Source organism: Bos indicus x Bos taurus, chromosome 10 (genome assembly GCF_003369695.1).
Source record: "Bos indicus x Bos taurus breed Angus x Brahman F1 hybrid chromosome 10, Bos_hybrid_MaternalHap_v2.0, whole genome shotgun sequence".
Lineage (NCBI taxonomy): Eukaryota > Metazoa > Chordata > Mammalia > Artiodactyla > Bovidae > Bos > Bos indicus x Bos taurus.
In genome coordinates, this window is record NC_040085.1 from 94475462 (window position 1) to 95052177 (window position 576716).

General features: G+C 40.6%; 1 protein-coding gene and 1 non-coding gene across 6 annotated transcripts; one reads left to right on the forward strand and one right to left on the reverse strand.

Annotated features, from left to right (window-relative positions):
- The first annotated feature begins 32434 nt into the window (after positions 1–32434).
- Positions 32435–326458, forward strand: EPB41L4A (erythrocyte membrane protein band 4.1 like 4A). 5 transcript variants are annotated; one of them, XM_027552607.1, is made up of 24 exons: positions 32435–33089; positions 33492–33900; positions 153195–153299; positions 188966–189017; positions 194112–194190; positions 209795–209892; positions 211076–211196; positions 213653–213740; positions 216263–216351; positions 216962–217025; positions 244425–244516; positions 245776–245853; positions 252142–252263; positions 277542–277632; positions 280703–280786; positions 281759–281872; positions 294999–295046; positions 296149–296226; positions 307102–307221; positions 316756–316803; positions 317960–318028; positions 318623–318733; positions 320287–320368; positions 325794–326458. In XM_027552607.1, exons 2-24 carry the CDS (start codon positions 33802–33804, stop codon positions 325920–325922), a joined length of 2061 nt encoding a protein of 686 aa, XP_027408408.1. In that variant the 5' UTR covers positions 32435–33089; positions 33492–33801; the 3' UTR covers positions 325923–326458. The 5 variants fall into 5 exon arrangements, 4 of the variants coding, with proteins under 4 accessions (XP_027408408.1, XP_027408411.1, XP_027408410.1 ...); XM_027552609.1 differs by lacking the exon at positions 281759–281872 and having other exon boundaries at positions 32461–33089; XM_027552608.1 differs by lacking the exon at positions 153195–153299 and having other exon boundaries at positions 32461–33089.
- A 1967-nt stretch (positions 326459–328425) lies between these two features.
- LOC113900539 lies at positions 328426–328562 on the reverse strand. The gene has a single exon (XR_003513177.1). It is a non-coding gene; the product is annotated as a small nucleolar RNA SNORA13 (small nucleolar RNA).
- Positions 328563–576716: the final 248154 nt, after the last annotated feature.

The window sequence follows — 576716 nt, forward strand, 5'->3', positions numbered from 1 at the left end:
TAGAAAAGGCAGTTTAGTCCAAAATTGATCAATTTTTAAAATTTTCCAAATCAAGAGCTCATAAAGTAACAATTTATTCTTTGTGTTTTCAACTTTTGATTTTTAGCAATATATTATTTTAGTATTAAATGGCTTGTGTTTATTGTCCAAAAGAACACTAGCTTATTTTATTCCTTATTTACATATTACATGTGCTACATTAAGAGTAAATTGTCTTTAAAAATATTTTTTGATTAAGAATTCTCACTTGGTAGAACAGCCATTTCCTTATTGTTGGCAATTTGTGAGATCTTATCATAGCATTCTTATAGTATTAATAAAAGACTCAGAGTTGCTTTAAGAATTCAAAGTAATTTCATCAGCGAGACAATTCTGTGGAAGTCATTCATACTACACATGAGAAAGTCCGAGTGATGAAGCAATCACTTATTAAAATTACCTCATATTTAATAACAAAATAATATTAAATAAATTATATGAGCAGAATAAAATGTGTTCCACATTATTTTGCTTATAAATGTATTTATAAAACAAATAAGGTTTCAATTGTCCGAGAAGAGGAAAGAGAATAGCGATAATAATAAACCATGCCTGATCTAACCCAGTGATGTATACATTTTGAACAATGTCCTTACATAAGATTAATATTTAAGGACCTGCATTTAATATTGTTATTTTTAGTGTGTGCAGGATAATACAGATAAAGGTAACATAATTTTAAAGTTTAACTTGAATTTTTGGCACTATATCTTTCAGCAAAGAACACTGGACTCTTTCCCCAGTTGCCTTTGGCAATAAACCCCACAGTGACTGATCTTCATGACCTCATCCTGGAATTTGGCTTGAGTGACCAGTTTTAATCAACCTGAAAATAATGCCTCTTTGTCTATTGGAAAACAAATGGCGACAGATTGGCTCTTTCTGCTACAACCATAGCTCATCTGGCTAGCTTTGTCCATGAAAGCCAAAGTATGAGACACAATTTGAGGAGTTAGTTGTGTGTGAAAATCTTCATGAACTCAGTCACCTTGTAATTTAATGGCCAAGAAGCAGCTGTCTGAACAGATTAGCCATTACATCTCCGATGTGGGGCTGTTTGACCTTAATTTGCATATTTTTACGACCCGATTTTGCAGGATGTGGTCGGCTCTCCGAGTCAAACGAGGAGTCTCTGAGCACTGTCCACTCTTGTCACAGTACCAGGCTCCAGAGCAGACGCCGAGTCAGTCATTAGCAGGAAAACCAAAGGTAGCGCTGCTTTCCTGTTTTACACAGCTTTCTTATATTTAAGTAGTTTCATACAAGCAGCATTTGCTCATTGGCTACTGTTGTTCTCTGAGAAGCTAAATCAACATTCAGCTGAATGTAGCCTTCAGCTACAGCGACGGGGAGATCCGTGGCGGGTAATAAGAACATCTTTACAGTGGACTTTACAGTGTATTTATTTCTGAATTTAGATGTGACTGTTTTTGGGATTCAGAAAACGGAAAATAAAATAACAAAGACATTCAAACAGTGTTGCCAAAAGAAATGCTTAGAAGAACCAGGCAGGTAAAAGTTGGGTTGTACAGGAGACAACTAATGGACCTCCAGGATTAGTAATAGAATCCTGCTTAGAACACACGCTGCACTTCCCAGGCTCCCTTGCAACTATGTGAAGCCATGTGCCATGGACTGAATTGTGTCTCCCAAGTTCACAATTTGAAGCCTATATGCCCCCACCCTGTCCCACCAGCACCGTGTGACTGTATCTGGAGAAAAGGCTGTTAGGAGGTAATTAGAGGTAAATGAGGTTCTAAGGGTGGGCCATTAATCCAACAGGACTGTAACCTCTAAGAAGAGGAAGAGATCTTTCTGCACCAGGTGGGGACACAGGGGAAGACCCCTGTCTACAAGGCAAGAAGAGAGCTATCACCAGAAATTGAATCAGCCAGCACCTTGATCTGGGTCTTCCCAGCCTCCAGAACTGTGAGAAAAAAAAAAAAATTCTGTTATTTGCACCGCACAGCCTGCGGTACTTGGTTATGGCAGCTTGAGAAGACTAAGATACCACGCAATAAAGTTCTGGCCATTGACGTATGAGCAGAGATGACAGGTGTGACTTCTGGGTTGTGCAGTTACAGAGAATGCACACACTTCCCCTCCCCCTTTCTCTTTCTCATCAGCAGGACCCTGTTCCTGGTGGCAGTCAGTGATCGCAGGCCACTCAGATAAGGACCATACCTCAGGGCTGGCTGAGCAGCACCACGGACGGGGCCTGGGGCTCAGACACCAGGGGTCTGTCACCCTGGCTCTGTACTGTTCATGCTAGAACTACATTACATGAGAGAAAACCCAAATCATCCCACTTAAGTCACTGTTACTTTGGTCCTTTTGCTTTACAAGCAGAATCTGTTTCTTAATCCACATAGTATATAAGTCAATTGAAGGGAATGGTTAAAGTCTTAAAATCCAAGTTTTAGGAAACAATATACATGCCAAAACAAGAGTAAACAAAATATGTGTCTTAAGATAGATTGAACTAGTTTTCAGTTCTGGCTATTAATTTTCAGTCTCTTTTCTGGAGCCCGGAAAGAATCCTTAGAAAGATGCTACATCCCACCCTGTTCCAGGCTGTTCAAAGCATCCCTCTCATACAGCCCAATAAAGGCGACTCTGCTTGTCAGTCCCTACGGGATTTAGACGTAGGGCTGGGGACACAGTGTGGAGGTCCCTCACTACTATTGCCTGTTGATGAACTGTGAAGACAGGAAGTTGAAAACCAAGGGCCATGGGTTTATGAGATGCCAAAAGGAGTCTGAGGGTGGATTGGTGAGAAGTGTCCCTGGAGGGGACTAACACAGGACCACCTCTTATTGGTGTACAGATTGTATGCTGCCAGCTGTAAGGGAGCCCATGCACGAGGAAGTCAGAGATTTGCACGTTCTGATACTCTCCCAACAAATGTTAGTGAAGAGCTTCGGAGTTAAAGTTCTCTTTCCCTAATTTGCACACTGTTTCAGTAAGAGCTGCATTAGCTATATTTTGAATGTGACAGGCTGGTTGGGGCTAAAGAGAAAAGAATGACCTTCCCATTTGTAAAAATCAGTGAAGGTCTGCAGTGTGGGGAGGGCCTGAGTTTTAGAATATGCATAGGAGTACCTTGTAGATCTTGAGACAGCCATGCGGAGGGGGAAACACCACAAGAAGACCAATGAAGTACAGGTGAGAAGCGCACTTAACTAGAAAGGTTCCTATATATTTCAGTCACTGCATAGGAAACCCCACGCATCCCAAATGGTGCTATGCGGCTGGAGCAGAGGGAGGTTTCCAGTACCATATTTCAAACATTTAAAAAAGCTCATTTTATGTCAACATATTGTAAGAGTAGCTGTTGCATGTTTAAGATATTTCCAAAAGTTAAGGAGACAAGAATAGGGAAATGGCAACACTTTGTGAAATTCACTGCTATATATTTTAAATACTATACAGCAGTTTATTGCAGAGGTTGTTATCTGGCTGCTCAGTCATATTTGGCCTTGCAGTCATATTTTGCTGACACAGTATTTAAAAAAAATTGCAATTAGCTGTCAGTCTTTAAACAGAAGAAATTTTACAATAAAATTGGGATTTGAGGGTTTCTTCTTTGAAAACTGGAAAATGTGACAATACTGAGCTCATACTCGCTTATGAAAATAATCAATGGAGCTGAATAAAGGCAGGTTCTTTCTTTAAAACTGAAGTGTAGCTGATGTATACTGTTGTGTTACTTTGAGTTGTACATTAAAGTGAATCAGGTATACATATATCTATTCATAGACATATATATATTCATATGAAAAGTGAAAGTGTTAGTTGCTTAGTTGTGTTTGACTCTTTGCAACCCCATGAACCTACCCTGTAGCCTACCAGGCTCCTCTGTCCATGGAATTCTCCAGGCAAGAATACTGGAGTGGGTAGCCATTCCCTTCTCCAGGGATCTCCTCAGCCCAGGGACAGAACCCTGGTCTCCTGCACTGCAGGCAGATTCTTTACTGTCTGAGCTACCAGAGAAGCTCCATATATTCATATACATATTCTTTTCCAGATTCTTTTCCATTATAGATTATTACAAGATATTCAGTACAGTTTCCTGTGCTATACAATGGGTCCTTACTGTTATCTATTTTATACATAGTACCGATGGCAACCCACTCCAGTACTCTTGCCTGGAAAATCCCATGGATGGAGGAGCCTGGTAGGCTGTGGTCCATGGGGTCGCTAAGAGTCTGATACGACTGAGCGACTTCACTTTCACTTTCCTTTCCCCTTTGCTAACCATAAAATTGTTTTCTATGTCAGTGACTTTGCCTTTGTTTTGTACATAAGCTCATTTGTATCATTTTTAGATTCCACTTAAAAACAATATATGATCCTTGTCTTTCTTTGTCAAGGCAGCCTCTTTTTGATGGAGCCTCTATTATTCTGGCCACCAGAGTTCCCAGCTCCTCCCAGCTGGCATCATTTATATTACCTTCCTGTATCTGTCAGCACAGCACTACACTAGCCCTGTTAGATTTCATATAGAGACTGTTTCCCCTGCAATTAAGACCTATTCTATTGCTGATAGAGTATGTGCTCGATAAAGAGTCATTGAATAATGAATAAACTGATCCTGCTCAGGGTTCATTACAGTCTGATAACAGTGATCATCCTCAGGCTAGAATAAGTTATGGTCCAGTGTTTTGATCATCCTACCTGAACCTCTGCTTCCAGCCAGGAGAGAGGCAAACCTTCGAAGCCAGATGTCATGAATCCAGCTTCAGCTCAATTCAGTCACTCAGTTGTGCCCGACTCTTTGCCACCCCATGGACTGCAGCACACCAGGCTTCTCTGTCCCTCATCAACTCCTGGAGCTTACTCAAACTCATGTCATTCAAATCAGATATGCCATCCAACCGTCTCATCCTCTGTCCTCCCCTTCTGCTCCTGCCTTCAATCTTTCCCAGCATCAGGGTCTTTTCAAATGAGTCAGTTCTTCACATCAGGTGGCCAAAGTATTGGAGTTTCAAGTTCAGCCTCAGTCCTTCCAATGAATATTCAGGACTGATTTCCTTTAGGGTGGACTGGTTAGATCTCCTTGCAGTCCAAGGGACTCTCAAGAGTCTTCTCACAACACCACAGCTCAAAAACATCAATTCCTCAGTGCTCAGCTTTCTTTATAGTCTAACTCTCACATCCATACATGACTACTGGAAAAACCATAGCTCTGACTAGACAGACCTTTGTTGGCAAAGTCATGTCTGTTCTTTTTAATATGCTGTCTAGGCTGATCATAGCTTTTCTTCCAAGGGGCAAGTGCTTTTTAATTTCATAGCTGCAGTCACCATCTGCAGTGATTTTGGAGCCCAAGAAAATAAATTTTGTCACTGTTTCCATTGTTTCCCCATCTATTTCCCATGAAGTGATGGGACCTGATGCCATGATCTTAGTTTTCTGAATGTTGAGTTTTAAGCCAACATTTTCACTCTCCTCTTTCAGTTTCATCAACAGGCTTTTTAATTATTCTTCACTTTCTGCCATAAGGGTGGTGTCATCTGCATATCTGAGGTTATTGATATTTCTCCCAGCAATCTTGATTTCAGTTTGTGCTTCATCCAGCCTGGAATTTCACATGATGTGCTCTGCATATAAGTTAAATATGTAAGGTGACAATATATAGCCTTGACATACTCCTTTTCTTATTTGGAAACAGTCTGTTGTTCCATGTCCTGTTCTAACTGTTGCTTCTTGACCTCCATACAGATTTCTCAGGAGGCAGGTCAAGTGGTCTGGTATTCCCATTTCTTTCAGAATTTTCCATTGTTTGTTGTGATCCACACAAAGGCTTTGGCATAGTCAGTAAAACAGAAGTAGATGTTGTTCTGTAACTCTCTTGCTTTTTCAATGATCCAGCAGATGTTGGCAATTTGATCTCTGGTTCCTCTACCATTTCTAAAACCAACTTGAACATCTGGAATTTAATGGTTCGCATACTGTTGAATCCTGGCTTGGAGAATTTTGAGCATTACTTTACTAGCGTGTGAGAGGAGTGCAATTGTGTGGTAGTTTGAACATTTTTTGGCATTGCCTTTCTTTGGGATTGGAATGAAAACTGACTTTTTCCAGTCCTGTAGCCATTGCTGAGTTTTCCAAATTTGCTGGCATATTGAGTGCAGCACTTTCACAGCATCATCTTTTAGGATTTGAAATAGTTCAACTAGAATTCCATTGCCTCAACTGGCTTTGTTCGTAGTGATGCTTCCTAAGGCCCACTTGACTTCTCATTCCAGGATGTCTGGCTCTAGGTGAGTGATCACACTATTGTGGTTATCTGGGTCATGAAGCTCTTTTTTGTACAGTTCTTCTGTGTAATCTTGGCACCTCTTCTTAATATCTTCTGCTTCTGTTAGGTCCATACCATTTCTGTCCTTTATTGAGCCCATCTTTGCATGCAATGTTCCCTTGGTATCTCTAATTTTCTTGAAGAGATCTCTAGTCTTTCCCATTCTATTGTTTTCCTCTATTTCTTTGCACTGATCACTGAGGAAGGCTTTCTTACCTCTCCTTGCTATTCTTTGGAACTCTGCATTCAAATGGGTATATCTCTCCTTTTCCCCTTTGCCTTTCATTTCTCTTCTTTTCTCAGCTATTTGTAAGGTCTCCTCAGACAACCATTTTGCCTTTTTGCATTTTTTTTTCCGTTGGAGATGGTCTTGATCCCTGCCTCCTGTACAATGTCACTAACCTCCATCCATAGTTCTTCAGGCACTCCGTCTATCAGATCTAATCCCTTGAAACTATTTGTCATTTCCACTGTATAACTGTAAGGGATTTGATTTAGGTCATACCTGAATGGTCTAGTGGTTTTCCTTACTTTCTTCAATTTCAGTCTGAATTTGGCAATAAGGAGTTCATCATCTAAGCCAGTCAGCTCCTGGTCTTATTTTGCTGACTGTATAGAGCTTCTCTAACTTTTTTGTTCTGAGAGCTTAATCAATGCTATTTTCTCTCCCTCCTCCCCCTGAGATCAGGGAGGCAGTTTTTGCAGTAATACCCGATGAGCTCATGGGAGCTGGTGCTGCTCTTCATTTTTATTGAAGCCTTTATTTTCTGACAGCCTGCATCCCTACATTTAAGGTCCAACCTAGTGATTTCTGGACCAAGGCCTTATTGTTTGTGTATCTTTATAAAGCTGCTTTAGATTCTTTGGTGGAAAAAAGGTAACTTTTGCCTGGTGACCTGATTTTACTTGTCAGCAAATTATTCAACAATTCTGTGATTTCAGTTATTTCCTCAGGAAACTGTGTTTGATTCCAAATGAAACACTTAAGTGTTTTATCTGCAAATAACACACAATGTGTCCCAAATGTATGGACTTTAATTTATGAGTCATTTAAGGAAAAGAACTGTTAAAGGAAAACTGGGGAGGGAGGAGGAAGGCAAGAGTAGACAAGAAAGGAGAGGTTGAGGCTGTTTTATAGTCTCAGCAGAAGGGATGGGGAGAGGATACTGAATGAATAACTTAATCTTGAATTACAATGGGGTATACTGGTATAAATCCAAAGGAAAAGCTCTTCTAAAATTAAAAGAAAATCATTCAGTCCATGCTTTGGAGGTGAAACCTCTATGATTCTGGTTTAATGTTTTGGGACCATTCTGTTTTGCTCAGTTGCTGTGGATTTGCTTCCTTGTAGAAACAAGGAAGAAATCCCTCTAGAGTTCTGCAGGCTGGTTGGTGCTTCATAAACAAGCCAGGAAAGATTTTATAAACTCCTCCCAGAAGGATACAGTATATAGAAGAAATAACATTAAAATTTTAGTAGCCTCATTGCCAAGATCGTTTATGTTCCTACATGCTAGGCATATCATTTTCTGGTAACTAATAATGGCTCTCTCTATACAATTCATGAAACAAGAAGCATTTCCTCTTCTCACCTGAGTGTGTTTCCTGAGCCTTTTTCCAAAGCCCAACATTTAAAGGCGAGAAAGGCATTCTTCTCATTCTGAAAGCATTTATTCAGACTCTCTGGTGTACTTACTAGCTAGTCAAGCAAGAGGCAGAGAGGGGTGATTCAAAAGGAGACAACGGGGCACAAGACAAGGCAGAAGGATCCTAGGATGACAGAGCCCCCGATCAAAAAGCATGTCTTTGAGGGCAAGTAAACTTACACATTTCATTCATTCAGTTCATTCACTCATTCCTTTATCCATTATTTGTTAAACATTTATTAATGTTAAACATTTGCTAAACATTATTAATTCATGTTGTACTTAGGCAAATTCAACATGAACAAAATCAAAGACCTAGAATTGACTGGGGAAATAGTGCCTTGTACATAATATTCAGTAATGGTTAGCTATCATGTTTACTGGCTTCCCAGGTGATGCTAGTGGTAAAGAATCCACCTGCCAATGCAGGAGACACAAGAGACACAGGTTCGATCCCTGAGTTGGGAAGATCCCCTGGAGGAGGGCATGGTAACTCACTGCAGTATTCTTGGCTAGAGAATCTCATGGACAGAGGAGTCTGGCAGGCTACAGTCCATGGGGTCATAAAGAGTTAGACACAACTGAGATGACTTAGCACGCATTATGCTTACTAGAAAATCAAAAAGTTAGTATCACAGGGAGCTTCTACAAATTAATGAGAAAAGGAAAAACACAGAAAGTTGAGCAAGGATTATGGAAAGACAATTTAAGAGGAGGAAATGCTAATTCTCAATAAACCTATAAAAATATGTCCAGCTACACTGGAGGTCAGAGGAAAACACTGATTTAAACAACAAGATATTGGTTTCACACATCAGGTTGGCAGAATTTTAAAAGGCTAGTGAGGATGGGGAGAAATAATTGCTACAACTTTGGGGAAAGAAATCTGGAGGGGCCCATTAGAAATAGAAGTATACATATCTTCCTTGGGCTATGGTTCATTTTGGCTAGAACCAGGTGAGTGAGTATTTGTGGGGAAAAGAACACAGGGTGAGAATTGGGTATGCACTCTGGAGTTTGTATCTGCCATGGGAACCCCTGGCAGAATCTTACCTGGGGAGTGGAAAGTGATGAAGATAGATGTAGTGCTTCAGAAGGATGCTCTGGCTGCAGTGTAGACAGTGATGGACAGTCACAGGGCTGGAGACAGGGAGACGGGTAACTGGCTGTGAAGACAAGTCCAGACATAAGAAAATGAGGGTCTGACATGATGGCAGTGACCTGAAAGGAGTGGGTACTATTAAAGCACTCAGGATGCAAAGTCAGAGGCCACCTACACAAATACCCAAGAGTAGGGTGGTACAGTGTGAGACTTTTATTTCTCTGGGCTCCAAAATCACTGCAGGTGGTGACTGCAGCCATGAAATTAAAAGACGCTTGCTCCTTGGAAGGAAAGCTATGCCCCACCTAGACAGCATATTAAAAAGCAGAGACATTACTTTGCCAACAAAGGTTGGTCTAGTCAAAGCTATGGTTTTTCCAGTAGTCATGTATGGATGTGAGAGTTGGACTATAAAGAAAGCTGAGCACTGAAGAACTGATGCTTTTGAACTGTGGTGTTGGAGAAGACTCTTGAGAGTCCCTTGGACTGCAAGGAGGTCCAGCCAGTCCACCCTAAAGGAAATCAGTCCTGAAAATTCATTGGAAGGACTGATGTTGAAGCTGAAACTCCAATACTTAGGCCACCTGATGCAAAAAGCTGACTCATTGAAAAAGACCCTGATGCTGGGAGGGATTGGGGGCAGGAGGAGAAGGGGATGACAGAGGATGAGATGGTTGGATGGCATCACCAACTTGATGGACATGAATTTGAGTAAGCTCTGGGATTTGGTGATGGATAGGGAAGCCTGGTGTGCTGCAGTCCATGGGATTGCAAAAGAGTCAGACATGACTGAGTGACTGAACTGAACTGTGGGTTGGTACAATGCAGATGTCTCAGGAGGCAGAGACAGAACAGACTGAAGAAGTTCAGGAAACAACCTGCCCTAGATCAAATTGTGAGATAGCTCAAATTTACATTAAGGTCTTCCTCTTACCTTTCTGGTCTGAGTCCTCCTGCTATCCTGGATTACCCAGAACTCTGGACCACAGGGCAACCCTTAGGAGCGCTGCAGGCTTCAAAAGTCTCTAAACATTAAGCTGTGAGCTGCTACAGGGCAGGGATTGCATCCCTTTCTTTACTGTGCCCCACCCTCTAGCTTATCTGTCACATAGCAGGTGCTCAATGAGTATTTGCTTATTTTGTGTTCTCATTTACTAAGATAACTGACTAAATCACCAAAATATACAAGACAGCAACTTAACAGGTGACCTTCCCGGAGTCCACTTTAACCCAAAGAAATGTACTAGTGGTGGGAAAATTTCTGGGAGATGGAGAACTTTGGGAATTGATTCTTCCAGGACTGTTAAATCTCACAACACAGGCAAAAACTGAATATTAACTACGTTTTTTTTTTTTTTTTTTTAATGTCAAGGGAAAGTGCCACGTTTGGTTATGAGAATCCAATGAAATAATCTACCAAAAAATGTTTAGAAGAGGGTAATGGAACAGACCTTGAACGTAGAATAATACCCCCTCTAGGCCCTCCTGCGCCCGTGCAGCCACCGCTCCTTGGAGGTGGGGTTGCTCCTCCCCGCCACGGCCCCTGGCCTCGGGCGTGGTTTAAGTCCTCCGGGCCCGCCCCTAACCTCGGACGCGGGGTAGCTCCTCTCAGCCGTTCCTGCGCCGTCGCAGCCTGGCACTCTTGGCCGCTGCCCCTGACCTCGGACGTGGGTAACTCTTCTTGGCCACTGCCCCTCGAGCATGGGATCCTCCCGGCTTCTGACCCTGATCTCGGACGTGGGGTAGCTCCTCTCAGCCGCGCTAAGTGCGCCGGTCGCAGCCGCCGGCGCTAAGTGCGCCGGTCGCAGGCGTTCAAGGTCAGAAGGGGCGGTGGTGAGGAGGGTGGTGAGGAGATACCCCACGTCCAAGGTAAGGAGCAGCAGCTGCGCTTTGCTGGAGCAGCTGCGAAGAGATACCCCACGTCCAAGGTAAGAGAAACCTGAGTAAGACGGTAGGTGTTGCAAGAGGGCATCAGAAGGCAGACACACTGAAACCATACTCACAGAAAACTAGTCAATCTAATCACACTAGGACCACAGCCTTGTCTAACTCAATGAAACTAATCCATGCCCATGGGGCCATCCAAGACGGGCGGGTCATGGTGGAGAGGTCTGACAGAATGTGGTCCACTGGAGAAGGGAATGGCAAACCACTTCAGTATTCTTGCCTTGAGAACCCCATGAACAGTACGAAAAGGCAAAATGATAGGATACTGAAAGAGGAACTCCCCAGGTCAGTAGGTGCCCAATATGCTACTGGAGATCAGTGGAGAAATAACTCCAGAAAGAATGAAGGGATGGAGCCAAATCAAAAACAATACCCAGCTGTGGACGTGACTGGTGATAGAAGCAAGGTCCGATGCTGTAAAGACCAATATTGCATAGGAACCTGGAATGTCAGGTCCATGAATCAAGGCAAATTGGAAGTGGTCAAACAAGAGATGGCAAGAGTGAACGCCGACATTCTAGGAATCAACAAACTAAAATGGACTGGAATGGGTGAATTAAACTCAGATGACCATTATATCTATTACTGCGGGCAGGAATCCCTCAGAGGAAATGGAGTAGCCATCATGGTCAACAAAAGAGTCCGAAATGCAGTACTTGGATGCAATCTCAAAAATGACAGAATGATCTCTGTTCGTTTCCAAGGTAAACCATTCAATATCACAGTAATCCAAGTCTATGCCCCAACCAGTAATACTGAAGAAGCTGAAGTTGAACGGTTCTATGAAGACCTACAAGACCTTTTAGAACTAACACCCCAAAAAGATGTCCTTTTCATTATAGGGGACTGGAATGCAAAAGTAGGAAATCAAGAAACACCTGGGGTAACAGACAAATTTGGCCTTGGAATACGGAATGAAGCAGGGCAAAGACTAATAGAGTTTTGCCAAGAAAATGCACTGGTCATAACAAACACCCTCTTCCAACAACACAAGAGAAGACTCTACACATGGACATCACCAGATGGTCAACACCAAAATCAGATTGATTATATTCTTTGAAGCCAAAGATGGAGAAGCTCTATACAGTCAGCAAAAACAAGACCAGGAGCTGACTGTGGCTCAGATCATGAACTCCTTATTGCCAAATTCAGACTGAAATTGAAGAAAGTAGGGAAAACCACTAGACTATTCAGGTATGACCTAAATCAAATCCCTTATGATTATATAGTGGAAGTGAGAAATAGACTTAAGGGACTAGATCTGATAGAGTGCCTGATGAACTATGGATTGAGATTCGTGACACTGTACAAGAGACAGGGATCAAGACCATCCCCATGGAAAAGAAATACAAAAAAGTAAAATGGCTGTCTGGGGAGGCCTTACAAATAGCTGTGAAAAGAAGAAAAGTGAAAAGCAAAGGAGAAAAGGAAAGATATAAGCATCTGAATGCAGATTTCCAAAGAATAGCAAGGAGAGATAAGAAAGCCTTCCTCAGCAATCAATGCAAAGAAATAGAGGAAAACAACAGAATGGGAAAGACTAGAGATCTCTTCAAGAAAATTAGATATACCAAGGGAACATTTCATGCAAAGATGGGCTCGATAAAGGACAGAAATGATATGGACCTAAAAGAAGCAGAAGATATTTAGAAGAGTTGGCAAGAATACACAGAAGAACTGTACAAAAAAGATCTTCATGACCAACATAATCACGATGGTGTGGTCACTGACCTAGAGCCAGACATCCTGGAATGTGAAGTCAAGTGGGCCTTAGAAAGCATCACTTCAAACAAAGCTAGTGGAGGTGATGGAATTCCAGTTGAGCTCTTTCAAATCCTGAAAGATGATGCTGTGAAAGTGTCGAACTCAATATGCCAGCACATTTGGAAAACTCAGCAGTGGCCACAGGACTGGAAAAGGTCAGTTTTCATTCCAATCCCAAAGAAAGGCAATGCCAAAGAATGCTCAAACTACTGCACAATTGCACTCATCTCACATGCTAGTAAAGTAATGCTCAAAATTCTCCAAGCCAGGCTTCAGCAATACGTGAACTGTGAACTTCCAGTTGTTCAAGCTGGTTTTAGAAAAGGCAGAGGAACCAGAGATGAAATTGCCAACATCCGCTGGATCATGGAAAAAGCAAGAGAGTTCCAGAAAAACATCTATTTCTGCTTTATTGACTATGCCAAAGCCTTTCACTGTGTGGACCACAGTAAACTGTGGAAAATTCTGAAAGAGATGGGAATACCAGACCACCTGACCTGTCTCTTGAGAAATTTATATGCAGGTCAGGAAGCAACAGTTAGAACTGGACATGGAACAACAGACTGGTTCCAAATAGGAAAAGGAGTACGTCAAGACTGTATATTGTCACCCTGCTTTTTTAACGTATATGCAGAGTACTTCATAAGAAATGCTGGGCTGGAAGAAGCACAAGCTGGAATCAAGATTGCCAGGAGAAATATAAATAACCTCAGATATGCAGATGACACCACCCTTATGGCAGAAAGTGAAGAGGAACTAAAAAGCCTCTTGATGAAAGTGAAAGAGGAGACTGAAAAAGTTGGCTTAAAACTCCACATTCAGAAAACTAAGATCATGGCATCAGGTCCCATCACTTCATGTCAAATAGATGGAGAAACAGTGGAAACAGTGTCAGAGTTTATTTTTGGGGGCTCCAAAATCACTGCAGATGGTGATTGCAGCCATGAAATTAAAAGACGCTTACTCCCTGGAAGAAAAGTTATGACCAACCTATATAGCATATTGAAAAGTAGAGATATTACTTTGCCAACAAAGGTCCGTCTAGTCAAGGCTATGGTTTTTCCACTGGTCATGTATGGATGTGAGAGTTGGACTGTGAAGAAAGCTGAACGCTGAAGAATTGATGCTTTTGAACTGTGGTGTTGAAGAAGACTCTTGAGAGTCCCTTGGACTGCAAGGACATCCAACCAGTCCATTCTGAAGGAGATCAGCCCTGGGATTTCTTTGGAAGGAATGATGCTAAAGCTGAAACTCCAGTACTTTAGCCACCTCATATGAAGAGTTGACTCATTGAAAAAGACCCTGATTCTGGGAGGGATTGGGGGCAGGAGGAGAAGGGGACGATAGAGGATGAGATTGCTGGATGGCATCACTGACTCGATGGACGTGAGTCTGAGTCAACTCCGGGAGTTGGTGATGGACAGGGAGGCCTGATGTGCTGCGATTCATGGGGTCGCAAAGAGTCGGACACGACTGAGCAAATGAACTCAACTGAACTGAATGCAACAGAGATTCAAGTCTGTCAGAACACTATCTGGCTCTACACAAAGTCACATACAGAATGTCCGAGTCTGGGTATATTTGAGGGCTTTGTTTTAGGTCTATCAATCTGTGGTACCCAAGCATGGGAAGTTTACACTGAGAACCCACTAGCTTGGTCTATAGTTTTAGTATTTCATATTGTAGCTGCTTTGGGCTTTCCACAATCCATACCTGCTCCAGGCTGATGAGTGACTCACCTGACTGTCTCTTTCTTTACCCACTTTGTATTCTCCCAGCACCACGGGGGCCAGGCCATTGACAGTCCTCACTGGGTCCACACTGGTGTGTGTTAGTCTCTTTTGTGTCAGCAGCAGAACCAACTCCTGGAGGGCAGTTAGAGTGTCTAATTAGAGTGTCTTCTACAAGGCTGTGTATTTGATGCACAATGGCAGCTGAGTAAATGTCTGTGGATTTCAATTAGAGTAAACCATGGAAAAGAGGAGAATTTCAGTGTCCTCTGACTGGGTTCAAAAGGAGCTGCCTCTAGAGGTACAGCAGATGCCGAAACCAGATTTATTGCTGGTCCCCAGAGAGGCCAAGATTTGGCCTTCAACATCCTCCACTTTATATACTTCATTCACATCATCTACTCAGAAATGATTTCTTTGATAGTCAGTAACCATAACAATATGATCATAATGGTCATATGGTAATGGCAAGCTATTTGCTATTTATGGGTCAAGCAATATGCCTCATATTTATATGTTTTAATTTTATTCTCACAACAACCCAGTAAGAGGAATTATTATTCTTGTTTGATCATTAAAATTAGAGAGGTTAGATGATTTGTCCAAGGTCACTGGACTGGTAAGTGATGGAATCTTCTGCTCTCTAAATAAAACCTGTGCTTGAGTCACAGCAAAGGCTGTTTGCTGTTTCTCCCCACCCTATCCCCACTCACATTTACATGTCAGCATGGCAGGCATTTTTCTTGGTGTTGGAAAGGTAAAGAAATATGAGTGAGTCATTTGTAGTAAAGTGTGCTTAGAGCTTAGTGACAAAGGAATGTATTTAAGTGCTATGGAAGATCGAGGCAGAGATACCTAAATTAGATGGGCGTCAGGAGTAGGGCAGTCTTTTCAAAGGAAGAGATCAATGAATATAATTTTGGACAACAGTACGAGTGTTACAGGTAGAAAACGGAGACGATTTGTTTGGGGAAATGCTAAGCATTGAGTTGAATTCTGATTGATCTCTGCACTAGCTCTAGGGTTTCGAAAAAGTTACTTAAACTTTTTGAGCATTGATATACTCATTTTAAAATGAGGCGAATAATTTGTCTCATGCAGGGGTCTGATGAAAGCCAACGTGAAAACATAGGTAGAACACCTAGCTTGTTGCCAGGTATGCAGAAGGCATTTGTAAATGGCGGTGATGGTGGATAGTCATTATTAACATGATCGAAGGAGGAGGCTCGTAGTAGAGCCCCTGGACAGGTGAGAGTGCTGAGGGGCTGCTGAGTAACTGGAGGCAGGAATAATGAAGCCTGGACTCAGGCAACAGGAGACGGAGAAAAGAGGCAGATTAGAGAGAGATTTCAGAGGTTGTAAGAGAAATGGAATAACCTGGTGATTGGCTAGATTATAAATGGAGGTAGAGAGAGGAGACATCTTCCAAGTCACTACCTCAAATGCAGGGGTGGGGACCGTAGAAGAGGAGAATATATTTGAGCACATCCATTGTTTAGGGCCCACTACCATGTAGGGTCAGTTCAGTTCAGTTCAGTTCAGTCGCTCAGTCGTGTCCGATTCTTTGTGACCCCATGAATCGCAGCACACCAGGCCTCCCTGTCCATCAACAACTCCTGGAGTTCACTCAGACTCATATCCATCAAGTCGGTGATGCCATCCAGCCATCTTATCCTCTGTCATCCCCTTCTCCTCCTGCCCCCAATCCCTCCCAGCATCGGGGTCTTTTCCAATGAGTCAACTCTTCGCATGAGGTGGCCAAAGTACTGGAGTTTCAGCTTTAGCATCATTCCTTCCAATGAACACCCAGGACTGATCTCCTTTAGGATGGACTGGCTAGATCTCCTTGCAGTCCAAGGGACTCTCAAGAGTCTCCTTCAAATACATAGTTCAAAAGCATCAATTTTTCGGCGCTCAGCTTTCTTCACAGTCCAACTCTCACATCCATACATGACCACTGGAAAAACCATAGCCTTGACTAGATGGACCTTTGTTGGCAAAGTAATATCTCTGCTTTTGAATATGCTATCTAGGTTGGCCATAACTTTCCTTCTAAGGAGTAAGTGTCTTTTAATTTCATGGCTGCAATCACCATCTGCAGTGATTTTGGAGCCCCCCAAAATAAAGTCTGACACTGTTTCCACTGTTTCCCCATCTGTTTCCCATGAAGTGATGGGACCAGATGCCATGATCTTCATTTTCTGAATGTTGAGTTTTAAGCCAGCTTTTTCACTCTCCACTTTCACTTTCATCAAGAGGCTTTTTAGTTCCTCTTCACTTTCTGCCATAAGGGTGGTGTCATCTTCATATCTGAGGTTATTTATATTTCTCCTGGCAATCTTGATTCCAGCTTGTACTTCTTCCAGCCCAGCATTTCTCATGATGTACTCTGCATATAAGTTAAATTAGCAGGGTGACAATACACAGCCTTGACGTACTCCTTTTCCTATTTGGAACCAGTCTGTTGTTCCGTGTCCAGTTCTAATTGTTGCTTCCTGACCTGCATATAGGTTTCTCAAGAGGCATGTCAGGTGGTCTGGTATTGCCATCTCTTTCAGAATTTTCCACAGTTTATTGTGATCCACACAGTCAAAGGCTTTGGCATAGTCAATAAAGCAGAAATAGATGTTTTTCTGGAACTCTCTTGCTTTTTCGATGTAGGGTCACTTTGTATTGACAAAGTGACTCTGAGAAGGGGCTCAGCATGATTGTCAGGGCTGGGAGGAACATGGTGCCATGTATTTTTAACCCCTAACCTCATGTTCCAGGTAATATCTGTGATCTTGAAGACATGTTAGCATGTTGAGACAGTAACCCCCCAATTATTTGCAATGACACTATTTCCTTAGTTATAAAGCATCTTTTACTCTCAGGAAGATTCAGAATTAAATATAGAGACAAAGTTAGGATATCAATAATTCTTGTCTTAAGGAACTTGTGCATATTTGTTACTTGAAGTACATGCTATAAATATTTAAGGGAACTGAGCCTATTAGAGTAAACAAGTAACCTTGCTTCCAATATAAATTTGTAGTTGAATTATTAATTTGTGACTTGTGACTTTAAGTTGGAAAAATATAAGGATATGTTTGTAAGTTTAAAAATAGGATTAGAAATCTTAAAACATTAAAAAGTATGCTTAATAGCCATGTATAAGAGTAATTTACATTCTTAAAATAGTTGGCTTGTTTGTTAGATAGTTGAGATACTTAACATGGAAATAAAATGTATAAATACAGCTTAAAATGTTTGAGGGTATTTTTTAAAATTAACTTAGCTTATACATTAATTTAATATATTAATCAAGCCTTCCTTACAAGTCATGTTAAAATTTGCCAGCTGTAAAAACTGAATGATAATATTTGTAAGTGAACTAAAACCTCAAAAAAGGCCTAGACTTTCCATTTTTAATATTAACATATAACTTATTAAAAAATGAAGTTCCTAAGTAATCTTTCCTATTTGCAAAATCCTCTCAAGGTACCAAAACCACATATAATACATTGACATGATATATGCCTAAATTAAAAAGAACATTATGCTTCTCAAATAATATATATTTATATTATATATATAAATATTTCTCTATCTAAATTTATATATTAAATATAAAGATACAAATAATATGTAAAATACGTTAATATTTACCTTACTACTAATAATGTATTCTTCTATATATAATAACATGTTCTCAATATATACTTTGTGTATATGTTTACATATTCTTTTTTCCTCTCATAGAAATAGCAGTGGTGCACAAATACTGCACACTAAGGGTTAGATGGTCTTGTCTGAAAGCTGTTTGCTAAGGCTCTGATATCCAGTAACCCCAATAGAGAACAAGGGGATTTTGCTCTGTGAAGCCTAATTGCCTGCTGAATAAATGAATAGATGCAGTGCTGTACACGCCAAATGAAGGTAAATATTGACCCTGACACCATATGTTTGCTTGGCGCCAGCTGAAGTGTGCTGGCAGGTTTGATTAGTCAGGGGGTCCACCAGCCAGCAAGGAGGGCCTAAGTCATTCAGAAGCACAGTCTGGGAAGAGACTGAAACATCAATAAGGCTCTCCTGTTGGTGCCTTAATCCACCACTCCGTTAATTCTTTCACCAAAGTCTACTAGTGAAATCTGAAATTCAGAAAAGGAAAAGTAGGATGGATATTGATTGCCCAATCTCTGATGGTCCCCTGGGAGCCTTTGTTACATCAGGCTGAGGAGGAGCACACCTTTGAGTTATTTCACCTTTACCTTAAAAAGGAGTGCTTTCACTCTAACGGGTCAGACCCGTGAGTGTGTAGGAAACAGCAGCATGCCCAAGTGCTACACAGCCCCTCCCCGCAAAACCACTGGCTGGCGGAGTCCTAGCACCTCCCTGAACCCCTCAGCCTCACAATGAGGATAATACTGGCCCTGGTTTTGTCACAGGGTTTAGAACCTAAGTGAAGTTCATTATATAACAAGTCCTGGAGAAAAGGGCTGTGAGTTTTTGAAAAGCTAGTTACCATGATTTCCGAGTAACAAGGAGTAACTCTGGAGCACCCCCTCACCCACCGTTGTTTCTGTCTCCCTTCCTGCTTCCCACGCCCAGAGTGACCACAGAAAGGGCAAGGAGAGGGCAGGCTCCCGGCAGCCATGGTGACTTCTGCAGGGGAAGAAATGCCTTCTTTTCTCCTCATTCTTTTTGAATTAAGAACTCTTAGTAATAGATTCTCCAAGAAATGGAATTTGCACATTTTAAGGATACATAAACTCATAGAAGCTAAATATTTTCGTTTAATAATAGATAAAACTTGTTTCCAAGAAATAGCATAGAGCTCATAAGTAAGTGGTCCTTGAAAAATAGGTATTTAGGTTGATTATTTGGTTCCTGGCTATCCCATACAGTTAGAAACATGGGTGTGAGTTTCACACAGGATTACATTTGGCCACCTTTAACAAAAGACAAATAACAAGGGTTTGAACAGGTGGATTTTCTTCCTTCCTTCCTCATAGAGAGGCTGAGACAGGCTGCCCAGGCTGACATGGTGCTTCCATGCATGCTGGGCAGAGGTTCCTTTCTTGGTCCCCATCACTGTCTTTACCTGGCTGTTTGCATTCCAGCCATTCCATTCAGCCACCAGCAGGGATGGCGGATGTTGCTTGTCTCCTTTCTTCTTGGTAAAGACTGAGACAGATTTTTAAAAGGCTCTCAGGGGCTTCCCTGGTGGCTCAGTGTTAAAGAATCCACCTGCCAATGCGGGAGACCTGGGTATGATCCCTGACCCAGGAAGATCCCACAGGCCCAGAGCAACTAAGCCTATGCACCTCTACTATTGAGCCTCTGCTCTAGAGCTGAGCCCACCCGCTGCGGCCACTGAAGCCGCTGTATCCCAGAGCCGAGTCCCACAGTAAGAGAAGCCACCGTAACGAGAAGCCCACGCAGAGCAACCAGAGAGCAGCCCCGCTCTGCTCAACAAGGGGAAGCCTGTACAACAATGATGATCCAGCACAGCTAAAAAAAGCAAATAAATAAAACTTAAAAAAAGGGAGGCTCTCAGGAAGTATTATTGAATACTTAACACATCTTACTGGTCAGGTCTGAGCCACATGGTCATATCTACTTCCAAGGGAATTTGGGGAAAAGGCTCAGCTAAAAATTGGGGTTTCATTTCTGAGGTAGATTATATGCTGTATTTTGTTTTGATATGTAGATAATGGGAAGGTAAATTTATACCTCAAGTTATCATAAATAACAAAATCAGAAATATCTTTGCATAAATACTCAGGGACTACCTCTTCGTACCGAATTTGAATCCATTGCACCCATCCTTACTATTAACAGGTTTTTGGAGAAGGAACTAAATCAATTACTTAAAAGCTCTGAATACGTATGATGCTCCAGGCAGTACCTTGGGTGTTACAGGTAAAAAGCTGAATAAGGTGCTGCCTCTCCCTTCAAGCCCCTCATAGTCTGATAGGGAAGACAGACACACAGAAGAACATTTTTAATTATAATACTATAGCAAAAAATAATCTACTCAACCAAAAAATCCACATCATGATTTTCTAGAGTCTTATTTGCCCTTTTATATTATGTAATATCGGAGACGGCAATGGCACCCCACTCCAGTACTCGTGCCTGGAAAATCCCATGGACGGAGGAGCCTGCTAGGCTGCAGTCCATGAGGTCGCTAAGAGTCGGACACGACTGAGCGACTTCACTTTCACTTTTCACTTTCATTCGTTGGAGAAGGAAATGGCAACCCACTCCAGTGTTCTTGCCTAGAGAATCTCAGGGACAGGGGAGCCTGGTGGGCTGCCGTCTATGGGGTTGCACAGAGTTGGACACGACTGAAGTGACTTAGCAGCAGCAGCAGCATTATGTAATATGGATCTAGCTAAAGGAAGATTAACGCTTGCTAAGAACATTCTGTAAGGCTGCAGATTCCACGAGGCCAGAAACCTTGCACAGTTTACTCATTGCTAAGCCTGGCACACAGTAGGCTGTCAACAAGTTCTGACTGAGTAGTAAAACGATTGGAAATATTTGAGGAAAAGGGGAGTCCAAGTATCATTTTTTAAGTGTATACTTTATACAACATGGAAACTTGGTACATGAAAATAGATATTTGTCAAAGACAGAAGGCAAAGGATGATTATTTACCTTGAATAGATGGTCTTCATTTCAGAATATGATTTGCCAAATAGCCCTGTATATTTAAGCCATGATTTGGGTAGTAGACATTCGTTGGTTACTCCTACCTTCTTTCTATGCCTCAGTTGTCTAATTTTCCTTCTCAAAGCCTCTATTTGGCGATCCATGTGATTCCAGAGAAGCAAATGTTGCCTATCACTTGGGAGGTGACTTCTGACCTAGGCTAAGCCATTCAGTACAGTCTCCCTCTAGCCACAGTGATTGTTTCAGGAATGAATGATACCACCATCACCACCAGCATCATCAATACCATCTTCACAGTACATACTAAGTACCAGGCACTGTTCTAAGCACTCTGTTAGTCCATTTAATCCTTATAACAACCACAAGAGGTAGGGACTGTTATAACCCTTTCTTGGTGCTACTCTGAATCTCAGAGCTATAAATAGTGAGCTGGGTTGCATTCTGAACTCAGGCAGTTTGGCTGTGGAATCTATGCCCCTAATGACTCCACTCAACTGCATGTGACTCAGACTGGTCTATCAGAGTGAACCCTGGGCCTCCAACTAACAGAGTTAGGATGACTGGCTCCCTTTGTGTGGCGTGGACAACAGATGTGAGCCTTGGAATTACTCCAGCATCTGATTGCTTCAAGAGAAGTTAGGCTGAGCTAAAGACTAATATGTGGTAAAAGGACACAGAGAATCAGAGTCAGTTTTTGAATGATACATGTAATTTGTAGTCAGCAAGGCAATGAACTCTACTCTAAAGGATGGTTTAAGTTCAGTTTTCAAAAGCATCCCCCTATTATTTGATCTACAAAAAAATTATATACATGCATACTTTCTTATATATAACTATTACCTGTAAATATTTACACCTATGCCCTTCACATATATTTACCAATGAACATGGTATAAATACAGAGACATTAGTAGTAGTGAATCAATTATTTAGCAGAAAAGAGTAGTATAAACTAATCTAATTATCACTACTATACTTTGTCAATTTTCAAGATGATGTTTTTCCCTCATATTAATATTTCTGAAATTGGGTTATTCTATAAATGATAGTTTCTTCAATTGGTTCTTTCTTGGTGGTAAATAAGATACTAATATAATCAGTGGCATCTTAGACTCAATGAAATATGGTAATTTGATTGTGGTTTGATATATATCCCCTCTTGAATACCACTTTATCTTATCTACAACCTGAACTAACCATATTCAGATATATATATATGTATATATTACTGGTATATACATTATAAGTACATACAACAAAACTTAATTTCATACTTTCTTAGAGTTTTGGGTGATGTTATTTTACATGTGATGGTGAATTGTAAACGAAAAAATAAACAAATTAAGACTGAGGGGAAGGGATCATAATGGAGTAGGAGGACATGGAGCTCATCTTCCCCACAAATATATACACACAAAATCTACATACAGAACAATTATGATGGAAAATTAACTAGAAACTGACAGAATTCCTATACCATCAAAGCTGCAAGGAAGATCACCATGTAACCAAGGAGGATGGAAAAAAGGCATCAATCAAATCAGGATGACGGTTCCTGGGAGGGATTTGTTAGGCCAAGAAGGCCCACTTGGGCTTCTCTTATGGCTCAGACAGTAAAGCGTCTGCCTGCAATGCAGGAGACCCGGGTTCGATTCCTGGGTCAGGAAGATCTCCTGGAGAAGGAAATGGCAATCTACTCTAGCACTCTTGCCTGGAAAATCCCATGGATGGAGAAGCCTGATAAGCTACAGTCCATGGGGTTACAGAGTTGGACATGACTGAGTGACTTCACTTTCTAAGGCCCACTTGGGCAGACATGTGGGATTGAGCAGGATGAGCTATAATTTGGGCATCCCAGTCCTGTGTTTGTGCACAGAGGAGACAGCCCTCTTTTCTGCTGAGAAATCCAATAAGACAGAATTGTCAGAGAAACTGAGTCTCTGCTCAAGAAGAGTGCATGTGTGCTGGCTTGCTAGTAATCAGGGTAGAGAGCCTCGCACTGGCAGCTGCAACCTTGTGATGCCTATACAACAATACATCCTCCAAACCCAGAATACACATTCTTTTCAATCATGAATGGAACATTCTCTAGGATAAATCACATACTAGGTCACAAAACAAGCCTCAACAAATTAAAGAAGATAGGAATTATTTCAAGCATTTTTTCTGATTACAACAGCATGAAACTAGAAATCAACCACAGAAGGAAAAAATGGGAAAAGAATGAACAGTGGAGACTAACAACATGCTACTGAAAAACTAATAGGTCAATGACAAAAATCAAAGAAGAAATTAGAAAATACCTTGAGATGAACGAAAATGAAAGCACAGCATCACAAAGTTGATAAATGTGACAAACGTAGGTCTAAGAAGGAAGTTCATGGTGACATAGGCTTTCTTCAATAAAAAAGAAAAATCTCAGGTAAGCAACTTAAACCATCACCTAAAATAATCAGAAAAAGAAGAAAAAACAAACCCAAAATCAGCAGAAGAAAAGAACTAATAAAGACCAGAGAAGAAATAAATAAAATAGAGATTAAAAAACAGAAAAGATCAATAAAACTAACCGCAATTTTCTTTTTTTCTTGATATATGTATTTTTGAAAATAAACAAAACTGACAAACTTCTAGCCAGGCTCACCAGGAATAAAAGAGAGAGGACTCAAATAAACAAAATAAGAAATGAAAGAGGAGAAATAACAACAAATACCACAGAAATATAAAAAAAAATCGTAAGAGACTACTATGAACAGTTACCTGTCAATAAATTGGAAAACCTAGAAGAAATAGGCAAGTTTTTGCTGCTGCTGCTGCTGCTAAGTTGCTTCAGTTGTGTCCGACTCTGTGTGACCCCAGAGACGACAGCCCACCAGGCTCCCCCGTCCCTGGGATTCTCCAGGCAAGAACACTGGAGTGGGTTTCCATTTCCTTCTCCAAGGCAAGTTTCTAGAAGCATAAAATCTGCTGAAACTGAGTCAATAAGAAACAGATAACTTGAACAGATCATTAGTGAAATACAATTTTTAATAATAATAAAACAAAACTGTGCAAACAGAAGTCCAAGACTAGAGGGCTTCACTGAGTAGTTCTGCCAAACGTACAAAGAAAAGTTTATACCTATATTTCTCAAACGATTCCAAAAAACTAAAGAGAGGAGGAAACACTCCCAAATTCATTCTGTGAAGCTCCCATCATCCTGTACCAAAACCAGAGAGACAGAGAAAGAAAGAAAATGACGTGTCAATACCTTTATGAAAAAGGATGCAAAACTCAACAAAATATTAACAAACCAAATCCAAAAAATACATAAAAAGGATCATACGCCATGATCAAGTTGGATTCATCCTAGAGATATGGTTCAACTTAAGCAAATCAATCAATGTAATATGCCACATTAACAAAAGTTAAGATAAAAACCATATGATCATCTCCATAAATGCAGGAAAAAAAAAGCAGTTGAAAAATTTCAACATCCCTTCCTAAAAAAAACTCTCACCAAAGTAAGTAGAGTGAGAACATATCTCAACATAATAAAAGCCATTTATGACAAACGCACAGCCAACATAATACTCAACAGTGAATAGTTGAAAGCCTTCCTACTAAATTCAGGAACAAAACAAGGATGCCCACTCTCATCAGTCCTATTTAACATAGTACTGGCCTGGCCATAGCCATCAGATAAGAAAAAGAAATAAAAGGTATACAGATTGGAAGGGAAGAGGTAAAACTGTGTGCAGACTACATGACACACTACACAGCGAAAGCTGAAGTCTCCACACAGAAACTGTTAGGAGTAATGAATAAATTCAGCAAGTCACAAGGTTAATACACAGAAATCTGTTGCATTTATTTACATTAACAAGGAATAACAGAAAGAGAAAATTTTAAAAATTCCACTTAAAATCATGTCAACAAAAAATTCCTAGTAATAAACAACCAAAGACGTAAAAGACCTGCATGCTGAAAACTACAAAACATTGATAAAGGAATTTAAAGCAGGTTCATGGATATGAAAAGATATTTCAAGCTCTTGGATTGGAAGAATTAATATTGTTAAAATGGCCATGCTGCCCAAAGCAATGTATAGATTTAATGCAATCAAAATAACCATGTCATCTTTCACAGAACTAGAAAAAACAATTCTAGGATTTATATGCAGCCAAAAGTGGCTCAGAACTGCTGAAGCAATCCTGAGAAAAAGAAGAACAAAGCCGGAGACATAAACCTTCCAGATTTCAGACTATACTACAAAACTACAGTAATCAAAACACAATGATATTAACACAAAGACAAACATATAGATCAGTGGAACAGAATAGAGAGCCTAGAAATAAAGCCACACACTTGCAATCAATTACACAAGGTAGTTGTGTAACTGACACGACTATGACAAGGAAGGCAGGAACACACGATGGAGAAAAGACAGGTTCTTCAACAAGTGATATTGGGAAAGCTGGACAGCTATATGCAAATCAGTGAACTTAGAACACTCCCTCACACCGTATACAAAAATAAGCTCCAAATGGTTTAAAGACCAAAATATAGTACATGACAATACAAAACTCCTAGAAGAGAACACAGGAAAAACATTTTTGGCTGTAAATCTATGTTCAACATCACTAATGAAAAGAGAAATGCAAATCAAACTATAATGAGGTACCACCTCACACTGGTCAGAATGGCTATCATCAAAAGGTCTACAAATAATAGATGCTGAAGAGGGTGTGGAGAAAAGGAAACGCTTTTACACTGTGAGGACACTAACTGGTATAGCCACTATGGAAAACCTATGGAGGTTCCTCGAAAAACTAAAAGTAGAGCTACCGGATGGCCCTAAAATCCCATTCCCGGGCATACAGTCAGAAAGGATGAAAACTAATTCAAAAAGATCCATGCAGCCCAATGTTCATGCAGCATATTTACCACAGACAAGACTTGGAAACAGCCCAAGTGCCCATCAACAGATAACTGGCTTAAGAAGATGTCACACACACACACACACACACACACACACACACACACACACACACGCACACAGTGGAATACTACTCAGTCATAAAAAATGAAGTATTGCCCTTTGTAGCAACATGGATGGACCTAGAGAATATTGTTTAGAGAAGTAAATCACACAGAGAAAGACAAATACTATGTGATATCACTTGTATGTAGAATACAAAAAATAATACAAATTAATTTATATACAAAACAGAGACTCACAGACATAGAAAACAAACTTATGGTTACTAAAAGGGAGAAGGAGGGAGGGCGGGACAGACAAATTAACCGTATGGAATTAACAAATAACAAACTACCATACATAATAGATAAGCAAGAGGACTTACTATATAGCATGTTATTATATATTCAATATCTTACAATTAAATGAGGAGGGTATCCAAATAGACTAGGTGGTAGGTACTGTGATGAAACTCAACAGGAAGCTCTCCCTTCCTTAAAAACTACTCTTTGTGATGTAACCTGCTTAGCAGGGTCTTCAATACTCTTTTTTTTTCTGAATGGCATTATTTTGATGTATGAGGTAGAATAAGAGGGAGGCTGCTGGTAAAGAATGAACTGTCCCCTTTTAAAAAATTATTCATAGGTAATTAGAAATAACTTTGATTATTTTCTTGAGAGGTAGATTCTAAAGCAGTGATTCTCACAGTGTGGTTCCCACCCAGCACCATCAGCAGCCCCAGGGAACCTGTGAGAGATGCAGTTCCTCGGGTCCCATTTCAGACCTACCGAATTCAAAACTCTAGGGGCGGGGCCAGCATCTGTATTTTAACAAGTCTTCCTCCTGGTTCTTCCGCATAGCCTTCAGGGGTTTAAGTAATTAAATTATGCATGTCGATGTTTTAAAGGTGTTTTTTCTTTTTTCAAATTAGTTAACTTTCTGAAGTTTGGAAAATGTAAAATTATAAAAAGATGACAGAAGACATGAATTGTTTAAATACATCTTCCTGAAGGGAATATGGAGCTTTAAACAGAATGTGGTGTCTGGCATTTTGAAGTGCATGTTTCAGCAAAGGGTGGGGGCCTGTTTAATGTACAGTGAAACTGCTTCTTCCAGGATGAGATTCCTGCAGTCCATCGCAGATGGTCTACATATTTCTGTAAAATTATATCTACTCTGAATTTGTTTGTCATTTGACTCATCTACATGGGCTTATTATGACAGAATGTCGTCTTGACCAAAGCAAATATTTTCCTAAAAATCTCTGAAGAGAGATCAAAGGTTTTGACACGAGGCTTTAAATAGAGTGTATTATGTTATGCACATGTTGAAAATCTATATGATTTTCCTGGGGAGAAAAATATGTTTCAGTAGTATCTTGTTAATTTGTATCTCTGGATAGACAGAGAAAATTTTCCTCCAAAATCCTGTAGACAGTATATGTTCAAATTTTGGAGACATTACCAAAGGTGATTCCATCTTAATATTCACACCAGCAGTGTATGGAAACACAAATTGTCCCCCGCCCTCACCAATGCCTGCTACGGTGGTGTAGTAGCCATTCTGTTAGGGCTCTAATTTTTTAGAGCCCTAACAGATCTGAATTTCTGATCTGAATTTCACTTTCCTAATGACAAGTAGCATTGAGCATATTTTCATGTGCTTATTTGCCATCTGTCTATCTTCTGGTCCAGTGATTCCGCTCTTTTTTATTTCAAAAGAACTAAAAGCACATGTCCATACAAAAACATGGATCCTTGCTATAGACTGAATTCTGTCTCCTCCAGATTTATATGAAAGTGAAAGTTGTGTCCAACTCTTTGTGACCCCATGGACTATATAGTCCATGGAATTCTCCAGGCCAGAATACTGGAGTGGGTAGCCTTTACCTTCTCCACGGGGTCTTCCCAATCCAGGGATTGAACCCAGGTCTCCTGCATTGCAGGCAGATTCTTTACCAGCTAAGCCACCAGGGAAGCCCAAATTTATATGCTGATGCTCTAACCCCTAAGATAACTGTATGTGGAGATAGAACCTATAAGGAGGTACTTAAGGTTAAAAGGGTCACATGGGTGGGACTCTGATCGAACAAGTTTAGTGTTTTTGTGAGAGAAGATGCACAGAGCTCATGCTCTCCCCAGTAGCTCCTCACAAGGAAGAGATCATGGGAGCATGCAGTGGGGTGGCAGTCACCTGTAAGTCAGGGGAAGGGGTTTCACCAGAAAGGAGTCATGCAGGCATCCCGATCTTACTCTTCCATCATTCAGAACTGGAGGAAATAAGCGTCTGTTGTTGGAGCCACCCAGCCTGTAACCTTTTGTTTTGGCAGCTGGGGCTGAGTAGTACAGTCCTCACAGCAGGATTTGTCCTATTTATATTATTTGTAATAGTAAAAATCTAGAAATCACATAAATGAATGGATAAGCAAATTGTGGAATACACAAGTTCAAAGCAATACTACTGAGTAATACAAACGAACAAACCATTGATATACACAACAACATGGATAAATATCAAAAAATTATGCTAAGGGAACTAAAGCAGACTGAAAAGAAAAGAATTGGCACTATTATTCCATTTATATAAAATTCTAGAGAATAATAGCCGATTGTGACAGAAAGATCTGAGATTGTCTGGGAGGTGAGGTGTGGTGAGGAGTGAGAGGGAGAGATTACAAAGATACAGAAGTAAACCCCAGGGGGTAATAGACAGGTTTACTAGCTCGACCATGATGATGGTTTCACGTATACGTAAGTTAAAACTTACAGATTGTGTACTCTAAATATACAGTTTACTGTGTGCCAGTTATAGTATTTCTGGACCAAATTTGAGTCTGCTAGCCTGGCCAAAGTAAAGCCAATCTCCTGATTGGTTGGTGGTGAAGGAAAGTTTGGTGTTTTATTGCAAGGCACTCAACATAAGGACAAGGTTCGGAGAACCAGCGGCTCATACTCAAGTCCTACACTCCCCAGTGGCTTTCAGGGAAGGATTTTTATAAAGACTAGGTGAGGGAGAAGGCAGACCTCCTACTGATTAGTTAGTGGTGAAGTAACAGGGTGGCGTTTCAAAAATTAACATCATAAACCTTCTGATTCTAACTGGTCTGGAGTCTAAATGCTAGTGGTCAGCAGTTAACTTCTTCCACCCTGTAGGAATTTTAGTATCTTTAAAGCAACTCAATCAAGATTGCCGGGAGAAATATCAATAACCTCAGATATGCAGATGACACCACCCTTATGGCAGAAAGTGAAGAGGAACTAAAAAGCCTCTTGATCAAAGTGAAAGAAGAGAGTGAAAAAGGGGGCTTAAAGCTCAACATTCAGAAAACAAAGATCATGGCATCTGGTCCCATCACTTCATGGGAAATAGATGGGGAAACAATGGAAACATTGTCAGACTTTATTTCTGGGGGCTCCAAAATCACTGCAGATGGTGACTGCAGCCATGAAATTAAAAGACGCTTACTCCTTGGAAGGAAAGTTAAGACCAACCTAGATAGCATATTCAAAAGCAGAGACATTACTTTGCCAACAAAGGTTCGTCTAGTCAAGGCTATGGTTTTTCCTGTGGTCATGTATGGATGTGAGAGTTGGACTGTGAAGAAAGCTGAGCGCCAAAAAATTGATGCTTTTGAACTGTGGTGTTAGAGAAGATTCTTGAGAGTCCCTTGGACTGCAAGGAGATCCAACCAGTTCATTCTAAAGGAGATAGGTCCTGGGTGTTCTTTGGAAGGAATGATGCTAAAGCTGAAACTCCAGTACTTTGGCCACCTCATGTGAAGAGTTGACTCATTGGAAAAGACTCTGATGCTGGGAGGGATTGGGGGCAGGAAGAGAAGGGGACGACAGAGGATGAGACGGCTGGATGGCATCACCGATTCGATGGACATGAGTTTGAGTGAACTCCGGGAGTTGGTGATGGACAGGGAGGCCTGGCGTGCTGCGATTCATGGGGTCGCAAAGCGTCAGACATGACTGAGCAACTGAACTGAACTGAACTAAAAACAACTCAAGGATATGGCTCAGAACATTATCTATAGCCCTCAAGGAGGAACTAAAAGTCCTTGACTTGGTCTCCTGGCTAAAGTACTATTCTTTTGTCTCGCTTGACTGTTTTCTTGTGTTTCTGCATTTTCTCAGTTCTCTGATTAAATTTTCCCTTTGGAACCTGGAAGGCCTAGGAGGCTAAAGCCTTTCTATAAACAAGAGGCAAGGGGACATGAGGGTGGTGACTGTTCCTGGGAAGGCCACCCAGTACCCTACTTCATTTCAGTAGCTCAATAGGCTATTAGACAAAGAAAACCTGTGGCACTTCTACTCTCTCCTGGCAACTCTGTGTTAAGTGGATTTTCTTTCTCCATTTTGATAAAGAAATGGAAAAGAAAATGCCTCATCCAGAAAAGGCTGTCATATGTACAGGACTCCACAGCTTTGAACTTTCCCTTGTGAGGAGCCTAGAACAGAACTCTGTCCCACCCCAAAAAGCTAGCTTTTCCATTACCACTGGAGGTAAAGCAAACAAAACCACAATACCAAAGAACATAAAACCGATGGCAGTAAACTCAAACCCAGCAAACAGATAATTACATTTGGGATTTATCTTTTGTTTTTTCAAGTTTCAGTTCAGTTTAGTTCAGTTGTTCCGTCGTGTCCGACTCTTTGTGACCCCATGGCTGCAGCACGCCAAGCCTCCCTCACCATCACCAACTCCCAGAGCTCGCTCAAACCCATGTCCATCCAATCAGTGATGCCATACAACCTTCTTATCCTCTGTTGTCACCTTATCCTTCTACCTTCAATCTTTCCTAGCATCAGGGTCTTTTCCAATGAGTTAGCTCTTCGCATCAGGTGGCCAAAGTATTGGAATTTCAGCTTCAACATCAGTCCTTCCAATGAATATTCAGGACTGATTTCCTTTAGGATGGACTGGTTGGATTTCCTTGCAGTCCAAGGGACTCTCAAGAGTCTTCTCAAATACCACAGTTCAGAATGGCCAGGTGTGGGAAGGTCCATAGGAACTGCAGGGCACATGAGTGGATAGTCTTGTGGTTCTGGGCCTCTGCTCGCTTTATCGGTTTCCCCAGGGAGAACTGGAGGTGTGGTCCAGGAAGGGGCAGGTGGCATCAATTCTTCAGCACTCAGCTTTCTTTACAGTCCAACTTTCACATCCATACATGAGTACTGGAAAAACCATAGCTTTGACTTTGTCAAAACCATAGACAGGCCTTTGTCGGCAGAGTAATGCCTCTGCTTTTTAATATGCTGTCTAGGTTGGTCATAGCTTTCCTTCCAAGGAGCAAGCATCTTTTAATTTCATGGCTACAGTCACCATCTACAGTGATTTTGGAACCCAAGAAAATAAAGTCTGTCATTGTTTCCATTGTTTCCCTATCTATTTGCCATGAAGTGATGAGACCAGATGCCATGATCTTAGTTTTCTGAATGTTGAGTTTTAAGCCAGCTTTTTCAAGCTTAGGTGCTCTACTGGATATTGTCGCAAAGAATCAATCTTTCAATCATATTTGGTAATTTGAGTGAGGAATATTATATGACAGAAAAGCTTCCACAAGAAAATACACTAAAATCTAGAATAATAAGATGTCAGCTCATGGGAGGCAAAACTTTGTCAGTGCAGTCCAAAGCTGGACACACAATTTGGTTAGAAACTCAAACCTGCTTCAATTGGACAGTGAGCTTGAAAGAAAAAACAGGGTTTGATTCTTAGCTTTAGGTTAAGTTCACACCACATATAGTGGATTTATTGCTCTTTGGGGGTTGTGCTAATTCATGTTTACAGAGAGGCTTTCTACAGAAGGTTCTTTGTAGCAAATCACTATGGGAGGAAATTCCTTCCAAAGTTGCATTGTGTATTTCCATTTTACTGTGCTGCGGATGCCAGGTTTTTGTTTTTTTTCTTCAAACTAGTAACGTCCTAGGCTTTAAGTAAATTGTTCACACTTGGGCTCCGTACCTTAAAAGTGGTAGAGGAGAAAGCTCAAAACTGTCTGACGCGCAAACTCTCACTCTTTCTAATACTCAGTATAAAGTAGAGAAACTTTCTGGCAGGCCTGCCGCAACCATGCCCGGAGCTCTCCCTAGTGTTTCCTCTAACTTCCACTTGTATTAACTCACTTCTGGTTCCCATCTGGAGAGCGCAGATTGCACCTGCTCAGAAGGCCAGCGGGAGCCCCGTTTCACCCGCAGCCCAGCCTTGGTTGCTTGTGCACGGACAGGAGTGCCCACCAGGGGGCACTGCAGCCTCGGAGCTGTTGTGCCTGCCAGTCCTGGACAGAGCCAGAGGCGCGGAGGGCGTGGGACTGGGAGCGTCGAGCGCCGGGGTCCGCGCGGAGCCGCGCCCTGCCCCTTCCTAGAGCACGCCTCAGATCTCCCCGGGAAACCGATACAGCGAAGAGAGCTCGGGCCCGGGGCCGCGAGGCGGACCGCTCCAGCGCCGCGCGGTTCCCGTGAGGACCTTCCAGCACCTCGCCATTTGACCATCTCTGCTCCGCCCTCCATCCCCAGCAGAGACCCCGCCCCAGAAGGGGCGCCCCCTTCGCGGCCACTGGGTCCCGGCTTGGCTCCCGGGCCTTTCGCAGACACCCAGGCCCGGCCCAGCTGCACCTGGGCGGCTCCTGCCCGGGGCGCCACCCCTCGCACCGCCGAGATAACTTTCCCGGGAGCCGCCGCGGCCTGGCGCGCCCCGGGGCACACCCCGCTCGCCCGCTGGCCGCGTTCCTAGCCGGGCCGCCGGCTCCTCCGCCCACCAGCCTCCCGACCGCCGGCTTCTCTGAATTTCCTGGAGGAGCAGCACTCCGCCGCCCGGGCAGGGGGCTCTCGGAGGGAGAGCTTCAAGTTGGCCACGCATAGACCCGTGATGAACTCGGGGATCCCCAGACGGGAGCTGCGCCCCCCGACGAGCTGACCTCCACTCGCCGGTCGCGGTAAGGAGCCCGAAACCCTTTCGGACCCTTTTCCGGCTTCTCGGTGCGGGTGGGCTGGGGAGGCGGCGGTGGTAGTGGACTGAGGGACGATCCTCGCCACTGCCCCTGCGGTGGGCCGGGACGTGGTGGGGGCACCCCTGACACAAAGGAACAGCCGAGTGCTCCCGGGTCGGCGAACCGAACCGGGGGCTGCGGGGTGGGGTCGGAGCTGGAAACGCGCGCCCTCTGGGGACCCCGGAGGCGGAGGGGAGGCCGGTGCGTTGCTTCTGCGCTCCGGCGGGCGTAGGTGGAGGGGGCCGGAGGGCTTCTAGGGGCTTCCAAGTCTGAGGTGGGCCCGGAGCTCTCGTCCCTTTCTTTTCTTGCCCCTTGACCCCTTTGACAGGCGACTTTTCTCGTCCACAGGGCTGCGGGAGGGGCCGCGGCGCCCCCGCCTTCGGAGGAGCCGGAGCCGCAGGATGCGCGGGGACTCGCCGCCGCCCTCCGCGCCCAGTTCCGCCGGCGCTTCCCCGGCCGCTCCCGGGCGCTGACGCTTTCCCGGGCTTCCCCGCCCTCCTTACCTTCCGTCCGCGCCGCTCCGGACCCCGCCGGTGACTGGTGCTTTCGGCCTCGCGGCGGCGCCGACAGTCCGTTCATGCCTCGCGTTTGAGGGCAGGGGGTGGCTCAGCGGCTGGCTCGCAGCTTTCTCCGCTGGCTGAGGCCCGCCACAGCCGACATGGGCTGTTTCTGCGCGGTTCCGGAAGAATTCTATTGCGAAGTTTTGCTTCTGAATGAATCCAAGTTAACTCTCACCACCCAGCAACAGGGCATCAAGGTAGGCACGGGTCGGGGGCGTGTGCCGGGGGAGGGGCTGCGCAGCCGGGAGAGCTAGGGGGTCCGCGGCTTTGTCCCAGCGCTGTCACCCGGGCGGGGCGGGCGGCGGGGCGTCTCCGCACGGTGGGAAGGCGCGGCAGCTAACCCCCGCGCTCAGGTGCCGGGTGGACGTGTCAGGCCGAGTTAACTTTGAGTCCTTCATAAAAGAGAGTAAGTTTGACGTCTGGCAGGATCGTCCATGCACCAGCTCTCAGCTGCAACCCACCGTCCTGAAACAGACCCAAAACTCTTCCCTACCTCGTTCTCCTCCCAAAGCAGCTAAGGCCCCCAGAGCTCTCAGAGAGGCGCAGAACTGAGTATACAGGCGATCCTCGGCTTTGTTGAACGACTGTTTTTTCCTTGATAGGATTACTGGGAAAGGAAAACAGCTCATTCGTTGAAACGCATGTATTAGGTGGTTGTGATTGTGTCGCCTGTGTTTGTGGTTGGGTAATGTTACGTTTGGCCGGAAAATAATTTCCTTTTCCGAAAGCAACCTGGTTTTAGCCCCATGTTTAAGTAAACATCTCTCCAAACGAGGTAGTAACTTTGTGTCTCTTAGTAGGTCATTAAAATGCAATTACCTCTATTAACCTGAAGAACCCAAACAAAAAGGCTATGGGAGCTTGCAGACATCCACTTCCTTAATTTTGATGGGCTCGTGTTTACGGTTGACAACCTGAAGGAAGCGCCTGCGCGCTGGTTTTTGTCTCGCAGTAAGGTAGCTACCTAGAGATGATCGCAGTCCCGAGTGTTTTGTTGTTTTCTCTTTCTCCTTCAGTTTAAAATCACTTCGGCATTTCAGATACCTCCGCTGCTGAGTCTGAGGAGGGGAGATCGCCCTTCCCCCGCCTCTCTCTCATACAGCAGGCCGTCTGAAAAATAAAGTGAAGGCTGCCGATTGTGTTGTCCTTGTCTTGTCATCTCAGAATTTAATCCTAGTGGCGTAGACTCTGGGCGTTTCCTTGTGTGAGTTAGTTTTTAACATAGCTTAATACACACTAGAGTAACTGTTCTCTGTCAGAAGTTTCAGCTTTGAATCATTCTTGGTGTACAGAATTCTGATTTTACAGCTGTCTTTTTTTTTTTTTTTGGTTAGAGAAAGGAGGTAAAAATGATCAGTTAAAGCCACAAAATAAAGTTAACCCTTTGGGAAATTGTTTTGAATATTGTTTGCCCTGTAATTGTAATAAATAAAAGTCAATCAGATTCTCAGTGTTTCCTTTTAACGTCAATAAAAGACTCTCTGGGCAAGTGTTCATTGTATACTTTTAGCTCTTTATGTTCCAACTCCCATTTCCCGCCCCGCCCCCCCCCCAACATGAAATCAGGGAAAGAACTTACAAGATGATGTAACATTCTTTGGTGTACTGTTCAAATAAAATAGGCAGCACTCCCCAAAACATCATACATTTTTGATAACATATAGATTCTCTTTGGCTTTGAAACAATTAGAGAAAGATAACTCATGATCTGATACTAAAACAACAAAGCAATCTTTCTGAAGTCCAAAGTCATCTGGTATGTGAGCTTCCTATTTTATCATGAAAGCCCTATTCCTGTCAGCTGTGGAGCTTCTACATTATTCTGTCAAGAGAGCAGCCAGACTTGGGATCAAATGGAATAATATTGTCAAAGAAACATGAATCAAAAATCCTGATCCATAATTATTTTTTATAACCTGATGGTGCTTATCTGGTTTTACAAATAGGTGAGTGATTCAAAGGCATTCACAACTTTATAATGCTGTTATTTTGGATATATGCCATTTAACTAAACAATAATTTAGGCATGCCTTTGTTGAAAGTAATCATTTTGCAGCAGCCATGCCCTCTTTCAATGTCACGAAGCATGCCACAGTTATTTTGATGGCCATATGTGTAACACAGATGTCTGCTGAAGTTAACCACATTATCTGTAGCTACTATGCTACCATAAAATGCATGTGTTAAGCACCTATCTGCTTGTGCCCGCGTGCTCAGCAACTCAGTCGTATCTGAGTCTTTGCAACCCCGTGGACTGTAGCCTACCAGGCTCCTCTGTCTGTGGGATTCTCCAGGCAAGAATACTGGCGTGGTTTGCCATTTCGTTCTCCAATCTGCTAATGGTATGTACTAAATTAAACACACACATATGTGCTTACAAATGATATAATGTATGAACAGCATCTTACATGATATTCAAACACTGAATGAATATTATGTTTGTGTATATTATTGTTTTATACATACTTGGCATTTTCTTTAACTCCTACTTTAGTTTGTAAATGAAATAGTAAACAATTTACTACGAAGTCAATACCCAATAACTACTATTATAGTGTTTTCCTTCCAGAATAGTACTCTTGATAATTTTGATTATCGCTAACTAAAGTTAGCTAAGCATATGACATTTTCCCCTGAAATTGAAATAGAATTTTTTTCAAAAGTATTTTCTAATATTTATTTTGAGATGACCCTTTTTCACATTCTATCTTAGATGAAGACATCTAATCTTGTGTTAAAACTACATATTTTAACCCTTAATGGGAGGAATTTTACTAATTCCTAAACATTTAATAATTTGCTTGCATTACCATTATAATAATGCTTTATAAATTAAAAAGATTAGTTGTAGTAAATTTAAGTAGAAGGCATAGAAATAAGCTTTGTAAAACATTTTTCCCCCCTCTGTACTATTTTGAAAAACACTGTGGATTTGTTTAAACACCAAGTTACTCATTGAAAAGTTAGTTATAAGTGATTTTTTCCTGCAACTCCGATCAAAGTTTTTCCTTGACTTTAGGCAAAAAAATCTACATATTTGTTCCCATGGGAAGCATTTCAGCCTGAAGACAATAGTTAAACGTCTTATATCTTCAGATTCAAGTGAAAGTGAAGTTGCTCAGTCCTGCCTGACTCTGCAACCCCATGGACTGTAGCCTACCAGGCTCCTCCACCCATGGGATTTTCCAGGCAAGAGTCCTGGAGTGGGGTGCCATTTCCTTCTTCAGGGGATCTTCCCGACCCGGGGTTTGAACCCGAGTCTCCTGCATTGCAGGCAGACGCTTTACTGTCTGAGCCACCAGGGAAGCCCCTTGTTAAGATGTGTAGCATTTAAATGGAAAATAGTTTTCTGTTTCAAAAATAATTAGAAAAATAAAACCCGGTGTCATATTCATACTAATAAGAAATAGCTGTTTGCGTTCTTAACTTACTTTAGAGGTAACCTTACCTTGTCAAACAGAAAGTCTTTTGCGTGCAGATTGGAGTTTGAGCCCTATCCAAGATTTAAAAACCCAAGTTTATATAAACTGAATGCTGTTGGTTGTGTGTCTAGCCACACAATAGCTTTTAGCTGTTTGTTCTCTGCTGCTATCTCTGTTGTTTATTTTAGTAGGAATTTCTGCTGTGGTTGGTCTCTTAGTTTTTTGAGCAGTGTTTGTTCAGGAAAACTTTCGTTTTGTCCTTTGTAATTTTCTGTGCTGGGGGAGGTAGAAATCTTTCTTTTTGTTCTCTTGGAAAGCAAAACTTGAATGTGACTCAGACTACTTTTATTACTTGTCATTTGATTAGCAAAAGATTTTTAGGGAAAAAAAAATCATGATGTTTTATGATTTAGTTCACAAAATTGCTGCTGCAAATGTGAACTAGATCAGTATTTTCATTTCAGCAAGATTTTAGTCCTCTGAGTAGTAATGTAATAAATACTGAGGTGCTTGTTTTTCCCTCAGTGTATTTGACTAAATTAATGAAACCAATGTGACAGTAAGATGGAATTTCCTTTAACTTAAAAAAACATGCTTTACTGAGATATACCATCCAATTCACACAGTTAAACCCATCCATTAACTTTTAAATGAAGTTACTTTCTGAATCATCCTGAGGTTCCTGAGGGAATATTATGAATCAGTTTTGATACTTTGATCAGAAACTTCCTAATAAGTTAGAAAAGCAGAACTTGGGGACTTGAATTATATGCATCTGTCTTACTAACAATTGTTTCTTATACTCTATTTAGATTGGTAAATAAAACATCTAAGAAGACTGAGAAAAAGGGAAAAGCAGTAGTTTTTTGCAAATCGTATTATATTTACATATAGCTATATCTTTTAATAGCAACGACATAAGGTACACAGTCAGGGACCTTCTAAACATAGGTTTAAGCAAGTAATTGTACCCCAGCATTTCTGGGGTATAAGCATTTCTGGGTTATAAGCATTTCTGGGGTAATATAAGATTGACTATGGGTCTTGACTGGTTAGTAAGTTACAGGTGACTGGGGTAGTACACCTCTTTCACACTGCGTCTAGGTTTCTAAACCTCAAACGTGGTATCTGTGCCGTAACTGTTTAAGATGAACTACTACATAAATTCTCCCTCAAAAATTTAAAAAAAAAAGATTGAAAGTATTTTTTCCAGCTTTATTGAGGTATAATTGACAAATGAAATTGTAACATGTTTAAGGAGTACAACTTGATGATATAATACCTGTATATATTGTGAAAGGCTTCCCACATCTCACCATTGTTAACACATGCACCTCTTACACCTTTCTTTCTTATTGAAAACACTTGAGATCTACTCTTTCAGCAAATTTCAGTTATATACTATAGCCTTATCCCCTGTAGATACCATGTTACACTTTTAGATCTTTAGACTTAACTGCCCCCTCAATTTTACAAGACTTTTTCCATGAAAAAAAAAAAGATTAAAAATGCCATTTATTATCCATGGTTTTAAAGTGATTTAAAAGCAATTTAATGGGGAAAGCATTGTTTGTTACCTTTAGCAGATAATGACTAGCTATCCTTTTCTAGGGGCTTACACTTTTCTTGGTTGATACTGGATCACACTTTTTGCTGCCCTGTTAATTGTCCTTGAATTCTATAATATTAAGCTTAAACTGACTTTAAGTTAATTTCCAGTAGTCAGTATGGATGTTCGAGTTGGACTATAGAGAAAGCTGAGCGTGGAAGAATTGATGCTTTTGAACCGTGGTGTTGGAGAAGACTCTTGAGAGTCCCTTGGACTGCAAGAAGATCCAACCAGTCCATTCTAAAGGAGATCAATCCTCAATGTTCATTGGAAGGACTGATGTTGAAGCTGAAACTCCAATACTTTGGCCACCTGATGCGAAGAGCTGACGCCTTTGAAAAGACCCTGATGCTGGGAAAGATTGAGGGCAGGAGGAGAAGGGGATGACGGAGAATGAGATGGTTGGATGGCATCACTGACTCAATGGACATGAGTTTGAATAAACTCCAGGAGTTGGTGATGGACAGGGAGGCCTGGTGTGTTGCAGTCCATGGGGTCACCAAGGGTCGGACACGACTGAGCGACTGAACTGAACTTTGAACTAAATTTAAACTGATACACAGCTTTTGTTGTTTTTGAGCATGGGTGGTATCTTAATCTATTCAGGCTGCTATAACAAAACACTACAGACTGGGTGGCTTATAAACAAGAGAAATGTATTTCTCATAGTTCTAGAGGCTGGAGGTCTGAGATCAGGGCTTCCAGCATGGTTGAGTGAGGGCCCTCTTCCAGGTTGAAAACTTGTTATGTCTTCATGTGGCAGAAGGGGCTAGGGAGCTCAGTTGGCCTTTTTTTTTTAAAGGTACTAATCCCAAAGGCCACACCTCCTAAAGACCGTCACTTTGGGGCTTAAGTTTCCAACATATGAATTTCAGGAGGACCCAAACATTTAGACCATAGCAGATGGTGATAAAATTAAATCTAAGTTGCAGGGTCAGAAGTTCAGACTCGACTTTCCATTAGATATATGGACAGTGGTTGTTTATTTTTATTATAAAATGAGTTGGGAAACTCATCTTTTGTTCAGTGGTTCATGTCAGGTTGTATCTTCGTGGGGCCAGATGGTTCTTTGTTGTGGGATGCTGTCTGCTCCATTGTAGGATAATTAGGTGTAATTGTAGCCTCTACCCAGGAGATGCCAGTCACACCGCTTGCCTAAGTTGTAAGAAGGAAAAATACCCCCAGATGTTGCCAAATGTCTGATAGGTGAAATCACCCTCAGGTGAAAACCACTGTCATGGAGGGTAGCAGCTTCCCTTTTTCTTCTGTATTTGGTACCCAACCTTCTACACTGTATGCAGACTAACTTTCAGATGCCTTCTTTTTTCTCTTTTGAAAGAGAGTTATATGCCTCATAGGTTAGTGAAAACAATAGGAAATCTGTATCTGTAACTTGCTTAATATTCTTAGACTAGCGGGCAGTATACTGGATTGATGAAAAGCATGGGCTGTAGCATCAGACCACTAGATTTACATTATTGATTCCACTGATTACTTATTAGATGTGAGGCCTTCAGAAAGTTACTTTTCTTCTCTGAATCTCAATTTCCCCATCTGTAAAATGCAAACAAAATAATACCCACTTCATGAATTCATGGTGCCTTGCATGTGATAAACACTCAGAAATTGTTGGTCTAGATTCTTCCTCCTCCTTTCCTTGTCCTCTTTTCCTTTGAGTGCTTCCTTTCTGTTTGCATATAAAGTCCAACCATCATTGTTTGAGTTAACATTCTACCTGACCTAGACCTTCAGCAGTTCTGTGTACCCAAATGACTTACTCTGTGGGTAGAACTGCTCAGTCTTCCAAACATACCTGACTTTCTTGCGCCTTATGCTTGGGATTGCTGCTGAGTGGTACCCTTTTGCCTTTCCTTAGCCACACACTCATCTGAACTCATCCTTTAAGACTTAAACTGAGCATCCCATCTGTTAGAAAGCCTTTAAGGCAGTTTGCCCTGGCAAAGCTAAGTGCTTGTCTGTGCCTTGCACACATCCTGGTATAGCACTTATCGCACTGCAAGCATCATTTCTAGATGCCTCTCTCTCCCACCGAAGCCTGAGAGCCCTTACCTGTGATCCCCAGCAGCTAGAGCTGTACACGTGTAATAGATGCGTATTCGCTGTAATTTGAATCGGAGAATGAATGGAGTATTACTACTGGAATAGGCCGAACAGGCCATGTTGAAAATCTTGTGGATAATGAGATTCCTTTGCCATTTTATTTTTACTTGAAAAGATCCTAGAATAAAGTGAATCTTCTGTGAAAAATCCTGTTGCCAAGGTACTCTAATTTTTACATTGATAGTGGGTAGAAAATGAGATGGTGCAGTGAACTGAGCACGTGCAGGACACTGAAGATCTAGCTGAGGAGCAGCTATTTCAGAAAACATGAGTTACACCATTTTTGTGTTACAGAACTAACTACTGAATCTTTCCTCTCTCTTTTTTAGCAGTGTAACTTTCCCCTTACAGCTTAAGAGTCTTTTGGAAGAAGGGCCTGTTTCAAGATGGGATAACAGAACCTCACACTTTAGTTGCTTTTCTTCCCTTGTCTCTGATTCTTTAAACCATTGGAGAACAGTGTCAGTTGGTTTCATAGTGTGGATTTACACAATTGGGGACCATTGGTATAATTTTTAATCTTGCTGTACTGCCAATTTTACTGCTAAAGCTGCATAAACCTCATCTGACACTTCTCTGAGGCATAATGGAGAAGACAGCGTCAAAGTTAAATACTGGTTTTTTATGACAAATGATGTTTTTCATTCTGATGCACCATGGATTTTTCTGCAGGCCTGTTATAAACAGGACCAGTCAGATGTCAGATTTGCCATAACCCTTCAGCTTCCCTGGTGGCTCAGGTGGTAAAGTATCTGCCTGCAATGCAGGAGACCAGGGTTCAATCCCTGGGTTGCAAAAATCCCTTAGAGAAGGGAATGGCAACCCACTTCAGTATTCTTGCCTGGAAAATCCCGTGGACAGAGGAGCCTGGCGGACTACAGTCCCTAGGGTCGCGAAGAGTAGGACACAACTGAGCAACTAAGCATGCACGCACTCCACCTTCTTTGGCCGAGCTTTGTCTCTGATATTTTAGCCACACGTAAAGCTCGTCCTTAATGCTCCTGCAGCCTGCTTTGGGTGGTAAGAGTAACTGCCATTTGCTCCTGTGTCACAAGATTTGTTTCTAAGTCTCGTATATTAAATGTAACCAGGCCCCTGTTATCACTCGTTTGGATCTAGACTAGGTGTGTTAAGGTCAGCGACCAGCCAGTTTAGTTTGTGACTCAGAGCCTATAACCACAGTTTGGAGAGTCTGTACCGTTCTCAGAAATGTGGATTGCATTCCTTGCCCTCTGAACCATGTATTTCCTGTTTTATTTTTTTTCTTTTTTAAAGTGAGATGGTCACTTTTCCTTAGTGCCGCCTATTGTTAATCCATTTCTCTGTAACTGAACACTCTTGCTGAGTCCCCAGAGGCTGAGATGGCTCTTGCAAGTAATTCACTGAAGTCAAGAGGGGGCCTGGCAGTGGTTTCCAAATGGGTGAGAAATTTGTTTTCAAGGATACTGATGTGCCAAGTGGAGATGAATGCAGGCCAGGAGACCTGAAAGGTGCTGAGCGCTAGACCCTATGAACAGTGACTGAAAGGTCAGATGTCAGAGGAGGAATGAGCCAAACGAGGCTCATTTCAGCTCCCGGAGGTTGCTGAAAGAGTACCTTGTCTTTTGGACTCTGTGGGAGAGGGAGAGGGTGGGATGATTTGGGAGAATGGCATTGAAATATGTATAATATCATATATGAAACGAGTTGCCAGTCCAGGTTCGATGCACGATACTGGATGCTTGGGGCTGGTGCACTGGGACGACCCAGAGGGATGGTATGGGGAGGGCGGAGGGAGGAGGGTTCAGGATGGAGAACACATGTATACCTGTGGCGGATTCATTTTGATATATGGCAAAACTAATACAATATTGTAAAGTTAAATAAAATTAAAAAAAAATCTTATAAAAAAAAAACCTTGTTTAGAATACATCTTTGCGTACGAACAGTGATGTGAGTTGGGGGTCAAGCTCCTGAGCTAGCCCATGGAGACTGTGAGTTTTTTTTTTTTTTATTTAAAGAAAATCCCCCCCCCCACCCCGCGCCCCCCAAAAAATGTAACATGTGGCTGTGCTGGGTCTTCGTTGTGGCACTCAGGATCTTTAGTTGCTGCATGTGGGATCTAGTTCGCTGACTGAGGATGGAACCTGGGCCCCTGCCTTGCGAGTGCAGTCTTAGCCACTGGACCACCAGAGAAGTCCCCCTGTTTGAGTTTTTAAACACTCGGGTGCCACCTTGCCCTTCGTTTAGAGCTGTGTTTGAGAAGCAATCTTGGAGCCTCTCCTGCCTTGTCACTTGTCAAAATTGGTTTTTATCCACCATTCTCACTGCTCCCACTTTGTACGGGAACCATCCTACTAACTGGGGTGCTGTGTGGTCATTTTTGGTCTCCCCGCTTCCCCTACCCTGCCCTGTGTTTAAATCCTGAAACAACTGATCTTGTGATGGACCACAGGACTCTTCTTTCCTCATCTGTGAGCTGTAGGGTGGGAAAACTGCCTCATGGAATGACCACAAATTTGAGAAAAGAATTTTAGGCACATAGCCTAAAAGGTGCTCGTGTTGGCAGGTGAGTTCTTTACCACTAGCATCACCTGGGAAGCCCCCTAAAATGATAGCTGTCATTATGTATGATCTATGATTTGCCTCTCCCGCCCCAAATTCCACTTTAGGATATCTTACCCCGCAATCCAGCCCAAAGTGGTGCTAGATCTCTGAGAGGCATGGATGGGTTGGTTGTTAGAAGTAGGGAAACAGTGGTTCAATATCCATAGATACCAGTGATTTTTCAGATCTCTGTATTTTTACTCACATTGCCTCAGCTACCACTGGGATGCTGAAACTTTGCATTTGTACCCCTAGTGAGATTTCCTGCCTCTTATCTGGCTTGAGTTTCTGACTGCCTGCTGGAGGTCACAGTAGATGTCTCAGCCCTTCCTTTCCCTCCAGACTCTGTCTTCTGGCGCTGCCTAGTTTGGTGAATGAGACTGCACTTGGTCTTGATCAGTTAAGATGCTTTGATTCTTGGTTACAGAGATTTCATTGCAGATTCTTTTAACATGAGATTTGTTTGCTCAGATCAGGTTCCCAGTTTCTCTTCATCTCTTCTGTGCCCTGTCATACTGGGAATCAGGGTCATATGCAGGTGGTAGCAGATGGGTAAATGGTTCTAGAGATGATACTTGTACGTGCCACTATGTGAGATGGGAGTGGAGGCAGGCTCTGTTGTAGGAGGGAAGACTCCTTCTCCCAAAGTTCACCAGCAGACTTGCCCTTGTGTCTTTTAGCAAAGAGTCTTGTGGCCATTCTTGAACCACAGTGGTGATGGGGTCACCTTCAGGGTGACAGGCCCTGCTTGGGGCTGGGTAGGGGTGGAATTCTTTCCTAAGGGAAAGGGGAAGGGGTTCAGGCAGGAGGGAAGGTGGTCAGGATTGTCAGGATTCTGGCACCTGGGCTCTCCTTAAATTTCCACATCCTTCCAGACATTGGAATTCTACCACTTCAGTATGTTCCAGGTTCGACTCTTCTCCCCTCCTCTGATGCCTTCTGCCCTGGTCTAGATTGCTGTCAGTTCTCAGCTGGACAGCTGCTGTAGCTTCTCAATCTCTTTGGCTTAGTTTATATTCCTGAGCATGAGGGCTGCACCCCGGCCCTTCATGATGGGACCCCACGTCTATCTGACCTTACTCCCACCACCTGCCATATCCTTGTTGTGGATTCTGGCCAAGCCAAGCTACTTTCTAGTCTGAATTCTCTACCTTCCCTTTCATCCTGGTCTTTTTCTGCTTGGAAAGCCTCATCCCACCTCCTCTTGAGTGAAGTCCCCGTTCTCATCAAGCAGGGTTCTGCTCAGGTGCCACTTTCTCTGAAGGCTCTCTCCTAATCTGAATTAAGCCTGCATTTCATTGCAGGAGTTTCTGTACGTTCCTGCCCACCTCACCCTGGGAGCAATATCAGAAGATGATGAGGGCGTGAGTCTTGGTCATAGATAACTCTTGCTTCAGGTCTCGCTTCCATGTGTTAGTACTGTAACCACGGCCAAGTCACTACCCTCAGAGTCAGCTTCCAGTTCTAAAAAATGAGGATCAAATTCTCCACCTTATCCTGAGTACTGTGCATAACCCTTAGCCCCATGCTGAATGAGTGGGAGCTGTTGTGATAGACATAGAAAGCCTTGAGGGAGGGGACTATATCTCTTTTATGGGATCCCCAGGTCAAGCTGAGTTCCTGAGGAATCAATGAATGATTGTGGACTGGCTGAATTAATCTGAATAAGGAAAGGTACTTCCAGATTGATAGAAGCAATGAATCTGAGAAGGAATGACATCTTTTCACCTTGATACTTTCTAGGTTCCCTGGGTACACGTGTCCCTGCTTGACTTCTAATTTCTTATTTAATTTTTAAAAACAGTTTTATGGAGATGTATATCACATACCTTATAATTTACCCATTTAAGGTGTGTAATTCAGTGGTTTTTCATGTATTTACAGAGTTGTGCAACCTTCATCAAAATGAATTTTAGAACATTTCATCACTCCGAAAGAACTCTTATTAGCAGTCACATCTCCTTTCCTCCCGGCCCTCCTACCAGCTCCAGCTAGGCAACCACTCATCTTTCTGTCTCTGTAGATTTGCATATTCTGGACATTCCTTATAAATGGATTCATATAATATGTGGTCTTTTGTGCCTGGCTTTCTTCACCTTGCATTCACTTATAATGTATGTATCAGTATTTCATGCCGTATTATTGCTGAATAATAGTCCATTGCATAGATATGCCATATTTGTCCATTCATCAGTGATGGATTTTGGCTATTACAAATAATTTTGCTATGAAGATTCATGTACAAGTCTTTATGTGAACATAATGTTTTAGTTTCTCTTGCATATATGCCTAAGAGTGAAATTGCTGGATCGCACAGAGTTGGACACGACTGAAGCGACTTAGCAGCAGCAGCAGCAGCAGCAGCGATTAATAGTTTGAGGAACTTGCAAACTGTTTTCCGCAGTAGCTGCACCATTTTACATTCCCACCAGCAGCGTCTGAAAGTGAAAGTGGTAGTTGCTCAGTCGTGTGTGACTCTGTGACCCTCTGGACTGTAGCTCACCAGGCTTTTCTGTCCATGGGATTCTCCAGGCGAGAATCCTTGGGTTTCCTTCCCTTTTCCTGGGGATCTTCCTGAGCCAGAGATCGAACCAGATCTCCTGTATCGCAGGCAGATCTTTACCATCTGAGCCACAGGGAAGCCCAGCAATGTCTACAGGGTCCAATTTGCCCCATGTTCTCACCAACACTTGCTTTAATCTTTTTGATTATTACTAACCTTTTGGATGTGAAATGGTGTCTCATTGTCATTTTGATTTGCATTTTCCTGAAAATTAGTGATGTGAGCATCTTTTCATATGTTTGTTGGCCATTTGTATATCTTCTTTGGAGAAGTATCTTTAGTTTGTCAATTAAAAATGCTGAGTTATTTTTCTTTTTATGTTAAGTGTTTGCTGTGTGTGTTTAGTACGTTGTTGCTCAGTTGTCCAGTCGTGTCCAGCTCTTCTTGACCCCATGGCAAGTTTGTTTTTTTTTCTGTCAGATACTTGATTTGGAAATGTTTTCTCCTATTCTGTGGGATCTAAAAATTTTTTCTTGACAATGTTCTTTCATATACAAAAGTTTTAAATTTTGATGAGTCCTATTATCTTTCCTTTTGTTTCCTGTGTTTTGGGGGTCATATTTGAGTGACCATTACTTACTCAAATGTTATGAAGATTTACTTCTGGTTTTTTTTTTCTAGGAGTTTTATGGCTTCAACTCTTACACTTAGGGCTATGATCTTTTCTTCATTCTTTTGCATGTGGATATCCAGTTGTCCTAGCTCATTTGTTGAAAAAAGTAATTTTTTTAGTTATCAAAAATCAATTGACAATAAATTAAAGGTTAATTTCTGGACTCCCAATTCTATTCCCTTGACATACCTATCTATACCTCTTATTTATTTTTACTAATTCCTTGGTAGGATAGATGTGTATAATTCAGCAGAGAAAGCACTCCCAGTTAAAACAAATTTGACATTTAATATTTTGAGCAAAATTTCCTGTAAACTTCCTGGTGGCAGTAAAATATTGTATATTTTATCCACTCTTAAATCCACAGGAGCTTAGAAGAATGGCAGGCACGTGGTGGTGCTCAGTAAATATTTGTCATATTTGAAGAAGGATTGATAGGAGGATTGTTTTAGTCATGCTGTTGTTGCTTTTGTAACTTGAAACCTTGGTTGTTGACTATTTAGATTTCCAAAATCTTTTCTGCATAAGCTTTGAATGTTGCTGTTCATGTTGTGTGAAGGATTTGCCTTTGGTTCTTCCAGACTCTTTCTGTAAATTACTTGATGGAGGGCTGGAGAAGAGTATTAGCATATGTTTTATGAATAACTTTGTCAGTCTTGGTAGTTAAGGGTGTAGTGTGTTAGGAAAGTTAAGGTCATTTAACTAGGTATGTGGATTTCATCTATTACCTTGCAACACACTGAGAAATTGCTAGATATTGGTCCTGAGCAGTGGAACGTGCAGTGCTCTCCCCCTGGGAAAGTGATGTAGATGGCTGGAAGATCATCATTTCTGAACACCCATACCCTCTCCCATCCTCATGGCTTTCTTTCAGCCTTGAACTTCCAGGATTCCTAGTGTGATTGCAGGTTAAAACCTGGAGAGCAACTGTGGCTTCATGGAACTGGACTAACATCCCCTATGGCTGAGGAAGTGGTAGCACATCTTAGTGGTACTGAAACTGGCGTAATATCACACCATAGGGGATGTTAGTCCAGTTCCATGAAGCCACAGTTGCTCTCTAGGTTTTAACCCGAAATCACACTAGGAATCCTGCTTATTTAACTTGTATGCAGAGTACATCATGAGAAAAGCTGGGCTGGATGAAGCACAAGGTGGAATCAGGATTGCAGGGAGAGACACCATCCTTATGGCAGAAAGCAAAGAAGAACTAAAGAGCCTCTTGATGAAAGTGAAAGAGGAGAGTGAAAAAGTTGGCTTAAAACTCAACACTCAGAAAACGAAGATCATGGCATCTGGTCCCATCACTTCGTGACAAATAGATGGGGAGACAGTGGAAACAGTGAGAGACTTTATTTTTGGGGGCTCCAAAATCACTGCAGATGGTGACTGCAGCCATAAAATTAAAAGATGCTTACTCCTTGGAAGGAAAGCTATGACTAACCTAGACAGCATATTAAATAGCAGAGACATTACTTTGCCAACAAAGGTCCATCTAGTCAAAGCTATGGTTTTTCCAGTAGCCATGTATAGATGTGAGAGTTGGACTGTGAAGAAAGCCCAGTGCTGAATAATTGATGCTTTTGAACTGTGGTGTTGGAGAAGACTCTTGAGAGTCCCTTGGACTGCAAGGATATCCAACCAGTCCATCCTAATGGAATCAGTCCTGAATGTAAATTGGAAGGACTGATGCTGAAGCTGAAACTCCAATACTTTGGCCACCTGATGTGAAGAACTGACTCATTGGAAAAGACCCTGATGCTGGGAAAGATTGAAGGAGAGAGGAGAAGGGGACGACAGAGGATGAGATGGTTGGGTGGCATCACTGACTCAATGGACATGAGTTTGAGTAATCTCCGGTAGTTGGTGATGGACAGGGAGGCCTTGCGTGCTGCAGTCCATGGAGTCACAAAGAGTCAGACACAACTGAGCGACTGAACTGAACTGATTCAAACACTTCACAAATCCCAGTAGATATGCAGGCTACAGGCAGTTTCCTCTGTGAAGAAAATCTCAAGTGTCTAGAATCTAGATAATGCCACAGCTGTGGGTGACAAAATCTTTCACACAAACTGGTTGCTACGTGTTATTGCTTTTTCTGCCAGTCACTCATTCTTTTGCCCGGTAGTTCACATCTGGTTCTCTGCCCCAAACCTGACTGTGGTCGTATGTCCTCAGATAATGCAGCCCTGCGATGCCTGCCCCCAAGTGCAGCAGACAAGCAGGGGAGGATGTGGGAGAGATGGCATGCATTACAACAGACTGACTTTCACTTACCCTAGGAAGGCAGACTAGGCACAGGCATTTCAAGTCATCTAATGCAGCCCTCCCATTGGACAGCTGAGGGGACAGGGACCCAGTGAGGGGCAGTGATTTGCCAGAGCCCAGTCCGTGGTCCTGGAGCCCTGTCTTTGGTTTCCCGTCTGCTGATTTCTCAGTGCTCACGCGCCCTCAGTTTCTTTGCAGTCTGCAAGGAACAGCTGGGAGCTGATTATGGGGGAAGAGGTCAGAACTGATTGAAAATCCTTTAGGTTTGCTGCCAATCTCGCCTCCTCTCATGCTGCCAACCCTTCCTGTTTCCTCCCTCTCCTCCTTAAATCAGGTCCTTCTAGGCCCGCATCTGCCTTGAGTGCCTTCTGCAGTCTCGGCATTTGGATTTGTGCAACTCTTTCTGGGTAGATTATATGAGGGAGAGACTCTTTTGTCTCAAATAATCTTTTTTTTTTTCCCCTCCCAATTTGGGAGTTTGCTTATGTGGAATTTCTTTTCAGAATGATACTAACTGCATTGCATTTTATTTGTTTTAACTTTCTGAAAGATGCTTGTTTATTTAAAAGGCTTAGAATAATGTATAGTTATGGTCATTGTTTTAGAGCTCGTATCACTCAGAGTTTTTCCTTGGTTTCTGTTTTGTAAAGTCTTTACCTTGAATTCTTACAGCTCTATTCTGGTATCTCTCCAGGAAAGAAAATTAAAAACTGATTAGTGACCCTTCTTATTGCCTGAGGGAGGGTGCAAGAGAGGAAAGCAAAAAGGTAAAATTGCTCTTTCGTTGAAAGGTTTCAGATGGGCCAGTCATCAGGAGGCTAATAGATCTTCCCCCCGATAACGATTATTTCATGCATCTGCTGCTGTTTACAAGGGCACTCTGAGGTTGTGCAAATTTTCCAGAATTCCTCAGGGAACCGGCTTCTTTTTCTTTCAGACAGTGTTTTTACATAATGTTCTGGGGTAGTTATTTGAAGATAAATAGGTTTTGAGTGTGAGGGTGTATGGTGGTCTGGACCAGTGCTGTGTGTCTGTAATTTTAAGTATGGATTTGTGAACTCACTTTTATAAGAATTTATTCAGAGCTTGTGTACCCAGTAGCACTTAGGATTTCTGGTAGGGATGATGAAATCGAGGGAAGACTCTAGCCTTTTTTTCCTTCAAACAAAAGTATGGGTACATTTAATTCTATCAAATGCATAAAATAGTAATTACACAGCCACAAGTCTTTTGTTCAATAATGATTTGATTCATAAGCATTTGAATGAAATTTACATAATTTTACATCCATACTGTTGAATTTTTAAATGTAAGTAAAAAAGCCCCCCGAATAATCAATTCTTATATTTCCTATTTATCCCTCTATGTATCCACACTTTAAAAAGTTACAAACTGAACATTATACAGAACGAGTAAATCATGTTTAAAAACCCGAGTTTTTAAAATTGTTGTACCCCAATATGATTCAGAAAAGTCCCCATGCTGACAAGTGCGGTCCTAGGTGGCAAACTGGAGGAGGGGATGAAAGAGACAGAAGCAAGTTTTCTGTCTTAATATTTTACTAACCCTCTCAGTTAAAAATGGTAATGTCATGAGACATGACAGTTTAGGTTTAATATGAGTAATAGAGTTTGCTTTATAGTTAAGAGAAGTTTAAAGAGTTAAAAGAAATTTAAGTTTTAGGTGGAAAGACAAATATTTACTTATAAAGACAACATTCAATACAATTCATAAATAAGTACTGGGTTATATAGTGGAGATTTTAAGAGGTACAGACATCCTTATAAGAAATGATGTTTCTTACATACTGAGGTGGATCGGTTAATCAGGAAAGGTATTTTAGAAGAAGTGAATATAGATTCACCTTCAGGTGGGGCTAGATGTGTTTGAAGGTTCAAAATCTTTCAGATTCTAGCAAGGTAGTATGGTATATAAATGATCCATTATGCAATATCCCTGGCCAGGTTTAGGGTGATACCTCTTAAAACAAGCACAGTAATATTTGCACAACTCATCATTTGAATATTCACAATAAGTGGGGGTAAATAGAGACTTCAAGTTGCCTTCTTCCAGATTTTGACTCTGTATTAGTTAACTATTATCTATTTATCTTTCATCTTGACTGACTCTTTGCAACACCATGGACTGCAGCCTGCCAGGTTTCTCTGTCCATTGACTTTTCTAGGCAAGAATACTGCCATTTCCTTCTTCAGGGAATCTTCCTGACCCAGGGATCAAACCCGTGTCTCCTGAATCTCCAGCACTGGCAGGTGGATTCTTACCACTGGCACCACCTGGAAAGCCCCAGGTGTGTATCTATTCAGTTCAGTTCAGTCGCTCAGTCATGTCCGACTCTTTGCGACCCCATGAATCGCAGCATGCCAGGCCTCCCTGTCCATCACCACCTCCCGGAGTTCACTCAGACTCATGTCCATCGAGTCAGTGATGCCATCCAGCCATCTCATCCTCTGTCGTCCCCTTCTCCTCCTGCCCCCAATCCCTCCCAGCATCAGAGTCTTTTCCAATGAGTCAACTCTTCGCATGAGGTGGCCAAAGTACTGGAGTTTCAGCTTTAGCATCACTCCTTCCAAAGAAATCCCAGGGCTGATCTCCTTCAGAATGGACTGGTTGGATGTCCTTGCAGTCCAAGGGACTCTCAAGAGTCTTCTCCAACATCACAGTTCAAAAGCATCAATTCTTCGGCACTCAGCCTTCTTCACAGTCCAACTCTGACATCCATACATGACCACTGGAAAAACCATAGCCTTGACTAGACGAACCTTTGTTGGCAAAGTAATGTCTCTGCTTTTCAATATGCTATCTAGGTTGGTCATAACTTTCCCTCCAAGGAGTAAGTGTCTTTTAATTTCACGGCTGCAGTCACCATCTGCAGTGATTTTGGAGCCCCAAAAAATAAAGTCTGACACTGTTTCCACTGTTTCCCCATCTATTTCCCATGAAGTGATGGGACTGGATGCCATGATCTTTGTTTTCTGAATGTTGAGCTTTAAGCCAACTTTTTCAGTCTCCACTTTCACTTTCATCAAGAGGCTTTGGAGTTCCTCTTCACTTTCTGCCATAAGGGTGGTGTCATCTGCATATCTGAGGTTATTGATATTTCTCCTGGCAATCTTGATTCCAGCTTGTGTTTCTTCCAGTCCAGCGTTACTCATGATGTATTCTGCATAGAAGTTAAATAAGCAGGGTGACAATATACAGCCTTGACGTACTCCTTTTCCTATTTGGAACCAGTCTGTTGTTCCATGTCAAGTTCTAACTGTTGTTTCCTGACCTGCATATAGGTTTCTCAAGAGGCAGATCAGGTGGTCTGGTATTCCCATCTCTTTCAGAATTTTCCACAGTTTATTGTGATCCACACAGTCAAAGGCTTTGGCATAGTCAATAAAGCAGAAATAGATGCTTTTCTGGAACTCTTTTGCTTTTTCCATGATCCAGCGGATGTTGGCAATTTGATCTCTGGTTCCTCTGCCTTTTCTAAAACCAGCTTGAACAACTGGAAGTTCACGGTTCACATATTGCTGAAGCCTGGCTTGGAGAATTTTGAGCATTACTTTACTAGCGTGTGAGATGAGTGCAATTGTGCGGTAGTTTGAGCATTCTTTGGCTTTGCCTTTCTTTGGGATTGGAATGAAAACTGACCTTTTCCAGTCCTGTGGCCACTGCTGAGTTTTCCAAATGTGCTGGCATATTGAGTGCAGCACTTTCACAGCATCATCTTTTAGGATTTGAAAGAGCTCAACTGGAATTCCATCACCTCCACTAGCTTGGTTCGTAGTGATGCTTTCTAAGGCCCACTTGACTTCACATTCCAGGATGTCTGGCTCTAGGTAAGTGATCATACCATCGTGATTATCTGGGTCGTGTATCTATTGCTGTGTGCCAAATTACATCCAAAACTTAGCAGCTTGGAAGAACGAACACTATCCTGTACAGATTCTCTGGGTCCAGAATCCAGGAGCAGCTTCAGTGGATGATTCTGGTTCAGGTTTTTCTGAGGCTGCACTCAACCTGTGTCTGAGGCATCAGTCAAAGGGAAGCAGATGGTGGGACTACTTCTAAGCCTGCTCACGGGCTTGTTGGTAGGCTGTGGTTCCTCACCACGTGAGCCTGAGTGTCCCCACAACATGGTAGCTGGCTTGCTCCAAAGCAAGTAATCTTAGACAGAAAAACCAAGATGGAAGCCCTAGTTGTATATAACATCTGTTATTGTGTTTATGTGGTATTTTGTTGGTCATACTAGCCAATCTTGGAGTTAGAGGGGACTGTATAAGAGTGTGAATACTGGGAGGCAGAGATCACTAGGACACATCTGGAAGATGGACTGCCATAGTTACCAAGTGAGTTTTGGCATCAAACTTTAGATAAAGTTCTCAGTTTTTGTATCTTTTTGGGTTCTGAATTCCTATAGACTCTGGCCTCCTCAAAGTGATGATTTGTAAGGATGAACCGTGGCTCTGAAGGCAGTCTAGGACTGCAGGATAGCATAAACATAAAGAAATGACTTTGGTGGAGGAATACGAAGCGTGTCTAGGGAATACATAGACTCATGGTCTGCTCTGTGCCAGGCACTGTACCTGAAATGGGGACTAAAAAGGTGAATTAGATGGTGCTAGTGGTAAAGAACCCACCTGCCAATGCAGAGGACATAAGAGACGTGGGTTCCATCTCTGGGTCGGGAAGATCCCATGGAGGAGGGCATGGCAGCCCACTCCAGTATTCTTGCCTGGGAATTCCACGGACTGAGGAGCATGGGGAGGCTACAGTCCATGGTGTCGCAAAGAGTCGGACACGACTAAAGTGACTTAGCAGGCAAGCAGACAGGCAGATACATTATTAACCATCTGTAGCTAGAATTTTGATTTGAGAAAATCTAGAGTTTTGCTTTGAAGATACCTGTATTGTCTACAGTGAGAAAGACAGCATAGTTAGAAACCTGACATAGTGAGAGAATATAGACTCAGAAAATCTGCATTTTTCTGCCAGCTCCTTCATTTCCTATCTTGCAGAAGTCAATATTGTGGAGTGTTAGTTTTTTCTTTCCATTTGTGAAATTAAATCGCTGGTTATGTTATTCCATCAATATCAAAGTATTGTGAGGCTCAGTTGTTGTTGTTCAGTTGCTCAGTTGTGGCCGACTCTTTGCGACGCTATGGACTGCAGCACACCAGGCTTCCCTGTCTTTCACTCTCTCCTTGAGTTTGCTCAAACTCATGTCCATTGCGTCAGTGATGCCATTCCACCATCTCCTCTGTTGCCCCTTCTCCTCTTGCCCTCACTCTTCCCCAGCATTGGGTCTTTTCTAGTGAGTTGGGCTCTTTGCATCAGGTGGCCAAAGTATTGGAGCTTCAGCTTCAGCATCAGTCCTTCCAATGAATACCCAGGACTGATCTCCTTTAGAATGGACTGGTTTGATCTCCTTGCCATCCAAGGACTCTCAAGAGTCTTCTTCAACACCACAGTTCAAAAGCATCAATTCTTTGTCACTCAGCCTTCTTTATAGTCCAACTCTCACATTCATACATGACTACTGGAAAAATCATAGCTTTGACCATATGGACCTTTGTTGGCAAAGTGATGTCACTGTCTCTGCTTTTTAATACACTGTCTAGGTTCATCGTAGCTTTTTTCCCAAGGAGCAAGCATCTTTTAATTTCGTGGCTGTAGTCACTGTCTACAGTGGTTTTGGAGCCCAAGAAAATAAAATCTGCCACTGTTTCCACTCTTTCCCCACCTATTTGCCATGAAGTGATGGGACCAGGTGCCATGATCTTAGTTTTTTGAGTGTTGAGCTCTAAGCTAGCTTTTCCCCTCTCCTCTTTGACCTTCATTAAGAGGCTCTTTAGTTCTTCTTTGCTTTCTGCCATAAGGATGGTGTCATTTGCATATCTGAGATTATTGATATTTCTCCCAGCAGTCTTGATTCCAGCTTGTGATTCATCCAGCCTGGCATTTCACATGATGTACCCTGCATGTAAGTTAAATAAACAGGGTAACAATATACAGCCTTGACATACTCCTTTCCCAATTTGGAGCCAGTCCATTGTTCCATGTCCAGTTCTGTTGTTTGTCGACTTGCATACAAGTTTCTCAGGAGGCAGGTAAGGTGGTCTGGTATTCCCATCTCTTGAAGAATTTTCCAGTTTGTTGTGATCCACATAGTCAAAGGCTTTGGCATAGTTAATGAAGCAGAAGTAGAGGTTTTCCTGGAGTTCCTTGTGAGGCTCAAAGGAAGATAATGGCTGAAAAAAATCTTGCAAAGTTTTAAGGTGCTCTGGAGTGTTGATTATTATTGTATTGTGGTTCTGGCATTTATTAACTAATGACCTTTGGCCTCAGTCTCATCACCAGTGAAATGAGGGTGATAATACTGTCTACTTCATATTTGCTCTGGTGTTTGAATGAAATAAAACATGTAAGAACTGAGAATAGTGTCTGGCACATGATAACATGAGAAATAACAAATAAATATTAACTATTATAATTATGTCAGTATAGTACTTACATAGTATATAGTACACTATAGTACTTATACTAAGTATAGTACAGTATAGTACTAAGCCTTATATTGATTAAAAGAAAAATTAAATGATGATTTAGAATGTCCTTAGAAAGTTTGAAACCATGAGACAAATTACAGTTTTCCTTTAAATGCTTTTTTATTATTTTGCATTTGCTGTCTAGAAAACTGATTTATTGGGTTGGACAGAGATTACTTTGAAAACAACTGCCAGCTTCCTTCCTCCTCCTCTTCCTCTCTTTGTCTCTTTTTTTTTTATGTTGACCTTCATGTACAGCTTTTCACATTTTGAAGGTCATAGCTGAAAATAAATCTCTTTGCTTTTCCGGTAACCCAGTAGTCAGATTACTTGTCCAAGCAGAAAGAACTAACTAAGTTCAATTTAGAGCTTAGTTCACGTGATGAAGATGTGTTTCAAAAATGAAGCTTAGATATGGAAGCCTGGAAGAATTTACTCATTAAAATTCCTTGTTGGATTAAATTATGAGTCAAAAATGAGGACTTGCAATTTTGTTGATTTCTGTGATGAAGACAGTTTGTTATGATTTAGTCTTTGTAAGAATCTGAATAGCCTTCTTTTGAGGATCATGAGAACTTCCACAAATCATTATTTTCTAGAATCTTTGTCTGGCAAACTCTGAAGAACTTTCCCTTAGAATGCCTTATGCCATCGCATGCACCCAGGGAGAGTGAGCCGTGACAGTGTCATGGAAACGTCAGTATTGACGCTGGCATTTTAGTGACCCCCCAAACAACAGCTATAAAGGAAACCAGACCCCAGGCTGACAGCAGATCAATCGCTTTATGTCACAAATTTCCTTTGAATGGTAGTGAAAAACCTTGGGCTTTTTTTGTGTTTTCAGGTTAAAAATTCTTGAGATTTCCCCGTTTGAAAATGCTGAACCATATGTGGGTGTATGCTTGTGTGCACACACAAGTGTGCTTGTGCCAGAGAAAGAAAGATAAATGACCTAGTGTTTACCATTTTAATATTTGGGTAGTTGTGTTTAAGAATAAATGTATGTAAAGGACAGACTTGTTGCCAAGGGAGAGGGGGTATTGGGAAGGATATATTGGGAGTTTGGGGTTAGCATATGCAAGCTATTATATATAGAATTGATAAACTAAACGGTCCTATGTATAGCACAGGGAGCTATATTGAATATTCTTAATAAACCATAAATAAAAGAATATGAAAAAGAATATATATGTATAACTGAATCACTTTGATGTACAGCAGAAACTAACACAACATTGTAAATCAGCTATACTTCATTAAAGTAAATTAAAAAAGAGTAAGTGTATGACTTATTGCTCTCTAGAAAAATCATTTTTCTTATTTTTAAATGTTTTTGAAAGATGATCAGTATGTTCTGAAACAACATTTTCTTTAATATGAGAATCGTGGCTACTGAAAACAGGTATCATATTCATCAGGATGTACATTGCTATACTTAAAAAAACCATTATTTTGAAGAATTTCATTGTGAATTGATTCTTGCTCTAAAATGCTTCTCATTTAGTATAATTGGAAAGTTGAAAATGACATAGAGGGTTTTTCCCCCAAGGGAAGGGTGATTTTATGTGTCAGCTTGGTTACGGATCACTGGGTCCTCCTTGTGCTTTTCCACTTGCTTAAGTCAGTGCTGAGTTGAGCAAAGCCAAGTTCCTGACAGGCTGCTGTGGTTTCAGCACATGCCTCCCTCTGTTTTGGCTTTACCATTAGTATATGTGTCCACCTTTGTCCTCAAACAGTTAGACAATTTTGTGGTTTCTGCCCGAGGTTGTGGTAGCAAAGTGACAACAAAATGTACCATTTCCCCCTACATTTAACAAACTCTGCTGCTCTGAGTAGAATCCATGGCTTATTAGACATGCCAAGTCGCTAGCTTTCTAAGTATGTTCAACTGAAAATGATGAACAAAATGACATAGACTGGCATGTTTTGAGTCTTGCTGCATGCTTTTATCGGAGTTTGGCTCTCATTTGTTGGCCAGTCTCTTCATGGAAGATTCATTGAAACCACTTTGGTCAATTTGATTGCCATTTTCTTGTGTTAGGATGTTAGATTCCTCTTGCAGGAAGAAAAAGGAGTAAGAGCTAGTAAGAACTCAAATAGTTAGAAATATCTGTAATTTTTATACAAATTACTAATAGATTTTGCACTTCCTCAGAAATTAAAACTTTGGGGCTGAGAACAAATCATATACAGACCACAAGTATGCTTGCTATTACATGAACCCATATTTCTGGTTGTGTCAGTGCATGTAAGGGTAGTTTTTTTAAAAAAAAGTTTTCAAAATTAATGAGACAACCTTGATTGAGAAATAGTTTCCTTACACAGGAACTTTTAGTTCTTAACTGAGTGAAGGATGAAGAAAGGATTCTGCAGACCCTGGGTAGTGAACATGTTAATTGCATATTTGACACAGGCATTTGACCATAAGTATAAATAGCCGAGTTTCCTTCTAGCTCTCAAAGTCTGATGTGTTGTGTTGAAGGTGGCTTTGGTGACAGGTGCAAATTTTCATTTCTAGCAGTTGTGTCTGTGGTTTATCTAGTCTGGAGCTATAATCACCTTTTCATTGCCCAGGCTTCACATATTACTACGGCTTGTTCAGTTCACTGCATATAGTAGACAGGGCTCAGGAAAATCAATGTGATTTCTTGTTTTCAGCAACTTGAATGATTTGGTGGGGAAAGGAGAGTGAAACTCTGTTTTTTCTCAGACTCATGAGCATTTTGGACTTTTGGTTACTTCATTTTAGTGGCGGTGGGGGGTGGGGGTGCAGGTAGGGAGTGGCAGAGGGTTATTATTTTCTTCTTTAAGGCTACTTCATAGATTAAGCCCATATGCCATTAAAAGTTGGCCATAAGAAAAAGTGAGCCAGTCCATGTATAACATCAGTCGATGTTATACGTAGTGAACTTGAGTAAATGTTACCTTTTCCTTCTCTTTGACACTAGTCAGCCTGTTGTGGGGAATACAGAATGGAGTATGATATTGAAGTGTGAGACCTGAGGGGTCTCATGGAGAAGTGTCTTGAATATGACTTTTAAGGATAAGTGGGCTATAGATACCCAGAAAGTGAGGGGTCGCCCTGTGGAACTCCTAGGACAGTGAGGAGGCTTGCTGAACCTGGAGGCAAAGGGGAAAACGCTTTAGGTTTATTTTTAAAGAGCATTCTTAAAAGACAGTGAAATAATTAATCTTAAATACTCTGCATTCTAAGGCTTAAGGGTCATGAAGATGTTAGGAGTCAAGTCTATTTGTTTCTCATACATGCAGCCTGTCTCTGCCTTGGGGCCTCAGCTCCTGCTGTTCTTTCTGCCGAGAATGCTTTTCCCTAGAAATCTGCCTGGCTTAACCTCACCCCTTCAAGTCTCTGCTCAGGTGTCTCCCCTCTGAGACCTTCCTTGAGCCCTCTGCGTACACTTTCACTAAGCCCCTTCAGCTTTATTTCTCTTCACCATATCTACCGCCTTCTAACATAGTGGATAATTTACTTGATGATTTTGCTTGTTGCCTGTCTTCTCCACTAGAACATGTGCTTCATGAGGCCAGGAGTTTTTTTTAAGGATTTGTCCACTGAGATCTCCTCAGCATTGACTACAGCATCTGGCATGTAGTGGGGTCACAGTAAATACTTATTGAATAAACATTTCTTTTTATATGGGCTAAACTCATTTTGTTGCTGGCTCTAATGATGATGTATTGTGATCCCCCCCCCCCCCCCCCCACCTTTTAAGGATAGGCTCTCAATAGCTTCTTCCTTTCGGAAAACACCCTGACAGTAAGGGGAAAAGGTCTCCAAGGTACTGGATGAGCCACTGAGAAGCCTGTGTTTTAAAGACAATGTACATTTTACTCAGAGCCATGAACTTAAATCAGCAGTCTGATTTTATGAAGTTACATAACTTAATTGTAATTTTTGCCTCTGTAGCAAAGATAGGCCTACTGGGATGACCATACATGCAAGAAAGAAAACCCAGTTCTAAAAATGACCTGTCACACCTACTCACACCTGAGCCACAGGTGTTTATTGTGGGGCTGTTTATTGTAAACGCTGATAGACCTTCCCTCCCATTAAACTCCTGAGTACAGAAATTGGGCAGTCCTAGGAAAAAGTAAGCAGAGAAGGCAATAGCACCCCACTCCAGTACTCTTGCCTGGAAAATCCTATGGATGGAGGAGCCTGGTTGGCTGCCATCTGTGGGGTCACACAGAGTCGGACATGACTGAAATGACTTAGCAGCAGCAGGAAGAAGTAAGAAAAGGCTATTTTTTATAAAAAAGATTCCTCCATGTCTTCCCACATTGGGGAAAAAAGTTAAATTTTTTTCTTATTAAATAATCATCCCTGTAGGGTGACTGGGTTGGACTAAATCATCACTAAAGCCACTTTCCATCTTGAAAGCTGTATGATCCTGCTCTGTCTAAATATTCTACTCTGGCCGGTTTAATACACCACTGTATGAACTTGCTGTGTGCATTCCTTAGCTTAGTGACTTAGTTTATGATTGTCTGAGTACTCTAGAAGGGGGATTTCTGGATCCAAATGCTTGGAGATTTTTGAGGTTCTTGTTTTAGGGCCAAATATTTTTTACATAGGCTGCACTTTAGGATAATGGCTAATGCTTAAGTTATTGAGTTAGCATAGCTGTGATCTGTCCTGGATCTGCCCTTGCCAGCCATGTGCTGACTTGACTTGGTCCCTTGCCCTTCATTTCTTTCTACCTTTTCTTACAGGGTAGCGATGAAAATTAGCTGAGAGTGCACTCTGGCTGCTATTATTATCACGATTATTTTATTTTGTACTTCTAGAGTTTCATGAACATAGAATATTAGCATATAAAATATCCTTGTCAATTTGATAAGGAAAATGTGGAGTTTTTATATTTTTTGATTACTTTTGAGTGCTTTTTTTCATGTTCATGATTATTTACATTTTTTTTTTTTAATGTTTCAAACTACTTCATTTCGGTAATGATTTCTTTTAATAAGTTTAAATCCATATTGTACTCACACTCACTTTACATGTACCTGGTGTCCTTAAGATCACCAAACATAGCACAAAGAATGCACAGGTGGTTTTTGAGATACCATATGGATTTTTAAAACATATGTGTGTATAATATGTGAGGATTATTCTGTTTTGGTAAAAAATTGTTTTTAGATCAAGTCTATCAATGCTTTATTAAATAAATACATACATTTTTAATTTTAAAAGAAAATATCTTGCCAGTGGCTTGGGGAGTGAACCATTTTGGAATTTGGGCTCATAGTCCCATTCATGCACGCAACAGGTACAGCACTGGCAAATATTCTGACTACAGCCTCATCAGAGAACATGAGCCAGAACCACCCAGCCTATTATAAATGCCAATTCAAATCTGTCCCCATACAGGGAGATAACTTTGAATGGAATCAGTTTCTCCTATTAGGAAATTTGAGTTTTGCTTTTTAAATTCTCGTACTTTTGTCCCCGCCCCCCACTCTTGTGCTCTGAACCTCTTGCTGAGGCCCTGACATTTGTTGTTTTTCATGTCCAAAGGTTCTTCTGAAATGAGAAGTTACTTTAGTATAAGTTCACAGCTCATTAAATTAATTTAAGAAGCAACTTCGTCAGAGGTCCACAAACCAATAATTTACTCTTAAGTGTGTGTTTATGTCTGAGAATTCATAGCAGGGGGCTAAAAGGGAGAGTAATAAGCCTGGCAGCTCCCTGCTCAGCTTGCTCACCAGACCCCTCACCAGAAATGTTTCCACAGTGTTGCTGTTTTCTGGGATCCCATCAAGATGCCCTTAGGAAGATTAGAGACAATTGACTCTGCATATAGAAATGAACCAGGTGGATGGAAGCCTAGGCTAGGCCTTTGAGAGAACCTTCTGCTGCCCAGGTGGTCACAGAGCAGCACTTTGTTAGGGCAGCCTGTGGACTTGAGGTTTTTAGAACACAGGTTGTCTGTTTCTAACCCTGACTTCCTCTTCTTCTTAGGCCAGTGGGGCTGACCCCTGATTGCACAGTACAGTCATTTGGAGAGAGTTTTGAAAATAACCAGAGAGGTTCTGATTTAAGTGGTCTGGGTGGGATCTGAGCTTGGATAAAGTTAAAAAACCTCCCTTTGTGATTTGGGTGCACTCCATGACCAGGAACCCAGGCCACCAATCTGTTTCCAGACTTAGCCTTTCCAGCCTCCTCCCTACCATTTGCCTTCCTTCAGTCTGTATATTTAAGAGCTCTAGCAATAGCTCTGTCCTGCACTTTCAAACTTCAACCTTGGACTGCTTGCCCCTTTAAGTGATTTGTTTTGGTGAATATTCACAGTCTGTAATCAAGTACTGTAAGGCAGCATTGTTAGTTTGCTGCCCTGTTGGTCTTTGAATTAATTTAATGATCTGTGAATTTCTACTCAAACAACTAGACTATCCAAGTCTCTTCTGTGGCATAGCCCCTGGTGAGGAACTCTTGGATTTGATATCTTAAAACTTCTCTCTGCTGGTCCTTAAGTGCTGGTATAAGATTGAGATGATTTACTTCCTTTTTATTATTCCTGTTGTTAAAACTTGGGTGGGCAACTTTTACATTTCTTTTTAATGTAGTGAAGGTGGAACATTAAGAATGTATTTCATGAGTTTTGAATCAGTTACTTAAGAGTTAATCTGAATGAAAAATCAGAAATTAGATTTTTTTCTGATTATATTCTAATAAAACCTACAGTCTACAGAACTGCTTCATATAAAATCTCATTTACAGACAATATATATTTGAAAACGTAGAAACTCTTCAGATCTACAGTTTGGAGGACTTTGTGATAAATGTTGTATTTTTTGGCAACTCAAAGGAAAAATCTGCAAATTACTTAGCACAGTGTCTTTAAAATATAGCCACTTGATAAGAAACTGTTAATATTAATGGTCTGTTCTCGGAAAAGTCTGACACTTACCTTCTGTTGGTAGTTCATTACCTTTTTGAGATACTTAAAGTGATGGGAAGGCTTTGGAGCCCTGAGGGAAGCTGGGGTGTCCTGTGGGAATGGTAGTCTTATAAATAGAGCTGGGTCAAGTGCAGCCCTTAGCACACGGCCCTTGATATGCGCCAGTACCCCCCACCCTATTATCAGGCAACGAGTCCTGCTCATCCATTGGTTGGTGCTGCACAGAGCCCCTCCCCTAGGCGACCAACCGTCAATGTGAGACCGGTAGTGGTCCTGCTCACCCATTGGTTGACGCCACAGTGGGCCCCGCCCACAAACAACCAACTGTCAAGGAACGACCGTTAGTGAGGGATTTAGTCAGCGGAGTGGTGGTCCTCGGGTGGGGAGAGTGAGGTAAGAGGAGGATCCTAGCCTTCTCCTTGGGGCTCTTCCAGTTCACCCGGCCTCAAGCCAGCAGGTGAACTGAGGGGCAGGGAGCAGGCTGGGGGCTGTGTCCTGCGTCCTGCAGGGCTCCAGAATCCTCACCAAAGCCTCCCGACTGGACTCAGACCTTGAGGCAATGGTGAACCTCCCCCTCATCCCATCTCTTCGACCTGATGGCGGCAGCTTGGGGGACCTGGTCCCTACCAGATGGGCGGCCTGAGGAGCCTGAGGCTCCCGGCTCAGGTTGGGTCCTGGGTGCCTGGCTCCCTCAGCCATGACAGCTGGGCAGGGTCTGGGAACCTGGCCCTGAGGAAGCCGCCAGCTGAGACCTGCCTCCTCTTAGCCAGGACGAGGACCTCTGAGGGGAAAGTTGTGCCTTGCTTGGGACCTCGCCCTTTCTTGTCAGGACAGAAAATAACATTCGTTAAGAGATTTACAGAAACATCATTACTGGACTATGAGAGGACCTCTAGAACAAAGGATCTGGTGCCAAAAAGTTTACAACTAACCACCCTCCTCCCTCACCTCTCCTGGCAAAGGGCTTTGCTGAAAGCTTTCGGGGAGTTTGGGGTTTTTAAGGCACGAGCCACCTGTCTACTTTCATGGCCCTCAATCAACCTGTCTCTGCTCCAAACTTCAACATTCTGGTATTGTTTGACCTCACTATGCGTTGGGCACACAGACTTGTGTTTCGGTAACAGTCTGGGCGGGCTCAGAAGAGGCCCTGTGTTGGACATGGTTGGCCTCAGATACCAGGACTTCATGGGTCTACCTTAATCTCTGGTTGCATCTGGATCTGGCCAAGTCAGCAACCATGCGAGTCAGCCTGGAGACCTTTCTGAGCAGAGTTTGAGAGGAGATGCCATTGGGAACCTCCAGGTTAGTGAGCTTCATCCTGCACATCCTTATATGCAGGACCCTCAACCATCCCTTGGGGCACTAACTGACAGAGCTGGAGGCCAAGCAGCCTTTAGGCCTTTCTCCTCCGTGTGTGATGGCTAAGTCTTTGCAAGTCAGTGCTTTTATGCCATCATTAGTCCCAGTGGGATGGGAATTCCCTTCTCTGGACTTTAGTTTTCTCTGTCAGTTGTGAGTCCCATGTCTTTTGGGGCACATGTGGGCCTTCCAGGTGGACACACACACTAAGGTATCCAGGTGGCAATTTGCTCTTTTCTTTAATTTTTCTTTTTCTCAATCTTTTTAGCAGGGACCTGCTGGTAGGCTCTGTTAATGGTGAAGTCAGTGTCAAGTAGGGTGGCGGACGGGGAAAGGATCTACTGCCAGTGTTTGTTTGTTGTCTCTTAACTCAATTGCTTCTGCTTTCTTACAGGAGAATCACTCTCTGATCTCACTGACCCTTTCGTCTATTCAGTCTTCCAATGTTGTATCTATAGTATCTTCCTTTACTGTCCAGTCAAAGTGACTGGAATCTATAATCTCGATTTTGAGATCTGTCCTATATTTTTGATCCTTAATATTGGGTTAAAAAGGAAGTTGATATAAGAGATTTATTTTAAAACTTTATTCTATAATATGTTCTGAAGTTAGTGCTCAGTCCAATCTCTTACATCTTTCACAGTCAGCCTGACAGTTAAATTTGACAGTCATTTATTGGATTAAAACAACCTGAAAAATTCAATTACCCAGAAAACTCATTCCCTGAGCATCCTTTTAAATCAATATTGGGCCATATAGATGAACTGGGAAGTCCTTGTATTCCTTAAAATAATTATTTTATGTGTAAGCCTTTTAGAATCTATCAAAATGAACAGTATGTACTAATTTTTAAACTAGTAAAATGTATTACTGAAGGTTTGATATCCCATTGGAAATAATTTAGGATCAGACAGGAGTAATTTGTTGTACCGATATTTTATGTAAGGCTTGAGCAATTTTATTGTCTGGGTTTACGAGGCTGGTGCTTCAGGGGCCATGTATTTCTTCACTATGTGTTTGCAGGGTTTACCATATGATGCCCATTCGTGGGTGATGGTGTCTTCGTTAGGCCTTAGTGCAAAGAGCAGCGCTTCACACACACAGGCCTCACAGCTAGAGGATGCACGGCATTGCCTCATCTTGTTTTGCCCTTTAAAAATATAAAGCGCTAGGGCTGAATTCTTTATTAAAGTAGCTAGAGATATGTGTAATGAAATGAAATATCTGAAAAGACTAATTAAGTCATATTAAAATTAATTATTTGGCTAACAATGAGCTCACAATTTTATTTCTGAGACAATAAAGCTTGGAGAAAAGGAGTAATGTTCTAGTTAAAAAAAAAATCAATGCACATTACTCACATTATTTTCAGAAATTCTACCAATTTGAACACCTACCATGAACTTGTGAGACTGAAGTCTCCTCTCTTGAGTGATGTATAGTATTTTATATATATTTATATATATAAAATCATGTTTTACGTCTGAAACTAATATGATGTTATGTATTATGTGTCAGTTATACCTTCATGGAAAAATTACAACTTCTTAAACCTGAATTGAAAGGCAAAAAAATAACATGTTTGCAATTAACATGGCAAACCAAGGCTGACTTTACTATTAAAAAATAATATTTTGAAGTGGTCCCTCCTCTTCAATATTTTGAAAGAGTTTGGGAAGGACTGGCATTAAATCTTCTTTGAATGTTTGGTAGAATTCACCAGGGAAACTATCTGGTCTTGGAGATGGACTTGTCTGGATTGGCATTTGTCAGCTCTTGCTCTGGACTTTTCTTTCCAGCTTCTCCATGGTTCCTTCTAGCTTCTTCAGACTGCTTTGTCATACTTCTGCAAGTCTTTGTCCAAAGCATTTCCCTCTTTGCACTCAGATACTTCTAATTTAAGTCTGGGTTGGTTGTAACTCTTTCTAAAATACTTTTTATTCAGAATAATATTAATATATTATGTACCTAAGTGTAGGGTATATATACACACACACATATATATACAATATTTTTATTGAGGATAACCTAAAAGGATTAAAAGGCAGGTAAGGAAATTTGAAACTGTATACACCTGCTTCCTATATGCTGGTCTTGTAGCTGCAGATAAGACTCCCTTCTCCTTATTGAATCCCTGGGGACCAATCAAGTTTCATGTGCTCAAAAGAAACTCAAACATTCAAAAGATATCATCATTATTCTTGAAGAGATACTCTTGTATTATAAAATGGAATATTTAACGTTCAGTCTGAATAACTGCATATGAGTTACTTCACTGGGTCAGAATTTCCCCCAGGAACAGCCAAGCTCTTGACTCAGACGGGATTCATACAAGAGTGGATTTCAGCCTCTGTGCTGGGTTGCAGTCTTCATCCTTGTCACAGGTATATGATGTCCTGTCATCTGCCAGATAACTACAATTTGCTTCCTGTTTTCTGGCAGTTGTAGCCCTTCTCTTCTGATAGCCATTGGTTAGAGCTTTTGAATGACATGGAGAAATGATGGTGAGTGATTAAAATGCTTTTTGTCTTGCACTTTCAAGTATGATTAAATTGAAGAACATCAGGTTAATGAAAGAGCTTTCTCTTCCTAACTTATTAAGAGTTTAAAAATGAATGAATGTTAAATTGTATAAAATATTTTTAAAACCACCGGTTGGTTTTTTTATTTAAATTTTGCTAATGTGAATTACCCTATTATAAATTTCTTAAAATTAAAGCAATTTTATTTCTGAAGTCCTGCTTCCCTGGTGACTCAGATGGTAAAGAATCTGCCTGCAATGCAGGGAAACCTGAGTTTGATCCCTGGTTCTCTGGGAGATCCCCCAGAGAAGGGAATGGCAACCCACTCCAGTGTTCTTGCCTAGAAAATCCCTTGGACAGAGGAGCCTAGAGGCTGCAGTCCACAGGGTCGAAAGAGTCGGACATGACTGAGCAACTAAGCGCACACACACGCACCTTATTGCATGCCATTGAGTATGATTTGCAAATATTTTATTTAGAATAACAACACTGCTCTCCTGACCCCTTTTAGGGGAAATTGCCCAATATCCTAACACCCCTTTAAATGTTTGGTAGGATTTGGGAAGAGCCCCTTCTTGGTGTGGACTTGATGGGGCATGTTGCCTTTTTCACATTATGAAAGCATGGAGATTATGTGGCTGAAGCTTAACTAAAGTGCTAGCACTTTGAATTTGCAAAGACAAACAGGTTAGAAAATTTTCATAACTCTGCTTGGTTATCTAGAGTCCAGCAGCAATAGTGAGGTGTGTGTCCTGCCTTGGCAGGGTAAAGGCAGCAGTAGAGGTGGAGATGTCAATAGCAGCATCCTAAATTCAGGACTTGATGTAGGTAGTGGCTTCTTCAGCTTGACTTCCCTTAACTTGTGCTCACTTGGTGAGCTTGATTCTCCAGGTTTCCCATCTATTCTGTAATCTATCAGTATGCTTTCAGAAAATTGCTTCTCTGCTTAGGTTTGCTAGAGTTGCTTTCTATAGCTTGAAATCAAGAACCTGACTATTTAATAGCATAGTGGATGGACTTGGTACAAGTCCTATTGTTGGTGAATGGACACATCTTGATTCAAGTCGTAGTTCTTTCATAACTGGCTTTGGGCAAGTCGCTTAACCTTTCTGAACCTCATTTGTTCAGAGGACATTCACCCAGAATGTCCTCATTCTTGCAGAATGGTAGAAAAAATTAAAGATAATATATGCCAAATGCATCATCTTTCAGAGTAGGCATTTGATGCATTATCAGTAATTACCATTATTTACAGAATGTTCTGTAACAGGTCAATAATCCTTTCTCCATAATTCTGAAATCCAAAAAGTTCTGAAAACTTTTAAATAACTCATTTGATTGTAAAACCTGACCTGACTTGCAAATGTTTGAAGAAAATATCTAGCTATGATGAGAAGCAATTAAATTTTTTTATTTATCACATTAATTGTAGCTGCCCAGACTCTCTGAAGGTGTGTGAAATATAGTACATATGCCCCATAGTGTCTTTCTGGGGAGTTTGGAATCTTGAAGCACATTTGGCCCCATGAGTTTTGGATAAAGGATTTGTGAAGGATTGTTGAGTTATACTGATTCACAGTCAGACAGCATGTCAGAATGGTCTGGGGAGTTTTTTTGTTAAAAAAAAAAAAAATCACTGTCCTCTGGGTGAATGAAACGGGCGCTTTCCTCTCCTTTTCCTTTGGCTCATTTGTGTGTACATGTGTCTGTATGTGTAGGGGAATGGTTTCTGTGGCTGTTTCTGCCAACATCAGAAAATTAGTTGGGGACATTTTAGTCTTTTTTCCATGCTTTGTAATACATTGCATAATGAGAGACTTACTGTTCTTTGTGTATGTTAAACTATCTGAAACTAGAGGGTTTTTTGTTTGTTTTTTCTATTCTTGAGGTTATTCTCTGAGAACTTACTTGAGTATGCCAATTTTTAGGGAAGGTTTTTTTGTTTTGTCAGTTCCCATGAAAATCATCCATTGGTCAAAGAATTTTCAGGTGGTAACATTATGGATGAGAAAAGTAAGTTATCCGTGATCAATTTCTGTCTTTATAGTTATTTTAACATTATTTTACAGAACATCATGTGTAGTTATAACAAGTAAGTAGTATTTTGCTGAAATAAAAAACAAGTAGGGAGAGAGGAAGCATTATATTTAAACATAGATAAATAATATACTCCGGGAAAATTTTCTCACTGACCCTCAGTTGTTTTCAGTCACTTCTTAACCTGTTTTTTTCCCCTCAGGATTCGATAGAATAGTGTTATGTTGTTTTCTTATTTGGCATGACACCCTCTTAACTACTCCTGTCTGGTTCCTGCTCCCTGGGACTAGGACTGAGCTCTCCACTAGTGGGGTTGCTTTAGATGATATAGCCCTCTCTTTCAGGTAACAATGATTAACCTACTGGGAAGAGTAGATTCCATTTTGACCCGAAGATCATAAAATAGAGAAATTCTGGGGCTTTTAATTTCCTTAAAACAATCATCTCAAAAATTTACTGTATCAGTGCTTTGAATAAAAGACAACTCAAATAGCCTGTCTTAACATCTTGAAGACTTTCAGTAACTAATCATATGTTGGCAAAAGTGATTGGTTCTAGATTTGGACAGATTCCATTAAGCAGTTATTTTGACAACTCTCCTGTTAATGATGGAGAATTTGTTGTGCCTTTGGGCAAGCCTGAGAGCAAAGCTATCTAAGTCAGTATGAGAAATGCTGCTGATAGCTTTTCAGAATGGCTAGGTTTCATCTCAGAGTAGAGTCTTGCAGTTTGCCACTGGCGAGACCTCTTGCTCCCTTTGAGGAGAAAGTAGGCGTGATGAGGCTCGTGAACATTCCAGTGTTCCTCCCTGCTCTCCATTATGGGCAGACTCCCAGGATGCGGCAGTGTGTGGTCTCAGACTTGGTTCCTGCCGCCAGCTCTGCTGCTCTTTTGGATGTTTCTTTATGTTCTGGCCTTTATGTTCCTCACCTCTTTCTTTCCCCCACATCAGTACTTACGAAAGTCAGTTTTAGGCTTTCGTATTCCTTTGAGAAGTATTTTGATGTTATGCCCTAACTTTATTTGCAGGACACATCTTTTTTTTTTTTAAATAATAAATTTTAGGTGTTCAGGATATGTGTGTGTGGGGGGGTGGATATTTTAACACTGCCAATGGTTTCATCAGTTTATTTCATGAAAGGAAGTGCTTAACAAACTTCTGATTACTTTAAGAAGATGTTTCCAAATGTTTGAGGAGAAATTATGTGTTCTTTGCCTGCATTCATGTCCATTGAAAGCTGAGGGGCTGCCGTGGCTTGATGAGTGTGTGCAGAGAGAGTGAGGGGCACTGCTTTAGTGCTGGCCCAGTGTGCCCTGCCACTACGTAAAGGTGTTCATGCCTGTCACACCTACTCACACCTGAGCCACAGGTAAGGATTTTCAGGGAGTACATCACAGTGGAATGGTTTCCATATTTAGCCCTTGGTGCAAAATTAGACTTAATTTTAAGTCAGAACTAGACTCTAAAATACTTTTAGAAAGGCTGCCCAACCAGCTGTTAAACATGGCCCATGTTTCCTCTTGCTCGGGACCTGTTATTCTATGTTCAACTGTGCATCAGACAAATAAAGAAGGAGGCTTTGTGTTGTAATAAAAAAAAAAAATGCACCTGAACCACTAAGATCAGACTCCGTTTTGAAGCACAGTTGAGAGAGGCTTTGCAGAACTGAAGCTGCAGGAACAGGAATGGCCCCTGGAATTTACTTGTTTCTCAGATTGATCTAGTTCGTTGTGCAAAAGTCAAATGCTGAATGCTCTCAGACCCAGCCAACCTGGCATTCTTAGGAGTGGCTAACATTGTGTCATGGCACCCCACTCCAGTACTCTTGCCTGGAAAATCCGATGGGCAGAGGAGCCTGGCAGGCTGCAGTCCATGGGTCGTGAAGAGTCGGACATGACTGAGTGACTTCCCTTTCACTTTTCACTTTCATGCATTGGAGAAGGAAATGGCAACCCACTCCAGTGTTCTTGCCTGGAGAATCCCAGGGACAGGGGAGGCTGGTGTGCTACCGTCTATGGGGTCGCACAGAGTCGGACACAACTGAAGCGACTTAGCAGCAGCAGCAGCAACGTTGTGTGGATACTAATTCCTCTAATCACGAGAGGAAAAAAACATAATTTTTACCAAGTTGTGATATTGAAGATAACATGGCTTGACAAATGAAGGTTGTGGAGTATCAGAGAAAGTATGATGGGTTGTAGATTTCCTCTCTCTGGACCGTTTTAAGTTCAGAATAAGTGTTTATGTGTGCATGCTCAGTTGCTCAGTTGTCAGACTCTTTGCGGCTGCGTGGACTGTAGCCTGCCAGTCTCCTCAGTCCATGGAATTTTCCAGGCAAGAATACTGGAGTGGGTTGACATTTCCTTCTCTAGGGGATCTTCCTCGCCCAGGGATTGAACCCATGTCTCTTGTGTCTCTTGTTTTGACAGGCGGATTCTTTACCAGCTGTGCCACCTGGGAAGCCCCTTTAAGAACTATTCTTGTAGGTGAAAAATGAAGGTGCCAGGTTTTTTTGTTATTTTTGGACCCAATCAATGTGGATTCAGAATCTCTCCAATGTGAAATTGAGTTACAGATGAATTCTTAGTGTCCTAAATACACTGTAGAGTAGTAATAATAACCCTTTTCGGTTTCCTCTGAGAATTGGGTTTGTGACAGGAAAGATGAAGCATTAGGAGTAGTGATTTTTTTTCTCCCCAGTTCATATGAAGATATTAGTCTGAAAGACAGGGCTGGAAAGGTTGTGGTACTAGACAGATGGGCATTTTAGCATCTTTCTCTAAAGAGATGGTAGAGAACAAAGCAAGTATCAGCATAGAAAATGGTCACTGGAGTCTGTTGTGTGTCATAGGCTTGATAGCTAATATGTTGAATGTCACTAGGGAAATATTAGTCTTGGCAAGGCTATGGGGTGTCCTTTATTGAATAAAATTAGGTTGCTGAGACTCATGAATCATGAATGAAATGTTAGAGCTAAGAATGGCCAGTAAATAACCATGCTGAACACACACAAAGGTCATTTCCAGGTTCTTGCTGTTTGCTGTATGTGTTGTAGTCAATATTCAGTGGGCCAGCAGCCTTTTTGTTTTAATTAAACTTTTTCTTTTGAGGAATTCACATGCAGTTGTAAGAAATACTACACAGAGAGGTGCCGTGTCCCTTTATTCAGTTTTGCTCATTGTAACTTCTTGCAAAACTATATAGTCCAGTGTGATAGCCAGGGTATCAACATGGTTGCAGTCAAGACCCAGGACATTCCCAACATCACAGAACTTTCTCTCAGTGTCCTTTTATAGCCACAGCTACACCTCGGCTGCTTCTCTGTCTCCTTAAACTCGCTGCCACAAATCTCTTTCTATAATCTTATCATTACAAAAATGTTCTATGGAGTCATTTGGATAGGCTTTTCCATGCAGAGTAAGTCTCTGGTGATTCATCCAGGTTTTGCATGTATCAGTGTTTATTACTAAGCAGTATTCCATAGTACATAACCATAGTTTAACTTTCCACCTGCTGAAGGACACTGGGTTATTTACAATTTTTGACTTTATGCTTAAAGCTGCTACAAATATTTGTAAATACATTTTATATATGAAAATAAAATTTTATTCCTCTGGGATTAATACTGAAGAGTGCAATTAGTGGGTCATATGGCAGATGCATGTTTAGTTTTTTAAGAAGCTGCCAAACTGTTTTCCCAGAGAAGGCAATGGCACCCCACTCCAGTACTCTTGCCTGGAAAATCCCATGAACGGAGGAGCCTGGGAGGTTGCAGTCCGTGGGGTCGCACAGAGTTGGACAAGACTGAAGTGACTTAGCAGCAGCGAACTCTTTTCCAAAGAGGCTGTTCAGTTCAGTTCAGTTCAGTCGCGTCCGACTCTTTGCAACCCCATGAACCACAGCATGCCAGCCCTCCCTGTCCATCACCAACTCCCAGAGTCCACCCAAACCCATGTCCATTAAGTTGGTGATGCCATCCAACCATCTCATCCTCTGTCCCCTTCTCCTCCTGCCATCAATCTTTCCCAGCATCAGGGTCTTTTCAAATGAGTCAGCTCTTCACATCAGGTGGCCAAAGTATTGGAGTTTCAGCTTCCACATCAGTCCTTCCAATACCACTTTATATTTCCCACCAGCAGTGTGTGAGTGACCCAATTTCTCGGTGTCCTTATCAGCATCTGGTGTTGTCACTATTTTTATTTAGCTATCCTGTTTGGTATATAGGGATATGATATGGTAGTTTTTGGTTTTTTTAAACAGAGAATTGTTCTTTGTAGGTTTAATTTGCATTTCCTTAGTAGCTAATTATATGGAATGTCTTTTCATGTACGTATTTGCTACCTGTGTATCTTCTTTGGTGAAGTGTCTCTTTTTGTCTTTGCTGATATTCTAAATAGATTGTTTTGCTACTGTTGCATTTTTCTAGTGCTTCACACATTCTAGGTATTAGTCCTTACTTTGGATATGTAGTTTGCAAATATTTTATATCAGTCTGTAGCTTGTCTTTTCATTCTCTTTACAGGATGTTTTGCTAAGCAGAAATTATGAATTTCAATGAAGTCCATAGAAGTATTTAACTTTCATCCTTACTTTCTGTGTTTAGTCAAAACCAGCCCTGAGGTCAGTCCTTTTGTCCCTTCTTCACACCAGAAGCCTTTGGAGACAAAGTCGATCATTCCTCAGTAGTGGAGCTCCCTTCTAATGGTCCTCATCTTTGATTCAACAGTTTCATTCAGAAAGTCAGATTAAATCCATTAAGACAAAGGTAACTTCCAGTGAACGACCCCTAGGAGATTGCAGGCTAGTGTACAGGTGGGATGGTATCCCATGGTATCCTTCCCCTGAACAAGCTTCCCAACCTGCACTAGCCCACCCCTGCATGATTTTGTCTGGGCCAGGGATGAATTTGCTTCAGGGGCCTGAGGAAGATGGGAGCATTTCCCCTAGTTTATGTAGCATCTTCCTAATGGCTCCTTGAAGAATTTTAATCATGGGTACATAAAAATCTGTCAGATAATTCTAATATCTCTGTCATCTTGATATGGAAATCTGTTGCTTGTCTTTTTTCATTCTGTTGGAGATCTTCCTCATTCTTGGTATGATGAGTGACTTTTGAACAAAACTTAGACATTTTTGTATTATGCTGTGAGATTCTGGATCCCATTTCAACCTTCTGGTTTTGACCCCACTCCAAAGGGCAAGTGGGGAAGTTGTCACCTACTTAATATCTGTGTTTGCAAGGGGTTCTTAGGAAGAAGGGGCAAGAGGATTGAGCCTAGGGCTTGGCTTTAGTGTTCCACCATTACTCTGGGGCCTTAATATTTCTTTAGCATCCTCTGTGCAGTGGTTCTCAACCTGTCTTCCCATTAAAGTCACCCAGTGAAGCTAAAATCAGCAACTGTACATGATGGTCTCTTCTTCTACCCTGAGATTTTAATTCAGTTGGTACGGAGTGAAGCTTAGGCAGTGGTATTTTTAAAAAGCTCTCCAGTTAATTGTAATGTGTAGCTGGAGTTGAGAGCTACCTTTCTGCAGATAAAAAGAACCTGAATGTTGACCATAACATTATGGATTCTTACATTTTTAAAAGCCTTGGCCTCAAACTTGAAGTTTTGTTTATATGCATTCTCAGCGGTGAGTGGGAAGGAGGAGAGGTGTGAAAAGTTACAGAATAAACTTGACCCATCTTCCTGGAGTGCCAGTTCTGCCTGATAGAAAAATCATGTTTTAAATTACCTTGCAAAAAAGGACAAAAAATCAAAACAGATCTTTTTTTTTTTTTTTAAAGAGCAGAATATAAAAATTTCATGCATTTTTAAAAGAAAAAACCAAGCTAGGTAGGATTCTAGAGAAAGTACACATTGGTGGTGAGCCCCAGCACCATGGATGGGCGTTGGCAGGGCTCTTAACTGGGGTTACTTTGGTGGAATTGTTTTGAAATGTATGGTGAAGGCCTGGGAGGCAAAATACTGCTGTCTCTGAGAGATGTTTATAACTTGTTTTGTTAGGTAACCTAGGTGACTGGACTAATGCGATGTTTTATAGTATGAATCATGTTTGTTTAGAACAGTTTACCCTTTTTCATTATCTTTTGGTGTCAAGAGTATTCATCCCCCTAAGTTTTTTTTTTTTTTTTTTTGGTCTGAACCACTTCTACTCATTCTTAGAGGGTTACAGCAGGGGATTATTGGATAATGAAAACATTCTCAGCCTTTCTGTGTCCAGCCCCCATCACTGTCAGTGCAGATGAGCTCCTTTCTATATGGCCACAGCTTGCAACACAAGCTTAACAGTCTTGTTGGGGGCCTTTGCTATTCTGTGGGGATCCTTCTGACAGTTGAAGAATGCCATTTATTTCTGAACTGAGCACTCTGTCCACACTAATAATTCTCTTTGTGGGAAGTTCTCTCAAAAGATGGGTGCCTCCTCCTCTGCAGGCTTGCACTGTGGCAAAACTGACAAGTATGTACATGAGTTGCTCTCTTTACCACATACTCAGTGAAAAATGAATGTTTTCTCCTCTTCACATATTAATCTGATTTTCTGGCAGTAATTCAAAACTTGGTGGAATCAAACTCATGTAATTTCAGCACTATAGAAACCGTATAAACTGTCACCTCAACATTTCTCCATTAAAATATAAGTTGGATACTCTGGCTTTACATTGAATCACAGACCTTTTGGTGGTTGACAGCAGTTGTTTCAATTTATTCCTGAAGAATGAGTAAATGAAGTTTTGAAGAGGCAGCTCAAGTGGTGAAGAACACAGGGACCATGGGCAAACTGGCTAGTTTTAATACTGCCTCTGTTGCTTGATGGCTACTTAGCTTTTTTGTATTTCAATTTCTCCTTCTATAAAATGGAAGTAGACTTTTCTGAGAATGGCATTAGTGGATACATTGAAAGCTGTAAAACAGTTCATGATGTGGATGAAAAATGCCTGCCATATCAGTAAACAAAAGAATGCTGCAACTACCAAGCCAGCGTTTACTGCAGCCATCCCCAACTGTGCACCCAAGGGGATTCAGGATGTAGAAAGTAGGATACTGGCCCTGGATGGTTAAGATGCATATCAAAGGAATGATTTCAGTCAGCCCAGACTCTTGTATCTTCCCATACATAGGGAAGGGCTAAATTCATTAACTTGAGACAGCTGGTTTTCTTTAAATAACAGTAATATTTTGATGGTCCGACTAGCAAAACTCCTATATATTCTGGCTCTTCCTTTACCTCTACAGGGCAGTCCTCCAGAGCTGTCTGAAAGACTGTCTTCTGGACTTAAGTCCTGAGTTTTGTCTGCCAAATAAAAAGTAATTCTCAATTTTCAGGTTGTGTAATATTTTTTAGTTGACAGTGACATGTATAAGTCAGTTCAGTTGCTCAGTCGTGTCCGACTCTTTGCAACCCCATGAATCGCAGCACACCAGGCCTCCCCGTCCATCACTAACTCCCGGAGTTCACTCAGACTCACGTCCATCGAGTCAGTGATGCCATCCAGCCATCTCATCCTCTGTCGTCCCCTTCTCCTTCTGCCCCCAACCCCTCCCAGCATCAGAATCTTTTCCAATGAGTCAACTCTTCGCATGAGGTGGCCACAGTACTGGAGTTTCAGCTTTAGCATCATTCCCTCCAAAGAAATCCCAGGGCTGATCTCCTTCAGAATGGACTGGTTGGATCTCCCTGCAGTCCAAGGGACTCTCAAAAGTCTTCTCCAACACCACAGTTCAAAAGCATCAATTCTTCAGTGCTCAGCTTTCTTCACAGTCCACCTCTCATATCCATACATGACCAAAGGAAAAACCATAGCCTTGACTAGATGGACCTTTGTTGGCATAGTAATGTCCCTGCTTTTGAAATGCTATCTAGGTTGGTCATAACTTTTGTTCCAAGAAGTGAGCGTCTTTTAATTTCATGGCTGCAGTCACTATCTGCAGTGATTTTGGAGCCCCCCAAAATAAAGTCTGACACTGTTTCCACTGTTTCCCCATCTATTTCCCATGAAGTGATGGGACTGGATGCCATGATCTTCGTTTTCTGAATGTTGAGCTTTAGGCCAACCTTTTCACTCTCCTCTTTCACCCTCATCAAGAGGCTTTTTAGTTTCTCTTCCCTTTCTGCCATAAGGGTGGTGTCATCTGCATATCTGAGGTTATTGATTTTTCTCCCGGCAATCTTGATTCCAGCTTGTGTTTCTTCCAGCCCAGCGTTTCTCATGATGTACTCTGCATATAAGTTAAATAAGCAGGGTGACAGTATACAGCCTTGACGTACTCCTTTTCCTATTTGGAACCAGTCTGTTGTTCCATGTCCAGTTCTAACTGTTGCTTCGTGACCTGCATACAAATTTCTCAAGAGGCAGGTCAGGTGGTCTGGTATTCCCATCTCTTTCAGAATTTTCCACAATTTGTTGTGATCCACACACTCAAAGGCTTTGGCATAGTCAGTAAAGCAGAAATAGATGTTTTTCTGGAACTCTCTTGCTTTTTCGATGATCCAGCGGATGTTGGCAATTTGATCTCTGGTTCCTGTGCTTTTTCTAAAACCAGCTTGAACATCTGGAAGTTCATGGTTCACATATTGCTGAAAACAAGTGCTCAAATAATTTAGCTATTTTTATTATTTAAATGGACCTTAAAGTATAGGTGGCTACCAGTTTCTGCACACTTGACATATATATGAAAAAAATACCAATTCCAAATTGGGTGACAGGTGAATTTGTACTTGTAGCTTCCTATGCCTGGAACGTTCTCCTCCTCTCGAGACTAGTACACACTCAGCTTAGATATACCTTCCTGAAACAGCCATCCTTATTGTTCTGCTCATTTCCTTCTTAATAATACCACTGTTGATGTGTATTTCTTTACTTGCTGTGGTCCATCTCCTCCACTAGAATATAAACTCCAGGAAGGCATGTCATAGGCTGAGTTAAGTTAGTCTGGCCTTTCAGCTTTGTGTTGTGTTCTTTTGGTCAATATTGGAGACCTCCAGAGTCTAGAAATAAGTGAGTGCTCTATAACCTTTCCTCCAGGCTTTTGCTTCCAGCTGTTAAATTACAAGGAAAGTAATTTCTGGTCTTAATTCTGCCAGGTGTGCAGTCATTTATTAGGAAGCAGTTCCAGCGGTTCCAGAGCCAGGTATCTTTTTTTCGCCCTCTGTCCTTGGGTGCTTTGAGCATCCTCTGGTACAAACACAGTGGTGATGTTCTGATGATGAGGCCAGCTAGTTGTGACTCAAGCTGAGCAGGAGAGTCTCTTGAAGAGTGAAGAGAAGCAGGACAAGAGTTCCAGATCTTGAGCTGCACACTATAGGTGGCAGATTTTTGACTTTGCCAGGTTTTTGTGCCTTGTTCTTACAGAGATGGTGGAACCTGTACAGTTGTAACCAACCACATATCTTAGACACCACTCATTTCACAAATTAAAATTATATCGAACAGCCCCTTTACTAATGAACAAGCCTTTTGTTGTATTTTAAAATAATAATACTTAAAGTGCTGAGCAGGAGTGTGAATTCCCAATAACAGAACTCGAAATGCTAATGACTGTTAGGATGTCAATAAGCTAATATGTAAATACACAGTGTGCATTGTTTATACCAAAGTTTTCCTAAATTTCAGGAACTGTAATAGATGGGACCTTCTCTGTTTGATTTCCTGTAGTATCTCCATCATTTAAAATAGTACTTAGTTCATGATAGTTGAAATTAATTCTGATAGAAAAATAATCTATATTCTGAACAACCAGTGTACAGACTTTTGGAGCATAACAGACTTTGAGGATTTGTGACTTGAAAAATTAACCTTTTAAAAGAAATCTGTGAATATTTTAATTTAATCTAGATGATTTGGTTGATGATATGATTATTAATCAAGTATCTTATTTGCTTAGGAGGCTATTTTATGAATATAGGAAACATATCCATCAGCATTCACATCTTAAAAATGCTGTGAAAATGACATAAAAAATTTAAAATTCCTTACCAGTCCAGTGGTTAGGACTTAGCCCTTTTACTGTGGAGGTCTGGGCTCAATCCCTGGTGGGAGACCTAAGATCCCACAAGCCATGCAACAAAAAAATAAACTTTTAAAAAGAGAAAATCCATAAAATCCAAGAAATATATAGAATGCCACTGACAGATTAAAGCTATAGAGAAATTCCTGAAAGAAGGGAAAGTTAGCAGTTCTCTAGGGGAGCAAAAGTGGTCAAAGGGAGCTAAGGATTGCTGTAGAGTTAGAGCCCTTTCTGGAGACCTACACCGCACATAGAGAAGCAGCAGAAGCAGGTCAGCACCCTGGGGTGTTCACTGGAGTTAACGCAGAGCTCAGAGGCCAGGGCCTTTCCCAAGTTTCAGTCGCTTTTGCTCCTGGCTAAGTGGGCCAAGTTGTCTGTGCGCAGGGATCCTCCTGTCCCGTCAGAAAGCTTGGGGCTTCCAGAGGGTAAGCTGCCCCACCTCCCTGACAGCATTCCTACTGCTCCCAGCAGTTGCCACTGGAGTGCTGGTGGTTTCTCAACATTTCTTCAGGTAGACAATGGAGATAAAACAGCTATCTTAAGAATTTGGAAAGTATTGAATAAATGAATGAAAAAAACCCAGGATGGCAGGTGGTGCTCATTATATAAAGAGCCCCAAGTTTGTGAATGGTCTGTATTCAGTGGTATGTAGAAACAAGTGAAGTAGTATGAGGACATTGGCCTTTCTCAAGTAGAGGAACACATATGAGTGAATTAATTTAGCTTTTTCTGAGATCATTTTATGAGCCATGTTTCTTAACATTAAACTAGGATCATGTTGTCATAAATCATTTAGTATAAACAGCATTTGAAAATAAAGTCACAAGATTTATAGCTATTTCAAATAAACTCTCAGATACATCCCAAAGTTTTTCTAATTCATTTGTTAAAGAAATATATATATATCTGATTATGCAGCTATTTCTTCAAGTCCCTGAACAGAAGAATGTCTACAAGAGAAATAACTCTCCTTTGAAAATCTATTGCAACAGAAACAATGAAATATGCTAATCTGATTTTCGGTATTGTTTTGTTTGCAGTTTTAATGAAGGAAAAGATAAGTGTTCTCAGGGCTCATCGAAGTTTTACCTCCAAGAATATTCTTTAAGTTCTCTTTGTTTACTAGTTCAGTTCAGTTTGGTCGCTCAGTTGTGTCCAACTCTTTGCGACCCCACGAATCGCAGCACACCAGGCCTCCCTGTCCATCACCACCTCCCGGAGTTCACTCAGACTCACGTCCATCGAGTCAGTGATGCCATCCAGCCATCTCATCCTCTGTCGTCCCCTTCTCCTCCTGCCCCCAATCCCTCCCAGCATCAGAATCTTTTCCGATGAATCAACTCTTCGCATGAGGTGGCCAAAGTACTGGAGTTTCAGCTTTAGCATCATTCCTTCCAAAGAAATCCCAGGACTGATCTCCTTTAGAATGGACTGGTTGGATGTCCTTGCAGTCCAAGGGACTCTCAAGAGTCTTGTCCAACACCACAGTTCAAAAACATCAATTCTTCGGCGCTCAGCTTTCTTCACAGTCCACCTCTCATATCCATACATGACCACTGGAAAAACCATAGCCTTGACTAGACGGACCTTTGTTGGCAAAGTAATGTCTCTGCTTTTGAATATGCTATCTTGGTTGGTCATAAGTTATTTACTAGTAATTTGATCCAAATCCAGATGATATTCAAAATACCCCTCAAATATTTTTAAGCATACCAACTTCTGCTTCAAGTCCTAATTACTTTAATTAGAGCTCTTTGATTCAGTAAGCATTTCTTGCACCTCTGTGCTTTGCTATGGACTGAGAATACACCACTGAAGAGGACAGAGTCCCTACCCTCTGGCAGCTTACAGTCTGTTAGAGGCAGCACACAAACAGATGATTTTAATTAATAAGGCCAGGGAGGCTAGAATACCTAGAATGTGACCTTCTCAGGGAAGAAATGTTAGGAGAATTCCACAGAAGATCAAAGAGCATGAAAAAAGATGAACCATGGCATGGCCCTGGGGAACACATGCAGGTGACAGCAGTCAGTTCTGATTACTAGAACTTGAAGCCAAGTGTAGACTAGGTATGGGACTTCCCTGGTGGTCCAGAGGTTGACTCACCACTTCCAGTGCAGGGGGTGCAGGTTTGATCCCTGGTTGGGAAGCTAAGATCCCAAATGCCTCGTGGCCAAAAAGTCAACAGATAAAAACAGAAGTAATGTTGTAACAGATTCAATAAAGACTTTAAAAATGGTCCACATTGAAACAAAAAAAGTAAAGATTCTATGGGCCATGAATGGCCTGGGGAAGCATGTGGGCCTAGAATGGGAGAACCTTTATGCTCTGTGTGCAGGCTTATGGAAGGTCATCTTAAGGGTTTTAACTAGGCTTAATTCAGTTGAGTTACGTCCCTCAGTCATATCTGACTCTTTGCGACCAGATGACTGCAGCATGCCAGGCTTCCCTGTCCCTCACCAACTCCGAAGCTTGCTCAAACTCATGTCCATTGAGTTGGTGATGCCATCCAACCTTCTTATCCTCTGTTGTCACCTTATCCTTCTGCCTTCAATCTTTCCCAGCATCAGGGTCTTTCCCAATGAGTCAGTTCTTCTCATCAGGTGGCCAGAGTACTGGAGCTTCAGCCTTATCATCAGTCCTTCCAATGAACATTCAGGACTGATTTCCTTTAGGATGGACTGGTTGGATCTCCTTGCAGTCCAAGGGACTCTCAAGAGTCTTCTCCAACACCACAGTTCAAAAGTATCAATTCTTTGATGCTCAACTTTCTTTATAGTCCAACTCTCACATTCATACACGACTACTGGAAAAACCATAGCTTTGAATACACAGACCTTTGTTGGCAAAGTAATGTCTGCTTTTTAATACGCTGTCTAGGTTGGTCATAACTTTCCTTCCAAGGAGTAAGCGTCTTTTAATTTCATGGCTGCAATCACCATCTACAGTGATTTTGGAGCCCCCTCCCCTCAAAAGTCTCTCACTGTTTCCATTGTTTCCCCATCTATTTGACATCAAGTGATGGGACCGGATGCCATGATTTTAGTTTTCTGAATGTTGAGTTTTAAGCCAACTTTTTCACTCTCTTCTTTCACTTTCATCAAGAACTTCAGTTCTTCTTCACTTTCTGCCATGAGGGTGGTGTCATCTGCATATCTGAGGTTATTGATATTTCTCCCAGCAATCTTGATTCCAGCTTGTGCTTCATCCAGCCCAGAGTTTCTCATGATGTGCTCTGCATGTAAGTTAAACAAGCAGGGTGACAATATACAGCCTTGACGTACTCCTTTCCCAATTTGGAGCTAGTCTGTTGTTCTGTGTCCAGTTCTAACTGTTGCTTCCTGACCTGCATACAGATTTCTCAGGAGGCAGGTCAGATGGTCTGGTATTCCCATCTCTTGAAGAATTTCCCACAGTTTGTTGTGGTCCACACAGTCAAAGGCTTTGGTGTAGTCAATAAAGCAGAAGTAGAGTGACTAGGCTACTGATAGACATTTATGTTTTCAGTGGATCTGGCAGGGTTGTGTCAGGGACGTGAAATGGAGATTCAGAATTAAGGAGAACCAGGTTTGAAGCCTTGATGTCTCAGTGATAAAGAATTTTCCTACAACACAGGAAGCACAAGTTTGATCCCTGGGTGTGGAGGATTTCCTGGAGAAGGAAATGGTAACCCACTCCAGTATTCTTGCCTGGAGAATCCCATGGACAGAGGAGCCTGGATGGCTACAGTCTAAGGAGTTGCAAAGAGTTGGACATGACTGAGCACACATAACACATACAGGTTCGAAATTAAGGAGAATGTAGAGGCTCTGCTAGAAGACTTTGCAGTGCTCCAGGTGAGAGACAGTAAGAACTTAAACTAGTACTTGGAGATCTGTTTGAAAAGGAAATGGGGATGAGTTTTAAAAATACTTAGGAGATAAGAGTTGCAAGATTTGGAAACTGAGGGAAGAGGTAGAGGTTAAGATGATTCCAGATTGCTGGCTTGCCAGACTGTTGGTGGCTAGGGTACCCTTGGGCTATTTATGTTGAGTTGGAAACACTGTGGACATCAAAGTTGCTAGCTAAGTATATTTCTGTAGCTGGAGAAAAGACTTCAGTTCAGTTGCTCAGTCGCATCCAACTTTTTGCAACCCCATGGACTGCAGCATGCCAGGCTTCCCTGTCCATTACCAACTCTCAGGGCTTGCTCAAATTCATGTCCATCGAGTTGGTGATGCCATCCAACCATCTTATCCTCTGTCATCCCCTTCTCCTGCCCTCAATCTTTCTCAGCATCAGGGTCATTTCCAATGAGTCAGTTCTTTCATATCAGGTGGCCAAGTATTGGAGCGTCAGCTTCAGCATCAGTCCTTCCAGTGACTACTCAGGACTGATTTCCTTTAGGATGGACTGGTTGGATCTTCTTGCAGTCCAAGGGATTCTCAAGAGACTTCTCCAACACCACAGTTCAAAAGCATCAATTCTTCAGCACTCAGCTTTCTTTATTGTCCAACTCTCATAACCATACCTCACTACTGGAAAAATCATAGCTTTGACTTAGGGAGAAAAGACTTACAGAGCCTTTAGTAAAAGGTGAGAGAATTGTGGAAGTGGATATGACCGTGTACTCCAAGGAGAGCTTGGAAAGAGTGAGAAGGGGGCAGGAGAGTGGGAGGGATGGAAGAGAATTGACCGAGGGGTGAGAAGGCAGAGAGAAAGACAAAGGCAGTAACAAAAGGGAACCATTAGAGACTACAGTGTATAAAGAGTGGGCAGAGAAACACCAAGAAAGCGCAGTAAGCAGGAATGGTTAGATCCAGAACAACCAGAAATGAAAAACTTATGTTACAGTAGTCATAGGAAGAAGTCAGTGGTAGCAAACATGGCAGAGAAGGCCAGCAAGACACAGGCTGAAATGTATTTAGTGGGTTTGACATCCAAAAGAAATTGGTGTCCTTTGTGGGAACCAGGTGTAGTAGATTGATGGTGTCTGGCCTTGGCTCAAGAAAAGGAGGGGCGAGGAGGTAAAGATGCAGAAGGCCAGAACACCGGTATTCTTTCTCGTGAGAAGGAAGAAAGCAACGGGGAGCAACTGGAGGGACTTCCATAGAGGCTAGGGAGATTTCTATTTTACTTTTTAAAAGGATTTGAGTGACTAAGGCTGTAAAGAAAGAGTGAGCCAATGAAGACAAGATGGTGATAAACAAGAGGGGGCAACAGACGGGCAAAGGAGGTGAGAGGGTGGTGTCAGTCATACTACGGAAGGAATGGAGTCCAACAAGAGACAATCCGTGCTCTTAGATCAAAGGTGCAGAGGGGATAGAATTATTTTAACAAGGAAAAGCAGAAAGACGAGATAGGTATAAAGACATTTCATTAGAAGGCCAATCTGTTGTGAAAGTTTACTTCTCGTATCTTTAAAGATTGTAATTAAGTACTAAGTTAATAAAGGACCTAAAAGGTACAAAAATCATTGCTGCTTTTAAATTATTTTATATCATCTTATGAGCTGTTTTTTCCTACTAAGTAATCTCTGTACAATCTCATTTTGATAAATTACATACAATTACTGATCATCTCCTTTTATAAAGAACAGTACTAAATCATCTGCTTTGTATTCCTGGTAAGATGAACATAATAATTCATTGCCATACTACAGCAGAGACTTGTTTGTGGGTGATGATATTTGGTGTTCCTTATATGATAGCCCTTGGGCGGCGGCAAAGAGATACCCCTCATCCAAGTTAAGGAGCAACGGCTGCACTTTGCTGGAGCAGCCATGAAGATATACCCCGCGCCCAAGGTAAGAGAAACCCAAGTAAGATGGTAGGTGTTGCAAGAGGGCATCAGAGGGCAGACACACTGAAACCATACTCACAGAAAACTAGTCAATCTAATCACACTAGGACCACAGCCTTGTCTGACTCAATGAAACTAAGCCATGCCCGTGGGACAACCCAAGACGGGTGGGTCATGGTGGAGAGATTTGACAGATGTGGTCCACTGGAGAAGGCAATGGCAAACCACTTCAGTATTCTTGCCTTGAGAAGCCCATGAACAGTGTGAAAAGGCAAAATGATAGGATACTGAAAGAGGAACTCCCCAGGTCAGTAGGTGCCCAATATGCTACTGGAGATCAGTGGAGAAATAACTCCAGAAAGAATGAAGGGATGGACCCAAAGCAAAAACAGTACCCAGTTGTGGATGTGACTGGTGATAGAAGCAAGGTCCGATGCTATAAAGAGCAATGTTGCATAGGAACCTGGAATGTCAGGTCCATGAATCAAGGCAAATTGGAAGTGGTCAAACAAGAGATGGCAAGAGTGAACGTCGATATTCTAGGGATCAGCGAACTAAAATGGATTGGAATGGGTGAATTTAACTCAGATGAACATTATATCTACTACTGCAGGCAGGAATCCCTCAGAAGAAATGGAGTAGCCATCATGGTCAACAAAGAGTCCGAAATGCAGTACTTGGATGCAATCTCAAAAACGACAGAATGATCTCTGTTCGTTTCCAAGGCAAACCATTCAATATCATAGTAATCCAAGTCTATGCCCCAATGAGTAATGCTGAAGAAGCTGAAGTTGAATGGTTCTATGAAGACCTACAAGACCTTTTAGAACTAACACCCCAAAAAGATGTCCTTTTCATTATAGGGGACTGGAATGCAAAAGTAGGAAGTCAAGAAATACCTGGAGTAACAGACAAATTTGGCCTTGGAATACGGAATGAAGCAGGGCAAAGACTAATAGAGTTTTGCCAAGAAAATGCACTGGTCATAACAAACACCCTCTTCCAACAACACAAGAGAAGACTCTACACATGGACATCACCAGATGGTCAACACCGAAATCAGATTGATTATATTCCTTGCTGCCAAAGATGGAGAAGCTCTATACAGTCAACAAAAACAAGATCAGGAGCTGACTGTGGCCCAGATCATGAACTCCTTATTACCAAATTCAGACTTAAATTGAAGAAAGTAGGGAAAACCACTAGACCATTCAGGTATGACCTAAATCAAATCCCTTATGATTATACAGTGGAAGTGAGAAATAGATTTAAGGGACTAGATCTGATAGATAAAGTGCCTGATGAACTATGGATGGAGGTTCGTGGCATTGTACAGAAGACAGGGATCGAGACCATCCCCATGGAAAAGAAATGCAAAAAAGCAAAATGGCTGTCTGGGGAGGCCTTACAAATAGCTGTGAAAAGAAGAAAAGTGAAAAGCAAAGGAGAAAATGAAAGATATAAGCATCTGAATGCAGAGTGCCAAAGAATAGCAAGAAGAGATAAGAAAGCCTTCCTCAGCGATCAATGCAAAGAAATAGAGGAAAACAACAGAATGGGAAAGACTAGAGATCTCTTCAAGAAAATTAAAGATACCAAGGGAACATTTCATGCAAAGATGGGCTCAATAAAGGACAGAAAAGGTATGGACCTAACAGAAGCAGAAGATATCAAGAAGAGGTGGCAAGAATACACAGAAGAACTGTACAAAAAAGATCTTCATGACCCAGATAATCATGATGGTGTGATCACTGACCTAGAGCCAGACATCCTGGAATGTGAAGTCAAGTGGGCCTTAGAAAGCATCACTACAAACAAAGCTAGTGGAGGTGATGGAATTCCAGTTGAGCTCTTTCAAATCCTGAAAGATGATGCTGTGAAAGTGCTGCACTCAGTATGCCAGCAAATCTGGAAAACTCAGCAGTGGCCATAGGACAGGAAAAGGTCAGTTTTCATTCCAATCCCAAAGAAAGGCAATGTCAAAGAATGCTCAAACTACCGCACAATTGCACTCATCTCACATGCTAGTAAAGTAATGCTCAAAATTCTCCAAGCCAGGCTTCAGCAATATATGAAGTGTGAACTTCCTGATGTTCAAGCTGGTTTTAGAAAAGGCAGAGGAACCAGAGATCAAATTGCCAACATCCGCTGGATCATGGAAAAAGCAAGAGAGTTCCAGAAAAACATCTATTTCTGCTTTATTGACTATGCCAAAGCCTTTGACTGTGTGGATCACAATAAACTGTGGAAAATTCTGAAAGAGATGGGAATACCAGACCACCTGACCACCAGACCACTGCCTCTTGAGAAATCTGTATGCAGGTCAGGAAGCAACAGTTAGAACTTGACATGGAACAACAGACTGATTCCAAATAGGAAAAGGAGTACGTCAAGGCTGTATATTGTCACCCTGCTTATTTATTTACCTTATATGCAGAGTACATAATGAGAAACGCTGGACTGGAAGAAGCACAAGCTGGAATCAAGATTGCCGGGAGAAATATCAATAACCTCAGATATGCCAATGACACCATGCTTACGGCAGAAAGTGAAGAGGAACTCAAAAGTGTCTTGGTGAAAGTGAAAGTGGAGAGTGAAAAAGTTGGCTTAAAGCTCAACATTCAGAAAACGAAGATCATGGCATCTGGTACCATCACTTCATGGGAAATAGATGGGGAAACAGTGGAAACAGTGTCAGACTTTATTCTTTTGGGCTCCAAAATCACTGCAGATGGTGACTGCAGCCATGAAATTAAAAGACGCTTACTCCTTGGAAGGAAAGTTATGTCCAACCTAGATAGCATATTCAAAAGCAGAGACATTACTTTGCCAACAAAGGTCCGTCTAGTCAAGGCTGTGGTTTTTCCTGTGGTCATGTATGGATGTGAGAGTTGGACTGTGAAGAAGGCTGAGTGCCGAAGAATTGATGCTTTTGAACTGTGGTGTTGGAGAAGACTCTTGAGAGTCCCTTGGACTGCAAGGAGATCCAACCAGTCCATTCCAAAGGAGATCAGTCCTGGGTGTTCTTTGGAAGGAATGATGCTGAAGCTGAAACTCCAGTACTTTGGCCACCTCATGTGCAGAGTTGACTCATTGGAAAAGACCCTGATGCTTGGAGGGATTCGGGGCAGGAGGAGAAGGGTATGACAAAGAATGAGATGGCTGGATGGCATCACTGACTCTATGGACGTGAATCTGAGTGAACTCTGGGAGTTGGTGATGGACAGGGAGGCCTGGTGTGCTGGGATTCACGGGGTCGCAAAGAGTCAGACACGACTGAGCGACTGAACTGAACTGACCGGAACTGATATGATAGCCCAGGCTGTTCATGGTTTGTTAAAACAGGACTCGGAACGATATTGGCAGCACAATCGTTATGAAATATAAATGTCATTCCTGTGAACCTTCAACCTTTCATGTTTTCATTGCATTTCTGAAAAGAGGAATGGGTGTTTTTATTAAATGCAAAGGCATTTGCGCACAGCATATTCAGCTCATGAATTTCTTAGGCACTTACTCTGTTGCCCAGTACAGTGCTTGTCTGGGAGGAAGTGAGAAGAAATTGGGAGGCATCTGCCATTCCTGGAAGGAGCTGCCAGGAATGAAATGTGGAGTAGAAAGTTCCACAGAGAAAAATAGCTAGGATCCCAAGGCAGGAGAGCAGGGGAAGGGTCGGAAGGGGAGAGCATGCAAGTAGTGGGTGATAAGGAAAGATAAATCTGGTATTTATATAAACATAAAAGGTCTAGTAGTAACTTATTGAAGGTTTCCAGACAACAGGTGTACAGGCCATTAAGCAAGACAAATTATTTGGAGAATTGGAGTGTAATATAAATGAAGTTTCATTTTGTTCCCAGTCTATCAAGTATAGATTCAAGGTACAGCCCTGAAGTTTATGAAGTATTGGGCAGGTCCAATGGTTAGGTTCTTCCTTGTGAGAACATAGACACTGCCCTGTGACCAACAGGTGCAGACTCTGTTCTGTATTGACATGAGAAGAGGGCAGAGCTGAGTGGTCAGTCTGGGTGTTTGTGAGTCTTCCCTGCAGCAGAGTCATGCTGTGATGGACCTAAATTGGCCTGTTGCATCTCTTCTTTCAGATAGATTTCTAGGGCTTACCAGGAGCGGATTTAAGATTATTTTTGTAAATCCCCTTCCAGGAGTTCCCAGCACAGCACGGGTGATAAGACAGAAGAACAAATATCAATATGCAAATAGCTCTCTGAAGAGTGCCTTCCTTTCTGAACTGCCCATCTTTTATTTGCCCCTCCAGATTCATTCCCCATCCTAATCCATTCTGTGCTCTGGGATGCTGATTTGTGTGTCAATTCATTTACCTTCTGGTCTCCTTGGTTCTGGTCAACTGAAGGCTCTAGCAGGGTTGAGCCTGGAGGGCAGGAAAGTGAGGTGAAAATGTCTGTTCCCTTCAGCTCATCAGGTATCTCTTTCTAATCACAGTTCTCCCAGGGTTTTAGCAATGCCTTCCTTTCCTTGTTCTTTGGAGCTCGGTGTGGAACAGCTTCCAATGCTGGCCTACCCCAAGGTACTGTATCATCTCAGGTTGGCTTCTCTGCCTACATCTTTGCAGAGGTTCCTTGATTAATCTGAGTTACGCTGTTAGTAATGTTCTTTCCTGCTGGGACCCGACCACCTTCTTTTCTTTTTCTGAAAATGATTATAGACAGCTTACCCAGATGGAGAGATAGGCTGCAATGAATTGATGTGGGAGACTGAGGCAAAAGTAGGGAGTGGCAGGGGGCAATAGTCAGTACAGTTTTTGTAGTTGAACTCTGACTTCATAGAGAGGCCTGGGGCAGAGTAGATGCCAGATGAATTTTCTCCCAGTTCTCCCCTTGGCTCTTAGTCTTTTTCTGGCTCGTTCTCTTCAGGGTCCTTGGATTTGTCCCCCAGCAACACTGTTGAACTTAATTTCTTATTGCTTGAGTTCTCTATCTACAGTCTGTAGTTTAAACTTGTGGATGGCTTCTTCCTAGAATAGTGCATTTTTTGTTGAATAAATGGGGAGATGAAGGACAAAATTTTTGCTTTGTACTTTGTCCTGTCAGAAGTCTTTGAGCTGAATATTTTGAAATCTGATGTTTTCAAAACCAAAACCTTCTAGGAAAAACATAAGACATATCCAAACTGAGGAACATTCCTGAACTCAGTGCTTCTCAAAACTGTCAAGGACATCAAACTTAAGGTAAGTCTGAGAAACTATCATAGACCAAAAGCTAAGAAAATATGATCACTAAATTTAATATGATGTTCTGGGTAGAGTTTTGGACATTAAGGAAAAACTAGTGAAATTTGGATATTCAGAAATTTGTTCATAGAAATGTACCAATGTTGATTCTTTAGTTGTAACACATATACCATAGCAATGTCAGGTGTTAGCAGTAGAGGTGACTGGGTGCCAGATTTATGGGAACTGTTTATTATCTTTGCCACTTTTCTTTAAGTCTAAAACTATTTTAAAATAAATAATTCCTTTAAAAATCAATCTTTAATATCTAAATAAGTTGATATTAAATCAAATACTTTAAGACATTTATTTATGTGATATTTTTCTCTGCTGAGGAAGATAATATTTGGACCCAAAGTGAAGTATAGAATTCATGAATCTTGTGCACAGTTCAGGCCTATTAAGATCCCTTGTTTTTGTTTGGAATTTTTATTCATAATTCAACAAACGTTTATTATTACCTTTTTTTTTTTTGGCCAAGAACTGAACTAGGTTTTAGAAATAAGAGTAATAAAGACAGATAACATTGCAGTTGAGAAATAGGTAACTTTTGTGTTGTGGATATTTCCTTAATTCTGTATCTCAGATTTATTTTGTCTCAGCACATAATACTGTATACTCACATTAAGTGCTCAAAGTTCTATGAATATAAGAGTATATTTTAAAAATTACACTTAAACCTAATAAAAGTATGATTTTATAGTTTATGTTCCCTTTAAAGATTGAGGCTAGATTCAGAGATTAACCTTAACCTTAGAGAGTGAAATTATGAATTGGGAAAGATTTGTATTATAAATTTATTTGAAGTAGTAATTAGAACAAAAAGTACTTAAAAGTCTGAAAGAATTTTTAGATATTTCCTCAGAGTTAAGGTTTAAGAGAGAAGGTGTTCTTTAAAAATCAGAAATTTTGTCAGAAACATAAATTTGACAGGGAGAAAAGAGCTGTGTTGAGTACTGTACATATGAAAGAAGAAAGTCTCCCTTCTCCCTCTTTGAGTTTCTCATTAATTTGTCTTATTTCTAGTGAGAACATGCTCGTATTATGGTGTCTGTCAAGTAGGATTTTGGCAATAATGTCAATATTACCAGTGAAAAGCTAAATAGTATTAGCAGTGACTCCAGATCAGTAGGATAAAACTGAAATTTAAGAATTACAACTGTGATGTGAACATTTATAAATGTTCTACATATAATAAATTTATGCATACAATAATATGTTCAATACTACCTTGTGTCCATGCTGAATTTTTTTGTTTTTTGAAAAGAAAACTTCATTATTCAATATTTTTATGAAAGTTTTACTCTAAAAACTTTTATGCAAATACAGCATAAATAGTTTCAGTGGTGAAAGTGAATATTTAATTGAAGAGGGAAAACAGTAACATGAACTTTTAGTAGAAATTGCTGAATATGCATACAACTGTGTTAGGTAATAGTTTAATTTTCAATTGTAAAGTTAATATTTAAAATTTGAGAGTCAGTAATCAAAAAAGATACAGATTAAGTCATCTACTACTTTTAGAAAATATGTTAAGCCATTAGATTAGAGTTGAAATGAACCCTTAGACTTGATACCATTTATACTGCCTTTATTGTTTCAAAAATTGAGTTGTCTTAGGGAAGGTAATGTATTGAAGAGAAGGGTAAAGACCATTGTTAATAATTACTTTAGGGAACTTAAGTTGAAGACTTGTGTGTTGTTCTCCAAGGTTTAATTTTGAACAATGTGAATGTTAACCCCAGTGAAATTGATATTAAGGGTAAACTGAAGTCAGTGTTCTGCTTGACTTTTAAAATTAATGGTCTGCTGGTTTTATAAACTTAATAGTCTAACAATAGACTAGCCCATTTAGTTTAACATAGCAAACAACCCAAGAATTTAAAAGTTTACCTTGATAGCCTGGCTTATCAAGAAAGAAGAAAAAAATGTCAACATGGTAAAATATTTTTAGAATTGGATTTTCTTTAATTGCTTATGTTACTAAAACTGAGTTTGCCTCTTGGGGGTTGTTGAGTCAAAAGACAAAACCAAGTCAAAGTCTGGGAGAAGGAAGGATTTATTCATTGCAGCAAGAACAACATCAGGAATCTTTCCCAAAACAGTGTCTCCTCAAACAGCAAAATTGGGGAAGTTTTAATCTAAGGATACATCCCTATTCTTGAAGGGGCTTGAGTGGAAGGCAGAGTCTGAGTTTTAGTTGATTAAAGTCAGGAGGATCAGAAAAGGTTGGACATCATCTTGTCTTAGGTTCCATTTGATCTGTGTTGAGCCCCCCCCTTGCCCCGGGGCGGTGGGGGGGCCGGATTTTAATTCTGCTATACAGCTCCAGATAGTGCTTTAGGCTAATCTTTACAATTGATATAGAATTGGGAGTCTTTGCAACTGATTTGTTATCTTTGCTATTGTTACTTCTCTTGCCTGATAAGACTGTTTCTGCATTCTTTTGTACCCTTAAAATAATTATCACTGAGACCTGTTTAAGGACAAGCTTTGTAGCCAGGCTTAAATCACACAGTGGTTTAGGCTAAAAATGACTTATCTTAGGTCAAGAAAGCCGTGCCTGGTTTTCTTCCTCTGGGGACCCCCCTGCCTATCTGTTTACACTTTTACAAATGTATTAAATTTCTATTGGATCTAGTCTGGACAAGAATTTTTTAAAATAAAATGTAGTTTTAAGTAATCACAGAGTTCAAATATATACTTTGAAATTTGAAGCATGGTATATTGAATAGAAAGGGAAGATGGTGTATCATATAAAGTTCTTTTAAAAAGGTAGTATGTGATACATGACTTATATATAAGATAAACTCATCAAGGCTTTCAAGGACATTTTTCCTACTTATCCTTGAAAGTAAAGCAGGGAAGTAAGTGGTTTTTAAACTTGTCTTAAAGCTCAACATTCAGAAAACTAAGATCATGGCATCTGGTCCCATCACTTCATGGCAAATAGATGGGGAAACAGTGGAAACAGTGGCGGACCTTATTTTTTGGGCTCCAAAATCACTGCAGATGGTGACTGCAGCCATGAAATTAAAAGACGCTTACTCCTTGGAAGAAACGTTATGACCAACCTAGACAAAGGTCTAGATAGCATATTGAAAAGCAGAGACATTACTTTGCCAACAAAGGTCCGTCTAGTCAAGGCTATGGTTTTTCCAGTAGTCGTGTATGGGTGTGAGAGTTGGACTGTGAAGAAAGCTGAGCGCCGAAGAATTGATGCTTTTGAACTGTGGTGTTGGAGAAGACTCTTGAGAGTCCCTTGGACTGCAAGGAGATCCAACCAGTCTGTTCTAAAGGAGATCAGTCCTGGGTGTTCTTTGGAAGGAATGATGCTAAAGCTGAAACTCCAGTACTTTGGCCACCTCATGCGAAGAGTTGACTCATTGGAAAAGACTCTGATGTTGGGAGGGATTGGGGGCAAGAGGAGAAGAGGATGACAGAGGATGAGATGGCTGGATGGCATCACCGACTTGATGGACATGAGTCTGAGTGAATTCCGGGAGTTGGTGATGGACAGGGAGGCCTAGCGTGTTGCAATTCATGGGGTCGCAAAGAGTCGGACACGACTGAGCGACTGAACTGAACTGAACATACAGTGAAATATACAAATCTTAAGTATATAGCTGGGTGAATTCTTACATGTAAATAAAATATGTAAACACTGCCCAGATCAAGATTAAGAATATTTTCAGTTTCCAAGGAGGGTCCCTTGTGTCCCTTTTCAAACAGTACCTCTCTCCCCTTTCACTGACTTGCCCAGAAGAGTGAGGAGTGAGGAGTGAAGTCACTCAGTCGTGTCTGACTTTGTGACCCTGTGGACTGTGATATACCAGGCTTCTCTGTCCATGGGATTCTCCAGGCAAGAATACTGGAGTGGATTGCCATTTCCTTCTCCAGAGGATCTTCCCAACCTGGGTCTCCCGCATTGGAGGCAGACATTTTAACCTCTGAGCCACCAGGGAAGCCTAGAAGTAAACCACTATTCTGACTTTCAGCCCTGTACCTTAATTTATCCCTTTTTGACATTTCAGAAGTAGAATAATAAAATATGTGTTCCTTTGTGTGCAGCGTCTTTCACCTAGCATTATATTTTGTGATTCTTTCATGTTATTGCCTGTAGCAGAAGTTCTTTGCTTTTTTCAATTTCTGTGTGATATTCCATTATATGAGGATAATACAATTTACCCATTCTATTGACAGTATTTAGCTATTATATGTAAAACTGTTCTGAACATTCTTATACATGTGTGGATGTGTGTACTCACTCATGTGTATAGCCAAAACATAGGATTACTGGGTCACAGAGTAGGTGTATGAGTAGCTGCTAGTTTTCCAAAGTGGATATACCAATTTATGCTCCAAATTGCAATATATGGGAATTCCAGTTGCTCGCCAAATCTCAGTATTATGTCTTATAAATTTTTGCTGTTCTAGTGGCTGATTTTTTTCCCACCCTGTATGATTGCAAGTGGATTTAGTTTTCCTAATGATTAACCATGTTCTCACCCCATCAGGATTTCAGATTAAGAACTTCATTGTTGGTGATAGTTAATAGTATCTGTCTCTGGGTGATATTATCATCTCTCCTAACTTATTTACAATTCTATGGAATATTCTTTAATCAAAAACTAAATTGTAAAGTTAAACACTATGGACAATCCTTCTTGGAAAAGATAGAGAAAGAAGTGAGGAGAAGCAAATAACATGGTGTGTGTGTGTGTGTGTGTGTGTGTGTGTGTGTGTGTATAAGTTGGACTTAAACAGTGAGGATGATTCATTACCTCCTCCTTGATGGAAAGGGTCCAGTGTTTCTCATCCACACACACACACACACACACACTCCTACCTCCCAACTCCCCCCAGTGGCTGCCTGATCCTTCAGGGGAATGTTGCTATCTTGAGGACTGGGGATTAGTTTCTGCTGTTGGCAAGTTAAGTACTCATTGTTGGCAGGAGCCAGGTTGGCCTTCATGAGAAGTTCTTGTGTGGAATCCATTCATCACCTCTGCTGCTGTCACTGTGGCCACTTCTAGTCTGTTGAGGATGTCCTGGGGTGGCTGGTGACAGAGGCTAACTGATATTTGAAGATTTATTTACTTGATTACTGAGGGGCCCTCTGCAGTGGATGCCCTTTAGTGTATATCCACATTGGAGCAAAACATTTTTCACATACTATGATCATCCAGAGAGGTCCATCCATATACTTCTTCCCAGATCTCCTTTTATCACCTCTCCTAGTACTGTCCACCCGCTCCGCCCCAACCAAGCCACTGACCATCCATAAAGCTTCCCTGGTAGCTCAGTGGGTAAATAATCCACCTGCAATGCAGGAGATCCTGGTTTGATTCCTGGGTTGGGAAGATCCCCTGTGGAAGGGATAGGCTACCCACTCCAGTATTCTTGGGCTTCCCTGGTGGCTCAGCTAGTAAAGAATCCACTTGCAATGCAAGGGACCTGGCTTAGATCCCTGGGTTGGGAAGATCCCCTGGAAGAGGGAATGGCTACCCACTCCAGTGTTCTGGCCTGGAGAATTCCATGAACTGTATAGTCCATGGGGTCACAAAGGGTCGGACATGACTGAATGACTTTCACTTTGACCATCCAGGGTAACCATTAGCCCTTGCCCATGACTCATCATAGATCCATAATTCTGGCCGTTTCTCTGTGTTGATAAAGTGGACAAGCAAAAGTAGTAGTCTGCTAGGGTGACTTCTCTTCACAAGGTGTTTCAAGGATGTTCTTTATTGGAGATGTGAGACTGCGACAGTCCACTTTTGCTTGGTGCCAGATACTGAGGAAGTTTCCTTCTCCGTCAGTTGATCATAAGGAATTCTCCATGAAGCTCTAGGTAGGGTAATACCGTAAGAGTGGTCATTGGAGGTATCTGAACCATCTGCTCGTGTGATTTCTTACCTTGTATAGATCTCATTTAGCTCAGTCTCTTTTACACCATTGTCTTCTGATGATTGATTGCTTCTGCACAAGCCCAACTTTATAGCCTGGTGAGTCAGATAGCATTCAGATCCTTATAGGCAGCTCAGGTTACAAGTTATTTGATATCTTTTCCTCGGGCTCTGCCAAAGCCTAGTTGCAAGCCAGGAGTCTTTTCTTAGGGAATGGCTTTGTTCCAGAACCTTAGAAATTTGTGCTGTGATTTTCTGGATTTTATTGGATGCAACTAATTCAACTTGCTGCATCTTAAGACCCAAGTGGCATAGCAGTTGATACTGCAGACCAGACATGCTGCATATAACCACATTTTGCTCTGGCCCTCTAAGTAAGTAACTAACCCTCACTGCTATAAGTAACCTATAAGTGTGTATCAATGTGGTGAAAGTCGCTCAGTCGTGTCCAACTCTTTGTGACCCCATGGACTATACAGTTCATGGAATTCTCCAGGCCAGAATACCAGAGTGTGTAGCCTTTCCCTTCTCCAGGGATCTTCCCAACCCAGGGATCAAACCCAGGTCTCCCACATTGCAAGCAGATTCTTTACCAGCTGAGCCACCAGAAAAGCCCAAGAATACTGCAGTGGGCAGCCTATCCCTTTTCCAGCAGATCTTCCTGACTCAGGAATCGAACCAGCGTCTGCTGCATTGCAGGTGGATTCTTTTCCAACTGAGCTATCAGGGAAGCCTGATAAATGTGGTAGGCATTGTCTTTAGTAAAATGTAAAGTGGCCCATGAAGTGTTGTGCTTCTTTCTTTTGACAGTATGAATTTCTGGGTTCAGCAACTTGCATTTCACTTTGGAAGGGATATTCCAACATATTCTAGACCACTGTATCCTCAGAAACTTGACTGATGTAGCAGCCCTTGAATTTTCATAGCGTTTTTCAGCATGAAGCTTGGGCACATTATACTGAAACACCAAGGAATTGGTCATGTCCTGTTCATCAAGTCTATTCTGCGTGGTGCAGTCAGTTCAGTGGACCAGTTGTGATGATCTATAAGATATCTTAGACTAAGCACAGTCTCTGTAGAGTAAGTTTGGCAGAGCGGAGAGTTGTTCAAACCCTGAGGTAAGTATGTTGAAAGTGTATTCTTAACCTTGACCTAAAATAAAAGCAAATGGATTCTTGTGTTCTCTGCGTATTGCTAAAGCATTTTCCAGATGAGTAGCTTCCTCTCAGGTGCCAAGAGCTAGGTTTGGTCCAGAGAAGGTACCTCATTTGGTACAGCCAGTCACACTGGAGCTGCTGTTGATGAGTTTACAATAACCCACAGCCGTTCTCTGAGATCTGTCTGTTCTCTGCACAGACCAAAGAGGTAAGTTAAACATGAATGTGATCCTTGAAAATTTCAAGTTTTTGGTAGTGATATTAATCTCTACAGTTTTCCCATGGATGTAATATTTTCTTTGGTTTACTATCCTAATAGGGAGGTCACTTGGTCATTCCTATCACAATAGCCTATACTCCCTGGTCATGGAGCCTTTGTGGAAAATGTGTCAGTGGTCAAATAAGTTTATTCAATACACATTCAGAAACTGCAAAATAACCATAGGTGGGTCCATGAATTTGTTGGACTCACTGTGAAATGCAGGAGGCCAAAATATGTTTCACCTGACTACAATAGACTTAACTTTGACTGTTAGACAGTGGTATTTTAGGTCACTAGGATTTAGTGGAGCTCTAACTTTTCAAAAGTGGAAAGGTAAGGATTGCTGTCTAAGGGAATCAAAGCAAGTAGAATGTGTTTTGGTTATGCTTGTGTTTCCAGCTTCAAGATCACTTAGTGTATCTCTAAGAGTAATCCTAGGAGTCGGTAAGGGCTAGCAGGTGAAGGAGTGGAATTTGTTGTGGGCAGTGGTCTTTGCAAAAGGTAATTCCTGTAGAGCTTGTAGTTGTGTTAGGAGGTGGTTTGGAAGAGCGTGTTTGTTTTCACCCATTCTTAATGCTTTCTAATAAGGAACCAGAAGTGACCTTCATTATATTGAAAATTGAGTTTCAACTGTGAAACTCAGCTTGTGCCATACATGAATACATTTAGCACTCCACAAGCAAGTGAAATACCATTTTGAAGTGTGAAACACTCTTACAGAAAAGATGTTGTTAGGTGTTTCTTTTTCTCATGAGAAATAACTGGTCCATAAAGAAATTTCAGAGTTATTATTTTTTTACTCAGGTAAAAATCTAAATACAGTTGATTCATCTGAATCATTGAGCTCTGTGAATTGCACTGCTTGAATTCAGCCACTTGTGCTGCATAGAAACTGTCTTTGAAATAACTGTTGACTTCTTACTAGTTGCAAATAAATTTGACTACTTTTTGCTTCTTTTGCAAGTTGATAAAATAGATTATCTGGTAGTGGTGATGAAATTTGAGTATAAATCTGTATTCATTAAATTTATATCTTTATGTGAAATTCTAGAGAAAAGGAAAAAACCCTGTAACCTAAGGCATCTGATGGTGGTCAGATTTCCCTTCCTCCCACATGTCTCTGATTCCATTTTAGGTCTTTTGCCCCCTTATTCTTTTGTTTGTTTTGGTACCTATTCTTAAATCAAATTTAAATAACATACTTTGTTCTTTAGTCATTCATGATAGTCTTTCTTAACTAATGGTACTGTGCTGTGCTTATTAATGGTGTTGCAAATCTGAGACTTATAGACGACATAGTTAAAAATGGAAATAAAACAGGTTTGTAGTAAAATCTTGACATATAGTTTGCAAAGACTTCAACATCAATTCAGCTAGATTTGAACTAGATTAGTATGAATCATAAAGTATTTTCTGTTCACTCGTGCAAGGTTGCTATTTGTTTTGGAGTCCTAATTAGAAAATGGGATTTCTAATTAGAAATCAGAAGCCTTCTAAATCAGAAGCCTTTCCTGGATGTTTTTTTTTTGTGCAAGGTAACTATATGGCAGAGGAAAACAAACACCAGTACAAAAAACCACTACTTGATTGATAGTTAGCTTATGTGCCCCTTTTTAGGGGAGTGGGCAAGATTTTGTCAAACTGAGAAAATGTTTCTTCCATGCCCTTCCTTGCCCTGCCTCCCATCGACTCTGTCCTGACGTGCCTCCTCCCCGTCTCCCTTGCCCTGGTAGTGTGTCACGTGTCAGGGAGTGGGGTCTACATTAACTTGGTTTATCACTGTCCCGTCCAGGTTGTTTCTCTTTCCTTCATTTATTGTCCTCTCTTACTTTCTCCTTACCTTCAACTTAATCTATTCCTGACATCTGGGTCCCTTTGCAGTGTGGATTTCGACAGTTCACACCACTCTTTTCCCCTATAACTGTCAGCATTAGTGACTCCAACATCCATTTGAATCATAATAACTGACATTTAATGAGTTCTTATTCTGTGCCAGGTACTATTTGTAAATCATGTTTATATGAAAGTCAGTCCTTGGAATAGCTCTCTGAGGTGTAGGTACTCTCATTATTCCCATTTCACAGATGAGGTTATTTGCTCGAAGTCACAGAACTCAACTAGTAAGTGTGGGTTTTGAACTCAGGTAAGCTGATTCCAGAGTTCATATTCTTAGCCAGTACAATCCAGGACCTTTAAAAAGTGCTGATGCCTGAGGCACTTGCCCAACTGAGAATCTCTGGTGAGCGAGAGCCAGGTAGTTGCTTAAGTCTCCCCAAGTGACTTTACTGCATAAAGTTGAGAACTTGTTGCTCTATATCTGCACCACTTAGAATGGTAGCTTCTAGCTGTTTGTGTTTATTTAAATTTAAATAAACTAAGGTTAAATATAATGAAAACTCAGTCCCTCTATCTCCTTGGCACATTTCAAGTGCCCCATTGCCCAGCGTGGCTAGTGACTGCTGTGTTGGACTAGGTAGCTTTAGAGTAGTTCTGTCCCAGCAGCAGTTCTGTTGGACAGCGCTGCTCCGCACTGTGATGCCTCTCATCCCTCACACTGCCTGCCTCCGTGACCCCATGACCTTCATTTTTCTTTATAGTGGCCCACTGACGTGGCTGAACCCTGACCATGTCATCCCCTGGAACTCGTCTGCTTTGCAGAAATCGTTTAACTCATAAATCCCTCTTTGACCTGAGCCTCCAATTCTGTTTTCTTTCCAGTGCAACCTCTCCGCCTAGCCATTTCCCAGGTTTTCCTGCTTTTTTCTATTCAGTTCTGTACCACATGACCAGTAATGTCCTGGACATTTCCTCTGTGTCTTCCATTTTCTCTGTCCTTTCCTGCTGCACCTATGGCAGGCAGCTCTGATGCTGGACACAGAGCTGTTGACACTCCTTGCTACTCCTGCCCCAGTGCTGCTAGAGAAAATCATCTGCCTTCAAACAGATGTCGCCTTAATTTTTGTCTCATTTGGAAACTCATATCTGCACAGCAGTCCTTTAAGTCATTCCTATATCGTTCTCTCTTTTCCTCCGTAGTGGCTACGACCGACCTTTTCACCCCTGGCACCCGCGCCCACCCCTGCCAGCCTCAGCAGATGACCCCACCTCTCACCTGGAGGCAGAGCCACATAGACTCCTGTACTTCCTTCACCTCCACCTTCACACCCCTTAGGAGCTGCGCCTATTCTTCATCCCTTCCCTCATCTCACCCTTCTAAATCTCACCTCTCCAGTGGGCCACGCAAGCCCCATCTTGCTATATGGGGGCTTTGCCAAGTCTCCCCTCCAAAAAAGTGAAAAAATTATACAAATGAACTTATTTACATAACAGAAACTGATTCACAGACTTAGTAATAACATTAATGATTGAGGATGAGGCTCTAGCATGATTCGCTATGGGGACTAAATACCTTGTTTGGGGATAACTTGAAACACATTCTTGATTTGCATGTGTGTGCTTCTGAATGGAGAGATGGAATCCCTAATAGATGTTTGGGAGCTCACTATCAATATTTACTTTCTCCCCCCACAAAACACCTGAATGCTTTGTTAATACCACTGTCACATTACTCGTTACCTGTCTTACTTTGCTGATCTGTCTTGAGCGCACCACTTGCCTCACACCTGCCTCTAGTTGCCTCCCCACTGACCCTGTAGAGGGATTCATGGGACTTCCTGGATGTTTTAGGTTTTATCAGCAGCCAGGAAACATTTAGGACTACTGTGTTTTTAAGTCAAATTTTCTAAAAAAATGACTTTTCATGAAATAGGATTTGGGCCCATTGTTACTGATATCTGAAAATGCTTCTTTAGCAATTTATGGGGACTGTCTTTGTTCTCATAGATATAAAGAGAACTAAATAAAACGTGAAAGCCATGGCTTTTGAGGTGATTATAAGCTACTTTGAGAAGAGTATATGTGTACCACATAATTGTAATACAGGCACAAGGTGGTAATTGAGCAAAGGTGGGGCATTTTACAGAAAGTTTCATGAAGGACGTGACTTGAGAACCTTGAAGGACAGGTGAGAATTTCAGAGGGTAGAGATGAGAGCGAGGCTGGAGCAATCCAGGTAGGGTGCTTGAGTCGTGGCAGTAAGAAGTAAGCCACATGCTGGCTTATGTTGGGTATTTCAGTTTGATTGATACAAGGGTGTATTGAGAGACACACATTGAAGGACAGTTTGAGCCACAGAAGAGAGTGCCAGCCTAGGTAGTGCACATGTGGTGAGTTGTGGGGAGCCTTTCTGGACTTTTGTCAGAGGAAAAGTGTGAGGATGGGATGCTGGGTAGATGCCCTGGCAGCAAGAAGTAAATTGGAGGGTTTATTGGAGGGTAGAAGCTGGGCATCTGTGGCTGGTTGACCAGCCTAGGGACGTTGTGATACTGGGGCTTTCTCTTTCTTACTCTGTTGGAGTGATGGGAGGCAGAGGCTGCCCCTTGGCTGTGCCCCACTCTGATCTGAGACTTGAAACCGTGACCTTTGGCTGCTCAGCTTCTTAGACTTAAGCTTTTCTCCAAATTTCTGCTAGTTCAGTCTTCCTGTCACCACTCTTCTCCACAAGTATTCAGTTATGTTTTAAATGGATACTCAAAGGTCAAGCAGTGAAAAGGAGGAAGAAGAGAAGCCATTTACAAAACAGATTATCAAAAGCTGGATGAAGGTCCAAAAGCATGTTTGATATGAGCAGAGTAACCACATGTTCTTAGTTGAACCACGTTAATGGCTCCAAGATGCTTGGAAATTCATGGCTGTAGGACATGGATTTGAGGGAGTGGAGAATCTGTAATTAAAACGTTAATGCTTGACTAAATTCTGTATTTTAGTAAGCAGAGATGAAATATCTACACTGCTTGGTGAAGTGTGCCTCAGTTTTTAAAAATTCAACTGATTCCTTTTGTATTTTGTATTCCTTTTGTATTTTTCTCATCTTCTTACCCATTGTCGCTTTTCTGTCATCAGTTCAAATGTCAACAAAGTGAAAGAGGCAAACAATGTGGGCCCCCATAATGGTCACATTTTGAGAATGCTGGTGTGTGTGTATGTACGTGTGTAGGTGTGTCTAACCATCCTTTCAGTTGTTCCAGCCTGCTTTTGTGGCAAGATGCTGCTTCTCGTGGCTTTCACTTGCTTTGCTATTTGCTTAGTGTTTCCTTACAGAACTCTTGTAGGCCGCCGTGGTTCTATCCATATTACAGCTCAGAGCACTGTTGGTTTACAGTGCGCTGTTTGTGCCCAACTTTGGTTTGGGGTTGTTGTTGTTCAGTCACTCAGGCTTGTCCAGCTCTTTGTCACCCCATGGACTGCAGCACACCCGGCTTCCCTCACTGTCTCCCAGAGTTTGCTCAGACTCATGTCCGTAGAGTCAATGATGCCATCCAACCATCCCATCCTTTCTCACCCCCTTCTCCTCCTGCCCTCAATCTTTCCCAGCATCAGGCTCTTGTTTGGGGTTAGCATCAGATATATAGCTGGCTATTTGGACTGTTAACTTCCAAAATGCTAAACACTGGGTATTCACTCTCAGGTCCTCCACTTTGATGTTAAAAAGCTGTAAAGATCACTGGGGATTTAAGAATTTTTCTGGATGTAGCTTTCCTTTCAAAGCTGTGGCCTGAGAGATCTCAGAGAGGATTTCAGTGGCTAAAACTTGTGTTGTCTGATGGAACAGGGAAATGATGATATGTGACTTTTCTTTCACTAACCTTTATTTTTGGTTATTTTAGGTGATGACTATAAAATAACAAGTGTTGGTAGATTTGTATACTTCTCCAGTGTGTACACTGCTGTGTTTCTGATTATGAACCTCTGTGGCTAACATTTTTTATGAGAACCAGAAGGAAGTATCTATTCTCACAGTTTGACTTCTTTCAATTTCTATTGATTAAACTTTGGACGTCAGACAAGTCCTTTTTCTTTTGGTTTCTTTTGTTAGATGAAAAGTATCTAATTTATCTGACTTTGAAGGATCTTTCCTATCAGATGTTTGATGGAAATACAGCAAATAGTTATATCTCTGTGAATAAATGATTTGGCATCCCAAAGCAATGGAAGTCTTGGAAAGAGCAAAAATAATTGTGGATTGTTGGAACTAACAGTTGTTCCTAGTGTTCCTGGGAACCTGTTTTCTGTGCAAATGAATTGATCTTCCTCATCCTTATCAGTGAAGTCAAAGAAACGTCTGGTAACTCAGTTCTACAAAATACCTTCATAACATCTAGATAACTGTTTGCAAAACTGGAGACTGTCACCCAGCCATCCATGTTGACTCATAAAGGTGACTGTTACATAGAGTATATTAAATGAACTGCTCTCAGGTACCCTCATTTCCCCTGCAACAACCATAAATCAATTTTACCTCATTCATACCTTCATCCACTTCTTTCCTTCCTATTATATTTTGAAGCAAATCCTAGTCATCATAAGGTTTCATTCACAAATGACTCAGTAGGTATGCATTTCTAGTCTAGTGTTGTCCAACAGAATTTTCTGTGATGACAGAAGTATTTACTCTCTTTCTGTAGCCATTAGCCACATGTAGCTATTGAGTACTTGGAATATGGCTAGTGAGACTCAGTTCAGTTCGGTTGCTCAGTCATGTCTGACTCTTTGCAACCCCATGAACCGCAGCACACCAGGCCTCCTTGTCCATCACCAACTCCTGGAGTCCACCCAAACCCATGTCCATTGAGTCGGTGATGCTATCCAGCCATCTCATCCTCTGTCGTCCCCTTTTCCTCCTGGCTTCAATCTTTCCCAGCATCAGGGTCTTTTCAGATGAGTCAGCTCTTTGCATCAGGTGGCCACAGTATTGGAGTTTCAGCTTCAACATCAGTCGTTCCAGTGAACACCCAGGACTGATCTGCTTTAGGATGGACTGGTTGGATCCTCTTGTAGTCCAAGAGACTCTCAAGAGTCTTCTCCAACACCACAGTTCAAAAGCATCATTCTTCGGCGCTCAGCTTTCTTCATAGTCCAACTCTCACATCCATCCATGACCACCGGAAAAACCATAGCCTTGACTAGATGGACCTTTGTTGGCAAAATAAGGTCTCTGCTTTTTTTTTTTTTCTTAATTTTATTTTATTTTTTAACTTTACAATATTGTATTGGTTTTGCCATATATCAAAATGAATCTGCCACAGGTATACATGTGTTCCCCATCCTGAACCCTCCTCCCTCCTCCCTCCCCATACCATCCCTCTGGGTTGTCCCAGTGCACCAGCCCCAAGCATCCCATATCGTGCATCGAACCTGGACTGGTGACTCGTTTCATATATGATATTATACATATTTCAATGCCATTCGCCCAAATCATCCCACCCTCTCCCTTTCCCACAGAGTCCAAAAGACTGTTCTATACATCAGTGTCTCTTTTGCTGTCTTGTATACAGGGTTATTGTTACCATCTTTCTAAATTCCATATATATGCGTTAGTATACTGTATTGGTGTTTTTCTTTCTGGCTTACTTCACTCTGTATAATAGGCTCCAATTTCATCCACCTCATTAGAACTGATTCAGATGTATTCTTTTTAATGCTGAGTAACACTCCATTGTGTATATGTACCACAGCTTTCTTATCCATTCATCTGCTGATGGACATCTAGATTGCTTCCATGTCCTGGCTATTATAAACAGTGCTGCAATGAATATTGGGGTACACGTGTCTCTTTCCCTTCTGGTTTCCTTGGTGTGTATGCCCAGCAGTGGGATTGCTGGATCATAAGGCAGTTCTATTTCCAGTTTTTAAAGGAATCTCCACACTGTTCTCCATAGGGGCTGTACTAGTTTGCATTCCCACCAATAGTGTAAGAGGGTTCCCTTTTCTCCACACCCTCTCCAGCATTTACTGCTTGTAGACTTTTGGATCGCAGCCATTCTGACTGGCGTGAAATGGTACCTCATAGTGGTTTTGATTTGCATTTCTGTGATAATGAGTGATGTTGAGCATCTTTTCATGTGTTTGTTAGCCATCTGTATGTCTTCTTTGGAGAAATGTCTATTTAGTTCTTTGGCCCATATTTTTCTGGAATTGAGCTGTAGGAGTTGCTTGTGTATTTTTGAGATTAGTTGTTTGTCAGTTGCTTCATTTGCTATTATTTTCTCCCATTCTGAAGGCTGTCTTTTCACCTTGCTTATAGTTTCCTTTGTTGTGCAGAAGCTTTTAAGTTTAATTAGGTCCCATTTGTTTATTTTTGCTTTTATTTCCAATATTCTGGAAGGTGGGTCATAGAGGATCCTGCTGTGATGTATGTCAGAAAGTGTTTTGCCTATGTTCTCCTCTAGGAGTTTTATAGTATCTGGTCTTACGTTTAGATCTTTAATCCATTTTGAGTTTATTTTTGTGTATGGTGTTAGAAAGTGCTCTAGTTTAATTCTTTTACAAGTGGTTGACCAGTTTTCCCAGCACCACTTGTTAAAGAGATTGTCTTTAATCCATTGTATATTCTTGCCTCCTTTGTCAAAGATGAGGTGTCCATATGTGCGTGGATTTATCTCTGGACTTTCTATTTTGTTCCATTGATCTATATTTCTGTCTTTGTGCCAGTACCATACTGTCTTGATGACTGTGACTTTGTAGTAGAGCCTGAAGTCAGGCAGGTTGATTCCTCCAGTTCCATTCTTCTTTCTCAAGATAGCTTTGGCTATTCGAGGTTTTTTGTATTTCCATACAAATTGTGAAATTATTTGTTCTAGCTCTGTGAAGAATACCATTGGTAGCTTGATAGGGATTGCATTGAATCTATAAATTGCTTTGGGTAGTATACTCATTTTCACTATATTGATTCTTCCAATCCATGAACATGGTATATTTCTTCATCTATTAGTGTTCTCTTTGATTTCTTTCATCAGTGTTTTATAGTTTTCTATATATAGGTCTTTAATTTCTTTAGGTAGATATATTCCTAAGTATTTTATTCTTTTTGTTGCAATGGTGAATGGAATTGATTCCTTAATTTCTCTTTCTGTTTTCTCATTATTAGTGTATAGGAATGCAAGGGATTTCTGTGTGTTGATTTTATATCCTGCAACTTTACTATAATCATTGATTAGTTCTAGTAATTTTCTGGTGGAGTCTTTAGAGTTTTCTATGTAGAGGATCATGTCATCTGGAAACAGTGAGAGTTTTACTTCTTCTTTTCCAATTTGGATTCCTTTTATTTCTTTTTCTGCTCTGATGGCTGTGGCCAAAACTTCCAAAACTATGTTGAATTGTAATGGTGAAAGTGGACACCCTTGTCTTGTTCCTGACTTTAGAGGAAATGCTTTCAATTTTTCACCATTGAGGATAATGTTTGCTGTGGGTTTGTCATATACAGCTTTTATTATGTTGAGGTATGTTCCTTCTATTCCTGCTTTCTGGAGAGTTTTTATCATAAATGGATGTTGAATTTTGTCAAAGGCTTTCTCTGCATCTATTGAGATAATCATATGGTTTTTATTTTTCAATTTGTTAATGTGGTATATTACATTGATTGATTTGCGGATATTGAAGAATCCTTGCATGTCTTGGTAAAGCCCACTTGGTTATGGTGTACGATCTTTTTAATGTGTTGTTGGATTCTGTTTGCTAGAATTTTGTTAAGGATTTTTGCATCTATGTTCATCAGTGATATTGGCCTGTAGTTTTCTTTTTTTGTGGGATCTTTGTCAGGTTTTGGTATTAGGGTGATGGTGGCCTCATAGAATGAGTTTGGAAGTTTACCTTCCTCTGCAATTTTCTGGAAGAGTTTGAGTAGGATAGGTGTTAGCTCTTCTCTAAATTTTTGGTAGAATTCAGCTGTGAAGCTGTCTGGACCTGGGGTTTTGTTTGCTGGAAGATTTTTGATTACAGTTTCAATTTCCGTGCTTGTGATGGGTCTGTTAAGAGTTTCTATTTCTTCCTGGTCCAGTTTTGGAAAGTTGTACTTTTCTAAGAATTTGTCCATTTCTTCCCCGTTGTCCATTTTATTGGCATATAATTGCTGATAGTAGTCTCTTATGATCCTTTGTATTTCTGTGTTGTCTGTTGTGATCTCTCCATTTTCATTTCTAATTTTATTGATTTGATTTTTCTCCCTTTGTTTCTTGATGAGTCTGGCTAATGGTTTGTCAATTTTATTCATCCTTTCACAGAACCAGCTTTTGGCTTTGTTGATTTTTGCTATGGTCTCTTTTGTTTCTTTTGCATTTATTTCTGCCATTATTTTTAAGATTTCTTTCCTTCTACTAACCCTGGGGTTCTTCATTTCTTCCTTTTCTAGTTGCTTTAGGTATAGAGTTAGGTTTGTCTCTGCTTTTTAATATGCTGTCTAGGTTGGTCATAACTTTCCTTCCAAGGAGTAAGCGTCTTTTAATTTCATGGCTGCAGTCACCATCTGCAGTGATTTTTGAAGCCCAGAAAAATAAAGTCAGCCAATGTTTCCCCATCTATTTGCCATGAAGTGATGGGACTGGGTGCCATGATCTTAGTTTTCTGAATGTTGAGCTTTAAGCCAACTTTTTCATTTTCCTCTTTCACTTTCATCAAGAGACTCTTTAGTTCTTTGTCACTTTCTGCCATAAGAAGAAAATAAAATTTTACTTGTGTTTAATTTTAATTAGTTGAGAGTTAAGTAGCCACATGTGGTTAGTGGCTATGGAACTGGAGACAATGACTTAAGGTAAGAGCTCTTTTCATGTAACATAATCCTGTTATCTTGCCAAGAATTATAATAGTTATTCCTTAATATTATCAAATATCCAGTCAGCATTAACATTTCCACTTGTTTCATAAGTGTGATAAATTGTGTATGTAATCGTTTGGATCAGAATACAGAAATCGTATATTGCAATCGGTAGATGTGTGTGTTTTCAAGACTGTAGGTTCTCTTTTTCTAATTTGTTAGTTATTTGTTGAAAATATGGGGTATTTTGTCCTTTCTAGGTTCTGTATCCTACTCATAGATGATACAGTCAAGGTTCAGGTGTGTAAGCTATACTCAAAGCCAGGTTTGACTCCAAATTAAGGTTCAAAGTGGGGCTGCTGGGTCCAGAGTTTGAATTCTTAATCACTCTGCTATATTTTGTGAGCTTCCCTGATGGCTCAGCAGGTAAAGAATCAGCCTGTGAAGCAGGAGACACAGGTTTGATCCCTGGGTTGGGAAGATCCCCTGGAGAAGGAAATGGGAACTACTCCAGTATTCTTGCTGGAAAAATCCCATGGACAGAGGAGCCTGGTGGGCTATAGTCCAATGGTTTGCAAAGAGTTGGACAAAACTAAGCAGCTAAGCAACTAAGCACACACCATTCTGTATTTCCCCTTAAACACAGAGGCTGAGAAATTCATCTGGGTTGCCTCTTAGGAACCTGAACATATTTGAAATTACAAACTTAAATTTTACCAAGTGACTTTCCAAGGCTATTGGGAGAATGAAAGCAGCTATGCTTGGAAGCACTTGAGGACCCTTAACATAAAAGACTGTTACTTGTCTGTGAAGTCAACTGATTACTACTCCCAGATTCCTATTTGTGTTTTGTGTGTCAGTTACTTTAAAATGGAATCTATTCCTATAGGCTGCATTCTGAATAGGACATTTTTATTTTAAGTCCCCTAAACATAATAGAAATCCTCTAAGAAACTTGCTTAAAAACTCTTCTATTCAGAGTGCCTCGTGCATTTTCTAGATTGTTTTTCTCATCTGGATTGGGAGAGATTTGTCTGTGTCAACAAGATGGAATGCTGAAATGCACTCTTGGGACTGAATGCCTTTGAAGTATAGCAACTTGATAACAAAACCTGAGTGTCTATGTGTGCTGAAATTTTCCTGTTTTGTATGCTGATCTGATAACTACAGAAGTCTACATGCTAATCTCTGTCAGTCTTAGTGGCTGCTCTTCCCTCAAGACCACCCTTTGCTTCCTCAACCCAGGTGGCTGTGGAGCCTGCTGCAACTCAACAGACCAATGAGGGGTGGGTGCCTTCAGCTCTAATTCTTTTCACATGTATTGGATTAAATTGCTACCTAAGGCAGCACATGGGGACATTCACCTGGCTGATAAACAGGTCTGGAAAATGTGCCCAGTGCAACTGCTACTCTATAAAACCCCTTGCCAGCCCACCCACTCAGGACTTCCAGGCATCTCAAAGCCAGCCTGCTTAGAAATACATGGTAACCGGTGCTATAGAGAAGTTATCAGGAAAAGTTAGTGATAAGGTGTTGTGTGTGTGTGTGTGATAAGGTGTATTTCTTATGTCTTCAGTTCAGTGGGAAGAAACACAGAAGGAGAAAGAATAGTGAAAAGGAATGAAGAAAGAGAAGGAAAGGAATTGGCAAGCCCTCTAGGACAGCATTTGCTATACCCAGTAAGCCTGCTTGTTTTCCTGCACACTGTGTGGCATTTCTCTTTGTTGCCTAGTGTCTTGTTTAACAAATTTACTTATTTTTAATTGAAGGATAATTTCTTTACAGTATTGTGTTGCTTTCTGACAAACATCAAGATGAATCAGCCTTAGGTATGCATATGTCCATTCCCTCTTGAACCTTCCTCCCACCTCCCTCCCCGTCCAACCCTTCTAGGTTGTTAAAGGGCCCTGGTTTGAGTTCCCTGAGTCATACATAGCCAAATACTCACTGGCTATCTATTTCACATATGGTAATGTGTGTTTCCTTGTTACTCTCTCCATATGCCCCACACTCTCTTTTCTATCCCCCAGCCATGTCCATTAGTCTGTTCTCTATGTCGGTGTCTCTATTGCTGCCCTGCAAATAATTTCATCAGTACCATCTTTCTAACTTGTCGCTTCTAACTGTTGCTTCCTGACCTGCATATAGGTTTCTCAAGAGGCAGGTCAGGTGGTCTGGTATTCCCATCTCTTTCAGAATTTTCCACAGTTTATTGTGATCTACACAGTCAAAGGCTTTGGCATAGTCAATAAAGCAGAAATAGATGTCTTTCTGGAACTCTCTTGCTTTTCAATGATCCAGCATATGTTGGCAAGCTGATCTCTGGTTCCTCTGCCTTTTCTAAAACCAGCTTGAATATCTGGAAGTTCACGGTTCATGTATTACTGAAGCCTGGCTTGGAGAATTTTGAGCATTACTTTACTAGTGTGTGAGATGAGTGCAATTGTGCGGTTATTTGACCATTCTTTGGCATTGCCTTTCTTTGGGATTGGAATGAAAACTGACCTTTTCTAGTGCTGTGGCCACTGCTGAGTTTTCCAAATTTGCTGGCATATTGAGTGCAGCACTTTCACAGCATCATCTTTCAGGATTTGAAATAGCTCAACTGGAATTCCATCACCTCCACTAGCTTTGTTCGTAGTGATGCTTTCTAAGGCCCACTTGACTTCTCATTCCAGGATGTCTGGCTCTAGGTGAGTGATCACACCATCGTGATTATCTTGGCCATAAAGATCTTTTTTGTACAGTTCTTCTGTGTATTCTTGCCACCTCTTCTTAATATCTTCTGCTTCTGTTAGGTCCATACCATTTCTGTCCTTTATCGAGCCCATCTTTGCATGAAATGTTCCCTTGGTATCTCTAATTTTCTTGAAGAGATCTCTAGTCTTTCCCATTCTGTTGTTTTCCTCTATTTGCATTGATCACTGAGGAAGGCTTTCTTATCTCTCCTTGCTATTCTTTGGAACTCTGCATTCAGATGCTTGTATCTTTCCTTTTCTCCTTTGCTTTTTGCTTCTTTTCTTTTTACAGCTATTTTTAAGGACTCCCCAGACAGCCATTTTGCTTTTTTGCATTTCTTTTCCATGGGGATGGTCTCGATCCCTATCTCCTGTACAATGTCAAGAACCTCAGTCCATAGTTTATCAGGCACTCTGTCTATCAGATCTCGGCCCTTAAATCTATTTCTCACTTCCACTGTATAACCGTTAGGGATTTGATTTAGGTCATACCTGAATGGTCTAGTGGTTTTCCCTACTTTCTTCAATTTAAGTCTGAATTTGGCAATAAGGAGCTCATGATGTGAGCCACAGTCAGCTTCCATCTTTGGCTGCAAAGAATATAATCAACCTGATTTCGGGGTTGCCCATCTGGTGATGTCCATGTGTAGAGTCTTCTCTTGTGTTGTTGGAAGAGGGTGTTTGCTATGACCAGTGCGTTCTCTTGGCAAAACTCTATTAGTCTTTGCCCTGTTTCATTCCGTATTCCAAGGCCAAATTTGCCTGTTCCTCCAGGTGTTTCTTGATTTCCTACTTTTGTATTCCAGTCCCCTATAATGAAAAGGACATCTTTTTGGGGTGTTAGTTCTAAAAGGTCTTGTAGGTCTTCATAGAACCATTCAACTTCAGCTTCTTCAACACTGGGCTGGAAGAAGCACAAGCTGGAATCAAGATTACCGGGAGAAATATCAATAACCTCAGATATGCAGATGCTGCTGCTGCTAAGTCGCTTCAGTCGTGCCCGACTCTGTGCGACCCCATAGATGGCAGCCCACCAGGCTCCCCTGTCCCTGGGATTCTCCAGGCAAGAACACTGGAAGTGGGTTGCCGTTTCCTTCTCCAGTGCATGAAAGTGAAAAGTGAAAGTGAAGTCACTTAGTCGTATCCGACTCTTAGCGACCCCGTGGACTGCAGCCTACCAGACTTCTCTGTCCATGGGATTTTCCAGGCAAGAGTACTGGAGTGGGGTGCCATTGCCTTCTCTGATATGCAGATGATACCATGCTTATGCTAGAAAGTGAAGAGGAACTAAAAAGCCTCTTGATGAAAGTGAAAGTGGAGAGTGAAAAAGTTGGCTTAAAGCTCAACATTCAGAAAACGAAGATCATGGAATCTAGTCCCATCACTTCATGGAAAATAGATGGGGAAACAGTGGAAACAGTGTCAGACTTTGTTTTTCTGGGCTCCAAAATCACTGCAGATGGTGACTGCGGCCATAAAATTAAAAGACACTTGCTCCTTGGAAGGAAAGTTATGACCAACCTAGATAGCATATTGCAAAGCAGAGACATTACTTTGCCAACAAAGGTCTGTCTAGTCAAGGCTATGGTTTTTCCAGTGGTCATGTATGTACGTCAGAGTTGGACTATACAGAAGGCTGAGCGCCGAAGAGTTGATGCTTTTGAACTGTGGTGTTGAAGACTCTTGAGAGTCCCTAGGACTGCAAGGAGATCCAACCAGTCCATCCTAAAGGAGATCAGTCCTGGGTGTTCATTGGAAGGACTGATGTTAAAGCTGAAACTCCAGTACTGTGGCCACCTGATGCAAAGAATTGACTCATTTGAAAAGACCCTGATGCTGGTAAAGATTGAAGGCAGGAGGAGAAGGGGACAACAGAGGATGAGATGGCTGCATGGCATCACCGACTTGATGGACATGAGTTTGAGTAAACTCCAGGAGTTGGTGATGGACAGGGAGGCCTGGCGTGCTGCAGTGCATGGTGTCGCAAAGAGTCAGACACAACCGAGTGACTGAACTAAACTGAACTGATGGTGGTTTTATTCCTAGTTTTTTAAGAAATCTCCATACCGTCTTCTATAGTGACTGTATCAGTTTACATTCCCACCCACAGTGCATGAGGGTTGCCTTTTCTCCACACCTTCTCCAGCATTTATTGTTTATAGACTTTTTTGATAATGGCCATTCTGACCAGTGTGAGATGATAGCTCATTGTAGTTTTGATTTGCATTTCTCTAATAATGAGTGACGTTGAACATCTTTTCATGTGTTTAGTCACCATCTATATGTCTTCTTTGGAGAAGAATGTCTGTTTAGGTCTTTTTCCCAGGTTTTGATTGGGTTGTTTGTTTTTCTGATACTGACTTGTATGAGCTGCTTATATATTTGGGAAATTAATTCTTTGTCAGTTGTTTCATTTGCTATTATTTTGTCCCATTCTGAGGGTTGTCTTTTCACCTTGTTTAATAGTTTCCTTTTCTGTGCAAAAACTTTTACGTTTAATTAGGTCCCACTTGTTTACTTTTGTTTTTATTTCCATTACTCTAGGAAGTGGATCATAGAGGATCTTGCTGTGATTTATGTCAGAGGGTGTTCTTCCTATGTTTTCCTCTAAGCATTTTATAGTTTCTGGTCTTATATTTAGGTCTTTAATCCATTTTGAGTTTACCTTTGTGTTTTATGTTAGAAAGTATTCTAATTTTATTCTTTTACATGTCTTTGTTACCCAGTATCTTTAAGGAAATGGTCTTTAATGGAAAGGGTTACTTTACTGATACTTTTTTTAAAAAGTGAAGTTTTAAACAATTCTTATTTCAGTGTCTCCCAAAAATACAGTTCTCTGACAATTTATATTTTCCAGTTGCACATATCTTTGCATGGTGTTTTATGAATTATTTTGGTTCATTCTATAGGATGGAATTGATACTTGAGTTTAAATAAAGATATTTGAAGGAATTTTGACATAATTAATTGCATATTCAATCTTGTATACTGTCTTCACCTAAGCTGATACACAGAATTTTAGATTACTTTCCAAAATTATTTTTCAGTATATTTTTTTTAAGATACCAGACTCTGTCTTTTAGAGTGCCTTGTTTTTTTAAGGCATGTAGTTATGGATGAACAATATAGTTTTTAATATTTAAAATGACTTCCTTTCATATTGTGAGTCATCAGCAAAGATATTTATAATAGTTTACATGCCTTGTTCATTTGTGAGGTCATGAAAGAGAGATTAGAGAATCCTATTACCATGATATGTCAGTTGACAGCTAATGCATCAGAGCTGCATTTGATGACCTCCACTATTAAAATCATTTTCTGTACACACACACACACACACATATGTATTTTTGTAAACTTATTTCTTTAAGAATTGGTTGTGAAGGGGGTAAGGTAACTTCCTTAGTTTCAAGTAGGAAGGTTAATACATTATAATTAAACACAATTATATGTGGAATTTTTGGAGCCTGATAAGGATTTATTCAGTAAATTCAATCAAAGTTTATTGAGTGCCATATTTCCCAGGCTCAGGAAACAGAGCAGTGAACTAAAACAAAGTCCCATCTTGCAGGAGGAGACCAATTATACAATGAAAAATTAAGTATAAATACACTTAATGTTAAGAAGAAGAATAAAGTTGGGTGAAGGGGGTAAGAGTGGTGGGATGTGGGAGGACTGTTTTAGAGTACTAGTTGGGGACTTTTGATGAGGTAACATTTGAACAGAAACTTTAATGAAGGAAGCAAACCATCTGATTATTTGATAGAAAGAAGTAGTCTTGCAAAGTGAACAGTATGTGTGAACATCCTTGCTGTATGTGTAAATAGATACTTATTTGTGAACAATACTTAAGTTTATATTAGGGCTGAGTGAATGCTGTGGGCTTGCTGTCTAAATTGGATCTTTATACAGGAAGTACATACAGGATAAACTGTACATCCTTTTTAAATTTTTGGTTATGCTGGGTCTTTGTTGCTGCTCATGGGCTTTCTGTAGTTGTGGCAAGCGAGGGCTACTCTTTGTTGTGGTACATGGGCTAATGGCTTCTCTTGTTTTGGAGTAGCTAACAGCCTTTAGTTGCTCTGTGGCATGTGGAATCTTCCCAAACCAGGGATCGAACCAATGTCCCCTGCATTTGCAGGTGGATTCTTATCCACTGTACTAGCAGGGAAGTCCAAACTGTACATCCTTTTAAGTGGATCATTTGCAAGCAAAATTCACATCACAGAATAAAATTGGCAGAAATATAGTTGGATTGGACTAGTAAAGGTGAAGGGCTTCCCTGGTGGCTCAGATGGTAGAAATTATAACTGTGATGCAAGAAACCTGGCTTCAATTCCTGGGTCAGAAAGACCCCCTGGAGAAGGGAATTCTTGCCTGGAGAATTCTGTGGATAGAGGAGCCTGGCAGACAGTTCATGGAGTCTCCAAGAGTTGGACACAACTGAATGACTAATACTGATACTTAAACTTTTTCAGTAAAGTTGAAAGGAAAAAATAAAACCTTAATGTGCTGTTACATAGAATTGAAAAAATTGTTCTTGCAGCATAGATCTGTTTCTATTACTTTTTAATCTTTATACGAGGATTAGAAAATCTTACTGAAGGAAGTGGTCTAAGACAAACTTCCCTGTTAGGCATTGGAATGGGTTGAATTGTGTCTCCCCAAAAGATGCTCACCAGGACCTGTAAATGTGACCTTTGTTGGAAATAGGGTCTTTGCAGGTGGTCTAGTTATGATGAGGTCGTTAGCGTGGTTCCTTATCCAATATGGCTGTGTCCTTGCAAAAAAGAAGGAAGATGATGTGAACACATAGGGAGAATGCCATCTACAAGTCAAGGGAAGCTTGAGGCTTTGACAAACTGGGACAGAGACATGGAATACGTTTTCCCTCACAGCCCTCACGAGAAACCAAGTCTCATCTAGCACTTCTGGCTTCCAGAACAATCAGTCTCTGTTCTTTAGGTCACCCAGTTTGTGGTACTTTGTAAAGGCAACTCTAGGAAAATAATAATACAAGCATTAAGAAATATTTTGTTTTCTTCTCAAGCTGTCAAAAATGAGAAGATAAACATTCAAATGCTTTCTCTGTCTGGGCACCTTTATAGTTAGGCATATAGGAAGGCAAATATCAACACTACAAACCCCAGCTAGATCACAGCCTTTACCAGCTCTTGCTCTCCCTACATTTGATGGGTAGTTTGTACTTGGTTACTGATTTCTTTATCTAAAATAGGTAATGTGATTTTTGGCAACATGGCAGCCAACCTAAAACATGTCACAGTGGAAGAATCCCTGACAGAAGTGTAATGCTTTTCCAGGAGTGCTGTCTCTGTTATGTATTTTCCATTTTCTGCTTGTTAATACTTTGCAAGACTGCTGCTCTAACACTTGAGAAAAATGAACTGAATAAACTTCCTTCTCACTGAGAAACTAAAACAAGCTCATGGTTGTGCCTTCAGAAGAGGCCAAATTATATCTTTCAGAGGGAGGAAAGGGAAGTAGTAAGTTGAAGTCTTCTTAAAAACCAAATTTGAAGATGTATGGTCATATTTTCATACTGAAGATAGAAAACTGAGAGTGGAGGCTGGGGTCATCGCTGGATGTGGTCAGGCAGCTTTAGAATGCTTGTGACTTCGGATCACTGAAATCTGGTATGTGTTTTTATGAGGAGGTATGAAATTAGGAGCCTAGGCTCTGAGTGACATGGCTTGTGTTTGAATCTTGGCTTCATGGCTTCTTGGCTGGGTGAGGAAGTTACCTGACTTCTCTGTCTCAGGTTTTCTCCTTTGAAAATTGTGGTAACAGTAGTTCCATCTTCAAAGAGTTGTTGTGGGAATAAAATGTGATGTTCCCTGTAAAATGATCCAGTGGAGTGTCTGGTCCCATTAAGTGCTCAGTAATTTATGGCCATCATTAGTAGTAGGAGGAGGAATAGAAAGTCAAGTTAGAAGGGAAAATGTAAGATGGCAAAATAGGGCAAAAGAGGCAGATCTGCAGGTCACTGACTGGAAGAGCTCTCGGGAGAAGATGGCTCTCATCAGCTCCTCAGGACTCCCCAGGGAGCAGGAAGCTCAGTGATGCTGAAGAGTGGTTCTAAAGCCTGTTTGGAAGAAGTTGGATTTGTAACAGTCTTCACTGATTCTCCTGGGTTTCTGGAGCTGGCTTTAGTCTTTATAACAGGATAGAGGGTGGGCAGAGCACAGGGCACGTCCAGGCTCCCCAGGGGCAGCCTGACCTTAGCAGATCATGAGAGAAAGGACAGTGGCGGCTAGCCTGGAGCACGCCTTATGAGGAAGCAGCCTGTGCAGCTGCACAGAGGACAGGACCTTGTCGTTTAATTCTCAGAGCCCTCCTGTGAGGCGATTCTTCCTACCAGCTGTGTTTCTGAAATGGAAAACCTTGTGCTTTGGAAGGCAGGTTTTCTAAAGTTACATGTTGAGGAAGTGGTGGAGCCAGGATTCACGTCAGGTCTGTCTGATTAAGAGCAGGGGCTTCCAGCTTTGGGGGAATCATGCCAATGTCTCCCCCTCCCCAGCAACTGGTTCACCACTTAAGATCTTTTCTTCCTGAGGTAGGGATGTGATGACCTAGATTTAGTGCCCCAACACTGCTGGTGTCATGGGAGGATTATAACAAGAGGAAGGTGATGGCGAGTTAGTCTCTATCATTTGTTCTTTTCCTATATATTGGTTTATTTGACGACTGAAGTGTCAGTCTTGCAGTTATAAAATTGTGAGACCAATTTTAAGAATATCATAACTCATGTATCTATGCATATTTTCAGCTGATTTTGTACATATAATGGTATTCTCATTATTGTTTAAAGAAATCAATTTTACTTTAGATTTATTTCTTGTTTTTTAACTAAGAAATACAATGTTATTCACTGTACTCAACGTGTTTACTAAGACTGGTCTTCAGATAATTTTTGACATCACTGTGTTGTCCCGAGTCTTTGCGACCCCATGGACTGCAGCCCACCAGGCTCCTCTGTCCATGAAATTTTCCAGGCAAGGATACTGGAGTGGGTCGCCATTTCCTTCTCCAGGGGATCTTCTCAACCCAGGGATTGAACCCGGGTCTTCTGCACTGCGGGCAGATTCTTTACCGACTGAGCTACAAGGGAAACCACCCTCAAATGACCGTCTGCAAATGTTGAGGATATTTAAAACATGTGTTACATTCTCAGAAGAAAGTTCTAGAGGAAGCACTAAACTATGTAGTACTATAATAGTGTAATAATCACGGGAGTTGTTTTGAAGTGGCTCGTGTTCATTTTGAGACATTCATCCTGACACACTTGCAAAGGTATTCACTGCTCGCTGTCCAGAGCAGTGGGCTTGTCCCTAGTGTCTGGGTAGATTCTGTGCCCTTCTGTCTGCTCATCCATCTGCCACTCTTTCCTGTCCCCACCTCTGCGCTCCCTCACTGAGAGTGGCTCTTTCCTCAGCTGTGTTGTGAATAAGCTCAGGTTCTTTCATTTTTCGTGAACTTGCAGCAGTCACCACCCTTTCCCCTCCTCTTCTTTTTATAGACAGACTTCTCAAACTGGTGGCTGGAGAGAGAGGTGAAGAGCCAGGTGAGAGACATCTCAGGAAAGCCACAGGATGGGTCATGGTCAAGTGCTGCCCCAGTGGTTCCTGAAGTGTGATCTTTGGACCTGCAGCATCAGTGTTACATGGGGACTTGTTAAAAATGCAGGTTCTTGGGCCCATCCCATTCTACCTGAGGAGGAAACTTTGGGGGTGGGCCATCCATCTGAAAAGCCCAGCAGTTGATTGCGATGCAACCTGAATTTTGAGAAGCGCTGTATTACAGAAAGGTCAAGTGAGATGTGGGCCAGAGATCCCCACTGGCCTTCCTGCATGGGCAGTTCTTTGTTTCCCTCGCTGCCCCCTCAGGCCTGTGTGGTCTTGCTCCTGTCCCCAGCACTTCACTGAGAGTGCAGGGAGTGGACAGGCCCTCCCTCCCGACTCCCTGTGTGGCCGTGGGTTCTGGTGCCTGGGCAGCTTAACTAGTCTGGGTGACTTAACTAGTCCGAGCCCTCATTTCTCATTTGTTAACCCAGAGAGTAAGATTTGCTAACCATTAAAGGATCTCCTCCATCGGATCTTAGGTTTTCTGTTTGCCTGTAAACATTTATGTATTTAGAATTTATAAATTGGCTTATAAGTATTTACTTGTTACTCTGTTGTTAGCTATTCAGATTTAAGCATGTTATCTCTGGTTACCAAAACTTTGAATTTCCAGTGTATATTTCACTGGAGCAACTTTATTAATGGGGCTGTCTGTGGGGCATTGACTCACCTTGTGAAGGAAGCTGACACTTCATTTCAGACCCCTCAATGAGGAGACAGCCCTGATGCAGAACTTGTGTTTGGTTAGCACCTCATCCGTTGACCAAGGAACGTAGCCATGTTTGAAATCCTTCTCCTGCATGATTCTTTCTCTTTTCCTGGCACCTCCATGCAGTTACCAGGCCTGCCGATTTCTCCTCCAGCATCTCTTGCATCCATTTACTCCTTTTCCTTCACATTTTCCCCTCTGTCTCCCTCTCTCCATTTAACAAATGGTTTCCAAGTGCCTGCTGCCTGCTGGACTATGCACCAGTACATCTGGGGGTAAACTGTGAGCACAGCAGGGGAGGGGGCAGCTTGCTTGACACTGGAGAGCAGGACAGCATGGTTGGCAAATATTTTTGTGAAAGATTGGGTAGGAAATGGCTTTGTGGGTAATGAGGTCTCAACTCTTCCACTCTGCTGCAGACTACAGGTAAAATCATGGGGCTCCTTTGTTCTAATCAAAGCTTGGGAGGGGGGTGAGTTGGGGGAGCAGATTTGGCCCATGCACCATAGTTGGCCAGCCCATTGTGGAGACTGACGTAGGCCATAAAAAATACACAATAAAATACGTCTGTGTGTCTTTCTGTGTGTGTATTGAGTTGTGATAAAATGCTGTAGAGAGTAAAGCAGTGTGAAGGGAATGAGGCAGGCTGGGGTGTGAAAGTGTAGGGAGTGTTCTTTTCTACCCAGGCTGTAAGAGGAAGCCCCTTCATCTGGAGAAAGTGGGGGAATGACCACAGAACCTGTGATGGGAGAGGCTTTCTGGTGGCGGGAACCTGATGCGGGGACCCTGGCGTGGCCATGTGCTGAGCTTGCTCAGGGAACAGCAGGGAGGCCAGATGGGCTGAGGTGACAGGGGCAAGGGTGGGCAGGGTTTCTGGGACAGCTGCCAAGGGAAGGGTTGGCAGGAGCTCACCAGCAGACAAAGGAGGAGGGGCTTTCCGGGGAGAGGAGGCGGCCTGTGGAGGGCCTGGGGGCATGAGAGGAGGCTCTGCTCAGGGAAAGGTAGAGATTTGGTTTGACTGGAAGACAGTTTAGGTGGGACATTTGGGAGTGAGAGGAGCAGAGTTTGATAACTTGGCTTTGAGACTGAGAGAGAGCTAGCTTCTGTGTTTGAGGGGGAGACCAGTTAGGCGGCAACTGAGGTTCAGACTGGCTGATGGTGGTGATGAGAGCCACGGATAGATTTGTGTCTGGAAATTTTGTCCTGATCACCAGGTGTCTGACTGGTGTGGTGGGGTAAAATGAATCATCTGGAAAATGCCAGTTTGTGGGACTGGGTCAATAGATTTGAATATCTAGAAGCATCCAAACCTATTTGAGTGATTTTCTCATATTCCCCATTGTCTTTGGTTTTATAGATATGGTTAAAAATAAACAAATAACCCACTCCCAAACCCCAAACAAAAATAAGGTAGTGGTGGGTTTTTTCTGCCTATGAATCTGTATTCAGTTCTGTTCAGTTCAGTCGCTCAGTTGTGTCTGACTCTTTGCGACTGCATGGACTGTAGCACACCAGGCCTCTCTGTCCATCACCAACTCCCGGAGTTTACTCAAACTCATGTCCATTGAGTTGGTGATGCCATCAAACTATCTCACCCTCTGTCGTCCCCTTCTCCTCCTGCCTTCAGTCTTTCCCAGCATCAGGGTCTTTTCAAATGAGTCAGTTCTTGGCATCAGGTGGCCAAAGTATTGGAGTTTCAACGTCAACATCAGTCCTTCCAATGAATATTCAGGACTGATTTCCATTAGGATGGACTGTTGGATGTCCTTGCAGTCTAAGGGACTCTCAAGTCTTCTCCAACATCACAGTTATAAAGCATCAATTCTTCGGCACTCAGCTTTCTTTATAGTCCAACTCTTTCATCCATACATGACCACTGGAAAAACCATAGCCTTGACTAGACAGACTTTTGTTGGCAAAGTAATGTCTCTGCTTTTTAATATACTGTCTAGGTAGGAGAAGGCAATGGCACCCCACTCCAATACTCTTGCCTGGAAAATCCCATGGACAGAGGAGCCTGGTAGGCTACAGTCCATGGGGTTGCTAAGAGTCTGATAAAACTGAGAGACTTCACTTTCACTTTTCACTTTCACGCGTTGGAGAAGGAAATGGCAACCCACTCCAGTGTTCTTGCCTGGAGAATCCCAGGGACGGGGGAGCTTGGTGGGCTGCTGTCTATGGGGCCGCACAGAGTCGGACATGACTGAAGCGACTTAGCAGCATCAGCAGGTTGGTTGTAACTTTTCTTCCAAAGAGTAAGCATCTTTTACTTTCATGGCTAGTCTCCATCTGCAGTGATTTTGGAGCCCAAAAAAATAAAGTCAGCCACTGTTTCCACTGTTTCTCAATCTACTTGCCATGAAGTGATGGGACTGGATGTCATGATCTTAGTTTTCTGAATGTTGAGCTTTAAGCCAACTTTTTTTTCACTCTCTTCTTTCACTTTCATCAAGAGACTCTTTAGTTCTTCTTTACTTTCTGCCATAAGGGTGGTGTCATCTGCATATCTGAGGTTATTGATATTTCTCCGGGCAGTCCTGATTCCAGCTTGTGCTTCAGTCTAGCCCAGGGTTTCTCATGAAGTACTCTGCATATAAATTAAATAAGGAGGGTGACAATATACAGCCTTGACGTACTCCTTTTCCTATTTGGAAGCAATCTGTTGTTCCATGTCCAGTTCTAACTGTTGCTTCGTGACCTGCATACAGATTTCTCAAGAGGCAGGCCAGGTGGTCTGGTATTCCCATCTCTTTCAGAATTTTCCACAGTTTGTTGTGATCCACACAGTCAAAGGCTTTGGCATAGTCAATAAAGCAGAAGTAGATGTTTTTCTGGAACTCTCTTGCTTTTTCGATGATCCAGCAAATGTTGGCAATTTGATCTCTGGTTCCTCTGCCTTTTCTAAAACTAGCTTGAACATCTGGAAGTTCACGGTTCACGTATTGCTGAAGCCTGGCTTGGAGAATTACAAGCATCACTTTACTAGCGTGTGAGATGAGTGCAATTGTGCGGTAGTTTGAGCATTCTTTGGCATTGCCTTTCTTTGGGATTGGAATGAAAACTGACCTTTTCTAGTGCTGTGGCCACTGCTGAGTTTTCCAAATTTACTGGTACATTGAGTGCATCACTTTCACAGCATCATCTTTTAGAATTTCAAATAGCTCAACTGGAATTCCATCACCTCCACTAGCTTTGTTCATAGTGATGCTACCTAAGGTCCACTTGACTTCACATTCCAGGATGTCTGGCTCTAGGTGAGTGATCACACCATGGTGATTATCTGGGACATGAAGATCTTTTTTGTATAGTTCTTCTGTGTATTCCTGCCACCTCTTCTTAATATCTTTTGCTTCTGTTAGGTCCATACCATTTCTGTCCTTTTTGAGGCCATGTTTGCATGAAATGTTCCCTTGGTATGTCTAAGTTTCTGGAAGAGATCTCTCGTCTTTTCCATTATATTGTTTTCCTTTATTTTTTTGCATTGATCATTGATGAATCTATATTATGTTTACATTTTCCTGGTTGAAAAAAAGAGCATAGATGATTAATTCTTTATAAGACTGAAACAATTTCTAACTGCTGAAGAAGGAGGGTTTTTTTGTGAGTTTGGTGCTTGGGAAGATTCCGACTGTAGTGGAGGTGCTTTTAGTTTCTGCTTTTCAGGGATGGAGATCTCTCCCCTGTTCTTGGATCCACTGTGTAGGGCCTTGGCTGGGTCCTCACGAGGCATCCTGTGTTCTGGCCCCTTTATGCCCAGTCAGTGCAAAAAGCCACCCTGTCTTCTTTCCCCTAATAACAAAGTGGTTCTTTTTATTCTATGTTAACTTAATGGAAGTAAAAAAATCCCATTCTAGGCCAGGATTTAGTAATATGTTTCCTAAGGTTGTTTGTCACATATGTTTGTTCCAGTTCTTTTCTCTGTCAAAATTTAATGTTTGGCTTTGCCGGGTGGGATGTCTGTCATCTCTTACTTTTCATTTTCTTAGACTCACCATTAATTGTGTTTTGTGGTCCTTGGGATGACCTGAAGTGGGTGCTGAGCAAGCTGTTTCCATATATTTACAGGGGAAACTGCTGGTAACAACATCAATTTAGAATAATTCAGTGTGATACCCCTCCAGGCTGATCAGGGGCCCTGACAGGCAGCCAGGTTGCCCGAGAAGGATTTATGCAAAAGCTGAGCTGGTGACATGTGTCCTGGAAAGAGTGGGATCAGAATTGCTGTCAATATGTAGCAGCCAGAGAAAGAATTTCCTACAACCTGTAAGTTGCAGGAGAGTGTGGTGAAGAAAAGAGGACCAGAGGAAGCCAAGCAGTTTGGGGGAGACACATCTTCCCCTTGTGGCCACCCTTTCCATTTCTGAGAAGAGGGACTGCAAACATAGCATCCTGGATTGTCTCCACTTGGTGTGTGTGTGTTTGTTTAATATTCATCAAGACCACGTCTCCTGGGGCTTGGTGTCACAGCCGTTATCCTTCTGTCTGAGGCTGGCTGCAGCTTCCCGTGGAGACCAGCTTGTGGTGCCTTAATTGGCTGTGGGGTCAGCAGTGCTGACATGCACGCTCCTACCACTGTCCCATCCCCCTTGCTTGACATCTTCCCACTCCCCAGTTCATTTCCTATAGGGGAGGGCCCAGCAGAACCAGGAGGAATTAGGGCTCTTGCCTGGGAAATGCAGCCTGCTCAGGGATGTAGCTCCTTAGTCAGAGGCTTGTTCCCAAACCTTTAAGCCTTTGAGGGATGCCTCCACTTTATTATTATTATTTTGAAATATAGTTGTTTTATAATATTGTGTTGGTTTCAGGTATTAAGTTGATGGAGGGAAAAACAGTTCTGCAGTTAGGCCTCCTGCTCGGCAAAGTGCTGCTAATGATTTCAGTACTCTTAGCCTTTGCAGGCACTGGGAACTCTATAGTGTTAAATGTGAGTTATGTTTAAATATTACCCACTACCTCCCTGTTCTCCATGTACCACACATCGTGCATGATCTGAATCTATGAAGAACCTTTCCCCAGACTTTGGACACTAATCTCTTGATTGGTATGTTGTGTTGCTTTTAAAAGAGTGAAGGAAGAAAGCCTTCCGCTATTTGTGAAGAGCCACAGGATCCTGAGAAACCTGTATGCAGGTCAAGAAGCAATAGTTAGAACCAGACATGAACCAACTGACTGGTTCAAAATTGGGACAGGAATATGACAAGGCTGTACATTGCCTCTGCTTATTTAATTTACATGCACAGTACATTATTCGAAATGACAGGCTGAATCACAAGGTGGAATTAAAATTGCCAGAAGAAATATCAGCAACCTCAGATATGCAGGTAATGTCACTCTAAAAGCAGAAGATGAAGAGGAAATAAGAGCCTCTTGATGAAAGAGTGAAAAAGCTGGCTTGAAACTCAGCAGTCAAAAAACTAAGATCATGGCATGCTATCCCATCACTTCATGGCAAATAGAAGGGCAAAAAGTGGACGTAGTGACAGATTTTATTTTCTTGGGCTCCCAAATCACTGCCAACAGGGACTGCAGCCATGAAATTAAAAGACACTTGCTCCTCGGAAGGAAAGCTATGACAAACCTAGATAGTGTATTAAAAAGCAGAGACAGCACTTTGCTGACAAAGGTCCATATGGTCAGAGCTGGATCATAAAGAAGGCTGAGTGTCAAAGAATTGATGCTTTTAAATTGTGGTGCTGGAGGACTCTTGAGAGTCCCTTGGACTGCAAGACATCAAACCAGTCAATTCTAAAGGAAATCAACCCTGAATATTCATTGGAAGGACTGATGCTGAAGCTCCAGTACTTTGGCCACTTGATTCGAAAAGCCAGCTCATTACAAAAGACCTTGATGCTGGGAAAGATTGAAGGCAGGAGGCGAAGGGGGCAGCAGAGGATGAGATGGTTAGATAGCATTATTGACTCAATGGGCATGAATTTGAGCAAACTTTGGGAGATAGTGGAGGCCAGAGGAGCCTAGTTTGCTACAGTCTATGGGGTTGCAAAGAATTGGACATGATTTAGAAACTGAACACAGCAACAAAGTACATAAGCAGTGCTTTTTAAACAAAATAGGTCAGTTTTTAAAAATATGCTTTTATTGGTTTATATGGCTGCACCAGGATTAGTTAGGGGCACATGCCGCATGCAAACTCTTAGTTGTGGCATGTGGGATCTAGTTCCCTGACCAGAGATGGAACCTGAGCTCCCTGCATTGGGAGGGTAGAGTCTTAGCTGCTAGACCACCAGGGAAATACCTCCAAAATAGGTCAATTTTTAAATAGCCATAGTTCCATCATATCTGTGTATACTTTCCATTCCTAATTTTACCTGTTGGTAATCTCTATTATTCTAAGTGCTATCAGGGCTTAAAATATAAATTGTAGTGGCAGTGAAATGTAAGAGTTAGAAAAGAAAGAATGCACAAAGAAGAGAAATGAAAGGCAACCAGAGGGACTTCCCCAGTGATGCAGTGGATAAGAATCCACCTGCCAGTGCAGGGGACACAGGTTTGATCCCTGGTCTGGGAAGATTCCACATAACATGGAGCAACTGAAGTCCGCGAACCATAACTCCTGAGCCCACTCTCGGAGCCCAGGAGCCTCAACTGCTGCAGCGTGTGCACCGGGAACCTGTGCTCCGCAGCGAGAAGCCGCTGCAGTGAGAGAGCTGTGCACCACGACACAGAGCAGCCTCCGCTCCCTGCAGCCGGAGAAGGCCCACGTGCAGCAGTGAAGACCCAAAATAAATGAATAGGCAAGTAAATTAAAAGATAACCACAAATGCAAAAAAAAAAAAACCAAATAGTGCCTGGACTAGGGAGTAGAAGGGGTGATTTCATAGAGGCCCTACGTCATATGGGAGCAACAGTACCCACATCTATTGTAGCCCAGAGTTTTATTCAGACTTTACTTTGTTTATTTTATTGAAGTATGGTTGACTTACAATGCTGTGTGAATTTGTTGTACAGCAAAGTGATTTGGTTATACATGCATGTGCGTTCTTTCTTTGTGTTCGTTCCATCATGGTTTATCACAGCATGTTGACTATAGTTTTCTATATTCTATATAGAGTCGTCTCTGGGCTCGCAGAATCACACACGACTGAAGCGACTTAGCAGCGGCAGCATACTAGTTTTCATCTGCTAACCCCAACCTCCCAATCCATTCCTTCTCCCCTAACCCTTGGTTGGCAACCGTAAATCTGTTTTCTATTTTTGTGAGTCTGTTACAGACTGTAAAACAAACCAAAAAACCCCCACAAGACGTTATTTCATGGCAGATCTTGTCACACTGAAAAGGTCCTGGGTGGTGCCTCAAACAGATGATTACTCCAAATAACAGAAGTAGTACCACTGCACCTCAGGCTGTGTGCAGTAAGAATGGTTAGAGAGTAGAATAAGGAAAGTTGATGAGATTGTTTGCGCGGGTCACAGTCCATAGGAATGAGATTGTTTGGATGGAGAGCAAAACCAAAAAGACTTTTTTACTTTTTATCTTCTTAAGATTTTGGAATTTAACTTGTAATGTTGTGCCCATCTCCTTGAGGATAGAAGTGGAGGTCATGAATGCCTTTGCTTTCATTCCTGGTCCCACAGACTAGATCCCTTATATTTCTTCAGTTTCCATTCTCAGTTCACTTGTTTTGATGGGGAGCTGGTTGGTAGCATCCTATCCTTAATAAGAAATTCTTGCTGTGATTCTAATGCCTTTCTGTCCTTGGCAGTCACATGGACAGGACAGGGTGGGAGGTGAAGGATCAGTATTTTGAAAAAGAAACTTAGGTTGTTCTCACACATCCTGGAGGCAGGCACCCCTTGGATACCACAGACAGCAGATCTTCTGTTGAGTTAGCAGCTCCCCAGTTGCTGCTGCCCACATTGGGTTAAGGGACAGGGGGTGTTTGCTCCTGGGGGCTGAAACCCCTTGCCTCCCAACTCCTGTAGCTGTGCCTTCAAGGATCTGCTGACCCAGTGCTGGAGTGGAGGCTGACAACTTTGCTCTAATGAGACTTGTCAGGAGGCAGCAGCAGTCTCCAGAGGGCTGTGCCCAGCTGGCCCTTGCCCTCTGCTGCTCTGGCCCTGGATGCCCAGTGTTTCTTTGGTTCAGCATGTTAGTGGGAAGAGGACACACCAGACTCTGAAACCACAGAAGACCCTCAGTTCTCCAACAATGCAGGAGACCCCAGTTCAATTCCTGGGTCAGGAAGATCCACTGGAGAAGGGATAGGCTGCCCACTCCAGTATTCTTGGGGTTCCCTTGTGGCTCAGCTGGTAAAGAATCCACCTGCAATGTGGGAGACCTGGGCTCGATCCCTGGATTTGGAAGATCCTCTGGAGCAGGGAAAGGCTACCCACCCCAGTATTCTGGCCTGGAGAATTCCATAGACTGTATAGTCCGTGGGGTCACAAAGAGTCGGACATGACTGATCGACTTTCACTTTCACTTGGGGTCATTTGTCTGGTGTAGCAGGTCAACATACTCACCATTTTAAATATAAAACCAGTGGATCTGAGTAGTTATAAAGGGGAATGGAGCAGAAGTGATGGTTTTGAGTTATGGCTAGGCACCAATTTGGGACCGGATTCTTGGCGTACATCCATCTCCACAGCAGACCTGTGAGGAATGTGGAGTTTTGTCCTTGTGCAAGAAGCAGCTGGTCTAAGGAACCTTAGCAGAGGGCTAAGGAACTTCTCCACATGTCCGTGAGTATTATGTAGTGGGAATTGGAATTTGGATTTGGGTTTGGGTTTGCTGATGTAGAGGCCGTGGCTTTCCTACCATGTTGGTTTAAGGATTTGTAAGACTAGAAAGGCAGCTTCTTTGGTGTGCTGAAGGATGACTTCCCTTACTTAAAATAGTCTGTGGACAAAAACAAGGTATACAAGGTCAGAAACTTGAACCAGTACAGGAGGCTACAGAATGAAAGCCTCTCACCCTGTACACACCCATCCTGCTGACGCTGTTTCCAGAGGTTATCAATTTGGAGGTGTTGACACACAGGCCCAAGAGTATTAGGCTTTTTAGTTTATACCAAGACAGTGGAGGCAGGACAGCACAGTTGCCAGCATGAGCCGCATAGCCACTTGGCCTGGGGTCAAATCTGGTCTCTTCCTGCCTTACGTAAGGGCATTAGAATAGTCCCTTTCTGCACCTTAGTTTCCTCATCTCAAGAATAAGTTGTTCTGATAAAATCTGATAATATTCAAAATGTGGAACAAAGCCTGAAGCATACTATATGCAGGATGAAGGTAAGCTCTTTATTCCTTAGCTTCATCCTTTTTTTTTTTTAAGTTAAAAAACATGATCTATATCTATTCTTTTGTTCACCTAAAAAAGAAGTGAATTTAGCCAGGTATCAAAGTGTGCCTTTATTGTCTTCCAGCACTGTGGAGCCTGGTTTACCCGCTGCTTGCGCACAGGCTAGCATTATGCGACGGAAATGAGACCATGACTGTGTTTGTGGCACTTTCTGGTTTTGAAGAGGTTTTATTTCATCCTCCAAACCAGCCTATGATGTGGGTTGGACAGATATTATTAATGCATTTTGCAAATGAGGAAATCGAGTTTGCCCATGATTCAGCAGACTTGCCTGAGATCACACAGCCTTGCCTAGAGGTGTGAAGATGCCCGGAATTCTGCATCCCTTTGATATTACAAATAATCCTGTGGGCTACCTGGTGTGGGAAAGTCCTCTCCTTTCAGCTGAGGGAGGGGTTTCTGAAAAGGTCCTCTGTTGTATAATAGATCTATACTTCAGATCCATCTACACTCTCCTTTCCTGTAGAGTGACACCTGTTTTCTGGCCAGTCCCTGGGATTAGAGATGCACTGCGGGGTCACTGAGTAGATAAAATCAGGAAGTGGGTGTGGTGAGTTGTGCAGTCAAAGGAGCAATGAGCTGGAAGGCAGGAAATGTGGTCTCAGTGTCTTCATTGTTTAAAATGATGCCTTGGTATTAAATGTTCTCTGAGTTTATGGATGAGGATTTAGGGCTGGAGAAGTTCAGTGGCAGTTTTGGGACATCCAGCTAGTTAAAGCAGAGCCAGGACTAGATTGGGAGGATTTGTGATGAAAGAGTTAGTTATCAGGACTGTTAGAACTCTTGCCAACTCAGGAAACCAGCTATCAGCATTTGTGTTCCTTTATCAAGAAAAGCTTCCGTGTAGAGGTGTCCACTAAAAATATAATGTGAAACACACAGGTAATTTAAAATTTTCTAGTAGGTGCATTTAAAAATTAATAACATTTTGTTTAACCCAATAGATCTAAAATATTATTTTGACATGTAATTAATATAAAATTATTCTTTTTATATTGCCTTCAAAGTCCAGTATGTATTTTATACTTACAGCACCTCTTGATTTGGACCAGACACACGTCAAGGATTCAGTAGCCGCGTGTGGCCATGGCTCCCATATTGGATGCATAGGTCTCAGGGCACAGGGGGCTGCTTAAATTTGCACTGTTCAGGCTGCTTTGAAACAGAGACCATGCCTCATGGCCCTTGTTAACGTTTCACTGTGCATTTTGGTTGAACTCTCTTGGAATGGAGAAACTGAATGAACTGTGCTATAATAAGTGCCACGAAAGAATTTAAGTTTGTAAGAGCTGTGATTTAGGAGTTGGTGATTCTCATTCTTCTAGTACATTTGCATTTCCTTCTATTTCACCACGCTCCGCCCCCCCCACCAAAAAAAAAATCCAAGGAATTGAGAAATTTTATTAGGTGCTTTGGCTTCCCAGGTGGCTCATACATTAAATAATCTGCCTGCAGTGCAGGAGACTGGGGTTCAGTCCCTGGGTTGGGAAGATATCCTGGAGAAGGGAATGGCTACCCACTCCGCTCTGGCAGGCTACAGTCCATGGGGTCACAAAGAGTCAGTTACGACTGAGCGACTAAGCACACACACACACATTAGGTGCTATGCTACGTGAGGATTAGTGAGAAAATAATACAATTTCAGAAAAAGTTGGCGGTACAGTTTAGTTTGAATGGTGAAAATTTGATTTTTTTGCCACTTTTTAGGGAAATACTAGTTGCTTACAAAGTGTTTACAAAGTGAACAACATATTAAATGAGCGGGATAAATATTAAACAGTTAGGAGAATTGGATTCTAGTCTCTACTCTGGTTATTAATCCATTCTGGGGCAAATTCTTAAGTTAGCTCTATTTCACTACTTATATAACTATACAAATCACTTCATTAAAAAGAACAGTTTAGAAAATAGTTATCAGATACAGAATCCTTTTCTGCTCAAGAACTACAACTCTTTATTCATTATGTTATTTCTTTGGGAAATGCATTCAACTAAGATTATTTTGTTATATAGAATCTTTCTCTCCAGTATTCTACAGCATCTTTTTGAAGGACTGTAACTTGCCCAAATATTAGAAATACAATGAACATATGAAGAAGAAATAAACTGATACGTGGAGACTGCATTTAATCAAAAGTTGTAGAACTGCAGTGAACACGAAGGGTGGATTGACTGGACAACCAGACCCCATTTTGAATCCAGTGCTGGCCTCCTAGCTTTCTTTCTGTTATCGAAGAGTAGTTATTAATTGTTCACTATATTCAAGGTGCTTCTATTTACAGCTGAAGTTTGTAGCTTACAATTTCTGTTAAACAGAAAAATGTCTTACTAAGTAGGTATAGATAGTTTTAACATTTTATATCCTTAAAAGGAGCTTTGCTATTGTTTAGTCACTAAGTTGTATCTGACTTTTTTAAGACCCCATGGACTGTAGCCCACCAGGCTCCTCTGTTCATGGGATTTCCCAGGCAAGAATACCTGAGTGGGTTGCCATTTCCTTCTCCAGGGCATCTTCCCTACTCAGGGATCAAACCCCCATCTTCTGCATTGGCAGGCGGATTTTTCACTGCTGAGCCACCAGGGAAGCCCTAAAAGAAGCTTTAAAAGATATTTATATCTTAGAATTAATAAATTTAAACATGGAGGGTTCCTTCTTAAAAAAGCTATCTTTACTCCATAATATGTTGAATTTCTTTTCTTTGAGGAGGCCTTTTCAAATTACTCTAAGCCAGAAATATGTCTGCTCTTCTGAGCCTTAACATCATGTTCAGAAAGGACCATGAACGTGGGAGCCCAGGTGCGTATCTGAGCTTCAGCACTCAGCTGGTTCCGTGACTTAGACAAGTCACTCAGCTGACCTTCCTTAGCCTTGGTTTCCCCATATGCAAGAGGGAAGCTGCGTTGACTTGTTTTACACAGCTGTCGTGAGGGTTAAATAAGATACGGAATGTCTCTAGTACAGTGTATGGTCAGATGCTCAGCGAATGTTTGTTGAGTGAATAAATACCTGATTTTGTGATACTGTTAGTGCTCTGTCACCTCTAAAGATTTTTGATTGACTGTAGAACTTACATGGGGTAGGTGTGTAAGGTTTTAGTCATTTGGTTGATCCTTAAAAGTGGAGAGCAGAAACAAGAAAAAGGAAGTAGTGATGAAAACAAAGGAGAGAGGGTGAGTTGAGAGAGTCCCAGCCTTTGCCCTGTGAACTGCTGTATATCACATACTTCAGGAGGTAAGAACACTAAATGAAGTAACAGGAACTGGAGCAAGACCCTGTCTGTTAGAGGCATGGTGAGTAGAACGCTTTCAATGATGAAAGTCAATTTATAAAACTTAAAAAAAAACTTTGGTTCTGATAGTATTCTTCCTTTTAAAATATCTTTTTCAGAAATTTGAGATGAAAAGAAACATCTTATACCTAATTATTTTGAATTACCCCTTGGCCAGTAATACCCAAGGGAGATGGTTTATTGCCTCACCTATGAAACTGAGCCCTGTTTGACGAAGGGACTCCAGGAAACAGTTTTTGTCCAGTTTCTGTGTAGATCTGTCAGTTCTCTTGATAACCTCCTGGTGGAATTTTCTACTGAGTGGGAGGTGGTTATGCCTTCAAGGTGGATTGGCAGCACTGACCCTTGACCAGAATTTGGATAACTCTAAGTTCCCAGAGAAAGAGGCAGACAGTGGGGGTTTCCAAAGGATTCAGTCTACACTTTTTGTTGCATATTCCCTGCCTGCCAGAGCTGGAAAGAGTTCAGTTCGCTTACCCCATTTCACAAGTGAAGAGACTGGGCCCCTGAGTGGTTCAGCAGCCCACCAGAGATGACACAGTGGGGCAGGAGCAGAGCTAGGTGAAACCGAGGGCCCTGACTCACCTTCAGCTGCCTCTGTGCTGTTCTCTTGTCAAGGGATGACCTCCCCATAACCTTTTCTTTTCTTTTCCTTAGATGCTTTTGAAATTACAAAATTTGAAATTCTTAAATTTGGCGTTGCAAAAGTAAAACAAACTGTTGTAAAAAATATTCAAAAGGCAGAGATACATAGAAAAAAACTTAATTCCATATTAGTCACTTAAAACACGACTCTGCTTTTGTAAGTAAAATACCTTATTTATTCACCTTGTTAATCGTTGCATAATTTCTCATTTTGGACGACTGTGGTTTATTCAGTCATTTTTCAGCTGGTGGCCCCCCAGGCTGGGGGATTTTATTTTGCCACTCTCAGGGCAGCAGTAAACATCTCTGGCTGTATAGCTGGTGCTTTTTATTTCCATAAAATAGATCCCGCAGAGTCCAAAAGACTGTCACTCTTGCATAACTCATACTTATCATCCTAAATGCTACGTGTGTTTTTATCCTTTCCATCTACCTTTTACTTGTCTTTTATTACACTTTGTCGTGTTCACTCTTTTACTTTCTATGGTCCGTGGTCACATTTCTGCTCAGTTTTCTACCCACCTCAGCATGAAAATGCACATTCTTTGCTTGTCTGTTTTTTTAGTGGTTCTTTCCCCACTGAATACTTTGAGAGCTGCTATAATTAAAAATTCTATAATAACAGAAATTAAAGAGAGTATCCCTGCTTTGAGTTTTACCTAGACAGGTTAGAATTTTTTTGTTCTCATCTATTTATTACGTTTCTTCTTATTGTATGTCTCATAATAAACATTTAAGTTATAGACTATAAATTGAGTCATATCAGCTTTATACTTTATCCACAACGTGGATACATCGAGCCACTTCTGCCCTCTTTATTGTCCTTCACATTTTGAGTTCTCTCTCCAGTTAGAGCACAACCTCCAAGATTTCCTCAGGTTGAGTTCATTGGTTAAGTAGCTTCTTACTTTTTCATGTTCAAAAAAAGGGTTTATGTCTTTCCTGACAGGTGAAGAACAGCTAGGTTAGGCTTTTTCTCTTCAGTAGTCACTATATACCTGTGCTCTTGTTTCCAGTACTGCAGTCAAGAAATCTGATGCTAATCTAATCCTTTTTCTTCTGTAAATCCTCTATTCAACTTGTGTAAGTGACTTTATTTGTGGTCAGTAGTGTCCGAATCTGGCCCCATGGACTGTACCCCACCAGACTCCTCTGTCCATGGAATTTTCCAGGCAAGAGTACTGGAGAGGGTTGCCACTTCCTACTCCAGGGGCTCTTCTTGACCCAGGGATGGAACGCTTGTCTCCTGTGTTTCCTGCATTGGCAGGTAGATTCTTTACCATTGAGCCACCTGGGCAGCCTGAGTGATTTCCTCTTAGTCTTTAGTCTCTGACTGCTGATTCTAAGAAGACTGAAGAATACAGTATAGATAAAACAAGTGTGTTAGTGTTAGCTGCTCAGTTGTGTCCAGGTGTTTGTGACCCCATGGACTGTAGCCATCTGGCTCCTCTGTCCATGGAATTCTCCAGGCAAGAATACTGAAGTGGGTTCCCATTTCCTTCTCCATGGGCTCTTCCTGACCCAGGAATTGAACCCGGGTCTCCTGCACTGCAGGCAGATTCTTTACCATCTGAACCACAAGGGAAACCCATAGATAAAGCTAAGTTTAGTTTATCGCTTACTGCAATGAAAGAGACCATGACTGACTGTTTTTCAGAGGAGGGAGGACAAAGATGGGAGATTTGTGAGGTTTGTCAGGGTCTGATTTGAGGCAGCCTGTTCAGAGCAAGGACATAGAATTAGACCAGGTTTTTGGTAAAACAATTTAAGACTGGTGGGCTGAGTAAGGCATATTGACTCTAAGTCGCTCAGTTGTGTCTGACTCTTTGTGACCCCATGAACCACAGCAACACCAGGCCTCCCTGTCCATCACCAACTCCCAGAGTTTACCCAAACCCATGTCCATCGAGTCGGTGATGCCATCCAACCATCTCATCCTCTGTCGTCCCCTTCTCCTCCTGCCCTCAATCTTTCCCAGCATCGGGGTCTTTTCAAATGAGTCAGCTGTTCACATCAGGTGGCCAAAGTACTGGAGTTTCAGCTTCAACATCAGTCCTTCCAATGAACACCCAGGACTGATCTCCTTTAGGATGGACTGGTTGGATCTCCTTGCAGTCCAAGGGACTCTCAAGAGTCTTCTCCAACACCACAGTTCAAAAGCATCAATTCTTCGGTGCTCAGCTTTCTTTATAGTCCAACTGTCACATCCATACATGACCACTGGAAAAACCATAGCCTTGACTAGACGGACCTTTGTTGGCAAAGTAATGTCTCTCCTTTTTAATATGCTGTCTAGGTTGGTCATAACTTTCCTTCCAAGGAGTAAGTGTCTTCTAATTTCATGGCTGTAGTCACCATCTGCAGTGATTTTGGAGCCCAGAAAAATAAAGTCTGACACTGTTTCCACTGTTTCCCCATCTATTTGCCATCAAGTGATGGGACCGGATGCCATGATCTTAATAAGGGTTAGTTGAGCCATCTATTGTTTAAATAAGTAGGTTTTTGGAAGTTCCTAAAACAATAAAATTGTTTGTAGCTTCATCTTCCTGGGTAAGAGTTTCTTGAAGTAGTAAAGTTATGTTTGCAGCTGCTACTAAGTTGCGTCATTCGTGTCCGACTCTGTGCGACCCCAGAGACGGCAGCCCACCAGGCTCCCCTGTCCCTGGGATTCTCCAGGCAAGAACACTGGAGTGGGTTGCCATTTCCTCCTCTAAAGCATGACAGTGAAAAGTGAAAGTGAAGTCGCTCAGTCATGTCCGACTCTTCATGACCCCATGGACTCCTCCGTCCATGGGATTTTCCAGGCAAGAGTACTGGAGTGGGTTGCCATTGCCTTCTCCAAAGTTATGTTTACATAACTTAATAAGATGTATGATGGCAGATGATTTCCCTTCTCAGTTAAAGTATTTCACAAGCCTAGGCATGTGTATTCTTTATTCCTCATTAATACTGCCTGAGCTTACTGTGAGACCTCTCCATCTAGAGAATTATCCCTTCTTTCAGCTCAGGGAGGTTTTCTTTCGTTTTGTCCCCTCCCACTTTCCCTTCCAGTTTATTTCATCTCTGTTACTGTTACTCTTCTAGGAGAACCTGTTTTCTGCATGTTCTATCTTCTGATTATATCTTTTATGTCTCTGTTATTTTCACTTACGCTTATCTGGTCTTTCTGATCAGTAGTGATCGCACTCCCATTGTGTCTGTTGACATCTTAATTTCAGAAGTCATGCTGTTTGATTTCAGGAAGCCTTTTTTTGGTGTGTTCTAAGAGTATCATCTTAAAAATCCCCGTTACCTTTTCTCCTTTATTATTTTTTGTTTGTTTTTAATAGATACTCTTCTAGTTTTTCATCTTGGGTTCCCCTACTCAAGTGGCCAAGCCTTCTTACTTGGGCTGTAATTTGAGTTTGTTTTACCCTGGATGCCTCATTCTCAGACAGGCTAAGAGGGCTGCTGGGCTGTGATAAATCAAGTACTGGAAGGTAAAAGCTCACGTGTGTGTGTGTGTGTGTGTGTGTGAATAGATGAGTATAAGCCATCAAACTGAGACTCATCGACCACGGTATTTGGAGGAGCTGCTAGATGCTCTAGTGGTTTGCCTCGCCAACACCGTGACCCTGGAGGTCTGCTGGGGTCACTAGAATGAGAAGTCCTTCCAGGACCAGTCACCTTGTCTTCCGAGATAGAACGAACTGAAATTTCTGGCCAGATCATTTTAGGGAGCTTTAAGATCTGCGGTTAACTCAGGTGGATCCTTTGGCTCTAACACAGATTTTGAGAAACTCTCCATAGGAGATTTGAGAGAATTCTGGCCTCACACCCCTTTTCTCGCTTTCTCTTCACAGTGTAAGAGCAATTTGGAGCACGGTTTCTAGAGCCAGACAGCCTAGGTTTTAATCCTGACTCTGCCATTTACTGTCTGTGTTCTCTCAGGGAAATTTGCTTTACTTATGGGTTCTAATTGTCTTGTCTCTGAAATGAGGAAAATGACAACACGTATATCCTTGAGTTGATATGAGGATTCAGTGAGTCTCCTCTTTATGGAAAGATGTGGTGTTCTTAGATCAGTGTCAAGTGCTTGGCAGATGGGACGTGTTAGCTGTAGTATCACCTCCAACTCACAGGGTTGCTGTAAGCACTGAGTTAATATATGTAAAGTACTAGTATGCACCAATAAAAGCGTTAGCAGTTTTTTTATGTGATTTTGGCTTAGGTGACTTTGAATTATTATGACAGAACGAAATATTAACAAAGCCTCACTTTATCATTTTTTGATAAGTTTAAAAATATTTTGTCCATTTTCTTTTCGGCTATACTGGGCCTTTATTCTTTGCGTGGGCTTTCTCTACTTGAGGTGGGTGGAGGCTGCTCTCCGTTGCAGCGCTCACAGGTCTCACTCTCTCGTTGCAGAGCTCCGGCCCTCTGTGCGCGGGCTTCAGGCGTGCACGTGGGGGCCCACTGGGTGGGGCCCTCGGGCACGCAGGCTGTCAGTGGGTGCGGCACTTGGGCTCAGCCGCTCTGCGGCATGTGGAATCCTCCCAGACCAGGGATCAAACCTGTGTCCCTTGCACTGGCAGGCAGACTCCTGTCCACTGTGCCACCAGGGAAGTCCCCACTTTATCTTTTAAATTTGAAAGTTCCCCCAAATTGAAGAAATTTTGTCAAAAAATCATATAATCATATGTCAAAGAATCATACAATCATGAATTGTAAATAGTATAAACTCTTATCCTCTTCACTCATAGATGCAGTTAACATGTTACAACATAGGCTTTATCATTATTTTTTCTCTTACTGAACCATTTGTTAATTGAAAACCTGACTTCTTACCTCTGAATGCGTTAGTGCCAATTACCTATAGACAGGGACCCTCTGCAGCATAATGTTGGCACAGCTGTCAATATCAGGAAATGAGATGTAGTCTAGCTGTTTAATCCAAAGCCTCGTTCAAATTCTGTCAGTTGTCCCAACATTGTCCCCTTTAGAACAAAATCATCCAAATCAGATTATTCATGGCATTTTGTTAACATGTTGTTCAGCTCTCCTTCAGTCTGGAATGGTTACTCAGTACTTTTGTGACCTTATGATTTCTGAAGAGACTACACCGGATGTTTTGTACAGTGTCCCTCAAGTTGGGCTTGCCTCACATTTCCTCAGTATTAAATTCAGCTTAGATAGCTTTGGCAGGAAAAACACTGAAGTAGTGCTATATTTGTTGCATCCTTTTTGAGGTGGTACTTGATGTCAATTTGTCCCACTACTGGAGAAATTAAATTTGATTAAGGTAAAGACGCTAGATTTTTTTCACTGTAAAGTTTCTTTTTTATTCTTTGTAATAAATATTTTGTGCGGTGATATTCTAAGACCTTGTAAAATATTCTATTCATCCTCTGGCTTTTCACCCACTCATTTATCATTGCTGATGCATCTCAGTTGAATCAGTCATAACCATGATGGTCATTTTCTAATTCTGTCATTTTCCTGGCATTTACAAGTTGGCATTTTGTTATAAAGAAGTGTTTTCTCTTCTGCTTATTCATTATTTGTTTCTGTTTCACATGAACTCAGGGATTCCTCTCAGAGGATTATAATCTGATATTTTCACTTACAGTGGTGTTCAAATTGTGCCTGATTTGACTGGTAAGAATTCCCTTCAAACTAACACTTCTGTTCTTTTGGAAGGGCCCCATCATTCTTTGAGCATACCATTCTTTTCTGTAATAAAAAATCATTTTAGGTCTTTTACTTCCCTGTCCAAGGCTTGAATTGGTCTGTTTTCTAAGGAGTAGAGAATGATATTTAGAACTGAAGTTCCAGGCACAAGACTGGTCATTGCTCTCCAGGTGTCACTGCTCCCGTGCCCACTCAGTGGGAAGGTCTAGAGAACTGGGGTGTATATGCACACACACACATTAACCTGAAAATACCAAACCATGTATTTACACCACAAGATTCATTCTTGTTTTCTCCTTTGTGTAACTCCGTTTTGGCTCCTATTTTTCACAATATGCTGCTGCTGTTGCTAAGTTGCTTCAGTCGTGTCCAACTCTGTGCGACCCCATAGATGGCAGCCCACCAGGGCCCCCTGTCCCTGGAATTCTCCAGGCAAGAGTACTGGAGTGGGTTGCCATTGTCTTCTCCATTTTCACAATATACCTGCTTATTATTACTTCACTCCGCTGCCTTCCTCGGTGGCCATCCTTGCCCAGACAACTGTTTGGCTCAACCTCCAGCTGCACCAGATACCCAACCACCCTGCTCAGCCCTGATCTGCTGTCTGTTGCTAACAAGTGTTGAAGAAAAAGGAGGGATTCTCCTGGCTTTTCAGTGGAATGTTTCAGTTATTCAGGAAGGAAGGGAGAGAAGGTGAGATTAGTTTCTCCCAGCCCTCTAAGTGTTTGAGACATGAAAGTAAACACCATTATTCATGTTGGGGCGATGCATTTTAAATCTGATACCGTTCTGTGATGGTACTGTGGAGTCACAGCTGCATGTGTGGCTCAGTTGTAATGGAAATGTGGGTTGTATGACAGTTGTACAGTGTGGATAGAATAAAGCTTGTGTTTACACTATTCCATAGTCTAATGAGTGTACAATCACATAATGTCTAAAAAAAGGGACATACCTTAAATAGGAAATTCTTTATTGCTGAAAAATGCTAACCATCATTTGAACCTTCGAGTCATAATCTTTTTACAGTGTAACATCTGAGATCACTGTCACAGATCACCATAACATATAATAATAATGAAAAAGATTTAACTGTCCTTGAGGATTACCAAAATGTGACACAGAGACGTGAAGTGAGCAAATGTTGTTGGAGAAATGGTGCCGAGAGAGCTGCTCAATGGAGGGTTGCCACAAACCTCCATGTTGTGAAAAACACAGTATCTGCAAAGCGCAAGAAAAGGAAGTACATTAAATGAGACGTGTCATTTGAAACATTATAGTGAAGACGAGTTGACCAGAGGAGGGAAAGAGAAGAATGTAACAGGTGTAAAGAGAGACTAGGAAATAAAATATGGTAGGTTGTCTGTAAGGTTGAGTACCAGTGATTCTTCCAGTCATTCCCTGTGCCTTCATGGTATTACTCCTCAAGAGACAGAGTCTCCTTCCCTTCCTTTCCATCTGGGTTGCCCTGGGACTGACTTAGACCAATAGAGTGTAGCAAGAGTGATGCTCTGCTGGGCCTGGTCCTTGAGAGACTGGATAGCGTCTCTCCTCGCCCTCTTGGAGGCCCTAATCACCACGTGATAAAGTCAGACTGCCCCGCTGGGAGAAAGGCCCTGGAGCCGGAGAGACAGGGAGCGAGGGGAGAAAGAAAGGCCTCCCAGCCCTCCAGCCCCTCCAGTCGCCTGGGGTGAGATGTCACTCTTGAATGACGCCATCTCGAGTCCACAGTGACCTCTCTAGCCAACATTAGACAGAGTAGACACTAGCTGTCCCTTCTGAGCCCTGCCCAGAGGGCACATCATGAGCAAATCAGCTTGAAGCCACTAAGCCTGGAGGTGTTTGTGAAACAATGATAGAAACACTAGGTGAAAGTCTGAGAAAAGTCCATCAATGTGAGCAAGCTTTTGTATGTGAAAAATATATGTAGTACCTTGAAAAATACACATTTTATTTTATTTAATGATTAAATGTCAGTTCAGTTCAGTTCAGTCGCTCAGTCGTGTCCGACTCTTTGCGACCCCATGAACCACAGCACGCCAGGCCTTCCTGTCCATCACCAGCTCCCGGAGTTTACCCAAACCCATGTCCATCGAGTCAGTGATGCCATCCAACCATCTCATCCTCTGTCGTCCCCTTCTCCTCTTACCCTCAACCTTTCCCAGCATCAGGGTCTTTTCAAATGAGTCAGCTCTTCGCATCAGGTGGCCAAAGTATTGGAATTTCAGCTTTAACATCAGTCCTTCCAATGAACACCAGGACTGATCTCCTTTAGGATGGACTGGTTGGATCTCCTTGCAGTCCAAGGGACTCTCAAGAGTCTTCTCCAACACCACAGTTGAAAAGCACCAATTCTTCGGTGCTCAGCTTTCTTTGTAGTCTAACTCTCACATCCATACATGACCACTGGAAAAACCATAGCCTTGAGTAGATGGACCTTTGTTGGCAAAGTAATGTCTCTGCTTTTTAATAGGTTTAAGAAAATCTTTTTTTCTTACAAATTTCTTCACCTAGGGTGAAGGTAACTCTTAGTCAAAAGCCTTCATATGGTGGTTAACAGTACCTGACCTGATAAGCAGTTACCATTGGTGCCTAAGGAAGGTCTCCTCCATGCCCCTGCTTCACCTTATCCTAACGGGCCTGAGCTGAAAAAAATTAATGTAATTTCTGCTTTTTCAGAGAACCTGAAATCTATTCTGTCAAAAATATTGAATGAAAATATAGTGACTTTTTATAGGCCTGAGATTAAACAATTTTTTGAAGGCTTCATTTCCCCTTTGTGAGGGAGTAAGCTGTTTGTCTAGAATGTAATAGTTATCATTCTGTGCAGCTGGTAAAAACTTGCCTTTCTGGTTTGTAATGTCATGTTAATCTGAAAAGGTGTTGTTACTCACTTGAAGAATCCTTTGTTCTAGTTGAAAGTCTCACTGATGGTATTTTCAAATAAACTTGTCCTGCCTGGGAGTCTTTCTCTGAGATCATAAGCCTCTTGTAGCTTTGTTCTTTCCAGAATATTGTTAAAATGTCAGTAATAAAAGTAATCTATCTCTAATTGCCGAGATTTAAGTGGCATATAATTTACCATCCAGAAATATGTCACAGGCATTTATTTACTGTCACTTGAAAGGTAAGTTAATTAATTCTAACAATTAAATGAAGTTTTCTGAATGGAGTTATAAAAGGCCAGAAGCTTCCTTTACTTCTTTATTTTCTTCTTAACTGCTTCATATTGATAATTTTGGTTTTCCTGATGATAGGGAATACAATTCTTGTCAGATTTATTTTATTACATAAAGAAAACTATGTATCTTCACATTTTATACATTAAAGTTGAATACCAAGCCTCTAATTTTTTTGTATCTTATGAACTTCAAATATAAGATACTTATACCAAATTCAGAGCCTATTAAGTCTTTTGAAATTATATTAACACAGAAATGAATGTATATTTTTGAAATTAAAAGCAAACTAAGTAGCACTGAGGTCAGCAGGACCCCTGGATCCACCCATCTTTCTTCACGCTCCCAAGTCTGACGGGGCAAGAAAAATGGGAATCTTCACTGAGAAACTGGAAGGGGCATTTTCACAGGCCACCATATTCCTAATACTACTCTTTCTCTTCCTTGTTTGTTGGCCCTTAGTAGCCTTCTGTGGAGTTCCTACTGTGTGTGGATTATTGGACTGGATGCAAAGGAGGAGGTGTGCAATGCTCAGGACCTGCCTTCAGAATCTCTAAATATCGGTGGCAAAATTAAGAGAAGTATCAAATGGCTTTAATAAAGGCAGAATAGCGTTAAGTCTCAGAGATGGACAAAAACAAGACACTTTGTAGGTCCAGGGAGGCTGAGGTCATAATGAGGTTGAGGGGATAAAGACAGGCCTTATGGAGAAAGTGGTATTTGTGCTGAATTCTGAAGAATAAGTGGAGTTTTGAAGAGGACAGAGAGGAGAGAAGATGTTCCACAGAAAGGGAACAGTACAGATGAGCCAAGATATGGGGAGACCTTGTGAATTTCCTTTTCTGTTATTTGTGTTGGCACTCAACTCATTCTCTCAAAAGTCTCATTAGTTGATGTTCCTTATCAATGACAATATTTTAATTTATTCAGTATTCAGAAAATCCTTGGGCATGTTGCCAAGTGCTTTGGTTGTTGTTGTATCTTATTTTGTGGCATCTCTGTTGATTTTCTCATTTTGGCAGAGATTCTTCTAGAAATGTTCAGAAAGAACTGGAAGGGTGCTAAATACAATCACATTTATGAGTTTCCTTTCTAAGTGCTGAAGGAATTAAAGTTAAAAAATAAGTTTATATTAAACTTCAGATGAAATGAACTGTCTCCCTTGGAAGATATGTCTCCAACAGTTCAAGTACTGGGGCACATGACCTCCATACTTGTATATGATGGCCTAGAATAGTTAGGTTTGCCTGCTCAGAGGGCTCGGGAAAAATTAAGATGAAAAAGTCTTGTAGTCACTGTTTTGGCATGTGGGACCATGAATTGTTGGTGTAAACGTGGTCAGCATGTTGACAACTCACCATGATAGAGAGGAGAGTGCTCTCTCCTCTCTCTACATTTCTGTACTTAATAGCTCATAGCATGTGAACCAGATCTACAAAACGATTATAGCTGTGAGCAAAAAGAAAGATACTGACTAGTTTCTACTAGATATATTTTTCTTAAAAAAATTTTTTTTATACAAGTAAGACAGGTACATAATTATCAGACAGGTACATAATTATCAGACATGTACAAAAAAACTTCTGATGAAAACCAAGTCTTTCCCTGTCTCACTTTCTGGAAGTTTCTTATTGCTCCATAACCCCCTGGTTTCTCTGTGGTTCTGAGAAGCCAGTAACCTGCTTCCTCCATAGAGATGTTCTTAGTATTATAGTCCAGGTGTGTCTGACTTTCCTCTGGCATTCTTACTAGTGTAGTTTTTCCATCTTATCAGTGTTAATCACTTGCTGGCATGTAGTAGGTCCTCAATAAATGTTTGAATGAATGAGGTCATATTCCTTTCATAATATCCTTGATGATACTTACTTGTCCTTTTTTTAGTAATAAATCCTGAACCAGCCTGTTCTTTGCCCAGGGTATTTCTAGTTTATTCTTGGGCTCTTGTCAATTCTGTATCAGTTCTTAATTTCTTTATTCAAGAATGACTTTTTTGGAACTTGAAGACTTTCAATTCGAATCGCAACATATAGCCCACAAGCAATCTCTGTGAAGAACCCATATGTGAAGAATGAAGTTATCCATAAGTGTAAAAGCGGAGGGCATTGCAGTGGAATACAAATGACCGGGCGGGGAACTGGAGGGGCTCAGCTGGTGCCAGATGGGCAGATATGTAAGCTGGTGGTGTCACCCCGCCCCAGAGGCTAATGTACTGCTGGCATCCCAGTTTTGTGAGTCTTGTCGTATTGCCGTGTGATAGATGAGAAGTCACAGGTTTTTCCTGTGCACGTTTGCTTGAAGAAGTGACAGAAATATAGCATTTCCGAGGTCCACCTGGCTCTTTTCCAGGTGCATGTGCAGACACACCTGCAGTGCACAGGAAGCTGCAGGGGGATCATGAAACGTCATGCTTTTCCTTTGGTCGGCTCCGGATTCATTGCCCAACCCCGCATGCTTTCCTTGTGGTTTCTCTGTACAGGATCACATATGCTAAAGGATAATATTTATAAAGTATTTTCAGCATCAGATTCTATATAAATGCAAAACTGTCATAGAGGATTTACAGGCTTATGTTCTGGTATTTTGGGAATGATAGTTTTGGAAACAGTGATTCCTGTGTGAAATTATTGCAATTTTCATATACTTTCCAAACTTCTAAGCTGTTTTTCCAAGCTTGTCTTTGTGTATTTTCATCATTAGTAGGGCATTTTATCTTTTTTATGCTTTTTGAGTAGCATAAAAAGGCTGTATGTGAGAGGATATATGTGAAAAGGCTAACATTTCTTGTAGAAATAGAAGTGTAAAATGTTTTTATATAAAGGCAGCCTTAATTTATATGTATATTTTAAAAGATCCACCCCATTTCACTGATGTAATTTTAAGCATCAATCATTCCTTTTGTGTTCACAAAGCACTTCTTTACCTGCTTGGGATAGAAGAATTAAGTGGAGTTCTTTGGTTCTACCTGTTCCTGTCTGTACCTGGATAGAAGAACAGACCCAGAGAAGAGATTAGAGCAAGGTGGAGCACTGGCTTGAATGGCAGCCTTCTGAAACTATTTTGAATAGGAAAGATGCATGTGCATTTTCCATAGCCTCCTGGAAAATAAGCTGATCTCAGTTAACCAGAGATTGTTGAAAAAAATTACTGAGGCAAAAGGCAAGTGTGAAAAACAATTGAAAGTGAATACTGTAGCCCAGCACATGGGCAGGAGACCCATGGAAGGAGGTTGTGATGACTCCACGTTTAGTGGCTGTGATACTAGGATGTGGAAAAGACCTAAATTCCTGTCAGGTGATGTCTACAGAGCCTGCAATGGAGAAAATCAGTTGCTTACCATGAGAGTAACAATAGCCAGGCAGCAAGTATAATATAGCAACTATAAAATAGCTAAAATTAAGCCTGTGTTAGTTTTCTATTGCTGCATAACAAATTACCACTAATTAGTGGTTTAAACGTAGTCCTGTTGGTTTTCTTACCATTCTGAAGGTCTAAAGTCCGGGATGGCATGAATGGGTTCTCTGCTCAGGCTCACAGGACTGAATCAAGGTGCTGGTCTCTTGTCTGAAGGATCTGGGGAAGAATTGACTTTCACAGTTTTTCAAGGTGTTAGCAAAACCCAGTTCTTGTGGTTGCAGGCCTCAGGCTGCCGTTTCCTTCCTGGCTGTCAACTGGGGCTTGCTCTCAGCTTGTTGAGGCTATTTAACATGGCCCCCTCCATCTTTCAAGTGGCAAGGACCTATGGAGTTGTTCTCATGCTTTAAACATCTCTGATTGCCCTTCTGCCTTCCTCTTTTGCTGTAGAATGTGCTTGGCTTATAAGGGCCCAAGTGATTACATCTAACATAATCCCATAATCTTCCCAGTTTAATGTAAAAATTATAACACATAACACAATAAGAAGGTTTATATTTGATCATACTTACTGGTTCCAGGGATTAGAGCAGGACTTTTTTTTATGTGGGGAGGGAAGCACATTTTATAACTTCTACCTGCCACAGAGCCCAAGTTGAATTTTGTAAGACCTACATGAAAAAAGTATAAAATTTCCTTGATGGATATAAAAGAAAATCATATAGGTTTCACTTTGTAAATATCATATCATTACCTCCCAAGTTATCTAGTCTGTCAATTCAATTTAATTTCGGTCAGATTCTTAACAGAATTTTTTATTAAATTGGCAAGCTGGTTCTAAGCTTCCTGTAGTACAGCAAAATGTCTAAGAATTGGCAGAGACAAATCTGAAAGAGAATGATAGAGATCAACAGACTATATTAAACTAAAGTTAATAAAATCTTGAAGGATTAGTCTAGGAGTAATCCATGGCATAGAATGAGGATTCATTTAGTAGATGATAAATTTGCTTCAGTCAAAAGGGAAGTGATGGCCTTCTAGGTAAATAGTGGTGTAGTTGTCTCTCCATTTGGAAACACAATTAGATCCTCACCCCAAGCACAGAAATAGTTTCCAGATGGAGTGAAGAACTAAATAAACTTAAGTAAAATGTACAGGTATTAGAAGTATTTAAGGGAATTTAAACTTCAATGTAGAGAATAACTAACCAAAGTGCTAAGAAGCACTGGAAAAGACCACAATGCTGCGAAAGATTAGAGGCAGGAGGAGAAGGGACAACAGAGGATGAGGTGGTTGGATGCATCACTGACGCGACGGACATGAGTTTGAGCAAGCTCCGGGAGTTGGTGATGGGCAGGGAAGCCTGGCGTGCTGCAGTCCATGGGGCTGCGAAGAGTCAGACACGACTGAGCAACTGAACTGAACTGAACTGAACTGATTAGTGTCCGGAAAATGCAAATTAAAATAATTAGTCCTTCCGTCTTTCTTGCTCAGTCAGATTTGAAAAATTTTGCTCAATCCAAATGTTGGCAAGGGCATTGAGACATGTACTCTCCTTGCATGAATTGTAATGGTCTTTTTGGCAGTGCTCATTGTAAATTTAAGTAGGCCTATCCTTCGAAAGAGTAATTTCATTAGGAGAGTTTTACTGTAGTTAAAGACATAGGTACGTGAGCACAAAGAGACATTTTCTGGATATGGCATTGTTATTATAGCAGGAAATGTCTAACAACCTAAAGATACTTCATAGCAAGGCTTGTTGTTTATAAATTATCTAATGGATTTTGACAAAAGACCAATTAAGTTTAATCAAAGAAATTTATGGGATTTGTAACAAGCACTGTCTTCTCCCAGTGTGTGATTTTATCACCTCTTATCACCCATTTTATATTTAATCAAAAATATTTCCCGTATATTACAATCTGTTTTCTCAAAACAATGCGGTGTTCTCATCTTACGTGAATATATATGAAATGGTAATTTTCTGAAGAAAGTGCAACTGAACAAAGCCCTGCCTCATGATGTGTAACATCTTGGGAATTTCTTGTAACTGTCAGTGATGAGAAGAAAGAAAGAAAAAAATCTATCTGTAGGTATACCATCAAAATAGGTTCTTTTTGAGATTAATGTGTATATGGAGTAATGTTTGCTGATTAAATGGTTATGTGTGAATAGTATTTAATATGTTAGATGATAATCTTTAAAGAATATGCGGTGGGAAGGGGAGAGATTAGATGTTTTAGATAGGTATCAGCATTTACCAGACAAGGGAAATATTTTCCTTATGTCTGTGTTTATATGAAAGAGATTAAGTCTAATATCTAGACAAAGACATTTTCAGAACATTAACGTTGGTGGTTTTAATTATAGGTTTGTTAGGTAAGGATTGAAAATGAAAGCCTTGGTGGTAGTGGCCAAGATGGTAGACTAGGGGGACCCTGAGCTCACCTCTTCCATGGGCACATGAAAATTACACCTATTTACAGAGCAACTATCTATGGGAATGACCTGAAGAGTTTCAAAAAAGATTTTCCATAAGTAAAGATGTAAAGAAGGAACCAGATGAGATGGGTAGGAGAGACAAAGCTTCAGTATAATTAACACCCACGCCCTTTGGGAAGGTGACCCACAAGCAGGAGGATGATCACCATTGCTGAATTTTTCCCTAAAGTGCAGCCCCCGCTTTGAGCTCCCCAGCCCATTGGGAAGACAAGGCCCCAGAATATCTGGTTTTGAAGACAGGAGAGCTAAAGGGCTGTAGAAAACAAAGACTCCACTCTTAAAGAGTGACTGCAAAACCTGATACGCTTTGAATCCCAGCACAAAGGCAGTAATTTGAAAAAAGCCGGAGGAATCACATTCCCAAATTTCAAACTATACTACAGAGCTACACTAATGAAAATAATATGGTACTGGCACAAAACAGACATGTGGATCGATGAACCCGAATAGAAAACCTAGGAATGAACCTGAGCTGTGGACAATAATCTATGACAAAGGAGGCAAGAAAATACAAAACGTGGGAAAGACAGCCTCTTCTTTATCTTTGTTAAACTGGACAGCTACATGAAAAAGAAACAAATTGGATTACTCTCTCATTGCATATACAAAAATAAACTCAAAATTGATTAAAGATGAAAATGTAAGACCTGCAACCATAAAACTCTTAAAAGAAAACATAGACAGTGTGCCCTTCAACATTGGTCTGAGAAATATTTTTTGGAAATATCTTCTCAGATAAGGGAAACAAAAGCAAAAATAAACAAATGGGACTGTATCAAAATAAAAAGCTTTTCACAGAAAGGAAATTATTAATATGAACAGAATAAAAAGACAGCTTACTGAATGAGGGAAGGTTATTTGCAACCAATATATCCAATAAGGGTTAATATCCAAGGTGCACAGAAAACTCATACAACTTGATGTCAAAAACACACAAACATCCCAATTTAAAAATAGGCAGAATACCTGAATAGATATTTTACCAAAGAATACATGCTAATGGCTAACAGACACGTGAGGAGATGTTCTATATCACTAGCTATGTATCACTGAGGATCAGATCAGATCAGATCAGTCGCTCAGTCATGTCCGACTCTTTGCGACCCCATGAATCACAGCACGCCAGGCCTCCCTGTCCATCACCAACTCCCAGAGTTCACTCAGACTCACGTCCATCGAGTCAGTGATGCCATCCATCCATCTCATCCTCTGTTGTCCCCTTCTCCTCCTGCCCCCAATCCCTCCCAGCATCAGAGTCTTTTCCAATGAGTCAACTCTTTGCATGAGGTGGCCAAAGTACTGGAGTTTCAGCTTCAGCATCATTCCTTCCAAAGAAATCCCAGGACTGATCTCCTTTAGAATGGACTGGTTGGATGTCCTTGCAGTCCAAGGGACTCTCAAGAGTCTTCTCCAACACCACAGTTCAAAAGCATCAATTCTTTGGTGCTTAGCCTTTTTCACCGTCCAACTCTCACATCCATACATGACCACAGGAAAAACCATAGCCTTGACTAGACGGACCTTTGTTGGCAAAGTAATGTCTCTGCTTTTGAATATGCTGTCTAGGTTGGTCATAACCTTCCTTCCAAGGAGTAAGCGTCTTTTAATTTCATGACTGCGGTCACCATCTGCAGTGATTTTGGAGCCCAAAAAAATAAAGTCTGACACTGTTTCCACTGTTTCCCCATCTATTTGCCATGAAGTGATGGGACCAGATGCATGATCTTCGTTTTCTGAATGTTGAGCTTTAAGCCAACTTTTTCACTCTCCTCTTTCACTTTCATCAAGAGGCTTTTTAGTTCCTCATCACTTTCTGCCATAAGGGTGGTGTCATCTGCATATCTGAGGTTATTGATATTTCTCCCAGCAATCTTGATTCCAGCTTGTGTTTCTTCCAGTCCAGCGTTTCTCATGATGTACTCTGCATATAAGTTAAATAAACAGGGTGACAATATACAGCCTTGACGTACTCCTTTTCCTATTTGGAACCAGTCTGTTGTTCCATGTCCAGTTCTAACTGTTGCTTCCTGACCTGCATACAGATTTCTCAAGAGGCAGATCAGGTGGTCTGATATTCCCATCTCTTGAATTTTCCACAGTTTATTGTGATCCACACAGTCAAAGGCTTTGGCATAGTCAATAAAGCAGAAATAGATGTTTTTCTGGAACTCTCTTGCTTTTTCCATGATCCAGCGGATGTTGGCAATTTGATCTCTGGTTCCTCTGCCTTTTCTAAAACCAGCTTGAACATCAGGAAGTTCACAGTTCACATATTGCTGAAGCCTGGCTTGGAAAAAGATAGTCAACACTGAAATCAGGTTGATTATATTCTTTGCAGCCAAAGATGGAGAAGCTCTATACAGTCAGCAAAAAGAAGACCAGGAGCTGACTGTGGCTCAGATCATGAACTCCTTATTGCCAAATTCAGACTTAAATTGAAGGAAGTAGGGAAAACCACTAGACCATTCAGGTATGACCTAAATCAAATCCCTAATGATTATACAGTGGAAGTGAGAAATAGATTTAAGGGCCTAGTTCTGATAGATAGAGTGCCTGATGAGCTATGGAATGAGGTTCGTGATATTGTACAGGAGACAGGGATCAAGACCATCCCCATGGAAAACAAATGCAAAAAAGCAAAATGGCTGTCTGGGGGGGCCTTACAAATAGCTGTGAAAAGAAGAGAAGTGAAAAGCAAAGGAGAATAGGAAAGATATAAGCATCTGAATGCAGAGTGCCAAAGAATAGCAAGGAGAGATAAGAAAGCCTTCCTCAGCGATCAGTGCAAAGAAATAGAGGAAAACAACAGAATGGGAAAGACTAGGGATCTCTTCAAGAAAATCAGAGATACCAAAGGAACATTTCATGCAAAGATGGGCTCGAAAAAGGACAGAAATGGTATGGACCTAACAGAAGCAGAAGATATTAAGAAGAGGTGGCAAGAATACACAGAAGAACTGTACAAAAAAGCTCTTCATGACCCAGATAATCACGATGGTGTGATCACTGACCTAGAGCCAGACATCCTGGAATGTGAAGTCAAATGGGCCTTAGAAAGCATCACTACAAACAAAGCTAGTGGAGGTGATGGAATTCCAGTTGAGGTATTCCAAATCCTGAAAGATGATGTCGTGAAAGTGCTGCACTCAATATGCCAGCAAATTTGGAAAACTCAGCAGTGGCCACAGGACTGGAAAAGGTCAGTTTTCATTCCAATCCCAAAGAAAGGCAATGCCAAAGAATGCTCAAACTACTGCACAATTGCACTCATCACTAAGGATCAGGGAAATGCAAATCAAAACCACAGTGACATACTACCTTACACTTGTCAGAATGTGTATCATCAAAAAGGCAACAAATAGTAAGTGTTTATGAGACTGTGGAGAAAAGGGAACCTTTGTACATTGCTGGTGGGAATGTAAATTGATGCAGCCACTATGGACAATAGTATGAAGTTTTCTAAAAGAATTAAATATAGAACTTCCATGTGATCCATCAATTTCACTTCTGGGTATTTACATGTAGAATTCAAAAACACTGATTTGAAAAGGTATACGGACTCCAGTGTTCATTACAACATTATTTACAGTAGCCCCGATGTAGAAGCAACCTAAGTGTAAATTGATACATGAATGGATAAAGATGTGTTGTGCATTTATACACAGTAGAATGCTAGTCAGCCATTAAAAAAAGAAGCCTTGCTATTTGTGACAGTATAGATGGATCTAGAGGATACTGTGCTAAAAGCAGTGAGTTAGACAGGGAAAGACAAATGCCTTAGAATCTAAAAACAGAATAAACTAAGACAAAATGAAGATAGACTTGTAGTACAGAGAACAAATGGATGGTTGCCAGAAGGGAGGGGGTGAAATTGGTGAAGGAATTAAGAGATATAGACCTCCAGTTATGTAATAAATAATCGCAGAGTATATTAATGTGTATACATATATATATGTAATTTAGAAAGATAGTACCAACAATCCTACATGCAGGACAGCAAAAGGAGACACATATGTAAAGAACAGACTTTTGGACTCTGTGGGAGAGGGCGAGGGTGGGATGATTTGAGAGAATAGCATTGAAACATGTACATTACCATATGTAAAATAGATGACCAGTGTAAGTTTGATGCATGAAGCAGGGAACCCAAAGCTGATGCTCTGGGACAACCCAGAAGGATAAGGTGGAGAGAGGTGGGAGGGGGGTTCACAGTTGTATATCTGTGGCCGATTCATGTTGATATGTGGCAAAATAATCAAAATAATGTAATTTTCCTCCAATTAAAATAAATAATCACAGAGATGTAATATACAGCATAAGGAATATGGTCAATAATGTTGTAATAACTGTGTGTGGGAATCACGACCCAGATAATCACGATGGTGTGATCACTCACCTAGAGCCAGACATCCTGGAATGTGAAGTCAATTTGGGCCTTAGAAAGCATCACTATGAACAAAGCTAGTGTAGGTGATGGAATTCCAGTTGAACTATTTCAAATCCTGAAAGACTATGCTGTGAAAGTGCTGCACTCAATATACCAGCAAATCTGGAAGACTCAGCCGTGGCCACAGGACTGAAAAAGGTCCATTTGCATTCCAATCCCAAAGAATGACAATGCCAAAGAATGCTAAAAAGACCACACAATTGCACTCATCTTACACACGAGTAAAGTAATGCTCAAAATTCTCCAAGCCAGGCTTCAGCAATATGTGAACTGTGAACTTCCAGATGTTCAAGCTGGATTTAGAAAAGGCAGAGGAACCAGAGATCAAATTGCCAACATCCGCTGGATCATCGAAAAAGCAAGAGAGTTCCAGAAAAACATCTATTTCTGCTTTATTGACTATGCCAAAGCCTTTGACTGTGTGGATCACAATAAACTGTGGAAAATTCTTCAAGAGATGGGAATACCAGACCACCTGATCTGCCTCTTGAGAAACCTATATGCAGGTCAGGAAACGACAGTTAGAACTGGACATGGAACAACAGCTGCTACTGCTAAGTCGCTTCAGTCATGTCCGACTCTGTGCAACCCCATAGACGGCAGCCCACCAGGCTCCCCCATCCATAGGATTTTCCAGGCAAGAGTACTGGAGTGGGGTGCGATTGCCTTCTCCATGGAACAACAGACTGGTTCCAAATAGGAAAAGGAGTACGTCAAGGCTGTATACTGTCACCCTGCTTATTTAACTTATATTCAGAGTACATCATGAGAAACCCTGGGCTGGATGAAGCACAAGCTGGAATCAAGATTGCCAGGAGAAATATCAATAACCTCAGATATGCAGATGACACCACCCTTATGGCAGAAAGTGAAGAGGAACTAAAAAGCCTCTTGATGAAAGTGAAAGAGGAGAGTGAAAAAGTTGGCTTAAAGCTCAACATTCAGAAAACGAAGATCATGGCATCTATTCCCATCACTGCATGGGAAATAGATGGGGAAACAGCGGAAACAGTGTTAGACTTTATTTTGGGGGGCTCCAAAATCACTGCAGATGGTGACTGCAGCCATGAAATTAAAAGACGCTTACTCCTTGGAAGAAAAGTTATGACCAACGTAGATAGCATATTCAAAAGCAGAGACATTACTTAGCCAAGAAAGGTTCGTCTAGTCAAGGCTATGGTTTTTCCAGTGGTCATGTATGGATGTCAGAGTTGGACTGTGAAGAAATCTGAGCACCAAAGAATTGATGCTTTTGAACTGTGGTGTTGGAGAAGACTCTTGAGAGTCCCTTGGACTGCAAGGAGATCCAACCTGTCCATTCTAAAGGAGATCAGCCCTGGGTGTTCTTTGGAAGGGATGATGCTAAAGCTGAAACTCCAGTACTTTGGCCACCTCATGCGAAGAGTTGACTCACTGGAAGAGACTCTGATGCTGGGAGGGATTTAGGGGCAGGAGGAGAAGGGGATGACAGAGGATGAGATGGCTGGATGGCATCACCGACTCGATAGATGTGAGTCTGAGTGAACTCTGGGAGTTGGTGATGGACAGGGAGGCCTGGCGTGCTGCGATTCATTGGGTCGCAAATAGTTGGACACGACTGAGCGACTGAACTGAACTGAACTGAAACTTATCATGGTGATCATTTCATAATATGCAAATGTCAAATCATATAGTATACTGGAAACTAATGTGATATTGTATGCCAACTTTATTTCAATTAAAAAATGAAACATAAAACCTTATTAATCAATATGAGATAAAAATTTTAAAAAACTTTGGCTCTGTGTGTGTGAAAGTTGCTTAGTTGTGTCTGACTCTTTGTGACCCCATGGACTGTATAGTCCCTGGAATTCTCCAGGCCAGAATACTGGAGTGGGTAGCCTTTCCCTTCTCCAGGAGATCTTCCCAACCCAGAGATCTAACCCAGGTTTCCCACATTGCGGGCAGATTCTTTACCAGCTGAGCCACAAGGGAAGCCCATTAAAAATTGCTATTTTAACCTTATATATCTTCTGCATTTGTTGTGGGAGTAATGATCCTGGTGAAAATTGCTTTTTAAACTGAGAGAAGTATGAGATTTTAACCAAAGTAAATTTTTTTTGATGTATTTATTAAATGCACTTCATATAAGCTATTATCTTTATTAAAATAATAATTTTGTCATGATATTTTAGTCTCATAAGAAAAGCATCTCATTAATTTATAACAAATAATAATTTAAAATTGTTTTTCAGAAGTATTTATTTAATACTTAAATCTCTTTGTAATTGAGGCCAAACTTAAAGAGGGAACTATGGGCTAATAAAATTGTTTCCATGTGAGCAAAGCTAATAAAAGATGAGAACTGTGGCTGTGTCCCATTGAGAAAGACAAGACACCTTATTAAAAAAAAAGACACAACCTGTGAATTATTTTCGCAGAAGTCAACGAAAGGCTCCATTGTCCTTGAGCACGTATTCCGCCACGTCAACCTTGTGGAGGTGGAGTATTTTGGGCTGCGTTACTGTGACAGAAGCCATCAGACGGTGAGTGTGGTGGCTCCATATTCAATTTTCTGGTTATAAATGTCATCATATCTCTGTCTTTTCTTGTAACTGAAAAACTTAAACATGTTTTCCACTGCTAATATCTTTGCATTTTTTCCCTCTTCTGCCAAAAGTCTGTAGAGTCGCAGGATTCACAGTTTGTATGTGTAGATTTCTTTATAGGTGGCTTACATGGTTTCTGTTTTTTACAATTATAGAGAGTACTTTCCCTTTGTGTTGTTAGGAGGACTGAATTAGCCATTTAATGTGTTAGGAGCCGAATGACTAATGTCTTATAGTGATAAGTATTACTGTTTTTTAAAATTAAAAAAAAATTTTAATTGGAGGATAATTGCCTTACAATGCTGTGTGGGTTTCTGCTGTACAACTACACTAGTCAGTTATAAATATACACAAATCCTCTCCCTCTTGAGCCTCCCTTCTACCCTCCCCCCCCACACCGCCCCTGTCCCAATCTCACTCCTCTGGGTTGTCACAGAACACCAGGCTAAGCTCCTTGTGGTTATTACTGCTTTTTAGGAAAGTAAATGGTTAAAGAGTATTTAAAAGAAATACAGTGTAAAAAGGTGCCTATCTAAGTTTTATAAGTTGGACAAGCAATTATAAGATAAACTAAGTAGAGGTTTTCATTCATAAGCTTGATGAAATAAGAGTAATAAAGGCAACCAAGCTTTTGGTGTTGGATGTCATTTGTTCAGGAGGATTTAACTCAAGATCTTCCTGACTGGTTGGATGGTAGAGAGTTATTAACAAACTTAGCAAATTGGTTAGTGTAGATTCTATTTGGTTTTAAGGTTGAAAAGCTCTCTTGGATGATGAAAAGAGGGAAGATTTTGAAGGTGAGGGTTTTGAGATATGAAAGTATATCCATTAATATGACTTTTAAGCCATTGGGCTTAAAAGTCTAAGACAGATCTTAACCTGAGCTAGAAAGGCTTATGCTTATAATGCTTATATGCTTACCTTAAAAATACCGTATTTGACCTTTCATTTTTTTATATGCCTGTGAAAATAGATTTTCTCTTCTTTCTTCCACAGTTCTCCTAGCCTCCACTGAGTCATCTGGGTCTGGGGTCTGTTCATTGCGGTTCACTGATTATCTGAGTGGGGTTTCTTGTTCTGTTCTCAAGAGCATGCTAGGATGAGAAGAGGCAGGCAAATGGAATGTTGTTGATGGCAATATGTTTTGAGCTTTTTCCATAACAAGCTTGTTCTGTTTCACAAGAAGATTTCACAAAGTAGGAATAAAAAATTGGGTGTGTTACTTAGCTTTCCATAGGAAGGAATTGCTTTCTAAAGGCAAGTGGTCATTAATATGTACTTCAAAGGGAATGGACATATTCAGAAGGTCACTGAATTCTGTCTTGTATGACTATAAGTCAACACAGCAAAACTGTAAATGTATACTGAGAGATTAAATTGAAGGCTATAGAAGATAACTTGTATTACCTTCATATTTTTGAAATAGCATTTTTCCTAGCAGAGGGAAATTCAGTTTCCTGATTTTGTATGTCAGACCTTGCCTGGAAAGATTGACTATCTTCCTAAGATTGTATAGCTCTTATCTTTTTGTTTTTTAACATTCCAAAGAAAAAAATGTGAAAAGCTAGAGAATTTCAAACAATGGCTTGTATCATTGCAAAAGAATTAGAAGGTGGTATTGATAGTTTATTTAAAGTTTTCTAGGGCTTGTTAAGATCAAAATTTATTTTTCCATTACCTTTATTTCTAAGAGTTGGCATTTGTGATACAGGTTTAGGAGAAAATACATAATATGAAGGATAAAACTTATTTAAGGCATGTGTTTTATGTGGGAAAAACATCAGATGTGTAAATCACATGATTTTTTGGCCTTCTGAATTTGTTTCTTTCTAGTAAACTCAGAAAAAATAGAGGTGATTTGTAAACATGACTTAGTCTTTGCATGTTTAAATGCATTGTTTTCCTTTTTTTCAATTTAAATTTATTTATTTTTAATTGGAGCCTAATTACTTTACAATATTGTATTGGTTTTGCCATACATCAACATGAATCTGCCACGGGTGTACCCGTGTTCCCCATCCTGAACCCCCCTCCCACCTCCCTCCCTGTACCATCCCTCTGGGTCATCCCAGTGTACCACCCCAAGCTTCCTGTATCCTGCATTGAACCTGGACTGGCGATTCGTTTCTTATATGATATTATACATGTTTCAATGCCAGTCTCCCAAATCATCCCACCCTCTCCCTCTCCCACAGAATCCAAAAGACTGTTCTATACATCTGTGTCTCTTTTGTTCTCTCACATACAGGGTTACCATTACTGTCTTTCTAAATTCCATATATATGCATAAGTATACTCACGCATATATATGGAATTTAGAAAGATGGTAATGTTTCCCTTTTAATTGTCGGAAGTTATGAGAAAAGGTCATGACAATTTACCCTTCTTTTAGGTAACTGTTTGATCAAAGCCTGTCATTTCTGCAGGGTTGGTAGAGTGTGTCTGGGAAGGAAGACATGATTCCGTTCCTGACATGGTTCTCTTGGATTTTGAGATAGGTGTTGGGACCTCCCTCACTCTAGAAGGGCAACCCCCCAGCTGTAAGTCTTTGAGGGGATTGTCAGTATTGTCACTTCATATTTCCCTACTTACTCTCTATACTAGTAGAAACAGCCCTTCGTATCCCATAGTTACTTATGGTAAATAAGAGTTTAAGAACAACCCGATGTTAGAATAGCATGGGACATGGTGAAAAGTCTTTGTCTTAAAAATAGAGGAATTATTTCTGTGAATATGCCTGAATTACTGTCCAGTAGATTGGATTTTGTTTATTGCTTTTCTCTTTTTCTGTGCCCAGAAGTTTATTTTAAAGAACAATGCCTGTGTAAGGATCTTGTATGTAATTAAGACCTACACAGAAGACTTTGAGGTCCTAATGGTAGATCAACTTAGATCCTAAGTTGAGGTCCTAAGGTGATCAACTTAGATCAACTCTTGAAGCCAGTGCAAAGAGACTGGGGAGAGGAACTGGGGATGAAAGGAAGAAAGAGGACAGGAAAAAGAGATGGGTGCATCAGAGAAAAGCTCTCCCTCCGCCTCCCTCCATCAGCAGTGGATCATGCTTTGGGGCCATGCCTGAACTTTGGCTGGGGATGGGGGGAGTAGAGGGCTTTCCTGGTGGCTCAGACAGTAAAGAGTCTGCCTGCAATGCAGGAGGCAGCCTGCAGCACTGCTAGTCATCCAGGTGTGGCCCAAGTGTAAGGATGCATCTGTAGGTGAGTTAGACTGGCAGTGGCTGCAGAACTGACGAGGAAAGGTTATGGAGGGCTTTATGCCCATCTCAGGGAATAGGTGTGTGTCACATGAGAAGATGGGCAGCTACCCTAGAGAATTAGGCAGCAACAGTGGGCTTCCCTGGTGGCTCAGATGGTCAAGAATCTGCCTGTAATTCAGGAGTCAATCCCTGGGTCAGGAAGATCCCTGGAGAAGGGAATGGCTACCCACTCCAGTATTCTTGCCTAGAGAATTCTATGGTCAGAGGAGCCTGGCGAGCTACAGTCCATGGGGGTCACAAAGAGTCAGACATGACTGAGCAACTAGTACATACATTTATGCCTGGTAAATATATCCCTGTGACAGGTAGACCCCACATCGCAGGGAACTTGTTTTCTCTCCCGGAGAACAGAAATAACCAACAGGCCTCAATCCAGATGGATCAGCAATCACCATCATTGTCATCAATACACCAGCAACTGTTTAACATTTTCTTATGTTCATTACATACCCAGAACAACTGTTCAGGTTAAATATTGTTACTCTACCATCAGAGATGAAGAAAAGGAAGCTAAAATGGTTAAACAATGTTCCCAAGGTCACATAACCAGCAAGTATTAAGGTCAGAATTCAAACCCAAGTCTTCATGTTTTCAAGATCTTCCAGTTATTCAGTACAATAATGTCCTGACTTAAATGTATATAAGATGAGGAATTCTGAGGAAAGGGAGTTTCATGCCAGGAATGTTAAATGAAAAAATTCAAATTTTATTAAACTGTATATTCCATGGAACCAAGTCCTGGGAAATGTATGTAGCAAATGCCTAGATTTAGATGTTCTATATGTGTAAAGAGTACTTGTTGTTGTTCAGTTGCTCAGTTGTGTCCAACTCTTTGTGACCCTATGGACTGCAGCACGCCAGGCTTCTCTGTCCTCCACTATCTTCTCGAGTTTGCTCAGATTCGTATCCATTGAGTCGGTGATTCCATCCAACCATCTCATCCTCTGTTGCCCTCTTTCTCCTCCTTCCCTCAGTCTTCCCCAGCATCAGAGTCTTTTCCAATGAGTTGACTCTTCCCATCAATGGCTAAAGTATTGGAGCTTCAGCATCAGTCCTTCCAATGAGTATTCAGGATAGAAACATGCCTTGTTAAGGCTAATGTCTCTCTGAGGTATAGCTGACTTGATTTGGAACACTCTGGGCTTCCTAATTTCTTCACTTCTCAGGAGGGGTCTGTAAAAGAATCTCAGCATAATAAAAACAGTTCTTCATGAAGACACATTTACTGAGACTGAATTAACACAGTGCTTCCCGCATTGCCTCAGGCTTGCTTTTAGATGCACCGTGGAGTTCATGGACTTGCAGTTTCTTTTTCTAAAAATGGCAATGGTGAAAGCAGTCAACCTTAGCCTGGATCTAGAACCTCCTTTCTCTTCTGCTCTGAACTGGGTTATCAGGTTCGTTCTTTTTTTTTTTTTTTAACTTTACAATATCGTATTGGTTTTGCCATATATCAACATGAATCCGCCACAGGCATACACGTGTTACCCATCCTGAACCCTCCTCCCTCCCCGTACCATCCCTCTGGGTCGTCCCAGTGCACCAGCCCCAAGCATCCAGTATTGTGCATCGACACCAGGTTCGTTCTTAATCCAGACTGGTCTGTGTGGAATATGTCCTTTTTATATCTGGAGCAGCCTTGATGGAAGCTGGATGTGAGGCAGTCTGTCATAGGGATTACAAGAACACATCAGTTTTGTCTAATGACCATGCCACTCACTAGCTGTAAATATTTAAAATTCTCTTCAAGTATTAACCCTCAGTCTTGAGCAGCAGCACTGTCAGGGGAGTGGACGCCCTCCAGTGTGCTCTGGGCCTGCCTGCCACCCGTTGAGTGGGGGCTCCTGGGAGCTCCTTCCTGTTTCCCTCCTGGCCCGTGACCAGCAGCTCCACTTGGTGCCGCTTCAGTTCAAGTGGGTACCCGCTCTCTCTGCTCAGTTTCCTAATCCCCAGCACCTGCGGATGTGTCACTCTGTGTGGCAAAAGGGACTTGGCAGATGTGACTAAATTAAGGATCTTGTACTGGGAGATTATCCAGGTGGGACCAGTATAGTTACATGTATTCTTACACATGAAAGAGAAGGCAAGAGGGTCAGAGGAGATGTGACAGTGGGCACAGAGGTCAAAGTGGTGCATTTACTGAAAGGAGGCCTTGATACTAGGAAGGCAGGTGGCCTCTAAAAGTTGGAAAAGGCAAAGCAAAGATTCTCCCCAGGTTCTTCCAGAAGGAGCACAGCCCTGCCTACACTTAAGTTTTAAGCCCAGTGTCTTAGTCAGTTTGGGCTGCTTTAACAAATTACCGGAGGCTGGGTTGTTTAAGCAAGAAGCATTGATTTCTCACAGTTCTAGAGGCTGAAAGTCTGAAAGCAGAGTGCCAGCATGGTTGGGTTCTGGTGAGGGTCCTTTTCCAGGTTTCAGACAGATGACTGCTGAAATTATACCACGTAGTTTCATGTGGTTTATATAAGAGCTTTCTTGTAAAAGCACTAATCCCATTCCTCCCTGACCTAATTACCTCCCAAAGGCCCTACCTCCAAATACCATCACCCCAGGTGGTTCAGTGGTAAAGAACCCACCTGCCGATGCAGGAGATGCAGGAGATGCAGGAGATGGGGGATCGATCCCTGGGTTGGGAGGATCCCTTGGAGGAGGGATTCTTCAACCCACTCCAGTATTCTTGCTTGGAAAACCCCATGGACAGAGGAGCCTGGTGGGCTACAGTCTATGGGGTCACAAAGAGTTAGACATGACTGAGCACACACGGATACATAGGGGATTGGGGCTTTAACATGTAAACTTGTAGTGGACACAGACCTTCAGTCTTTTATATACCCACTGAGATTGTTTTGGGCTTTTGGCCTTCAGAATTGTAAGATAATAAATTTCTGCTGTTTTAAGCCACAAATTTCGGAGAAGGCAGTGGCACCCCACTCCAGTACTCTTGCCTGGAAAATCCCATGGGCAGAGGAGCCTGGTAGGCTGCAGTCCATGGGGTCTCGAAGAGTCGGACACGACTGAGTGACTTCACTTTCACTTTTCATTTTTATGCGTTGGAGAAGGAACTGGTAACCCACTCCATTGTTCTTACCTGGAGAATCCCAGGGACGGGGGAGCCTGGTTGGCTGCCGTCTATGGGGTCGCACAGAGTCGGACACGACTGAAGCGACTTAGCAGCAGCAGCAAGCCACAAGTTTATGGTCATTTGTTGCAGCATCAAGAAGAAACCAATGCACGTGGTTACTGTGGGGAGAATTCTATTTTGCTTGCTCAGTGGAAACATGAGGGCTTTCTTGTTTGGGTTCACTGCATTAGGCAGAAACCTGAGACACTGTTACTTCTCTGGGTAATATTAGTATATATCCTCCTGCAGGTGTGCAGAATTTCTGTGATTAGGACTGCATGTGTATATCCGCAGAAGTCTATGAGTACATTAATTGCTGCTTCAAGGATTATCTAAACTCCTTATTATGAGGGAGGGAGTGAGATCTGTTCAAGATAGGTAGAGAATTGGGATTTTAATATAGGTTTCTTCACTTTAATAGTTGCGCAAGTTTGAAATTACTCTGAAGCTGAAAGGAAGCATGAGCTGCTTTTGGTATTGTAAATGGAGTGTTCAGCGGTAGCGGAACAGATAACTGCCTTTGGAGCCACAAGACAGGTCGAGCCCCAGGTCTGCTCTTAAGAAAGGTCAAGTCACTTCATTTTTCTGAATCCTGAGATGCTTTCCTTGCCCCGACATTCAAGATTGTTGTAGGATCAAATGAGAGAACACTTGAAAGCTCGTTGTGTATTATGCAGTTTTAAACATTTTGAACACTTTTCCTGTTGAAACTAGAATGGAGGAAAATATTGCTGGTGATAATATATTTTTAAAAGGTGAAGTAGAGGAAAGAAGGAAACAGTCTGGAGGAAAGGAGAGAAAATCAAATAAGCTCTGGACTCTTAAACACCTCTGGAGATTTTTGAAGATCTGTTTTGTTGATATTGAAAGCAGTAATAAGAGTAAATGTGATATCCTATTACTACTTCTGGTTTTAAAAGTAATAGTTATAATCATGTCTGATTTTACTTTAAATATTTATTTATTTTGCTTATTTGGGTGTGAGGGTCTTGGTGTGGTATGTGGGATCTTTAATCTTCATTGCGGCATGCAGGATCTAGTTCCCTGACCAGGGATGGAACCTGGGCCCCCTCCATTGGGACCGCTGAGTCTTAGGCATCAGTCTACCGGTCTACCGCAGGAGTTCCCATATTCTATTTTAATGTTAGTTTGAGGTTTCTCTACGAATTCCTCCTTCAAATGCAGATTTTACCTAGTTAGAGCTTTTCTCAGAATATAGAATTCAACCTGCCAGATCTGAAGTCAAAGGAGGAGGGAGACACCTTGCATTACAGATTCAGCCAGCACATGAATGCCCTTTCTCCCAGTGAACTCTTCTCTTCACTGAGACAATAAAAGCAATCAGATGGAAACTCCCCAGCTTCTTAACCCTCTGCACACACTTCAGTTCAGTTCAGTCACTCAGTCGTGTCTGACTCCTTGCAACCCCATGGACCATAGCACACCAGGCCTCCCTGTCCGTCACCAACTCCCGGAGTTTACCCAAATTCATGCCCATTGAGTCGGTGATGCCATCCAACCATCTCACCCTCTGTTGTCCCCTTCTCCTCCTGCCCTCAATCTTTCCCAGCATCAGGGTCTTTTCAAATGAGTCAGTTCCTCACATCAGGTGGCCAAAGTATTGGAGTTTCAGCTTCAACATCAGCCCTTCCAATGAACACTCAGGACTGATCTCCTTTAGGATGGACTGGTTGGATCTCCTTGCAGTTCAAGGGACTCTTGCTGCTGCTACTGCTAAGTCACTTCAGTTGTGTCCGACTCTGCAACCCCATAGTCAGCAGCCCACCAGGCTCCCCCGTCCCTGGGATTCTCCAGGCAAGAACACTGGAGTGAGTTGCCATTTCCTTCTCCAATGCATGAAAGTGAAAAGTGAAAGTGAAGTCGCTCAGTCGTATCTGACTCTTAGTGACCCCATGGACTGCAGCTTACCAGGCTCCTCCATCTATGCGATTTTCCAGGCAAGAGTACTGGAGTGGGTTAAGGGACTCTTAGTTGCTTCTTAATCATCCTTTTCCCTCCTCTCAGTGGAGGAGTCCCAATGCCTCTCTCCTGGATTTTGCTTCTGCATCTGCAGCCTTCTCCTGTGTTCCCTTTATTCCATCAAGATTTGAGCATGTTTAAGTGTCTTTCCTTTAAAAACATCCTTCTCCTACTCGCATGCACTCCTTTGTCTACTGCTGTATTGACTCCCTATGTCACACCTGAACTGCAGAAAGCTTTGCATAAATTCATTGCCTCTACTTCTCAGATCCCATTCATAAACTTTTAACAGTTCAGCTTTGATACCCATCATACTGAAATGGTGCTCAGGGTAGTCATGAGTTGCTACATCCAGGTGAAACTTTAAGCCCTTATCTTCCTTAATCTTTCTCTTGCATTGACTCAGTTCTTGAAATCTTATTTTGCTCTTCTGACAACACATGCTCCTTGTTTTTCTCTTTTTGAGTTTTCTTTTGATAGTTCCTGTTCAGTCTTCTTTAGCATCACTTTCCCTCTGCCTTTTCCTAAACGTGTTTTCTTCAGTAGCCTCCTGACTTTATAAAGAGCGTCATGAACAGTGGAGTAACCTGGGAGGGCTGATGACAGCACATCGAGGGTACCTGGCGGGGAGGACTTGAGGCTCTTCATGAGTCCAGGGCCCTGGAAGGGAGCACCCAAAGTGTCTTTATAGGAATCCTTACCATTGAAGCTCTCATTTTCCTGCTGGTGATTATGTCAGTCTTCCTATGTAATTTTATCTGCTGTATGCTTTAAATGACTATCTAAAGGCTCAGTTTTTCCTCAAATTTGTATCACCAACTCAGACATCTCACGGCATCATACTGTATACAGCATACAGACTCTGCATTCAGACTGTCTGGGTTCATATAGCCTTTACTACTTGGGAGAACTGTGAGGCATTGGGTGAGTCTCCATGCCTCAGTTTCCCCACTTATAAAGTGGGATAGTAATAGTATCAACTCGAATAATAGTATCAAGGGTGGTAGTTCAGGGTAAAGGAGTCTGTAAACACCCAGACTAGTGCTTTAAGCTGTATGGTCAGTGTGGCCTGAGTGTTAGCTCTTATTCTGTCTTTCAGTGACCCTTAGGTCCCTCCAGCCGCACATATTCAAAACTGAAGTCATCATCATACCTCCAGACCTGCTCATTTTTTTTTTTTTAAATGTTCTCGAGAGTAATGATTTTCCAGATTAAATAAAAAAGCTATGCACCTTTGTATAATTTTAGGTTGAGAATGAAAGTTTTATCCTACATTTAAATAGATACAAGTTTTTGGTTTATCATAAAGCACTGACATTATAAAATCTGTCGCATTATTCTTAAGTGAATCTTAAATGTATAGTCTTAAATGAATCTATGTCACAGTAATTTTGGTACTCATCCTCAACCTTTAAAAAAGTTTTACATTAAAAGTCAGAGAATTTTATTTCTTTTATGTTTTTAAACTTTTATTCTACTTTCTTCATAGGATTTTTTCTTATTATATTTTATTAACAAAATATATTTATCCATAACAATATTATATAGAGAAATTAACATTTTATTTTTTCTATATTGGATTATTTAAATATTAATTTATTGCCCATGTCATCTAGTAGCTACACATTTTACCATTTTTAGAAATTGAAATTTTATTTATTTATTTAAAAAATTGAAATTTTAAAAGTTTATTTCATGAAACCTTAAGGCTTTATTAATAAGTCTTAGGAATATTTATTATAACTATGGCTGTCAATTAAAACAGCAAAGTATTATACATTTTAATAATTCTTAAGCTTAAAAAGTGAGTATTTATTGGAAGTGCATCTTGATAAAATACTGGACTGCTTCTTCTCAGTTAGTTCATTATACCCCTGGATGATTATAATATACTCCTGGTGTGAGACAGGAGTCAGCATCAATTTTATTCCTATTTCTTGTCTTTATAAGGATGAGCACTGAGTAACCTTATCTACTGAAGGAGGTAGATTGAAAAGGAAGGAGTTTTGATAAAGGAAGATCACTCAGTTCTTTGAACTCTTCTGAGTTATATGCCCCCCCCCCAAAAAAATCACATAGTGATTGTCATCTAAAATTATTTTCAGTAATCTCTTAGGCATCTCAAAGGCACTGTAGCCATCGCCATCCCCTCTCAACCTGCCCTGAGAGCAAGGGTATCTCAGACCACTCATCGGGTTCCGCTTTAGTTCAGCTTGAAAGCAAGGGGTTCAAAACTTACCTAGTGGCAAACAGTTTGTAATCATTAGAGTAATTCAACTTCACAGTTTCTGGGAGGTGTATTAAAAATGCTTAAGCAAGATTTATCAAAGCAGTATTTGTTATGTTTTTTCTCTTTTACTTAGAGGCACCTGATGTAGTCTATTTTGATTTGAAAGGATTAGGAAATTAAAAATTGTTCATTTTAATGAACATTTGCCAATATGTGATTTTTGGTAAAATGCTTTTATCTACTTGCATATTTGTATTTTCACCAGAAGTATGGAGCTGCAGATTTAGTTCATCCAATTTATAAAAAGAGTCCAACTTTTACTTTGGCAAAACCAGTTATCAAACCACTCAGCTAAACCAGCATGTATGCTATATTTTGTAGTTTAAATAAAAATGTTAACATGTGTCCTGTGACAAGTATTTCACCTTGGAATTTGATTTCTGGATGAGTATAGACAGATAAGACACGGTGTTTTGTCACTTAGATGTGACAGGTTTTCTGGGGCTTTGATTTGTTTTTTTCTATGGATCTCTATCTCCTGACCTAGCCATATTTTTTATGTATTTTGATAATAGCTGGATGGTGGAAGTTGCAAGATCATTAAACAAAAATCACCGTTCCTTTTGTTGCCTTGTTCTATAATATACCTGAGTTCAGAACAACCTTGCCAAGGAGCAAAATACCATACTTTTCTTACTTTGTCTAGTCCTCACCAAAAGGACATGTAAGGTTCGAAAAGACAGAACGCCCTGATCTTCTGGTTTAAGAGTGTTTTATTGAAGGAAACTTTGCTAACTGGTATTTAAAACACCGGTATTTTTCTGCTCGAGGATTTTCCACATCCTGGGGCAGTGTGCTCTAGAGAATTTGAAAGGGTGAGAGGTGCCTCCCTACTGTAAATGGGAAAGGAGTGTTTGTGAAAGGGGAGGGTGGTGGGGAGAACTGTGCCCAGTAGATCAGGTCTAGAAAGAATGTGTGTGTGAAGAGAGCAAATCCTAAGAGTTCTCTTCAAAAGGAGAACTATTTTTTCTTTTCTTTTTATTGTGTGTATGTAAGAAGGTGAACATTAGCTGAACCTGTTGCAGTAATCATTTCACAATATATATAAATTACACCGTCGTGTTGAATGCTTTAAACTTAGTTGTGTGTGTCAATAATTTCTCAATAAAAGTGGGAAGAAAAATGTATATGGAAGTTGAGGCCTCCACCCAAACCTGCACTACAGGTTCATGAACACTACACGCAACTGCCTGCGGCTCCTTACCTGTACTGTAGTGTCTCGTGATGTACCCTCTGCTTCTCTGGCTTGAATACCCTTCTTGTCTTTCGTGCCTGATTTTTACCTGGTGATCCTGCTCTTCCTTACCATCTGACTGAGATGTCTTTCCTAAAGCTTTCTCTCATGCCCCAGAGATGCCCTAGGCTTACTCCTACCACGCATTGGAAATTCTTGTTGTTCAGTTACTCAGTAGTGTCTGACTCTTTGCAACCCCATGGACTGCAGCATGCCAAGCTTCTCTGTCCTTCACCATCTCCCAGAGTTGCTCAAACTCATGCCCATTCAGTCAGTGATGCCATCCAACCATCTCATCCTCTGTCGTCCCCTTCTTCTTCTGCCTTCAGTCTTTCCCAGCATCAAGGTCTTTTTTCAGTGAGTCGTTTCTTTGTGTCAGGTGGCTAAAGTATTGGAGCTTCAGCTTCAACATCAGTCTTTCCAGTGAATATTCAGGATTAGTTTCCTTTAAGATTGACTGGTTTGATCTTGCAGTCCAAGGGACTCTGAAGAGTCTTCTCCAACACCACAGTTCAAAGGCATCGATTCTTTAGCTCTCAGCCTTTTTCGTTGTCCAGCTCTCACATCCATACATGACTACTGGAAAAACCATAGCTTTGACTAGACTGACCTTTATAGGCAAAGTAATGTCTGCTTTTTAATGTGCTGTCTAGGTTTGTCATAGCTTTTCTTCAAGGAGCAAATGTCTTTTAATTTCATGGCTGCAGTCACTGTCCACAGTGCTTTTGGAGCCCAAGAAAATAAAGTCTGTCCCTGGTTCCATTGTTTCCCCATCTATTTGCCATGAAGTGATTGGACTGGATCCTGTGATCTTAGTTTTTTGAATGTTGAGTTTCAAGCCAGCTTTTTCAATCTCCTATTTCACTTTCATTAACAGGCTCTTTAATTCATCTTGGCTTTCTACCATAATGGTAGTATCATCTGCATATCTGAAGTTATTGTTATTTCTCCTGACAGTCTTGATTCCAGCTTGTGATTCATCCAGAGTGGCATCTGCATATAAGTTAAATAAGTGGGATGATAATATACAGTCTTGATGTACTCCTTTCCCAATTTGGAACCAGTCTGTTGTTCCATGTCCAGTTCTAACTGTTACTTCTTGACCTGCATACAGGTTTCACAGAAGACAGGTAAGGAATACTACCTTGTGTTTTTCTCTTAAATAATATCTCCCACTTGATTGAAAACTCCTTGATGATAGGGATTATGACCCATTTCTCACCCTATTACCACCTCTGCCACTGCCAACTAGGTGCTGTCTCACCTGGACAAATGGCAAGTCAGAGAAAGAGGACTCTTTGGCTTTTCTTTGTTTGCTGCCTCCGTTCCCCACTGTTCTTTGAATTTATTGCCTTGGGTCTCTTAAGAAAGGACTTTCCTCTTGTTCGTTTTAACTAGACTTCATAAATATATATATATATATATACGTATATATATATATATAAACTGAAGATATTACTGAGATATTAGGAGGTTATGTTGGAAGTATATGGAATTGCAGTAAGTTACAGATGAATGATATTCTTAGTATGCTGGAGATTACCGAGTGCTATTCAGAATCTTCCTCTTTTGTAAGAGGTAGTGTAATATGTAGTAGAAGGAGGTGTATGAGATTTTGAGTTCAGGTAATGTCACTGGTGGCTATACAGTTGTGTTACCTATGATTTTTTTTAAAGAATGTGTTCATAATAAATGGTATTTTTAATAAAATAGGTTTTTCTATTTCTCTATAGTTTATGAACAGTTTCTATTAAGGAAGTAGGTGATACGATTTCCCTGGCAAGTCCAGTGATTGAGATCTGCCTCAGGGTCAGGGACACCGATTTGATCCCTGGTTGGGGAACTAAGATCCTATATGAACTGAAAGTGTTAGTCGCTCAGTCATGTCTGACTCTTTGCAACCTCATGGATGTAGCCCACCAGGCTTCTCTGTCCATGGAATTCTCCAGGCAAGAATACTGGAGTGGGTAGCCATTTCCTTCTCCAGGGGATCTTCCCAACCCAGGGGTCAAAGCCCTGTCTCTCACATTGCAGGCAGGTCCTTGAGTCACCTGGGAAGCCCAAGATACCATGTGCCTCAGGGGAACTGAGCCAGCACACTGCAACTGGAGAGGCCCATGTGCCAGAACTAGAAAGCAGCAACAATAGCCCAGTACAGCCGAAAAAAGAAAAGAAAGGAAGTGATGATGCTTTTCTGGGACTGGTTTCTGTTTAGAGTGGGTTTGATTTCTTCTGAGTCCAGTCACTTGCTGCATAGTGAGAATTCAGGAGCTGGCCTGCTTGAAAGAACCCCAGCAGAACATGTTCTGATTATTCTCTTTGTTGTGTATGTTGATTTTTTTTAATTTATTTTTTAAAAATTTATTTATTTATTTGTCTGCATTGAGTCTTAGTTGCAGCATGTGGGATCTTAGTTCCCTGACCAGGGGTCAAACCTGTATCCCCTATATTGCAAGGTGGATTCTTAGCCACTGGACCACCAGGGAAGCCTGTCTGTTTATTTTTTTGACATGGTTTCAAAAATGCTTTTGAAGGACCTAGAACCTAACGCTCTTGTAGTTCTTACCCCCCACCCACCATTCCTTTTCTTTCCCAGATGGTTGATCATAATAGACACAAATGTGTCTTCCATGGGTCATGTACTCTTAAGAGGATTTTCTTCATGAATGTAAAACGAGATTTGATTGGGATGTGCCAGCTTACTGATAAAATGTAATAAAATAGATTATCCCGTGGCTTCCATAAATTTGTCTTTCAGACTGAGTAAGGTGAAGGACTGAATTCTATCTTGCACAGGGAGTTCTTTCTTCACTAATGGCAAGTAGTGTCTTTTTTCATCAAAAATAGATTAAAAGGAGGAACAGTTGAACATGGTAAAGATACAAAATACTTTAAAACAAAGCTATCAGAAATGGTACTAACTTCACTATATACACACGCCCACATATATTTGCATATATAACAAAGTATGCAGGTATGCTGTGTTCTTTTTGTCAATAGATCAGATTTCGTGTGACCAATTTCTTTTTTTTTTTTTAGATTTACTCTTAGCTTTTATGGAGGCATTTCCCTCGGTTATTTTCTTTCTTTTTTTTTTTTTTATCTCGTTTCATACATGACGTTTCACATGTTTCAATGCCATTCTCCCAAATCTTCCCACCCACCAATTTCTGTGGCCCACACCTTCTTAGTTGTTTAAGTGCGTGACAAGAATATTGCCGATTTCATTATCATGAACATTTTATAAGACTGTCTTCTACCTGGTTGACTCAGAATGAGCTATGCAGGATGGAATTTCAGACGATTGGTTGATTCGATAATGGGAAAGCAGTGGTTTTAATGTTTCTAGACATTTTTCTGATTATCATAGGAAACAAGGGTTTTTTTTTTAATCTAGTGTTCTGATACAAACCTCTGATAAACTGACCTTGATTTAACCTTACTCAGAATCTTAAGAGGGTTTTCTTCATGAATATAAAAAGAGATTTGATTGGAATGTGCCAGTAGCTTACTGATAAAACGTTTATCTTGAAATTCATTAAATTTAAAATATATTGCATGCACTAAAAGCTAAGATGACCAACTTGGTTATCAAAATACTCATAGCTTTGGGACTTTGAAGTGGTAAAAAAACATGGAGCCTTTTTTGTGAAACAGCATGATACATAACTGTGTGATCTTGATGACATAAAAATGGATGCTTAATTGTGAAAATACACAAGTGAGACCTAGAAGGACACATCAAACGATAAACTGCTTATGATTATGAATGATGTTTATTTTTTTGCTTCTTGTGTTTTTTGGTTTCCTATTCTGCACATGTTAACTTTTAAGACATAAATGTTATTTAAAAAAACCTTAAAAAAGAAGAAAAAAGCTAAGATGACTAGTTTGACCATTTTTGTATGACTATTCCAGTAAGAGAGGTGCTCCAAAAATTGTTCAAAGTTGGGGCAGGTACTTTCTTTGGGGACAGAGGCAAGATTTACCCACTTCCTCTTTTGGATTGTGAAATTTCAGAGTAGCTTTTGAGTTAACAAAAGTATGCCCTTTAAAAGCTTATTTTGTATAGGAACTTAATTTCTTTAAGCATTTTTTAAGCAAAAATGATGTCTACCACTATTTTGGGTTGCAGGATATTTTACAGAGAATATTTACTCAGAAAACTTTTTGTTTACAGTGTGATATCCTTGTTCTCGTTGGTGTCCCAGACCTGACCTGGGACTGTGATGAGATAAGAGCAAATGCTATTTCTTGTTTCCACTGAGTCACAGAACAGATTCTTTCTGGGTCACAACTGTGTCTCAGCAACGAGGATGCCGTGGTCAGCAAAAGACAAGGTCCCTAGTTTATATTCTAGGGAGAGATAAATTGTAAATATGTGTTCAAATATCATGTGGTGACAAATGCTTTAAAAATAACATAACTTGTGCCAGAGTGACTGGGAGGCTCCTTTTGCTGAGTGTCAGAAAAAGTCTCTCTGAGATACCATTTAAACTGAGGCTTGAAAGGCAAGAAGGGAGGGGCTGTGGCAGGAGCAGCAGTTCAGTGGCTTAAAACAAGGACAAATAGGAAGTCTTCTAGAAGTGAGAAAAAGGCCAGTGGTGCTAAGCATAGGGAGGAGGGTGACAGGTTGACCAGCAGGAGGGGTGTATAGAGTGCCTGACAGCATGTGGGAGCCTGGGTATGTGGGAACCTATTGGAAGCTGAAGCTGAGAAGTGGTAGCATCTGACTGAGGAGCTGGATTTGGGGAGTGGAGAGTCAGTAGTTCTGTTTTGAACGGGTAAAGTTTCAGATGCCCAGTGGACATCTAGGTGGAAATGTTAGGCAAGTAGCTGGGTTCCTGAGAGGACAGTGTCACATTTAGGATCCCCTAGGTTTTTAGAGTCTTAAGACTTCAAAGTTTTTAAGGTCATTTAGGGAGAAACAGGGACTTCCCAGGTAGCTCAGTGGTAAAGAATCCACCTGTAATGCAGAAGGTATGGAGGTATGGGTTTGATCCTTGGGTCGGGAAGATCCTCTGGAGGAAGAAATGGCAACCCACTGCAGTATTCTTGCCCCAAAAATCCCATGGATGAGGACCCTGGAGGACGACAGTCCATGGGGTTGTAAAAAGTCGGACGTGACTGAGCATGTACATGGTAGCAGCAGGGAGAAATAGACTATAAATGCAGAAGAGGGGCAGGGCTGCCGTATACATCTGGGCTAACCATGTAATTCTGGCCTCTGGAGTTGGGCACAACTATGTATAGTGGTCCTGAGCAGGGTACCCATGTCCAGGTCACGGCATAACTCCCCTTGGGTTGGCTTGGTTCCTCTGTGACAAATTTATGGTTCTTTATATTCAGTTGCTTGAACAGAGTTTAAAAAAAACTCTAGTTCAATTACTACGATTTCAAAGTATGGAAGATTTAAGATTTCATTTCAAGATAAATCATGATGCCTCACTTATTCAGATGTTAGAAGTGTGTAGGTAGCAACTTCATTTATCCAAGGTAGACAAAACTTACTGAAAAAAAAACTAAAGTTGCTTTAGTGATAGTTGCTCAGGAGTGTCCTGCTCTTTCGACCCCATGGAGTGTAGCTCACCAGGCTCCTCTGTCTATGGGACTCTTCAGGCAAGAGTACTGGGGTGGGTTTCCATTTCCTTCTACAGTGGATCTTCCCAACCCTGGGATTGAACCTGGGTCTCCTGCATTGCAGGCAGATTCTTTACCATCTGAGCCACCAGGGAAGCCCTATAGCACTGAGGTAATATCTTAAAGTCCATTCAAGGATTCAGAACTTTTCTCATGAAATCTGTCATGCTTAAGACACTGTTTATTTTTATTTTAAGAAGAAATCGAAACTCATTTGTTATTAGATATCCTGGCCCCTTAGAGATTAGGAACAGCCTATGGATGCAGTGTGGAGAAGCCTAACTAGAGATAGTCATAGCTTGATAGGAAGGCATGTCCAAGGGATGATCTGTGGGCTACAAGGAGGTATAATAGTTGGTCACTATAATCCAACATGGTTCTATTAATAACCAGAAAACCAACTCATGTCTGACTGCTTTATTCTGATAAAACTAGTATATTTAGAATTCAGAAAGTTATATAGAATAGTTGATATATGTGTGGATTCAATGAAAAAATGATGGTTAAATTGAAAGATAGTTTAGTTGACTAAGTCTTAAGCAGAGAGAACTGACTTTTAAATGATATCAATTTAGAAGGAAGTCTCTAGGTATGTCTTAGAGGTTACAGTATTGATATCAGCTCCTAGAATAAAGCTGTAGAGGGTTAGGGCATGCTCATCAGGTTCACAGATGATTTAAACACAGAGGGAACAGCAGACCTGTTCAATGCAAGAGTGAGGAACAAAGAGACCTTGATGAATTAGCATATGTTCCTGTTCATCATGGCTCTGTAACATTCACCTCCAAATTCAGTGACTTTAAATTAAGGTGGATTTCCCTGGTGGCTCAGTGGTCAAGAATCTGCCTGCCAGTGCAGGAGACACGGGTTGCTTCTCTGATCTGGGAACATCCCATGTGCTGCAGGGGATCTGAGCCTGTGTACCACAACTTCTGAGCCCATGTTCTGTATCCAGGGAGCTGCAACTACTGAAGGCTGTGTGCCTTGGAACCTGTGATTCCCAACAAGAGAAGCCACTGCAGTGAGAAACCTGTGGGCCAAAATTAGAGTAGCCCCTACTCACCACAACTGGAGAAAAGCTCGTGTGGCAAGGAAGACCCAGCACAGCTAAATAGATATATACATGAAGTTTTTTCTTTTAAAAAATATAAATACATTAAGGCAACTCTAGGAATTCCTTGGTGGACTAGTGGTTAGGACTCCATGCTTTCACTGCTGAGGATATGGTTTCAATCCCTAGTCAGGGAACTAAAATCCCACAAGTCGCATAGCACAGTCAAGAAAAAAAAAAAAAAAGCAACTCTGTTCTTGAACCTGTGATGAGGACAGGGCTTTGTAGGGATCGCTTATCTCTGCATCACTATTTTCAACTGAAGAGGCTCAAAGGCTGGAGGCTGCAGTCATCTGAAATCTCAGCCACGTGTCTGATTGTGGATGTCGGCACTGGCTTGGGCTTGGCTGGTGATGGAACACCTACATGTGGACTTGACATGTTGTTGCTTGACTTGTTCACAGGGTAGAGTTTGGGTTTCCAGGGCAGGCATTCAGAGGAAGATAGGGAGGGAAGGGCAAAGCTGCTGCTGCTAAGTCACGTCAGTCGTGTCCGACTCTGTGCAACCCTATAGACGGCAGCCCACCAGGCTCCTCCGTCCATGGGAGTTTCCAGGCAAGAGTACTGGAGTGGGGTGCCATTGCCTTCTCCGAAGGGCAAAGCAGTATCACCTTTTATAATTAAGCCCAGAAGTCAGAGAGTATTACTTTTGCTGTATTCTGCTGATTTGAAGAGAGGAACGGCCAGTCTGTATTTAAACGGAAGAGAGATTAGATGATCCCACTTGATGAGAGGAGCATCAGCTAAATTTGCCCATGTTTCAAAACATGAAAGTTTTATCTTCCAGCCAAAAATTATTTCTCTTCTTCCTACATATAAAATGCACTCACATCCCTCCCAAGGCCTTTCCAAATCTCATTTAGTATGGCATTAGACTCAGACTTAAGGTACAGGAGTTCATCAAATCAGACTCTTTGGGTATTGTTCTTCAGTACCTGCAGTTCAATCTTGTGAATCTAGTTTCTCTTGATCTGAAGAGCTGTGAATTGGAAGGGTAAGAAATATGTATCTGCATACCCCAGACCATCATTCAGCATATACTGATGGGACACACATGGGATAGGATAATCGGTATTTGCTGTTGTTTTGTCACTAAGTTTTGTCCGACTCTTTGCAGCACCATGAACTGTAGCCTACCAGGGTCTTCTGTCCATGATATTTCCTAGGCAAGAATACTGGAGTGGGTTGTTATTTCCTTCTCCAGGGGATCTTCCTGACCCAGGCATTGAACCTGTGTCTCCTGCATTGGCAGGCAGATTCTTTACTGCTGAGCCCCTGGGAAAGCCCCTAATTGGTACAGACAGTTGCATTTAGAATGAGGGAAAACAGGAGGCACATAGCAGTTACTAGTCCATAACAGTTCTGAAATCTAGCCAGGATCATGCAGCCGTTTCTTTGATTAGAGCTTGGTCTTAACTGCTTGTGACAGTTGCCCCTTCCCTCTGGGCTTTTGATTCTGTTCTCTGAGTTTTCTTTTCCTTTCTATAAAAACTAAAGTGTGTTTGCAGCTGAGTAGTATTTTCAGTCTGCTTTTTGCCTGATGAAGCTTGGGTTCCAAAGGCCCCTTTTCAGTGTGTATGATTTCTGTCCTTTCAACTAAAACTGATATAATTTCTTTAAAAAAATTCATGGATTTCTTATGAATCAATTTATAATAAATTCTATTTGACACAGGCCATACAAATTGCTATTTCTTAAAAAAATTTTTTTTATTTTGTATTGGAGTACAACCGATTAACAATGTTATGATAATTTCAGGTGAACAGCAAAAGGACTCAGCTGTATATATGTGTGTATCCATTCTCCAGGACTTCCCCGGTGGCTCAGATGGTAAAGAATTCACCTGTAACACAGGAGTCCCAGGTTCTATCTCTGGGTTGGGAATTGTCCCTGGAGAAAGGAATGGCTACCCACTCCAACATTCTTGCCTGGAGAACCCCATGGGCAGAGGAGGCTGGTAGGCTACGTTCCATGGGGTCACAAAGAGTCAGACATGGCTGAGCGACTAAGCACATATGCACAACTGATTGACAATGTGGTGATAGTTTCAGATGAACAGCAAAATGATTTAGCTGTGCATATACGTGTATCCATTCTTCCCCAAAGCCCCCTCCCTTGCAGATTGCCACATAACATTAAGCAGAGTTCCTTGTGCTGTACAGTAGGCCCTTTAAAATATAGCAGTGCATACATGTCCATCCCAAACTCCCTAAGTGTCCCTTCCCCATCCTTCCCCACCAGCAACGGTTAAGTTCCTTCTCTAAGTCTGTTTCTGTTTTGTGAGTAGTTCATTTGTATCCTTTCTTTTTAGATTCTACTTGTAAGGGATGTCATGCGATACTTCTTCTCTGTCTGACATACTTCACTCAGTATGACAATCTCTAGCATCTGTGTTGCTGCAAATGGCATTATTTTATTCCTTTTAATGGCTGAGTAATATTCCATTATATATATATGTATTATATCTTCTTTATCCATTCCTCTGTTGATGGACATTTAGGTTGCTTCCATGTTTTGACTACTGTAAACAGTGCTTCAGTGAACAGTGAGGTGCATGTATCCTTTTGGATCATGTTTTTCTCTGGATATATGTCCAGGGGTGGGATTGCAGGGCCTATTTTTAGTTTTTAGTTTTTTAAAGAACCTCCGTACTGTTAGGCATAGTGGCTGTACCAATTTACATTTCCACTAACAGTGTAGGAGGGTTCCCTTCTCTTCACATGCTCTCTGGCATTTATTGTTCATGGATTTTTGATGATAGTCATTCTGGCTGGTGAGAGGTGATATCTCATTGTAGTTTTGATTTTCAGTTCTCTAATAATTAGGGACAAATCACTGTTTCTTGAAATAAGCTCTTCAAACCTTCGATTCCTTGTAAAAGTTTTGGAAAACAATGCCCTTAAGATTCTTAGAGGGACTTTTCTTTGTTTATGAGGCATCGTTTTAGATCTTTTTTTTTTAATTGGAGGAAAATTGCTTAATAATGCCATGTTGCTTTCTGCCATACAACAGTGTGAATCAGTCATAAGTATACACAAAAACATCACTACGAACAAAGCTAGTGGAGGTGATGGAATTCCAGTTGAGCTATTTCAAATCCTGAAAGATGATGCTGTGAAAGTGCTGCACTCAATATGTCAGCAAATTTGGAAAACTCAGCAGTGGCCACAGGACTGGAAAAGGTCAGTTTTCATTCCAATCCCAAAGAAAGGCAATGCCAAAGAATGCTACCACACAATTGAATTCATCTCACACGCTAGCAAGGTAATGCACAGAATTCTCCAAGCCAGGCTTCAACAGTATGTGAACCATGAACTTCCAGATGTTCAAGCTGGATTTAGAAGAGGCAGAGGAACCAGAGATCAAATTGCCAGCAGCTGTTAGATGATTGAAAAAGCAAGAGAGTTCCAGAAAAACATCTACTTTTGCTTTTTGACTATGCCAAAGCCTTTGACTATGTGGACCACAACAAACTGTGGTAAATTATTCAAGAAATAGGAATACCAGACCACCTGACCTGCCTCTTGAGAAACCTTTATGCAGGTCAGGAAGCAACAGTTAGACATGGACATGGAACAACAGACTGGTTCCAAATAGGGAAAGGAATGCGTCAAGGCTGTATATTGTCACCCTGCTTATTTAACTTATATGCCAAGTATATCATGAGAAACTCTGGGCTGAATGAATTACAAGTTGGAATCAAGATTGCAGGGAGAAATATCAATAACCTCAGATATACAGGTAATACCACTCTTATGGCAGAAAGTGAAAAAGAGCTAAAGAGCCTCTTGATGAAAGTGAAAGAGGAGAGTGAAAAAGTTGGCTTAAAACTCAACATTCAGAAAACTAAGATCATGGCATCTGGTCCCATCACTTCATGGGAAATAGATGAGAAATGGTGACAGACTATTTTTTGGGCTCCAAAATCACTGCAGATGGTGACTGCAGCCATGAAACTAAAAGACTCTTGCTCCTTGAAAGAAAAGTTATGACCAACCTTGACAGCATATTAACAAGCAGAGACATTACTTTGCCAACAAAGGTCCATCTAGTCAAAGCTATGGTTTTTCCGGTAGTCATGTATGGATGTGAGAGTTGGACTATAAGGAAAGCTGAGCGCCAAAGAATTGATGCTTTTGAACTGTGGTGTTGGAGAAGACTCTTGAGAGTCCCTTGGACTGCAAGGAGATCCAACCAGTTCATCCTAAAGGAAATCAGTCCTGAATACTCATTGGAAGGACTGATGTCGAAGCTGAAACTCCAATACTTTGGCAACCTCATGTGAAGAGTTGACTCATTTGAAAAGACCCTGATGGTGGGAAAGATTGAGAGGGAAAAAGGGATGACGGAGGATGAGGTGGTTGGATGGCATCACCGACTCGATGGACATGAATTTGAGGAAACTTCGGGAGTTGGTGATGGATAGGGAGGCCTGGCTTGCTGCAGTCCATGGGGTCGCAAAGAGACATGACTGAGTGACTGAACTGGACTGAACTCCCTCTTGAACCTCCCTCCCACCCCACCTCCCATCCATCCCCTCTCGGTTGTCACAGAGCACCAGGTGAGCTCACTGTGTTATACAGCAGCTTCCTACTAGCTATCTGTTTTACGCATGATAATATACCATATTAGATGTTATGAAGACTTAAGTTCTATGGTTACATTCATAATTTCCTGACGGCACTCTGGATTTGGCCTTTGCCCAGGAGCCATTTCTTAATTGTAGCATCATTTGCCTTTTGATAAGTCTAAAAGTGAGAGAATTTTATTTTCAAACCTGTTAAGCCCTAGTTGATATTTCACAGTCAGTTTTCAGTATCTCTCTTTCCTCTTAGCTTTCATTATAGGGAGCAAAAGAAGTCAGTCAAGACTTTCTCCAGTCTGCCTGGACATCTCCTTGTCTGGATCGTCCAGTTCAATAGGTGCATCTTTTATTTTCCATGATGCCCGAGGCAACAGCATTGCTAAACTCTCTGCCTGAAAAGTCAGGTCTTTCTTCCTGCTTCCAGCAGGTTTCTCTTTGCTTTCCTTTAGGCCCCCTTGGGGGCCCTAAGGGCTTCCCAGGTGGTGCTAATGGTAAAGAAACCATCTGCCAATACAGGAGACTTAAGAGAGGCTGGTTCAATCCCTGGGTCAGGAAGATCCCCTGAAGGAGGGCATGGCAGCCCACTCCAGTATTCTTTCCTGGAGAATCCCGTGACCAGAGGAGCCTGGAGGACAACAGTCCACGCAGTCACAGAGGCGGACATAACTGAGCGACTTCACACACACTCACCCATGGGGGCCCTAAGGCTCCCACTAACACTTTTCTTAAGGTCCTTCCTGCTACCTCATCATCAAAACACATAATGGAGAGTTGACAGGAGCGGGGCCAGATCAGGTAGGGCCTTACAGATCATCATAAGGAGTTTGGATTTTAATTTGTATAAGAAGGGAAACAACTGGAGGATGTAGAGGAGAGTAAGCTGATCTGATCTGCATTTTTAAAGCATTCCTCTAAATGCTGAGGTAGAACCTGCGGTACCATTAAAGGAGTTGTTTAAGAAATGCAGGTAAATGGTGATGACTGCTTGGCTCTGGGAGCTGTAAGAATTTGTCAGATTCTATTTGTTTTAACAAGCCAGCAGTATTTGCAGATTGATAGAAGAGATAGACGGTAAAGAGGCTTTGACTGGAACCAACGCAAGAGTTTTGTATCATTTACTGAGATGGGAAAGACTACAGGAGAACAGGTTTTTCTGGAAGGGAGTAGAATCATCATTTCCTCTTTGAACATGTAAAGTTTAAAGATTCTAATAGGCATCTAAGTAGGAAGTTAGTTGGCTTCGGGGGGCAATTCTGGTCTGGCTATGCATTTGAGAGGTGTCATGTATGGATGACTTTTAAAGCCAGGAGCCTGGTTGTAAGGTGTGAGCCCAGGGCAATCCAGCCTTTCCTGGTTAAGGAGATAGTGAGCACCCAATAGAGGAGACTGTGAAGTTGTGGTCAGTGAAGTAGGAAGAAAGGCCGGAGGGAGAGAGCGCATGACAAAGGTATTTCAAGACAGTGGGTGATGACTCTGCACCTGTCATTAGGGTTAACAATTGCTGTTGGCACTAGAGTGGGTTCTCAAGAGGCGGTGGGAAGCTCAGCCCTTGAATGAGCAGTTATGATCAAATTTGGGGAAAATAAATAATGCTGGAGAACAATTCATGTAGCAGATTCATTCCTCTTGAGTGAAGGCGTAGTGGTAGAGTGGAGACGGAAGGTATTTTGGACACAGGCAGGTTTGAGTTTGAATCTGCTTCCTAATTGACCCATTGTGGAACTGGAGGCCACTACTGTCTCCACCTATAAAATGGGGATACAAGTACTTTTCTTACAAGGTTGTCAAAAGGTTAACGTGAAAAAATGATAGGCAAAACATCTAGTGCAGTGCTTGGCACACAGTAGGTATGCAGGTCATGTAAAATGCCATTGGTTTCATTTTTCTTATTTTCAAATTACAAATTAAAGTTTTCCATGCCCTTAAGGTACTGGACCCAGTGTCAGGAAACTTTAATGATTCCCTAACTCATTCACAGTATGATCTTGAATACACCACTAGGCCTTTCAGAGACTGAAATACCCCATCTGTAAATAGGGACTCATAATCCAAGCTCCACACTTTTTTTTTTTCCTAAGTCTTCACTAATCTGAGTCTACTCTCCAAATTACCCACCTAGCCTACATGAAATTCCCAGCACTTCCCTTAAGTCCATATGGCATTTTATAATTTTGGAAATGATTTCACATTCATCAACTCATAACAAGCTCTATCAACTAATTCATCTGCCCAGTACCCTGATGTGAGGAAAAATCAAAATGACATAATAAATCCAGAAATGGGCTTAGATAGTTCCAGACATATGGTAAGGTCAATAAATGCAAGCTGCAGATGTTAAAGGGGCTTGCCAGGTGGTGCAGTGGCAAAGAATCCACCTGCCAGTGCAGGAGAGGCAAGAGATGTGAGTTTGATCCCTGGGTCGGGAAGATCCCCTAGAGGAGGAAATGGCCACCCACTCCAGTATTCTTGCCTGGAAAATTCCATGGGCAGAGGAGCCTGGCGGGCTACAGTCCATAGCGTTGCAAAGAATCAGACACAACTGAATGAGTGAGCATGCAGACAGTTGTTAAAAAAATCTTAGAATTTACTTTGAGATTTGTTAATGGTCCATGTCTTATGTCTCCTAAATTTCATCTCTGCAAATCCCAAAGTAGATAGGACATTGCTGGGTATAGAGGGGATGCGTCCAGCAAATCACTACCATCTAAGTGGCGGCGGGGGTCGAGGGGGGCAGTGATGTGGTGAGAGGGACCAGAATATTGAACTCCCCTCGCCCACCAGAGATTTGTTTTAAAGCACAGAAGTAAAATGGGCAGATATGGGCTCAAAAGTGTGTGTGTGTTTCAATATGGGAGAAATAAAAGCATGTATGGACAAGGCAGTGGCACCCCACTCCAGTACTCTTGCCTGGAAAATCCCATGGACAGAGGAGCCTGGAAGGCTGCAGTCCATGGAGTCGCTGAGGGTCGGACACGACTGAGCGACTTCACTTTTACTTTTCACTTTCATGCATTGGAGAGGAAATGGCAACCCACTCCAGTGTTCTTGCCTGGAGAATCCCAGGGACGGGGGAGCCTGGTGGGCTGCCATCTATGGGGTTGCACAGAGTCAGACACGACTGAAGCGACTTAGCAGCAACTTAGCAGCAGCAAAAGCATGTATTCAGCCAGGAATGATTCTGTGGAAAGGGAAGCTTTGATGGTGCAGGGAAGAGAGCACAAAATTGCTGGGACCATATTCCTGAAAAGATGGGAAGGGATGGGCTTCAGTGGAGCGTGGCCATTCCTCCACAGCAATAGGAGAGGAGACAGGACCAGCACAGATCTCACAGGTTGGGAGATGTTGTGAGAAGGCATACGTGTTCTCACCTGATAGCTTCAGTTTTCTCAGTGAAACAAGAAGGATCATCAGCTGAGAGTGAGAAAGGGGGAAGAGAAAGTATGGAAGAGTTGTCCAGGCAAGTGAAAGAATAATATGTAGTAGGATTCTGGGTGGTGTCAGTGGTTCCTAATAATGACTTTAAAGTGAGCCCATCTGTGGTTGTGCAATTCGAGTCTTCAGTTACAGTTAGCCTCTCAGGTGTTGGCATGGAGAAGGCGGAGAGTTGGCAGCTGTTTGTTTGTTTGTTTGTTTTCCAGTGGATAAATGGAGAGAAGATTGTGCAGGGGAATTGAGGACAATTTTGAGTGAACAAAGAATGAATCACGAGCAAAGTGAGGGCGTGCATTGGAACGGGGAGGAAAGATGATGCAAAGGTAGTAGCAACTCTCAGTTGTATCCTGGTGGAGTCAGAATATGAGGCAGTGAGCTGGGAAAAAGAAGTTTGGTAGTCAAGTGTATGAATCTTGAAATTGAAGTTTTGCGTTCCTATTCAGACAGTATTCTTGAAGAGGGCTTAGTTCGAACCTAAAATAAAAGGAAGTTCAGTTCCTTGGATCTGTCGTTCTGTATTTTGGGGCAAGTTGTTTAATCAGTTTCCTCATTTGTCAGAGGGTAATTTTTGTAGTTTCTAATTCATAATTAAAGGGACTAAATAAGTGAACGTGTAAAGTCTTCAGTAGTGCCTGGCACATGGTAAGCATTTAATAGGTGTTAGCCATTACTGTTGTTAGTTCTCTAAGCCTTAGTTGGTGCCAGGGTCTGTGGGAAAGAACTGAGGAATTGTTCCTGGGGCCAGTGTCACTTCTTGAGTAGTCAGATGGTGCAATAGAATCCACTTTTGTTGAAAAATAAGGCCTGGTTACACACTGGCCCTTCCCGCCCCCCATCCCCTCATGATGGCTTAATGACAAGCCCTGATTTCTGTCCCTGCTATGAGTAGCTCTGTAATGGTGGTTTTACCCGAGGTTCCAAGGCTTCTGTGATTGATACCAAGGAGCAAATTAAAATCACATCCTGTGAATGTTGCTTAGAGGACCTGAGATGTGTCTGTATAGGGACATTGGGAAATGGGCATAGAAAAAGCCAAATAGCAATTATTGAAGCCCTGGATTTCTAGGAATGTATGTGCAAATTATGTCAAGTCCTGGAACTCCCCAGGAATGACTTGCAGTATCATTTTTTTAGATCTTTTTGGCTCCATTGTCACTTACAGATTGCCAACTCTTCATACTCCCTTAGATCAATAAGTTATTTTGTTATATTGATACAGACTGTGTGCTTTAAAGCCTTTTTTGGATCTACAGGAAACATTATTAAATACCATTGTGGTATTCTTAAATTCTCCAAAGAAGAGTCAGTATTATACTCAGTGTGAAATAAGATGTAGCAAAGCTCTTTTTACTCCATGCTGTCCATGCATTATCTAAAATGTTTTAGGCTTTATTCTACTATTAGAGCTCTCCTGCTGCTGCTGCTAAGTCGCTTCAGTCGTGTCCGACTCTGCGAACCCATAGATGGCCGCCCACCAGTCTCCCCTGTCCCTGGGCTTCTCCAGGCAAGAACACTGGAGTGGGTTGCCATTTCCTTCTCCAAACATTAGAGCTCTAGGAGACTCCAAAAGAACAGTTGTCAAATGAAAGGTTGGATCCCGAGTTTAATATATATCTTTTGAAGGTTAGGATATTGATTTACTGGATAGTGTTAGAGTTTTAAAATACAATTCAGAGACTGTTGCGTAGGAAATTGATGAAATTGAGACATGATTAGCCAAGGTGGATGAAAAGGCGCTCGGGGCATTTAGCCAAGACTGTGTGCATAAATGCTGTTATTAATATCGACAGGACTGAAGAGGTAAGACCCTCTAACTATTGGAGCCTTATACCCTGGCAAAGAGTCATTGCCAAGGAGGGCTTGTCATCTTAACTCCTTAGTGATTGGGCATTGGAATTATACAGAGGAGCCTGGCGGGCTCCAGTCCACGGGGTCACAAAGAGTAGGACACGACTGGCCAACTAAGCACAGCACAGCACATTGAGATTGTAGTCTGTTAATGTGCTCTTGTGTTAGGAAGCCCGCTGCAGAAATCAGGATGAGAGAGCAGGGTCTGTTTTGGTTAATTGTCACTTCATCTTCCTGCTGAATAGGATCCAATCCAGCTTATGAGGATATACAGAACTATTGGATATGTTTGAAATAAGTGAGCAAGAGGAGGTGGGGGAAGGTAAGGGGTAGAGTGATTGATGGATTTTCTTAGAGAGTGAGCTGCTTAAATGTTGAGAGAGAATGAGAGAAATGGGGCAGTCTTTCCTCTTGACTGTCTAGGTAGCAAGTATAGTTCAGGAAAGCTGTTCTGTAGCCCAGCACTGCGGTGGACCCTGCTCGGCCCTCTCTTCCTCTTTTTTCCCCAACTCAGCACAGACAGAAAGACTGAATGGGCCAATTTTTTTTTTTTTTTTCTTTCTGGAAGTCCTTTAGAAACACATTTCTTTTTTCTTAAAAAAAAAAAAAAATGTTTATTTATTTATTTGCCTGTGCTGGGTCTTAGTTGCGGTATGCTGGGTCTAGCTCCCCGACCAGGGATTGAACCTAGGGCCTCTGCGTTGGGAACATGCAGTCTTAGCCACTGGACCACCAGGTAAGTCTCAGGAACATTAATTTCTTAGCTGTGTAGTTATAAGCTATCAGATGGCACTGACTTCAGTAAGTCCTCTGCTGTAAAGGACTTGGAGTATCTTGTTCTGTGGTCAGCTTTAAGAGCAGTTGAGCTGTTTTATAAAAACTTAGGGCTCGGTCTCCATTTATGTATTTTGGGGAAGTTTTTTATTTGTGAGCATACTGTTCAAAGATTCTCTCTTCAGTGATGCCTCCCTGTGCTTACCTTGAAGAGCTCTTTTTCTTTTTACATTTGTCTTACATGTATTCGTCTTATACAGATGATAGTCTCACCATGTTATACCGTATCAGTAATTCTGTCTGTGTGTCTGCTGGGCTGTGCGTGTCTCACGGTTAGGGAAAGTTCTCACTCATTTGTGTTTTACTACAATCCTCAGGGCAAGATTTGACATGACGTATAGAGAATATATGTAGTGGGTATGCCATAAATGTTGAGTGAATGAATGTTATCCCAGTTTTAGAGCCTACATCCATTCTGGATATAGGTGAATATTTGAACGTAAACCCTAAAGCTGAAATGGGAATGCTGTGTGTTATTAGCAAATTTTGTGCCCTTTTTTCTCACTGGTTATGGAGCTGCCTGCTGTGTTTCATGGTGATCACACATGTGCTACGTTTGATCTGTTGTTGATAATGTGTGATGACAAGTGCCATCATAGTATGGCTGCTTTGGTTCCAAGGTCATTTCTTTACCTTGGTTGAATGTAAGTGGGTTTTACATTTTAAGATGCTGGCTTATGGAAACAGGTGACTCATGTTTATTATGTGTATTCTGGAGCATTTATCACTGTCTGACTTCTGTAATCCCAGTTTTTCTTTGGATCAAATGCCACGTGTGCGTATGGATATATACCAAGCAAATTTAATGGCAGTGGGCAGCCTTTGGCTGAGTCTTGAGTCTTTCCTTTTTTGTTGCAAAATTGTAATTTCTAAGTCCTCGTAGACCCTTCATTATGCTTTTTCACCTCACAAGGAAAGATTTATTTTAAAAGTGTACAGATTACCATTAATTTGGAAATTTTTAATAGGTTAACCAGTTTTTCCTGTTACATTTAGCTTAAAGTTTCCTTCCTGTTTTCTTTCTCTGGAATTTTAATGCCTGAAAGTCATTCTGGAGGGAAGAACAAAGAAACAAAGGTGGTTTGAGGAGTATGTTTGTGAAATTTGTTTTGGGGGGATAATGTTGTTCTGTTCAGTTCAGTCACGCAGTCGTATCCTACTCTTTGCAACCCCATGAATCGCAGCACGCCAGGCCTCCCCGTCCATCACCATCTCCCGGAGTTCACTCAAACTCACGTCCATCGAATCGGTGATGCCATCCAGCCATCTCATCCTCTGTCGTCCCCTTCTCCTCCAGGCCCCAATCCCTCCCAGCATCAGAGTCTTTTCCCATGAGTCAACTCTTCGTATGAGGTGGCCAAAGTACTGGAGTTTCAGCTTTAGCATCATTCCTTCCAAAGAAATCTCAGGGCTGATCTCCTTCAGAATGAACTGGTTGGATCTCCTTGCAGTCCAAGGGACTCTCAAGAGTCTTCTCCAACACCACAGTTCAAAAGCATCAATTCTTCGGCGCTCAGCTTTCTTCACAGTCCAACTCTCACATCCATACATGACCACAGGAAAAACCATAGCCTTGACTAGATGGACCTTTATTGGCAAAGTAATGTCTCTACTTTTGAATATGCTATCTAGGTTGGACATAACTTTCCTTCCAAGGAGTAAGCGTCTTTTAATTTCATGGCTGCAGTCACCATCTGCAGTGATTTTGGAGCTCAAAAAGATAAAGTCTGACACTGTTTCCACTGTTTCCCCTGTTTCCCCATCTATTTGCCATGAAGCAATGAGACCAGATGCCATCTGAGATCTTCATTTTCTGAATGTTGAGCTTTAAGCCAACTTTTTCACTCTCCTCTTGTTAGAAGGACAGATTAAGAGACTCTCTTGCAATTTCTTTTTACTAGTTTTGAGATGAGATTAGAGAGTAGTAAGACCACAGGCCTCTGCCCTCCCTCCTTTTTGCCCGAAGCACTTAGTACAGTGTCAGTTCAGTCTCAGTCATGTCCAACTCTTTGCAACTCCATGGACTGCAGCACACCAGGCCTCCCTGTCCATCACCAACTCCTGGAGCTTACACAAACTCATGTCCATCGAGTTGGTGAGGCCATCCAACCATTTCATCCTCTGTTGTCCCCTTCTCCTCCTGCCCTCAATCTTTCCCAGCATCAGGGTCTTTTCAAATGAGTCAGTTCCTCACATCAGGTGGTCAGAGTATTGGAGTTTCAGCTTCAGCATCAGTCCTTCCAATGAATACCCAGGACTGATCTGCTTTAGGATGGACTGGTTGGATCTCCTTGCAGTCCAAGGGACTCTCAAGAGTCTTCTCCAGCACCACAGTTCAAAAGCATCAATTCTTCTGCACCCAGCTTTCTTTATAGTCCAACTCTCACATCCATACATGACTACTGGAAAAACCATAACTTTGACTAGATGGAACTTTGTTGGCAAAGTGATGCCTCTGCTTGTTAATATGCTGTCTAGGTTGGTCATAGCTTTTCTTCCAAGGAGCAAGCATCTTTTAATTTCATGGCTGCAGTCACCATCTGCAGTGATTTTAGAGCCCCCCAAAATATAGCCTGTCACTGTTTCCACTGTTTCCCCATCTATTTGCCATGAAGTGATGGGACCAGATGCATGATCTTAGTTTTCTGAATGTTGAGTTTTAAGCCAACTTTCACTCTCCTCTTTCACTTTCATCAAGAGGATCTTTAGTTCTTCTTCCTGCCATAAGGGTGATGTCATCTGTATATCTGAGGTTATTGATATTTCTCCTGGCAATCTTGATTCCAGCTTGTGCTTCATCCAGCCCAACATTTTGCATGATGTACTCTGCATATAAGTTAGATAAGTAGGGTGACTTACTCCTTTTCTGATTTGGAACCAGTCTGTTGTTCCATGTGGAGTTCTAACTGTTGCTTCTTGACCTGCATACAGATTTCTCAGGAGGCAGGTCAGGTGGTCTGGTATTCCCATCTCTTGAAGAATTATCCATAGTGTGTTGTCATCCACACAGTCAAAGGCTTTGGCGTAGTCAATAAAGCAGAAATAGATGTTTTTCTGGAAGTCTCTTGCTTTTGGATAATCCAATGGATATTGGCAGTTTGGTCTCTGCCTTAAGTAGACGGACCTTTGTCAGTGAAGTGTAAGGCCTAAAATTAAGGCCTAGTATTAAGTATGCCTTGACATCTGGAGAAAACTGGGAAAGCCTCTCATGGCCCAGCTCCTAAGTCTCCTTCCAGAAGTACTCCTGTGGGTAGGGTCTCCTTGCCAGATAACCCTCTGGAACCCCAGCCAGTTGATATCTTGGTTTTTGTCCTATGAAACCTGGAGCAAAGATACCTCTGCAGACCTTCGGGAGAATAAATGGATGGTGGTGTAACTTGTTATGGCAGCAATAGAAACCTGATGCAGGTGTTTAAGGTTGAGTGTGTTTTCCTCTGTTTTATCTTATTTGAAAAATCCAGGGAGAGTCTAACCTTTTTGTTTAACATGATTGGCAAGAAACAATCCACCCACCTAATGTTTCCATTTTGTAGGAAGCAGCCCTAGCTTTATCTAGGGGAGAAGGTCTGGTCTGTGTCCAACACACAGCTGAACATTTGGATTGAATGCTCAATCCAAATTTTAGTGAATCAATGTTTCCCTGGGAACCATTTATTTTTTAACACCAAAGCCACATCTTTAGTCATTGTAGACTCCAAAAGTGGTTCACTGATTATGACCTCTTTTTCAAATACCTTACATTAAAAGTAAGTTTTTCTAGACTTTCAAAAATTAAGACATGATAAGAGTGGGATGATGAACATTATGTTATAAGTTGCTACCCATTTATATTGATGTGTCTGTGTATTAGTCGCTCACTCATGTCTGATTCTTTGCAACCCCATTGACTGTAGCCCACTAGGTTCCTCTGTCCATGGGATTCTCCAGGCAAGAATACTGGAGTGGGTTGCCATTTCCTTCTCCACGGGATCTTCCCGACCCAGGGATTGAACCTAGGTTTCCTGCACTGCAGGCAGATGCTTTACCATCTGAGCCACCAGGGAAGCCCTTTATATTGATGGGTAGCATATATGTTTGTCAAATATATAAGATGAGGCAGAAGGCTTCTTTTTCTTTCAGTGATTTTATTTCACAAAGGTGATGGATAATCAAATATGTTTATATTGGTTACCTTTTGAAAAAGTAGGAAAATTTGAAACAGCTCTGTGAGTGGCAAATAGGATTATGTATACATGAATAGAGTTAAGTATTGTGATAAAATCTGTAATAAAATGATTATGATACTCGTTTAGGATGAATGATTTTTATTATATGTAAATAGGAATAAAAGGTAAGGGGATTATATAAAGTATTATAATAACTATTTATAATTACTGGTACTGTTACACAGCAGAGTGAGCATTTCTGCCCTTGGTGAAGGGGCAGGAAAGGGGGTGCTGGGCCAAAAGGTTCTCTGAGGCTCCTTTTGTGGTTTGTTATTCCTGACCCACGGTGATTAAGAGAGAGTGAATGTTTCCACTGGACAAACACAAGAGTGCTGGGAATAAAGTGGTTCAGGTTGGACTAGCTCCTACCTCCATGCTACGAGAGTTGCCCCATCTTCACCCAGTAACATGATAAAATGGAAACTTTGGAAACTGGTTAGCTTGGCCCCTGGAATCGCCAACATTTGGCATGAAGAGTGGGGTAAAGGCTCCACCTTGCTCTCCCCTGACTTAACAGGCACTGGAACCCCTTTGACTGTGTGCTTCTGCGGCAACTCTGGGTGCTTCCGCCTGCTTTGTGCTTGGTTTGCTCCTCCTCTGCTCTTCCTCCAGATGAGGCAGAAGGTTTGTTTCTTTTTCTTTCAGTGATTTTGTTTCACAAGGGTGAGATTTAAAGGAAGGCCTCTCGAAGGGCCCCAAATTCTCCCATTACTGTCTAAAATTCTGTCCTCCAAAGATTAATTTGAATTCATAAACAAGTGTCTTAAGACTGGCTAATGATACTTATTAAGAATGACCATCACATTTAATGATAATCATCACTAGCATGTGTTGCATACTTAGTGTGAGCCAGGGGCTATTATAAAGACTCATGACGTAATTGATTTAATGCTTCCTGCAAGCCTGTGAAGAAGGTTCAGAGAGAGATGTCCAGTGCTTGCGTGCGTGCCAAGTCTCTTCAGTCCTGTCCGACTGTTTGCAGCTCTGTGGACTGTAGCCCCACTGGTCTCCTCTGTCCATGGGATTCTCCAGGCAAGAATACTGAAGTGGGTTGCCGTGCTCTCCTGCAGGGGATCTTCCCAACCCAGGGATCAGACCCAAGTCTCCTGAATTGGCAGGCAGATTCTTTACCACTGGGCTTCCCTGATAGCTCAGTTGGTAAAGAATCCACCTGCAGTGCAGGCGATCCCAGATCAATTCCTGAGTTGGGAAGATCCTCTGGAGAAAGGATAGGCTACCCACTCTGGTACTGAGGCTTCCCTTGTGGCTCATCTGGTAAAGAATCCACGTGCAATGTGGGAGAGCTGGGTTCGATCCCTGGGTTGGAAAGATTCCCTGGAGAAGGGAAAGGCTACTTACTCTAGTGTTATGGCCTGGAGAATTCCGTGGACATGACCCCAAAGAGTTGGACATGACTGAGTGACTCTCAATTCTTTACCACTAGTGCCACCTGGGAAGCCCCAAGATGTCCAGTAACTGGTTCCAAGTTATATGGTGATGAATGAGGGGAGAGAGGATGGAATCCAAATAGGCCTGCTCTGGGACTTGGACCCTCACCCACTCAACTGGGCCTCCTCTCCTGGATATGATTTGATTAGATTGCTTTATTCCTTACACCTGACAGAGATGCTTGTCAGGGGGACTGGAAATGAACAGAGAAAATTTTAGGGAGAGACATGTCTGTAGGGGAGTTGCTGTGGGGATGCTGGAAAGAGATTTGGGCGGCATTCTCTGCAGCCAAAGACTGTAAGAAACTCACTCATTATCACCTTGATGTTACTGATCTTATAACCAACATGAGAATTCAACTAAGAACCCAGCATGTACTGTTTCTCTTCTCTGCTTCTTTCCAAACCCTGACGTCATTTCTCTTTTAATGTTCTAGCAGCAGAAAATTCTTATGTATGTTTGTGTGTATATATCATAAATCAAATGTTTTACTTGTTTTTTAAATGTAATTAAAAAAATAACACTTTGCAAATATTCTTGAAGAGAAGGCCAATGAAATGCAACTAATTTCTGCAATTACTCTTTTCTTCCTCACACCAGTATTGGTTGGATCCTGCGAAAACCCTGTCTGAACACAAAGAACTGATCAACAGTAGGTATTTGATTTTAATTTTGTTGAAATTTGAAAATGATGTAATGTCCTTGATTAGATGAGTGCAGGAATAGGCTTTAAGACCACAGGTGTGAATATTATCATTTGAGTGCCAGAATATGGAAATGGGTGTTTATACATTGTTCAGTCTCTGCAGACTCTGATTAGATTGTGTGGATAGGGACTCTGAGGAGATATGAGTATTGAATTTTGCTTTTGGGTGCACCTGGCCTGGACTTCTGTCTGTGATTTTTCCATTGCTTTTGAAATTTCACCTTCAGACAGAAAAAGCGGAGACGCACTGATTTGAAAAGCAAGTGGGCATTGGATATATTAAAGTGCTTGAGTTTCTTGGGTTAAAGAGTGGTATTGCCCTTCACATTATTTACTGGGTCAATAATTAAGGAGTGCCCTCATAACCTGAAAGATTGCTATGAATTCAGAAAGGATCCATCTATTTTGGTTTTGATTTTATCAATATGAATCTACTAATTGACCCAGAAGTCTAATTAATGTTATATTCATTAACATTAATTTTCATAACTCAAATTTTTGTTTTTAAATGTACACATGCCCACACACTTGCAGCCCTTAAGTATGTAGAAGAGTAGTTATTTTTAAATCATCTTTATTATTAAAATTGTTAGTAAAATGTATAACATGAGATGTACCGTGTTAACCATTTTGGAGTGTACAGTTCAGCAGCGTTAAATACACTCATATTGGTTTGTAGCCGTGACCAGTAACCATCTCTGAAACTTTTTTGTCGTCCCAAACTGAAACCATATCATTAAACTATTTCACTGAATTATTGCTGATAAGACCTGGAGGACTCTTCTGGCCTTCTTACCCGACCCTGAGTCTGTACTTTTCCTGTGTTGATTCATTCCTTGGGGTCACATGGGTCACATAGTGCTCCATGGACCCCACGGGCAGGAACAGAGCTGGGCCTCAGGAAGGGCTAGGAACTAAGAGCTGCAAAGTTGTCAGGAACTCGGCACGTACCATTTCTCTGAACATCAGCATCATTTTTGTTTCTCTCTGTGGTCTGGCTCTTTTTGCCCCTCCATGTCTGTGGTGGAAACCTCCGCAGTTTCCAAGTTATAGTTCTAGCCACAAGCAGAGGAACTGACTGTCTCTGAATTGCAACTCCAAACTCTTGGGAGGGTGTTTGGCCAGTTTGCATTAGTAGCTCACTTCAGTCCACTCAGCTGTGTCTAGGCTTTTCCAAGGTCAGTACAAACACAGCTGGTATGCGGGCCAGCATTCTGGATGAGAATGGGCAACAGGTTTCAGAGATGGGGCTGGTGGCCTATAAGATGAGAAAACACCCTCAAAATACATACCTTAGACATCAAGTTCTGCCTCCTCAGCCTACACAAGAGTAAGTCCTAATCAGAAAGGGTTTGCGACCTGCCATGGATGAGAAGCTGCTCGGTACTGGAGGGATGACCAAAGCCCTGACCATCTGACTTTTCATTCCACGTGCTTCCTGAGTGAGCAAACTGCCCACTGAAGGCTGAGAGGAAGCAGGAGGTTCATGTGATTAGATGTGAATGCAGATAACTTCCATGAGGTATCCTGATACAAATGGTAGATGCTCCAGTTTAACAAGTCTCATCCCTCAGGATCTAGAAATCTGCACTTTTCCAAAAGATTCAGGTAGAATAATAAATACAATAAATTCTTGTCCATTTCAACCACTTACTTAAAAAATACCAGTTCAAAAATTAGAAAAATTTTACTATTTTAAAGCAGATTTCTATGCAAATGTGGAGAAAAATGTAAATTATTTTATTTAAAGTATATTATTCTAATGTTCCTTTAAGAACATTTGAAGTATCTATTTCTTTTTTTTTTGTATGTCAATTATATTAATTTATTTTTTTAAAATTTTATTTAATTTTTAAATTTTACATAATTGTATTAGTTTTGCCAAATATCAAAATGAATCCGCCACAGGTATACATGTGTTCCCCATCCTGAACCCTCCTCCCTCCTCCATCCCCATACCATCCCTCTGGGTCGTCCCAGTGCACTAGCCCCAAGCATCCAATATCATGCATCGAACCTGGACTGGCATCTCGTTTCATACATGATATTTTACATGTTTCAATGCCATTCTCCCAAATCTTCCCACCCTCTCCCTCTCCCACAGAGTCCATAAGACTGTTCTATACATCACTGTCTCTTTTGCTGTCTCGTACTCAGGGTTATTGTTACCATCTTTCTAAATTCCATATATATGCATTAGTATACTGTATTGGTGTTTTTCCTTCTGGCTTACTTCACTCTGTATAATAGGCTCCAGTTTCATCCACCTCATGAAGTATCTATTTCTTTACATGGTATGAAATATTATGTTTAATATCCATAATCTGTAATGCAGTTACAGTTTTTAACTGCATTTCTTAATGCAGTTATAACTTTCTTATCCTAAATAAATGTCATCCTGTCAAAAATTTGATGTACAGGAAGAATAAATCACTGATACTACAATTGAATGGAGAAGGAAATGGCAACCCACTCCAGTACTATTGCCTGGGAGTCCCACGGACAGAGGGGCCTGCTGGGCTGCTGTCCATAGGGTCACACAGAGGTGGACACGACTGAAGCGACTTAGCATGCATGCATGCATTGGAGAAGGAAATGGCAACCCACTCCAGTATTATTGCCTGGGAGTCCCATGGACAGAGGAGCCTGGTGGGCTGCTGTCCATAGGGTCACACAGAGTTGGACACGACTGAAGCGACTTAGCATGCATGCATGCATTGGAGAAGGAAATGGCAACCCACTCCAGTGTTCTTGCCTGGAGAATCCCAGGGACAGAGGAGCCTGGTGGGCTGCCATCTGTGGGGTTGCATAGAGTCAGACATGACTGAAGCGACTTAGCAGCAGCATAACAATTGAATAATGCATAATTTTTTATTTTTAAAGATAGTTTGATAATTAATGAAGGAGAATGCCTCTCACATCTCCAGCAGATAAGTCAGAAGGAATATCTGTAAAAATGACCCAATATTTACTAGTCACCGGAATTCTCATTGGTAAACTTTGATTTAGATATCCTGAGCTAAAGGGAGGCTATTATCATTAAAGGCCTTGAAATCAGTCTTCACAAGAGGTAGATTAGAGGATTCCCAGTTTCTGGCTTCTATTTTGCTAGAGTAAAACAGTATTAACTTTACATAAATGATTTCTTAAAGATAGACCTAGAAAAACATAGATCAAGATAATAATCTAGGAATTTGCTTCATTGGCACCTTATTTTTATAGTCAGCTTCAGATTAAGAAGCTGAAAAAATACCTGGGCAGACATATCCTTGCTCCAGAATCTCCATTTCTTTAGCCTTCAGTTGATGTACAAAACAGTGATGTGTGTATGAAGTATTTAACTTTACTCTGAAGTTGTATGATTTTTTTCCCTGAGAGCCTGTATGCTATAGTTGCCAGCAAGCACTAAACTCTAGGTATTAGCAAACGTGGTTCTCTCTTTTGGGATCTTGGGTGAGTTGCTTTACCTCCTTAGAGCTTTTCCGGCCTTACATATGTTACCAGATGCTTGCTGGGAATCAAATGTTAAGGAAACATTTTTGAACATTATCAGATACAATCAAATAGTAACTTGTGTATTTGGACATAAGACATTTTATATGTAAGTGGGTAAAGGAGGGCTGATTTTGGCCAAAAGTCCTTAGAGAAAATTAGTCCAAACTGAATGTTTTTAACTATATGTTTTTCAAACTTCTGCTTAACTGCTTATCACCAAACACATTTGAACTGGCTAGGCTTGGTCAATAGTGTGGAATTCCCCTTTTATTCTGGGGAATAAAAGCAGCCCTGGCGGCTGGACAAGGCCTTCTTCCCTTTGTACACCATCTCAGCAGCATCTGTGCTCCTCCCATCCCCAGATACGTGCACCCTTGTGGCCTGCAGGCAGAGGCAGGCCCACCTGCTCAGTAACACAGAGCTTATTGACACAGACAGATTAGCGGAGGATGGACTTCCTAGCTCTCTGAATATTTAATAATCGGTGCCTCCTTGACATCTGTGTTCAGGGGTGAAGTTATATTTGTCAGAAATAACAACACAGTGATTAAGTAAACATAGAAATTGAACATATGGAATCAACTCTAGGGATGAATTCTAACAAAGTTTCTTGTAAAATTTAGTTTCTAAAAAAGCTCCAGCATAAGGAGGGCTTTATACAGGAAGGCATAGGCTAGGGGAGAGAGGTAGGACCCTGGTGTTGGTTGTCTCCTGTGTGCCGTAGCATGCGTGTGTCATAATAATAGTAAATAATAACATCACGTATATGTTATAAACGTATTGTGACTTTGTTACCTGTTGTTCTGTGTAACTTCCTCTCCCTAGCTTCTAAATTTGTGACTTTATTTACTTAGTTAAAAATGAAAATAGACTGTATGTCTGTCTACCTGCTGTTGAGCATTTACTGTTTCTAGCTTTTTGCTGATTTTAGTGAGTACTTTCTGCAATAGTTAGTGGTAGGAGTGCAGTGAATGTGGGGGTGCCTACATCTCTCGGAGACCCTGATTCCATTTCCTTTGGATAAGCACCTAGCAGTGGGATTGTTGCCTTATATGGCGGCTCTGATTTTAACTTTCGGAGGAACTTCCATACTGTTTTCCCTAATGGTTCCATTAATTTATGTCCCCGCCAACAGTGTACAGAGCTCTTCTTTCTTTACATCGTCACCAGCATTTTTGTCTTTTTGACAATAGCCATTCTTACAGGTGTCCATTCTTACAGGTGCGAGGTAATGTCCTAATGTGATTTTGATATGCATTTTCCTGATGATTAGCAATGTGGAATATCTTTTCATGTGTTGAATATCTTTGGCTATTTGAACATCTTCTTTGGAAAAATATTTATTTAGTTTCCATTCCAAGACAAAGGCTATTTGTCTTTTGCTGTTGAGTTGTGTGACTTCCTCATATATTTTGTATTAACCCCTTATCCAGTATATGGTTTACAAATATTTTTGATGACTGTAATTTTTAATAGTTCTGTTGTATTACACTACTACTTTGGCAAATTTTTAATGTGAAATTTAATTTTTATTTCTTATTTTAGCTGGACCTCCATATACTTTGTATTTTGGTATTAAATTCTATGCCGAAGATCCATGTAAACTTAAAGAAGAAATAACCAGGTATAGTACTGACTTTGCTTTTGATCAGTACATGTATGGCATATACAAAAGGCTTTATTTAAAACAAATTGGAGTCAAATGTTGGGATGGTGTCTGCATGTGTCTTGTAAGCGTTTCCTGTGAGAGTTAAATTTAAACTCGCCTTGCATGAGGCAGTTCAGCATCTAATGATAGATGTGCTTGAACAATGACACGGACCTGGGTGATGTCATGATAGATTCTGCATCTGCTGTGATGGGATATGTCTGTATCGTTACTGTGAAGGATACAGTCAGCCTTTGTAGTCATGTAAAAGTGGCCATATGAATATGTAAATGGAAGATATAAATATATTTTAAAATTGATTGAAGTATAGTTGAATAACAATGTTGTGTTATTTTCTGCTGGACAGCAAAGTTGATTCAGTTATTGTTGTTGTTGCTCACTCAGTCATGTTTGACTTTCTTTGGCCTCATGGGCTGTAGCCCACCAGGCTCCTCTGTCCCTGGGATTTCCCAGGCAAGAATACTGGAGTGGGTGCCATTGTTTCCTCCAGGGGATCTTACCAACCCAGGGATTGAATACACATCTATTATGTCTCTTGCATTGGCAATATTTACCGGCTATATATCACTAGCGTCACCTGGGAAGCCATGATTCAATTATACATGCACGTTTATATTCTTTTTCATATTCTTTTCCACATAGTTTATTACAGGATGTTGAATATAGCTCCCTGTGCTATCAGATCAGATCAGTTGCTCAGTTGTGTCCGACCCTTAGCGACCCCATGAATTGCAGCACACCAGGCCTCCCTGTCTGTCACCAACTCCCGGAGTTCACTCAGACTCACGTCCATCGAGTCAGTGATGCCATCCAGCCATCTCATCCTCTGTCGTCCCCTTCTCCTCCAGGCCCCAATCCTTCCCAGCATCAGAGTCTTTTCCAATGAGTCAGCTCTTCGCATGAGGTGGCCAAAGTACTGGAGTTTCAGCTTCAGCATCATTATTTCCAAAGAAATCGCAGGGCTGATCTCCTTCAGAATGGACTGGTTGGATCTCCTTGCAGTCCAAGGGACTCTCAAGAGTCTTCTCCAACACCACAGTTCAAAAGCATCAATTCTTCAGTGCTCAGCCTTCTGCACAGTCCAGCTCTCACATCCATACATGACCACAGGAAAAAACATAGCCTTGACTAGACGAACCTTTGTTGACAAAGTAATGTCTCTGCTTTTGAATATGCTATCTAGGTTGGTCATAACGTTTCTTCCAAGGAGTAAGTGTCTGTTAATTTCATGGCTGCAGTCACCATCTGCTGTGATTTGGGAGCCCAAAAAAATAAAGTCTGACACTGTTTCCACTGTTTCTCCATCTATTTGCCATGAAGTGATGGGACCTGATGCCATGATCTTCGTTTTCTGAATGTTGAGCTTTAAGCCAACTTTTTCACTCTCCACTTTCACTTTCATCAAGAGGCTTTTTAATTCCTCTTCACTTTCTGCCATAAGGGTGGTGTCATCTGCATATCTGAAGTTATTGATATTTCTCCCGGCAATCTTGATTCCAGCTTGTGTTTCTTCCAGTCCAGCGTTTCTCATGATGTACTCTGCATATAAGTTAAATAAACAGGGTGACAATATATAGCCTTGACGAACTCCTTTTCCTATTTGGAACCAGTCTGTTGTTCCATGTCCAGTTCTAATTGTTGCTTCCTGACCTGCATACAAATTTCTCAAGAGGCAGATCAGGTGGTCTGGTATTCCCATCTCTTTCAGAATTTTCCACAGTTGATTGTGATCCACACAGTCAAAGGCTTTGGCATAGTCAATAAAGCAGAAATAGATGTTTTTCTGGAACTCTCTTGCTTTTTCGGTGATCCAGCGGATGTTGGCAATTTGATCTCTGGTTCCTCTGCCTTTTCTAAAACCAGCTTGAACATCAGGAAGTTCACGGTTCACATATTGCTGAAGCCTGGCTTGGAGAATTTTGGAGAACACGCATTACTTTACTAGCGTGTGAGATGAGTGCAATTGTGCGGTCGTTTGAGCGTTCTTTGGCATTGCCTTTCTTTGGGATTGGAATGAAAACTGACCTTTTCCAGTCCTGTGGCCACTGCTGAGTTTTCCAAATGTGCTGGCATATTGAGTGCAGCATTTTCACAGCATCATCTTTCAGGATTTGGAATAGCTCAACTGGAATTCCATCACCTCCACTAGCTTTGTTCGTAGTGATGCTTTCTAAGGCCCACTTGACTTCACATTCCAGGATGTCTGGCTCTAGGTCAGTAATCACACCATCGTGATTATCTGGGTCGTGAAGATCTTTTTTGTACAGTTCTTCTGTGTATTCTTGCTACTTCTTCTTAATATCTTCTGCTTCTGTTAGGTCCATACCATTTCTGTCCTTTATCGAGCCCATCTTTGCATGAAATGTTCCTTTGGTATCTCTGATTTTCTTGAAGAGATCCCTAGTCTTTCCCATTCTGTTGTTTTCCTCTATTTCTTTGCATTGATCGCTGAAGAAGGCTTTCTTATCTCTTCTTGCTATTCTTTGGAACTCTGCATTCAGATGTTTATATGTTTCCTTTTCTCCTTTGCTTTTCGCTTCTCGTCTTTTCACAGCTATTTGTAAGGCCTCCCCAGACAGCCATTTTGCTTTTTTGCATTTCTTTTCCATGGGGATGGTCTTGTTCCCTGTCTCCTGTACAAAGTCACGAACCTCATTCCATAGTTCATCAGGCACTCTATCTATCAGATCTAGGCCCTTAAATCTATTTCTCACTTCCACTGTATAATCATAAGGGATTTGATGTAGGTCATACCTGAGTGGTCTAGTGGTTTTCCCTACTTTCATCAATTTAAGTCTGAATTTGGCAATAAGGAGTTCATGGTCTGAGCCACAGTCAGCTCCTGGTCTTGTTTTTGCTGACTCTATAGAGCTTCTCCATCTTTGGCTGCAAAGAATGTAATCAATCTGATTTAGGTGTTGACCATCTGGTGATGTCCATGTGTTGAGTCTTCTCTTGTGTTGTTGGAAGAGGGTGTTTGTTATGACCAGTGCATTTTCTTGGCAAAACGCTATTAGTCTTTGCCCTGCTTCATTCCATATTCCAAGGCCAAATTTGCCTGTTATTCCAAGTGTTTCTTGACTTCCTACTTTTGCATTCCAGTCCCCTATAATGAAAAGGACATCTTTTTTGGGTGTTAGTTCTAAAAGGTGCTATACCTGTGTACTAAACAATGAGTAGGGCCTTACTGTTTTTCCATACTATAATATACGTAATAGTTTGCGTCTGCTAATCCCAAACCCCCAATCCACCCCTCTCTGCCCTTATTCCCCCTTGGCAACCACAAGTCTGTTTTCTGTGTATGTTTCTGTTTTGTTTTAAATTCATTTGTGTAGGGAAGATATTTTGATGCTGAGCTTGCATATGTAAATATAAACTCGAAGAACTACTTACTCTTCTTTAATTATTGTAGCTTAAATATTATCTCTTCAGAGATTTCATTCATCTCTATGGAAAATGAAAAGATAATTGCTTTTAGTATTAAGGGAGAGAGAAAACCCAGTATTTTATAATGTATTACTTCACCTTTGTCATTGAGTATCTTATTTCAATTAAGGCAAACTTTCTGATTGGTATTGGTTATATTGTTAAAACAGTCCATGCCAACATTTGAAACTGGCTTATGAAGAGCAGACAATAGCATTCTGTTTTCACTTATTCCACTAATGACCTGCCTGTGTGCATTCGTGTGTGCTCAGTCGTTTCAGTTGAGTCTGACTCTCTGTGACCTCGTGGACTGTAGCCCACCAGATTTCTCTGTCCATGGGATTTTCCAGGCAAGAATTCTGGAGTGGGTTGCTGTGCCCTCCTCCAGGGGATCATCCTGACACAGGACTCAAACTCGCATCTCCTGCATTGTAGGCAAATTCTTTACCCACTGAGCCACCTGGGAAGCCTGACCTTCCTACATGTGGTAGCAGAAACAGAAGCGTTTCCCTAACTTGCCTTTAAATGGTCAGTTTTCTAATGAACCCATGCGTGGCTTGAGTAGAACCCAATGCGTTGTTCAAAGAACTGGAAATCATACCTTTGATAACGAAGACAGTGTATGGTTTTGTTTCTGTTCCATCCTTTATCTTTTTCCTTAGAAGTCTTATTCCTTCCACTTCCTTTTGTCTTGATTTGTCTCACTTTCGGACACGACTGAGTGATTTCACTTTCACTTTTCACTTTCATGCATTGGAGAAGGAAATGGCAACCCATTCCAGTGTTGTTGCCTGGAGAATCCCAGGGATGGGGGAGCATGGTAGGTCTATGGGGTCTCACAGAGTCAGACATGACTGAAGTGACTTAGCAACAGCAGCAGCAGCACAGAAAAGATAGAAGGTCAGCTATGGGACCTCTGCTGTTCTGCTCTGAAGTATTGTAATTAGGCCTCGTTTGCAGAACTGTGCTGACATCTGCTTTCCAGTCTTCCATCGCTACATTGTTAGTGAGCGCTTGGAAAGGCAGGACTGTGTCTAGGCTTTCTCTGAGCAAACCTCTATGGGAGAAGGGACACTGTGCTGGGGAGAGGCTCAGGTGAGGGTCCTATTTACACTGGAGTTTCATGAATAGTCTTTGCAGTCAAGAGTCATTTCTAAGTTGAGGTTTCTGGGGAACCTGAGTCCAAGTGATATAGAAGCACATTTGTATCTGTAAGTGATCAGGGAATTACAGGGCACAACATTTTATGAAAATACAAGGGAAGTTCTTCATTTTGATGTTATCAGTAACTTCTCTGTGCCTCCGTTTCCTTACTTATAATATTGGAACTGTACCTGCCTCATGCTTTCCTGGTGGCTCAGAGGTAAAGAATCCGCCTGCCAATGCAGCAGACTCGTGTTCAGTCCCTGGGTGGGGAAGATCCCCTGGAGGAGGAAATGGCAACCATTCCAATATTCTTGTCTGGGAAATCCCATGAATAGAGGAGCCTGGTGGGCTAAGGTCCACGGGGTCACAAGACTCCGCCATGACGTAGCGTCTAAACCACCACCTCCACCACCTGTCTTGTAAGGTTTTTATAAGCATTAAATGGAATAATGTATGTGAAGCTCTTTTAAGTTGGTTGTGTTGGCTCACAGTTCAGTGGGTAATAAATGCTAGCACTACTATTTTCTTCTCTCTTTTCTCTGACAGTTCAGTTAGTTACATCTTAAGTGAGGGTTAGAGTCCAAAAGAGTGCTTGATTTAGTATTAAGGGAGAAAAAGAGTAGTGTTTTCTAATAATGCATTCCTTCGTATCTGTTCACACAAATAGTGATGATGCATAGAAATTTCCTTTCAGAATCTTCTAATGGCTCATTAGCAGAATACATGGATTTGTTTGTAATGTACAACCCCACAATATATTGAATGCAACCTTTTTTCTTTCAAGTTTTAGACCAGATCTTGTAATAACCAGGTGATATAGTTAGCTTACAGTTAGTGGCCATGATCTATGATAATTTGGTTTTATTGTGAAAAAACATACAGTCAAATTTAGGTAAGTTAAATATGCATTTAATGTGCTACTATTATATATTCTTGTTGTTTAGTTACTAAGTCACGTCTGACTATTTGTGACCCTATGGTCTGTGGCCCACCAGGCTCCTCTGTCCATGGGATTCTCCAGGCAAAAATACTGGAATAGGTTGCCATTTCCTTCTCCAATATACTCCCTCTTAGTATATCCTAAAGATAAAATCACTGATTTGCATGAATATGTTAACTTAAATGGTTAGGCATAATAGACCTTAAAAAGGGAGTCAATTACACAAGATAATTTTGGCAAAAGCAAAAAGGAAACCAAAAGACAAAATCCCCCAAAATAAAAGCATACTTCTGTCTGCATTTTCACCTTGAATTTTTATCTTGCTTCAGTTCTTTGGAAAATTGTTTCAGCCTACTCTGTATTGGCTCTTAGGTTTTTTAGTTTTTATTTCTTCACTTTCTCTCTTCTGTTTCTTTTTTTAAAAATTAAATTTAATTTTTAAAACTGAAAGTGTAGTTGATTTACAGTGTTTCAGATGTATGGCGAAGTGGTTCATTTATATATACATACATACAAATGTGTATATGCGTATATTCTTTTTCAGACTGTCTTCTGTTATAGATTATTATAAGATACTGAACATATTTCCCTATGCTATACAGTAGGTCTTTGTTGTTTATCTATCTTGTATATATACTTTGCAATTTGTATATGAAAAATAGCTATAGTAAACACACTTTTACTTATTCTTTGTATATATAGATCTTTTGAAAATCACACAATTTCATACATATTGTTACAGACCTCTTTCACCATCTAACCCATTTGTTATACTCCTCCCCTTGTGGATGGCTGTCCAGCTTGTTTCATTTTAAAATTATAGGTAGTGCTGCATTAAGTACATAAATGGTCATATTAGATGAAGTATTCCAGAAGGACATTGTATTTAGAGGGAAATTTTTTTTTAGGTAAGTGAGAGACATTAAAAAATAAGGTTCCAGACTATGAAAAATATAAGTTAATAGAATCGCTTCAACTTGGAGTACCTACAATTTGCTCTAAAATGTTTTCTGATATTAAATGAAGTTGGGGGATTCTGAGGTCATATATCCTACATTCCATTTTTATAAAATGTTCCTGAATTGTCAGCCAGCTTCTTCTTAAACATTTTTAAGAGAGGAAACCTTACTGCTTCACAAAGCACTAGGAAGTTCAAAAAGAAATAAAAGGTCTCTGGGACCTCTGTCAGCACTAGGTATTCTTTCTAGGTTTATGCAAAATAGATCTAAACTCTTTGTCTTTTTCAGTTCTTTAAATACTTCGTGTCCTCATGGCATCTGTTAAACTTATTTTCAATTCTGATTCAAAATATTATAACAAACTTCCATGTAGTATGTATCATTCATAGCTCTGTATTTTCTGCAGATTTTATCAGCATAATGCACATATTTGTTAAGGCAGGCTGTGGGGTCAGGTTGGGTTTTGCAGCCTTACTCTGCCATTCACTGGTTATGTTAACTTGAGAAGATTACATAACCTTTTAAAGTCTCAGTTTTCTCATCTGTAAAATGGCATTATTGTATTTCTTCAAAAAGATGACAGGAAGAATATATTAGATATTACAAGCAAACGTGTGTGTGTGTGTTTACTCACTCAATTGTGTCTTACTCTTTGTGACCCCATGGACTGTAGCCCAGCAGGCTCCCTTGTCCATGGGATTTTTCAAGCAAGAATACTGGAGGGAATTTAATTTCCTATTCCAGGGGTGAAGTATCAATAACCTCAGATGACACCACCCTTAGGGCAGAAAGTAAAGAAGAACTAAAGAGCCTCTTGATGAAGGTGAAAGAGGAGAATGAAAGGCTGCCTTAAAACTCAACATTCAGATAACTAAGATCATGGCATCCGGTCCCATCACTTCATGGCAAATAGATGGGGAAACAATGGAAATAGTAAGAGGCTTTATTTTCTTGGGTTCTAAAATCACTGCAGATGGTGACTGCAGCCATGAAATTAAAAGACGCTTGCTCCTTGGAAGAAAAGCTATGACCAACCTAGTCAGCATATTAAAAAGCAGAAACATTACTTGGCCAACAAAGATCTGTCTAGTCAAAGCTATGGTTTTTCCAGTAATCATGTATGGATGTGAGGGTTGGCCCATAAAGAAAGCTGAGCATCAAAGAATTGATGCTTTTGAACTGTGGTGTTGGAGAAGACTCTCGAGAGTCCCTTGGACTGCAAGGAGATCTAACCAGTCCATCCTAAAGGAAATCAGTCCTGAATATACATTGGAAGGACTGATGCTGAAGCTGAAACTCCAATACTTTGGCCACCTGATGCAAAGAACTGACTCACTGGAAAAGACCTTGATGCTGGGAAAGATTGAAGGCAGGAGGAGAAGGGGACAACAGAGGGTGAGATGGTTGGATGGCATCACCGACCCAATGGACATGAGTTTGAGTAATCTCTGGGAGTTGGTGATGGACAAGGAGGTGTGGCATGCTGCAGACCATGGGGTCGCAAAGAGTTGGATATGACTGAGTGACTGAACTGACCCGAACTGATTCCAGGGGATCTTTCTGACCTAGTGATGGAACCCTTGTCTTTTGAGTCTCCTGTATTAGTAGGTAGATTCTTTTACCACCACGCCACCTGTGTAAAAATGTAAGTGTTCAGTAGATGGTAAGAGTAGATAAAATGAATTATCTTATGAGTTTAAATTACTGATTAAAAATTAGGGAAGAGGACTTCCCTGGTGGTACAGTGAATAAGAATCTGCCTGCCAGTGCAGGGAACAAAGGTTCCATTCCTGGTCTGGGACAATCCCATTAGTGGCAGGGCAGCTAAGCCCGTGCACCACAGCTGAGGAGCCCACATGCAGCTAGGGCCCTTGAGCCGCCACCACTGAGCTCACCTGCCTAGATCCTGTGCTCAGCAGCAAGAGAAGCCATCACGATAGAAACCCTCACACTGGAACCAAGAGTAGTTCCTACTTGCTGGAACTAGAGAAAGCCCACACACAGCAGTGAAGACCCAGCGCACGGCACCCACCGCCCCCACCACCCCGCCCCGCATACACACAAATTAGGGAGGAAAAGACCATCTTGGAGCCCTGAAGATAGATCTTCCAGGTTAAGTCAATCCATTAATCAGAGCATCCTACTACTATCCTCTAGCCTGCATTTCTTGAATTTGCACATCAAGACAGAATTCCCTCACTGAGTCACCCTCCATTGAATAATATGTGGGGCATTGTTGTCCAGTGCACCGAGGACCCATGAAATTTAGTACTGACTGAGAGAGCTGTGGTTTCAGTCCTCTGGAGAGAAAAGACAGAGAATGAGTGAGTGAAGGAGTCTGCCTGTTGCTTTGCTGACAAACCTTATGGCTTCCCCCTGTGGCTCAGTGGTAAAGAATCCACCTTCAATGCAGGAGACTCAGGAGATGTGGGTTTGATCACTGGTTGGGGAAGATCCCCTGGAAAAGGAAATCTCAACCCACTCTGGTATTCTTAACTGGAAAATCCCATTGACAGACTAGCCTGGTGGGTTACAGTCCATAGGGTCACAAAGACACGACTGAGACACTGATCTTGTTGCTATTGAAATTTTAACTCTTCCTAAAAAAGAGAATCATGTTAGTTCCAAATAACTTGTTCATGATGAATAGCTTCCAAAAATAAGCATTTGTTTTTTAATATTTTATTGTACTTTGTTAGAGATTGACATTAAGCTTGTCAGTTTATTATTATTATTATATCTGGTAATCCATATTCTTCTCTTTGTGAAGGCTAGTGTGTTTTAGCTTCTTTATGGGTTGAGTGACCTTCAGTTAAACATTCACTTCCGGGGTCCCTGTCTCCTTCTAAGTGAAGATAATGATCCTCAACACATTAGATTTGAGGCATGGATCACATTCCAGTATGGATGCAGAAGAAATTTGTGACCTTTAAAAGACTATCCAAATATAAGGTGATATTACAACTCTTTGCTCTTGTATTTTTATCATCAGTTGTAAGCTGCAGTCTTTGCCATATTTCCCTTGATAGTCAGTGGGCGAGTCTCCTGTTTTTCTTTTTCTTAAGCCATGCATGCTGTTTCCCCCTCCCCCTCATGTTTACTATTATGTTGTTATTTAAACATTCCCCTCTGTCCAGCACATTGTTTTATCCCAATGATTAGGCTTCTCTGTTGGATTCAGAGAACACTTCTCCTGTGTAGGCAGGCAACCTCTTCTCTCAGGTTTCCTGGTGTCACATTCAGCTGGCACCAGAAATCAAGCTTCTACATGTCCCCACATCTTTCAGTTTACTCAGCAGGGTCTTAAGTCATGGGAAGGTATGCTTCAAGCTGCATTGGTATTCTTCAAGCATTTTTGGTTGTCTTTGGCCTCAGAACCTCCTGTTTGGGCTCCTGAAAGAACGGTTTCTCTCTCCCTCTTCTTTAAGCAAGTCTCATTTGCCTGTTCTTCTCATCCCTGACACTGGCTGAATCATCGATGGTCCTTAGCAGCTTGTACGTCCGGGGTGTCAAATCAGCTCTTTTCTGTGAACATCACACAAACAGAAAAGTGTGATGCCACTATTTCAAGTCCTCCTCTTGTGTTGTACTGGTTGTACTTTTGTGATGAGGGAGGCTGGGGTGAAAGATGGAGGACCCCCCACTCCTGGGGCTCTTAATCTCACTGGGGTGACAGCGCATATACACTAGTGAAGTGAAGTTGCTCAGTCGGGTCCGACTCTCTGCAACCCCATGGACTGTAGCCTGCCAGTCTCCTCAGTCCATGGAATTTTCCAGGCAAGAGTACTGGAGTGGGTTGCCATTTCCTTCTCCATATACACTAGTACAGTGATTTATATTAAAAGATAACAAGTAACTGTTTTATGCAGATATTGCTTTGTACCAGACTATGTTCTGGATCAGCATTATTTTTTTCGAGTAAGGGTATAACATAACTTGGGTCATCATATAATTTGCTGTTCAAACCCTAACACTTGGAGCATGATGAGAAAAGTTCTTAATAATGGAGAATTTATAACAGGCTTAAGCTAAAACTGTCCTAGGCAAAATGGGATTTATCTCCTTAAAACCAGAGATAAACAAGGACTCAAACATACAATCATAGCCTTAATGGAATGATGTAGAAGGGAAGACCTATCAACTCTAAATCTGTAATTTAAATAAAGAAAGTGAAGTGAAAGAGAAAGTCAGGTGTCTGACTCTTTGTGATCCCATGGACTATACATACAGTCCATGGAATTCTCCAGGCCAGAATACTGGAGTGGGTAGCCTTTTCCTTCTCCAGGGGATCTTCCCACCCCAGGGATTGAACCCAGGTCTCCTACACTGCAGGCAGATACTTTAAATAAAATAAAATATTATATTGTACCCTAAGTCTCATAAATGGACAAAATTAGTTATGTATATTAAAAATAAGCCTTGAGATAAGATAAAGTGTTTAACATGTAAAAATATGATTTTGCTGTGTCAGAGATTTCTCTTATATAAAACTAATATGATGCTTGCTATGATAGAGATTAATGAAATTTTTAGTTAAAAAGAGTTTACTTGTCTTCTTTGATTTTAGTGAATTTTAAAAAAGTAAAATGGTTTAAAGATCTCCAGTATCTTTAAAAGGCAAACTATCCAGGGAAATTTGAATAGATGTCCTTTTTTTTCCTTTTTTTTTTTCATAAATTTCTCAGAGACAACTTTGTGACCCCATGGACTGTAGCCTGCCAGGCTCCTCTGTCCATGGGATTTTCCAGGCAATAGTACTGGAGTGGGTTGCCATTTCCTTCTCCAGGGGATCTTCCCAACCCAGGGATTGAACCCGGGTCTCCCGCATTGTAGACAGCCACTTTACCATCTGAGCCACCAGGGAAGTCCTTCAGAGACAACAAAGGATGCTAATTTGTCCCCATATTCATCCATCTGTCTTTCTGTTCATTCTTATATCCATCAAGTCAACAGGTATTTACTGAGTACTTGTGTGCTAAGCCTGAGATACTAGAAATATAGTCATTGGTGGAATCTGGTTTCTTCTCCTTTTTACCTGCTTGTTTTTCTGCTCTGTTTAAGCTCTTTGTTTTCTCATCTCTTTGGTTCTCTTTCCATTTCTCTCTGAAGCAAAGTCTATAGAATTAGGCCCCTCAATTTATTTGGCAAAAGATGTTTACTGTTCAATCAAGTATTGTAAAAGTCTTAGTAGAGCAAGAAAAATATGCATCTATGACCCATTTACTCAAAAAAAAAAAAAAAATACACCTCGGGAAAAGAGATTCCAAGTTAGCAATTGAGGAAGGGAGTGAAGCTAACACAAGTTTCCAGTAATCTATAGTAATCCTGGTTAAATATCTTTATATTTTTGCATTTTAGTTCTGCTAATGTTACTTTACTCTGCTTTTCTCCTCTTCAAGAGGAACCCAGATGATTATAACAAAGTGGATTTGATGCCTAAGATGAGCATTCAGGGAATGGAAAGTGTTTAAGTAGGGCTGGAAAAGTGATTGCAAGTTAGGGAGTGGGGGGGTAGTCATTAGTTAATGGCAAGAGATTTGGCTCAAGAAGTAAGCAAAAGTCTTACAATCTATCTTAGGGATCTTGAACTTTATCCTGAAGGCATAGGGAAGTCTCTTAAGTTTTGTTTGTTTTGTTTTATTTGTTTTTTTTTTTTTTTTGTAAATCAAGGGAGTAACGTTATCCCATTTTACTTCTTGTTTGTAAGAGAGATAAGTATGATTAGTGACAGGGTTGTGAAAGTTTTAGAAATGTTCTGGTTAGTTACCCGGACTAGGAGATGGTGAAAAGTGTATAGACCCCAGAAAACAGATTTTGTGATTGAATGTGGGTGCCATGGGTTACACATTGTTCTCGGTTTCCATTACCTGAGAACTATGGTGATGTTACTGAGCGGTGGGGAAACTGCAGGGTGTTGAGCAGATTTTCACTTAAGCCTGTGGGTACAAATTTGATCAAATCCTTTACAATTATGCAGTGGAAGTGAGAAATAGATTCAAGGGATTAGATCTGATAAACAGAGTGCCTGAAGAACTATGGACTGAGGTTCATGATATTTGTACAGGAGACAGGGATCAAGACCACCCCCAAGAAAAACAATGCAAAAAGGCAAAATGGTTGTCTCAGGAGGCCTTACAAAGAGCTGTGAAAAGAAGAGAAATTAAAGGCAAAGGAGAAAAGGAAAGATAAACCAATTTGAATGCAGAGTTTCAAAGAATAGCAAGGAGAGATAAGAAAGCCTTCCTCAGTGATCAATGCAAAGAAACAGGAAAACAATAGAATGGGAAAGACTAGACATCTCTTCAAGAAAATGAGAGATACCAAGGGAACATTTCATGCAAAGATGGGCTCGAAAAAGGACAGAAATGGTATGGACCTAACAGAAGCAGAAGATATTAAGAAGAGGTGGCAAGAACACAGAAGAACTATACAAAAAGGATCTTCACGAACCAGATAATCATGATGTTGTGATCACTCACCTAGAACCAGACATCCTGGAATGGGAAGTCAGGTGGGCCTTAGGAAGCATCACTACGAACAAAGCTAGTGGAGGTGATGGAATTCCAGCTGAGCTATTTGAAATTCTAAAAGATGATGCTGTGAAAGTGATGCGCTCAATGTACCAGCAAATTTGGAAAACTCAGCAGTGGCCACAGGACTGGAAAAGGTCAGTTTTCATTCCAATCCCAAAGAAAGGCAATGCCAAAGAATGCTCAAACTAGTGCACAATTGCACTCATCTCACATACTAGTAAAATAATGCTCAAAATTCTCCAAGCCAGGCTTCAACAATACATGAACCGTGAACTTCAGGTATTCAAGCTGGTTTTAGAAAAGGCAGAGGAACCAGAGATTAAATTGCCAATATCCGCTGGATCATCGAAAAAGCAAGAGTTCCAGAAAAATATCTATTTCTGCTTTATTGACTATGCCAAAGCCTTTGACTGTGTGGAACACAACAAAATGTGGAAAATTCTCAAAGAAATGGAAATATCAGACCACCTGACTTGCCTTCTGAGAAATCTGTATGCAGGTCAGGAAGCAACAGTTTAGAACCATACATGGAACAGCAGACTGGTTCCAAATAGGAAAAGGAGTACGTCAAGGCTGTATATTGTCACCCTGCTTATTTAACTTATATGCAGAGTACATCATGAGAAACCCTGGGCTGGATGAAGCACAAGCTGGAATCAAGATTGCCGGGAGAAATATCAGTAACCTCAGATATGCAGATGACACCACCCTTATGGCAGAAAGTGAAGAAGCACTAAAGAGTCTCTTGATGAAAGTGAAAGAGGAGAGTGAAAAAGTTGGCTTAAAGCTCAACATTCAGAAAACGAAGATCATGGCATCAGGTCCCATCACTTCATGGCCAATAGATGGGGAAACAGTGGAAACAGGGTCAGACTTTATTTTTGGGGGCTCCAGAATCACTGCAGATGGTTACTTCATCCATGAAATTAAAAGATGCTTGCTCCTTGAAAGAAAAGCTATGACCAACCTAGACAGCATATTAAAAAGCAGAGACATTACTTTGCCAACAAAGATCCGTCTAGACAAAGCTATGGTGTTTCCAGTAGTCATGTATGGATGTGAGAGTTGCACTGTAAAGAAAGCTGAGCACTGAAGAATTGATGCTTTTGAACTGTGGTGTTGGAGAAGACTTTTCAGAGTCCCTTGGACTGCAAGGAGATCCAACCAGTCCATCTTAAAGGAAATCAGTCCTGAATATTCATTGGAAGGACTGATGCTGAAGCTAAAACTCCAATACTTTGGCCACCTGATGTGAAGAACTGACTCATTTGAAAAGATCCTGATGCTGGGAAAGATTGAAGGCAGGAAGAGAAGGGGACGACAGAGGATGAGATAGTTGGATGGCATCACCGACCCAATGGACATGAGTTTGAATAATCTCTGGGAGTTCATGATGGACAGGGAGGCCTGGCTTGCTGCAGTCCATGGGGGTGCAAAGAGTTGGACATGACTGAGCAACTGAATTGAACTTCTAGAAATTATCAGAATAGCATTTAAAATTCTCACACTAAAAACTTTATTGTGAGCATTTGGTAAAGAAATACTTACGACAACTGACTTTTATAGTTAATTTCCTGTGCTTTCTCCTGGTCCTTTCCAATGACAGCAGGAATCACCTTGTAAATAGAGAAATCACAAAAGACAGCCTAAAGTGAGAGAGAAAGTGAGTGGTGGTGACTGAGGATGGCATTGACTGTTCATTGTATTGGTTCATAAACCTTTCACATCCGTCACCTACTGGCAGAAAGCCTGAATGGAAGGGGAAGGGGAAAACCTTAACGGTTGCATAACATCCTGATTTATAGAGTTCTGGGTCATAATTGCCACTGGGTTCCAGTTCTAGTTCTGCTACATAACTAATTGTGAGATCTTGGACAAATTTTTTTCATCTCTTTTTGTCTGTTAACTTGTTCATCTGCAAAATGGAGGTAAAAATGGTACTAACCTCATTTTATAAGTCTTCAGTTATTATATGTGGCACTGTTATTATAAAAGGTTTTCTTTCAGCAGATGGAATGAGTAAAGCCTCAGGTAATGGGCAGCGAGGACTGATGGAATTATAATGACCTTTCTGTCCTGTATCCATGATTTTAGACTCGGTAGGGAACACATAGTTTATTGAGTGTGTCCTTGTAATATTTTCATTCTAAGGAGAACATGTCATAGTGGCAGCAGCAGCGGCAGTGATGAGAACGGTAAGAATAGCTTGTGTGTAACATCCATATCCACCTGATGAGGTATAGATACTTCCTGGTCTCACTTTTACCATTGAGGAGCCTGGTTGTTACCTGAAATAGCCACTCAAGGCAAACAGCTAGTGAGTCCTGGAGCTGGGATGCAATCCATCTGGTTGAACTTGAGACACTTCACTCCTTAGTCACTACCCTGATTGCCTCTGTGGTGTGTTTAAATAGTCCCTGTTCCCTCAATAGCCCCCTCACAAAAGAGCAAAAATCGGCTTAATTTTCATTAAAGGCGACAGGTTTGAGGGTCTGAACCTTCAGATCACAGTAGTGGAAGAGATTATTAATCTCTCTTTTCTGTTTCTCTTTTAGGTATCAGTTTTTCTTGCAGGTGAAGCAAGATGTCCTTCAGGGCCGGCTGCCCTGCCCCATTAACACTGCTGCTCAACTGGGAGCGTATGCCATCCAGGGTGGGTTTCACTTAAGCAGACTTGCTTCAGAGGTCTTGAGAAGGATGTTTGAATTTTTCTTTTTAAGCAAGTTTATAAACTAAATGACATTTTGCTAAAAAGAAATTGAATTTAGTTAGAATTCTAGGTTTAATCAACATGCTCTCAGAAGAGGTGAAAATGAAACTGGTTACATATCCCTGATAGTAGGTCCCATGGAATTTTAGCCATAGGAGTGGCATTGATTCTTGACTCAGTGGAGAGTCTGAAAATCTGTTCTGTTCTACATTCTGCCTAAGTTGATCGATCCGTCATAGTTGCTGTGTCTCAGAGATCCGACTGATTCCAGGTGGCTGCTGTGAAGATTCCACATGGGCAGGTGCCATCACCAGTTTTATGTGTTGCCTACAGTCAACACCCATTGTCCATTAGCTCTTGGAATCAATGTGGCCACCATATTGAGGGGCAGCTCCAGGCTGCATTGTCATTTTGGAGGCTGAATCTGAGGCTGTCTTCTATTTATAATTACTGAGCCCTTTCAAGGAATCAAGCTAGATATGGGGTGATGAGATAGTATGTTAAGGAACATACTGTGTAGTTCTTGCAGACCAGAAACAGTCTAGAAAAAATATTCCCAGAAAAATGCTGTGTAAATGAACTGGGGAACTGGGTTGGGCTTGGAAGCTGATTAATGTAGGAAGAATTTTTATAAGCCTAACACAGTGAATTCTCTGGTTTCATTTTGTTCTTTGTGTAAACTGTAGTGGGGTTACGTGCAACATCGTGTTGTATTTCCATGACCATTATTTGGGGCAAATATGTTTTGAACCACATGCTTTATCTCTTAGTGTTCTTGTCAGAGAGAGGATCTGGTTGTTTTTCACCTCAGGCATTTCCATTATATGTGCTTTAAATTCTATTTACAACATTGTACTTCATATAAACTGGTAAGAATAAGTTAAATGAAAATGATAGTTATAGTCTCACAGAAAGCAAAAATGTTATGATTTTTAGATAAGGTTTTGTTTATATTCTCTATATATGCTCATCAGAGTTGTTTTAAACTAAAATTAGTTACCTTATATAAATTTATTAGTAAAGCATTTGAAGAAAATATTTAAGCATGATAGGCATACTTTTATTCCTGTATTTTTAGGTATATTATCCTAAAATAGAAAAAAATTACATTTTGTTTCTTTTTTAGCTGAACTCGGAGATTATGATCCATATAAACATACTGCAGGCTATGTGTCAGAGTACCGATTTGTTCCTGATCAAAAGGAAGAACTTGAAGAAGCTATAGAAAGGATTCATAAAACTCTAACGTAAGAAGCACATCTTATTAACAATAATCAGCACATTTTATTAACAATAATCAGCATTAGAGCCTCAGAACTTCATTTTATAACTGGACATTTATACTCTTTGACCAACATGTCTCTGTTTCGCATACACACTCCTCCCTTCCCTCAACTTCTGGTAACCACCATGCTAGTCTCTGTTTTTATGAGGTCTCCTTTTTTAATTCCACATACAAGTGATATATTTTACAGTATTTGTCTTCATCTGTCTTATGTCGTTTAGCATTATGCCCTCACAGTGTATTCATAGACTTGAAAATTGCTAAGAGAGTAGATTTTAAATGTTAGCACAACAAAAATGATAGCCATGCTATGATGGTAATCATTATGCAATATGTGTTTAAACATATCAAATCACTATGGTATACACCTTGAACTTACATAATGTTATATGTCAATTATATCTCAATAAAGCAGGAAAAAAAAAGAATCCCACTTTACATTGCATCAGCGATCATCTTATGCTATTGACAGGCTTAAGAAAAGTTTCTTATTCTATGTCTTGAACATTTTTCTTTTTAAAGGTTTTTTTTTTTTTTACTGCTTATAACACTAAAATGCTCATAGGAAACCCAGACAATTTAAAAAGGAAAAAAATAAGTGTAAAAGAGTAAATCCTAATACTTAAAGTCAGTGTATTTTTAGTCAGTGGCCTTTCAGATCCCTCTCTATGCATAATTTCCCACAGAGAAAATTTATTTTGTATGAAAATTTATTTTATTTAGATTTATGTATGTATGAAATGAAATATATAAATGTATTTATGTATGTATGAAATACATAAATGAAATCATTCTGTTCATACTATATTTTACAATTTTATATTTTTTTCAGTCACCAGTACCTCGTGAAATTAATTTTTTTAAACTATGAACACATTTTATAGTCACAAAAGCCTTAATGTATTCTGGATTTGCTCTGTCTTAAGTATGCAAATTCTTCACAGTTACAAGCAAACCCTTATTCAGTCTTTAGCAATGAATCTGGAGATCATGACACCAGTGTGGCTTTTCAAAGGGTATTATATTAACACCACATGCACTTCTGAGAAATACACACACTCCACGAGTAGGATTTTCAATTAATGACCTGCAGCATTGAAGTTATAATTTAATTTTAGTTATTTTGTTAAATTTCCTATACTGATTAACTTTGCCTTTATTGCCTCTCATGTAACTTTCCCTCTTGAATTTGCTTGGTTTCCGATCTACCATACTTAAGAGACGAAAATGTAGAATTAATCTGGTCAACAAAAAAATGTTTGCCTAAAGGATTTGTTTCAATGAGTAGCAGCAGAAATTGCAATCAGAGAAACCAGGCTCTCTACCTTGTATTCTAGCCTTTTTCTAGAGTCCTGCGTTATAAGGTTTCACTGAAATGAGTGCTGAAAGAATGCCTGTTGCAAAATTATGAAGGCCAGTGTATTTGGCACATTCGGAGAATACTAATTGTGCTAGGAGTTCTCAAGTATAATTATGTTTTGAAATTATCGAGGAGCTTTGGCAAAGCACCTTGTCTGTTTTATGTGATGGCATTGACAGCATGGTGGTTACTTTTGAGAGGCTAAAGCTCAATCAGTATTTGGTAGCTTTTTTGTGTCTAATTTGTGATAAACATTCTTCATAGATTTCAAAAGTATTGCATTGCTGGGTTTTCCAGAGTACCATGGCTGAAACATGGGATTGCCTTGAAGTAGTATTTTTTAATATTTAAAAACTCCTTTTGTTAACCATTAAAAATCTCTTTCTCACTCTCTCTCTCTCTCTCACACACACACACACACACACACACAGAGTTCCACTTATCTGTGGAGATTCTTGGCAGATGCTTATCCTCATTAGGAAGGAATGCTGTTTTCTGTATATTATCACCAATGAAGAGTCAGGGAAGACTTTAAGAAAAGTGACAAGCATTTTGTATTAAGAAAATGACAGATATTTTTGCAGTTTCTGAAGAACTGCACATGTGCTCAGGAAATGCTGTTGAGCAAGGTTGGTTGTTGAGGAACCATTCTCATTCTTCCCACCACTGCTCTCCTCCGTTTACCTCCCGATGGAGAGCTGCTGGAGCATAGAGACATTTTACTCTTTGCAAAGGGGTGTGCTTTTTCATGTGAGTGCTTATATGCTCAATACTCTCTTTGGGGTTTCTGAAACTGAGACTTTTTAATATGTGTGGAGCTATTGTAATTGGCTATAATGAGCAAAACTAGATTTGGTAATACTTACAAGTGTCACCTCAGAATATAAAATTTTGTCACCAGGAAGACAGGAGGTTTCTTGAAATATGAAGGCTTAAGTTTGCATTAGCACAAAGGATTATTTATTTTTCCAGTGAATATAGTGAAAATGGTTTATATTCCCTGTGAGCGCAGTAGCTGTAAGTAAAGTAAGGCTGTTCTGTTTTTATGCTGAGTGCAGGGGTCAGGCTCCTTCTGAAGCAGAGCTGAATTACTTGAGGACTGCCAAATCCCTGGAGATGTATGGTGTTGACCTCCATCCTGTCTATGTGAGTAACATTTAATTAACACAGAATATTTTAAGCTGATGACATTTTCTTAAAAAGTCACTGAAACTCCCAAAGGAAAGCAGCAATCCTGTTGTTTAGTGAGCAGATGATACTTTTTCATCTGTGTTTTTGAACATAAAGAATCTTTTGCGTTGTTTAAATCCTAATGAGTTTTGCATAAAAGTCTGTGATTGTATTTCCATGTGTAGAAAACAATTAACTGGCTTGAAAACACAATCTGGATAATAATTCCAGAGGGGTTAGCTAAACATCAAAACGGTTTTAAATTAGTCTATAATTGATTATATTAGACAGAAAACAGGAGGATTTTCCAAAAATAGAGTGTATGGCTGAAAAGCATTCATAAAATCACCTGCATGGCAAAGTAGACTTTAGGCAACAGTACATGTATAACTATCGGTGGTTCTAGGTTGGATGTTCAGGTGTTATCAGTATTAGGGTTACTGCCTACTGTAGTTATTGCCATTGTATAAATAGGAACATTTTTGCAGATTTTCTTCAGTGGCTGATGAAAGCTTTCTGAATAGGATCAGTGGACACTTACACTGAATCTGCACTGAGTTTTCTGGACCAGGTCTTCAACTTTGAGACACTTTTCTTAGGTTACCAATTGGTTCTTCTATGCCCATGAGACTGGAATGTCATTGTCTTTGATTTTGTGAGTTTAGTTAGCAATAAACAAATTTGATTATTTGAGAAAGTGAATCAGATGTTTTATTTACATGAAATGAATTGCTAAAGGGTGTATGTAGATTGAATGCTTGTCAATTGAATTATGGACTCAGAACTCAGTTTTTAAGAAATCCTGATAATACTTACTATAATACAGGCACTAATTGATGTATTCATTTTGTAATATGTCTTTTGCTCATAAGAGTCTCAGAGTTTCCCAAAACAAATCATCTCATTTTATTTGTAAAAAACTAGAAGCATCCCTGTGTATACTGTTAATATGGCATGAAAGTTACATATTTGGTAGAAGTAGTTGTTCCCTGATAAATTATAATCTAATCTCATTAAACCATTAAATGCTCCATCCTACTGTCCTTTAAAACTTCTTCTAAAACTTTATGGAATACTTCCCTTTTTCTCTTCTTGCCACATTAATCTTGTTAGGTTTTCAGTTTTTTAAAAAGTATATTTTATAGGGAATGTATAAAGAGGGTCTTCTGTAAAATACCTCTACGTTTGTGTAATGTTTATCCTAATTCAAAAAACGCGTTTTTTTGTGAGAGGTGGAAATTTATGGCAAATTAATCAGATTCATTAGTATCTTCCATACATTGCTTTAAAATTGAATTTTTAGAACTAAAAATAGGCTACAGCTGATTTTCTTTGAAAATATATTTATCTTATGTTCCTTGGGAATTTGGCTTTGCAGGCTGTTGTTTGACCTTAGAATAGGAAAAAAAAAAAAAAAAATACAAACTCAATTCCCTGTTTGGTATGCACTCTGTGACATTTTCAATTCAGAATCCCATTTTCTTAATTGGGATTTGTTATTGCCCAGAAATGAAAGGTTTCAAGTCTTTACCAGAAGAGATCGTATTTTAAAATTTTTGAGCAGTCTTAAGTCACAAATGAAAATAGAAAGGCGTATGCTGGAGACCTCAGAAAACCATGCAGGTGGCTGACTGAGGTTTCTAGGGAGGACGATGGTGAACCAGGCCTCATGATCGTCCAGATCGGAGAGTAAGATCAAGATAAGTGATCTTGAAAAGGGCCCTTTAGGGCAGCCAGTGGTTATCAGTTCTTGGCTGCTCAGGAGAATCACCTAGAACATTTATGTGTTTTTGTTACCTGGATTCCATCATTGCTGCTGCTAAGTCACTTCAGTCGTGTCCGACTCTGTGCGACCCCATAGACGGCAGCCCACCAGGCTCCCCCGTCCCTGGGATCCTCCAGGCAAGAACACTGGAGTGGGTTGCCATTTCCTTCTCCAATGCATGAAAGGGAAAAGTGAAAGTGAAGTCACTCAGTCATGTCCAACTCTTTGTGACCCCATGGACTGCAGCCCACCAGGCTCCTCTGTCCTTGGGATTTTCCAGGCAAGAGTACTGGAGTGGGTGGCCATTGCCTTCTCCAGGATTCCATCATTATAGATTCCCATTTAACCTGTTTTGATGGTACCCAGGCAAGAGCATTTTAAGGTCCATGGGGGATTCCAGTTAATATGCAGCTAGGGTTGAAGACCACTATAGAAGCAACATGGAGTGCATCAGTCAGTGGCCTGATTGGTGGGTGGTCCAGGTGGTCCAGGTTCTTTTAATGAACTGAGGTGACCAGTTAGAATACACAAGAACACTTTTCTTAAAAACTTCAGGAAAAATGAGCAGCAAGTTAGCTACCATGATAGCTTAACTAGCTTTCTAAGCTGATGTCTTTGAAAAACCAGATCCAGTATTTATGCAACAGATAATGTGCATATGGCTAATTATAGTTTGACAGAGACTTTTTACATGAATAAATTTATGGTTACAAGCATATGTTTGTTTTTGCAGGGAGAAAACAAATCTGAGTATTTTTTAGGATTAACTCCGGTTGGTGTCGTTGTCTATAAGAATAAAAAACAAGTGGGAAAGTATTTCTGGTAAGTTTAACTTGAGGGCAAAATTGGTATTAAAGTTGTGCACTGTATGTATTGGGCTTATGGAACTAGAATGTCACTGAAAGTGTTGGGGAAAAGCAAACAGACATTTCCAGTGGTTGATAATAAATGAGTGAAACTGGGTGTAAGTTCTCTTCTAGTTCCTGTCGGTGTGTATGTTCTCTGTAAATTTGAGGTATTTTTATTCTAGACTCTTGTCCATGGAGGCTGTTTATAATAGGATTTCCTATCCATTCCAGTGTGTGTGGTGAACTGTGGGCCCAGGACTGCTCTGAGTTCTGACCCTAAATGAGGCAGGATCTGAGAGAGATTGGGGAGCCCACAGCACTACACTGTTTCTGGAAAGGCTGTACTGCCAGGGCCTGGGGATGCCAAGCTCACCTGCATTCACTGGAGAAGCCCAGGAGAATGAGAAGGAAGTGTGTTTAGGAAGGTGTCCAGAGCAAAGGATATACAGGGAACTCTCTACAGTTACAGTAGCAACCTATGAAGGGCCCAGTAGGAGCAACCTTTTTTTCTACCGGATACTTCTCTGAATTTCTGATTAATTCTTAAAAGCACCAGTAGCACTACCATCTGCTTTGTTTTTCAGGCCTCGGATTACAAAGGTTCACTTCAAGGAGACCCAGTTTGAACTCAGAGTACTGGGAAAAGATGTAAGTTTGTGTTTAGTGCTTAGCTTCCCTGAGACGGGAAGCCTTGTCTGCTCACTGATAACTTAGAAGACCTAGTAAAGTAAAACTGCCATGTTTTCTTCAGCTGCGGCCACAGGGAACCAGGTTAATTGACTCGGGTAAACAACTCCTTTTCAAGGAAGGGAAGGGGAAGTGAGTATAAATGAATGAGTTAGTAATGGAGAAATGTCACTTCAGTTTTAACAAAGGGGAAAAAATAACCTTTCTAGGGCACAGGAGCGAATAGGAGGTGATTATCATTATTAGTTCTTCAGTATTGTCTGTGAAGGTAGATCAGATCAGATCAGATCAGTCGCTCAGTCGTGTCCAACTCTTTGCGACCCCATTAATCACAGCACGCCAGGCCTCCCTGTCCATCACTAACTCCCAGAATTCACTGAGACTCATGTCCATCAAGTCAGTGATGCCATCCAGCCATCTCATCCTCTGTCATCCCCTTCTCCTCTTGCCCCCATTCCCTCCCAGCATCAGAGTCTTTTCCAATGAGTCAACTCTTCCCATGACGTGGCCAAAGTACTGGAGTTTCAGCTTTAGCATCATTCCTTCCAAAGAAATCTCAGGGCTGATCTCCTTCAGAATGGACTGGTTGGATCTCCTTGCAGTCCAAGGGACTCTCAAGAGTCTTCTCCAACACCACAGTTCAAAAGCATCAATTCTTCAGCACTCAGCTTTCTTCACAGTCCAACTCTCACATCCATACATGACCACAGGAAAAACCATAGCCTTGACTAGACGAACCTTTGTTGACAAAGTAATGTCTCTGCTTTTGAATATGCTATCTAGGTTGGTCATAACTTTCCTTCCAAGTAGTAAGTGTCTTTTAATTTTATGGCTGCAGTCACCATCTGTAGTGATTTTGGAGCCCAGAAAAATAAAGTCTGACACTGTTTCCACTGTTTCCCCATCTATTTCCCATAAAGTGGTGGGACCGGATGCCATGATCTTTGTTTTCTGAATGTTGAGCTTTAAGCCAACTTTTTCACTCTCCTCTTTCACTTTCGTCAAGAGGCTTTTCAGTTCCTCTTCACTTTGTGCCATAAGGGTGGTGTCATCTGCATATCTGAGGTTATTGATATTTCTCCCGGCAATCTTGATTCCAGCTTGTGTTTCTTCCAGTCCAGCGTTTCTCATGATGTACTCTGCATATAAGTTAAATAAACAGGGTGACAATATACAGCCTTGACGAACTCCTTTTCCTATTTGGAACCAGTCTGTTGTTCCATGTCCAGTTCTAACTGTTGCTTCCTGACCTGCATACAAATTTCTCAAGAGGCAGGCCAGGTGGTCTGGTATTCCCATCTCTTTCAGAATTTTCCACAGTTGATTGTGATCCACACAGTCAAAGGCTTTGGCATAGTCAATAAAGCAGAAATAGATGTTTCTCTGGAACTCTCTTGCTTTTTCCATGATCCAGCGGATGTTGGTACTTTGATCTCTTGTTCCTCTGCCTTTTCTAAAACCAGCTTGAACATCAGGAAGTTCACGGTTCACATATTGCTGAAGCCTGGCTTGGAGAATTTTGAGCATCACTTTACTAGCGTGTGAGATGAGTGCAATTGTGCGGTAGTTTGAGCATTCTTTGGCATTGCCTTTCTTTGGGATTGGAATGAAAACTGACCTTTTCCAGTCCTGTGGCCACTGCTGAGTTTTCCAACTTTGCTGGCATATTGAGTGCAGCACTTTCACAGCATCATCTTTCAGGATTTGGAATAGCTCAACTGGAATTCCATTGCCTGCACCAGCTTTGTTCATAGTGATGCTTTCTAAGGCCCACTTGACTTCACATTCCAGGATATCAGGCTCTAGATGAGTGATCACACCATCATGATTATCTGAGTCGTGAAGATCTTTTTTGTACAGTTCTTCTGTGTATTCTTGCCACCTCTTCCTAATATCTTCTGCTTCTGTTAGGTTCATACCATTTCTGTCCTTTATCGAGCCCATCTTTGCATGAAATGTTCCCTTGGTATCTCTGATTTTCTTGAAGAGATCCCTAGTCTTTCCCATTCTGTTGTTTTCCTCTATTTCTTTGCATTGATCGCTGAAGAAGGCTTTCTTATCTCTTCTTGCTATTCTTTGGAACTCTGTATTCAGATGTTTATATCTTTCCTTTTCTCCTTTGCTTTTCACTTCTCTTCTTTTCACAGCTATTTGTAAGGCCCCCCCAGACAGCCATTTTGCTTTTTGCATTTCTTTTCCATGGGGATGGTCTTCATCCCTGTCTCCTGTACAATATCACGAACCTCATTCCATAGTTCATCAGGCACTCTATCTATCAGTTCTAGGCCCTTAAATCTATTTCTCACTTCCACTGTATAATCAGAAGGGATTTGATTTAGGTCATACCTGAATGGTCTAGTGGTTTTCCCTACTTTCATCAATTTAAGTCTGAATTTGGCAATAAGGAGTTCGTGGTCTGAGCCACAGTCAGCTCCTGGTCTTGTTTTTGCTGACTGTATAGAGCTTCTCCATCTTTGGTTGCAAAGAATATAATCAGTCTGATTTCGGTGTTGACCATCTGGTGATGTCCATGTGTAGAGTCTTCTCTTGTGTTGTTGGAAGAGGGTGTTTGCTATGACCAGTGCATTTTCTTGGCAAAACTCTATTAGTCTTTGCCCTGCTTCATTCCGTATTCCAAGGCCAAATTTGCCTGTTACTCCAGGTGTTTCTTGACTTAAGATTCATGTAATTAGAAGGGTGCAGCCTTCATGCAGGACAAAACATGTCCTAATTTTGTCTCAAAGTCAGTTGAACAATATAGGAAGTCACACTTCTGTTCTTTCCCTAGTTGAGCATGGTAGGTAAACCAGATGAGAAATTCTGGATGCTTTCAAGGGAGTGTGAGCCAAGGCTGCAAAAATGCTGATTGTCCTGCTACAGCTTGGCAGAGACCTCCAGGACTACTTGGTTAGTAGGCACAGGATTTGTTAGAGCCTCAGGGTGCTCTCCTGCCTTGATGAGTAGTTTTAGGGAAACCAGGCAAAAGAAGACAAGAATATGAAAGCTTCCTTTTAATCTCCCTGTGAAAGTAATGCTTCCTTGAAGTGCTGTTACTATGATTCATGTTTATGGGATACACAGGTGAAAATAAGACGTAGGCGAATCCACCCTTCTGTCTCTTTAATACTAGCTTTTGGCAGAACAGAATTCAAGTGAATGGTCTTGAATTGACTTTCTAATAAGACACTTGTAAAAAGAGGTAAAACCAATCTGCTGATGCAGCCACGAACTAAGACACAGGAAGAAAAGTGGCTGCAACCACAGTTGGAACATATCTGGCTCAGTGTCCTGTATGCAGCAGGTGCTCAGTAAACACTTGTCACCTGATCAGTGAACTGATGTACTAGGGTGGTGGGCTGCCAAAGCAGAGAACTTGGTACTACCATTCGTTCTTCTAGAAGAAAATGCAGTGATCCCTCCCAGAATTACGTGGCGTGCTAGCAGAGTGTTTAGTGAGAATGTGATAGTAGGGGTTCCCTGGCAGTCCAGTGGTTAGGACTCCACACTTCCAACTGCTAGGGCCCATGTTCAGTCCCTGGTCGGGGGATCTACGATTACAACCTCACAAACTGCGTGGCCTTGAGAGGGAAAAACAAAACAAAGCATGATAATAAAATGGTAAGACTTTTTCATGGAAACATCACTATTATTCAATGTCATTTTTCCATTGAGATCTAACTTACTTTTGTGAATGAGGTCCTTTGGTGAACTCTTTGTACATTATTACTACACTGCCTTAAAATGCCATCTGCTGCTTTGAGATAAAAGTTTGGTAAAGTTGCAGCTAACTTGAACTTTCAATTTCTTACATTTCTTCATTATTAGGCAAAAGCAACAATAAAGTTGATGTCATTGTGTGATTTTTTATTTTTTTAGTGGCAGTCTCCAGGGGGTGGCCTGGTTTCCTACACACACAGCTCAATGTCTGTGCCCTGGCATTTCTGAGAAAGCGTGACCGTTTGTCAGTGTGCATCCTGAGGCACCGTGTGCTCCTGGCTCTTTTAGTGGCTGTGGTCTTTAGTAAAGTGACAGAGCAGGTCACATATAACTCATGCTTGAATCAAAGGGATTAAAATTTTTGTTTTACACATGAAAAGATGCTCAACATCACTCATTATCAGAGAAATGTAAATCAAAACCACAATGAGGTACCATCTCACTCCGGTGAGAATGGCTGCTATCAAAAAGTCTACAAACAATAAATGCTGGGGAGGGTGTGGAGAAAAGGGAACCCTCTTACACTGTTGGTGGGAATGCAAACTAGTACAGCCACTATGGAGAACAGTGTGGAGATTCCTTAAAAAACTGGAAATAGAACTGCCATACGACCCAGCAATCCCACTGCTGGGCATACACACTGAGCAAACCAGAATTGAAAGAGACACGTGTACCCCATTGTTCATCGCAGCACTGTTTACAATAGCCAGGACATGGAAGCAACCTAGATGCCCATTGGCAGACGAATGGATAAGAAATCTGTGGTACATATACACAATGGAATATTACACAGCTATTAAAAAGAATGCATTTGAATCAGTTCTATTGAGGTGGATGAAACTGGAGCCTATTATACAGAGTGAAGTAAGTCAGAAAGAAAAACACCAATACATATTCTATGTTTATATATATATATTGTATATATTATATAATATATACAATATATATTAACACATATATATGGAATTTAGAAAGATGGTAACGATGACCCTATATGCGAGACAGCAAAAGAGACACAGATGTAAAGAACAGACTTTTGGACTCTGGGGGAGAAGGTGAGGGTGGGATGATCTGAGAGAATAGCATTGAAACATGTATATTACCATATGTGCAACGGATCACCAGTCCAGGTTCAATGTATGAGACAGGGTGCTCAGGGATAGTGCACTGGGATGACCCTGAGGGATGGGATGGGGAGGGAGGTGGGAGGGGGGTTCAGGGTGTGGAACACATGTACACGCATGGCTGATTCATGTCAACGTATGCAGAACCACTACAATATTGTAAAGTAATTAGCCTCCAATTAAAATAAATTAAAAAAAAGAAAAAATTTTTGTTTTATTAAATACTACATTAACCAAAGCACACCATTTCCTGAGTATTCTGGATTTGCAGAGTCTTTTTTCTTTCTCTACCAGGGCATCTCTTTGTGAGGTGGTGATATATATGTTAGAATAAAGTTGATTAATATGGAGGCCTAACTGTTAATCACAGATTAAATAAGCCCCTGAAAGTTATCACCTGGAACAGTAATCACCATCAATTTGAAAAATGATTGAGGGCCTTATTCTGCTGGTTTTCTGGTTGACTGCTCCAGAGACTTAACTACGTATGTTAAGTGCTGTTAGGGCCAAATTCAGAGATTGAGTTCTCAAAAGAATAGCAATGTCCTGTAGATAAAATATTTTCCTGAGGTCGCTCTGTGGCACTGCTGCTTCTGCTGCTGCTAAGTCGCTTCAGTCGTGTCTGATCTGTGTGACCCCACTAGGCTCCTCTGTCCCTGGGATTCTTCAGGCAAGAATACTGGAGTGGGTTGCCATTTCCTTCTCCAATACTGTGGCACTAATGCTGTCCCATTCCACTTTTAAATATTAACTGTGCCCAACATAACACATTGACATATTTTAATAAACATTAATAATATTTAATGTGTACTGATAATTTGTCTATATATTGCTTTGCAAATAGCAAATAGCTGTCTGTAACTAAGTACTGTTTTTATAAAAGTTTATCCTTCTGACAAGGTCAGAATCTAATTAGTATAAATACTTTTATGCATTGTTTAAGCTTCCTAGTAGGTACTGTGGTTTAAAGAAAAATCTTACATGATGATTGTAGAAATCTGGGAATTACACTATGAAGAAGAAAATTTAAATTATCTAGTACTTTAGATCAAAGGTAGTGATTATGATTATTACTTTGGTACACTCTCTTAGATTTTTTCCCTGTTAGAGTGAACATTTAATGTATGTATATAGACATGTATATATATTTCATCTCCATGTGGTTTTGTACACAGTTTTTATACTTCATAGCATATCACAAATATTTCTCCTTTTATTATATATTCATGTTGTGCCTGCATAGTGTTTGGTTATGTGTTTTTTCTTAATGTTGCAGTTAACATTTTTTTCCTCCTCTTATATCTCATAACTTTTTTTTGCTGATAGAGGTGAAAGCTGTGGAATTTTATGTTTATTTCAAATATGGATGTTTTGTTGAATTCTTTTGTTCTAGCCAGGAGTCTTAATTTGATACTTACACATTTTATAGCTATATAGTTATATCAGTCACAGGTAAAAATAGTTTATACTCTTGTTTCACTTATTTAATAAACTTTTGTAATTTTATAGTATTGGTCACAACTTCTAGAAGAGTGTCAAGTGATCTAGTCATATAAAGAATTCTTGGTTAGTTTTTTATTTTATTTCTTTTTATTTTTTACTTTTATTTATTGAGTTTAACTCTTTAATGAACTGTCACAGCAGCTAAAGCGTTTTACATTCCCATCTAGCAGAGCTCCAAGTTTTCGATATGCTCATTCACACTTGTGATTTTCTACTTTTTTTATTGTGACTGTCACAGTGGTTGTGAGGTGGTGTCTCACTGTGATTTTGATTTGCAAATAAATGCTATTTTTAAGTAATTAAAAAATCAAAATCAATGCAAACAAAAATCCATGATGAACAAAATATCAGAATCTTAATAAAAACAGGATTCTGCATTTGTATACTCATTTCACTCACCTCACTGTTTTTTCTGTTTGTTGGTTTGTTTTGTTTTTTGTTTTGGCTTTTTTTGGGGGGGTCACACTGCCCTGTTTCTGGGTCTTAGTTCCCTCACCAAGATCTAACCTGGACTCACTGCAATGAAAGTGCAGAGCCTTTACCACTGGACCATGGGGGAATTCCTACCTCTCCATATTTTATTTTATTTTTTTAAATATAAATTTATTTATTTTAATTGGAGAATAATTACTTTACAATATTGTACTGGTTTTGCCATACGTTGACATGAATCTGCCATAGGTGTACATGTGTTCCCGATCCTGAATCCCCTTCCCTCTTCCCTCCCCATCCCATCCTTCTGGGTCATCCCAGTGCACCAGCCCCGTGTATTCTGTATCATGCATCGAACCTGGACTGGCGATTCGTTTCACATATGGTAATATACATGTTTCAATGCCATTCTCCCAAATCATCCCACCCTCTCCCTCTCCCACAGAGTCCAAAAGACTGTTCTATATATCTGTGTCTCTTTTGCTGTCTCATATACAGGGTTATCATTGCCATCTTTCTAAATTCCATATATATGCGTTAGTATACTGCATTGGTGTTTTTCTTTCTGGCTTACTTCACTCTGTATAATAGGCTCCAGTTTCATCCACCTCATTAGAACTGATTCAAATGTATTCTTTTTAATGGCTGAGTAACACTCCATTGTGTATATGTACCACAGCTTTCTTATCCATTCATCTGCTGATGGACATCTAGGTTGCTTCCATGTCCTGGCTATTATAAACAGTGCTGCGATGAACATTGGGGTACACGTGTCTCTTTCAATTCTGGTTTCCTTGGTGTGTATGCCCAGCAGTGGAATTGCTGGGTCGTATGGCAGTTCTATTTCCAGTTTTTTAAGGAATCTCCACACTGTTCTCCATAGTGGCTGTACTAGTTTGCATTCCCACCAACAGTGTAAGAGGGTTCCCTTTTCTCCACACCATCTCCAGCATTTATTGTTTGTAGACTTTTGGATTGCAGCCATTCTGACTGGCGTGAAATGGTGCCTCATTGTGGTTTTGATTTGTATTTCTCTGATAATGAATGATGTTGAGCATCTTTTCATGTGTTTGTTAGCCATCTGTATGTCTTCTTTGGAGAAACGTCTATTTAGTTCTTTGGCCCATTTTTTGATTGGGTCATTTATTTTTCTGGAATTGAGTTGCAACTCTGCAGGAGTTGCTTGTATATTTTTGAGATTAATTCTTTGTCAGCTGCTTCATTTTCTATTATTTTCTCACATTCTGAAGGCTGTCTTTTCACCTTGCTTATAGTTTCCTTTGTTGTGCAGAAGCTTTTAAGTTTAATTAGGTCCCATTTGTTTATTTTTGCTTTGATTTCCAATATTCTGGGAGGTGGGTCATAGAGGATCCTGCTGTGATTTATGTTGGAGAGTGTTTTGCCTATGTTCTCCTCTACGAGTTTTATAGTTTCTGGTCTTACGTTTATAGATCTTTAATCCATTTTGAGTTTATTTTTGTGTATGGTGTTAGAAAGTGTTCTAGTTTCATTCTTTTACAAGTGGTTGACCAGTTTTCCCAGCACCACTTGTTAAAGAGATTGTTGTTTCTCCATTGTGTATTCTTGCTTCCTTTGTCAAAGATAAGGTATCCATAGGTGTGTGGATTTATCTCTGGGCTTTCTATTTTGTTCCATTGATCTATATGTCTGTCTTTGTGCCAGTACTATACTGTCTTGATGACTGTGACTTTGTAGTAGAGCCTGAAGTCAGGCAAGTTGATTCCTCCAGTTCCATTCTTCTTTCTCAAGATTGCTTTGGCTATTTGAGGTTTTTTTGTATTTCCATACAAATTGTGAAATTATTGGTTCTAGCTCTGTGAAAAATCTTGATTGTGAAGATCTTTTTTGTACAGTTCTTCTGTGTATTCTTGCCATCTCTTCTTAATATCTTCTGCTTCTGTTAGGTTCATACCATGTCTGTCCTTTAGCAAGACCATCATTGCATGAAATGTTCCCTTGGTATCTCTAATTTTCTTGAAGAGATCTCTAGTCTTTCCCATTCTGTTGTTTTCCTCTATTTCTTTGCATTGATCGCTGAAGAAGGCTTTCTTATCTCTCCTTCTGATTCTTTGGAACTCTGCATTCAGATGCTTATATCTTCCCTTTTCTCCTTTGCTTTTCACTTCTCTTCTTTTCACAGCTATTTGTAAGGCCTCCTCAGACAGCCATTTTGCTTTTTTGCATTTCTTTTCCATGGGGATGGTCTTGATCCCTGTCTCCTGTGCAGTGTCAGGAACCTCCATCCATAGTTCATCAGGTACTCTACCTATCAGATCTAGTCCCTTAAATCTATTTCTCACTTCCACTGTATAATCATAAGGGATTTGATTTAGGTCATACCTGAATAGTCTAGTGGTTTTCCCTACTTTCTTCAATTTAAGTCTGAATTTGGCAATAAGGAGTTCATGATCTGAGCCACAGTCAGCTAGCTCCCCGTCTTGTTTTTGCTGACTGTATAGAGCTTCTCTGTCTATAAAAAAAGTTGGAAAAAGTTGGCTTAAAGCTCAACATTCAGAAAACTAAGATCATTGCATCTGGTCCCATCGCTTCATGGGAAATAGTTGGGGAAACTGTGGAAACAGTGTCAGACTTTTTTTGGGGGGGCTCCAGAATCACTGCAGATGGTGATTGCAGCCATGAAATTAAAAGACGCTTACTCCTTGGAAGGAAAGTTATGACCAACCTAGTAGCCTATTCAAAAGCAGAGACATAACTTTGCCAACAAAGGTCCGTCTACTCAAGGCTCTGGTTTTTCCAATGGTCATGTGTGGATGTGAGAGTTGGACTGTGAAGAAAGCTGAGAGCCGAAGAATAGATGCTTTTGAACTGTGGTGTTTGAGAAGACTCTTGAGAATCCCTTGGACTGCAAGGAGATCCAACCAGTCCATCCTAAAGGAGATCAGTCCTGGGTGTTCATTGGAAGGACTAATGCTAAAGCTGAAATTCCAATACTTTGGCCACCTCATGCGAAGAGTTGACTCATTGAAAAAGACCCTGATGCTGGGAGGGATTGGGGGCAGGAGGAGAAGGGGATGACAGAGGATGAAATGGCTGGATGGCATCACCAAGTCTATGGACATGAGTTTGAGTGAACTCTGGGTGTTGGTGATGGACAGCGAGGCCTGGCATGCTGCGATTCATGGGGTTGCAAAGAGTTGGACATGACTGAGTGACTGAACTGAACTGAACTATGAAAAATACCTTTGGTAGCTTGATAGGGATTGCACTGAATCTATAGATTGCTTTGGGTAGTATACTCATTTTCACTATATTGATTCTTCCAATCCATGAACATGGTATATTTCTCCATCTATTAGTTTCCTCATTGATTTCTTTCACCAGTGTTTTATAGTTTTATATATATAGGTGTTTTGCTTCTTTAGGTAGATATATTCCTAAGTATTTTATTCTTTTCATTGCAATGGTGAATGGAATTGTTTCCTTAATTTCTCTATTTTCTCATTATTAGTGTATAGGAATGAAAGTGATTTCTGTGTGTTGATTTTATATCCTGCAACTTTACTATATTCATTGATTAGCTCTAGTAATTTTCTGGTGGAGTCTTCAGGGTTTTCTGTGTAGAGGATCATGTCATCTGCAAACAGTGAGAGTTTTACTTCTTTTCCAATCTGGATTCCTTTTATGTCTTTTTCTGCTCTTATTGCTGTGGCCAAAACTTCCAAAACTATGTTGAATAGTAGTGGTGAGAGTGGGCACCCTTGTCTTGTTCTTGACTTTAGGGGAAATGCTTTCAATTTTTCACCATTGAGGATAATGTTTGCTGTGGGTTTGTCATATATAGCTTTTATTATGTTGAGGTATGTTCCTTCTGTTCCTGCTTTCTGGAGGGTTTTTGTCATAAATGGATGTTGAATTTTGTCAAAGGCTTTCTCTGCATCTATTGAGATAATCATATGGTTTTTATCTTTCAATTTGTTAATGTGGTATACTACATTGATTGATTTGCAGATATTGAAGAATTCTTGTATCCCTGGGATAAAACCCACTTGGTCATGATGTATGATCTTTTTAATATGTTGTTGGATTCTGTTTGCTAGAATTTTGTTAAGGATTTTTGCATCTATATTCATCAGTGATATTGGCCTGTAGTTTTCTTTTTTGTGGCATCTTTGTCACTTTTTGGTATTAGAGTGATGGTGGCCTCATAGAATGAGTTTGGAAGTTTACCTTCCTCTGCAATTTTCTGGAAAAGTTTGAGTAGGATAGGTGTTAGCTCTTCTCTAAATTTTTGGTAGAATTCAGCTGTGAAGCCGTCTGGTCCTGGGCTTTTGTTTGTTGGAAGATTTCTGATTACAGTTTCAATCTCCGTGCTTGTGATGGATCTGTTAAGATTTTCTATTTCTTCCTGGTCCAGTTTTGGAAAGTTGTACTTTTCTAAGAATTTGTCCATTTCTTCCAAGTTGTCCATTTTATTGGCATATAGTTACTGATAGTAGTCTCTCATGATCCTTTGTATTTCTTTGTTGTCTGTTGTGATCTCTCCATTTTCATTTCTAGTTTTATTGATTTGATTTTTCTCCCTTTGTTTCTTGATGAGTCTGGCTAATGATTTGTCAATTTTATTTATCTTCTCAAAGAACCAGCTTTTGGTTTTGTTGATTTTTGCTATGGTCTCTTTTGTTTCTTTTGCATTTATTTCTTCCCTAATTTTTAAGATTTCTTTCCTTCTACCAATTATGGGGTTCTTCATTTCTTCCTTTTCTAGTTGGTTTAGGTGTAGAGTTAGGTTATTTATTTAACTTTTTTCTTGTTTCTTGAGGTGAGCCTGTATTGTTATGATCCTTCTCCTTAGCACTGCTTTTATAGTATCTCACAGGTTTTGGGTTGTTGTGTTTTCATCTTCATTTGTTTCTATGCATATTTTTATTTCTTTTTTGATTTCTTCTGTGATAAGTTGGTTATTCAGCAGCGTGTTGTTCAGCCTCCATATGTTGGAATTTTTAATAGTTTTTCTCCTGTAATTGACATCTCATCTTACTGTATTGTGGTCAGAAAAGATACTTGGAATGATTTCAGTTTTTTTGAATTTACCAAGGCTAGATTTATGGCCCAGGATGTGATCTATCCTGGAGAAGGTTCCATGTGCGCTTGAGAAAAAGGTAAAATTCATTGTTTTGGGGTGAAATGTCCTATAGATATCAATTAGGTCTAACTGGTCTATTGTATCATTTAAAGTTTGTGTTTCCTTGTTAATTTTCTGTTTAGTTTATCTATCCATAGGTATGCATGGGGTATTAAAGTCTCCCACTATTATTGTGTTATTGTTAATTTCCCCTTTCATACTTGTTAGCATTTGTCTTACATATTGTGGTGCTCCTATGTTGGGTGAATATATATTTATAATTGTTATATCTTCTTCTTGGATTGATCCTTTGATCATTATGTAGTGTCCTTCTTTGTCTCTTTTCACAGCCTTTGTTTTAAAGTCTATTTTATCTGATGTGAGTATTGCTACACCTTCTTTCTTTTAGTCTCTATTTGCATGGAATATCTTTTTCCAGCCCTTCACTTTCAGTCTGTATGTGTCCCTTGTTTTGAGGTAGGTCTCTTGTAGACAACATATATAGGGGTCTTGTTTTTGTATCCATTCAGCCAGTCTTTGTCTTTTGGTTGAGGCATTCAACCTATTTACATTTAAGGTAATTATTGATGAGTATGATCCTGTTGCCATTTTCTTTATTGTTTTGGGTTCGAGTTTATACACCTTTTCTGTGTTTCCTGTCTAGAGAAGATCCTTTAGCATTTGTTGGAGAGCTGGTTTGGTGGTGCTGAATTCTCTCAGCTTTTGCTTGTCTGTAAAGCTTTTGATTTCTCCTTCATATTTGAATGAGATCCTTTCTGGGTACAGTAATCTGGGCTGTAGGTTATTTTCTTTCATCACTCTAAGTATGTCTTGCCATTCCTTTCTGGCCTGAAGAGTTTCTATTGAAAGATCAGATGTTATCCTTATGGGAATCCCCTTGTGTGTTATTTGTTGTTTTTCTGTTGCTGCTTTTAATATTTGTTCTTTGTGTTTGATCTTTGTTAATTTGATTAATATGTGGTTTTTTATTTTAATAAAAACCCCACTATTGTTTTACAACATGTATATTAGCTCTCGGTTTTAAGAATGTGTTCATTACTGGAGTTTACATTTTTTAAAAGTTTGGATGAAATGGTTGATTTTCACTGAGTGCCCTGAGAGCCAAGATTGCTGGTTGTTCACTCATTCAATAAGTAATGCTGATTTCAAAAATCCAGATGAGAGATGATAGTGACTTGGACCAGAGTCGTACTATTTCAAGTGCTGAGAAGCTTTTGGATCTGGATGCAGCCACATGGTTTTATGGACGTGGGAAATATGGCTTGGTGACTTAAATGTGTTTGGCACCAATGGCAGCAAGAATGGAGCTGCCATCAAGGGAGGTGGGGGAGGCTGTGAGTAGAGAGGTTCAGGGAGTCTCAGATATGTGGTAGATGTTTAAATGGGGACATTTGGGAGACATGTATAATAACATTCTTTATATTAATAGGAGGTAAAGTTGTTTCTGATTGGTAGCAGATTGAATGATTTGTGAAAATAAGGAGGAGTTTAGGATCATACCCAAATTTCTTGGTTTCATTAACAGGGGAGAATGTAGTCTCCACAGTAGGCCCAGAAGTTGGCATGTACTAAGCACATTGTTGAATGAATGGGGGAAAAAATGATGCTGTGATTATATTTACATGTAATACATCGTGGAACTGACCTCAGCTAAACCCACCCAGCGTGACAGGATGTAGAATCAAAAGGTTTCTGGCAGCTCTGGCCACAAGTAATTAGACCAACGTGGCTGAACTCTCTGCCTGCTTTGGCAAGAGGACACGGGAAGTGATGGTGGCCAGGAGCTGACACTGTTCATCAATAAGCCCAAGAGGTTTTGGTTACACAAGCTAGGCATTCCTTTCATGCTTGAAGTAGAACTACAGAGTTTTAAAATTTGATTTTATTTGAGGACAATTCCAAATTTATAAAAAGTTGCAAAGATTAAAATACTACAAAGAACAGGGTTATATATTGTTACTTACATTCATTTGTTAGCATTTTACTCTGTTTCCATTTTTGTTATTTCTCTACACATACATACTACCTTCTGAGTGATTTGACTGTATGTTTCACATGTCATTTGTCTCTAATTACTTCAGTGTGTATTTCCTAAGAATAAGAATATTTTCTCATGTGGCCACAGCATATTTATCTTCTTAATAAATTTATGTTGATAGAATACTTCTATTATCTACTTATAGAAATATATATAAATATTTTTTCAACTTTGTTGATTGACCTAATAACATTCTTTATATTAATAGCATTTTCCTGCTCCAGTGTAGAATCAACTTAGCCTCCTTTAATCTGGAACATTTTAGTAGCATTTTTGTTTTTTATGATGGATGGGGGATTTTTGAAGAATACAATTCTACCCCACTTTTTGAAAATACAGTTGACTTTTAAATATCAAGGGGTTTGAATTGCATGGGTCCACCATGGATGGATTTGTTTCACTAAATAGATGCTACAGGTACTTCTTGATCTGTGCTTAGTTGGACATGAGGAAGCAGAACCCTGGATCCAGAGGGCCGACTGTGTGGGGGTTGGCACTGCTAATGCACTATTGCTCCAGGGTCAACTGTAGATTTTCATATTTGTCTGATATTTCACTGTAGTCAGATGAGATTCTGCATTCTCAGCTGGAAAGCAGCCCAGGTGAAGTTGTGGCTCGCCTGGGGTGTTAGATCTGGAGGAGCATGGAGACTCCTGTCTACCTCTCGTTGGTTATTTTATATTAGTGTAATTGCTGGTTTCTTTCCCCTCCTTTACAACTAATAGGAAATCTGTGAAGGGATCATGTCATTCAGTGCAAATACTGCGCTCTTCAAAATGTCCCTTAGGTCTAACATTGACTTAGGACTCTTTCCTGATTAGATCTTTTACTATGATGCTTGCAAAATGCTGACTTTCTAGCTCTCCCATTGCCTCCATATTTTATCTTTAATTGGAGGAAAATTGCTTTACAGTGCTGTGTTTTTTTCTGCGGTACAACTTCAATCAGTCATAATTAGGTGTGTATATGTATGTGTGTATATATATATATACACACATACATATATCCTCCACATTTATCAGTCAATCCTTGACATTCCACTGTGAGAGCCTCACCTTCTCTCTTTTTAATTTATTTCTGTTATCAGCATGGACTTACTCCTATTTTTTCTAGTGGTTTCTAATGCACTACTGTACCTAGCTATTCTGGTGTTGTAATTGTCCTAGATATGGCCAATGGGAGCCCTTTTGACATGTCGCCTACCATTGTTTTGATCATTTTCTCCCTTTTTTGGCATCTCATGGTATTTCAGGTGCATCTTGTACCTACCCCGCATTTACACTCTTATCAGTTATTTCTCCAAAGAGCCTTGGTTCCTTTTAGTGGGGAAGGGTCAAGATCTGGGTGTTAGTGTGGTCACTGCTACTGGGATGACTTTGCTTCTGGACTTTCTAGTGGACAATGCCAGGGAATACACACATGAATATACATATATGTACAGGTATAAATACATACATTCATACACATGTGCTCAAATGAACATGCTTCTAAATATGTTCAGTTCAGTTCAGTCTCTCAATCGTGTCCGACTCTTTGCGACCCCATGAATCACAGCACGCCAGGCCTCCCTGTCCATCACCAACTCCTGGAGTTGACTCAGACTCATGTCCATGGAGTTAGTGATGCCATCCAGCCATCTCATCCTCTGTCACCCCTTCTCCTCCTGCCCCCAATCCCTCCCAGCATCAGGGCCTTTTCCAATGAGTCAACTCTTCGCATGAGATGGCCAAAGTACTGGAGTTTCAGCTTTAGCATCAGTCCTTCCAATGAACACCTAGGACTATTCTCCTTTAGAATGGACTGGTTGGATGTCCTTGCAGTCCAAGGGACTCTCAAGAATCTCTCCAACACCACAGTTCAAAAGCATCAATTCTTCGGCGCTCAGCTTTCTTCACAGTCCAACTCTCACATCCATACATGACCACTGGAAAAACCATAGCCTTGACTAGACGGACCTTTTTTGGCAAAGTTATGTCTCTGATTTTCAACATGCTGTCTAGGTTGGTCATAACTTTCCTTCCAAGGAGTAAGTGTCTTTTAATTTCATGGATGCAGTCACCATCTGCAGTGATTTTGGATCCCAGAAAAATAGAGTCTGACACTGTTTCCACTGTTTCCCCATCTATTTGCCATGAAGTGTTGAGACCAGATGCCATGATCTTCGTTTTCTGAATGTTGAGTTTTAAGCCAACTTTTTCACTCTCCTCTTTCACTTTCATCAAGAGGCTTTTTAGTTCCTCTTCACTTTGTGCCATAAGGGTGGTGTCATCTGCATACCTGAGGTTATGGATATTTCTCTTGATTCCAGCTTGTGCTTCTTCCAGCCCAGTGTTTCTCATGATGTACTCTGCATGTAAGTTAAACAAGCAGGGTGACAATATACAGCCTTGGCGTACTCCTTTTCCTATTTGGAACCAGTCTGTTGTTCCATGTCTAGTTTTACCTGTTGCTTCCTGACCTGTATACAGATTTCTCAAGAGGCAGGTCAGGTGGTCTGGTATTCCCATCTCTTTCAGAATTTTCCACAGTTTATTGTGATCCACATAGTCAAAGGCTTTGGCATAGCCAATAAAGCAGAAATAGATGTTTTTCTGGAACTCTCTTGCTTTTTCCATGATCCAGCAGATGTTGGCAAGGTTCCTCTGCCTTTTCTAAAACCAGCTTGAACATCTGGAAGTTCATGGTTCACATATTGCTGAAGCCTGGCTTGGAGAATTTTGAGCATTACTTTACTAGTGTGTGAGATGAGTGCAATTATGCAGTAATTTGAGCATTCTTTGGCATTGCCTTTCTTTGGGATTGGAATGAAAACTGACCTTTTCCAGTCCTGTGGCCACTGCTGAGTTTTCCAACTTTGCTGGCATATTGAGTGCAGCACTTTCACAGCATCATCTTTCAGGATTTGAAATCACTCAACTGGAATTCCATCACCTCCACTAGCTTTGTTCATAGTGATGCTTTCTAAGGCCCACTTGACTTAACATTCTAGGATATCTGGCTCTAGGTGAGATAAGCACACCATTGTGCTTATCTTGGTCATGAAGATCTTTTTTGTACAGTTCTTCTGTGTATTCTTGCCACCTCTTCTTAATATCTTCTGCTTCTGTTAGGTCCATACCACTTCTGTCCTTTATCGAGCCCATCTTTGCATGAAATGTTCCCTTAGTATCTCTAATTTTCTTGAAGAGATCTTAGTCTTTCCCATTCTGTTGTTTTCCTCTATTTCTTTGCTTTGATCGCTGACGAAGGCTTTCTTATCCCTCCTTGTTGTTCTTTGGAACTCTGCATTCAGATGCTTATATCTTTTCTTTTCTCCTTTGCTTCTCACTTCTCTTCTTTTCACAGCTATTTCTACATATTTTAGACATCGTAAATTCATGCCATACCTCAGATTTCCATCTAGCCCCACAGGGCTTGCTCTTCTTTTCCTCATTTCATATTTGTATAACCTGTCTTTGCCTATGAGAATCTTAGCTCCTGACAGTAACACATTTACTTGTTTGTTCGGTCTTAAAACTACATCTCAAGCAGTGTCAGAATTCCTTTGGCAAACCACTAAAATTGACAGGTTTTTTTGTTTCTTTCTAGTTGTGGCACCCAGGCTTAGCTGCCTCTTGGCGTGTGGTATCTTAGGTCCCTGACCAGGGATCAAACCTGTGTGCCGTGCTTTGGATGGTGAATTCTTAACCACTGGGCCACCAGGGAAGTCCCTGTATATGGTTTTGTGCTTTTTCCTTTGTTTAGTAATACCTCCTAGAAATCTCTATATCAGATCATTGAGAGCTTTCTTATTCTCTTGTATAGCTGCATTTTCTTTATTGAGTGTCTCTAAAATCATTTACTCAACCAATCTCCTATGCTGGATCATTTGATAGTTCTTGATAGTTTGCAATTATGTATTTTTCCTTCAGTCAATTGTGCATATGTATTTTTATATTGTTGGTGGACTGTCTTTGGGGTATGTTCTCAGGAGTGAGAATGCTCAGTTAAGAGGGTAAGTACAGGTGTGAATATTAGGTGTTGCCTTATTCCCATACCCCAGCCTTTACCCGCAGTTTCTGTGCCATTGTGCATTTCACCTGAACTATTTGTATTTTCCTGTAAATGTTCAAACGTGTGACTCCATTGGTAACATTTGGATCCTGAGGCCATATGACAGTTTGGCTTGGAGTCTTTCAGATTCAATGATGGACTACTAAACTTGTGGTCAAATAGCATAATGTAAGCCCAGAACTCTCACTTCTCTAACTTTGGACAATTTCCTGAACAACACTGAAACTCCCTTTTCTTATCTATGAAGAGAGGATGATAATATCTGTTTTACAGGGTTGTGAGGTCGTACTGTGAATGAACCCAGTCCAAAGCTGGACTTGTCGCAAGCACCGGGTACATGTCTCTGTGTTGGAAGTATCTTGCCCTCATGCACTTAAAGTTTTGCACAGGAAAGGGCTCAGGCAGCACTTGTTATTGAAAGGTGAACAGCTGATGCCACAGCAGGAAGGGGAGCTCAGGTCTTTTCAGGCCCATGGAGTTTCCTATGTATGTTTTTCCATAATTAAGTGAGCCATTCGTTTGGAAGAATGTCTAAATTCTGCTATAAAAATTTTCTGCATTAAGAGTATCAGTAGATAGTACCAGATATGCCTTCATTTTAACAAGCTTAAGTAACATTTGTTATTAAAGTCTTTCAAACATTTGTAAGACTGGCAATAAGGATTAGTTTTCATGAGAAAATGAAACATGCAAGTATAAGAAAGAAATGCTGACATTTAAGGAAATTCTACAGTTTCTTTAAAGAGAAGATGAAGAAAAGATAGAGTAAAAACAATAAAAAAGCAAGCCATCTGGAATCTTGGATTTGCATCTGTGAATTTTTTCAAATAGGAAGAAGAGTAAGTTCAACAAAATAGTTTTCAAAAAAGTTTACTGAAACATGATATAAACATTCTCTAATGTTTTGGCTCCTGTTTTCTCCTTTAAATTCCTGGGAGGAAAAGGAAAAAGGGTAGATGCAACACAATCTAACACATCCCTTCAAATTCTTTAATATATATATTTCTATGAACTAGAAAGAATTATAAACAATTATTCATTAAGCAATTAATTTCTTTGTAAAAAAGGTAAAAAGGTTTTTCATGTTTAGTGTATGATTTGAAATACTACCCACATAGCAGACAAAAGAGTTCTGGAATATTTTTGCTGTTTTTGTTCTTTTATTGTAAAATACAACATATATGTAGGAATGGAAATTAATGTTATTCTTCCAGTGCTCTGTTGAAATGTCCAGTGATTTTTAATTCAAACCATATTATGTGCATTTCAAAAAGAATTTTAAAAATAACTGATGTGTGTGTAGGGGTGTTTATATGTAGTGTATAAAAGCCAAAGTTCTAGAAATAAACTTTTTGCTTATATAAATCAAGGAAAGACCGGCTACCTTAGCAGCTCTTCTAGAGTCACAGTGTAAAATTAGCTCATTAAAAGATCTGAGCATTTAACCTGGTGTTTCCCAAACTTACTTGAACATAGAACTCTTTTTTATGCCAATATCACGAGACGTTAATGTTCAAGAGTCACTTTTTAGAGAGCACTCTGTAAAGAAAAAACAAGATAACGTTAAAAGAACAAGATAATATTTTACTCAGTGTTTTCAAATTCCCTTCTAACTTGCCTTTCCAACTAATAGCAAGATTGATAGTTTTTTTATTGCAGAACTTAGTTGAATTCTTTATATGGCTTTGCACTTGGAGTGAGAAAACAGTGGAAGATATGGGGAAAGTGATTAAAATACTGTGCCCACTGTCTCACATACACAAACATAATTTAATTTTACATTTAGGCTCACCATTTATAAAGATAAAATTTCTCAAAATACTTAAAATTTTGTGATATTTCTTTGGTATTTACTTTTAGTTCAAGAATAGTTTTTTCCATTCTACCATTTGCCTTCCTTTGCTTTATCAGTAATTAAGTTCTTTCAGTCATTTGCTATTAGTCCCCTGATTTTTATTTCATCTGGTGCCTAAAGTAAGTTCATAATTGACAAGTACATATAAATCTTGTAGAAATCGAATGTTTAAAAAAGATCCCATAATACTGTAGTCTTGTAATCTTTGCACTTCTTTTTAGTCTCTCTTCTGTCTCTGTGGATCATTGATAAGGAACCTCTCTGCTGTAGGCCTTTCCAATATTTATGTAATGATTGCATTTTACCATTGTTAGAAGTACTAATCTCTTTTAAGTATTTGACCTTTGCAGTGTCCCTTAGGTTACTTCAATTGACCTTGGAGATGGGATGAATATGTAATGACAGGATTGAGAAGATGTTTATCTCCGGCAGTTCTAGGGAAGCTGGGGAAGGCAAACTGTCCAGTTGTGGTTGCTTCCCAAGGCAGGAGCGAGGGACCAGCTAGAGTAGGGCTTTGTGCAGCGAGGCTGTTGGGCATGGGAGAGGCAGTGAAGCTGGAGCCCAGGGAGAGGTAACTGCGGAGCGTCTTGCAGCGTAAGCACCTCCATGACCCTGTCAGTAAACTCAAGGCCCTTCAGAGAAGTCAGGCTCAAAACAGATTGATTTCTCAAAGCTGCAAAGTGAAACAGCCTGCAAAGATGGGAAAAGAGTGAGAAAAACAGAGGGAGTTAGGTTGGGAATTCATCCATTTCATCTGGGTCCTGAATTGTTACAAATGATGGGATTGGGACTTTGAGCCCCGTTTACTTAGAGATCCACAGTATGATGAACCATCATGTGTTATCTGAGTTAGAGGTGACTTAAGCTTGGTCTGTTTATAAAATAAAAAAAGTAGATTGAGACCATAGTTTTTCTTCTGGCATGAAATGGCTGAAGTTATGAAGGAATTTGAAAAATTTTGCCAAAAGCATGCATTGGATTCTTGGATAAAGTATTTTAGCAATTGGTTGGAATGAACTTCCGAAGTTAAGCAGCTACTTGCGTTTGTATAAACTAATGGAAAGGTGCTAATTGTCCATGTCCTTTTGGAAAAGGTTTAGCAGGTAGTGAGTGAGTGAAGTCGCTCAGTCGTGTCCGACTCTTTGTGACCCCATGGACTGTAGCCTACAAGGCTCCTCTGTTCATGGATTTTTCCAGGCAAGAGTACTGGAGTAGGTTGCCATTTCCTTCTCCACGGGATCTTCCTGACCCAGGGATCGAACCTGGGTCTCCCGCATTGCAGGTAGACGCTTTACCGTCTGAGCCACCAGGGAAGTCACTAAAGAAGTGAAAGTCACTCAGTCGTGTCCGACTCTTTGTGACCCCATGGACTATACAGTCCATGGAATACTACAGGCTAGAATACTGGAGTAGGTAGGCTTTCCCTTCTCCAGGAGATCTTCCCAACCCAGACAGGAATCGAACCCAGGTTTCCCACATTGTAGGCAGATTCTTTACTAGCTGAGCCACAAGGGAAGGAAAGATATTTAAATATCATGTCAGTTACATTCATGTCAGCAGTTACTTTAAGTGGCAAAAATATATAGAATTTATTCAGAATACCTGGCTTTTTTTTTTTTTTTAATTTATTTATATCAACTCACCTTTTAGTATTTGGATCATTCTGCTACAGTGGGACAAAATCCAGGCAGCTGGTGTTAAAGCCCTGTATGAATGGGGGAATGAGTTTATACTTGTCATTGCATGGTGCAGAAGTAATTAGGGGGCCTGTGGGAAACTCTTTTGTTCCTTTAATAAATTTGTACCCAAGGAATGTGTACTGACAGAATGTGGTCCACTGGAGAAGGGAATGGCAAACCACTTCAGTATTTTTGCGTTGATACTGAAAGAGGAACTCCCCAGGTCAGTAAGTGCCCAATATGCTACTGGAGATAGGTGGAGAAATAACTCCAGAAAGAATGAAGGGATGGAGCCAAAGCAAAAACAATACCTGGCTGTGGATGTGACTGGTGATAGAAGCAAGGTCCGATGCTGTAAAGAGCAATATTGCATAGGAACCTGGAATGTTAGGTCCATGAATCAAGGCAAATTGGAAGTGGTCAGACAGGAGATGGCAAGAGTGAATGTCAGCATTCTAGGAATCAGCAAACTAAAATGGACTGGAATGGGTGAATTTAACTCAGATGACCATTATATCTACTACTGCAGGCAGGAATCCCTCAGAAGAAATGGAGTAGCCATCACGGTCAACAAAAGAGTCCGAAATGCAGTACTTGGATGCAATCTCAAAAATGACAGAATGATCTCTGTTCGTTTCCAAGGCAAACCATTCAATATCACAGTAATCCAAGTCTATGCCACAACCAGTAACGCTGAAGAAGCTGAAGTTGAATGGTTCTATGAAGACCTAGAAGACCTTTTAGAAATAACACCCAAAAAAGATGTCCTGTTCATTATAGGGGACTGTAATGCAAAAGTAGAAAGTCAAGAAACACCTGGAGTAACAGGCAAATTTGGCCTTGGAATACGGAATGAAGCAGGGCAAAGGCTAATAGCGTTTTGCCAAGAGAATGCACTGGTCATAGCAAACACCCTCTTCCAACAACACAAGAGAAGACTCTACACATGGACATCACCAGATGGTCAACACCGAAATCAGATTGATTATATTCTTTGAAGCCAAAGATGGAGAAGCTCTATACAGTCAGCAAAGGAGCTGACTGTGGCTCAGACCATGAACTCCTTATTGCCAAATTCAGACTTAAATTCAAGAAAATAGGGAAAACCACTAGACCATTCAGGTATGACCTAAATCAAATGCCTTATGATTATACAGTGGAAGTGAGAAATAGATTTAAGGGCCTAGATCTGATAGATAGAGTGCCTGATGAACTATGGAATGAGGTTCGTGACATTGTACAGGAGACAGGGATGAAGACCATCCCCATGGAAAAGAAATGCAAAAAAGCAAAATGGCTGTCTGGGGAGGCCTTACAAATAGCTGTGAAAAGAAGAGAAGCGAAAAGCAAAGAAGAAAAGGAAAGATATAAGCATCTGAATGCAGAGTTCCAAAGAATAGCAAGGAGAGATAAGAAAGCCTTCCTCAGCGATCAATGCAAAGAAATAGAGGAAAACAACAGAATGGGAAAGACTAGAGGTCTCTTCAAAAAATTAGAGATACCAAGGGAACATTTCATGCAAAGATGGGCTCGATAAAGGACAGAAGTGGTATGGACCTAACAGAAGCAGAAGATATTAAGAAGAGATGGCAAGAATACACAGAAGAACTGTACAAAAAAGATCTTCACAACCAAGATAATCACGATGGTGTGATCAGTGACCTAGAACCAGACATCCTGGAATGTGAAGTCAAGTGGGCCTTAGAAAGCATCACTACGAACAAAGCTAGTGGAGGTGATGGAATTCCAGTTGAGCTCTTTCAAATCCTGAAAGATGATGCTGTAAAAGTGCTGCACTCAATATGCCAGCAAAGTTGGAAAACTCAGCAGTGGCCACAGGACTGGAAAAGGTCAGTTTTCATTCCAATCCCAAAGAAAGGCAATACCAAAGAATGCTCAAACGACCGCATAATTGCACTCATCTCACACGCTAGTAAAGTAATGCTCAAAATTCTCCAAGCCAGGCTTCAGCAACATGTGAACCGTTAACTTCCAGATGTTTAAGCTGGTTTTAGAAAAGGCAGAGGAACCACAGATCAAATTACCGCCATCCGCTGGATCATCAAAAAAGGAAGAGCGTTCCAGAAAAACATTTCTTCTTTATTGACTATGCCAAAGCCTTTGACTGTGTGGATCACAATAAACTGTGGAAAATTCTTCAAAAGATGGGAATACCAGACCACCAGACCTGCCTCTTGAGAAATCTGTATGCAGGTCAAGAAGCAACAGTTAGAACTGGACATGGAACAACAGACTGGTTCCAAATAGGAAAAGGAGTACATATACTGTCTCCTTTCCAAATAGGAAAAGGCTGTATACTGTCACCCTGCTTATTTAACTTATATGCAGAGTACATCATGAGAAACCCTGGGCTGGAAGAAGCACAAGCTGGAATCAAGATTGCCAGGAGAAATATCAATAACCTCAGATATGCAGATGACACCACCCTTGTGGCAGAAAGTGAAGAGGAACTCAAAAGCCTCTAGATCAAAGTGAAAGAGGAGAGTGAAATAGTTGGCTTAAAGCTCAACATTCAGAAAAATGAAGATCATTGCATCTGGTCCCATCACTTCATGGGAAATAGATGGGGAAACAGTGGAAACAGTGTCAGACTTTATCTTTTTGGGCTTCAAAATCACTACAGATGGTGACTGCAGCCATGAAATTAAAAGACGCTTACTCCTTGGAAGAAACATTATGACCAACCTAGATAGCATATTCAAAAGCAGGGACATGACTTTGCCAACAAAGGTCCATCTAGTCAAGGCTATGGTTTTTCCAGTGATCATGTATGGATGTGAGAGTTGGACTGTGAAGAAAGCTGAGTGCTGAAGAATTGATGGTTTTGAACTGTGGTGTTGGAGAAGATTCTTGAGAGTCCCTTGGACTGCAAGGAGATCCAACCAATCCATTCTAAAAGAGATCAGCCCTCCATGTTCTTTGGAAGGAATGATGCTAAAGCTGAAACTCCAGTACTTTGGCCACCTCATGCGAAGAGTTGACTCATTGGAAAAGACTCTGATGTTGCGAGGGATTGGGGGCAGGAGGAGAAGGGGACGACAGAGGATGAGATGGCTGGATGGCATCACTGACTCGATGGACGTGAGTCTGAGTGAACTCCGGGAGTTGGTGATGGACAGGGAGGCCTAGCGTTCTGCGTTTGATGGGGTCGCAAAGAGTCGGACACGACTGAGCCACTGAACTGAACTGAACTTTATTTTCAAGTTTAAATGTTTTTTTTTTTTTTTCTCCTGCATTTTTGGAAACCTAGGTAATATATGTAATTAAATCACACCTTATTTTTGGATGTTCTTGATAAAACATGATGGTGTCTCTGTCACAGAGTAGTCATCAGCAGCCACCATTTCTTGTCAGTGACAATGCCCAGCATGTGGTCCTACCTAATACACTTCGTGCTTCAGTTGCTGACAGAGAGATGTATTGAGAAAGGTGGTAGTTGGGGCAGGGGAGGAGGAGCCTGGGGCTTCCCTGATAGCTCAGCTGGAAAAGAATCCACCTGCAATGCAGGAGACCTGAGTTCGACTCCTGGGTGGGGAAGATCGCCTGGAGAAGGAAATGGCAACCCACTCCAGTATTCTTGCCTGGAGAAACCCATAGACTGAGGAGCCTGGCAGGCTACAGTCCACAGTGTTGCAAGAGTTGGGCACAACTTAGTGACTAAACCACCAGGGGGAACCTGTCTTATACTGGCTATTTTTTTTTTTTTTTTGACAAGACATGCTGCATCTTACTTCCCCAGCCGGGGATAGGACCCGTACCTCCTGCAGTGGAAGCACAGAGTCTTACCCACTGGACCAACAGGGAAGTCCCATGTACTGACTTTATCTTATTTATCCTGATAAACAGCCAGAAACACATTTTCTTAAAATTAATGACCTGTGCATTATATATTGGATAATCCAGTGACCTCAAAACACCGGCATGTTATATAAGAAACTCTTAATAGTGGTTGCCTCTGGGGAGGGGAATTGGAGACAGTGGTGAGAGGGAGGTTTAGTTCTCATTGTGTAACCACTTTGGTAACTTTTGGTGTTTTTACCACGTGTATGTATTTAAAAAGGAAACGTGAAAGAAGAACAATTCCCCTCTAAGCATCCCCATCTCCTGACAGGATGCTTGGTCTCCCTCCTGCCTCCAAGGATCTTCTGTGATTTCCTCTGTGCCCCTTCTTCCTCTGCTCCCCCCTGATTTCTTTTGCTTTTGAGGAAGACATATTCTGAATTCATTTCCTTTTCTTACTCATCCCTACTTTTTAAATCCTTACCCCTTTCATGAAAGCCACTGAAGACCTCTCCCCATGAAATGCAGTGACCTCTTTTCAAGCCCTGTGACCTTTCTGGGTCACTTGAGACCTGCCCTCTCCCCCAACCTCTCTGACACCATTGCCTTCTGGTCCATGTTGACCTTTCTCACTCCTCCTTCGTGAACATCTTCACTGTGATCCCATCATTATCTGTGCTCTCTCCCTGAGCAAACTGTTTTAGATTCTTGGGTAAAATCACCTATACCAGAAGACACAACCTGTCCCCTCACCCTGCCCTTGCATATTTACCGGCCCACTAGGTGTGTGGAGTTCCCAATTCTATGGGCACCTCAAAATCAAAATAGTGTGAGCTATTGTCCATTCCTCTGCCATCCAGATCCCCAGTTTTTTCCACTTGCTATATTTTAGTACTTTGCTGCACCCAGCTCAGAAGCCTAGACTTGCCCAAGTTCCTTCCTCCACCTCACGAAGTTTGGAATTACAGGTTGTCTGCTGTGTAAAATGCGTATATTGGCTCTGTTTCCATCACACCGTTTCATTTTGCAAATAAACTCCTAAATTGGGCAGCCTCATTCTAGATGGACTTGGGAGAAATTTCCTGCATATAAATGTTCTGTCCTTGCTAAAAGGATGTGTGAAGGGGGAGGAATCATTTCAATTATTCCTCTGCATTGACAATTTTGTGTTTATGGAAACCTTATTCCACAGGCATTTCTGCATTTGTGACTTGAGTTTGATTTTTATTTGAAACTAAATTAGCAATTATGTAACTTCACAGAGCTTGTGGTTTATTATTATTTTTGTATGGATACTGTATTTTGCTTGGTTTTCTATTAAGTCACTTTAAAAAATAGTATCTTTTCCTGTATAATTCAAATTACATCTAATATTGCCTCTGTTTCTTTTGTATTAAACTATATAAGTATAAAATAGATATTGTATATGTATAAAATAGATAAGGAACTACCAGATTAAAATAATTGTGAAAATTAATTGCATACCTAGTATATGGCACTTTACATCTGTCATGTCATTTAATTTCTTTCACCCAATAACTTGATGCAGAATGGAGAAACTCAGTAACTTGCCCAGATTACACTGCTGTGATGGTGTTGTCCCTCTTAGCATCCCCTCTTGAGATTCTTTCATATAAGTGTGGCCTGTACATCCCTGAAGAAAACACAGTTAAGAACTGGATTTATGAGTGTCTTCTCTTCTGGGGGGCATTGATTTCCACGTGGTCAGTATTTTTCCTGTTCTGGTTTACATGGTTGGCAGAAGAGTTTTCAGTGCTTCTGCACCATCACTGTGGTTATTTGCAGTCATGGGGTGATGTAGAAAAAGGTAGTAGAGGTGATGGTGTTAAAATTTACATGGAACTTACATTTTGTAATTCTATCAAGAGATAATTGTTCTTCTTTTTTTTTTTTTTTAAATGTGTTAACAATGATTTCTCTGCTTACTTGAATTTTTGGTACCTAGAAGGTGGGTGTCATCTGAAAAATCTTATGGTTTGTAATTTATAATCTCACATTTTTTTCTCTCTTAGTGCAGTGAAACCTCATTCTTTTTTGAAGCTCGAAGTAAAACTGCTTGCAAGCACCTTTGGAAATGTAGTGTAGAATATCATACATTTTTTAGGTATGTTCCTTTGCCTAATAAGTGAAAATTGTGTTTGCTTTTATAACAAGAATTCTATTCTTAGAATAAATTTGGAAGTGTTTCTCTTGTATTAACTTTTTTACATGCACATGTATGTAGATTTTTTTTTTTGTCATACTATAAGAAAGGATCAAGGATGATTGCTTTTTAGGTTTATGTAAAAGTATAGCTTTAGTATTGGTGGGAGTTAAGTGTTCTGCTGTGGACACACTAAAATTAAAATGCCTAACCTGGGAATATGGCTGGGTATGCAAAACTTACAGAAAAGACCAAGGTTGGTCATGTAAATTTTGTAGGTAATAAGGCAGACAGTAGGCAGACAGTCGCCTATGGAAACAGTAAAGAGAGGAAAGGGACTGCGCTGTGGGACCCTCCCAGCGTTTAGAGGACAGGAGCGTGGGGAATGGGAAGTAAGGGAGGCAGATGCTGTGATGAGTGAGGAGCTGGCGTCTGCATTGTGTGCTCCTGGGAGGCCGCAGGGATGCAGGCAGAGAACTGACCGTTGGGTCGTGTGGGCACTGTTTGTTTCACATTCTTACGGTGTAAAGATTAAATTTTATCAGGTAATATTATACATTAAACTATTTTTGGTTTTCAGATTTAAAACTAGATTAATCCTTCCCCTTTTTCCTTTTTGGTTTACACTGAACATTTTTTCCAAATAGTATGATGCTAGAGGAGTAGTGTTATAAAATGATCCACATCTTTGGAGGAGTTTGTGTTCAGAAAGGGATGTAGCCCAAAATGTCTGAGACAGTACCTCTCCATCAGTGGGGCGGGGCCAAGAAACTCCACTTGGAGCTGTGTGTTGAATGTACCATAGAATGGAAAGTACGAAGAGGGGTGAACCATGGCATTAGATATGATCAACTGCCATGACAACCTTGGCTGGGGTTAATCAACATAGTGACAAGGCTTCCAGGAGAATTTAAGTAGAGAAATTAAATTGATTCACAACAAAAGCTTCCTTGTAAGGGTGATGATATATTTAATAGTCTTCAGGAAGTATGAGTATTTTGATATCATACTTGTATAAAATACTAGAATGTGGTTGTTGTTTTAAGTATTAGCTTTAAAATAATCAATTATTATTTTTTGCCAATATGTAGACTGAGTAAAATATTTCAGCTATGTGTTAAGCAGTATTGCACTATTAATATATTTCTACGTAGTTTTTGCTCATGTTACATAAGTATATTTGTAAGTCTTTTTCTAATTTTCTTTTACAAATTCATTAGAATGCCAGAAAATGAATCAAATTCGTTGTCAAGAAAACTGAGCAAGTTTGGATCCATGAGTTATAAGCACCGGTATAGGTAAATGGCATTCTTTTCCTCTGGGGTGTGTGGATGTGTGTATGAATGCATATTTAATCTAACCATCCAGATGCATGCATGCATATTAAAGTTTGTGATCTGATTTTTTTCTGATTTTTTTCACAATGCCAGTGATTTTGATAGGCAATAACAGTTTATTAAACTTTCTTGACAAAAAATGATTTTCTAGGTTTAATGATGTTTAAAGAGTACATTAGCTTGATTAAGTATAGAGTTTTTAGAATGTAGTAGAGCTTACTATCTTCAGAAATTCATTTTGGTCCAATTATCAGTTATTTCCAATTATGTTGTGATTATGAAACAAAATAGATATTCTGAATAGTAGTTTATTGGTATTCTTAGGATATTCAGTTGAGTTCTCTGTTGTAATATCATGGGTCAAATGTTTTCTGTAGTATAATGCCTACAATATAGTAATGCTAGCAAATATATGGTAACTTTATACTTGTACCAAGTGCCATATATTGTGCTAAATGTGTCCCATTTATTGCTTCTTTAATCATTACAGTCTTATTGATGTTATCCTCATACTATGTGAGGAAACTGAGGCTCAGAGACAAGTCACTTCTCAGAGAAACCAGCCAGGAAGTGTTTGTGTTGGGCCCACTATCTGGCAGTCTAACTCCAGACAGAGCCTGTGTCTTTACCGGTTAGTCAGACTGTTGCATGTTGTGGGGAAAGCCTGATTGTCAAGCAGCCAGGCAGGTGCTTGTGAAAATGGAAAGTTTCTATGTTTTGAAAAATAATTTGTTTTGTTTCAGTTCATTCTGTTAACTGGAGAGCCTGTGATGTCGAAGGCAGGGTAATAGGTGCCCAGAGATAGAAAGAATAAGATTTCACCACCTTTACCTTCGGCTTCCCTAGTGGCTCAGACATAAAGAATCTGCCTGCAATGTGGGAGACCTGGGTTCCATACCTGGGTTGGGAAGAACCCCTGGAGGACGGCATGGCAACCCACTCCAGTATTCTTGCTTGGAGAATCCCATGGACAGAGACTGTAGACTGGCGGGCTACATACAGTCCATGGGGTCGCAAAGAGTCGAACACGACTGAGCAACTAACACCTCTGCCTTCAGAGAGCTACAGTATTATTCAGGCAGTGAGACGGTCCCAGGCCCTATAAAACCCAAGCAGCATGCAGAAATGGGACTTGGGAGGCAGGACACTGTTCTGTCAGTCCATTTGAGACATCTCCAAGTGAAATGCTTACTTAGGAGACTTAAAAATCAAACCAGGTCAAGTGTTTGCAAGATAATAATATGTCAGATTTTAGTTCCTTTCTTTTATGAATCACTTTTGTTTATCTTGCTTTGAAACCAGGGATAATCAGTAAAGGAGTGATTAATATTAAATGTTCAGTGCATTAATCTTTATATATTCACTTGGATGTTTCCTCATTTGCTGACTTAACACTTAAGTATTATTATAGATGTTCTGGGTATCTGTAAGAAAGTGTTTATTGAAATCTAAAAATTTAAACTTTAAGTTATCAAGGTTTTCCCCTAGATAGTGATATAATTACAGGAATTTAATGAGAGAGTATTTACTTTTTTATTAAGGAAAACAGCTCATAGTCAGTATTTGGGCTGTTCTTCCCATTGGAACGTAACACATTTCAAGGGTTATAGAGTGAATGTGTAAACCTGTCTCTTTGTCACTGAAATGAAGCTAGTGAAAAAGCATCTGTCTTAATATTCACAATGTTAAATTTGTAATTATGCTGTTTAACATACACTGTAGCTGGTTTCCACAAATTTACCATACCTGATTTTTCAAATTTATTGAAATGCAAATGCTGTTGCTCTGGGAATTATTATTAGGAAGTTATTGGATTTTGCATATTAAATATAATTTCTTCCACAAAAGTAATTAAAGGTAACCTTTGCAAATTGGAAGCTCTGCTAAATCTGTTCTAATTTTGTGGCTGGTGTTAACTGCCTAGTAAATCTTAATGAAATTCGAGTCTCAATGTCTGTATGTAGGAAGCACTGCTAAGTCACTTCAGTCGTGTCCGACTCTGTAGGAAGCACTAACATTATGCAATTCCTGGAAGGAGGATGTTTCATCCCACTATCCAGAGCCAGGCTTAGGCAGGGATGGGTCTCTGACTACTAGGTGGTCACCAGTACATGACTGTTAATTGTCAAAAGTAATAACAGCCAATCCTTAAAAAACATCATATGCCTGTTCCTTTATTTTGAGATGTTCTGGAGGCATCCTGGAAGGAAGGAAGAGTTCTGGAAACAGAAAGCTCCTTACTTTACCCTGTAGGTTTTTAGAGCATGGGAGGTAGTGAATGGCATAACCAGTGGCTGTGGTGTGTGAGTGTGGTTGTCTGTGTGTATAACTCTACATGTGTTCACAGTGGAGTATGTGTGTGTAGGAGTGTATGATAGAGAAAGACAGAGTTCTAGTCTTTACTTTCTCTTTTGCATCTTAGCACTTGCAGAATACCAAGGAGATTCCAACATCTTTAAGAAAAACGCACCCCACTCCATTACTCTTGCCTGGAAAATCCCATGGACAGAGGAGCCTGGTGGGCTGCAGTCCATAGAGTTGCTAGGAGTCGGACACAACTGAGCGACATCACTTTCCCTTTTCACTTTCATGCATTGGAGAAGGAAATGGCAACCCACTCCAGTGTTCTTGCCTGGAGAATCCCAGGGATGGGGGAGCCTGGTGGGCTGCCGTCTACGGGGTCGCACAGAGTCAGACACGACTGAAGCGACTTAGCAGCAGCAGCAGTCATTACTTTAGAGGAGAAAACTTAATTTTAGTGGTATGTGACAGGCAGTCCTTTCAGAAATTCAAAATTAAATTTTTGGGGAAAGATTGAGCTGAAATGTGATAGTCAAAGTCATCTGAAATAGTCTTTGGTTAAATATTTTGTTATACACTGCTCTCTCTTTCTCTGAGCCCCTTAAAAACTAATCTTGCCTCTACCTGTTTTAAGTTTGTAGAGGACTCCTGGTTTGTATGAATGAATGAGTTGTGTAGAACTTATAGTCTAGAATTGAGACTTAGACCTGAGAACCAGCCCCTGCTCCCCAGAACCCCGATAACCTTCTTGCCACATTTCTTGAAGTGTGAAAGAGATCCAGTTCTCCTGAGAACTTACTTTGTGTCCAGTGCTTTCATGTGTGTTACTTTATTAAACACATTCAATGACCCATCAAAGGGGACTTATCCTCATTTGTATAGACAAGATATTTGAGCCCTCTCAAGTCTAAGGTAATTGAACTGAAGACCTTTAGCTACTAAGCAGCAGAGTTGAGATTTGAACCCAGGTGTCTTGTTCTCTTCCCTCTACCCAACCAATGGCTGTTTGTAGCCTCACTTTGGAGTTGAAGAAGGGCTGCTGGCAGGGCCTCCCAGCATGGAATGGGAGTATGTGTGCCGCAGGGCAAGGGTGGGCAAGTGGGTGACACGGGGACAAAGCCCTGTCCTGGCACTGTGGACAGCCACTAGGTGTGTAGGAGCGCCTGTACCAACACTGAAAATCTCTGCATTTGCCCTGTGCTTTTTTGTTACAAGGAAGTACTAAGAATACCATACAGGAGTATTTCTGCTAGGAAATAATACGAACAATAGAAATACAGACAAGGAAAATGAGGTTCTAGGAGATTAAAAGAATAATCTACTGAAGACCACACATTTCTGGTAGAGCTGAGCTTTGAGCCAGGCTTGTAGCTTTAAAGTACATGGCTGTGCGCGCTGTTCTTCTCCTGGGCTGCCCGGCTGTGCCACCCTGGCCAGCCGGAGGGTAGAAAGCTTCTCCCAGTCCTGGGTCCTGTGCAGCCTCTGCCAGGTCAGCTTATGTCCCTGGACTTCAGTTTTATTAGTCTTGTGATATGATTTTCTCATTTCTCCTTTATTCCTGAGAAACAAGCCATGAGGAAAAATTGAATAATAAAGTAAAATCTCATTATCGAATGCCTCAGTAGTCCACATATTTGGTTATGTTTTTAGGGCAAATGTTTTTTCCTCCATGCAATGAAGTACAGACTATCCAAGTCTTAGATTAAGTCTGTTGCAAGGAGATCTTATCTTCATACTCCAAATCATTTATAATAATGGAATTTTGCTGTCTATAGAATTTAAAAAAGATTTTCAGGGGAGAGATGTTGCTATTTGTATTATCTTATGTACTACCTTTAGAATAGCTAAAACTGTTGAAAGTTCTCAAATTAATAATTTTTAAAATCTATTTGTATTTAGTTAATAATTATGTAGCATTTTATATGCTTGGCATTGTTCTGGAAAATTTAGAAACATTCATACTTAACATTCATAATAAGCCTATAAAGTGGTCATTGGTATTATTGTTGCTTTAGTAATGAGGAATCTGAGATACAGACAGTTTGAGTAATGTTTGCTGGGGTCAGAGAGCTAGGATATGACATAGCTGGAATTTGAACCCAGTGTCCAGAGCTTCTTATTAACAATATATTAATATGTAAAAACAGCAAAATTAAACTTGATAAATGATAATTTTCTTATCAAATAATGTTATGAGATTTCTGTATGATACATTTTCATCATATATAAGGGGACACGTAGTTAAATTTCAAGTGAAGGCAGACCTGTCACTCTCTGCCCTCCAGCCCCCTGCCCTCCCCCTGGTTTTCATGAAGTCTTGAATGTGGAGTATATACACTCATGGATAGAAACTGTCATCTTCATTCCACATAGTAAGCCGCATCCCCAGTTAGCCCGATGAGAAATTGCTCATTATGAATGTTTCAGGCCTCTATTTCTTGTAAAATGAATGGGGTAGTAAGCAGGGGAAGTTTCTACAGAAGTATGTAGGAGGTAAATTTGGCTTTTTTTCCATCTCATTTGATCTCTTTTGGGGAGAGAACCACCAATATGTATCCTGTGCTGCTGCTGCTAAGGCTCTTGAGTAGTGTCCGACTCTGTGCCACCCCACAGACGGCAGCCCAGCAGGCTCCGCCGCCCCTGGCATTCTCCAGGCAAGAACACTGGAGTGGATTGCCATGTGTCCTGTAAATGTAGGGTAAATAGGTTGAGGCCATTAAAAGACTTTTTTCCCATTAGATGGCACTTCTTATAGTGAATCAAAGTAGTCACTTAGAAATGCATTTTCTCTGTACCTAAATGACACTTCCCTTGAAATCCAAGAGTCATTTATTGGTTCAAATTCAGCAGCTGTGGAATAACTGTTTAGTAAAATGAACGTTGACAAAAATTCAGTAAATTAAATTACATGGTTCTTGAGAAGTTTAGTTTATCCTTAGGGAAAGCTCACCCTGTTGCCTCATAGACTCATCAGGAAGTAGTGCTGTGCCGGGGGATTCTGGCTACTCTGAATCTTCCTGGGTACTTGCTGGCACAGGTGGGGTGGGCAGAATCAGTGGCTGATTGTGTCACAGGTTTCAGAGTGCAGTCTCACCAAGTGGCACAGTGGCAGAGGCTCTACGACTCGCCTTGTAAGTACAGCACGAGGACATGTCGACTCATGTAGAATCTTTGCCCTCAGTACTTCAGCCCAGCACGCTTTTATTGCTAAGTTGTTGAGCTGACAACATGAGCATCCTGAGTTTCTAGCCTATCATTCTACTTAAATCCAAACCTGATTCCCTCTTTAATAAATTCTTTCTTGGTTCTCTCTCTGAAAAGTCTTCCTTATGTCAGCTGAGGGGAAAAAAAAGTGCAACATTAGAGCTGTGAGTCAAGCTTTATTGGTGCTTGTAGAGAGAGGACTAGAGGCTGAGAGACGGTCTTTCAGATAGCTCTGAGGGCCTGCCCCTAAGGGAATGTGTGCAATCAAACACATATCTCTGTAGAAGGTTGCTGCTAGTCACAAGGAGCAGATGTCTCCATTAATGATTTAGTGCTTTTCTAGTAGAAGATGCAAGAGATCAAGTTCATAAAATATTCTCCTGAAAACGTCTATCTGAAGGCCTGTTTTGCCACTTTTTCCCAGAGCACAGAGTGCCTCAGTCCCAATCTCTGTCCCGAATCCCTTTCAGAGTATGTCGAAGGTCAGCAGCTGTAGTGGCTAGTGGCTTCATTCTTGCAGAACCAGATGATGGGTGACATTCTTCAGCTGGCAGTTATATCTCACCTAAATCTTTCCTTGCTTAACACTGCAATGGGAATCATTTGAAGGTCCTATATAATCTACGTGAGTCTGTTTGTTTTTTTTCTTTCTCTCCATACACTGCAGATATTCTTTATGAGCTGTGCTTTAATTTTGTGGCTGTGTGGTCTTACCTGTGTTACTCAAAATGTTGTATTTTCAAGTGGCAGGACAGCACTACAGATGAGTCGAGATCTTTCTATTCAACTTCCCCGGCCCGATCAGAATGTGTCAAGGAGTCGAAGCAAGACTTACCCTAAGAGAATAGCACAAACACAGCCAGCTGGTAAGTCACAGAACCCCCAGCTCATCAGTTACCTTGCATTTCCTTTGAGGCTGTTGGTACGGCATATACTGAAGTGGTGACTGTAGCCTTGAAAGGTTTTAACTGTTAACATAGAGTTTTCAATGTGACCCAGAAAATGTCCCAGCAATCAGAATTATTCATAAATTGACAGGTAATCAATTTGAATCACTGTAACTTGCTTACTGACTATACTTAATAATTCATTTTTTGAAGGGGTTAAATAAAATCACAACTGAGCAATTTCTTAGTTTGGTGTAGCTGAGATTAGAATTAAAACAAAGTCTTAGCAAAATTCATTTAAAAAAATACTGCTGGTGTAACAGTCTGTGAAGAGTTTAATTGGTTTTTATTGGCGTTGGACTGTGTTTCATTGTGCAGTATAATAAAGTGCATAAATGTACAAACATGTACACCTGCGCACATAAACATAATATGGTATGTATGAGGCTTCCCAGGCAGTTCAGTGGTCAAGAATCCGCCCAACAACGCAGGAGACTCAGGAGATGTGGGCTCTGTCCTTGGGTCGGGAAGATCCCTTGGAGGAGGAAATAGCAACCCATTCCAGTATCCTAGCCTGGAAAATGCCATGGACAGAGGGACCTGGCAGGCTGTAGTCCATGGGGTCACAAAGAGTTGGAAATGACTGAGCATTACACATACATATGTGTGTGAAATCCGAATCTTTGCAACCCAATAGACTATACAGCCCATGGAATTCTCTAGGCCAGAATGCTGGAGTGGGTAACCATTCCCTTCTCCAGGGGATCTTCCCAATCCAGGGATCAAACCTGGGTCTCCCACATTGTAGGCAGATTCTGAGCTGAGCCACCAGGGAAGCCCAAGAATACTGGAGTGGGTAGCCTATTCCTTCTCCCGGGGATCTTCCCAACCCACTAATAGAACTGGGATCTCCTGCATTGCAGGTGGATTCTTTACCAGCTGAGCTACCAGGGAATCCCCACATATGTGTATATATATGTGTACACGTGCACACACACACACAGTTTAACATAGCCTGTGGCCCCAGAAGTCCCTGCTATTTGCTTGATCACAGCCTCACCATCTCCTCTTGTCCCAACTGGCGAAAACCCCCATCTGACTTTGTGATAATTATTTCCTTACTTTTCACTATAATTTTACTGCTTATGTAGCCTTCTCTGAACAAAGTAGTTTATTTTGCCTGTTTTTAAAGTGTAATATAAATGAATCAAGGAGGGTGTTCTTTTAAAGTGCATTCATTTTCCTTGCAGTGAGTTTTCTGTTGTATGACAGCTTCTTTATCCATTCTACTATTGATGTACGTTGGGTTATTCAGGTTTTTTGTTTTTAATGCACACCATTTCTTTAATAAAGCCACCTAATCCATCAGTTTTAACCTATGTTCAATGCTCAGAGCTCACAGATTTTACTCTAAAGTGATAGTACTGATTTTGGTTTGTGGTTTCTTACAGATCACCCTTGTCTAACACTCTCCACAGGCTTTTCACATGTATTATTTCACTTGAGCCTCACAGTAATCCTGGGAGGGAGGGCATGGCAAAGTCTGTGTTTTCATTTTACAGATGAGAAAGACATGGTCTCAGTAGCTAGACAGGAGTGAGGCTGGGATGAGAGCCCAGACCTCCTGGGTCTTTTTGCCATATTGTATGAAATGAATGGAATTTTTAATAACAGTAATTAGCATCGGAACATTACATGACAGCTGGCAAAGCATTATGACAGCCGTTGTTTCTTTTAATCCTCATACCAAGGCTATGAGGAACATGTTTAAGTTTGCTCCACTGCTGCTGGCTGCGAGAATGTCACCTGACTTATTTCGAGTTTTTAGAGTGAAATTAAATCTGATTGTAGGTCCCCTCCTCTCACTGGGCTGAGCGGAAATTAAATTCTTTCTGATGTTTCTACAGTGGCAAAAATTAGACATGATTTAATTTTACAATAGATTACCGTGCCACATAAGTAATATCATTATCCCCATTTAGCTGTTGAGGAAACTAAGATTATAAAGGTAATTTAGCCAAGATTACATAATAGGCAGGTGACTTAGGACAGAAATTTTAGCCTTGAAATTTAATATCTTTATCTTAATATTTTGTGACTATCTTTGTATCTGATCAGTATTAATCCTTTGGATCAAGTGCAGTGTGGTATAATTGATAAGCAAACTTTCAGATCATCATGCATTTCTGAAACACCAGGCCTTGTGAAATTATTCTGAGACCAACTGAGAATATCAAAAGCATTCCTTGTGTCAAATCAACATTTCATTCCACTTGAGATGCTGGAATCACACATGCTTTTTACACAAACCTGCCCAGGTTGCTCCTTTTCCTCTCTTCATATGCTCTTAGAAAAACATCTGCCTTATAGCACTCTGTGAGTCTCTCCTTGTAAGCCTAAATTCCAAAGATAGAGGTTTTGTTTGTTTGTTTCTTTGCTGGCTTATGTAGAATCCAGCCAAGTGCAATTTTCACAAACCTGCCTGAAACTGTATTGAGCCTCAAGTTTTCTCCCTTCCCCCGTAGTGTTGCATTAAAACACATTCCTTCTAGGGTGAGGAATTCTCCGGGCCAGAATACTGGAGTGGGTAGCCTTTCCCTTCTCCAGGAGATCTTCCCAACCCAGGGATCGAACTCAGGTCTCCCACATTGCAGATGGATTCTTTACCAGCTGAGCCACAAGGGAAGCCCATTCAAAAAAAAAAAAAAAAAAGCCATACAATGCTGTGTTTAAAAACTAAGACTTTGACTGTATGTACCTATCAGTTTTGCTTTTCAAGCCTGTATGCTGCAAAATTGTGATGTGTTCTGGGAACCCAGAGGTGACCCTGCCCTTGAGACCATGACTGGGTGGAAAAGGACCATTTAGCAATGCCAGTGAAGCAGCGTTACTTTAGTTGCTGTCATGCACAAATGAAGACTATTGTAGGGGCAGGGATGATGTTGTTGTATGTGTTTTTGAACGTAGTATATTCTTTTTCCTCTAATTCAAATGTACTCTACTTTGAGCCTCAGTTGAACCCAGCTGGTCGAGACCGGGTGTCTAAGGTCATGGTGGGGATTGGACTTGGAGCAGAACATTTGAAGAGGGCGTTCTTGTGTTCACGTTTATCAGTCACTTTCTGCTCCTTATCCTGTCCACCAGGTCCCTTGAAGCAGGGCAATTCTGTGTGAATCTGTGTTCCTGTGTGTAGAGAGGGGAGGTCATGGGTAAGCTGGAAGCCTCCTATGCTGAGAGTCAAGCCTGCCCTTTAAGGCTCTGCTGCTGAGAGGGGGGAGGGGAGGCTGCTGTGAGGGGGTGGCCCGCAGGTCACTAGGTCACCCAGCCCTCCAGCCTCCACCTCCTTCCCTACCAAGCCTTCTCTCCTGCTCCAGGCAGCTCTCCCAGGCCTGTCACTTCTGATTCCCATACTCCCAGCTCCAGAGCTGCCTCCTCCTCCAAAGCTCCCTGTTCCTAAGACTCATTCATGGGTGGCTGGGCAGGAAAGGAACAATTGCTCAAAACAGTAGGTTTTTATTATTATTATTATTCTTTTAACTAACCCAAGAAAAGCAAAAGTATTACCTTAATTCTTGTCACAATTGCTTTAATTTTAATTTGAAAAATTTGACAATTAAAATGGTAGAAAGCTTATTTTAAAGCATAGAGAACGTTTATTTTATTAGATTGTACTGTGTTTCACAAAAATGGAGCTGTGGTTTAAAGGGAAGATAGATTAAAAAAAAAAAAAAAACTCTTTAAGACCAGCTATGAATTTTCATAAATTGAATTCTGGTATTCTCTCTAAAATAAAACTTGAGAACTACAGTTCCCAGAGTTATTGGCATAAATCCTCCCCTCTTATTTAACTAAAAAACAAGTTAAGATAGAAAGGGAACTTTGGCTTTTTGTTAGTTTATATCATTAATTTATACTGCATGACTTGTAACTGTAGAAGACATTCTTTTATTTCTGCTGAAGTAATTCAGTCAAATTCAATCACTATTCCTCTTAACCTGTATCTAAGTTCTCTGATAATTTTTAAAAGTCTGTTTGTTCATTTCTTGATCAGGAATAATAAATGCCCTGGTAGCTCAAAAGCCATTGTGATTAGAATCCACTGAGATTAGGCCTTGGCACCTCTGTGAGGAAGTGCATTCCAGAGTCAAGAGCCCTGCCTGCTGCCCCACCCAGAGGAGTTCAGCGCCAGGGCAGGCATCCAGAGCATTCCTGCAGATCTGCCCGGCAGAGGCAGGCATTCGGGGTAAAGCAAGAGGCCAGATGGCAGGAAGGAAAAGTGCATGTGTGTCCAGCCCTTTCTCTGACAAGTTCTTGGCACCTCACGTAAGTGGGTTCATGTCATAGAAGAGCTTCTGCTGTAAGAAGGGCAGTAAAGACAGAATGTTTAGCTGTAATCTGTAGTTAGCTATTTGAAAAGTAATGGCTGAAACCATTTACAGTGGATAAACAATGCTGCGATTGTCTGGTGCAGCATTTTGAGTTTTTAAGGATATCATACTGATGAACAGAGAAATAAATAGTTGCAGTGTAGTCCTTCAAGCAATTGAAAAGCTGGTTCAGGCGACATTTTGGCATTCTAGAAGACGCTGCAGACACAATGCAAGAGGGTTCGTGAAAATGACTCATGAGTGAGGCCGGTCTGGAAGCAGACAGCTCCTGCTCAGGCCAAGCCAGTATTTCTGTGCAGGAAAGAAGACTCAAGTCGTGTTTCCAAATCTTCCACTGTCTTAAGGGAAGCATGGAATTTGGCTATTTATAGAAACTTTCCAGAGTTTTAAGTATTGGCAATTAATTTCATTTTGAAGAAAGTCTCTGTGTGCCAAATGAAACATTGCTAAAGGGCCACTATGGCTTGAGGGCTGCCTCTTCAGAACCTGATTGACAGAGTTGGTATGAATGACCGGCCCACCTGCCCTGGGGTCTCTGTGGTTTCTGCAGCATCTCCTGTAGGGTCCCTAAATCAGATTCTACAGTCCATGACTCCCAGCAGGAGCACTTTATAGCTGGTAGGTGAGTTGGCCAGCTCCAGGGGTTGATGGTGCCACACAGTTCTGAAGCCCCTAACAAATGATTCACATGTGAGAAGCTGACCGACGCTTACTGATTCCCTGACCTGGTGCAGGCCAGAGCGAGAAATGCAGGAGAGCAGCCCAAGCAGGAGAGACAGTGAAGTACACTTTCACCAATTTGGTGCAATAAGACTCCCTGGGCTGCTGGGAAATAGTAATGTCAATGTCACTGAGCCCTTGCTCTGGCTGACATGTGCCAGATGTGAGGTCAGCAGAAGTCCAGCTTGACTTGTGGTGATCAAAAATATATTTTAAAATAATTTTTTTTAAGGCAGTCGAAAAACCAGCTATGTGAGTAGAGACTGGCGTATCAGGCTTAGCTCCATCTTGTTAATCTGGGTTCAGCCTCAGTCATTCCTGGACTAGTTGTGTGATGTTATGAAGTCATTTAACCATCCTGAGCCTCAGTTTCTTTGTGGATCCAGTGGTGGTATTACCTCCTGCCCACAGGTGGTTGTGAGGCTCCTGCCTCACAGGTTGTTGTATGGGACACAGCATCATGTTGGGAATGTGGAAGAGTGCTTTCCACATTCTTTAGTTTCTCTTTCAAACATCTCTTTAGTTTCTTTCTCCTAAATCAAAAGGAGTCTTTCCATACATAGTGGGGACCAGTCTGTGAGTCTACCTGGCAGTCTTTGAATTATATTTATCATATAGAATCAGTTTCACATACAAAGGTTAGTATCATGTGGAGGAGGGGCCTTTTGGGAGTGATGCGTGGACAGAGTCATTGAAGTTCAATGAATGGGCTTCAGAAAGAAACTGGTTACCACTGGATTGGTACCGATTTATTCTAGAAGATTAGGTATAAACAATATGAAGGAAGTGGGCAGGTCAAAGTGCCCCCTCTGGGGCCAGGTGTATTGCTTCATTCTTCCATTGCCTGCCCAAAGATCCCTGGGCACCCAAGGGCAGCTGTTGTCAGGCAGTATGAGGAGCCCAGAGCTAGGGGTTGTCCTACTTACCCTGTTCCTACTCCTCAGAGTAATCATTTTTCTCCACTTATTTTTAGCCCCTACTCCATGCTCACCATTCTCCAGGCTCTATAACCCCCACCCCCGCCACCCCCTGGATAGTCTATGGCTGTGAGTTGAGAATAACAAACTCCTTACAGTGAACCCATAATAATGATGCGATTGTATGCTGTTTTTAAGGTTCACATAGTTAATCATTTCATCTTCTGTGTAAGATGGTTTTCCCTATTTGAGGTAATTAGGCACTAGGCCTACCCAAGTGCATTTTTCCTAATGAGCAGACAATAGAAACAGAAGATAAAGGGCAAAGCTGAAAGGGCTCGGAGAGGGAATCAGAGTTGTTGAGTGAAGAGGAAATAGCAGTCACAGCTATGGATATGTGATTTCATAAGTCAAGTCACAGCCTCAACATATTGTTAGATCAGCAGCAACCTCACTTCTGCCATATGAGCAGGCCCATGGCTATGTTTATCATCATGAGAGACTGGAAACTACCTAAGTGTCCACTAGTAGGGAACTGACCTAATAAAATAATAGATGTGTACCCCTGGGAAATACCATGTGTCTTTTAGAAGAAATCTGAGGGCAGGATTTGAATTTATGTTGGCCAACTCTGTAGTCCCCCCACGTCTGCTGCAAAAGGTCAGATCCCCTGAGGAGCTCCCCAGGCAGAGGATTGTTAATAACTAATAGTCAGTGAGTATCACTGCATGCCTTGCAGTGTACTGGGCACCCTGCAAGTAGTATTGCTCTCATTTCTTTTGGAAGATGCTCTGACTCACAGTGTACAGGTCAACAGTCAGAGGCAAGGACTTGTCCAGCATCCCAGAGCTGGATATGAACCAGGTCACTGTGGAGAGGGAACAAAAAAGAAAGTGATAAATTGGCATCGATATGAAATGATTTCCAAGATACAGTATAAGCAAGGGGGGGAAAAAGGGCAGGGGTAGTGGGTAGCAGCAGGCAAGATACTCCCATTACGTAGATATAGGATCAAAAATAGAAAATCAGAAATGGGAGAGAGATAAATTTACTCTGTATTCTTTAATAGTATTTGCATTTTTACCATGTTGTACTTAAAAAAATCCCTTCAGATAATTGTCATGAGTGTCTTAAGTTCACAGAGTAATTTCAAATGTCCAAGTTTCCAACAGACAGATTCTTGAAAAGCTCAGATGAGGACACTGATATTGTGCTAGGATGTGTGCATGATAATTTATGAAAGATGTAATAGAACAATACAGGATGGATCATCCAAGTTCAAATGTTAGGATTTCTACTGTGCTGTAACAGATACAGCCCAAGTCTTCACGGCAAAGGCATTAGACACACTCATATCTGTGCATTTAAATGTAAGCCTTAAAGTATAGGAAATTGCACTGTAGATCATCAGGTCAAAGGAGGAAGACTTATGTAGGACCCACATGTGTTTTTGGATTAGATGAAATAGAGGATAGTCACTTGTGTTGTAGGCAAGGACACTGAGGCCCAAAGAGGTGAAATGATTTGCAAGTGTAGCAAGTTCTGGAACCTGGAGGTTATCTGGATGAGAATCAGTAGGTACTGTCTGGGAACAGATTGAGAAAATTGATAATAATAGCTCTCACGCCTGTTGGGCACTTAGTAGGCATTGTGAAGTTTTTGCATGTTTGTCCTCCCTAGGTCAGCTGAAGACAGGAAGGGAAGGCATTAGTAAAAATTCTCATATAAGGAAATGAGAAAAAGCATTCTAACCAAGCGTGTAACAACTATGTGGGTAGTTTTGGAGATGATTTCTAGAAAATTTAGGAGAGTGTTAACTTTGTTTTAGAGAAAGTGTGACTATGACTTTCCTCCTTCAAACTGGCAAGTCAGAATTAGGTCATCTATTGAGGTGTGGTCCAAATCTGTGAGCCCACTTTCTCTTCACCCTAAGAATTCCTGCAACTGATGATATAAGCTTTTGTATTGAGAAGGCATGTGGGACAGTGGCAGGAAAAAAAAAAAATCTATCTGATTTGAGTAGACTTGAATTCCTGGTCTAACTTGACTGTGACTTGTAACACATCATTCAGCATGGCTGAGCTTTCATCTCATTGTCCATGAAGTGAAGCAACTCTTTTGGTAAAGCTGTGAGGACGGTGGGTGTTATCCTCATCTTGCACATAAGGAAACTGTAGCTCAAAAACATTGAACACTTATTCAGAGTTACACAGATAGTAAGAGCAGCAGCAGAATTTGAACTGAAGTTTTTGGAATATTAAGGCACATCCTTGGAAAGTAAATAAAAAACAAAAAAAGTGAAAAGTAATTTGAAAATAAGTATATGTCCTCTATTTTTCTACTATTGTGTGATTTCTTTACTTCACTAGATGCTGTTTCAGCAGGTATTTTTGAAGATAGTACATTTATAGAGTAGCAGCAAATCATTCTGTTTTTTTATACCATCTAGTTGTTCACGGAAAATATTTAATTTCTTTGGGACATTTTGCCTAGCAAAGAGGGGAAATGACAGTAACTGTGTTAACTGCAAGGAACGTTAGGTCCCAGAGTCTGGGGTATGTTTGTTCAAGGCTGTCTTCCTTTGTTGACACCTTTTTCTATTCCGTCTTGAAGCTAATGTTTATTTTCATTCTATAAAAAATGTCTTAATATATGGCAGACTGGTTATATTTTCTCTAAAAAGTTAATGTTTCCACTCTTTCTGGGAGTGTTTAGCATTCCATGCATAGCTATCAAAATTAAAAAAGCAACCAAGGCTAAGGCGTACTGTATATTCCTGTTAAATACCATAGCTTTAGTGAGTTACCATAAATGACATTTTTCTTCCCTTTACTTTCTCATTCAACAAGAATTCATTGAACCCTTGTTTGTCATAAGACTTGTGATGTTGTAATTAAAATAATTAATCATTTGGCCTTCATCCCCATTTCTGGCACAGAGCTCCTTAAACACTTGAAATTGCCTAAGTGGTAAGAACTTTAAATGTGAAAGGAGCATCATTTGTTACTCGTAACAAGCTCCTTTTAACCACATCTGAGTTTATGGTGATGAGATGACTTCTGGAAAGCCCCAAACAAGGAGGGGATGCTAACTTCCAGGGGAACTAAACTTGAACAGAGGGTCAGAAACTTCTGTCTCATCTGGTGATGTCTGGGGAGGGGAGAGACGCTGGAGGTTGAATCAGTCCCCCATGGCCAGTAGTTTCATCAATCTTGCCTATTAATGAAGCCTCCCAAACCTAGAAAGGACAGGGTTCTGAGGGGTTGGTGAACATATAGATGTAGATGTGGGAAGAGCGGTGTACATACAGCATGGAAGGTCTCTGTCTCTTTCCATGTATCTTTGCCCTGTGCCTCTCTTCATCTGACTGCTTTTGAGTTACATCCTTTTACATATAACAAACCAGCAATCTAGTAAGTAACTGAGGTCTGAGTTCTGTTAGTTAATTTAGCAGATTAATCTTAGAAGGGGGTCTTGGGAGTCTCTGATATGTAGCCCGTTGGTTAGAATCACAGGTGGGTACCTGAAATTGCAACAGGTATCTAAAGTGGAGGCAAGAACCTAGAGCCTGTTATACAGAGTGAAGTAAGTCAGAAGAAGAAAAACAAATTTTGCATATTAACACACATATGGAATCTAGAAAGATGGTACTAACTAACCTATACGCAGGGCAGCAGTAGAGACACAGACATGGAGAATAGACTTGGGGACACAGAAGGAGACAGAGAGAGTAGGACAAATAGAGTAGCATTGAAACATATACATTCAGTTCAGTTCAGACGCTCAGTCGTGTCCAACTCTTTGTGACCCCATGGACTACAACACGCCAGGCCTCCCTGTCCATCACCAACTCCCAGAGTTTACTCAAACTCATGTCCAACGAGTCAGTGATGCCATCCAGCCATCTTATCCTCTGCCGTCCCCTCTCCTCCCACCTTCAGTCTTTCCCAGCATCAAGGTCTTTTCAACTGAGTCAGCTCTTCACATCAGGTGGCCAAAGTATTGGTGTTTCAGCTTCAGCATCAATCCTTCCAATGAATATTCAGGACTGATCTCCTTTAGGATGAACTGGTTGGATCTCCTTGCAGTCCAAGGGGCTCTCAAGAGTCTTCCCCAACCACAAGTCAACTTCTCCAACCACAAGTCAACTCAAACCACAGTTCAAAATCTTCAATTCTTTGGTGCTCAGCTTTCTTTATAGTCCAACTCTCACATCCATATATGACTACTGGAAAAACCATAGCTTTGACTAGATGGACCTTTGTTGGCAAAGTAATATCTCTGCTTTTTAATATGCTGTCTAGGTTGGTCATAGCTTTTCTTCCAAGGAGCAAGCATCTTTTAATTTCATGGCTGCAGTCACCATCTGCAGTGATTTTGGAGCCTGAGAAAATAAAGTCTGTCACTGTTTCCACTGTTTCTCCATCTATTTCCCATGAAGTGATGGGACCAGATGCCATGATCTTTATTTTCTGAATGTTGAGTTTTAAGCCAACATTTTCACTCTCCTCTTTCACTTTCATCAAGAGGCTTTTTGTTTTTCTTTGCATTCTGACATAAGGATGGTGTCATCTGCGTGTCTGAGGTTATTGATATTTCATCCAGTCCAGCATTTCTCATAATATACTTGGCATATAACTTAAATAAGCAGGGTGACAGTATACAGCCGTGAATCTATTTCTCACTTCCACTGTATAGTTATAAAGTATTTGATTTAGGTCATACCTGAATGGTCTAGTGGTTTTCCCTACTTTCTTCAATTTAAGTCTGAATTTGGCAATAAAGAGTGCATGATCTGAGCCATAGTCAGCTCCCTGTCTTGTTTTTGCTGACTGTATAGAGCTTCTTAATCTTTGGCTGCAAAGAATATAATCAATCTGATTTTGGTGTTGACCATCTGGTGATGTCCATGTGTAGAGTCTTCTCTTATGTTGTTGGAAGAGGGTTACTATGACCAATGCGTTCTCTTGGCAAAACTCTATTAGCCTTTGTCCTGCTTCATTCTGTTCTCCAAGGCCAAATTTTCCTGTTACTCCAGGTGTTCTTGACTTCCTACTTTTGCATTCCAGTCCGCTATAATGAAAAGGATATCTTTTTCGCGTGTTAGTTCTAGAAGGTGTTGTAGGTCTTCATAGAACTATTCAACTTCAGCTTTCCCAGCATTATTGGTTGAGGCTTAGACTTGGATTACTCTGATACTGAATGGTTTGCCTTGGAAAGGAACAGAGATCATTCGGTTGCTTTTGAGATTGCATCCAAGTACTGCATTTTGGACTCTTTTGTTGACTATGATGGCTACTCCATTTCTTCTAAGGGATTCTTGCCCAAAGTATTAGATTTCATGGTCATCTGAGTTAAATTCACCCATTCCATTCCACTTTAGTTCACTGATTCCTAAAATGTTGATGTTTACTCTTGCCATCTCCTGTTTGACCACTTTCAGTTTGCCTTGATTCATGGACCTTGATTCATGGAGAAGGATAAGAGGCTTATGGAAGCTTCCTGATGGGAGAGACTGACAGGGGGAAACTGGGTCTTGTTCTGATGGGCAGGGCTCCTGGTGGCTCAGAAGGTAAAGCATCTGCCTACAGTGTGGTAGACCCGGGTTCAATCCCTGGGTAGGGAAGATCTCCTGGAGAAGAAAATGGCACCCCACTCCAGTGTTCTTGCCTGGAAAATCCCATGGATGGAGGAGCCTGGAAGGCTACAGTCCATGGGGTTGCAAGGAGTCAGACATGACTGAGCAACTTCACTCACTCACTTGGTCAGTAAATCTTTAATCCAATTTTCTGTTGAAGGGCGGGGCTGTGTTTCCTCCATGTTATTTGACCTGAGGCCAAACTATGGGGGAGGTAATGAAGATAATGGTGACCTCCTTCAAAAGGCCCCATGCATGCACTGCTATACTCAGTGCCCCTGACCCTGCAGCAGGCCACCACCGACCCACTCCTCCACCAGAGACTCTTGGACACTCACAGGCAAGTCTGGGTCAGTCTCTTGTGGGGTCACTGCTCCTTTCTCCTGGATCCTGGTGTGCACGAGGTTCTATTTGTGCCCTCCCAGAGTGTGTTTCCCCAGTTCTGTGTAAGTTCTGGCGGCTCTATGTTGGGTTAATGGCAACCTCCTCCAAGATGGCTTATGCCATACCCACGTCTATTGCAACCAGAGCCCCTGCCCCTGGAGCAGTCCACTGCTGGCCCATACCTCCTCAGGAGACACCCAAACACAGTTCTGTCTCAGTCTCTGTGGAGTCTCTGGGTCCTGGTGCGCACAAGGTATGCTTGAGCCCTCTGAGAGTCTCTGTTGGGTATGGGCTTTGATTCTAACCATGATTTCGCCCCTCCTACGGCCATGCTTGGGCTTCTCCTTTGCCCTTGGATATGGGGTATCTCCTCACTGTTACTCCAGCTCCCCACAGCTGCATGTACATTACCGTATGTAAAATAGGTAGGTAGTGGGAATTTGCTATATAACACAGAGAGCTCAACCTCGTCCTCTGTGACAACCTAGCAGCCTGTGATGGGATGGGAGGTGGGAAGGAGATTCAAGAGGGAGGAGACAGATGTTATAGCTATGGCTGATTCATGTTGATATAATACAGAAACCAATACAACATTGTAAAGCAGTTATCCTCCAATTAAAAATAAAGAAGGGGGCAGTCTTATGGAGCTGAGCCCTTAACCTGTTTGATCTGATGATACCCAGGTAGATAGTATCAGGACAGAGTTGAATTTCAGGATACTCAGCAGTGTCTGCTGAAAATTGAAGAATTACTTGATAGTGTTGGAAAAAACACCCAGTGCAGACCCTGTCCCATGGAGCAAGACTTGCCCCTGATCTAGAGGAACTTTATCATATAAAAAGGATATAACAGTTATTTAGCACTTGTTAAATGACAAGCCTGGAGAATCCCAGGGGCAGGAGAGCCTGGTGGGCTGACGTCTATGGGGTCACGCAGAGTCGGACACGACTGAAGTGACTTAACAACAACAACAACAAATGACAAGCACTGTCTAAATACTTTCTAGAAATTATCTGTTGATGGGTGAAGCTGTGTTCCCTCCCTGCTATTTATCTGGGGCCAAACTATGGTGGATGTAATGAAGATAATGGTGACCTCCCTCAAAAGGTCCCATGCATGTACTGCTACAGTCCGTGCCCCCAGCCCTGCAGCAGGCCACCACCAACCCATGCCTTCGCCAGAGACTCCTGGACACCACAGGCAAGTCTCCTGTGGGGTCGCTGTTCCTTCCTCCCTGGTCCTAGTGCACAAGGCTCTGTTGTGCCCTCCAAGAGTCTATTTCCCAGTCCTGTGTAAGTTCCGGCAGCTCTGTGGTAGGGTTAATGGTGACCTCCTCCAAGAGGGCTTATGCCATCCCCACACCCAGAGCCCCTGTCCCTGCGGCAGACCACTGCCGACCCGTATATCCACAGGAGATGCTCAAACACAATTATGTCCCAGTCTCTGTGGGGTCCCTGGGTCCTGGTGCACATAAGGTTTATTTGAGCCCTCTGAGCATCTCTGGAGGGAATGGGGTTTGATTCTAAATGTGAATTTGCCCCTCCTACCATCTTGCTAGGGCTTCTCCTTTGCCCTTGGATGTAGGGTATCTCCTCACAGTGGCTCCAGTGCTTACCGTCTTATGGGGGTTTCTCTGACCTTGGATGTGGGGTATCTCCACACCGCTGGTCCAGTGAAGCACAGCTGCCGTGCCTGACCTTGGACATGGGGTATCTATTCACGGGTGCTTCAGCGAAGTGCAGGAGCTGCTCCTGACCTCGGCCATGGGGTATCTCCCCTTGGCTGCTCGTCACTCCAGCGCTGCGCAGTAATACTCAAAATTCTCCAAGCCAGGCTTCAACAATACGTGAACTGTGAACTTCCAGATGTTCAAATTGGTTTTAGAAAAGGCCGAGGAACCACAGATCAAATTGCCAACATCCGCTGGATCATCGAAAAAGCAAGAGTTCCAGAAAAACATCTACTTCTGCTTCATTGACTATGCCAAAGCCTTTGACTGTGTGGATCACAATAAACTGTGGAAAATTCTGAAAGAGATGGGAATACCAGACCCCCTGACCTGCCTCTTGAGAAAGCTGTATGCAGGTCAGGAAGCAACAGATAGAACTGGATATGCAACAACAGACTGGTTCCAAATCGGGAAAGGAGTACGTCAAAGCTGTATATTGTCACCCTACTTATTTAACTTATATGCAGAGTACATCATGCGAAATGCTGGGCTGGATGAAGCACAAGCTGGAATCAAAATGCCTGGGGGAAATATCAATAACCTCAGAAATGCAGATGACAGCACCCTTATGGCAGAAAGCAAAGAACTAAAGAGTTTCTTGATGAAAGTGCAAGAGGAAAGTGAAAAAGTTGGCTTAAAGCTCAACGTTCAGAAAACGAAGACCATGGCATCTGGTCCCATCACTTCATGGCACATAGATGGAGAAACAGTGGAAACAGTGGCAGACTATTTTTTTGAGCTCCAAAATCACTGCAGATGGTGACTGCAGCCATGAAATTAAAAGATGCTTGCTCCTTGGAAGAAAAGCTGTGACTAACCTAGACAGCATAAAATTACTTTGCCAGTAAAGGTCCGTCTAGTCAAGGCTATGGTTTTTCTAGAAGTCATGTATGGATGTGAGAGTTGGACTATAAGGAAAGCTGAGTGCCAAAGAATTGATGCTTTTGAAGTGTGGTGTTGGAGAAGACTCTTGAGAGTCCCTTGGACTGCAAGGAGATCCAACCAGTCCATCCTAAAGGGATCCGTCCTGAATTTTCATTGGAAGGACTGATGTTCAAGCTGAAACTCCAAGACTTTGGCCACCTGATGCGAAGAGCTGACTCATTTGAAAAGACCCTGATGCTGGGAAGGATTGAAGGTGGGAGGAGAAGGGGACAACAGAGGATGAGATGGTTGGATGGTATCACCAACTCAATGGACATGAGTTTGAGTAAACTCCAGGAGTTGGTGATGGATAGGGAAGCCTGGTGTGCTGCAGTCCATGGGGTTGCAAAGAGTCGAACACGACTGAGGTGACCGAACTGAACTGAGAAATTATCTGATGTAATCCTCATATCCACTATATAAGGAGTTTGTTATATCTTCATTTTATAGATGAGAAAACTGAGATGCAAAGAGATTTAATAACTTGTCGAAGATCACACAGTGGGTAAATTTGCAGAGCTAGAAACCAATCTGGGTTTGTAAGACTTGTATACTTAACCACTTTGTCATACCAAAGAGATAAAAGACCTACCAAAATCAGGCACATGTGTCAGGTATTGTGGAGCGGAGCACTTTCTGTTTTAAGTGTCCAGGAAGGTAGTTTTCTTATGACTAATGGTATGTTCTATGATGCTCTTGTGAAGGAAGCAAATTCTGAAGGTCTGGTGGCCTGGGATGGAAGATTCCAGCCCCTGGTGAGGAGGGATGCCGGAGGGTTTTCTCAGGGTTCTCTAGACCCAGGCAGTTTTGATAGACTAGATTTCCAGATTCTCTTTCCTGGAAGGAGCCTGCCTGTGATAGTAGGCTTGCCCCTTCCAATGGACTTTTTCCTATTTTCCAAAAGAAAAGTAGTCATTTTTACCACTCAGAATCTGTTATACTATTTTGTGTTTAAATGTTCAACCTCCTGGACTGATGTTGGAAAAGTAAAATGACCTTGATTATCAAGTGATACATCCTTGTATGTTATTTTCTCACTTTGACTTTCAGCAGAATTGATGAAGGACCCAATTGATTTGCCACTTAATAGAAAATTTGAAATACTTTTAGATAATGTATCACTACTTGTAGAGTTATAGGTCTACATGTAATTTGGAAGTTCTCTGGGATACTGGTGATGTCCTTATAACAGAATACTTAACAGAATAATATAAACCTCTACTTAATGTGAAGAAGAAAATCTATTCAAATAAAAATAAGAATAGAATTGTTGCTAAACTATTTCATTTTAGCACAAAATAATATTCTTGAATGGGTATGATCCAGGTTAATCATGGAGAAAACAAGACTATCCTGTTTATCTTATTAAGAATTAACTTTTCAATAAAAACATACATTTTACATTTAAAAATTACTTATCAGCATTGATGCAGTATACTAATAACATGCTGTTACTAATTGTAATGATAACTTGGTTTAGAAAAAAATTTTACCATGTCGAGCTTTATGGTCATGGGAAATAAACCTTTTACTTTATTTCTGTTTTTCTGTCACAAAAGTAAGATATAGTGATGAATAAATACTTTCAAGCATAAAACATTACTTTGAAGGGATACATTTTTGCAGAGGAGATGAAATTGAGTTGCAACTACAAGGAGAATGAAAGATTGCTGTGAAATTTTCAACTGATAAACTCATTTCATGTATTTTTGTTTGCTTATTTTTGTAATTAAATTTTTTAAATTGGGGTGTGATTAATTTGCAATGTAGTATTAGTTTCTGTTGTGCAACAATGTGAATCAGCTACATATATACATACCCCCTCCCTCTTATCCCTCCCTGCTATACCCCCATCCACCCCCTCTAGGTCATTTCATGTGTTTTTAAAATGAATGACTGTGGATATCAAAGTTGTATGGTATTTTATTACACTGGATATATTTAAGAGAGTCATGAAGCAGTTTCATTTAATTAATTTTTTGTTTTAATATTTTTTATGAAATACTGTTGATTCACAGTATCGTGTTAATTTGTACTTATAGCAAAGTGATTCGGTTGTGTGTGTTCTTTTTGAAAATATTCTTTTCCATAATGGTTTATCATAGGATATTGAATACCATTCTCTGCTATACAATAGGACCTTGTTTACTCATTATGTGTCTCAAAGTATGCATCTGCTAACCCTAACCTCTCCTATCTCATACCTCCCCAGCCCCCTCCCCCTTGGCAGCCACCAGTCCATTCTCTGTGAATAGAGAGATTCAAGAGATTTACATCTTTTTATTTAAAAATTTTAAAACACTGTTTGTTTTTAATTTAGTATTTTGTTAGTTTCTGCCATATGTCAACATGAATCAGCCATAAGTGTATGTAAAAACAGTTACATTTTAAAATGTCAGTATTTACTATATGTTGCAAATGACATCCTTTTGATACTTTTTAAACTTCTGATGCAAGATGTTAGATATCATCTTAGAAACATGCACTAAGGTGAATCATTTTCCAAATTCTTTTAGTGAGTACTTGTGTAAAAAGTTTAAAGAAGACTGAGTTAAGGCCTCCTAGATATGAGCTCAACTGTGGAAAAATCAGAAAAACCAAAAATGTTCTCAATTTTGCCTAAGCAAAATAAACCTTTTAAAAGTGATCTTTACATACAATTATATGTATTTTGTGTTTGTATATACTTTATATGGGGCTTCCCAAGTGGCACGGTTATAAAGAATCCGCCCGTAAATGCAGGAGACACAGGGGATGCGGGTCCTATCCCTGGGTTGGGAAGATCCCCTGGGATAGGAAATGGCAACCCACTCTACTATTCTTGCCTGGCAAACTCCATGGACAGAAGAACTTGGCGGGCTATAGTCTATGAGGTTACAAGGCGTCAGACGTGACTGAGCACACACACTCTTTATATACCACTGTAATTACATCAAATAAAACCTCTAAAGCCGTGGTCTAGCACTCTCTTCTGGAACAGAACAAACTTTGTGTCTGGTGTGGAACTGTTCACCTGCCCTAGACCAAATGAGCATAAATGTGGGGCCTGAGAAAACATGGCTGGAGAAGGTCTGCTGTAGGTTGCTCTCAACTGCGTGGCCCTGTTGATGGGGGGCCGCGGGGGAGGGGGAGTGGGAGAGCAGCGCAGGGATAGGATGTGAGCGCTTGCTCAGTTCTCCTCCACCATACTGTGTTCTCATATCACAGGAAGAAAAACTTGGAGACGAAGAGGTTTGCCACACCTCGTGCTTCCAGACAACCATTCACAGAGCCATGTTGGCACTGGGCCTGGGACGGCTGAGAGGAAAGATAGGCACCCCTCTACTGTTAGCGTGGCTGGCAGCCCCTCCAGCATACACAGGTGTGGATCACAGGTCCTTCAGATACTACAGCCCCTTGTTCCACTCTGAGGGCCTAAGGGAGAAAAATGCTTGGACGTGCCTTTTTTGGTTTTGAACCAGTATTCTGACCTACAGAGAAGGGTGTTGGTGCCCACCTCTCGGAGTGTGTGCCTCGGTAGCTTGGGCAGAGGATGAAATGCCTTCATCTCTTCTTCTCCTAAGTTGACCATGTTGGTCACGAGGAAAACAGAGGGATCCAGGAGAGTGCTGGGTCAAGGGAGAAGACACTGGAAGCAGACCAACCAGGGAAGGGATCTTTCATGCATAGACATATTTTCCTAGCATCTTTCTCATCCACACCCACTCTTTATGATCTACCCTCCAGCTTTCTAGCAGAATGCTTTGTTTGATCTTGCAGTTGACATGTAGCAAAATCAGTCTTAAAAGTCTGTATGTTTGTAGTAAAGAGGTAACTGTGTTTAAATACCACCCTTAGGACTTTTGAATGCAGAAACAGAAAGGCAGGGGTCTGGCTACCTCTTTGGGATGAACGGGCTGAGGTCAGGCATTTGAACTTTAAAGAATTAGCCACTGTACACTTAAACACTTTTTATTTTCCAAATCTTGTGTTTTGAAATTTAATTAAATTATACATAATGAATATCAGTTTTGGCAAATATAAAACCTTTATGATGATAGGAAAAAATATATATAAAGTTTCCATGGCCATTTTACTGTTTGTAATTTGTGATGTTAGAAAAATATATTTTGCCAAGTTGTTCTGTCTTCTGCCATTTTTTCCCATAGTAACCAGTTATAAAGTTGAAAAACCACGGCAAGGTGACTCTGTACTATCAGTGTGAGAGCTAGAGCTAAAATATATTTCCAGTTACTAGCTCATTCTTAATTCATGAATATAATATTTCTTCTGATAAGTCATTCTAGATCAGATAATATGAACTCAGACTGTCTTTAATGAAACCTAATAATCTGTTGTGTTGTGAAGAGTTAAAATCTATTCTGTCCTGATTATTTGTCTCAAGCATTAGATGTAGCTTTTAAAAAATATAGGTCAGGAAAGAAAATGTGAATAAGTGGGATAAAATTTAGCCTAAAAGTTTACAAATGTATCATATTTGAGAGTTTTAAAAATGAAATCTTGTATATATGATGGTCTCGCTTTACTTACTGGCTATTTGTCCTTTTCCCCATTAAACAGAATAAGTCAAATTACTCTGATAAATATATATATATATATTTTTTTTTTTTTCTTTTAATGTTACATGTTCATCCTCCATGCCCACTCTAAATTCAAAGCAGTGGCAACATTTAAGTAACATCAGACATTTAAACTAAGGTTGACAGATGTCAAATTGAGCTATGAACTTTGCTGGTGGTGGTTTAGTCGCTAAGTCATGTCCAGCTCTTGTGACATCACGGACAGTAGCCTGTCAGGCTCCTCTGTCCATGGGGATTCTCCAGGCAAGAATACTAGAGTGGGTTGCCATTTCCTTCTCTAGGGTATCTTCCCAACCCAGGAATCGAACTCAGGTCTCCTGTATTGCAGGCAGATTCTTTATCGACTGAGCTATGAGGGACCTTGTGAGGCTCAGTGTTTTTATAATTGAGCATCCATGTGAATTCAGTACCACATCTTGAAATCTGGACATCACAGCGATGACTTTTAAGAATCTCCCCCAGGTCAAGCAGCTAAACAGATCCTGGGAAAGTTGGTTCTGTTTCTGAAAGCCGCTCTTCCTGAACGGAAGGCGAGGGTCACTTAAGATGAAGGCACTGAATTGTGAGCAAAGCCAAACTGCACAATAGCGTGGTCATGGTCCGCTGCACGCGGGCTGAAAGCATTTGCATATGGGGTGTTAAAAGGTGAACAGATGAGACCATGGAACACTGAACACTGGCACTGCAGTGCTGCCTAACCCATAGGGCATTGTGTGGGCCCATGCCATGCTGCAGTGTTTAACAGTCCAGAGACAAAAATAATCACAGATCATGAGCTAGATCTGGCTCCTTAATAAACTATAGCAGTCTCCTGATAAACTTATTCTTCTACCTGTGACCAGTCTCATGAATAAAGCCCTTTGTCTTTTGGGGGAGGGGGGTTACCACACCATGTGGCATGCGGGATCTCAGTTCCCTGACCAGGAATGGAACCCACGCTCCCTGCAGTGGGAGGATAGAGTCTTAACCGGACCTCCAGGAAGTCCCAGACCTTTGTCTTTTTCTGTGAATGATATGTAAGTTGAACTGGATGCTTCTAATTCTAAATGACCTTGCTAGAGTTAATATGTTATGTAAAATAAAATACAAATTTACTTAGGAGCCTTGGTAATCCTATGTGGATAACTGACTTTTTTTTGTAGATCATCTGCTGCTTTCATTTTAAAGGCTAGAAAGAGGAGCATGCTATAGCGGAAGGCTGCCGTAAAGCCCTGAGAAGTAGCCCAGGCTTGTAGAGTATGGCTGCATGTCACTTCGTCTCCTGCATTTTCCATACTGCCACATCCAGATTTTTTTTTTGTCTTAGTTTTGACACTTTTTAAACATAACATTATTATCCTCAATTTTCCCTTCTAGTTGAAAAAATAGTAGAAACAGAAAGACATCCTCTATAGTAACAGACCTTCACTGAATACTATAAAACACTGTGCTGGAAATCATGGGGCCTCAGTGATATGCCCTTCATTTTATTAAGATTTTGAGGCCTTATTCACTTTTATTAATAATTTTATTGTGTATATTATAAATATTTTTTGAAATATATATGTGGCCATTTGTGTTTCTGGATATTTTAGATGGAAAACAACTGTTTTCCCTTCTCTAAAAGAAAGAGTTGCCGCACATGGAGTGATTTCTATAGTGTAGGAAAACTGCCCTTAATGTTTTATTTCTCGACATGAGAAGTAGTTTAATAGTGGTTCACTTTATAATAATTTGTTAAACAGTTCACATATGTATTTTATATTCTTTTCTGGTGGTCTGTTATAATTTACAATGAAAAAAGAATGTTGAAAACCAATTTCTCCAGCCTCAAAATTTCTTCTGGAACAATGCCTAAAATTCCATTGTTATCAATTATTTTAGTTAATATTTGTCTTCTCCTTTTTGTCTTTAAAATGCAACCATTTGTGACCAGTTAATACACGAAGACATGAGCCCTTTAGTGTAGTTGATTTGTCAGATCACCACTTCTCTGTAGTTCAAGAATCTGAGCTTATGTAGAAGGGCTGGTTCTGGAAGGTAGGATAATGAGGGGAGGAAGAGTTTTGAAAAGGAAAGCAGTTAGTGCATGTCAGCAAAATGGAAAATCGGTGAGCCTAAAGGATGCATAACCATCTCTCTCACCTTTGCAGATTTCAGTAAGCAATATTTAATTGCTTAGCTTTCTTCTTAAATGATAGCATGATTAAAAAAACCTCACTCATTTGACATAATTAGGACAATGGTTAAAATATAATACTTTTAAAGTATAGTTATTACTTTTAATTGCATATTTACTAATGTAAAGCTAATAAGTATTGCCTACTTAGAGTTTTTAAAGAACCCTACATTCATGAATAAAAAGAGTAATTTATAATTAAGGTATGAATATTACATGAATGGATACTGCAGAAAATCTCCCAGTAAGTTAAGGCTTATAAGTAGCTTTTTTTCTTATAGTTAGTTTTCCTAGTAAGTCTTTTACACTTCAGACTTGTCCAGTTCACATACTTACAGAGGAGGGAGATGCATATAAATAGATTTTTTTTGGTTAGTAGTATGCTGTTTTGAGTATAAAAAAATATAAATTAAATTGGATTACCCTATCTAGTTACGATGTGTTTGAGTGTATTATATGACTGTTATGCTAGTAAAATAGTCTTGTCAGTGAAGCAGTTTATTTTGAAGACATTTGCCTATTGTGTCTGAGATTGTCTGAGAGAGCTTGTACGTGATTTTTTTCCCTGAAATTCTTTGAGAAAACCATAGATCTAGTGTTTGACCTCAAAAATTATGACTTAGGTATTGTGAATAACCAAATGTTGGTTTCTTTAAGGAAGTACATATACATATATAGTTTGAAATTTTTCTATTTGAAAATATTCCTCAGTTTTTGGCCTGTTTATTAAGCTTTTGCAAGCTAGGGAAAGAGACTCGGTGAAAGTGATCAAGCAGCAGAAAAGACTGCTCAGCAATATTACGGTTACCAGGGCTAGGGAGAGGAAGACTGGGATAAATTGGGAGGTTGGGATTGACACATACACACTACTTTGTGTAAAATAAATAATAAGGAACTACTGTGTAGCACAAGGAACTCTACCCAGTACTCTGTAATGACCTACATGAGAGAAGAATCTAAGAAAGAGTGGGTATATGTATGTATAACTGATTCACTTTGCTGTACAGCAGAAAGTAACACAACATTGTGAATCAACTATACTCTAATAAAAATTTTAAAATCAAACAAAGGACAAAAAACAAACAAACAACAAACCCCCCCCCCCAAAAAAAAGCCAAAAAGAGACTGACTGCTCAGTCAAACGGAGAAAGCAATGGCACCCCACTCCAGTACTCTTGCCTGGAAAATCCCATGGATGGAGGAGCCTGGTGGGCTGCAGTCCATGGGGACTGAGTCGGACACGACTGATGCGACTTAGCAGCAGCAGCAGCTCAGTCAAAAGTGATAAGACTTGAAGCAAACCCAGGTTTATCCACCAGCTAGCTGCACAGGACTTCAGTTTAAGTGATGCTTGCTTTCACTTGGTGCTTCTTCCACTGCTGTTATTGCCACTGGGCGCTTGGGCTGGTTTCCCTGCTGTGTCCCCTTCTTCCCCCAGCCTGGGAAATAGCCCCAGGTCTGTGAATTTCCCTTATATTATAAATTAGTAATACCAGCTTAGAACAATGCTGCATTTAAAAAACATGTATTTAAAACTATTAAAAATATTGATTATGGGGACACATCAGCTGTCTGGGGCACAAATGAATTAATCCCTCTTGTCACTGTCCCAGGGCCATATCACACAGAGTTCCCACTTTTGAGAAGCAGCTCCTTCTCAAATCTACGCCTGCAATTTTGGGAATATGCCCTTGTGATTTTTATTAAGGGTTATGGCAAAGTAGACAGTGACTGGCCACTCCAGTGTCTGATAGCATTGGCGGTTGTTCAGAGGGAGTTGGTTGTGTCCCATTCATCCGACCGTACTCTTATAATGCCTGAATTCTGAATGTTGCTCCCATGTGAGCTTACGTTTGATGCCATCTTCAGGTTCACCTTTTCACTTCAGGATTCCAAAACTGGAACAAAATTCAGGTATTGAATCCATGTCAAATTGCTCATAATAATAGTTTATGGAGTGCTGATTTGAAACCCCTGTTTACTTTCCATGTCTAAGGTGTATTCATTAATGTTTATCATTCCTGATCAGTAGCCAAAGCTGCCTCCCAATGTCCTGGAGGGAATCGCCAACTTCAGGGTGCTCACATGTTTCTCTTGTTATCTCTCAAGGTTGATTGCCCTTGACAGAGAGTTCTTCTCTTTGTTGACAATTAAATGTTCTCCTCATTGGGTATTCTTTTCACTTATCTTCCAAAGAGTCTGTTTCTCCCAGTGTATCCTTAATTTAGACTGGCTCCTGAGGATGAGGCACAGGTGGCCATGGAAGGCTGTGCATTGTGGTGGTTTTGAGCTAATTCTCAGGAGCCAGATTGGTGGGTTTAAAAGCTGGGCCCTTGCTCATGAGCTGTGGGACCTTGGCAAAGTCCTGTTTTTCTTATCTATAAAATGGGGAAATAATTAGTATCCATATTAGAGGATTATTTTGAGGATTATATAAGTAAATAAACCAGAAATACTTAGGACAGTTTGGTGGCTCAAATGGTAAAGAATCTGCCTGCAATGCAGGAGACCTGGGTTTGATCCCTGGAGAAGGGAATTGCAACCCACTCCAGTATTCTTGCCTGGAGAATCCCATAGACGGAGGGTCCATGGAGTCGCAAAGAATCGAACACAACTGAGCGACTTTTACTTGGGCAGCACCCACCACATAGTAAGTGTTCAACAGGTATCAGCTCTTACTAGTATTACAGACTTATCTTAGAATTTGGAAACTGTTAGCCGTGATTATATTGGAGAAGGAAATGGCAACCCACTCCAGTGTTCTTGCCTGGAGAATCCCAGGGACAGAGGAGCCTGGTAGGAGGCTGTCTCTGGGGTCGCACAGAGTCGGACACGACTGAAGTGACTTAGCAGCAGCAGCAACGGTAATTATACTTTGGATTGAAGGACTTGACCCATGGACATACAAGATGGCTTTCTGAGGAGGACACGCCTGCCTGCCACATGATTGACCCAGGACTGCAGGCGTCCATCCTCCTGGAGTGGGGGGCGTGCCACTAGAGAGGAGACTAGCCATCAGTGCCTGCACATCTCTCCCCTGCAGGCTTATCAGCCTCTCCCCCAAGAATGGGATCCAGATTTCCTGGATGGGCTTGGCTGCTGTGCTAGATTTGATCAGTTTCCATCGTTGTGTCTGCTGGGGGTGCCCTCTGCTGGTTCATCTAGCATGTGTGCAAATCTGGGGGATAGCAGCTTTTAAAAAGTTAGTTTTAGCCTTTTAGGGATGTTTACATTAAAAAGCACACTTGAAAATGTTTTTTTTTTTTTTTTTTTTTTAATGCGAGTGATACAAATCATATCTATATTAGTCTGTTTTTTCCATTTGCATTATGAGTTGGAGTGTTTTCAGGTCTGAAATATTTGGGGTAGGTTTGAATGAGAATGAGGGTTGTCAACGGCATGCCAAGAAACAGTAATTTTTTTCACAACACAGTTGTCAAAAACCGATTGGAATGGCTTACATTCCAGTATAATTGTACTAAATATCTTAGATTCTTATTTAACGGTTTAAAGAATGTCCATGATGTGGGAACTTTGTAAACACTGAAGTCTCAAAACATCCTATTTTCAAATGGTGCCATAACCTAGACCCTTTGGACATTGTCATGTTCAGGGTTTAGTACATTTCAGAAAATATTATCTCAGATTTATTGAGCAATTCATTATGTATTTAGAATTATATTTTACCAGTACATTGTGCCATGATGTCCCTAAGTTTACATTAAAAATTTTTTTTCCATTTATTTTGTGTTTTTCTGACCACTGCCTCCTTTTTTATTCTTCTCCAACGTCTCTTTCTTTCCTCTGCTTTGCTACTAGGATCAAACAGCATAAATCGGGTGACTGCGAATATGGAAAATGGAGAAAATGAAGGAACAACTAAAATTATCGCACCTTCACCAATAAAAAGGTCAGTTAGTTAACTGAAAGGACACACTGCTATCTGCTGTCACAGAAATGCTATTTATCTTTTGTCAAGGTTAAGAAGCACGCTGGTAATTAATTAGTACTTTTAATGAAAATAGTCAATGGGCCAAAGAATACTTTAAGATGCCAGTAAAATGTAAAGAATCAAAACATGTCCCTCTCATTTGAAGGAAATGCTCCTGCCGTCATAGCATGATGAAGTTATAGATAGTCTGTGGTCTGCCTTCTCCACAACACAGTGAAAATCCCATGTGATTTTTTTAAATGGCATGATATAATGGACTAACTCCGAGGGACCTGGGAAGTAAAGTAGATAGCATTCATGTTTAATGTACTGCGTTCATTATAGCAGTACACTGAACTGTGGCCCTGGAAGGAGGTTTTATAGCGTTTAGAGGTGCAAGGTTTCAGAAGGCAGTGATTGCATATGTATGAAGAGTTGTCATGGTCTTTTGCATCAATTTTCCCTGAAGCATCCCCCAGCGGAAGGACCTTCTCTTAATATATTATGTGGATTGTTTCCCTGAAAGATCAGCCTTGTTCTCTGTTCAGACACTGTTTCAGCGTCACTTTTTCCTATCTCCAATTATGTTCATGGAACAGAATGTTGCACATACAGTGAGCTCTCTATAGAGAGTACTCCATACGCATTGTAGAGAAGTCACATATTTCCGAGATATGTGACCTTGAGAAACTTCTTAGATCATCTACTCCATCTTTTGTTAGTAAATAATACAATATTTTAAAGTAAAAAAAATAAAAAATAAAAAAAATGCAGTATCTGCAAAGCACCCCCCCCCAAAAAAAATAATAATGGTGTTTTCATTCAATTGGATTGTTGCTACTTGGAGAAATATAGTGTATGATTTCTCAGCAAAATAATTCTAAGTTATGAAATTTCTCAGAGTTGCAATGTTTTCCCCAAGGTTTTGCCTTCATTTTCTTTTGTTTACGTACTGGATGCTCCCTGTATAGATTCTCTTTTTGGAATGATAAGTTCTTTGCTTTCGTGTACACTTTCTTCCTCTTTTCTCTTTTTGCATTCTTGTTTTGATGGGTTGATAATTGCTTTACAATGTTGTGTTAGTTTCTGCGGTACAACAGCAAGAACCAGCCATAAGTATACCCCTCCCCGTGGGCCTTCCCCCCACTCCCCGCCATCCCACCCCTCTAGGTTGGCACCGAGCGCTGGACTGGGCTCCCTGTGTCCTGTAGCAGCTTCCCACTATCGATTTTATACCAGCATTGATGTACTTTCATGTGCTGTGCTTCTCGTAGCCTCGTAGTTGTGGCTAGAGGGTCAGCTGAATCTGTATGTACAGGGTATGCTTACGGTGAGTCTAACATAAGAACGGGCATGCATGAAATTCAGATCCCAAGCCTTTTTAGAGTGTATGGAAGGAGTGCAGTCCGCTCCACAACTGCATTCTTGCCCATAGGACTGATACCTGAAGGACTGCCAAATTTTCCCACTCAAGCTCCAGATGAGAACTAGCTCAGAGACTGCATTCAGTTAATTTGCCCCCTGAGATTTCATTATTCTGCTGCTGCTCTCTCAGTTCCTCTTTCATGTCCCTACTGCACTGCTCAATCTCCCTTTTCTCTTTTCTCTCTGATTTATTAAACACACCCAAACTTTCTACTGTATCTTTCTACATACCATATTTATTACTTTTCCTCCTTTCAAAATTAAAGTTTTACTTTAGAAATTTGATCTTCCAAATGTTTTTTAATCTTTTTAAGAATAACATAAATAAAATATACCTACCGTCTACGAATACTAGTGCTCTTTAACATGCCTTTGTCAAATATCTAATTTTTTAGGCTTTATAACTCCCTAGATGAATATCATATACTAGGGTACAAGTTTATTTTCATTTTTTGAAATTACCTTGTCATTTTTTCTCTCCTCTTTCTTTGCTGTTACAAAGAACTCTGCTATGACTATATTCCAGGACAATTAAATAGAGGATTCCTCAGAAAGCTGGGGTTAAACATGGATTAGGAGTTAAGTAGCTCTATCTTTTTCTGAAGTGGAGGCTCCCAGGGAAGTGAGAGGTGGCACACCTTCTGTCCTCCCCTGGTGACGGGAGGCTTTTGATGAGCCCCTGCCTTGTGTCTCCCAGTGTTTCTAAAATAATTGTTGAGGTTGAATAACAGCTCAGTTATATTTACATTCTTGGGACAGAAAGATGATACTAGGTCAGGAAATAAGATTTGAAAGTCATTCTGATTTGGAAGGATGAAGCCAAGATACGGCGGAAGCTAGGGGCAGAGAAGGTCAATTTGGGCGGCCTGAACCTGCCCAAAGCTGACCGGCCTGCACAAATTCAGACCCAGATCCAAAGCCAGCGGTCTCTGACCACTACTGAAAGAGGGAACCAGCCACATGAGCCAGAATACTCAACTTTCCTTTCTTGTCAGCCTTGTGTTTTTGGCTTGCTGGTTCCCCCTGTTTCTCATCCTGCCAGAATTCTCCAGGCCAGAATACCGGTGTGGGTAGCCTTTCCCTTCTCCAGGGGATCCTCCCAACCCAGGGTTTGAACCCAGGTCTCCCTCATTGCAGGTGGATTCTTTACCAGCTGAGCCACAAGGGAAGCCCAAGAATACTGGAGTGGGTAGCCTATCCCTTCTCCAGCAGATCTTCCCAACCCAGGAATTGCACCGGGGTGTCCTGCATTGCAGGTGGATTCTTTACCAACTGAGCTATCAGGGAAGCCCCTTCCCATACTGCAGGTGGACTCTAGAAAATTTCTTTTAACAATTGATGACTTGGCATTTGGGTGACTTAAGGCAGTAAAACTAGAAAGAAAGAAGAGGCAAAGAGACCCCCAAGGTACAGCTGGAAAGTTTATTATTATTATTATTATTCTTTTTTAGGCAGCCACTTTACCTTTTTTTCTGGAATGAGTCATAGGTATGAATAAAAACACATTTTAAAACATTTGTTAAATAATTTTACTGAAGAAATAAGTATGTGAGTTAATTTTCTTTTATTTTCTATTTAATTTATTTTCCACTCTTTTTTGTTTGTTTGTTTTTTTAAATTAAAGCTTTAAGAAAGCAAAGAATGAAAACAGCCCTGATACCCAGAGAAGCAAATCTCATGCACCGTGGGAAGAAAATGGCCCCCAAAGGTAAAGAGAATCCTTGTTTTTATAAAGGAGAACAGTATAAATGGGGTTGGCAATTGCAGCTTGTTAAACAATGGAATTTGCTTTGTGGCTGGTGATGACTAACTGTGGACAAGGCAGTCAGATTCCTAGATCAGCATGACTGAGAACTTCTGAAGTCGAAGTCAACAGCATGTGTCCTAACATGAAACTTTCTCCTGGAAAGACAGAAAGGAAAACGTGCGTATACTAAGAAACTGCCTGAAAGTTGGTGAGGATGGCTTAGGTGGTCATCTGGATGCTTGAAATGACATATTGATGATAATTTCCCCAACTGCATTGTTCTTGTTAAAACTTAAATTGAAAACTTAAAAATAAAATTAAATTAAAAAAAAAAAGAAAACTACCGTTGATGAATAGTGCTTTTAGATGACCTTTATTCCTAGAAATAAATATTTAGTTAATTTTGTTCACAATTACCATACCAGGGACAGATCTGCTTCATAATTTATTGATAAGTTGAATGATGGTTCCAGGTCTGACCATGCCATGGTTCAGATTCTAACTCTGCCTCTTTCCTGGGTACTTGGCTGCTTAACTAAATATTCTGTATTTCTGTTTTCTTTACTGTTAAATGGGTCTAATACCTGTACTTCAGTGACTAGGGTTGACCTGGAGATAAACTGGGATAATGAGTATAAAGCCCTCAGCAAGCATGTGTAGATTCATCTTAAACGCAGATTGTTGTTACTGTTGCCATCATTTGTGTGCTCATTTCTTTTGAAGTCCAGTAAAACAAGCCCATTCCTGATTTATTTTACTAGATCTTACTCTTCTTTCAATAAATCTTGTCAGGAAAGAGAACCATATGCCCAAGACCCAGTATTCCCCGGAAAGTAGAGAATGGCAGTTATGAGCACTTCCCTAGGTCCAGCTTAGGGTATTGCTTCTCCCAGCCCTCTGCAGACATCCTTGACCATTCCTCTTCCACTCCAGCGGACTCTATAACTTCCCCAACGACCGCACGAAATCCCCCAAGTTCCCTTACACACGCCGCCGAAACCCCTCGTGTGGGAGCGACAATGACTCTGTGCAGCCCACCAGGAGGAGGTAAGCGGAACGGCCGTCGGTTTTAAATTTTCAGCAGCAGTTCCAGGCCCCAGCTGCAGTTTAACCAGGATATTCTCATAGTGCGTGACTGTTGGTCCCCTCACAATAACAGAGAGCTTCTGAGTTTTGTTGTTGTTGTTTTTTGTTTTTTTGAGATGAAATAAGCTAGAGGTCCTGAAGCATTTCTCTTAAAAAGCCAGAGTTTCAGAGGATGATTTCATAAAATATTGATGGGAACTTACTCTCTGTATTGTAGTTAAGACTAAATTTTTAAAAATATGTATAATATTTTGAAAATATATATTATATAGTATGTATAATATGTATATATAATATGTATTGGATTAATGATATACATTAATATGTAAAAGATTTAAATGTTTTTATCTGAGAAGACAAGATCTTCATGACCCCAAAAAGATCTTCATGACCCAGATAGCCACAATGGTGTGATCACCCACCAAGAGCCAGACATCCTGAAATGCAAAGTCAAGTGGGCCTTAGGAAGCATCACTACAACAAAGCTAGTGGAGGTGATGGAATTCCAGTGGAGCTCTTTCAAATCCTGAAAGATGATGCTGCGAAAGTTCTACACTCAATATGCCAGCAAATTTGGAAAACTCAACAGTGGCCACAGGACTGGTAAAGGTCAGTTTTCATTCCATCCCAAAAAAAGGGCAATGCCAAAGAATGTTCAAACTACTGCACAATTGCAGTCATCTCACATGCTAGCAAAATAAAAAATCTCTCAAAATTCTCCAAGCCAGGCTTCAACAGTACATGAACTGTGAACTTCCAGATGTTCAAGCTGGATTTAGAAAAGGCAGAGGAACCAGAGACCAAATTGCCAACAACCATTGGATCATTGAAAAAGCAAAAAGTTCCAGAAAAACATCTGTTTCTGCTTTATTGACTATACCAAAGCCTTTGACTGTGTGGATCACAACAAACTGTGGAAAATTCTTCAAGAGATAGGGATACCAGACCACCTGACCTGCCTCCTGAGAAATCTGTATGCGGGTCAAGAAGCTACAGTTAGAACTGGACATGGAACAACAGACTGGTTCAAAATCGGGAAAGGCGTACGTCAAGGTTGTATATTGTCACCCTGCTTTTTAACTTATATGCAGAGTACATCATGAGAAACGCTGGGCTGGATGAAGCACAAGCTGGAATCAAGATTGCTGGGATAAATATCAGTAACCTCAGATACACAGATAATACCACCTTTATGGCATTACTTTGCCAACAAAGGTCCGTCTAGTCAAGGCTATGGTTTTTGAAGTGGTCATGTATGGATGTGAGAGTTGGACTGTGAAGAAGACTGAGAGACGAAGAATTGATGGTTTTGAACTGTGGCGTTGGAGAAGACTCTTGAGAGTCCCTTGGACTGCAAGGAGATCCAACCAGTCCATTCTAAAGGAGATCAGTCCTGGGTATTCTTTGGAAGGACTGATGCTAAAGCTGAAACTCCAATACTTTGGCCACCTCATGCGAAGAGTTGACTCATTGGAAAAGACTCTGTGCTGGGGGGATTGGGCACAGGAGGAGAAGGGGACGACAGAGGGTAAGATGGCTGGATGGCATCACCGACTCGCTGGACATGAGTTTGAGTGAACTCCAGGAGTTGGTGATGGACAGGGAGGCCTGGCGTGCTGCGATTCACGGGGTCTCAAAGAGTCGGACACGACTGAGCAACTGAACTGAACTGATGGCAGAAAGTGAAGAAGAACTGAAGAGCTTCTTGATGAAAGTGAAAGAGGAGAGTGAAAAAGTTGGCTTAAAGCTCAATATTCAGAGAACTAAGATCATGGCATCCAGTCCCATCACTTTGTGGCAAATAGATGGGGAAACAATGGAAACAGTGAGATACTTTATTTTTTTGAGCTCCAAAATCACTGCAGATGGTGACTGCAGCCATGAAATTAAAAGATGCTTGCTCTTTGGAAGAAAAGCTGTGACCAACCTAGACAGCATATTAAAAAGCATTTAATATTTAAGCATTTAATGTTGGAGACATTACTTTGCCAACAAAGGTCCGTCTAGTCAAAGCTATGGCTTTTCCAGTAATCAGATATGGATATGAGAGTTGGACTATAAAGGAAGCTGAGCACCAAAGAATTGATGCTTTTGAACTGTGGTGTTGGAGAAGACCTTTGAGAGTCCCTTGGACTGCAAGGATATCCAACCAGTCCATCCTAAAGGAAGTCAGGGTGAATATTCATTGGTAGGACTGATGTTGAAGCTGAAACGCCAATACTTTGGCCACCTGATGCGAAAACTGACTCCTTGGAAAGGACCCTGATGCTGGGAAGGATTGAAGGTGGGAGGAGAAGGGGACGACAGAAGATGGGATTGTTGGATGGTATCACCAATTTGATGGACGTGAGTTTGAGCAAGTTCTTGGAGTTGGTGATGGACAGGGAAGCCTGGCATTCTGCAGTCCATGGAATTGCAAAGAGTCAGACACATCTGAGCGACTGAACTGAACTGGGAAGACAGGATCGTGGTTAGAGAGATATCTCTTAGGTGAGACTGAGTTATTGGCTCTCAAGACTGATATTGTTGCTTAAACTTGAGTAAAACCCCTTTCAAGAACAGAGAAAATGAGTTGTGTTACATTTTACCCAGCAGGTCAGATTGTTCATATGAATATACTTGTGTGTTTGTGCTTAATAAAAAAAAGAAAAATTCCTAAATAGCGGTTTTGAACCCTCTCTGCAAAGTAGGCTGGGCAATATGATAGGTCTAAGAGAGGAAGACTTAGAAATCACTTACTAGTGAAATTCACTTTATTTCTATCTAATGGGGACTGTGTTTTACTTTGGGTGCCTACATGAGTGGTATTTTATGTGACTTATAATTATGAGATGAATAGATAGCATCACCAACTAAATGGACATGAATTCAAGCAAGCTCCAGGAGATAGTGGAGGACAGAGGAGCCTGGCATGTTGCAGTCCATGGGTCATGAAGAGTCGGACACAATTTAGCAACTGAACAACAACAACAATAACCACATTATGAGATGTTCCACATTATGTCATGTTTTCAGATAACCATCAAGATTCTTTTTGTATGCACTGTCGATTTAGAAAGCAGAGGTGCATCTCTTTTCTCTGCCCTTTTGCATACTCACTTGCTGGTCCATCCCTGCTTGATTCCTTCTGTTTCTGCCAGTTTCCCAGAGTCTTCATCCATAACTTTCTCAAACCAGGTCCACTTCACCAAAATCCTTTGAAAGTTAAGAAAAGAAAGGTCATCATCTTCACCTAACAGGACTGAGAAGGGGGAGCCAGATCATAACCCATGATGATTAGACAGAATAATGGAAAAATAGCTGGCATGTACCATGTTCCAAGTACTGAGCAGTTTACTAGCTATGTATTTTCTCGTTTCAACCTTATGATACCCTACAGAAGCTGATGTAATGTATCTCTCAGTCACTAGGCCTTTCCAGCAGAGAGGGATTAAGGCAGAAATCAGTGCACAGGTATGAGCAGGACTGAAGGAACAAAAAGACCAAGAGTCTGTGGCCTGGATGCTGTGCTGCCCCTGGGCTGCAGGAGTAGCGGGGGAGATGGGGAAGTCACCCAGTGATTCAAAGCTGCTTCTGCCTTAGAGCTGGCCCCCCGGGGGCCTGTGCTTGGCGCTGACACTGCCGGGGCCACCACCACTGGAGGAATGACTCTTGCTGCAACTGCTGGAGAAGGTACCACCACGTCTAAGGCTGTGGAATCCTCACTTTTAGGGAATGCAACAGTAAGTGCTGCAGGTGCTGCCAGAAGCAAAATCGCCTCCTTTTTTCTCCTGCCTTCAAGTCTCAGCTGAGCACCTAAGTGGTGAAGAAGCCTAGGAAGGTGTAATTTTCAGGTCTCTCGTCTTGGCAATACATGGGAGACTGCAGCTAGGTCTGGATGGGACTGAGTACCAATGGAGAAATACCTGGCCCAGCATTATTATCTCACTTTTATAGATGAGAAAACAGGCTTGAGGAGGAAAGAGTAACTATTCCTTGCACACATCCAGAATTTGGGTCCACATCTGTATGTCTGAAAAAGGCAGGGATAATGAGTCATCATTTAAAACAGGCAGGGGAATAGATTTTCTGCTCTCCTTTCTCTTCCGACAATTGGTTCAACTTGGAGAACACTTAAAAAACAAGTCAACATCACTGGGAAACACTATAAAGTGCATTTGTCTGTACATGTGTATTGAGGAGTTCTGGGGAGTGGGAATTACTAAATCTTTTAAGAATCTGTGATGGTATGATTATTGTTAATAGATAGGTTTTTATAGGTTCTCACCCTAAATTATTAGTGTATTTTTTCACCATTCCCTAAATAAAATACACACACTGAGCAGATGGTCATTTCAATTTTAATGTTTAGAAGTGAATTTATCAAGTTTTTACATTACATATCAAAATTTATAGAAATTTTTTTTCCTAAACTAATTGCTTGAAATAGTTGGGAGCACACACAATCCCAAGTCGAGACTTAATAATGTTCATATTGAATACAGTTTCTGCTGGCTTCCTGTGCAACACAGAGACATAATTGTGGTGAGTGGACACAGGATCCTCTCATGGGTACCATCCAGGGGAAAGACAGTTTTGATTTTATAGAGTAGTGAATCTTTTTGTCTGAGCATCAGGGCCTCTGTCTGGTTCTGTGTGGTACTTGAAAGGTGTCTTATTAGGCATGTGTGTTTTGAGGAGACTAGACATTGCTGACTGTTGGCATCAAGAGCTGGAGCTCATTCTTTGTTTCTTTCCACTCTAAATACTCTGTAATTGTCCCTGTCCTTCTCAGTCTTGTTTTATCTTCACATGTATTTACCTTGCTCTTGAGCACAAATCCCTGCATAGTTGAATCAACTCTGACATTTAAAACTGAGATTTGTCATCAGCATGGAGGAATATCATGTACTTAAATTTAATAATGGAAAATTCTACTTTGCAATGCATGGCCAGAATAACATGTTTTGCCAAACATATCAAAATTTCCTGTTTTGCTAGTTGTCTGTCATTAAATGGATAAATCTATCAAATTCTGGTGGAGTCTAGAACCCTGGTCCTTAACCTTTTGGGATGATGAAACTCTCTGAGAGACTGATGAAATGTTGGATTCATTCCGGGGGCGGGGGGGGGTGGGTAGGTGCTTAATTAAATACATGTACAAATTTTCCTTTGCAGCTCAATTGCTAAAGAATCTGCCTGCAATGCAGGAGACCTGGGTTCGATTCCTGGGTCGGGAAGATCCCTTGGAGAAGGAAATGGCAAACTACTCCAGTATTCTTGCCTGGAGAATCCCATGGACAGAGGAGCCTGCAGGCTACAGTCCATGGGGTCACAAGAATCGGACATAATTTAGTGACTAAACCACCACTACATAAATTTTCATAGAATTTTTCAACGTTCATGGAGATCCTGAAGCCTGCTTGTTTAAGCAGTCCTGTTTTAGAACAGAACAGCTACTATAGTTCTGGGCAGTACAAGTTTATTTTTACCCCAGTCCATTTTCACACTCAAAAATGCTTATTGAGGGCATCTCTATGCAAGGCATGTGTTAACCAGCACTAGAGACAGTCCCTGTAGGGGCCTTGGGATGGAATGGAGATGGGGAGTATTCATAGAAAGGCTGAAAGGTCAGTGTCGTCAAGCACTGAGAGGACAGAAATGTGTTAGAGACGAGCCTGGAGAGAAAGAGAAAGGAAGAGAGAAAGAGAAGTCAGACCTCACAGGACACCTGGCCTTTGTTGAGGATTTCAGTCATTTTTCCGGTAGTTTTTCTAAGGGGGTGGTAACACGGTTGCATTTGTACTGGGTGAAGATGGTCTTTACTGCCTCTGGGGGAAAGGTGGTGGTGGACGTAGGCCAGACAGCACACAGGTCCTAGAGAAAGAGGATGGGAACTTGTGCCAAGGTGGCGATGTGGAGATAGGAGGAAGTGGATGGTTTTAAAACCCTTTAAGAGGTAAAAGTGTGGGATGAGAAGGATCAAAATGAGGGGCGAAGGAGTGACAGGTGTCAGGATGAAAGCCAGACTTGTATAATTTCATGGATGGAGGTGTGATGCACTGAAATAAGAATCACCTGGATATCACAGGCTTAAAAAGGAAAACTGAGTTTGGTTGTTGATAAGTTGAATTTGTTGTACCATTGAGAAGTCCAAGTAAGGGATTTACGTGGATTGTTTGATATAAGGAGCTAGATGGCTATCTGGACTGAAATATAGATTTCTTACAGATGTTAGTTGAAATATGAAATAGAGTTGAGGTTGTCTAGATAGATACATACTATAGATAGAATGCAAAGACAAGCCAATGACAGAGCTGTGAGAAACTTCAGCATTTATTTGCCTTAGTTGAAGAGGATTAACTTGTAAAAGAGACAGAGATATTATATCTATATGAAAAATCATGGAACAACAGACTGGTGTGAAATTGGGAAAGGAGTACTTCAAGGCTGTGTATTATCACCCTGCTTATTTAATTTCTATGCAGAGTACATCTTGCGAGATGCTAGATGAAGCACAATCTGGAATCAAGATTGCTGGGAGAAATATCAGTAACCTCAGATACACAGATGACACCACCTTTATGGCAGAAAGTGAAGAGGAATTAAAGAGCCTCTTGATGAAAGAAAGAGGAGAGTGAAAAAGTTGGCTTAAAGTTCAACATTCAGAAAACTAAGATCATGGCATCCAGTCCCATCACTCCATGGCAAATAGATGGGGAAACAATGGAAACAGTGACAGACTTTATTTTCTTGGGCTCCAAAATCAGTGCAGATGGTGACTGCAACCATGAAATTAAAGGATGCTTGCTCCTTGGAGGAAAGGCTATGACCAACCTAGATAGCATATTAAAAAGCAGAGACATTACTTTGCCAACAAAGATCCATCTAGTCAAAGCTATGGCTTTTCCAGTAGTCATGTATGGATGTGAGAGTTGGACTATAAAGAAAGCTGAGTGCCAAAGAATTGATGCTTTTTAACTGTGGTGTTGAAGAAGAGTCTTGAGAGTCCCTTGGACTTCAAGGAGATCCAACCAGTCCATCCTAAAGGAAATCAGTCCTGAATGTTCATTAGAAGGACTGATGCTGAAGCTGAAACTCCAATACGTTGGCCACCTAATAGGAAGAACTGACTCATTGGAAAAGGCCCTGATGCTGGGAAAGATTGAAGGCAGGAGGAGAAGGGGATGACAGAGGATGAGATGGTTGGATGGCATCACCGACTCGATGGACATGAGTTTGAGCAGGCTCCAGGAGTTGGTGAGGTGGATAGGGAAGCCTGGTGTGCTACAATCCATGGGATCGCAAAGAGTCAGACACTACTGCGTGACTGAACTGAACTGAAGTCCTCATTCCCAGAATGCTAGAAGCCAGACTTCTATTTCCTAGGCATGAGAGTAGAGACTCTCCCTATAAAATATGGAAAGATACTAGGGAAAAGGTCCACAGATAGGAACTTTCAAAAGATTCTCCAGTGAAATGGCGAGACTTCCCATATTAGCTCTGCAATGCAGTGAGGCTGTCTGTTACCATGCACTGCACCATCCAGAGGGTTCCAGTCTTTTCAGTGTCTAAAATATCAAAACAGCCATAATCACCCAGCATTTGGGGATAGCTTCTCTTTGGAAAGACAGAGACTGAGCCAAGACTTAGGAGTATGTGCGGGGGGAATTCACAGGAAATAGAGACAGTATAAGAAACAAAATTTTCTAAAAAATATATACTTATTACCTTTAGAAAAGTGAAAACTGTGGTATTGAAAGAGTGAATAAGAGTTTTTAGATCTTAAATTCGTGGGGTATAATTTTAAATAATTAAATTGGAAGATAAGGAAATCTTCCCCAAAGTAGAACCAAAACAAATCCATGGAAATAAGGATTATTATGATCAAACCTGAATATCAGTCATTTGACTAATGAAATTTCTGAGGGGAAAAAACCCAAAAAATTACAAGTAAGGAAACTATGAAATAAATAATATAAGAAAATACCCCAGATTGGAATGGTTTAACTTTATAGATAGACAGAACGCACTGAGCATTTGGCATAGTGTATTGAAAAGTAAGATCTGTACCAAGATCATTAAAACATTATAGGCCAAGAGAGAATTTTAAAAAATTGGCATCAGGGAGGAAAATGTGAAAGGAAAAAAACACAGATCATGACAAATAAATATCATGGACTTGGACTGCTTCACAGCAAAAGCAGGGAAAAAGATAATGAGGCATTGCCTCCAAATGCTGAAGGAAGGTTAATTTCAATTTAGGATTCTATGCCAAGATAAACCAGATTATATGTGTATAAAGAAGACATTGTCAGAAACTTTATTCTCAAAAATATATGTACATATAGTGTGCATATAAATATAATGTATTTTGTATATTTAGTGTATACACACGCATACATGCATATATATGTATATGTATATACATGGCTCAAACTATTGCACAATTGTACTCATCTCACATGCTAGTAAAGTAATGCTTAAAATTCTCCAAGCCAGACTTCAACAATACGTGAACCATGACTTCCAGGTGTTCAAACTGGTTTTAGAAAAGGCAGAGGAGCAAGAGATCAAAGTACCAACATCCGCTGGATCATTGAAAAAGCAAGAGAGTTCCAGAAAAACATCTGCTTTATTGACTATGCCAAAGCCTTTGACTGTATGGATCACAATAAACTGTGGAAAATTCTGAAAGAGATGGGAATACCAGACCACCTGACCTGCCTCTTGAGAAACCTATATGCAGGTCAGGAAGCAACAGTTAGAACTGGACATGGAACAGCAGACTGGTTCCAAATAGGAAAAGGAGTATATCAAGGCTGTATATTGTCACCCTGCTTATTTAACCTCTATGCAGAGTACATCATGAGGAACGCTGGGCTGGATGAAGCACAAGCTGGAATCAAGATTAATGGGAGAAATATCAATAACCTCAGATACACAGAAGACACCACGTTTATGGCAGAAAGCGAAGAAAAACTAAAGAGCCTCTTGATGAAAGTGAAAGAGGAGAGTGAAAAAATTGGCTTAAAGCTCAACATTCAGAAAACTAAGATGATGGCATCTGGTCCCATCACTTAGTGGCAAATATATGGGGAAGCAGTGGAAACAGTGAGAGACTTTATTTTTTTGAGCTCCAAAATCACTGCAGAATGGTGACTGCAGCCATGAAATTTTTTTTTTTTTTTTTGCAGCCATGAAATTAAAAGACGCTTACTCCTTGGAAGAAAAGTTATGACCAACCTAGACAGCATATTAAAAAGCAGAGACATTACTTTGCCAACAAAGGTCCGTCTAGCCAAGGCTATGGTTTTTCTAGTAGTCATGTATGGATGTGAGAGTTGGACTATAAAGAAAGCTTAGCACCAAAGAATTGATGATTTTGAACTGTAGTGTTGGAGAAGACTGTTGAGAGTCCCTTGGACTGTAAGGAGATCCAACCAGTCCATCCTAAAGGAGATCAGTCCTGGCTGTTTATTGGAAGGACTGATGCTGAAGGTGAAACTCCAATACTTTGGCTACTTGATGCGAAGAGCTGACTCATTTGAAAAGACCCTGATGCTGGGAAAGATTGAGGACAGGAGGAGAAGGGGATGCTAGAGGATGAGATGGTTGGATGGCATCACTGACCCAATGGAGATGAGTTTGAATAAACTCTGGGAGTTGGTGATGCACAGGGAGGCCTGGTGTGCTGTAGTTCATGTGGTTGCGAAGCATTGGACACGACGAAGCGACTGGACTGAACTGATATATAGTGTGTATGGGCCTCCCGAGTGGCGCTAGTGATAAAGAACTCACCTGCCAATGCAAGAGACATAAGAGACACAGGTTCAGTCCCTAGGTCAGGAAGGTCCCCTGGAGGAGGGCGTGGTTACCCACTTTGGTATTCTCGCCTAGAGAATCCCATGGACGGAGGAGCCTGGCGGGCTACAGTACATAGTGTTGCAAAGAGTCACACATGGCTGAAGTGACTTAAATATGAGTATATATATATGTGTGTGTGTGTGTGTGTATATATATGAATATATAGCTGCCATGACAAGAGGCCATCAGACCTAAGACTATGGAATTCATCAAAGGTGCAAAAGAAATTCCGTGGTCAGGGTGAAGGGACATCTATGCAGCAGTGCTAGACAGCAAACTGTCCAATGTGAGTAGGAGGGCAGAGTGCTCCAGAAGGGATTTACATGGAACTTGCTATCTGTGTATTTATCTATCTCAGGAGGAGTTGTGCAGCTCTCTCAGAGATGGCATAAAGTATTAGTGAGAAGTACGAGGAAAACTCAGAGAAGGCAATGGCACCCCACTCCAGTACTCTTGCCTGGAAAATCCCATGGATGGAGGAGCCTGGTGGGCTGCAGTCCATGGGGTCGCTAAGAGTCGGATACGACTGAGCGACTTCACTTTCACTTTTCACTTTCATGCATTGGAGAAGGAAATGGCAACCCACTCCAGTGTTCTTGCCTGGAGAATCCCAGGGATGGGGGAGCCTGCTGGGCTGCCGTCTATGGGGTTGCACAGAGTCGGACACGTCTGAAGCGACTTAGCAGCAGCAGCATGAGGAAAACTAAGCAAGCAACTTAAGTAGAAAACTAGCCAGTTATCATCTCTAAGAAAAATTTAAACCTATACAAGAAATTGTGTTCCTAAAACACTGTTTAGATCAGTCATCTGTGAACAATAGTTACGTAATTGTGTTTACAGTTAACAATTCTATCAACATAATGTTGTTTGATATATTTGATATAATTATGTTGGGAAAGTGGGAAAATGAAAGTTGTGAATGTGGCATTAAAAGATTCATGTCTGCCCTGGCTAGATCGGAAAGGCACGTATAACAAAGGACATGGAGCCCAAAAGCAAGAAAGAGACCTTGCTCAAGAAGTATGGCTTTGCAGGAGAGGAGAGAGACTGGGCAGAAAGTCGTGGGAGATGTGGAGTCAAAGTAGGTGTGTGTATGTTTGAACAGGAGAGACTTGAGAATGTGCAAGGCTGGTAAAGAAACTTGGCTCTGAGGACAAGGTGAATATATGTGAGAGACGAGGTGGTTAATGACAATCACCGAGGAGGTAAAAGGCAATGGGAGCTGCACAGCACAGGTGAGCGGATTGACCTTAATTATAAGGACACTTCCGTAAAAGAGAGGGTGATGTGGGTGAGTTTTATTTTGGGTAACAGGAAAAGGAAAGAGTTCCCATCTAATGGCTGGCTCCTTTTTGCTTTGGAAGGAGAACACAAAGTCATTTGCTGCAGCAGTGGTACAGTGAGTCAGAGGGCTGCAAGGCGAAAGGAGTTTGAAAGCACTTTGAAGAAACTGAGAGTTCTTGGATCAGAGAAAGGTGGTAGGATTGCTGGGCCATGTTGTAGATCTGAGATTATGCACATGGATTTGTAGTGTAGTTAACATGCCCTTTTATGTAACCTCATCTAGCACTGCTTGCCAGCTTTTGAGGGCTGGCCCAAAGAACCTGGAGAGTTGAATTCACCCACCTCTGGAGTTTTGTCATAGAGACTGAACAAAAAACACAGTCAGAGGAAGTTTCAAGTACTGGCATACATGTTATTGTGATGATGAAAATCCAAACTGAGTCAGGGAGGAAATAAAAGTTAGCTTACAGAAAGTTGCAAGGTTGATAGACAGACAGTACTACTGAGGTCGAAGAAAGGTAGATGGAAGTCATTGAACAAGCAGCAATGGTAATAGTCAACATTTATTGAGTGCTTAGAGTGGGCCAGGTCCTACTGTGTGCATTTTAAATATATTAATTCATTTTATCCTCATAACAACTCTGTGTGGGAAGTACTGTTCAAACCGAGGCTCAGTAGAGAAGTCTTGTGTTTAAATCACACTACTTATCATCAGACGGGACGGGATTCACATTCAGGACTACAAAACTCACACATTTAACAGGATGCCCCACTGAAGCTGTTTGAAGGTAAATAGGAAGTGGTATTCAGGAAGGAGAGGAGATTCAGGTTAGAGAACAAGGTTTTTGCAGGTGGTTACAGATAATAAAGTCCAAAGTGTGACCCTGATGGGGTTGCTGAGTTGCAGTAAAGAGGTCCTTAGGGAAGATGACAAGGGCCATGGAGGCTGGGATGTTGGAAAGGGCATTCAGGTGAGAGCTGACATCAGATTATAGCAGAACTTGGCTTGGTGGATTGTGTTACGGAATTGGGTTTGTTTGCCTAACTTGCAGCAAGCCAGACATTGAGACGCCAAGGTTTGCAGCAGAGAAATCGTTAATTCACAAGGTAGCCAAACAAGTTGATGGGAGAACACATCCAAAACTTGTCTCCCTGAAGGTCAGACTTAGGGATGTTTGTAGGATAAAGAGGCAGGGTGTATCAGGCGTGGGGAGAGGTGATTGAGGTAAGAAAAGGGAGGTAACCAGTGGTTTCTGCAAGAGTGGTCAAGCTTCATGGTTCTCCGTGGCAACTGTTCAGAAGATGGCAGAGTTAGTGTGTTCTGAGGGTAGAGGTTTTGGCCCTCTAGCATCAAAAGATCATCCGTCTGACACTCACGCATGGCCAGTTGAATGGTCAGTGGTTTCAACCAGTTTGAACTGGGTAAGGACTAACTCCCCATTCCTGAAAAACAATTTAAGCAACCATTACTATAGTGACCCATACATCGGAGGTGTTATCCATAAGGAAGCTAGGGAGTGGTTAGTTTAAAATCAACTAAAAGCAAGTGAGGCAGGTTGGATTTGGTGCGCCTAATCAGGTTAGTGCTCTGTTTCAGTTGCAGATCTGGACACTACAATTGAACTCTGTTATTGGATGAATGGAACTTAACAGATAATTAGTTATATCTGTTAATTACTTAATGGATAATTACAGACACAGATAATTGTGCATAATTACTTATGGACTGTTTGTAGCCCCTGCTAGCCTGTTGGCTTCTTGAGGCCATTTGATATCATTTCTGGGATCTGTTGTAGAGCTGGGCATGTATGTGTGACTCATGTGTTTGGTGACTGACGTGAGTGGATGACTGTGTAATGTGCATTAACTGAAGTAAAACTCATTCTGCTTTGCTTTCCTTAGCCAGTTGATAATTTTCTATTCTCCTGAATGAATTATTATTCTTTTCCCCCCATAGGAAAGCCCATAACAGTGGTGAAGATTCAGATCTAAAGCAAAGGAGGAGGTAAAAAAGCCAAAATGGAAGGAGGGTCAAGGGAGAGGGAAAGGCTTAGCAGGTCAGCACAGCTCAGACCTGAGGCAAGACTGTGGGAAATGTTTGGTTTTATTAGCAACTGCTTTAAGGATATTGTAATTTTTTAAACTTTGAAATAACAATTTTGGCTGCGACTGGTTCTCCGTCTTCCATTCCTTAACATCTTTAGGAGTTTCTCTCTCTCTCTCTCTTTTTTTTTTTTACCCTGCTCCTTTTTGTCTTAGAGGAGCTATCTCCATTATCTCTCTTTTTCTTTTTTTCTTTTCTAGTCTCTTTCTTTCTGTTTTTCTTTTTGGCCACACCACACCGTGGCATTTGGGATCTTAGTTCCCTGACCAGGGATCGAACCCATGCCCCCTGCAATGGACGTGTGGAGTCTTAACCACTGGGCTGTCAGGGAAGTCCCTCGCTTATCTCTTGCTACAGTAAAACCATCTGGAACGGGGTGGTTGAATATAACAACAACCATATATATCTTATATGATTCTATTGATTGAACAGCAGTTTGTTAGCTAGTTTAACTGGTCCCGGCAGAATGGCTGTCCGCCTGGGAACTCACTCTGTCTGTGATCTCTGCGCCTGGTTAACCTAGGTGGCTGGGAAGAAGCAGAAGCTACCAGCCCTGTTAAGAGATAGTCCTAGAACTGGCAGAGTATCCCTTCTACCTCCTTCTGTTGGAAAAAATCACTCGTAGGACCAGCACAAACTCAAGGGGAGTGGAAATAAACTCTCCCTCTCTTCATGGGGGTAGGGGTTTGACAGGACTTTGAGTCCATATTTAGTCCACCCCAGGGACTTACAGCTTTTCCACATCAGAGTTCTGTTGAAAGCACTTGATTCTGTGGTCCTTTCTAGGAGCATGGTGACATTTACTTTAGTCTGCTTCCACATTTCTTATAGACATTCAGATGGCTAGCTGAATTGAGGAACTGATTGGGAGAGGGTTATGACAACTACTTATGTTTGAATTGGTAATTTTATTGCAAAATTAATTCTAAAGAACCTACATGAACTGTTCTGAAAATTTTCATTTGTCATAAATATAGTTTTTTTCCTCTTATTTTCTTTTCAGGTCACGCTCACGCTGTAATACAAGCAGTGGTAGTGAATCAGAAAATTCTAACAGAGAGCACCGGAAAAAGAGAAACAGGTAATGTTGGAATATGATAGTTAACAGAAACTCTGACATCAGCGGCTACCACTGATTGTAGAAGCTGTGTGTCCTATGAATTTTTATACCTGATTTTTCTCAGCTGTATTTAAGAAGAAATCTGGAATGATTCTGAAGTACTATTTTAGGAAACCTCAGCTCTTTGAACTGAGTTTCTTATCTTTATAATAAGATGATTAAACAGTTTGACAGTGATGTCCCTTCTTATTAATTAAAAAAAATAAAAAGCAATAATCTATATTTAGGTACAACATGTAGTGAATTTGCCTAAGAGTGGTAAGAAATTTTATCATTTGTAGAGAGATTTCTCCCTGAAGTGTCTTTTAACTTGACATCATTATTCTTTGCCCAACCAAAAACCAAGACACTCACAGTTGCATACTTTTAGTCTTATGTATATTTAATGCAAATGTGTTTATACTTGTGCCAGGCACACGCAATTAGATGGGTAAATGCAATTAGTTCATATTTTTAGGACTTAGTCTTAAGAGCTTGTTAGTAACATGATTTGACATGTAATCAATATTAGTGATGGCAATGCATTGATTTAATCAGTTCTTCCTAATTCTGAAATATTTATTTGAAAACAAGTGATCCATGATGAAAGAACACCAAGTTGGGGAGCTGAGGGATATAGTTATCGGTTATGCCAGTTTCTAATCCAGTGGTTCTCAGCTGGGGACAGTTTTGTTTTCCCTCTCTTCCCTGGCAGTGTTTTGGGATACTTTTGGCTGTCACAGCTGGGGGTTGCTACTGACTAGGGATGCTGCTGGACGTCCAACAGTGCAGAAGGCAGCACTCCACAGCTGGAACACCTAGCCCCAGATGGCAGTGGTGACCGTGGGGAAGCCCGTCCCCACCTGACGTAGACTCCGGTGTGGTTGCTTCTTCTGGGTTGCCTCTTGCTGAGGAGGTTGCATGAGATGCTCTCTGGGGTCCTTGTTTTGTGTTCAGAGCCCTTGTGCGTGGCATGCACTGAGCTGGCCTCCCTCTCTAACTGCAGCACCTATGTCATAACCGCCCAGACAGCACTGTGAGAGTGGACCACTCTCTTAGGAAAACTTTCTGTGTTGAGCCTTCTTGATAGAGGTGAGATCTCAATGTGTTAGGACAGTTTTCTCAAGGAAATGATCCCAATGTCTTCATCTATAAAAACCCAAGTGTGGACGGTAGCTTTCCCTCAGGTATGTTCTTCCCACTCTAAAATCCAGTATTTCTGCACAGACAACACAAAACAAACGGAAAAACACCTCCTGCATCTCCATGGACCTAGTTATCAAGCCAGTGTCTTGACAAATATATTTCTGTTTTGCTTGGTGTATTCTGAGTTTGTGCATGCTAGGTTGCTTTAGCCCCTCTCTTTGTGACCCTATGGACCAGGGCCTGGTGCGCTATTCTCAACTTCTCAGAGCCAGCCTATTTAAAAACTGTCTTTTTGAGCCAGAAGTGCTAACTTGACATTTGCTGTTAAAATGAAACACTATTCAAAGGTTGCCAGCAAATTCCTAAATAGCTCATTACTGATCTAGAAGCATTGGCTTTAATATTCCTAATAGGTGTTTTCTGCCTCTACCCTAGTTTCATCAACAATTTTTCAGATTGGCTTTTTTGTACTGTATAAATAGTATATTTTAGAATGATGGTGGTTCTGAATGTTTAAATGCTAAAGTACTTTATAAGGCTATTAATGAGAAATTGCTTTCAATGCACACTGACACAAAGACTTGCAAAAATAATTTCTTTTACCTGTGGAGATACTGCCCTGGGCTTACACAGGGTGGCTGTGTCTGTAGAAGATGAGGTCTGGAGTCCGGCTGTCAGAGGCATAGCAGAAAGTGGGCGAAGGAAGGAGCAGGTCTTGCAGTGCTAATCCCATGGCTGAGACTCCTGGTGGAGGCACAGCATGCGGGGCGGTGCCGCGCAGGACTCTGCCCCGGGGGCCACGTACCCGTGATGCAGTGCTGCCACTGCCCACTCCACCCCATTATCAGCCTTTAAAATCGTGCCAGAGCCCACTCACTCTACCTTGGGATACATGGGTCTGAATATTTATACTGTGGCCCTGCTAATGGTCCCAACATGTCTTGTGTCTGTAATAAAGGGTTGTCTAACGATGTCTGACTTTCAACTTTGGGGAGAGAATGAATCTCTTCAACCTCAGTTGCCTTTCCTTATTTCCATTGGCAGGGTGACCCAGCCAAGCTCTCACCAGCGTCCTTTGTGCTTTTATTAAAGGACTCTGGTAACCCTAGAATGAGGCAAAGTGAGTCTTGAACGTGCTGATTTTCTGCTTCCTGCCAGCAAGGTCTCTAAATTCAGCTCCGGATACTTTCTCACTTTGAAAGTCAGAGCCTGCACCCGAGACACTCATTTTCCTATCTCCCCATGGGAACTGTAGCCTGGGGCAGAAGGACAAAGACTGTGCACATTAGCTTTTCAAGCACTGTTTTGAAGCCCATGATGTGTCCAGTGGAGCTCTGGACAGACTCTCTCCAGAGAGATGTTCTGGAGACTGTGTGTGGTCTTCAGGATGATATTTCCTCTGCCACTGCTTCTTGCTGTTGTTGCAATTTTTGTTGTTGTTGTTCGTTTCTTTGTTTGCTTTTTTAACATAAGGAAGGTCTCTCATATTAGGTTTAAGACAATCCTGTGTCAATACTGTTTTTTCAGTGTCTACCTGTTGGAGTTCAAGCTGCTTTGCTGCTCCCATAGATAACAGTTTCAGTATCTCTCATTTTGCGTGAAGAGAAGCACAAGTCAACAAGACAGTGTTACAAATCAGCTTGATTCAAAGCAGTGGTTGTGGCTTTGAACAGACATGGAAAAACTCATAATCCACACTGACCCTGGAAGGCTAGTATTAGAAACAGGATGTTGTTTAGATTCAATTTTAGAAAAATATGACTGTAGATAAGCAACCTCCTCTGTTAGCTTTAGGTCGAGAGCTAGTGAGGCCAGATGGGTGAGGAATAACTGCAGGGTGTCATTCCACAGAATTTCCAACAGCAGAGACTTAAGCCTCCTTTGTTTGGGAAATTGTTTATGTATTTCTTAATCCTCTTTCACTTTAGTTGTCTCTTTATTGTTTTCATAATCTGCATGGGTACCTACAGTTTTCCAGATTTTGAGGTTTGAGAAAGTAGTTTTTTTTTTCCTCTGTATAATTAACTGGAAGTTGGAGCAATTTCTTGTTATAACATCTTTAAGATGACAGAGTCCTTATTTTCCCCTCAGTGTCTCTAGTATGTGAAGTCGCTCAGTCGTGTCTGACTCTTTGCGACCTCATGGACTGTAGCCTACCAGGCTCCTCCGTCCATGGGATTTTCCAGGCAAGGGTACTGGAGTGGGTCGCCATTTCCTTCTCCAGGTAATCTTCCCGACCCAGAGATTGAACCCGGGTCTCCCGCATTGTAGGCAGATGCTTTACTGTCTGAACCACCAGGGAAGCCTGGTGGTGTCTCTACGTACACCTTTCTCTTCATCTCTCTTCTCTTCTCTCCCTTTTTTACTCTATCACATTTTTTTCCCTCACCAGGTCCCTCCTATTCTTTTCTTTTCTTAGCTTCTTTCTCACTCTTTCTTTCCTGTCCTCTTTGACATCTGTCTTTGTTTAGGAACCAGTGATAAAATGTAAAAAAAAAAAAAAAAAGCAAAGATAAAACCCTAAGGGAGTGGGTCAGGGTTTTGGTTCTGCCGTGTCCTGCTGTTTGACCTTGGGCAACTCATTTAATCAACTTAAACTTAGCTTTGTCATCCTTAAAATGGTGTGTGTACTGCCTGGTCTGTTTTCTTGAGTTCCTGTAAAGACTAACTGAGCTATAAGAGGTGATGGCGCTGTGGCGGACAGAGCTGGATATCTAATTTTGGTGTCATTGCCTCTTCTTTGGCTGTCCCGACCTCTCCTACACCCTCTTTCTAGCCTTTTCCACTTTTCTTTTAACTTTGTCCTCCATTTCCCCATCTTCCCTATCTACACATTTGTATTTTCAGACCAGGCTTTTTTATCCTTTGATTGATGGGTAGGTTTTAGGGGTATCATAATCTCAAGCAACTTTATGTAAAATTCTCTGTTTCCAAGCATACAATTTTCTGGTGATAAGATTCTGTAGATTTAATCAGATTCTTAAGAGGGTATCTGATCTCTAAAAAGTTATAAAGTGGTCATTATGATCTAAATAATGAAAGATAGATTGATATTGGGAAATGGAGTTGATATCTTAGTTCACTGGTAGGGTTGAAATCTAAAAGGCTGCAAATTTCTTTTGAGATTACTTACTTTTCTATACCGATTTGTGAAAAAATTGGTTCAATTAAATTAATCAAATTAGAAACCTACCAAGTACAGAGAAGCATTAAATTAATGATCTTTGTGAGTATTAGATTGCATTAGTTTTTACTAGTTAGAATTTTGAATCTTGCACGTAAAATCAGAAGTGTCCGTTGGCTCCTCTTTGTGGATTTGAACCCCCGGGCCATTCTTGGGACTTGTCCACAGAGCATGTTGGAGGAGGACCTAAGAAGTAGATCTATCACGGTGAAGCCTTTCATAAGCCAGCTTTCCCTGAAAATACCTTGAGCTTAATAAAATATCCTTCACATTCAAAGGAACTGGTCTGCAAAATATCCTTTGTGCTGCTGATGAAAATCAGCTCTCCTTTAGGCATTCACTGGGATCTGTGGATTACTCAGTCATTAGCTTTGATGTGTTGCTAGGCTTTTAGGATTTGAAGTGGGAGATTTGGAGGAGGTGGGGGCAGTGAGGCAGAGAACCCGTCTGGTGTTTTTTGCATAAGCATAAAAGTGGAAGTAACTCTGGAGCCTGGCAAAAATTAAAAGAGTAAGAAAAATGAGAGAAGCTGGGGGTAAGAACAGGACTAGAATAAATTGGCAACAGGGGACCATTTGGACCTTTCCCAAATTTCATTCTGAGCCGTTTGCATCATAATCACATGAATTATGTACATGAGGCGATATGTATGCACATGTGTGCATGCGTGTGGGTGAAATAGAGCACAGAACAAAGAATGAAGGACCGTGCATTATGAATCTGCCCCTGCTTTGAAGAGCTGCGTGCCTAGAAGCTGGTTCCTTTACCCTCTGAGTTTTAATTTTCTTACATGCTAAATGGGATCATACCTGCCTGGCCTACCTCATGAGGTTTGTGAAGATCTGAGATAACGGATGTGCTTTGAAAAGCAGAAAGAGCCCTGCATTCGACTGATGAGAATGTTCAGTGCTGCTCAGTGTTACCTGAAGTCCCCATTGTATCTACAGAGTGGGGGCAGCTCCCTTTAACAACAAAGAGACCAGTGTTTCTAACATGTGAGTTTATCCTGCCACAAATGTTAGAGTTTCCTCCTGCTTTTTAGGTGTCTCTTAGAATCTGTATCTGAATAATGGATTAAGATGATTTGAAGTATTTTAAATGCATTCCACAAAGTCTTTTATATTATTTTTCTGAGAAAAGTAAGAAACCATCCTCTGTGGCACTGCAGGTAACAGGGACGATACGGCTGAGGCAGGCAAATCTAGATCACAGCCTTGGTAGGGTTTTGTTGTTGTTAGAATCATAAAACAAAACATTACTGTCCCTGTGCCTTAAGGGAAAGATGTGTTTTGGATGATGGCAAAGTTAAACCCAAGGGTGTTTATTCCACATGGCCTGAAAATAGATAACTGTTTCCTCACAAGCATGCCCTCCTGCCTGGTTCCTGTCCCTGACAGAAATGTCTGGGCTGCAAACCAGGTACAAATTCTGGGGCTGGAGTGGGTAGTCTGTTCAGAGCCACTGGAAGTGACGTTTACTGTGCTCCACACATGGCACAGCATTCTGATTTGTACTTTACTAAGTTGTATTAAGATTTAAACATTTGATAATGGATAATTTAGGAATTCCAGAGCATAATCCAAATTGATAGAGACGACTATGGAAGGCCAAAGCTACAGCAACAGAGAAATGTTCTCAGAGGACTAAACTCGAGGCAGGTTGAATGATTACGAAAATAGAAGCAGAGTTGGGGAGAGGAAATTATGCTGCAGGTAGCCCATTTTAGGAGGGAGAGCATAAGGTGTAAGTGGAAGACATTGAAGTACCTTTAAGAGCAAATAAGATTAATTTATCGATATTGGGGGGAGATGGAAAAAGCAAATGAATTTTTTGCTTGCTGGTCTTCAGGGAGTATGTCGACAGATGCCTGGAACTGATATAAATTTCCCTAGGGAAGAAAAACTACTGAAAAAAAAAGAAGGTTGGTTTATAGCAGGTGATCCCAGAATGAGAGCTGTTGTTGAGAAGCACAAGTCCACAATCGGTTGGGAACTGCAGAGTTACTGTTAGCGATGGAGTGGCCATATGAAGCAATTGTCTGGAGAGTCGTGCTGTAGCTGAAGAGTGGAGGTTTGTTTCAAAGAACAATGAACAAATGAAGCACAAAGAGAAAAACATGGAGTTTTAAATCTGGAAAGGATCTTCACAGTAATTCAGTAGATGAAGAAACAGACTTACCAAAGAAGGTTAAACGTTTTGCCCAGAGATCTCTGAGTCAGATAACAACAGAGCTGGAACTAGGCTGAACTCAGGAGCAACAGGGATTGCTCCTTATCATCCAAAGCGTCATTCTGCATTTGCTGTGTAAGATTGCTCAGGTTTGTATTAAACATGGCCTTTTATCTCAGTGAAGGAGAAATGAATTAAGAACTGGTCTAAAGGAATGTCCTGTTAGGAAGGAAACTGCCCTGGTAAAGCTAGAGGACCAAGTAAAATCCACAAGGATTTGTATAAGACTTCATGTGGTAATGTGAAGAATTTTGCAGAAGCAGCAGAACTATAACGGGGAAGATGGAAAGAAGAGACTAAGAATAGTCATTATCTTCATTATTGTTATCAAATGATTATATGGCATTTCATCTTCACAATCTTTTACAAACTTTAATTAAGTGTCAAATGCAGTTAAAATCTAAATTGCATGGATAGCCTGGAAAAGTAGGGTGTTGAAGTTTGGTGAGATATGAAGGAAGTATATCAGAACTCTCTTATTCTGAAATATTACTGGAAAATGCTCTGATCTAGAGCAACTCTCTTCCTTACACAGTAACTGAAACACAAAAGCCGAGACTTCCTTGGTGGTCCAGTGGTTGAGACTCTGCACTCCCACTGCAGGAGCTGTGGGTTCCATCCCTGTTGTGGAACGAAGATCCCGCATGCTATGTGGCATAGCCAAAAAAACATAAAATGATGGAGAATTAAAAAAAAAAAGCCTTCTTATGGTTAGGCTTCTTAGTCTAGCTGTTAAGTCTTCTTAGTTGTACTGAGGAAATAGACAAAATATGATATGTAGAGTTATTGCCTTAGTGGATACAGGAAAGAAATGTTTAGCATTTTTGAGGTTCAACTTTAAATATAACATTTGAAAATGAATATATTCCCAGTAAAAAATGCAACGGACTCTTTCCCCCCTTAACACTTTCATGACTGTAAAAAGTCAAAATAGAAAACATTTTGACTTTTCAAAAGGCCCTGTATCAATATAATGCTTACAGTATTTTTATTCTTCATAATTTAAATTCCTGCATTAAAATTAAAATCTATCAGGAAAGAAGCAAAACCCAATACTCTGTGTGTCCCACGTCTCAGGAGAAATGAGACTCACAAAATAGAACCGTTATAGGATATGTGTTGTACATGTAAAGATTTCTTTAGTTACTTATGCATAAACAAAACAGTTAACCTCTGCCTCCTAAGGACTGAGTATTACAGTATTCTTGCCTTTAAGGGTAGGATTTTTCCTTTCCAAGTAGCATCTGTATTTTCCGGAGCAGGTCAGTGATGGAAGAAATGACACTTTCACTCTTGTAATGAGGTACCATTAACCAGAGGCCTTTTGTAAGGGTGTAATTTCAAACTTCATTACAGACTAAGGCGGCCACACCACCCATTACTCAGGAAAATGTGCTTCTGTTGTGACTCTGCAATGAGCCTTACATTTTTAATGCACCTTGTTAGAATATTTATGAAGCTGTATCACCGGTAGAGGGCATCTGTCTCTGGAACATGTGGGTCCCAAGGATATTAACTGACAGGGTTTCATTGCCCTCACTTTCAACTATTTGATTAGGAAGATAGAAGTTAAAGGTACAGGCCACAGTCTGAAATTCTTTCTGATATGGTTCTTATTACTAGTAAGGTACTGGAAGTAGGAGTTTTCATTTCTGTTACCAGAGAAAAGCCTCAGCATGAAGGTAGCTAGCTAAAGTCCACAACAGAAGAAGGAGCATATACTCCTTGTGCTTCCTTTGAAATGTCTAGGGAATGTTCTTCTCGCAAAAGTATGTTTGCCTCAGTCAGGTTTCACCCTTGCTGGCACACCTGACCCCTCAAAAATATTTACAGGTTCTGACTTAACTGATAAAAACAAAATTAGTGAAATGTAGTCCTGTCCATGAACTATACAGTCATTTAGCTCAGAATGGAAGCTGCATCTAGAAGACTCCAGGCTTGGGAGCCACACGGACCTGGTTCTGCGTCTATCCCCAGGCAACGCAAGGTGTGGGTTCCTGTGAGAAGGGAGCTATCTCCTTGCCAGCCTGACACCTTCCCACTGACCACCTCTTCCTAACTTTGGACTCCTCAGTCCTGGGGGTGTACAGGACAGTGCTCCCCCAGCAGGTCTGGTTGGTCCCTGGCTGTCATGTGATACAGCGAATGGCTCGGAGGTGTAGGTTTTGGCTATGAAAATCCATATACGTATGTGTTTGTATATGTAGTCAAAATATAAAAAATAACAGTGTCTCAAATAATTATTAATAATCATATGACTTTGAATCGTATATCTTCTCATATTTTTCTTTAGCTATGTCTAATATTCATATATCTTCTCATATTTTTCTTTAGCTATTTCTAATGTTCAAATTCATAACCACATATGTTCAATTTTAATTTCCTTTGGATATACCATGAGAGAGGGAACTATGTTCTTGAATTTGTAAAAAATACCATGATTGTATCCTGTTAATAATATTCAAATAATAGAAATGAAAGCTTTAGTGAGGAAATAGATACAGTTCAAAGACTTGAAGTGTGTTACAGATAAGTTTTTACTTAACACAATTCCTCTTTAATATAGAGAGATTTAAATAGCTTTTTCCTTTTAAGCTACTTTTAGTTTTTTTTTTAAACTTGAATTTGCTTTCCTTTGTCTCTGTTTAAGTGAGATGAATATTTGTCACTGTCTACTGATCTGCATTATAAGCAAATCCAGATAACCATCCCACAGTGCTGTAAGAGGGCAACCAAAAGACATCTGTTCAGTGAAAGAAATGACTCCAGACTTGCCTATTCTTTTCATTTCTCTTTTGAGACAGTTATGCTCATGCAGTCCGAGTACTGGATGATTACTGTGTGATGCCATGCTGCTCTCCCATGTCCTGGGAGCAGCAGTGTGAAAGAAACAGCCTGGAGTGGCTTCCTCAAGAAATTACATAAAGTCAGAGTTAAAGATTCAGATAACAGTTGTCTGATTTTTGCAAGAAATACTCATGGCTTTACAGCATCAGTGCATTCTAGACATTATTTACACATTAAGTATGCACTTGCTTTAATTTAATACTTGTTTCCCTCTCTCCCCTGTAACTCCTCACCCTTGTTTTTAGAAAGACTTGATGTATCTGCAGACTGGGTGTGGTCCATGATGGTTTTTGCTAGGTCTGTTCAGTATCTTCACACTCATAATTGATTGCCATTACTTAAAAAATTAAAGAGTTCATTAAAAAAAGATCCAGATTTGTAGATTATCTTTTGAAAACTGACAGGATTGATAATATTGTCCCCTGACCTCACATGACAAGTGCCTGTACCCCCAGCCCCTTCTCCCCCCAGCTTCACTTTCCCTTGGTTTGTTCTCCCTGCCAGGACCCTGGCCACACTGAGTGCTCAGCCCTCATTCTCTCTTAAACATGCTAGCAGCGTAACCAGAACGTTCTGTGCCTACCCCACTGCCAAGGCATTATGCCACCATATTTAACTGTTTGAATTTCTAGCTTTCATACGTGACCACTGGAAAGACCATAGCCTTGACTAGATGGACCTTTGTTGACAAAGTAATGTCTCTGCTTCTTAATATGCTGTCTAGGTTGGTCATGGAGAAGGCAATGGCACCCCATTCCAGTACTCTTGCCTGGAAAATCCCATGGATGGAGGAGCCTGGTGGGCTGCCTTCCATGGGGTTGCTAAGAGTCAGACACGACTGAGTGACTTCACTTTCACTTTTCACTTTCATGCATCGGAGAAGAAAATGGCAACCCACTCCAGTGTTCTTGCCTGGAGAATCGCAGGGACGGGGGAGCCTGGTGGGCTGCCGTCTGTGGGGTCGCACAGAGTCGGACACGACTGAAGTGACTTAGCAGCAGCAGTAGCATGTTGGTCATAACTTTCCTTCCAAGGAGTAAGCGTCTTTTAATTTCTTGGCTGCAATCATCATCTGCAGTGATTTTGGAGCCCTCCAGAATAAAGTCTTCCACTGTTTCCCCATCTATTTGCCATGAAGTGACGGGACCAGATGCCATGATCTTAGTTTTCTGAATGTTGAGCTTTAAGCCAACTTTTTCACTCTCCTCTCTTACTTTAATCAAGAGGCTCTTTAGTTCCTCTTCACTTTCTGCCATAAGGGTGGTGTCATCTGCATTTCATTTCTTAATAACTTATAAACAGCTTACTTAATAACTTTTTGATACCTTTGACACCTTTGACCTTTGACCTTTTTGATAACTTTGATACTTTTTGACAGCACATTTAGGATGAACTGATAAAGGTAACACATGTATGGGTGTTAACTTTAGGTGAACGTTGTTTCTTTTCAGAATACGGCAGGAGAATGATATGGTTGATTCGGCGCCACAGTGGGAAGCTGTATTAAGGAGACAAAAGGAGAAAAACCAAGCGGACCCAAACAATAGACGATCCAGACACAGATCTCGCTCGTATGTGCTCCCTCTTTATGCCTGAATTAAAAAGCTCAGAAGTTTTGGTAGCATGTGGATTCTGGGGCGCATTGGACTGTCTCTTTTGAGGTCTTCTAAAGTGGTTCAGGTTTATCACAATTATCCTATATCTGTCATATTTACTTTGTTTTATTGTGACACTCATCAACTATCTCTAAAGGGGTAGAAGTTAGAGCACAGCCAAAGCAAAATATCTTAAACACAAGGCTATCAAAATCATGTTTTGTTTTGTTTTTAAACAAAAGTGTATATTCAGCTGAGTAAGTAGGAAGTCTCCTTTGTTCTGGAGCCAGACTGTTGGTGAAATACCTGCTGCTTCTCTCGTCTGAAGCCTTGGTCCAGGTTGAACTAGCAATGACTAACTTCCCATCAAATTACCATTTGTGAGCAGTTGTCAGTGAGTGATTCATTATGTCCCAGCTAGGCAATGCCAAGCGTGAGCTCAATTATCCCATGATGATGAGATTGCCAGTCCCCCAGATCAATTTTTTTTGAACTGATAATGTTTATACTTAAAAAAAAATATGCATCATCCAGATTTAGACTCCCCACTCCCACCTCTTGTTCCAAAGCATCTCATTCTTTTTTTGATGAGCAAGAAGTAGATTTATTAATATAGGGCACTTACGAGAGATATAAGTGGGCAGACAAGGGGACTGTGCTCCAAGAACTAAGAGGGAAAGCAGCTTTATGTATTCTGTCTATGGATATGCACTTCATAGACTTGAGTATGGGCCACCCCAGAAGGTGAGAGGCCCCGGGAGATGGGCATATTCCATGGAGAGAATGTGACCCATTTTAAAAGGTGAGAGTGGCCCCCAATGATGCCTTTTTAAAAAATGCATACTTTTAAAATGTATTGTTTATTTGGCTGTACTGGGTCTTTGTCGCTGCGCAGGCTGTTCTCTGGCTGCGCCGAGTGGGGGCTACACTCCAGCTGCAGTCGGCTGGCTTCTCATTGCAGTAGCGTCTCTTCTTGTGGAGTGTGGCCTGTAGGGCATGTCGGCTTCCATGCTTGTGGCTCCTGCGCTCTGGAGCACAGGCTCGGGAGTTGTGGTGCACAGGCCTGATTGCTCTACCGCATGCGGGACCTTCCTGGACCAGGGATCGAACTCATGTCTCCCGCATGGGCAGATGGATTCTTTACAGCTGAACCATCCCAGTGAAGCTCCAAAGCATAGATTTTTAAAATGAAAAGTGAGCTGGGACTAACTACCTATATCCCTTTATGATCCTTGGTAGGTAGATGTCTCGTGTTGCCTACATGTGGAAGGAGAGATAGTGTCTCGGGTATGGGTTTTCTTTATTCTGTCAGTGGAGGAATTACATTGACTGAGCTTTGAGTGATACATCCTTGCATTCCTGGGTTAAATGCCCAATAAACCTACTATCCTTTCCATATATTGCCACTTTCTATCTAATATTTTGTTAAGATTTTTTTTCCACATGTTCATGAGAGATTCTGGTTTACAATTCTTGTAGCATTTGTGTCAGTTTTTTTTTTTTTTTTTTTTTAAACAGGGGTATGCTGGTCATTTAAAATAGTTTAGGAATTTTCCCTTGTTTTCTCTATTTTCTGAGAGTATAAAATTAACAGTATTCTTTCCATAAATATTGATATAACTTACCCAGGAAACCAACCCTTCCATGAACTTTCTTTGTGGTAAGTCTTAAAGTACAAACTGAAATTCTTTAACAGATACTGGGCTGTTAAGATTGTGTCCGCTTGTTATGTGTAGGTTTCAGTAGTATGTGTTTTTAAAAGAATTTGTTCCTTTTATCTAAGTTGTCATCTTTTAATAAAAAATTTGTTTATGAGAATTCTTTTAGTGTCCTTTGAACATCTGTTGTGATATTACCTCTTTCATTCCTGATGTGGATAAATTGTTTCTTCTTTTAATTTTCTCCTTAATTATGTTTTCTAGTTTTTCAAAGAACTAATTCTGGGTTTTGTTGATTTTCTTTGTCTGTTAACCACTCATTGATTTCTACTCTTTATTACTTTCTTCTATGTATTTTGTCTTTTATTTGCTCTTTTTTTAGTCTTCTTAAGGTGACACTGAAATCTGTGATTTCTTTGACCTTGTTTTTTTTTAGTAGTGTGTTATTTAATTTCCAAGTATTTGGAGATTTTCTACATATCAAATTACTATTAATTTCTAATTTACTTGTATTTTGGTTAAGATCTGTAAGATTTCAATCATTTCAAATTTATTGAGATCTATCTTAAGAGCTAGCATATAGTCTTTAACGATGAATGATCTGATGGACTTGAAGAGAGTCATTCTCAGTTGTTGGGTATAGTCTACAAATGTCAGGTGAATCTAGTTAACTGAGAATGTTGTCTAGATGCTCTGTGACTTTGCTGATTTCTTTGTCTACTTTTCAATCAGTCATTGAGAGAGATGTTAAAATTTCCAATAATTGTGGATTTTTCTGTTTTACTCTTTAGTTCTGTCAGTTCTTGTTTCAGATTAGTGTGAAGCTCTGGCATTAGGTACACACATATTTGTGGGGGAAAAAAGTGTGTTTTTTTTTGGTCTACCTGATAAACTTTTTATCATTGTGACATGTCTTTTATTCTGGTACTATTCCTTTCTCTGTATCCATTTTAGCCACAAACTTTTGTGTGTATATGTATATGTGTACTTATATATAGCCATTATACTTTGTTCATGCTCACTCTTTACATGTTGTAGGAAAGTGAAAGTCACTCAGTTGTGTCCAACTCTTTGTGACCCTATGGACTGTAACCTCTGTCCATGGAATTCTCCAGGCAAGAATACTGGAGTCAGTAACCATTCCCTAACCAGGGGATCCTCCTGACCCAGGGATCAAACCCAGGTATCCCACATTGCAGGCAGATTCTTTACCAGCTGAGCTACTGCTTTCCAGGTGGCGCTAGTGGTAAAGAACCCACCGGCCAATGCAGGAGACATAACAGAGGCAGGTGCAGTCCCTGGGTCAGGAAGATGCCCTGGAGGAGGAAATAGCAACCGCTCCTTACTCTTGCCTGAGAAGCCCATAGACAGAGAAGCCTGGTGGGCTGTATAGTCCATAGGGTCACAAAGAGTCGGACATGACTGAAGTGACTTTTATTTTAGGCCTAAGTATATCTTTATGATTAAAGCCCATCTCTTGATCTCTTGTAGATTGCAGTAATTTGTCTTAAAATTTTTTAAAAAAATATAGTCTGACCATCTATAACTTAAATTGAGTGTTTAGGATACTTATGGGTCATATAATTATTAATATTTGGGGTTTAAACTTTCTTTTAAATCTTACATGATAAAAATATCAGACCAGAGAGAGGGTTATCTCAGAACAATGCAATTGTGTGATAGAATCATGTAAATAGTATGATATGTACCTTTCTGGAATTTAGTTTTTAAAACAAACCATAAAAAGACTTATCAAATGTTTGTGGTATGACTTTCTAATTGAACTCGATTATAGCTGATATGGCCAAAGTACAGTTAACAAAAAAATATAAATTTGAAGAGTAATTCTTTCAGAAGTTGCTCTGGCTGCTGAGTTAAAAGCAGATTGAGAAAGGAAAGGAAGCAGGAAGAGCAATTTAAAAAAATTTTTCAGTGGTCCAAGTGTGAGGTGGTTTTAACTCAGAGAAGATTGTGGTGGTGGTGGAAGTGAAGTGGATGAATACACATTTTGGAAGGAAAGCTAATGGGTTCATAGTGTGAGGGATAGTGTGGATGAACTTTGGAGCTGACAGATTAAGTGAGTAGCCATGCCTTTTTACATACTTCATCCATGAGATGGAGAGAGATGGTCTGGTGTCTGTGGGAAGTGTTAAGGTTTCTGTTTCATTAGGTTTGAAAAACCAAGTTGGCGCTCAAACGGAAATGTCAGGTAGGCTGTTAGACAGAAGTGTTAAAATTCTGCAAGATTGTTCATTACTTTATTTAGGACAAACTGGACTCTGCCTTCTATTTGAGTCATGACATCAAAAACCCAAGGTTTGTTGACAGTTAAGAAAATATCTGATTGGTGCTGTTGTTAAGAACAGACCTATGTCTGCATTCTGGGCCTCTGAATGTTAGCTTATTACCTCATCTCCATGAACTTCTTAGTGTCATGTATGATGATACCATCCTGAAGAGATTTTGCTGAACATTAAGTCAAATCATATATGTCAAGTGACAGCATAAATACTCACAATTGCAATTACTATAATTAGTAAGTTCTCCAGGTCTCAGTGTATCCGTATAAATAAGTTACTTGATTTTTTTCCCCTTGAAATGGGGAAGAGCTGAGAAAAGAGAGCAGGTTGAGGTCACTCACATTAGAACTAGAATTTGAGAATTTAGGAATCTCTAGGAACCACCACAGCTTTTCTTTCTTTTAAGTGAAAACGTAGAGCAGCAATCTGAAGAAAGTAATTAAAATTGTTCTTTAGATGTATCAATATTTGTAAGTGTATGTAGCATTTAAGATACTTAGTAAGCCACATATCTGTCAGTTACTCCCCTATTCTTGAATTGCTATGGTCATGTGTGTCAATTGCCCATAGAGAGGTATCCACTGAGGATTTAGAATGTTATGATACATCATTCACACATGATTCACTCATTGTTTTTTTAAATCTCCAGTGAAAAACTAGAAAATCGTGTTCACTATTAAATACCAGAGATACACAGTTGTAGAAAATACAAAATCCTCTTTCCTAAAACGCATAAACTGAAATATGATTGGATATAATTTACTTGAATGTGGGAATGGTCCTATCTAGTTTATTTTTCAGCTTCATTGCCAAGACATTGATTGGGAAACTTAAATGAAACTTCTTTTCTACATGGGTGAATTTTTTTATTTACTGGGATATTTGGAAAAGACATGGAAGTTCAAACAGTAAGTTCTTACAGGTTCAACTTGTATGTGCACGAAGGCTCAGGCTCCCTCTGGTGGCAATAATGTCTTACTACTTCTATGAAAAACAGTGAAAGATGAGGTTGTCAGAGTGGAATGATGTTCCCAGTTACACACAAAACAGAAGTCTGATGCCTTAGATAAAGATTTAGCATGAAGTTCCTGGAAGTGACTCCTGAGTGATCTTCAGCAACTAGGTTTCTGGGCTCTGTGGCTTTCTAATCTTTCTTTAATTCTTAGAGGGGGAGAGGGAAGGAGGAGAAGATTTAAGACATTGCATAATCATACCTATTCTGACCACTCAGGAATTTGATAAGCAATTACTGAGTTAAGTGTTCTGAATGTTTTAAATAAAGGTGTTTTATAAAATTGATTGTTTTAGTAACACATTTTCAACTCTAAATTTCCTTCTATTGGCAGTGATCCCAAAAATAAGTCAAATACTGTCATATGTATTTTTTTCAGCATAATATAGTATACAAAATATAGTATACTATGTACTATAATATGGGCTTCCTTGGTGGCTCAGATGGTAGAGAATTTACCTGCAATGTGGGAGAGCCAGGTTCAATCTCTGGCTCCCTGGAGAAGGGAATGGCAACTCTAGTATTCTTGCCTGGAGAATTCCATGGACAGAGGAGCCTGGTGGGTTATAATGAGGTCACAGAGAGTCGGACACAGCTGAGTGAATAACACTCTACTATAATATATAGCACATATTATATGTTACGGAGAAGGCAATGGCTCCCCACTCCAGTACTCTTGCCTAGAAAATCCCGTGGATGGAGGAGCCTGGTTGGCTACAGTCCATGGGGTCGCTAAGAGTCGGACATGACTGAGTGACTTCACTTTCACTTTTCACTTTCATGCATTGGAGAAGGAAATGGCAAACCACTCCAGTGTTCCTGCCTGGAGAATCCCAGGGACGGGGGAGCCTGGTGCGCTGCCGCCTATGGGGTCGCACAGAGTTGGACACGACTGAAGTGACTTAGCAGCAGCAGCAGCAGCATATGTTATACTATTTTCTAGATAGTGTTTGGGGATATAGAAAAAGACTATATGGAAAAAAGAAAAATTATTTCTATGATGTCTTATCAAAGAGATCTCTCTGAAAGGTAATATTAATTTGAGTTATTGGTATAAGGTGTGTATGAAGGATGTTTTTTGAAAAATATTGGGCTAATATTGGACTGCATGTATGTGTTTTATATACATTGTACCTGTGGAAACTCATGGTTCTGTTTTCTTAGAAATTTATTTGGTGAGTTCAAGTAAAACACCTGCATAATTAAGGGCCTTTAAGTTAAGAAAAACGGCAGTTAAAATCCCACAGCTTTCAGAATCCACAAATCAATGTTGAGTTGCACATCATGAGATCATCCTAAATTATTGATGAAATGCATGCAGATGTCAGCATAAAAATTATACAGTTCTCATTAGCATGTAACCTGTGTTTACATTTATTAAATCGCAGGTTGTCTAGCAATTGGAGGAAATTAGCATTTTTTTTTCTTTTAGCTTTGGGACTTTTCCCTGACTTAATGTTTTTTAAAACTGCTGGCATTTCAGAACTTAGTTTGGTTAAATACATGACTGTTATGGTACCATAGCATTTAAACATGTAGACTAAATTTCTGAATCTTTTAGGACCAATATTTATGTCTGGAAGGACTAATGTTCTTTTAAGATAAGTGCTCAGTAGCTCAGTTGTGTCTGACTCTTTATGACGCTATGGACGGACTGCAGCCCACCAGGCTCCTCTATTCATATGATTTCCAGGCAAGAATACTGGAATAGGTTGTCATATCCTCCTCTAGGGGATCTTCCCAACTCAGGGATAGAGCCTGAGACTCCTGCATTACAAGTGGATTCTTTACCACTGAGCCACCGGGGAAGCCCTCTTTTCAGATAACATTTTCCCAATTTTTCTGAGATGTGAATGAAAGACGTTTCTTGTGGAATTGCAGCATTAATAACTTTTTAAAAAATTGAAGTGTCACTGATTTGCAGTGTTGTGTTGGTTTCGGGTGAACAGCAGAGTGATTCAGTAACACGTGTGTGCTTTTTCAGATTCTTTTCCCTTATAGGTTCTTACAAGATACTGAATATAGTTCCCTGTGCTGTACAATAAGTCCTTGTTTATTTTATATATAGCAGTATGTATATATTAATCTCAAGCTCTTAATTTATTCCTCCCCCCAATTGTAATTTTAAAAAATTTTTAATTGGAGGATAATTGCTTTACAATTTTTGGGTTGGTTTCTGCTGTACAACAATGTGAATCATCCATAAGTATAAAACATGAAAATAACCTTATTTTTTTTCTTTTCTGATAATTAAGGTAAGAAATTCTTTTGGCTAAAAGAAAAAAAAATCAGACTATAGGAAAATGTAAATAAGAAAATAAAATTAGGTGCAATTCCAACACTCAGAAATATCTGTTGTTATCAGCTTTTTGTATTTTGCTCACATTTACCATTTTCTACCAGTAGGCCTAGGGTTGGCAGCCTTGGGGAACGTGTCCTCCTTGCCCCTCATTTTGTCATTCTCCTCCCCTCCTCCCTCCTGCTATCAAATTATGACATTTCCTTCATTCTTTTAAGATTTAAATAGTTCCTGTTACAGTGTCATTCTATCCAGCGATATTCAGTACCCACATAAAATGGAGCTTTACGATCATTTGGCCTCTTCCTTTCCTCACCAGACTTTGGCTGTTGTACTACCGTATCATACCATTGACCAGTGGTTTTTACCCTGGGATAGTCTTTCCTCCCAGAGGACACTTGGTGAAGTCTGGAGACGTTTTTGGTTGCCTCACTGGAGGGTGTTACTGGCATCTAGGTGTCAAGGCTGTTCAGTTCAGTCGCTCAGTCGTGTCCGACTCTTTGCGACCTCACGAACCGCAGCGCGCCAGGCCTCCCTGTCCATAGGCACTACTAATCATCCTATGGTGGTCAAGACAGCGCCCAACAACCATGGATGACATCTGACCCCAGTGTCAGCAGTGGGGTGTCAACATACCCTGCCCTTAAGACAGCCTCAGCACTGCACCGTCCTGAAACAAGCGTGATTCCCAGCAGAATCGCTTCCTAACCTAGATGCTATGTAATACTGAGGATTGTTGGGTGACTTCCTGTGAAAATCAGATGCTGGTGTATAATTACAATGGAACCATCTTTCATCTTTCTGTATATAAACAGAACTTTTCAATATTAGTACCTTCTCTCCGGCAGTATAGTTGACTGGGCTAATGTATCGTCTAGTGAACAAGATCAGCCGTGTAGGAAAGGCAGATCCCATATAGGAGATTTTTCCAAAGAAGCATTTTAAGTTTTTTAAGCCTACAATTTTATTTTTGATAACAAACTCTACCTTTAACAATACCATATTTTATATGTCTGAGACCAAGGCTTTGTTCCCTTTCCCTTATCTTCTGTGTTTTGACTCCTTTTGAGTGGATTAAAAGGTCTGCAGAATTTTTTTTCTTTCTCTACAAAGGGAAAAAACTACTTAGTCAATTCAGTTGTGAGAAAGTAGTTTATTGTATTCTGTGGACTCAGAAAGACCTACCAGAATGTCTCAGTGATGCCCTTATTAACCAAGAAAAGTGAAAGCAATGATAATTTCATATGCTGAAAGTGATATTGAGCCCAGAAATGCTGATACAGATTATAAATTTAAAATTCCACAGGAGAGTGTATCGGTGGCTTTGTTTGCTGTGGACATTTTAATTGTTGGAGTTTAGGTCTTTTCTTTGGGCCTTTGTTAGAACTTAGTTCTCTTGAAAGGACTGATCTTATCATTTTCTCACTAGGGGAAAAAAAAAAAAAAAAAAACATTCTGTGGCAACAGTTGCTGTGATCATAGATTTCTAGCTCTCACTGCTATGGGGACCTTGAACACCTGAATGCTGGCTTTGAATTTCTCATTCTAGAAAGTTAAACATAGTGTTGCGGTTTCTATTCAAGTAGTTCCTAGAGGAGAAATTTGTACAGTCTATAGACGGGGTGGAGAAGGGCATATGGGAAGACGGCAGCATGGGCCACGGACATGCTCCCGTCCTTGTGAACCCACATCTTCACCCAGAAATGCAGTGTCAGATGCAGCGAAAAAGGACAGTGAGTCAGCGGCACACGGTCTGCCAGCCTGGCTGTCCCACCATTTTCTTTTCCCTTGTGGTGTTGCTTCTACTACGTAATCACAGATCACATTGGGACTTCTCCATGTTAATACAGTCACGGTTAGTTCTTTTGATTTAACTGAGAAGTAGTTAGAAGGACCAGAAACAGAAGCCTCCAATCAGTCTTCATTGTAAAACCACCACTGGAGAGTGCGTAGATTCGCCCCGCTACTGCTAAGCTCTTCATTAAATGGAGCCCTGGTTGTGGCTGATTTTTATGTCTTTTCTTTTTTTTTTAGTGAACTAGCAGATAAATTATCTGGTATCTTTGTGCTAACCATCCCACATTAGCTCTTCCTGTTCAGCCTTTCCTTGTCTGGTATCAGCTGGCAGATAAGAACATCACAGTCTGGAAACTGGTAATATTGTGGCTCTGCTGAAGTTAGAGATTAGATCATTGGATGAAGCATGTGTGCAGAGATGAGTGTTGGTCTTTCTATTTATAGGAGGAGTCCCGATATCCAAGCGAAAGAAGAGCTATGGAAGCATATCCAGTGAGTACTGTTTTTAAAACTCACGTGGTTTGAAGGCACTTATAAGGACACAGAGACGCAGCTCGGGCTGAAGCCTGCGAGGTGGTCTTCACTGCCATCACTGTGTGGAGCCCGGCACTCAGCGGTGGTGCCTCAGCGGCCAGCAGACCTCAGCAGGCAGCCCGCCATCTCTCCTGAGGCCAGTCAGCCTTGCTTGTAAATGAGCCTCAGACAGGCCAACACTGTGTAAATAAATACCAAGGAAAAGACACCTGCTACAGGAGAGAGAAGCAGATCTTTTTAGGGAGATAGGAGATACTGGCGAGTCATCTATATCCTGAATAAAGAAAAACTGCAAGAGGGTAGAAGAGCTACTGAAAAGGTTTTCCTTCCATTTTTCCCTTAAATACATACTAGTGTTTTTTTTTTTTTTTTTTAAGTTTTATTTATGTCTATGTTTTAGTTTTTGGCTGCAGCATGTGGAATCTTAGTTCCCTGGCCAGGGATTGAACCCATACCCCCTTCATTAGAAGGCAGAGTCCCTTCCCAAGACTGTCAAGGATGTCCCAAATGGACCCTAGTTTTCTTAATCTTCATTCCTGGCTTATATCTCTATTAGTTTTATTAACACTGTGTTATAAGACAAGATTCAGTTCAGCTCAGTCGCTCGGTTGTGTCTGACTCTTTGCTACTCCATGAACCGCAGCACTCCAGGCCTCACTGCTCATCACCAACTCCCGGAGCTTACTCAAACTCATGTCCATCAAGTCGGTGATGCCATCCAACCATCTCATCCTCTGTCGTCCCCTTCTCCTCCCACCTCCAGTCTTTCCCAGCATCAGGGTCTTTTCCAATGAGTCAGTTCTTTGCATCAGGTGACCAAAGTATTGGAGCTTCAGCTTCAACATCAGTCCTTCCAATGAACACTCAGGACTGATTTCCTTTAGGATGGACTGGTTGGATCTCCTTGCACTCCAAGGGACTCTCAAGAGTCTTCCCCAACACCACAGTTGAAAAGCATCAATTCTTTGGCACTCAGCTTTCTTTAGAAAAGAAAGCTTTTCTTTTTCTTAAAGAAAGCTGAGACAAGATTAGAGAGGTGAAAACTCACCTGCCAGTTGTAAATGGTGTTAGTATTTATGTCAAAACTTTCATTCTCTTGCTCATTCCCTTCTAGAAAAGAGCTTGTGGATCCATCTGGACTGTCAGAAGAACAATTAAAAGAGATTCCATACACTAAAATAGAGTATGTCTTTGAAAATCTTTCTTAAAAAGTTTTATTAATATTTGTAAATGAGTAATCCATTCTTACTCTTCAGAGGTATTCCTTTCAGTGCTTTGTCTTTACATTTTAACTAAAAGTAAAAATAACTATAGAAGAAGAAGTAGAAAGGGGTGTATTAAAACTAATTATTGTCATTCTATACTGAGGTCACTCTCTCTCCTATACACTGCCTATTTGTAGGTGGTCCACTTGTACTGGGTGTTTTCCACTAAATAAGTACAGCAGTACTGTACGATCTTCACTGGCTGAATCCATGGATTCAGACTGTAACAGGGTATGGGGATTTTCAACTTCACTCAGGGTTGGTATCCCTAAGCAAGCATTATTCAAGGGCCAACTGTATGATAAAGTTTTATTTGCATGTTATGATGGAGGTAGTTTTCTTTTGTTAACTTGTAAAATGAAAGCCATTTAGGCTTTCCAAGCTCAGAGAGATCAAGTTTTTAAAACTCTCAGTTATATTCCTTCACAGTTACAATATTAAGGAAAACCCCAACTCGGTCCCATTCTGACTTCTGGTGTGTTTGTCTCCATGGTTTGTCTTTGCTTGTTCAGGACTCAAGGTGACCCAGTCCGCATCCGGCATTCTCACTCACCGAGAAGCCACCGCCAGCATCGCAGGTCCCAGTGCTCAGATGGAGAGCGGTCCGTCCTCTCAGAAGTGAAGTAAGTGGGCAGGCGTGAGTACGCCATCACCTTCACAGCTCCAGACAGCAGAGCACAAGAGAACTGTCTGCAGTGATAGAAATGTTCTGTATCTGAGGACATAGAGTATTTGGAATGTGGCTGGTGTGACCTAGAAACTAAAAACCTATTATTTATAATTTTAATTAATTTAAACTTACGCAGCAATGTGTGGCTGGTGGCAACCATATTGGATAGCACAGACCTAGACTATGATTATACTGAATTATGGCCTTTCTAAGGGCTTCCCAGCTGGCGCTAGTGGTAAAAACAAACAAACAAAAAAAAAACACCTGCCTGCCAGTGCAGGGGATATAAGAAACACAGGTTTCATCCCTGGGTCGGGAAGATTCCCTGGAGGAGGGCATAGGAACCCACTCCAGTATTCTTGCCTGGAGAACCTCATGGACAGAGGAGCCTGGTGGGCTACAGTCCATAGGGTCGCATAAAGTCGGACACAAATGAAGTGACTTAGCGTGCGTGCATTGCCCTTCCAAGCTATGCACTGAAGCTTTTAGAAGACAGAAAAAATGCATGACTATTCTATTTTGAATAATAAATGCATCCATATTAGAGAGAAATTGGCATAACAGTTTCTTTTTGAATCGATGGCATTTTATATTTTCTTTTACTATAGCAAATATTATGTTACAGTAGTTTGTTTCTTTGTGTTGTTTAGTTTTTCTTTTGAGAAAAGTAGCTGTATTTCAGCTTAACACAATAAGTGCTATATTTTAAATGGATGTGTTAATAAAATAATTATGCATCCATTTATGAAAGTACTGTCTGTGTGTTAGTCACAGAGTCATGTCTGACTCTGTGATATCATGGTCTGTAGCCCGTCAGGCTCCTCTGTCCATGGAATTGTCCAGGCGAGAATAATGGAGTCTGTTGTCATTCCTCCTCCAGGGGATCTTCCCAACCCAGGGATCGAATCTGGGTCTCCTGCACTGCAGGCAGATTCTTTACCACTGAGCCACCAGGGAGCCCCATGGAAATTCATGTACTTGATATTGCAGGGTAGGAATATTAACCATTAAACTCAGCATTAAGGCTTAAAACTAAAATAAACATTAATAAATTGGGAGATAGACTAGCCCATCAGAGAGAGATATAGGTCAGGTTTTTGTTTTTTAAATTTTTTGTTTGCTTGTAAAATGTAGAACATTGCTGTCCATAGCTCCACAGCTGTTTGTTTTTTTTTTTTAAATAAAAAAAAATACATGGCCAATAAATATTTCTTTACAAACAAATCAAAAAGCCATTTATACACATATCACAGTAAGAAAAGCACATACTTACAATTTATTCTTGGTTCTTCTATTTATTTGCTGTGATTTGAGGTAAGTTACTTAACCCATTGAACTTAATTCAGAAACATTTATTAAATACCTCTCTGTGTAAAGCACTGCACTAGTAACTATAAGGAATGCAAGATATGTAAAACCTGTTTATTTTGCTGTAGCTTTTTACCAACTCAAATTGTGCTTCTAGGTACTATCTCAGTCATTAATTCTAAAACTCACTCTCTGCAGTTCAAAAACCGATCTTGTACCTCCACTTCCTGTGACCCGTTCTTCAGATGCTCAGGGTTCTGGTGGTTCCACAGTTCATCAGGTAGGAAATAATCAGGTTTTAAGAGGGTATTGTATTGATGATGAGGTTCCATGTTTAAAAAAATAGCATGTATAAAACGTGGAAGGAGAAGGAAGGAAGGAAGGGTGTGTGGTCAAGACAAGGCACAACCTGGCAAGTTCGAAGTGACAGCTAGAGGTAGTGTAAACTCTAAAGTGAGAATTGGGGCAAAGCCAATGAAAACAAAGATTGTAAGTTTTTTTTTGAGTCAGAGAAATAAGGATAAGGGGACCCGTGTTCTGTTGTTAACTGATAGCAGGCAGAATTACTGAAGTCCCGTTTTATTCCCATTTTATTTCTGTCTTCTCAGTCAAAGAGAGTTACACTTGTTCTGGAGATGTATTAAAAATGTGGTCAAAGAGGAATTCAAGGACATTGCAAAGCATCTAGCTTCCTTAACAAAATCAGTTTAATACTCAGCTGAATTAGATAGCTATACCAGAGGAACACTGGAGCAAACAAAGTGTTTGACATCATCTCTCACTGTATATTTAACAAGACAGAAAAAGATGGAGGCTATATAAGCTTACTGGATAGATTTGTATCAGTGATGTTTATAATGGATCAGTATCAGCTTGTTGTTCGCAGTGGATTGTTCAGATCATGGATCCCTTTGAGAGGCAATTATAACTACTGTCTTTTTCCCATGAAAATGTGTGTAAGCGTATATTTCAAGCACATGAGCATACGATTCAAGAAGTTCATGGACAACCTAAGAACCCTGACTTCAGCGTATCTGTCATTCACTGTGCTTAACTTGATTCATTTTTGTTAATGACTTGAGCAAGGACCAATTTTATGTTGATGCTGACGAAGCTGTTAAAGTGTTGCACTCAAATTTGCCAGCAAATTTGGAAAACTCAGCAGTGGCCACAGGACTGGAAAAGGTCAGTTTTCATTCCACCTCCAAAGAAAGGCAATGCCAAAGAATGTTCAAACTATTGCACAGTTGCACTCATCTCACATACAAGCAAAGTAATGCTCAAAATTATCCAGACCAGGCTTCAACAGTATGTGAACCGTGAACTTCCAGATGTTCAAGATGAATTTAGAAAAGGCAGAGGAACCAGAGATCAAATTGCCAACATTTGTTGTATCATAGATAAAGCAAGAGAGTTCCAGAAAAACATCTTCTATGCCAAAGTCTTTGACTGTGTGGATCACAACAAACTGTGGAAAACTCTTAAAGAGATGGGAATACTAGACTACCTGACCTGCCTCCTAAAAATCTGTTGTCAAGAAGCAACAGTTAGAACTGGACATGGAACAACAGACTGGTTCCAAATAGGAAAAGGAGTATATCAAGGCTGTATATTGTCACCCTGCTTATGTAACTTATATGCAGAGTACATCATGAGAAGCGCTGGGCTGGAGGAAGCACAAGCTGGAATCAAGATTGCCAGGAGAAGTATCAATAACCTCAGGTATGTAGATGACACCACCCTTATGGCAGAAAGTGAAGAACTAAAGAGCCTCTTGATGAAAGTGAAAGAAGACAGTGAAAAAGTTGGCTTAAAGCTTAACATTCAGAAAACTAAGATCATGGCATCTGGTCCCATCACTTCACGGCAAATAGATGGGGAAACGATGGAAACAGTGAGAGACTTTATTTTTTGGGGCTCCAAAATCACTGTAGATGGTGACTGCAGTCATGAAATTTAAAGACGCTTGCTCCTTGGAAGAAAAGCTACGACCAACCTAGACAGCATGTTAAAAAGCAGAGACGTTACTTTGCCAGTAAAGGTCTGTCTAGTCAAAGGTATGGTTTTTCCAGTAGTCACGTATGGATGTGAGAGTTGGACTATAAAGAAAGCTGAGTGCCGAAGAATTGATGCTTTTGAACTGTGGTGTTGGAGTAGGAAAGATTGAAGGCGGGAGGAGAAGGGGACAACAGAGGATGAGATGGTTGGATGGCATCACCGACTCGATGGACATGAGTTTGGGTGAACTCTGGGAGTTGTGGTGATGGACAGAAGAGCCTGGCGTGCTGCAGTCCATGGGGTCGCAAAGAGTCAGAGATGACTGAGCGATTGAATTGAACTGAACTGAACTGAGCAAGGACAGAAAAAGCCTGTGCCAATTTAGGTTAGGTTCCCTAGGAAGAGATTCTGTGATGGAGGTTTGCATGGGGGAAGTTTATTGGAAAGTGCTTTTAGGATCAATACTTGTTGGGGTGTAAAAGATAGGCAAGAGTTGAATTGAATGATACAAGCCCCAGTAAAGGCATCAGATGGTCCCATGGGGAGTTCTGGAGCCAAGATGGCCCTTCTGATTCCTCCCACCTGCATATGAGGGGGCTGGACCTTAAACACTCACCATGTAGCAAGTGACTGGATAAAGGGTGCCCTGGGAGGGGGTCCTGACCATGGATGAGGTGGTCTCCTCAGCCCAGGGTGGGGCTCAGTTTTGAGCTGTATGGCAGCTGTCTCTTCAAGCTGCTGGGGAATGACTGCCTCAGTCTGGAATAGAGATCTGCGTGGTTAACCACAGCTTCCACTAAAATCTGCATAATTTTTGATTAATCTGGGAGAGCTAATAGGTTGTCCAAACAATTTAAGTCAATAGCAATTTAAAAAAACTACATTCACGACTAGTAGTTTAGACTTCGCCTTCAGACAGGACATGCACTGGCGTCTCTCTGTCTCTCTCCACACACCACGTGTGTGGCTTTGAAGGTTGTTAAACTTCTAAACTAAATTTCTTTGGAATGTGGATAATAATTACTTCTTGAGGTTGCTCAGAGGATTAATAAGCATTATTATTTTTCAGAGCTCTTTTTTTTTTTTTTTTTTGGTCTTAAATTTAAGTTGGCTTCAATACAAATGAGAATTTCATTGTATTTCTGCTTTTCCAACTAGGCTCTCTAAGTCACTCAGTCGTGTCTGACTCTTTGCAACCCCATGGCCTATACAGTCCATGGAATTCTCCAGGCCAGAATACTGGAGTGGGTAGCCTTTCCCTTCTCCAGGGGATCTTCCCAACCCAGGGATCAAACCCAGGTCTCCCACATTGCAGGCAGATTCTTTATCAGCTGAGCCACAAGGGAAGCCCAAGAATACTGAAATGGATAACCAATCCCTTCTCCAGCAGATCTTCCTGACCCAGGAATCAAACCGGGGTCTCCTGCATTACAGGTGGATTCTTCACCAACTGAACTATAAGGGAAGCCCCCAATCACCACTTAGGAATCTCAAAAAACTTACATGAAATGTTGAAAGAATAGCTATCACTTTGCTGCACACAGGAACAACTCACATGCATCTTCTGATCAATGGCACTGAATCTAAGCTTGTCTCTGGGACACCTTTGATTCTGAATTCAGTAACTAGTGAGCACCTCTAAGTAATGACAAGGCACTCACTGGAGCAGTCAGCAAACTACAGCCCATAGGATAAATTTAGTTTGCAGCCTGCTTCTGTACAGTCCAGGAGCTAAGTGCTTTTGCTTTTAAAGGGTTGCTTGCAGGCAGGGAAAAACAGTATGCACTAGAGACGGGCGGAGTCTATGACTCGCCCTTGACAGAAGATGGTGACTCTTGCCGTGACACATAACAGTAGACAGGTGAAACAAAAGCAGAAACTAGGTAAGCAATATGAAGAAACAAAGGCCTGAGTTAGAAAATAGGTGACTTCACTTTAGATATGGCAAAGGCCATCTCAGAAAGTAACCTGGAAAACTGAAACTCGCAGGTGAGAAGGAGCCAACCATGTGAGTACTCCTGGAAGGCTGATGGAAGCAGAAGGAAGAGCATGGTAAAAAAAATGCTGAGGCTGGCAAGGCCTGGGTGTTTGAGGTCTGAGCACAGTGAAGGGGAAGGAGGGCAAATAATGCAGAGCCTTAGATGCCGTGGGAAAAGAGTTTGTTTGGATTTTGTTCTGTATTATTCTTTGTGCCAAAAGGAAACTGCTGATCTGGTTGCCATGTGGAAAAAGGATGCAAGTGACATGGGCAAGTGGGAAAGTTGCATTTCCTAAGTTCCACGGTGATGCCAGAGTTCTGCCAGTGGCCTGGCCCGCCTACATCTCATCTCACTTTTTTATGCAGAAGGCTGGTTAAAGTGGGATGGATTTGGGACTTGGATTCATTTCCCTTAAGGTTTGCAGGCAGAAGAGAGAGGTTCAACGCTTAACAAACTTAAACGGTAGTGATTCTTCTGCTGTCTTAACGCTATATTCCCTTGCCCTGACTCTCATGCTCTGGTGTCCTCCTCCTACCCCTCTGGTTAACTAAAAATCTTCTATCCCAAACAGATGTTTGACTCCAAAATTAGCTTGATTTGTACTCCCTATGCTCAGCAAAATCGTTCCATCAGTGCTTCTTTGAATATGAGTAAAACTAAGCCAGTCTCACAACAGATAAAAGACAACTTTTTTAGAGGGTGGCTTCAGTCCAGAGAAATCCCAGAATAATAGAATTCTGGAGTGTAACTCATTATGTGTGGGGAGATATTTTGGGGAAGTAAATATGCTTCTTTAGCCCAGATCTACTGACAGGTTAGGCCATCTGTAGTGGAGAAGGCAATGGCAACCCACTGCAGTACTCTTGCCTGGAGAATCCCATGGACGGAGGGGCCTGGAAGGCTGCAGTCCATGGGGTTGCTAAGAGTCGGACACGACTGAGTGACTTCACTTTCACTTTTCACTTTCATGCATTGGAGAAGGAAATGGCAACCCACTCCAGTATTCTTGCCTGGAGAATCCCAGGGACGGGGGAGCCTGGTGGGCTGCTGTCTATGGGGTTGCACAAGTCGGACACGACTGCCGCGACTTAGCAGCAGCAGCAAAGGCACGAGCAGGCAGGCTTGTTAGGCAGGGGGCGCTGTGGCAGCATCTCTCCTGTTTCCCAGGGCCTCCGCAGCGGCTGTGGGAGGCGCACGAGAGCCTCGAGCGGCAGCCCTGGGTGTGACGCTCAGGCCCTGGGTCTTCACTCCCGCTTCTCCGTGAGGGGCCCCCGCTTCGAGGGCCCCCCACCCCAGCCGCCAGGGAGCTCCAGCCCTCAGGGAGGACACCCAGAGCATTGTGTTGGAGGGGTTTCTTCAGTGACTACTGAAAATATAATCAGGGAAGATTAAAAATTATCCCAAACTCCCCTTTCTCTTCATCTCTCTGCCCCTCCTCTGAAGAGAGGCCCGAGAGGCTGGGTTAGCCTCTCAGTAGAAATGACACTTAATTGGGGAAATGGATTGAGATACTTTCTTAAAATTTGTTATGCACATATAACTTTTTAAGATTTAAACACGTTTATCATAATTACTTAAATAAAGGGAGTATTTGTACAGCCTGGTATCACACACTTTTCCTAAATATAACTTGATGTCTTAGTTATTTCTAATGTGTTAATAAAAATTACTTGGCTGTAGTTTCTTCTCTGAATCTTATGTTCTCTTTTTTCAAATATTGTTTTCCAGAGAAGAAACGGGTCTAAAGATAGCCTGATTGAAGAAAAATCTCAGACAGCTACAAGCAACATGGCTGGAAAACACACAGCAAAAACAATAAAAACTATCCAAGCTTCACGCCTCAAGATAGAGACTTAATCCCAGTGAAGGGCTTGGGATGGGGGTGGGAAGGGTATGTGTGCCACCTTTACTTTGAAACTGTGAATTATAATTATTGAAATATCTTGGACCTGCAGAAGTGTTTCTTCAGAAGAAAATAATGGAGTCTATTGCATCTTTTAAAAGTTTAATTACAGTATATTTGTGCCTAAGGGCCTTTTTATTTGGTAACTGGAAAGATGGTAGTCTTATAAAACCTTTTTCATTTGATGCCATGTTTACCTTCCTGGAAACTCCCAAGTGTCTTGTCTGCCACCATCAAGACCAGAGGCTTCAGATCAAAGTTCTGGAATCCTGGACTGTGGCCAGGTAGCTATGCAGCAGTGCACTAAGGGAGATGAAAAGGTTCTTCCTGACTCTGGGTAGATCTCTGGCCTGTGTAGAAATGCATGGCTGAGGGATCACTTTCACACTGCAGATATTTTTATTCACATTAATGTTCTTTGTAATACTGTATTTTGTGGCATTAAGTTTCACTGGTTATTTGCAAATGTTAAAAAAAGTGCTGCTTTTAATTCCTAGTGTCCTTGTCTTGTGCTGTCAGAAGTTATGTGCGGATTTCACTTGACCTCAGCTTATAAATTCATGACCTTCAACCTGAAAGGTCTGCCTGGCTAACTCTTCCAAAACACTACTTCAGACCTTTCCTCTTGGCAGATGACTGCAGTCTACAGGGAAGACACAGTCCTATAGGATCTTTCATCTTCCCCTGATACAAACCTCCTCATGGCTGCCATCAACCCACGTCCTTCCTTTTTTCCTGTCTCTCCACCTATGCTCTGGAGCCCAGCTCCCTCAGCCTTCTCATCCCTGCTGCCTCATGTATTCAGCCTCTTCCTGTCAGCTAGACTGCCATCTAAAGACAGCCAGATCTCACCACCAGACCCTTTTCCAGTTACCAGTGTGCTCAACTAATCTAATGTGCTATCTCAAACCATCTCAAATATGGATTCTTCCCCACTATTCCACTAAAGCAGACATTACCTTCATGTCACCACATCCCAAGGTTAACTTTCCAGCTATACTGCAGTATTTTTACTTTAATGCATTTCCCATTGCTCCTGCCATTCTGTCCTTGACAGCTCCCCCTATTCTACATCATCAGTAATTGAGTCTCTTAAATCTAGACCCTCATGGATCACACGTATTCCTGTGGCCAAGTTTTATTCACATAGCTTAGACTACAGACTTCCCTGGTGGCTAAGACAGTCTGCCTACAATGTGGGAGACCCAAGTTTGATTCCTGGGTTGGGAAGATCTGCTGGAGGAGGGAAAGGCTACTCACTCGAATATTCTGGCCTGGAGAATTTCATGAACTGTATACGCCATGGGGTCACAAAGAGTTGGGACAAGAGTGAGCGACTTTCATTTTCCTTCAGACTACAGACCAGTGTAGTATCAAGGAGTCACTTAGATGTCTAAGGCAATTCAAATAGACTAGCTCAAAAAGCTGCTCCCCCAGCTCATCTGTGAATGTAGAAGACCACACACCTAGCAATCATTACGGACATATCCTTCATTACTAACTCCTGGCTGCTATAGTTTTAACTATCTCTTCCCTAACTTTACCACCACCCTTGTCCAAGGTGGTCAGCTCTGGCATAGACAGAATATGGCATACAGGAGAAGCCTCCAGCTGGCCCACAGCACTGCTTTTCTTGCAAATGTACATTTCCATCATGGCTTTCCCTTGCTTTAAACAGAGCCTTAAGTGATCTGCCCCCTTTTGATCTTTCAGTGAAAGAATGCTGTGTTCTAGCAGTTAAATTATAACACACAAACAAACCTCCAAGAAGCACATTATTTTATTTACAGTCCCACTGTTGTATATGTACATTTATGGGCTGTCCAAAAGCACTTCTTTTTTTAAGCAATCCTGGAAATTTTAAATACTCGAAGCAGCTCCTGAAGATCAAGTTGTCAAATTCCTCACCAAGGACAGCCTAAAAGAAAAAATAAGACGCTCAATTTGACAAGTGAACATTTACTTCAAGACTTATAAACTCAGTACATTCGTCTTTCCTGGATTAAGTCATGTACTTCTGGACTTCATACATCAACATAAAACATGCTTGAGATCTGGCCAAGTGGTTTTTAGAATTTTAGCTACTACGCATAAAATCATGTGAATATTTCATGATAAATGGGATGAGGGTATCCCATTTGCAGTTAACAATCCGTTTACAGCAGTACTAATATTAATGAACTATTAACAATTATAAACTAATAACCACCAGAGAAGGACCCCCGATCTAGAAAGATAAAATTCACGTTACTGATAACTGCTGTTATGACAACTATCAATAATTCAAAACTATCACCCTACCTTAGGTCATCTTCACGCTTCCAGAGAGTTAAGTATTCAGTTGGCAGCAGTCTATGCTTCCAGCGTCCATCTTTCACCTGAACAAAAATTAAAACCGGTTAAGAGAAAGGTACACTTGACTTTGCAGAATCAAAACTACATGTGTAAATAATGAGTGTATGTTACTTACGCAGCTCCTACACCAAAGACATCAAATACAAGGGCAGGAAAAAAAGCTGCGAAAGTGTTTTGTGTTCGCCTTTTTTGACACCACATCCACTAGTTTCCAAAAGTGAATGGGCAACACAAAGGCGGTAAGAACACCGCGTAAGGAATGGGCAACACAAAAGCAGTAAAAACACCGCGTAAGGAATGGGCAACACAAAGGCGGTAAGAACACAGCATAAGCAATACTGCGTGGCGCCGAGGTGCTAACCCTGACAACGGGCGGAGATTCACTGTTCTGAGGATAACTAAGCCCAGTTCTACATTTTCTTCTACAACTCAGAATCCAACTGGGTAAAGAACGCTTAATTACTAGATGGCTAAAATATTAAAATCTCGAGGCAACTAGTCCTTTCTGTAAGAACATGAAAACTCACCTGCACGGATGGTGATACTCATTTCCGCCAAATTCCGCACCACGACATAGTTATCAACATCTACACCTGAAATGGCACTCTGGCGTTGACCTGATTTCCAACCACGACATGGTCGGCATACGTACTGTTACACGGTGAAGCCTTTCCCTTTCACACGCACACAATTCCCTCATTAGAAATTCCCTGACACACAGTCGATGAAGTCAAAAGCCCCCGCCCCCATCGCCGCGTCTCCTGGCATGGAAAAACGGACTCGGGGCCGCTTGGGGCCTCCTGAGGTCTCAACAACGTGGCGGAGGCCAAAGCTGCCCTCCACGCGTTCAGGTGCTGGGAGCATCTTGCCCGGCCCGGTTGCGGCAGCAGCCTCCCAAGACTCAGGCAGGCCGCAGGGTCCTGCCCGGCGCCCGGGCCCTCAGAGGGCTGGCTCCGGGGCGACCCGAGCCATCCGAACCTCTAGCAAACGAGCACCCCCCACCGAGAGCCGAGGCCAGAAAGGACGCGCCGTCTTCCCACAATGCTTTTCTACGACTGGAACGACCCATTGCTAGAGGGGTGCGGGGAGGACGGACTGCACCATCGACATTCGCGCGCCCTCGCCAGACGCCGCCGTGTGGCCGGAGGGCGAATTGCCCAGTGATTGGCAGAGGGGCGGGGCGGCACGGGCAGAGTTGTGAGGGCGCGGCTTCTCACTCCCAGCGCCGGCCGGTGGAGCCCAGCGAGCAGTTCTTTATGCGGGAGGGGAGGTTTTTTCCCAGTGTGGATACTCAACCACCCCTCCTCCCAGTGTCAAGAGCACACGGTCAGCGCTGAGCTGCGGGTGTAGTCCAGAGGACCGGAGACCTCGTGTTCTGAGGAGGAGAGACAGAGCTCACCGTCTCCAGCTGAGGAAGAGTAAGGTCATTAATCCAGAAATATTTATTGAGTATATACTGTGCTTCATGCTCTATTCTAAATGCCTGAGAACCAGGTGTGAATGAGACAGAGTTCCTGTCTTACATTCTGTTTCTGTGAGAAAGATACGAAACAGGTAACGTGCACCCCGTAAGTTCATCAGTGTAAGTGCCAAGACGGAAACAAAGGACGCGAAAATGTGATAGGGCCGCGCAGTCCGGTAGGAATCGAGTGCGAACCACGAATGTCTTAAGTTTTCGAAATGCACGTTAAAAGGAACAAGTTAGGAGAAGGAAACGGCAACCCACTCCAGTGTTCTTGCCTGGAGAATCCCAGGGACAGAGGAGCCTGCTGGGCTGCCGTCTATGGGGTCGCACAGAGTCGGGCACGACTGAAGCGACTTAGCATGCATGCATGCATGCCTTGGAGAAGGAAATGGCAACCCACTCCAGTATTCTTGCCTGGAGAATCCCAGGGACAGAGGAGCCTGGTGGGCTGCCGTCTATGGGGTCGCACAGAGTCGGGCACGACTGAAGCGACTTAGCATGCATGCATGCATGCCTTGGAGAAGGAAATGGCAACCCACTCCAGTATTCTTGCCTGGAGAATCCCAGGGACAGAGGAGCCTGGTGGGCTTCCGTCTACAGGGTCGCACAGAGTCGGACACGACTGATGCCACTTAGCAGCAGCAGCAGCATAGAACTGGGGGAGTGGGAATGGTTGGCTAGGGAGGTGACAGCTTAAAGATATGGGGTTTCTTTTGAGATGAAAATGTTCTAAATGGTGACGGTTGCATATATCTGTGAATATGTCTAAAAACCATTGAATCATATACTTTAAATGGGTGCATTGTATGATGTCAATTATATCTCAATAAAACCTTTTTTAAGTTAAAAAAAAGGAACAAGTTAAATTCCGAGTTGCAACCTGTGCTAAGTATTATCATTTAAACATGTAGTTACTATGCAATTATTAATGATATACATTGCATTCTTTTATTCCTACGAAGTCTTCGAAATCCAGTGTATTTATTTCTAGTACATTTCAATTCAGATGAGTCACGTTTCTGGTGCTCAGAAGCAGGCCCTGGTCAGTGTGGCTGGAGCCGCCAGAGGAGTGCAGGCTGGCATCAGATGCGGCGGGAGAGACAGGCGGGAACAAATCATATAGGGATTTTACCTGTGGTAAGGGGTTGGGATTTTATGCTGAAATTTTAAAATTGATTTTTAGCACTGAAAGAAAGTAGAGGTGGTTCATTGGTTTCTTGCGGATCACCATAACTTATGGGAGGGATGGAAACTGTAGTGATTTGGACTGTGTGGTTTCCTTGCACCCCCAAGTCCTAGTAGAGAAGCACCAGAGACTTCAGCCCAGCACCTTTCTTTGTTTCTTTGAAGCTTCTGCATGAAGAAAGAGAGAAGGGAGGGAGGGAAGGAAGGAAGGAATGAAAGGGAAAGAGGGAAGATAGAAGAAGTGAGAAAAGAAAAAAAAAAGAAACAGAGAAAGAGGAAAGAGAAGAAGGAAAGGAAGGAAGAAGAAAAGAAAAGGTAATTTAATGCCTGTAGTCCAGTGGTCATCCCACAAGGACTGGCCTGAATGATAACATCACCACTGGGACAAAGGGGCAGGGACCATACAGAAGTAAATGTGTAATGACCATGAAAAGGTAAATAAATCTAAGACCTTCATTAGGAAGTCTTTGTAACATCTGGGGAGAGAAAGTTTGGAGAAGGAGAAGGTCTCCTCAAAGAGTGTTATTTGAAGACTCTGAAGGGTACAGTTTGGGGATTATGGCAACTTTCAATCTTGCCTTCTTGTCGGGAGAGTCAGTGAGAGGATATTTCTTTTGGCTGGAGGAGCCAGCTGACCCAAGTTCCTATCCAGCTCTTTGACTTTTGGCTCCCCTGGTGGGCAGACGTTGAAGAGTCTACCTGCAGTAGAGGGAGACCCAGGTTCAATCCCTGCGTCAGGAAGATTCCCCTGGAGGAAGAAATGGGAACCCACTGCAGTGTTCTTGCTTGGAAAATCCCATGGACGGAGGAGTCTGGCGGGCTACAGTCCATGGGCTTGCAAAGAGTCAGACACAACTAAGCGACTTGACTTTCTTTCTTTCTTTGACTTTTGTGCTTTTGGGTAAGTGACCACGTCTCTAAGCCCAGGGTTCTATTTTATAGGATAATACCTGTACCTGTGTACCACATGGGTGCATGTGTGCCTGCTCCGTTGCTCAGTCATGTCCGACTCTTTGTGATCCTACGGACTGTAGCTCACCAGGCTCCTCTGTCTATGAAATTGTCCAGGCAAGAATTCTGGAGCGGGTTGCCATTTCCTCCTCAAGGGGGTCTTCCTGACTCAGGGATTGAACCCGCATCTCTTGTGTCTCCTGCACTGGCAGGCAGACGCTTGGCTGCTGCACCACCTGGGAATTCCACGTGCCACATTGTTGTCGTTCAGCCGCTAAGTTGTGTCCGACTCTGCGGCCCTAGGGGCTGCAGCATGCCAGGCGTCCCTGTCCTTCACTGTGTCCCAGAGGTTGTCATGGACCACATAGATTAAAGATTTAAGCAAGGTTTGTTGCATCAGTTAACACTGTACAGTACATAGTGACACCCAATTAAGGACTCTGATGAGCTATACTCTCCTTGTTTACTGCCATCCCAAGTATGGAAACTTCTTGAGTTGACGTCTTAAGGAAGGGGGGTACTATGCTGCTATTTTTCTTTTAATGTCTTGACATTTTGTTTCCACCTCATTTTTTCTCATCCGCCCCTTGTAAATCATCCCTAAACTCTGGATGGTTCAAGAATAGAAGGCATTTGTTTCAATTACTGGATTAATGTTAAGTGTCAGGAAATTCATTTGAAATTCTTCATCTTCCCGTCTGCTTCGACCTCACATAGCCTAGGAAGGAAGGCTTGATAATCCAGCCAACGCAAGCAGAAAGGACGTGAGAAAAAGTTAGGGGGTAGCTCCTATGCTGTTGGAGTGGAGGCATTATGGAAAGATGTACAAGCTACCTACAGTGTTAGTGCAAGCGTGGAACAAACCCAGTTTCCTTGTTCTGATTGGTAGGCAGAATAATGGTCCCTCAAAGGTATCCACATCCTAATTCCCAGAACCCGTGAATATGTTCCATTATGTAGTAAAAAGGGGGCTTTGCAGATGTGATTAATATGAGGGATCGCGCAATGAGAAGATAAAAAACGCAGAGAAAAAAAGTCAGAGAGATGTGGCAGAAGAGAAGGCAGGAGAAGGACTCAACCTTCCGTTGCTAGCTTTGAAGATGGACGGGGAAGATCTTTGGATGGACAACATCTAGAATCTGGGAACGGCCCTCTTCTGACAGCCAGCAAGCAAACACGGACGTCCTGTCTACAGCTGTGTGCACCGAATCTGCCAACCACCTGAGTGTGCACGAAAGCAGATTCTCCCCTGGAGTCTCCAGAAAAGAACACAGCCGTGCTGATGCCTTGACTTTAGTCCACTGAAACTCATGCCAGACTTCCTACCTACAGAGCTGTGATCATAGATTTGTGTTGTTTGAAGCTGCTAAATTTGTGTTAATTTGTTATGGTGGCAAGAGAAAACTAATAAACCCTGTAAGGGTGGAGAGGGAGAAGTGGGCTGCTTTTCTTCCCCTGCTCCTCGTCCTGCTTCAATTTTCTCATCAGGGACACAGTAAAATTTTGCAGATAAGCTGTGCACATTTCATTGTGAAGTGCTTAATCCATAGGACTGACATTTTCTTTATGTTGGGAGTTAGGGATCTGATATAAAATCCAATAGATATTAAATAATTTGAATACTCAATTTAAAATCATTTGTGATTTTCTTGGATTTTCTCTTTAAACAATCATATTATCTATGAAAGTGTTTTTCCTTTCTACTTATACTGTGTGTGTGTGCATGCCCAAACTGGGACATGTAGGATATTGTTGAATAGAATGATAATAGACATCCTTGTCTTGTTCCCAGCTTTAAGAGAATGCCCGTAAAGTTTCAGCATGTATGTACAACATGTATGACATTTTAATGCATTTTATCGTTGATTGGGTTAGAGAAGTGTCCTATTTTTAGTTTGCTGATAGTTTTTTTTAATATATCATGAGTGGATGTTAAATTTTATTAAATGGTTTTTTTTCTGCCTCTATTGAGATGAACACAAGGTTTTTTCTTATAGTGTGTTAATGAGGTGAATTGCGTGAATACATTTGCTAATGTTGAACCAGCCTTACATTTCTGGAAGAAACCAAACTTGTCATTTCAAAAACTGTTCTGTTTAGAATTACTGCATTTATATTTATGGACAAGAGGGGACTGTGTTTATCTTTCTCATACTGTCTTTGATAGTATTTTTTATCTATGTGTTTAGACATTTGTGTATTTATTTTTGGCTGTGCCGGGTCTTGGCTGCTGTGAGCGGGCATTTCTCTAGTAGCGACAAGCAGGGGCTGCCCTGGAGCTGTGGTGCTCGGGCTCCTTACTGCGGTGGCTTCTGTTGCAGAGCACAGGCTCTAGGTTTACAGGCTTCAGTGGTTGTGGCACCGGGGGTTTAGTTGCTCTGTGTCATGTGGAATCTTCCCAGACCAGGGGTTGAACTGGTGTTTCCTGTAATGCAAGGCAGATTCTTAACCACTGGACCACCAGGAAAGCCCCTTTGATAGTTTTGGCTAGAATTATACAGATAGTTTGGGGCTTCCCTGGTGGCTCAGACAGTAAAGCGTCTGCCTGCAATGTGGGAGTCCCGGGTTCAATCCCTGGGTCAGGAAGATCCCTTGGAGGAGGAAATGGCAACCCACTGCAGTACTCTTGCCTGGAAAATTCCATGGACTGAGGGGCCTGGTAGGCTACAGTCCGTGGGGTCGCCAAGAGTCGGGCACGACTGAACGGCTTCACTCACTCACACAATAGTTCTTCTTGTCCTTGTGCTCGGTGGCTCAGCCGTGTCCGAGTCTCCCGGTCCCGTGGGCTATAGCCCACCAGTCTTCTTTGTCCATAGAATTTCCCAGGCAAGACTGCTGGGGCAGGTTGCCCTTTCCTACGCCAGGGGATTTTCCCAGGCCAGGGATCGAATCCTTGACTCTTGCCTTGGCTGGTGGATTCTTTACCATTGCTCTATCTGGGAAGCTCCTAGATATCTACTTAATATTAGTAACTTGTCTCTGAACAAATTACAGATATTCAATGCAAAAACATTTACTGGGAGCCTATTTCCTTTGTTTTAAATGGTAAAATTATAATGAGTTAGTCCTTAACCCAAACTAGTTTCATAAAATGTAACTAAAATATATTAAACAAAGCTCTATTAAATAAAAAACTGTAACAATAGGCTATAACATCCATAACTTCCCTTCCTGATCACCCAATCATATAGTTATGAACAAATAGTTGCTTTGTCAGCAGTAACATAATCTCTTTTACTGTTACTACTTTTCTGCTTGGTTTGCTTCTTTCTCCATTAATCTTTAACATTTCCTCAGCTTTCTTGGTTCTCAGAATACAAAACTGGGGTCGGGGGGAAGGCAATATGAAATATGAAAGGCAGTGTGGAAATGTGGCAGGAAATGACTCACACTGAGGATGGTATGGTGCTTTAGTGCTTCTTCCATCCCCAATGGCGTCTATATGGAATATCCCTTTCACTGAAATTCAGTATGCTTTGTGATTTGCTGACAGATGATGCTGGGAACATTTTTCCAGTTGCGTTTGTAATGCAACTCAGGGCATTCCCTATACCTTTGTTGTTATTGGTAAAAATGTGTTTTGGGGTCCTAAATATAATATTTCTATATAAATAGTCGGTTTTTTCAGTTTTTAGGATTTACTTTTAACTGGAGGGTAATTGCTTTACAATGTTGTTGTGATGTTGGTTTCTGCCATTCACCATGAACCAGCCATAAGCGCACCTGTGGCCCCTCCCTCTTGAGCCCCTCATAGCACCCCGGTCCCACCCCTCTAGGTTGTCGCAGAGCACAGGATTGAGCACCTTGTGTTTCGCCCTTCCCGATGCTGCCTGGGCTGCATACGGTGCTGCTTGTGTTTCCACACTCCTCTCGCAGGTTGGCCCTCCCGCTCCTTCCCCTGCTGTGTCCGCAAGTCTGTTCTCTGTTCCTGCCCTGTGAACAGGCTGGTCAGTACCTAGCTTCCATCTATATGCGTTAATATACAGTATTTATTTGTTTCTCTTTCTGACTTCACTCTGTTGTTGTTTTGAATGATGTATGTGTTATATGATGTTGGAGTATTAAATACAAGAGTTAATTTATTGGGAAAACATTAGTCAGGAAAATGTTCTGTGGAGTATGCCTATACAGTTGCTGCTGCTGCTGCTAAGTCGCTTCAGTCGTGTCCGACTCTGTGTGACCCCATAGACGGCAGCACACCAGGCTCCCCGTCCCTGGGATTCTCCAGGCAAGAACACTGGAGTGGGTTGCCATTTCCTTCTCCAAGGCATGAAAGTGAAAAGTGAAAATGAAGTCGCTCAGTCGTGTCCGACTCTTAGCGACCCCATGGACTGCAGCCTACCAGGCTCTTCTGTCCATGGGATTTTCCAGGCAAGTGTACTGGAGTAGGGTGCCATTGCCTTCTCTGTGCCTATACAGTACTGGCTTTATAAAATTACTTGGAGACTTTTTCCTCTTTTTGTCTACTCTGAAGAATTTAATATAAAGTCAGAAATTTTTTTTTAAGTAAAAAATAAACCTCACTTTAAGAATTATCTGGATCTAGAATTTTCTTTGTAGGAATATATTTCAAACTACTGAATCAGTTTCTTTAATGATTGAACCATTCACGTTTTTTCTTTAGTCAGTTTTGTTAAGTCATCCTTCTGAGGAATGTATCCATTTCGCCTCCATTCTGCTGCCTTTTGAAATTCGTTGATCCAGGAAACATGGAGAGTCCCAAACAAAATCAAACTAAAGACGATTACACCAGGACACATTTTTTATTAAAATGGCAATAAGTAATGATAAAGAGAAGATATTAAAAGCAGCAAGGGAAAAGCAACAAGTTACATACAAGGGAACTCTCCTAAAGCTCTAGATGACTTTTCAGCAGAGACTCTGCAGGCCGGAAGGGAGTGCCACAATATATTTTAAAGTGATGAAAGGGAAAAATCTACAACCAAGAGTACTCTACCCAGCAAAGCTTACATTCACATTTGATGGAGACATGAAAAATTGCAAGGATAAGCAGACGCTTACAGAGTTCAGCACCACCAAACCAGCTTTACAAGAAATGATGAAGGGGTTTCTCTAAGGGAAAAACAGAAGTCCACAACTAGAAACACAATTATTGCAATAGGAAAAATAGGTAAAGGCAAGTGTACCATAAACGTAGTAAACCAACTATGTGAAAAACTCCTAGGGAAGTTAAAATACAAGTAGTAAAATCATCTAATCCACAATGAGTAGTTAAGGGACACACAACCAAAAAGATGTGAGATATGATGTCAAAAACAGTAATTATAGGGCAAGGGGGGTAAAAATGAAGTCAGCCCTTGGATATCTGTTAAATTAGAAGTTACCCCTCAGATCATTGTTACCAAAATACGCAAATAGGCCTCTTTTATGGAAAGACTGGGCAGGTTTCAGCCTGCTGCTTCTGTGCTGGGCCTGAGGGGTTAGCCATGCTGTCTGTGTGAGCCCTTTAGGGACTGTCTTTTAGAGCCCTGTGGCCTTGTGTAGCTCATGGATGCAAGTCCTACTGGTTTTCAAAGCTAGATGTTTTAGGTACTCGTCTCTCAGGTGGAGGTCTTAAAAGTTAGCATCAGATTGGAGGTCTCAATCCTTCACTCCTTAGGGAGAAGCTGGAAGGTGTTGAGCTCCCTCCTAGTTAGGTGTTGCTGCACCAGGGCTGGGGGTTATGGCAAGATTGTTTCTCAGCTTCTCTTTGGTTTTATGTGGGTTTTTTTCTCATTTTCCCAGTAAGTAGGAGTCTAGTGTTTTCTGGATTTTCTTCAGAGGAAATTATCTTGTGTCCAGCTGTTGATTCAGTGTGTCTCTGGGAGGGTGAGGTCAGAGAGCCTCTTAAGTTGCCATTTTGAGCCAGATGCTGAGACTGAGTTTCTGATGTCAATGATTAGAAATTATTTTTCTAGCATTTCTCTTTGGTTCTTTTTCAGAGATGTAGGTTACTTATGATATCTTTTGTTCCTTTGTTATGTACCCCCTTTTATTTCTCAAAAATATATGTGAGATTTATATTTAAATATAAACACACTCATTCAATATTCTCAAGGTCAGAAATTAAAGTTGTCTGTTTCAACTCACTGATATATGTTATATGTTTTCTTATAGGTTGGTTTTTTTTTTTTTAAACTGTAAGAATATGTTCTCTGGAAACTAAGCTGTGGTAATCTTTTGGGTGTGTTCCTCTAGAAAAGGTTTATGTGTGGTGTTGCTGGGCATTTGGGGTGCTTTTATCAGGTCTTCCCTGCTGGCTCCGTTGGTAAAGAATCCACCTACAATGCAGGAGACCTGGGTTGGGAAGATCTCTTGGAGGAGGAAGTGGCCACCCACTCTGGTATTCTTGCCTGGGAAATCCCATGGGCAGAGGAGCCTGGCGGGCCCCAGTGCACAGGGTCGCGAGGGGTGGACGTGACTTAGCGACTAAACCGCTGCCACCACTACTGCCTGGAGGCGCTGTCAGGCCGCCCCACCCGCTCCGCAGAGCGCCAGCTGTGCGCCCTCCTGCGTGAGGGAGAGCTGGTGCTAGCCATTCTCTAGAGAGACATTCCCCCCGTTTTATCCTTCCTAATAAAAAGTGGGATAACTGTCTCCACTATTTCTCTCCGTAGGGTGATTCACTCGCTACCACCCTGCCTCATTCACTTAACATATGGATGGGCAGTTCTGCTTCCCGCTGGCTCAGGCCTTATGTCCTATCTCCTAACTTCCAACTGACCCTGGGAAGCTTAAGCTGTAAGCCACCAGGGATAGGTCGATAGATGTCCCAGGCACATACCAGCTCCAGAACTTACTTTGGATTCATGCTGTCTTTTATATGTGGCCTCTGAGGACTTCCCTTATTTTTTAGCCAACTCAGCCATGCATTTAGAAAGATATTTTAAAATATTTTATCCAGCATTTTTAATTTTTGGAAGTAGGGGACTTCTCTGCATATCTCCTGCCACATTGCAGGTACAGAAGAATTTGCGTTTCTTCATCAATTTGATCCTTGAAAAGCCATCCAGCTTAAGAGTGTCAGAAGGCTTATCACTAATCCTGCTTTTTCTACTAACAACCTATCTGTAAAGGTAATAACTCTTGTCAAAATAATTTATAATTTAGAGCAATTCTCACAGAGTCTCTATTAAATTAACTTGGTTAAATTTTTTTGCAACTTCACAAAATTATTCTGAAGGTCATTTAAAGCAAGAAACTAATGAAAATAGCCAGAAAAATTTAGAAAAAGAAGAGTAATTATGGAGGGCTAACTCCTTACCTAACTCTAAATATTAATATATATTCCAATATTAAATATTACAACATTCTCAACTTCATAAGATAATTAAGGGTTTGGCACAGGCACTCACCTATCAATGAAATGGAAGGTATAACTCATAAGCATTTGTTCTGTATGTTAAATTTTAATATATCTTAAAGCAGACACCACAAATCAGCAGAGATGGGAGGGCTTCAACCCATGCCTGTCACTGATAGGAGTGATTTGTCATTTTGGAAATAAAAAGAATATTACCTGATATAAATCAAAATAAGTCCTGTATAGTTTAAAGAATTAAATGGGAAAAAAACAAATAATAGAAAGGCTAAGTGAAAATATTTGACTGAAGAAAGGACTTACTAAACTTAATGGCTAATGGCTGTTTCTGGAAGAAACTGATTACAACGAATAGCAACATAATATACTTTCCTTACTTTTTGGCCATGAGGAAGTATTACCTTTCAAAATAATAATCTTTATTTAAAAAATAAATAAATGAAAAGAGTAAGAAAATAATTTGATTTGGCAAAAATTAAAACTCTTTATCTTACATAATTAAGGGCTTCCCCAATGGCTCAGCGGATAAAGAACCCACCTGCCAATGCGGGAGACATAAGGAATGTGAGTTTGATCCCTGGGTTGGGCAGATCCCCTGGAGGAGGGCATGAAAACCCACTCCAGTATTTTTACCTGGAGAATCCCATTGACTAAGGAACCTAGCAGGCTACAGTCCAAAGGGTCGCAAAGAGTCAGACACGACTGAGCAACTAAGCATGCACACACATCTTAAATATTACAAGGAAAATTCCTTGTATCTACAGGCCAAATTCTTACAATAGATATACCTTAACAAATATAATACTTAATAAAGTATTCCTGTTAATCCATAGAAATGCTGATAACCCAGTAGAACCAAAACCAAGAAAAGATGTTTCACAAAGGAGAAGCATGGACTCTGAAACGTATCGAGAAGTATTAATACCTTAAGGAATTTTTTTTGAAAAATATTTTTGTAACCCTATTCATTTGTATAAATGTAAACTAAATTTCCAGTTTTATTTTCATATATTCATTTTTTTAACTAAAAGCTAGGTATGTCTATGTTTAGAGAAGCTTTGTTTCTTTCATTTTGTTCTTATTTTAGGGTGTGATTAGGCCTAACTTTTTTTCCTGACAGATCTTTTATTGTTAATTTACTAATCATTTTGCTTATTGTGTTCAGATGATGTGGTTTATCTTAACTTGGTTAGCAGAGCCTTTCTGTGAAGTCTCTTCTGCATCCCCATGTTAGAGGTCTTACAGAGATATTTGGTTTGTCAATGCCAGTGATGCTGAAAGTAGTAGTGTTCCATCGCTCAAAACCGTCCAATTCTTTGTGGCCCTATCACCTGGAGTCCATCCAGCCTCTTCTGCCCATGGAATTGTGCAGGCAAGAGTATTGGAGTGGGTTGGTCTTTCCTACTCCAGGGGCTCTTCCCCACTCCATGATCGAACCCGCGACTCTTGCATCTCCTGCATCCGCAGGTGGATTCTTTAGGACCAGCACCACCTGGGAAGTCCCGTGATACTTGCAAAGAGACTGTTAAATGAATGCTGCTTCAAGAAATTCCTTAAACAAGTCTGACAGTACAGGCAGTAAACCGCCAGGTGGCAGTACAAGCCAAGCACAAAACTTCCCTGTGCTTTACAGACGCATTCTCAGTTGTTACACTTTAATTGGAATGAAATTAGCAATCAAATATCCACATTGGAGTAGAATCACCCTCTTCTCCAGGTGTTTTTAAAACCTGGGTTTTTATACAAGTTTTTCAGAGGTGATACTTCGATTTTTTTTTTTTTAATATCTGGTCAAGTTGCATAGAAAAACCTGTTTTAATATGCTGCTGCTGAGTCACTTCAGTCGTGTCCGACTCTGTGCGACCCCATAGACGGCAGCCCACGAGGCTCCCCTGTCCCTGGGATTTTCCAGGCAAGAACACTGGAGTGGGTTGCCATTTCCTTCTCCAATGCATGAAAGTGAAAAGTGAAAGTGAAGTTGCTCAGTCGTGTCTGACCCTCAGCGACCCCGTGGACTGCAGCCTACCAGGCTCCTCCGTCCATGGGATTTTCCAGGCAAGAGTACTGGAGTGGGGTGCCAGTGCCTTCTCCATTTAATATGCTACCTTGAGTAATTCAAAAGAACATCTTATGTATTCCAGTCTGGACACAAATGAAACATCTTTCAGTGGTAAAATTCCCTGTGCCATAGAAGTGTATGTCCTAAGCCAACTAGGAAAATAAAGCTGGTGCTTTTAGTCAGGATCTAGACTGCCAGGAAATATACATAGCAATTGGAGTTGAATTATTAATAGATACTTCTTTTGTGGGTTAGAGAGCTCAGTCTGTCTTAATTTTTTTAAGTCAGGTATGACTTGATTGCAGTGCTTAGTCACTTTCTGGAAATAAATAGTTGCTAGATAAAAATAGGATTTTTAATTTTTGTAACTAAATATATGTGGCATGTGTTTCATATCCATACATTTCCAAGGGTATTCTTAGGAACATCTGTTTCCATATTAGTAACTTTCCTCTTTGGTGGTGCCAGAGGCTTTCTTTGGTGTAGACAGCACTGGAAGGTCTTCTGTGAGACGAGTGCTCCTGTGAGGCACAGAACAGTTCCAACAGCACAAACCCCCAAACCTGGGTTTCTAATGAGTGGCTTTAGTTGCATTAATGTTAATGTTTGTTTTAGCCACTGAAAGAGAATTCCTAGCTGCTTGATTAGAGATTTGGAGTCTCACAGCTGAATAAATTAAATCCCTGAGTACTGAGGCTCAGCTTGAAATTGATCACACAGAATCTCAGTCAGGAATCTGTGAAACATCATGGTGAGCCCAGGAGGAGCTGAAGGATGGGAGGAGTTTGAGGGTTCTGATCCTTCAAACTTTCAAAAAATTAAGTAATTTCAGTAACTCCGGTCTATAATAACTAGTGTGGTTACAATTCCGTAATGTACTAATAAGTGACTGATGTGAGTCCTTAAAAGCTGCATCACTTACTTATGAGAAGCCAGAATGAGTTTAACACCCATCACAGTGAAATTTCTTTTTTTAGTAAGGTATCCAGACCTCGAGAGCTGAGTAGAAGAACCTAGCAACCTGAATCTAAATAAGACACAACTAAGTCCCTTATTATGTACCCCTGTCATTGTGTATGTTGATAAGTACTTTACCAAGGGGATGTTGTTTAATAGGTTGATGTTCAATAGAGAGATGTTTCTAGGAATGCCCTTGGCCTTTTCCTTTAATCTTTTTTATTGTTGGTCTGTATGAAGATGTTGAAGGCACCCTTATAAAATTTGAGATGATATGAAGTTAAAGAGGATAAATTAGACAGAATCCTAAAACCTTAGGTTTGTTGAACTTGGTGAGTGTTAAAAGAATGATTTTGAAGAGAATATATGTAAAGTCCACTACGTGTGCCCTAAAATCAACAGCGTGTATTTAGGATAAGTTGTAACTTAGCTGTAGCATGCCTAGAAAAGACTTAAGGGAATCTGTTGGCAGTGAATATAATATAAATCCATTTGTACCATGGCAATCAGCAGTGTAAGTGTAAACTTAGGTTTTATTAATCAAAAAGTGTGCCATGGCAAAGGAGAGATGTTCCTTCTTGCCCAGGCTGCACCATCCTGTCTTCAGTTCTAGGTGCTGTCCCTCAGGTGCGTCATAGGCAGGCTCGGGACTATTTAGGAAAAAGACCACCCAGGTAACAAGAACACTAGAGGCTGTGTTATAAAGGAAGTGACTGAAGGAACTGGGGACTAGAAGGTGCAGTATCAGAAGACAGAGTGACGTTGGCTTCACATGTTTGGAAGTCTGCCCTGTGAGATGGGGGTTAGACTTGTTCTGAGTCATCCCAAGGGATCAAATTAAAATCAAGGGGTGGAAACCTTAAAGAGGCAGTTTTGAGTTTCATATAATGACTTTCTAATGGTTGAAAGCAAGCCCAGATGGGAACAAACTGTTGAAGAGATGGTGATTTCTTCATCATGAGGCTGTCCAAGCATGGATGGGTAAGAACTTAGAAATATCTTAGCAGCTGATAGACAGTTAAATACATTTAAAAATCCCTTCCAAGGTGGTCCAATGGTTGAGACTCCACGTTCCCAATGTAGAGGACACGGGTTTGATCCCTGATCAAGGAACTAAGATCCTGTTTGGCCTTAAAAAAAATTCCTTTCAATTCTGAGAGTTTATGGTTATTTTCTTAATCCATATTTTCTTAAGCTAACAAGACTCTTTAAGAAAAGGCATCTTTAAAGATTGAGCAATATTAATTTACCTCAATAATCCTAATATGTGTTATTTTTTCTTTTTAATGTCTTTAGTCAGCAGAGACAGTATTAGGATTTTAAATGTGACTTTTATTCCTGTTATCTCAGAAAGAAAGAAAGAAAAAAAGTGAAGTTGCTCAGTTGTGTCCGACTCTTTGCAACCCCATGGACACCAGGTTCCTCCGTCCATGGGACGTTCTAGGCAAGAGTACTGGAGTGGGTTGCCATTTCCTTCTCCAGGGAACTTCCTGACCCAGGGATCGAACCCAGGTCTCCCACATTGTAGATAGATGCTTTACTGTCTGAGCCACCAGGAGATAAGGTCGAAACTCCAATGGCAAGATAAACACAGTAGACGCCAAGTACTTCCAAATCCTAAAGAGATCACCTGAGCAGATTGTATTATATGGTTGGGCAACCAGTTCGGCCTGTATTGGCCCATTGCTAACCTCTAGGGTTGGAGCTTAAGCACTGGTGATAAAAACTGTTAGAGTCATTGGCATGCTGTATAATACCCGTCCCCACCCCGGGGAACTCTGGGAGAACCTGGTGTGTATGGAAGTTTGGGAGACTAAAGGACTGTGACGCTAAGAGAGACCGTGGCTGGAGCTGCCCCTGCCTGCAGTGGCTCAGACGAGAGCAATTTGGTGGAAGCAGCTCCACCATCATGCAGTGGGTGTGGCAAAGGTGCCTGTTCATTTTAAAAGGTTGCCTGGAGGGTGGACTACCATAAAGGGCTGGTGGAGGAGACTGACAAGAAGTCAGTGAGAGGAGATTCACTGCCTAGAGAGCCAGGCCACTAGGTTCAAAGCCGGGCTCTGCTACTTATTTGCTGTGTGATCATGGGCAGAGGTGGAGCAAGAAAGGTAGAAGAACCTAACCCCATGCACCTGCCTGCCCGAGGCTTAGGAAGATGGGAGCCAATTTACATCAGAGATTTTGGAATTTGGACAGTAAATGAAAGAGGCTTTTAAAATACTCAATAAGACCATTCTTGCAACTTAGATAAGAGAACTGTGGGACCTTCCTAAGTTCCCATTCAAAGGGAGTGAAGGAGTCCAGAAAGCAGGTGTGAAGAGAGTGGAAAAAAGGATAAAGCTGTTCTCTGTGTGCAACTTGAGCAGAGCAGCTTAATAAGTAGATGAGCTGGCTACAGCAGTGACTGGAAATGCCAGCTAGATTCTTGGTGTGGTTTTGTCACCAAAGAGCAGTGTCAATAACAGGTCACCCTATGTCTCTGGGTCCTAAATTTCTTCACCTGTAGAAGATCTCCAGTTCCTTTTAGCTTTGTAGTGCTCTTTCCATTTTACGTCACAACCAAGGTTTGGTATCTGTGTGTCTGTCTATCTAATTTAGTATTTATAAATGTTTATATCCAAAAGTTTTTCCAGAAAAGATTTAATTAACTGAACTTTGATATTTTTTCCCCATTGGTATGCGACTGTGTTTTGTGCCTAAATGTAGTGGTAAGACTATCTTCTGTGTTTCTGGTTTGTCCAGTAGTTTTCCTCTCTGTTAAACTTAATATAGATAAGCTTTAGTAAGATACGGCATTGTGAGCACATGCATTTTCAGTGTCTTACCCATATTAATTCTGCTGGTGCCGTCTACCTGTGATTTTTACATTTTGTTGATGAAAAGGCACAGGCAAACTACATTCAAGGAAGTAAAAGGAATGGGAAATTAAATATGAAAGAATCCCTCAGATCTCTTGGAATTGATGAGATAGTTCTGCATTTTCTTGCTCATGTGTGCAGAACAACTAGGCTTCGTTTGCCCTTGGATTTTAAGTCTCTTCAGAGCACAGCTGCTGTCTAAGGTGATGGAATTATCTGTAAATTCCTGTCAGAGTCTCTGACAGGCCCCAAAAAGGGTTGGCACAAACAAATCATTTCTCTAACTAGTTGGGCTATTTAAAATTATACAGTAAGGTGTACATTTCAGTTCAAATGAAAATGAGACACTGATTAGAACATCATAAAGCAGTCAGAATGAGTGGGCAACATACCTGTTAATCTACTCAGTTCTTTGCTGGAATCCCTAATGCCAACGATTGCCCCATTTATGGCGCTAAAGCCTGTAACCTGAAATGTCTTTGCTGTTTGTGTCCAGTTTAGATTTAAGTGATTGCTGAGTTTTCTTCTGTATCCAGAGTCTTTTGATTCAGCTCAAGAGACATCATCTTTAAATCCTAGGTATAAATTCAGCCATGGCAGCTTAAGCCTCTAAAATCTCAGTATTTAGAGCATCAAAAACCCTGTAAGAATGCCATGAGAATATTTGTATGTTGCTGAGAGAGAATGGAAAGTTAAGTATAATAAAGTACCTTTCTTTAAAAAATACATGTATGTTCATTTAATTTCTTTTTTGTTCCCTCATGGTCAACAAGAGTCCGAAATGCACTATTTGGGTGCAGTCTCAAAAATGACAGAATGATCTCTATTCATTTCCAAAGCAAACCATTCAATTATCACAGTAATCCAAGTCTTTGCCCCAGCCACTAATGCAGAAGAAGCTGAAGTTGAACGGTTCTAAACCTACAAGACCTTCTAGAACTAACACTCAAAAAAGATGTCCTTTTCATTATAGGGGACTGGAATACAAAACTAGGAAGTCAAGAGATACTGGACCTGGAATAACAGGCAAATATGGCCTTGGAGTACAAAATGAAGCAGAACAAAGGCTAACAGAGTTTTCCCAAGAGAATGCACTGGTCATAGCAACCACTCTCTTCCCGCAACAAAAGCAACAACTCTACACACGGGCATCAGTAGACAGTCAATACCAAAATCAGATTGATTATATTCTTTGCAGCCAAAGATGGAGAAGCTCTATACAGTCAGTAAAAACAAGACCAGGAGCTGATTCTGGCTCAGATCATGGACTCGTTATTGCCAAATTCAGACTTAAATTGAAGAAAGTAGGGAAAAACACTAGACCATTCAGGTATGACCTAAATCAAATCCCTTGCAATTATACAGTGAAAGTGACAAATAGATTCACGGGATTAGACCTGATAGATAGGGTGTCTGAAGAACTATGGACAGAGGTTCGTGATATTGTACAGGAGGCAGTGATCAAAACCATCCCCAAGAAGAAGAAACACAAAAGGCAAAATGGTTGTCTGAGGAGGCCTTACAAATAGTGGAGAAAAGACTAGAAGTGAAAGGCAAAGGAGAAAAGGAAAGATATACCCATTTGAATGCAGAGTTCCAAAGAATAGCAAGGAGAGATAAAAAGCCTTCCTCAGTGATCAATGCAAAGAAATAGAAGAAAACAATAAAATGGGAAAGATTAAAGATCCCTCAAGAAAATGAGAGATACCAAGGGAACATTTCATGCAAAGATGGGCACAATAAAGGACCAAAATGGTAGGGACTTAACAGAAGCAGAAAATATTAAGAAGAGGTGACATGAATACACAGAAGAACTATACAAAAAAGATCTTCATGACCCAGATAACCACAATGGTGTGATCACTCACCTAGAGCCAGACATCCTGGAGTGAGAAGTCAAGTGGGCTTTAGGAAACATCACTATGAACAAAGCTAGTGGAGGTGATGGAATTCCAGCTGAGCTAGTTCACATCCTAAAAGATGATGCTGTGAAAGTGCTGCACTCAATGTGCCAGCAAATTTGGAAAACTCAATAGTGGCCACAGGACTGGAAAAGGTCAGTTTTCATTATGATCCTAAAGAAGTGCAATGCCAAAGAATGCTCAAACTACTGCACAATTGCATTCATCTCACACGCTAGCAAAGTAATGCTCAAAATTCTCCAAGCCAGACCTCAACAGTATGTGAACCATGAACTTCCAGATGTTCAAGCTGGATTTAGAAAAGGCAGAGGAAACAGAGATCAAATTGCCAACATCTGTTGTATCATCAAAAAAGCAAGAGAGTTCCAGAAAAACATCTACTTCTGCTTCATTGGCTATGCTAAAGCCTTTGACTGTGTGGACTACAACAAACTGTGGAAAATTCCTCAAGAGATGGGAATACCAGACCACCTTACCTGCTTGTTAAGAAATCTGTATGCAGGTGAAGAAGAAACAATAGGACCCAGACATTGAACAACAGACTCGTTCCAAATTGGGAAAGGAGTATGTTAAAGTTGTATATTGTCACCTTGCTTATTTAATATGCAGAGTGCATCATGAGAAATGCCAGACTGTATGAAGCACAAGCCGGAATCAGGATTTCAGGGAGAAATATCAGTAACCTCAGATATGCAGATGACACCACCCTTATTGCAGAAAGGAAAGAGGAACTAAAGAGCCTGTTGATGAAAGTGAAAGAGGGAAGTGAAAAAGGGCAGTGAAAAAGTTGGCTTAAAACTCAACATTCAAAAAACTAAGATCATGGCGTCCAGTACCATCACTTCTTGGCAAATAGATGGAGAAACGATGGAAACAGTTGATAGACTATTTTCTTGGGCTCCAGAATCACTGCAGATGGTGACTGCAGTCATGAAATTAGAAGACGCTTCCTTCTTGGAAGGAAAGCTGTGACCAACTTAGAATATTAAAAAGCAGAGACATTAATTTGCTGACAAAGGTCCATCTAGTCAAAGGTATGGTTTTTCCAGTAGTCATGTTTGTATGTCAGAGTTGGACTGTAAAGTAATCTGGGCACTAAAGAATTGATGCTTTTGAACTGTGGTGTTGGAAAAGACTCTTGAGAGTCCCTGGGACTGTAAGGAGGTGAAATCAGTCCTAAAAATTCATTGGAAGAACTGATGCTGAAGCTGAAACTCCAATACTTTGGCCACCAGATGCGAAGAACTGACTCACTGGAAAAGACCCTGATGTTGGGAAAGGTTGAAGCAAGTAGGAGAAGGGGATGACAGAGGATGAGATGGTTGGGTGGCATCACTGACTTGATGGACGTGAATTTGCACAAGGTCCAGGAGTTGTTGATAGACAGGAAAGCCTGGTGTGCTACAATCCATGGGGTCACAAAGAGTCGAACACAACTGAGCGACTGAACTGATCTGAGCTGATGTTCCCAGAACTGCTCCATATTTGTGGTGGTTAAAGGATTGTAAAGAGTGATTATATATAGAGAAATAAGAGCACTGAATTCTATTTCTGAGGTCAGATTATCTTCTTTCTGCCTTATTAGACTATGGCCTCCAAGTCTAAAGATGTAGTTCAGTGATAATGTGGGACAATTGTATATGTAATAAATTGTAGGGTAGCAGTACTATTCCAGGCTTCTGGCACTATTATTTCTGCAACCCAGCATATTTCCTCTCCTTTCCTATTCCTTTAGTGCAGATTCTACTTCCTGTCTTCATATAGGGATCAGCACAAGAACTAATAGAGTCTTAGAGCTTCATTCACCTGTCTATGTGGTTGGTTCAGATACGACACATGACCTGAACAAGGCCAGTAAGAGCCCTTGTCTAGGAGACTGTCCTATAGTGCAGTCAATAAGGAAAATTGCTTTTACTTCTGTGTTCCTGAAACCGGAAGGGTATCTGTGTCTACATGGGGCAGGCTCATTCACATGGACATAATAGGTTTTCCAGAGAGTGGGTGGTGCATGAAGTCCTCTCGAGGCCCAGACCAGGCACTGGCACTTCTCTACTTCTGCTGCATCCTACTGGCCAAAGTACAGGGCCAGCCCTGACTCAGACAATGAGGAAATAGTCTCTACTTTTAATGGGAGGAGTTGGAAGCCAAAGGACATGAGCATAGGCAGGCATGGAAAAATGGGAGCACAGCTAATCTACTAAAAAATTGTTATGTGCTCTGTATAATAGGCTCCAGTTTCATCCACCTCATTAGAACTGATTCAAATGTATTCTTTTTAATGGCTGAGTAATACTCCATTGTGTATATGTACCACAGCTTTCTTATCCATTCATCTGCTGGTGGGCATCTAGGTTGCTTCCATGTCCTGGCTATTATAAACAGTGCTGTGATGAACATTGGGGTACACGTGTCTCTTTCCATTCTGGTTTCCTCAGTGTGTATGCCCAGCAGTGGGATTGCTGGGTCATAAGGCAGTTCTATTTCCAGTTTTTTAAGGAATCTCCACACTGTTCTCCATGCTGTACTAGTTTGCATTCCCACCAACAGTGTAAGAGGGTTCCCTTTTCTCCACACCCTCTCCAGCGTTTATTGCTTGTAGACTTTTGGATCGCAGCCATTCTGACTGGTGTGAAATGGTACCTCATAGTGGTTTTGATTTGCATTTCTCTGATAATGAGTGATGTTGAGCATCTTTTCATGTGTTTGTTAGCCATCTGTATGTTTTCTTTGGAGAAATGTCTAGTTCTTTGGCCCATTTTTTGATTTATTTTTCTGGAATTGAGCTGTAGGTGTTGCTTCTATATTTTTGAGATTAGTTGTTTGTCTGTTGCTTCATTTGCTATTATTTTCTCCCATTCTGAAGGCTGTCTTTTCACCTTGCTAGTAGTTTCCTTTGTTATGCAGAAGCTTTTAAGTTTAATTAGGTCCCATTTGTTTATTTTTGCTTTTATTTCCAATATTCTGGGAAGTAGGTCATAGAGGATCCTGCTGTGATGTATGTCGGAGAGTGTTTTGCCATGTTCTCCTCTAGGAGTTTTATAGTTTCTGGTCTTACGTTTAGATCTTTAATCCATTTTAAGTTTATTTTTGTGTATGGTGTTAGAAAGTGCTCTAGTTTCATTCTTTTACAAGTGGTTGACCAGTTTTCCCAGCACCACTTGTTAAAGAGATTGTCTTTAATCCATTGTATATTCTTGCCTCCTTTGTCAAAGAAAAACACCAATACAGTATACTAACGCATATATGTGGAATTTAGAAAGATGGTAACAATAACCCTGTATACGAGACAGCAAAAGAGACACTGATGTATAGAACAGTCTTTTGGACTCTGTGGGAGAGGGCAAGGGTGGGATGATTTGGGAGAATGGCATTGAAATATGTATAATATCATATATGAAACGAGTCGCCAGTCCAGGTTTGATGCATGATACTAGATGCTTGGGGCTGGTGCACTGGGACGACCCAGAGGGATGGTATGAGGAGAGAAGAGGGAGGAGGGTTCAGGATGGGAAACACATGTATACCTGTGGCAGATTCATTTTGATATATGGCAAAACCAATACAATATTGTAAAGTTAAATAAAATTTAAAAAAAAATTGTTATGTGCGTTTCAAAAGTTTAGAAACTTCCTCACGGTCCTGGCTAATAAGCATTAGAGACAGGAATTGAGCCTTAATCTTATGACTGAAAATCTTGCTCTTTCAGTGTTTCTCTTTAGTCTTGCTGATTGATCCATGCAGTCCAGATGTCACAACTTAATTACTAATAGTTTCTAGAGTCCTGTTCTTAGATCACTTTTGAATGACTTGAAACTTATTATGACAAGGTATTAACTTTCTATGAATAGGTCTTCTTGAGCTATACTTACAAGCATTTTTATCCATATTTGTATCCACAAGAAAAGGAAGTTCATATTTTCAATTTGCATCACACTATGATTTGAAATACCAAGTGTTATTTTTGGAGAATAGATAAAATAACTTGTAGTGTATAGGAAGTTTGACCTTGGAGTACAAAATGAAGCAAGGCAAAGCCTAACTGTTTGTCAAAAGAACATGCCAATCATAGCAAACACCCTCTTCCAACAACCCAAGAGACCACTCTACACATGGACATCACCAGATGGTCAGTACCAAAATCAGATTGATTATGTTCTTTGCAGTCAAAAATGGAAAAGCTCTATACAGTCAGTGAAAACAAGACCTGGAGCTGACTGTGGCACAGATCATGAACTCCTTATTGCAAAATTCAGGCTTATATTGGAAAAAAAAAATGGGGGAAACCACTAGGCCATTCAGGTATGACCTAAATAAAATCCCTAATGCTTATACAATGGAGGTGATGAATAGATTCAGGGAATTAGATCTGGTAGACCGAGTGTCTGAACAACTATGGGTCGAGGTTTGTAACACTGTACAGGAGACAGTGACCAAAACCATTCTAAAGAAAACAAAATGCAAGAAGGGAAAGTGGTTGTCTGAGGAGGCTTTACAAATAGCTGAGGAAAGAAGAGAAGCTAAAGACAGGGGAGAAAGGGAAAGATACCCAACTGAATGCAGAGTTCCAGAGAATGGCTAGGAGAGGTAAGAAGGCCTTCTTAAATAAACAGTGCAAAGAAAGAGAGGAAAAGAATGAAATGGGAAAGACCAGAGATCTCCTCAAGAAACTTGGAGATTCCAAGGGGACATCTCATGCAAGGATGAGTATGGTAAAGGACAGAAATTCAAAGGATCTAACAGAAACAGAAGAGATTAGGAAGAGGTGGCAAGAGGATACAGAAGAACTATACAAAAAAAGTCCTAATGACCTGGATAACTATGATGGTGTGATCACTCATCTAGAGCCAGACATCCTGGAGTGTGAAGTCAAGTGGGCCTTCGGAAACATTACTATGAACAAAGCTAGTGAAGGTGACGGAATTCCAGCTGAGCTATTTCACATCCTAAAAGATGATGCTGTTAAAGTACTGCACTCGATATGTCAGCAAATTTGGAAGACTCAGCGGTGCCCCCTGACTGGAGAAAATCAGTTTTCATTCCAATGCCAGAGTGTTCAAACTACCATACAATTGCGCTCATTTCACATGTTAGCAAGATTATGTTCAAAATCCTTCGAGCTAGGCTTCAGCAATACGTGAACTGAGAACTTCCAGATGTACAATTTGGGTTTAGAAAAGGCAGCAGAACCAGAGATCAAATTGCCGACATTCACTGGATTATGAAAAAAGCAGAGGAATTCCAGAAAAACAGATACATACTTCTGCTTCATTGACTATGCTACAGCCATTGACTGTGTGGATTACCTCAAACTGGAAAATTCTTAAACAGATAGGAGTACCAGATCATCTTACCTATCTCCTGAGAAACCGTATGCAGGACAGGAAGCAACAGTTAGAACCAGACACAGAAAAAAAAAAAAAAAAAAATTCAGACACAGAACAACTGACTGGTTCCAAATTGGGAAAGGACTATGACAAGGCTGTATATTGTCACCCTGCTTATGTAACTTATATGCAGAGTACATCATACAAAATGCCAGACTGGATGAATCACAAGCAGGAATCAAAAGATTGCCAGGAGAAATAACAGCCTCAGATATGCAGATGATACCACCCTTATGGCAGAAAGCAAAGAGGAACTAAAGGTCCTCTTGATGAGTGTAAAAGAGGAGAGTGAAAAAGCTGGCTTGAAACCCAACATTCAGAAAACTAAGATCATGGCATCTGGTCCCATCACCTCATGGAAAATAGATGAGAAAAAAATGGAAGCAGTGGCAGACTTTATTTTCTTGGGCTCCAAAATCACTGCAAATGATGACTGCAGCCGTGAAGTTAAAGAAACTTGCTCCTTGGAAGAAATGCTGTGACAAACCTAGACAGCATATTAAAAAGCAGAGACATTGTCAACAAAGGTCCGTATAGTCAAGGCTATAGTTTTTCCAGTAGTCATGTCCGGATGTGAGAGTTGGATCATAAGGAAGACTGAGCATCAAAGAATTTATGCTTTTGAATTGTGGTGCTCTAGAAGACTCTTGAGTGTCCCTTGGACTGCAAGGAGATCAAACCAGTCAATCCTAAAGGAAATCAGTCCTGAATATTCATTGGAAGGACTGATGCTGAAACTGAAACTCCAGTACTTTGGCCACCTGATGTGAAAAGCTGATTCACTGGAAAAGACCCTGATACTGGGAAAGATTGAGGGCAGAAGAAGAGGGGAGCAGAGGATGGGATGGCTAGATAGCATTACCAACTCAATGGACATGAATTTGACAAACTCCAGGAGATAGTGGAGGACAGAGGGGCCTGGTGTACTGCAGTTCATTGGGTTGCAAAGAATGCAACAGGACTTAGTGACTAAACAATAAGAACAATATAGTAATACTTAGAGATAATTAGTGCTTCCCTGGTGGCTCAGGTGGTTAAAAATCTGCCTGCAGTGCGGGAGACCTGGATTGATAGTGGGGGAACACTTAGTTCAGGCAAGTGGGAAACTGGAAGTTGATGAGAGCTGTTCAGAGAGAAGAAGCCTGTCAACAAGCGGAAGGGAGAGACAGTGAGCCTCAATCCTAAAGGATTCTGAGGAGAGTAATAGTGATAGTGGCTGTCCTTTAAGCTGAGGAATCTTAACAGTGAAAGTGAAAGTGTTAGTGTCCCAGTCGTGTCCGAATCTTTGCGACTCCATGGACTGTAGCCCGCCAGGCTCCTCTGTCCATGGAATTCTCCCAGCAAGAATACTGGAGTGGGTTGCCATGCCCTTCTCCAGGGGTTCTTTCCAACCCAGGAATCTTTCCGACCCAGATATCCAGCATTGCAGGCAGATTCTTTACCATCTGAGCTACCTGGGAATCTTGCAGCTTGGTGTGAAAGGCCCCATGCATATTCCAGAGGCAGCTGTCTCCAGGGCTTCTCATAAGGATGGAGTACAGAGAGCCTGGTGTTGCACTATAAGATTCGCTGTCTCATATTGTGCCTCTACCAAAATAATTAGCTCAAACGCTCTGTGCAGGCCTACTTTAAAAGTCTGGATGTTATAATTCTTCCTCTAGAACAGTCCTAAGGGTGTTGATGGGAAGGGATGGCCACACAGGCAACTTTACCTCATGAAATTTAATAATTAAAAAGCATGATTGCTGTGAAGAAAGGAAGATTAGGAAGGTATAGAAACAAGCAGTGTACAGCAACAAAAAGGTACAGAAACAAACAGTGAAAAATGAAGAAGAGAACTGTCAGAAACTTTCTTTCTGCAACTGAAATAAGGGCTTCTCTAGGAGGGAACACTAGTGAGTAGAACTGAACACTTGCAAACATTTTGGAGTTCATTTGGTTTGATGTGGGATGACTGGAACTCACACCTGGGATGTGGGCATAAGAAAGGGAGTGTTCAAATGGTTCACATGAGGCAGGAGAAGGGGAAGGAGGACAGGTAAGAGGACATCTTTGGATTGGTGAGAAAGCAGATGGCTTTATGACTTATAAATCGGTTAGTAGGGATAAAGGTCATATGTATAATTTTTAAACATCATATTAGCCTGTACCTTCAACTTCTTTTCATTACTTTGATAAACATGCCAATCTCATACCAGAATAGGTTCTGATTTTGGAATCTGGCGGTCAGGAAAAGACAGGGTAGCAAAAGAACTGTAATGTGTTCTCTTTGGAGGAAACAAAACAGGGATTACATTCTCCCTGACAAGTTTCCTAAGTGATTTAAGAAGGTTTGTGCATTCTGTGTTTAGAAACACAGAGAAACTTTGAATGGAGAATCTGTTTTCCCTCTTGTCTGTTGGTCTGCATTCTGGCACTGGGTGACTGCCTCAATCAGAGGAATTTGGCCTGCAGTCAAGGCTGGATCTCAGGGCTGTGGGGCCTGACATTCCTGTACCCCACATCTGAGACTTTGTCTGTATCTACAGTCATCTGACTGTAGACTCTTTCCCCTCAGCAAAAGGTGCAGGGTTCTAACCATGAGGGTGAGAATATAAGCCTGAAGTCAGTTTTCAGCATGAACCATTTGAGACAATAGACTACATTTTATGTTTTAAAGGAAAAATAACCCAAGGAAATTAAAACAGATCCATGGCCATATAGGACTGTCTCAGAAAGAAGACTAAAATTTTTTTTTAAAGTTCAGCTAGGCCAACTCCATATAATCATTTTAAGCTTTTAAATCACAAGTTTGAGCTGTAGGAATGTCTTTTTTGGTAAATACAGAGGAAAGATCAGCCACTGGAACCATTTATCTTGCATTTGTTCAAAGCACTGAGTAAATTAGAGCAAACTTTAGAGTTTGGAATTCTTCTGTGATGTGACAAAATCAAAGAGTTGTTGAATTTGTATTACCTGTATATTTTGCAGTGATTGACCTTTCTTCTAAATCTGTAATTAAAAAGGGAAGGAAAAGCAACCAAACATGAAAGCAGTTTTGCATTCTTTACTTTCAAGTTCTGGTTGAAGGTACTTGAAAGATCAGGATGGTTTTCCATCTCTGCTGTTTTGGACATGCTTTCAAAAAACCAGTGTAATCTTCTAGATTCTATAATCTTCTATATTATTATTAATATACATGTTATTCTTTACAAAGTTATAGATAACTGCTGCCACCAGTTTTGCTGTCAGCAAAGGGGCATCTGTCTGTGGATGCTTCTTTTTATGGTTTCAGTCTCTGAATATTTATGTCATAAGCCAACTTTGCTTGAATATTTTTTGAGTACACTTTTTATTTTGGAATAATTTTATATGCACAGAAAATTTACAAAAAGAGTGTAGCAAGTTTTCATATACACTTCACCTATCTTTTCCCAATGTTTGCCATTTGTAAGTGGGTGGAATGGTGGCCTGCAGAATCCATGTCCACATCCTAAACCCCAGAATCTGTGAATGTGACCTTATTTGAAGAATCTTTGCTGATGTAATTAAGCATTTGAAGATGAGATTGTTCTGGATTATCTGAGTGGGCCTTAAATCCAATGACAGAGGTCCTTATAAAAGACACAAAGAGCAGGGACACATGGGGAGAAGAGGACAAGGCTCATTTCTTCATTGATATTCCCCTTTCCGAACTAGGATCCTATCCAGGATATCAAACGGTGCTGCTTGTCAGGTCTCTACAGTCTTTGTTCTGTGACAGTTTCCTAGTCATTGTTTGTTTTCCATGACCTTGATGGTTTTGGCAGCCCTGGTTAGATATTTTGTAGAATATCCCCCACTCTGGGTTTGTCTACTCTTTGTTTTTCATGATTAGACTGGATTGTGAGTTCTGGGAAAGAATACGATGAAGGTGTATTGCTTCTTTCATTACATCATGTTGTTGTTCAGTTGCCCAGATGTGTCCAACTCTTTGTGACCCCGTGGACTGCAGCACACCAGGCTTCTCTGTCCCTCACCATCTCCCTTAGTTTGCCTAAGTTCATGTCCATTGCATCAGTGATGCTGTCAAGCCATCTCATGCTCTGTTGTCCCCTTCTCCTCCTGCCCTCAGTTTTTCCCAGCATCAGGGTCTTTTCCAAGGAGTCAGTTGTTCGCATCAGGCGACCAAAATGCTGGAACTTCAGGTGTAGCATCAGTCCTACTAATGAATATTCAGGGTTGATTTCCTTTAAGATTGACTGCTTTGATCTCATCGCTGTCCAAGGGACTCTCAAGAGTTTTCTCAAGGACCACAGTTCAAAGGCATCAATTCTTCAGCACTCTGCCTTCTTTACGGTCCAACTCTCACAACCGTTCATGACCACAGGAAAGACCATAGCCTGACTATACGGACCTTTGTCAGCAAAGTGACGTCTTTGCTTTTCAGTACACTGTCTAGGTTTGTCATAGCTTTTCTGCCAAGAAGGAAAGAGGCACATTTATTATTACTTCATAAAGGGCGTGTTATCCACATGACTTGCCCCTGCTGATGTTAATCTTATCATTTAAATGTAGAGTTTTCCAGGTTTCTCCATTGTGAAGTTACTATTTTCCTTTTCTATTCTCTGTTCTTTGGAAGTAAGTTTTTAAGCCCAGCCCACACTCAAGTAGGTGGGAGATTAAGCTATACCTCCTTGGAGCAGGGAGAGGATGGTAGGTATTATGTGGAATTTTTCTCTAAGAAGTATGCCTTCCTTCTGTCTTCCCTGTCTTCAGTCATTTATTTATATCAGTATGTATGTACATTTAGCCACTCAGGCATGTCCAACTCTTTGTGACCCTGTGGACTATAGCCTGCCAGGCTTCTCTGTCTCTGGGATTCTCCAGGAAAGAATACTGGAGTGGGTTGCCATGGCCCCCTCCAGGGGATCTTTCTGACCTGGGATTGGACCTGCATCTCTTATGTCTCCTGCATTGGCAGATGGGTTCTTTACCACTAGCGCCACCTGGGAAGCCTGTATATCAGTATAAATGTACTTCTGTTTATTCTATCATCCAGTTATACGTCATGATCTAATACAACAACATTATTTATTTATTTTTGCCCAAATTGTTCTAGCTTTCCTGGATCTTATTGTTGTTATTTTTTTAATTACCTTATATGATATTGATTTAAGCTTTCTTTTTGTTCCCTGGACTATTGCTGCATAACAAATTAACCCTAAGCTTAGTTGCTTAAAACAACAAACATTATTATCTTAGGGTTTCTCTGGTTGTGACTTAACTGAGTACCTCCGATCCCTCACAAGTGTGCAGTCAGCGTGTCAGGTGGAGCTGTGGTGTTCTGAAGCCTCGACTGAAGAGGCTGACACACATGGTGTTTGTAACACTCAGGGCCTTGCCAGCTATTGCATGCAGACATAGGCAAGGGACAGTCACAGGCCGCTCACAGCACAGCACCTGGCTTCCCTCCAAGCAGGGTGGGCAGGGGGAGGGGCGCCCAAGATGGAAATCGTAGTGTTTCTTGTAACCTAATCTTACAAGTGGCAGCCTGTCACTTTTGCTCACATTCAAGGGAAGGGGACAATACAGTGGCCTGAATGCAGGGAGGCGGGATCACTGGAGCGCATTTTAAAGGCTGCCAACCACACCCAGAATTCCACTGTTGCAGTTGCTCACTTTACTTCACTAGGATGGACAGAAGCAGAAGAGAAGGGGGAATCTTTGAAAAGCAGAACCCCACTGGATTAAATGTTTTGTTTGCAATAACTTTTGACATTGCATCACATACTACATAATATCTATCTCATTATTATTCATTTGCACATTTGTTTATTCATTCATTAAGGAGTATACAACATGTAACTCATGAAAATGCAGTGTGGCATGTGACATTTCTGACCCCTAGATGTGGTCTACCTAAAATCTTTGGAAAGTCTTTTTCTCTTAACTAGATAGCACCTGCGCACTTGTAGGTCTTTTAAGCCCAAACACCATAGTGCCACTTCTACCAGCTGACATGTGAGCAGAAGTAGAACAATTATTAACTGTAATTGAAGCTAAATCGAAGCTAATTGTAAATCGAAGCTAAACTTTAAGTTGTTCACATTGAATTCATTAAAAATTTCATAATGAACCTAGGGAATTATGAAGAATTACTGACAATAACACCAGTAAGTCTTCCATTTGAATTCAATTCACATTTAGGTCCTTAATCATTAAATAAAATCATTTATTTGTGTCTTCTAATTAAAAAATAATAATTCATGCTCCCTGAAGAACACCTGAAAATGAAGAAAAGCCCAAAGGAAAAGTTAGCTGATTTCAGAGGCTATGTTCTTAATCATTACTCTATACTTTTGAAGTGAGTGTGCGCGCTCTGGGCCTGCGTTTCTGCATGGGCAAAATATAGGAGTAGTCCTAAATGCATGGTCTCCTATGTCCTCTACTTGTTTGCATGTATAATAGAATTTTATCATATGCATAATTAACTTACTCAACTTCAAAATTTCTCCAATTCAGGAGTGAGAGCCAGAGAGTAAGAGGGAGAAAGAGTCCATGGGATTCTCCAGGCAAGAATACTGGAGTGGATTGCCATTCCCTTCTCCAGGGGATCTTCCCGACCCGGGGACCCAACTTGCATCTCAGGTCTCCTTTACTGGCAGTTGTGTTCTTTACCAGTAGCGCCACCTGGGAAGCCGTTACATAATACAGGACACTTAAATAATCAGTTGTCAGTGCAGGTTGGTCAAACAAAACCTATGGAAATAATGTAAAAATGATCTCACTTAAGAATTATTTTTATCACTGACAATGGACAGGAGTGTATTGTTTAGATGACCAAGTAAGTTAATGTAGATTCACCTACACTCTTGAAGAGTTGAAGAATTAATTGATGTCAGTGGTGGAACATGTATAGGTGATTAATTAGGGGAGCCAATAAAGCATCTTACAGAGCTGTAAAAAATGCATACTATACTTTTTAGCAGTGTAAAGTATTTTAAGGATACATGATGCTGTATATGATTTTCTTCACTTAACTGACTTTAAAATCAAACCTAGAAGTAATATGTGAATCTGTTTTAACAGATACCTACTGAAAATGGAAAGATACAGTTTGAAAACAAAAGGTTCATTCTGGTCTCACAAAGGACTGGACTATTGCCGAGGTCCAGCCGCGGCTGATCCAGGGAGTTCGAAGGGGAGACGGCATCGGCGATTAATTTAAATATTCATCAAAGATATAAAGAGTAATAGCATGAGGATAGCTCAGTAGGAAAATTCAGCGGAGAAAAGAGGCTGAGTAGTTTGGTTTACACGGAAAATCAATATAACCTGTGACATCAGGTTAGCTCTGACCATGGAGGCCGCAGGCGCCCTCTTGAATAGCGGAAGGTGCCCCACCTTAGGCACCTTCTCGAGTGGGTCTTAGAAGCCCAGGCAAATAAATGGTCGCAGAGGACCTCCACGCTCCAGATGGAAACTTCAGCCGGAATGTGAAAAGAAAGAATGACATGGGGAGACCAAGCTTCGGTGAGCAAGGCCCGTAGCTTTATTTTCAACTGGGGCTTTTATACCATAAGTTGTACATAGAGGATAATAGGGGGCGTGAAACCATGCAAAGTCAGCAGTCTTTGATCCTTATCAAAACCAGGGTTTCTTTCCTGCAAATTTATCGTATATAAATGGTTTAGGTGATTTACATCATCTTCTGGCCAGAAGGCCTATTAACGTTTTATGACTCTTGACAGAGGTTTGTCAACCGTAAGACTTATTTTCTCTAGGAGTAATTATTTTAAGGTTTGGCGCCATCGTCCGGAGGTGTTACATAAAGTTGCATTCCTATAGGGCAGAGGTGCAGTGGGTTTACAACAAAGGAAAGAATTTATTACCTTAAGGGTCTAAAGTTGCTAACACTAAGGCCACTACTTATTTTCTACATAACAACTATATTAATTAAATCACATTCAAGGATACAATACAGGGGATGTGGAAACTTGGTAGCAAGCATTGGCTCATCAATGAAATCTTTTACTAGTTTTATTCTGACAGTTTCTAACTCTCTGAGAGGCTTTAAGCTATTTGAATATCTTAAGCTTCCCGTGCCTCTCAGGGCTGAGAGACTGTAAACAATCGTATGCATAGCTGTAGGAGTCCGGGTAAACTTGTCAGGCCAGTTAGAGAGCTATCTGAGGGGTTTGGATTTAAACACTCCTAATGCCCAGGAACTTATTAACTGGAGCTGTAAGTTAACTCTTTATCAAAGAGAGCGAGATGGTGGTGGGGGACAGCCCCCAGTAAAGTCAGAGGTGAGAGCACAAAGCAGTAAAGTAGGCAGACTCTGGTTTGGGGGGTAGATGCTCGAGCATATCCAGGGGGACTCCTGAGGCTCGATCCCGCCCTTGCGTATGTCAGGCCTCCTTCCTCACGACCTTTGCCATGGGCGGAGGTCCTCGCGCCGGCTCCCGGCAGACTATGACCAAAAATCCATTAGGATTCACGTAGTAGTTTTCTGGATCTTATTCTTTATTTATCTGCTTCTGTGTGGGAGCTTGCCTCATTCTTTTTTTCATGCAAATTTTTTTGCTTCTCCATGCCTAGATGGAAATGGCCATCCTAAAGAATTTTTCAGACCAGGCATGCAATGGAGAATGACTAGTGTTTCTGAGATTTAATTCCAAATATTCTGGAGGATGTGCAATTTCAGATAGGTTTATGGGGGCCAAGAATGGCTGTATGCCCACTTTCCGGGAGAGGCCATGGGGAAGGAATCAGACCCTAGTGGAGCTGGCACACGGTGTATTTTAGTAGCCAGCCACAGATGGCCTCACGGAGGTTCCTGGATCCCGCAGGCAGGGCTCAGAAGCAGAGGGAAGAGTCACTGAACTCCCCAGGGCCCTGCGGACAGAGTGTGGGAGGCCTTAGGGTGGTGAGGGAGGACCAGACAGGACATCAGATGCTTTAGAAAGTAACCAACGGCATGACGCTGTAGATCCCTGGAGACTTAGATATGACCCAGAAAAGGAAAAGTATGAAAGGAAGAATGCCAAACCAACACAGATTAAATTTTAACCTGTCTGGGGACATGGAACTTAAAGGTAGACTGAACCATGGAGAAGAACTATGTTGATGGCACACCTGTTTTGAGATGCTAGGACTTGCATCTCATACCCATGGGGACCTGGAATGTCTGTGATTCCTGAGGTAGCATATTTCTGGACTACAGATCACAGATACCTTCCAGAAATAGGGTCAAAGTCCCTCTGGGGGCAATACTTATGAACCCATGCAGAGATAAGGTAAGTGCTCCAGAAACACCAGTGATCAGAAAACTGGACTGTAGTGAGATCAAGTTTGCAAGAGTTTTACAAAAATACTTTAAAATTTGGGGGCAACCTGAGGGCTGATGGGCAGAAGAGAAGACAAATGTAACCTTATAAATGGGTGAATTTGAGCTTTGTAAGTGTCAGGAAGGCAGTGACAAAGGAAGGTGCATGGCATCTTCTCAAGGCATATTCTCAGACTCAGACTCTGGATGTAGAGTGGACTCTAAGGAGAAAGGAGTGATTCCAAGCAACACGAGCTCTCACCCTGCCAGATGGCATAGATGGGTATTTACCACAGCAGCTCTTTTGGGAGGCCCTTACCTAGGCTATTTGTAAGGTAGCTTGCAAGGCAGAAGGATCCTGTTACTCTGCTTAATGCATTGATGCAATGGCCAGGGCCACAGTCAGACGCTGTCTTAGGAAAGGAGATAGGACTTCTTAACAAGCCTCCAGAGGGCACAGCTCTACATTGGAGAATGTTTCTAAGACTAGTGAAGCACAACACTGCTATTTTGTTTGCCAGAAAAAAGGACCATTTTAATGATGACTTTGTCTTAAAGGAAACCCTCAGTCATTAATACTGGAGGTAAGGTCTGCTTGGTGAGGGTAAGAGGAAAGGGTCTCAGAAAAGTGAGAGGACCAAAGAGTAGGGCCATTTTCTACCTTCAGGAAAGAGTCTGGGGACTTCCCTGGCGGTCCAGTGGTTAGGATCCCCTGGTAGTTTAGCTGGTAAAGAATCCACCTGCAATGCAGGAGACCCTGGTTCAATTCCTGGGTTGGACAGATCTACTGGAGAAGGAATAGGCTACCCACTTCAATATTCTTGGGCTTCCCTGGTGGCTCAGCTGGTAAAGAATCCACCTGCAATGCGGGAGACCTGAGTTTGATCTTTGGATTGGGAAGATTCCCTGGAGAAGAGAATGGCTACCCACTCCAGTATTCTGGCCAGGAGAATTCCAGGGACTGTACAGTCCATGGGGTCGCAAAGAGACGGACATGACTGAGTGACTTTCACTTTCACTTTCCAATGCAGAGGATGCAGACTTGATCCCCTGGTTGGGGAACTAAAAACAGCTATGGTTTTTCCAGTAGTCATGTATAGATGTGAGAGTTGGACCATAAAGATAGCTGAGCACAGAATTTACGCTTTTGAACTGGGATGTTGGAGAACACTATTGATAGTCCCTTGGACTGCAAGGAGATCAAACCAGTCCATCCTAAAGGAAATAAGTCCTGAATATTTATTGGAAGGACTGATGCTGAAGTTCGAATACTTTGGCCACCTGATGCGAAGATCTGACTCTGAAAAAGACCTTGATGCTGGGAAAGATTGAAGGTAGGAGGAGAAGGGAACGACAGAGGATGAGATGGTTGGATGGCATCACTGACTCGATGGACATGAGTTTGAGAAAGCTCTGGGAGTTAGTGATGGACAAGGAAGCCTGGTGTGCTGCAGTCTATGGGGTTGCAAAGAGTCACACACAATTGAGCAACTGAACTGAATTGAACTGGAGAACTAAGATCCCAGAGGCCAGACAGAGTGGCCAAATAAGTAAATTAAATAAAAACAGGAGAGTCTAGACTCAGTAAACCCCTATATCTCTCCTTTATCCAGACCTCTGGAGTCCAGAGATCTTGTAGCAGAGATTTTGGGAATGAGGTAATGGGAATTGAGGTTGAGGAGTCTGATCACACACCTGTCACCAACAGATGTCATCAGCTTTTCACTTCTTGGGTAAAGTGGGCTCCTTAATTCAGAAGAAATAATGGGTTGGTTTGGGGGGCAGATGGCAAAAGGATTATTGATGGGAGTGGGAGAATTTTATGGATGACCTCAGATAAGGAGAATTATAAAGGAGAAAGCCTCACCCAGGGCACATTTTTACCTACTTCACCTTTGGGCTTCCCTGGTGGCTCAGTGGTAAAGAATCTGCCTGCCAATGTGGTTGAGATGCAGGTTCAATACCTGGGTCGGGAAGATCCCCTAGAGAAAGAAATTGTAACCTACTCCAGTATTCTTGCCTGGATAATCCCATGAAGAGGAGCCTGGTGGGGTTGCAAAAGAGTCAGACATGACTTAGTGACTAACACCACCACCACCTTTGGGAACTCAGAGAAAATATCACTCCTGTGGTCAAGGGCCACTTGTCCACAGCAGTTTTCATCCTTCTGGGATTTGGACCCAGATCTGAGCCTGTGGGGTGTGTGTGTGTGTGTGTGTGTGTGTGTGTACATGTATACGCACGTGTGTGTGTTTGAAGGGGGTATTTGGTGAGGGTGAGGAGTGATGCCTGCATGTGGAGTAAATTTGCTTTGCAGGGATGTAAATATTTAATTCAGGAGGAGGATATGGTGGAATAATACCGTGGAGATTTATTATTTTATTTCTTCTGGCACATCTTTCCTCTTCCCATTGGAGCAGATGGCCAGCTCTGAGCTCATCACCCCAGGAAGGGAAGTGACAGTGTAGGAAGAACCTCTCTAGAGTTGTGTTCCCAAACCCTAAAGCCTTAGGGAATTAAGAGTATTTGGAGGTATCGACAAGATATTTAGAAGCCGTAGGAGGAAGAGAGCAGGCTTCCCCTGAGATTAAAGAGAGATCCCTCAGCTGGAGGGTAGAAGGGGAACCGGTTGAGCCTCAGAGAGGGGCCCGAAGCCCTGGTGCCTGAGTGCAGCTCTGGAGGAGTGGCCGTGCGATGCCCGGCGAGTGGGGCCAAAACAGCCTCCCATGTGTTCCTGTGCACCAGGGAGCCTTGAAGCAGCAGACAGGTTCTCACATGTGGGCCCACACCTTGTCCTTCTTGTCCTGTGCTTGTCTGTCCGTGTGGTCTCTGCATTCTCTCCATTATTTACACTGAGCAGTTTCACAGCCCCTTGTGGTGAGGTAGTGCTCACTTGAGTTTTTCTCTCTGCCAGGCTAGAGGAGTAGCTTGTGTACCATGCTAGATACAGATGTCTGTTGGGGGCAGTCATGTCCTGCCTTCCTCAGTGTTTCTCAAGGTCAGTCTCTATTTGAGACCCTGATACCTCTCTGAGGTCTCACTCACTCTGATAACCAGGTGCTGGGACCTTCAGGTTCTTGGGTTCTTCCTCATCAGCTTTCCTCTGCAGAAACTTCAGTGAGCCTCAGAGACACATGAGAACTTGCTAAAAGAGGGGAAAAAGTTTTATGGGATACAGTTTCCATGTTCTCTTACTTATACTGGGAATTCTCTGTGAGTCACCCCCACCCCCAAGCCCATGGATTCATAACAATGAATTATGGCCAGAGGTCTCCAGGTACCTCTCTTTGTGGTGAACTTGAATTTTTTCACAGTAACAGCTCTTTGAGCAGTCCAAGAGTTTTTGGAGGCAAAGAATTCTGGTTCTGAGACAGACAGGTTTTTTTCTACACTGCATCAAGATATGGCATTATCAAGCTCCACATCACTCCTGCTTGCGGACTTAGTATGACCATGGTCTGCACCAGCCTGGTCACACAACACACAAAGGAAAGTCACATATTACTTTGGTTTGGTCATAAAACCAACATCTAAAGCAATAATTTACAGTGACAACTACCGTGAAACTTTCTCAAATATTCAGTTGAGCTTCATGTGAAGTAGATGACCCATATTTAGGGACAGTGTTGTACTTTAAAAGTTTCTTTAAATTCCACAATCATGTTCAATGTGGTGCTCACACTATGAGAAGTAAATTAAGGGAAGAGCACTTTACGTCTCAGATTAATCTCAATTTGGGCTGTAAATGAAATGGGGGCAAAGATGTACACATTATTTGCGACATTTATTATAATTCTCTCTCCTGGTAGAGAAAGTACAGACAGTGTTAGATGTGGTTGAAAGTATAAAGAAATACCCACGAGCTTGATCTCAAGGGGTACACAGTTCTGCTTCTGAGATAATAGCAACTAAGAAGGGAAAGACAGTATAAAGGTCTCCAGTGGTCTTGAGCCATCTCTTGGTTTGGGGTCATTCGCTGCAGCTTCATTCCTGGGGCTCGTGTATCGGAAATACATCTACTAGCGTCAGGTCATGTCCTCCTGCGTGGTGCCCAGTGGAATAGAGTTTGTCCTTGTGTGCCATTTGGAACATCTTGGGTTTCTCATTGGACCTTACTGGTTCACGTACTCATTCTAAGCTCATCACCACCACAAAGTGGAATGGATGGTAAGAGTAGAATGCAATTCTTTGATTGATTATGTTTTCATTTTATATTTTAATTCTAGAGTTGGGGTAGAGTTAACTCTACCTGTTCTGGCTGTAAGAAGATAGAATGAGGAAGAAGTTGGTTTCTCAGAGGAAAACTTTGATAATGCAATCTAGAAAAAGGTGAATGGATACTAGGGTAGAGAAATGACATTCTTTTTTTAAAATAGTATTTATTCTTTTAAAAAGTTTTATTTATTTATCTTTTGACCGTGCTGGGTCTTTGTTGCTGCGTGGGCTTTTTCTCTAGTTGTGGGGAGTGGGGGCTACTCTCCAGTTGTGGTGCATGGACTTCACACTGCAGTGACTTCTCTTGTTATGGAGCATGGGCTCTGGGGCATGTGGGCTTCAGTAGCTGTGGCTCCTGGGCTCAGCAGTTGTGGCTCCTGGGCTCAGTGGTTGTGGCTCCTGGGCTGAGTACTTGTGGCTCCTGGGCTCAGTAGTTGTGGCTCCTGGGCTCTAGAGTACAGGCTCAGTAGTCTTGGCACATGGGCTTAGTTGCCCTGGGGTATGTGGAATCTTCCCAGACCTGGGGTTAAACCCATGTCCCCTGCATTGGCAGGCAGATTCTTATCCACTGTACCACCAGGGAAATCCCGAAATATTTATTGATTGGTTGACTACTCTGGGTCTTAGTTGTGGCATGCAGGATTTTTTAATTGCAGCATGCGAACTCTTGTTCACATGTGAAATCTAGTTCCCTGGCCAGGGTTGAAGCTAGGCCCCCTACATTAGAAGTGTGGCTGCTGCTGCTGCTGCTGCTGCTGCTGCTAAGTCGCTTCAGTCGTGTCCGACTCTGTGCGATCCCATGGACTGCAGCCCACCAGGCTTCTCCGTCCCTGGGATTCTCCAGGCAAGAACACTGGAGTGGGTTGCCGTTTCCTTCTCCAATGCATTAAAATGGAAAGTGAAAGTGAAGTCGCTCAGTCGTGTCTGACTCTTAGCGACCCCATGGACTGCAGCCCACCAGGCTCCTCCATCCATGGGATTTTCCGGGCAACAGTACTGGAGTGGGATGCCATTGCCTTCTCCCTTAGAAGTGTGGAGTTTATCCAATGGATCACCAGGGAGGTCCTGAAAATTGACGTTCTTAAAAAGCTTTGAAATGTTGGAAATTTCTAGGTAGAAGAATGATATTCCGTTTTAAAGCTTTAGACGGTTGGTGAAAGGGAAGTAGGATGAGAAGAAGCCAGTCAAAGAAGCAGGGGACTACACCCAATGGGTTTAAGTTCAAGAAAGTAGGAGGAATTGCATCTTGGGTCATGCCTAAGAGTGACATGGATAAAGCATAGAATTCAGAGGTAGGCAATGAGGAATGAACTAATGGGTCCCTGTTTGAATTTTGGTGCAAAGTTGTTTTGTATTCCTCTTCCTAAGCCATTTCCCTTCCAGAGTGTTTCCAGAGGGCCTGAGACTTTAAGGGTATCTTACCAGAAGAGCTGGAATTTAGAAGGATGGTTTTCCTTAAGCAGGATAAAAAATAATTCCAGTTATTATTAGTAGGTTATAATGCTTTTACCTTACTCTTTTACTGTCTCTCTTTCTCCTAATTAGGGTGACTACTAGAAAACCATGTAAAACAAGGACAAAATTAGGTCCTCAAAGATCACTGGAGCTTTTTCCTGCATTTTTTTTTTCTGCAACACAAAAATGAGATTAATTGTAAAATGACAAAATTGAAGACATATTTCACTTGCTTTGAGTAAAGACCAGCTTTGATATAGAGTATTTGTATCATTCATTCTGAAAACAATTATGAGCTGATTTATATGTTACTGAATTATTGTTTAAAAACCATTAAATTATCCATTTGAGTTACTATAGAGCTTCTCAAAAAATGTATCAGATGAAAACAAGAACATTTAACATTCTGTATGTTATCAGGAGAAACAGTTTCATGGCACAATCTGTACTATTATTGCTTTTAGAAACATGTATTATTGTGTTGGATTGTCAGCAACTTGGACTGAGGACTTTTATAAGCAAAAATAAGAGGGGAAGCTCCTTTTCTGTGAGAGTGTTGGTTAGTCTTGCGTTTGTTTTGAAGATGTAATAGCTGCCATATGTTAGACCTATTAAATGAATGATGTAATTTAGGCTTCCTGTTGTCCTGCCAACTGCTCCATGCTGCCTCCTCACTTTTAGCGTGTGTTACTCCAATATGTCCATATATCACCCAGCAGTAGCTTCTTACACAATCACGTTAGTCTTTGGGCCCTTAACCCCATACATCACCTGTATAGGCTCCAGCTCCTTTTCTCCAGAATTAAAACTAATGAAAAATAATGGTAGACCTTGGCAAAGAGTGTGCTTGAAGGATGATAATCAACCCAATATTCTGGCTTGTGGGTAGAAAACCGAGGACAGGCTTGATGCTTAAGACAAAAAATACAATGTGAGATTAAGAGAATTCAGCCTTCTGCACAACATGAAAGATGGAAAATGCTTTATCTTTTGTGAAACATTAGATGGTCTGTTTCTCTACTTGAGTGAATGAGATGTTATAATGAAGATGATGAGAATAAAAGTAAAATCATTTATAATATAGTGTATGGCCCTATTCTTGAGCCACCTCTGATAGCTCCTCTCCGGGAAGATAAAATGTTCAGTCTGAGTATATCAGATATTTATAGAGCTATAAACTACATATTTCCCATTTTTAATAAATGGGGAAACAGCCAAAATTGATTATTAACGTACCTCAAGTTGGCATTTATTTATCATTTATTAAAAGTAAATGTATGTCTTTTAAAAATTATATTGGAAAAATCTATTATCAATTATTCTATATAGGTTTAACTGAAATCTACCTCTCAGCCTAAGTTGCAGTGTGCTACAAATACCTTAGGACTGTTTCTATTGCCATTTTCCAGTGAATAAATTGGTTACTTAGACTTTCTTAAGCCTTAGAAAGGAGTCTTAGAATTTGCCAAGCAGCTTCAAAGACTTACGTCTTTGTATTATGTCTTATGTATTAAAATGTTAGGACTGTTTATTTTAACTCAGTATCCTAATATATTTTCAACATGGCAGATCTCTTTTTGCTACTTTGCATCTTTGTGTATTTCAATGTTTTTCTATGTTTTTTTCTTTAGACTTAGGAACAGATAATTTTCTTTAATTTACACCTTTTGAATTGTCCAGCAGGACCTAAATTAATTCTTTCCTTTGCTGGGAATGCCTAACAGTTGTACTCTTATGTAACCTGTTGGCTCCCACTTGTCATCTTAATGAACTTCCCCATTTCCTACTGTTTTACAATCTGTCCCTTTGGCACCTTAAAACTTCCTGCACCCTTCTTCCTTTGGTAAGCGTATTAGTTTGCTTGGGCTGCCATAACAAAGTACCACAGATTAAGTGGCTCAAGCAGCAGAAATTAATTGTCTTACAGTGTTGGGCTTCCCTGATAGCTCCGTTGGTAAGGAATCCGCCTGCAATGCAGGAAACCCCGGTTGGATTCCTGGGTTGGGAAGATCCTCTGGAGAAGGGATAGGCTGCCCACTCCAGTATTGTGGCTTCTCTTTTTGGGGACCTGGGTTCAATCCCTGGGTTGGGAAGATCCCCTGGAGAAGGAAATGGCTACCCACTCCAGTATTCTGGCCTGGAGAATTCCATGGACTGTGTAGTCCATGGGGTAGCAAAGAGTTGGACACGAATGAAGGACTTTCACAGTTTTGGAGTCTTGAAGTACAAGATCAAGGCGTCAGCAAAATTGCTTCCTTCTGATGACCATGAGGAAAGGATTTGTTCGAGGCCTTTCTCCTCAGCTTGTGGATGGCTATCATCTCCCTGTTTCTGTACATCATATTCCCTCTGTATGTGTATCCACATTCACTCCTCTTGTAAGGACACTGATCATATTGAATGGGGGCCTAATGTCATGACCTTTTTTTAACTTAATTACCTTTATAAAGACCCTGTCTCCAAATATGGTCACATTCTGAGGTTAGGACTTCAATATATGAATTTTGGAGGGACACAATTCAGTCCATAACAGTGTGAAAGAAGAACACAGAAATATTCGATGTCACAAATACAGATCTGAATTATCAGACAAGAATCATATGGATATGCTGCATAGTGATACTAGTTTTCTAGCAGTCAAAAAGCTAACCTTGGTGAGGTTTACCCCCACGCTTGTCCAGAAAAAATGCAAGTAGAGTTAGCAAATGTGTGGAAAGTAGAGATCCTAAAACAGAAATGGGGGAGGAGAGCCTCCAGAGCCTTACATACCAAATGGTAGTGAAAGTTATTCTTTTTAATAATGTAGAGGCATTTTAATTCAGATTACAACACATTCATGTAAACCAGCTCTCGCCTATCACAGCATTTCAGCACAGTATTATATTGAATATATGCTACCATGTGGGAGTCAACAATGTAATTTCTCTATTTTTTCAAGTCTTTACATGTAGCAAGAGCTCTCCAATGCATTATAAATGGTCAAACAGACCAAACCTATTTCTTTGGAGTTGTTATGCAGATGAGATGAGACTGTCAATAGTTTTGACTTTTAATGCCGTGATCTCCTCCTCTGAATTAGAAGTTGTGATTGTACTAGAGATCTGAACTTTTTTTCATCATGACCCAGTGAAATGACTTAGGGGAACCCTGGTGGGTGCTGAAATTTTAGAAAAGGAAGTTAGCCTTGGGGTTTATCGTGGGGATTTTGACTCAATCAAATCTATTGCTATGATTGCTGGTCTTCCAGGTTAATTCTGGGGACAGCTCAGGGAGTGTGCTGAATGGGGGAAGTGAAGGGTGGAAGGGGGATGTCCCAGCCTCTCCTTCATGAAAATTGACATGGTCTCTTAAAGGATCACTCTGGATTAAGAATGCAGGACCAGTAGGATGAACCTGCTTCCATAGTGGTCATAGAGGAAGATACAAGGAAGGAAATGGGGACACCAACAGTTCCACTTAGCTGCTTCTATGAAAGGTTCTCAGAAAGGCTGGCATGTCATATATTCAAATTTAAAATGTTTCCTAAAAAGTATACATTTCTGCATACTGACCATTTTGCTTCAGTTGGTTCTAGATATGGATTATATTACATTGGATGTTTTAGCAGGATCTTAGCATTTCTTTTGTTAATCTGCTTGGTGTTCTTTAGAAGTCACATTTTTGGAGTTTCACTTAAAATGGTGAATTTACCTTAGAAACAATGGGGATTACTGTCAAGTATTTTCTAAGCGGAATTTTCTTGAGCTATTATAAAGGACAGTAATCACTAATATGCCTAAACTAAGAAATTTCACTAATAGGTAAAAATTGGTTGGCTTATCTCTTTTCTCAGAAAGTATTGGTGATTTTCTGTAGCAGGAAAGAAGAAGACGAAAACCCTCCCTGAACTCTTCCCTGGTTTCCTGTTTTATTTTCTGTATCCTAAAGAGAAATGCGTCCTGTTCTCCTTTCCCAGTTTTTCACTTCCTCTCTTATACTCAATCCCTGTACACCCACAGGGACTGATTCTCACTTCCACTGTTTTCGTTGTGCATTTCATTTATTTCTATAATCCTTCCACACAACTCAAAACAGTATGTGTATATATATATATATATATATATATATATATATGTATTCTTAGAGGTGTCATCTCACTTGTGTTTTAAATTATAACACCAAGTGGAATTTTAATCAACCTTCCTAGGTCAGTTAAATAAAAAATTTTGATACAAACCAAGAGTTGTAGTTTACTGATATTTACTGAGTTTTCAATGATGGGAAAAAGATTATGATTGTACACGGTAACTCTTCATCTTGCAGGTTAGGGAGTAAAATGATCTGAAGGCTCTCTCCTGTCAGTTTTATCCATGATATGAAGAGATCAATTCACTGTGTATATTCTTCAGATTCTCAAGCGTCTTCGCTCAGAGGAGGACCTGAGCTCCTTGTGCAAGTGTATTCTCAGTCCTTGGTTACGTGGTGAATATCTTGGACTCTTGTATTGACATTTTGGAGCCTTTTTTTCCTTTTCTTTTTAAAAGTAAGTTAGGCATATGCTAAAGTCAGTGGCTGTGTTAAGCTATATAGTTGGAGAGGAGAATCAGTAGTATTTGGAAAGGTCTTTTAATGAAAGCCTTAGGAAAGTATCTGCTTATTTATTAGAGTAGGAACTAAATGTATTAGCCAGAAACTGGTTGGAAAAATTGGCATTTTTCTTCTGGATGCTTATATGGGGGCAGAGGGCTGAAAGGAAAATATTTAAAGGCATGTTGATTGATCTGGGAATGAATGGAAAGCTTTGGTAAGGATAAACTGATTTTATTAAATGGTAACCATCCTCAAGATGATAAAAACATGAAGAAGATAGGAGACAATACATCTTTCCTTTTTTTAAAACATATACTAATTATTTTTATTGAGAAATGCATTAAACATTTATACATCCAACCTCTGATTGAACCTTCAGACTTATCATATGTAGGAGCTATTGAAGATATATTGCACAATATAAAATTAAGCATATACAGTAAACATGATAATAAGTGACCTTTGCAGACAGGAGACTGCCACAGAGAAAAGTTGCCCAACAGAAGGGGGTTTGAAAAACATATTTAAAGACAATCAAAGATGAGTGATGGGAACTGAAACACATAAAGAGAAAAAATACTCTTCAATAAATAGATACACAGAAAATGTACTTTCTGAAATAAGTAGATGTTTTTAACATCTCTAATTCTTTTGTTATACAACAATCCATACTGAAGAACAGGTGTTTAACTCCAAACATATAAATATGCCTATTTAGTCATGCCAGTTTTGCAAAGTACTTACAAATATAAAAAGATCTGTTTAATCCATTAAAAGGTACAAATTGACAGAGCAATAAAGGCTCACATAAGGATAAATATGTGTCAGAAGGAAACACCCTATGATCTGAGAGGAGGTTGATTTCACTGTGAATTGAATTTAGCACATGCTTCATTTTCTTATAGGTCCATTCCTCTCTCCTCTTTCCTCTTGTGTTCTGTCTTGCCCTCTCCTCTCTTGCCTCCTCTTCCCCATTTCCTCTTTCCCTCCATCTCTCCTCCCTTTAAGTGGATTAGTGAATTGTCCATCAGCAACAGGCTTCTTGGTAATAAATACAAAAACACCTAATGCAGCTCAAATTTACTGGCATGATGACCTAATGAATCTTTAATTGGAACTGGGCAAAAAATATCTTGAAGCTTTAACATTGCTTGCTCAAGGAGTTTAAAGAAAAAAAGTTATATCAGATGGACAAAAAGCTGTATAAAAATATTTCAAGGTGATGACATTTATTTTTTATGAATGAGAATGCATCTATTGATTTTTGAAAGAAAAAACCTATACTTACTATCAGAAAACAATGTTAATAATGAGTCTGTCTAGAAGTGGAATCAATTTTTCTCAAGATTGTAGAGAAAATTCATATTTTAAAATCTATTTTCTACAGTATGTAAGTGAGTGGATGGCACTTGGAAGTTTTCTTAAAATTTCTGAAACATAATTTCTTGATTTTTGTATAAGTTTATGTCATATTGTATGAATCTGTGGGGGTGTTTTTCCCCTGTGTAAAAGAGAGATACTCAGAGAGGCATATTAAGATTCTTGTCTTTCAAAAAGTGTTTCACTTTTTTTAAGGTAAAATATCTACAATCAACCATTTTCCTACCAATTTGGATTATTTCTTCTAAACAAATGATGCATTTGTAGTACTTTATTAATACAGGCATCAGATCAGATCAAATCAGTCGCTCAGTTGTGTCCGACTCTTTGCAACCCCATGAATCGCAGCACACCAGGCCTCCCTGTCCATCACCAACTCCCGGAGTTCACTGAGACTCACGTCCATCGAGTCAGTGATGCCATCCAGCCATCTCATCCTCTGTCATCCCCTTCTCCTCTTGCCCCCAATCCCTCACAGCATCAGAGTGTTTTCTAACGAGTCAACTCTTCGCATGAGGTGGCGAAAGTACTGGAGTTTCAGCTTTAGCATCATTCCTTCCAAAGAAATCCCAGGGCTGATCTCCTTTAGAATGGACTTGCTAATATTATGTATACATTCCTGGAACATACAATGAAAAGACACTTCAGAATTCTAGAAAGTGCAAGTGAAAGTGGTCCATTAGGACTGTGAACCTGGAGTTGGGTCCAGCATCCAGTCTCACCATGATTGGTTGGGATGCAGCTATATCCCATGCTTAGCCAAGGAGGAGGTCTAGGAAGGGGGCATGTAAACTAGGAAGGGGGCATGTAAACTGCAGCCCTTATTCCCATCGTGCTTCTGTGGAATATGGGAGCATGGCCACTTGGTTAGCATTCTTGAAACTGGAATTTTTTCATGATTATATTTGTTAAGCCTCATCAGTTTTTACCTGTAGAGAAAAACTGTTGCAAAGAAAAAAATGTCATTTGCTTATTTCAGAGACAGGCAGTATGGGAGACCTGGGATGGGAGAAGTTGTCTGCATTGGGCTTTGGGTGAATCTGGGGACAGAGGTGTCTATGGCAGTGATTCTCAGTGTGGGAGTGAGGTATTTTGCCCCAAGAAGAACACTTAGCATTATCTGGAGACATTTTTGATTGTTAGGACTGTAGGAGGGCATGGTACTGCCATCTCTTAGGGAGAAGCCAGAGATGCAACTAGATATCCTACAGTGCACAGGATCCCCCAATCCATACCCCTTCCAGAAATTATTGGATTCAACATGACAGTAGAACAGAGGGTAAGAAAACCTTGACCTAGAGGCAAGGAGATGATTTAGCTGAAAACAGGGTAGGGATTTCCCTGGTGGCTCAGTGGTAAAGAATCTGCCTGCCAATGCAGGAGACACAGGTTCAATCCCTGGCCCAGGAAATTACCACATGCCTTGGAGCATTCAAGCCTGAGTGCCCCAAGTACTGAGCCTCTGCTCTATTGCCTAGGAACCACAGCAACTGAAGCCTGTGCCCCGGAACAAGAGAAGCCACCAAAATGAGACGTCTTTGCACCACAGTGAAGACTATCTCCCAATCACCACAACTAGAGAAAGCCTGAACGGTAGTGAAGACCTAGCACAGCCAAAAAAGAGAGAGAGAAAAGCATGAGAAGTGAATCTTACCACGAGGCCTGGTACAGAAAAGGAGCAAACTGAGACCCTGTGGGTGGGAAACTGCTAGAAAGCAAATAGTGTCCCCAGGGTGGATGGGGGAAAGGATGGAATGGAGTGCGGTATATTTGGAGGAACATCTGTTACTTTAGAGAGGGAGTTAATTTTCTCCTGGTTCCTTTTCTGGAGGGATCTGTGGTCAGAACACTTCTTGCATATTTGTGCTCACTTTTTACTGTCTGCAGAACCAGAAGGAGATAAGATCTACCATCTCTTTTCAGTTCAGTTCAGTTCAGTTACTCAGTCATGTCTGATTCTTTGTGATCCCATGGACTGCAGCATGCCAGGCCTCCCTGTCCATTGTCAACTACTGGAGTTTACTCAAACTCATGTTCATTGTGTTAGTGGTGCCATCCAACCATCTCATCTTCTGTCGTCCCCTTATCCTCCTGCATTCAGTCTTTCCCAGCATCAGGGTCTTCTCCAATGAGTCATATCTTTGCATCAGGTAACCAAAATATTGGCATTTCAGCTTCAGCATCAGTCCTTCCAATGAAAATTCAGGACTGACTTCCTTTACGATGGACTGGTTGGATCTCTTTGCAGTCAGAGGGACTCTCAAGAGCCTTCTCCAACACCACAGTTTAAAAGCATCAATTCTTTGGCACTCAGCTTTCTTTACAGTCCAATTTTCACATCCATACATGATTACTGGGAAAACCATAGCTTTGACAAGACTGACCTTGGTTGGCAAAGTAATGTCTCTGCTTTTTAATATGCTGTCTAGGTTGGTCATAACTTTTCTTCCAAGGAGTAAGTGTCTTTTAATTTCATGACTGCAGTCACCATCTGCAGTGATTTTGGAGCCCAGAAAATAAAGTCCGTCACTGTTTCCACTGTTTCCCCATCTATTTGCTATGAAGTGATGGGACCAGATGCCATGATCTTAGTTTTTTGAATGTTGAGCTTTAAGCCAACTTTTTCACTCTCCTCTTACACTTTAATGAACAGCCTCTTTAGTTTTTCTTTGCTTTCTGCTATAAGGTTGGTGTCATCTACGTATCTAAAGTTATTGATATTTCTCCTAGCAGTCTTGATTCCAGCTTGTGCTTCATCCAGCCCAGGGTTTCTCATGATGTACTCCGCATATAAGTTAAATAAGCAGGATGACAATATACAGCCTTGAGGTGTGCCTTTCCCTATTTGGAATGAGTCCATTGTTTCATGTCCAGTTCTAACTATTGTTTCCTGATCTGCATACAGATTTCTCAGGAGGCAGGTCAGGTGGTCTGGTATTCCCATCTCTAAGAATTTTCCAGAGTTTGTTGTGATCCACACAGTCAAAGGGTTTGGCATTGTCAATAAAGAAGAAGTAATATTTTACTGGAGTTCCCTTGCTTTTTCGAAGATCCAATGGATGTTGGTAATTTGATCTCTGGTTCCTCTGCCTTTTCTAAATCCAGCTTGAAAATCTGGAAGTTCATGGTTCATGTATTGTTGAAATCTGGATTGGAGAATTTTGAACATTACTAGTGTGTGAGATGAATGCAATTTTGTGGTACTTTGAGCATTCTTTGGCATTGCCTTCTTTGGGATTGCAATGAAAACTGACTTTTACAGTCCTGTGGCCACTGCTGAGTTTTCCAAATTTGCTGACATATTGAGTGCAGCACTTTCACGGCATCATCTTTTAGGATTTCAAATAGCTCAACTGGAATTCCATCACCTCCACTAGCTTTATTTGTAGTGATGCTTCCTAAGGCCCACTTGTCTTCACATTCCAGAATGCCTGGCTCTAGGTGAGTGATCACATCATCATGATTATCTGGGTTGTGAAGATCTTTTTTGTATAGTTCTTCTGTGTATTCTTGCAACCTCTTCTTAATATCTTCTGCTTCTGTTAGGACCATACCATTTCTATCCTTTATTGTGCCCATATCTGCATGAAATGTTCCTTTGGTATCTCTCATTTTCTTGAAGAAATCTCTGGTCTTTCCCATTTTATTGTTTTTCTCTGTTTCTTTGCATTGATCACTGAGGAAGGCCTTCTTATCTTTCCTTGCTATTCTTTGGGACTCTGCATTCAGATGGATATATCTTTCCTTTTCTCCTATGCTGTTAGCTTCTATTCTTTTCTTGGCTATTTGTAAGGCCTCCTCAGACAATCATTTTGCATTTTTGCACATCTTTTTCTTGAGGATTGTCTTGATCCCTGCCTCCTGTACAATGTCATGAACCTCCGTCCATAGTTCTTCAGTCACTCTCTCTATCAGATCTAATCCCTTGAATCTATTTGTCACTTCTACTGTATAACTCTAAGGGATTTGATTTAGGTCATACCTGAATGGTCTAGTGATTTCCCCTACTTTCTTCACTTAAATCTGAATTTGGCAATAAGGAGTTCATGATCTGAGCCACAGTCAGCTTCCAGTCTTGTTTTTGCTACTGTATAGAGTTTCTCCATCTTTGGCTACAAAGAATAAAATCAATCTGATTTTGGTATTGACCATTTGGTGATGTCCATGTGTAGAGTCTTCTCTTGTATTGTTGGAAGAGGGTGTTTGCTATGACTAGTGTGTTCTATTGGCAACTCTATTAGCCTTTGCTCTGCTTCTTTCTGTACTCCAAGGCCAAATTGGCCTGTTATTCCAGGTGTTTCTTTACTCCCTACTTTTGCTTTCCAGTCCCCTATAATGAAAAATCATCTCTTTTAGGTCTCATCTACCTTGATGAAGACCTACAAGACCTTCTAGAACTAAGACCTATAAGACCTTCTAGAGCTAACATCCAAAAAAGATTTCCTTTTGATCATAGGGGACTGGAATGCCAAAGTAGGGAGTCAAGAAATACCTGGAGTAATAAAGTTTGGCCTCAGAGTGCAAAATGAAGCAGGCCAAATTCTAATAGAGTTTTGCCAAGAGAAGCACTGGTCATTGTAAACACCGTCTTCCAGCAACACAAGAGAAAACTCTACACATGGACATCAACAGATGGTCAATACTGAAATCAGATTGATTCTGTTCTTTGCAGCCAAAGATGGAGAAGCTCTATACAGTTAGCAAAAACAAGACTGGGAGCTGACTGTGGCTCAGATCATGAACTCCTTATTATTAAATTCAGACTTAAAGTGAAGAAAGTAGGAAAAACCACTAGACTATTCAGGTATGACCTAAATCAAATCCCTTACAGTTATACAGTGGAAGTGACAAATAGATTCAAGGGATTAGATCCGATAGACAGAGTGCCTGAAGAACTATGGGCGGAAGTTCATGACATTGTACAGGAGGAAGGGATCAAGACCATACCCAAGAAAAAGATGTGCAAAAAGGCAAAATGATTGTCTGAGGAGACCTTACAAATAGCCAAGAAAAGAATAGAAGCGAACGGCATTGGAGAAAAGAAAAGATATACCCATCTGGATGCAGAGTTCCAAAGAATAGCAAGGAAAGATAAGAAAGCCTTCCTCAGTGATCAATGCAAAGAAACAGAGGAAAACAATAGAATGGGAAAGACTAGAGATTTCTTCAAGAAAATGAGATACCAAGGGAACATTTCATGCAGATATGGGCTCAATAAAGGACAGAAATGGTATGGTCCTAACAGAAGCAGAAGATATTAAGAAGAGGTTGCAAGAATACACAGAAGAACTATACAAAAAAGATCTTCACAACCCAGATAATCATGATGATGTGATCACTCACCTAGAGCCAGACATTCTGGAATGTGAAGACAAGTGGGCCTTAGGAAGCATCACTACAAATAAAGCTAGTGGAGGTAATGGAATTCCAGTTGAGCTATTTGAAATCCTAAAAGATGATGCCGTGAAAGTGCTGCACTCAGTGTGCCAGCAAATTTGGAAAACTCAGCAGTGGCCACAGGACTGTAAAAGTCAGTTTTCATTGCAATCCCAAAGAAGGGCAATGCCAAACAATGTTCAACTTATCACACAGTTGCACTCATCTCACATGCTAGCAAAGTAATGCTCAAAATTCTCAAAGCCAGGCTTCAACAGTATGTGAACCATGAACTTCCAGATGTTCAAGCTGGATTTAGAAAAGGCAGAGGAACCAGAGATCAAATTGCCAACATTCGTTGTATCATAGATAAAGCAAGAGAGTTCCAGAAACACATCTACTTCTGCTTATTGGTTACACCAAAGCCTTTGGCTGTGTGGATCACAACAAACTGTGAAAAATTCTTCAAGAGATGGGAAGACCAGACCACCTTACCTGCCTTCTGAGAAATCTGTATGCAAGTCAAGAAGCGACAGTTAGAACTGGACAAGGAACAACAGACTCGTTCCAAATTGGGAAAGGACTATGTCATGGCTGTATATTGTCACCCTACTGATTTAACTTATATTCAGAGTACATCATGAGAAACGCTGGGCTGGAGGAAGCACAAGCTGGGATCAAAATTGCTGGGAGAAATATCAGTAACCTCAGATATGCAGATGATACCACTCTTATGGCAGAAAGTGAAGTAGAACTAAGGATCCTCTTGATGAAAGTTTAAAGAGAGTGAAAAAGTTGGATTAAAACTCAACATTCAATAAACTAAGATCCTGGTATCTGGTCCCATCACTTCATGGCCAATAGATGGGGAAACAATGGATACAGTTGACAGACTTTATTTTGAAGGGCTCCAAAATCACTGCAGATAGTTACTGTAGCCATGAAATAAAAAGATGCTTGCTCCTTGGGAGAAAAGCTATGACCAACCTAGACAGCATATTAAAGAGCAGAGACATTACTTTGCCAACAAAGGTCCATCTAGTCAAGGCTATGGTTTTTCCAGTGGTCAGTATGGGTGTGAGAGTTGGACACGAAAGAAATTGAGTGCTAAAGAATTGATGCTTTTGAACTGTGGTGTTGGAGAAGACTCTTGAGAGTCCCTTGGACTGCAAGGAGATCAAACCAGTCAATCTTAAAGGAAATCAGTCCTGAATATTCATTGGAAGGACTGATGGTGAAGCTGGAACTCCAATATTTTGGCTACCTGATGCCAAATTGGAAAAGACTCTGATGCTTGAAAAGACTGAAGGCAGGACGATAATAGGGTGACAGAAAATGAGATGGTTTGATGGCATCACTGACTCAATGGAGTTGTGTTTGAGCAAGCTCTGGGAGTTGGTCATGGTCATGGAAGCCTGGTGTACTGCTGTCCATCGTGTCACAGAGTCAGACATGACTGAGTGACTGAACTGACCTTGAGAAAATGTAGACAAGACCCAAGGTTTAAGTGTTAGTCGCTCAGTTCAGTTCAGTTCAGTCGCTCAATCTTGATCAACTCTTTGAGACCACAGGATCCTCTGTCCATGGGATTTCCTAGGCAAGAATACTGAAGTGGGCTGCCTTTTTCTTCTCCAGGGGATCTTGCCGACCCAGGGGTGGAAACCACTTCTCCTGCATTGCAGGTGGGTTATCCATTTTAAATATAGAAGTGTATAAGTGTCAGTCACAAACTCCCTGACTATCCCTTCCTCCCACCCTTCCTGATAACCATAAGTTTGTTCTCTTTCTGCCGTCACTGTTGTTTACAGTTTTTTTTTTCTTGAAATTCTTTCCTCTCTTTATTATCTGCACCCTTCTGGTTCCTCTTTTCATCCCTAAATCCCTTCTCTTGCCCCAGTTTTAGTTCAGTGCCTGCTCTTAATCTTCATAGCTATGCTCTCTGTCCTACTTTCTTTAATGTATTTTGCTAGTGATGTTGCTTCTTCACAGTCTTCCATCAGTTTACTGTGGATCATTCTTTGATTTTAAGTGACCAATCCAGTATTCTTTCTTAAGCTACTGACCCTTAGTGCCAACATACTGGACACTCCACTTCCTTTCCATGCCGTGTTTTTGTACAAAGCTGATCATCTTTTTTATCAGCCAGAAAGTTGCATGATGCTTTTAATACACCCACAGAGCAAAAATCCTCTGACTTATCCCTAATTTGTTTCTTTGGAGTCTGGCTTTCTCTGTAGTTCCTGAATCAGCTTTGCTTCAAGACTTTGGATTTTTGGTCCAATCAGTTCAGTTCAGTCGCTCAGTTGTGTCTGACTCTGCGACCCCATGAACCGCAGCACGCCAGGCCTCCCTGTCCATCACCAATTCCCGGAGTCCCCCCAAACCCATGTCCATCAAGTCGATGATGCCATCCAACCATCTCATCCTCTTTTGTCCCCTTCTCCTCCTGCCCTCAATCTTTCCCAGCATCAGGGTCTTTTCCAATGAGTCAACTCTTCACAACAGGTGGCCAAAGTACTGGAGTTTCAGCTTCAGCATCAGTCCTTCTAATGAACACTCAGGACTGATCTCCTTTAGGATGGACTGGTTGGATCTCCTTGCAGTCCAAGGGACTCTCAAGAGTCTTCTCCAACACCACAGTTCAAAAGCATCAATTCTTTGGCACTCAGCTTTCTTATAGTCCAACTCTCATATCCATACATGACCACTGGAAAAACCATGGCCTTGACTAGACGGACCTTTGTTGGCAAAGTAATGTCTCTGCTTTTTAATAGTGGAAGAGTATTTTTCCCCAGTAAGTAAGTACCTGTACTCACTATGATACTTATCTACCAAGGTTCTAGTCTAATGACCCTGTACCTGCCTCATTTCACTCATACAAATTTATTCTAGATGAAATTTTGACTAATAAATTTAGATTTTGCAGTCTCACACTCATGTGCCAAGCTCACAGTTCTTTCCCCTTCCACTTAAATCTTGCTAGTCTATTTCTCTTATATAATATTGGCATTTAGGCAAGAGTTCCTACTTCTGTGGGTCAAAGAGTAGAACCTATAGAAATTTCTGGCTCTAAGTTAGAAGTCAGTGGGCAAAAATTAGTCAAGGGGGTAGGTAAGGCTTTTGCAACTTTTAAAACTTCCTGTTGCTGGCAGCTGCCACATGTAAGCTGGCATACTTAATGCCTCTTCTGTTTACATCTTGCTGCTTCATATGGCACTTATCACCCTACAGAGCAGGGACGGTCAGGTCTGGAGACCTTGCAAATAAGAGTGAAGGAAAAGGATATTGGATGGAGAGAAACAGAAGGAAATTAAAGCAACCTCCAAGGTTTCCTTGTTCTAGCTTTCAGGCAAATAATTTAATAAGCCTGATGTGCTTTCCTTTAAATATACCTTTGAAAATTTGCATAAATGAATTTCTGCAAATGAAGTGCTATTTCCAACATACTGTTTAAAATTTGCTCTAGTATATTCCACTGGGTTACAAAGAATGCATAAAACATAATTACACTTTAGTTTCATAGAAGCTGTACTTTTTTAATATTGTTTTTTTATTTATTCCACATTTGATTTTATAATCACATATCAAATAATTTCTTTCCTTCCATCAGTCAGTAGCTATATTAAACTGTTTTCCTGAAGCTGGCTCAAAGAGAAAAAATCTGATCTTTCTTTTGCTTGATTTTCTGTTGAAAGTCAGGATGAGCAGCTTATGCTTGAAGTGTACTCTGTAGCCTAAATCAGGCTGCTACTGCTGCTAAGTCGCTTCAGTCGTGTCCGACTCTGTAACCCCATAGGCGGCAGCCCACCAGACTCCCCCGTCCCTGGGATTCTCCAGGCAAGAATACTGGAGTGGGTTGCCATTTCCTTCTCCAGCGCATTAAAGTGAAAAGTGAAAGTGAAGTCGCTCAGTCGTGTCCGACCCTTAGCCACCCCATGGACTGCAGCCTACCATGCTCCTTCACCCATGGGATTTTCCAAGCAAGAGTACTGGAGTGGGGTGCCATTGCCTTGTCCAAGCCTAAATCAGGCATACTGCACCAAATCCTTAGCAGATTTTCACTTCTCTTTGTGCTGTTATGTTTTCTTCTTTGATGCCATCCAATTTTGTCTATCTTCAGGAAAAAACTTATTACAGGTTTTTCTTTTCTTTTCCCCCATCTTTTAAAAAAATTTCCCTGTAAGGAAGGGAAATTAGTGAGGGTAATGCGAAGCATGCAGTATTGTATTTACACTACACTAGGTAGGCACCTACCTCGATGCTTGACTGATTCACAAAGGAGGATATGAGCAAGATCAGAAACTCACTTAATTCAGAAAGATGCATGATTTTTGTTTTTTTTTTTGTTTTTCTAGCATTTTAAGTATATTTCCTGAAGCATTACTTGTGGGAGAAGAATCAAACTAGGAATTACTAGTCATCAGTAGCACCGGAGATTCCTTAGTGTTGGCAGAAAAATTCAGGAAAGATACCTTAAAGGCCTATACTAATTCAGTTTTGTTGAAATTTTTACATTTTAGAACTTCAGATTAGATCCTGTTGTTTCTGTAAGTTAATATTTGGCAGAAAACCCCCCACCATGTTTCATCTAACAATGCAAAAGTTAAAGTGTTTTGGTTTGGTCTGTTTGTTTTCTATTTCTGTGGCATACTGCTGTTAGAGATAACATTTAAGCCATCTCTAAAAGTGGTATTTATAAGACAGGTGAAATTCTATTACTGCCAGTTTATAGAAGCATGAATTTCATAATGGCAAAAGCAGAGCTGAATGTAGCCAGCAGGTAGCCCTGTTTTCTGATTGTTTCATCTTGCAGGAAATGTCACCAAAGTATAAATTTGCTGTTTTGCTTAGAATTTATATGGTGTGCCTGGGTAAAGTCCATAGAGCATAACGTAAAGGCTTGGAACAAATCACTGGGGTCTGGGGAACAAGTGAAAAGGAAATTCCATGTTATAATCCAACTCATCAGGATTCATTTACTCCTTTATTAATAATGATACTAGTGAATCTTTTATTAATATGACACTAGCAAATCTTTGGTTGCAAAATAGAGATATGTTATTTTCATGTAGGATAACATGAAATTGGTATGTAAAAAATACAAGCCTCACTTTATGAGCTATTCTCAGGTCCACATGAAAACATCATGGGTAATTATTTGCAAAGTTCTGACATATTTCCACGTTTCTCTCTTACATAGTCCATTCTCCTATGTAACCCCAAATAATCTTTTGAAAAAGTTACTTCAGGTCATATCATTTGCTGAAAAATCCTTCAATGGAGTTTAGTCCTGTTAAACTTGGAATAATATATATATACTTCATACCATGACCTAAACCAGCATTCTCATTTATTTAGGTCTTGGGATCCCTTTGAACTCTTAAATATTATTGAGGATCCTCAAATGTCTTTGTTTATATGAGTTATAGCTATTTAGATTTATTATATTAGACGTTAAAACAAAATCAAAAATGGAAAAATGTTTATTTAGAAACAGTAGTAATACAAAATAGTACATATCACACTTTTAATGAAAATAGCTTTTTCAAAACAAAAAATTATTGGAAAGAGTGGCATTGCTTTACATTTTTGCAAATTTCTGTAATGTTTGGCTTAACAGAAGATGGCTTAATTCTCATATCTGCTTTTTCATTTAAATTATTACAGTAGCACATACCCATTGGTCAGGTCCACTTCATTCTGGTCTCTGCAGAGGAGTCTTCTTTCTCCACCCACCTATGCAATCACCCTATATCCCATTACTTTGTTTTACTTACCCCGTAGCATTTAAAATTATAGAAAATTATATTATATATATCTGTTTATTTTCTGTGTCTGTCCACTCATTTGTAAGCTGCACTTAGACAAGGTCTTCATTTGTGTTATAAACCATCATGTATTAATAATAGTTTTCTATTGTTGCTTAACAAATTACCCCCACATCTAGCAGCTTAAAACAGCAAACATTTATTATGTTATAATTTCTGTGGGTCAGGATTTATCTGGGTGTGGTAGAGATGAGGGCTTCTTGCTCAAGATCTCTCTTGAGGTTGGGCTGACGGGTCTGCTCTTGAGCTCACTCCTACTTCTCAACTAATTCATGTAGACCAGGGCCACCTCCCATACATGGCAAGCTGACTTTCCCTGGGATAACTGGTGGGGGAGAGAGAGACAGCGGAGAATATGAATGAACCCAAAACAGAAGCTACAGTATTTTCATAATTTAATTTTGGAAGTGACATCCAATCTCTTTTACCATTTTTAGTCATTAGAAAGAAGTCACTAGATCTAGTGACTTAAGGGAAGTGGGTTACACAGGATGGATAACAGTGAGTAGGGATTCTGGGTAAGCTAAGAGGCTGCCTACCATCAGCTGTATCCTCAGGGTCTAGTGTTATATCTGGCACATAGTGGGTATTCAGTAAATACTGAATACTCATAGAGTACTCAGTCATATAGAAAAGGAAAGTGGTAGTCACTCAGTTGTGTCTGACTCTTTGCAACCCATTGACTGTAGCCTGCCAGACTCCTCTGCCAATGGAATTCTTAAGGCAAGAATACTGGAGTACGTAACCTGAGTAGGGAAGCCCACTCAGTCGTACATGTATTGCCAAAGACTTGAGCTTTGTTTTCTTAGCAGAAGGGGCTTATTTGCCTTAGAAGGCCTTTAAAATCCATCCTTTTGTGGGTAGATGACTCCTGTAGATTGTTGTATTATTTAAGTAGTTGGTATAGGCCTACATTGGGGCTTCCCTGGTGGCTCAGATGGTAAAGAATCTGCCTGGCATGTGGCAGACCCTGGTTTGATCCCTGGGTTGGGAAGATTCCCTGGAGGAGGGCATGGCAACCGACTCCAGTATTCTTGCCTGGAAACCCCGTAGACAGAAGAGCCTGGCAGGCTACAGTCCATGGGGTCGCAAAGAGTCTGCCAAGACTGAGCAGCTAACACTTTCACTTTCATAGGCCTACATAGAAGGGAAAATATTAATTTCTTCTTTGGGATAAGAAGACTTGCTGGTATCTTCTGGGGCTTAAAATGAGAAATTGGGTGAATACATTAGTCTGGGGACTTCGATATATTCCTGCAGGGGAAATAGAACTTCCTGCCCCATAATGTATGTTTGCCCATTCTTCTTACATAAAATGTTGTCATTTAGAGAGATTCTGCTCGTGTGGGGCCATTGTTCTCTCTCGGTGTCTTCATTTGGCTTCTCTAGGGCAAGGAACACATGAGTTGTCTGGTTGGCTGTATTTTTTCTAAGATGCAGTAATTCCAAATTCACTAATTCTATCCATGAAAAATTATAATCATTTTCTAAATAAATGTAATATGTTTAATTAATTTATTTATAAATAGAATTTCTGTAGAATATCTCCATGTATCTATACACTGTAGTACTATTAATATTTTATTTAGGTCTTTTGAAGGAAATTATAGCTAGTCTTCATTTTGAGTCATGGTATAATAACTTTGCTTTTACACTTGTTTCCAGGGCTGTGTACACTGGTTACATATTAGTATAAATCAGTCTTTTCAATCTTTAAAATTGATTTCATGACACTTTGCTGAGACCACAGCAAGGGTAATTTCAACCAAGACTGGGAAGAGATACTCTGTCCACAAAGATTATGTAGGAAAATACATGTAAAACAAATGCCTGACATATATACTCAGTGTTCATATTTTTAACTCTCTTTCCTCAGCTGAAATTTGGTGGAACATCCCCATTTTCAGATTAGAATGTTCTTTTTGTAGGCACATCCAGATTTTAATTCAGTCTCTATTTGCAACCTGGTAAGAGCTGTCCTTAAAACAAAGAAGATGATGAGATTTGGCTGTCATTCTATTAGCTACTTTCAATCTCCATATATTGAAAATATCCCTGGGGAGTTAAAAGTATGACAAAACTCATAAAATACCAGATTGTTCAGCATGTGTGGTCATCTGCACAAAGTTGCCAGCAAACATCAAGATTTCTCACAAATTATGGAAGTATTTTGAACAAAGCCCCTGATTGTTGTGAAAGGAGAGGAAATCTTAGATAGTGAGAGTTATTAATGTATGGATGAGTTACTGAGGGTATTTGTAGAATCTTCAGGCTGAATCAATGATTCCCGTGAAACAATATTTTCCAGAAATATTATGGGCAATTGGTTAGTTTTTATGCTGCTTTTCAAAAAATATAATCATTCATAGTTTCTAATTATGAATTATTTTGAATATACAGGTAATTATAATTGTCATATATTTACTAACCACACAGTGAGATTTAAGAGATGTTCATATTTTGCATATTTTTTTGTAGGCTCTCTTTTTCTTTTTAATTAGGTTTTACTGTCATAGCTAAAACTTCAGGCTTATCTCTTCTTCTATTTCACTATTTTAAAATTATTCCATTTCCATTCATATTTTTATTCTTTTTTATAAAGAATACATGGTTTTGCTTTGTGTTTATTAAAAAAATTTATATGAATGGTTTCGTATTATATATACTAGACTTGTTTTTATGCTCTTTTGCCATGTCCATGAGAGCATGCCCTGGGTAATCTACCCAGCCCAGGACAAGGAAAAGCACAGACGTGGAACCTAGAATGGACTTGAAATCACACAGCTTTGTATCAAGCCTAGCCATGCTGGGCCTTTAGCTGAAGCCCAGATGACCCTGCAGACAAGTGAGCAAGCAATAAGTGCCATTTTTGTTTATTGCTGAGATTTTGTAGTTGTTTTCTATGCAGCAGAAACTGACATATATTTTACTATATATTTTATTAAGTATAAAAGCATGCAGTGTATTCATCTATATTGTTCCATGTGGTTAAGTAGTTCATCCATTTTCATTCTTTTTTTTTTTTATGAGAGAGATTTAAATTTCTTTACTTGATATATTTTTCATAATGTCTCTAGAAACTATTGTCTTTATATCATGGTATTTTATTTCTGTAAGCCGAAAATATTTGTTCCCAAAAGCAGGTATTTAATGCTAGGTGCATTGTGATTCCTTTTACCAATGGACCCATAAAAATAAAAGACAGGATAGTTAGGAGGTGAGGATTGTCTCATATAATTCTTTAATTAAATACTTAACCATCTCGAGTATTGTTAATTCATAACATAGTTTACTAAAGAACCAGAACAGCAAAGAGAAGTTTAAGACTATATTATAAAATAACTAGTACATTTAGGGCAGAGAAGACAATGGCACCCCACTCCAGTACTTTTGCCTGGAAAATCCCATGGACGGAGGAGCCTGGTGGGCTGCAGTTCATGGGGTCGCTAGAGTCAGACACGACTGAGCGACTTCACTTTCACTTTTCACTTTCATGCATTGGAGAAGGAAATGGCAACCCACTCCAGTGTTCTTGCCTGGAGAATCCCAGGGACAGGAAGCCTGGTTGGCTGCCGTCTAAGGGGTCGCACAGAGTCGGACACGACTGAAGCGACGCAGCAGCAGCAGCAGCAGTACGTTTAGGGAGAAGGCGATGGCCCCGCTCTCCAGTACTCTTGCCTGGAGAATCCCATGGACGGAGGAGCCTGGTAGGCTGCAGTCCATGGGGTCGCTAAGAGTCGGATATGACTTAGAGACTTCACTTTCACTTTTCACTTTCATGCATTGGAGAAGGAAATGGCAACCCACTCCAGTGTTCTTGCCTGGAGAATCCCAGGGGCGGGAGAGCCTGGTGGGCTGACGTCTGTGTGGGGTCACACAGAGTCGGACACGACTGAAGTGACTTAGCAGCAGCAGTACGTTTAGAAAAGCCATTCACTGTAATGTGTGGTTGGTGTGCCTTTGCAGAGAAAAAAGCACTTAGAAAAATTTTACTAATAAAATATATCTTTAGAAACACACATGACAGTGTTTCTTTTTTCTTTTTTTTTCTCTTGTCCATGCTTTATTCACTTATTCATTTATTATGTAACAATTTGAAAAAATGTACACATATTACCTGCTTGCTATTTTTTTTTTTTTTTAGTTTTCTGAATGTTGAGTTGACAGTGTTTCTAAAATGTAAGAAGGCATTTCAAATATTGAGTTTCCTTCTCAGTATGGGTAACTGATGCTATCTAGGAGGCTTACAGTATCAAAATTATGTTTGTTTTAATCACACAGTTATTTTACATAAGACCTACCACTCAGACCAAGATATGAGAAAGCAATTAGTGAAAAATGAAAAATGGACTGAAATGAGATTGGCCCCTTTTGGATTTCCATACTACAATTCATGGGAATAATAGAAACAAAATCCAGTGAATCAGAAGTCTTCTAGGAGGTATGGTTTAGCAAATCTCTCTGAAGGGAACATTCATACCTATAAATTTTTACCAGTAGATCATAACTTCTCAGAAACCTTTACGTTGGAAAGGGATGAAGCTGATCCTTGTTGTTTTTAGTTTTTTTCTCTAGTTGAGGAGGAGAATGGGAATTGGCTAGGTGACTGCCATCATTTCACTTTTTAGACTCTTGAACTGACAATAATAGTTTTCACATATTGACTACTTAGTGTGGCCCAGAAATTGTGCTTTTTTTTTTTTCTTTTAAAGTAATCTTCATCTTCAAAAGAGCAAGGTAAGGATTGATGGGGCCCTTTTGCAAATAGTGAAACTGAGGCACACAGAGGTAAAATATCTGACCCAAGTCCATTGCTGGCAAGTGAAGGAGGTTATACTGAACTCACATCCGTCTGGCTCTCTGCTTCTAATTGTATACACATGCCCCCTTCTAGTGGACAACATGAACTGAGTGGCTGTTATATGTAGACAATTATGTACTATTATAAAGTAAACAGAGCAAAGCAATTCTGTTTTTAGGCCTTTTTCCTTATTTGAGAAAAGCTGTAGGATGTCACTGTCTACACCTTTGAATTATAATGAATCTCTCTCTCTCTTATAACTAGCAGTGTAGAAATATGCAAATACATCTTGTCTGAGATGAAAAAGCCTTGAGTTTAGTTAAATGACTCTGTAACTTTGAGGAGAATCAGAAATAGGTTTGCTAAAGGAGATTCCCTGACTTTTTATGTTGACTCTAGCAGAATTGTTGCCTGGCCCCAAACATTTTTTGCATCTTTTCCTCCAATTTTATTCAGGATTGAGGTAGAGAAAATGAGTTTGAGGCAAAATAGGCCCATCCTTTGGCTTAAGAGTTCTTCTGTGTATTCTTGCCACCTCTTCTTAATATCTTCTGCTTTTGTTAGGTCCATACCATTTCTGTCCTTTACCGAGCCCATCTTGGCATGAAATGTTCCTGTGGTATCTCTGATTTTCTTGAAGAGATCTCTAGTCTTTCCTATTTTGTTGTTTTCCTGTATTTCTTTGCATTGATCTCTGAGGAAGGCTTTCTTATCTCTTCTTGCTATTCCTTGGAACTCTGCATTCAGATGCTTATATCTTTCCTTTTCTCCTTTGCCTTTCACTTCTCTTCTTTTCACAGCTATTTGTAAGGCCTCCCCAGACAGCCATTTTGCTTTTTTGCATTTCTTTTCCATGGGGATGGACTTGATCCCTGTCTCCTGTACAGTGTCACAAACATCAGTCCATAGTTCATCAGGCAATCTATCTATCAGATCTAGTCCCTTAAATCTATTTCTCACTTCCACTGTATAATCATAAGGGATTTGATTTAGGTCATACCTGAATGGTCTAGTGGTTTTCCCTACTTTCTTCAATTTAAGTCTGAATTTGGCAATAAGGAGCTCATGATCTGAGCCACAGTCAGCTCCTGATCTTGTTTTTGCTGACGGTATAGAGCTTCTCCATCTTTGGCTGCAAAGACTGTACAAAAAAGATCTTCACGACTAAGATAATCATGATGGTGTGATCACTAACCTAGAGCCAGACATCCTGGAATGTGAAGTCAAGTGGGCCTTAGAAAGCATCACTTCAAACAAAGCTAGTGGAGGTGATGGAATTCCAGTTGAGCGATTTCAAATCCTGAAAGATGATGCTGTGAAAGTGCTGCACTCAATATGCCAGCAAAGTTGGAAAACTCAGCAGTGGCCACAGGACTGGAAAAGGTCAGTTTTCATTCCAATCCCAAAGAAAGGCAATGCCAAAGAATGTTCAAACTACCGCACAATTGCACTCATCTCACATGCTAGAAAAGTAATGCTCAAAATTCTCCAAGCCAGACTTCAGTAATACGTGAACCGTGAACTTCCAGATGTTCAAGCTGGATTTAGAAAGGGCAGAGGAACCAGAGATCAAGTTGCCAACATCTGCTGGATCATCGAAAAAGCAAGAGTTCCAGAAACACATTTATTTCTGCTTTATTGACTATGCCAAAGCCTTTGACTGTGTGGATCACAATAAACTGTGGAAAATTCTGAAAGAGATGGGAATACCGGAGCACCTGACCTGCCTCTTGAGAAACCTATATGGAGGTCAGGAAGCAACAGTTAAAACTGGACATGGAACAACAGACTGGTTCGAAATAGGAAAAGGAGTACATCAAGGCTGTATATTGTCACCCTGGTTATTTAACTTATATGAAGAATATATCATGAGAAATGCTGGGCTGGAAGAAGCACAAGCTGGAATCAAGATTGCCAGGAGAAATATCCATAACCTCAGATATGGAGATGACACCATCCTTATGGCAGAAAGTGAAGAGGAACTAAAAAGCCTCTTGATGAAAGTGAAAGTAGAGAGTGAAAAAATTGGCTTAAAACTCAACATTTAGAAAACTAAGATCATGGCATCTGGTCCCATCACTTTATGTCAAATAGATGGGGAAACAGTGGAAACAGTGGCACACTTTATTTTGGGAGACTCCAAAATCACTGCAGATGGTGACTGCAGCCATGAAATTAAAAGAAACTTACTCCTTGGAAGGAAAGTTATGACCAACCTAGATAGTATATTCAAAAGCAGAGACATTACTTTGCCAACAAAGGACTGTCTAGTCAAGGCTATGGTTTTTCCAGTGGTCATGTATGGATGTGAGAGTTGGACTGTGAAGAAAGCTGAGCGCTGAAGAACTGATGCTTTTGAACTGTGGTGTTGGAGAAGACTCTTGAGAGTCCCTTGGACTGCAAGGAGATCCAACCAGTGCATTCTAAAGGAGATTAGCCCCGGGTGTTCTTTAGAAGGAATGATGCTGAAGCTGAAAGTCCAGTACTTTGGCCACCTCATGCGAAGAGTTGACTCATTGGAAAAGACTCTGATGCTGGGAGGGATTGGGGGCAGGAGGAGAAGGGGACGATAGAGGATGAGATGGCTGGATGGCATCACCAACTCGATGGATGTGAGTTTGAGTGAACTCTGGGAATTGGTGATCGACAGGGAGGCCTGACATGCTGCAGTTCATGGGGTCGCAAGAGTTGGACACGACTGAGTGACTGAACTGAACTTGGCTTAAGAGAGGTCATGAGACCTAGTTTTGGCCAGAGGACATGTGTTGGGGGCTCCTGGGAAAGAATCCTTCTCCAATGAGAGAAAGCTACCTCTCCCCATGCTTTTTGTCTTTGATAATGAGGTGAAAATGTGATATTTGGAGCTTCTGTATTTACTGTGAGACCATGAAGAACAAGAGAACTATAGAGATGCAGCTTAAAGTTATCTGATTATCAACAGTGAGAGCTGGAAGTGTAAGCTGCTGATTGAGTTGGCTCTTGAAGGTAATTATATATTTTATCATCTTTATTGTTGATAAAAAACTATACCTCAGCTCTTCTGTTTATTAGATGTTGATAAAAAATCTCTAGATTATATTAATTGAATTATCAAATTTTATATGTAAGTATAGTATTGACATATAAGTTTACGATAACATTTTGCACAATAATCCAACTAAATATTTATTGGTGATCAGGTTACCAGATTCTTATCTTAGTGGTCTTTCCAGTCACTGTACAATTTTAAGTCATAACTAGTAATAAATCATTTCAATGTTAACTTTCCTACAGAAGCAGTGTGCTGTGCTGTGCTCTGCTTAGCTGCTCAGTTGTGTCCAACTCTTTGCGGCCCCATGGACTGTAGCCTGCCAGGCTCCTCTGTCCAGGGGGATTCTCCAGGCAAGAAGACTGGAGTGGGTTGCCATGCCCTCCTTCATGGGGTCTCCCGCATTGCAGGTAGATGTTTTACTGTCTGAGCCACTAGGGAAGCCCAAAAATACTGGGGTGGGTAACCTGTGCCTTTGGATACTGGGGTGGGTTGCCATGCTCTCTCCCATGGGATCTTCCCAATCCAGGCATCGAACCCAGGTCTCCCACATTGTAGGCAGGTTCTTTACCACCTGAGCCATCAGGGAAGCACTCTCCTACAGAGGCGGTGTAATACAGCGCAGCGGGTGCAGCTCTCAGCCCGTGGCTGCCACAGTTACCGCAGGCGGCGGTCCTGCTCAGCCACTGGTGGGCACAGCAGTGGGCCCCTCCCCCAGCAGCCAGCTGTCAAGGAGGGACCGTTAGTGGGTCCATTCAGCCGGCGGTGGGCGGAGTGGTGGTCCTCAGGGAGTGAGGGAGTGAGGTGAGAGAGGGATCCTGGTCTTCTTCTGGGGGCTCTCCAGTTCACCGGGCCTCCGGCCAGCAGGTGAGCTGGGGGGCAGGGAGCAGGCTGGGGGTGGTGTCCTGCAGGGCTCCAGAGCCCTCACCAAGGCCTCCCACCGACTGGACTGAGGTCTGTGAGGTGGCCCTGAACCTCCCTCTCGTGCCCCCCTACCTCTGCAGCCTGATGGCGGTGGCCCGTCTGCATGGGATGCAGCCTGCGAACCTGGTCCCCACCACCCCAGCGGCCTGAGGTGCCGGAGGGCTGCTGGGTCCTGGGCGCCTGGCTCCCTCGGGGATGACAGCTGGGAAGGGTCTGGGGATTGGCCCCGAGGGAGCCGCCAGCTGAGACCTGTCTTTTAGCCAGGACCAGGACCTCAGAAGGGAGATTTATGCCTTGGGACCTCACCCTTTCTTGTCCGGACAGAGGATGACTCTCGTTTTTTAATTTGTTTTTTATTGAAGGAATAATTGCCTTATACTGTTGTGTTGTTTTCTGCCGTACAACAGTGTGAATCAGCCATAAGTATATAGGTCTCCTGCCTCTCGAGCCTCCCTCCCCCGTCCCCATCCCACCCCTCCAAGTCGAGCTCCCTGTGCTCTACAGCAACTTCCCACTAGCTTAGCTAGCTGTTTTGTCTGTTGTTCAGTTGCTCAGTCGTTTCCAGCTTGATCTGTTTCACATATGGTAATGTATATGTTTCAGTGCTACTCTTTCAATTTGTTCCACCCTCTCCTTCCCCCGTTGTATCAACATATCCCCAAAACATAGAGAGACTTGTGAGAATAACACTACTTTGGCAGAGATTTACAGGAACATCATTACCTGACCATGACCTGACCTCTGAAACAAAGGATCTGACATCAAAAAGCTTGCAACAACTAATTATGCCCCCTCCTTCACCTTTCTTAGAAAAGAGCTTTGCCAAAAGCTTTCTGGAAGTTTGGAGTTTTTAAGGCATGAGCCTCCTGGTTTGTTGCATGGCCCTGCAATAAATCTCTGTTCCAGGCTCTGACATTTTAGTGTTGCATGGCCTCACTGTGTGTTGGGCATAGGAACTTGCATTTCAGTAACACCAGAAGTGTAATATTCTGGTGTTGAATAGTTGACCTTTAGTTGAATTTTGCATGTGGTTATATTCAGAATTGCCAACTACATTTTCCAATAGTCTTGATACTGCAGGAGCAAATAAATGTCAAGATTCTCTCTTGACCAACAGAGATCTCAGACCTATTTGGGACCCTTGGCCTTTTCAGGAACCTCTGCTTTTTTTTGATTGGTGAAATCCAGGCAGTGGTTACTATTTACTAAAAAAGTTAAGCAGAAGTAAACCTAAAGTGAATTTATAGAAGGCATGGTTGTATTAGTGGAGTGGCACATGCTTATGAGAGAGAAACAGAAACACAGGACGGGAGCCGAGAATTACTGTGTTAGATCACATTTGTTAAAAGAAGAGTTCAAGACAGAGACTGAGGCATGTGTGGGTTGAGGAAGTGCTTTTCAGGACTAAGTAAAGGAAGCAGGATAAAGAAGGAGGAATTGAGCAGTGATGGAGTCTTGGGTAAAGTCTCGCCTTAGTCTGATTCACAGGGTGCTCTGAATCTAGGTTCAGCCTAGAGCTGTTCTGCCTTGAGGCAAGAGGACCAGGCTCTAAACTCCATATTGACCAATCCTTGGCCATCCTCTGGGGTGGATATATTGGGGTGATTATGCTTTAATTTCGAAGGCATCTCCTGCTGAGGCAGTGCTCTGCAGAAGTAGTTTTTCTTCACTTCATTTATTTAATCTTCCACTATTCTCTTCCCAAATACCCATCCAATGAGGTATAAGATCACAAGTGTAAAGTGTTAGCAATAATAGCAATTTCAGAGGTTTAGAGACGGAAATATTAATCAATGAATATATGAGAGGCACCCACAACATCTATTACTGTTTACTTTGGGGCAGGAACCTGAAATTTGAGGAAAGAGTTAAATTCAATTCAAAACATACTTACTGAACACCTGCTACGTGCCAGGCAATACACTAGGGCAAATGGGGCTACAGTGTAAATGATCTGTTGTCTCTGAGAAGTGCACTGCGTAAGAATTAACTAAACATACAAGCCGTATATCTATTCCTGAGATTGGCCTCTAGTTTCAGATTTGGTAAGTTATAAACTCTTTAGGGCATTGGGCTCAGACGGTAAAGCATCTGCCGATAATGTGGGAGACCTGGGTTCGATCCCTGGGTAGGGAAGATCCTCTGGAAAAGGAAATGGCAACCCACTCCAGTACTCTTGCCTGGAAAATCCCATGAACAGGGGAACGTGGTAGGCCACAGTCCATGGGGTCACAGAGTCGGAAGCATCACTACAAACAAAGCTAGTGGAGGTGATGGAATTCCAGTTGAGCTTTCAAATCCTAAAAGATAATGTTGTGAAAGTGCTGTGCTCAATACGCCAGCAAATTTGGAAAACTCAGCAATGGCCACAGGACTGGAAAAGTTCAGTTTTCATTCCAATCCCAAAGAAAGGCAGTGCCAAAGAATGCTCAAACTACCACAAAATTGTACTCATCTCACACGCTAGCAAAGTAATGCTCAATATTCTCCAAGCCAAGCTTCAACAGTATGTGAACCATGAACTTCCAGATGTGTAAGCTGAATTTAGAAAAGGCAGAGGAAACAAGAGATCAAATTGCCAACATCTGTTGGATCATCAAAAAAGGAAGAGAGTTCCAGAAAAATATCTATTTCTGCTTTATTGACTATGCCAAAGCCTTTGACTGTGTGGAACAACAAACTGTGGAAAACTCTTAAAGAGATGAAATACAGACCATCTGACCTGCCTCTTGAGAAATCTGTATGCAGGTCAAGAAGCAACAGTTAGAACTGGACATGGAACAACAGACTGGTTCCAAATAGGGAAAGCAGTACGTCAAGGCTATATATTGTCACCCTGCTTATTTAACTTATATGCAGAGTACATCATGAGAAATGCTGGGCTGGATGAGCACAGCTGGAATCAAGATTGCCGGGAGAAATATCAATAACCTCAGATATGCAGATGATACCACCCTTATGGCAGAAATGAAGAAGAACTAAAGAGCCTGTTGATGAAAGTGAAAGAGGAGAGTAAAAAGATTGAATTAAAGCTCAACATTCAGAAAACTAAGATCATGGCATCCGGTCCCATCACTTCATAGCAAATAGATGGGGAAACAGTGGAAACAGTGGCAGACTATTTTTTTGGGCTCCAAAAATCACTGCAGATGGTGACTGCAGCCATGAAATTAAAAGACACTTACTCCTAAGAAGAAAAGTTATGACCAACCTAGACAGCATATTAACAAGCAGAAACATTACTTTGCCAACAAAGGTCTGTCTAGTCAAAGGTATGGTTTTTCCAGTAGTCATGTATGGATGTGAGAGTTGGACTATAAAGAAAGCTGAGCGCCGAAGAATTGATGCTTTTGAACTGTGGTGTTGGAGAAGACTCTTGAAAGTCCCTTGGACTGCAAGGAGATCTAACCAGTCCATCCTAAAGGAAATCAGTCCTGAATATCCATTGGAAGGACTGATGCTGAAGCTGAAATTCCAATACTTTGGACATCTGATGCAAAGAACTGACTGATTGGAAAAGACCCTGATGCTGGGAAAGATTGAAGGTGGGAGGAGAAGGGGACGACAGAGGATGAGATGGCTGGATGGCATCACTGACTCGATGGATGTGAGTCTGAGTGAACTCCAGGAGTTGGTGATGGACAGGGAGGCCTGGCGTGCTGCAATCCATGGGGTCCCAAAGAGTTGGACATGACTGAGCGACTAAACTGAACTGAAGTTCCTATAAGATTACCTTCTATATTGTAGTATTCCTATAAAGGTGGTCAAGTGAATTTGAAAATGTCTACTTTAAAATTAACTATAGCCTATTAGTCAATATTAGTACAAAAAACTGAGTTTACCCTTCAAAAGTTTAGATATTTCCACTCATGTGAGAAGAACAAAATGACATACTTTTGGAAGTTTGGCATTTTTATAGTTCATTTCTTTTTCATTTTGTTCCACTGACCGAGAAGAAGTAATTGGCCTTTACTTGTTTCTCAGAGAAATCTGCTTTACTTTATTCTCTCCATTGTGTATACAAAACATGTTTCTGCTTGGCTGCTGCATCAGATATCCTGATGGTTATATAGAAGACCTTTCTTAAATTGAAAAAACTGATTAGTGGTTTTCTGGAAGCATTCTGACTGGTTGTCTAACCTTGAGGTGGAAAGGTATGGTGTATATACACGGAATTTTTCCAAACTGTAGAAAATTTAGTATTTATTCTATGACATCAGGCAATTATAAACCGTTGTATTCCCTTCATTTTTTCCAGGTCAGATATTCTCCCACCCTGATGCACTGCCAAGAAATTAAATCTCAGTCATTACTAAGGTTCTTTGCCTGCCACCTTGTTCATCCAAAGGTTTTAAGAGTTCTTTACAGTTCGGAACATTATATTCCTCAGTCTTTGTATGTGTGCATGCTCAGTCGGTTCAGTTGTGTCCAACTCTTTGTGACTCTATGGACTGTAGCCTGACGGGCTCTTCTGCCCATGGGATTCTCCAGGCAAGAATACTGGAGTGGGTTGCCATGCCCTCCTCCAGGGGATCTTACAGACCCAGGAATTGAATGCACATCTTTTGTGTCTCCTTCACTGCAGATAGATTTTCAAGGAATGAGCCAGGGAAGCCTCATTCCTCAGTCTTTAGTCTTTTTAAATTTACTTTGTATTTTATATTGGAATATAGTTGATTTACAATGTTGTGTTAGTTTCAAGTATATAGCAAAGTGATTTAGTTATGCATATACATTTATCCATTCTTTTTCAGATTCTTTTCCCATATAGGTTTTTAAAAAATTTTTTAATTGGAGGCTAATTACTTTACAATATTGTGGTGGTTTTTGCCATACATTCACATGAATCAGCCATGGGTGTACCTGTGTTCTGCATCCTGAACCCCCCTCCCACCTCTCTCCCCATCCCATCCCTCAGGGTCATCCCAGTGTACCAGCCCTGAGCCCCCTGTCTCATGCATCGAACCTGGACTGGCGATCTGTTTCATATATGATAATATACATGTTTCAGTGCTCTTCTCTCAAATCATCCCACCCTCGCCTTCTCCCACAGAGTTCAAACAGTCTGTTCTTTACATCTGTGTCTCTTTTGCTGTCTCGCATATAGGGTCATCGTTACCATCTTTCTAAATTCCATATATATGTGTTAATATACTGTATTGGTGTTTTTCTTTCTGACTTCGCTCTGTATAATAGGCTCCAGTTTCTTCCACCTCATTAGAAGTGATTCAAATGCATTCTTTTTAATAGCTACATAACATTCCATTGTGTATATGTACCACAGCCTTTTTGTCCATTCGTCTGCCAATGGACATCTAGGTTGCTTCCGTGTCCTGGCTACTGTAAACAGTGCTGTGATGAACATTGGGGTACAAGTTCTGGTTTCTGGTTTCCTCGATGTGTATGCCCAGCAGTGGGATTGCTGGGTCGTAAGTTCTATTTCCAGTTTTTTAAGGAATCTCCACACTGTTCTCCATAGTGGCTCTACTAGTTTGCATTCCCACCAACAGTGTAAGAGGGTTCCCTTTTCTCCACACCCTGACCAGCATTTATTGTTGGTAGACTTTTTGATAGCAGCCATTCTGACTGGTGTGAGATGGTACCTCATTGTGGTTTTGATTTGCATTTCTTTGATAATGAGTGATGTTGAACATCTTTTCATGTGTTTGTCAGCCATCTGTATGTCTTCTTTGGAGAAATGTCTGTTTAGTTCTTTGACCCATTTTTTGATTGGGTCACTTATTTTTCTGGAATTGAGCTGCAGGAGTTGCTTGTATATTTTTGAGATTAATTCTTTGTCAGTTGCTTCATTTGCTATTATTTTCTCCCATTCTGAAGGCTGTCTGTTCACCTTGCTTATAGTTTCCTTTGTTGTGCAGAAGCTTTTAAGTTTAATTAGGTCCCATTTGTTTATTTTTGCTTTGATTTCCATTACTCTGGGAGGTGGGTCATAGAGGATTCTACTATGATTTATGTCAGAGAGTGTTTTGCCTATGTTTTCCTCTAGGAGTTTTATAGTTTCTGGTATTGCATTTAGATCTATAATCCATTTTGAGTTTATTTTTGTGTATGGTGTTAGAAAGTGTTCTCATTTCATTCTTTTACTAATGGTTGACCAGTTTTCCCAGCACCACTTGTTAAAGAGATTGTCTTTTCCCCATTGTATATTTTTGCCTCCTTTGTGAAAGATAAGGTGTCCCATGTAGGTTTTTAAAGAATATTGAGTAGAGTTACAAGTAGGTCCTTGTTGATTACCTCTTTTATATATGTGTGCTTCCCTGGTAGCTCAGCTGGTAAAGAAGACCTGAGTTCAATACCTGGGTTGGGAAGATTTCCTGAAGAAGGGAATGGCTACCCTCTCCAGTATTCTGGCCTGGAAAATCCCATGGACAGAGAAGCCTGATGGGCTATAGTCCATGGGATCACAGAGTCAGACATGTTTGAGCGACTTTCACTTTCATTTTTTCACTGGGTGGTTCAGATGGTAAAGAGTCTGCCTGCAACGCAGGAGACCTGGGTTCGATCCCTGGATTGGGAAGATCCCCTGGAGAAGGAAATGACAACCCACACTAGTATTCTTGCCTGGAAAATCCCATGGACAGAGGAGCCTGGTGGGCCACAGTCCATGGGGTCGCACAGAATCTGACACAACTGAATGACTAACACTTTCATTTTCACATGTGTGTGTGCATGCTAAGTTGCTTCAGTTGTGTCTCACTCTTGGCAACATTATGGACTGTAGCCTGCCAGCCTCCTCTGTCCATGAGATTCTCCAGGCAAGAATACTGGAGTGGGTTGCCATGCCCTCCTTCAGGGGGTCTTCCCAACCCAGAGACTGAACACACGTCTCATGTCTCCTGCTTTGGAAAGTGGGTTCTTTACCACTATGCCACCAGGAGTGTGCATGTGTTAATCCCAAACTTCTAATTTATCTTCCCCTGACGCATTTCCCCTTTGGTAACCATAAACTTGCTTTTGAAGTCTGGGAGTCTGTTTCCGTTTTGCAAATACGTTCATTTGTATCGTTTTTTTAAAGATTTCACATATGTGATATCATGTGATATTTATTTTTGTCTGACTTACTTCACTTAGTATGACACTCTCTAGATCCATCCATGTTGCTACAGATAGCGTTATTTCATTCTTTTTATAGCCCTCAATCTTTAGTCTCGACTACTCATGTCCTGACCTGCATATAGATTTCTCAAGAGGCAGGTGAGGTGGTCTGGTATTCCCATCGCTTTCAGAATTTTCCACAGTTTATTGTGATCCACACAGTCAAAGGCTTTGGCATAGCCAGTAAAGCAAAAATAGATGTTTTTCTGGAATTCTCTTGCTTTTTCCATGATCCAGCGGATGTTGGCAATTTGATCTTTGGTTCCTCTGCCTTTTCTAAAACCAGCTTGAACATCTGGAAGTTCACCATTCACATACTGCTGAAGCCTGGCTTGGAGAATTTTGAGCATTTCTTTACTAGTGTGTGAGATGAGTGCAATTGTGTGGTAGTTTGAGTATTCTTTGGTGTTGCCTTTCTTTGGGATTGGAATGAAAATTGACCTTTTCCAGTCCTGTGGCCACTGCTGAGTTTTCCAAATTTGCTGGCGTATTGAGTGCAGCACTTTCACAGCATCATCTTTCAGGATTTGAAATAGCTCAACTGGAATTCCACTGGAATTTCTTTGTAGTGATGCTTTTGAAGGCCCGCTACTAGTCCCTTGGACTGCAAGGAGATCCAACCAGTCCATCCTAAAGGAGATCAGTCCTGGGTGTTCATTGGAAGGACTGATGCTAAAGCTGAAACTCCAGTACTTTGGCCACCTCATGCTAAGAGTTGACTCATTGGAAAAGACTCTGATGCTGGGAGGGATTGGGGGCAAGAGGAGAAGGGGATGACAGAGGATGAGATGGCTGGATGGCATCACCAATTTGATGGACGTGAGTCTGAGTGAACTCTGGGAGTTGGTGATGGACAGGAAGGCCTGGCATGCTGCAATTCACGGGGTTGCAAAGAGTCAGACATGACTGAGCGACTGAACTGACTGAACTGAACTGACTCATGTCCTAAGCTACATAATAGCATTGTTGCTTCTGTGCCAAGACTGGGCATAAGACCTTTCCCCAAAGTTTCCATGGACATGGTTCTTTCTCTTCTATGCCCATTGCTGTTTCACAGGTTGCCTTTAAGAATCCTCAGAAAGAGGATGCTTGGATCATATGTGTGGAGGTGAGCTGTGGTCCCCCAACTCTTTAAGAGAAGCTCTCTTACTTCCTCCCTCCCTCTACCTCAAAGTCCTCAACTTTCTCTTCAATTATTCCTTCTATGAGTTTGATTTTGCATATAAAGTCCAGGAGGAGGTGTTGTTTTCTAGACGCCCAAGCTTTGTTTTATATTTGGACACAAAAACATTTGCGTCAAGGCAAGGGAACAAATAAGCTTAGAAAACCTCCTTGGGATGGAGAGAGGAAAATACCTATGGATGGGAGAATAAAAAAGCACATACTGATATTTAGATAAATTATTCAGCCTCTTTATTATTATTCTTTTTATTTAAGAACTTATTATTTTTTGAGTAATTTTAGTTTTAAAATAAAATTGATACAAAGATAAGAAAATTACCCATTATACTCCCTTACTACACACATATATAGCTTCCACCAGTATCAATATTATTCACTAGAATGGTACACATTTTTTTCTTTTTTACCAAGTATAACCCTACATTATAGGGAACTGGAATGCAAAAGTAGGGAGTCAAGAAACACCAGGAGTAACAGGCAAATTTGGCCTTGGAGTACAGAATGAAGCAGGGCAAAGGCTAATAGAGTTTTGCCAAGAGAACACACTGGTCATAGCAAACACCCTCTTCCAACAACTCAAGAGAAGACTCTACACATGGACATCACCAGATGGTCAACACCGAAATCAGATTGATTATATGCTTTGTAGCCAAAGATGGAGAAGCTCTATACAGTCAGCAAAAACAAGACTGGGAGCAGACTGTGGCTCAGATCATGAACTCCTATTGTCAAATTCAGACTTAAATTGAAGAAAGTAGGGAAAACCACTACACCATTCAGGTATTAACTAAATCAAATCCCTTATGATTATACAGTAGAAGTGACAAATAGATTCAAGAGATTAGATCTGATAGCAGAGTGCCTATTGAACTAGGGACAGAGGTTCGTGACATTGTACAGGAGACAGGGATCAAGACCATCCCCAAGGAAAAGAAATGCAAAAAAAACAAATGGCTGTGTGAGGAGGCCTTACAAATAGCGGAGAAAAGAGAAGTGAGGAAAGGAGAAAAGGAAATATACACCAATTTGAATGCAGAGTTCCAAACAATAGCAAGGAGAGATAAGAAACTCTTCCTCAGTGATCAATGCAAAGAAATAGAGGAAAACAATAGAATGGGAAAGACGAGAGCTCTTCAAGAAAATTAGATACCAAGGGAACATTGCATGCAAAGATGGGCTCGATAAAGGACAGAAATGGTATGGACCTAACAGAAGCAGAAGATATTAAGAAGAGATGGCAATAACACACAGAAGAGGCTATACAAAAAGGGTCTTCATGACCCAGATAATCATGATGGTGTAATCACTCACCTAGAGCCAGACATTCTGGAATGCGACATCAAGTGGGCCTTAGAAAGCATCACTATGAACAAAGCTAATGGAGGTGATGGAATTCCAGTTGAGCTATTTCAAATCCTAAAAGATGATGCTGTGAAAGTGCTACACTCAATATGCCAGCAAATTTGGAAAACTCAGCAGTGGCCACAGGACTGGAAAAGGTCAGTTTTCATTCCAATCCCAAAGAAAGGCAATGACAAAGAATGCTCAAACTACTGCACAATTGCACTCATCTCACACGCTAGTAAAGTAATGTTCAAAATTCTCCAAGCCAGCCTTCAACAGGATGTGAACCATGAACTTCCAGATGTTCAAGCTGGATTTAGAAAGGGCAGAGGAACCAGAGATCAAATTGCCAACATCTGTTGGATCATCGAAATAGCAAGAGAGTTATAGAAAAATATCTATTTCTGCTTTATTGACTATGCCAAAGCCTTTGACTGTGTGGATCACAACAAACTGTGGAAAATTTTTAGAGATGGGAATACCAGACCACCTGACCTGCCTCTTGAGAAATCTGTATGCAGGTCAGGAAGCAACAGTTAGAACTGGACATCGAACTGGTTCCAAATAGGGAAAGGAGTACATCAAGGCTGTATATTGTCGCCTTGCTTATTTTACTTATATACAGAGTACATCATGAGAAACTCTGAGCTGGATGAAGCACAAGCTGGAATCAAGACAGCTGGGAGAAATATCAATAACTTCAGATATGCAAATGATACCACCCTTATGACAAAGTGAAGAAGAACTAAAGAGCCTGTTGATGAAAGTGAAGGAGAAGAGTGAAAAAGTTGGCTTAAAGCTCAACATTCAAAAAATGAAGATCATGACATCTGGTCCCATCACTTTATGGCAAATAGATGGGGAAACAGTAGAAACAGTGGAAACAGTAGAAACAGTGTCAGACTTTATTTTTTGGGGCTCCCAAATCACTGCAGATGGTGACTGCAGCCATGAAATTAAAAGACACTTACTCCTTGGAAGAAAAGTTATGACCAACCTAGAAAGCATATTAAAAAGCAGAGACATTACTTTGCCAACAAAGGTCCATCTAGTCAAGACTATGGTTTTTCCAGTGGTCATGTATGGATATGAGAACCGGACTATAAAGAAAGCTGAGTGCCAAAGAACTGATGCTTTTGAACTGTGGTGTTGGAGAAGACTCTTGAAAGTACCTTGGTCTGCAAGGAGATCCAACCAGTCCATCCCAAAGGAAATCAGTCCTAAATATTCATTGAAAGGACTGATGCTGAAGCTGAAACTCCAATACTTTGGCCACCTGATGTGAAGGGCTGACTCATTTGAAAAAACCCTGATGCTGGGAAAGATTGAAGGCAGGAGGAGAAGGGGACAACAGAGGGTGAGATGGTTGGATGGCATCACCGACCCAATGGACCTGAATATAAGTAAACTCAGGAGTTGGTGATGGACAGGGAGGCCTGATGTGGGGCAGTCTATGGGGTTGCAAACAGTTATACACTACTGAATGACTGAACTGATAACCCTACATTGACCCACCTCAATTGCACTGATAGTTTACCTTAGGGCTCACCTTTGGCCTTGAACATCCTATGGGTTTGGACAAATGTATATATATATGTAAATATATCCATAAGTATAATATCACGTAGAATATTTTACTGCCCTAAAAATCTCCTGTTCTCTGCCTATTTACCCCTCAACACCAAGAACCACAGGTATTTTTACTATCACCATACTTTACTTTTTCTAGAATGTCATAAAGTTGGAATCATACTGTAATAGCTTCTCATAGTGGCCTTACTCACTTTGTAATATGTATTTAACTTTCCTCCATGTCTTTTTATACCTGAATATCACTTTTCTTTTTAATTCCATTGCCTGAATGTTCCACAGTTTATCCATTCACATACTAAAGGACATTTGGGTTGCTTCCAAGTTTTGGTAATTAGAGTAAAGCTGCTATAAACATCCGTGTGCAGGACATGGATGTTTTTGTGTGGACATAGGTTTTAGTTCCTTTGGTTAGATATTAAGGGACATAACAGCTGGGCCAAGTGGTAAAAGTATGTTTAATTTTGTAAGAAATAGCCAAACTGTCTTTCAAAGTATCTGTACTATTTTGCATTCTTGTCAACCATGAACAAGAGTTCCCACTGCTCCACATTCTCACCAGCATCTGATGCTGTCAGTGTTCCAGAATTTGGTCATTCTAATAGGTATGTAGTTGAATCTCATTGTTTTTTTAATTTGCTTTTCCTGATGACATGACGTGGAGCATTTTTTCATATGCTTATTTTTCACCTGTATATCTTCTTTGGTGAGGTGTTTGTTAATGTCTTGGACCATATTTTAGTAGTTTGCTTTCTTATTCTTGTATTATTTTTCTTCTTCTTAAAAGAGTAAAAAACAAAAGGCATATTGATGTTTGATGTTTCATTGTTGGTATTTATTCTTTCAAAATACATTCGGAATCAAAGGTAACTTTGTTCTAGTCAAATGTCCTAAGCAGAAGAAAGTTCTTATTTATATAACATCTTTTCCAAAGAAGGTTAGAGAAGTTGAGCTAATAAATCAACTCAAGGTAGAAATAAAAGGAAGCTCTGTCTTGATGATGTGCGACCTTGTAGAAGCAGGATCAGTTACAGGCAGACCTATCGTGTATGCTGCGATGGGCTCCTGGCAGGAGTGGCGATGGGAACTGGCAGAAGCAGAAACGGCTCAACTCTGACACAGGCCTGGACCGCTGTGTTGGCCCTCTATCCTGTTTAGGTAATTCCATTGGCTTTCAGCGACATGTGTTTGCAGAAAAAGGACATAACCTGGAAACCCAAGAGAATTTGCCTTTGAAAGGAATTTAAGGGTATTATGAGACATCATTAAAAAAAAATCAGATGACTTCTAAAGTTTCTGTGAAGTCTATAGATGACTATAATCTCAGATGGATAAGGTATGCAGAGTTAAATTTATTCTTTAGTTCTAGATGTTTTTGACATACCATGCTACTCCTTCATTGCCAAATTAAAGAACTAGAGAAATCTGAATCTTAGTAATTTTCTCTTGATTCCTAAAGTCCATTTTTACTGAAAGATATGAAAACCTTTGGGTAAAAATTGAGATCTAATTATAGTATACAGATTGTTTACATATATTTAAAAGAAAAATATCACCACACAGCTAGATGATTAGAACTTCTTATCATGTATTTTCTCATTTTCCTTGTGAGTTAAAGTGCCTTGAAGAATGTGAATTATTAAAATAATGAATTCTGTTTACTGATTCCGTGTTCAGTATCTATCAGGCCTTCCTAGTAGATGTGATTTCAGTTTCTCTTACCAGATTAAACAGCTGCTCTGCTTATCACAAAGCAGTGTGTTTATATTCCAAGATTTGTGATTTGATAACTTGACTAGTCCTGTACCATTCTGTTGTTGCTAACTAGTTGCTTATACAGTTGTTGTATTTTGCAGTGTAAAACTGGAATTGGGACTTAAAGAAGTTTCTAATTCAGTGGTTCCCTTAAAATTTCCTATAGTTCCTTTAAAAGTATTCAGATGTTTATATTCAAATATTCAATTTTGAATCAGAATCTCCAGGAACCCAATAATCTTGTCCCTCACTACTCTTTCAGAAATGGTAGAACTAGACATGGAACAACAGACTGGTTCCAAATAGGAAAAGGAGTACGTCAAGGCTGTATATTGTCATCCTGCGTATTTAACTTCTATGCAGAGTACATCATGAGAAATGCTGGGCTGGAAGAAGCACAAGCTGGAATCAAGATTGCTGGGAGAAATATCAATAACCTCAGATATGCAGATGACACCACCCTGATGGCAGAAAGTGAAGACGAACTCAAAAGCCTCTTGATGAAGGTGAAAGTAGAGAGTGAAAAAGTTGGCTTAAAGCTCAACATTCAGAAAACAAAGATCAAGGCATCCGGTCCCATCACTTCATGGGAAATAGATAGGGAAACAGTGGAAACAGTGTCAGACTTTATTTTTCTGGGCTCCAAAATCACTGCAGATGGTGACTGCAGCCATGAGATTAAAAGACACTTACTCCTTGGAAGGAAAGTTATGACCAACCTAGATAGCATATTGAAAAGCAGAGACATTACTTTGCCAACAAAAGTCCATCTAGTCAAGGCTATGGTTTTTCCTGTGGTCATGTATGGACATTAGAGTTGGACTGTGAAGAAAGCTGAGCGCTGAAGAATAGATGCTTTTGAACTGTGGTGTTGGAGAAGACTCTTGAGAGTCCCTTGGACTGCAAGGAGATCCAGCCAGTCCATTCTGAAGGAGATCAGCCCTGGGATTTCTTTGGAAGGAATGATGCTAAAGCTGAAACTCCAGTACTTTGGCCACCTCATGCGAAGAGTTGACTTATTGGAAAAGACTCTGATGCTTGGAGGGATTGGGAGCAGGAGGAAAAGGGGATGACAGAGGATGAGATGGCTGGATGACATCACCGACTCGATGGGCGTGAGTTTGAGTGAACTCCGGGAAATGGTGATGGACAGGGAGGCTTGGCATGCTGCAGTTCATGGGTTCGCAAAGAGTCGGACACGACTGAGCGACTGAAGTGAATTGAACTGAAATCATCTTATAAACCACATAGTAAGTTGATAAGTATGGGGATACTGTACCTTTATTTCTCATTTAACTGGACTTTTAAATATTTGAGCAGAGAATAGTAAAATGAGAAAATAGACTCAAAAAAAGACAGTTTAGTTTTAAAGGTTTTCAACTTCATAACCTCTTCCTATTTGAAACAGAAGATCTTAACATGTTATGAAGTTTTATGAAATCCTTCATGACTAATTGGAATAAAAATGCTGTTGTCCTCAATTGCAGTCTCATAAGACTGCCATCAATCACCACAGGATAAAATATAGACTTACCCTTTTGTTTATGATATTTAGTGGATGTTTTGTAATGTTTAGTATTTATGCATCCTTTATGTTGACATTTCTGTCAAGAGTTTTTGTTTTTTAATTTTAAACTTACTTTGAATAAGATTTTGGTAAAATAAAGTGCAGAATGAAGATAAAGATATTGATATCTATTTTTAGAGGAGAGGGCTTCTTTCACAGCAGAATAATCTTAAAGTTTAAAAATTTAAAATTTTATAGCATGGACAAATAGTTAACCATAACATTGATTTTTTTTCCCCTCTAAGTGAGTAATCAGATTAGAAAAGACATTTTGTTTCGTTTTTGAATTCTATACATGTAATCACTTTATGCATTTCTGTACCTTCCTTTTACTGTTCAGTGATAGGGTTTTGAAATTCTTCTTTATTTATCCTAGTATATACCTCACTCCTTTCCATTGCCATAGGCATGGCATTGTGTAAATACTCGTTTATTCACCTGTTCTACTGTTGATGGAAATTGGGATTATTGTCAAAATAATGTATTGTTACAAACACTATTGTGGTGACTATTTAAAAAATATTTATTAGTGTATAAATACCATAAAATTCACTCATTTAAAGTGTATATGCAGTTCAATGATTTTTATTATATTTATAAAATTGTGAAAGTGTCACTAAATTTAATTTTAGAACGTTTCATCGTGCTAGATAGAAACCCTGTAACTGTTAATAGTCACTTCCCACCCCCACCTCACCTCTCCTTCAGTCCCTGGAAACTACTAATCAGCTTGCTTTCTATATCTATAGATTTGCCTATTCTGGACATTTCATGTAAATAGAATCATGTGATATGTGACCTTTTGTGTTTGACTTCCTTCATTTAACACAGTTGTTTTCAGTATTCATCCTTACTGTATGTGTCAGTACTTCATCCTGTTGCTGCATTGGACAGACCACATTTTGTCTGTCTTTTCCTCAGTTCAGTTCAGTTAAGTCGCTCAGTCGTGTCCGACTCTTTGTGACCCCATGAATTGCAGCACACCACACCTCCCCGTCCATCACAAACTCCCGGAGTTTACTCAGACTCAAGTCCATCGAGTCAGTGGTGCCATCCAGCCATCTCATCCTCTGTCGTCCCCTTCTCCTCCTGCCTCAATTCCTCCCAACATCAGAGTTTTTTCCAATGAGTCAGCTCTTTGCATGAGGTGGCCAAAGTACTGGAGTTTCAGCTTCAGCATCATTCCCTCCAAAGAAATCCCAGGGCTGATCTCCTTCAGGATGGACTGGTTGGATCTCCTTGCAGTCCAAGGGACTCTCAAGAGTCATCTCCAACACCACAGTTCAAAAACATCTATTCTTCGGCGCTCAGCCTTCTTCACAGTCCAACTCTCACATCCATACATGACCACAGGAAAAACCATGGCCTTGATTAGACGGACCTTTGTTGGCAAAGAAATGTCTCTGCTTTTGAATATGCTATCTAGGTTGGTCATAACTTTCCTTCCAAGTAGTAAGCGTCTTTTAATCTCATGGCTGCAGTCACCATCTGCAGTGATTTTGGAGCCCAAAAAAATAAAGTCTGACGCTGTTTCCACTGTTTCCCCATCTATTTCCCATGAAGTGATGAGACCGGATGCCATGATCTTAGTTTTCTGAATGTTGAGCTTTAAGCCAACTTTTTCACTCTCCACTTTCACTTTCATCCAGAGGCTTTTGAGTTCCTCTTCACTTTCTGCCATCAGGGTGGTGTCATCTGCATACCTGAGGTGATTGATATTTCTCCCGGCAATCTTGATTCCAGCTTGTGTTTCTTCCAGTCCAGCGTTTCTCATGATGTACTCTGCATATAAGTTAAATAAGCAGGGTGACAATATACAGCCTTGACGTACTCCTTTTCCTATTTGGAACCAGTCTATTGTTCCATGTCCAGTTCTAACTGTTGCTTCCTGACCTGCATACCGATTTCTCAAGAGGCAGATCAGGTGGTCTGGTATTCCCATCTCTTTCAGAATTTTCCACAGTTTATTGTGATCCACACAGTCAAAGGCTTTGGCATGGTCAATAAAGCAGAAAGGATACTTGGGTTTCTTCTATTTGTGTACAAGATTTTATGGGGACATAACTTTTCAAAAGTTTCACAGGTAGATACCTAGGAGTGAAATTACTGGGTTACGTAGTAATCCTATGTATCATATTTTGAGGTACTGCCAGACTGTTTTGAGAGTGTCGGTATCATTTTGTATTCCTATTAGCAATGTATGAGAGTTCAGTTTCTTCTCCTCCTTGCCAACACTTATGATTGTATATCTTTGAACTGATATCTCACTCTGTTATTTCCCAAATGACTAATGATGTTGAGCACTTTTCCGTGTGCTTATTGGTCATTCATATATCTGAAGAAAGACAGTATATTCAAACGCTTCTCACATTTTAAAATTTGACATTTGCTTTTTATTGTTGAGTTGCAAGAATTCTTTATATATATTATATATATTTTCTGGAAACAAATCCCTAATCAGTCATATAATTTGAAAATGTTTTTTCTCATTCTGTGGGTTGGCATTTCACTTTCTTATTGGTGTTCTTTGAAGCACAAACATTTAAAATTTTAATACAGTCCAACTTATCTATTTTTTTATTGCTTATACTTTTAGTGTTACATGTAAGAAACCAAAGATTTCTTAATTCAGAGTCTCCAAAACAATTTAAAGTTCCAAAGATTTATACCTAGGTTTTCTTCTAAAAACTTTACAGTTTTAACTTTCACATTTAAGTTAATCTTTGTATGTGGTATGAGATAGGGTCCACTTTCATCTTTTGTGTATAGATATTTGGTTATCCCAGCATCATTTGTTGAAAAACCCCACTGAATTGTCCTGGTACCTTTGTTGAAACCAATTGAACATAAATTTAAGGGCTTATTCTAGTTTCTCAATTCTATTCCATTGATTTATATGTCTATTCTTGTGCCAATATCATATTTTAATTACTGTAGCTTTGAAATCAGCATATATTCCCTTTATCTTTCCACATTAGATTTAATAAACCTTGGGACTTCCCTGGTGGCTCAGCTGATAAAGAATCTGCTTGCAATGTGGGAGACCTGGGTTCAATCCCTGGGCTGGGAAGATTCCCTGTAGAAGGGCATGGTGACCCGCTCCAATGTTCTTGCCTGGAGAAGTCCCATGGACAGAGGAGCCTGGCAGGCTACAGTCGATGGGGTTGCAAAGAGTAGGACATGACTGAGCGACTAAACACATGGTAAACCTTATTTCATCTCAAATGTTTTACATTTTAGCAGTATAAAATTAGGAAATTAGTAAATAAAGAAAAAATGAATGATGCTTATAATACCACCAACCAGAGTCCCTACTTTAGGACATCCTTTTGGTCTCTTTTAAAGCAACATTATAAATTTAGTTTTCAGTTGATCCACATGCAGTGTGATAAGCGGTGACTATATTTTTCTTCCAACATAATTTTCATGATGTTCTTGTGTAATATTTAAGCTTTTATATTTTAAAAACATAGATATAATTGAAACACATAAATGTCTATTAGCGACAAAGTGAGCTTTCTATTTGAAACTTGTTTTTATGGTCTTCAATTCTGTTTATAGGGGAAGACAGTTTCTAGTAACCTCTAAGCCATAATTTTTTAATGGCGTGAAATAACTCAGAGACAAAATCAATACTTTCAAAGTACACACTAATATTCTTTGAAATTAGAAATTGACCTTTTTTTGCTTTCTTTTTGCTTTTAAAGAATAAATACAAGCGGGTTTAGAAATTTGGAGTATATATGACATTTGAAATACAAATCTTTTGATCTCTGCTGAAAAGTCATGTGTGCTGTTGTATGTCTTCTTCCTTATTGATAACAGGTTAAAACTATAAATAAAAACTTTTTTTCTATAAATATGGTTGAAAATTAGGATAATTTTTGTTTTAATATTTAGCAGCATATGTTGTTCAAATTACAACTTGAATAGAAATGTTTTAAAATTAAATTCTAAGCAATTAAAAAGTTAAGACTGTTTTCTCCCACAATGCTTATGCTTAAAATTCATACTAACTTGGAGTGACTATGACTGTGAGACCTATTATATGATAATTTCTTTTTTCCACAGAGAACAAATTGCTGACTAAAAATCAAGCTGCTGTACTAACTCTTTGAAGTAGCTATGAAAACATTGCAGATTTTAAGTTTTTTTCTTTTTTCTCTAGTTTTATTGAGAAGCAATTGATATATATCACTATATAAGTTGAGGACATATCGAGTGATAACTTGATTTACATGTATTGTGAAATGATTTTTGTATAAGTTCTTGTTAAGATTATTCGGTTACACTTATTGCGTTCAAGCCATTTGGCAGGTTGTTGTTCTATCTGGGGTTGCTTGATAGGAAAGGTGGATGTTCCACATAAAATAGTACAGAAGTTTCTAACTAATTCCATGGGATCTATCTGCAGATTGTTGGATTGGCACATATTCAAGATATTTGCCACTTTTTAGTTTCTATCACTATAGTCTTTTCCACATTTGCTGCCATGGAGGGGGTACAGTATAGTATATAATTAAGGCATTGGCTCGGAAGCCTGTAGGGGCTCAAATCCTAGCTCCACCAGTTGTTAGTAATGTGATATTGGACAAAGTATCAACTTTTCTGTTACGTAATTTCTCTTCATCGGTAAGATGGATATTTTAAAAAAGTTCTCCTGGGTCTCATGAGAAGATAAAATGAGATGTTGCATGTAAAGCACTTAGCTATTTCCAGTGGGCAAGAAGGCACAGCTCTCAGAAGGTTTTTGCTGACATTTTATCTTTTTCTACTCTGAAGTGATATTAGCTTTGGGAAAATGGAAGGAAATACCTTCTTCCCCAGATCATGGAGATGGAGCCTGAGATCTACTTGATTCTTAGGAACAGCAGGCTTGTACAGTCTTGTAAAGTGAGGAGACGTTAAGGGAAAATGGAAGAGATGTATTACAACGCTAGGAATATTCAACCCAGAGAAGGAATATATGGATTTGTGAGGAGTTACCTTTAGGGAAACAGCATCAATGTGAGCCTGACATTTCTCCTATTCTGGTTCTTATCTGGTTCACCTTCTGCCTTGATTTAAGATGCTCTATGCTTTTGTTCAACAGTTGACCTTGAAGAGTGTGGAGGTTAGGGGCGTGGAGCCCCCAGAACCAGTCAAAAATCCATGTAAAACTTTACAGTCATTCTTCTGTATCTGCAGTTTCACATCTGCAGATTCAACCACTGAATCATGCAGTACTGTAGTATTTACTGTTGAAGAAAATCTGTGTGTGAGTGGACTTGTGCAATTCAAACTCACTTTGTTCAAGGTCAACTGTACTTTGCTGTTTTTTTTTTTTTTTTCTTACTCCTGAAAGTTTACATGTTAGCTGGTAATTAAGGATTTTACAACCGTGAAATTGTAGGTTCCCTTAATCAGAATCCTTAAAGTGAATGGTCGTAATTGGAATCAGATCTTCTTTGGGAAATATCATCTTCTACAATTATGCCTCTGTGTTTTTGTCATTTCCTTTACACTATAGGCAGTGACTATCAATCCAGAGAAAGATGCTTGGGTAGATAGCCTGAGATAATTACTCAGCATGGAACTTAAGGAAAAGTGTGTCATTGTAGGATATTTGGATATTTAACCACTTTATGAAAATACCATATAGTTTAAAAATTTACAATTATTTCTAAGTGCCTCAGCTAGGCCACAGCAGGAGGGAGACAGTGAAATTCAGACCAGTGAACAAGATCAACCCAACAGTAATAAAGTGCTCACAAAGCACTTTATTAAAAGCATAAAGTACATATCCCATTGTATTATCAGTATTTTCACAATTCCTTAAGATTGAGGGCTCCTTGTAGGAAACTATAGAATCTTTTTTGAATTTGGATTTCTTTTTTTTTTTTTTTTTAATTTTATTTTTAGTTTTCTTTTGCCTGGAGAATTCCATGGACAAAGGAGCCTGGGGGGGCCACAGTCCATGGGGTTGCAAAGAGTCAGACACGACTGAGTGACTAACACACACACAGACCTGGTTTTTAATTGGACTGCTTTACAACGTCGTGTTGGTTTCTGCCATACATCAGCATGAATTAGCCATAGGTATACGTAATGTCCGCAGCGCAGAAAACTGTAAACAAGGTGAAAAGGCTGCCCTCAGGATGGGAGAAAATAATAGCAAATGAAACAACTGACAAAGGATTAATTTCTAAAATAAACAAACAACTCATGCAGCTCAATACAGGAATTTGGATTTCTAATGCTCAGTACATGTGTGCTGTGTGAATGAATGAATGAATGAGTAGACTTAAGTCAGTTTGGCACCACGTGTCTCTGAAGAAAGTGTATGCTGATGACGTAGTAAGTCAAGAGTGACTTGAGTCTTACCTAGTAGTTTATGCTGTTCACCTGGAAAGCTCTGATGCTACTTTAACTCCTGAATCAACATTAGATATATTGAGGAATGCCATTATTTAATGCACACCTTTCCTAGTGATTGCTCTCTAGATAAGAATCAGGGTTTTTCATGAATTGCTACTTTAAAGTCAATCTTTATCTTTATTGAACTGAAATATGCAGTTCTAAAACTAAATTCTACATACCTGTGATAATGTAAATTACTTTCCAGAAATAATTTACTTACATCAACCCCAACTGATCCTTTCCATACTGAGAATCACACTACAGAAGGTTTTTAATTCTCAACTCAGTGGTTTCAGACTTGGCCATGTAACATGCTTTAGCCAATAATGTGAATGCAAGTGATAGGTGCCACTTCTGAGCAGAGACTTTAAGAGCCATAGTGTGGTTCTGCCATTATTCTTTCCTTCTACTACAAAATTCTTATGTCTCAACTAGAGTCTGATCTTCAGCCTTGATCTTGTAATGAAGATGAGAAGAGATACCCATAGTGACCATGGAAAGGAAGTAATTCCATTCATATTGTTGCCCACCACTGAGATTTTAGGGCTATTTATTATCATAGAATAACTTAGCTAAGCTGTTTGACACAGTGGCTTTTAATTAAAGTGACTATATGATTTATTGTCAAACCTGGACATTTTTGAGAGTTAAAGGAGGTTTTATGACCAACTTGTATAAACTAGTACTGTCTCAACAAACAGAGGCTGTGCAGTCATCCTATTTATATGGAAAACAGAGTGATGGATGGGATAATTCTGTACCTTTCTTTGACACTCTTACTCTCCTTTGATACAGTCACTTTGTTGGCACTTACAATGAACACATTTTGCTTTCTTGACTGACTCCCCTTTTTTGCTGAAGCATATCCTTCAAAAAGGTGCATGAGACATTCATTTAAAAACTTTCAGAGTCTAAACTGACTCTATTTTTTAATTTTCACACTTCCTTTATAGTTTGGCTTGGACAAAATTTTAAGTAAAAAAATATTTTCCCTTAGATTTTGAAACATCGCTCTACTCCACTGTCATTAGCATTCAATATTGCTGTTGTGAAATTTGATATCATTCTCATTCTCATTCTTTTATGTTGACAGGCTTTCTCTCTCTGGAAACTTCTTCTCGTTATCTCTGGCATTCTGAAATTTTGAAATGATGCATATTCTTTCATTGCTCTAGTCACTCAGCAGACTCTTTCAAACTGTAGATTTTTGCCTTATAATTCTGGGAAAATGTCTTGTGCTCCTTCTTGGAGCTCTCTCCATTGTCTCTGCTCCCTCATTTTCATCCTCCTTTCATTCACTGGCCATCCTAGATCAACTCAAAGAGGATTTTTGTGGGTTCTTTTTAACCATTGTTTTTATATTTTCTGACTTTTTAGTTTTTTATTCTGGCTTCTTGGTAATATCTTCTATTTTAACTTTCAACTATTCGATTTCTTCATTTTGGATATTTTATGATGGCAAATTCCCAAGAGCTCTTTCTTACCCTCTGATCATTGTGTAGGCTACTCATATTGTTTTATGAGTGCAATATCTTGTATTATGTCACTGGGGATATTATTTATAACTTATTTGAATTTTGCTCTGCATCTGGCTTGCGTGTCTCTTCTGTTTTTCCGTTCAGCTTTTTTTTTTTTTAATAGTTTATTTATTTTTGGCCATTCTGGGTCTTCGCCGATGCATAGGCTTTTCTCTCCTTGTGGAGAGCAGGGCCACTCTCCAGGTGTGGTGCGCGGGCCTCTCACTGAGGTGGCCTTTCCTGCTGCGGAGCACGGCCCTTAGGCACCTGGGCTTCAGTAGTTGCCACGCAAGGGCTCAGTTGCTGCGGTTTCCTGGGCTCTAGAGCGCGGACTTAAACAGTTGTGGTGTGTGGGCCTATGGCTCTGCTGCAAGCGGGGTCCTCCTGGACCAGAGACCCAACCTGTGTCTCATGCATTGGCAGGCGGATTCCCCACTGAGCCACCCTCAGCTCTTTATCTTTTTTCTTTAATTATGGAGGCAGATTGATCAGGAAAGGATTGACTTAGCACACCTGAGGTAAACCCAACACATTTCACAGAAAGTCCTACCTTCAGAACTGTCCCTTGGCTGGCTCTTGGAGGATAAATTCTGAGCCCCTGGAATATCCTACTTGATAAAATTGATTTTGTATGCTTGAGACCTTGGGCCACACTGAACCAATGTGATCCAATGGTTTGTGCTAAAAAAGTGATTTATGTTGACTGCCTGGTTTTGTACTGGACGAGGGAGACTGAAAGGTCAGTAGCTGAGGTTATTCATACAGGTTCTGCTTGCCTACATGACTGACACCCAATAAAAACCCTGGATACCCAGGCTCCAGTGAGCTTCCCTGGTTGGCACAACTTTACATGTGCCACATATCATTGCTGGGAGAGTTAGTTGTATCCCTATATGACTCCACCGGGATGGGAAGCCTGGAAACTTATACCTGACTTTTCTTGGATTTCATCCCATGTACCTTTTCTCTTTACTGAATTTAATCTGTGTTCTTTTATTGTAATAAAATATAGCTATGAGTATAACAGCTTTTCTAGTACTCTAAGTCCCTCTAGTGAATCACTGAGCCTGAGGGTTGTCCTGGAAAACCCCAGCACAAAAGTGATTCTTACTTAACTCTGCATATTTTTAAGTAAGTGACTAAAATGCCCAAAGAGTTCTCAGATCATAAAGACAGGTTTGTTCATTTGGTTATAAGGTAGTGGTTCTCAAAGTGTTGTTCAAGGACTCCTGAGATCTCAGAGAAATTTGCAAGGAGTTCATGAGGTCAAAATTATTTTCATATTAAGTATCAGACAGCTGTTTGCTTTTTCACTGTGTTAACATTCACACAGATGGTGCAAAGCACTGGTGGATAAAACTGCTGAAACCTCTTGCCATGAATAAAGGTAATGGCACTGAGCCATGCCAGTATTATTCACCACCACAAGCTATTGTATAACATGCTAGTTTCACTGAAGGTTAACCTTGGTGAAATAGTAAAATTTATGAATTGAGTACACATTTTTTAACATTCTGTGCAAGAAAATGGCAAGTCCTCCTAGGACATTTCTGCCACACACTGTATACAGTGGCTGTCTCAAGAAGAATCATTAGTGCCCTTGTCTGAGTTGAAAGTTGAAGTGATTTTTTTTTTTTTTCATGAAAACCATTTTTATTTACAAGAGTGAATGATAGACAAGCTATGATCATTTAGAGTTGGATACCTACCAGACATTTTCTTAAAAATCAATAAAGCGAGCATGTCACTTTAAGGAAAACAACTCATACTATTTTTTGCCAATGATAAAATTCAAGCTTTCAAGAAATATAAAAGTTTGAAACATTTAAATTGGCCATGGGGAACTTGACAGCTTACCAATACTTATAGAGTTTTCTGATGGTATCTGTGGTAATATTAACAAATGTGATTTTTTTGGATATTGTATAATGAAATGTGTCAACATTTGGAAGACCTCTGTAACTCAGTGAGCAAAGATTTTTCTAAATGATAAATGCATGATGTTACAAAATCAAAAGATACGTTCAAAGTGCAAGATAGACCAATGGACTTTAATGAAACAGAGGACAAAAAGTTCACTGGTATAATTTCAGATTCTGCCTAAGGATAACCTTTAGAAACTAGTGATTTTCAAGTTTTGGTGGAGTTTCAGTCTTCACTTATCCAAAAAGGGTACTAAAATACATTTTCCATTTTCCAACTATGTATATTATTGTGAGGCTACAGTTTCTTCATATACTTCAACCAGAACGTTGCCACAGGTTAAATGCAGGAGCAGATATGAGAGCCCAGATGTATTTTATTACAACAGGCTTTAAAGAGATTGTTCAAACTACCACTCTTCCACTAAATATTTTTTGTTTTAAATAATTATTTTTCATTAAAAATGTTACTTATGTTATATGGTAGATTTGTTATTGTTATTTTGAAATGAATCAATAAGTATTTTTAAATTCCCATTTTAATTTCTAAAATGTTACAATTTGATACCTGTAATTTGCATAGTTTGAAGCCATCAGTAATTTTTGTGACTATAAGGAGGTACAGGCACCAGAATTTGAGATGTGCTGCTACAGGTCTTAGAAGGAAGACCTGGTCTTTTCATTGGAACACTCATAAATGTTATTACTCGTAGATGCATTTTTCTGAAATTGTTCATTTTACTCCAGAGAGGAATTCTTCATTTCTTTGACTTTGTGCTATATGGTGGCATTTTGGGAGTGGGTCAGAGAAAGGGGGTTGCATATTCCTTCATTCACTAGTGTACCTTGTCATCCTCTGGTTTTATCCTTTGCCACACTTCTCTCCTCCATTCTGTTTGGTGGCCATAACTGTGAGGCCTTTTTGCCTTTATTTCTCCAGAGAATAACCTCTGCTTTCCTGTCAGGTTGGGAGAAAGACAGTAGATAAATGCAGTGATAAATAACTTTTTGTTAATATTCTTTCTTCCTTAAGGTTTTCCACAGTGATTGCATCACTTTACATTCCCACCAACAGTGTGAAAATGTTCCCTTTTCTCTGCATCCTCATGAACATTTGTTATTTGTGGTTATTTGTGTTCTTTTTAATGATAGCCATTTTGATATGTGAGGTGATAGTTGATTGTAGTTTTGATTTGCATTTCTCTGATGATTAGCAATGTTGAGCTGCTTCATCTACTTTAATCATCTAAAAAAGTCCTTTCTTAGATGCTGTTGATCCCTCTCCTCATATCTTTTTAGGCATATAGTAGGGTAAATAATGGCCCCCTCAAAAGATATCCATGTCCTAGTCTCTGGAAACTCTGAGTGTTCCCTTACATGGTAAAGACTTTGCAGGTGTGGTTAAGTTAAAGATCTTGAAATGGGAGACCATCCTGGATATCCAGGTGGGCCCTAGATATAACCACAAATGTCCATTTAAGAACGAGGCAGAGGGAGATTTGTTACCGACAGGAGAAGGGGATGTGATTATGGGGGCAGAAATTAAGATGATGCAGCCATAAGCCAAGAAATTGTGGCAGCCATCCAAACTGGAGGAGGCAGGAAGAGCTTCTTCTCTAGGGTCTCTAGAGGCTGTGCCAACACCCTGATTTCTACCCAGTGATACTGATTTCATATCTCTAGATTCTAGAATCATAAGGGAATCAATTTCTTTTAAGTCACTGAGTTTGTGGTAGTTTGTTATTGCAGCTTCAGGAGGCTAACATAAGACATAGCTGTTTAAGTTGGCTTAAAACTCAACATTCAGAAAACTAAGATCATGGCATCCAGTCCCATCACTTCATGGCAAATAGATGGGGTAACAGTGACAGACTTTATTTTCTTAGGCTCCAAAATCACTGCAGATGGTGACTGCAGCCATGAAATGAAAAGACGCTTCTTGGAAAAAAAGCTATGACAAACCTAGACAGCATATTAAAAAGCAGAGACATTACTTTACCAACAAAGGTCCATCTAGTCAAAGGTATGGTTTCTCCAGTAGTCATGTATGGATGTGAGAGTTGGACTGTGAAGAAAGCTGAGCACCGAAGAATTGATGCTTTTGAACTGTGGTGTTGGAGAAGACTCTTGAGAGTCCCTTGGACTGCAAGGAGATCCAACTAGTCCATCCTAAAGGAAATCAGTCCTGAATATTCATTGAAAGGACTGATGCTGAAGCTGAAACTCCAATACTTTGGCCACCTAATGCAAAGAACTGACTCATTGGAAAAGACCCTGATGCTGGAAAAGATTGAAGCAGGAGGAAAAGGAGACAACAGAGGATTGAAAGGTTGTTGCTGAGCCACAAAAGAGGCCTGGATTCTTGGCCTCCAGAGGAGAAGAATTCAATCCAGGGCCAGAGACAAGGCTTGATTGCTCAGAGCTTTTGTGCAATAGAATTTTATTAAAGTATAAAAAGGATAGAGAATGCTTCTGACATAGAAGGGGACAGAAAGAGTACCCCCTTGCAAGTGTTAGCAATGGAGTTATATACTTTTAATTAGTTATTACAATGAATCAAAAGAATGTCTCAAGTTTGTGAAAATTTTACCAGACCCACTCTCACAGTTTACATTTTAGGATAACAAGATTAGAATTTAACAATAGAAAGATCTTCCAGACCCACTCTCATAATATGTATGCGACGGGCACGCTAAAGCGCAGGCGGCTGCGACGGGCACGCTAAGCACGGCCGAGAGGAGCCACCCCACGTCTGAGTTCAGGGGCAGAAGCTGGGAGGACCCCATGCCCGAAGAGCGGCGGCCAAGAGGAGTTACCCCACGTCCGAAGTCAGGGGCAGCGGCTGAGAGTACCAGACTGCGACGGTGCAGGAACGGCCGAGAGGAGCTACCCTGCATCCGAGGTCGGGGGGCGGGGGGTTGGGGGGGGGCGGCCAAGAGGAGATACCCAGCGTTCAAGGTCAGGGGCGGCGACGAGAGGAGTTACCCCGCGTCTGAGGTCAGGGGCGGCGGCGGGGAGGACATAACCCATGCCCCAAGCCCAAGGCCAGGGGTGGTGGGTGGGAGGAGCTACCCCACGCCCCCATGCCCGAGGCCAAGGGTGGCGGCCGGGAGGAGCAACCCCACGCCTGAGGCCAGGAGCAGTGGCCGGGAGTACAACCCCACGTCCAAGGAGCCGTGGCTGCGTGGGTGCAGGAGGGCCTAGAGGAGCTATCCCACGTTGAAGGTCAGGAAGGGCAGCAGTGAGGAGATACCCCTCGTCCAAGGTAAGGAGCAATGGCTATGCTTTGCTGGAGCAGCTGTGAAGAGATACCCCACGCCCAAGGTACGAGAAACCCAAGTAAGATGGTAGGTGTTGCAAGAGGGCATCAGAGGGCAAACACACTGAAACCATACTCACAGAAAACTAGTCAATCTAATCACACTAGGACCACAGCCTTGTCTAACTCAATGAAACTAAGCCATGCCCGTGGGGCAACCCAAGACGAGCCGGTCATGGTGGAGAGATCTGACAGAATGTGGTCCACTGGAGAAGGGAATGGCAAACCACTTCAGTATTCTTGCCTTGAGAACCCCATGAACAGTATGAAAAGGCAAAATGATAGGATACTGAAAGAGGAACTCCCCAGGTCAGTAGGTGCCCAATATGCTACTGGAGATCAGTGGAGAAATAACTCCAGAAAGAATGAAGGGATGGACCCAAAGCAAAAAGAATACCCAGCTGTGGATGTGACTGGTGATAGAAGCAAGGTCCGATGCTGTAAAGAGCAATATTGCATAGGAACCTGGAATGTCAGGTCCATGAATCAAGGCAAATTGGAAGTGGTCAAACAAGAGATGGCAAGAGTGAACGCCGACATTCTAGGAATCAGCGAACTGAAATGGACTGGAATGGGTGAATTTAACTCAGATGACCATTATATCTACTACTGCGGGCAGGAATCCCTCAGAAGAAATGGAGTAGCCATGATGGTCAACAAAAGAGTCCGAAATGCAGTACTTGGATGCAATCTCAAAAATGACAGAATGATCTCTGTTCGTTTCCAAGGCAAATCATTCAATATTACAGTAATCCAAGTCTATGCCCCAACCAGTAACACTGAAGAAGCTGAAGTTGAACGGTTCTATGAAGACCTACAAGACCTTTTAGAACTAACACCCAAAAAAGATGTCCTTTTCATTATAGGGGACTGGAATGCAAAAGTAGAAAGTCAAGAAGCACCTGGAGTAACAGGCAAATTTGGCCTTGGAATACGGAATGAAGCAGGGCAAAGACTAATCAAGTTTTGCCAAGAAAATGCACTGGTCATAACAAACACCCTCTTCCAACAACACAAGAGAAGACTCTATACATGGACATCACCAGATGATCAACACCGAAATCAGATTGATTATATTCTTTGCAGCCAAAGATGGAGAAGCTCTATACAGTCAGCAAAAACAAGACCAGGAGCTGACTGTGGCTCAGACCATGAACTCCTTATTGCCAAATTTAGACTTAAATTGAAGAAAGTAGAGAAAATCACTAGACCATTCAGGTATGACCTAAATCAAATCCCTTATGATTATACAGTGGAAGTGAGAAATAGATTTAAGGGCCTAGATCTGATAGATAGAGTGCCTGATGAACTATGGAATGAGATTCGTGACATTGTACAGGCGACAGGGATCAAGACCATTCCCATGGAAAAGAAATGCAAAAAAGCAAAATGGCTGTCTGGGGAGGCCTTACAAATAGCTGTGAAAAGAAGAGAAGCGAAAAGCAAAGGAGAAAAGGAAAGATATAAGCATCTGAATGCAGAGTTCCAAAGAATAGCAAGAAGAGATAAGAAAGCCTTCTTCAGCGATCAATGCAAAGAAATAGAGGAAAACAACAAAATGGGAAAGACTAGAGATCTCTTCAAGAAAATCAGAGATACCAAGGGAACATTTCATGCAAAGATGGGCTCGATAAAGGACAGAAATGGTATGGACCATACAGAAGCAGAAGATATTAAGAAGAGATGGCAAGAATACACAGAAGAACTGTACAAAAAAGATCTTCACGACCTAGATAATCACAATGGTGTGATCACTGACCTAGAGCCAGACATCCTGGAATGTGAAGTTGGGTGGGCCTTAAAAAGCATCACTACGAACAAAGCTAGTGGAGGTGATGGAATTCTGGTTGAGCTATTCCAAATCCTGAAAGATGATGCTGTGAAAGTGCTGCACTCAATATGCCAGCAAATTTGGAAAACTCAGCAGTGGCCACCAGACTGGAAAAGGTCAGTTTTCATTCCAATCCCAAAGAAAGGCAATGACAAAGAACGCTCAAACTACTGCACAATTGCACTCATCTCACATGCTAGTAAAGTAATGCTCAAAATTCTCCAAGCCAGGCTACAGCAATATGTGAACCGTGAACTTCCAGATGTTCAAGCTGGTTTTAGAAAAGGCAGAGGAACCAGAGATCAAATTGCCAACATCCGCTGGATCGTGGAAAAAGCAAGAGAGTTCCAGAAAAGCATTTATTTCTGCTTTACTGACTATGCCAAAGCCTTTGACTGTGTGGATCACAAAAAAACTGGAAAATTCTGAAAGAGATGGGAATATCAGACCACCTGACCTGCCTCTTGAGAAACCTATATGGAGGTCATGAAGCAACAGTTAGAACCGGACATGGAGCAACAGACTGGTTCCAAATAGGAAAAGAAGTACGTCAAGGCTGTATATTATCACTCTGTTTATTTAACTTATATGCAGAGTACATCATGAGAAACGCTGGACTGGAAGAAGCACAAGCTGGAATCAAGACTGCTGGAAGAAATATCAGTCACCTCAGATATGCAGATGACACCACCCTTAGGGCAGAAACTGAAGAGGAACTAAAAAGCCTCTTGATGAAAGAGAAAGTGGAGAGTGAAAAAGTTGGCTTAAAGCTCAACATTCAGAAAACGAAGATCATGGAATCCGGTCCCATCACTTCATGGGAAATAGATCGGGAAACAGTGTCAGACTTTATTTTTCTGGGCTCCAAAATCACTACAGATGGTGACTGCAGCCATGAAATTAAAAGACGCTTACTCTTTGGAAGGAAAGTTATGACCAACCTAGGTAGCATATTCAAAAGCAGAGACGTTAGTTTGCCAACAAAGGTTCGTCTAGTCAAGGCCATGGTTTTTCCAGTGGTCATGTATGGATGTGAGAGTTGGACTGTGAAGAAGGCTGAGCGCCAAAGAATTGATGTTTTTGAACTGTGGTGTTGGAGAAGACTCTTGAGAGTCCCTTGGACTGCAAGGAGATCCAACCAGTCCATTCTGAAGGAGATCAGTCCTGGGATTTCTTTGGAAGGAATGATGCTAAGGCTGAAACTCCAGTACTTTGGCCACCTCATGCGAAGAGTTGACTCATTGGAAAAGACTCTGATGCTGGGAGGGATTGGGGGCAAGAGGAGAAGGGGACGACAGTGGATGAGATGGCTGGATGGCATCACTGACTCGATGGATGTGAGTCTCAGTGAACTACAGGAGTTGGTGATGAACAGGGAGGCCTGACGTGCTGTGATTCATGGGGTCGCAAAGAGTCGGACATGACTGAGCGACTGATGTGATCTGAAGATATCAGAATTAGTCAGAAGGTTTTCAGGAAGGAGAAACTGTCCTCCAGCCAGATACGTTGTTGTTGTATAATCCATAGTACAGTTTAAACTGAGTTGTTTAATTGACTAAGACTAAGGAATGCAGAGGAAAAAAAAAAAGTTTGTCCTTTTCTCCTCCTTGAGAATTCCAGACCCCCAATCTCCACTTTGAGAGCCCCAGACCCCTTTCTCTTCCTTGGGACCCCCAGACTTCTTATCAACCTACCTAGGAATTGACTCTCTCAGGATGAGATGGTTGGATGGCATCACTGACTCATGGACATGAGTTTGAGGAAGCTCCGGGAGTTGGTGATAGACAGGGAGGCCTTGTGTGCTGCAGTCCATGCGGTCACAAAGAGTGAGACACAACTGAGTGACTGAACTGAACTGATGCCATTTTAATGGGATTATGCAAGTTAGGCTAGGTAAATGCATGTAGTCTTCAGCTATAACCAGAAGCTTTGCAATAAGTTTCTAACTGCCATAAAGATGAAGCAAGCAGGGGAGGATTGAAATTTTGCCAGACTAGATAACTTTCTGATGTTTTGGAATGACTCAACTGCCTCCAGGGGTAGGGTTGGGAGTTGGGCCTTAGACTTCAGTCACTTGTTTTTTTTGGATTCTCAAGAAAGGAAGCACATCCAAATGACTGTAACGAATCTGGGATTTTTAAAATAGCCAACAACAGGCATAAATTCTTGATCCAGCCCTAGAACTAGGAAGCCTTTGGAATATAATCAGGTTGGAGTAGGGGAATGAATTACATTTCACATTTTCTGTTGCCTGGATGTGAGAACTTCTACAACTCTCCATTGAGACATATTACTTCTTTCTACCTGACTACCTTGTGAGCCTTTATGCAGTTTAAATAAAGAAAGGGAGTGAAGCTTCCTCGCCTTTCCCTGTATTTGATGTTAATGATGCGTCCCATTACATTGTCTGCATATGAGCCAAACAGCATGGAAAACTGAAAGGAAATAGTCATCAGGGAAGGTGAGAGCTGTGACAGCAGAGTGTAAGTATCCTGAGGTCAGTGAAGGGACTGAATGATGGACATGGGCCCTGGAAGGGGTACCTTCTTTTCATAGTCAACAAGTATTTAGGTAGCACTCACAGAATATAAAAATCTCAATGAAACAGCCTCTTTGGAAGCAAATAGTAACCTTCACCTTATCCTTGGCTCTTATTTTACTTGGGTAATCACAACACATAGTGTAATGCATTAGTATGGTAGGTACCTGAAGGAGTAATTTCCAGATTATTTGAGTTTCTGGACATAATGAGAAAGCAAAAACTTTAGCATCCAGAATTTACAGCATTAAAACCTATGAAAAGACTGTTATTCAAATTGTCTTGATACATTATTAAAGAAATAAATCTCAGAATTTATAACAAAGTTGGGACTCAGATATTTTGTACAAATTAGATTTTTCTTTTCTTCACATGATTAGGATTGCTTGGGAATTTTTAGTGATAGATATAGGTCTTTAAAGAATAACGATGAATAAAAGATGACAAATAAAACCTAAATTGACAGGGTAAGCCAAATAAACAGAATTATATTAGACAGAAGCCAGAACATGACCATTTTAGGCAGCATGCCCACTGGGCTGTAATTAGGTTTAATGCTGTTTTTTTTTCTGGTACTTCAAATGCTGCTGGTGGTCAGTGCAAGTTTAAAATAATCAGAGACATATTCTGCAGTAATAAAGTTTATTTTTGCTGTACAGAGACATAAATACAGATAGTCAACTCATTTGCTTAGTTGTGTCTGACTCTTTGCGACCCCATGGACTGCAGGACTCCAGGCTTCCCTGTCCTTCACCATGTCCCGAAGTTTGGTCAAACTCATCTCCATCGAGTCAGTGATGCCATCTAACTATCTCGTCCTTGGTTGTCCCCTTCTCCTCCTGCCTTCAATCTTTCCCAGCATCAGGGTCTTTCCCAATGAGTCAGTTCTTTGCATCAGGTGGCCAAAGTATTGGAGTTCCAGCTTCAGCATCAGTACTTTCAATGAATATTCAGGACTGATTTCCTTTAGGATGGACTGGTTGGATCTCCCTGCAGTCCAAGGGACTCTCAAGAGTCTTCTCCAACACCACAGTTCAAAAGCATCAATTCTTCAGTGCTCAGCTTTCTTTATACTCCAATTCTCACATCCATACATGACTACTGGAAAAACCATAACTTTGACTATACCCACCTTTGTTGGCAAAGTAATGTCTCTGCTTTTTAATATGCTGTCTAGGTTGGCCATAACTTTTCTTCCAAAGAGCAAATGTCTTTTCATTTCATGGCTGCAGTCACCATCTGCAGTGATTTTGGAGCCCAAGAAAATAATGTCTGTCACTATTTCCATTGTTTCCCCATCTATTTGCCATGAACTGATGGGGCTGGATGCCATGATCTTAGTTTTCTGAATGTTGAGTTTTAAGCCAACATTTTCACTGTCCTTTTTCACTTTCATCAACAGGCTCTTTAGTTCTTCTTTGCTTTCTGCCATAAGGGTGGTGTCATCTACATACCTGAGGTTATTGATATTTCTCCCGGCAATCTTGATTCCAGCTTGTGCTTCATCCAGCCTGGCATTTTGCATAATGTACTCTGCACAGAAATTAAATAAGCAGAGTGACAATATACAGCCTTGAAGTACTCCTTTCCCAATTTGGAACCAGTCTGTTGTTCCATGGCCAGTTGTAATTGTTGCTTCCTGACCTGCATACACATTTCTCAGGAGGCAGGTCAGGTGGTCTGGTATTCCCATCTCTTGAAGAATTTTCCAGTTTGTTGTTCCACACAGTCAAAGGATTTGCTGTAGTCAATAAAGCATAAATAGATGTTTTTCTGGAACTCTGTTGCTTTTTTCATGATCCAGTGGATGTTGGCAATTTGATTTCTGGTTCCTCTGCCTTTTCAAAATCAAGCTTGGACATCTGGAAGTTAATGGTTTCATGTACTGCTGAAGCCTGGCTTGGAGAATTTTGGGCATTACTTTGCTAGCATGTGAGATGAGTGCAATTGTGCAGTAGTTTGAGCATTCTTTGGCATTACTTTTCTTTGGGATTGCAATGAAAACTGACCTTTTCCAGTCCTGTGGCCATTGCTGAGTTTTCCAAATTTGCTGGCACATGGAGTGCAGCATTTTCACAGCATCGTCTGTCAGGATTTGAAATAGCTCAACTGGAATTCCATCACCTCCACTAGCTTTGTTGGTAGTGATGCTTCCTAAGGCCCACCCAACTTCACATTCCAGGATGTCTGGCTCTAGATGAGTGATCACACCATCGTGGTTATCTGGGCCATGAAGATCTTTTGTGTATAGTTCTTCTGTGTATTCTTGCCACCTCTTAACATCTTCTGCTTCTGTTAATATTATCTGAAATATAGATAATACTGCCTAGTAATTTAAAAAACTGCTTCCCCCAAACAAATGACTCCCCTTAACTAATATGTCCCAGTTTCTTGACAACATTCAAAGAATTACCTAATATCAAGAACTGCATTGTTTGAAAACTTACCAAACATTGGATAAGCTGGATAGTGTTCCTGATGAAAGTAGGGAAGAAAGATAGAAACTTGAGGGTTGGGGGGATCACAGTTGAACAGTGTGTGGAGTAATGAGGGCATATGTTAACAGACGACTAGAGTACTGAATCATTGATTTAGAGAATCCAGGGTTCTTTCTTTTACTGTCTACCTGTTACAGAGAGATCTTATGTTTCCAAATAGTTCTCTCTCTGTGTGTAGGACTGTATGACAGTTGTGGGGGAGGGGATGGAGATAGAGAAAGAGATGGGGAAAAATAAGAACAAGAGAAAGCAAAATGATACAATTTTAAAGGAAATGAGAAGTGAGCAACATAAAAGCATGAATATTAAAATGGAGCAAGAAATAACATTAATAATAATAATAATTTAAAAAGTCAGCCAGAAAGGTCTACAAAGGCCCTTATATTTATGTCTGATATTTTAAAAGCTATTCAGAAAAGAGGCTGGTTGTACATAAGATGCAAACATTTGTGACTCCAGAGGTACAGATATATCCTTGAGGTTGGGGACAGGCAGGAGAAGATTTAATGGAGATGGCATCTTGTGATGTAATGAATGATATTCTCAGCAGAGTTCTGTGGTACTCTGATACATTTCTCAGGGTTGTTAATTATCAGTGGCTTCATATCCAACAGCAATTCAGCAAAATCACTCCTACCAAGGGCTGTTACACTACAAACCATTTATACAACTAGATAGAAGAACCAGAATCTGCTTCTGAAGCCACTGTGCTCTGGAAAGAAAGACGTAGAGACAGATGAGCCTGCTCTGCTTTTGTGGCCATCTGGGCTTCTTCGGTGCTTAAGAGTGATGAAGGAACTAAATGTATTTACTTATATGGAGAAGGAATGACTTTCTGCATAAGAGGAAGAAAAATGGAAAATGCTCATTATATACATTTAAGCAACCTAGAAGTTCCTCTTTCTTCTTCATTTGTTATATTATTCCAGATGTGGACTAGACTGGAGTCTTTTTCCTTTGGATGAGTGGCTTATAGAGTATGGATAAAATATAAATACTTTTTATGATCCATCTTGTGCTCCCAAGACAAGACCCAGTGGTCCAGAGCCACCATATTGCACAACTGCACAGGGCATGGCCTCATCTAAATGGAGGTTGTGTGAATCACGTCCAGTTGTGCTACTTAGACGCGCTAGGAGGACCTTTGTCAAAGAAAGAGTAGGTGTAAAGGTTAATGTTTTTCTCCATTTCAAGCAGGGTATAAGGCACATTGGAGAAGGAAATGGCAACCCACTCCAGTATTCTTGCCTGGAGAATCCCATGGACAGAGGAGCCTGGGGTCTCAAGAGTCAGACACGACTTAGCGACTAAACCATAAGGCACATGGATGTCAGGTGAGGAATGATGGCGCCTGCCTAAGTAAATTTGTCAAGAGAAGAGGCAGCACTTCCATGAATCGGTAGTAGAGGTGGGACAGCAGCACAGACAGGGGCAAGCCCCATTGCTACAGGCTTTGTTAGAGTGATGGCTGTTGGAACTTCCTGTAAACACAGGTTTTGAATTTAAAAGTGTAACTTATAGAAATAGAAATAACTTGTCAACAATTTTACTTAACTTATCAAATAATGAAGGAACCAGTAAGATGAAAGCTTGATTACAATAACACTTTGAGAAAGTCGGCATTTGTAGGAAATTCAGTAAGAGAATCTTAGAATGAGAATGGTGAGTACAGTTGGAAACTGGTTAATGGTCTAAAAGGCAATACACATATGAGTTATTTTTTCTGCCAGGAAGAAATAATTTGGATAAAATTTTTTAATATTCCTTTTACAGAATCAGCTGGGTACAGTCTTAACCTTTATCAGGAATTGCAAGGTGCCCTAATCACAGTGGAGCTGATTTAAGGTTGGATGCTGTTAGGTTTTTAATACTAGCTTTTTAAAATTTTGTCCTAAATGCATACATAAAGTATTGTGGGTATGAGAGAGAGTTCTTAAGCACATCAACTCCTGTTGTCCCAGAACTTACCTCTGGTGTGATGTAATAAAAGTAAGGACAAGTGTACTACTTGAATGGCTGAACACTCCATAGGTGAGAGACAGGGAAAATGATTTTTCTCTGCTTACAAGGGGGAAGGAGACAGCTATCCCCCTCCTCTCCTGAAAATATCTCCTTGGAAACATAATGGGCCTAAATCCTTACTTCAGCTCTTTTGTTTATAAATAAAATCTCTCCAGGAGCCAGAATGCCCTGTGTTCTTGGCTTTTACCACCCAAGAAGTATCTCCAAGTTTTGGGGCTCATTCCTCCTTGACATTTAAATACCTCAGAAGGTAACACTCCAGGCTCGGCAGTAACCATTTGGGGTCTTTTTGGTACAGACAAGTTAACTCCATAATTAGGGAGACAAACAGTTATAGATCTATGTGAAAAATGTTTCTAGGAGAAATGAAAGCAATTTTTTCTTCCTAAGATTTTTCTGTTTTTATTTTGTATACATTCCTGTATCTCAGGAAGATGGAGCTATTTGCAAGAATAAATACTGTAGAACAGTGGTTCTCAAAATGTGGTCCCTGGACCAGCAACATCAGCCTCACTGGGAAATATTTTAGAAATAAAAAAAGTTCAGACATTAGATTACACCAGACTTACTGAATTAGAAGTACTGGGTCCAGTAATCTGTTGAGTGAGCCCTCCAGGTAACTCTGATGCAGGCCTCAGTTTGAGAACTGCTGCCGTGCACCCTGTGCTTGTGAGCTAGTCCCAGCCATCCTCTTTATTTCCTATAGCTGACTCTGCTCCCTACATACATTACTAACTCTTTACCAATTTATGAAGTCCATCTACTGCCATGTTAAGGTCTACTCATATAGTGAGTGTAGTGGTGACCCAAAGAGCAGATTTACATATAGGAGGCATTTTGGTGTAATGAGAAGGTTATGAGATCCCTGTTTCAGAAAGGGTTTAAAAACTGGATAAGCAACCACCTATTTTGGGTGATTTAAGTATAGATACCAGCAGCAGAGGTCTGGCCAAAATGACTGAAATTTTTCAGTTTCCTCAAGGCAAACTATTTGAGAGACCAACTAATAAAATAATTTCCTGATTGAAGAGTAATTTAGCAGGATTATCCCTTGAAGATTCAGCATGCAAAAATATGTTGAAACATATTTTATTTTATATTGCATGTTGCATCACTAGTACATTTAGAAAATAATAATGGCTACTTATGCATGCTTCATAGATATTTTTATGCTTTTAATTGGTTGGAATTCTGGTGTCATATATCTATCCTGATACCAGAATTGCTTAAGGTGTTCTGTGGTGTCTGCCACTTGCCTCCTACTGTCTTCATAAGGGTGACATCAGAATTCCCTTTATCTGTCAGCAGTGTATTCTTTCACACAAAAGTGGGTTCAGTCTTACAAGTGAGAACTCAAGGGGCCTAACAGAAACTACCCATTTGCTCAGAAATCTATCCTTGTGGAAAATTAGTAAATGGTATCAGATCATTTAAAATTAAGTTTCTAAAATCCCCACATGATCCCTTGAAATTCCCTTTCCAGCTTTATGAATCTAAGCAAACAGAACATGTGGGACCCATTACCAACATTCCCAAAAGTTTTGTTATAGTTCCATGAACGTAAATCTGATTTGCTTGGCTTTCGTGAGAAAGATCATAAGAGTTAACCCACAATAGAGATGCATAGTAAGGAAAATATAATTGTCAGCATGTGTGCTTTTGGGCTTCACCACTAATGTTGACCCAAAAGCACATGTGCCATAAGAAAAATGTGACAAAGGAAAAAAGAGACCTAAATTTAGATAGCACTCGTGCACATGCTCAGCGGCTCAGCTGTGTCTGACTCTTTGCGACCCCATGGATAGTAGCCCAGTAGGCTCCTCTGTCCATTTTCCAGAATTTTCCAGGCAAGAATACTGGAGTGAGTTGTCAATTCCTCCTCCAGGGGATCTTCCTAATCCAGGGATCGAACCTGTGTCTCCTGCATTGGCAGGCAGATTCTTTATCACTGAGCCACCCACCTGCAAAGCACTATATTGCCTAAAATTAAAGAGGGAATAATCCAGGTTAGTATAAATACTAACACATGAACCATAAATGCTTCCTGAGAATGTTTCCTATTTCTTGCAATACTTGCGAATCACTCACTTTCATTAAGCAGAATTGTTTTTATGGACTGCTGAATTATTCCTTGCAGTACCATATTTTGTTGCTTCTGAGATTGGTTTGGAAGGGAGCAGTCATTATCTTAAATATTACCAGTGTTTATCCAGGTTTCTGTGGTAATTTTGTTGAGATTTTTCAAAAGCTGTTCAAAATATGAATATCCAAATATGTGCAAAGTACACAATTTTTTTCCCCTTTTCTCCATGAAGGCTTGCTCTTGGGAGGGCTATTAAAGAAAACTTCTATTAGGGGAAACTTCTCAGTTATCATTTCTCCTATTCACTTTCCAATTCTGGTATCCATGCTCTTGATTTTGAGACTGTTCAACACATCAAGTTGTGGAGAATTACTTTAGCTCTTTAGTTTAAGGGAGCTTTTAGTTTGGCTTGGTAGGCATGCAATACCAGAGAAGAATAAATGCAATGATATTGCTACCGATCATCTTAGTTGGGATAAGTGGTCTGGCCATATCTCCATTAAAATACGGAGAAAGATTTTTGTGTGACATGACCTTGCTAGGTTAGGTACACTTGCTGTGGCATGGTGCTTTGCTGCTGCTGCTGCTGCTAAGTCACTTCAGTCATGTCCGACTCTGTGCGACCCCATAGACGGCAACCCACCAGGCTCCCCTGTCCCTGGGATTCTCCAGGCAAGAACACTGGAGTGGGTTGCCATTTCCTTCTCCAATGCATGAAAGTGAAAAGTGAAAGTGAAGCCACTCAGTCGTGACCGAGTCTTTGCGACCCCATGGACTGTAGCGTACCAGGCTCCTGCATCCATGGGATTTTCCAGGCAAGAGTACTGGAGTGGGTGCCATCGCCTTCTCCAGCATGGTGCTTTACCTAGATGCAAATCCTTTAGTGTCTTTGGATCATGACATGTGATGCAAAGGTCTTGTCACTCACTCCAGCCTGGCTCAGATCTGCTCCCAGGGCTCTGGTGTTCTTTCTTGAAGGTCTTTCTTTTTAAGTGAACCTGGAAACCTTCCTGGTTGGATGATGCTACTATACACTTCTTGTGTATGTGTGTGTGTGTGTGTGTGTGTTTCCTCTTTCCATGGTCCTGGCTGAGGACTCAGATGCAGCTCTTTGAGAACTCCTTTGCTTTCTATACCCAAAGACAGAACACAGGATCTTTTTATTTTAATGGTTTAAGAACTAATCATCACAAGGGGGAAAGAAATGAGATAATACCATGAACAAACTCCAAGAAGATGGAAGTATATAAGAAATCTGATGAAGTTTCTTGGCTCCTGTAGGCCCTTTTGTAATTCTTTATTTTTCTTTGTCCATCTTGAAAACCAATTCTATGACAGCAAGTTTGTGTGTATCTTATGTACTAAGAACCCAGAAAACAAATCATGATATAGCAAAGGAACAAAAGATGTTGGTTACAGAATACATTTTACTAAAAACAAGCTCAACCAAAGGGCAGAGGGCTCACAGATTTGGCTATCAAATTAATATGTAGAAATCAAGTCTCTATGTAGTAAGATTTCTTAATTAAAGCAGAGCCTAGAAAATGTAAAACAAAACCCATTTCTTACTGAAACTGAGCAGAATGTAACCTCGGTTGGTAGCTAAAAATAAAAAGGAATGAGGTGATGACTGAGGGTGTCTTTGTCGATTTCAGTGCCATCATAACTAAAATTTACAAACACCACATTCTATATTGCCCCAAGGAAACCAGGATTATCCTCTTCCTGTCTGTTCCATTGTCCTTCTGACTAGTGTAATTTGTATACTTGTCTACTGTAATTATCAATCCTTTCTCTCCAGCCAGTACAGTTTCAATGGCTCCTGGAAGGAAATATATTTCTCTGTGACTGTCTGGCAGTATGTCCTTAAAGCCTCATACTATGTTCTTCCTTAGGAAGAAAACTAATAATGCTAACTATAAAGTCAACTATAGCACAGTAAACCATTGACATTTATGGTTCTGAGTTTTTATTCTTGGCAGTTGAAATATGCTTGGTAGTTAATTTTACATCAGGCTGCATCCCAAGAGTTTGTGTGTGACAGCTTTAAATAAAGAAAATGAGTATTTTTAAAACAGCCCAGCAACTATTGGTATGAATCAAGTAATTTTGGGATACAAATGGATAGTGAATAAAATCTGTTCTATAATTTTGTTGAAACTACCTGCATCTGACATGAAAAGTTGGCACTAAATCTGGAACACATTTTCCTTGGCTCTGAGGGTGCCAGTGGGACCTTTTCCTCACTAAAGGATACACTGCACTAAGCTTTTCTTTGGATTCCTAAAATCACCCTACTGCCCAAGGTAGTGAAGCAGGAGGAGGCACCAAAGACTAATTTGACTTTCTGATCTGGGCATAAAAATAGAAGCTAGCCTGTAAGGAGTTGTTTGGATTAAATGAGAAGTGTGTATAAAACACACCACAGAGCTGGAGCAGCCTACTTTGCAAATGTCCTAGACATGCTTGTACCAGTGCTGTCCTTGGGCCATTTATGTAAAGTTTCTGAGTCTCAGTTTCTTTACCTGTAAGATTTAGAATGTGTGAATCATACTGAATCATTAGGTTTTAAGGACAAAGGGCCCACATTGAGTCAAAGTGCTGTCAGTCCTCACCATCTATTAATTCCTCCAGTCCCAGAGAGTGTAGCTCTTCTGTGCTGGTTCCAGAAATGTTACCATTCAACCATTTCATTGGTAGGATAACAGCAGAAGCAACTTCATTTCATTATGTATTTTCTCCTTGTCTTCCTGCCCTTTTCCACCCCAGGAAACTCCCTAGGACAGATCTCATCATTTTCATTCAGACATTAAAGACAGTCTCATTTTCAGCCATTAGAAAGTCCAATCTTGTCTAAATGCAAACATCTATCTCTCACTCAGAAACTTGTATGCAAGTCAAGAAGCAACAGTTAGAACTGGACATGGAACAATGGACTGGCTCCAAATTGAGAAAGGAATACATCAAGGCTGTATATTGTCACCCTGCTTATTTAACACATGCAGAGTATAGCATGCAAAATTCTGGGCTAGATGAAGCATAATCTGGAATCAAGATTGCTGGGAAAAATATCAGTAACCTCAGATATGCAGACACCACCCTTATGGCAGAAAACAAAGAGGACTAAAGAGCCTCTTGATGAAGGTCAAAGAGAAATGTGAAAAAGCTGGCTTAAAACTCAATATTCAGAAAACTAACATCATGGCATCCGGTCCCATCACTTCATGGCAAATAGATGGGGAAACAATGGAAACAGTGACAAACTTTACTTTCTTGGGCTCCAAAATCACTGCAGATGGTGACTGCAGCCATGAAATTTAAAGACACTTGCTCCTTGGAAGAAAAACTATGACAAGCTAGACAGCATATTACAAAGCAGAGACATTACTTTGTTAACAAAGGTCCATCTAGTCAAAGCTGTGGTTTTTCCAGTAGTCATGTATGGATGTGAGAGTTGGACTATAAAGAAAGCTGAGTGCTGAAGAATTGATGCTTTTGAACTGTGGTGTTGGAGAAGACTCTTGAGAGTCCCTTGGACTGCAAGGAGATCCAACTAGTCCATCCTAAAGGAGATTAGTCCTGAGTGTTCATTGGAAGGACTGATGCTGAAGCTGAAGCTCCAATTCTTTGGTCACCTGATGCAAAGAGTTGACTCTTTCGAAAAGACCCTAATGCTAGGAAAAATTGAGGGAAGGAAGAGAAGGGGCAACAGAGGATGAGATGTTGGATGGCGTGATCGACTCAATGGACATGAGTTTGAGTAAACTCTGGGAGACAGTGGAGGACGGGGAAGCCTGGTGTGCTGCAGTCCATGGAGTTGCAAAGAGATGGGACACGACTGAGCGACTGAACAACATCAATCTCTCAGTCAATTAAAAAGTTTCCCCTTTCACAGCTTGCTCTTGTGAAACCTATAGTAGGCAAGGGGAGCACAGTTTGACCAATAAGGTTACGCTTCTTCAGCTTTCCACAGGTTTATCCCTGTCCTCAAGGCTGTTTGTGCTTCTTCCCCTGTGAGGGGGGCAGATGGGAATGGACACAGAATCTGAAGGGCCAGAGCTCCCAGCTCCTCCTCTCCCATCACCCTGGGGAGTTCTTTGGAAGCCTCACCGCAGGGGATCTCCCCTCTGCACTTCCTTGGTGCAGGGGGGCGGGTTTTCTTGCTGATGCTTTTAGGTTCCCCTCAGGTCCAGTCCTTGGGTCCTCTGCAGCCTCCTTTTGGTATAGCACCTGCCGCCACTGGTGCCTGCTCCCGTCAGCGGCTTTGCTCACCCTCAGTCGGGGCCAGCTGACGTCCTCAGTTGAGAGTGGTCATCCCAGCTCTGACTCCCTGGCTCTGTGGAGGATAGCCAGATTCTCTCACAAGCTCCTTCCCACATGCTGTGCTGGAGGCCTGTGCTGGAGCCCGTGGGGCCCTTGACCCCGGTGCCGCGTCCCTGTGGTCCTCACCTTCCCGCATAGACTGGTGGAAGGAAGGTGGTGGGGGGTGGCTGATCGGGGATTACAGAGCCCGGATAGCTCTGTTTAAGTATATCAACTCTTAACACTCTGAGTTATAATTCTGATTAATGTTCTTCTTTTAAGTTACATAGTTTTCTTAGCAGCTTTATTTGCTCTGAGAGGTCACAATTAGATCTGTTTTGTGCTTATGTCTCCTAGTATGTTTTCAGTGTCCAAAGGGGTAGTAGTATATACTTTTTCTCTTTTTTCCCTCAATAGCTTTGTATTGGATTTGACCTAGATCTTTTTCTGTTGCTCATATTTATGTGAAACTAATTTTTCTAAGCTTTTAGAAGTTATAGCTCTATTACTCAAGGTAGTTTTCTTAATTTTTAGTGCTCCCTTTAGTTTTATGTTTTTGGAGTGTTAGGGCATATATTCACTTACTCTTTGAGGTTTCCTGGCTCTGTTTGCCTTTCCGTACTTACCTGGGTCCTCTCTTCCATGTTTCTACAGTGCCCACATTTTTCTGAATTTTCACTTTATTCCAAGAAGTTTCTGCCTACTGTGGGACTTTCTCTCAGAGGGAAATTTTGGCTGTTTGATCTTGACAATTCATGTGACCCATACTGCTTGTCTTTTTCAGACTTTACTGTAGGGTCTCTTGCAGCAATCAACAGCCATTTACAGGTTGTTTTTTTTTTTTTTTTTTTTACTGCTCTGTATCTTTGTTGTAGCACATGGGCTTAGTTGCCCCACGGCATGTGGGATCTTAATCGCCTGACCAGGGATAGAACCTGCCTCCTCTGTACTGGAAGGCAGATCCTTACTGGAAGGCAGAACCACTGGACCACCGGGGAAGTTCCCATCCACTGTTGAGTTGGTCAAAAAGCTTCCAGTTTTGGATGCTGTTTTCAAATTGGCGGGTCTTGCTCCTCGGGGAATACCTGTACGCTGTTTTGCTTTTTCATTTTTTAGACCCACAGACACCCCATTTCTTCTCTCTGTCTTCTCTCCACAGACACTGATGACATGCAGATCTTGTGGATGCTGTCACTTTGGTTTATTTAGGGATGTGGGGGTCTTTTGTGTGGGTCTTTTTTGTGGTTTTGTTGCAAAGTTGTCTTGTTCTCCCATCTAGTTGATTGCTCGTTTTACATGAAGATTCTTTACAAAAGTAGTTTACTATATAAACATGAAATGATAGCCCTAGTAAAATAACAAGTTGGATTCTTTTATGAACAATATGTTATGTTATTCTTCTGTCTTTAAAATCAAGTGTTGTGATTCAATGGAAGGGATAATGTTAAATTATTTATTCCCCAGTTCAGTAGCCAGTAAGAACCAATGCCTAAATGTTTCTTTCATTAAGTCTGTTCTATTATAGAATTATGTAAGTTGTCAAGAGTAGTGCAAGAGCCTGAAGCTAGGAATAGTGGAGCTGTTACCATCCCTAGGCTGGAAGCTACAACAGCAGGGTGTGTGTGTTGGTGGGGGGGGGGTGTTGGGGGGGAGTGGGTATTAATACTTCCTTGAGAGAAACAATGACTTTCTTTTAGGGACACAGACAAGTTGAGGTGATTTTCCAAGGAGAGAATTAGGGACATAATATCCTGACCATATTGTCTTCTCTTTTCATTTTCTGCTTGAGCATCCTTATTGGCTGAACACAAAATGTGTAAGTGCTCGTGGGGTAAGACTAGGGTGAAAGGAGAGATAAGGTGCCCATTTTAAACAAATATAAAATAACCAGTATACTATTTGTCTCATTGGATAGAACTGTCTCAGGCTAAACTTGCATTTGTGGCTTATAAATATGTCATGTTGATTTAACAATATATCTTCCCACTACTGAAACAGAAAGAAATCACTCTTCTTGCCTGTATACTTGGCTGTTAACTATTAATAGATGAGGGTAAATTTATATTTTTAGCCCCATCTTCTCTCTCCTTCAAATATTATTCATTAAAAAATAAACCAAGGTATTTGGAAATAAAAGGCAAATTCAGAAAACCCAATTATTAGTTTATGAAAATTTTAAAGATCTTTTTATCCACCAATTTATATACATGCTAATTTGTGTGCATAGCTAACTATGTCATGAACTTATTCTAGTACTGAAATGATAATACTTTACCCCAGGTCATCTTTGTTGACCATAATGATGACATCAAAAAGACCTTTCATCTGGTACCATGATGATTGCTTAAGTATATGTATTTCTCAAGACAAGTTGGGTTATGCAGCTGGTACGAGATCACTCAAATCTCAGTGGCTTAAAACAGGAATACACCCAGTGAGGTCCAGCAGTAAACCTCTGCTCTTCACAGTTATTCATGCTTCCAAAGTAAAGAGTGCACTACCATCTCATGATACTTTCATTTCATAATGTGTTTATCTAGTCAGCACAGCAGGTGGAGAACTCTGAAGGGTCTCGTGCCAATAATTAAATATGCCTGCCTGGAAAAAGGCATGAACACTTCCACTCATAACATTGTCTAGAATTAGTTTTTAGACCCTGCCTGACTTGATGGACATGAGTTTGAGTAGGCTCTGGGAATTGGTGATGGACAGGGAAGCCTGGTGTTCAGCAGTCCACGGGGCTGCAAAGAGTCAGGCACGACTGAGCAACTGAACTGAACTGAACTGAATCCCAAGTATACCTGGAGGTACAGTATTATGTATCCAGAAGGAAGACCTGGATACTAGTGAGCATCGATAATGTCTATCAAAGTATGAGGTTCCCTTGTGTTCCAGGAGATCAAGACATCTTGTGAATTGCCTTTTTTTTTTTTTTTGTACATTCTCTTTGGATACTCAGCCTCTAATCTTAACCCTTTAACACCTGGTACCAAATTTCTTTCTTCCCCAGGTCAGCTATGGTGGAGCTTTATTCAGAGAGCATCCTAAATTCCAACTGTCTTAAGATGATCACATACTTCAACTTGAAGACTAAACTTGAAACAGACTACAAAAGACAAGGACTCCTTTACTCTAAACACATAAGTGAGGTTTGAATGAAAATGACTGTGAAGTATGGTAATCTAGCAACTATGAGAGATGTCACCCAGAAGATGAGAATGATTTAGAGATGCCACATGTTGCTCTTCTTCATAGAGGACACAGAGGACCATCCAAGGTATGCATTCAATACACACACCCCTAGGAGGAGGAGGAGGAGAGGAGATGCATGCTCAATCATGTCTGACTCATTTTATGGCTTCATGGACTGCAGCCCACCAGGTTTCTCTTTCCATGGAATTTTCCAGGCAAGAATACTGGAGTGGGTTGCCATTTCCTTCTCTAGGGGATCTTCCTGACCCAGGGATGGAACCCACAACTTCTGTGTCACCTTCATTGCAGGTGAATTCTTTACCACTGCACCACCCTTATGCACACCCCTAAACAATCTCCAAATTACAGAAAATGGGTTGTTGTTAACTTCAGTTTCTTTGAGTCATCACTGTGCTTCTCAGTACGAAGAAAATTAGATCCTTTGACTCTGTCTCTGAAATAATTTGTGTATTGATTGGGAGAATTGGTTACTGTATTATTATTCCAAGTTCCTTTCATCATTTTTATTATTCCCTAGGCTGTGAAAATATTAATATGAAGGGACATGAAGATTAATATGTATAAATCTATTTAATATATTGTTTATTATGTAGAAGTCAATACTAAATTGGATTTTTTGGTGCTGAATCAATGCTTGGAAAGATTCAAAAATTTTAGGTCAAAAGGTGAAAATCCTCCTCTTCATTCCACTGAGCAGGGATACTAATTCCTAGGAAACCTTTTGGTGATAAGACATTTCCAAAGTGTTAATTAAGGAGCAGGCCCATCCAAGTAAGTTCTTTGATTTTTAGTTGTATTGGAAACATCACAAACTATCTTGATGAAAACAACTTTCTTTTGCTTCCCCAATAGAATTCTTAGATTTCTGACTTGGCAAAGTGCAATCATTTTCATTACTTTCAGATCAGTATTTATATAATTCTGTGCTAGCTTTCCAGCATTTCTTGCCTAATGGTTCTTAAAGTCAACAATCTGAGCAATTTGGGGAAATATGTGTCAGTGTTGTGTGTTGAGGAATTAAGCTTTGATGAAGACCATTCCATTCTCTATTTCTACAGTGCATGAGCAGAGAGAGTGGAATGGTCACTACTTGGGTGGAAATCGCAAATTTTATCTATAGGAGCTCTAGATATGCACTTGGTGAGAAAAAGCTAGCAACAAAATCAATATAAAGGAAATGCTATCTTTCTAAGCTTGCTTGCAATTTCATTTTACTTTTGAAATATTTCAAAAAGTAGATTTCTAATATTTCTATTATTAGAAATATATATCTATATATTTATAAGATATTATATATAGATATAAATATATCTATATATTAAAAAATTAGATTTCTAAAAGTAGAAATCTAATATTTCAAAATTAGATTTCAAAACTAATATTTTCTTATATTAAAAAGTTAAGTGCTATGCAAATATTTAACAGTAAGTGAAATTCCCATACCAACTCACCTTTCAGAAGTAACTGTCATTAATAGTTTGTCTATATTCTTTATACTCTTCCAGAATTTAGTTTTTTTTTTTATGAGATTCTTCTCCTCTTCCTCCTCTTCCCTTTCCTCTGATGTCCTCCTCTTCTCCTCTTTTTCCTCTTCCTTCTCCTCTTCATTCTCCTCTCCTTAGTCCTCTTCCCTATATCCCCCATTCTCATTCCCCACTCCTCTTCTTCTCTTTCTGTCCTCTGAATTAATACCTGTAGTATTGCTGGTTCAAAGATTCTGAACTTTCAGAATTTTAGTAGATTGTCCATAAATGTTTTTCCAATTGATATATTATTACTCTGCCAAGTAAAGTTGTATTCATTAATACTGTCTATAATCTATCATTGGTCTTTATTACTCTTTGTTAATTCTGTTTTACTTTAAATTTCTTTAATTGTTAGGTTCAGCTCCTTTTTATAAGTTTATTGGCCCACAGAATTTTTCCTACAAGTTGCCTGTTGATGTGTATCTTTTCCCTATTTTGTTATTTGTCTTTTTAAATACAGACTTCTATATAATGTTAATAGGCTTCCTAGGTGGCGCTAGTGGTAAAGAATCTGCCTTCCAGTGTAGGAGATACAAGAGACAGATTCAATCCCTGGGTCAGGAAGATCCCCTGGAGTAGGGAATGGCAACCCATTCCAGTAATCTTGCCTGGAAAACTCCATAGACAGAGGAACCTGGTGGGCTACAGCCCATGGGGTTGCAAAGAGTCTGACAAGACTGAGCACACAATATATACATATTAATTTGTTAATTAATATATTAACAAATACATTATTATATATCACATATATATTATATATCATATTAACCTGTTAATATATGATATATTAACATATATGATATATAAATATGTTACATATATTAATACATATTAGAGATGTTAGACTTTTGTCTTTTCTGTGTGTTGTCTGTACTTTTCTCTGATCACTCTGTCTTCTTTCTTTTGTTATGGTATATTTTGCCTTGCAGAAGTTTCAAATTTTCATGTGAACATATGTGTCCATTATGTCATTGCTTCTAGATATCATATCATGCTTGGAAATACCTCCTGAATTCTAAGTTTATGACACATATTAGCCATTGCTAATGGATAAGTCATGGATTCACTTTTCCAATTTGCTGTCCTTTTCCAGATGACTGGTTCATTGTACAAGCCTCTTCTTTCAGTAGTCCATTTTTCTCTCCACTAATTTGAAATACCATCCTTATCAAATACATTTACATATACTTGAGTCTATTTTCTTTTATTCTGTCTATTGCTGTGCTGATCCTGGGATGTTTTATTATTGTAGCTTGAATATATTTGAATATCTAAAGGGCCTTCCACTTTCCTTTGTTCAAGTTATAGAGCCAAATTTAAAAGTACAATGGGAATATTGATTTTTATAACACTGATTTATAGATTAATTTGATAAAAAAGATACCTTTAAGTAAGTGAATCTTTTTACCCCCAAACAAAATGAAACTCATTTTTCAAGTCTTCTTTTATGACCTTCATTGGAATTTTATACTCTTTTTCTCATCAGTTCAGTTCAGTTCAGTTGCTCAGTCATGTCTGACTCTCTGCAATCCCATGGACCACAGCATGCCAGGCCCCCCTGTCCATCACCAACTCCCGGAGTTTACTCAAACTCATATCCATTGAGTCGGTGATGCCATCCAACCATCTCATCCTCTGTCATCCCCTTCTCCTCCTGCCCTCCATCTTTCCCAGTATCAGGGTCTTTTCAAATGAGTTAGCTCTTTGCATCAGGTGGGCAAAGTATTGGAGTTTCAGCTTCAACATCACTCCTTCCAATAAACATTCAGGACTGATTTCCTTTAGGATGGACTGGTTGGATCTCCTTGCAGTCCGAGGGACTCTCAAGAGTCTTCTCTTCAAAAGCATCAATTCTTCAGTGCTCAGCTTTCTTTATAGTCCAACTCTCACATCCATACATGACTCCTGGAAAAACCACAGTTTTGACTAGACCGACATTTGTTGGCAAAGTAATATCTCTGCTTTTTAATATGCTGTCTAGGTTGGGCATTTCTTCCAAGGAGCAAGTGTCTTTTCATTTCACAGCTGCAGTCAACATCTGCAGTGATTTTGGAGCCCCCAAAATAAATTCTGTCACTGTTTCCACTGTTTCCCCATCTATTTGCCATGAAGTGATGGGACCGATGCCATGATCTTCGTTTTCTGAATGTTGAGTTTTAAGCCAACTTTTTCACTGTCCTCTTTCACTTTCATCAAGAGGCTCTTTAGTTCTTCTTGACTTTCTGCCAAAAGTATGCTATCATCTGCATATCTGAAGTTATTGATACTTTCCCCAGCAATCTTGATTCCAGTTTTTGCTTCATCCAGAAAATCCAGAAAAATCCAACAGAAAATTGGATTAAAGATTTACTGAGCATGGCCCACCCATCAGAACAAGACCCAATTTCCCCCTCAGTCAGTCTCTCCCATCAGGAAGCTTCTATAAGCCTCTTAGCCTTCTCCATCAGAAGGCAGACAGACTGAAAACCACAATCACAGAAAACTAACCATTCTGATCACATGGACAGCCTTGTCTAACTCAGTGAAACAATGAGCCATGCTGTGTTCAGTTCAGTTCAGTTCAGTCACTCAGTCGTGTCTGACTCTTTGTGACCCCATGAATCGCAGCATGCCAGGCCTCCCTGTCCATCATCAACTCCCCAAGTTCACTCAGACTCATGTCCATTGAGTCAGTGATGCCATCCAGCCATCTCATCCACTGTCGTCCCCTTCTCCTACTGCCCCCAATCCCTCCCAGCATCAGAGTCTTTTCCAATGAGTCAACTCTTCACATGAGGTGGCCAAAGTACTGGAGTTTCAGCTTTAGCATCATTCCTTCCAAAGAAATCCCAGGGCTGATCTTCTTTAGGATGGACTGGTTGGATCTCCCTGCAGTCCAAGGGACTCTCAAGAGTCTTCTCCAACACCACAGTTCAAAAGCATCAATTCTTCGGTGCTCAGCCTTCTTCATGGTCCAACTCTCACATCCATACATGACCACAGGAAAAACCATAGCCTTGACTAGATGGACCTTTGTTGGCAAAGTAATGTCTCTGCTTTTGAATATGCTATCTAGGTTGGTCATGACTTTCCTTCCAAGGAGTAAGCGTCTTTTAATTTCATGGCTGCAGTCACTATCAGCAGTGATTTTGGAGCCCAGAAAAATAAAGTCTGACACTGTTTCCACTGTTTCCCCATCTATTTCCCATGAAGTGATGGGACTGGATGCCATGATCTTCGTTTTCTGAATGTTAAGCTTTAAGCAAACTTTTTCACTCTCTACTTTCACTTTCATCAAGAGGCTTTTTAGTTCTTCTTCACTTTCTGCCATAAGGGTGGTGTCATCGGCATATCTGAGGTTATTGATATTTCTCCCGGCAGTCTTGATTCCAGCTTGTGCTTCTTCCAGTCCAGCATTTCTCATGATGTACTCTGCATAGAAGTTAAATAAGCAGGGTGCCATGCTGTGTAGGGCCATCCAAAAGGGACAGGTTATGGTGGAGAGGTCTGACAAAACGTGGTCCAATGGAGAAGGGAATGGCAAACCCCTTCAGTATTCTTTCCTTGAGAACCCCATGAACAGTATGAAAAGACAAAAAGATTGAACACTGAAAGATGAACTCCCCCGGACAGTAGGTGCCCAATACACTACTGGAGATCAGTGGAGAACTAACTGCAGAAAGAATGAAGAGATGGAGCCAAAGTAAAAACACTCAGTTATGGATGTGACTGGTGATGGAAGTAAGGTCTGATCTGTAAAGAGCAATACAGCATGGGAACCTGTAATTCATGGTCCATGAATCAAGGTAAATTGGAAGTGGTCAAACAGGAGATGGCAAGAGTGAACACTGACATTTTAGGAATCTGCGAACTAAAATGGACTGGAATGGGTGAATTTAACTCAGATGACCATTACATCTACTACTGTGGGCAAGAATTCCTTAGAAGAAATGGAGTAGCCATCATAATCAACAAAACAGTCTGAAATGCAGTACTTGGATGCAGTCTCAAAAACAACAGAATGATCTCTTTTCATTTCCAAGGCAAACCATTCAATATCACAGTAATCCGAGTCTATGCCCCTACCAATAATGCTGAAGAAGCTGAAGTTGAATGGGTCTATGAAGACCTATAAGACCTTCTAGGACTAACATCCAAAAAAGATGTCTTTTCATTGTAGGGGACTGGTATGCAAAAGTAGGAAGTCAATAAATACCTGAAGGAACAGGCAAATTTGGCCTTGGCGTACAGAATGAAGCAAGGCAAAGGCTAACAGAGTTTTGCCAAAAGAATGCATTCGTCATGGCAAACACCCTCTTCCAACAACATAAGAGAAGACTCTACACATGGACATCACCAGATGGTCAACACCGAAATCAGATCGATTATCTTCTTTGCAGCCAAAAATGAAGACGCTCTATACAGTCAGCAAAAACAGGACCAGGAATGGACTGTGGCTCAGATCATGAACTCCTTATTGCCAAATTCAGACTTAAATTGAAGAAAGTAGGGAAAACTACTAGACCATTCAGGTATGACCTAAATCAAATCCCTTATGATTATACAGTGGGAGTGATAAATAGATTCAAGGGATTAGATCTGATAGACAGAGTGCCTGAAGAACTATGGAAAGAGGTTCATGACATTGTTCAGGAGGCAGTGATCAAGACCATCCCTAAGAAAAAGAAATGCAAAAAGGCAAAATGGTTGTGTGAGGAGGCCTTACAAACAGCTATGAAAAGAAGAGAAGTGAAAAGCAAAGGAGAAAAGGAAAAATATACCCATCTGAATGCAGAGTTCCGAAGAATAGCAAGGAGAGACAAGAAAGCCTTCCTCAGTGATCAGTGCAAAGAATAGAGGAAAACAATGGAGTGGGAAGGACTAGAGATCTGTTCAAGGAAACTAGAGATACCAAGGGAACATTTCATGCAAAGATGGGCTCAATAAAGGACAGAAATGGTATGGACCTAACAGAAGCAGAAGATATTAAGAAGGGGTGGCAAGAACACACAGAAGAAGTATACAAAAAAGATCTTCATGACCCAGATAATCATAGCGGTGTGATCACTCACCTAGAGCCAGACATCCTGGAATGTGAAGTCAAGTGGGCCTTAGGAAGCATCACTACAAACAAAGCTAGTGGAGGTGATAGAATTCCAGTTGAGCTATTTCAAATCCTGAAAGATGATGCTGTGAAAGCGCTGCACTCAATATGCCAGCAAATTTGGAAAACTCAGCAGTGGCCACAGGACTGGAAAAAGTCTGTTTTCATTTCAATCCTAAAGAAAGGCAATGCCAAAGAATGCTCAAACTACCACACAATTGCACTTATCTCACACGCTAGTAAAGTAATGCTCAAAATTCTCCAAACCAGGCTTCAACAATATGTGAAACCATGAACTTCCAGATGTTCAAACTGGTTTTAGAAAAGACAGAGGAACCAGAGATCAAATTGCCAACATCTGTTGGATCATCAAAAGAACAAGAGCGTTCCAGAAAAACATCTATTTCTGCTTTATTGACTATGCCAAAGCCTTTGACTCTGTGGACCACAACAAACTGTGGAAAATTCTTCAAGAGATGGGAATACCAGACCACTTGACCTGCCTCCTGAGTATGCAGGTCAAGACGCAACATTTAGAACTGGACATGAAACAACAGACTGGTTCCAAATCGGGAAAGGAGTATATCAAGGCCGTATATTGTCACCCTGCTTATTTAACTTTTTCTCATAGGGACTATGTATTTCTGACCAATATTCCCAGGATATTTTGTATTTTTTGTTTCTATTATACATATTTTCATTATGTTTTATAAGAATATATCAAATTATTGATTTTTGTATATTAATTTTCAATCCAGCTCTATGCTGAATATTTTGTTTCCTGCTAGTACTTTTAAAGTTGCTTGCCTTTCACTTTCCAGAGAGACAAATACCTGTAAATAGTAATGACTTGCCTTTTTTTTTTTTCTATTGGTAAATCTTAGTCTAGTGCTCTGTTTTCAGAGTTTTTCCAGTGCAAAGTACAGCTGTTGTGATAATGTTAGGTATCTTTTCACCCTGCTGCTTACTTTAATATTTCTGTTTCTAGTACCTAAATTAAGCATAATGCTGTCTTTTGAGTTGTATGTGTATCATGTTAATTAAGTAACTATGAATGTTTACTTTATTGAATTTTTTAAATATAAAACGGGATTGATTTAAATCCAACTTTTATAAATAATTAAATTGTATCCAATGCCTTTTTGCTATCTACTTAGATAAGGGCTTCCCTCGTGGCTTAGCTGGTAAATAATCTGCCTGGAATGTGGGAAACCTGGGTTCGATCCCTAGGTTGGGAAGATCCCCTGGAGAAGAGAAAGGCTACCCACTCCAGTATTCTGGCCTAGAGAATTCCATGGACTGTACAAAGAGTTGGACATGACTGAACAACTTTCACTCACTCACTAGATAAGTGTATGGTGAATATTATTAATAGAATTCTTAATATTGATCCATCCATGCAATTCTGGAATGGCTATAACTAGATAAGTGAAATTAACCTATATTTTCTTTCTTTCTTTCTTTTTATTATTATTTTTTTTTTACTTTACAATATTGTATTGGTTTTGCCATACATCAACATGCATCCACCACGGGTATACGTATTTTCTTTTTTAAAGGTATCTTTGTATGATTTCAGTAGCAATGCTATTTAATTTTATAAATGATCTGGGAAGCATTTCTCTTTTTTTTCCTACTGCTTTCCAATGTAGCTTAAATAGGAATTTTATTTCTTAGAAATTTGAAGCAATTTATTTCTGAAATTATTGGGCCTTGGTCACATTTAGGAAAGTAACTCTATAAAATTAAAATAACCAGTAATCATGGACTACATTAAATAATCTTTTAATTTCTTCTTGGACTTATCTTCTGGATTTTTGTTAATTTTTAATGGATATGAACTGTCCATTTTATCTTGAGCTATTTCCTTGTGAAAGTCAGAAAGCTGCTGTGGTAACAGGTGACAAATGCAAGACTGGCAATTGGGAAAATGTGGTAGTATAAATTTGTAAATGTTGTCCTAATTTTCATTGTGAAGTTGGAAGCAAAATTATAATCAAGAGTGAGGATGCAGGAGATGTTGGGAGTTTGAGGAGAAATGAGAAAAAGTAAAATGAATTTCTAGCAGAGTAGAAAATGAATAGGCTATAGAAGTGTAGGATGATAGTAAGAGAGCAGTAGGGGATTGATTGAGGTTTATGATCATGAATTCAAAGTGATGCCAATCGAGGTAGTTATGTGGATTTTTTAAAAGCCATATCCAGCTGCAGAGATGCAGACATGTGGTGGTTGAAAGGTTAGATTTAACCAGGTTTAGACATTTCCTAAGTATTTATAATGATGAAGGAGAAGGACGAGAGAGCTAAGGATTATGAAAGTAAAGCTAGTTAAAGAAGGGAGAGAAATAACAATAAGGTGAGATACAGTCAAAACTGATAACACTGGAGTCCTAGAGGGGCCAACGGATTGTTGCAGTTTGTGAGCCAGATCGAGTGAAAAGAACAAAAGAAGGTGGTTATCCAATAGTAAAATAGGTGAAATAATGAATAGGGAGAGGCTAAAGTTATAATAACATCTATGTTATTATGTTATGTTTTATAATAATAAAATCTATGGAAGTAGAGGCTAAATAATGTGGAAAACAGTATCACCAGAGGAGAGAGGTTTAGGGAACTGAGAAGCTTGGGACTTGAAAAGATTATCTATATGTATGTTGAACTCTCCAAAAATTAAGAAAGGTGTAGTCTGGAGAGAAGGACAATGAGTCAGATGTGAAAGTCTTGAGATACAAGAGTGAATAATGTGGTAGAAGACCTGTAGACAGAGCAGAATTGAGGGGTAGGAGATAATATAATCTGATGTCATGAAACATACAGCTGAAGGTTTTTAGATGGAAGTGAGAAAGGAATAAGCAACAGGGAGGCTATCCATGCTCAGTCCCATGCTCAGGGACATAAGGACTGATGGAGAAAATCAGTTTTTTCCTATATGGTCAATGGCTCTGCAGGAAGCAATGCCTTTAGGGCAATGCTGACTGTGTTGTGTGTGCGCATGCTCAGTCGTGTCCAACTCTTTGCGACCCCATGGGCTGTAGCCTGCCAGGCTCCTCTGTCCATGGAATTCTCCAGGTAAGAATACTGGAGTGGGTTGCCATTTTCTCCTCCAGGGAATCTTCCTGACTTAGAGACGAAACCTGCGTCTCCTGTGTCTCTTGCATTGGCAGATGGCTTCTTTAATGCTGAGCCACAGGGGAAACCTAGGACAATGCCAGGTTTCCTTTGGAGTAAGAAGGTAAGAGAATCAGAGAAGGGGTTGGGGATGTTTGGGGTCGTGCCAATAATAGAGTCCCCAAACTCTAGTTAGTAAAAAGATTCCTGGAGGGTTGGGAGAAGAGAATGGATGAGGAGCTAGCAAAACTTTATGGGGTTTCAAAGGTAGGAGATGAGGGTGTCCTTAGCCATCTGGGGCTGCAGAGATAACATATATAAGGCTATAGTGAGATTCACCCTTATTATATGATTCAAGGCAGAAAATGGTAGCAGCCTGAGTGTTTTGGGCAGGAACAATTGGGTGCTTGAAGCTCCCTCTTGATCCTGTTGACAGAGGCAACAGGAAATAAGGAAGTGGATTTTTGTCCTATATCATAGGATTGCATTCCCCTGAACTAGAGCACAGCCGCTCTTGATGGGAGAGGCTCTGCTTTGAACTTTGAATCTAAGTGGAATTGGGATTCTGGGGGAGCTTGTTGTTATTTAATGTTGAAAGACAGCCACACCCCAACCCCGGCATCACTGGTAATCTAGGTCTCAGGCTCTGAACAGCCCTCCTTGCTGCCTGATGTGGGGATAGGGTCATAAATGACTCTTGATCCTCTGTTTGTCAGCGAGTAGGGAAGATCTTCATCATGCTTATATAGGCATTGTTTAAATTGTCCCCTGAAGACTTAAATGGAAGGTAAGGTTTCATGTGTGTGTGTGTGTGGTGGAGTAGGGTGGAGGGCAGTGATGTGTGAGCTCGGATAGCAGGCAGTCTGCAGCTTTAGTTCAGATATGTTGTTTCTACACACTTCAGAAATGATAAATCATCTGTCTTTAGACATCTTTCATTTGGGGTGTGTATGTGTGGGTGTGAGGTTGGGATAATATATGAGAAAGAGGTACTACCTTCTAATTTTGTTTTAATGATCATAATGATGGATTTTCCCAGTTAGGTTCATACGAAATAAAGATGACATGTGGCCTGTTACCATCTTCAGCCTTGTCTCATTGTTTGTCTTTGGATGTACAGATAATACATCCATTCAAGTGGATGCTTTTTTTTTTCTTCGAGGTTTAACCTGACACTGGTATTTACCCTTTTTACTTAAGGGATGTTATCGTGTAAAACAAAAACTGATCAAGATTATGGAGACGGATTTCAGTTCTCAACATTTCCCTGTGGTTGTGTCCAAATTTCACTGTTTATGAGTACATATTATTGGAAGTCTTTATTTTAGATTGTGGTAGTACCCTAGTATTATTGTAGATGAGATTTTTGTAGCTAACTCAGGTTCATTTTATTTATTTTAATAGACTTCAAGGAGGGTGGTTCTATACACATTTTCTCGTGGTGCCATCTTCTAGCAAGGCCTAGCTTGTGTGTCGTGTTCCTAGCTGCATAACTGAGTGTTATGATTTCAAAGGCTTTCATTTGTGTCACTAGAGTATGTGTTGACTAAAATAATTATATCAATGTCAGTAAAGAACACGAATAACTAGGTGATATTGATGTTTGCACCTATTTGTGCTGCACACACACATTTTTAATTGAAATTCAAAACCTTTTAGTGCATAGCATCATGAATACTGTGACTGACTTGAAATATTGAAAATATTTTGCGGTTTTCTGCTGCTGTGTAACAAATGACTACAAGAAGCTTGAAATGATATCATACTTTACCATTTACCATATAATAGCTTACCATTCTGTGGGTTAGAAGTCCAGTATGGAATGCCTGGATTCTGTGCTTAGAGTATCACATGGTGTTGGCCTGAATGAGTTATCTTTTGGAGACTCTGGAAAAATCTGTTTCTAAACTCATTTTTGTTGGCAATTTTTTTTTTTAAGACTGTGCTGTGGGGCTTGTAGAATCTTAGTTCCCTGACCAGGGATCAAACCCAGGCTTCCTGCAGTCGTAACGTAGACTCCTAACCATTGGACTGCCAGGGAAGTCCTGGCAGAATTCTGTTCCTTGCAGTTGTAGACTTGAGGTCCTCCTTTCCTTGCTGGCTGTCAGCTGGGGGCTGCTCTTAGTTCCTGTGGACCACCTCTTTCATCTTCAAAGCCAAAGTGGTAGGTGGCGTAATGTGCCCCATCCTCCTCCCCAGCCCCAAAGATCCCCATATCCTAATCCCTGAAACCTATGAATATGTTACCTTATAGACAAAAGGAACTATGCAGATGTTATTAAATTAAGGTCCTGAGATGGGAGACTATACTCAACTGTCTAGGTAAATTTGAGTAATCACAAAGGTCCTCATAGGAGAGAAGGCAATCAGAAGGCAGAGGCAGAAATAGGAGTAATGCAGCCAGGAACCAAGGGATGCTGAAGCCTCTAGAAGCTAGAAGAGCAAGGGACAAATTCACCCTTGGAACAGACCAGCTGCTGACACCGTAATTTAAGCCTCTTCAGACTTATCCTAGATTTCTGACCTCCAGAACTAATATAAGAGAATAGATGTGCATTGTTTTAAGTCACTAAATTTCTTATGATTAGTTACAGCAGCAGTAAGAAATGAATATAACCTCCAATGGGAAATTTCTCCTCATTCACTCTCACTCACAATTTGAAGTTCTTTAACTTCCTCTTCTGATACCAGTGGATGAAAACTCTAGTTGTAAAAGGGGTTCACACGACTAGATCTAACCCACCCATATAATCTCTTAAATTTAAAGGTTAACTTATTTAGGACCTTAATTATCTGCAAAATCCCTTCAGAGCAGAATGTAGATTAGTGTTTGATTGAATAACTGGGAAAGGATGTGTGCACACCAAATGCCAGGAATCTTGGGGGACTGTCTTAGAGTTCTGCCTACCACAGAGATTAAAAACTTGAAAATATTGAAAGTATTTAAAGTATTTGAATCCTTCTCAGAATCTGTCTTTTCTTACTTTAAGTTTTTTTTTTTTTTTTTCTTCTGATCACAAAGCCTATTGCTTTCCAATGCAATAATATTTTTTTAAAAGTTTCCATGGCACTAATTTAGTCAAAGGACACATGCAATGAATTTACTCTGGAGACCTGCCTCTGGAATTTTTCATGACTACTCTTTCCCTCAGGGCAGAACTCTTGATTCCTTCATGTGTTTTTCTGCTCTAGTCATTATTTAAATTTCTCAGAGTTACTACAACCTGTAATCTCCACTTCCTTGATTTATTTAAGTTTCTAATGAAGTACATAGTGTATTGTTGATGTTTATTGAATGAATAGCAGTCTCTGTTCCACTTTGTCTTGTGGCTATTTAGTGGGGTGTTTTGGCCTTTTCACAGTCATTTTAACTCTCAGCTATCTCAGGCAAATAGAATTCTTTGTCTCTGCCTACTTCTATCACTTAATCTATCCTAAATCATTTTTTTTTCTAATTATCTTAAAAATTCAACTCCTTTTTTGGTTTGTGATTGTTAATAAGCATTGTTTCATCTTCTTTGTTTACTATTTTGCATTTTTTCCTATTCCAGTGAACTTTTATGAATGGCAGGGAGTGTCCAATGAGAGGAAAATTACCTTCATTAGATGTTCCGTCATAATTTATAAACAATGTTTATTTCATAAACTAACATTTTATTAGGAAAAATAAAATCTTGTGCCCTATGAAAAGTTAAAAATGAATTACACTTCTTTAAGAGACTGTTTTTATAAATATCTTCTTAGTAGTCATTGTATAGTATTTTCAGTTTTCCACCGGGGATCAATGGAGGGACTCAGGTTAAAAGAAAAACATCATAAGGTTTTCTGAATGTGCCAGATGCTTTCCTTTAAACTTCTTCAATATTTCATGAGGAAAATTTCACAAAAAAAAAATATGACATTGATATATCAGCTCTGTCTGGGACCTAAAAACATGAAGATTAAGAATAGAAATGTCTGAATATAGTGATGTAGAAATGTAGAATAGAAATGTAGAATATAGTGAGGAGGTTTACTTAAATTAGTTCCCTCTACCCAGGCCATCAGTGATCCTGCTCTGATGGAGTACTTAAGCAGAAACACATTTCATTTAACGTGAAACCTAATCTTGCTAATTTACCAAAAGAAAATGTCGGATTAGTGACTAATTTGCTTTCATCAAAATGTTTATTAGAACCTCATTATATCAGGATATATGTAGCAAATATCATGGTTTCTGTATTTTTTTTAACATCCCAGTAGTACATCCTTGCATATCTCACCAGTTATACTAATAGATAAATGATAGTGTGAATTTCCATTTTACACATTTGAGAATTTTTAGTACTAAATCTGTAACTGAATAAGAAAATATATAAAGAAAAAGCTAATTTATTATTGATGGTTAGCTTTCTAAGTATTTTTATATATCATATTTTGAGAGAATTCTGGGTCAGTTGATTGCAATGTGTGTATTGAATTAATCCTTTATTACCACAATAATGCTGCATAAATACTCCAGCACTTCACAATTTATACAACAAGATGAAATTATTCTCATCTCAAATGTTTATATTTGACTGCAGAGAGGTCCAGCCCAGAACAGCTGGGCAACCCTTCTTAAGGCACTAATTGCAGTTATATTAGTTTTATGAGCTTTTCACTGTTCTTGGACCAGTTTCTGCTCAGAGCACTTTGCTGTGGCAAAGAGCAGAAACTCTACAAGCATCATCCTCTGAGGTTCCTTTGGTCAAGGTCAGTCTCATGGCCAAGCCTGGAATCCATGGATATAACAAACCCCTGGAGGAGTGGGAAGGATAGGAGTGAATATTTATTGAAGAGTAATCCAAACTATCTTGTAATTTTTTATTCTTTATGAGAAATGATATGTATGAGAAATGACATGTGAGATGGAGAGGATCCCGATTTGTGAAATTATATGCAGATACACTGAATCACTAAATATTATCCCTTCTTTTTCATGGCATTCTATAAGCTTAAGAGTAAATTTAAGTATAAATTTTCAAGTCCTTATTTTAGGATCCGAGATAAACTTTTTAGCAACTCTTTGCTTCATTTTTGTTTGTTTATTTACAAACAAAATGTAGGTGTAGGTATATCTGGTGGCTCAGTAGAGCCCATATATATATATTTTGTCTTATTTTTTTCTCTAAGAATGAATGTATCTCAAGCAGCAGAGAAGAAATGGAAGAATGGCTGCTTCACTCAACTGCTGTGCTAGGGCAGAATCCACGTCTGTCTCTATTCCCTGCTGTGTCTCTACACTCAGCCCAGTACTTCGCTCTTTGTAGGCTCTCAATAAATGTTAAACTGCTTACTAACTTACAAGAAAGTCCTCTTGTGTCTAACCTCTGTTTCTACTTGATTTTTTGGTAATATGTACACTCCCTGAGAATACAAGTGATGTTTTCTTTATTGTGGTAAAATATACATACCACACAGTTTGCCATTTTAACCATGTTAAAATATACAATTCAAGGTTATTAAGTACATTTTATGAGAAGAATTTCACAAAAATCATGACATCACTTTATGAGCCCTGCAATTACCATCACCACTATCTGGTTCCACTACTTTTTCATCACCTTAAATGGAAATGCTATGCACATCAAGCAGTTACTCCTCATCCTTCTTCCTCAAAGTCCCTGGTAAGATCAAATCTGTCTCTGTCTCTATGGATGTGCCTGTTTTGACCTCTCATACAAATGGACTCCTACAATATGTGGCTTTTTGTGTGTAGCTCCCTTCACTCAACATAATGTTTCAAGGTTTATCTATGATATGTGTCAGTACTTCACTCCTTTTTGTGGCTTTTCTGTTGTATGGCTATACCATATTTTGTTTATCCATTCATCAGTTATGGAATTTAGGCAAATAATATTTTATATACATGCTAATTGATTCTAGATGTTAGATGAAGTCTAATAGGGTAACAGTCTCTTATTTTTCTCCATAGAATATATGGGGAGGAATTCTTTTTTTTTTAATTTTATTTTATTTTTAAACTTTACATAATTGTATTAGTTTTGCCAAATATCAAAATGAATCCGCCACAGGCATACATGTGTTCCCCATCCTGAACCCTCCTCCCTCCTCCCTCCCCACACCATCCCTCTGGGTCGTCCCAGTGCACCAGCCCCAAGCATCCAGTATCGCGCATCGAACCTGGACTGGCAACTCGTTTCTTACATGATATTCTACATGTTTCAATGTCACTCTCCCAAATCTTCCCACCCTCTCCCTCTCCCACAGAGTCCATAAGACTGTTCTATACATCAGTGTCTCTTTTGCTGTCTCGTACACCAGGTTATTGTTACCATCTTTCTAAATTCCATATATATGCGTTAGTATACTGTATTGGTGTTTTTCCTTCTGGCTTACTTCACTCTGTATAATAGGCTCCAGTTTCATCCACCTCATTAAGAACTGATTCAAATGTATTCTTTTTAATGGCTGAGTAATACTCCATTGTGTATATGTACCACAGCTTTCTTATCCATTCATCCGCTGATGGACATCTAGGTTGCTTCCATGTCCTGGCTATTATAAACAGTGCTGTGATGAACATTGCGGTACACGTGTCTCTTTCCCTTCTGGTTTCCTCAGTGTGTATGCCCAGCAGTGGGATTGCTGGATCATAAGGCAGTTCTATTTCCAGTTTTTTAAGGAATCTCCACACTGTTCTCCATAGTGGCTGTACTAGTTTGCATTCCCACCAACAGTGTAAGAGGGTTCCCTTTTCTCCACACCCTCTCCAGCACTTATTATTTGTAGACTTTTGGATCGCAGCCGTTCTGACTGGTGTGAAATGGTACCTCATAGTGGTTTTGATTTGCATTTCTCTGATAATGAGTGATGTTGAGCATCTTTTCATGTGTTTGTTAGCCATCTGTATGTCTGCTTTGGAGAAATGTCTATTTAGTTCTTTGGCCCATTTTTTGATTGGGTCGTTTATTTTTCTGGAGTTGAGCTGTAGGTGTTGCTTGTATATTTTTGAGATGAGTTGTTTGTCAGTTGCTTCATTTGCTATTATTTTCTCCCATTCTGAAGGCTGTCTTTTCACCTTGCTAATAGTTTCCTTTGATGTGCAGAAGCTTCTAAGGTTAATTAGATCCCATTTGTTTATTTTTGCTTTTATTTCCAATATTCTGGGAGGTGGGTCATAGAGGATCCTGCTGTGATGTATGTCAGAGAGTGTTTTGCCTATGTTCTCCTCTAGGAGTTTTATAGTTTCTGGTCTTACGTTTAGATCTTTAATCCATTTTGAGTTTATTTTTGTGTATGGTGTTAGAAAGTGGTCTAGTTTCATTCTTTTACACGTGGTTGACCAGATTTCCCAGCACCACTTGTTAAAGAGATTGTCTTTAATCCATTGTATATTCTTGCCTCCTTTGTCAAAGATAAGGTGTCCATATGTGCGTGGATTTATCTCTGGGCTTTCTATTTTATTCCATTGATCTATATATCTGTCTTTGTGCCAGTACCATACTGTCTTGATAACTGTGGCTTTGTAGTAGAGCCTGAAGTCAGGTAGGTTGATTCCTCCAGTTCCATTCTTCTTTCTCAAGATCGCTTTGGCTATTTGAGGTTTTTTGTTTTTCCATACAAATTGTGAAATTATTTGTTCCAGCTCTGTGAAGAATACTGTTGGTAGCTTGATAGGGATTGCGTTGAATCTATAAATTGCTTTGGGTAGTGTACTCATTTTCACTATATTGATTCTTCCAATCCATGAACATGGTATATTTCTCCATCTATTAGTGTCCTCTTTGATTTCTTTCACCAGTGTTTTATAGTTTTTTATATATAGGTCTTTAGTTTCTTTAGGTAGATATATTCCTAAGTATTTTATTCTTTCCGTTGCAATGGTGAATGGAATTGTTTCCTTAATTTCTCTCTCTGTTTTCTCATTATTAGTGTATAGGAATGCAAGGGATTTCTGTGTGTTGATTTTATATCCTGCAACTTTACTATAGTCATTGATTATTTCTAGTAATTTTCTGGTGGAATCTTTAGGGTTTTCTATGTAGAGGATCATGTCATCTGCAAATAGTGAGAGTTTTACTTCTTCTTTTCCAATTTGGATTTCTTTTATTTCTTTTTCTGCTCTGATTGCTGTGGCCAAAACTTCCAAAACTATGTTGAATAGTAATGGTGAAAGTGGGCACCCTTGTCTTGTTCCTGACTTTAGAGGAAATGCTTTCAATTTTTCACCATTGAGGATAATGTTTGCTGTGGGTTTGTCGTATATAGCTTTTATTATGTTGAGGTATGTTCCTTCTATTCCTGCTTTCTGGAGAGTTTTTATCATAAATGGATGTTGAATTTTGTCAAAGGCTTTCTCTGCATCTATTGAGATAATCATATGGTTTTTATTTTTCAATTTGTTAATGTGGTGTATTACATTGATTGATTTGCGGATATTGAAGAATCCTTGTATCCCTGGGATAAAGCCCACTTGATCATGGTGTATGATCTTTTTAATGTGTTGTTGGATTCTGATTGCTAGAATTTTGTTAAGGATTTTTGCATCTATGTTCATCAGTGATATTGGCCTGTAGTTTTCTTTTTTTGTGGCATCTTTGTCAGGTTTTGGTATTAGGGTGATGGTGGCCTCATAGAATGAGTTTGGAAGTTTACCTTCCTCTGCAATTTTTTGGAAGAGTTTGAGCAGGATAGGTGTCAGCTCTTCTCTAAATTTTTGGTAGAATTCAGCTGTGAAGCCGTCTGGACCGGGGCTTTTGTTTGCTGGAAGATTTTTGATTACAGTTTCAATTTCCATGCTTGTGATGGGTCTGTTAAGATTTTCTATTTCTTCCTGGTCCAGTTTTGGAAAGTTGTACTTTTCTAAGAATTTGTCCATTTCTTCCACGTTGTCCATTTTATTGGCATATAATTGTTGATAGTAGTCTCTTATGATCCTTTGTATTTCTGTGTTGTCTGTTGTGATCTCTCCATTTTCGTTTCTAATTTTGTTGATTTGATTTTTCTCCCTTTGTTTCTTGATGAGTCTGGCTAATGGTTTGTCAATTTTATTTATGCTTTCAAAGAACCAGCTTTTGGTTTTGTTGATTTTTGCTATGGTCTCTTTTGTTTCTTTTGCATTTATTTCTGCTCTAATTTTTAAGATTTCTTTCCTTCTACTAACCCTGGGGTTCTTCATTTCTTCCTTTTCTAGTTGCTTTAGGTGTAGAGTTAGGTTATTTATTTGACTTTTTTCTTGTTTCTTGAGGTGTGCCTGTATTGCTATGAACTTTCCCCTTAGGACTGCTTTTACCGTGTCCCACAGGTTTTGGGTTGTTGTGTTTTCATTTTCATTCGTTTCTATGCAAATTTTGATTTCTTTTTTGATTTCTTCTGTGATTTGTTGGTTATTCAGCAGCGTGTTGTTCAGCCTCCATATGTTGGAATTTTTAATAGTTTTTCTCCTGTAATTGAGATCTAATCTTACTGCATTGTGGTCAGAAAAAATGCTTGGGATGATTTCTATTTTTTTGAATTTACCAAGGCTAGCTTTATGGCCCAGGATGTGATCTATCCTGGAGAAGGTTCCATGTGTGCTTGAGAAAAAGGTGAAATTCGTTGTTTTGGGATAAAATGTCCTATATATATCAATTAGGTCTAACTGGTCTATTGTATCGTTTAAAGTTTGTGTTTCCTTGTTAATTTTCTGTTTAGTTGATCTATCCATAGGTGTGAGTGGGGTATTAAAGTCTCCCACTATTATTGTGTTATTGTTAATTTCTCCTTTCATACTTGTTAGCATTTGTCTTACGTACTGTGGTGCTCCCGTGTTGGGTGCATATATAGTTATAATTGTTATATCTTCTTCTTGGATTGATCCTTTGATCATTATGTAGTGACCTTTATGGGGAGGAATTCTTTTGCAGAACTTAGTTGGAATGGGAAGAAGAAAAAAACTGGAAGACTTCTAGAAAAATGATGCAAACACTGTATACAGTGAATTCATGCCCAATTAAACTGTGATTTTTTTTTTAACTTCAATCTAGATTACTATGATCAGATATCATAGTCATCTGACAGCAATTTGGTAGGAAATCAGGAATAAGCAGCTGGTTATTTTAATTGTGACTTTAATCTTGCATTTTTCCTTATTTGCTGTGACGTATCCCTTAATTTTCTCTGTAATAAAATAATAACAATATTCAAATAGTACTTTCTTGCCTCTTCCCATGCTTTCTGTGCCAGTGTTTCCAGCTTCCTCCTGCTCTCCAAAAATGTTTTAAACCCCAGATCATGTGAGATTCTGATTTAAGTTTAAAAACTTCACTCCTTGAAGGTTTATTACTCAATTCGAATTTGAAAGGGACTGCATGACTATTTGATTATCCATAGAGTCCAAGAGGCATTTAAAAGCTTGGGAAAAATAAGATATATGAATAAAATGAAAGGAATTGGCATTCTGTAACTCAGAAAACTAAGATCATGGCATCTGGTCCCATCACTTTGTGGGAAATAGATGGGGAAACAGTGGAAACAGTGTTAGACTTTGTTTTCTTGGGCTCCAAAATCACTGCAGATGGTGATTGGAGCCATGAAATTAAGACACTTACTCCTTGGAAGGAAAGTTTTGACCAACCTAGATAGCATATTCAAAAGCAGAGACATTACTTTGCCAACAAAGGTCCATCTAGTCAAGGCTATGGTTTTTCCAGTGGTCATGTATGGATGTGAGAGTTGGACTGTGAAGAAAGCTGAGCGCTGAAGAATTGATGCTTTTGAACTGTGGTGTTGGAGAAGACTCTTGAGAGTCCCTTGGACTGCAAGGAGATCCAACCAGTCCATTCTAAAGGAAATCAGTCCTGGGTGTTCATTGGAAGGACTGATGCTAAAGCTGAAAGTCCAGTACTTTGGCCATCTCATGCGAAGAGTTGACTCATTGGAAAAGACTCTGATGCTGGGAGGGATTGGGGGCAGGAGGAGAAGGGGACGACAGAGGATGAGCTGGCTGGATGGCATCACTGACTCGATGGACATGAGTTTGGGTAAACTCTAGGAGTTGGTGATGGACAGGGAGGCCTGGTGTGCTGCGATTCATGGGGTCGCAAAGAGTCAGACACGACTGAGCAACTGAACTGAACTGAACTGAACTGAACCTGGAGAAATGAAGACTGAAATCTTTAATACATGAAGGACTATTATATAGAGGAGGATAAGTGATTTTTCTCTGTCTTCCATGAGAACAGAATAAGAGGAAATAGATTTAAGCTATAGCACACAGGATTTAGATTTGAAATAAAAAGCTTTCTAACTCTAGGGAATGTAAGGCATTTTATCAGTGTCCTTGTTAAATCCCAAAAGGGATTTAAGGAAAAGAAAGTGGAAGGAATACTTTTATTGTTAACATTGTTTATTAAGAGATATTCCCTGTGAATGTTTAGAGGAGGATAGAGACCTGCTTATTTTGGGTGGTCTTGGCTCCTAAAGAAAATAGAAAGCACCAGTTTTCTTCCCTATAGGGAAGTGTCGAGCACAGTGCTCTGCAGGCAGGACTTCTTAATAAAATGTAGTGAAATGTATACACCCTCTTCTTAAAGACCAGAAAACAAAGGTAGTATAATAATTCTATGCCCTAAGATCAAGCAGCTGGCTGCTATTAGGATCAAATTTACACAGTTATTTAAGACAAAATGTAGATTTGAGCCAGAAAATAGATTTTGACCTTTTTTATACCTAGAACATTGGATTAACAACCCTGAACTACAGACTCAGGCATACACTCTCCCTGCTATATCCTGGGTGCTTGTACTATTTCTAGATTAACAATTCAGGAAGCTATGAATTGGTTAGGTGAGTCTGTGACTTGGTTCTAGACAGCAATACATATAATACTGAGAAGTTTCTTTAAAAAAGGATTAAAAATAATATATTCAGTAATTCATTGAGCTCCTATAGCATATGAGGAGTCGGACACTGAAGCGACTTAGCATGCACACATGCACTGGAGAAGGAAATGGCAACCCGCTCCAGTATTCTTGCCTGGAGAATCCCAGGGACAGAGGAGCCTGGTTAGCTGCTGTCTATGGGGTCGCCCAGAGTCGGACATGACTGAAAAGACTTAGCAGCAGCAGCAGTATATGAGGCATTACACTAAGTTCTAGGCAGTACAGAAAATGGAGAAGATGTTTGTGAAATAATGTGGAGATAAGCTGTCCCTTAATTTTTTCCAGTGACTTAAACAGAGATTGTTGCCTAATTTAATTCTTTTTATAACCTGATCAATGCCCGATTATACCACCCTGAACACACCTGAGCATCTGCCAGTGTAAAAGCTAAACATCAGGAGAAGGTAGATAGGAAAAAACAAATGGGAGCAGCTTTATGTTTTCTCTGAAGTATTGGGTGCAGGTTTAAAACCCCACATCTGTTCCCTCTTTGGCATCTGCCTCTTCTTTTTTTCACCCAGCCTTGGGGACCAACCTGCTCTTCCATCCCTGCCCTGTACACTGCTTCCCTCATGCATGTGCCATATTGCCAGCTCCTGCACAGGCTCACAACCTACATTTTCATTCTCTTGTCTGTTCAGTTAGCATAACTCCTAGGGTCCTAAATGGAAAGTAACTAAAATGGTGTTTGAAGGCCTCCTGTGATGGTGTAGAGTGGGCAAGGCACTTCAGGGCAGAGTTCCTCAGACTAGAGCCTGGCACCTAAATTTGAGGTATCAAGTCCAGAATTTTGTTTTACCTTCTATGACAGAAGTAAAGTGATAATAATTAAAATCTGCTATAGAATGAGGAAAACTTTCAAGTAACACCAACAGCAGGCACTGAGAAATAAAAGAGAAAAAAATTGTTAAAAATGCTAGTTACAATAAATGTATAAACCAATAATCAATTATGTATAATTGTCAATAACATAAAAACACAATAGCAATGATTCATCATTAAATATGCCAGATTAATTTTGCATAGATTTCAATTTAAACTATTCATGTGATTCAGTTTTCAAAAGTTCTTGGTTTTGTAGCACAATCTTCTGTCTGTTCAGAGCATGTAAGACAATAGATAAGATGGTATCTGCCCACGGAGTACCCACCGATACGTAATTATTCACACCGTTTGGTTACTATTGCATAAGTAATGATGGTTAAAAAAACCAACCAGCATATTTTTCTGATTGCCTTAGCTGCCTTTCCTGAAGGAAACATACTGGTTTTCAAGGCTGGCTAATCTTGGCCTAATAATAAATTGTTGTTAATGTTGACAGAAATTTAATCAGATTACTTTCATTTTGGTAATTTCAGGATTTCTAGGTTCTACCTCCTGCCTCCCCAGCAAAAACTGAACAGAGAATATTGGATTCTCTGCTCATTAGATGCTTTGCCCAAACATTACGTTTTTTTTTCCAAATAAGATTTAACCAAAAGATAATCAGAGATAGTTTCTCCCTTACCCATCCTCCTGCTTCATCAGGCGTTGTTTTTAACTTTGATAAACGTAATATTGTCTGTATTTTGATTTTAAGATTAAAAAATTAATATAGGCACTAAAGGAATCACACAAAATAAAACTTTTGTTTTTTGAATTAACTTTTATGATTAAGGAAAGAAAAAAAGCAATTAATGACTTAATTATCAGCTAGGTCCTTGCTGACCCAATTAATGCAATTTCTTTAACCTACTATTCTCTTTTATCTGTATTGAGCTGTGATTTTTTTGTCTGTCATCAATTTAATTTCTTTTCCTTTCCCTTGAAGGAGTTATTCCAGATTCTTAGCAGCCTTGCTGAACTGCAGGGAAACCAAGGGCTTTTATGTATTCAAATTCTTAATTGTAAACATTGTGACAAGCACTGGCAAACTGTGATTTGGCAGAATTGGTGTGACGTCATAGAAAAGAATTTCTTTTGTTTTATTTAAAAGTGGTTTCCAAGTTTTTCCCCAGTAAGTGTGGCTTCTATCTTGAGCTCGAAGAGAGCCCTTTACCAGATGTCAGAACCAAGACATCATCTTTGACTTCTAAGGACTTTATCCAAGCTGACCTGGATTACTCCCCTTCATGAATTGAACACAAACTTCTTAAATAACACTCCATTTCTCCAGGCTAATGTTCTCCCTTTTTGTCCCATTTATCTTGCCCTATCTATCCTCATCCTTTGTCTTAGGCAGAACTTTCTCATCTCAATTCCCTCAGCATAAAAGTGACTCTCAAACACTATTATCTCCTTAAAATATTTTCAAAAAGAGGTATTGCTTCCCATCCTAATATCACCCTCTGTAAGCAGGCAAGTTACAGGCTGATGAATCTGCTATAAGTTATTGGGAAAATCCTTAAACAGAATATTACATAAGTGGTTTGTTAGCACTTAGGGGAAAAAGCCAGTGATAAACTGTGAGGGTATTCATGAATTTTCTAAGAACGAATGGCAAACTAATCTCTCCCTTACATAGGTTCCCTGCACTGGGAGGTCAGAGAACCTGTAGAGAGCATTTTGATTCCAGCAAGATGCTTGAAGTAGTTGCTCAAGATGGCTTCATGGACAAGATGTAGAAAACAGAACTGGGTGAAATGGCCCAGTCTGTCAGAACTGCTATGGCTACTCCATGAAATTATCTAATTTAGGAGGTGATTTTTAGAGATGTGCCACAAGACTCTTAGTTGGTGTAACTTCAGTAAGCATTTTGATTTATAGTTTGGGTGAGTCATGGAAGGACCTTTTCTATTTCCTGTTTGATTGTCTATTTGATCTTCAAAGCCCCACCTCAGAAGTCTTCTGTCACACCCCAATTTGGTTCAGAGATCTCCCTTCTGTATCACTATAGTAGTTTTTCATAGAATTTTCCACATTATTCTGTAATTCCTTGCTTTCTTGCCTGTTTCCTTTGGGAGGTTGTGAAATTCTTGAGGTAAAAGACCAATCTTATTTAACTTTATATCCCACAGCATCTGGTACTCAGTAAAGTATTTTTGAGTAGGTGAATTTAATGTCAAATTTAGTATTACTTTCATGTGATACAAAAAAGGAAGTAATATAGTTAACAACAGGATTAAGATTCAAAAGGAGTTGAGTGGCTAAAAAAATGGCTGCACTTAATAAAGTTCAGTACCTTGACTCCATTGATTTTATGGACCACTTTTGATTGTCTCTTACCCTCTTGCTGTTCTGTGTTTCCTCCCACAAAGCTTAATTTCATGGTTGATCATCACTCCCTTGCCCATCTTTTGCCTTGTCCTTTACAAAACCACAGCCATGGATAAATCTGGCTCTCTACATGAATCCGTGGATAAACAGGACTGCAGACTAGCCTCACTCTTGATGGCACTGATCTTTTTGTGTGTCCCTAACCTCTTCCCTCTCCAAGTCTGTCACATGACTATTTTGGACTTTTTCTCTCCTCAAACACTATCACCTCCTCCATTCATAGTCTCAGCTGATGACCTTCCTTCTTGTTCACTAAAAAAATGTAAGTAGACTGATGAGGATGTTCAAATCACTCATCATGTCCTGTGCACCTACATACTTTGTCTTCCTTTATGTTCCTAGAGAGATAAACTGTTACAATTAGACATAAAACCATCATATACACTCTCTTCCACCTCTTTCATTTACTGAAGAAAATCATCCCAGGAATTCTGGGATTTCTTACAATGTGTTTTCTTTATTTACTTTTCTATTATGTCACATTCACAAGAATATAAACATAGTCAGATGTAAATACAAGACACTTATCCTCTCATTGCTAAACAACTTAAGCATTAGGTTGTGTTAATAGTAAGTAAAAGGAAGTAACCATTTTTCTATTTGTTTTACAAATATTTATTAAGTACCTCTTAAATATATACTAGTAACTGTCATAGTTTCTGGAACTACCACAGTGAACAAAACATAAAAATGCTTAACCTCATGGAGTTATATTCTAGTGTATTTTATTATACATTGTGTGTATACATATAGCTGACTCACTTTTGTTGTGCAACAGAAACTAATAAAACCTTGTAAAGCAATTATACTTTAATTTTAAAAAATGGATTCAGATAAGAAACATTAAAAAAAAAAAAAGAGAGGGCTTCTGTAGTGGCTCAGTGGTAAAGAATCTACCTGCCAATGCAGGAGACCTGGGTTCAACCTCTGATCTGGAAAGATTCCACATGCTGCCGAGCAACTGAGCCCGGGAGCCACGATTACTGAGCCCAGGAGCCATGATTACTGAGCCCATGAGCCCAGGGAGCCATGATTACTGAGCCTGAAAGCCACGATTACTGAGCCCGGGAGCCATGATTACTGAGCCCATGAGCCCAGGGAGCCATGATTACTGAGCCTGAAAGCCACGATTACTGAGCCCGGGAGCCACGATTACTGAGCCCAGGAGCCATGATTACTGAGCCCATGAGCCCAGGGAGCCATGATTACTGAGCCCGGGAGCCACGATTACTGAGCCCAGGGAGCCATGATTACTGAGCCCATGAGCCCAGGGAGCCATGATTACTGAGCCCAGGAACCATGATTACTGAGCCCATGAGCCCAGGGAGCCACGATTACAGAGCCCAGGAGCCATGATTACTGAGCCCATGAGCCCAGGGAGCCATGATTACTGAGCCTGAAAGCCACGATTACTGAGCCCGGGAGCCACGATTACTGAGCCCAGGAGCCATGATTACTGAGCCCATGAGCCCAGGGAGCCATGATTACTGAGCCTGGCAGCCACGATTACTGAGCCGGGGAGCCATGATTACTGAGCCCGGCAGCCACGATTACTGAGCCCATGAGCCCAGGGAGCCATGATTACTGAGCCTGACAGCCACGATTACTGAGCCGGGGAGCCATGATTACTGAGCCCGGCAGCCACGATTACTGAGCCCGGCAGCCACGATTACTGAGCCCATGAGCCCGGGGAGCCATGATTACTGAGCCCGGGAGCCACGATTACTGAGCCCAGGAGTCACGATTTCCGAGGCCGGGAGCCACAACTACTGAAGCCTGCACAGCCTAGAGCGCGTGCTCCCAACAGGAGAAGCCACCACAGTGAGAAGTCCACAACCAGAGAGTAGCCCCACAACCAGAGAAAGCGTGTTTGCAGCAAGGAAGACCCAGCAAAACCAAAAGCAAATATTGTTTTTTAAAAAAGAGCATATGCTTTGGAATCAGAGAGGCAAGAATTTGAATCTTGGCTTACTTTGACCTTACTTATTTTCTTTGAGCCCCATTTTCCCCATCAATAAAGTATGGGCACTAATACCTACAATAAAAGATCATTTACTTAGACTGTCGGGACCTGACTCATTCCAGGTTAATATTTCTTACTTTAGATATCTTAATTCCTAAAGAGCACAGTGATTTACCAAAGCCATTTTAGTCTGATAGTTTTGGTATATAATATGAGATGTCAACTATGATATGAAATAAATTTAATATGCATTGATGTCTTACAGAATCACTTTTATGAGTTAAATACCATGCAAATTACTAAAGAATTCTGTGTATCTGTGGATGATTCAAATGAAAATATTTGTTTACCTGTGAAAGGAAAATATGTATCACATAAAATATAAAGATTTAATGTTATAAACATTGTATGTATAATCAATATATTTTGCCCATCACACTTTTATTACAAAATCAGAATTTATAAACCATATTCATTTCCTTAAAAAATGGCTTTAAAAAGCACCTGGAAATTTTTTAGGCACAAGATTTATTTTAAAAACATACAATTTGTTCCTAATCTGCAGAAAGAAGTTTCGTAAGATTACTAATCACTAGGATTTGCTTTTTCTGTAGCAGCCACAGGAGAGGACGATACAATAGGTCTTCGGAAAAGGTCAGGCGGGACCCACTGTGTACTTGTTCTTTCTTTCATTTTCAAGCTTCTCTCCCTTCCTATGCCTTTGGAGTAACTTCTGCTCACCAGTGAATATATTTTGTTCCATGGGATTTATGAAATTTCTAACCTTTCTTTGTGTTCTGCACTGCCTTGTCCATTTCATCATCACCTTCCTGTCATTTACCACCTTGAAGCAGATTCTTTACTATTGAGCCACCAGGGAAACCATAAATAAACAAAAAAACAACTTAGCTCAGCAAAGCACATTATAGCAAAGTGATCTGTTATTATATAGCGTGACTAAAAATGGGCAATCATGAAAAACATTCTTTTAAAATATAAATTATTATTTGAATGCTTACAGCCTTTAAACTTTCAAAGAAATTATCTTCAGTTATACCATGTACAGTTGATATGAGGAGTTCAAGAAATAGTAATGGATATAGAGACTTCACACAATGTATTGTTTTTCAGTCACTAAGTCCCTACTCTTTGCAGCCCCCTGGACCGCAGCACACCAGGCCTCCTTGTTCATCACCAACTCCCGGAGTTCACTCAAACTCATGTCCATTGAGTCGGTGATGCCATCCAGCCATCTCATCCTCTGCCGTCCCCTTCTCCTGCCTTCAATCTTTCCCAACATCAGGGTCTTTTCCAATGAATCAGCTCTTCGTACCACACAGTGTATACAGCACAAGGTAATTGCTTAATAAATTACTTTAATTATTATTCTTGTAAAAGCATATTAGTGTATATTTAGAGGAAAATTCCTAGGATTATAAAGGGATCAGTATAATATGAGGATTTTTTAAAAAGTTATCTTAACTATATGCATACAGTTGTACAGTCATATTTCCTTTAGAGTTCTCCATACATTATACATATTAGCTGATGAGCTTCTAGTTGATAAGAACCACACCAGTTTAACTTGGTTTTTTCCAGTCTCTAATCAAGCACTAAGAATTTTGTAGGTGCATTCTGTTTGTACTGGATAAAGCTAATTTAATAGTTTCCTTTCAGCTGAAGAAGATTGGGAGCTTCCAATGATTCTTGAAAATTATTAAATTAGGATTAATGATTATACAGAGAATCTTGATGAATGTGAAACTCTTGATGAAATCTCTTGATGAAAGTGAAAGTGGAGAGTGAAAAAGTTGGCTTAAAGCTCAACATTCAGAAAACGAAGATCATGGCATCCGGTCCCATCACTTCATGGGAAATAGATGGGGAAACAGTGTAAACAGTGTCCGACTTTATTCTTCTGGGCTCCAAAATCACTGCAGATGGTTACTGCAGCCATGAAATTAAAAGACGCTTAATCCTTGGAAGGAAAGTTATGACCAACCTAGACAGCATATTCAAAAGCAAAGACATTACTTTGCCAACAAAGGTCCGTCTAGTCAAGGCTATGGTTTTTCCTGTGGTCATGTATGGATATAAGAGTTGGACTGTGAAGAAGGCTGAGCACCGAGGAATTGATGCTTTTGAACTGTGGTGTTGGAGAAGACTCTTGAGAGTCCCTTGGACTGCAAGGAGGTCCAACCAGTCCATCCTAAAGGAGATCAGCCCTGGGATTTCTTTGGAAGGAATGATGCTAAAGCTGAAAGTCCAGTACTTTGGCCACCTCATGCAAAGAGATGACTCATTGGAAAAGACTCTGATGCTGGGAGGAATTGGGGGCAAGAGGAGAAGGGGACGACAGAGGATGAGATGGCTGGATGGCATCACTGACTTGATGGACGTGTGTCTCAGTGAACTCTGGGAGTTGGTGATGGACAGGGAGGCCTGGTGTGCTGTAATTCATGGGGTCGCAAAGAGTCGGACACGACTGAGTGACTAATCTGATCTGATACAGAGAATCTATTATTGCATGGATTAATATTAGACAAGTTCAGGCATCTATTTTATTCATTCATATATTCAGTCTGTCATCTTCAAATCACTCAATAAACATTTATGGAGCATTTCTCACTCCTTATTAAGTATAATAGGTTTTGAAAAATTTTAAAAAAATAGCTTTTAGGCTCTCTTATATATATTTGTGTTGGAAGACTATATGTGAGACATGTGTGGGGAGTTTATATGATCTAAGGAAGGAGACTAGATTATACATAGTTTTATCTTGAATATACTTACATACAAATGCATGATTGTTTTAGGGTTTTTTAGTTCAAGTAATAGGAAACCCAATTCAAACTGCCTTTAGCAAAAAAGGGAACTTAATTGGCTCATATATCTGAAAAGCCAAGGATATGTATTGCTTAAATACCACTAGATCTGATGTATTGATGTAATCAGAATCAAATCACTCTTTTAATCTTTGTTTTGCATCCATTTGGAAGTTGACTTCCCTCTCAGGTAGGCTTTCTCTTAGAGCTGACCTTTAGAAGCTCATCTTTAAATCTTTGGTATTGCAGAAAGGAAAGAATTCTCACCAGTGCCCAGGGCCAAAGGCCTGGAACCTTCTAATGTGGACATATTTTCTTTGCTTAACCAATTACTGTGTTTGGGGTAGGTTGATGATGTTCTGGATGGTCCCTCAAGGATCAAATGTCCACCTCTAGACTTGAGGATGAAGTTGGTTCCATCTGAACCATTTGGTCTGAGAGTTGATAAGTACCTCGCCCGTTACTCAAGGAAGCGGGAATGCATGATGTGGAGTCACACAAGGGTCCACAGCACAGATCCTGTGACAGGTGTTCAGTCTGATGGGGTTGATAAGAGAGGAGGATGAGCATCAGATTAACATTAATCTTAAATATTTTGCCATTTACATTGGTGATCAGATACCCTGCCTAGAAAAATTATCACTATGCTTTTACTTTCTTTCACTGTATTAGAAACATTTCCTATTTTCAGTGTTTCAGGGGAAATTATTTTAAATTCTTATCATAAGGGATTTTCCTATTTTCAAGTTATTTATATTGATGTAAGATCCCTTTCCAGAAGCTCCAGATAGACATCGAGGTTTCGATATGCACACCTGAATGAAAAGTGTGCCTCTAAACATTCTTGTTCTTTGTGTAGACAGATGTGTCACTATCCATGAATGTTCATTTCAGACAAAGAATTTTCCCACTTTTATGGTATCCATGGTCCCAAATCTCTCTTGAAACTGCTAAAATAGTAATTACAATAAGAGCAAAAGCAATACAACGGAAGTCTCCATCTACCTTTAAAGGTGTATTGTGAAGATGCACATTTGGTTACTTTTGAAAGGAAAGAAATGTATACTTGAATTCAACATTATGTAAAAATCCTATGCATACATTGTAGGCACCTTCACTCTACTAGATACTGGGAATTTACAAACTCATATGATTTTTACAATAGCACCCCAGTCCAGTACTCTTGCCTGGAAAATCCCATGGATGGAGGAGCCTGGTAGGCTGCAGTCCATGGGATCACTAACAGTTGGACACGACTGAGAGACTTTACTTTCACTTTTCACTTTCATGCATTGGAAAAGGAAATGGCAACCCACTCCAGTGTTCTTGCCTGGAGAATCCCAGGGACGGGGGAGCCTGTTGGGCTGCTGTTTATGGGGTCGCACAGCGTCGGACATGACTGAAGCAACTTAGCAGCAGCAGCATGATTTTCACAAAGCCCAGCAAGGTCAATCTGACCTCTATCTTTCTCAAATCTCTGATCTCTCTTGACTATGTTTATATTTGTGAAAGACGTAGTAAAATATTGATTGGCATTTGTGTATTTGGGTGGATCTTACCAACTGGTGGATACCATGAATATGGTCAGCAGGATTTTCCCTTGGATGTGAAATTCTGTTGATTTTTATTCTGCAACAGTTCTTCTCAGAAAGAGGATCTTTCTGTTTCTTGCCTGGAGGAGGCTAAATCTAGGAGTACTAAATACTACTAAATCTGGGAGGCAGAAGAGCTTGGAAGTTTCACTGTTTATGATGCAGATAGAATGTCATCCTCCAGTTTCCAGCAAGGCACCACATCTCTCCCTCCTCTGTGCCTGATGTTCCAGTCAAGGGCCCTCTGGTTCAGTAATGTGTTGGAGGTAGGAGATAGTAGAAACTTTCCAACTGACTTCCATGATTTCTACCTCCATTTCCTAAAACTTCCCAAGATTCTAAGATAAAAGTGGCTTGCTTCTCATTTGTACCATGCTGTTGTGGACTTAATCTTCCCACCACCGCCTTCTGAATCATTTCACCATTTCTCTATCCGCTTTCTGTTTTCATATACTAATTGGTTCAGGATTATAGAGATCCTCAATTGTAATGAAGTTAAAGTTTTTTTTCTGTTTTTTGTTACCTATGTTTTTTGAGAATGACTTTTAAAAGAAGAGGACAAAAATATTTTTACTATTTTGAAGACAGATTTCATCTAATTTATAACTCTGTTGACCTCAGTGTCCTCATGGCTTCTAAAGATGTAATTCCATCATCATTATTGTTTTTATATTAATATAAGTGTGTGTATATTAGTTAAATTTCTAGTTTATTGATTTAGGATAAATTTTTGTCGAGGAGGCCTGAAAAACGAAAACATCCTATATGTTAACTAATTTTACTTCAGATGTATTTATTAATACAGTTGATTCCACTATGTTATAGGATGTCCTGTATAAAAGCAATTAGTTAATTGAAGCTTATTTTTTTCTTTATTTTTAATTGGAGGCTAATTGCTTTACAATATTGTATTGGTTTCTGCCGTACAACGCAGATCAGTCATAGTTTTATATATATTTCTGTATCCCCTCCCTCCTGAGGCTCCTTCCGCCCTCCCATCCCCACCCCAGATCATCACGGAGTGCCAGACTGGGCTTCCTGTGTCACACGGCAGCTCCCCATTAGCTGTCTGCTTTACATGTGGTAGTCTGTATATGTCAGTGCTGCTCTCTCAACTCATCCCAGCCTCACTTTCCCCTCCCCTCTACCCGCAAGTCCATTCTCTATGTCTGCATCTCCGTTTCTTCCCTGCAAAATAGGTTCATCAATACTATTTTTCTAGATTCCATATTTGTGTGTTAATATATGATATTTGTTTTTCTCTGACTTACTTCACTCTGTGTCACAAACCGTAGGTTCATCCACCTCACTACAACTGACCTAATTTCATTCCTTTTTATGACCAAGTAATATTCCATTGTACATATGTATCACGTCTTATTTATCCATTCATCTATCAAAGGACATCTAGGTTGCTTCCATGTTCTAGCTATTGTAAATAGTGCTGCAATGAACATTGGGTACAGGTGTCTTTTTGAATTGTGGTTTTCTCAGGGTATATGCCCAGTAGCGTGGTTGCTGGGTCATATGGTAGTTTTGTTCCTAGTTTGTTGATGAACCTCCCATACTGTTCTGTATAGTGGCTGTATCAATCTATATTACCACCAGCAGTGCAGTAGGGTTCCCTTTTTTCCACATCTTCTCCAGCATTTATCATTTGTAGTTTTTTTGTTTTTTTTTTTGATGATGACCATTCTGATTAGTGTGAGGTGAATACCTCATTGTAGTTTTGATGTGCATTTCTCCAATAATGAGCAATATTGAGCATCTTTTCATGTGTTTATTGGCCATCTATATGTCTTCTTTGGAGCAATGTCTGTTTAGGTCATCTGCCCACTTTTTGATTGGGCTATTTTGCTTTTCTAATATAAGCCATATGAGCTGCTTACATATTTTGGAGATTAATCCTTTGTTAGTTGTGAAGCATATTTTTTATATGGAACATCATCAACAAAGCAGATCAAAGCATACAAAAAGGGACTGTGATTGTTTACTAATTGCTCTAGCATAAGATCCTTAGAGCTTTGAAGGAAGTGACTTTCCAAAATGCTAAACTTAATTTTAGATGATAAAAAAGACTTCATTTTAAAATAGTTCAAAAATACTAACTTTATATGAAGCTCTAACATTATTTTTAGGTGAGCCATTTATTCTATGATTCACATGCTAACTCATGAGTTAGAGAAACAGTGATTTTTAAACCAATTTTTTAAAGTTCTGTGTTATTCCATTGTTGAATCTTGGGATGTAACAGGTTCATTTTGGAAATTTACTCTTAATAAACCAATTACAAAAATAATGCAATTTAAAACAAATTTCAACCTATATTTGGAATTTGAGTATAATGCATTACTCTGATGCATAAGCCCAAAGGGACACATTTCTCATTTATATGCTTCTATTCTCTTTTCTCTGCTCTCCTCCCTCCATTTTTCCCCTTCTCTTACCAAATGCCGTTAGTTCTATTTTGTCACTAAGAAAAAATTTCTACATATTTGGGCAAAGGCCAAAGGTGAATGCCAAGCAGACTGAGTCACCTCTTTGAGGATTAATGATGAGGTTTTTACCCAGCATGCTCTAGGTTTGCAGTGTTCGTTTTGCCAAGATAAATCTCTGGGCAACCCAGTGCTGTTTGGAAGAGGACTTAAGAAAAGTTTAATCATTTGTGGAGTTGGTTTTTTGACAGGTCATCAGAAAACTGCTTTATTTAATTCAGATTAATGTGTTTAAGTAAGACTAAGGAAATAAAGAGAATTGGCTTTGGCAACAGGTTTGGGCAACAGGCAAATACAGGGAATTCTTGAGAGACCCAGCAATAAGCATGTGCATCTCTGGGGAAAAAAAACTCCATGAACGTACAGAGAAGCCATTTCTTTACTTATAGGGATGTCAAGTGTTAACTGTTTCCAGACACAGTTGGATACAGAGGGGAAAACTGGGACCTGGCCTAGTTTTGCTTTAACTTTTTATTTTGTGTAGGGATAGAACTGATTAAGTGTTGGGGTAGTTTCAGGTGAGCAGAGAAGGGACTCAGACATACATATACATGTGTCCATTCTTCCCCAAACTCCCTCCCATTAGGGCCTGGCCAAGTTTTATCATTTGACCATAATCTCCAATAGCAATAACATCAATAAAACTAGGTTCACAGAAAATCCTTCTAGAACCTTTAGTGAAGACCTTGGAGTAAAAGAGTAAAAGTAGAAATCAAATTACATGCAATAGGGCTGAAGAAATAAAAATTGAAATGCAGGTACTTACCAAAAGCTAAACGGAGACGAAGGAAATGGAAACTTTTAAAATGTTTTGAATGGACTTGTGCTCCTGCATGCGATGTCATCTAAAAGAGAGACCAGCTAAATTTGGTCATCTTTTAAAGTTCCAATGACTTATATTTCCCAGGAGTGACCAGGCCCTGAGAATCTGACTCATGCTTACCAAAATACTTTGCATGACTGAGGTAGACCCAGAATGATGGTTTATTTATTAACAAAGGAAAATATAACTACTACACGGCCTGGGCATACACGTGGAAACATGATTAATGCAGTCTTTCCCTGTAGACAGACCTTGTTAAGATGCTTCAAACCATGGGAAAAAATACAGTGATTTCAGGAAGACAGTTATATCATCAATCTGTTCTTTGCCTAAAGTTAAATAACTTCAGAATCAGAGTTTCTTGGTGATCCCGGACTCAGAAGAGGGAGCTTTAAATAAACTCAGTGCACAGTGGCACCAGTCCAGGCATATGTGATGTCTCCATCTCTTGAGAAGAATGGTTTTGCCAGATGGACCAGGGCAGTCATGGTCTTATGGAAAATGCTTCCAAGATCCACTCAGCAACAGAGCTGCTTTGCAATTGGACTGAAATAAGTATAAGTAGACTTCTTTTCAGTTTACTTGGATTTTCAGAACTGCTCAAACCTCATCCTTAAATGTACTTCTATTTAATAATGGAGTGCTTCTGGCAATAGTTGTGCTTCTCCCACTATTACTCTCCAATACCCATCCATCTCTTTCTTCAACCAACCAAGCTGGAGAATTAAATGGTAGTGTGGCTCAAACAGTAAAGAATCTCCCTGCAATGCAGGAGACCTGGGTTTGATCCCTGGGTCAGGAAGAGCCTCTGGAGAAGGAAATGGCAACCCACAACGGTATTCTTGCCTGGAAAATCCCATGGACAGAGGAACTTGGCAGGCTACAGTCCACAGGGTTGCAAAGAGTTGGACATGACTGAGTTACTAACATACACACACAGAGTAGAAGCCACCACCATACATTTCAGATCTTCACTGATGTTACCACCCTGGCCAGTCCTCAGAATTGCAGTATGGCTTGGTTGAATATAGGAATAAATGTTCCAGGATATTTCATTTGTTAGTCCTTATTCGTTACTCTGTAAATCAGAAAGGTATCATGATTGGTGGTGGCGGGGGTGGGGGGTGTGCGGCACTCTATGATTAATGATATCTGTTCTTCATCTCTTGAGTCTGTATTTGTTTGTAATTCAGGGTCTTTCTAAACCCATTTTGAGGCTATCAGCATTCCATTTTAATCTGAATCCTCCTTATCCTCACTCTGATCAGTACTCGAGAGTGATATTCTTCGTCCTCAGGAATTAGTGTTAGCTCAGAGACATAGTGCAGTTGTACAAAAAGTTTGAGATTCACATTCCCAGTTAATGCTATATATTTCTGTATAGAAGTATAAGATAATAGGAAGAGATGACATTTATTGAGCACTTATTATGTATCAGACACTGTTCTAATTCTTGTTTCTAAATATTCTAGATGTAGTACCTCTTTCATAAAGAAGGTATCAAAAAGCCAACCTTTGGCATAAAGAATATTTTTGTAGGCCCACCCAGGGGCATGTAGAGGGGATGAGCAAGTCACATGTTAAATCTACCAAGTATTCCTATCTTGTGAAAAGAGAATTCCCTTCAGATAAAAAATGGGTCTGCAGGCTGAATGGCCAAAAGCAAAACAAAATACAGAGCCCTGCACACACACAGGTCTGCCTCATTTCTTTAGCTGCTGCATGGTGTTCTATTGGTTTGATATTTCATAGTTTATTCACTACTGTTCCATTAACAGATATGGTTTCCTTATTTATTGCTGTTTCAAACAATACTTCATAAATATTTTTATATATCTCTGAGCATGTGTGGGGCACCTACTGACCTGGGGAGTTCCTCTTTCAGTATCCTATCATTTTGCCTTTTCATACTGTTCATGGGGTTCTCAAGGCAAGAATACTGAAGTGGTTTGCCATTCCCTTCTCCAGTGGACCTCATTCTGTCAGACCTCTCCACCATGACTTGCCCATCTTGGGTGGCCCCACGGGCATGGCTTAGTTTCATTGAGATAGACAAGGCTGTGATCCTAGTGTGATTAGATTGACTAGTTTTCTGTGAGTATAGTTTCAGTGTGTCTGCCCTCTGATGCCCTCTTGCAACACCTACTGTCTTACTTGGGATTCTCTTACCTTGGATATAGGGTATCTCTTCACGGCTGCTCCAGCAAAGCACAGCCACTGCTCCTTACCTTGGATGAGGGATATCTCCTCACAGCCACCCCTTCTGACCTTGGGGAGGCCTTACAAATAGCTTTGAAAAGAAGAGAAGCGAAAAGCAAAGGAGAAAAGGAAAGATATAAGCATCTGAATGCAGAGTTCCAAATAATAGCAAGAAGAGATAAAAAAAAAGCCTTCCTCAGTGATCAGTGCAAAGAAATAGAGGAAAAAAACAGAATGGGAAAGACTAGAGATCTCTTTAAGAAAATTAGAGATACCAAGGGAACATTTCATGCAAAGATGGGCTTGATAAAGGACAGAAATGGTATGGACCTAACAGAAGCAGAAGATATTAAGAAGAGGTGGCAAGAATACACAGAACTGTACAAAAAAGATCTTCACGACCAAGATGATCACGATGGTGTGATCACTCACCTAGAGCCAGGTATCCTGGAATGTGAAGTCAAGTGGGCCTTAGAAAGCATCACTACGAACAAAGCTAGTGGAGGTGATGGAATTCCAGTTGAGCTATTTGAAAGATGATGCTGTGAAAGTGCTGCACTCAATATGCCAGCAAATTTGGAAAACTCAGCAGTGGCCACCAGACTGGAAAAGGTCAGTTTTCATTCCAATCCCAAAGAAAGGCAATGACAAAGAATGCTCAAACTACTGCACAATTGCACTCATCTCACATGCTAGTAAAGTAATGCTCAAAATTCTCTAAGTCAGGCTTCAGCAATACGTGAACCATGAACTTCCAGATGTTCAAGCTGGTTTTAGAAAAGGCAGAGGAACCAGAGACCAAATTGCCAACATCCGCTGGATCATGGAAAAAGCAAGAGTTCCAGAAAAGCATTTATTTCTGCTTTATTGACTATGCCAAAGCCTTTGACTGTGTGGATCACAATAAACTGTGGAAAATTCTGAAAGAGATGGGAATACCAGACCACCTGACCTGCCTCTTCAGAAACCTATATGCAGGTCAGGAAGAAACAGTTAGAACTGGACATGGAACAACAGACTGGTTCCAAATAGGAAAAGGAGTACGTCAAGGCTGTATAGTGTCACCCTGCTTATTTAACTTATATGCAGAGTACATCATGAGAAACGCTGGGCTGGAAGAAGCACAAGCTGGAATCAAGATTGCCAGGAGAAATATCAGTAACCTCAGATATGCAGATGACACCACCCTTATGGCAGAAAGTGAAGAGGAACTAAAAAGCCTCTTGATGAAGGTGAAAGAGGAGAGTGAAAAAGTTGGCTTAAAACTCAACATTCAGTTAATGAAGATCACGGCATCTGGTCCCATCACTTCATGGGAAATAGATGGGGAAACAGTGGAAACAGTGTCAGACTTTATTTTTTGGGGCTCCAAAATCACTGCAGATGGTGACTGCAGCCATGAAATTAAAAGACGCTTACTCCTTGGAAGAAAAGTTATGACCAACCTAGATAGCATATTCAAAAGCAGAGACATTACTTTGCCAACAAAGGTCCGTCTAGTCAAGGCTATGGTTTTTTCAGTGGTCTGGTATGGATGTGAGAGTTGGACTGTGAAGAAAGCTGAGTGCTGAAGAATTGATGCTTTTGAACTGTGGTGTTGGAGAAGACTCTTGAGAGTCCCTTGGACTGCAAGGAGATCCAACCAGTCCATTCTGAAGGAGATCAGCTCTGTGATTTCTTTGGAGGGACTGATGCTAAAGCTGAAACTCCAGTACTTTGGCCACCTCAATGCGAAGAGTTGACTCATTGGAAAAGACTCTGATGCTGGGAGGGATTGGGGGCAGGAGGAGAAAGGGATGACAGAGGATGAGCTGGCTGGATGGCATCTCTGACTCGATGGACATGAGTCTGAGTGAACTCCGGGAGTTGGTGATAGACAGGGAGGCCTGGCATGCTGTGATTCATGGGGTTGCAAAAGAGTCGGACACAACTGAGTGACTGAACTGAACTGAGCATGTGTGAAGATTTTTCTAGAATTTGTATTAAAATAAAGTTTTCATTATCAAATTTGTTCATATTTCTCCTCTGTGTTGGAGAATCTGAGACCCCACATCTTGTCCTACCTAAAGAGAAGATTTAAAGTAACCATAGTTATGAACCATGGCAAGCAGAGACAGGGCTGTTCAGGAAAAATCAATGAATGGAAAATGAAACTCCTCCAAATAAATAAACGAATAAAAATCAACATGAGAAAACAGCAACAAAAGCAAACATCTTAACCAACAACCTTGTTCTATTAGTGAGTATCATATAGATATCAGAAAACTAAAAAAGCTAGAATAGACAGATAATACCCCCTAGAATCTGAGTAGGGAAAAATTAAAAATAGACTCCCAACTTTTAAAATACAGATTAAAAACTTTAGCTTTCTAAGCCAAGTATATATAGTATATGGTTTTATATGGCCAATGCCCTCATCTCTCTCTTTTTTCCCCCTCTGAGAGTACAGGAAAACACTGTTTATTTCTGAAAGCTGTTTCAGCTCCAGTGTTGATTGTTAGCAGTAGATACAAGGATTAATAAAAGAGATGTTCAGTGAGTCACCAGCACAAGAGTTAAAACAGGTCACATTGCAAGGTAAATCAAGCAGGTCTCAGCATCACCCCTTAGGGTTTTGAAGCTGTGACTGAGAGACAGAAAGGAGAGTGTGTATTCCCCCAGAAACACCAGTGTTTTTGACTTCTTTCAACCTAGACTGCATGGTGGCATTCCCAGACTGCTGGTGAGGTCTGGAGGGGAGAGTATAAGGCTGAAGTCAAAAACTCTACTGAAGTGAATTTGTTATAGCTTTTCATTTTAAATGCATGGATGTTTCATGGTGAAAATTTTGAAATGGAAGATGTTAGCATAAAATGATATCCTAGTCCTCACTCATATCTTAGCAGGTCTGCCTGATTTTTCAGTAAGGGTCAAAATGCCAGGAAATTTCATGTTACTCTTATTCATACTCATTTCTTATCAATGATATTCTTAAAAAAAAAAAAACTAAAAAAGCCAAATACCCCAATTAAAAAAATCTCATCCTAATAATGAACATCAATTGCTATATAGATAGCAGAAAACTGAAAAAAAAAATAGGTTAGATAATAGTAATTTGATATCTCATATTATAGTAATACCACAAACACTTGATCATATTTTCCAGTAAAGGAGCTTTATACATAATTAATTTTGGTCTCATCCTAAATAATCCTAGATTGTCTGTTCACATTGCAATTAATAATGTTTCTCTAATTGTTATTAATATGAATTTGTAAGGTCCATATTCAAGAACCATTGTATCTCCTTCAAGTTGCCACTGCTTCTTTTTTTGTTAAGAAAATCTAAATTTTTTTGTTCATCTAGTGTGGGCTCTTGTTTGACATTTAATTCAGTTGTATAGGCGCTGGTGAACTTATTATTTAGAGTTCAATGTTAAGATTCCCTTGTTCCCACCCCTGCCCTCCTTCCTTCACCCATTAATTGCTGCTCTCTTTACAAAAATACCTAGCAAAAATAGCATGTATTATGGGCTGAATCATGTCCCCTCAAAAACATGATTGAAGTCCTAACTGCCAGTACCTCAGAATGAGACCATATTTAAAGACAGAGTCTTACAGAGGTAATTAAATTAAACTAAGGCTATTAGGGTGGGCCCTGATCCAGTATGGCTAGTGTCCTTATAGAGGAGGAAATTTGGACACAGACAGGTACAAAGGAAATGCAGCCCTAGAAAGCTAATGCAGCACAGATGCTTGATTACCCAGACTCTCCTGCCCAAAACTCCTCACACATTCAGTCAGTTTAGTTCAGTCGCTCAGTCATGTTCGACTCTTTGCGACCCCATGAACTGCAGCACACCAGGCCTCCCTGTCCATCACCAACTCCCGGAGTCCATCCTAACCCATGTCCATCGAGTCGATGATGCCATCCAATCATCTCATCCTCTGTCGTCCCCTTCTCCTCCTGCCCTCAATCTTTCCCAGCATCAGGGTCTTTTCAAATGAGTCGGCTCTGCACATGAGGTGGCCAAAGTATTGAACTTTCAGCATCAACATCAGTCCTTCCTATGAACACCCAGGACTGATCTCCTTTAGGATGGACTGGTTGGATCTCCCTGCAGTCCAAGGGACTCTCAAGAGTCTTCTCCAACACCACAGTTCAAAAGCATCAATTCTTTGGTGCTCAGCTTTCTTTATACTCCAACTCTCACATCCATACATGACTAGTGGAAAAAACATAGCCTTGACTAGACAGACCTTTGTTGACAAAGTAATGTCTCTGCTTTTTAGTATGGTATCTAGGTTGTCATAACTTTTCTTCCAAGGAGTAAGCGTCTTTTAATTTCATGGCTGCAATCACCATCTGCAGTGATTTTGGAGCCCCCAAAAATAAAGTCTGACACTGTTTCCGCTGTTTCCCCGTCTATTTGCCATAAAGTGATGGGACCGAATGCCATGATCTTCATTTTCTGAATGTTGAGCTTTAAGCCAACTTTTTCACTCTCCTCTTTCATTTCCATCAAGAGGCTCTTTAGTTCTTCACTTTCTGCCATAAGGGTGGTGTCATTTGCATATCTGAGGTTATTGATATTTCTCTTGGCAATCTTGATTCTAGCTTGTGCTTCATCCAGCCCAGGGTTTCTCATGATGTACTCTGCAAAAAAGTTAAATAAGCAGGGTGACAATATACAGCCTTGACATACTCCTTTTCCTATTTGCAACCAGTCTGTTGTTCTATGTCCAGTTCTAACTGTTGCGTCTTGACCTGGCTACAGGTTTCTCAAGAGACAGGTCAGGTGGTCTGGTATTTCTATCTCCTTCAGAATTTTCCACAGTTTATTGTGATCCACACAGTCAAAGGCTTTGGCACAGTCAATAAAGCAGAAATTGGTGTTTTTCTGGAACTCTCTTGCTTTTTTGATGATCCAGCAGGTGTTGGCAATTTGATCCCAGGTTCCTCTGCCTTTTCGAAAACCAGCTTGAACATCTGGAAGTTCATGGTTCATGTGGTGCTGAAGCCTGGCTTGGAGAATTTTGAGAATTACTTTACTAGCATGTGAGATGAGTGCAATTGTGTGGTAGTTTGAGCATTCTTTGTCATTGCCTTTCTTTGGGATTGGAATGAAAACTGACCTTTTCCAGTCCTGTGGCCACTGCTGAGTTTTCCAAATTTGCTGGCATATTGAGTGTAGCACTTTCACAGCATCATCTTTTAGAATTTGAAATAGCTCAACTGGAATTCCATCACCTCCACTAGCTTTGTTCATAGTGATGCTTTCTAAGGCCCACTTGACTTCACATTCCAGGATGTCTGGCTCTAGATGAGTGATCACACCATTGTGATTATCTAGGTCATGAATATCTTTTTGGTACAGTTCTTCTGTGTATTCTTGCCACCTCTTCTTAATATCTTCTGCTTCTATACGGTCTGTACCATTTCTGCCCTTTATTGAGCCCGTCTTTGCATGAAATGTTCCCTTGGTATCTCTAATTTTCTTAAAGAGATCTCTAGTCTTTCCCATTCTGTTGTTTTCCTCTATTTCTTTGCACTGATCACTGAGGAAGGCCTTTTTATCTCTTCTTGCTATTCTTTGGAACTCTGCACTCAGATGGGTATATCCTTCCTTTTCTCCTTTGCTGTTCTCTTCTCTTCTTTTCACAGCTATTTGTAAGGCCTCCTCAGACAGCCATTTTGCTTTTTTGCATTTCATTTTCTTGGGGATGGTCTTGATTCCTGTCTCCTGTCCAATACATTTTTATACACAGATAAAAATTATAGTACAATTATTTCTCTTTCCAAACTCAACATAACATGTCACACAGTCTTCACTGGAATGTATTTTAAACTTAGGCCATCAAAATGAAATTGTCTTTATGTATCATTTTAGAACAACTCTTTTTTTTTTTTTTTCTAATTTTATTTTATTTTTAAACTTTACATAATTGTATTAGTTTTGCCAAATATCAAAATGAATCCGCCACAGGTATACATGTGTTCCCCATCCTGAACCCTCCTCCCTCCCCATACCATCCCTCTGGGTCATCCCAGTGCACTAGCCCCAAGCATCCAGTATCGTGCATCGAACCTGGACTGGCAACTCGTTTCTTACATGATATTTTACATGTTTCAATGCCATTCTCCCAAATCTTCCCACCCTCTCCCTCTCCCACAGAGTCCATAAGACTGTTCTATACATCAGTGTCTCTTTTGCTGTCTCGTACACCGGGTTATTGTTACCATCTTTCTAAATTCCATATATATGCGTTAGTATACTGTATTGATGTTTTTCCTTCTGGCTTACTTCACTCTGTATAATAGGCTCCAGTTTCATCCACCTCATTAGAACTGATTCAAATGTATTCTTTTTAATGGCTGAATAATACTCCATTGTGTATATGTACCACAGCTTTCTTATCCATTCATCCGCTGATGGACATCTAGGTTGCTTCCATGTCCTGGCTATTATAAACAGTGCTGCGATGAACATTGGGGTACATGTGTCTCTTTCCCTTCTGGTTTCCTCAGTGTGTATGCCCAGCAGTGGGATTGCTGGATCATAAGGCAGTTCTATTTCCAGTTTTTTAAGGAATCTCCACACTGTTCTCCATAGTGGCTGTACTAGTTTGCATTCCCACCAACAGTGTAAGAGGGTTCCCTTTTCTCCACACCCTCTCCAGCATTTATTATATGTATCATTTTAATACCATCAGATCCCTGACCCTCTGGGACCCAAGGCAGGTTTTGCCTCCATATATACTACAGGGTCTTCTGCTAGCATGAACATTCACTTTCTTCAGATTCTTTCTTTTCTACTTTAGTGGTAGCTTGCTATTTATTCATACTTTTGAGGGAAGCCTAGTATGACATGGCTGATTTGAGAATGTCTCTAAATTTACAGGGAAAAGATAATCACAACTATTGTCACTACCGATACAGCTCTATTTACATCTCTTGATATTTAAAAATACTTTACACTTATTCTCATGGCCTTTTGGCCACTGGTTAATCTTATAGTTTGCTACTCTGGGCAGTCCAGACAACTTACCTTTAATATCAAAGCTGTTTGCTTTTCTCTGTTTATATTTTTGTCCATGTAGCATGTCATGTCCCATCAACTCCAGACCAATTTGAGTGCATGAATATATAACAGACAAGTTCTTGATACAGGTCATTTTTTTGTGTGCCATATTTACCATCGAGATGTGAATTGGAAATAGGATAAGGAGATTCTAAAGCCCTTAGTTTTTGAGTTTACATCACAACTGGATTATACACACACACACACTTATGATTAATGTGGTGAGCACATAGAATTTTGGTGTGTGACTTATGAGTGATTACTGATTCTTCACTATGGGAAGATGGAAGATAGCATGTTCCTGAGTGATATTTGCAAATATCAAGTTATATGATTTCAAAATTTAATCTCTAACAGAAGTATGTATGCGGATTAATAGGACTTATAACCCTCTGCAACTGGGTCTGTATTTTGGCAAGAAACAGTTTCCTTGTGTAACTAGTAACTGCAGATGGTCAATAACCATCCAAGAGATTGAGAATTATTAACGTAGATTTTCACAGTACCTTGTAGGTATCATTCTTGTTATAAATTTGTATGATACAATAGGCCACGATGATAGGTTCACTTCAGGCTTCTCTTGGACTAAATATTTTGAAAATGATAGAAACTGTTATATGTAGTCAAGTATGCTTTATCAACTTGAGCAGTACTTCTGTTTACTCAAGAAGATACCTTGTCAGGTAGAACTTCTTTTGTTAAAAATGAAAATTAATAATAAAAAAAGGTCAAATATAAAATATAATTCATCTATTTATATTTTCATGAAGAAACAGATGTCATTAGCCTGTGAGTTTTGTAAGCTTTTTACTCACTGGTTTCTTATGTATTTTACGAAAGATGTGGTTTAATGTTTGTGTTTGTGCCTGGAGTTGAATGTATCTGTGATTTAATATGGGAGAAATCTAAGAGAATTATTGTAGGAGGAGATCAAACTGAAAACATCTAAATTTCCTGTTGTCTTGACTCTCTTATATGGCTGAATGTGTATATATATATAATATATGTGTATATTTCAGATCAGTGTTGGAAAAGGAGGAAGAATGTCATCAGCAGGCAGAAAATTTTGAGGATTTTTCAAATTAGAGAGAATGCAGTCCTGAGATCCTGCAAGTGACCTAACATAAAGGAGAGTGAGCTGAAGGAATTTCCCTTGTAATAATTAAATAGGAGCTAAATCTGAACAATGGAGCAATTCAGTCCTTTCACTTACTCCACTAAAACTAAATGACAGGCACAGGTGAAATTCAGTGTCAGGGTAAGCCTGAAATGTATTTTCAAAAACAGCCTTCAGGGGTCTGAGTGAAAACGAGAGCAGATCATGTGGTGACATGAGACACATACAGGCACAGAGGGAAAAAACAGAACAGACTGCTCTGCCAGGAGTTTCAAGCTCTGAAGTGCTTCTCTGCCAAAGTACACATCTTCCTAAGTTGGCAGGGGGTACAGCAGATGGATACCCAGCCTGCCTGCCCGCCCATGCCCAGGGAGCCTTGAGGGGTGTTGTGTGCTTGACCCGCCCTATCGTTTATGTGAAAACTAAAAGCAGTCTTTTCAATCAAAGTTGAGGCCTGCTGGAACATTGGAGCTACATCACTGCAGAAGTGACCCATGCCAGCTATTCATGGACAACCACCCATCACCAGATAGTTGATGAAAACCAATAGAACAAACAAGAAGAACTAGCTGAACTACTGATCTAAGGTTATAAAATAAACATTTCAAGAAATAGATGAAAACTTAATAAGAAACACTTAAAAATATCTTTTAGAGAAAGTCAAATGGCTATTATCCATTAAAAGAAAAGCAAAGAAGGGGGAAGATGAGGAGGGAGAAGGAGGGAAAGGAAAAGATTGTTATGAAGATGAATAATAAGAAAACACACATTGGTCCTAGAAATTAAAAACCTCAAAGGCAAAGTTGAAAAAAAATGCAAGAGTTGAAAAACAGTGAAGGCCTAAATTAGTGTTCTGGACAATAAAATATTCTAAAATTTGGAGAGAAAAGAGGAAAAAATGAGAACAAAAATGAGTTAAAAGTTAAAACACAAGAATTTTAATTCTTAATGTTAAATACTTATAAAATAGGTGCTTTAGGAAAAGAGAACATAGGAAATGGAAGTGATGAAAAGGAACTAGAGGAATTTCCCTTGAGCTGAAGGTTTGGGGTCTTTAGATTAATAGAGTACCTTTAAGTAGCTGCATCGTAATAAAGTTTCTGGTCTCCAAATTCAGTTTCTAGAGAGGATCAGTCAGTCAATCAGTTATACAAACAATGGTTAAGAAAGGAGTAAGAGTCCAATTGTAATCAGATTTCTAGTTAGCAGCATTGGGTGGTGGAGCAGTAGTTTAAGGTGGCTTTTTTTTTTTCTGTCTGTGAGTAGATGGAGAACTCCTATACCCCTTTTATGCCTACTTAGAATAATTTTAGTCTAGCCCTATTTCCCAAAATTTACTGATCATCCAGTCACCTGGGAAACTTCTGAAAAATTCAGATCCATAAGCATTCCAAGAAATATGGGTGAAATAGATCCAAGACAGGCGGGTCATGGTGGAGAGGTCTGACAGAACGTGGTCCACTGGAGAAGAGAATGGCAAACCACTTCAGTATTCTTGCCTTGAGGACCCCATGAACAGTGTGACCATGAACAGTATGAAGTAGATCCAGGGAGTGGTTTATGTGTCTGTATTGTAAAAAGCTTCTCAGTTGGGAAATAATTGGCTGAGCCCCTAGACACTGATGACTCAGCTCCATTAGCTGTTTGGTCCACGTGGGACTCGACTCCATGGACATGAAGTCCAATCTAGGGCTAATTCGTCCTTATTCTAGACCACAATGCTGACTCATTGTATTCTGTCTGAGGTCATATGTGTCTCATGTGGCCAGAACCCAGGCCACAATAGTAATAGTCATGGCTTCTGCTTTATTTTAGACTAAACATGCCCCAGATGACAAATTAACCAAAAATGTGAAATATTTTTATAAATGCAACTCTATTAGAAACTGTTATTGTTCGTTTCTGACCCACCAATCATTGAAGGTTTAAGTTTCATAGATAGGATGAAGACAGTTAAACTGCAGCTGTTCAACTCACGTGTATTTAATTAGGTCCAATTAAATTAAAAATTAAAGATTTATCGGTTAACACTGCAGAATTTTCTTATTCATAGAGAAGTCCCTAGAGTTGCCTTTTACTTCTGTCGAATTTGTCATTAAGACACAGTGTCTTACACTGGCCATATCATCAAAAGTCACAGTAAGTAAAGAAGCAGCTTCTAGGATGTGGTACGTGACATGAGAACTGAGAAGTAGGGTCAGATACACAGAGGAATCAGAAATCCATAAGCTTGTCAGATCACTACAGTTTTAGTAGATCTTATTCACACTGTGGATGATTGAATCCACCACTCTACTCGTATGTTTAAACACAGCAAGCAGATTCTCTGCAGAGAGCTACTAAGAGAAGGTATGCCATTCCTACAGTTGAATGCTGCAGTATTAGGTGGTATGAAACTCAAGTAATTTTTTAAAATGTATTTATTTTTAATTGAAGGATTATTACTTTACAATATTGTGTTGGTTTCTGCCATACATCTACATTAAGTAATTTTTTTTCACTTCAAAGAGTTATTGTGAGGATTAGGAAAGAAAATGTGTGTGGGCAAAAGTGCACTGTGTGGTCCAAACACAAATCAGATGAGAACTATTTATAGTAGCATTATTTTTATTATTATTGAAGCACTGGAGGACTTTTGAAGCCTCTCTCTTTTCTTTCCTGTTTTAATTTATTTTCTTATGACACTCTAATACATGACATAAATCCATCAAAAATTTTCATCATATTCCCCTGCTATGGCTCATTTTCCACCCTGTGACTTCCTTCCAGTGTGTTTCTTTTTTCTTCTTCCAGTCTCCTTTTAAAGCTTCTTTTTCTGACTTTGTTCAATATTAAAGGACAAGGAACAGTACAAAAATTGAAACATTTATGTAAGTCAATTTTATTGCTAACTGTTGTCCATTATGGCTGAACTGAGCCTTTCATTAGTTCATGAGGGTCCTGCCTAGATGGCAATATTTTCCCTGGAAGGCACAGATAGCCACTCATTTATTTGATACACCTAATGATTAAACATTTTTTAAAATTTTCATTTCTAATCAGGAAAGAGGGCTAAAATAAAATTAGGCTCCAAAGAAATCTCTGTGTTCAGCTAAGCCTATGTTGGAATTTCCAAAAAATCATACTCCTCTTAGGTCTGATAAGTTAGAGGGAAATTTTTATTACAGTGGCTGGAACTTGTGGTGAATGTGATTAAAAACTGATTAAAGATCTATCAAAAGATCCAATTTAGATACTGGCTGTGATTTTAGAACTTAATAAAAATCATGACCTCGGTGTTGCTGATTTTCTTTCAAAAAGTAAGGAATATATTTGCTTTACCGCAGGGGGAAAAAAGAACAAATAACAATGTAGTTTATTTGAGAACTTCAGCGACAGTCCCAGTGATCAGCTCCTGATGACTCTGTGTCCAGAGAAGAGGAGGCTAAGTGATCCTACTTTAAGCTTTTAACCTTTAACCTTTTATGGTATTTATTTTATATATCAAAAAAGGTTAGCATGAAATTGTTCCTTTTCCTTTAAATTGAAGATACATTGAGTGCCATCAGCATACTATAAGAATAGAATACTAATTTTATTAGAGAAAGAGGTAACATTTACTGGGTCTTCATTTAGAGAATAGTTTTGTAAATTATTCTTTTTAAAAGGGCAGGAGATGTCAGGTTTTCCTGATAAATTTCAAGTTAGATCAACACATTGGCTCATCACCAAGAGATAAATTTGCATTGCATCCTATATATATTTATTTTATTATTTTTAAGAGAAAACTATTAAAAAATAGTCTGGTCACACCTTCCAGGTAATGAATGGTCACCTTGACTTAACTCTTGGCAGTTTTGTCATTTGAGCTCTTGTATTTGAAAAATGTGTGGAACTGGCAACATCACTGGTGTGCAGCTCACTCTGCATTTCCATAAACTTATCAGAAGTGGCTTTGATGTCCACAGACATGTTAGAAGGAGTTTTTAAACTGTAGTATCATGGTAGTTTCATGATAGAAGCAAAATGATGGTGAAACCTAAAGTAAGAGTAGTAGCATAAATCAGGAGATGGAGGAGGGAAGGGAATTGGGAGACTTTCATGAAAGGAAATCAGACTGAGCCTGAGTCTTTAAGGATCAGGAACATTTCCACAGGCTAAGAAGGAGGCAGAGGAAATGTGAAGTTCCAGCTAAGCCGGAAAAAGCGCTACCCAAACAGGAACTAGAAATCAGTTGAATAGGGGTGGGAAATGGAAGAGAAGTGGGTGTGGTTGTAAAAGGGTGACGGAACGCTTGAAGTGATGGCATTATTAATAGCTTGATTGTGTTGGTGGATAAAGGAACCTACATACGTGATTATATTGGGTAGAACTAAACACACACATACTAATGAAACTGGGAAAATCTGAATAAGGATTGGATTGGGTCAATATAAATATTCTGGTTTGATACACTATAGTTTTGTAGTATCTAAGACTGGAGGAAATGAAGCAAAGTGTGTGAGAGATTTCTCTGTATTATGTCTTTTAACATAATCATTGCATATGAATCCACAATGATCTCAATGATGCTGAAGCAAAAACAGTCTAATTATGAGGGGCTGAAAATTGGTTTACATGGCCATATACTTGAGGGCAAATACAATGTCATATATTTTTGCACTCCTAACCTCTAATGTGGAGAAGGCAATGGCACCCCACTCCAGTACTCTTGCCTGGAAAATCCCATGGACAGAGGAGCCTGGTAGGCTGCAGTCCATGGGGTCGCTAAGAGTCAGACACGACTGAGCAACTTCACTTTCACTTTTCACTTTCATGCATTGGAGAAGGAAATGGCAACCCACTCCAGTGTTTTTGCCTGGAGAATCCCAGGGACGGGGGAGCCTGGTGGGCTGCCGTCTATGGAGTCGCACAGAGTCAGACATGACTGAAGTGACTTAGCATAGCAACCTCTAATGTGGTGACAGACTTATGATAGGTGCCCAATAAATTATTGTTAAATTAATTAATGTGGGGAACAGAGAGTAAGGAGTCAAAGATGGTTGACATTTCTGGACTGAAATACTGGGAAGATGGTGATACTTATAAAGACATATAAAGAATACAAGGTACAGATTTGAGTTAAGGTCTCACTCTCTTACTCTTTGACTTTCTCTCTCCCTTTTCTTCATGCATTGTATTTGAAATTTTAGTGGGATATCCAAGTAGAAATACCTAGAAAGCTGTTTCAAATATTTTTATTCTTTGTAGTGTTCTTATTAAACAACAAATGTTCTAGATGTAAGCTCTAGGCTTCGGGGTTATATGTATCTCATTACATTTCTTGAATAGTACTGAATTCAGCTTTCATAGTTCTTTTTCTAGTCTGTAATACTGCATATTCAACCTGAAAACTCAAATTAAAATGTAATTGATCACATTCCAAATAGTCCTCTCGTTTTATAGCTGTAATCTATTTATTGGTAATAATCTTAATCCAGGGGCTTCCCAGGTGACTCAATGGTAAAGAATCCACCTGCCAATACAGGAGATGTGGGTTCTATCCGTGGGTCAAGAATATCCCCTGGAGAACGAAATGGCAACCTACTCCAGTATTCTTGAATGAAAAATTCCATGGACAGAGGAGCCTGGTGGGCTACAGTGCATGGGGTTGCAAAGAGTTGGACATGACTTAGTGACTGAACACACACACAATCTTGATGCAGAGTTTAAATTCTTAACCCTTTGTCAGAGGGCTTATCAGATGTTTTCCCTTAAATTTAAGGAGTTAAGTATTGCTTTTAATTAAATCAGCTGAAAAATGGACATAAGAATATTTTGCCATGAAATTGTAATATTAATCAACCAGTTCAGTTCAGTCACTTAGTCGTGTCCGATTCTTTGTGACCCCATGGACCTCAGCACGTCAGGCCTCCCTGTCCATCACCAACTCCTGGAGTTTACTCAAACTCATGTCCATTGAGTTGGTGATGCCATCCAGCCATCTCATCCTCTGTCGTCCCTTTCTCCTCCTGCCTTCAATCTTTCCCAGCATCAGGGTATTTTCAAATGAGTCAGCTCTTCGCATTGGGTGGCCAAAGTTTTGGAGTTTCAGCTTCAGCATCAGTCCTTTCAATGAATATTCAGGACTGATGTCCTTTAGGATGGACTGGTTGGATCTCCTTGCAGTGGACAAGTATAAATCCAGTTATATATACTTTGGTTGTATATTAATTTTAACACCACTTGAAGGAAACTGTTGATTGTAAAACTAAGGTACAGGCTCTAGTATCAGTCTAGACAGGAACTTCAATAATCATCTAGTTCTATGATCATAACTATCATAACAATCTTGAATAGCACTCAGTATTATTCTTGACAATCTCTAGGCGCTTATATTACATATGCCCCTTCAGCCAGTTCTTGAGTTTTATCACCTGATTGGTCAAAGGAGTTCTTTCTTATATTGAAATGCAGTGACTTCTATTGGCAGAGACATATGTACTTCATCTTTGTGCTTCTGCAACCTCCTATTGCGTTAGGCAATGAGGCAGTGGCCCACACTGTGTGTGTTTATTGTGTTTTATTTAGACCAGTGTCTAAATAAATGCTTTGAATTTATCCTATTTCTTCTATGTCTGGGTGTTTTTTTTTTTTTTTTTTTGGTTGCCCTTGGTCTTCATTGCTGCATGGGAGTTTCTCTAGTTTCGGAGAGCGAGCACTACTCATTATTGTGCTGCACCGGCTTCATGTTGTAGCAGCTTCTCTTGTTGCAGAACAGAGGCTCTAGGCACCTAGGCTTCAGCAGTTGCAGCTTACAGGCGCTAGAATGCAGGCTCAGTAGTTATGGCCCATGGGCTTACTTGCTTGGCAGCATGTGGAATCTTCCCAGACTAGGATTGAACCCTGCATTGGCAGGCAGATTCTTATCCACTGTATCACCAGGGAATTCTGTGTCCAGGTCTTTTAGGGAAAAAAAAACATAAAATCTGTCCTGATCATAAAGATAATAATCAAGTCAGCCTTTAGTCTTCTCCAAGTTAAAGCTGGAATTAATTTAACTTTTCCTCATAGAACCTAATTTCCTTTCCTAATTAATCATCCTTTCCATTTTCCTCTGGATCTGCTTTAGCCTTCTCACATCCTTAAAAATTTGTCACCAGTTGGACATTCTATTCCAATAAGAACCTCATGACTTTAAAACACATCAGCTTGATTATGTCACGGCATATGAACATTATTCATCTTCCTCCATTTTTGTTAGGCCGCACAGCCCTGTGACTCTGCCAGATTGTAGACTCGTGAAAAATATTTGCTAAAGGACTGAATTTGCTAAGGGTTTGGTTGCATTAACAGACCGTTCTCTGTGAGAGACTAGGGCCGGCCCGTGGCCCTGTCTGGTCTCACATCCTGTTGGCGTTGGTGGGAACAGTTCCTTCTGCTGTTGCACAAAGGGCAAAGGAGACTTCTAATGGGCAGACACGGCTGTCAGAGTCACCTGCCACTGACAGAAGTGCATTTCAACCAGGCCAGGCTTACCTACCTAATCATGTCTTCTTAGCAAGAGATGCCTATGGTTGGATTCCTGGTAAGCCTATTACATAAAGCGTGTGGGATATGATCAGGTACCTCAGAATTCTGGGCTTCCCAGGTGGCTCTGGTGTTAAAGAACCTACTTGCTGGAGATGTAAGAGGAGCAGGTTCCATCCCTAGGTCGCGAAGATCCCCCGGAGGAGGGCATGGCAGCCCGCTGCAGTGTTGTTGCCTAGAGAATCCCATGGAGAGGAGCCTGGCCAGCTGCGGTCCATGGGGTCTCAAAAAGTCAGACATGACTGAAGTGACAGCACGCACATCCGAATTCTCATTGTGAATGCTGGACTAACTCTAATACCTTTGTGCCATATTATAATATCATGTTAACTTTTTTGTTTTAAGCAAAGGTATTATTTAGATTTTTAAATTTCCTGAAAAGCAGGAATTGTGTTCCACTAACCTTGGCCCTTACGCATGACACGCATACAGTAGGCACTGAAGTATTTATTGAACTAAAGGCTAAGGAATGATGTTTTTAACTTATGATAGTTTTATGAAAGTGGCATATTTTAAATTTACTAATAATAGCAAACAATAAATATTTGCCCACTGATTTTTAAGGTGATGTTTTTATGCTATTGATATAGCAATTTTGGAAAATTATTATTTTAGCATTCCTGGGTTCTATTTATCTTATAGTCTGTCATTACACCAAATAGATTTTCAATGTTTTCCCAGTGTTTTTTTACACTAGGAGCTGGTTGACCCATACCGAGTTCATGGACTGTTCTCAGGAAGTCATAGCATCTGTAGGCCAGTGCTCTGGGCAGTGTTTGGAGAAGAGGCACTAAACTGTGGGTGACCCAGCATTCTTTACCTTCAGCCTCCCCTTGGGCACTTCCTCCTTTCAGATTTGATGTGATACTAAGGGGGAGACCAAAGCTACTGCAGAATCTGTATGATGAAAACTGAAGTTATTTTTCTGTGGACAGTTGATATGAGTCATGGAAAACCCAGGGGAGTTCGCAGGATGAAAAAGTTTAAGAAGTCATGAGGTGACCTCAGGCTGATGCTCATTGAATTCCCTTGACAAAAGATCCTTAAATAATATAGAGCAGTTAGCTGTTTTTAAATGAGTTCAGGGAAAACAATTTTCCTAGGATGTTTCATTGGAGACCAAAAGGTCACTCACATTCTGTGGTTACTAGTCGTGTGCAAATCAATCTTTGGTTTAAGTGAGGACTCAATCCAGGGAATCTGGAATTAGAAGGACTGGATTTATCCTGTCTTATTAGTTGAAAACTAATTTTATCATCAAGGTTTAAAGTATGTCAAGTAAAACATTCAAATTTCTATTATCTTTAGCAGAAGTTCAGGATAATTCTAAACATCTACAACCTATTAACAGCTGGTAGCAGACTTGATTTGTATTTGTTGTATACTTTTCTCTGTATTTTACATATCTCACAGAACAGCTTCACCCAGACTCATAATCTCCACCATCCTCATAGTTAGAGTTTTCTCCTGACTTAGTTTACTGCTATTCATTGAGGAAATTATTGGTAGCCTCCTGCCTATCATTCTCAAAAATGTTTTATAAAGAATACTTATTTGAATTCTAGACTGATGAGTCTTTTTGTTGAAATAACATAGACACTTTACCCTAATACTGAACCAATTGTACTCTCAGAACTCCTTTCTTTCCTGTATTTCTTACACTTGTAACACTCCCTATCTCCTGTGATCTCCATCTGCGTGTTCTTTCTTCCTTGAAGTTCATGGCCCTCTACTCTTCTCTGAGTTGTTGCTCAGAAGTTTTCTGAGTACTTCTCCCCGTTCTTTGAGGATTTGGGGGGGATCCTTGCTCATTGTCTCTTCCACATTAGTCCCACCATCTATCTGAATTACTTTAACGTCCATGTATGTTGTTCTTATTGTTCAGTTGCTAAGTTGTGTACCCATAGACTCTTTGTGACCTCGTGGACTGTAGCACACCAGGCTCCCTTGTCTTTCACTCTCCTTGAGTTGGTGATGCTATCTAACCATTTCATCCTCTACTGTCCGTTTCTCTTTTTGCCTTCAATCTTTCCCAGCATCAGGATCTTTTCCAATGAGTTAGCTCTTTGCATCAGGTGGCCAAAGTATTGGAGCTTCAGCTTCAGCATCTGTCCTTCAATGAATATTCAGGGTTGATTTCCTTTAAGATTGACTGGTTTGATCTCCTTGCTGTCCAAGGGACTCTCAAGAGTATTTTCCAGCATCACAATTCAAAAGCATCAATTCTTCAGTGCTCAGCCTTCTTTATGGTCCAACTCTCACCTCCATATATGACTACTGGAAAAACCATAGCTTTGATTATACATGTATATAACTGTAGCAAACACTGTTGGTTGCCTGTCCCAAACCATCAACTATTCCATCATCTTCCTAGAAAAATGAATTCTGCTTTTGTTCATATGGAAGTATGCTTAGCTCCAGGAAAGAAATTATGATTAGTGTAACTAGTGATTCTCATTCCTGGTTACCTGTTGGGATCTTCTTGGGAGTTAAAGAAAAATGCCACTGCTAGGAACAGTTTCAGAGTTTCTGACATAATTGGTCTGAGACAGGGCACAGATGTTAGTGTTTCTAATTTGCTGTTTACTCTGCAGGTCATTCTGATATGCAACCAGGCAAGACAGCCATGTCTCCAAACCCATTTTCTACTGGTCCAAGGCTATGCACATAGCCAAATATGGGAATTTCTGCTAATGTTTTCTGGAAAAGCTTCACTTTCATGATTAAAAAAAAGAATTCGAAGTCTCCTTTGCCCTTTACTTTCCATCTTTCTTGGATGCTGTCCTGTGAGGACACTTGTAGTTGTTTAGCCATCTGGACGTGCTGAACCGGTAAGTCAACCTGCTGAGGATGGCAGAGTGGACAAGGATAAAGAACCTGGGTCTCTGATGTCACTGTTGAATCTATGAACCAAGTGGAATCTGCAGACTCTAGACTTTGGGTTAGGAAAGCGGTAAACATTCTTAAGTTAAAGTCACTACGGTCTGTCAGTTCTTAGTATTCCGTTGAAAGTGTGCTTGTGATAGAGCGCCCCATCTAACCACCTGGACCAGGAGTCAAAACATTTTTTCTGTAAAAGGCCAGATGGTAAAAATTTTTAGCATTGTGGGCCAGTAGTGTCTGTTGCAACTACTCATTGCTGCTCTTGTAACACAAAAGCAGCCACAGACAATATATGAACAAATGAATGTGGTTGTGTTGCAATGAAAAGCACTTATATGGACAAGCAGACAACCAGACTTGAACTGTGAGCTACAGTTTGGGGACTCCTGCCCTAAATCATCATTAAGAAATGAGAGGGTATCAGCTTCTAGAGGGCTAACTACATCTTTGACATTTTCCTGGCAAGATAAGATTAGCTGCCTTTTGTGGGGCAGTACAAGAAATAACTGCAGAATTTGTAACTGAGTACAAGGGAGGCAAACAAAGTTGAATTATTAATAGCCAGATTCAGAATGTAAAAGAGAGCACCATTTGGAGGCAAGAACTGAGAGAGGATTACCATGGAAGTTTTAGATGGTCACTAATAATTCTAGATGTTTTGTGTCATGGATGTAAAGAGAAGGAGACATTACCTCCATCAACAAAACACTTATAGGACTTTTTGAAGCCTCAAAATCTATTTTGACTCAGAATCTCAACATTTTTTATATGGAGAAAGAAAAATTTGCTAGAGTATGTAAATGATGGTGGGCTTCCCTGGTGGATCAAGTGATAAAGAATCCACCTGCAATGTGGGAGACCTGGGTTTGATCCCTGGGTTGGGAAGATCCCTGGAGGAGGGCATGGCAACCCACTCCAGTATTCTTGGCTGCAGAATCCCCTTGGACAGAGGAGCCTGGTGGGCTAGAGTCCATGGGGTCTCAGAGAGTCAGACATGACTGAGCACACATAACAGCAGATTAAAATAATGGGGGAGGTTTTGCCATGAAATCTGTTCTTTCTTTGAAAAAGGCACAAACTAGCTTTAACTCATCAATTTACAACTGTTAGTTGTAAACAAATTATTTCATCCCTTTATGCCTCTATTTCCTTATCTGTAAGATGGAGATTAATGTAGAGCATATTCAGAGTGTTGTTGTAAGGCTTAAGTGAAGTCACATGGTGAAGCCTTTAGCATGGTGGCTAGCAACTATTTAATACATGTTAGCTATGATTTAAACCATTATTGGTTTTAAGCCCTATATATCTGCTACTGCATATCTGCCCCTGGATTGCCCTATAGGTACTTCAAACTCCTGGTGCTTGCTGTCTCTCTCCTTCCTACCATATGCTCTTCATTTTTGCTAATTAGGAAAATGCCTTGGGCGTAGCATAAAGACATGTGGTGTGCTGTGTGAAACTGTGTATTTGGGCTTGGATAGACTTAATTCACAGAATAAGCTGTGTGTTGTCTCGTTATCCAAGGAACCAAATAAAAACTGATCCCAACATATTGATTAAATTTGATATTGATAAAATGCAGACTTTTATCTGTATCAATATCTACCTATTGATAAAAATGCAGACATTTTTATATTTTTGCACTGTGATTATTATCAGGTAATTATATAATTGATAATTACTATCAATTATTCTGATAGTCCAGAATAATTCTTTTGCTAGTATTTTCTGATAGAAGGAATTACTCTTCCAGTCAGTGCAATCATGCTATTTATCAAAAGAAACTTTGGATAGTCAGAATGGACTTCAGAGCTGTGCCCTGAGCCATTTGGCCAACACTGAGCAAGAAACTTATTTGTCCTTTAGAGACTGAACTTAATCCCCAAGCACTAACAGAATTGGAATAAATGGAGTTGGAATTACTCAGCTTTGGTATGTAAAGAATAACTTTCTATTTATGCACATGAAGGGACATTTTATAAAGAAAGGAAGCAAGTATAAGCTGTTTGCTCCCTGCCTCACTGACCTCTTCATTTTAACCTTGCTCTTTTTAGTTGGGGGATGTTTTTACTCTGTTTATTGATTTGTGTCCATGAATGCAAACCTTTGATGCAATTCATTCATTTATTCAATATTGACTGAATGCCAATGGTCCTGTCACCATTTCAGGTGCTAGAATAGAAAGACATTTTTGCCCCAATGGAGGCTGAACCCTGGCCTTGAGATATGTTGAGGAGGAAGAAATTTTCGTCCTAGGAATTGTCATGAGACAGATTAGCAGGAGAAAGTCAAACAGAAGTTTAATAACATGTATACATGGGAAAGACCCAGAAACAAGAAGTAGCTCACCAAAGTGGCTGAAACCCTGAGCTTAAATACAGTCTTCAGCTAAAGACAAAAGAGGATATTGGGAGTAGTGGTTTGAGACTTTCAAAGGAGAGGAAGGCAATTCACATGGATATGAAAAGCTGATATTTGGTAAACAAATGTTTTCTGGGCCACATATGTAGACACATGAAACACAGAGATGAATTGTAACAAATATATTTTGCTTCATTCCTCCCTGTCTAGCACATTCAAACTATAGTGATCTGTGGTGACAGCTCCCTTCCTGGAACAGGTCCTCTGTCTACATTCTTTTGGGCAGTTAGGGTGAAGGTGAAAAGAAAGACTTCCTGTGTCTTCAGCTTCTTAAAAATAATCAACCTAGGGACTTCCCTGGTGGTCCATGGTTAAGAATCCACCTTGCAATGCAAGGGATGCAGATTCAGTCCCTCGCCTGGGAACTAAGACCCCACGTGCTGCGGAGCAACTAAGCCCGTGCACCACAACTAAAACCCGAGGCGGCTGAGATGAGTAAGTAAAATAAATAAATAGTTTTTTAAAAAATAATCAACTTAAATTAGTCCTTCTGCCAAAGAGATGCATTTTAGGGTGGCACATTGTGCTCCCCTACTGGTATATGGTAGAACCATCTGAGTTGAAGCCACTGGGGTGCAGTACAGAGTAATGAGGCAGGAAAAATGTTATTCCAAAGGGAAAACTTGATGTAGAATCTACATTTCTTTTTCTTTTTTTTGTTTTGCTTTCCAAAGCAAGTCACATATTTTTATTGAGTGCTCCCTAGTGCAAAGAACTAGCAATAGTGAAATATATTATGTAATTTAGTATGAGAGACTAAGACAAGTGTGTGTGTGCGTGTGTGCTCTATTACTCAGTCCTGCCCAACTCTTTGCAAGCCCATGAACTGTAGCCCGCCGGGCTTCTCTGTCAGTAGGATTTCCCAGACAAGAATACTGGAATGGGTTGCCATTTCCTTCTCCAGAGAATCTTGTCAGACCAGGGATAGAACCCTTATCTCCTGCATTGGCAGTCAGATTCTTTACCACTGAGCCACCTGGGAAATGCATGTCCATTAAAATGCAGGGCAAGGGGAGAGTGGCTGATCCTTGTTGTTGTATGACAGAAAACCACAAAATTATGTAAAGCAATTATCCTTCAATTAAAAAAATAAATAAAGTAGCAAAAAAGAGAGGGGAGGGGAAATTCTACTGAGGATCTGTAAGAATGTATTCTGGAAGGCATTCTTCTTTCCAGCTCTGGAAATATAAACATGTCAGACATAGATGTGGAATTGTTTCAATAGGACTAGAATCTACATTTCTTAAGTCAAGAATGCCATAAAACAAATACCAGTTTTTCTATCATGCTTCTAACACTTTTCACTATAGCACTGAAATATTCAGAGCACCTATTTAACTCAGAAGCTATTATGCAGTCTTTTCTGAATGAAGGCAGTAATGATTCCTTATAATAGAGTTTATTATATGAAATTAGTAAATTCTTAGACCTCAAAACATACTATGTACCATAAAATCATGATATAACATAGTTAATCTACATTTTGAGGTTAGCTCAGTTCCCCTCAATTATCATTATAAAAAGGTTTCACCTTGAAGAAAGAGCAGCTTAATTTGTAAAACAGTCTATATGCTGCCTAACTTAAACAAAGACAGGAAAGCAAGAGGATGGAATGTGGCTTTGATGAAAGCCTGGCACAGAATACAAAGCAGCAGTGAGTCCTAAAGATAATTGCATTTCATCTAATAATTACAGGTGATATTAACTGTTTTAGGAAAGAATAACAGGAATGAATCAAGCCTGTCTCAGGCTAGCATTTTGATGTGAGTTTTTAAGCATTTTTAATTCCAAGTTAAGGAACACAAAATGTGGTATTTTTGGTTTTCGGCATGAATGCGTGTTTATGGATATTATTTCCATATGTAACATGTATATATTTATAGTATAACCATTTTCCTTTTCAAACACTTTATTAAACCACCTTCCTTTCCTTACATTAATCGTTAGGCTTCCAGATCTCCTGATTCCGTACCCTGGCCAGTCACTGTCTTTCTCAGGAATTTTAGAAACGGAAACAGAGACCATTCTCCTTCTCTCATTCTGAATCGCTGAGGCTGTAAGATGTGTACTGAGAGAGTGTTGGCATCCATGTTTCTTATCATGTAGAAGATGAAACACGAGCCAAGAGGAAAAGAAGACAGACAAGCATCCTTGGTTCCAGTTGTCCTCAGGTTCTCTGCCAGATTTCTGTTCTTGGATTGTGTAATCCTGATTTCCTCTTTTTGGTTCAACTGGTTTGAGTTTCTATCATATGCAGCCAAGCAGTTTCTGACTATTGTGATCCTCACTACTACCCTATGTGACCCCTTCCATGACTTCAGGCTCTTCACTCAACTTCCTGAGCTTTGTTTATGTTTCTTCCCTCACACCTCTGCACAGGGACCTTCACCAGTCTCTCCTTTTAGGAGGGTCAATCCTTACTAGCATCCAGCTCAAGCTCCACTTGCCGTATATATCTTTTCCTAGTTCCCTGGGCATCCATTGTATTATAGGCACTTTTTTCTCAGTAAATGCTCACTGATATTTTTCCTCTAACTGGATTTTAAATTCCTTGAGACTTGAGACAATATAACCTATCTTTGTGTATCTCCAGTGCCTTAAACATTATATGTGCTTGATTTTGATAAAAATGATGTTGCCAACTGTTGTTTTATAGTTCTATGAGAATTTTGAAAATACAGTTTAAATGGAAAATGAACTTAAATATAATGGACTCATGTTTGCTGAGTATAATTATTTTACTATTAGATTAAAGTAAATAGCAATAGTTCTTACAGTGATGTGCTTTATATAAAGATACTACTATATGATGGGTGCACACACTGTTTAGCAAGGAGGATGTGTTTTGGGAAGTAGGACTGCTAGCAATGTCATATAAGGTTGTTGTAGCCCAGCTGTCAACACTATGAGTTCCTAGCATTTTATGTTGACAATACTTTTTCCATTCTCTTAAAATGACTTGAAGTCAAGACTGCTTCTGGGCCTGTTTTCTTTGATGTGTTTTTTTCAACAATGACAGATCAGTTATCCCAAACCACAGAGATGTTTATATCGCCATTCTTAATGTCTCTGTATTTCCACCAATCCCTGAATTGTCTGCCTAGCTTCATCCTATGTTTCCACATCTATTTCTTTGAGGGTAACATCTGCTGCCCTACAACTTACATAAACACAGCATCCAACATGATACTTTCCTTGCTGTCCCTGGGGAGGTCCAACTGTATCACTTTCACACATTTTGTGAGCCAGTAAGAGTAAAAATCTTGACCAGACCCAAAATAATTGGTGGAAATAAAGACTTCAGAGAGAGAAAGCCATGCAGAACGTACTAGCTACAAGAAAGCAAGCAACAGACTCAGGTAAGGGTTTTTTCAGTATGTCAGTTGTTTAGTTGCTAAATCATGTTGGTCCAACTCTTGGGACCCCATGGACTGTAACCCACCAGACTCCTCTGTCCATAAGACTTCCCAGGCAAGAATACTGGAGTGGGTTGCCATTTCCTTCTCCAAGAGATCTTTCCCACCCAGGAATCAAACCTATGTCTTCTACATTGCTGAAGTGAATTCTTTTACCACTGAGTCACCAGGGAAGTATGTCAGTGTGTGTCTCAATTCTTGTTGGCTTAGAGCCTATGTAGATAATACTCAGAGCATGGGGAAAATGTTCAGTGATAGAGAACTGAAATAGTGTACATATATTGATATATGTGCATGTGATCTGGGAAAGTATTTCAGAAACAATTTGCCTTATTACAAATTAAGTGTGGATAAATAGCATTAAACCTGGTAACTTGAATAGAAAAAAGGAGAAATTAAAAGTAAATATACACTCAATAACTTACAAGTTTGGCCTTTTTTGTTAAATGCAAATGGAAGATTCAAAACTCAGGAGGTTGCTTTAGGCTTGTGCAAAGAAATGAAAGATGTTCCACATCGTGAATCATCAGAGAAAGGCAAACAAAAAATCACAACGAGATACTATCCCACACCTATAAGAATGGCTACCATCAAAAAGACCACAGGTAAAAATGCTAGCAAGAATGTGGAGAAAAGGCAACCCTGGTACACTGTTGGTGGGGATGTAAATTGGTGTAACCACTATGGGAAACAGTATGGAAGATTCTCAGAAAACTCAACGTGGAACTACCATGTGATCCAGCAATTCAACTCCTGGATATAGATCCAAAGAAAACAAAAACACTAACTTGAAAAGATGCATGCACCCCAGTGTTCATAGCAGCATTGTTTACAATCGCCAAGATATGGAAGCAACCGAGGTGTCCATCAAAAGATAAAGTGGTAAGAAGATTGGTCTGTTTACATACACACACGCGAATATTACTCAGCTAAAAAAAATTTTCAAAAACACAGGTGGACCTGGAGGATGTTGTGCTTAGGGAAATAAGTCAGAGAAAGACAAATACTGTGTGTTATCACTTATATGTGGAATCTAAAAAATAAATGAATATAACAAAGCAGAAATAAACTTATAGATAAAGAGAACCAACTAGTGGTTACCAGTGGGGACAGAGACAGTGGGAAGGTACAAGATAGGTGTTGAAGATTAACGTGTACAAACTTCCAGAATGAATGGTGAAAGTGTTAGTTGCTCAGTCTTGTCCAACTCTTTGCTAATCCATGGACTGTAGCCCACCAGGTTCCTAGGTCCATGGGATTCTCCAAGCAAGAATACTGGAGTGGTTTGACATTCCCTTCTCCAGAGGATCTTCCTGACCCAGGGATAGAACCCGGGTCTTCTGCATTGCAGGCTGACTCTTTACTGTCTAAGCCACCAGGGAAGTGACTTACAAACTTTTATGTATAAAATAATGTACAAACTTCTATGTATAAAATAAATAAGCTGGCTGCCATCACCAATCTAGACCAGGTCCTGGCCCCAGCAGCCCACTCCAGGTCTCACAGCATCCTGGACTGTCCCAAGAGTGAATAAATAGCTGTAAGAATATACTGTATGGCACAAGGAATATAGCCAATATTTCATAATAACTTTAAGTGAAATATGATGTATAAAAATGTAAAAGCACTGTGCTGTACACTGGGGCATATACACTGAGTGTTGCTCTGTGTGCACTCTCATTGCTGGGACAGTACAGGATGATGTGAGACCTGGAGTGGGCCGCTGAGACTAGGACCTGGTCTAGATTGGTGGTGACAGCCAGCAGTGCAGCCTTGGGAAGGCTGTAGGACTGAGACTGGGCCAGGACCCCGGCTTGGGTGTTTGTCTTAGGAGCTCATCCCTAGGGCTTTAGCATAAGTATTAATCCTCAAGATGGAATGCTGATATAGGAACTGCCAGTACTTAGGTACATTTTGCTAATACCTACAAAATAAAAGTGTACACATGCACCTTGCAATAAAGTGTAATAGGAAACGACTATCATTTTTTTTCAAAGAGTTTAGTCCATGGGTTTAAAAGCTGTTACAACATTGCAAACAGACAGCTACAGGCTTAGAAATACAAACTAACTTTTTTTTTTTTAAACTTTACAATATTGTATTAGTTTTGCCAAATATCAAAATGAATCCGCCACAGGTATACATGTGTTCCCCATCCTGAACCCTCCTCCCTCCTTCCTCCCCATACCATCCCTCTGGGTCGTCCCAGTGCACTAGCCCCAAGCATCCAGTATCAAGCATCGAACCTGGACTGGCAACTCGTTTCGAGAATGCAAACTAGTACAGCCACTATGGAGAACAGTGTGGAGATTCCTTAAAAAACTGGAAATAGAACTGCCTTATGATCCAGCAATCCCACTGCTGGGCATACACACTGAGGAAACCAGAAGGGAAAGAGACACGTGTACCCCAATGTTCATCGCAGCACTGTTTATAATAGCCAGGACATGGAAGCAACCTAGATGCCCATCAGCAGATGAATGGATAAGAAAGCTGTGGTACATATACACAATGGAGTATTACTCAGCCATTAAAAAGAATACATTTGAATCAGTTCTAATGAGGTGGATGAAACTGGAGCCTATTATACAGAGTGAAGTAAGCCAGAAAGAAAAACACCAATACAGTATACTAATGCATATATATGGAATTTAGAAAGATGGTAACAATAACCCTGTGTACGAGACAGCAAAAGAGACACTGATGTATAGAACAGTCTTATGGACTCTGTTGCAGTGGGAGAGGGAGGGAAGATTTGGGAGAATGGCATTGAAACATGTATAATATCATGTATGAAACAAACTAACTTTAATGATTGCCCCAGTGGATGGAAAAGAACATTGTTTTCATATGTAGCATCAGATGCTGCTGCTGCTGCTAAGTCGCTTCAGTCATGTCTGACTCTGTGCGACCCCAGAGACGCCAGCCCACCAGGCTCCCCCGTCCCTGGGATTCTCCAGGCAAGAACACTGGAGTGGGTTGCCATTTCCTTCTCCAATGCATGAAAGTGAAAAGTGAAAGTGAAGTCGCTCAGTCATGTCTGACCCTCAGCAACCCCATGGACTGCAGCCTTCTAGGCTCCTCTGTCCATGGGATTTTCCAGTCAAGAGTACTGGAGTGGGGTGCCATTGCCTTCTCCGAGCATCAGACGAACCAATTACTAATAAGGATGACAAGTCTAAGATTGACTTTTCCTTTTAATTGAAAATATGATAGGGTCTATAAGCAAGTATTCTGAATTATTTGCAAATTCAGAACCACTTTTGGTTTCTTGTACAACCTCCATTTCCAGAACTCTTAGAGGAAATACCATTCAATATTACACTAATCCAAGCCTATGCCCCAACCAATAACACTGAAGAAGCTGAAATTGAATGGTTCTATGAAGATCTACAAGACCTTTTAGAACTAACACCCAAAAAAAGATGTCCTTTTCATTATAGGGGACTGGAATGCAAAAGTAGGAAGTCAAGAAAAACCTGGGGTAACAGGCAAATTTGGCCTTGGAATATGGAATGAAGCAGGGCAAAGGCTAATAGAGTTTTGCCAAGAGAATGCACTGATCATAGCAAACACCTTCTTCCAACAACACAGGAGAAGACTCTACACGTGGACATCACCAGATGGTCAACACTGAAATCAGATTGATTCTATTCTTTGCAGCCGTAGATGGAGAAGCTCCATACAGTCAGCAAAAACAAGACCGGGAGCGGACTATGGCTCAGATCATGAACTCCTTATTGCCAAATTCAGACTTAAATTGAAGAAAGTAGGGAAATGCCGGGAGCCGGCATATTGCATATTGAGTGCATATTGCATATTGCATATTGAGTGCAGCACTTTCCACAGCATCATCTTTCAGGATCTGGAATAGCTCAACTGGAATTCTATCACTGCTGGGAGCCAGCGTGAGGAACTCCGCCCATGACAAAGGTCACGAGGAAGGAGGCTCGGCATACGCAAAGGCAGGATCGAGCTTCAGGAGTCCCCCTGGAAATTCTCAAGCATATACGCCCAAAACCAGAGTCTGCCTACTTTCTGCTTTGTGCTTTCACCTATACCTCTGACTTTACGGGGGGCTGTCTCCCACTACCTCTCTCTGAAAAAAGAGTTAGCTTACAGTTCCAGTTAATAATTCCTGGGTGTGACAGTGTTAACCTACAAACTCCTTTGGAAATCCTCTAGCCTGCCTGAATAGGTTTTTCCGGCCACATGTGATTGTTCAGAGCCTCCCAACTGTGAGAGGCAGGAGATGTTCTAAACTGTCTAAACACAGATTCTTTTGAGTAGTTGAAAGATTGATTAGAAATTGTATTGGTGAAGGGATTTTCACTTGTTGGGCCAATGTTTGCTGCTAAGTTTCCATATCCCTTACCTGCTGTGTCCCTGGCAGTGTATTGATTAATATAACTGGTGTAAGTAGTAGCTTTAATGTTTGTAACCTGGGACCCTTGAGTTAATTCTTTTTCTTGTTATAGCCCACCACACCTTTGCGCTGTAGGAATGCAACTTTATCTAATGCTTTTGGAGGGTGGCTCCTGACCAATCACCTTTAGAGAAAAATAAGTTTTCTGAAGAAAGGGTCTTAAAATGTTAACAGGCCTCCAGGCCAGAAGATGATGTAAATCACCTAAGCTTTTGCATATGATAAGTTTGCAGGAAGAAAGCCTGGCTTGCTGCCTGACTCTACCCCTTCCTCCATTATCCTCTATGCATAACTTAAGGTATAAAAACTACTTTGGAAAATAAAGTGCAGGCCTTGTTCACTGAAACTTGGTCTCACCATGTCGTTCTTTCTCTTACCTTCTGGCTGAATTATTCAGCCTCTTTTCTACACTGAATTTCCTCACTGAGCTATCCTTATTTCAGCCTCTTTTCTCCACTGAATTTCCTCACTGAGCTATCCTCATCCTATTACTCTTTACATCCTTAATTAACGTTTAATTAAGCAGTTGTTTCCTGATCTTCGCCTATGCAGTCTCTCCTTCGAATACCCTGGATCAGCCGGGGCTGGTCCCCAGCAGGGAAAACCACTAGACCATTCAGGTATGACCTAAATCAAATCCCTTATGATTATACAGTGGAAGTGAGAAATAGATTTAAGGGCCTAGATCTGATAGATAGAGTGCCTGATGAACTATGGAATGAGGTTCGTGACAATGTATAGGAGACAGGGATCAAGACCATCCCCATGGAAAAGAAATGCAAAAAAGCAAAATGGCTGTCTGGGGAGGCCTTACAAATAGCTGTGAAAAGAGAAGTGAAAAGCAAAGGAGAAAAGGAAAGATAGAGAATCTGAATGCAGGGTTCCAAAGAATAGCAAGGAGAGATAAAAAAGCCTTCCTCAGCCATCAGTGCAAAGAAATAGAGGAAAACAACAGAATGGGAAAGACTAGAGAGCTCTTCAAGAAAATTAGAGATACCAAGGGAACATTTCATGCAAAGATGGGCTCGATAAAGGACAGAAATGGTATGGACCTAACAAAAGCAGGAGATATTAAGAAGAGGTGGCAAGAATACACAGAAGAACTGTACAAAAAAGATCTTCATGTCCCAGATAACCACGATGGTGTGATCACTCACCTAGAGCCAGACATCCTGGAATGTGAAGTCAAGTGGGCCTTAGAAAGCATCACTACAAACAAAACTAGTGGAGGTGATGGAATTCCAGTTGAGCTATTGCAAATCCTGAAAGATAATGGTGTAAAAGTGCTGCACTCAATATGCCAGCAAATTTGGAAAACTCAGCAGTAGCCACAGGACTGGAAAAGGTCAGTTTTCATTCCAATCCCAAAGAAAGGCAATACCAAAGAATGCTCAAACTACCACACAATTGCACTCATCTCACATGCTAGTAAAGTAATGCTCAAAATTCTCCAAGCCAGGCTTCAGCAATATGTGAACCATGAACTTCCAGATGTTCAAGCTGGTTTTAGGAAAGGCAGAGGAACCAGAGATCAAATTGCCAACATTCGCTGGATCATCAAAAAAGCAAGAGAGTTCCAGAAAAACATCAATTTCTGCTTTATTGACTATGCCAAAGCCTTTGACTGCGTGGATCACAATAAACTGTGGAAAATTCTTAAAGAGATGGAAATACCAGACCACCTGACCTGCCTCTTGAGAAATTTTGTATGCAGGTCAGGAAGCAACAGTTAGAACTGGACATGGAACAACAGACTGGTTCCAAATAGGAAAAGGAGTTCGTCAAGACTGTATATTGTCACCCTGCTTATTTAACTTATGTGTAGAGTACATCATGAGAAACCCTGGGCTGGAAGAAGCACAAGCCAGAATCAACATTGCCGGGAGAAATATCAATAACCTCAGATATGCAGATGACACCATGCTTATGGCAGAAAGTGAAGAGGAACTAAAAAGCCTCTTGATGAAAGTGAAAGTGGAGAGTGAAAAAGTTGGCTTAAAGCTCAACATTCAGAACTAAGATTATGGCATCTGGTCCCATCACTTCATGGGAAATAGATGGGGAAAGAGTGGAAACAGTGTCAGACTTTATTTTTGGGGGCTCCAAAATCACTGCAGATGGTGATTGCAGCCATGAAATTAAGACACTTACTCCTTGGAAGAAAAGTTATGACCAACCTCGATAGCATATTAAAAAGTAGAGACATTACTTTGCCCACAAAGGTCCATCTAGTCAAGGCTATGGTTTTTCCAGTGGTCATGTATGGATGTGAGAGTTGGACTGTGAAGAAGGCTGAGCACCGAAGAATTGATGCTTTTGAACTGTGGTGTTGGAGAAGACTCTTAAGAGTTCCCTGGACTGCAAGGAGGTCCAACCAGTCCATCCTAAAGGAGACCAGTCCTGGGTGTTCATTGGAATGGCTGATGCTGAAGCTGAGACTCCAATACTTTGGCCACCTCATGCGGAGTTGACTCATTGAAAAGACCCTAATGCTGGGAGGGATTGGGGGCAGGAGGAGAAGGGGACGACAGAGGATGAGATGGCTGGATGGCATCACCAACTCGATGGACATCAGTTTGGGTAAACTCTGGGATTTGTGATGGACAGGGAGGCCTGGCGTGCTGCGATTCATGGGGTCGCAAAGAGTCGGACACGACTGAGCGACTGAACTGAATAAGCAAGTATTCTGAATTATTTGCAAATTCAAAACCACTTTTGGTTTCTTGTACAACCTCCATTTCCGGAACTCTTAGAGGAAATACTTAAATGCCATTGCACTAATTTATGTTTATAATTAAACTCAAATGCATAAAACTGATTTGCATGAAGAATTAAATCTTTTTTTTTTTTTTAATTGGGTTTGCCTTTTTGAAAAATATATCTTTCAAAATGTATTTGTTTAGGTCTGGCAGAGAGCGTGGCCAGAAGCGGACCGTGGCCTTCTACCCTGGGGCCCTCCAGGCCCTCCAGCCTCTGGTCGGTCGGTGAACCGCGGGCCCCGGGTCAGTCGTGGTGTGCTCTGCAGGGCGGTAGCCGAGGCCCCGGTCGGCGGGGCCCAGGACCGGAAGCAGCCGCGAACCTCTCCTCACCCCAACCCGCACCCCCGCGACCTAATGGCGGCGGCCCCTCCGAGCCCGGATCTGCCGACCGCTGGGTCTCCACCCTGCGCTGCAGGGCTTGGCCTCAGGTGAAGCCTCCTCCCGGCCTCTGAGATCATGGCACCTCTGGGCATCGGGCGTTGCGGGACTAGAAGAATGGCGCCTGATCCAAGTCCGTGGAGGCCCGTTAGAGCCCGGGGCCGGGAAGGACTGTGGTGCCGGCGCGTCCACCCTTAGGACTTGGGGCCGCACGGATCCGCAGCCTGAGGTGACCGCTGCGTCCCGGTTGGATGAGACCTCACCTCGTCCGGACAGTGAGGGACAAAGGCCTTAGCGAGCCCACGAGGTGAGCGGAGCCGCAGTCCATGACAAGTGGAGCGTTAGCGGGCCATGGGATGATGAGCATCGTTCAGCCAAGCCCTTGATGTTAGAAGACAGAAATGGCAGAGTAACATACCCCTGCGGCCAGCAGAAAGTGCCCATCGCCCAGCGGGAGGTTTTACTGGCCGCTGACACAAGGCCTGTGTATATAATACGGAAAAGCTGCTCCCAACTCCCCTGCCACCCCAACCTTTCAGGAAAAAACTGTCGCTGCATCTAGGCCTCCTAGATGTAAAGCGGTTGCCGACGTACGATAAAACGGAAAAATCACATGTCTTGTAAATACTCATTTGTTAAAACAAAACAAAACTATAGAAAAGAAATGTCTTCTGGAAGGAGAAGGCAATGGCACCCCACTCCAGTACTCTTGCCTGGAAAATCCCATGGACGGAGGAGCCTGGTGGGCTGCAGTCCATGGGGTCGCGAAGAGTCGGACACGACTGAGCGACTTCACTTTCACTTTTCACTTTCATGCATTGGAGAAGGAAATGGCAACCCACTCCAGTGTTCTTGCCTGGAGAATCCCAGGGACGGGGGAGCCTGGTGGGCTGCCATCTGTGGGGTCGCACAGAGTCGGACACTACTGAAGCGACTTAGTGGAAATGACTTTTCGACATGAGTTGTCTGATTACCTCTAGAAGCAACTTCCGGAGCCACCGAAGTCCCGGTTTTTTCAGTGGGTTGGAGGACATGGAATGGAAGACCTTGGGGAGGAAGAATAGAAAGTTCTATGCCAGACTGATCATACTTAGACGACATTTTCATATAAACATTGTTTTGTGTGTACATTTCAGTCCTCAATACTGTATATATAGTTGACAATAAGTACTTTTTGGAAAAATCCTTCTAGATGTTCTGAAGTGCCTGATATATGTTAAAAGTCGCATTAGTAAAAAGACGTTTTGTAAATACCTTTTTGTTAAAATTCATATGAAATATTGGGGGATGGGGGGATTGGCCAGACCACATGTTTTGTGCCCTGGTTGGAGGTCAGGGGTGGTGGCCACGAAGGGAGGGTAGTGCAGACCTCTGTGCCAGTGTGTTTATAGTGAGGCAAGATTAACCGTTGTCTTTTCTGTTAGTGCATTTTGTTTCACTTTGCTATGTATATAGTGTATATAATGGACAAATGAATCCTAATTTACAACATCTAGTCTTTCTAGATGTTAAAGAGGTTGCCACTGTATGACGAAAATAGTTAATAAACAATACATTTTGTACATTTTGTGTTAAAAGTTTCTAGGAAAGATTGTCTTCTGAAAATTTGAGCATTATAGCCTCCTGGGTATGGTGGAGAGGGGAGAGAAGGGAAGGGTCTTAGGCTAGAATACTCATATTTTGAAGACAATTTCAGATTATAGCCATTACATGTGGCAGTTTATTCAAGACTGCTCTGTATACAGTGGACAAATTAAGTCAATATGCAAGTTGTTTGTCCCTGGACATTTTCAGATGAAATCATTTTTTGTATGTTATGTGCATTTGGTTTTGCTGTGTATCTAGTATATATCACGGACAAATGAGTCCTAATTTTGTGACCTCTAGTCTCTAGATGTTAAAGAGGTTGCCAGTGTATGACAAAGTAGTAAAATTATCACATTTTGTATACTTTGTGTTGAAATTCATAGGAATGCTTGTTTTTTGTAAATGATTGTTGATATGAATTTATTCAAACACCTCTAAGCATTACACATGCCTGTACTTGTCTCCTGGATTGGTGATGGAGAGAAGGAGGTGAGGGAGGGAATGGTTCAGGCCAAAATGGTCGTATTTAGAAGATACTTCAAATTATTATCATTTTTTTAAGTGTGTTGGTTTATTTTTGGCTGTGCTGGGTCTTTGTTGCTGCTCAGGCTGCTCTCTAGTTGTGGCGCTCAGACTTTTCATTGTGGTGGCTGCTTTTGTTGTGGAGCACGGGCCCTGGAGCTCACGTGGGCTCAGCAGTGCTGACTCCCAGGCTCTAGAGCACAGGCTCAATTGTGGTGCATGGGCTTAGTTACTCTGCGGCGTGTTGGCTCGTCTCAGACCAGGGACTGAACCTCTGTCTCCTGCTCTGGCAGGCGGATTCTTTGCCGCTGAGCTACCGGGGAAGCTCTGAAATTAAATCTTTTAAAGATTTTCTTCTGCAAGAACCATTGGCTCTAGATATACTAACCTTTACATTTCAAAACAATTTTTTTATCCCAATTTTGACACAGTCTATGAAATACTCTTAATAGCTCTAGTAACAGTTATGTGAGCTGAGAGATCCTTCTCACAATTAAATATTGAAAAAAGTGATTTGTCATCTTTTATTTGCCAGGAACACTTTCAGTTCAGTTCAGTTCAGTCGCTCAGTTGTGTCTGACTCTTTGCGACCACATGAATCGAAGCACGCCAGGCCTCCCTGTCCGTCACCAACTCCCGGAGTTCACTCAAACTCATGTGCATGGAGTTGGTGATGCCATCCAGCCATCTCATCCGCTGTCGTCCCCTTCTCCTCCTGCCCCCAATCCCTCCCAGCATCAGGGTCTTTTCCAATGAGTCAACTCTTCGCATGAGGTGGCCAAAGTACTGGAGTTTCAGCTTTAGCATCGTTCCTTCCAAAGAAATCCCAGGGCTGATCTTCTTTAGGATGGACTGGTTGGACCTCCTTGCAGTCCAAGGGACTCTCAAGAGTCTTCTCCAACACCACAGTTCCAAAGCATCAATTCTTCAGCGCTCAGCTTTCTTCACAGTCCAACTCTCACATCCATACATGACCACAGGAAAACCATAGCCTTGACTAGACAGACCTTTGTTGACAAAGTAATATCTCTGCTTTTTAATATGCTATCTAAGTTGGTCATGACTTTCCTTCCAAGGAGTAAGCGTCTTTTAATTTCATGGCTGCAATCACCATCTGCAATGATTTTGGAGCCCCCAAAAATAAAGTCTGACTCTGTTTCCACTGTTTCCCCATCTATTTCCCATGAAGTGATGGGGCTGGATGCCATGATCTTCGTTTTCTGAATGTTGAGCTTTAGGCCAACTTTTTCACTCTTCTCTTTCACTTTCATCAAGAGGCTTTTTAGTTCCTCTTCACTTTCTGCCATAAGCGTGGTGTCATCTGCATATCTGAGGTTATTGATATTTCTCCCAGCAATCTTGATTCTAGCTTATGCGTCCTCCAGCCCAGCATTGCTCATGATGTACTCTGCATGTAAGTTAAATAAGCAGGAACACTTTATGTGACTTTAATTGTATCAATTGAAAATAAAGTATTCTGATGACCTGATAAATAAGTTTGCACAAAAATGATCCAGCAAATTTTGTAATGAATCAAGATATTACATTAATAAAATAGTGTTATAAAATTATGTACCAAAATATAATTTTTGTACAATTTGTAAGTTAATGTTGTTACTCATCTATTACTATATCCTTATTATGTTTATAAATAATAAGATAGTTTTAAAGGAAATAGCTTTATATTTTAGTAACTTTACACTTTCTTCCTTCTTTTTGAACAAGGGACCCTGCATCTTTATTTTGCACTGGGTTCCACAAATTTGGGAGCTAACCTTGCTCCCGAGAGTGATGACTCCTCTAGTTCAGTATACTCAACCTCTCCTGCCTTTAGGACAATCCTTGCTTTGAACACAAAGGATTGAAGATGCTTTGGCTTAACTCCCTAAGACTCAGTATTAGGTCACTTTGTCTGTTAGTCTTTCTTTGATGACAACTTCTAATTTCTTTTGAACATTGTCTCCTCTATACCTCAGTACAGGTACCTGCATTTTTCTGCTCTTTTCTCTAGGCTCACTCCTAACCACTTTCCTATCACTGCCCCTCCAGGACAAAGGAAAGAAAACTGAGACAGTCAAATGTTGCTATGAAGTTGCTTATAGCAAATGTGGCAGTTTTAGAGAGACTCAACTTTGAAGTAGAACCGTCTGGTTGAGTGGAACAGGTTCTGAAAAGGCAGATTATTTTGCTGTAGAAATCTCAGAATTACTTGGCTTTGTCCCCAAATATATGTTTCCTAGTTGTTTACCACAGTGTTATTCCTGTTTTTCATCATAATAGACTTTTGAGCTGGATGTACAGCTGCCCAAAATAAAGACTACATTTTCCAGCTTCCTTTGCAACTATGTGTATCTCTGGTATCAGGTCTGATCAATGAGATGTATGCTAAGATTTTGGCAGCACCAGGTAAATATAGCAGGACTAGATAACTGGTGCATACTTCTTGGCCCTTTATCTAGGATTCTGCTTGAAAAGTGAGTGTGACTTCTGGAAATCTAACTTAGCAGGAGGATGAAGGGATAATAAGCAGAAAGCTAGACTGTTCTGCCATCAGCCCATAAAAGCAAGTTTTTGTGATTTAGAAAAAAGCATCCATTCTGTTAAGTCCTTTATTGCCACATGCAGGAAAACTGTCATAATAAATTCACAAATCCTTTTTGAATATTATGTGAATGGTATCCTAGAGTTGTGCAGTGTGCATTTTGCATGACAAAACACAACAGCTTGGTCAAGAAGGAACCTGGATCCCTGAGGACCACCACACAGAAGAAAGTTATAGTATCTGCCCTAATACACCTACAGGTGGACTTTTTATTTGTGAGAGAAACAAGCTTTCTTGTTTAAGCTGCTGCTATTTTTGAGTGTCTGGTATTTGAAGCTGAATCAACCCTGGTGTGATGGCCTATGTATGTTGCTTGTCATTTTTTTCATGTGCTGTATGTAGCACAGTTGCTTCTCAAAGCTTAGTGTTGATATAAACCACCTGGCTATCCTATTGGAGTGCAGGTTCTGATCCAGTGGGTATGGGGTGAGATTTCTAACAAGCTCCATACAGATCACCATTTAAATAGCAGATAGTCTTGAAACTACATTTATTGCTGTCTCTTTTTGGGTGAGGGAGACATGTTTTAACCAGTCATTGTTGTAAAAATGTAGATTAGATCATCAACAAATTTTCTCAGGCCTGATGAGAAAAATACCACATAGTACATTGCTTCTTTTCCATTTAGAATCCTTGGGAGAATATTTCTCCATGTGTAATCTGTTGACCTTCTGTATTAAAAACACACACACACACACACCTTTATAGGGTAAGTGGAATTTGTTAGAATGGTCATACTTGTCTCAAGGCAGCTATTAAATCAGAACACCTGAGGATGAGATCTTGGGATCCATATTTTTAAACTAGCTATACAGGTGATTTTGAAGCATTCTAAATTTGAGAGCTCTCAGCTCAAGAGAAAGGAAAAGCAGGCAAATGAAGCTATAAGAGATCTGGCCAGCAAGACTTCTAGATGTATTTATTGCCTTGAAGAAATGCCATGAAGAAGTGGTGGGAATAGAAACTAAACGCATACGAGAGGCCAGGAAGTCCCTTGGAGCCAGAGAAAATGAGCATGTCTATAGAATGTTGATACAAAAGCAGCACAGGTAAATCCCAAAGGAATGTTGGCCGAATGCTTGTCACTGATGCTGAGAACTAAAATACTCAGACCGAAACCATCATTTTGACATTGATGTAAGGAGACCCATGTGTGCTGACAGATAGGTTTATTTTACTTGATATCTTGGGAACACAAAAGAAACTAAAAAATAAATTGAGAACTGCAAATTTTAATTCCAAGTAACAGATTTATTCTACAGTTTGTTGTTGGGCTTCACTTATTACAGTTGAAAAATTACTCCTGGAAAATGCCTAACAAGTCTACATTGTACACAGTTTATAAAAGAGATTTTGAAGATCAGGTTTAGGAAGAGGAAACATTTTGAAGTTTTTACAAAACATAAAATGGAAAGAGAATTTTCTCTGTAATTCTATTAGGCTTTGTTCCTAATGAGTGTGGAAGTGCAATTCATCTCTAGTAAAACTTTAATGAGAGACAGTAGGAGTTTTGCTTCATGCTTTTTCTGCTGCTGCTGCTGCGTCGCTTCAGTCGTGTCCGACTCTGTGTGACCCCGAAGATGGCAGCCCACCAGGCTCCCCCATCCCTGGGATTCTCCAGGCAAGAACACTGGAGTGGGTTGCCATTTCCTTCTCCAATGCATGAAAGTGAAAAGTGAAAGTGAAGTCGCTCAGTCATGTCTGACTCTTAGCAACCCCATGGACTGCTGCCTACCAGGCTCCTCCATCCATGGGATTTTCCAGGCAAGAGTACTGGAGTGGGGAGCCTTTGCCTTCTCCAGTATGGAGCAATTTTCCTTCACTAATCCCCACTCTGTCCAATCCACCATCAGCTTTACCCAATGACCCCCTAGTGAATGAGGTAGATATTTTGAACTGTCTCATTCACTCCAGTCACTTCTCCAGAACTTGAATCCAACCTACAGCATGGATAAAACTGGTCCAGTCTGGTACTAGAGACCTTATTCCTTCCCATGGATATTTTCACTGTTAGGAAGAAGATCCAAATTTATCTCCTCATATATTTTACCCATTGTATGTCAAACTTCTGAGAGCTGCTTCTACATGACACCCCTTTAAATATTTAAAGAGAGCAATCAATCTACCTTCTTTCTTCAGGCTAAATATCACCAGTACCTTTGCATTTAGGTTGTAGAGAACAGAGGAACATTTATCTCCTTTATATAGCTACTGTATGTCTATTAATACAACTCAAGGTCATATTAGTTCCTTTTTGGAGGGAGAGTCATATGTTGACTTATATTAAGTTTGCAGTTGAGTAAAATATTTATGCCTTTTCTACAAATGGTTCTGGAATATCACTGTCTCACTGTCTTGTACTTTTGCAGTTTGCTTTCTGAATTGGTTGAATTTCATCTTCTTTTCCATCCAGCATTCTGACCTTCTAACTTTTTGCCTCTTATTTCTGCCATTCACTGTATTTGCTTCCCTTCTCAGCACCATGGTCTGTAGATGTGATGAACAGGAGTTCCATATTTTTAAACATGTCATTGGACAAGCAACATTCTGTGTTCTGCCATTGGAAATCTCTTTTTAAGGCTAGTAATCATCCATTAATTAGTTTCTGATGTCACTTTTCTAGTTATAGATTCTCCTGAATGTCCTAGTATCTGGTTCACATTTCTCTCACTTGACTTAAAAAATCTTAGGGGAAACTTTATTAAATTCCTTTATACTATCTGAATGCATTTTCTATCTATAACATTTCCCCAAGTCATTCCTTTGAGTCCATCAAAATGTTTTTTCTAAAAAATAAATAAATAAGTAAATAACAATGAATTTTTTTAAAATGGACTTGTTTTACATCAAAATCTTTACTCTTCCACCAGGGTGGAGGAGTGGTTGATGGTGGTGTGCAGATTGTGAAGGGCCCCGTGACTCTTGCTAAATTTTTATGGCTGTTTCGGACACAGCAGGGGACTTCTGTTGTTGAGCAAAGGAGGAGCATAATTATGGAGCTGGTCAAAAAACCCGAATCAACTTTTTGGTCAACCCAGTACATCTAAGTATGATGTATGGGGCTGGTGGCTGCCCAAACCCTGAGAGAAGCTGAGTAACCAAGGATCTGAAGGCATGAAGCTGCATGTGTTGTGTCCATAACACACCAGGAGGGAATGCTGACGCCCAGCCCATCAGTTGATAGTTAGGGCATATTTTCCTAACTAAAGTGATGGTATTGAAACATTCAGGAAGCTCCTTGAATATCAGAGTGGAGGCAAGTCTTCATTCTTATATTAAGTCAAAATCTCCCTTCTTGCAACTGCCTCATTTATTCTACTGCTCTCATTGTGAGCAACTTTGAAAGTTCATCTATCCCCCTTTCTGTGTAATAAATTCTTAGATATTTTAAAATAGTTTTCATGTTTTATTCAGGCTGAGCATTTCCAATATCTGTACTAGAAATGTTGACTTAGTGTTATCAGAAATAAGAGAGTAATTCTCTTCTGCAATAGAGTTTATTTTTAAAAATGTGAATTCAATTTTCATATTTTATTTTCATCTCATTTTTTCAGTCACTAGATTTCAATATATTAAAAAATTTCCCCCAAAAGGGTAATTTTTAAAATTAAAAAAACAACAAATTAAAAAAGTGTGAATGATATCTCCCTAAATTTCCTTTCTTCTGAACACAGATTTTCATGAAACAAAATCTCCATTAATTAAACCAGTGGAAAATGAAAAAATTATGATTATGTTACTAAAACAAGCTTGTGTCTGCTTGTTCACCTCACAGCAGAACTCTTCTACTAATGCCGGGTTGTAATGGAGGAAATTTGAGGTTTTTTGCAGGTACCAAGCAAGGAATACAGGTGGCTTACACTCAAAGGACCAAAATTTCTCAATGGTTTTCAGAGAGGATTTTTAAAGGCAACATTTGGGGTGAGGGTTGAAAGGAGGCAGGACTTTCTTCTGATTGGTTGGTGGTAGCCTAACAGAGTGGTATTTCAGGCATCTTAATCAGCCTTCTAATTCCAACCAGTCTGGGATCTGTCGGCTTGTGTTCAGCCTCTAGTCACCATCCTCTCCCTGGGTGGAGGTCTTGGTTCTTGCAGAATGATTAAAAGATATGCATCCAATTGTTACACATGTCCTTTGAGGAGGAACTAGTGTCATTAATTTTCTTGCTTAACTGCTTTTCCTTTGTTTCTGCATTCCCTCACTTATCCAATTAGTAGTTACTTGAGTCGGCTTTTTGGAACTCTGGGAAGGCCTCGAAGACTAAAGCCTTGTTCTACAAATGACAGACAGGGGACACAGAGGAACTTTTGTACTTAGGAGGGCCCCACAGGTCTTGCTTGGTTTCAGTTCCCTATTTCTTTGATAGTCCTCAACCTGAGGGAAACAGGGGGCAGGACAAAGGAGAATAAATCATAAATTTGGCAAGGGAACTCAATCTTAGGGGGACTCAGTTTAAATTAATTAAAATTGTTTTTGCATCAAAATATATTTTGTTTCAGCCTTAGTTTTCTGACATAGAATATTAGAAGGAAAATGTGTGCATGCCCAGAACTCAGTTGTGTCTGACTCTTTGCAAGCCTATGGACGGTAGCCTGCCAGGCTCCTCTGTCCATGAAAATTTCCAGGCAAGAATACTGGAGTGGGCTGCCATTTCCTCTCCAGGGGATCTTCCCAACACAGGGATCAGATCTGTGTCTCCTGCATCTTCTGCATTGGCAGGTGGAGTCTGGAAAAAGTCATAGAAAAAGCCTTTTCAACACACAGATTTTGTAGTAGATTCTACTATTGTCCCACTTACCACAAGGGAAGTCACTAAAAATCTGCAAAGATGGGCACAAGAAAGGACAGAAATGGTATGGACCTAACAGAAGCAGAAGATATTAAGAAAAGGTGGCAAGAATATAAGAACTATACAAAAAAGATCTTCATGACCCAGATAACCACGATGGTGTGACCACTCACCTAAAGCCACAAATCTTGAAATGAGAAGTCAGGTGGGCCTTAGGAAGCATCACTACAAACAAAGCTAGTGGAGGTGATGGAATTTCAGTTGAGTTATTTCAAATCCTAAAAGATGATGCTGTGAAAGTGCTGCACTCAATATGCCTCAAATTTGGAAAACTCAGCAGTGGCTGCAGGACTGGAAAAGGTCAGCTTTCATTCCAATCCCAAAGAAAGTCAATGCCAAAGAATTCTCAAACTGGTACATAATTGCACTCATCTCACACGCTAGCAAAGTAATGCTCAAAATTCTCCAAGCCAGACTTCAACAGAACGTGAACCGTGAACTTTCAGATGTTCAAATTGGATTTAGAAAAAGCAGAGGAACCAGAGATCAAATTGCCAACATCCGTTGGATCATAGAAAAAGTGACAGAGTTCCAGAAAGACATCTCCTTGTGCTTTATTGACTACGCCAAAGCCTCTGACTATGTGGATCACAGTAGACTGTGGAAAATTCTTAAAGAAATGGGAATACCAGATCACCTTACCTGCTTCCTAAGAAATCTGTATGCAGGTCAAGAAGCAACAGTTAGAACTGGACATGGAACAAGAGACTGGTTCCAAATTGGGAAAGGAGTATGTCAAGGCTGTATATTGTCACCCCGCTTATCTAACTTATATGCACAATGCATCATGAGAAATGCTGGACTGGATGAAGGACAAGCTGGAATCAAGCTTGCGGATGATATCACGTTTATGGCAGAAAGCAAAGAAAAACTAAAGAGCCTCTTGATGAAACTGAAAGAGGAGAGTGAAAAAGTTAGCTTAAAACTCAACATTCAGAAAACTAAGATCATGGCATCCAGTCCCATCAATTCATGGCAAATAGATGGGAAAACAATGGAAACAGTGAGAGACTTTTTTAGCGGGGGGGCTCCAAAATCACTGCAGGTGGTGACTGCAGCCATGAAATTAAAAGACGCTTGCTCCTTGGAAGAAAAGCTATGTTCAACCTAGACAGCATATTAAAAAACAGAGACATTACTCAGCCAACAAAGGTCCATCTAGTCAAAGGTATGGTTTCTCCAGTAGTCATGTATGGATGTGAGAGTTGGACTATAAAGAAAGCTGAGCACCGAAGAATTGATGCTTTTGAACTGTGGTGTTGGAGAAGACTCTTGAGGGTCCCTTGGACTGCAAGGAGATCCAACAAGTCCATCCTAAAGGAGAGCAGTCCTGAATATTCATTGGAAGGACTGATGCTGAAGCTGAAACTCCAATACTTTCGCCACCTGATGTGAAGAGCTGACTCATTGGAAAAGACCCTGATGCTGGGAAAGAGTGAAGGAGGGAGAAGGGGACAACAGAGGATGAGATGGTTGAATGGCATCACTGACTCAATGCACATGAGTTTGAGCAAGCTCTGGGAGTTGGTGATGGACAGGGAGGGCTGGCATGCTGCAGTCCATGGGGTCGCAAAGAGTCGGACATGACTGAGTGACTGAATTGACTGAACTAAAAAATACATCCGGTTTTTCGAAAGTATTCTTTACCAAAGTTTTTAACCAACCTGGAGGCAGGTTGAACAGGTGAAGGAGATAAGAGGGAGAAAGGCCTTTTGATGTCTTGGCTGGAGAAAAGGATCTGTGAAGATTTAAGGTGAGTTTACAAAAGTGAAGAATTAGCCATTGATGGATGATGAGTCTGTTGTCAGGAAGAGGAATTAGCTTTGACATCATAGACAAAACAGAAACCCCTGCCATTCTTAGGTGAGAGGGGTCAGTTATAATGTCAGAAAAATTAGACATCTGTGAGCTCATATCAAAGTGAGCCATAAAATCATTTGGGGGCTTGCAGTAAACTGGAATTGATCTGTTAAAGCATGTATTTTGATTGTGCTGAGGGTGACAGCAAGGAAAGAAAATTGTTGGGAAAGAATTTGTTGGACAAAGGAGAGAGAAGTCCTTCTGTGTATGTTAATGGTGCATGACGGGCTGGTGCCTTGGAATTGTTCTACAGTGTTGTCCACTAGATCTGGGATTCTCAACCTGGTCCTGTTGACATATTGTGCTGAGTGATTCTTTACTGGGGGAAGGGAGCATCCTGTACATAGTAGGATGTTTAGCAGCAGCCTGGGCCTCTGTCCACTCATTGAACATAGTAACTCTCCATTATTGAAACAAACATAGACAGAATGTCTCCATGCAATGCCAATTCTCCCCCTGAGGGGCGAAATTACCGTCATTGAGAACCACTGTCGTATTCCTTTTTTAAATATAAATTTTAAAAATTTACTTATTTTTAAATTGAAGGATAATTGCTTTACAGAATTTTGTTCTTTTCTGTCAAACCTCAACATGAATCAGCCATAGGTATACATATATCCCCTCCCTCTTGAATCCTCTCCCATCTCCCTCCCCATCCTACCCCTCTAGGTTGATACAGAGCCCCTGTTTGAATTTCTGAGACATACAGCAAATTCCCATTGGCTATCTATTTTACAACCAGTCCATCCTAAAGGAGATCAGTCCTGAGTGATCATTGAAAGGACTGATGCTGAAGCTGAAACTCCAATACTTTGGCCACCCGATGCAAAAAGCTGACTCATTTGAAAAGACTCTGATAATGGGAAAGATTGAAGGCGGGAGGAAAAGGGGATGACAGAGGATGAGATGGTTGGATGGCATCACCGACTTAATGGAGATGAGTTTGAGTAAACTCCGGGAGTTGGTGATGGACAGGGAGGCATGGTGTGCTGCAGTCCATGGAGTCGCAAAGAGTTGGACACAACTGAGAGACTGAACTGAACTGATCTATTTTACACATGGTACTGTAAGTTTCCATGTTACTCTCTCCATACATCTCACCCTCTCCTCCCCTCTCCCCATGTCCATAGTCTGTTCTCTATGTCTGTTTCTCCATTGCTGCCCTGCAAATAAATTCTTCAGTACCATCTTTCTAGATTCCGTATGTATGCGTTAGTATATGATATTTATCTTTCTCTTTCTGACTCCCTTCACTCTGTATAATAGGCTGTAGGTGTATTCAGCACAGCCATCTTGCCATGCCCAGTTCCTGGAGAAGCTGTGGTGATAATAAGCATTTTTTCCTCCTCTTTGAACCACTACCTCTGACTTGTGACTGTTAGAAGAAAAATGGGTTGGAAAAGTAGAGATGGGGAATAGTAAACTTAAGTTTTATTTTTTTTAAAAAGTAGTCGATCCCTTCTTTAGCCCATGTTTTCTGCTTAATTATTCTCCTTTCCTTCTTTCATTTCTTGAATTTTGCCTTTATTCTTCTTTGATGTTTTTCCAGTCTTATCAAATCTATATATTTTATTTTGTTACTGCAAATCATTTTTAGAAGTGGAGAGGTATTAATAAATAGCACCATAAAATCTCATTAGCACTATATCACTTCTCCTTCGGTTAGCAGTTTATCTCAACACCACATTTTTAAAAAATCACAATTTCAAATTCGATACCAATCATTTCAAGTATTTACAACCTAATTGTAAAATCTAAGTGTAGATTAAAAGCGAAATTGATTACAAAGAAGTGATGACTTGAAGTCACTATATTTTATACTTTTACTTTTATTTTAACCAATAGATATCATTCACCAGGGAATTACACATTTCTAGTCTTTTACCACCTTTATTAATCTTTTGTTAACAGTTGATTTCTTAAAAACAAATCGTTGCTGCAGTGACATTAGCATTAATTCCATGTTCTTTCTCACCCAGTTTTGATGATGCTCATTTCTTCGTGATATGCTTTTCATAAGAAATTTGGATCCTTAGTATTTTTTGCCCTTTGAGCGAAGGAGGTCTTCTAGACTGTAACCTGCGCATTTCTAGGTGTGATCACTGACCATGGTCCATGGATTGGTCTTTTAGGGAGACTTTCAGAGCCTGGTTGAGGCTTATTAGCTTGGGAGCTCCAGCCTGTACTCACATTACCTCAACTGCCCATCCTCCTCATTTACAAAACCCTGACTTTTTTTTCAAGAATACCTTGTCTTGCTTAGGAGACCTATCAATAATTGGAATGTTTGGGCCTTATTTGGATCTCAATTCAAACTGTCTAAATACACGACCTACACACATGGACATAAATACACTTGCTGATATATATTTATGAGGTGGTTGGAAATATTTGAATACTAACAGGATATTTGTTGTATTAGCTCAGTTCAGTCGCTCAGTGTGTCCGACTCTTTGCGACCCCATGAACCGCAGCACGCCAGGCCTCCCTTTCCATCACCAACTCCCAGAGTCCACCCAAACCCATGTCCATTGAGTTGGTGATGCCATCCAACCATGTCATCCTCTGTCGTCCCCTTCTCCTCCCACCTTCAATCTTTCCCAGCATCAGGGTCTTTTCCAGTGAGTCAGATCTTCACATCAGTTGGCCAAAGTATTAAAGTTTCAGTTTCAACATCAGTCCTACCAATGAACACCCAGGACTGATCTCCTTTAGGATGGACTGGTTGGATCTCCTTGCAGTCCAGGGACTCTCAAGAGTCTTCTCCAACACCACAGTTCAAAAGCATCAATTCTTTGGTGCTCAGCTTTCTTTATAGTCCAATTCTCACATCATAACATGACCACTGGAAAAACCATAGCCTTGACTAGACAGACCTTTGTTGACAAAGTAGTGTCTCTGCTTTTTAATATGCTGTCTAGGTTGGTCATAACTTTCCTTCTAAGGAGTAAGCATTTTTTAATTTCACGGCTGCAGTAACCATTCTGCAGTGATTTTGGAGGTCAAAAAAATAAAGTCTCTCACTGTTTCCCCATCTGTTTGCCATGAAGTGATGGGACCAGATGCCATCATCTTCATTTTCTGAATGTTGAGCTTTAAGGCAATTTTTTCACTCTCCTCTTTCACTTTCATCAAGAGGCACTTTAGTTTTTCTTCGCTTTCTGCCCTGAGGGTGGTGTCATCTTTGTATTTGAGATTATTGATATTTCTCCCAGCAATCTTGATTCCAGCTTGTGCTTCATCCAGCCCAGCCTTTCTCATGATGTACTCTGCATATAAATTAAATAAGCAGGGTGACGATATACAGCCTTGACATACTCCTTTTCCTATTTGGAACCAGTCTGTTGTTCCATGTCCAGTTCTAACTGTTGCTTCCTGACCTGCATACAGATTTCTCAAGAGGCAGGTCAGGTGGTCTGATATTCCCATCTCTTTCAGAATTTTCCACAGTTTATTGTGATCCACACAGTCAAAGGCTTTGGCATAGTCAATAAAGCAGAAATTGATGTTTTTCTGGAACTCTCTTGCTTTTCTGATGATCCAGCGGATGTTGGCAATTTGATCTCTGGTTCCTCTGCCTTTTCGAAAACCAGCCTGAACATCTGGAAGTTCAAGGTTCACGTATTGCTGAAGCCTGGCTTGGAGAATTTTGAGCATTACTTTACTAGCATGTGAGATGAGTGCAATTGTGCGGTAGTTTGAGCATTCTGTGGCATTGCCTTTCTTTGGGATTGGAATGAAAACTGACCTTTTCCAGTCCTGTGGCCACTGCTGAGTTTTCCAAATTTGCTGGCATATTGAGTGCAGCACTTTCACAGCATCATCTTTCAGGATTTGAAATAGCTCAACTGGAATTCCATCACCTCCCCTAGCTTTGTTCGTAGTGATGCTTCCTAAGGCCCACTTGACTTCACATTCCAGGATGTCTGGCTCTAGGTGAGTGATCACTCCATCGTGATTATCTGAATCATGAAGATCTTTTTTGTACAGTTCTTCTGTGTATTCTTGCCACCTCTTCTTAATATCTTCTGCTTGTATTAGGAAATTTCTTTTTTCAATTTGTGATAATTGTATTGTGGCTTTGTTTCTAAAGGAGTCTTAAAAAGACTTATATTGGTATATAGTTTTGCTTCCCTGGTGTCTCAGTGGTAAAGAATCTGCCTGCCAATGCAGGAGACTTGGGTTCAATCCCTTGGTCAGGAAGATCCCCTGAAGAAGGAAGTGGCAACCCACTCCAGTATTCTTGTCTGGGAAATCCTATGGACAGAGGAGCCTGGTGGGCTACAGTCCCGTGGGGTTGCAAACAGTCAAACACAACTGAGAGACTAAACAGCAACTGATATATTTATAGATGTAATAACATCAGAGCTGGATTCAGACATGACTGAGCGACTTCACTTTCACTTTTCACTTTCATGCATTGGAGAAGGAAATGGCAGCCCACTCCAGTGTTCTTGCCTTGAGAATCCCAAGGATGGCGGAGCCTGGTGGGCTGCCGTCTATGGGGTCACACAGAGTCAGACACGACTGAAGTGACTTAGCAGCAGCAGCAGCCAAAGAAGGAACGGGGGAATGGATAGGGTACAGATGAAAGGAGACTGGGCATGAGTTAATAGTGAAGCTCGGGACTGGTTTCATGGAATGGGGTTTAGGTTTATTATTCTTTTCACTGTGTTCTTATATAGGTTTAAAATTACACATTCCATAGTAAACAAATATATGTCATTATGTTTAACAATAGTAAAATTTAAGAGAATAAAGATAAAGCATACAACCTCATTCCCATGGCAAAGCGCTCAGGGCCAGGGTCTCTCACCGGCCTCTGAGAGTTTGTATTGAACACCTTACCTTGATTGACATAGATGAGTTTTATTTGTCTTTGTAGTGATTGATTTTGGTAGAACAAGTGATATAATCATTAACTATGAGGTGAGAGAAAGTTTGCTGAGGGCTCCAAGGAAAGGTTGTGTTACACTTAAGAGAGAAACACTGGAGAAATGGCCCCTTCTCCCTCTGGATGTGGTCATGGTTGGATATATTGTCTGGAGCTGTTGTGGCTTATTGTGATTATGAAGGACCCGGCCTGAGAACAAAGTGGGACAGAGATCAAGGATGAGAGCAGAAGATGAAATTGCCTAGGTCCTTGATGATGCTGTTGAGTCACTGAAACAGACAACATTGGATTTTACTTATGCCTTAATTCCTTGTTATGCAAAATACTAAGTGTTCTTATTGTTTGAGCCATTTTTAATTAGAGTTACATATTTTTTTCCTGCTGAAAGTGTTCTAAGTAGACTATGTGCATACTCTACAGCATAGAAATTGCACTCTATACAGATATATAACCTAAAGATTAAAAAATTGACATATTCATGTAGTGAAATATTAAATAGCAATGAAATGAGCAAATTATAGCTCTACACATCAGCTTAGTTGAATCTTGCAAATGTACATTGAGTGAAAGATGTCAGATATAAAATTTTCCATATAATGATTTGATTCCACTAAATAAAAAAACTAAAAATACGTTATTTAGGTACAGATGCCTAAGTAGAAAGAGTATAAAGTAAAGCACTTGCAGGAGAGCCTGGCTTCCTTTGCAGGGAGGGAAGAGGGAGCAATAAGAGGGTCATGTGAGGGCTTCCAAAAGACTGGCAGTGTCCTGATTCTTTGCCTGGGTGGTGCTTTCATAAGTTCCTGCTTTATTATTATTGTTTTTTTTTAATGTACATTTGATTAATTTACTTTCCTATATGTATTGATAATGGGGCTTCCCTTGTGGCTGAGCTGGTAAAGAATCCACCGGCAATGAGGGAGACCTAGGTTCGAACCCTGGGTTGGGAAGATCCCCTGGAGAAAGGAAAGGCCACCCACTCCAGTATTCTGGCTTGGAGAAGTCCATGGGGTCGCAAAGAGTAGGACACAACTGAGCAACTTCACTTTCATTTTCATGCATTGATAATACTTCAAAAGAATTTTTTAGAAAGCCTTTATGAATGGTAGTAGTGTAGTAGAAAATAAACAAGATTGCTACTCATCTTATTTGAGTATGTCATTCCAAGGACTCAAGTTTCTATTTCTATAAAATGAGAGAATTGAACCTCAAGAGTCATTTCTTACTGTAATTTTCTATTTTTCTATGATATGTCACTTCATTCTACGTTTTCTTCTTTCAAGCTTCTTGGCTGTTGGTCTTGAGTACAGACCATGTGAAACTTGTGAATTTCAAGGTGCCATAGAAACTTCTGTAGTAAATTTAGGTGTGAAAACTACATAGTCTGTTAGAAAACTGTCAACTACATCTCTGGACAGGGCTAGAGGGAGGAAGTTCAGTCTTGTTTAATTGACTGCCTTCAGTTCTCAAATTGCTTTCTCTGTTTCATGCTATTCTGAACTGGGTTTTGATGATCCATTTAAAAAAAATCTCTTGTTCTGTGTTTTCTTGGCGGGATGACATTTTGGCACAATCTTATAGCGTCTGTTCCAGAGAGTTTCTCTGAGATGCTGTCACTCTCTGAGAGAGTCACTGAATATTTAGGGGAACATTTGCTAAAGAAGAAAAGAAAGAGTACTTGACAATGTCTTCTGTAATACTGATTTTTTAGCAGAGTGGATTACCGGGGTTGAGAACTGGAAAATGTGAGCAATGTTCTGAGTGCATCAGTTTTACTGCATGGATTACATTTAATTGGCTCATCCACCCATATCAGTGATTTCTTTTTTAAGGATTCAGGTTTAGGATAGTCTCCTCTTGCTGTGCTGTGCTTAGTTGCTCAGTTGTGACCTATTCTTTGTGACCCGTGGGTTGTAGCCCACTAGGCTTCTCTGTCCATGGGATTCTCCAGGCAACAATACTGGAGTGGGTAGCCATGCCCTCCTCCAGAGGATCTTCCCAACCCAGGGATCGATCCCAGGTCTCATGCATTGCAGGCAGATTCTTTACAATCTGAGCCACTACGGAAGCCCAGTCTCCTCTTAGCTAATGATAAAGAACGAAGAGGTTTTACAGGTGAAATAAGGTAAAAGAAAAGAACTTCAGTTGGTTAAAAAAAAACAACAACAAAACTTTTTTCATCATTAGTCCTGGTATTGACATGAAAAGAGCACTGGACTACTGAGGCAACTTGAGCTTTGTCATTATGGAGGCTGTTATACCTTCCCTGAGATCTGACTATACCCTTTACTGGAGCCCTGACTTACAGAAAGCACGGTCTTTGTTTCTAATGGACCCTCTCAGTTTCTCTCCCCTTCTTCTTTAGAGTTTTATCTAATTGCTCACTGATATTCTAACACTCCTGTTAAAATTCTACATGTTTTCAAAATCCATGTAGAGCAAAAACAAAGACATGAACCTGTTCACCAAATCCTCATCACTCCAAATTGTCACTTCACACATTTATGTTATCGCTTAGCCCCTAAAAGCGTTCAGATTTGGAATCTCTAGCTTATAGAATCAGAAGACAGTAGGGTAATAGCAGTATTTGACACTTGTTAAAGTATAGAGCACTGAAGAATTGATGCTTTTGAACTGTGGTGTTGGAGAAGACCCTTGAGTCCCTTGGACTGCAAGGAGATCCAACCAGTCCATGCTAAAGGACGTCAGTCCTGAGTGTTCATTGGTAGGACTGATGTTGAAGTTGAAACTCCAAAAATACTTTGGCCACCTGATGCAAAGAGCTGACTCATTTGAAAAGACCCTGATGCTGGGAAAGATTGAAGGTGGGAGGAGAAGGGGACATGAAAAGAGGATGAGATGGTTGGATGGCATCACTGACTCAATGGAGATGAGTTTGAGTAAACTCTGGGAGCTGGTGATGGACAGGGAGGCCTGGCGTGCTGTGGTTCATGGGGTCACAAAGAGTCGGACGCAACTGAGCGACTGAACTGAACTGAAAGTATAGAATTGGCAAACAGTAGAAATTATACATGGAAACTATAGGGCTACTTAAAAATTATAAATATAGAGTAAATAAAAGGAAGTGGTTTTCATGCTAGAAATAGACTCACAGCTCTAAAATAACATAACTCTTTAAAGTTAGGTTAAATGAACAGAAAATACTATAGTTGAAATTATAATATTTTTAGCATATTTTTACCATTTGTTTCTCATCAAATGTTGTTTCATTCAACTGTCAGATTAAGAAAGCTCTCCTAACTGGACCATAGATCAATGGAGCATAGCACTTATTATTTTCTTTTGGACAAAAATATAGCATTTTGTTGCTGATTATTAATATTCATTTTCCTTTTCAAACTTAAATCCAGTGAGCATTGGTTGCTGGATGGGTAAATTGCACTCCAAGTGGGTATAATTTCCATCCAAAGTGGTACCACTAGGGGAGCACTGGACTAAGAGCCAAGGGGCCTTGATTCTGAACTAACTGCCTGTGTAAAAGTCATTTCACCTCTTTGAGCCTCAGCTTCTTAACTGCAATGTGGGGAAAGACTGAGATAAATGATCTCTGGGTTTATAGTTGGAAGTGGATAGGAACTTGTCAATGAGTAGAAGTCTAAACTGACTAAGCCAGGACTACTGCCATATGAGTGCTTACGGGTAACATTTTATGACACAGACTCCAGTATTCTTCGGAGAAGGCACTGGCACCCCACTCCAGTACTTCTGCCTGGAAAATCCCATGGATGGAGGAGCCTGGTAGGCTGCAGTCCATGGGGTCGCTGAAGGTCAGACACGACTGAGCAACTTCACTTTCACTTCTCACTTCCATGCATTGGAGAAGGAAATGGCAACCCACTCCAGTGTTCTTGCCTGGAGAATCCCAGGGACGGGGGAGCCTGGTGGGCTGCCGTCTATGGGGTCACACAGAGTCGGACATGACTGAAGTGACTTAGCAGCAACTTAGCAGCCAGTATTCTTGCCTGGAGAATCCCATGGACAAAGGAGCCTTAGTGGGCTATAGTCCATGGGGTCGCAAAGAGTCGGACATGACTGAGCGACTAACACAACATACACAAAATATTTAATATTTAAATTGGTAATGCTGGAGGTTATTTGGCTTAAACTGATTTTTAAAATCACTTTTCATTGTTTATATAGCTGAAGGATCGGTTTTTCATCTTCTAAGCTTTATAGATCCCTAACTGCTTGGCATTTTTTAAATAAAACTTGTAAAACATTTAAACTTTCAAACAATCTATAGACATCTATTTCTAAACTGTAAGCAAATTTAGATACAGTGAGGGTGAGTCAGAGTGGATTGTAAACTCCGCCTCAGGATCCAGCCTCACTCCGTCTCTGTTTCTCACAGCCACTCCAGTAGGCTACTTCAAGTGGGCGCTAGGCCTGTATTGTTCTTTGATCCTCCGCATTCTTGTCTATTCAGATCACTAGCAGTGTGCTCATATGAGATCATATTCAAATAAAGATGAAGGTTTTGACCCGTCCGCTGGATTGTTTTTCACAGCGATGATGGATTTGCAATAATCCATCCACCTCCATTGCCATGCCCTAGTGAACAATGGCGCACATGTTTTAAAGGCTTTGTTGTGGAATTAAATCAAGCTAACTGACCTTTATGCCTCCGTCCCCTCAACATCCACTCACTGAATGTGCTAAAGAATGAGTGCATGGTTAGTTCAGTAGTTACAGCACGAAAGCCTCAGACTGTGACTCTGATCTGCTCGAAACTGCCGAGGTATGGAGTAGAATAGTGATTCCCGGACTTTGGAATGTCAGAGATCAGTGATATTTAGAGGGAAAAAAGTTGGTGATGCACACAGGTTTGCCAACTTTTACTTTTGCTTGATGCAAACATTAAAAAATCCACAGACAATATTAATATTGAGTCACTATAATTTATGATAGAAAGAACTTTTCTGTACTAAAAAGTTTTAACAACAGTCTCAGAATTAAAATATTACATTATCTGGTTAGCTTTATGAAAAACTTGACATTTTTGTTTCTTCGTTTGGTTCAGTGAAAAGCATGTCTTGGACTGACTGCTATCCATGCATAGCATTTCCACGTCCAAATATTTTATTGTTTTTATACTTCATGGAAAAAAAAAACAAACCTTGTTATAAAGCATGAAGTTGATTTAAGAACCCACTTCATGAGTCACAACAAACAATTTGAAAAATACTGCTCTATGGTGTTTAGGCAAAAGTTGAATTACTGAGTTTAAGGTATATGAACTTTTAATTTCAACAGTTCAGTTCAGTTCAGTCGCTCAGTTGTGTCTGACTCTTTGTGACCCCATAGACTGCAGCACGCCAGGCCTCCCTCCATCACCAACTCCTAGAATTTACTCAAACTCATGTCCATCAAGTCAGTGATGCCATCCAACCATCTCATCCTCTGTCGTCCCCTTCTCTTCCCACCTTCAATCTTTCCCCAAATTAGAGTCTTTTCCAGTGACTCAGTGCTTTGCATCAGATGGCCAAAGTATTGGAGTTTCAACTTCAACATCAGTCCTTCCAATGAATATTCAGGACTGATTTTCTTTAGGATGGACTGGTTGGATCTCCTTGCAGTCCAAGGGACTCTCAAGGGTCTTCTCCAACACCATAGTTCAAAATCATCGATTCTTCAGTGCTCAGCTTTCTTTATAGTCCAACTCTTACATCCATACAGTATGAATTCAATAGAAATGACACTAAATTGTTCTTCAGTATGTCAAGCTAATTATTTTTTCACTGATTTCACATGAGAATATAGTTTTATCTACTCCTTTGTTAACTCTTGATATTTGAAGTCTTAAAAGTTCTTGTCAATGCTATAGGTTAAAAAAAATGGACTATTGATTTGCTTTTGTGAGTTTTTACAAAAATATATACTCTGGATACTCAGTTTCTTTGATATCTAATACAAATGCCCCCCCAATACTGTTTGCATTTTAATCATGTTTAGATATCCGTGTTTATTTAAAATTTTAAATTTAGTTAATATACATAAAGAAAAGTGTACACATATGTGCAGCCTGATATCTTTTCAAAAAGTGTAATCATCATCCAAATCAGAAGCAAAAACTTCATTATCACTCAGAGGCCCCCCTTATAAACCTCTCCAATTATTACCCACACATCCCTTCCTCAAAGTGAAAGTCATTCAGTTGTATCTGACTCTTTGCAACCCCTGGGACTAGTCCATGGAATTCTCCAAGCCAGAATATTGGAGTAGGTAGCCTTTCCCTGCTCCAGGGGATCTTCCCAACTCAGGGATCAAACCCAATTTCCCACATTGCAGGTAGATTCTTTATCAGCTGAGCCACATGGGAAGCCCAAAGAATACTGGAGTGGGTGGCCTATCCCTTCTCCAGTGGATCTTCCCAACCCAGGAATCAAACTGGGGTCTCCTGCATTGCAGGTAGATTCTTTACCAACTGAACTACCAGGGAAGTCCCCCTTTCTCAAAGGTAACCCCTATTCTGATTTCAGTCACCATTTTAACATTTACATAAATGAACTTATGGAGTAAGTTTGAATATATTTTGATGTTTAGCCATTATATATTTTATTTAGTCAGATATGTTCATCTTTCCTTTATGTCTTTGTAAGTTGTTCAAGAAAACTTCTCATCTGAAACTCAAGTTGTCTTTTAAATAGATTTGCAGTTTGAATTTCCACTTAGTTCCCTAACCCATCTGATCTTTTCCTTGTATGAAGTAGGAATATAGTTTTTTCCTTTCTGAAAAGTAAAATGTATCTGAAGTGCCTTGAAAAGTGCCCTTCCCCAGTGATTCATCACATAGGACTACCTATTCTGTACTGTTATTTATTTGTATACCCTTGTTAAAAGAACATGCTTTTATTATTTTTAATATTTTGATAGATGTAGCACCAAGTTCTCTCCTAACACTGTCCTTTTAAAAAAAATCTTGATATTTTCCCAAAGCTTTCCAAAGTGAATCTTGTAGTTAGCTTATCAAGTTCTTTGCAAATTCTTCTTGGGATTTTTTATCAGAATTGCTGGCTTCCCAGGCGACGCAGTGGTGAAAAACCTGCCTGCCTACATACAAGACACGGGTTCAATCTCTGGGTCAGGAAGATCCCCTGGAGTAGGAAATGGCAACCCATTCCAATATTCTTTCCTGGAAAATTCCATGGAAAGAGGAGCCTGGCAGGCTGCAGTCCATGCACACATAGATTTATAAATTATTTAGGGAGAGAAAAATATTTTTTGAAATGTTGAATCATAACCATGAGTTGGTTTGTTTTTCTAATAACTTAATTCCTAGGCATTTCTCATTGTCTTATTCTTTGCTCTGAGCTCTATGTGCTGTCTTTTCTCTGGATGCAAGCATTCCCATTTGCTGTGTCTTTCTTGTCTGTGAGTTCACTCTCCTGGGTCATCACCCTTTCTCTGAGCCCCTCGTGTATACCCTCTGTTGTGGACGTTTCCCCTTGTAGCCTTACCTAGGCACTGCCACTGTCTCTGAGAAAGTTCTTATGTTTGTGTTTTGTCTCTGGTTTTTTTGGATTTAAATATTGTAACTAGGCAATGATATGACACAGATCCAAGATTCTGGAATTCAATGGGAAGCTATTTCCAACCATGGCTTGAGTGGACAATTTGCTTACCAGGTCCTATATTCTCACAGGAAACCCAAATTTGGGCCTAGGTGTAGTTAAGAATTACATCACTTTGGTTTTCCACCACAGGGATGAGATCTGTAACTGTTAACACTCATCCTCATGTTGATGTTGAAATACAGACTCCATGGTTCTGTTTACTCCCAGGATCTGCCAAGATCTCCCAGGATACCATGAGTTTCCAGAACTCAGCCTAAAATCACTACATTTCTGACACCTGGGTATTTCTCATTATTCCTTTCATCCAGCTCATTTACATAAAAATAAATATAGTTTATATACTTTATTTAGTATTTTATTATTGGAATGGAAATGAGGACTTAAATCCTTCAGTTCAGTTCGTTTCAGTTCGGTCGCTCAGTCGTGTCTGACTCTTTGCAACCCCATGAATCGCAGCACACCAGGCCTCCCTGTCCATCACCAACTCCCAGAGTTCACTCAAACTCACTGTCTATTGAGTTGGTGATGCCATCCAGCCATCTCATCCTCTGTCGTCCCCTTTTCCTCCTGCCCCCAATCCCTCCCAGCATCAGAGTCTTTTCCAATGAGTCAACTCTTCGCATGAGGTGGCCAAAGTACTGGACTTTCAGCTTCAGCATCATTCCTTCCAAAGAACACCCAGGACTGATCTCCTTTAGAATGGACTGGTTGGATCTCCTTGCAATCCAAGGGACTCTCAAGAGTCTTCTCCAACACCACAGTTCAAAAGCATCAATTCTCCGGTGCTCAGCCTTCTTCACAGTCCAACTCTACTTAATATGTCATCTTGACTTAAAAATACCTATGGCCGATTCACATTGAGGTTTGACAGAAAACAACAAAATTCTGTAAAGCCATTGTCCTTCAATAAAAAAATAAATTAAAAATAAATAAATAAATATTTCCTGGACCCCCCACTCCCCCCAGAAAAAAGTCTCCACAGTGTTCCCCTCATACAGACATGGAAAGAAATTACTTACAGGATCTCTACATAAGAACACATTGTGTTTCTTACCGTAAGTCTTGTAACTGAAAGTTTTTTCTTGGTGTAGGTAGATTATGGCCCAATTTGTCTCTCATTTCTAGCATCTCTAGATACAGCATCTTGGATGTCCTGCAGTTAGTGAAAATATTCCTTTTTTTTGCTCTCTCTTAACTATTAATCTTTTTTGAAGTGACTCAACTATTAATTTTATATTTCTGCATTATATGAATTTTTGGTAGAATGAAGTGGCATATAAATAAAATGTTCATAATTATTATTTTATTAGCATGTCTACCAATAATAACAGAAGGCAATGGCACCCCACTCCAGTACTCTTGCCTGGAAAATCCCATTGACGGAGGAGCCTGGTGAGCTGCAGTCCATGGGTTCGCTAAGAGTCAGACAGGACTGAGCGACTTCACTTTCACTTTTCACTTTCATGCATTGGAGAAGGAAATGGCAACCCACTCCAGTGTTCTTGCCTTGAGAATCCAGGAACAGGGGAGCCTGATGGGCTGCCATCTATGGGGTCGCACAGAGTTGGACACGACTGAAGCAACTTAGCAGCAGCAGCAGCAGCATGACCTGGAGAAATATAAAACTGATATTCCTCTTTGAATGTGTACAGAATGTGATAGCTTTTTGACTGTAGCTGCTGCTTAAAAAGTGCTAGTTGAGTGAAGAATTAAGCATGGGGACTGTGACTTTCTCCACAACCCTTTACTTATTCTTCCCTGTTTCATCTATATGTCAGGCAGGCCGAGGGTAAGTGTTATTGTAGAGGATAATATCATGTGGAGCTACATTTTCCTTACTAGAGCAAACAAAAAATCTGGACTCACTGCCAATTTCATTTAGCCTTCTTCCCATGTATCTCCATTAGAAACCTGATTTGTTTTTTGTCACTTATTATAAAACATTTCTCAAAAACTTATTACATGCTCAAACACTATTGTGGGCCTTGAGTACACAAAATGAACAAGACATAGTCCTTGCCTCAAGGACCTTTTGGGTTAGAGGTGGAAGAACATGTGTTGGCAGGTAGTTTAAGCTTTACTGGGCAGCTGTGCTGGCAGAAGTGGTCCCCGGAGAAGCCTGAAAGCGCACAGATGGAAGGACAGTGGACAAGGACAGTAGTACTCAAGCCACTGTGTAGGAAAGGGTCCCCCTGGGCCAGTGAGAGTTCAAGGGGAGCGGGTCTTTGTGTTAGAAACTGACAGGTACCTGGCCCATGAACAGAGTTCAGAGTTCCAAGGGCGAGAGTTGAAAAACTGCATAGAAAGTCAATAAATGAATAGTTATTTTGACAAATTCTAAAAGACGATAGTAGAGTGTTGGAGGTCAGCAAGATGCTACAGGACGTGCAAGGTAGAGGCTAGAGTAAATTCTTTGGAGCAGTAACGCAGGTTCTACTCTCTTTGGTCTGGACCTGTCTCCCCATCTGTTACACACTGTTATGGACTGAACTGTGTCCCTGAAAAAATCATATGTTGAAGCTGTAAACCCGCAGTGTGACGGTATTTGGAGATAGGGCCTTTAAGGAGGCGGTTAAGATTGAGGCCATCAGGGTGGGGCTCTAATTCGACAGGACTGATATCCTTGTAAGAATAGAAAGAGACGCAGGAATGTGCACAAAGAGGATATTTCATGTGAGGACGTGGAAAGAAGGTGGTCTCCTGGAAGCCAAAGAGAAAGACATGAGATCATCCTGTTAACACCTTGATCTTGGCTTCCAGATTCCAGAATTGTGAGAAAATAAATTTCGGTTGTTTAAACGACTCGAGTCTATGATGTTTTGTTATGGCAATCTTAGCAGACTAGTATATATATGCTGTCTGCCTTTTTCTTCTTAAAATAATTAATCTGCTTATGACCGTACGTTAGTCCTTAATATCATCTGCAACATCTTGCACTTAGTCTTTTGTATTGGTTACCAATAATCATCAAAATGTATTTTTCAAAAAGTTATTTAACATCCTATTCTCACACTCTCTTTGCTCCTACCAGAAGGTGTGTACAGAATGGTCTGAGAGCAGGGTCCCAGACAGTCTGGGGACCCAGCTTCTTACTCTGTGCAAACACTGGAGGCATTTAACTGCTTAGATCTCCCTGCCCTCACTGTAACATGGAAAGAACCTGTTGCTTTCCATTTCACATATGTATTATTTCTCACTTTGCATTTCTATTCTCTACCTTTCTTTATCCTTCTAATTTTTTCTCCTTTTTATTTTCCAAATATATCTTTGTGAGCAAAGGAGAAAGTGGTATTCTCCAATCTAACAATGGATACTTTCAAGTGTAGAGAAATTGTCATTTGTTAGAGCAAGTCATTTAAATGATATGAAAATACATCTATTTGGGACTTTAAAAAAATGCCATTCTTAGACAGTTTCGCGAAATCAGAAAAAAAAAATCAAATAAAATATATCCCTGCTTAAAGCTTTGATAACTTCAAGGACACGGGGCTAGGACTTCCCACCCACTAGAGCAGTTATTTAAAAACTATTTCCCCTAAACATGCCATGTATTTCCACATCAGTGTGCCTTTGCATCTGTTGGCCTTCCTACCTGGACTATCCTTCTTCTCTTTCGCCATTATTTTTCACAACACAACTCAAATTTTCTGAAAATATACCTCAATTCTCTGAGGGAGAATTTATTTCTCTCTGCTCCCAGATCTTGACACTTAGTTCACGTCCTCCTCCTTTCCACTCTGTAATGTGACTTAGTATCTGAAATTTCTGAAGGCAGGAACCATGTCTTCTTTAATCTTTGTTTTCCTCATTTATTGAGTTGGCCCTCAGTAAATACTGTTTGGACACATGTTGCCTAGAGAATGAGAGCAAGCTCAGACAAAGCTTAAAAACCAGACATTTTTAGAAGACAGCTAGTCCGATAGAAAGAAAAAAAAAAAAAGGAAATAGTGGAAGAAGTTGCCAGTAATGCAGGAGAAAATGTTTGGGAACATAACTAATGGTCTCAGATGATTCTATACCCATGCACAGAGCGTTCAAAAGGAAATCCACTGAATCATTCCCAAGGTGTAATTTAGCCATGAGCATGTCCACTGCCAAGTGGCCTCCCTGCATACCAATGCCTGCTTGCTCATTACCCCTCTGGGAAGCACAAGCTTGACAAGGCTTGGAGCTATGCTGCTCTGAATCACTCACCCCATGGTGGGAAGTCCCTGTCTCCTGTCCCTAAGTATTAGCACATGTGCCTGTATTATGATAGCCCAACTTGTACCTCACCGTAGCTGGAATTGTGCTAATCATTACGTATCATATACATTATTGATAGCTCTCTTCAACTTCTCTTCATGCTGATTTTCTCTTGTTTCATCATGATTCCTGTCTTGCTTCTCTCACCCAATTTTCTCTATTCCCTTTTATCTGCCTTTCCCTCTTTAAATTCACCTAGATCAACAGCCTGACTGTAAAACTGAGGTGCTATTTGGCATTTCAGGGCTCTGAGAATGTGTCAGTAACTGACTCGTATAAACTTCTTCCGTTACTTCTTGCCCTTCCCTTGCATCCCCCTTGTCTCATTTACCTACTCAGGTTATAGGAATATCCATGAGGAGGAGCGTTTCCCTTACCATAGCCAACTGAATAAATGAAAAGACAATAAGCTAGACTCTTGTAAAGCAGTATCTGTGTTCCAGAATAAAATCAAAGGCCTTGAGAAGATAAAAAGCTGATTTACTTCCATCAAAGAGTTTGATCAAAACTGGATAATCCAGAGGCACCTAGACAGTGAACCTCATCTCCAGAGTAGCCAGAGGCACAGAACAGTCCTTCCTCCTTTCAGCATATTCTTACAGCTGCCTGTCTGGTTGGCTTCATGTGTAGGTGGTAGAAACTGCACTATGATGATGCCATGTGGAGACCTGGTATCCCACACTGAAAGAGTAGGACTTCTCTCTTCATTCAGGAAAACCACCAGGGTCCTGTTTCACCGTGCAATTTATCTGTGAATGGAAGGAGTAGAAAGCTGTATTCGGCAGGTAGCAAATGAACTCTAGAACTTGGTACACATGATCCAGATGCATAGGTCCTTAGAGACCTTAGAGAACCTGGGGTTCAGGTGCCAGGAAAGAGAACAGGATATAGTGTTTGCAAGGAGGAACTTAAGGTGGAAACAGATAAGGAGATATCCCTCAGCACTTTTGTGCCTCAGCCTGACCTTGGGATGGAGTTAGACCACTGTCTACCATTGAAATTATTGCCCTGGAACATGACCCACAAATATAGATGTGCGCCATTATAATACAAATCCAGGATATCTGAAATGAAACCACAAGACAACTAGACAAGATTCGCAAGTTTTTGAGATTTCAAGTGCTAGTAAGGTTGAGGAACAAGGAGAATGGAGTTGTTTTTACATTATTGAAGAGAATGTAAATTGGCACATTACTTTGGGAGGCATCTGGCAATATTTGGTAAAATTGAATATTTATGTAGTCTTCAATCCAAGAAGGAAATGGCAGCCCACTCCAGTATTCTTGCCTGGAAAATCCCATGGACCGTGGAGCCTGATAGGCTACCATCCATGGGGTCGCAAAGAGTCGGACACGATTGAGCGACTTCACTTTCACTCAATCCAAACATGTCACTGCTAAGCTTCTACCCTAAAGTAAGGGTTGGCAAATTTTACTATAAAAGATCAGATAAATACTTTCAGTTTCACATGCCACATATTATCTGTCACAGCTACTCAGCTCTGCAACTGTAGTGTGAATGCAACCATTCATTGTTGTTGCTCAGCTGCTAAGTCATGTCCAGCTCTTTGTGACCCCATGGACTACAGAACATCAGGCTTCCCTGTCCTTCACTCTCTCCCAGAGTTTGCTCTAACTCATGTCTATTGAGTCAGTGATGCCATTCAACCATCTCATCCTCTGTTGTCCCCTTCTCCACCTGCCCTCAATCTTTCCCAGCAACAGGGTCTTTTCCAATGAGCTGGCTCTTCAAACCAGGTGGCCAAAGTATTGGAGCTTCAGCTTCACTCCTTCTGGTGAATATTCAGGACTGATTTCTTTTAGGATTGACTGGTTGGATCTCCTTGTTATCCAAGGGACTCTCAAGCATCTTCAGAACCACAGTTCTGAAGTGTCAGTTCTTCAGTGCTCAGCTTTCTTTATGGTCCAACTCTCACACCCATACATGATTACTGGAAAAACCATAGCTTTGACTATACAGATTTTTGTTGGCAAAGTGATGTCTCTGCTTTTTAATATGCTGTCTAGGTTTGTCATAGCTTTTCTTCCACGGAGCAAGTGTCTTTTAATTTCATGGCTGCAGTCACTGTCTGCAGTGATTTTGGAGCCTAAGAAAATAAAATCTGTCACTGTTTCCATTGTTTCCCAATCTATTTGCCATGAAATGATGGGACCAGATGCCATAATGTTAGTTTTTTGAATGTTGAGTTTTTTCACACTCTTCTTTCACCTTCATCAAGAAGCTCTTTTGTTTCTTATCGCTTTTTGCCATAAGGGTGGTGTTATCTGGATATCTAAGGTTGTTGATATTTCTCCTGGCAGTCTTGATTCCAGCTTGTGATTCATCTAGCTCACATTTGATGTGAGGTACTATACATATAAGTTAAATAAATAGGGTGACAATATACAGCCTTGACCTACTCCTTTCCCAATTTGGAACCAGTCTGTTGTTCCATGTCTGGTTCTAACTGTTGCTGATAAGGTGGTCTGGTATTCCCATCTCTTTAAGAATTTACCACCATTTGTTGTGATCTACACAGTCAAAGGCTTTGGCATAGTCAATAAAGCAGAAATAGATATTTTTCTGAAACTCTCTTGCTTTATCTATGATCCAACAGATGTTGGCAGTTTGATCTCTGGTTCCACTGCCTTTTCTAAATCCAGCTTGTACATCTGGAAGTTCTTGGTTCACATAGTGTTGAAGCCTAGCTTGAAGGGTTTTGAACATTATCTTGCTATCATGTGAAATGAGCACAATTGCACAGTAGTTTGAACATTCTTTGGCATTGCTTTTCTTTGGGATTGGAATGAAAATTGACCTTTTCCAGTCCTGGGGCCACTGCTGAGTTTTCCAAATTTGTTGACATACTGAGGGCAGCACTTTAACAGTATCATCTCTTAGGATTTGAAATAGCTCTGCTGGAATTCCACCACCTCCACTAGCTTTGTTCTTAGTAATGCTTCCTAAGGCCCACTTGACTTCACACTCCAGGATATCTGGCTCTAGGTGAGTGAACACTGTCATGATTATCCAGGTCATAAGGCCATTTTTTGTATAGTTCTTCTGTATATTCTTGCCACCTCTTCTTAATCTCTTCTGTTTCTGTTAGGTCCTTGCTGTTTTCTGTCCTTTATTGTGCCCATCTTTATATGAAATGTTCCCTTGGTATCTCCAGTTTTCTTGAAGAAATCTCTAGTCTTTCCCATTCTATTGTTTTCCTCTGTTTCCTTGCATTGTTCATGTAAGAAGGCTTTCTTATTTCTTCTTGCTATTTTCTGGAACTCAGCATTCAGTTGGAAATATCTTTCCCTTTCTTTCTTGCCTTTTGCTTCTCTTCTTTCCTCAGCTATCTGTAAGGCCTCCTCAGACAACCATTCTGCCTTCTTGCATTTCTTTTTCTTTGGGATGGTTTTGGTCACTGCCTCCTGTACAGTGTTGTAATCCTCTGTCCATAGCTCTTAAGGCACTCTGTCTACCAGATCTAATCCCTTAAATCTCTTGGTCACCTCCACTGTCTAATCATTAGAGATTTGATTTAAGCCAAACCTGAATGATCTAGTAATTTTCTCTACTTTCTTCAATTTGAGCCTGAATTTTGCAATAAGGAGCTTCATGATCTGAGCCACAGTCAGCTCCAGGTCATTTTTTTTTTATTTTTTTTATGCTGACTGTATAGAGTTTCTCCATCTTTGGTTGCAAGGAATATAATCAATCTGATTTTGGTGTTGACTGTCTGGTGGTGTCCATGTGTAGAGTCATCTCTTGTGTTGAAGGCAACCATAGATAAAACATAAACAGATGAACATGCTCTCTTCCATTAAACTTTATTTAAAAATGCAAATGACAGGCCATATTTGGCCAAAAGACATAGTTTGCTGACTCCTGACCTAAAGAATCATTTAATTTTATACACACAAGACAAATACATAAGAACACATAAGAATGTTCATAACATCATTGTTGGCAATAGAGCAAATTAGAAATAAACTGAATATCCATCATTAGAAAAATGGATAAGTAGATTGTATATATGTGCAGTGAAATAACTGTATCTGCCAATGAATAAATACGAGCACTCTGTATATTTCTTCTTTTAAAAATATTTATTTTTTTGGCTGTCCTTGGTCTCAGTTGCTTCACTTGGGCTTAGTTGCTCAGCAACACGTGGGATCTTATTTCCCTGATCAGGGATCGGACCTGAGGCTCCTGCATTGGAAGGTGGATTCTTAACCTCTGGATCACCAGGGAAGTCCCAGCACTCTATATCATGGATAGATCCCACAATGTTTAAGCAAGAAGTATGCAGAAAATGTGATGTAATTTATTTGAGTTTTACAGAATAATTGCACCTATTGTTTTAAGATATGTATATATATAATAAAAGTATAAAAAGATTTATGAGAAAGACAAACATCGAATTTAGAATAGTGGTAACCTATGGCAAGAGTGAGTTCAGAGCTATCAAGGAAGGGCATGCAGGGGACTTAAATTGAAGTTTAATGCTCATGGAGGATCTACAAATGGTGTGTAAAGGAGTGCTCATTATATCATATCCTGGACCTTTTTCTTTGTCTCAAATACTTTATGATTAAAAATTTTTATAGAGTTTTAAATTTTGAATGCCTTTGTGTTAGACTGCAGGTTTTGACCCCTTGTTGATAGACAGCTGCAATTAGTTGAATCTTAATGTCTCATTCAGTGGTGCAACCACGCGCTCCATCCATGGAGCCTGTTTGACAGCACTTTTAATATGATAACATTTGTGTTGGACGATGAAAGTGCTTTCACTAGCCTTGGTCTTCCAGCAGCACTTTTATTTGTAATCAGAATAGGTTGCTATGGAAAATTGCTGGTTGAGAGGAGAAAGTGTTGTCAAGATTCTGTTTTGTTTTTTCATTTATTTGTCTTTATGAATTTACCATTACTTCAGTTTTCTAGCCCAAATCCTATGGTTTATTTGTTGTTCTCTGCTTTCCTCTTTGAAAATTCTAGAAAGAGATCCACCAACAATGTTTGTCCTTTATTTCACATTTTAGATGGGTGAGTTTTGGTCACCAAGTCTCAAGTTAGGTGACTTTCTAGTTCTCCAGAGAGGATGAGAAAAATTGGAAATGCCTTCTACATAGGGAATTGATTAAGTTCAGATTTTTCCCACACTGGAAAGAAGCTGATTTGGATTCACAGACATGATGAGTCAGCCGCAGCTGGGAACATGTTGTCCACTTACAGTGAGCTGTTCCATGCTTGGGAAAGGTGACAGGCTGACGGGGCAGGAGGGAGAAGTGCTGGCTTTTAGAGTTCAGGAATTTTTTCCATGAAGACATTCCTTGGACCTCCATTCACTTTCGCATGGCCCTTAGGCACAGCTGTCTGAGAAGGACTCTTGTTTTTGTCTCGGTATATATGACAAATGGTCTTTGAACTTGATAGAACTGAAATAGCCAGGACAGATTCTAGCCTACTGATTGGTGACATAGAAGCGAATACCATCAGGGCATCTCCCTCTCTTATGTATCCCATAAGGGGAGGGCTGAGTTACAGTGAAGACCGGAAATATATAGTTTGTATGGTCGTTGTCAAAATAGTGAGGATCCATTTCAGGGTGTTTTGGCAGGCCCTTACCCAGCACACTGTCTTCCACTTTCTCCACAGCTGCTCGCTGCCATACATTTCTGATCCAAAATACAAAGTGGTCCAAGAAGTGTAGAACACACTGATCTTTCCACCAGGGAAATAGCATTACAGGAAATATTAAATCATTGGAAGAAGCCTTTTGTGGGAAACTAAATATTTGGGGGTTTATAGAGATTGGTTCCCTACCAATCTCTTTTGGTTCCCTACCTCTCTCAACAGCAGTTTATCTTCATTATTTAAAATTTGGGACCAACAAATGTGTTTTCCAACAAATAGAACTGATATCTAATACATTTAATGTGGCTCATGCAAATTGAAGTGGCAGCAAATATTGAGTCAGAAATTACTAGAAATGTGAGTGAGGGCTGCATGTATGGAGTATAGCATGAACTTAAACTGGGAATAAATGAAGGAGCAAAGTCTAGGAACAGCTCAGCAACTCATAAGAGGACATGTTTGTAAGACATTGATAAGAAATATGTTTACTTCAAACATTACATGAATACTAAAATTTACACAATAACTAAAATATGTTATCAAAATATTTCTTGTCAAGATGCCTTTATTTAAAGTATGTACAAAAATAATTTTAAATTACCATATCAAAGCACTCTTCCAAAGAGTGGTCACCTCTTAGAAGGAGGAAGAGTACAGTGTATTGGTTAAGAGCATAATGTTTGGCACTAGGGTCCAACCTTACTATATAAAACCCCTGAATAGTTTCTCTCTGAGATTTAGTTTTTGCATCTGTAAAGAAAGTAATTGCCTCATAGATTTGTTGTGAGGATTTAATAAGATAATATAAAGCAGTTAGGGTAACACCCAATCAGTACTCAGTAAGTGATATCTATCATAATTACATTATATAATTGCTATGCAAACAATAAAACTAAAACTGTTTTTCAAAGTTGATAAATATCCCTCTATAATACAGTTCAATATTACCCATCATTTATCATGTCACATTCCTTTTTAATATTATAAAGGTAGACAATTTACTTCTGTTCTTGATTGAAAGAACACAGAACATGAATTAATGAGATCTGAATTTAAAAGTTTTTTTTTAATAAGTTTGGTATTTAGAACCTCCAAAGATAGTATTTTAATTAATTTTGACAAGAATTTTACAGTAGCTACTGTGTACAAACAACTGTAAACTACTGTGGAGGAGGGAATTAAAAAATAGGGACTTCCATAGTTATACATTCTTTCTTTGAATTTATACCTTTTTAAATGTCCAAGAGAAATTTGTTGGGAAATTCTGTAAACTGTGTTTCCAAATCTTACTAATCATCCCTGCCCCAGGAGAGTTAAAGTTCATCATGTTGTAGGGGAAAAATTGAATTAATGGTAAAGAGACTGGGATTTTCTTATTTTTCTTAGAAGAAATTGTGTATGTTTCTTGGTTGGTTGGTTTTGGTTTTGATCTCTCAATTGGTTGACTATAAAACTCTAGAAGTAGACTGGAAGAGAAGCGGAGATAATTTTGGAGGAAGTTGGGGCTGCTCTAGGCACGGAGTCAGTGGGAATTGACTTTTCCGTTGGGGAGGAGAGGCAAGGACATGCAGTGTCCTCCAAACAGACGTCAGCCCCTTAGCAGAGTGGGCTCTCCACAGTCAGTGCTGAGACACCACCCTCCTTCTTTACATGTGACTTTGCTGGAAAGAATGAGAGTGGGAAGGGAGGAAATGACTGACGCTATGGGATAGCCGAGATGCCTTTAGGGGGCTGTGGCCTGAGAAGCAAAGTATTATGTGTAAAATGAAAAGCTAGGTATTTCACAGCTGTCTTATTTGGATCAAAGTAGACAGTATGAAAGTGCCTTAAAGTCAAAAGCTCCGTATATGACTGTGAAGAACTTCAGTGTAAGGCCCACACTGGACTCTACAGACTCTTCCTTTTGTGGTGTTGGCAGTACTCTGTCAAGGTTCATCTGAGGATCTTGTTTTTTGGGAGCAGCTGGTGGCATAAATTCTATGCCCCTTTTGTTGTGAAAGAAAGTGAAGCACAAATAAAATTGAATTAGCTTGACAGAAATCTCACCAATAGCTGATTAGCAGAATTGACACTTTCAGGCTAGTCATGACTCTTTCAAATTTAGTTTGTCTCACATAAATGTGTATTATGCCACATAAAAATCTCTTTTGAGAGTCTCCTCTGCCTCAGTTTCAAACATTGGGTTTGGTGGGGTTCAAACCAGGCCTAATTCCAGGGATGAGGATGTGCCCCACATCTGCTAATGAACGTACTGCTTGTCTTTGGTCGCAGTGATGGGTTTAGAATTGGGCACAAGGCCAAGGTGAGCCAGTGAGAGCTCATGACAGAAATTTGGTGATGCTATCTAAATGAGTTGGCTAAACTGGTTCAGGTCTCCTTTTTTTCTTTTTTTTTTCAGAGACTTTGGCATAGAATAAAACAGATACTGAGGAAAACAGAGCTGTGAAATAAAGAGAGACACAGTGTCCTGATGATATCATGTAACCCTCGATCCAACTCTCCTGAAGCCAGATTCAGACCTCACATTCCTAATTATATGTGTCAACGATTTTATTTCTGTGATTAATTTATTTTGAGATTGGTGTCTGTCATTTCCAACAAAAATACCCTTCTTTTAAAAATTTTAAACATTTTCCTCTCTTCCATTTTTTATTTCCTTTTTTATTTTCCTTCCCTTTCCTTTTCATCTTTTTTTTTTTCTTTTGCCCTTAGTTTAAAGGTGTTTAGTAAGAAACTAAATACAATCAGATCACACAAGGACTTGAAAATTAGGATAACAGTGCTGGACTTTGTCATTTATACCCTAAGGTTTTTTAATTTTGGAAATAGCATGATAGGGATGGTTCTTCTGGTAGAAGTGCATGGTAGACACTGAAGGATGAAGAGAGTGCATTCATTAACAGAAGTGAGGGTGTTGTTTAAACGTACAGGGAAGAGTTCTGGCTGGCCTTTGATCATTAGTCTATTAGATTAGAGATGTAGGGATAGATGTAAATAATAATAAAATATTTAAAGGCAGCATTAGTAGAAATCGTTAACTAATGAAATAAGGGAGATAAAGGAGAGTTGAAGGTGATTCTGAGGTTTTGAGTGTATGTAACTGGGATTTTGATTGAAGAAAAGATTGTTATCAATTGAGAAATTGGAGAGTAAGCCGGTTGAAGGCTGCAGGAGATTTTATGTTGAATTTTATTCTTGCTGAATATAAGTAGGAAGTCATCCTAATCAAAGTATCTTTGATACCGTGGACCAGAACTGAGTCAAGGAAAGCAATCAGGTGAGGACAGGTGTCTAAGACGTCAGCTGTGGGAACAAATACAACCAGAAGGAAAAAGGAGGAGGGATGAGAAACAGGAGAGAGGTGTCAAAGCTGAAAAGGTAGGAAGAACCCTAAAAGTTCTGTTGCTAAAACAAGGAAGATGCAAATTTTAAGATAGAAAAATTGATGGTATCAAATATTTCAGAAATGAAAGAGACTGCTATCTAGGCAATCTCAATCAACTAGGCAGGCTGATTTCTCATCCAATCTATTTATTAAGATTTGGAGAACTTCATAAATTAAATTTTAATAATACCTCATCAATAACAAATGCCTAATTAGAACAGAATGAAACATAAACAAATAGAAAAACTGGAAGACAAACTTGACCATTCGTAAGATCTCCTGATAGAGAAAACCTTTGTTGATTTAGTGGTAGACAAAAGTTCATAGAAGGAAAGGTCGTTAGCCCTGATCATTTAAAAATAATAGATTGGTGAATGCAGAAAAATTACTGAATAAGAAAGTATGTGTGGTAAAATATGAGAGAGTCAGTTTTATAAAAAGCAAATTTAAAAAATCCCAAGAAAAGAGTACACTTAATTATGTAAGTAATAATAGTAAAAAGACAGAAAATTAAGTATGGCCTATTTACTTGTTTCTTCTATTGTATCCTCCAGTTAGATTCTAAGTTCCACAAGGGCAGAGCCCATTTTCTTGCTCTTAACTTTTTCAACTCAGTATTTAACACGTTACATCTTGGGATGGGGCAGGGATGCTGCTGCTTCTTAGATAGGAATGCAAGAAGGGGAAGACTTCGGTGTGAAGATGAACTCAGGTTGCCTGCGCTGGCTTCACGCTACAGTGGGACATCTAAGTGAGATGTTCAGTGCACATCCATCAGATTCTGGAACTCTGGGGAGAAGTTCAAGCTGGAGATACAGTTTTGAGATCATCAGCATGTAGTAGGTTACTGAAAATATGCAATCTTTACCACCCAAAGGAAAGTGTACAGAGAAGGCACTGGGAAAGAATGCTAAGGAAAGCCAGCCTTTAAGAGAAAGGAGGAGGACGCAAGGAAAAATATGACAGTATGTTTCCACGGAGTTCAGGGAGGAGACTGCTTAGGGGTGTAGGGTGTATTTCACAAAAGGATGCATAATAGGAACATAGTGAATGCTCAAAAAATGTTAACTATTGTTATTATTGAAGAGTAATAGCAGGATGCTTTATTAATATGTTATTGAATTCAGCCAGGGACAGAGTACAGATACAAAAGGAGAGCCAATTTCAAAGCCTTGTATAAAGCTGATGATGGGGAAGAGGAAAAGGGAGGACACGAGAGGGTGGTGATGGGATGAAAGTGAGGTCAGAGGAGAGGAGGAGAGGATGATGCTTTAGCCCCATCACTGAGTGCTGCCTGGCGCCAGGTCTTGTTCTCAGTGCTGTGACTGACAGTCTCACCACAGCCCTACAAAGCACTATGTGTATCCACATTTTACAGTCGAGGGAACTCAGGAAAAAAAGTTCCAGGAACTTGCCTCACATTTTCTGTTACTAAGGGCTGAACACAGATTTGACACCAGGCATTTTGATTCTTGAGTCCATGTGCTTAATCCCTTCTCTTTACAGCCTCTTACTTATATGAGCAATCACAGTAAAATATTTTTCTCTCTTTTTTAAAGCCAAATCTGGAGTGCAAAAGTCTCTTTCCAAGGTGATCTTAGCACACACTGCTGTTAGTTGATAGCACAAACTGCGTTGCAGTGAATTGAAGACACCTGCAGGGCTGCAGATGTAGTGTAATGCAGTCAAGGCATCAGGAAGAGCAACAGAGCCTATTTTAGAGACTGTTTTTAACCCACACCAGGGATATGAGCAATGACTCCATCACATGTGACCATGACTCTCATTTATCAGATGGGAATGCAAATCTCATCAGACTTTTTAAAGTGAGAAGATTCAGAATACCCACAATTGAAGTAAAAGTGAATCATTTTGATTTTAGTGTTATTTGGTATAATTCTCAATAAAAATATGAAATGATATTAAACATTTTAAGGTAAGCATCTGGATAAACTTTTATTAACAAACAAGCTTTTAAATACTGGCAGTTTTTTCCTAAAATAATTACTACAAGAATATCAAGAAAAATGTCTTTTGTGAGGTTAAATTAATATAGTTATTTTTGTAAGGATAAGATAAGATAGTGCCTTATGGAATTGATCCCTGGGAGAGGCACTCTTATCACAAAAGCAAAAAAAAAAAACAAGTTGGTTTTGCTCTTCCACGAAGTGTTGGATCGATCATTGTTGTTATTCTGCTGCTAAGTCATGTCCTGCTGTTTGCAACCCCGTGATCTGCAGCACCCTAGGCTTCCCTGTCCTTCACCACCTCCCAGAGTCTGCTGAAACTCATGCCCATTGAATCAGTAATGCCATCCAACTATCTCATCCTCTGTCACCTGCTTCTCCTCATGCCCTCAAATCTTCCCAAGCATCAGAGTACGCAAGACTCAGCACTCAGGAAATTCTCATGAATCATTTTGTTTTCTCCACTGACCATACCTCCCTGCCCCACCCTCCGCCCCAGCAAGTAGCTTCTCATTCTTCTCCATGAGCTCTTTTTTTATGCAGGCTTACTTAATTATATTTCATCCTAGCCCTTTCACTCTTTGAAGCCAGCTGGCATTTCCAGGGTATCAAAACATTTATGCTACATAATGTAAGTCTCTTTAAGGAGGGATTTTTTTTCCTATTAAGAAAATTTTAAGTTTTCTCCGTATTATAAATGTTTCTGAGAAACAAATATTTGCTATTCATAACAAATCTCTTACTATAAGTCAGATAAAATGAAGATAAAATACATTTTTTTTGGTGGTACCTATGATTCTTTAGGCATACAACCCATCTGAAATAGACTGAATAACAGACTCCGAAATATGTCCCTGTCAAGTCCTTGCAAACTGCGAATGTTGCCTTATAGGGCAGAAGGGGCTTGGCAAATGTAATAAAGTTTAAGATCTTGAGGTGGAAGGTTACCCTAGGTAAGGAACCTTGTAACAGAGACTCTGGAAGAGTAAGGGTCACAGTTGAAAGTGATGTGATGATGGAAACAAAGAAGGGAGTGATGTGCTCTGAGGCTGGAGAAAGGGAATGCAAGCAGAAAACTCCAGGTGACCCCTAGAAACGGAAGAAAGCATGGAAATGAACTCTCTTGCAGTGCATTCAGAAAAACCAGCCATGACAGACAATCTGTGGTGACAATGTGATTTATTTGGGGATCCTTGGGTCACACAGTATGGTTGTCTACCATAGCTACATGACCGAGCCCCAGGAAAAACTCTGATTGCCAAGGCCAGAGTGAGCTTGTCTGGTTGGGAGTACTCTGTACACTGTATATTGTCACATATCTTTGTTGGGAGAAATAAGTGCTGTCTGCATGACTCAACTGGGACAGGACCACTGGAAGCTCATGCATGGAATACTCTTGACATATGTGCCTCTTCCCTTTGCTGCTTTTTAATTTGGTGAATTATTCAACCTGTGAGTGTTCTTGGGGAAACTCAAATTTGCCTTTGGTGCCAGAAGTGCACTTGAGGACCCCCAACCTTGCATTAGGTGTCAGAAGCGAGGGTGGTCTTGGGTGCTTCTTCATTCTTTGCACTGGCTCCTAGCCCTCCTGGCCCATTGATGTGGTCTGCTAAGTTTGAGCTGTGCTGGGGTTTGGACTCTTCCGGGATGTTGTCTAAGGCTCAGTAAACAGCTACTCTCCTTCTGCCTTTGGGACTGATTGGAATAGTTCTTTTTATCTTTGCTTTCTGCTATCATCTCCCTGCTATGTAATTATGAGCACTCAGAAGGTAGGGAAATATTGGAGGTGACGGGGAGTGATCAGTTAGTTTTAAAAAATGCTGTACAGCCACATTTCTCTTCTAGAAAAATAATTACTAAAACTACAAAAAGAATCCCACAAAATACTCTTTCTTTTCTAGGTGGCCTTCTCATCCTCCTCCTATCCACCCACCTCACCATGGGTCTGCATCCTGAATGAACGTGTTCCTCAAAGACAGTAACTCCCACACACCAAGCGGTATCTAGCTGTGTGGGTGAGATATTCTCCAGCCTCTCCAAAGCTGTGTAGGTAAGTCTGGCTGAAGTCACTGCCGCCATCATCTGGGGTGTGCTGTTTGTTCCTACAGGAGGTTCTCCATCCTCGCTAAGTCACCTGTGTTGGCAACACTTCTTGCCTGGGATGAACCTCCGTTGGGCCTCACATAGCAGATCCTGCACCACTCATCGCTTCAGGCAGTAGACAGTGTGGGCTGGGTCCTGCCGTGAGCTACAGCCACAGCTTCCTCCTCCTGAGGGTCGGTGAGAAGCCTGACCTCATGTCATGGGGGGAAAACAGTCTAAAAACCCTGGGTCTTTTTAGGTTCTGTGTGACTCCACTCCATGGACCCGCTCTGGTTTGTGAGACTGTCTCAGTTAAAAGATTAGTAGCTATGGTTTCTATTTAGGAACGCAGTCTACCATGTGATGTGATGTCCATCCTTCCCTCAAGCAAGCCAAAAGGAAAAAAATGGTGCAGCTGTTCTTAAGTTCTCAGAAATTCTAGGATTGAGCAATGCCCTTCATGGATTGGCTGACCAACAGGATATGGGAATTTAGGAAAGCTGCAGATGAGGAATCTTTCATAAACAAACAAACAAACAAAAAACGGAACTTGAACTACTGGGAGTGATGGTATGGATGAGAAAGAATGTAGTCATTTCATCCTTGACCAAGATGGTAACATCCTCTCTCAATAAAGGATTATAGGCAATGGATTAACCAGTTAATGGGTTAACTAATAGAAGAAACCAGGAAAATGTCCAAACCGATTTACCAGCCATTAAGACTGCAGCAGTTGTAGCATCCTTTCAAAAACCGACCACTCAAAGATTGCTCTGCAATTACTCCATTTCTTTCCTTTGGAGTTCCTTTTCCTAAATGGAAGTTGCTACTAATGGAACTAAGGAAAAGCATTCATGTCCTCTCCTGGACAAGACCGAAAAAAGCAGTCTCCCTTTCCTGAGTGGCGAGCATGATGGCCAACTACAAGTATCAAAGATGGAGAGCCAGGGGGTGGAGGAGAAAAGCGGGGCTTCTCATGGACCTGCTTGAATATATTCATTTCCATAGATCCCATTTCTAAAGAGTTTTAAAGGGTTGGTGATTTGCTTTTTTTAATTAATTTTATTGGTTTTGCTACATATCAACATGAATCTGCCACAGGTATACACATGTTCCCCATCCTGATTTGATTTTTAAATGGTAAAGAAATTCCTTCAAAGGTATAATTAGGAGGTCAGAGGTATTCTGGGCATAAAAGGTTGGCCCAGCCCCAGGACAGAACCATTTACCTTATGGGACCTTGTCTGGTTAGAGGAAGTCCTGACTGACTCCTGTGAGTGATCTTCCTACTTACTCAGGAGTGTGGGACTTTATTCACTTGGCTTTGGGACTTAACCCAAATCACTGACTCAATGGACATGAGTTTGAGTAAGCTCTGGGAGTTGCTCTTGGACAGAGAAGCCTGGTGTGCTGCAGTCCATGGAGTTGCAAAGAGTCGGACGTGACTGAGTGACTGAACTGAACTGACTTGGGGCTTAACAGGACAGAATCCAGGAGCTGACACTGCCAGCCTTGGCACTAGTGGCTGCATCATTAGTGACTTATTTGACATTTTAGCAGGCACTGGCATGTCAATTTGGGGTTTTATATACCAGATATCAATATTTTAGCAATCTTTGTAAGAAGTTCTTTTCCTTTGCCAAATATTTGAGAGGAAAAATTCTCCTGAAATGTTAAAATTAAAAATTTTAAAGGCAAAAGCAACATTTTATTGCTTAATGAAAAGAAGAAACTAATCTGAAAGTTTGGACTTCTGGAGAAAAGTGCTAATCTTTTTGAGTAAATGTGCATGAGTCCTATTTTGCACATTGCACATTGCTAATTCTTATACCATTTCTGACTTGAGATCTAAGTCTAAACTTAGACACTGAATTACTCAGATAATGGATGTGACTGTGTCTCCGTAGGATGGCTGTGGTATTTTGAGTATAGTGTTGAATTATTTTGATCATTCATGTTAATACATTCATTCAGTGTATTGTGATGCTCTCTTTCTCATCCACTCTCATGTTTCTCTGTATCTAAAGAACATTTATGTCTCAAGAGATTATCATAGGTATTTTTGTTGGAAGAAAGGAGAATTAGAGGACTGTTTATAGAAAGAAAGAAAGAAAATGAAGTCGTTCAGTTGTGTCCAAGTCTTTGCGACCCCATGGACTGTAGCCTACCAGGCTCCTCCCTCCATGGGATTCTCCAGGCAAGAGTACTGGAGTGGGGTGCCATTTCCTTCTCCAGGGGATCTTCCCGACCCAGGGATCGAACCCGGGTCTCCCACATTCCAGGCAGACGCTTTAACCTCTGAGCCACCAGGGAAGCCCTGAGGACTGTCTATAGTCACCCTAAATTTGAGAAACTATGACTTAAAAGTTAAACCGATTTCTTTGCAGAAAGACTTCTCCAAAGTCTTCACTACACTATGTGTATGCTTTGAATCCCTATCACTTCCCTCTCTCTCTTTTTTTTTTGGGGGGGGGGGGTAGAATATCTGTTAATGTTATTCAGGATACTTTTCCTATAAGAAATTTGGGAAATACTATTCAGTTTAATCAAGATGCAGTTGGTTTAATCACAGCTAGAGGATTTTGGCCTCTCACCAGATGACTGTAAAAGTAAAGCCCTAGAACAACTATTATCTCCTTTTTTGGAAGATCATATGAGAGAGATATCTATTTGTCTCAGAGTGTATCGTATGCCCTTTTAAAGAAAGAGGAAAATGGTCCAGGGGACCCCTGAAGGGCCCTGTAATTCTCTGGCTTTAGGATGCAGACTTTTAGAACATTTTATCAATTAATATACCTTTGACAAGGTTAGACTAAATCTTAAAAAGCGTCTTTGTTATCTACTCTTTTATAACAGTTTCTCCAACAAAGTAGTGGTTGAAACAACAATGATATTATATCAGCATTTGCATGAGTCAGCACTTCAGGAGTGGTTTAGCTGGATTGTTCTGGCTAAGAGTCTCTTATTAAGTTGCAGTTAGGACACAAACAGAGACTTCCATCATCTTCAGGCTCGACTGGGCTTGGAAGGTCTGCTTCTGAATGGTTTACCTATGTCTGTTGGCAGACGAGCTCCGTTCCTCACCACATGGGCCTCTGCTTAGGCTGCTTGAGTGTCCTCAGGACATAACAGGTAGCTTCATCTACTGTGAGTGCTCTGAGAGAGAAAGTGAAGAGGAAGCCTTTGCCCTTTTAAATCTAGTCTCTGAAGTTGTGTGCTGTCACTTCCGCCCTATGCTATTTTTTAGAAGTGAGTCACTAAGTCTGCTAAATCAAGGGGGGAGATTTAGGTTTCAGTCATTTATGGAAGAAGATCAGTGAATGGGAGCATATTTTAAAGCCAAAACAGAAGGTTGAAATAATAAGGACATGAGAAGGGGCAAGATAAGGCAGTGCCAGAATTATTTAGCTCAGCATCTTTGTGACACGGTCAAGGGTCTGCACTCTTTCCCCTTTCTGTTCCGCCACGTTTGGTGCCTTGACTTTGTGCTCCAGTTAGGCCCACACAGAGTTGCCAGATGACTGGACAAGTACTGGCTACCATATCCAGTCACAACATCCAGCAGGAAAAACGGTTTTGTCTTCCTTGTGATGTGATTTTTGGGTAAGAAAACCTTTTCTGGAAGCCTTCAATGATTTCCTGTCTTAACTACCTGACCAGAACTGTATCACCTACTCAAATCACAGGCAAGGGGAGTGGCATTGCCGTGAATGGCTTACATAAATTGGGATGCGTTCCTGAGCTAGAGATCAGGAGCTAGCTTGTCCTCAGGTGGACACTGAAGTAAATTAAGAGTTCCCTTTGCAAGAAAGAGAGGGAAACACTATAAGCTGGTAGTTAGCTTTGGATCCGTGATCTCCTTCCATGACGGTCTTCTAATCACCATGCCTTGTGAGCAGGACAAGAGTGCCTCTTCTGTGGAATGTAAAGGGTTATACTTTAGACAGAAGGTCAAGTCCAAGTAGCCCCTCAGTAACTCTTAATATAATGCTCATTCTAGTTAAAATAAGTAAAAATTCAGAAAATATAATCTCAAAATACATCTTTAATAATATTCAGTGTTGGTGGAAGAGAGGGGTCATTTGCTCGCCCGCCTTTTCACACCCCCCGTTCCTTCCACTGCTCTTGCTCAGTCAGAGACTGCAGCAGGCCACTGGGGCCACAGGCTGATGCTCTTGCCTCTCTGTTATCCTGAGCCCTGCAGAGCTATTCAGGGTGATTTCAGCATCGCTCACCCAAAGCACATCTCCACAGCAGTTCATTCGTCATGTTTCATCTGTGCTCTGTTTTAGTCATTTCATGGACTTTTTACAATTGCTTGACAGTTTCTCAAGACAAATTGAGGGGAACAGAAGAAAGAGGAAAGAGTAGAAATAATCTTCTTCTCCTGGGAGAAAGGCTAAACTTGCTTAGGTACAAAGATATTTGGTTAGATACTTTGCATTTAATAGGTTTTTTTTTTTTTTTTTCCCTCTCTTTCTCTCACTCTTTCTGCCTTTCTTTCTTTTCTTTCTTTCACTTATTTGGCTTTGAGGTCTCTGAGGGCTTCTGTTTCCCTATCATTCAGGGGGCAAGTGAATGACTGGGAGTGGAAAACTCTGTCTGGCACACAGAAATTGCCTTGACAAATTGAATAACAGCAGATCCAAGACACATAATTAATTCCTTAAAGATTTTGCCTGAACTGAAAATGTATAAAGATTGGTGTGCAGATTTCTCATTTCCTACAGAATGTTGTGTCAGTCATACACATGCTAAGAGAAGGAAAGGAAGATTTCTATTTAAAGTCAACTTGACAGTGATCAGGGAATTTAACTTCAAAGTGTCTAAATATTTGTGGCCAGCTTAAGCTCCTCCTTACCAGCTCAAGCTCCCAGGTAAAGAATCGGCCTGCAAAGCAGGAGACCTGGGTTCAATCCATGGGTCAGAAAGATCCTCTGGTGAAGGGAATGGCAATCCACTCTAGTATTTTTGCCTGGAGATTTCTATGGACGAGCAGCCTCGTGGACTACAGACCATGGGGTAACCCGCCAAGAGCTGGACACGACTGAGCGATTAACACTTTCTAACAAGCTCCTTAGATGTGGTGAGGAAAGTCCCTTACTGGAGCCAGGCCTCTGCAGAGGTGGCTGTAGGTGTTGGCTCCAGAAGCTCTCAGGCTGATTTCATGGGGGATCAGGGGAGGGGGGTGGAGGGAGTGGAGACTTGGGGACTCCCTAACCCATTGGCTTTCCCCTTTAAAATGGATTGGCAAAATTCCTTAGTATCTTTCTGTTTGCCTTTCTTTGGATCATGTATTTGCTCTAAATACCATAGCACTTCATAAAATATTCACATTATTTCACAATTACATATAATATTTTGTCAAGATTAATTTGGAACCAAAGGCATTGTAGGGCCCCCTAAGAAAGTTAAGCTGCTGGCAAAGACAGAGATAAATGTGTAATATAAAATGTTGCACCATTTGCTGCATGTTCCTTTTCCTTTTGTTGTGGAGAGGGTGGGAGCACCTCTACCATATTGGCCCTGATTGGCGCAAACTCTCGGTAAGAACATCTATGTCTGTCCGTCATTTATCTCTCTCTCTCTAATGGAAAATATACTTATAATAGAAAATATGCATGTAAAGAGTTCTGCATTAGATATAGCTCTAGAATAAGTTTTGTTTGTTTGTTTGTAACTGGAATACATGCTCCAGTGAGAGTTTTCAGTGAATATGTAAGCTGGGTTCATTTTAAGGAATAAACTTCTGGTTTTTAACTTCTACATTTGTTCTTTCCTAAACGGGCCACCTGAGAATGAGCCTGTGGTCTATGGGTTCTCTGTCTCCCTTTTTACAGTTACCTCCCTCCACTTTAGTGGTCCTAAATTTGACCATGATGCCTTGCTCAGGACTCAGGACTTGAATGTCAAGGTGCCAAAGGGAGAATTTGAGACTTCACAGCTCATAAGGAAGCATTGTGTGAGGAAAATAAAGAGAAACTTCTAGTGGAAAGATCTGAAAGGAGAAACACATTATTTGCTTCAGGCTTCAGACTCAAGGAAAGGCTCCATTTCTTTTAGAACTTGAGTTCAGAATCAGTTGGTTAACCCAGAGACACAGATTAATATATGCATTTCAATTAAATATAAAGTCAGACTTTTTTTTGCTGACAAAAATGGTCTGTTTTGCCTAATTGATTTGAAACTGAGAACTTTGCCATTTTCCTTTTAAGGATACACAGTTTCTATAAATTAAAATAGCTAAATCTGAAGCTTCATGATTTTGAGGAATATATTTAAAGCATGTATATTGTATGCCAGAAATCACAACATTTTCAACTATTTAAATTTATGATAAAAATTCTAGATGTTAGAAATCTGTGGCAGGTAGATAGTTCGCAAAATTCTTTTAGGGGATGTTTGGGCAAAAGTATTTGAAGACTACTGCCTGAGAGTGTCATATTATCTTAGGGCGGGGCAGAACAGGAGGAGTCCATCACAAAATTGTCCAGAAAGGAAGTCTCTGGCGTCTGGGCCTTCTCCTCTCTCTGCTCTGCCTTTCCTTTGAAGCTCTCCTCACAGAGGTCTCTGGCAGCCAGGGTTCCCCAGTCCAGTTTCTATAGTCCTTGCTGCTGCTAAGTCGCTTCAGTCGTGTCTGACTCTGTGCGACCCCAGAGACAGCAGCCCACCAGGCTCCTCCGTCCCTGGGATTCTCCAGGCAAGAACACTGGAGTGGGTTGCCATTTCCTTCTCCAATGCATGAAAGTGAAAAGTGAAAGTGAAGTCGCTCAGTCGTGTCCGACTCTTAGCGACCCCATGGACTGCAGCCTATCAGGCCCCTCCGTCCATGGGATTTTCCAGGCAAGAGTACTGGAGTGGGGTGCCATTGCCTTCTCCATAGTCCTTGCACTTCCATCCTATTCTGGGTTTCATTTCTACAGAGCTCTGACCTCCAGGAGCAGGGATCTAATTGTTCAACTCACCTTTTTTTATTTATTTCAGCTTACTTGTTTGTTTGGTTCCCTGGGTCTTAGTCACAGCGTGAAGGATCTTCAATCTTTGTGGCCATATGTGGCGTCTTTGGTTGCAGCCTGAGAACTTTTAGTTGCAGCACATGGGATCTAGTTCCCTAGCCAGGAATCAGAACTGGGCACCCTACTGGGAGCTCAGTGTCTTAGCCACTAGACCACCAGGGAAGTCCTTTTAAAAGTTTCTACTAGCTTAGTGACCATTCTTCTTTGCCCATTCTGTGGTTTAGAAAGTTCCCCATCTTTTGAGTCTTGATTGGAGGCTGAACCCATCTCGCATGATAAAATCTAAAAGTTTCCTATATTCCCTTTCCCAAGTCCTTCTACTAAGAGATATCACTTCTAAGTACTTGACAAGTAATAACTCATATAATCCTTAATAACAGCTATCATAATATATAACCCAACTATAATAGTCTTAAATTTAGTAATCTTCATTAATACCTGTGAAATTGGTACCATTATTATCAAATTAGTCTTCCCTGGTGGCTCAGTGGTAAAGAATCCACCTGTATTGCAGGAGACACAAGAGATGAGATAGGTTCAATCCCTTGGTTGGGAAGATCCCCTGGAGGAGGGCGTGGCAACCCACTCGAGTGTTCTTGTCTGGAGAATTGTACGGACAGAGGAGCCGAGTGGGCTACAGTCCACAGGGCCGCAAAGAGTTGGACACAACTGAAGCAACTGAGCACGCGCACATTATCAAATGGATACAGGAGGGGACTAACTGGAGCCTGCAGAGACAAAGTAACTTGCTCATGGTCGCACAGCAAGTAACTGGATAAGCCAAGCTTCGAATCCAAGGAATCTGACTCTAGAATCTCAGTTCTAAGTCACCAGGCAAAGGCACATGGCCCAAGTTCAAACAATCAGGTACAGTCAACGCAGACTGTTTTTCAAGAGCTGGTGCCTCAGAGAAGCAGTGACAGGAGATTCCATGTGGGACTGGGGAGGACACTGTGGCCACCGCTTGGACTGTCTCGGCAACATGCCGATGACGGGCCAGTGGTAGCAACTGGGGTCCAGGGTTGGCAGCGTGGAGTGCCAGCAGGGACAGCTGTGGACCCCTGCTGGGGCATGATTGTGACTGTAGCTTGGGCCACGCAACGTTCTATGAGGTTCTCTCTCTTTCCTGGTGGTCCTGGAAAAGTTACTGTCTATCGTCTGTCTCTTTATCTATCATCTACAACACTCTCATAACTATACAGTATATAGCTCCTTATGTCAGTCAGAATAGGCTCCTACTGCTTGCAACCAAGGACCCTGCTGGTGATATTTTAAAGGTGAAGATGGGTGCTTTTTTCTGCTTGTGTCTTTCTTGGCTCTCAGCAAAATGACAAACACAGAGCAGGTGCTCAGAACACATTTCTTACGTGAACAATGAGCTGATGCACAACCAGATGTTAGTGGGTGGTAATGACTTAAAGGGGTAACACTTCTAGTAATATCAGCCTTTAGAGGCAGGCCCTTAATGTCCCAAGGCACTAGTTGCAACCCATTAATGGGCCCTGAAATCAATTTAGTTGCTTGCTGCTAGCATTTTTATAAATGAAATAGACTCAGTTATAACAAAACAATGGAAAACAAAGCACATCAGAGGTAGGAAGAATAAGTATTATTTCACAAATATTTGTTTTGATTATGTTTAAATTTTGTTTATATGTGCATGTGTTGGCATATATTAGGTTGTGTTGTTACTATGGGCCAGAAAGATTTGAAAACCGTAGTCGTAGGGTAGATGTTGCTATTGGTCAGTGTCACATCTCCTGGCAGAAGATAAGAGGGACGGATTGGGAGACAGGGTTCTGAATTGCCTCAGTAATTATCTGTATCATAAAACACAAGATATATGTGAATATTCACTCATACTCTTTAAGGAGGAAAGAGAAGGCGACAGTTCACAGTTAACCTCTCACTCACTTTCCCTGCACACAAATACTTTTTGAAACAAAGCATATTTCTCATTCATCTATTCTAGACTACAAAGTAGCTATGCCTATGTGAAAGGCTAGTAAACTAGTAGGCTCTGATGTTCAGTTCTCATGAACATTTTCCATATTATATAATCAGTGTATTTTCACATACAAAATATTTACAATAATATGCAAATGTATCTGTACCTATCTTCTGCTCCCCTTCAGCTTAATTCATTTGTGCACTTTAGAACTTAAACAAGTTTTGCATGTGTGTGTGTGTGTGTGTGTATGTGTGCACACGCGCACCTCTGATGAAAATGTACACCCAGGTGGCCAGTCTTATACTTCTGACCTGTGTCCTTGGGCAAGGCTGCCTGAAGTTTGAGAAGGTTGTCTGCAATGAGGGGACTGGGAAAGATTCTAAAAGAAACACACACACACACTCAAACACACGATAGCAATCATGGAGCTGCAGTTGCAGAGAGAAGCTCTAGTACCCAAATGCTCTTGAGCTCCAGTTCCCAAGACGAGGCTGTGCTTTGTGTGTGTCTGTGATCACCTCTTGCAGTGTTACCCAGGCCACTCCAGCCAGTTTTTATTTGGGCTGGTGTCTTAGGTCAGGTTCTCTTGAGACTGATGCTGAAGTGACAGTTCATGTCCAGGTAATTGACTAAGCAAGTACTCCCAAGAGAAGTTGAAAGGAAATGGAGAAAGCAATGTAAGAGAAGAGGAGAGTAAGTTGTGATTTCAGACAGTCTATGGAAGGTAGCTTCACCTCAGAGCTCTCTTGACCTGAGCTCAGAATGTTGGCCTTCCGTTGCCCTGCACCATCAGCCGCTGGTTCAGGGCTCAGAGGGATGCAAACTCCCAAGCATGTCCAGCTTCCTGATTGTGCAACTCAATAGCCAGAGGGAGTCTTTGAAAGAATAATCATTGATGAGTCCACAGAAAGCAATCAACAAGAAAGCCAACACAAAAGGGGTAATCTGAGGGCATCGGCCTGGAGTGATGGTATTTGCTAGCCCTGGTTTGAGTGGTTGGTTATCTATGTCTTAAAGTGAAAAAGTGAAAGTGTTAGTTGCTCTGTCGTGTCCAACTCTTTCCGACCCCACGTGCTGTAGCCAGCCAGGCTCCTCTGTCCATGGAATTCTCCAGGCAAGAATACTGGAAGGGTAGCCATTCTCTTCTCCAGGGATTGAACTCGGGTCTCCTGCATTGTAAGTGGATTCTTTACCATCTGAGCCACCAGGAAGCCTATGTTTACAATTAAAAGGACTTTTGTTCATGCATGGACATAGTTCAAGAGAATAATCAAAAAGAGCAAGATTTTTACAAAAATGGAAAGACCACTCCCTGAGAGCAACTTTAGGGCACGTTTTTAAGTTCATATCAGAGAAAGTTACATATATGTTTAAACTTCTTAAGCTTCCCTAACCACCTAAGATGGAAATGTTCTGCCTTAGAGATGTATTCTGTGAGCAAAGAGGAACAGAAGCCAAGAACTCACTTTTGCAGTAAGTGCTTCAGCTAAAGACATACCAGTCCTTATGCTTAGAAGGCTCTTTATGCTGATCCCTGGATCTGAAGTGGGAATGTGGCCCTTAGCCTAGAGCCCATTTTTGCACCTGATTGTCATTTCCATTTAAATTTTTTTCTACCAATGGACTCAAATCTAAAAATGCCATTGACCACTGAAGAATCTTACATTTTTATGCCTATGGATGGTTACACTCCATTTGTCTCCTAATTCAGACTGGACATGCTTTTAATTTTTAGAGTACATCTGTGGCTTGACTTGAATTTATGATGACCTCCTCCATCATAAGGTAACTTTAAGTGGTGATGTTATTTCAATGTGAAATGTCTTCTACTTCCCTTCCCTTGCCCTGCCCTTTTGTCTTTTGTAGTAATAGCACCATCCCTGTAATCAGAGCCGGAGATGGGAAAAGAATAGAACTTGGAAATTGCCCCTTCTCTCCTGTGAAGAAGAAAATCTTGTTTTCAGCACCCATCCCTTCTCTTCCACTCTACTTTCTGTTAGTTCCTTCTTTTGGCTTCTGGTTCTCTGTCTCTTCTGGCCATTTAGTGTCCTCATCTTATTCCTTGGTCATATAGTGCATTGAAATATAGACTCACCCCCCACCCCGGTAATCTGCTGCTGCTGCTGCTGCTGCTAAGTCGCTTCAGTCGTGTCCGACTCTGTGCAACCCCATAGACAGCCGCCTACCAGGCTCCCCCATCCCTGGGATTCTCCAGGCAAGAGTACTGGAGTGCGGCACCATTGCCTTCTCCACCCGGTAATCTGGGAAGATGTCATTTGAATCTTCTTAAACTTCCTTTTCTCCCATCAAAATTAACCTATCCTGAGTTCTATCTATACAAGATTGTTCTTTCTGCTATGTGATAGCTTGATGGTCTTGTCACCTAGTCTATGGTAATAGATTAAAGACAACATACTAATTCTTCATCTCCTGAAAACACCTGCAAATTTTAAGGGGAATATTCTTATGACTCCCTCAATAATGAGACAGTATAGGAGAAAGTGAAATCTTACTTTTGGAATTAAATGGACATTGGATCAAATCCATCTCTCTTCCTTATTTCCCAAGAGATCATCCATAGTTACTTAACCTCTCTGAACCTGCCTAATCTACCTTTTAACACCCATAAAAAAAGGATATTTGGACTCTGTGGGAGAGGGAGAAGGTGGGATGATTTGGGAGAATGGCATTGAAACATGTATAATATCATATATGAAACGAGTTGCCAGTCCAGGTTCAATGCCCAATACTGGTTGCTTGGGGCTGGCGCACTGGGACAACCCAGAGGGATGGTATGGGGAGGGACGAGGGAGGAGGGTTCAGGATGGGGAGCACATGTATACCTGTGGCGGATTCATGTTGCTATATGGCAAAACCAATAAAATATTGTAAAGTTTAAGAATAAAATAAAATATATATAAAAAGGGATACTAGCACTTGTCTTCCGTATTTTTGGAGCTATTTACTTAAAAAGTATAAAGAGTACCCAGGTTAGTGTCTGATATACAGTAGGTGTCTTACAAATTGAAGCTAATATAGTAACAGTATTATAAACCAAGTTATAAAACAATATTGTATTGCTTTGTATTTGTATTGTAAATGCAAATATTGTAAAAGAATATTGTAACTCCAAGTAATGCTGGTAATCTTAATGATCAAATATTTCTTAGATACTCTGTATAGAAGAAAAGAAATAAGTTGTACCTCTTAAATTAGATTCTCCTTCACCTGTGCACAATACTAGCTCTTCTCTAGTCTATATCTACAAGTCAACCATCCATTCATTTATTTATTAACTTATTTATGTGCTTCATGGGGTCGCAAAGAGTCAGTAATGACTGAGCGAACACCACTTTCACTTTCACTAGGTGCCAAAGGCTAGGGTGGGTCCTCTGGAGGGTACAAGACATGTGGCACAGAGGCCCATCTTGGCATGTAATTCAGTGTTTTTTTTTTTTAATAAAAAGTCTAGGTATTTTGGATATTAAAAAGACAAGAAAGAGAATATCTCAATCCCCTCTGAAGTTTGTCCTTGAATATCCAGAGTCAAACAAAAGAGGCACATCTATATCCTTTAGGAAAGTTGAGCGAGAGACCATTTTCAGAGATATGGAGACAATAGACTATAAGTCCAGCTCTAATGGTAAGTAGGGTCAGTATATGGACACAGTAATCTGCATCAGACCAGTGGTCAAGGGCATCAGATGAGCAGAGAGAAGAACAAGGCTCTGAGTGGGTGAAGTGAGGAGGTTCAATAAGCAAACCCAAGTCTGCTTGAAATGTGACCAGGGAGACCCTAGCCCGTCTGCTGTGGTGGTTTCAGTCACTTACGGGGCCACACCAGACTGCATGACGGAGTCAGAGAGAAGAGGCTGATGAGCAAAGAGCAGAAGAAAAAGGCTGCAGAGTGTTGCTATGGCAACTTGTACCAATTCATAAGCTGGGAAGAAAATTAAAGTGGCCAAAAGGTTTAAGATCTGCTCTAGTTTAAATACTGGCTATTCTAGCATAAAATTTACAATTTCAGAGACACTTAATGTACTAGATTTACGTCTTTACAAGGCAGATGGTGCAGTGCTTTCACCCAAACTCTGGAGGCAGAAAGACAGGAGATCACATTTTGTCCTTGCCTCTTATCAGCTGTGTACCTTTTGGCAAATTATTTGAGTTCCCACTAAGTTATGTTATGTGTAAAATAAGGTGAAGCCTAGAATTTGCTCATGGGGTGGTTTGGACACTGAACGAAAGGCTGTTTGGTTGTGTCTTAGCACGGTACTTGGCTCACAGTAGCTAGGCAATGTGTGTAAACTATTCTGAATTTGGATTCTACATGTATGTCTAGAGGTCTCCTCAAGCTTATGTAATCTGACCTGTCATATGGTTGTACCTATTTTTATGTCTTTAGCTGGTCATAAAAATAACTTTTAGACCCTAGGACTAGAGTCAAAAAGAGGCCAAATTGAGCCTGAAGAATAGCAGCATGCTTACGATCCCTTTAATCTCTTTGACATCTCATTTTCTCTCCTACTTGTGAATTATTTATGTGATCTGTACTTTGGGGAAGAAGTCCAAACACATCTCTGTCTCCCTCAGACTCCTGGAGGGTCGGTCCAAGGTCCAGAAGGATTTCTGCCACATGGTAGATGCTTACTCAGGGTTTGTCTGCATGGATGGATGGCATTGGAAGTGTGGATGAAACCCATGCAGATACTTGGGTTTTGTTGGGTTGAACTAGTGAATAGGTAATGTTTCTGAGGAAATGCATAAATTAAAATATATAAATAAAAATATAAAATATAAAAAATATATAAATATATATAAAATATATTAAAAATATAAAATAAAGAAAGTAAATAGGTCGTTATTCATCATTTTACTCAGAAAAACTCAAGAAGTAGCATCTGTGTGGCAGACACCACTCTGCACGCTGGAGGTTCTCAGAGCAGTGGGTAAAGGGATGGTTTCTAGAATAAGGAACCAGTGTCCCTGCAGTGCTAATTAGAACTGACACTGGTGGTGATAAAGTGGCATCCCGGAGGTGCTCTGCTCTGCCAGGGGATACCTTTCTGAAGTATCCAGGACCAAGAAGGGGCTGAGGTGGTGGGAGGCCATTTGGGGGATACACAACAGGAGCTATACATGGACTTATTAGAAATTGTAATTTAATATTTGGAACCCTGTGTTTTAGAAACCTGGGTACACATATGTATTATGGCAGTGAACAAGATAGACAAGGTTCCTTCCTCAGGGGGCTTTCTTTTCAAGAGTTAGCCGTCAGAGGGCTCATCTCCTGGGAGAACTGTGCGTTTCTTACAGTCCCAGAGGCCAGGTTCCTCAGCTTCCCAGCCTGGGGCTTTGATGGTGCCAAATAGCATCATGCTGAGACCTACAAAGACTTCCCAGGTGTGCTGGTGGTAAAGAACCCTCCTGCCAATGCAGGAGACATAAGAGACACAGGTTTGATCCCTGGGCCAGGAAGATTCCCTGGACGAGGGCATGGCAACACACTCCAGTATTCTTGCCTGGAGAGTCCCATGCACAGAGGAGCCTGGAGGGCTACAGTCCATAGGGTTGCGAAGAGCTGGACACAACTGAAGCAACTTAGCAGGCACTAGACCCACACGTGGCAACATTCTTGTCCTCAGCACCTTTCATATTTTTTGAATTTTATCTTTGATACCATTTACAATTTACTTCAAATTTCTTTTCATGGAGAAAGCCAGTTATGATAAGTATAGGGTCCTTCTGAATTTTTCACTTCTTAAGGTTTTTTGTTGTAAGGACACTCTGCTAACCTATCCCTCATAATAAAAACAGGAGACAATTAATCCCATACATTGACCCTTTTGTAATATTCCCTGTGAGAACTCTGATTATAGAAAAAAGATGATTTAACTTAAACTCTTATAGAAAAGTGGCAAGTATTTTTTATTCAGTCTATATTTGTAAACATTTAAAATGCTTCCATGTCAGAAACTTCTTAAAATGAATGTCATCTTTTGTTGGTATCCAGAATGAAAATTCAGGGAGGTAAATGGGCATTTTAACCATTAATTTCACTAGCTGAAGATAACTGAATTTAAGGAAATGAAAAAATATAACATCACTCTGAAAGCGAAAGTGTTAGTCACTCAGACATGTCCGACTCTTTGCAACCCCATGGACTGTAGCCTGCCAGGCTCTTCTGTCCATTGACTTCTCTAGGCAAGAATAATGGAGTGGGTAGCCATTCCTTCTCCAGGAGATCTTTCTGACCCAGGAATCAAGCCTGAGTCTCTTGCATTGCAGGCAGATTCTTTATCATCAGAGCCACCAGGGAAGCCCACTCTGTGTCTGCACGCTCAGTCACTTCAATTGTGTCTGACTCTTTGCGAACCCATGGACTGTAGCCCACCAGGCTCCTCTGTTTATGGGAGGACTGGACTGAGTTGCCATGCTTCCTCCAGGGGATCTTCCCGATCCAGGGATCAAACCCATGACTCTTATGTCTCCTGCATTGGCAGGCAGGTTCTTTACCACTAGCACCAGCTGGGAAGCCTGAAGCCTGCTCTAGTCTACAACAAATTCAGTAATTCATATTCTTTTGTAATTGTGTATTATATGATAACTAAATTACATTGTGCTCTTCTGAGACTTACTAAGTCAGTCCTATACATGGAAAGAAAGAAGTCCCAGATAAAGCTGTGGTCCAGACATTTAATCATAAATGCCTGCTTAATCCACAAAAGGTGAGTTTTGTGGTTAGAGCCGCAGGGATGATAATGCAGTGATGGCGGAGCCATCTGCATGCAGTTCTGCCTCCCATGCTCATTGCAAAACTGTCAGATGAACCGTTACTGCTAGACCTGTTATCTGGCATTGACAAATCAAGGCTGAGAGAACACAGCTTGGCATTGAGGCTCTGGGTGGAATTTGTATTAGAAAATGAAAACTTTGACATGTAGATGGGATATATTTGATATGTAAACCATTAGAAAAATGTAAGTGGGGATTCACACAAAAGCACATTCCTGCTGTAACCTGCTGTTCAAGTATCTCTCTTCTCTTTTAGTGGTTTTAGATCAATAAGTCCTAGAAGCCTAACATGTTTGCTTCACATGGGGAGAGCAAATTTACACACCAATCCATTTCCCATGGTATCTTGAGCTGCTAAACACAGTTATAGAGAAGCAAATCTTATTCCACTTTGTAAGTGCATTAAAATAGTTCTCCTTAAGACACACTAAATCCTTTAAACAATCATCAATACAAAAATTGAAATTGTTTCAAACACTAATAACAAAACCAAGCCCAGATGTGCAAATTAGTATTTTATTTGTTGTTCTGCATTGATCTCGGGAAGAAAGCCAGCTCAAGGTATATCTTGCACCATCTTAGTTTCTCACAGTAATCTGTCCTCTGTAAGAACAGATACAAGCTCAGTTTTTAATAGCAATTTTAAGAAATAAAACATTTCTCTGTTCTTTGTTTTTAAATTATAGGCTCATCATATTGTATATTCTCTAAAATTTGAGATTAGTTGAGATGTATTAACCTAAGTATTTGTCCTAAACAGTATGCATATTTCCTTTTTGTAGAAGTAGGTCTACTAAATGACTTTCCTGTCTTTTCCCTTGTCTTTCTCACTCTCGATCCATCCCTCTTCTTCCCTTTCTTTCTTTTTCATTTTTAAACCAACAATATTTATTTATTGGATACTCATTATGTAAGACTCAGTGGTCTATACTTTATTAATATAAAATGCTAGGATGAGATGAAAATGTAATAACTAATATTTATTTGACTTCCCTGGTGGCTCAGAGAGTAAAGCATCTGCCTACAGTGCGGGAGACATGGGTTCGATCCCTGGGTCAGGAAGATTCTCTGGAGAAGGAAATGGCAACCCACTCCAGTACTCTTGCCTGGAAAATGCCATGGACGGAGGAGCGTAGTAGGCTACAGTCCATGGGGTTGCAAAGAGTCGGACACGACTGAGTGACTTCACTTCACTTCACTTCAATATTTATTTAAATGTTTATTAGATTTTGGTTATTGCACTTATGGAGAATAAAACATGTTTCTGTTAAATCATAGGGCTCAGTACTTACAGACAGGGAAGGCAAAATTGCATATTAACTTTTATGGGATTTTTTGTATTTCTGTGGCATTGTTCACATTCCTAAATAGGCACTTTTTACTTTGCAGTTCATTTGAGTCTTTTAGTTAAATTATGCTACTGCTTTGCCTAAAACTCTCCCTGGCTCTCTATTTCATCTTAGTAAAAGCTAAAGTTTTCACAATGGCCTCCAAGGCCTACACATTCTGCCATGTTGCCTCTTTGAGTTCATTTTTACTATTTTTCCCCCAAGGTGATGGGATATGGCTAAAGTTGTATTAAGACTTTGAGTAAAATTCATAGACTTGAATCCATTTACTATTAACAATAGTAATAGTCGATTCAATAGACAGCAAACGCAATCAGGCAATCACATTTTACTGATATTTGACTAGTGGGTATGTTGGTAATTTATATTTTCTTCTTTGTACTTTTATGTCATTTTTCACAATATCATTTATTAGACGTAAAATTAGTAAGGAAAACATTTTGTCAATGCAGAATGAGACGTTTAAGTTGGGAAAATGGGAGAGCAAAGTTGTTAATAATGATGGAGAGCAAAGTTAGAGTAAACTCACTAAGCATGGAAAAGGAGCAAATATAATTCAATTTGTGTAGTCTGTGCCACTGTCTTGGTCATAATGGCATTGCAGTAATTAGGGAAAAGTTAGGATGCCAGCATGGCAGTCTTGGGAAAAGGTTGTCAGCTAGAATAAACACAACCCAAGAAAACAGACAGATAGATAGCATGTTGAACATGGGAGGCAGACACACAAATCTTATCAGGCCTAGAAAATTCGATTACAGAGAAGAAACAGGAAAATATGTTTGGGCTGAGGAACAAGTTCAAATCATCTTTAGGAAAAAGTCAAACAAGAGTTCACTTTTGGTATCATAATGTACTGGCAGAACACTGTCTACTCTCTCAGTACTGAATTAGCTGTCAAAACACTAGTGTTCCAATCCTTTCCCTAACATTTACCAACTCTAGGACAAAGGGCAAATCATTTAATCTCACTGAACAATAGTGTCCTTATTTTAAAATTGGTGTACTAATATCTGCCCTTCCTATGTCATAAACTGTGTTGAAAATAAAATCTTATCAGTATAGGAAATGCCTTGAAAACCACAAAGTGTTATTTAAATATAAGATTTCCTTTATTATTAACAGTATTTACTGGCACTTGTTAGAACCAGATTTGAATCTAATAGAGTAACACCTATCCTTCAAGACCAATAAGAATTTAATAATAGTAAATGAAATGATGACAAAATACATTGAATATTGTAAAAATAGATAGTATTTAATTGTGGGGTCTTGGGCTGTCTGGGACTAAGAATAAGGAATCATATTGTTACCCAAAGAACTATGACTTTCTTTCCATGCCCCCGTCCCCACCCCAGTACCTAATAGATTTGCATTCAATTTTGCATTATAACAAAACCTTTAAAAAGTACACAGGAGTATTTGCCCAAGATTTTTCAGTAAAAAACAAAGTGTAAAGGTCAGTCTGTTTGTTAATTGAAATTAAATGAGGCTAATCTTTGCAGAGTACATCATGAGAAACACTGGACTGGAAGAAGCACAAGCTAGACTCAAGATTGCCGGGAGAAATATCAATAACCTCAGATATGCAGATGACACCACCCTTATGGCAGAAACTGAAGAGGAACTCAAAAGCCTCTTTTTTTTTTTTCCAAAAGCCTCTTGATGAGAGTGAAAGAGGAGAGTGAAAAAGTTGGCTTAAAGCTCAACGTTCAGAAAACGAAGATCATGGCATCCGGTCCCATCACTTCATGGGAAATAGATGGGGAAACAGTGGAAACAGTGTCAGACTTTATTTTGGGGGGCTCCAAAATCACTGCAGATGGTGACTGCAGCCATGAAATTAAAAGACACTTACTCTTTGGAAGAAAAGTTATGACCAACCTAGATAGCATATTGAAAAGCAGAGACATTACTTTGCCAACAAAAGTCTGTCTAGTCAAGGCTATGGTTTTTCCAGTGGTCATGTATGGATGTGAGAGTTGGACTGTGAAGAAGGCTGAGCGCTGAAGAATTGATGCTTTTGAAATGTGGTGTTGTAGAAGACTCTTGAGAGTCCCTTGGACTGCAAGGAGATCCAACCAGTCCATTCTGAAGGAGATCAGCCCTGGGATTTCTTTGGAAGAAATGATGCTGAAGCTGAAACTCCAGTACTTTGGCCACCTCATGCGAAGAGTTGACTCATTGGAAAACACTCTGATGCTGGGAGGGATTGGGGGCAGGAGGAGAAGGGGACACCAGAGGATGAGCTGGCTGGATGGCGTCACTGACTCGATGGACGTTGAGTCTGAGTGAACTCTGGGAGTTGGTGATGGACGGGGAGGCCTGGCGTGCTGCAATTCATGGGATCGCAAGGAGTCAGACACGACTGAGTGACTGAACTGAACTGAACTGAATCTTTGTCAATTGTAGGGAAGACATGGAAGGTTATGGGAGGCAGGCCATGAAATATGTAAGTTCATCTTTAGAAAGTGAGGAGATACATTGATTTAAATGGTTGGTGGCTTGTCCTGTGTTGATTACCTATGTAAACACACACTCTGGATATCAGTTGTTTCTGGATTATATATGCTGGTGATTATCAAATTTGTTCAGACCTCTAGTCTCACGTTCCCAGCTGGTACCTGTTGGACAACTTCATTTAGATGTTTCATAGGCATCTGAAACTTTAACATACCTAAAAAAAGAATTTTTGATTATCCTTCTGAAATCCATTCTTTACCTAGTCTTCCTCATCTTTATACACGAACACCATTCACTCAGTTGTTAAGTCCAAACCTAGTTGCTGCTGTTGCTGCTAAGTCGCTTCAGTCGTGTCTGACTCTGTGTGACCCCATAGACAGCAGCCCACCAGGCTCCTCCGTCCATGGGATTTTCCAGGCAAGAGTACTGGAGAGGGGTGCCATTGCCTTCTCCCCAAACCTAGTTATGATCCTTCATTTCTCAGTTGCCCTCCATGTCTCGAATGTATTGTGGTCACTTTGATTTGTCCCCACCGCTCTTAGCCTAGCCCAAGCCACCAGCATCTTTGCATGTAGACCTCTTCAGCAGCCTCCTCCCCGTCTCCCTGTGTCCTCTCCTGCTCCCTGCCCTGAAATCTGTTCTCTGCTTAGCAGCTGAATCGGTCTTTTTGAATAACATAAAAGAAATCATGTCACTTTTTGTTTTAATGGACAAATAGGAATTGCTACTATAGCTTTTTTATCACAATTATAATATAATTCAAACTCCTTATCGTGAGCTGTAGCAGGGCTGATATTCACCCAGGATGCATTGGTACAGCTCTGTGGATTATTTATAGAGGATGCCTGGTCTGAGTGGCCAGTGCTCTTGCTGTGTGAGTTAAATATTTTGCCTATTTCTCCTGCTTCTAAGACCCTATGTGAGCTAGCTGTTCTCAACTAGAGAGTCTCAAATGTTCCGAGGGATTGTCAGCAATATCTGGAGACATTTTTGGTTGTCACAGATGGGGTGTGCTCCGGACATGTTCCTGGAGAGCGGCCAGAAACACTGCTCACATCCTGCAGGACACAGACCAGCCCTCTGTGACACAGAGTTATCTGGCCCCAGTTGGCAGTAATGCCTAAGTTACAGCGCCCTGAGATACCCCTCTTCTTCCTGCCTGTCACATCCATAGCACTGTCTTCCTTACTTGTTTTCTCCACTGCCTTCTGGCTCTACCTGGCAAATTGCTACCCCCAGGGGTTCTCCATTTCATAGCACTGAAACCACCTGATGTTACCTTTATAGTTATTTTTGTTTCATCTCTGGCACTCCCACCTAGAATGTATACTGCATAAGAAAAAAAATATTTCTCTCTGAAAGCTTGGAGAACAGTGTTTTTTAGTCCCCATCAGATTGTCTCCGAATTAAAATGATGGTTTCTGCAGCATCCCCAGAATCAGCACCATAAAGCAGCCTCAGAAGGCATGAGAGCCAAAGCCATGCCCCAGAACCTTCTACTCAGAGGGTACTCTAAGAGCTGTGCACGCAGATTGTTTTGCCTAGTCATCATCTGCTTGAGTTATGACTTTCCTGGTGACTAAACGTCTTACAGTGTTGTTGCAGAGGATCTGATGTCGATGTACCATGATAACTGTATAAATATTGTGATGACTCTTCACTCCATGTGGATGACATCCCCCTCCTGGCCTTGGGATTACCCCATGCTGGCCATAATCTGAAGGCCACACCATAGGGTTGTCTGCTGTTGTAGATCAACAATTATGTTCTCAGTGAAATCACACAGGCAGCAGGAATCATCAGTACAATAAAGAGCTGGGCCAAGGCCTGACTTGCTTTGAATCAGTAGGTTAACTTGTCTTTGCAATTAGAAAATCATGTTTCAACATACACGTGTCTCTGCTTTTGGAAAGCTGCTGGTTTTCCATTTGGTTTGACTTTAAATGATCAAATTTCAAGGAAAAGCACAACTGAATTCCCAAATCTCACCAAATTTAATTTTGTTCCAGCAGGACTTCATGCTGAGAAAAAAATAGAAAAAGAAAATCCCTCAAGGTTATGCTGACAGAAAAGCTAATTAGAATAAATTCATTCTAAGTCTTAATCACAGAACTTCCCATTGAAAAGAACAAATTTTGAAACACAAAAATTTCTTATCATAAACATAGCTATTTAAATAGATTATCTTCAGTACCCTGTACTTGAACTAGGATTAACCAAGAGTTTTTATTTGGAAAATTTATTATTATTATACTATTATTTGCTAAAGCTAATTTCTAGGTTAGAGTCATTGCACTTTTTAGACCTCTCTATAAAAACTCCACTCCTGTCCCCTTATGCCTCATGAGAGTTAGATGATTGTGAAATGAATTGTGAATGCTCAGGTCCCCCGAAAATTAAATGGGAAATCCCAACAACTTAGTTTTAACTGTTAAAATGGATGTATTTGCATATATCATTTTATTTGGCTTTAATTTTCTATTTTGATGTTCTAAACTTAGTGTACAGTTCTCATGTTGTAAATAGTCTTTGCTTTGGAAATATGGAATAAAGTTTTACTGGAAATCTTTCAAAATGATTCGTGAATGCCACCCTGAGGTAGTGCCCAGAGAAGAAAGGAAAGGAGCTTTAAGAGTTTACCCATTTAGTCTTTGTGTCATGAAGCAACTGTTTCTTGTCTTTAAAGACCTTAATTGTCTTCTCTACTCAGTGTACAGTGTATATAGTATCTTTCAGCTGTCTGAGTATTACTTAAGTTAGTGTCTTTGTGTTATTTCCCTATTTAGTGCTGAATGCTCATAACATAATTGCAATTAAAGCAAAAAGCCATCCTGATGACCCACAGGAATTATTTGCAGTTCACCCTTTGTTTTGTTTTCCTGGGATTTGTGTGGAATCTTCATCTAGACAGGAAGATCTGGCTGCAACCATCACACAACAAAGCAAATTCTCTACCTAGCTGTGTAAGGTCATGAGAGCTGCTGCGGGTAGCTCAGTGGCAAATGCGGGGAATCAATAAAACTGTTTTTCCACTGGAGTTCTAGGTTTTCTCCAATTTAATGATGGGTTCAGTTAGCAGTATTTTCCTCTCACAGAGTAGAAACTTCATATTGCTGGTGGGCTAGACTTTCATTAATAAAAAAATCCAGTAACCTTCAGATCCTAAGAAACCCAAGTTTTTATAGGGTTTATAGAATTCCCAAACCAATGTCCTGAATGGCTGCCCCGTGGCAGCTGCTCTCCAGAGCCTCTTCTTGTGTTTTCAGAGTTATTCCTTAAAACATACAGAGAAAGTCAAGTTTTAAAATAAGATTGTAGGCACTCCACATGTTAAAATCTTAACCTACATTTCCTTCAGGCATTCTCTCCCCTATTTGTGTGTGGTTTTTTCCTTTGAAAAAAAGAGAGTAAATTGAGTTTTTCTCAGTGTATTACAGCCCCTCTTTTTCTTAATTTTTAATCTAAACAATGTATGCACCATAGTGAAAAATGAAATTATTTAGATTTGCTTATATTGAAAAGTTAGAATGTATCTTCAAGTAATTTTTATATATATATAAATAAATGTAGGAGTATAAATATGTGAGATCATTTTGATGTTATAGTACATAGATTGTTGACCCTCCATTCTGATATGTAGCTTCTTCCCTGTTTCATCCAATCCATACCACTCAGTGTATCTTTCCTGTAGGCTCCCAGGCATGCTATGCAGAGTACATTGTTACTAGTAACTTTAATAAGTACCCTCTATTATTATATTTTTCCCTTCTTCTCTAGTCTTTCATTCCTTTCCATCTGTCTCTTCCCTGTAGGTACCTGCAGTAATGTATTTACATGTCCTCAAAATGTGCATGTAATTGTTAATAATATGCTCTGTTGTGTGTTAGTCTTTACACAGATGACATTGTGCTTCCTTGTTTTTACTTTTCTCATAAATTCTCATTCTATGTCTAATTTTTCTATTTGTTACTGCCCAGTGTTTCATAGAATGTTCTCACTCCTCTTTAATTATCTTTTCCCAAAGTTTCTTCCTGCTTCCCATTACCTTAAATGGCCATTGTGTTCGTGTGCAAGAACCATCCATGAACATGCTCCCTGTAGACCTAAGTGAGAATTTCTCTGACATGTGTCCCAGGAGTGTGTTTACTGTGTGAGGCCATACATATTGCTCAATTTTCTGGCTTTCATATATTTGTTGAAATCCATCAATCCACTAATAATCACCACCTCACTCTTGTTCAAGTTGCTGCATATGTTTATTCCTTGTGTGCCCCTAAAATTTTATTTCAATGGAGTCTTAGAGAAAGACTGGAGGGAAATGTTGCGCTCAACCCAACATTTGAACTGGAGCTCAGTCTCCTTTTCAGTGCAATTTAGTTAGCTTGGGGTGTGGGACAAGGTGAGGGACAAGGGAGAGATGAAAAGGCATTCCTGTTGATGGTAAGCTGTGGGCAATTGGCCATAACATTTTCTTTTTTGTTATTGTTGCTTTGTTTAGTTTTTACACTAAAATTTTTTTAAATTTGTATTGGTATAATTGATTTACAATGTTGTATTACAGCCAAGTGAATCAGCTATACGTATATATATATCCACTCTTTTCCCGTTCTTTCTCTTCCCATATAGGCCATTACAGAGTACTGAGTAGAGCTCCCCATGCTATACTGTAGGTGCGTATTAGTTCTGTTGTATATATAGTAGCGGGTATGTGTCAACCCACTCCTCCAGTTTATATCCCTCTTGTGTGTGTGTGTGTATTAAGTCGCTTCAGTCTTGTCTGACTCTTTGCAACCCCATAGACTGTAGCCCGCCAAACTCCTCTATCCAAGGGATTCTCCAGGCAAGAAATACCTTCCCAACCCAGGGATTGAACCCACATCACTCTCCATCTCCTGCTTTGGTCGGCAGGTTCTTTACCACTAGCATCACCTGGGAAGCCCGTATCCCCCCCTTACCCACCCTAGCAACCATAAGTTTATCTGTAACTCAATTTCAGTTTTGTAGATAAGTTCATTTGTAGGCTTTTTTTAGATTCCTCATATAAGCGATATCACATTATTTGTCTTTCTGTCTGAATTACTTCAGTCATTATGAGAATCTCTAGGTCCATCCATGTTTCTGCAAATGGCATTATTTTGTATTTTTACGGCCATAAACTTTTCATTGAGACCTATTACCTAAGAAGTAGGATGCAGGCTAAAATGAAAGATTGCATCTAGCTGAACAGTAGGTGCTAGCAGTGACCGCTGTTTCATAATTTAGAGGCAACAGGTTGACTTTCAGTCCAAAAGCATGACAGGATTTCTGAAACAGAACTCTGTTGCCTAATCTTACCCCCATCCCAAGCCTGTAGTCCATTAGGATTCCATTGTGAAGTTTCTGTTTTTCATCAGTGCTACAGCAAACTGGGCCATGGAAGCCTTGTAAAGTACAATTATTTCAGTAGTTCATTTGCCAGGACTTTCCCCTTGATTTCAAATGGTTCTGTGATTGCTCTAACAAGATACCTCTGGGAATACTGCTAAGACGTAATCAGAATTGTGTTTTGGGGGCCTGTCAGGTGGGTGACTCTGAGACAGGCAAATCCAATTTATACTTAGAGCTGGATCAGGACTTTACAAAAAGGTGCATGAGTATCAGATCTGCCTACATCTCAAGAGCAATGCCCATGGCCATGTCAGCACTTTTTAAAATGAGAGTTTTCTGGGTAGAATCTGTCTGGAATGCCTTCAGTTGGATTTGAACAGCCTCAGTGAAAAATAGCCAAGCAAACCCCAGATGACAAGGCATTCAGCTATATTTCAAGGCACTTAACGTCCTTTTCCCCCATTCTTCATACCAATTAAATTACCCAAAGTCCAGGTTCCTATTCTACAGTATTTAGAGCAGCTGTCCCACTACAGTCCCACTCTGCCTTGCCCAGACTGGACTCAGCAGCTCGTAATTGCATGTCGCTGAGATTAGTGGAAGTGACAGCTTGTGGAAGCATTGTGATCTTGGGGACTGAGCATTTGTCTGGGATCATGATTCTGCCCACTGTTACCTGCAGCCTTCTTATCTGTTCGCTTGAGATAATAGCAATGCAAGTCTCCTTGCAATGTTAAAATTTTTTCATGAAGACCAATAAAATAACATATCTGAGAGTTTAAAAAGTTTGCATTTCAAGTGTTATGGGCTGACTTATGTCTCTGATGTTCCCTTCTTCCAACTTCATATGTCGAAGTTCTAAATCCTAGTACTTCAAATGTGACTGTGATTGGAAATAAAGTTTTTAAAGAGTTAAGTTAAAATGAGATCTTTAGAAAGGGCCCTAATTTAATATGATTAGTGTCCTTATACAGAGAAGGCAATGGCACCCCACTCCAGTACTCTTGCCTGGAAAATCCCATGGATGGAGGAGCCTGGTGGGCTATAGTCCATGGGGTTGCACAGAGTCAGACAGGACTGAGCGACTTCACATTCACTTTTCACTTTCATGCACTGGAGAAGGAAATGGCAACCCACTCCAGTGTTCTTGCCTGGGGAATCCCAGGGATGGGGGAGCCTGGTGGGCTGCCGTCTATGGGGTCACACAGAGTCAGACACGACTGAAGAGACTTAGCATCAGCCGTGTCCTTATAAGGAGAGGAAATGTGGACACAGAAGAAAGAGACCGGAAGTGGCAGCCCGAGCAGACTAACGCAAGTGCCTTCCAGTGTGTTGCAGTATCCGTCAGGCATAACGGAGTCTAGATTTCTTACTGTTTTCTACATGTTTGCTCTCTTTAAAAAGATTTCTTTACTTATGGCTTTAAAAAGATGACACAAGGATTAGTTAAAAACTAAAACTGCTCTATGCAACAGACTTCTTATTTTGCATACAAATGTTTAACTGTAGCAGACATAGCAGCAAATGATAAATGACAAACAGACAACCGTGGCCCTAACAGTCAGTTCCTCACTGTGCTATTGGTACAGGCTTTTACCAGGGGAGATTTTGGCCCAGCCTCTGGCATAGTCCTGGTCTGGCTCTTCTTGTTCAGTTGTCCCATTCCATATATCCCATTTGGATTACCCACAATATAAACTATCCTCTTTGCTTCCAGCATCAATGAGCTTGTTCTTGCTGGTGATCACTTACAGGATTTCTCACTCCAGTTACCTCTCCCTTTCACATAACTAGTTGGGGCACCTTGTTCCAATATGTCTCTGCTGGTGTTGCCAGTCACACTGAATTAACCCGAAGAAACTTGGTCATTGACTCAACTGGGTTATTGAGCTGCTCCCCTGAGAGTTCAGTGAGGATCTCTTTCAGTTCAGTTCAGTTCAGTCACTCAGTCGTGTCTGACTCTTTGAGACCCCATGAACCGCAGCACGCCAGGCCTCCGTGTCAATCACCAACTCCCGGCGTCCACCCAAACCCATGTCCATCGAGTCAGTGATGCGATCCAGCCATCTCACCCTCTGTCGTCCCCTTCTCCTCCTGCCTTCAATCTTTCCCAGCATCAGGGTTTTTCCAATGAGTCAACTCTTCGCAGGAGGTGGCCAAAGTATTGGAGTTTCAGCCTCATCATCAGTCCTTCCAATGAATACCCAGGACTGATCTCCTTTAGAATGGACTGGTTGGATCCCCTTGCAGTCCAAGGGACTCGAAAGAGTCTTCTCCAACACCACAGT

Coding starts and splice junctions, on each gene's coding strand:
- EPB41L4A (XM_027552607.1), top strand. CDS start 33,802: ATGGGCTGTTTCTGCGCGGTTCCGGAAGAATTCTATTGCGAAGTTTTG. Junction 211,197..213,652: donor AGGATTCATAAAACTCTAAC/GTAAGAAGCACA, acceptor TGCTGAGTGCAG/GGGTCAGGCTCCTTCTGAAG. Junction 320,369..325,793: donor GTGGTTCCACAGTTCATCAG/GTAGGAAATAAT, acceptor ATTGTTTTCCAG/AGAAGAAACGGGTCTAAAGA.